Consider the following 503,265-nt stretch of genomic DNA (forward strand, 5'->3'; position numbering starts at 1 on the left):
GCAGAATGTGAAATATTCCCAGAGAATGGAGCAAAAGGAAATTGAGAAATATGGAAAAAGGAAAAGGAAATATGCTTTTATCTGAAGCATATTTTTTGGTGGTAATTGTGGTAAATTCGGGAATGGCTTCCATATGAACTCTGCTGTGAAATTTGTTCTGGGGAATTTAGATATTTTTGCCTTTTTATTTTTTTTTCTTAATGGAAAGAAACAACAATAGAAGGACTTCTCAGATATTGCCACTTTGTGTAGGATTTCAAACCCTTACATTACAATTTTATAGCTGTTCATAAGGTCAGCTGGAACACATATTTTAGAAATTATGACTTGTTTGGGGCACTGTATTGGCACTGAGAAAGGGCAAAATATAAAGACAAGTAGCAACCGAGGAATGTATGTATAGTAGCATACAAAATGTTCAATGCACAGAAAAAAGCCACTTTTGTAATACCATGTCTCATTGCTTTGAGGTCTGGCAGCCCATACTTGTGCTCTGGTGGGCTGCCCCATCCTTTACAGATTCTGCTGGATTCCAGCTGCCCTGTGACCCTGTGCTTCCAGCCTTGCCCAGCAGCATCTTCAGAGCTGAGCTCCCTGGGCCACAGCAGCACAATCCTTCATCCAGACCTGAAGCACAACACCTGTGAGCCCCTTTGAAATGCCTGGGTGGGTGAATTCTGACATGGTGTTGGTGAAATGCTGGGAATTGCCTAAAAAGAAAAGGTATTGCTGCAGCAGAGACAACAGCTTTTGAAGCAATTTTCTGGCCCACACAGCTTCAGGTCAGTTTTGGTTATGCCCAGTCAAATCTTAGCCTGTGTGTTTTCAATTATTTGCTGGAAATATTTCTGTGTATGACATCCGTGGAAGGGAATTAGTTTGGTTGCTGGATGGTAAAATTATTATTTCAGCTATTGTCACTTTATCCTTCTCCTGTGAGCACAGATTTACATATATACAGAAAGAGAAGCAGAGAATTATGATTTCTAGAAACGTTTGCCTTCTAGCTGAAGCCACAGTGAAATGATTAAGTTCATCTTAAAATAGGGTTTTTCAGAAAGTAAGCTGACAGAATGGAGAGGGTTCACTACAGGGCTATGAAAATCATTCAAGGTTTGGAAAACCTGCCACGTATTTAGAGGCTTAATTAGCTCACTCTTCTTTAAAATAAAATTACCGTGTGATCTGATCAGCCTACAAATACTTTGTCATTCCTAGTGACAGCTCCTTTCTCTTTCCCAGAAAAGCATAACAATACCCAGCCAAACCACTCATTGCTTGAAAATAAGAATATTTCTAATTGGATAAACCGATAACTGTCCAAAAGCAGAATGGATACTTGAAATCTTTGATTCAAGACCATTGACTTCCTAGAAGGATGAACTTAGCTCCAACACAGCCTGATGAGGGCTAAAGGACACTCACCAGCAAGGGCATCCAAAAGATCAGTCTGAAGGAGGAGGTGAGAAGACAACAATTACTTCTGCCCTTGAAATCTGTGACTGTGTGTAAGGGAGATGGATAGGTAGCAGAGAACAGAGCTTATTTGGAATAGACACTATTTTACAGCCTACTAAAGACTTCAAGGCCAAAGTGAATACCATAATAATGGCAATTAAGGTAGAGCTGGCTATCTTTCCAGGTTAGGCTTTCCAGTTAATCATGCAAAGGTCACTGCTAATGCCACTCAAGCACAGCAGACGTGTAAAGCCACCTCTAAACCACCTCTGATTAAAATCAGTTGCAAATCTTATCTTTCTAACTAGTCAATTAAAAAATGTGTTATTTTTGTCAGCTGTACAGTTGTTCTCATTTTTTTTTAAGGAATGTCTGCTTTAGAATATAAGGCCCATTCCTACAGATCTAAAATATTTTACTGGAATTTCAGGCATAGGAACAGAATTTTCTTGAAATTGTGTCGATTAAAAATATGGCATTTCTAAGTTTGTTTAATTTTTCTTTCAGAAAAGTAAATAAATACTGAAGTGAGATAAATATATACTGCCTGAGTAGGCAGGAAGACAGAGAGAAATAATCTTGGAAGTCTGTTGCATAGAATGGGTAAATTGAATATGAAGTATAGCATAAAATGTGATTGTTTAAAAAGGAGGCCAATTATGCTGCTGTTTTGAAATACAAATCTTGCAGTCTTATTCACAGATTTTTTTTTCTCCACTATTCCATGCAGCTTGCAAAATTCTTGATGAAAAGAAATAATTTTTTTTCATCCCTTGCAGAGAAGCTGTTTCTATTGAGATGCACAGGGAATGTTCTAATTATTAAACCTTTCCTCTCTTAGAGTGTGCTCCCATTGCATAATGTTCTGTCCCTCAATGGCCTTTTCCCTTCATGTTTTCTCCATAATTAGGAAGAAGGCTCTGTTGGAGCCTGTGCTGGCAGAGCAGGACCTGCGTTGTCAGGGCTGGAGCCTTTGCAGAGGATGAGTCTCCGCTGTGCCCCCACAAGAACTCACTGCCAATTATTTGCAGGGAAGAGCCACCTCAAAGTAAACATCTCTCTCTTAATGGTGACAGACTTAGTCAGGAGAGTGAAATAATAAATCCAACAGAAGCAGGGAGCTGGCCGAATCCTTGAAGGAGAAATCGCTCCTGCCAGGTGCTGAGAACTTTGGTGACAACACAAAAGTCTCCAAGCCCTGGAGTAAAAGTATTTTGCATTTTTAAAGCATTTCATGTCTTCGAGATGCAGAACAGATGTTTCTTAATTCTTCTAATGGTTCTGTGAAGCAGGTCAGCATTATCTCAGCTTTACAGATGGGCACGGGGTGCAGAGAGGTTGAATGATTTGTCTCGGTCCTGAGTATGAATCACTGTCAGAACCAGGAATAGGACTCAGCAGCTCTTGGGAGTACATGCACATGCTGAAACCACTCAACCACACTGTACCCATCACAAGAAATGGAAATTAATTTTTAATATTCCTGTTTCTAAAGCGAGATTTTGGATTTCAGAAAAATTAAATATTTATTTCATTATGTATGACTTCATAAGCCTATAATTTATACCGGATAGATTTATTGGCTTTATTTCCCCATGATAATTAGATAGTCCTTGTTGATCTAATGGGTTTGTGATTTTTAGTGATGTCTCCATCTGCCCAAAAAATAGCATTACTTGCCTCTTATGTACTTAGGAACAGACTTAAATGATATGCACATAAAATCTTATGGAGCTACAATATTAAAATGAAGGGGCTTTCCTTCTCCTAAATGCAGGTTAAATAGACTAAATTAATTTGCAACTACTTCAGTTTTCTAAGCAAATTTAATCCTCTGATATTTATCAGGCTGGCATTATGGCAGTCCTCTATGTACTTAAAATACTGAGTATTTAAACTGCTGATGTGTTGCAGTGATACCAGCAGATTGCAAAGAGTTTGCAAACATTAATTAGTTTGCCTTTAGCAGGAAAAAAGCCCCACCCAGTGCCTCTGGCTGGATGGTGATTCAGCCCTGTGAGCAGGACAGTGACTGACACTGAGAGAGAGAACATTCTGGACTGAGACAACTGCAAAGGAGAGGTTTTCCCTTCATCCCAGCAATGTGATTTTTCTTCAGCATCTCCTGAATTACTCCACTGCTGTTACTATGTTACTGAAGCCTCTGCAGCAATGGTATCACCATAAACATGAAATCTAAAATTCTAGTCCTTTTGCCTGGCCAGCCTCAAAATTAATTTTTTTTTTTTTTTTTTTTTTTTTTTAAATCAAAATGTCATTCCCCAGAGCCACAGGGCTCCTTTTACCTGTGCAGAAATTAGTCTCAATCTCTTTGTCCAACAAGTCAATGACTCCTGTTTCACAGGCCAGTCTTGAATCCTTCACATTTTTTTCCTGGGTGAACTACATCTTCTTTGTATAACTAGTATACAGGAAACTGAAAACTGTGGCACTGAACAAAAAAAACCTAAAGAGTATCCTGACCTTTCCCACAAATGAACATTACATTTTCAGCTAAAATGTAACAATAGACCAAGCATTATCATATTTTTCATTCTTGCGTTATTATGTTCATGATAAATTTGGGGAATCCTGCAGATGTATTCAGCCAGAAAGTCAAAAGCAGGACCTTAATGAGTATTTTTGAATAAATGTGTCCTTTAAAGGTTAAGTATGAAGGAGAGGATGTAACATTTTTGTTCAATTACACTAATGTTTTAAAGGCAGCATTACTGTCAAGCCAAATAACATCTTAGGAAAAGACAAGGATGGAGGGAGGCTGAAAGAGTGACCCAGAGGAATCTCTGTACAAATGTAGGGAAAAAAAGACAACAGCAGAAAGAGTGAATGGGCTAAATTGTGAATGGATATATTGGTTGTGATCCTGCTTTTTCTTCTTCTTTCTCTTTCAGTCCCAAATTAGACTTCATCCATCTGGGTGCACATGCCCTGCTCGCCAAATTTCTGCTTAGCCTTGCAAGGATCAGAACTAATTACCCAAGCAAGAGATTCTCATCTGTTCCCTGCCTTAGCCTCCTGTTGGTGCTCTGCTCCTCTCCAGACAGCCTGTGCACACACAAGAGCCAGAATTTGGCCAGTGTGCTGGCAAAGGGAGAAGAATTTAAAAGGGAGAAAAGAAATGCAGATGGCTAAGGAGCACCTGTCAAGGATTCCCAGGGTGCAGACAGATTAGTGATGCTATTTTGGTTGCAGTGGATGCAACAATCTCTTCCCCACAGCACTTGATGGGGATAAGTTTCTACTCCAGGGTGAGAGGTGAGAAAGGTGGCTCCTCTTTTCCTCCACCTGGCACATATGGGAGACACATTTAAAGCCAAAATGGAGAAATCAAACTGTTTATGAGAGTCAGTATTTTCCCCATTTCACATGAATTTACCCTTATAATATATTAGATATAATTTTTTCCTTTGTCTTGTGCTCTGTATTAAGGGCTATCCTACTGTGGCTGGTTTGACAGCCATATCTTTCTTGTTTATAATACAATTTGACTGACAATAAGTCAGGGAACTGTGATTTGAACTCCTCATTGTGACTGGCCTGACAATAATCTCTTTCTCGTTTATAACCATTTGATTGACAATAACTCAGGGGATTGGCAGCTGGTTAGGTTTTTTTCCCCCTGAATGTATATTTCTAGCTAAGACACGACATCTATTCCTAAATAGTTTGACAGATAATTTGTACAAAATTCTAGAAGGAAGAAAATTCCTCACCATTCTTATTAAAATAATATTGTTCTTTGGCTTTGTACCAATTTCACTTTTAAGATGATGGTTTTCCTTCTTTCTCCTGTGCCAGTTTTGTCTCTATTTTTCATCACCATTATTAAAGCATTATAAAATTGCAGTTTATATGTTAGTAACTGTTACATGTGTTCTCGACAATTTTTCTTCTTAACAAGTATGAGAAAAGCTATTATCTGCTTTGCCAAATCAGTGTAGATGTGCTCTAACTGGGAGGTTTGAAGAGCTCTTCTCAGTGGTTCTGCTTGTGTATTGTTAATTGTAGTCAGTTACTTCCAGGATATTTTCTTTATTTTTATGGAGAAGGAATTCTGGCACTCACTGTGCTGTTGATAGGTATCATCTCTAAAGAAATCCACTTTCTCTGACACTTGGCACAACTCTGCCTTCCACTAATGAGTCTCAAAGCCAAAACCAGCAGAGTTTGTGGTGATGTAATAGCAAACAGTAGTTTGCAGTGACCTTCTTCAAAACTTGGCCAGGAATCAATGCCAAAGTGGCCCATGAAACATACCCTGGGCAGTGGAATAACAACCTGTCAGGCTGCCCAATGCATCCCTGCAGTGTCCACAGGCAGAGGAGAGTGAGAGTATGGATGGAAAACAGAAATCCTGAAGAGCATTTTGATTTAGAAAACAAAAAGAAGCCCCAAACCCACAAAAAGATATCTGCATATTCCTGCTGCTGAGCAGTTTCAGTCTGACCGTGAGGGGCTCTCCACTGGATGTCCTTCATGAGTGCAGCCACTGTGGAGAAGGTTGAAGGGCAAGGGAGAAGGGGTCATGGGCAGGAAATCAATAATGGTGCAATTCCCAGGGTGAGGCAGCAGATTCTGCGGCCACTTTTATGTCCATTTTTCACATCAGTTCCAGTGTCCATGGTTATAAAGAGCATATTTTTAATTCCCCCATAGCCCTACACAAGATGGATTTAATACAGCTACAGAGAAGGACTAGTTTATATTTTTTGCAGAGCACCATGGATTTTTTAACTGGAGGGATATGATCTCTGCATAGTTTAAATGTCCCACTTTCACATGCAAATATTTTGTATAAAAATATTGGGGAGATTTTCTCTAGTCACTGAGTAAATATTCTGCTCAGAAATAGTTTCAAAATTCTTCATAAGGAGTCCAGTCAGCTACATCATTTAAATAAGCTTGAGGGTCTGAAGACTGAACAAGGAAAAGCATAAATTGCACTTGAGCTGCTGAAGAACAAAAAGTAGAGCAGGTATGTTTGTGTCTGTGCTTGTTACTAAAGGATGAAAGTGTGAAGAAAAGCTTTAAATTGGTACTGGAAAAACATTAGATTTTAGAATTCTGATGCAAAAATATTCAGTAGAACAAGAAGCCTAAAAGGAGAGCTAAAGGCACTAGGCCAGAGAATTGAAATGCAGAGTTTGTTCACGGTGGAGAGAAAAATATTTATTTCTTGTTTTCTATTCCAAATAAATTTCTTTCTCATGCTGTAATCTCATGCTGCTGTTTATCTCAACTTGTGACTTTGCTTATTCCCTCCTCTCTTCTAAAAATCATGAAGCTGGTGGTGCATTTAATCACCCTCTCTCCTAGATGATTCCAAACAAGGGAGCATACTCCCATGAAACACTTGAGCTGGTGAATTCCCCCAGTCAAATACCACCATTTTAAACAGGGAAGATTAACACAATAAAAAAAAATCAAAGGGAACAGAATTATATTTCAAAGCTACTGCTGAGCTCTGTGCTCTCACGGAGAGCTGCTGGCCTCAGGCAGGCTAAATAAAACGTGTTTTACATCTGGATCAGAGTTAGAAAAATCTTCATACTGCTTGGTTTTTTCCTTGAGCAAATGGCAAGGAATATAGCAGCCACTGGTGCTGTAGCATGGCTTTCATAAAACAGAATGGCTCTGTTTTCTCACTCCACTTATGCCGGTATTTGGCTATCAGATAGGGCTATTCTCTATAATCTTTTTGATTAGTTGCTGGGGGGCTGTTTGGGGCACAGTGGGGCCAGCTATGGGGTAGAAGCAGACACAGTTATTCACCTTTCCAGATCCATTTAAAGTGATTCCTACTCCATGAGTAAGAGTTGAAACAGCTCTTTCTATGAGCTGGAAAGTAGAGGCATCTATGAACTCTGTCCTTTTTTCATTCTGGGGGTGCCCTAAGCTACGCTTCCAGTAGAAATTAAGTTGTGGAAAATAGAAGCATCTATGAACTCTGTCCTTTTTTTCATTCTGGGGGTGCCCTAAGCTACGCTTCCAGTAGAAGTTAAATTTTTAATATTTTGTTAATTATGGATCCTCCTATTAAAAAGTGGGAAAATGGACCATTTTGTCCTCCAGTGAACTATAATGGAAGACTGTTGTGTAGGAAAGAAAGATACAGGACCAAAATTGGAAGCTCATAAATTTTGAAATATGAACTCTTTTCCAGGTGACTGTATGGAAAGGGAAAAAAAAAAAAAACAAACTATCTATGGTTAGACAGCAGAAGAAGAACATGGAAACCAGCTCCCCTGTTCAGGGGGCTATTCCTAGGGAGTACTGCTAAAAGTAAATATGCAAAGACATCAGAAAAATACGCTGTATTTATTGTCTTCTCTCTAAGAAACTGCCAAACAGCTTCCTCTGATTTATTACAATTATTAACATTTAGCCATTAAAAAGTATCACAGGTAAGAGTTATTCTTGTTTTTTCCCAAGACTTCCAATTAACATGTCCAAGTTGCATGTTCATAGTTTTAAATGACAAGGAAAATCTTATTTGTGTGAAAACCTTTTCCCTCATCCTTGTGTTACCTCAAATACAGATTCTTGCCTGGCTGTATTTTATCTCATATAATGCAACCCAGATAGTACAATACTTGGAAGACAGGTTTGTGTATTTTTTTTTTAATTGGTCACTACAATTTTTTGTATTAATATTTCACTTTTAAGGATGAAAAGAATGCAGTTAGGCAGAAGAGACAATTTTCACTCTTTCCACCACTATTGTTAAAACATACTCACAGTACATGATTGAGAGAATTGACTTTCAGCTCTGATAGGTTATAAATAGAAGGCATTGTCATTGTCTAGCAGTTCTGTAAAGGAGAGCTAACTGAGTGGATTAATAAAATATTGTCATTAAAAAACCATTTTCAGTTAAATTTTAAAGTAGCTGATGAAATATTTCTCTAGCAGCCCTATCAGCTCATGCTCCAAGTCATAACCTGTCCTGCTTGGTTTTTTTTTTGTGTTTGGTTGGTTTGGGTTTTTTTAAGTAAAAAAAGCCTTACCCCAAACCTAAAACACCTGAGCCTGGGGGGAGTGAGAGTGTCCTGGGCTCAGAGTTCTAGATTTAGAGAATGCTTTGGGTTGGAAGGGACCTTTCAAGAGACCCCATCAGACTGCAGCTGGTTCCTGGGGTTCAGCTCAGATGTGCTGTGGGGCCAGTCAGAGAGATGGGCTTGGGAGGAGGTTTGTCCAGAGTGGCTCTGTTGTGGCTGCTGCGCTGCCCTGCTGTGCTGAAAGAGGTGAGCAGAATGTGAAAACAGGCTGGGAGGTTGTTGATACCCTTAATGAGGTATTGCCTTTATTTTATATAAAGTACAGTGTGTGCCTTATAAGGTCTGGTATTTCAGGGACAGACAATTAAAAATCTAAGAGTAATTTACCACTCTAACATCAGCCAAAACATCTCTGTTTGGATTTTGATTCTTCTCCAGCTAAGGGATGACAGCAATGAAGATTAAAGCTTTTTTTATTTCTCTTTATGATCTCAGCAAAGTGCAGATTTGAGACACAGAAAAAGGTTGACCTTCATATTAACCTGAATTTCTTTTCCTGTTTCTTCTTGAACATATTTTATTCTCTTTATGCACAGTGGGGCTCTTTTTTCTTGTGCTCTGCTGTTGAACAAAATGCCAAAAAGATGGAGTGTGCACTTTTACATCAAAGAAATGATGAGACCATGAAAACTCATTTCCCTTGTGACTTCTTAAATTGCTACTAAGGAATTGAATGTGTCTGTTTGAAACAATGTGTCCCTTTAAATTCTGTTTTCTTATTTTTCTTAAAACAGAAAACCATGGTTTCATTTAGATCATGATCCAAAGGGCACTGAAGTTAAGAAAAGGTTCTTAGTTACTGCAGTGAGTGGTAGGTCAGATTTTTCAAGTGTTTCACTGTGTAAAACCCAGAACAGACAATTTTAAAAAGAATTGCTTATCTAGAGGGGAAAAAACTGCCTGGTGTATTTTGTTTATTCAGCTAGTTAAAAGTCTCACCTTCAGCTGGGCAAGAACTAAGTGAATTCCCTTCTTACTGCACAGAATGGATTTGACAAGGACAAGAAAGGTCAAGCTGTAGTTAAATTCAGAAAGACAAACCAGGGAAAATATTGATTTACTTCAGTTTTTCTCATACATAAAGGTGATATGAGGTAGAAGCAAACACAGTAACAAAATCCACAACATAAACTCTGTTGGAGGAAAACCTTTTCCAGTGCTACACTACAGTTTTGGATAATCTCTCACTGCTAGGATGAATGATTTGTCACTGCTACAGTCCAGGAAGCTGCTAGAAATGCTCTTGATTGGAGTGAAAAGCATTGTAAAGCAATTAAGTTCTGACTATTAATAAAGCTCCCACAGGATTCATTAATTTTTAAAAGTGGACAAAGACTGCATTTAGTAGCTGTAGAACTGTGGCTCTACTGAAATATGGAAAAATGTTGCACCATGTCCATGCTGTTGTAAATATTCCTTATCAGGTTCCAGAAAAAGGTTGTGAATTTCTAATTTAGAAAAGCATTTAAGCATATGATGGAATTCCATTTTGACTGGATATAAATTAAACAAACAGCTAAGCCCTTTGCTTAATGAGGAGCAATTTGAATATCTGCTTATAGCCCAGATTCAGATTTCATTGAAGTTTCCATTCCTCTGAATTGGAGCCATAATCCCCTGAATTGTCATGGTATTTTCTGGGTCTAGAATACATAACATTTCATTTTCCTCCCAGACACAAAGCAACCTTCTTAAACATACTCATAGTGCATATCCTTGTTGCTTTCCAAAGTTCCAGTCTTGTGCTCTCTGTAATTTACAGTTTATTTCTCACTCCCGAGACATGTAGTAATTTCAGTAGGTGATTTTATAGCTCCTCAAAACACTGATTGCTTACTCTACCAGTTCAAAAGCAATCCAGTTCTGGAGAAGATATAAACCTTCTCTGGGCAGGTCTCTACCTCTGGAAGCACTGAACCACTCACACCCTCCCTCTTCCCCTTTCTGTCCTCCTGTCATACTCACACCCCATTTCTGGTTGGTCAGACTCTGTTTTATGCCTAAAAAGAGTCACTCTCTGCTATGATCCCACGCTAGGATAGCACAACAATGGAAAAACATTGCTACCAGGAAAATATGTTTAACTGTTTTCAAAATTCTGGAGGGAGCCAGCAGTCCGTATCAAAGCCTTTGCAAAGGCATCGAGCCAGTTTCTCAGATTCCATTGTTTATAATCTCACTTGGGCTATTTCCCAACAACTTGGAAAATGTGTGACTGGTTTTGTATCTGAAACGAATTTGTCCAGTGCCAAAGTGAGAATATGGGTATTTACAAAACAAGGCTATCTAGCATGACTGGCAGTCTGTAGGACTGATTAACTGAGTGGTTCTAGCAATTGTGTTACTGAAGATATGGCAACTGTACTCTGAATTACGTCGGGGCACTGATCTGGGTTGTGTTTTGTTGGGTTTATTTTGTTCTTTTTCCTGGTAAAATGACTGACTTCCTAAGCCAAGTGGTTGAGCCAGGTTTTGTTCCACATTACTGGTTCTGAATCTGTTAATGCAGCAGATGCAGGAATACGGGTTCAGAGAATCATGAATAGATAAGTGGGCAAATTTGCTTAATACTGCTGATTGCAGAGCTCCTTGTGCTAAGCATTTATTATCTGGTAGGTAGACAGAAAAAGCCTAAATGTACAGGTAATTTGTTAAAAAGCCTTTCTTGTAAACTGCACTGAAAGTGGATATTTTATACTATTACTTAAAAGTCAGAATATCATAACTTCAGTTTGAAATCCAAAGAAAGGTACCCATTTCCAACAGTGTTAGATACAGCAGCCTTGATTCCAGAGGATGGAAGGTTGCTGGCTTCAGGGTTCTGGGAAGCAGAAGAAATTCAGTTTGGAAGGAAAAAAAGAAACCATCAGAATATCCAGTGCTCATTTTTAAACCAGTAGGTTGCATTTAAACTCCCTCCTTCATACTTTTCTTTTGCCATCAGGAGCAAGTATATATAAACTTTCAAAATATATATATAACCTTTCAAGTATATGTATAACCTTTCAAACTAAGGAAATTTGACAGCCCTCACATGTTGAAAACCTGCTATGACAACAGATGAGCTCTCCAGACTTCCAGGAGTAATTTCATTACAGAGGTTCTGCTGATAAGCTTATTTTCTTTCAAAATAATGGTGGTTTCCACCTGGTGCAACATTTGGCATTTTTTGTAATGTGCGATAACATAACCACTACCATTGGGTTTGCTACCCACTTTTCATCATCACTAATTTTTTTGGGTAAAATATTTCAGTAAATATGGGGTGAGGTTTTATTTTTTAAGCTAAAAAATTGCTTTAAAGAAGGGGAAAAAGATCAAATTCTGGAGTGAGGTTGGTAAAAAAATTGTTCTGCTATTTCCAAAGTGCACCAATGCCTTTTGATTAAAACCAAAAATGAAAAATCCAACTCTAGCTTGAGAGCCTTAGAGACAAAATTCCTTCAATGAGACAGAGAATGAAAGGAGAGTCAGGCAGCACCTGTGAACTTCTGCAGAGTCTCAAAAATGTGCTGCTCTGGAAGAGCTGTTTCTAGCAGTGTGAGGGCATTTATCTGCAAACATTCCTTCCACCCAGCTACTTAGCTGGTGCCTTTTGCTTCCACCTGGTCTAGTGGAAAGTGTTCCTGCCCATGGCAGGTAGTTGGAATTTTTAGGATGATTTTTAAGGTCCCTCCCTGCCCTAACCAGTCCATGACTTCCTTTGAGACCTTCAGGAACATTTACTGCTTCCATATCTACTTAGCCATGCAGCTGAGAACAAGACCAAGACTTACTCTGCAGTATGTTCACTAAAAAAAAGAACTCTATAGAGTCACTATGTCCTGAATATCTCCACAAGAGAAGTATTTTCAAGAACTTTCCAAGATAACATCCTAAAAAATGCAACATCAGAAAGAACTGCAAGGCATTTGCATAGAAATGATCACAGTATTCCATGGTGGCCTGATTTTTGCCTGTGTTTTAGGATGTTTATGAAAATTCCAGGGCTGATTACTATATTCATTTCGTGGAAATAGTAGAAATGTACTGAGTCAGTGCATTACTCTCTTCATCCAGTCATAAGAAAATATTTATCTCGGTTATCCAATGGTAAAAATTCTATTGCTCAATTTCTTAATCTTTAGTGCATGTAATAACAGAAAAAACACTTTGCAAAATGCTTTCTGTCAAGAAAATTCCAGTCCACAGTAAAGGAGTGCACTTTGAAATAATGAAAAACATCTTTTGGGGCCATTCAAAAAAGAAATACTTAGTGTGTTGATGAATGTTAAACTCTAAATAATGTTAGTTATGTGCTAGTAAATTATGCACACATAAAAAAGGGAGCATGCTCAGCAACTGAGGAAGAAGTTGTTATGACACTCAAGACATGTTGTAACTGGAAAAGAATCTTCACCTGGGTTGCATTTACCAGTGAAGAAATTTGAAAAAAGAAGAAAAGGACAAAGGAAAAGGAAAAAGGAAGGTTTAATAATAATTTAATTTTGCCTTAGAATCAGCTCCCTTTCAGAACAAAGGAATAACTGTCAAAGTGGGTTTTGGAACAGAGTTGTGACAGATGTTAGAGACCAGTCAGAGGTCTAGAAAACATGATCTGTGAAGAAAGACTGTGTGAACTGGGACTCTTTTAGATTAAAAAAGAGAAACCAGGGCTAGGTGACCTCCCTTCCAGCTTTCTATTTCTATGGAAATAAAAGGATCTGAAGGAGGGTCACTGCATCCAAAGACATAATCCTATCTTTCAGGAAATAAAAATTGCTTCTGTATAAAAGCTGAACTGCCACCTAACCTACAGGCTTACATGAAGAAATAAGAGGAAATTAGTGTCCTTTTACTCCCAGAAAAAAGCAGGAAAGCAATGTGCATGGGATGGCAAGATTTTTTTATATGCAGGAGAGGGGGTTTTGATTAAATTCTGGCTAGAATGATCTTTGATGTTTTGTTGTTTTGTTAATATTTATTATAGAAATATTTAGCTACCAGATCAGATGATGCTTGGAAGTTTGTGGTATTAAAACAATAAATAAATAACTGGTTTTTAACAGTTGGTGGTAGATGTTTTTACAAATATCACCACAAAGAGCACCTGGCCACCTCAGCAGCTCCTGACAACCCAACTTTGAGCAAGACTGCTCATCAATTATACACATGAAGTATATTCCAACGGGACATATACTTTTCACTGGGATAATGAATGGGGTTTTCCTCTATGAAAATCATCTTTATAAGGGAGGGAGGACTCTTACAAACCATCAGATGAAAGGCAGAGGAAAGGGAGCTCATTCAAACCTGGTATAAACAAATTGGGAAATTCTCTGTTCAGTGTTCTCCAAACAGTCTGTGATAACATTTGGGGTCCTTTTTTTTTTTTTTTTGCTTTGCTTGTAGGAATGCACAGAGGTGCCTCTTCTTTTTGTGTGGCAGGGGGTTTTGCATATATGCTGTTTTGAGAACAGGTAGGCAGAAGAGGGGAGGATGAGTAGAAGAAAGGACGTTGTAGGTTTTGAAATTAAATGCGGATAAATGGAATTCTTTGACTTGCCCATATAGAAAACCAGTGGTAGAATTGAGCCTAGTACTTACATCTCTTGTTTAGTGTTTATTCTCTGCCATGGTTTCTCAGAATCAATCCTGTCTATCTTCCTTGATGATATATATATGTTTAGGTTTCTACTGTGCTTTCCTTCTGCCAGGTGCAATGAACAGTTAACAGTATAGTTGTAAATAGATGTTTTTTTCAGATTGTGTTTGCTTTTAGCTTATTCTTTTGAATCAAGCAGGAACAGTGAACATGTAAAATTGTTATTATTTTCAGTTTTTAGATGAAGAAACATTCAAAATCTTACTGGTTCTATTTCTGGGAGATTCTAGCAATGTGCTTCATCCTCTGGACAGTTGCTGCAAAGAGGTGTATAAATCTGAGACATTTGTTCTTGTAATTTTTTTCCATTTTATTCTCGAGATTCTGCCTGGTGGGAAGGAGTTGTTTTAAAAATTCATTATTATTTGATTGCAAGTTGGATGTCAGCCAACTAAATTTTTGAATTTGAAAGAAAATGCAGCATCAGCTTCTTTGGAACTATAATGGAATGAAACCCTCCAAGCACTCATTAAAAGGGTTTCTGATGTCTAGCAAAATTAGATGAGGTGTAAATCACTGAACTACCATATGTGGTTTGAGATGGAATATTTAATTTTGTAGAATCCAAACCCAAGGCTAAAGGGAAATTTAACTGCACCAGCATAATATTTTGACGGTGGAAGAAGTAATACCATTTTAGATGTTTTGTATTTAAAGTTTAATTTTAAAAAATGTTTATTAAGGGAATCTCCATTGATATCCACATTGTTATCTGGAATATAGGCAAATGCTTGAGGAATAACACTAAAGTACAGTAATGACTTTTCTCCACTGAAGAGTTTCTGAAGGCTGTAAAATATTACTGGAAAAATTTTGATTGTAGAAGCATGATCATCCTAATTATTTCTTCCTTTAGCTTCCTCCTGGTAATTCTGTGCCCTTTGATGTAGCTCATATCAGGGTAAGTTAGCTATTGCTCCTCAGCCACTGAAGAATGGAGCTGGTTCCATTGTGGAGGCAGAAGGGATCAGGAGCTATGAAACAGTTTTGCCTTCAGTCTTCAAAGAAGATTTGTATTTAAGAAGACGTAAGACAATACTTTGCTTGTATTCAAAGTGCAGTTGAAAAGTGACAGCTTTTCCCCTACAAGTATTATTATAAAATAATATAAGTAAATATTTCTATTAATGTTCTATCCATTGACCCTTGTTGGGATTGGAGTTCATTAAGTTAATGCCATGCAGGTTTCAAAGAAAAAGTGCCTGGCTTGAAGTCTTTGTATACAGACAGAAGGAAAGGGATGTGGGTGCATCACCTGAATAAATAAATACACAGAAGAATGGGTCTCACTTTGTTACACTTGAAGAGAGTTTGATTTTGATTCTCATAGCTTTATTTGAACTATGGTTTTGTGAGATTATATAGGGATTTTATAAGTTTTTGCATTAATTTGTCAGGCTATGACTCAGCACTTTTGAGAATAAAGGTTAGATGGTGGTTTTTTAACATTATTATTCTCTAAATGCCTTTATGAAAGCAGACAAGAATTTCTTTCAATTGTGGCAAAAGTGCAACTGCCCCAACATGAGTTTAAACAGAAAAACACACTTGTTTTCTAGTTTATACTGCATATAAGAATGGAATAAGTCTACACAGAACTGTACTTCCTTGTGATGAGATGGATGAACAGACTTTGATTCCTCAAAGAGAACCATTTGTTTGTCTCTTCAAGCCAGACAAGGAGACACTTTAAAATTATATTTTAGGAGGAATCACTTTGAGGGCAAGGGAGAAATCATGGGAGAAAACTGTCATTTGAGGAAATCTTGTGCATAGTTTCGATTTATTAAGAATAAAGACATTCTTCAAAAAAGGAACAAGCTTTGAAAAATTCAGAATGTTCAGCTCTGTGCTGAGAATAAGGGAGATTTGGTTCCTTCACATTGTTCTCTGGAGTGGGGAAGTGGAGCAGTGGGAGTGTGTTGGGATCAAAGGATGGTTGGTAATTTATTTTGTGTCCTTTTCTACAGCTACTTTGATATCCAGTATAAGCTGAAATGAATAATGTTCATTTCTTGAGGAAAATATGGTGCATTTGAGAACCAGTGTTCAAATGAGCAATAATCCAGTCTGGCTTCCTTTGTGTTATCCAAAGCAGCAGCGTCTTCAGCTTCAGAGATAAGGGTTGGAAGACTGCTTAATTTCAAAGGTTTTCACTTTTATCTTAGTCTGGGAAATCTGAATACTTTAATGGGTTTAGGTTTTTAATTTAATTCCAGGTTGCTCATCATTTCACCTTTCAGCTGGGCTATAGAGATAATTCAATCATATTTCCCTTGACAAACCATCTGAATTACACTTATATTTCTCTGCAGATGTGAAAATCAGCTGCCATAATAAAGAGTGTGACAGACTTTTGCCTTCCCTCCCTCTTTCTCCCTAATTTAGGGACTGTTCTGTTCTTGCTTCATAATGCAGATGTCCTCTGACACAGGCATGTGAGAGACAGCCCTTGTATAAAACACAATGGGGTGTTTTTTGCACAGACACAATGTCAAAAGTTTTGGAAGTAAGTGTAGAGAGCAGTCATTAGGCAAAGAAAAGCACCAAATTTGCAAAACAAGGACGTTTTTGAGGTTTGGAGATTGCAGGTTCTATTTTTGCCCAGATTCAAGTAATGTACTCATTTGTTTACATACTTTTTCCCTTCTGTAATTATTTTTCAAATAAGTTTCCTAACTTTTTTCCAGAGCTACCTCCTTGCTCTCTACCACATAATCAGATCTGATGCAAGAACATGGACATGGAGGAGGACTCTCTGCTTTGAGTCTTGATTCTAAATGGGTGATCAAGAAAGGAAAAAAGGAAAAATTCATTTCTTAAATGAATGTTTATACTGTAAGCCTTTACAAATTAATTTTGTACATGAAATGTCTTCTCTTGGAGGAACCAAGAGAAAAGCTCCATCTCTTCACAGGTTTGGCTGAATGCTTGCTGAAGACAATGTCACATTTCCATGCTCAGATGAGATCTGTCTTTTCAATGTTCATCTTCTTTTTGAGGTCACTAAACATGAAGAAATTTTTATCTCCCACATGGATTTCATCACCTCTGCTTTTATGCTACCTCTGGAGGTGGAGGCAGCACCAGCTGCTCAGCAGTTACATGGGGTTTTGCTGGATTTAGAATTCCTCAGGTGTGAATTGCTACCATCATTCCACAGAGAGATTTCTGCATTCTTTCCTTTAGGAAGCTGACTGTACTGCCAGCATTTTCTTCTAGTTAAGAGGCAAGGAAGAAGGCACATAAAACAGTTTTCCCTCGAGGCCCTGGCTGAAATTCCTGAGTTTATTCTCTTTAATTCTAGACCATACAAGCTTGTGAAAGCTCAGGGTCTAAACCTGCACTTTACATGATGCGCTGTTGTTCTGCAGGTACAATTTTCTGACATTCTTCAGAGAGATATGAGCATTAATTTTTACCCAAAATACTCACAGGAATGCTATCAGTTATTTATAAAATTGTCATTTGTTCTATATTTGCAGGTGTTCATACCCAACCTTGGACATCAAACAGCATTTTTATTTGAGGCATTATTGGTATTTGCTGAAGACAGTCCTTTCAGCAAGGGAAGTAACACCTGGATATTTCTACTTCATAAAGGCAGAGTGTGGAATAAGGTGTGTATGTAGGTGAGGTAAGGTAAACAAAACAAAAAAATCCTAGAACTATTAAAAAAATTTATAAGTCTGCTACTATGTGTGTGTTGTGTGCACATTCATGTTCATGTGTTTGCACAGGTATGTTAAACTTTTAACATGAGGATGAAACTTTATAATATGCCTTAAATTATAGTGGCTTTTCAGCCAGTAAATTATACAGACAAAGTTTATTACAAAAAATATCTGTCAGTGTAATTAGACATTTGAATTAATTAAATGAATGGAAAGCAACTCACACCAAATTAGGATTTTTCTCACTTTATTTTTGTGTAAGTGACAAAGCAATCTTCCCGCAGGCTAGAAAAGTGAGGGAAAGGAGGAAAATTACAAAAGCACAAAATACAGATATTTATATTGCACTGCAAAAGAGCATTGTGAAGTAAGAATATTTTGCATCAATTTTTTTTCTCCACAAGATTTTATTAAACCTTCCTTTTCTGAGGCTTTTTTATAGCCTCAAGCTGTTTGTCTTCATGGCATAACACCACTATTTGTAGTTAGAGGAATAACCCATCTGCAGTATTACTTTTCAGTGCGTGGCTCTCTTGATACTGCTGCACAGGTAATAACTTTCTTTTAGCAGTGATGAAGCCACAGATATTCTCTGTGAGACACAGTCGAAAATCGTATTTCATAATCTTGTTTTGAACATCATTTTAATATTTAATATGACCACGTGTGACTCTGACAGATGTAAACTGTGATACATGGGATTCATTTCAGTGGGCCAGGTTCATGTCTCATCCTGTGATGGCACTGGACAGTTAAATTCAACGTGACTGGCAAAGGCACCTGAGAAAATGAAACCCCACCATCTGTCTTTGCTTCAAGTTGTGAAATTGCTTTTAGAGGAATTCAAGAGCTACAGATTGGTATGAAATGGAGAATTTGGAGAGGCAAATGGGTCAAAAACGATTGACAAGGCATTGTAATGCAGTATAATCCTTGTAGAAAACAGTTGAAGTTATTATTATTTCCAGCACAAATCTGTCCCATTTGAACTGAATATGAATATCATCATGCCACTTGTGGCTTATTCTGTGCTTCACCATTTTTTCATTTTATTCTGGCTTGCTTGTGCTATTTCTTTATACTTGCCATTATATATGTGTATTTTTTGTATATTTTATGGTTTTCTTTTAGATTTTCAGATCGTTAAAGAATTCTTGATGCAATCATCTTAATTTTTGATGTACTTCTAATCTTTGTTCCACTTTAGGATAATTTGCTGTCCTGGCTTTATCTCTTGTATTCTTTTTTGTTCCTTATCACTGCTAGATACTTGTATTTCCCTGAGCTATTTGAAGTCCATTAGCCTTATTTTGTTAGTTGCAATTTAAAGGAAGAATGGAAGTCTTATCATTTTTATTATCTTTTTCTCTTGAATTAACTCCCACTTTAAGATTCTCAACCACTTCCTCCTAAAGAATTAGAATCAAATCTAAAATAGCTGCTTTCTGTGTAATTTCCTCCACTCCACGAAATAAAAAGCAGTCCCTAGCACATCTGAAGAGCTGAATAGACAACTATGTCCTGCCTTAATGAGGCTTCAAAGAGAGCCTCCGATAGTTGTATTCTCATCCTACCAGGGAATGTATTCCCATTCCCACGAGGTCCTGAGCTTTAGGTCTTTCCAGTTCCTGCCCCTTGGATACCTCCAGTAGCTTCTATATTGAAGGAGCCTTCTGACCAGAAATATCTTTGGATCAAACCTGTCATTATGTGCACTTTGTCTCTCCCATTTTTCAACTGGTGTTTGCCAGATATTTCTGTCAGTGTCTGGAGTGCATGTTCTTTGAAGAGCAGTGAGGGAGCTGGGGCTGTCTAACCTGGAGAAAAGGAGGCTCAGGGATGACCTTGTCACTCTCTGCATCTCCCTGGTGGGAGGCTGGAGCCAGGTGGGCGTTCGGCCTCTTCTTCCAAACAACCAGTGACAGGACAAGAGGACAAAGTCTTGAGCTGCACCAGTTTGGGCACTAGGAAGAATTTCTTTATGTAAAAGGTGGTTGGATTTTGGAATGGGCTGCCCAGAGGGGTGGAGTCACCATTCCTGGTGATGTTTAAGGAAAGACTGGGCATGGCCATGGTGCGGTTCACAAAGTGGTGTTGGGTCATTGATTGGACTTGATGATCTCAGAGGTTTTTCCACCCAAATTGATTCTTCATTTCTGCTTGTGGATCTGTACTGCAGGTGTTTGATGGCTTCTTCTGCATTCTCCCTTTCTTAGAACCTTTTCAGTTCTCTCACTCTCTCCTGCCCTCCTTGGCTTTGATCACACAGATTCTAAATCTGTAACCTGAAAAGAGCAGGGAGAAAAACCTGCAGATTTTTTTTTTTTTTCTCAGGCAAGAAAAACTCTTTTAAAACTGGTCCAAAGCCTTGCTCATGAGGAACCACTTGCCCAGCTGGTGAGGAGGTTTCCCTCAGCAGTCAGTCCCAGAGAGAACCATCCTGCATGTCCACCTGTGCAGCCAGACCTGCCCATGGCACATCCTGAGCCTTTATCCCTGGCTGAGGCCATGGATAAGGTCAGCAGCTCAACTCACATCTTCTTCAGCCTCCCTCTGCAGCACCACCAGTGCCCAGTAGACAAACAGGAGGTGCCACACGCATCTTTGTGCTCCTCTGGGGCAATAAACCGTGCTACTTCAGGGAAATTATGTAATTCTTAACAATTATTATTTCTACTGTTATCTGAAGCTATGGAAATTAATGTCTTCAGCTAATTAAATAACTGCTTGTGTGCTTGACAAAGTGTTATATTTATGCAAGGGAGTTATTTCTCCAAATTACTGAAAATAGTTGCATTGAATGAATACAATATGCCACTTAGATTCTTGGCGTATAATGTCTGTTCCAACATTAATACTGAGGGAAAATTTAATCTACTCAATTCTTTTATGACATCTAGAAGACAAGACAGGGATCAGTGCATGCGTAGCCTCTCATTTTTGCCAATTTTATGCAAATCAAATGGCAAAAAAAAGAGCATAATTTTGTTCCATTATTCCATTATGCCTAGTACAATTATTGTTTCACTATCCTTGTTGCAGACTATTTGATGTACTTGTTTTTCCACTTTTTGCAAGTATTACTTTCCAGAGTCTAATAGTACAACTATTCAAGTATTGACTGAAAAAAGAAAGAAGTAATTTTTTAAATACACAAAAGGAAAAAACCAGGAAAATTAAGTAGGCTCCAAAAGTAGCAACTGGAAAGCAAAAGGTAATTTCAGGAAAAGCAAATAATTTCACTGCAGTATTAAAAAACATACTGTAAAATTAAGTATTAAAGTTACCAATTTATTAGTATCAGGTTACCAATGCAGCCATTATTAAAAGTTTTTAGTAATGGGTTTTTTTTAGAAGAGTAAGAAATCCACATGAGATTATTTTTAAGTACAATCACTAGGACTAGGCAGCATCACTCTAAAGGAGATGAACTGTGATATTAAGATGAAAATTGTATTAATCAAAATACTGATTACACTGCTGATTTAACAGTTACCCAACATTTGCCTGACAACATGAACAGAGAAGTTATGCTTAAATAGCCTTGGAAGAAATTGGTGTAGGGCTTACAAAGCTCCTGGGTAAAGTATAATGTGATGAGTAAGAACCAGTAAGCCACCAATAATAAATGCATTCTTCCTAAGCCTTGCAAAGAAAAAATAGTGGATAGGAGAAAATTGGAGCAGACAGGTTTTTTAACTTTCAAAATCTTTTAGTAAGGGGTTTTTTTTAATATGATACAGCAAACTAGCCAGAAAAATGTGGAAACCTCTGTTAAATTCTGAAGGAAGGGTGTAAATCCCTGTAAGGTCAATGGAATTTCATTATCTTCTAATAATGTTTTCAGTATTTTGTTGAATCTATGAATAAAAAGAACAAATACAGAAATAAAGGCAACAGTGGTTTGAATCCCAAAGATCATGTCCTAATTTAGAAAAGAATGAGAGAAAATAACTCAAAGTGAATGCTTTCTCAGCTAGAAAAAGTCTAATAGCAGTGTCCCTTTGGGATCATTAAAGGGTATTGGATAAATTCAGTACACCTACTAATGATGTGTAAGAAAGGTTGAATTGTGAGATGGAGCTTTGCTGACAAGGAAAAAATGCCCTAGCTTAGTCAAGATTAACCAGGATTGTGAAAAACTCCAGAAGGAATAGCAGGGAAAATAAAAGGCAGCAGAATGAATGCAGAAAAAACCTCAGCAGAAGCGACATTTGCAGTGGGAAATGTCAGTGCAAGATGCATCAAGGTTTCAGCATGGCATACAATTACACATCTATTCAGTAGGAGGACTTCTAAAAACTTTGTATTTTAAAAAATAAGAGATTCATACTCAGAGTCAAGATCAATGTCGGCAGATTGGTTTTGTCATAGATGGAAATGTTATCAGATTGTCTATTTAATTTTTTTTGTGCAGAAAGAATGTAGAAAATAATATAGAAAAATAGAACATGATTTTATTCCCTAGCTTGGTAGATTTTTATCTGAAAGAAGAGAGGTGTTTCAAGTAGCAATGGTGTCATTATCAGTGCTGATAGAACTTGGTGTTGTCTGGTCTCTGTTTTTCTGAAGTATCATTCACCTTTAAATGGACCTGAAGCCAAATTGTAATTTATCCTGCTATGCTTCATCCATGGCCTACAATTTAAAAATAAGAGTGCAAAAAATATCATTACTTCTTTTTCTTGATGAAAAAATTCTGCAGAGGAATAAACATTCCAAAAGAAATCTGGCTCTTTCTTTGTAGTATAGATTTTACACCTCAGCTTATGCATATGTATGAAAAAACCAGATCTGACTCTAAATTTTTTTTCTCCACATAAAAAATGGAAAAAAATTTGAAAAAAATAACATAACATTAATTTCCACCTCTGTTGTTTTGTAGATGTTTCTGAGTTTGGTAAACTTTTTACAGCACTTACAGTCTTTATTGTATGGCAGTTTTCTTCTTGGAGATGATGGTAACAAATGTGACTACTGTAGCAAAATACACACATGGGTGTTAAGAAAGCTAAGATTTTTCTATCAAGGTTTCACTTTAGAAGTGTGCCAGTGAATTTTATGTGAATTTTATTTATTTCTAAGTTTAGAAAAAAAAAAAAAAAAAAAAAAAAAAAAAAAAAAAAAACTAGAGGCAAAGGAAGGCTTATATTTCTTTCTAAATATTGAAAAAATGAGTAGGTGAGGGGAGGCTTATACTTTTAATCTTATAAAATTGATACCTCCCAAGAGCTGACTTACCAGATAAGACAATAGGAACAGAAAATTGTAACATGCATTATTCTGTTAGCACTGGAATCCAATAAGTAGGGACAAGTTTCTTTTACCTCAGGAAAGAGACTGATGGTTTCCATTATGTCAGAATTTTTTTTTTCCTTTTTTTTTTGGAGTGGCTCAGGTGGCTCAGTCTTTCTCAATGAAAAATTAGTGTGGGATTTATGAAAAAAAAAATCCTTTTGCTGTCCTCTATACGAAGTGTTGGGTGTGTATTTGGAAAGCAAAGGGGAAGGCTGCGCTCAGGTTCCCTGTCAGGCTCAGCAGGAGCCCTGGACCCTGTGCACTGCTCTGATGTGTTGGGTAGAGCAGCTCTTGAAGCTGTCAAATCACTCTGTGCAGCCATTTCCTCCTGCCCACACGCCTGTTTCACCAATGTGTCAGAAGGCCAGGGTGGGTCCATATATCCCTGTCCAGAAGCAGAGCAGAGCTTGGCCCTTTCCACTTAATGAGCCCAGTAATATCTGTCCCAAGGAGAAAGGAAAGGGCATAGGAAGCATTTGTTTCTCTTAATATCCTTGCAAAGAGGTCGAGCCCAATGGCATTCTTTTTTCTCCCTCTGCTCTTCAGCCACTTACATTGTTCTCAACAGAACTGCAGAACCACCGGGCTGGATGCTGTAAATAGTACCGAGCATCCTTAAGTGAGGGGGATTTCTGCAGCAAGGCTTCATTGATCTCAGCCTGCAGGAGAGAGCCAGCAGGGCAGGGAGGGTGCCTCTGTGTCATGGGGGAGGGAGGAGAGGATGGTCTCTGCTTTATTCCTGTCCTCAGAGTTTTGCAGATATTCTGAGCAGCTGGAGAAGTCTGTGTTTGGGGGCTGTTTTGCTTTATCTATTCTAGTTTCTCACAACAGCAACCACAGGGAACTTTAAATATACTGTTTTACCTAATGAATATAAATGTATCAGCATTTTTCTCCTTATATACAGGGGCTTAAGTTTTGATAGTAATAGCCTAGAAGCTTTATACTTTGTTATAATATATAATATACTTTATTATAATATATACACTACATAATATAAATATATAATATACTTTATTAAAATACTTTATATTTATTATATTTATTTTGCTTTCCTACTACAATGGATATATTTTTGGAAGGCTTTGTTCACATAACCTTCTACATCACTAGCTTGTAGTCTCATTATATTTTTATTCAGTAACTTGCAACTTCTGATAACTTACTCAAATGCTTTTAAATTCTAAATCTACCCAAGATGGTTCAGTACATTAGTTCTTTAAAAGTGTAAATGATTTCTGTGTCAAGAACTGAAAGGATGAAAGGTGTAAAATGTTACACTTGCAAGAAAAGTGGAACTTACAGATATGCATGTAAAGATGAAAGGATTGACAGATCTGACTTCTCTCAGCCAGATTTGTTAACTTCATCTGACACCAAAAAAATCCCATCAAATCAGCACAGAAGAGAACCAATATTGGCATTTGTACATCACTCCTTTCCTAGAGTTATGAAATTTCTACTGCATTGCTGTGGCATACAGCAGCCAAAAGGTTTGCTTTCCTTCATTTTCATAGCGTGTTAGTTCTTAGCCAGAAATCAGTGGTGCAATGTTTCTTCCTTGATGCTCTAAATCTAGAAACCCTTCTAGTTGTGTTTAGATTTTTATTTATGATTGTTTATGCAGTAAAAGTACTATCATGCTATACTCTGCACCTCTTACAACCACCCTAGTCCTTTTCTGTTGGCCTGTTTGGGTTGTTTTGTTTGGTTTTGGTTTTATGCTTTTCAATAGATCTCTTGCCTGGTAAAGAGTAGTTGAGATCTTAGCTTTGCTGTGAATGGTAATTTGAAAAGTTCTGAATGTTAAATTCAAACATTTTCAAAAACTTGGCTGATTTCTGTAGATCTGAAACAAAATCTTCCTTCAGCCTGAGGAAAAAAAATGGCTCAGATGGCTTTAGAACTTTTTTGGTTGGTTTAAAGGAATTGAAAAAGTAGAGAAGGAATGTATCTTTGTCATGGTAAGCAAAACTATTTCTTAAAGTGTTTCTGTATTAAAGAGTATTCTTGAACTGACTTTGTGTCTTGGACTGTGATCTCCTTTTAACTGCATTTCTGGACCCATAATAGTATTGAACAGAGGACAGTTGTTCAGCAGCCTTAATCACATGTGATATTGTACAATTAGCAGACTGTTCACAAAGGCTTCAGCCTCGGCTTTTTATCATAAAATATAAAGCAGTAATACAATCTCCCTTTCCTCTCTTTGCATGAACTCACCAATTCATTACCAAACACATACAAAGAGATGACTAATAGCTAAGAAATGTGTTTGATACAGGACAATGAAATAATCTATCTCAGCTCTGGTAGGAAGACAATGCACTCCTGGACTGAGAGCAACTTGTGGACCACCTTAAATCCTCTGGAATTAAACCAGGAAAATCACTTTTCATCTCTGTTTTCCCCACATACTTGATGGAGATATTCCCTCCATCAAGACTGTAGACTCCTTAAGGCACAGACTCTTTCTCTGTGATGTTTGTACTTTTTGTTTGACTTTGACATCTTGATCTTGGTTGGACTGTTTTTTTTTTTTTTTTTTTTTTTTTTTTTTTCCCACACAAAGCTCAAATGGATACTGCTGGATGTAACTGTGTCCCTTACAGGAGTATGGATGGACTTTGGAAAGTCAGATGAAGGTTTAATGGTGTGCTTGGGAAAACAGATTAAACCAAAACTCAAACAAATTCCTATGGGCTTCAAGGGTAAAAATCTGGGGAGGGGTCGATTTGGATATGATTCCAGACTAATGGGGTCATTTTGTACCTATTTAGAGAGAGTCTAAATGAATGAAATTAAATACGCTGTCTTCATCTTCATTCCCAATTTCTGTGTTAGAAAAGTTTCTGAGGGTTTGACTGATGGTAAGCTTGGAACAAAGACATCACATCATAAATTCCCAATTTCTGTGTTAGAAAAGTTTCTGAGGGTTTGACTGATGGTAAAATGAGAACAGGTTACAGCAGAGTTGAAAAAGGCTGTAGAAGGAACACTTAAAAAAAGGACATTTTAGGGAACTTTAACACAAGGATTACTTTTGTATTGCTCCGTTACAAAGGCAGCAACTTTGTGACTGCTCATCAAGCTGTAAGCAGGAGGCAACGTCTTGATTTGGACTTTAAATTTGGAGGATGGAGTTGAGAGGGAAGGTGTGTACTAATGTCTTTACAAACAATTAGATGGATGAAGGTATGGGTGTTAATGTCTTTGGAATGGGGCTTAATGCATCTAACTTTGGGCAGCAGGTTTGTTGCAGAGCCCAGCCTGTTTGGCTCCTGGAGCAGACAAGTGTCTGTACAAGCCTGAGTTTCTGAACTTTGGGGTAGAATAACAGGTTCAAGGGGTGATGTGGGTTAGGCGGTTTGGGAAGGCTGTACCTTCCTGGTACCTCAGCCGATGGGGAAAGCAAAAGGGCCACATGCGGCCGGGAGTTTGGGATGAAAGGAGGCTGCCTCCTCCGAAACCTCCAGAGAGAAAACCTCTCTTCCTTTATTCGAATAAAGCTGCAGGACTCCTCTGTCTCCTTTATGGACATTGGCTTTTCGTAGCGTGATTTTCTGTACAGAGCAAACCTTGGGAAGGCGAGGTTCCCAAAACAAGCGGCACCATCTCTCCTGCTACCAGCCGGGAGGAGCTCAATGCAAACCGGCTCTGAACTTTGCAGGACCTGAGGCGAGCAGAGGAACCAAGGCAGCAGAGCGGGGAACATCGGAGCCTTCGGCCGCCCTGCCGGGGGAGCGGGGCCGCTCCCCGCCAAGGAGCACGGGACGGGACGGGGCGGGCTCCTCTCGGGGGTCCGGCCGGCGGGGGCTGCATTCCGGGTGCCGCTCCAGCTCCCTCTGACTCCTGTTCTGGAAGCGGGGGAGGCAGAGGCGGCCGCGGGAGCCTCGGAGGGGCGGTCACCCCGCCGGACCCCCCCTCCCAGCGAGCGACGGATCCACGCGGGCCGAGGGGCGGGAGGCGGCTCCGAGCGGCGGTGACAATTAGCCTTTAAAAATGGCTGCTTGGAAGCTGTCAGCTGGGACGCGGAGGTGCTGCTAACCCTCCTCTCGCTGCCTCCCGCCTCCCTTCCCCGCAGGGCTAATAACGGAGCGGGGATAAGAGCTCTCCAGCCTTTCCCCGCCCCGCCGGAGCGCGATGCCGTAGCGGCTCCGGGCCCGGCCGCCCTCACTTCCCAGCTGGCTGCCTGGCGAGAGGACGGCGGCCCCCGCCTCCCGCGCTCCTCCTCGCCGCCGCTGCGTGTGTGCCGCGGGCACCGGGATACAAAGGAGAAGGGGGAGCCGCGGGATACATGGTCCAGGGTGGCGTGTGCGCGGCCGTGGGGGCATATCTGGCGAGGAGAAAACACAAGGTCAAGAGGCAGCGCTCCTCCTCCATGGAAGAAGACGGGAGCGATGAGCCCTGAGGAGGACGACGAGGAGAAGGGGCGGATGGCTAAGGGCTGCCGCTGCCGGGCTTCCCCTCGGGAGTGACGGGGCGCGGAGGGCTGAAGGGGCCGGAGGAGGCAGCGCTGGGGTCGGGAGGGAGGAGAGGAAGGCGAGGAGGAAGCGGGGGGTTTGAATCTCCCTGGCTGGATTAACTCCCCTCAGGGGAAGCTGCCATCGCCGGCCGCGCCTCGGCCCGCGGCCCCCGCGGCCAAGATGGACCTGGGCAGCGCCGGCCGGAGAGCGGGAGCTGCCCCCGCGGGCCCCGGCCCTTGGAGACCTTTCCCCTCCGCCTGCTGCTGCTGCTTCGCCTCGCTCCTGGATGTGAACAGCTGGCTGCTCTTCTACGGCTTCCTCTACCTGGCCCTCTACGCCCAGGTGTCCCAGTCCAAGTCCTGCGACAAAATTTCCTGCTTCTCGGGTCATTGTGTCAACTCCACCTGCGTCTGCGACCAGGGCTGGGTGGGAGACCAGTGCCAACACTGCCAGGGCAGGTTCAAGTAAGCTTCTGCTTATTGTGATTTTCTTCTCATCTCTACATCCTTTTCCTGTCACTTTCACTTGCCTTTTTTGTTTGTTTTGTTTTGCTTGTGTCTGCTATGACATTGTTCATGTGTGGAGGAAGTATGTGGCAGAAGTTATGGATAAAATAGGCTCCTCCAGCTCTTAAGAGCACAGGGCACAGCTCCGGCTGACTTATTGCTGAAAATAGGCTGCTCCACTTCATGAGAACCGAGAGACCGGAGAAATCGGCCTAAAGCTGTGTCGCTGCTGTCCCTTCTGGAAATGTCATGGAAATGACATGTGCACTTCATGGAGCTGCCCAGGGAGCAAGAATTAGTAGTGGATCTTAATTACTTTTTCCTTTTGAAAAGTGAAGGGTTTAGCTCCTTCCAGTCTTCCTTTCTTTCAGTTGTTTGAGCTAAGTGGGCATTAGTCAGTTTCATTCAGGACAACACAAGTGCAACTGAGTGAAATGTACATCCCTGGTGACAAGGTTTGCAGGAGACAGTGGCAAACATGAAACAGTAACATATTTTTGCAAAGGACGCAGTACTCAGTCTAGGTCTAACTACCTTCTCATTCTTAAAAGTCACTGTGATACCGAGGCATTGATCAGTGAGAAGGAACTGACACTTGCTTTTCTATATGGAGTGGGAAAGAAGACTTAATTTATAGGGCTGTCACTTTCCTCCCGCCCCCTTTGGTATCAGTGTAAAGACTGGCTGTGAAGAATACTGTTTGCTGTTATTTCGCTATATAATCTTGGACAGGGCATCTCATTTCATTCCGTGTAAAACACCCCTTATAAGCAGGAACTCCATTTATTAAGTATGTTGACATACATAGCTGGAAAGTGTTCTATTACCTAGCTATTAGCAATACATTGGTGACACTATGTCTCAGAGAAGTCAAGTTCTTTCTGTCTTTGGGAAACTACTTTTAATTACTTTAATAGATTAAATATCAATAACTGTCTGTTTTAAAATAGTGTTTAAATTCAGTTTTTCTCTTTGGAGTACTGAAATTAAGCTGTACAATTTACATATCTTTTAAACATTTAATACTAGGTCACTCATTCCTAAATAAACAAAAAGTAGATCTGGTAACTTGTTAGCCTGGAAAGTTAAGGAATAGTTGAAGTCAGACATATTGGCTGAACTGATGTACACAATGCAGAGAAAGAGCCAATTTACTGATATTTGGTGGATGTTGCAGCAGTAAGATTATAACCTAGCTATAAAACTAATACAAGGCAAATATAATGCTTTTTTTTTTTTTTTCTATGACCTTGATAATAAAGTTTTAAAGTTGGCCATTAGTTGCGTGTTGTTTGGGGCTTGTCCTGCTGTGGAACAATGGGCTAATTTCGGAGAGTGATGAGAGGAGGCCCAGGTGAATCTTTTTTTGTGTATGTGGATCTGCAGAACTCCTCTTTCCTGGCTATAAAGAGATCACTTGTATCCTTTGTCTTGGTGATACTCATAACAGTCCCTAACAGTGCCAGGACCAAAGCAAATGGTAATTTCTTCAATTTCCAAGCTTGTTGTGAGTGAGTATATTCTCTGAGTCGTTACTGGGCCGCTATGCCATCCTTAGAGGGCTCATCTTTTAAAACATCTAGGTTTCTTTTCCTTGGTTGTGTTTGTCAAGTGAGGAAGCACAGTGGTTACAGTTTCCCTTCTGGTAGAAAGTTAATAATCCATCCCCACCTAGAGGAAGTTCTGTCTGAATGTTGGAAGGGCTTCTCTTCTGAGCTGAGCTAACACAGTGTTTAACTGAAGTGCTGTTAGGGGTTTCGGTGAAATCGGAAGAGATTTCTCATTAACTCCTCTCTGTTTTTTCATGCTCAGCTTTAGGAGTGACAGTGACGCTTGCATTATGATTTTTCTCACGGGAGTAAGCTGTTGGAGAGCTATTTTTTACTGAGGACACTTTTCATAGCAGTGTCTTTGACAGCTCATCTTTAATCTTTATTCTTGGAAGCAAAGTATACTCTGCACTAAAAATAAGCATTCTAAGATTTAAAGCTTTTTCAAGCCCTGTGAGTTGGGGATGGAGTGAAATATGTTAAACGTGTCTTACACTGCTGCAAGCAGCAGCTCGGAACGGTTGTATTTTGAATCCTGAAAATTCAGATGGGTGTGGGATGGATGGTGAGCTCTGTGTGTTTCCACCTGAAGAGTTGGAAAAAGAATATTACTCTGCCTGATGGCTGGGTGATTGAAGACCTTCCCCATCTCTGTGGCAAAGACCGAAGAGTGTGTTAGGCTGTTAGAGCTGCATGAACAGCCAGTTCGGAGGTTGTAGATACAATCTGTAGAAATGTTAATAGAACCTCGTGTATTACTCTAAACATTTATGGGGTTTCCAAGTTGCAGCTGTTTGAAGTCCCTGCCTGTGTCCCTGTTGGCCAAGATGTAAATTGAACTTTTAGTGACCTAAATTGGACATGTGTAAAACCTGTCACTACAGTATTTGAAAAAAAACCAGATTTTCAAGGGTAGGCTTAAAACACTTGAAAATAGAAGATTTTTTTTTTTTTTCATGTAAGTGAGGTATGGTTGTTTTTGCTCTCTGGGAATGAGTGGCTTGCATTAGCAAGTATTAGGAACATTGTGGTAAGAGGAGAAATGCTCTGCCTGAGGGTGTCTTGGGACCATTAATTCTTTGGCGAGAGAAGGTTAGTATTTTTGGCTTTGTTTTATTTCTCTTCTAAACAGAAACACCAACAAGCAAAGAGACATCAAAAATAATTGATCAATCTTGGTAAGCAGGTGTCAAAATTAATTGACAATGCTATGGTAACCTTGCCTTTTCCCTGTAGGAGAACTATTGAGTAAGTAAACTGCTTTGCAAATGTTGCTCTGCCCTGGATGAAAGAAAGGTGGGTGGGTGGGTGGGGGAAATAGGCCAAGAGACTGTGTAGCACCATTTTACCATTTTGTTTCTCTTATTTACCAAATTCTGAATTTACTCTTGCTGTTGTGAAGCCTGTGGTAAATCATGTAAAAATGCAGATGTTGCTATTCTTACTGCGGGGCATTCACAATCTTGTCAGTCACTATTCAGAAAGATTTAGGCCTTGTGTCTGCCTGGTAATAAATTATTTTACTCTCTGTCCAGATTGGATATCTGAATGCAGCTTTGAATTTCTGACTTTCATCTTTCAGCCTTTTTTTCCTTCCATCCCTTCATCTCTACTGCAAAATAATGCAAAACTTCTTTTAAACCAAAATAAAAAAGAGAAATTTAGTTATAAAAACAGAGGGAAAATGAATTTTGCCAGGTGAAAGATGGGAAAGCCAGTGGGTGAGGAGGTTCTGTTTTTATATCAGAGAGCTTCAAGCAGCACAGTTCCCAAGACATGAACTAACCCACAAGCATTAAAGGACAGAGTATGGTTTTGATTTGCAAGGTTGATTTATTAAAGAAGTGATGATTTTAATGCTACATCTGCCATTATTTCTTCCCCTCCTCTGTGCCTTTGAATTTGTTGGTCAGTTGCACTTTTCATGATGGTAGAGTTTGGGCAGAAGGGGGAGGGAAGGGCTGCCTAAATCAGTTATGTTACAAGACTCCAGGGAATTCAGGGACACAAACATTATGAATGGCCCAACTGCAGTGAAAACTGCTGTCACAGCTTCTATGTAGTTAGATGTCAAAGTCAATAATCTTGAGATGCAACAGTGCAGGGAAACAGGTTTCATTAGTTTTGCTACTCACAGAATGACTTCATAGAAGAAAAAAGAATTCATCCAGGTTGGAGCAAAAAGTTTCCCTATTTTGAAAAATTGCTCTGCTTTGCACTGGTTTATGGAAGAGCATTTGAGAAAACTTTGTGCATGGAATTTATCTTCCTCTAAAGTTTTTGAGGACTAGAAATACCTCCTGTTATGTGCTGCCTTTGAAAAATTAGGTTGTCTTCAGAGGTTTATGGTTATTTATTTGATAGCCATGAGTGTGATGTGTAATGAAGCAGAAGAGGACAGGTACCTTTGAGGACCTACACTTCAGTTAATCTGCTTTACCTAGTCCTAGATATGCAGTTGTTATGGAGAGAGTAAGAGCAAATGGATCTGTTTGATTATTAAACCTTGCCTCCAGATGTTCTTATTGTACTTCTAAATTACCTCCTGCACGCTCTCCTTGATTTCTAGAGCTCCTATAAAAGATTCTGCATTCTTCAAGGAAAGAACAATTTCTAAGTACAAGTACATTCACAACTAAAATGTTTGAAGGGTATCAAATTTTGTTATTCCAGGCAAAATCCTTATTTCTGTCTAAAACTCTGAATTCTGCTGTCTGCAGAATGACTCATGCAAAGAAAGTGTCCTTAAATTGCAGATTGTAAATGAGTGATAATGTTGTGTAAGAACAGATCTTAAGAAGTTAGCTTTAGCTGCAGCCAGCTGAAGTTCAGAGTGCTGTGAAAGGGGCTGACTTTATCCTTCACGCTTCTCTTTGATTACATCTTGCTGGTTCTTATGTAAGCATTAATATTCCTGCTGAGAGTTGAAAAGTATCAACAGGAACAGATCTCCCCACCTCCCAGCCAGTTTTTTTTTAAACTAACTCAATTTCCTCAAGTTACTTCACTTACATAAGGCTCCTGCTGATCCAAAGGAGTTGGCAGCATCAGCAGGTGTAGATAGAGCAAAAAATGTGTTACTTTTAGAATTGGTCCAGACTTAGTTTTCTAGAACTTAAATGTAAAACAACATCACCATTAAAGTGCAACTTCTGTTTCACAGGGTGAAATCCCTGAGTCATGCTGTAAGTTGCAGCACTGTCTTTGTCATCAGAGTGGCCTGTATCTAATCCAAGAAATAATTACTCTTATTGACATCAGTGCAATTGAGTGTGAGATTTTGCACCTGCAAATTGCCTTTTTACAACTCAGGATATGAATGATAATAAAATTATCTCTGGAAAAGCACCATTGATTATGATTTTAATCTTATCAAATCATGTTTATTTAAGTTATTTTAGTTATGGTGTTCTGAAAAACGATTTAAATGTGATTTATTCTCTCTGTCCGTATTAAAATTTAAAATACAATTATAGCTTATATTATAAAAATATTTTTGATTTCTAAAGAAAATTTTTTTTTGTAAATCTTGTTTTGAATGTAGAAACATGAGCCATAAAATCATATTAAATGCCTCCTGAGCTAAGCAATCTGCACTGAAAAGTGCTTTTTGAACAGAAAGCAGTCTTTTTGCAAACTTAAAAACTTAATTTTATTGTAATGTATTTTTGACTGCTAATACTTGCTACATGAAATCTTTTAGGTTGGAAAAGACCCTTAAAATTACAGCCAGTGTCCTAACACTAGCAATTTCATCAGTAACCATTTCAGTGGTTTTTAAGAGTTTTATAGAGAAGACCAGAAACGAGCTCTGATTACTTATTACCTCTTGCCCTTTGCAGGCTTTAGGGTAACTCTGAATTCCTTCTGTGCGAGATGAACATATGCTTCAGGAAGCATCTGTACATGTCTGAGAACACTTCCACTGACTCCAAGCCCCTTACAGACTTTCAAACTCCTTTCACTGGTTAGTTATCCTCACTGTGTTCCATAACGAGAAAAACAAATGCAGGAATTGCTAATAGACAGATCTAATCTACCTTATTTTTTGTCTCTTTTAGTTACCCCGTTTTCTCATGTTTTGAGTCAGGTCTTCATTGTAGAACCTTTAGTAGAAGAGGTCTCTGTTCCCTGTGCAGGTGGAGATATGGCCACCTTTTCCTCACTGAGAATGGAAAGTTCCTTGAGTTGTCTCAACATAAAACAAACTTTTCCCTCCTTGACTGGTCTCTTGGTTTACAGCCTCCCCTCTTTATCAGTGTTCTTGAGCCATGAGTGCCAGAACTAGATGCTTTTGGTAATGGTCCTGCTGGTGGAATGCAGATGCAGAGTAGCTTCTCCCCTGCTGCCTGGGGACCTGCTGTGCAGCTGCAGCCAGTGCTTCTCAGCTTAGCACTCTGATTTTCTACCTCCAAATCCTCTTGGAGCTGCTGCATCCTCACTACCCAGGCCCTGCTTTTCTCAAACCAGTCTGTGAACTGGGCACATCCTCCCCTGCTTGGAGTGACAGGTAGTTGTGGGGCTACAAACACGTTTGGGAGGGAGCTATGCCCTTTTAAAAACACTCCTCTTCCCCCAAAGCAGTAGATAATTAAATATGAATAGTGTGCCTTCCTCTGTGTAAATCTGCAGCCATCCATAGGAGGGAAACCAAATACAAGTTAGGCAAAGGCTCCTGGATTCTGAAGCCTGGTTTGTTTGCAGGGCTCCTGGATTCTGAAGCCTGTTTTGTTTGCAGGCTAAGCAGTTTGTTATTTAGGCAAAGAAGTGTGGGAACAGATGGTTGATGACCCTGCCAGCCCTTCAGACAGCATCAAAGGCTGGTTGCCATTGCTATGGGTGGGTAAAAAACTCAGTCATATCAATGCATGCTTAAGTCTGTCCCTAAACAATACATAAAACTGTACAGGTTATGGCATATAATACTCTTAGTATTAAATTTACTCTTAGTACTTAGTACTTAATACTCTTAGTTTCAAATTTAATTTGGCAAATAAATTTAGTCCTGCACTGTGTTTCTCTTAGTTCTTTTAATCAAGGGGAGGGCACGATGATCATATTTTGGAAGGCATTACCATGGTTCATGTCATCTTTTTAAAATGAGTATTGGTACTTTTTAAGAACTTGCACTAGAAATTGATTTAATCGTATGAAAATGTAGGCAGAAAAGGTAGGAGGTAAATATGAGATATTACAGGAATACCCTTGGATATTCCTACACATCCTAACAAATGCTGGTGAGAAAAGACTTTATTTTGAAACATTACTACATAGACAACAAAAATGCATTGGAAAAATCCTGCAGTAGTGAAGAATAATTATCTGTCAGTGTCCATGAAATTTGTTATTATCTGTATAGTCTAAGCCTGGAAAACATGCTACAAAGTTCATGTAAGGAGAAATAAATGATGATGATAATACCTGAAAACATGAGCACTCCAGTGAATTGCAGCTGCTAACAGTAATAAAAGTAAACCAGTAAACTATAAGCAAAGTAGATGTTTTAATGTGAGGTGAGTGAGCAGTGGGAATTTTCATACCAGTTTTATAGGTTGTCTTCTAAATCTTAAAAAAAGTGGAGAAAGTGTTGCATTGATTCAAGAACTCTGTGAGGATCGAGACCTTTCTGAGAAACCATGCAACTAAGCTCAACACAGTTTGTTACTTAGTGTTCATTCCCAAGGTGCAAGACCTTCATTTGACTTTGAAGTTTGCTCCAGAGAGAAAAACCTAAATTTTTTTAGATCTCTAAAAAATAATTTAGCCACCAGCTATAGAATATTCCAGAGTAAACATCTTAAACTCTGTTAATGCAACAGCATTTAAAAAATTTATTCTATGAGACAATCTCTTCCAAAATTTAAAGCTTTTGTTACTCATCTGTAAGGAATGGATTCCAGGATCTGTTTGAATCAGTATTTTTATATTTCTTAGCTAAGGATGGAAAATGGGCTGCTACCATCTCTGATGGCAAAATATCTACTCTGTTCATGCTAGTGGTATTTAAAATCAACCTAGCTGTAGAAGATTTCCATGTTTTAAGCAGCACATATCTGATAACCTTGAATTGGGCAGGGAGTTTTGAATCCAGGGTATTCTAGGATTACCTGGCAACAAAACAAGTACTGAATTGCTTAAAGATTGGATGCAGATATATAAAATGACAGACACTCAATGTCTACATTTTCTTATGGATTTCTTCCATAATTTATGTGCTTCAGTATTTCATCTGTAAAAAGGAAATAACACTTCCTGTAAGCCTAAAGACTTGAGGTGACCCATGAGACACAGCTAGATAAAATTTTAGAGATTGCATTTGTTTGTGGAATGTGATAAATATTAGGGCATGAAGTATTGTTGTCCAAACTATGCTGTGTATCTCAAACAGATGAGTAAAATCACTTCCTCATTAGGTCAGATGGAACAAAACCTTTCAGTCTGTGTTATTCCAGAATAATAGTCTCATATTATAGATTCACTGGAAAAAAATTGTGCATTGTCTGTCACTGATAAGATGTGGTTTCAGAAGTAAGACCCCAAAGACCTAACTCCTAACCCTGGATTAAATATTACAAACAAAATATTGCAAAATGCTGCAGTACTTAGTGGGTATTTTTAAGAGTTACTGCTTTACTTGTAGGATTACAATGTTCTGTATTAGTCATTGCATTCCTATGCCAGTATCAAAGAATCACACATTCCTAATTTGTAGGTTGATGGCATTGTGAATTGTGAATCTGAATTCAGTCTTTAAATGTAGATTTTTATCACAGACATGTACTTTTATGCATAGTTTTTTGTTTGTTCCAGTGTATTTGAGTTTTCAGCCACTTCTCTGTTATCTTGAAGATTGATAACCTGCCTTCTATGAAAAAAATGGTTCATGTTGACTATGTCATGTAACTAGTGGGATGCAGGAGCTGGGACTGTAGAACAAACAGCAGTGCCATTAAAGGACTAGACTTATCTAGTGTCTGTTGCCAGTTGTGGCAGTATAATATGAGCAGCAGTGATTTTGGTCAAAATCCTGGGAGGAGATCTGGGGTTAGAATGTCTTTAAATATTCTGGTGAGCTTTGCAGAAACTTTGTTCAAGGCTCAAGCAAACCACGAAGCACTGTGGAACAAGAAGACAAATGGGCTTCTTTCATTGCCACCCACAATCCTGGGACAAAGATAAATTAGTCAGGAAAGTATCTTTCTAATCATGCTGCAGTTTAAAGTACTTTCCTTCTTGTAATGGATAGAAGTGACTAAAATATGGTAAGCTTAATTTTCTTGTTAATTAATCTCAGTTTTAGAAACTCAAGAAGACCTTGGGTGCATTCTGACTTCTATAAAGGAATATTTTGATAATTTCAGCTCTATTAGTAAAACTGAAATGCTGATTAATCCAAATGATAACTTGCATAGGATAATTTGCACCCTTAATTTTTCTTTTTTTTTTTTTTAATCTGTAGAGTAAGAGTGTGTGTATGTAAAAGTATGTATCTCTCATAAGGAAAACCCAAACGCACAGAGCTCAGTCACGTTTGTGTGTGCAAGCCCAGCTGGTGAAGATGCTTTGGAGGACTCTTGCTAATCAAATGTTGATGTGCTGTATTTGGGTGTCCCAAAGCAGGCATGGGGAGAGGGAAATGAACTTCATGGGAAGCATCCCAGAGCTGCTGTAATGAAGCTGAGTGCATTTGTGCTTCTCTCATTATCAGCAGATCTGTTTTGTTTGTGTCATGAGTCTTCTCCAATAGGTAACTGAAACCAAAACGTTGGAGAGGAGGTGGAAGGTGATCCTGAGAAATGAAAAATACTGAACAAACAATGGCTGCTTTTGAAAACATACGGATTTGCGCTTGTGTGCACAGCTGTGCTATCATATTAAGACAATTTTTTAAGAAAATATTTTTGCAGATGTTTTCTAAACCCTAATGCTGATATAAGTATTAAAATTAGAATATGTGTATTTAAAATCCACGCCCTCACCACCCTGGTCGTTTTAGTACTGTAGCACCTTGTCAAAGCAAGCATCTATTTTAAACTAAAAATGGCATAATTTTTCTGGAGTTTTTAACTTCTGAAGTGCTTTTACTATTTTAGCTTTCACAGGGCTAAAAACCCCAATCTGTATTCAAGGAAGGACTTGCCTCCATCCATCTGTATCCTACTCTACCTGGATATCTTATTTAAGTACTGGGTAGCTGCTTGTTGCAATGGCCTTGGGAGGCAGACACTTACTTTTTTGAGTTGTTTTGCATGTAGGAAAGCTGAAGTTGTGTGCTTGTCTAAGGTAAAACAACAGATAAGTGGCTGAATTGAAATGGAAGCTTGGGAATAAATAGTTTTCTGTCTGTATCAGTCCTCAGTTTAGGAAGACTGAACTGTCTTCAGTTTGTATGTTTTTTTTTTCCCCTGCAAATATACGATATAGTTTAAAGTTCTTTGTTTTCTCAGAGACTTCTACTGTGTAGCATAAGAGAGAATATAAAGTTTATTATTCATATATATATATATATAATATATATATATTATTCATAACGGAGGAGTTTTGTGGTGGTATTTTACACTGACTGTTTCAAACACATACTGTATGTCATTCAGTGAGTATATAGGGGGCCTCTGTTAATGCAGGTATAAATGCCAATACAGGTTAGAGGTTGATGGGTACTTAGAGAATTGATCTGGAAAAGGTGGACCCAGGACATGAAAGTTGGAATGAGTTTGTAGCTGATCTCTGGTTTTCATTTTTAAAGAGGGTGGAGACAGGGAACAAGCAAGCCACAGCTTAATATATTAACTTTATAAAATGTGTTCATAAACAGCAATGTTGCTGGATAATTTTATTTTCAAGTTTATATATATTCTTGAAGTGTACTTACTGTACTTGGGCTTTGTAGGCATTTGGAAATCTGTTCTCTAACATAAAACTCTGAAGTGACAGACAGTTGAATGTATGCAGAATATTTCTTTAAAGTTAGATGTGGGTTTTCCAATTTAGATTGGCTGCATTTCTAAGTAGCAATTGGACTGAAAAACAGAGTCAGTGCATGTTAGCTTCTCTTAGTATGATGAAAGCTTGCAATGCTACACTGAAATGGAATTTGAGAACATCTTCCTCTGACATTTTCCTTTGAGTTGCTGTGAGAGTTTTGAACTCATGCTCGATAAAGATCATAAAAAGCCCTGCCTTCTATTAATAAAACCCCCTGTGGCTGATCAGCTTTTTTTCACACATCACCTGTAGCTCTTCAGTCACTATTTTTTAATTATCCTGATAAATGTGTCCTTTTATTTCCATCTGCTAATGAAAACCAATGCAGATGAAGAATACACTTAACCTTAGTCCTCACCATTAAGTACAGAAATTGAGCTTTAGTCTGGTTTTCTGATGATCCAGGAGAACACTGGATCACACAATGTGTGATATTCTAGTTTATGTTGTAACTTTACAATCTACCACTTTCCTCATTGTCTTTATGTGAGTCACTGGATGTGCATAAAAATTATTGTGCTTTGAGGCTGGGAGAATGGCAAAAATAAATATGCAAATTTTGGTGAGTATGAGCATAGTCACACATGATCTTTAGTGGAAGAAATATTCTTTTTTGTTCTCATAATTATGCTGTTGCAGGCCTAGACTTCAGTGTATTGTGTCTCTTATTCTGGGGCTACTTGAAAGCAAACTTTTAAAAATAAAACAATGTTATTTGATTTTGAAGGAAATTTTCAGGCATCCTCTATTTAGAAATCTACAGTTTTTAAAGTAACAGCAACTTTTGGGGTTTTCATCTCTGTTAAGACCTTTTCTCTTTTTTTGTTTTATTTTGTTTTGTTTTGTTTTTTAGCAGACCAGAAGTACTGAGGAGGCTGGCTGAGTTGATGTCATGCTATAAGATAGGATTTTATGCAAATTCAGGAAGTACGTGTATTCTGGTCATGTAGTTTAAATGGTAGGATGCCTTTATTTTGTGTGTTTCTGCTTTTAAGAGTTACTTTGATCACTTTTTGAATTCTCTGTTCTTTGCACATTATGTTGTTGGTAGGATGTACTTGCTTTATAGTTAAGGTTTGTCTAGTTTAAAATATCTTGTCCTTGCTTCCACAGGAAAGTGGAAAATGCTGGGAAAAGTCTGTATGGAAATGCCTGGGAGCCTGCAAACCATGGCTCTGCAGGGAATTATGACCTGAGGTTTAGCAGGTTTGTGTGTGGGGCTGCTGCAGTGCAGGAGAAGCTGCATTTACTGGCCAACACACACAGGCTTTTTCTGCATGTGCTCTACAGCATAAGATGTGATGTAGTTGCGAGCATCTCTGCACTTGATTTCAGTGGTAGCTTGGGTTGCAGGCTGCATAAATCTGACCTGCTTCTTGCTATGGACCTTAGAAATCATCTCGTTCCAACCCCTCTGCCATGGGCAGAGATGCTTCCCACTGGACCAGGTTACTCAGAGCTCCTTCCAGCCTGGTCTTGAACACCGGGATGGGGAGTCCACAACTCTTCTCTGTGCTTAAGACTATCAGAAAGATTTTTGTTTTCCCTAATGTTGAGTTATACTTAGTCTCAATTTGCCTGTGTAGTTCTTCAGGGTTTTGTGTGCATGTCTGATTTTTGACTGAAATTATTCACTCGAGCAGCAAAGAGAAAATGGCATAGCTGTGTGTATGTGCATGATGTCTGCAGATCAGAAATACTGTGTGTTTGCTCATCTAATTAATCATGTTGAGGTTTTGGGAGGGGGAAATAGACTTGTTCACAAAGTAATTTTCAGGAGCTGTGTGGATAATGAGCTCGGTTCAGAGGTTCCACGTACTTACTAAAGAATTTGCTTGAGGCAGGATTTGAAAGAAACACTCTCTAAGGAGGTCACTCTATGCAAAGTAAGGAGTGTTAGGGAAACAGGTGAGATTTGAGGACGTCCACCAAATAAGATTTGGGGCTTGTAATTGATCCAGGATGGAAAACATCTTTTGGTTTTGTAGAGAGGTTAACTTTTATGAAGGCATACACCACCATGGATTTAGCAGTAGTTGTAGGATAAAAAATTAATATAAATATTTTATTCATTACTAAATAATTAATAAGATAGTTAATAATAATATGTAAAGAACTAAAATTACATTAAATTTATATTTTCTCCATTAAATTAATATTTATGTTATAAGAAGGAATAATGAGTCTGTTCATAATTTTGCACTTGAAAGTAGACTGCAGATCTGACTTTCAATTGCCATAATCATAAATTGTTATATTTAATCTGTTCAGGATTTGTTATTATGAAGGTAAAATTCAGGAAGCTCATAGAATGAAATGGATAATCAGACTCTTAAAGATCATGTGTATATGACAAAAGTGCATCCCTCATGTATAGGTGGTGAAATGGTTGTTGTCCTGCAGATTTTTTAATATATAATATGTATGGGTGTACATATATATTGCATTATGTTTAAAAATACTGAGTTATTTTGCCTATTGTGTTTGATTTAATTTTCTTTTAAAATTATAGCATACTGAATTAAAAAAAATTGCCAGTGAAGGAATGTCAGAATAGCAGGGAAGAATGACATTGATAACCAGTGTTTGTGGTACTTGGTGCCATGTGCTTTTGGAGTTTGTGTGGCTGAATACAGTCACTCCTTTTAGAGAGCTTATTAAATGATATAAATAAGTTGATGAAACAATCTTGTCACCTAATGAACTGTTGGGGACAGTATTTTATCTCCTGGTACTTTTAGAATGAAGCTGTTAAGGTGTTGTCTCATGCTAAGAATGTCTTTATATTACACACAGTTCTCCTCTGAATGAATTTAATTATGTTAGTATGGCACTCAGTAATTATTTTCCCTTCTATCTGTTTTTAGTTAGGGTTGTGGTTTCAAATATTTTGCTTGAGTTACAGATGTCCAAGGGAATGTTGTCCTAAAACATGTTTTATCCATGTGAAGAAAGCAAAATGCTAGCTTTTTTTCAAGTAGAATTCCCTATGCTCTCTTAAAATATTTTTGGCTTATCCTTGTCAGAGGATTCTTGAGAAAAATAAGAAGAGATGCTCTTATGAAATCTTACTGTGTTCGGATGCAGAAGAGAAATCAGAATCTTACTGTGCAATGGGCACTTTAAAAGCAAAACAATAACTGGACTTCAGTGTGTGACTATTATTTTGGAGTAGTTGGGTTTTGAATTTACATTAAACAGCACAGAGAAAAATGTTCAGGATGGTTTTTTGGTGTAGAGTTATATGCTGAGAGGTAGGAGAAAAAATTGAGTAAGTCTGGGGGTGTTTTTGTACAACTAGTAAAAAATCTGAGTATTTCGTTCTGTAGCTATTTAAACCTGTTTCTGTTGCTTCATCAAACGAATGCAGCATCTTAATAATTAGCTTTCTGTTTTCAATAAAAAACTCTGACTGCAGTACTCAGTAGTGGTGTATTTGTCAGGAATGTCTGAAGTTATTGGTATCAGGGGAGATACTTATTCCTCAACTAATATTTTCTGTTATTGGTACTAGACATACTTGATGTAGTAGGAATTGAGCGACAGTCTTTGTAAGTGTTCAACAACGTTATCAAAGTGCATTTTTTTCTGATTTAGGACCATGTCTGAAGCAGACTTTTGTTGCTTGTGTTGTGTGTATGAGCAGACTTTTGTTGCTTGTGTTTTGTTGTATGAGTAGAAAGGCCTTTTGTATTCAGTAATTTGGCAAATGCATCAGACCAACAAGTATCAGCAGTTAAAGCATGAAATCAGGAAGCTTTTAATTGTAAGTAGAGGGGCATTTCTGATTGGAATGTGTGGTCGCTGAACATCTTCCAAGGATATCAAGTTTTATGTGTTGTGGTGAAAAACAACAGCAATGACAAATCAAACAAAACCAAAGCAGGTAAAAAAATGATGCTTATGAAGACCAATAGGTTTGTTCAGCATTCCTTTTTCATAGAAATTTATACTTTGAATTCTGCTTTCTGTGTTGTGGAACTGCCATCTTTGGCAGAAGGAGCCACCCAAGGGTTCACACTCTGTTTGGAAGAACTCCATTGAGGGAGGTTTCTCTGTCCAGCCCAGAGGTTCAGGAAGGTCTTCCCAAGAGTCCTGTGGCTCGACACCAGCCAGCCTTTCGGAGTGATGGGCTTTCCCCATCTGTGCCTCAGAAGAAGCTGTAGTTTATTTTACTCTGGATCAGAAGCCTCAGGCATGGTTTTCATGTGCTGCTTTTGTTTTGTTCCCGTACACAACTGTGTTCTTTAAGCACTGCACAGACCAAGTTGCAATGGCTAACACTCACTTGTGAGTCTGCATTAATTCTGTTGCAAAATAATGATCATCAAATTGATTTTTTTTTTTGAAAGCTTTGGAGTGAGTATTTAGTGATTGTCCCTATTTAAAAGCTGCCCTGTGATAGGGAGTTTGAGAATTTAATTTCCTCTGAAAAATGCTCTAGAGGTTTTCTTGCTGCTTTTGCAATAAATTATATGATCTCTTTTCCTGTATCTTTTTACTGCTCTATAAATCAGCAGAGGGGTTATGAATTTGTTTCATATTGCTGTGTTGCACATTTGTTGATGAAACAGCTTATTAGATCATAAATAGATGTAATTGCATAATCTAATGTGAGAGGGGAGGTGGATTGAAGAAGGGGAGGAAACATAAATAGCACTAGAAATTAACAGATAGGAGAAGACAAAGTTTTGTTACTAAGCTATAAAAGCAATTGAGTGCTTATGAAATGCAGAACCAAATAGTTACTTGTTTTCATTTTAACTGAAATAATAATGGTAAATGACAATATATATATATCAGGAAAAATATGTATAAATGGCAGAAGACTTGGTAGCACCCTTCCTAGCATAGCTTAAAACTTCATTGATCTTTAAGGTTCATTTTCTGTCTCAACTACTGCAGTTTTGTGTTTTGAGCTGGTGTTTGTATGGGCAGAAATAGAATGCTTTCCTTGGTTTATGATTTAGATTTCTATAAATCACTTGTGAATTTCACATAAGGAGTCGTGTTCACCTCAGCTCTCTCCGAAATGGGAGGAAAAGAAACTCTGCTGTCACATTTGAGCTCTATTTTAATTTCACTTCCTCTCAGTTTAGGAGACTGGCAGTATTCTTTAGATTATTTCTAACCTCTAATCCTGGAGCTATGACTTGTGTGTGTGTTGTATTTGTTTTTTTTTTTAATGAATGGAGTTCTGTGATATTGTGTGGAATGTGCTCACTGGATATGAGTTTGCAGGTATGAATCACCACATTACTGATGATGGTCTTTCATCACCAGTGCACAGTTATTTGGAGAAAATGATATATTTAATTAATGGCTGAACTATTATTAGTAACATAAAATTAATTACTTAAAGTTTGGAGTATAGGTAGGATTTGTAAAATATGTTTCTAATTTATAATGCTCTAGTTATTGTCAAAGTTCTGGTAATTTCATTTTAATATTTTTTTCTTTTCTAGATGAATGTTGATGTATGAAATTGCTAAAACATTACAACCTTGAACAATGAGGTAGAGAGGCTGGGCCTTATGGAGAAGGGAGCAGGGAGTTCTAATTAACAAAATAAAAAAAGAAAAAGAAAATTGCCAACACTGAAGGTCAACATTAAATACTATAGCTGGAAATTTGAATTAATATAATTGGTTTAAGTTTCTTTTATTATTTCTGTTATGATTCAGCCTTCCTAGGACTTTATTTGGCCTTGCATTAGAAATTGCAAATAGCAATTATTGTTGCATTTCTTGTGAGATAAATGGAAATTGACTCCCCTGGTGTGTTAATTTATAGTTGTCATTTCTAGAGTATTGCAATTTCCTATTATCTAAATGTGAGTTTTTAAAGTTGATATGAGCATTTGCCTCAATTTCTGAATTTTTTAGTTTGACATGAAACTTCCTGATGATATTCCTGAAGTATTGTAATTTTTTTGTATTTCTTTTTTTTTTTCTTCTTCTTTTCAAGTGCTTTGATTTTTTTTTTTTCTAATGACTTGCCTGCCTCCTCAACATTTTGGCAAATTGGGATTAATTAAGAAGGCGGGCAAGTTGGGATTAATTAAAGGCATGCTTATAAAGCAGCAGGGATTTGTATGAGTTAAAGGTGAAGTCTTGCATATAAAAGCAACACTTTTCTAAACCAGATAGGCCTGTATATACATGTGAGTGTATGTATCTACTTATATAAAAGTATATATAAAAGTATGCTTGAAAATTGAATTATCCAGAGTCTGCATGAAAGTAGAGGCTCTGTGCTGTTGGTTCTTTGACTTGAAGCAGCTACAGGATTACTGCAATGTGGGACTAGTGCCTCTAATCACTGTGCAGCTGAATAACGGTGGGAATGAGGAGGAGGAAGAGTTTCATCTTCTCCTTATGGGCTCATATTTTAATATAAAATCACTGCCAGAGCATTCCTGTGAGCTGTGCTCCCAGATTGCCTATCAAGATCTCTGAGGAGTTAGCTAGGTAGATTCATATGTCTGTGGAGACGTGACATCCAGCTTCATCCAGGCAATTACAGCCTTTTATGGATGCCTGGGAGTGAGGCTGCTGAGGAGCTCACAAGCTGCAGTGTGGAATAAAATTCAGGTTTGTGTGAAGAATAGCTACCTCAGGACTGGACAGCAAAGCTGAGCATTTTGATTTGCAATTTAGGCTTGAATACTGCTTTTACCCTACTTCAGTCTACAAGTTACCATCATTTCATTTCCCTCAGGATTTCTGTCTAATGTTACCAGACAGAGGGATTGAAATTGCTGGCTGCTGACATCTCTGCAGAGGGTTCATCTCTCTTCTATTTTTCGCTTTTCTGTTCCCCAACCCTTGAAGGATTACTACCCTAGTCCATGTACACTATTTGAGGGGCAAAGGCATCAGTTGTTGATCTAAGAACTGTGTGAAAACATTGTATCCTTCTTCTGTTTTTTTAATTATCGTGTTCAAAGAAATTCTTGGCTACCTGTATGTGGCAAATATATGGTTCCTTCCCCATCATTATACTCAGAGACATATTTGTATGGGGGGTTTATTCTATCTTTGAAAAAATAAATAAAGGACAAAACACCAGCACAAACCCCAACAATCACTTCTGGCAGAACAACTTGAAACTTGAGCAGGTATCTATTAGAAGCATGCCCTTGTATGCATGATTTAAAGAACATTTATTGAAATCTTTATGCCATACTCCCAAACTCTGTGGAGAGAAATAGCAGTATTATGTAATGAAAAATGCCATAAGTGCATTCAAGCTTCTTGACTCTCACATCTGGGCATTGAAATGGGCTGCCCAGGGAGGTGGTGGAGTCCTGGTCCCTGGAGGTGTTCAAGGGTGTGGCCCTCAGTGCCATGGTCCGGTTGACACGGTGGTGTTTGTCACAGGTTGGACTGGATGATTTCCGAGGTGTTTTCCAGCCTCATTGGCACTGTGATTCTGTGATTTCTGACTGCCTGAATTTGGACTGTCACTCTGAGTTTGTTCATGCAGTCTCCTTTATACATTTTCGTGTGCACAGCCACTTAGCCAGAAGAGCTGTTTTCTCCCCATTTGCTTTTCTTTTTGTCCTCTTTTTATGTATAGAGTTGTATTTTTACCTCAGATTTCATTATGCTGGGATAAGCAATTGTCTTCTTGTTAGGCTCTTATTTCTTCTAGTCATTCAAATAGCATTCTCTGTCCCATTTTAATCTTTCCTCTTCTGTTTCCTGGGTATGGCTTTGCCTGGCTGCTGTGCTGTGATACTCTTTCTGCCTGCTTGCTTCTGGAAATCCCACATCTGGATCACTGCCTGATCTCTGGAAATCCCACACTGTAGGATCAGTTTTCTTTTTCTGGAAGTCTTCCATTGGTGGCATAGTCATTCTCTTGCTATTTTAATTATCTCCCTTCTCCAATGGACTAGTTAAAATTATTTCCCTCACTTTTAAGTACATGACTTTTCAGACTAAATTGCTAAATTTGCTCTGTTCTTAGCATAGCATTACCATCACCTACTTCTTTGCATGGGATATAATAATCTCTAATAACATGAACAATTTCATGCCATTAGTAAATTGCACTAGTACATTTGTGCCATCATTGTTAGGTGTATCTTTAAGGCCAGTTTTTGACTGCCTTCATTATCTAGTATTAATTCTCATATAGGGTTAAATTTTTTTCTTCTGCACAACCTGTTGGTCACATTTCTATCCAACTTGTTACTTCCATTATGATTCTCATATTAACTTGGTTTCCAGCTTTAATTGCACAGCTTATTATCAAGCCTCTTATAATGGTAATGTTCTTTATAGTTGCTTTATCAAAGATAGTGTGTGATATTAATAAATTTACGATGCATTTTATTCTTCTTTCCCCTCACATCCATATTTTTAGATTAAACTATGAACATAGAATAATGAAAAGCTAGACTAATAGGTTCTATTAATTCTGTCCTTTTTTGCATTAAATTTAGGTACAATATTTGCTAGAATATGACAAATGCTATAATTTAATAGATATAATAAAGTGCCTGCTGCTTAACTTGTAAGTTAATGTATTGGTTCTTTTGTTTCCTGGGTCTCTTGTGTAGAGATTCTTGTCTCTGTTCTGGTAGGACAATAAGTTCTTTGATTTTTTTCCTACTAAAAATGTGACATTATCCAACTCAAGACACTTTGTTCCATGGGCTGTCTTCCTTTTGCAAGGTAATGCTTTACATCATCATCTTGAGTCAAAATCACTGAACATTTTCTTTGTTTTCTGCTATCTGCTGTTTCTGTTGCCTCACTATTCCTGATATTTTTGCCATTTGTTGGACAAGTTTGTAGCCATATAAATATGTACTCATACAAGCACATGATCTAACAAATTTCCTTAGCTGAGAACACTATTTAAAAAAAATTGAACTGGAACTTGTTGCTGTAGTGCAATTAACGTTATACATTACAGCTCAGATGTTTTGGTGTTAGGGTTGATTGCCTTGTCATGTATATATTTCTTACAAAGCCAAAGTGGAATTAGAACAGGAAGTAATACTGACCAACTTACAGGTTATATTCACATTAACTCAGTTTGTTTTATAAGATGTAATTAGATATTAAGTAATTTAAGACTTGTCTAGAATTCTTGGTCATTTTAACCTCACTTGGAGGTTTGACAGTATTTTAATTCTGACTTGAATTTCCACCTCAAAGTAACTTTCATACTTCAAGGTAAAGAGCAGAAGATTCATCCCCATTTCTTCATAAATTTCCACTATGTAGAAAATAAACTCAATTCTGCTGAATACTACTAGAATGCACGTTTCATATTCCCTATTTACTTTCTATCAATTATCTTAATTATTAATTGCATAAATGAAAGTATGAAATCCTTCAGTTTATGTGTATACTGACTGTCACTCAGAGGACATTCTAACTGGCAATAACAATGAACAATCTACTTCTAGCAAGTTTTCAATCCCATGGCAGGTATTTTACACAGTAATTTGTAAAGATGAATTATTTCTGTGCTTGTCTAGTTATTAAAGGTAACAATTTAATCAGTGACTGATCTGCATCTCAAATTACATCTGGAATGATAACGAGTATGTACAGCTGCTTTGACTTTTCTATTATGTCCATATGGATTTTCAAATTGATACCAGTACATAATGCATGTATAGAATAGTCTTCCATCCTCTCTGTTGTCTTTTCCCTTCAGTAAAAAAGTAGTCACCAATGAAAAATTTAAATGGAAATATCAAAGACTTGGGGATCACACATCCTGGCTTAAGATGTGCTAGTTAGTAACTCTTGGTACTCAGAGTAATTATTCAATTTGCCCAGTATGAAAAGTTTTGGTACTCTTCTATGTTCCAGTAATGGTCTTATTGTTAAATATGTAACACACCTGGTACATCTGATTTAGCATCTCTGGTTGATATGGTGTCAAAATAAGTGTTTTTCCTGTAATTGTATGGTGGAGGAAAGATTTATAATGAATGAGAGGACTTTCAGCAAATCCCTCCCTGAGCACAGTAGTGTTAATACAGGAGAAGGTATTAAATCCTGTATGTATCCAACAGTCCTGCTAACAGGTACCTGATTTTCATTAATATCCCTCTCCTGAAAATATATGAGTGAAACAAAAATAAACTTGCATAATCCTTCCATACCCCAGGCTTTTTGTTTTTCAAGAGAGGTTCTTCCGTGTTTTGTCACAAGTAATTAAAAAAAACCAAACAAACCAATATGCTCTGTAACCCAAAGAAAATGGAAGTTTTAAAATCACTGCACAGCTAAAATACAACCTTATCACGTTTGTGTTTTTCTCTTGGTTTCAATCTTTATTTCTTGTCAAAAGCAAAGAGATACAACATTACTGCAGAAAGAACCCTTCATCCACACTTGTAAGGAGAAATTAAATCAGCTTTGGAGAGTTTTTAGAATTTGATGTTGGTGTATTTTGCATGCTTATTAATTGTGATGTTAAAATTAGTGGGTTAGTAGTATTATATGGCTATTTTTTTTGTTTTTGTGAGACTAAGTCGTGTGTCATTTAGAGCTGTGCCTAGCAGGCAGCATTCTGGGTGATGATGATGATGATGATGATTTGTGTGTTTGATTCAGCAGCAATGTCACTATGAGTCCTAAGATGTCTGTCATTCTGATAGCTCATTTTAAAAGGAAGAGCCCCAAATAATACAAAGAAGACTAGGATATTATGTCTTTATATTGTTTGTCTCCCTGTGAAGGCTCACTGCTTCTGTTGGGTGCTTGAGCCAGGGAAGAGTTTTCCTGGTAAGTGTGGAATAAGTACAGCAGCTGGACATCCACGGGGAACCTAACATTTTGAGCCTTGACAACGTTTTGAATAGAGACCAATCTGAAAGCAACTGCATTAATTCTCATCAAATCTCTAGATAAGTATCCCTCAATGATCAATTTATTGAAGTATTGGCAGGAATGTTCATCTTTTTCCTGAGATGAGGGGGCTGAGCTGACTGTACCACATTGCTTTATTTAAGCAGAGTGATTACCCTTTCTGAATCCTTTTGGGCCCCATTTGTCTGAATATATAATTTTTGTTTGGTTGGTTGGGTTTTTTTTTTGCTTGTAACATACTTCCCATACAGAATTCCCTCTTGGAAATACCAGTGCTGTGTAGAGAATACACAGTATCCTGGTTAAAAATTGCCATATTAGTTTGGGATCAACAGCACCTGCAAAGATTTGCAGCCTGCAAGTGATCTGTGACATAATCTGCTTGTCACAGCCCCAAACAGGCAATACTTGAAGATTTCTGTAACCTCATTATATAGTTAAGTTCAATTTATAATTATTTTAGTCTTTAACATTTTTTAAGGAAGGCTTTGGTTTTGACATGAGAAAAGCAAACGCAGACATATGGTTGTGTGAGTCAACAGGTACTAGATGCTGTATTTGGCACCTCTTTCCATGTTGATTCCTGCAGATTTTGGAGGTGGGAACTTGTTGGCCCTTGTGCAACAGTGTTGCAACTGGGACATTGAGTGTAGACCTAAATTATAGTATTCATCTTCCATAAGACGGACATTTTATTTAATCTGTCTTTGATGTTGCTCTTTGAAAAGATGTCTTCAGGGTGGCTTTTTGTTTTGTTTTGCTTCCTTCACTGTCATGGGGTTTCCTTGAATGTTTTTTCACTCTTGACTTTCATGGTACTGGTTTTTCTTTGCTTGGGACTCTCAACTACTTTAACTGCTCCTCCAGTGTCTAGCTGATCTATTTTCCTTACTAAGGAGTAGAAAAGCCTTTGAAACAACTATTTATCTTTTTTAGCTGTCATTCTCAACTTGATTGCTTGTCTGCAAACTGTCTCTTGCTGCTGATTTTAAAATAAATTCTTCTATCTCAGCCTGTTTTATTTCTTTAAATAATCTTGTTCATTCACCTCCTGAGATAATAAAAATTTTTTAAAATGCTTTGTGACCCTAAATGTCCAACAGTTCACTAGGGTATTTATCATTTCTTGCAACTCTCTTAGATGTCATTAAGATGGAGTCTTAGTAACCTGTTTTCCCTGTAAATTAATCCAACTCTTGCACCTTTCAAGCTAAAAAATTATTATTTAAATTTTTGTATGAGTACACAGTTCAAGAGGCAAAAATATGCATATAGGCATAGGAAAACCTAGTCATTCATATGTAAGTGATATTCTTTGTAAAAAAAGCCTTCAAGAGGCATCCTTTGTGCTGAATGCTGAAGAGAGGGCTCCCTGATGAGTGATTACCATACCTCACCAACTGACTCAATTCATGTATAAGTTCTGTTTTAAAATCAATGAGTGGAATACAACTCTATTCAACCTTATTCATAAAAGACATATCTGTGCCTTCTGCTCTGGTCTATCACCAGGGACTGCTTAAAACTGTTAAATTCTTTTTTATGCAGACGTTTATGCAAGGTAACCTTAGACCTAACAATATGTAGCCATCCTATTTTCTGATAGAATAGCAGGTGGCTACTTAGAGCTTCCATATGACTTATTCATATGTCCCAGTATTTGCTTGTGTCAAGACATTAGAGGGGGTTCTTTCCTGTTTTGAAGCAGGTGGATGTCGCTGACCTCATTTGGGATCTTGCCTGATCTAGTACATGCAGCAAATGTATCAATCTTTTATGCAGTGTAATGCTGAGGAAATCCAGAAACAGATGAGTAGCACAGATCTGAATGGCTCTGGAAAGAATAAAAAAAAAAAAACGTGAAATTTTAATCTAGAAAAATTATTTGGAAAGCTTACGAAAGGCATGTTTCCTCCCCTCCCCAGGTAGCTTTAATTCACTTCTGGAGATTGATGCTTTCTCTCTTAAATACCTTTGTTTGCAATTTAGCTACCCACTCAAGGGACAAGTCATTCAGCTTAATTTTCTCCAGTTTCCCCAGCTGTTACCTAAAGGATCCTTCTTCACTCTCCTGGCATGTGCAAAGTTAGTTTTGTGTTTACACCACTCTTCTCTAATGGGTGCTAAAAACACTAATGAGAAGAATATGTGGAACTACAGCTTAAAAGTGTTGAAAGCCTTCCAACAGGTTTCTAAGCTGGTCTTTGCCCTGTCTTGCCTGTAATACCCAGTCCTGTATCCCTGTTATATACAACAGGCAGCTCTTGCAGATTTACACCAAAGCAACTTAGACAAGGACTGTGTCTATTTTTAGTAAAACTTTTAGATCCCTTCAAATTTCTGTGATAGTACAGGGTATGTATAGAAATTCAAGAAATATGAGTAAATACTTTCTTAAAGCTCACTTTTCAACTAAAAGCTTTTTAAAGCAGCCCTGTCAGTTTAAATTCTCTAAAAGTATCATATGTAAAATGATTTATATGTGCTCTATAATCCTTAGTAAATGGATTTGCAGCCTAAGAACTTCTATGAATTGGAACCTCAGATCCTTAGGCTTATTCAAGAAAAAGCATTTTAAAATGTAAAGGGATTAAAAAATTGTATTCCTAGTGATTTTGTAAGCAAAGATTTAGCTTATTTTCTAACTAAATGCAAAAGCTGACATTTGGCTGGCAATTCCCAGTCTCAGGCTGAAGAAGCCATCTCAGTCTTGTGTATTCAGATAACTTTAAGAGTTGATGTTTAAAAAGTAGCTATTTTATTAGGATAGATATTTGAGGGTGGGAAGGTGAGAGAATCATCCTGAACTGGAGTGTCGGTCAGGAAATGGATCCTGGTGATTGTCACTCCAGATGTGACTCCAGGCTCCCCAAACTGGTGAGTACTCTTTGATGGGAGGGTGCAGTCTCTGTTGTGCTGGCCACTTACAGCTGGCCAGATCATTGTGTTCACATTACAGTCATGCCTGGCTTCTATTCTGGACAGAAAACTCAAGGGAAAAGCTTCATTTTTGGTTAGCTGGGTGTAGAGATGGTGCAAAATAGCCTCTGTATGAGATTGTGCCTTGTTCTGCCTCTGGCTGTTGGTGGTTCATACAGCCTCATCTGTATCTGGCGCCTGTTTTGGGAGGGAATACATGTGGTAAAGTATAAATGCAGGTGTGGATTTTATGAACAGCTGATAAAAATGAGCCAATTCACAGATCAAAGTAAAACTCTTTCCACAAGCATGCACTTTGTGTTTTATTAGGCTTAATTTATATAATCACTGGAACTCAGATACCACATGTGTTGATGAACATGTTTTTCCCTTTCAATACTTCCCCTAAATGATTTATTGAAATAGCTATATTTATAAATCCTAAATCTTAAACCTTTTTCACTTAAAGCCAGGACTGAAGCTTCCTAATTGTTTAGTTTGAAATTGTATAAAATACATAATTCTCTTCTCTTTGGAATTTCTGTAATTTTTTTTTTCCATTTGAGAGCATACACCCATAGAGGTGTGTTTTAGTATTTTTTTCAATTTTAAATGAAAGCTTATGTTGGGGATGATTCAGCAAGCCCTTTGGCTCATTTTAGGCTGATGATAACCCTCAGCTTCCTTAGTGAAAAGCAAGCCCTGCCAGAATTAGTTTGAATTTTGCTTTAACTGTACTAGGTTCCAGTTTAATCACCTACTAAGAGTCCTGGGCACAATGCTGTCCTCAGAAAGCTGAGGTCAGGAGTGATTGAAGTTCAGATTAATGATTTAAGAGCACCTTCTGGTGACTAATCAGAGGCCAAATAAAAATGTTTGACTGTGAGATGAACATTTAGAGATGTACCTAGAAGTATGTCCTGAAAACAGCTTTGATTCATTTTAGAGCTGAATATACCCAATATTAACCTTCCTGCTCTTGAAGCTTTCCCCCCTCCTCTCTCAGCTCTTAATCTCTTTTTAAGCATTGCTGAACAGATGCTTTTGCAAGATAAGATCTAACAAAAGAGTAGCACCAACCAGAAACTCCGTTAGAAACTGGGGTTCAGCTGTTGTGTTAGGTAATGCAGATTTTCACTTGCTCTTGTTTTGATTTCTGCCGTCTTTGATTCTGGCAAGACCTTGGTGTAGAAATAGTCACATGTTGAAAGGAAACTATTTATTTATTGCAACAGTGTTGAAAGGCTTTAGGGTCAATGGAAAGTTTAAGGAAATTTGTTTCCTTTTCTGTGACTTGTTGGTATTAAGCTGTTAATATTGCAGGAATATATTTTTTTAAAACATTTTCTTTACAAGAGAAATTGTTTTTTGTATTGATAAGCATAAAATCAGTTTCGAATGATGGAAACTTTAGAGCCATATGTTATCTGAGATCATAGCACAAATGCCAAATTTAAAGTCCACAAATTGAGAACTGAGTAAAAGTAATATTAAGACTTTTAATATTGTGAGAGGTTTTTTTTGATCTGAATTCTAAACCAGTTTTGAAATCCGTGATGAATAGTGCTTTCAGACCATGTCAATAACAGAGTCTTTCAAGGAATATTTTATGAGTTTTCTCCAATAAAGATTAAGAATTTATTGCAGTTTCCTCGTTTTCTAGGATTTAGGAGGAGAATTGCTTTTGGTAGTTTTCATATCTACTTACTTATTTTTACCTGTAGTAAAACTTTCTGAAAAGCAAAACCACGCATCCAAAACATTTAAAAATAATCTTTGTTCACAATTAGAAACAAACAAATGAAAATATTTATGATTGAATTATAGATGATATAGAAGGTTCTGCTTGTGTCAGTGCATGCCTGTTATTTGAAATAGTGGACTGGAAAGATACTCATGGAACCGTCCAGTAGAGCAGGTAAGGTCATGTAGGCAAGGAAAGTAAATTTTATTTTTAAACAGGATTAGTTTTAATTGGCATCCTTGCAGTAGTAATCTTCCTTCAGCTGAGTAGTATCCTTTCAGATGACTGTCTCTTCTGTATGTGAACCAGTGCACTCCTTTCTGAATATGCTACGTTTTCCAGTTTTGTTTAAGCCTATCAGTAAAGCAACAATTACTCTATATTTGTTGTACCTTTCAAAGGTCTTCTTGTAAGAATTCCACCATTGCCAGCAAATTAACTCTATGTTGACTGCTGGATGGCTTCTTGAGTGAGATGACTAGAGCTGTTTAGATTTCTGGTTTGATAGATTCCAAAAAAACAACTAAGTTATAATTGAGGCAGTGAAATGCTGACAGAAATACTCGATGGCATGTTTGTAAACTGGCATATTAAATAACAGAAATATCTGTTTGAATTCTTCTTTATCTGTCTATAGTTGCCAAGAGCTGGGAAGGCTTGTCCACAGCATGGCCCATGGAGGGTGTACTGCTTGTGCTACTTTGGCACATGATTCATGGAATCTGAGAAGGGGCAGCACCAACTGACCCATCCTTGTCATTCTCCCTGCCTGTGCAGCTGTGTTGGAACAATTCCCTGCTCTAGTGCATTTGGCTACCTTAATCATCACTTTTTCTCTAAGCCTTGGGGTCACTGCTTTTTCCTGACCCTATTCCAGAGTGATTGGTTGCCTTGTTTCTTTTCCTCTCCTTGTTTCTTCCAACAGCCTAATTTACTGACTTCAGAATTCAGTGTATGGCTTTGTTGAATCCTGCTGACTTTTGAGCACTAAGCTGTGTACTGGTGGAATTTCTGTTTATACTGTCTTGGTGAAGAGTGGATCCTTGCTCTGTTTGTGATGGGCCTGAGAGGGAATAGATCAGCAGCAACTTTGAGAACTTCCCCTAAGTGAAGTTAGATCATCAGCCTCTGAGAGCCTGTTATCCTGGGAGCACTCATAAGAATTCCTGCTCATCAGTGATGGTCCTACACTTCCTGTAGCCTCTCACTGACAGGGCAGGCTGGCTGTGTGTCCCACATGCTTTGCTGTGTCCCTGTACAGGCTTCTGGGTTTGTAGGTGTGTGGTGCTGTTTACTCTGTTAACGTGGGGCATTCCAGGTTCCCCTGACCTGTATTCTCCTGGGGGGCAACAGTCCTGTGATAAATTTTTGTATGTTCTGTTTCCCCATTCTTATATTTTGCTAAAATTGCGAAAAACTTTTGTTTGCCATTTTAAACATGACATCAGTATTTCTTTCATTCTGGTTTTGCATTTAAATAGAGAACAAATTACAGGCCAGAGATATCCTCCCACTGCCCCCCAGAAACCCCAAAACCAAAAATCCCACCCATGCAAACAGAAACACCCCCAAAACCCTCTACCAATATAGGAAAGGATTGATTCTGGGAAACTTGGAGCTGTCATAGTTAAAATGGAAAATTATCGTAGTCTCTCTTTCTTATACCTCTTCATCTACTTCTAGAGGGAGTGTTGGAAGTTGCTAACAGTGTTGTGACATACCCATAAATTATAAAGTCAAGCATAAAATATGAGTGAAATGACACCTGCCACATGAGTAAAATGTATTCTGAAATGATTCTATTTTATGACTAGTAAGAATCTTCCATATCCCCAAACAAAAATGCTTTGTAATACCCTAGAGACATGAATACCATTATTCTATTTCTTTACAGCAAACAGAGGGATGTGCTTTATAGTGTAATGTCCTGATAATTGCTTCTGCCAGAGAAGTTGGATGTGATTATCTATATAATTTTCTGAGAGTACTCAAAATCTACTCAGTAACCGCCCTTTGAATTTATTAATCAATTAAGTTTTTAAAATAACTATTATCTTTTCTTATCTCAACATTTGTACTGAGGTTGTGTTCAGGGACTGGGAACCTCTTATGAAGCTGTATGTGTGCTGATGGGAAAGGGAAGAGAGGAAGGAATTGCTGGTTTGTTTTTTTTTTTTCTATATATCTATATAAATGGATTTTAAAAAGTCTTGAAAAGTCTTAGGATGGGATGCTAAGAGAAAATGATACTTTTTTCCTTTGGAAAGTGTCTGTGTGTCAAGTTGTACTGCATTTTTATATTTTCAAAACTAATATAGCTTTTGGGAGCTGGTGCTTGCAGCCTTCTGATATGAGATAGTTTCCTGCCATGAGAATGCTGTCCTTAAGAGACATGAAATCTGATGGTTAGATGTCAGTCACTCTAAATGATTGGTAGGTAGAAATAGGTGCCTCTTGCTGAGCATAGAAACTTGATTTAAATAGTCAAGGAGAAATTTAGGAGTTGGTGACAGACTGGATTTAGGGCATTTGCCTGTTACCTCAGGAAGCTTAAGTTAAAACCCTGAACTAGGTCACAAGTGAAAATGAGATTTATGGTGATGTACAGTGAAAAATTGGCACAGTGCATTACCTTGCTGCCAAGTACCTCAGCCTGCCTTGCCCATATGCTTTTTGCTCCACATTTTAAAGTACTGTAGCATGTTTGATTAATTATAGAAGTCTTATAAAGTACATATATATGTATGGCTCATATAAATGTATACATATATATGCTTAAAGTTTATACACAAATGGATAAAAATTCATAAATAACTTTATCCTCACTCATGTTAAGCCTGTGATTAGATCAAAACCTGTAGCCAATCTTACTTTAATGTAGACACTACTGAGATTGAATTCTATTTAAAGGTAAGGGAAATAGGTGGAACAAGAGACCCCCCTTGGCTTAAGTGTGAGCTTCTGAGTCTGCTGAAATGAGAACTGTACCAGAGATGGAAAAGCAGAGAAATACCTGGTGAGGACTACAAGGGCATTCCCAGGCTGTGTAGAGATGCAGTCAGGAAAGCAGAAGCTCAGCTTAAATTGAAATTGACCAGAGGCATTGAAAACTACAAGAAAAATGTTCCTCAGGTATGGAAGCAGGCAGAAACAGAGCACAACATTGCCTGTTATTAAACAGCAGAGGTGAGTTAGTCACCAACAATATGAAAAGACAGTGATTCTCAGCACTTAGTTCACATTTCTCTTTGCTGCCACTGTTGAGCCCCAGGCCTTGGGGAAAAAAAAATCCAGGTTGATGCAAACACAGACCCACCCTCAGCAAAGGAGTTGGTATGGGAACTATTACAGGAATTTGACCCCTGTAAATCACTGGGCCCTGACAAAATCCACCTGAGGCTGATCAGAAAGCTGGTTCATGTTGTGAGGCTGCTCTGTTATATCTGAGAAGTTGTGGAAATTAGGGGATGTTCCAGAAGACTGGAAGAAAGCTCATGACAACTCCATCTACAAAGAGGATGGGTCCAGGAAATTATAGACCCATCACTCTTACTTTTGTTTTTGGGAAAATTATTAAATGAATTCTCCTGGGGCTGTTACAAGTCAGATGAAGAACATGAGTGGGAAAAGTCAGCAGAGATTCACCAAGGTAAGAATGCGCTTGACACACCTGACTGCTTTCTACGACAGAGTAACCTGCTTGTTGATGTGGGCCGAGACATTGTCTACCTCAATTTCTCCAAGGCTTTGGATATGGGTTCCCACACCCTGCGGGTACAGAAGTGGATTTGTTGGGGTCTAGATAAGGGATCTGTGCAGTGGGTAGGAAGCTGTCTGCCTGGTTGTGTGTAAAGAGCTCCTGTCACAAGTGGGATCTCCCTGGGGTCAATATTGGGTCCAACAAGTGGTGACCTGGAAGATGGGATGAAGTGTACCCTGACAGAGCATAGAGATGTTAACAGAATAATGCCTAGAAAATAAAAATCTCTTGCTGTTAAAGGAACTAACTTATATTTGTTTGTTTTCAGCAAGAGGAATAACATAAGGATAGAGTGTTACTCCAAGTGATCTTAAAGTAACACAATCTATGAAGGTACAGAACTTTTCTGAAGGAAATAATAACATTGTTAATGTGGTAGGAAAAAGTAAGTAATAGCACTTCAGTCTGGTGGAATGCGTTCTTCTTTTTTTTTTTTTTTTTTTTTTTTTTTTTTTTTTTTTTTTTTTTTTTTTTTTTTTTTTTTTTTTTAGATTTTTTTTTTTTTTTTTTTAATTAATTTCTTCATTCTCTTGGCAACATTTGGCCATAAAAATAACTCTTGGCTGAAGCGAACATAGTAAAATGTTAGAGCAATGGGGTGTCTCCTTTCTTCCTGGCAGATTCTTTTCTAATTCCTATTTTCTTCTAATAGTAACTATCTGCATGCATGAGAAATGTTTGGGATTAATGTGAATCTAGCCTGAATTGTCAGAACTTTGAATATTTCAAACCTTGCTCTTTTTTTGAGAAAATGAGTAACCATGACAAGAAATAGAGTGCAGGAAGTTCAGCCAGTGGATTGGGTAGTGGTCTGCCGTTTACTCAAAACAGGAATTATTTTTATACAGCTTTTTGACCTTTGGGATTTTATATCTGGAGTATATTTGCAGCCATACTTAGATGAAATAGAGATATGGGATGTTATATAATGTTTTGTTTTTGTATTAAATGCCAACTTGATTTTCTATCAATTTTTAATTTTAAGCATGGTGCCAGGCCTATTTATAGGCAGAATTTTGTATGTCATGTATGAACTAGCCTGAGCATTTCTAATAGAATATATGCTTGTCTCATATGATTTTGTCCAACCATGATATTAAAATAGGAAATATGAAATGTCTGTAGTATTCCAGATAAGAGACGTGAAGCTACATTTCTTTCACTTCATTTATTTTCACTAAGTTTTTTCCAGGTCAGTGGAGGATATGGTGCTATTTGCAGTATCTTTTAAAAGGCACTGATCTCTAAGTTGAGATGGAGGACCACTGCCACCTGGAAAATATTGGCAAGATTTGAACTGTTAATTGGTGTAGTCGTTCTGTAGAAAACATGGAATTTGCTGTTGAACTCTGTAGATTGACTCAACTCCACTCATTATGGGAAGTTTTCATAAACATTATGTGTAAATCCATCTGTGTAAAACTAAGTAGCATAAAAACTTTTTGTTGTTAACTTGTGAATGGTTGGGGGTGACACAGTGCTTAGTAGTGGCATATTTCTTTGCTTGGATTCAAGGCAATCAGCATTTGGACTGGTTTTTTTTTTAGATAGTTATGGGTCATATATTTTAAGGAATATATGTGCATGTAATCTGAAAGAAAATCTGAAGACAGAAGTCAGGATGGCTTTTTTCAAGGTCCATTATATGCAGATATACTTTAATTAGAATTATTTTCTCCCTTTTTCTATCAAGCTTTTAAATTAAAATACTCCAATTGTTTGTGCATTGGGAGAGATTACTATGCCTATTATTCACCTTATCTTTTAGACTCGTATTAATCTATAATTCTGTGAACTGTTATTGTCAAAAAAACTTGAAATGGATAATTCTGACCTGCTATTATGGGAAACTAAAGGCAAAAATTTCTTTATGTGAAGGGAAAGTAGAAGGCTCTTTATTCATTAGTACTTTTTTTGGACCTAATATTTAGAACCATGAGGAGGAAGAAAACTGCTTTAGTGCTTCTAATTCGCAGTGCTGGTATCTGGCAACTGCTTAGTTTTAACCAACACAAAAAATTGTGCCGTGTTGTAATTGCTTGAATGACTTGCATTATAGTATACAAAATTAATGCAACTGTCATGATGGAGACCATGGGTGTGCAGCAGTTTTAATTTTTGCTAGTACTGCCTTTATGTTAGTGGTATGCTATGCTTTATAAGGTGAATGAATAATGAATATGAATTTTCAGAAGCTGATGATGTAGTTGAGTAATAGAAAAAGGGCTGTCATGAAAGATGCAGGAGTTTTTTTGAAGACCTTTATCACAAATATACACAAATAGATTTTTTTTCTTTTGTTGTGGAGTTCATTGCTGTTTAAGTAGGGTTCCTCACTATGCAGTGTGACCAGAAGTTACTATCTTTTAAGTAAAATCTTATATCAGAGAAAGAAAACTAGGCTTTCCTACTGAGCAAGTGATTATAAATGAAATTTTCCATGCAGCAATTTCCAGCTGATGTGAACTGCATTGATCCCATATAATACAGCCTGATACGGGCAGGATTGGATTTGAATTTCTACACTTGAGCAGGTGTGATGAACCTCAGAAAGGTGAACTAGAGTAATGCCATTTAGTTCCTCCTGTGGAGGAAGTTGGCAGTCTTGGGGAATTACTGGTTGTACACAAGTCAGCATAAAAGCTGTTCTACTACTACTTGCATTCAGGAGAACTGGCCACATTATGTCTCTTAAATAATTCTCTGGTTGCTCTGCTGGTCACACTACAGCTGGAGAAGTAGGTACCATTTTGAGGTGCAGATGACATGGAAAAGTTCTAGAAGAAGGAAGTCTAGAAAATGATTCATGAGGATTGCTAGATTAAATTGCTTTATTCAGAGAAGAAAATGCTGAAGGTAGATAATTGTAAAAGATGAACAGAAAGAGGAAGAATTTTTGATTCCCAGGTCTATGTTCAGGAAATATGTGTAAGTAAGAATAAAAGGTGAATTAGACATTTAGAATTACTTTCTAATAATGAGTCATTACTAAAATAGATTGCCTAGGAAGATTGAAATTATTAAAATCAGATTAGACAAATAACTGAAAAATATTTCATTATAATCTGAATTATAAAAATATAATAATATAGTTGGGATAGGTTTTAGGGCATGTTGTAATTGAAATGGCAATTTATGGGGTTTTTGGTAAAAAAAAATTCAAGTACCACTTTGTGAGGAGGTAGAACAAAATTCTTGAGTAGTTAATGCAGTATTTTCACATCTTATTTTAAAAGAGAATAAATGTTACATTTAATATTATAACACTAATTTTATCTTCTGCATCTGATTTTTTTACCAGGTCTTTATAAAACTGTGCCCACATTTCAAGTCACTTTGTGGGTTCCATCTGAGTCACATATTCAGATATCCTTTTCTAAACAACCTGTCCTGGTCTGTGTTCTGTGAGTTTATATAATGTTGTGCAGCCTAAGCAAGGCAGCAGATTACATTTATGTAAGTGAAAATACATTGCATAAGTAAGATGCCATATAAGTTTGGACTTTGAAAGCAACATCTGCTCCTATGCAGAGTCCTTTGTTGTTTTGGGGACTATTGCAAAAATGCACTATAGAACAATAACCCTTTTCAGAAACAGAACACCTGCCAGAGTAAACCTTAAATTGATGTTTTGCACCAATCAGAGTTTATATCCCAGCTAATTGAGTTTTGTCTTGAAATACAAGAGATCTCCTCATGAGGAAAATTGTTTATGTGTTGTAATCTTGATTTTACTTTTCTGGGATTTTTGGATTGTTTTGGAGCATGGTTTTGTTTAAAATATTGTAGAAAGATGGACTCAGGATGAACTGAATTCATCTCTAGGATTTTCACTTTGCAACAGAAAATGCTGCTTTGTCAATGAATAAACTGAAGCCTCTCTAAGAGCAGGCCTGTATTACTTGGCATGTGAGAAGATGTTGTGAATGTCCTTTGTGTTTCTAAATATAACTTCTTCTATTACTGTAAAGCAGTATGTAACAAGTAGAGGAGTGTGATTGGCATATGCAAATATTTCCTTAACATATTGAAAATTTATTCCTCTTGATAAGTCATTGAAGAAAAATTAGAGCAACAGTATGTTCAGTATATCCTTTTTTCATATGTGAAAAAAAAATAACCGGCAGCAAGTTATACAATAAATGTAAAAATGCAGGAAAATCAAATGCAAATTCTTTGAATTTTTGTTAGGTGCTAGTCAGTGCTTTATGCCTGGAAAAGAAAAATCTGCCTTTGCGGGTTTTTTCAGAAGATCCTGTTTTTCAGATATTCCTTTGAAAAAATACTGGAAAACCTTCTTAGTCTGTCATTCAATATTCTGGTATGAGAAATGGCCTCTTGATCACTTCTGGGTTTCTTTCTCACTGATTCAGTCTTGTACTGTCAGGTGGTCTGATTTTTTTCCCCCCCTTCTTTATTAATATATTCAGCTGATCTCAGATCTGTGCAGTCTCTTTCCCTGCTGTAAATGTTAGGCACAAGGTCTCAACTAGAAAGGTTGCCAGTACTTCTATTTATGAACTTCATCTTTTAACTTTGAAGCACAGTTACTGATTTTTATTTCTTTTTAATAAAACATTTTCATAAAAGATGAAAAGGAGATGGAGCAAAATTTTTCAGCAATGGAGAGACTAGCTCTTTACTGACACACCAGTACTGATCTTGGGATGGATCCATCAAGGAAAATATGCTCTATATTCTATATTCAGATAGATCTGAAGTAGGAATTGCAAAGTAATCCAACATTTCTTAAAATTATCAGTAGAAATATGACACTAAGTAATATAGACTTAAATTGTTTTTTTTTATAACTCTTTATTTAATAGTGAATATTTGTAATATTCTGAATGTAGCTTATGCTTTGTTTCACCTAAAGCACCGATATTATAAATCAGTCCTCTCTCCATCTACCAGCAGTTTTGTGGATCTTCATGTTCTGCTGGTGACAGAAAATAGCCAATGACTTTTCTGGTTTAAATTAGTGCCCCTCTCTAAAAGATTTGGTGGTATTATTTTCTGCAGGAAGATGCAGGATATGACAAGATTGCGTTTTTCACAGCTCTATAAATATTACAGCAGGAAGGGCCATTTTAATAACCTGCTCTGACGTCTTATGTATTGCAGGCGTAGATTTCATCTGACTACTCCTTCACTTTGGACCAATAATTTCTGACTGAACTAGAATGTACTTTTTTCCTTGAAATGCATCAGTCTTGGTTTAAAGTCTCTGCAGTGGTAAATATTGCTGCTGTACATTCTTTATTTGCCATTATTTTATAGCAGTGGTAATAGTCAGGTGAATGTGGATATCCCTTTGGTTGCCCTGTGTTGGCTTTAGCCCTTGCATTTCTGGTGTGTCTGTCTGCTAGGTGAAACCCTGTAGTGTCACATACTTCATGGAATTGCTGACTGCTGACTGATTATCTTGGTGAGTGACTGATCTGTCACTGGTGCTTCTGAATGCTTTTAAATGTGCAGCATCCTGACATCTTCCTGTTGTTTGGTAGATCTGTTTTACAGTATATTGAGATGGGAAATGTTCTCTTGGCATGTACCCTCTAATTCTTTATAGGCTTTGATTACAACCCTGCCAACTAGGAAAAAAATATTGTTGAGAATATTATGAAAGCTGATGTGCAATTTCAAATGACAATACACAGCATCAGCTGCTCCCCTGTGTGTTCTGTTCAGGAGGTTGGAGTCTGGGTGTGCTAAACCTGTGGTGCCTGGGCAGGCCACACAAATTGTTCTGAGTTCCTCTCATCACTGAGGCTTTCTCAGTGGTGAGCGAGGAGTGGGGCGCAATGCAGGCACCTTTGTGACTCATGAGTGCATAGTCAGGGTGACTCATCTGGATTGTGCTCATTTGACAGAACCACTGGTGGCCACAAAGGAAAACTGCTGATGAATCCTGGCTTCATATGAAAGAGAATATTGCCCTTGGCTGGGCAAGGGGTTACCTGAAAGTGGTACTGCTTATCCTTGTGAGTTATGGGATTTGGTATTTGATAGCACTTGGAAAGAAAAATAATACAGAAGAATTCTTGGTATGACTCAAGAAACTTATAGTAATTTCCATCTGTCTTGCTATGTATTTATTTTAAATAGAACAAGCCCTTATCTTACCATTTTCTACAAACATTATTGCAAAGCAATGCTGTGCTCTTATTTACTTTTTTCCCAACAAAGTGAAATGGCTGTTTGAGAGGCTATCTGCTCTTCCAAAAGAAACTACTTATCAAAAAATGACCATCCTAGGAGACAAGGGAAATTGTTTGTACTTTACTAGTACCAAAGGACTGATCTAATAAAAACAACTCTTTTAAGTCACCTCCATTGCACTATACAACTACTAAGAAGGCAATGGTCATGACTGCAAATGAGTACTTGTAATATTCCACACTTCTTCCAGAAAAAATATGTTCTGTGGGTTGCTAAATAAGACTTTACTTCTGTATATAAATCATATGACAGCTCTGAAATTATTTTGATTGGAATATTATGTATTATTGCCTTTAATTAAAAAAAAAAAAGAGCACGCAAATCAGATGAAAGTTTTTCTTATTTAGTGATACTTATTCTTAATGATTTTCTTTCTACAATATAGTGAAAAAATGGGTGCTTCTGAGGATGTTTTTATATTTGTTGTTATTTGTTATTAAAGAGTGGGCTGGTCTGTTTCCTCAGTGGAGTAGCCCACTGGAGATGTGTGTTAAGGCCTGAACATAATCATAAAGGATGCAGAAATTAGAATGGGTTAGTGAAGATACAATGTGCTGAAGATAGCAGGCTCTTTCAGAAAGCTTTTATGTTAATAGATTATTGAATTTCATCTGCTGTTTTATCGCTGCAGAGATTAATACAAAGTAATATATATGAATTGATGAAAAAGGTTCTCTTTCTACATAAAAGGAATTTCTATATGTGATGAATATTGAGCTATTCTCACTCAGAAAAAAGTTACAGCAGATATTTCTGTTTCAAATGTCAGAATGGTAGTGTTAGAAGGGCAAATAAAATCTTAAATAGGAGTAAAGAATAAAATGGAAATAATATTGCTACTGTAATAATGGGCTACTGTACAGATTCATGGTTCACTTGCATCTTGAATACAATATGCTGATCTCTGTTGCATCTCAGCAGACTCTAGGAGAATACAAAAATTTATTAAAGGCAGCGAGCAAGGAATTCTCAGGTTGGAAAAGGGGCAGAGGAGGGAAAGAAGGGAAATAAAACACAGATCATTACATTTTGAGTGGTATAAAGCATGAACCCAGAGGCACAGCTGTGGACTGAAAGTGTCCCTGAGCTGCAAGTCATAGAAGGTGGTGTGATGCTGTGTGGAGAATCTGCAGGGATTTACTCCTTCTGGATAATCACTGGGGAGCACTGTGCAGAGACAGGGTACTGAGAAGGAATAACAGAGCAGCAAGCTGACAGATGTGCTTATTCAAATTTATATCTTAATTTGTCTTGATCTAGGAGAGTTTTCATATGGCTGGTGTTGTCTAATTTCAGAAGTAAGTTATAATGCAGTGGCAAAACAAATAAGCAAAGCAAACCAAAATGCTCTTAAACAAACCCCCCTTAGATTGACTTGGTTCCTTTGCGGGTAAAGGATAATTTCAATTATTTGCTATTGAACTAGAAAAAATACAAGTGAATGCCTGGGGGAAGGAAAAAAAAAATCAATGATATTAGAACAATCAGAATTCAAGTTTTTATGAACACAAATAGTGTGATGAGAAATATGAAGAGAGACTTGACTGTTTTCCCCATCCCAATTTCCTTTTCATCAAGAAAGATTCTATTGACATGTCGATGATTCATGTTCTGTTTTCTCTGGTTTATTACAGCCCTGTTTTTCCTCTTGTAGGTTAACAGAACCTTCTGGATATTTAACAGATGGACCTATAAATTACAAATATAAAACTAAATGCACATGGTTAATTGAAGGATAGTAAGTATCTATTTTCATAGCCTACATTTTCTAAACAGTTTGCTACTATGTGTTGTAGGGATCAAAAGAACTCCTGACATAGAGACTGCATGAGAGTATAATAAGAACAGTTTGGTCATTTGTTACTTTGCTTAGGTTTTGTTTAGATATTATACAGAATTTTAAGAAAAAGGTATTAGGATTTTCAGGACTGCTTAGAGTTGGCCAAGATCCATTTCCATTCAAATTGCTGGCAAAAATTTAGACTGACATTGATATTTGGCTGGTGCTGCAGGCCCTCAAAACCCTGTGATAAACTTGTTGCATATTTGAGTACCTTTACATAAGTTCCAAAAGTAGTTACAGAATCCCTTTATTTAACTCATTACCTGGCTTATCTTATTTGACTCACATCAGTGATAAATCAGCAATGGCCTCATGTACAGAATGCTTATTCAGTTATGTGTTCCTTAAAAGTTAGTGCTTCTATAAAGTATTTTCTTTGAATTTTACTGTTCCTCATGTACTTAGTTTTGAAATAGATTTGTGCCTACAGTTTAGGTTCCTCATGCCTGTTGCTAATTTTTCAGTTTATGCAGCACAGAAACAGACATGCCCAAAGAAATGAGACACATAAATTAGTATGGCTAAGTGTTAATGGCACAAATTGGTTACATTTCAGGAGGATTCCACCCCCCCCAGGATATGGGTTGGGATTTTGCTCACTGTAGTTCACAATTGTAGAATAAAATTAACTCCTTCTGTATTTCCATGTTGTCATAATCTCAGTTATCTTGCTTTGCTGCTGCAGTTCAGAAATGATGTGTCTGATCTGACTTTGGTCTGCTTATTTGCAGACAGTAATTTAAACAAAGCAGCAGTGAAGATATGAGTTTTGCAAAATCATTTAAATGGGATCTTTATTATCTGGAAGACCAAGCTATAGCTGAATATGTGTCTGACCTAGCTAGGCTTCTCCTTTTGCTCAGGAATACTTGCACTGCACTCCACTAAAGTGGAAACACACCTCAGCACCACAGGCAAACTGTACTTTGAAGCTGTTCCCCACTCCATTCCTCTCAGGGGATAGCAGAGTGGGAAGATGGAGGAATCAATGTGCTGCACAATCTGGGGAGGAGTAAAGCAACCAAATGTCCAAATGTCAGCACACAAAGAAGTCACATATGTGTATAATACTATGTCTTAACAAATGAACAAAGAACTCTCTCTAAAGGATCTGTCACAAAACCCACGTTTTCTAAACTGACAAATTGCACTCAAGCCTGTCAGTAGCAAGGAGAACTACAAGACATTTATATATATATATATATATGCCTGGTAATTCTGTGATATGTGAAAATTACCCTTTCAAAAAGTTTACAGATTGATTTGAACCTCGGCCAAAGTCTGGTGATATTTCCCACTTGTTGGCAGAGGGGAGGAAGCAAACACTTGCACTAATGTTGGTTGCAGTTTTGGATTTGTGTTTTAAGATTTTTATTTTCAATAATTAGCGTAATACTGGGAAGAGGCTGTGTAGGTGATTTTATCTTGAAAGATTCTTTAAAGTTCATAGTATTGACATTGTAAAGTAAATTTAATGTGTTGAGATATTTTAGTTGCTCTAAATTTGTGGTTCTGAACACTGATAAAATCTGGTGAATTTATGCCCCTTATTAACTTTAGGGATCATTTGCTGTGGACTGAATATGTGATTTTAAAATTTTCTAAGATAAAGGGTAATATTTGCTTGCTGGGGCTTTTGTTATTTAATTCTTTGAAATATTTAATTACTACTCAAAGTGTTTTAATAGAGTTATGTTGGCATGATCAATTCTCCTGTGAGTTCTTGATCTTATGGTCTCAGTAATTCTTTGAATGTGTTACATCAATGTTCTTTTTTTTCAGCCCAAATGCGATACTAAGATTAAGATTTAATCACTTTGCCACAGAATGTAGCTGGGACCATATGTATGTATATGATGGAGATTCAATATATGCACCTTTAATAGCTGTATTTAGGTGAGTGTGTTTACTAATCTTTCTGTCCACGTAGTCATGTATGGACATTTTCAGATATTGGGGAAAAAGGTAGGATTAGAGACTTTAATATGTTAACTAGATTGCTTTCTTATCTTAATATTATGGGAACATGTATGTGAAGTTGTATTAGAATGCATTCCAAAACATTACTGTTTAGGTTATATAATCACAGCAGAAATCCATTGTGTGGATACTTACTGCTGGTATTGAATGGAATGTTAATGCTTATACACAGGCACTTTCCTGGAAATCCCTGACTTACCTTGCAGATACATGGACAAGTGTTTTATACCTTGTATACCTTTTATTAAAAAAAAAAATTAAATTTATATTTATGAGTCATCTTGTTTATGTAATTAACCAGCAGAATACAAACTCCCTCTTTCCTACTTTTTTTTTTTTAATTCTAAATATGCCAAAGTTTGCTTAAAAACATTTTTCTCCTTTTCCAGTGGTCTAATAGTCCCTGAAGTGCGTGGAAATGAAACTGTTCCTGAAGTGGTTACTACATCTGGCTATGCATTGCTACACTTCTTTAGTGATGCTGCCTATAACCTCACAGGATTTAACATTTTCTATTCGTAAGTATTTTTGTCCTAAGTAATTACCTTTGGTTTTTTTTCAATAGCATAAGTGTCATACTCAATGCTAAGTGTCTAAAACAAGTGTTTAATAGTCTAAAACTATTACAGGCTGGGCTTGTAATAAGTTCTTAAGGAATGAGTTAGGGAAAAAAACTCCTACAGACAGAGTATGGTTTTTTTGAGTGAAGTCACATGGCCATTGCCAGAGCATGTTTCTCCTGTGCCATATGGAACTAGAATGTATCCCCTCCAGTGTTTATCCAACACATATAGTTGTCATATGGACTAGAAGGGAGATTATATCTGCTGTCATATAAATTCCCTTCTCTTGAACTGGAATAATCTGTTGCTTGATTTTTCTTGCTGAATATACTGTGGCTTTTGAAACCTTCCAAGCAGTTCCACTTGGATTTTTGTGCCAGCCACAAAAAAATTTATTCCATTTCTTTTCCTCTTGGGTATTTCCCCTCCTATTTTCCATCTCAGTCTACGCTCTGCCTTTGTAGATCTTACCTGCACTGTGTGTCTTTTAGTTTCTGTGATGGCAAAGTCTAATCTGATATGACCATGATTGCTTTTGTCCAGCCTCCTTTTCTATGTCAGCAGCTCCAAAGATACATCCATCAGACCAGAGCTTTTACCTTTTTATATGTCCCAGTTGTTTACAACTTCTGTCTCATTGGGGATGTGCATGTGAGGCAATGCAACATCTCTTTATATTGCTTGCCCTGGTTCAAGAGGGAATTGCTTGGTCCAGTTGGACCTGTTTCTTCCATGATTGAAGATATGCCTGTTCCTTTCTCTCAATCCCTTCAGATTCTGAAATAGCAGTTATTGGGATGTGGTGGCCAGCATTTCATTTCTTATGTTGAAGTACATGCAATATTTTTGTCTTATTCTTTATTAGTTTAAAATTCCTATTTGTGTTTCTGACCATAGCTTTGCTCTTGGCACAATACTTGGTACATTGTCTGTGGGAAGATTATTGCTGTAATTTGAAGCACATTGCCCACCTTTGGCTAGATAATAAATAGCTATTCCAAGTTTTGGAAACCTCACTGTATATATTGCATTGGAAATAGCAGCCTAGAACACTGGGTATTTTTAATTTTTGTCAGTTGACATCAGTAAAATGCAATCACCTGGCAGATTTCCTGTTGTAATTAGTTACATTTTTCAGTTATCCCTGAAGCTTTTATTACACTTTTTTATTTGTCTTGGGAGCAAATGGCAATTAGACTTGGCATTCTTAAGAAATGAGTGTATGTGCATTCTTTCATTACTTGGTAATGTGGTGCATGCTGCATATCATTACCTAATTTTTTTTTTTTTGGTAGCTTTTTTTGTAGCTGGTTTTTAATTCCATTACATATACAACTCATGAAATTCTATGCACTCTGTTTTTCTGTGTCTTTTATTGCAATGGATACTGTTAAAGCATTTTTTTAGTGAGCCAACAGTTACATTTTTATGTTAAAGAAGTACCTACAATTACTTTTTATGGCTGCATTAACTTTGCTTCTGTCACTGGTCTATTGCACTCTGCTTCCTTACTTTTTGACTTCATCTTGATGGACCACTTGTATTCCTTAATACAGGGGAAGATAGAAACACAAAATCTGTGACCAAAGTGCCATTTCAGTAGCAAACTGTATTACTTCAGAACAGTCTGAGTAAATTTTCTGTTCCTTGGAGTCAGGCAACTTTCTTCCAATTCTGCTGATCCAGTTTTTCTCATTTTGTTTGAATCCTTAATGAACCAGAAGTGAGAAATGGTCTGCTTTCCAACTAATATCTCCTGATGGAAAAACTTTACTATTCACCTTCCTGCAGAACACTCCCTGCGAGGTTGGGGGAGAGGCTTGGGGGAGAGGTTCCATACAGCTGTTAATGCCATCAATGGTTTTAATGCCATGTGTCTTACCAGGTAAAACCCTCAGGAGATTTGGAATGATGGTCAGATGTGGCATTTTCTATTTTAGCAGTGAAGCAGAATCAGTCCTTTGAGAAGTGAGTCTCCAGAAGACAAAAATGTGTCTCCTCAGTGTCCTATCACAACTACATCTTTTCAAAGGCCAACCTTGAACAATTCTCTGCTAACTTTTAATGGCTCTTTCTTCAGTCAGTTAGAGCTTCATTCAGTAAGGAAGACTGTGAACAGTATCCATCTCACATCTGCAGGGAGTGGTCTGTATTATCATGAGAGGATTGTAGTAACACTTTATTCTGAGTTTGCTGTGAGTCATCGAAAAGAGTTTCAAATCCTGTTTGGATTTCATCAGGCCCACACTGCCTGAGTTCATGGAAACTCTTGGACCCACATATTCCGTGTACTCCATCTTCCCTCCTTTCAAGGGGTTGCTTGCTTTTCTGGAACCACTTTGCTTAATTCTGCACTCCAGTTGCCTGTGATGTCAGTGTTTGGTAGGGTGTATCACAGAAATGCTAACTCCCAGAACAGCCACAGACTTCTTTCAGCCTAGGCTCTCCTGTTCTTGCATCTTGGACTGCAGAGTTAAGGTGACTCTTTTATTAAGGATTCAAAGCATGAAGTGCTACCTGTAAGTAGTTTCTTATTAGCCATCTTGTATTTTTTCCTTTTTCTTCCCTCTTTATTCTTCCCAGATGTTAGGCACACTGTTTATAGTATGGACCAAAGCTACTCAGAAAAACCCTTAAACTGTTGCCTGAGTGGAGAGTTTAAGCTCAATTACTTCCAGTGTGTTTGTTTCTAGAAATAACAAGCATTTGAAGGGACTGAGTGCTTATACTGGAATATAGGACAAAATTAGGGGGTGATCTGTCATAGGGGGGCCTGTCCTCCTGCTTAATATCAATATTTGTTGCAGTGCAAGGTGTTTGTAATCCTGAGTGCATCAAAGACTTTGTATATAAGATTGGATCAACACCTTTTGAGCTCATTTGACCTTAAAATCATCATTAAACTTGTGTTTTATCAGTAAATAGAAATTTTTCTTGGTAAAACATACTTTATCTGACAAATACTGCTGGAGTACTGTCAGATATCTTGCATATTTTTTTTTTCAGAATTAACTCTTGCCCTAATAACTGCTCAGAACATGGCAAGTGCACAACCAGTGTGTCTGTACCGAGCCGGGTGTACTGTGAGTGTGACAAGTACTGGAAGGGAGAGGCCTGTGACATTCCCTATTGCAAAGCCAACTGTGGGAGTCCAGATCATGGCTACTGTGACCTGACAGGAGAGAAGCTCTGTGTCTGCAATGACAGCTGGCAAGGTAAGCTTTGCTTAGTTCAGTGTCTAGGTAATTTGATTTTCTCCCTGCTCTCCTTTTAATGTCACATCATTGCATCATATTTTTAGTGTTTCCTGAAGTAAAGTAGCCACTGTCTGCTTTTTGTTGGGTATAATTTGTAGCAGCCTCTCAATGAAAAAGGAAGGTGAGCTGCTTTGTTACAATGGTGCAAGACTGTCTTGGGCTAATGGATGTACTGTAAGCATGTGGTGCAGTTTTTCTCCCAGTACCATATATCATTGTTTCTCATTACAGATAAATTATTTAGGATCCTAAATGTTTAATTCACTTACCATAATTATGCTAGATGCTTGTGGATTTTTGTTTTTATTGTTTGCCACTTCTGTTACAAGTCTCAATTGGCTTAGCTTGCTATGCTTAGAAATTGCCATTCTCTTAACAGAAATATTAAAATCCCTCCAGATTACTTAGCTGATCTGCCCTCTTCCCATGACTTCCTGCCTTTGCTCTGTTTTATTGCTGTTTCTTTTGACATGTCAAAGGAAATTACTTTTTAACTCCTATTAGCTGTCACACCTATTACTCCACAGGCATGATGAGATCTAATACATTTCCCTTCTTAATAATTAATGAGTTGATCATTCAAAGGCAGTCTGTGCACCCACAGAAGGGAAGTGGTTTAGCAATACAGTCATTGAATGGAAATAGTGTAGACTTATTACTGAGTCGTTTAAAACCTTCCAGGACCATAGAGCACAAAAAGATCCTGAAAGCTTAATCTCTGTCCAGAAGTTGTGAATAGAATTTGCAGCAAGACTCACCCTTTTAGTTTTGCATGGATTCCTTGCAATGTCAAATTGCTGAGTACAAAATGGGGAAATGTCACAAATCTCTGGAAATGCTTTTTAGGCTATACCTTCAGATACAGTGCTATGAACTTAATTAGAAGTTTTAAGCACAAAATAAAATTAGAAATCTGACTACTGCTGCTAGTGCCTTCCTTTCACCTGGCATTTCTGTACATACTAGCTTCCCGCTCTTTCCTGCAGATCATATAAAGAAAATTTGCTTCATCATTCCTTGGACTTTCACTGAATCTACATGGATTTCAATTAATTTTTTAAAAAAAATTCTGTCTCAGATGAACTGGCTTGGATATATAATTATTTTTCCTTACTAAATACCAAACTTTCCTTAAGATCTGGGACATGACTTTCTTGTCTGCTTTATTTCTTGATTTATTTCTACCTGTGTATTCTGTGCTTTCTGTACTGATACTATCTTCTGTGCAGATTATTTGCAATGATGGAATCATAAATTTTTCTCTTGCTGTCTGACAAGTTTTTCTTGGGTTTGGTAATTAAAATCAAAGCTGAAGGGTCTTGATTTGTATGCTTTAGGAGAGAATTTCATGTTTCATTTTTTATTACTATTTTCTTTTTATCTTATTTTGAGTAACTTCAGTGCCTGTATTAAAAAAAATCATTGAAGTGCATTGATTTGAATGTATAATAACTAGAATCTCCGATTTAGAATAGAAATCCCAGAATTTCCTATTTTATTGCATGGAGTTTCTTTTACAATGGTGACATCTTGTGGGTGTTGTTGAAGGAGCAGCTCTGAAGAACATTGCACATTTAAAACAAGGATTCTGCGAAAAGAGAACACTTTAGGTCTGTTGATGCCTGCTGCTAAAAGGCTGTGGATGTAATTTGGGGGGGGGGGGGGGGGGGCTACTGACTTGCTCTCTCTTTCTTTGCTAGGTACATGTAAAAGAGAAATCTCTCTTTAGCTGAGACCAAAGTGGTGGCTCTTGCACAATTTGACCTGTTTAAGAATTTTATAGAAAGATGCTTCTGCTGAATATGTTTTCACAGCCAGAAGATTCTCTTTGATACCAGGAACACCATGTCTTGGATTGTTTTAAGCTGTAAAGGAGCAGAGAGATTTCCAAACAGTTAAAAACTTCTGTGACAGGTGAAAAAAAATTCAGGATGACTGGAAGGATAGCAAACAGTTCCACATTTTAAAAAGGATTAAGTGGACTGTCTTTGAAATTGCTGAAAACATTGCTGACTCCTGGGTGTAGCAGGGAAAAAAAAAAAGATTTGAAGGTTCCTGAAGTTGAGAGAAACTTTATTGATACTTTGATAATCAGCACTGCAAGCAAAAGGGGAATCTGTCAGAGAGGATTTACAGGTTGTGTTTAAATTAGTCTTTAAGAGGATGAGTAGTACCTTCAAAGCAAACCTGGTCCTTCTCGTTTATTGTGTTCTGGATTGCGTTGTGAGGTGGTTTGGAAACAGAAGAAGTACATTCCTTTTGTAAGGAACTACACCAAAAATGGGGTCTAGGGTTGCACATAGTGCACACCAGCCCCAAACAGGCATTCAGCCCTAATCCAAAGTTAAAACACCAATAAAATTTCTGGAACATGTACAGTTAGTTGGTTCTCCCTACAGAGCTGCTCCTAGCAGATAAAGATGTAACAGAAGACCAGATTCTGAAATTAAACTAATTAACTTCAAAATAAGTCCATTAGCAATTCAGGCAACTTGAATTTTATAACATCTCTCTAGAGAAAAATTAGTCTTTCTGTAAGGAGAAGAGTAAACAATGTAAGTATAAAAGGAGCTATGACTACTGCAGTGTAAATCAGTGTGTTGCTTGCTTGGTACTATGGCATTTATTCTAACAGCATCTTGAGTGTGAGCAGAATAACTCTGTCAAAGTCTGTCCAACTGAGGTTATCCTGAAAGGACTCACTGGATTTGGGTTTGTTCCCACTTTTCAGCAGAAGGCTTTGATGTCAAACTCTCTTGTTTGGCCTGCCTTTTTCCCCAACACTGAGATTTAGCCAAGCTGTGCTTTTGTGGTGCTGGGTTACTGAAACTGGTGGGGAAGGTTTGAGATGGGGGCTCAGGCAGCAGCAGGTGAAATGCAGCACTGGGAAGAGCTTGTGCCAAATGCCTGGAGACTGGAAATCTGAGACCTTGGCCCGTTGGGCCTGGATGTTCTTGAACAGAAAGCACACAAGTCTGTGCCTTCAGAGATGAGGACCTGTGATGTAATATCTGCTTGGGACAGATCTGTCTTTGGAAGGAAAAAGAAAATAGAAGCAGGTTTCTTATAACTCTTCTGCCCTGTGATAATGCCCACTTTGTCTCAATTTTACTTTTGTAAAAGTAAAATTTACTTGTCTCCCATTCAAGTATAAATTCAGAAAGGAGAAACTGCGGTTTTACAGTCTGGGAAATGTCCTCTTAAATATTTGTGCATTTATACTGTATATGCATATAAAGATAGATATCCAAGGAACATTTTTGTCCCCCAATTCTGTCCCCTTATTTCTGTGCTCCATGTTTGTAGATTTTTAAATGTTGATCATAGAAATGAGAGTTGTCTAAGAAAAGTTTACATCTATAGAATTGGTAGGAAGGAATTGTCTTGTAATGGATGGTTATTTAATATGTACTGGAAATATTCTTCAGATTTATCTTCAGGCGGAATTTAATGATTTGATAGGAGTCCTTGGAAGACTGTGCAGTTTGTAAACAAAATATAGCTATTGTAATTAGAAATTTAATGTCTGAAAATTGTGTGAGAAAAGTCAAGCATCCTTATTGCAAGAGAAAGAACATCACAGGTAAATGAAGAGCTAGCTCCAGTTTTAAATACCTTTATGGTGTCATTTGACAATTAGTGAAAGCAAATTTAGCAGAATTTATTTGATTTTTTTTCACTAAATGACTGCATTAATGGGGTTGGTAATGCTCTCTGTGTCTAATTAGGGTGATATTTAGGAAGGGAGTCCCCTGCCATTTGTGAGTTTTAATGAAAAATGTAATCCATTTAGAATAAATCTATGACCCAAATATTTGTTTAAAAGGCATACACTTAAATGTATTAAAATAGAACTTGATTAGAATAATGATCCCAAGCAATACTTTTTCCTGAATACAATGAGTAGATAGTGCTGATCTCCCTGATAAGGTAAGAAACAAAAATTTACTTTATTATCTACAGCACCTTCATTTAAGATTAGGAAGAAAGTGATTAATGCAGCTCAAAACCTGTTAGCTTCATTTCAGCACTGTATAGATTTCTAGACCATAACTTGAGGCAAGAAATAATGAAACATATATTGTGATTAATAACAAAACAGTTGAAATCTGAATTTATCAGTGTAGTTCATACAAAGATAGTCTGAAAGAAAATTGACATGAAAATGCAGTATATTTTATCTGAATCTCAGTGTTTGATGACAGGAAATCACTGAAAATGAAGAGTGCATACACAAGGAAACAGTAAGGGGAACTCAGCCGCTTCATCATGAAATGTGAGTGGGTGTGCTGAACACATCTGGAAAGGTATCAGTGCTCCTTGAGGCTGATCTTGGGACTGATAATGTTACATAATTTTTGTAATCTGCCTATAAGGCTGCTAATGAAATCAGGTAATACAGAGGTGGAAGATACTTTAAATATGAAGGAGAACCAGAATATCCTGCAAAAAAGTCTGCAAATAATGTGTAGAACTCAATTACTTCAGCATAAATAGTAAATTAATACATTTAGAGACTACGAGCATTAAGAATTTGTTTTATAGTCTTGGTTTGAAATATAGAAAATGACATGGGAGAAAGCTTGCTTGTCTATCTCAATTAGAACATGAACTAATTAACATTATTACTTTATGTGCTCTGCAAACTCCAAAGTGCCAAGTGCACTGGTAGGATGATCACTCATAGAAGTTCCAGTTGAATATATGACAGTATTAGTAGTATGCTTCATGTTTTGTTACACAGTTTTATGAATGCAAATAGAAACAGTCTCAGAGGGAGAACCATTAGGATGGACAGGGCTATGGAAGACACTAACAGAGCATGGTTTGTTTAAACAATTAAGTCAAGGCTGGGAGGGAAGAGTGTTGCTGTTTATAAACATTTGTGGGGTGTATAGACAGGCCAGGTCTTTAAGTGCAGTGATAGCAGCACTGGTAGAAGAAACATTAGGATAAACTGGTCATCAATACATCATTTGGGAATTGGGAGGAGGTTTTTGTCTTAGAGCTGTGAAGTTTTCTAGAAGTTGTTAGCAGAGATACTGGAGCTTGGTACCTTGCTGCCATTAGGATGGAGTCTCAGAATCTCTAGTTCAATGGGTATTGTCAGCTACAGCTGGTCTGGAAGTCCCTGCTTCTTTTAGAGCCTGAGAAGCAAAACCTGGTTTTGTTTAAGATGACAAATCTTATGTGATGTCTACCAGAGACTCTACTTGTTCTCAGCTGTGGAAGACTAGGAGAGCTTTCCCTGCTTCTAGCAGACAATGCTGGGACATCTGGCCTTATCTTCTGTGCCAGCCTTGTCATCTTGAGTGTGGGATCTGGAGCTGAGCCGTTAAAGCTGGAGCTGTACCCATTCATGGCAGGCCCTTCAGCTCTTCTGGCTTCCCTGCTCAGATTGAGCCTGGGCATCCATGGCCAGGTCACCCTTGGGTGATCCACTCTTCCTGAGGAGACAAACGGGGCTGAGGAACAGCACCCAGCACCCCGGGGGCGTTTCAAGAGCTGCATCAGCTCGTGTGCGTTAGGATTTCTGTGTCATTCCCGAGGAGCACTGCCCTGCTGCTTTAGCTGGACACCTCACCAGGATCTCTCTGCCTGCCAGTGAGTCTCATTTTTCAGTAAGGCTGTTTGCAGGAAGGAGAAATACTTACATCCAGGATGGATATTGCAGGGGCAGTGTAGGGATACGTGGGTAAACCTACTGTAAAATGCCTAGAAAGAATTACTGAGCCATTCTAGCACAACTGGTCTGACTGTAGGACTAGTTTCAACCACTGAGTTGTGGTGGTTGAAAAATTATAATAATGTAATAATCCTCAATTCAAATGATCAGACAAACAAAACCAGAATAATCAACAAATACTTTTAAAATTGCTTTGATTAGATTGCATGAAGAGCACTGTGAAATTTATACTCAACACATCAACACTTCTGGTTTTTTCTTCTGTGCTCCCAAAGGAAAAGATTTGGTTTGAAGACAGTAGATGATGTTTAGTCATTTAGGTGGAAATTGATCGTATGACTTAAACTACTGCAACAGATTGTTACTTTGGCTTTTCATGAAACTCCTCAATAAATAGAAATTAGATTATTTCTTTTGTGTGGTGGGGATAAATCGCTTTTTTAAACCTATAGAGTTTTTTCCTACCTTAGAGGATAACGTAATTGACTTCCAGTTCAGGTTTATAAAGTTGTTTGCTGTTTTTAAAGCATTCCACCCCCCTGCCCCCCAGTGGATTGACTGACACATTAGGAAGATAAGAAAGAAACTCAATTTTAAATGAATGGAGAAAAATCATATTTGCATAAAACATAACAAAGCATATTTTTCATTATCTTTGTTCTGCAGCTGTAGTGCTCTTTGTTGCACAGAAAGCACGTATTTAGCGAATGTAATGTTTCTGAAGAGAATAGGTATTTTTGCTGAAATAATGGTGTATGTATTCAAGTAGGGAAATCTATAAATGATATTCATAAGTCTTACATTTACCTTGTTTTTACAAAGCAATAGCCGTACAAAAGAATTTGCTTATTAAATGATGTTTTGATAGAGGCCTGTACTATTCTATTGTTTTGCATTGTTGCAGCTATAGATTCCATTTTTGTCCGGACTGATAGATAACGTGGTCAGCCCTTGCCCATGGCAGAGGGGTTGGAGTTCGATGATCCTTAAGGCTCCCTCCAGCCCGAGGCTTTCTGTGACCCTGTGGCACAGTGGTGTTTCTGCTCTGCCTCTCACCTTTCCTGTCGTTCAGGTCTGACGGAGCACTGAGGCTGGAAGAGGGGTGTCTGTGGCGTTCTTCCATCACTGATCTGGCTAAGATTTTTGCATTCTTAACTGAGTATGCGGCCGTTTTCTTGCGTTCATTTTATTGCAGTCGGTGCCAGGTATCTGTCTGGAGGTGCCGCTGGAATTCTGGCTCTGCTCGCCGCTCGCCGCCAGGGGTCCCTGCGTTTTGCGACATCCCGGAGCCCGGAGGCTCGCGGTGACAGCCGGCAGAGATCCGGCTTCTCCTCCTACCTGCAGGCACCGTTTCCATCATTTTAAGCTCTTCCTTGATCGAAAAATACTTACTCAATTGTTTGTTTTAAAGCCCTTTTATATTTAAATTGTTTCCTCCAGTGATTTGCCAAAATCACGATTTTGCTGAGGTTACAATTATTTTTTTTTGCTGAGTATCAATTATTAATGCTTAAAAAATACTATACTGGGTTGTTCATGCTGTCATTAGACCTCATTCAGATACCATTAATCTTTTCTGAGGAGAAGGTATAATTAACTATGGGAATTGAGTGTCTCCATTGTTTGGAGGTAATTTGGATGCAAGTGGACATCATTCTTCTATGGTATACTAGGAAAAATTGACAGCTGGTTATGTACACTTTGGATGCCTGGTTGTTGTATAGATATATATGTATATAACAAGTTTCCCCCAAAATGACAATAAACATTGAAAAACCATAATCTCCCTGTGCTCCCATTCCCCCAAGATAATGTTTTAAAATTATTGTAAACTTGCTGTACATTACTTATTTAGCCTACTTAGTAAACTTCAGCAGCTCTCTCTTCTAAAATTGTCCGTTCTGTCCTTGACACATGTAAATCTTTGCATCTGGAGCACCCTTTGCCAGGGGAGTATCCTTGCCAAAGAGATCTGATACTTTTTACATGAAGAGCTGTCTCCTCTTGTTTGTTTGAACATGGCTTTTTCAAGCTGCATTTCATAAAACTCAGCTCTTTATATTCAGAGAGACTGTGGACTCTTCATATTCACCCTCTCTTTGTCATTTATTTTATAGACAATTATAATTAACTTCCAAATTTTGTTTCTTTCCAAGTGAAAAAGTCAGTAATTTAAAGAAATTCAGTGTTTTCTGTAATTGGAACATCCTTATTACTCTTCTGTAAAGAGTCTGCAGCACTAATCTCTTCTTTTTAAGTAGGACACAGTTTTCTAAAGTTACACAAGCCACAGATTTATGCAGTGAGGTAACAGGATTCTTGATTCTGACACGGTTCTTTATTTTGACCATTGCTGAGTGGTGATGTAATATTTTCATGAGCTATCCCGAGATGATCCTAAAATGTACCTTACTTTGTTTTCAATTTAACTATGTTGAATTTTGTGTATTTTATTGTTCAGTCACGTGGTCAGACAGGAACTTGTTCCGTGGTTCTTCAAAGGCTCTGAAATAATAGCCTTTATTAGCCTTTATATATATATACACATACACACACATACATCTATATATATATACTCAGGTTTAAAATAAGATCTAGAGCATAAACTGGTGATGGAGAGATCACATTTTTTGTTATTTTGTTATTGTGGAACAAATAAAAAATTGATTTTGCCGTTCATGATTGTAATAGTTGTATGGCTTAAAAAATTGTGCATTTTTCTGACTTTTCTTACTTTGACAAAAATGATTGGCTGAAATACGTTTGAAAATCATATGTAGTAGTTGTGGGTTTGGTGGCTTTGTATAATGGTCTATAAAGTGTTACAAAATTTAATTATTCAAATAATTATTTTGATAAAGCACGTGATAGTGTATTTTCCTCTTGAAAACGGATGCAGAATGGCATTAGCAAAAGGCAAATTTTTACTTCTAAGATTTAATATAGTATAATGCATATTGTAACTTAATTTACTGCAATATTATTTGCTTTGGTAAACACTTATTCTGGTGCAAATACAGTATAGATTTTCTCCAAAGGTAATATACAGTGCTAAAAGTTTTAGACCTATATGAAAGGTCATTTAAAAATGTGACGCTTTGTGCCTTTCTTTCAATTTGTGACTCACAGTCTCTTTTCTGAGAAGAATGTGGAAATGAATTGTTATTATTTGAGCTAATCTAATGCTTTCAATTAGATTGACATCCCATGTTGTCAATTTTTTCATTGAGCATCTGTTAAACATAAAAGTGTACACCATATTTTATCAGAATGAGCAATCCTGACATCTGTAATTAAGCCTCCCCTGTTTCTGCTTTATTGGCTTTAACATCCCAGTCTAACAGATTGCACAAATTGCACATTTGTTTACAAAACAGGCCCAGATTGTTCTCTGAACGTCCCCTCCACGGAGTCCTACTGGATCCTGCCCAACGTGAAGCCCTTCAGCCCCTCCGTGGGCCGTGCTTCCCACAAGGCTGTCCTCCATGGGAAGTTCATGTGGGTGATTGGTGGCTACACCTTCAACTACAGCTCGTTCCAAATGGTGTTGAAGTGAGTGATTTCTCATTTGTGATGGGGCTTAGGGAAAACAGATCTTACCAGGGAGGGAGCTTCTATCTTCTAATTAAACTGAAAGGTTTATGTCTCTTTTAGATTCTTTATTAATATGCTAGTTCTTATGATTATAGAAATCGATTTTCTTATGATTATAGAAAGTGAAAATATAGGCAACATCAAACTGTAGGTGATATTTATACATACTTCAGTTTGAAAAACTGCAAAACATAAGGAGCTTTGTGGTGATAAAATAGTGAAAGAAATTCACTGCTGGTATTTTCACACCGTACATTTTGAAAGCCATATTCATTATTAATGTTAATTTATGGTTACAGGACATTTGTATGTAGTGCTTGCACTTTGCCTGCTGGTGCCATGCCAGAAGGGTCAGGCAGGTCACCTGTATTCCACTTTTTTATACTTATGGCAGTTTGTGTATTTGACCACCTATTGAAAACAAAGTTGAAGCAGCTGTAAATAGGACCCAGGTGATTTGGATGGTAACTTCATGTGTAGAGGCCCTAAATGTGGCAAATACAAGTGTTAGGTTCTATTTATTAGCATGTCATTAGCATGTTTACTTCTCCTGTTGTTGTCTAGATGTTGCTTTCTTCCACACATTTGCAATCATCCAAAACAAATCCCATAATATTTTTGAATTTTCTTTTCTACTTTTGTAATTTATTTTTTTACCTCCCTCATCTGATGTTGTGCATTGATTAATTAGTTAAAATATAATGGGAATTAAAATCAACCATATATATAAGAGGGTTCCCAACAGTAAATCTTCAGAGTAGTGCAAAAGCACGGGGCATGAGGAGTTTGGTGGGGTGGGTTTTTTTATGTGGCTGATAGCAGAACAAATCTTGTGATTTTTGTTAGTTAGTCCTGTTTTCTGAGATTGCTAATGAGTCCCGTAAAGAGCTGCTTCTGTTATGCTAGAGGAATATTTAGTGCACTGTTGTAATAGTTCAAAGGATATTGTGGCCCCACTAACAAATTACCTTGTCAGAGTTAGAGTTAGTTTGAACATACAAGCCCTTCCATTTCCTCTGCAGGTTCAAAATGTTTCTTTTCCTATTTCTCTTCCAGCTACAATTTGGAAAGCAGTATTTGGAATGTAGTGCCTGTATCCAAAGGGCCACTTCAGAGATATGGACACACTCTTGCTTTGTATCAGGTTTGGACTCTTCATTGTTCTGTATAATAAATTTATATGTGCGTGCTGTTAGTGATCTTAAAATGAGTCGCCATGAATGGAGACTTTTGAGGATAATTTAATTTGTAAATATTTTGTATTAATGTTTTCTTCTTCAATACTTAGGTTTATTGCACGGTTTTTGAAACAGAGATTGTGCAATACTTCTCAATCACTTTGCTGACCATAAACCTTCTGAGCTAAAGCTGCCAATAAGAGGCAGAGGTGTGTGTGAGATATAATTGGGATTGGGGGCACCATCCCCAGGGGCTGAGCCCCACAGGCAGAGCCAATTGCTGGTAGCAGGGTCCTTTGGCAGAGCCACGGCAAGCGATGGCCCAGGTGTGGGGACTGCTCAGGGAATCCAGGAGCACAAGGAGACAGGACTGGAGAGAAGGCTCCAGTCTTAGGCTTGAGGGGGCTATCAGGGAGACAAGCTACAGAGGGTGACAGGCTTGTTAACTGTGACAGAGAAATACAGAATTGCTGTCACAAATTTTCCTTTGTTTGCATAAGGCACCGCCAGCAGGGCAGGACAAGCAGGATTGTATCAAGTCAGACCCGAGTGTTCATCTCGCCTGGTAACACCTCTTGAATAATGGGTAACAGTGAATGCCTAGGGAAGACTATAAGACAAAATGACAGGAACTTAAAGAAGCTTCCTCAGAATACTGTCCTACTTTGCAGCTGGGACTTCCTAAAATAGGGTAGTATTTTCATGGAAAAATTATGAATCCCTGTTTTTTGTTTTGTTTTTTTTTTTTTGTTTTTCCAATTTGTGGACCACGTATTTATTTTAACATTGGCATCATCCTGTGCCTAAGAATTACAGAATATTTTTTTTTAAGAAATAAAACCATTTCAGGAACTGGTACTAGCTGGTTTAATTTTGATAATCCCTACTTATTATTCTCCATTTGTTTCCTCATACTACTCATGATTTTCTGTAAGGCCATCACACATGCCACCATTTCTTTTTCATACTGAAAATACCTAGTGTTTTTAATAATCCTCTATAAGGAAGATATTTGATACATTGGGTAGTGTTGTACCATTGCCTTTACCTCTTCTAATTCTGTTATTTCCCTTTTGAAAAAGGAGGAACCACAGTCTTTAGTGTGTTCTTACCTCAGAAACTGATGTCACAGGGAATTCAGGGTCTAATTTTTTTCCTATTAATTCTTTAGAGTACTTTAGCATTTTAAAAATCTGCTGTTGGCTTTGAACTGGTATTTTTGTAGAACTGTCAGTTACATCCTCAGGATTTCATTCTGGGCAATTCAAAACCCATCCCCATATGTTTAGATTTTAAATTGTTTTTTCACATGGGCGTCTTTTCTTCCCATCCCCATATGTTTAGATTTTAAATTGTTTTTCACATGGGCGTCTTTTCATTCTTATGCATGTGAGTATTTATTTACTCTTTAATTTTTTCTTGTATTGCACATACAGTATTAGGAGATTGCTCTGCAATTATTTGCCTTCAACCATTGTCTCAGCTATTTTAAATAACATAGTAAAAAAGTATTGCTTTTTTGTCTTTCCACTCATCCCCATGCCAGCTTGTTTTTTTAACATATTGAACAAGCAAATCCCAGCTGCACATGTCTGTGGAACACCACTAGTGATCTTTATTCATTTAAGAAGTGATTATTTTTTCCCCCAAACTTTACTTTATAGACTTAATTAGCTTTGTGTTGCCTGCTTTCCTTGTTCCAGTACATCTTAGTTCCTTTAGGGCATGAGGAATATTATCAAGCACCTTTTTGAAATTTCAGGTACATGTATCATCTGGACCTTTGATTTCTTCAGAAGAAGCCAATGCTTTATTTGCAAGATAAAACTTCCCTTTTCAAAACTTCATAGAATTTTTTTTTCATCTGTTTGTCTGTTTCAGAAAGGAATTCTGTCCTTTCTGCCTCTCCCTTACCAGGCTTTTGGTATAGACACGTTTTAAAGCAGGAATTTACATACTACAGGCAGGGGTTAGTTCTTTAATTTCTGCAGAACTGATCCCACAGACTTTCTCTGCCAGGTTGTTTGGTTTTTTTTTTTGTTTTTTTTTCTTCCCTACATTAACTTTGTTTTTAGTTTTTGCTATGGAAATACCTGTAAAGTCTACCATGAAGAGACAATTAACCTCATTTTATTGCTATGGCTTTCACTTCTCAGAATACTCCTTCAGACAGTCTGTTGGCACCACAAAGTATCTAGTTAGGTGTGTTGCTATTGCATTTGAAAAGTGATGTCTTAGTACTTCATGTGTAAATTCTGTAGGCATCTCATTAAGGTGTTTCCTTCTTGCCTTGGTGTGAGTCTCTGTTTTAATCTGGTGAAATTTCCGAACTTTGTTTTGAACTCTACTTTTTCTTCAAAGTTTCCATTATCCTTCTGTTAAGTTAAACTTTATTTATTTTGTTATTTTTAATGGGAAGTTTTGTTTTCTTTTTCAAATAGGATATGTTCTTTTAATCTGAGCAAAAATGTCTTACAATATCTTACATTTAATTTTTTCACATTTTTTATATTTTTCTTTTAAAGATTTTACCCTTTTAGCTGTGCATTTTAGTTTCTTATTATGTTTGGGTTCCTTTTATATAATGAGTGCTACCTCCAAGTTAAGAGGAATTTGGGGCATGCGCTGATATTTTGTTTTGTCTTGTTTTCCTGGCATCTGTTCTTACAGAGATGTTGAATTTGTGTGTGGCATGGTGGATATTGTAGAGGTGTTTTCAGTAGTAATGTAGAGGAGGTTTTGTGCATGCCCTAACATCAACTCCAAGCTTGCTTTTCTTCCTGTCAGTTCCCTGATTCATTACTAATGTATTATCTGTTCTTTGAAAGGTCAGATCTTTTTGACCAGTGACTTTGATTATTATTACAGTTCCTGTAGAATGTGGACTTTGTAGTCAAGAAACATTTGAGTAATGTATCAATTAGCACTTCAGAATAAAGACTTAAAATATAATTTAACCTTTTTATTTGATGGTGCTAATATTTTCTTGAGACATTCCAGACTAAAGGGTAACTGTTTTAGAAGTCCTTTCACTAGCAAATATTAAATGTGATCTGTGTTAATTCAGAAATCTCTTTGGATCTCAGTGAAGTGCAACTCATGTTAATAATAATGAAAGCTACAAGCAAAGGTATAGTGAAGAAGCTGTTGTTGAAGAAATATTAGCAATTAGGATTCACTAATAATGAACCTATGTGAAATAATTAACTACTATGCTGCTTGTACTAGTGATTATGTCAAATGTCAGAAGTTACATGGGCCAAAAGAAGCTGATCATGCAAGTCAAAGAAATTTCAAGGTGAAAAAGTATTCCTTTCTGAAGTAATTTCTTACATTAACTTGTTAAGATAAAGTTCTGATACCTTTTCTTTTAGATCTACAGTCTCTTGAGAAAAACCCAGAAAAAGTAATTTAGAGTAAAGAGCAGTAGAACATAATACCTAGAGATGGCAGCTTTGAGCTGTGTTTTCAGCTCTGTACCAGTAATTGTGTAATGTTTCCTTTATGGTTGATAGGAAAAAAATATCCACAGAGAAGAAATTAGATTAAGTTTTTGACTTGAGCTTTTGAGATTTCAAAGCCTACTGCTAGGCTGGAGTGAGAGCGCAGAGCCAGCATTGCCCGATTGTGGTGCAAGATAAATTGCAGCTGTGTGATTGACTTTGTGGAGAATGAAGTAAGTTACTGTGCCCATTTCCCTCAGAAAGCTTCTTTGGTAAAAACTGAAGTACTGTTCTTCCTTATTCTGTAGGAAAAAAAGATCTGAGGACTCCCACTGGTGTATAGTTATAACAAATCCTCACAACTTTTTATGCATTTATAGAGGAGAGATCATAAAAGAGCTCTTGCTTTTAAACCTACTAAACTGTTAAATAGTTTTCAAGCTGATTACTGGAAAGGTGCTGTTAGCAAGTGGTTCTGCTGCATCTCATAAATTGTATGTAGTTTCTGGCACCTTAAAACTGAAAATATCAATGTACTTTGAAATAATTTATATAAGAAATAGGTGTATAAAGAGACTGGAGGAAGTGATGGGTTTTGGAGTAGGTACAAATAGCTTTGATAAACAAGACTAGGTAGGGAGTTAGAGTAAATTCCAAAATACTAGATTCCAATAGGGTTCCAAAACACTCCTGGAATTAAGGAGAAAGGGAGTTGCCTGCAAGGTGTATATGTGGTCACCTCTGGGACATTACTCAGTTAGTTTTTGGTAGTATCACCAAAACTGGTTGCATTTAGCCTTGCAATTGAGCTGTTGGTGCTGGTCCCTGGACACTGGATGGCTGAGCTTGGAGGTTTGTTTTCTTGAGACTGGCAATAGAGATGAAGCAAGCAAGCTGATGTAGTAGTAACCATAAAGTACACAGACCATTTTATATATAGTCAAATTTAATTTAACTCATTTGAGTTTCATGAATGTTACTTCCACTTTTAAAACTTTATTAAGAAAGGGTAATTGTTTTGATTCTTTTTACAAATTAATTAGGGTTGATGTTGAGTCTGTATATATCTTGTGGTATTTTTATTAGTCTTATCCAAAGCTAGTGTTAACAAAGCAAAAAAGAATAAAAACTTTTATTATGAATTAGATAACATCTTTCACCAGTTGGTTTATTGTTATTCTTTTAATGCCTATTTTTGTTGGCTATTGTAATATAATTTGAATAGCTCTGGAAATATAAAAGTGCTTTCTAACTATTCTATTAAGTAGCTATAGGTAGGTTGTGCCAGCAATTTTTGTAGTTTTATTGTTCTGAGACTTTGAATTACATCTTATGCACAACTTGCTCTCTTACTCTGATTTTCAGATCTCAGAAGTGTGAGAAGTAGGCGAGATGAGCTGCCCTACGCGTTTAGCATGTAGTCTTGAGAAAAGCTTCTTCAGAGTTCCCTTCTATGAAGTGGCCCTAATTCATCAAGAGATTGGTTCTTTTTGTAGAAGTGTCATATTTTTCATTCCTCATTTCAATCTTATATTCCAGTTGGTCTGAAAGTGAAGTCCAAGTAAGGTCACCTTAATTAATACCTTTGACTAAACCCAGCAACCACTGGAAAACTGCAAATAATGAAGAAATAACTTGACAGCACTCTTGATTAGGTTGACCTCCTGACATACAATGTGCTGCAGTATTGCACCTTGAATTTGGTCCTGTTGGGAACATAAGTTAAAATGTTCCTCTCCAGTAACGTATTCAGGTCCTTTTCAGAGAGAATATAGTCCCACAACAAAGTAAGAATTAATAAATGAGGCTTCAAGAGGAAGAGTTAAGTGAAGACTGCTTTCCAGTCTGTCAGACATGGTCTAATGGGAGGATTACTGGATCAAGTAGAAGTGTAACTAATTTTTAATTTTGATATAACACATAGAATGTTCTTGCTACTGTTAACCATATTTAAGGAGATAACAGTTTGTGGAAGGGTAGAGGAGGTATTAGACAGTCCTACACCAGATGGTACATGTTGAATGAAAAAAACAGGCTTGTGGAGTTATTGCCAGATGACATTTTGTGAGACTTGTATTTTCTTTGCGGACAAAAAAAAGAGAATTTCTTTAATGATGTACCTATTTGACTAAACTTGTAGAAATTTCGGGTAGAAGTACATAGAACAAAAATCCTCATAAATGCTGGAGTTCTGTTAGTTTACATAAAGTTAATTTAAATATCAAAGCATGGATACAGTCTAGGGGAGAAAAAAGATTGATGTTCTTATTTCAAGAATATAGAGGATGTCTGTTCATGTGGTTTGTGAGTAGCATTTCTTTGGCCAATTTTTCAGGAACAGTTTAGATTTATGTAGGAATTAAGGCAGAAAACTAATTTCTGAAAGAGAAACTTTTCTGTGTAGCCATGATATAGTTCAGAAATACAAAATGAAATTTATGTGGTTATTTTAATGTGATTAACTTCCTCCCAATTCATTAGAAATGGATTATAAATTAGCCCTTTGTTGTGTGGGGTTTTCTTTTTTTTTTACATTTTTTTAGTGGTATCTACCAGATAAGATTCTTTTGGAATGCAGGCAGGATTTGCATAATGTGTCATTCCAAGGTACAGCCTGAGCAGCTAAGTATTGTTCCTTTAGGAAAAAGAAAAATTGTGAAGTCTTAGGAATAAAAATATGATAAGTTTTAGAAGTCTTGAATTACTGCATTTATATGAAATATAAAATCAATATTAACACTGAGATAAGGTGTAGTGAATAGAACATGGCCAAGGTCAATCGAACAAATGATTTTTGGCTGTTTGTTCAGGATTCAATGTGAAGTGTGTGCAAGTGTTACTCTGCTCTGATATACATTCTGTTGATGGGGACTTAAGGGACAAGTGAGTGCTCTTGGTCTTTTGGTGATCTTTTAAAATACCCTTCTTGATCTGTTTCATTTTTCCTCACTGTAGAATGCTCCTCTGTCAAGGATTTTTGCTTAAGACTGGAAGAGTTTGCTCATTCTCAATGAGAAAAGAGAAATGTTTATTCTTATACTGAAACTGAATTTCTTGCAATCCAAATTGTGTGCATCACATCTGATTTATTTGCTGGATTACCTTGGGAAGAGTTTGGCTCCCTCTTTTTTAACCTCTCCTACCAGGCATTTAATTTTATTTGAATTATCTGGTTATTTAACAAACATCATCTCCAAAAATGATGATGATATCAATAAGATGAAGAAATAAAGAGGAATTTTATGGCTGTAAGTTGTATTGATTCTTCCAACATTCAAATTATGACAGTTTACTTTTTCTCCTATATTTGAGTTATTCTCTTGATCTTATTTTGGTGATACTACCAAAAATTGTGCATGACATTCATTACTCTATAAGAGAAATCCTAGATTAAATTAATGTTTTCTTCTCTTGAGAAATGTGATTTAACCATTTTGTTCAAATCCTGGTTTGGTCTTATCATTCCTGCCTTCTGCTGTCATCTTCTCTGTCCAATATGCACACTCAACTATTTACAGATCATATGCCTTTTTTCATCTTTTTTATCATTATGGTTCATCAAAATTTTCCATTGAAGTAATTTTCTCAGGGAAAAAAAGCGATTTGAGAAAATGGAAACATTTATTGGAAAGTTTTGGTTCCATTGAAGCAAACAGGAGCTGCACTGGCTGTTTTGTTGGCTTGAACCTGAACACCTGCCAAGAAACCAACTGATGGGATCTGTAGGTGGGAATGTCATGATTGAGTGAGCTGTCGACCTGCTCTGTTTACAGGAAGAAATTTCTCGTTTTTCCTGTAATTCCCTACTGAGCAGGAGCTCTGAAGTTCAATAAACAATGTACTTTTCTATACTTCAATTTGCATAAAGCAATAGTTATATGAAATTTTGGTTTAAAAACCACAAGGTCTTTCAAGGTTTCTGGAAATTCTCAGAGAATGTTACTCATATGATAAAATATATCTAATATGGTCAATGTTAATTTACTGAGTAAATGCTCAACTTTTCTATCTCATACTGTAATTGAAGGTGTTTGTTTTGATACCTGGTATCAGAACTTTAAAATATGAATGTGCCTTCTATCTTTTTGGTGCTTATCTACCTGGGTTTTTTTATCTCTTCCATGGAAAAATATGCTCTTTCCTCTAGACTGAGGACAGTTTTTAAGATCCTTAATTTGGGCCAGATTTTTCACACTTTTTTGCACTAATTTCGCAAAGACTCTCAATTTTATATTTTTTGTTGCCTTTAAAAAATATATTATTTTACTTTGCAGTCCTGCTTGGTGTGATATCTTATAAACAAATATCTACTATGCTTAATTCAGGTAAAGGTCAGCAGTGTTTGTGCACTAGCATACTTTAAACTCTGTATCTTATGTGTTGTGTCTTCCAGAAAGCCTCACCTTTAGCATATACCTTGACTTATATTTAGTATATAAGTAATTGATAAAGGTAGTATAACATTTATAAAGGGGTTCCTTCTATTCTGTCACAATTTTTATGCTACATAGGACCACTTGCACTCTTATCATTCCTACAATCAATTCCTGTTAAGGCTTTCCAAATAAATGTCTATCTTCATGTGCTTAGGAGGTTGGTTTTTTGCCACATATAGGTACGCATGTAACAGTTTTTAATTTCACTTCTGTATTTCTTCCATAGACTTTGGTCTCTCAGCTTGTTTTTCTCTCTGTTCAGCTGATCATCACTTATTTTAAAGCGTTTTTCACCAGTGCTAGGAGCTTCTTAATCTCAGAAATAGCCCTTAGCAAAGCTTAGTTAAATCTGGTTTTGTGGCTGATAAAGCAGTTGTCATGACCTTCTTGTCTTTTCTCTGTGAATATTCTTGTATACAGGATCTGCTGTGTCACCTAAAAGATTGCTCCTCACAAAAGTGTTCTTTTATCTGAACTTTGAATCATTTAAGCAGAACTGTAAGGAGGACTTTGCTATTGTCAGCTGTCTGAGAAATAATTTCAAAGTTCATGCAGCTCTTTATGTCACCTTTTTATTTTTTTTTAAAGTGTCTTTTCTCAGTGTCAGAAATATTTTTTTTCAAATACTGTTGTGCAGCCCCTGCATCTCCCTAATTAGCTTTCTCTTTATGCTATAGCCCGTTATCAGCATTTGAAAATAAGTAGTTCACAATTTTAGTGATGCTGATTTGACTTTGGAGATCTATGTGGTATTGTAAGGAATGAGCCATATAGGATCTTTTCAAGAAGAATATTTGTTCAAACCATTCTTTTGGATCAGTGCACATCCTTCTTCAGTTTTTGTGGGTCTTTACCAAGCTCCTTGAAATGTTTTATCTCCTAGGAAAAGAATGGGTTCAGATACATATCTCTCTAATCCTACCACAAATTCCTTCTGTGAACATCTTTTGTTCAAACACCACCAGTAGCACAGAGCATCCTTCCATAGGAAAGATTTAAATTCCAAATAGAGAAATGTTCACCTCAAAGGAAAAAAAATAGTTGAAAATTTTGCAGAAGTTTCAAGTGTAAGTGCATCAGACAGTTTGGTCTTTAAAAGACCAGTTTGACTAGTCATCCAGCCTCTTTTTCTGAGTATTTCATGCCAAGTCAAACTTTGCCAAATGTGCTAAACCTGCAGCTTATTTATTTTTTTTTTTTCCCTTCTAATTTAAACCTGATAAGGCTGAGTTTAGGGTGAGCCTAATGCAGAAGACAGCTGCCAACCTGCCAACATGCAGAGGGGGTGGTTATGGCGTGGTTATGTCCTAGCAAAGACTGAGTATCAATCTCAGAACCAAAGGAAGTTTTTTCCGCCCAGTATAAACTGTCCTTGAGCATGTTTGTGAAGCCAAAAATCTGGAATTTGTTCTGTGACTTTGCATACCTTGGTTTACAACTCAAGATGAAGTGAAATTCAGTAGGATTTGCTTTCAGGCAATATTTAAGTAAATCACTCATTACTTACCAGAACAGATGGCCCTGCTGTTTAAGGTGTGTGGTTCATGATGGCTGGAATCTGTTTTGCATTCCTTAAAAAGAACTCAAAGTACTCCCCTATGGGATTTGATTTTAGTAAATGTGCTCGGGAGGAGCCAGCCTCATCCTGGGCTGCATCAAAAGCAGCACAACCAGCAGGCTGAGGGAGGTGATTCTGTCCCTCTGCTCTGCTCTCATGGAGCCTTGTGTCCAGCTCTGGGACACCCAGCATAAGAAGCACTGTTGGAGCAAGTCCTGAGGAGGGGCCACTGAGGATGTCTGAAGCACCTCTCCAGGAGGACAGGCTGGAGGAGTTGGGGTTGTTCAGCCTGGACAAGAGAAGGCTCTGGTGACACCTTATAGCACCTTAAAGGAACTAAGAGCGGTGGAGAGTGATGCCACTCCAAGGGCATGGAGTGGCAGGATGAGGGGAGATGGCTTCAAACTGTGTGAGGGCAGGTTTGATTTAGGTTTTGGTTTGGTTTAGGTACTGGTAGTTCTTCAGCATGAGGGTGGTGGGGCCCTTGCACAGGCTGTCCAGAGAAGCTGTGGCTGCCCCATCCCTGGAAGTGTCCAACATGAGGTTGGACAACCTGGGATAGTGGAAGGTGTGCCTGCCCGTGGTGGTGGGGGTGGGAGAAGATGATCTTTAAGGCATCTTCCAACCCTTCTATGATTCCATGCATGCATTTTCCCTTTTCTTTGGCTTTTGATGACTGGATTTTCTCAGAACTTAAATTACATTGCTAGTAGGAGAGAATGTGCTCTCTTGTGCATGTGGTGAGTGAAATCTCCCTAGACAGCGTGTGTGGAAAATCACATTTTAATTCTGTGAACTGGTCCTTAAGAAAACAATATAATATCCTTTCTGTTTAGCTTTTTTAAAATAGAATGCTGCCATATAGATTAGAAGTGCCATGTAATTACAGGTTTTCTGGATGAAATAATCTCTTTGAGATTCATTTTGGTGTCATTATCATGGCTAGGTTTATTTTTCATAGAAATAGACTCCTTATCATTGTTGGTTTAGTTTAAGTATCATTGTCTGGGATTAGTGTCTGATATTGAGCTGGTTAATGTAAGATTAAATGTGAAGATTTAAATCAGATTGCTCAGTTATGAAATACTGCTCAGCAGAGGAGTATGCAGTTCAGATGTTATCTTCCTGTAATCCATTATTTGCTTTCTCCTCTCTCCATTCCCATTTTTACAGGAAGACATCTACATGTATGGAGGCAAAATTGAAACGAGTTCTGGCAATGTCACTGATGAGCTGTGGGTTTTCAACATACCCAGTCAAACATGGAGTACCAAAATTCCTGCAGTCCTTGTCCATGGACAGCAATACGCTGTGGAAGGTCATTCAGCACACATAGTAGAGCTGGACAGCAGAGATGTGGTTATGATTGTAATTTTTGGATATTCTTCCATATATGGTTACACAAGCATTGTGCAAGAATACTACATCAGTAAGTCACTTTCAAATCATTTTGATTACAAATTGATACAAAAAGTGCTGGTTTTTTTTAAAGTGAAAAAAGTGATTTTTCTCTTTTGAGAAAGAAAAATGTGTATTTTCCAATTTAAATAAAGCCTCACCTTTTCTCCTTCAGGTTATGTACATAAGATTTCTTGTCAAATAATAGTGTGTCATGTGTGTTTGGAACACCATGACATTTTCCATTTTTGTGTGTGGTTGTGGTACCCTAAAGAGGATAAAAATTGAAACCAGAAATTCTTCACTGTGGTAATTGTGATGAAACATAGTTTTTCAACACAGACTTGCTGTTTTTACCACACAGAACAGCAAAACCAACAATAATTTAGTTACTTTAAAGGTTCTTTAATGCTGGTATATTATTTTCCTTCTGTTGTATTGTTTTTAAATGTAATAACTTAGTTCATCATTATATGTAGGGTTCTCTCTTAAAGATATATATGTTGCTGTTACAGATAATAATTGAAAATGAACTCTAATTTTCTTTAAATAAGCTACCATATCTGTCTGGTTTTCCCCTTGTGAACTGCAAGCTGTTCCTGGAGTGGTTTTTAATGCTAAAATTAAATAAACTAAGATAAATCTTTTTATCATACACATGATACAGTTAAGATACCATTTCAACAGAATAATATTGAAAATCTACACCTGATAAATTCTTAGGTATATTTATATGCCTACTAATTGAATTTATAGTCTTCTACTTTTGTTTAATTCCTTTTTTTATGTTGTGTTTATCTGAGTCTCTCAGTTATTTATGCAATTGCAGAAGGCATAATACAAAATTTCAAAGTAATACCTACATGCTAAGGGATGGTAATTGTTTTTAATTCTTCCATTTAACTTTTTTCTTTTTTTCATGTATGCATATTTATATAATCACTGTTTAAACAGATTTATAGGTTCAGGAAATCCCTTCGAAACTGTGATGGTTCTTATGCTCTCTGGCATTATCTGTGATGGCAGTGTCAAAATTATATAACAGTGTTGAAAAAGGATAAAAGTGAATGGCAGTAAGAGGAAGAGCACCATAATGTTCTTTATTCACGCTGAAAAATTCCAATTTTACTGCATAAAAGCTACCATGAAACTCTGGTCTTAAAATGATGTTTTACAACAGTATTCTAATATTTGTTAAGAATTAAAGGCCATTTTTTAGAAAAACTGACTTTCAGAAAGTTGGTTTTTTGACCTATCGGAGATGGGGTTTTTTTTTTGTGTGAAGGAAATAGTATGTTCTAGCTTTCTGCATGCTCATTGACTGTAATGTTTATTGGAAAACTTTAAATTATTTGCTTCTTCTGTTGAAACTTTAAGTTATTAGCTTCTTCACATGCTGCTAATTTAATATGGACTAGAAGTACCAATTTTATTCTCACCTATTATTGTTGTTACTTTAATTGGGAAGAAGGGAACAAGATTTGTATTGTAAAATTTTCTGCCTGGCTGATTTTATTGATGGCCTTATGGTTGAAATGGACAGCTTGTTCCTATTTTTTTTTTAAGAGTTAGAAGGAGCAACATAACACTGCTTTTGGCTTTTATTTCAGCTATGTTTGTGGAGGATTAATAAAACAGTGTTGTTAAGCATATATAGCACACAGAAACAAAGAAAAAACCTCAAACCTTCCCTACCATGGGGATAAGCTTGGAGTAAGAGAAAGCAGTTCTCTGTCAAATGTGTGTCAATTATTCTCAGTTTTTAATGTCTCCTTTTTGAGAGTATATTTTTGTTGTATTCTAGTGAGAGATTTAGTTTGTTAGAGAAAATGTGCTTCACTTGCATCAAACACAAAGGAAACTTGTAACAGTCTATGGTATTACTGTGGAAACCCATTGCCTTCAGTGGGATTCTTCATCTGATGAAGAATTCATTGGTGGGGCTCCCAGCGCTGTACAGGACATGGGGTACCTGAACCATTGCTGCCACAGAGAATTCTCATGTTCCATTTCACCTCACTGCATCTCCCTCCTTTCACTCCCCTCGAAGTTAAGTGAATTTTGTGGTAAATTTTCCTGAATTCTGTGTTGGCCGTGACATTTATCTACAGTTTTGCAGCTGTAGGAACATATTTTTAACCATAACATTCCAGCTGGTGGTTTGAGTTAGGAATTGCTGGGTTTTTTGGGAGGACTTTAGCAGTTCAGGATCCAAACTTAAAGGACATAGGAAATGAGAAGTATTCCTGTGAATTCACCTGAATAAGAAAGGAATTTCATAAAAATAAGGGCTTCTGATAGAAAGAAAAATAAGAACCTGATTTATTCTTTCTCTGCTTGCTTTTAAAGCATATTACTGTAACACTTCAAATTGTACTGTTATTGTTTCTACATGTTATCTGTTATGGCTTTTAGTCCTAATGAAGGCTTTTATAAGCATTTACCATGTACCTATTGAAAGAAAGAGACATAGAGGAAGTTTGTCCTTTGGTTCATATGTACTGAAACCTTTAGGATCCAGTGTTTTATGAACTTGGAACATGGATTTCTGGTGCTAAAGCCTTATTTAGTTGCTGTGACCATGAATTCCGTGAGGTCTGGGTTAAGAAAACCTGAAGAGGTTTTAAATAATTGTGGAAATTTGTAGCTTTTCATGTAGGTATGTAGTTGTTGGTAATAAAACATGCCAATCAAAGGTGTAGCCCATCTCAAAATGTCTCTGGCACTGTCGGATTAGGGGAGAAAGTAATTTCTATGAGAGTAAAATAAATCCTGGAATAATTGGACAGGGTTTGCAGGAAGATTTTCACCATGCAAAGGCACGTGAATTTATTTCCACTCCAAAGGTATGGTGGTTGCTGCAGGAAGAAAAGAGCTTCCTGTTGTCCTTTCTTGCTGCACCCAGACTTACGACTTCTGAGGAGCCAGTAAATCCTGATATGGGAATTATGTGAATGATTTTACTAACTTGAACCATAAAGCTTTTCTGGGTTACTCCCCAGGGAAATTTATTTCCCTTTAGGTTAGCAATACCTCATAAACCTTCAAAGAATCTCAATGTGAGTCTCAAGGTGAATACAATAATGCTGTTTTGTTTTAGCTGAGGTTTATAAAGGCTCCTTATATATTAAGAAACTTCTGAATAAGTCTTCTTTGGTTTTATTTTATTTCTTTTAGAAGACAGATTTCTTTGGATTAACATAATATCACAGTATTTTAGGCTGATTTTTAATGGCTTTAGAAGTAGGTTATAGATTGCTTTTGATTAAAAGTATTTATTTGAAATAATGTTAAAAAAAAAGTGGCCCCATGATGTAAAATGCCTTCTCTTTTTTGTCAAAGTTAACATAAGCTTCCTGGTTGCTTGTAAAATTTTCAAGTTTTTCACTGTGATAAAATGGATGTGGCACACTAAGATGCTTCTTGGACATTTTGCTCTTTTTACCTGATCTGTCTGGAGGTTGTATTATGATAAGGACAGGTTGGACCCACATATCTTCCTTATTTTTACATTGTGTGCTAGACTTGAAATTTAAATCTGGAAAAAAAATTAAAAAACCTCCTATTTCCATATTTCTGACATGTTTGTTCATGAAGTTCCCTCTGCATTTGACTTTTTAAGCTGTTGAGAATGCAGTTTCAATGACTAGTTTGGTCAGTCAAGTACTTCTTATTCTTATACATAGTTCTATATTCTATATATATTCTTTATATATAGATATATATATTCTATGTATGTTCTATATATTCTTATATATAGTTCTATATTCTTATATCATTATGCTATAATGATAGAAAGAGGGGGATATCTGAGTACGTGAAGGGTTATGTAAACACCTTCAATAAAAATTGAATTTTTTTTTAAGAAAAGGTAGGGGAATATTCATTTCAATAAGCTGCTTCAATTGCTATAATGACAGAAAGAGAGGGATGTCTGAGTACGAGAAGGGTTATGTAAACACCTTCAATAAAAATTGAATTTTTTTGAAGAAAAGGTGGGTGAATATTCATATCAATAAGCTGCTTCAAAAAGTCAGATCATATGCATAGTAATGTCTTTAAATATAGACTTGTATAGGATTATTGTATTTTTGTATGAATGATACAATACTGAAGCATGAATGATATCAAGACTGTATGTACACATTTCAGTATTTGAAATTCAGGCAACTCAGCTCATTTTTAGAATGGGAAGTAGAAGGAGCAACATAACACTGCTTTTTGCTTTTATTTCAGAAAGATGTTGCTGGACCTCTTTCCTTGAATTTCTGTAGTTATTCACAGCACTTTTTTTTTTATTCAATAAGGAAGAGGTTTTCATATTTCTGCCCAAGTCATGTAAAGTGATGCAATATGCACTGTTACTGTGACAGTGTTCTAAATGCTACACAGAATCATGAACACATTTAGGCTGGAAAAGACCTCAGAATCGTCAAATACAACATTGCTACATAAACCATAATGCTCCATAAATGCTACATGAACCAGTCAGATAGAAATGCAAAATATTCTATTATACATTCTATTATCAACAGCATTGTGCCAATTTATGGGGAGAAATAGTTCTTTTTCCCTGAAAAGCATATATGCCTATCTCTAGGACTGATCATTAAATAAATAAATGAAGATATTTTTGGTAATAGAAATGTGTATCTGCAGGCTGACTCCTCACCAGCCCTCTTACAGAAATTGTATCAAGTAAATCTATTAGTTATCAAAGTAATATGTATGTAATGTACAGTATTATCAGTACAAATTTGATATTTGTGTTCAGAATTGCACTTCTTCATAGCTTGATAATATCCAACATGGGGATTGAAATAAAATATTGCTTACATTACACTACATATGAATAATGTAAATATTCTGTGTCAGTTATAAATAGTGTGTTACCACAAATACCACAATACACACAAAAATCATCACAATTCTACCTCAGAATCTATACTTTATAACTTGCCATAAGCACTTGTAACTGAAAAAAATGTAACTTACAGAAGCAATGCCTGGAAACTATGTAAGGAAAGTATGTTAGCAAAACTAATAACTGAAAATCATGAACCTCTTTGTGAGAATCTAGAGGAAAAAAGAGTTAATCTAAGCTACCTACATAATATCAGATAAAAAATTAGAATGGGATTTAGCCTAACTTTCAGAGGAAGCAAGGTGTATGGTGGTGTGTGCTAGCCTTGGATAAATAACTTTTTAATGGTAGCCAGTTGAGGTTAAGAGTTGGGAGACTGCTCCACTTTGGATGTCCTTGTCCAGGCTCTCTGTTCTGACAATCTCCACGAGTCTGGAAGTTAATTATTTCTGTTTCACGTCTGTAGCACTGACTCCCAATCATCACAGACCCTTCTCTATAGGCTGCCTAGTGCAGGGAATACCTCCTGGCTTGCTTTTTTTGTGACTTATATCATCATCTGGGAAGATGGAGCGGGGAAAGAAGACATTTTGGGGCTACAGGGTGCAGGAACTTAACAGGTGTCTTTTTTTTTTTCTGTGGTAAAATATTTTCCAGTTGTATTCTCTTCTTCAATTATAACAGCTATTGTGTCTAGTTGTATTTGGTGTCTCTTTGCAGTTATTAATCATGTGATGTAAAACATGGATTTAAATGCCAATTGAATGAGCTGCTATCAAATTATTCTTTTTGTGAGTCTTCTGCAACTGAATGGGTATATTTGCAGTTAAAGAACTAAGAAACAGTGGTTGGAAATGGATTTTAGCTCGATAATTTTACAGTTACTCCCAAAGTGTCTGTCCATATCCATGCACAATGGAGCTGCCTTATGTTATGTGCTTCTCACGACTCACTGCAGCTCAGTCTCTGCCAGCTCCTCAGACTCCCTGTGACTGAGCACAGGTGTTCCTAATGAATCTGAAGGAGCTGGAGCACTGAATTCTCATCAGCCATCTCTGGTGAGAATTAATCATAACTCCTAATTTCATATTTTCAAAAAGCTTTGGGCTCTTTGTTTGTTTGTGTGAGTGCTGAAGTCACATGTGGGAGAGGATGAGATACTGCCTGGCAGCTGTAACAATGATGTATTTTTGATTTCATTAAAATAGCAGGTAATAGTCTGACAACATTATCTGATTGCAGATATTTTTATACATTGGTATAAAACTACTTCTTAAAATAAATCCCAATAGTTATTTCTATATTTAGAATTATATTGGAAATTATTTTCTATCCTTAAAACTCCTAGTATTGTGATTTAGCAGTAGTAAGCCTTTAAATTATGCTTTTTAAAATGTCTCTTCAAGGGTCTAACTCCTGGCTCGTACCAGAAACGAAAGGAGCAATTGTTCAAGGTGGATATGGCCATACCAGTGTCTACGATGAACTGACAAAATCTATTTATGTCCATGGTGGATACAAAGCATTGCCTGGCAATAAATATGGACTGGTGGATGATCTTTACAGATATGAAGTTAATACTCGGACATGGTAAGTTTGATTTATAATGTAGGAAACCAAGTTGTAAGTTACTGAAGAAAACAGAAGTGTAGAGTAAGGTTCTAGCAAAGTCAAGCAGGTACCTCTACATCCTTTGCACATTTCAGAGCAACACATTCTCTGCAACAAAATGGAAGAATTGTGGTGAGGGACTAGAGTCAATGGATTAGTGGAGCTATTCATTGAAAGGATAGCAGTGAGGAAGCTTTGTGCATGTTCTACAAATTAGGAAAAGGTTCTCCTTTCCAGTTACAACCACTGTGCAGAAATAGCACATATGAACTGTTTCCTCATGGTGTGACTATACTGCTGGTGTACATTACAGTGGCTGTTAGTTAAAGAGGGAGAAAACCCTAAGAACTGTGGAAGATTATTTTTCACAAAACTATCAGAAATAAGAGAGAAGACCTTTGGTATTATGTAGAAATCCTTAGTTATGAATGCTCTTGGTGTTTTTATTTCTATCAGTTCCTTGTTCCTCAAGTTTATTGTAATTTATGAATGCTACTTGTGTGTTATGTACAGAAAGTGACCTTGAATATTTTTTCTTACTTAGAGATGACTTGAGATCAAGAAGTATTTGAACATTTTATTCCTGTGGTTTAATATTTGTTTAGAGTTCTAATGGCTTCACTTTAAGCACCCAAAACTTGCTCTCAGATGTTGGATACATGGGTTTCATCTCACTGAGGTTCTTAATACCATTAACTCATGGCATTTGAAAATATTAATACAAGAATTTTTTTTCCTCTTAATGTATTTATAAGTTCCTGGAATTTTAATGCTTTCGTATTCTATTTTTGGAACAAAGTGATATTTTTTCCTTTGATGGTCTGTCTGACAATAAAATAATAATAATAATTGCTGGAATATTTTTATGCATTATTCATATAAAAATTAATAAAGAATACTTCATTTGACTCTATACTAATGTATAAGCATTCTCTGCAGCTTGTAGGGAACTCAAGTCTGTTTTGTGAGATTTACACTGAGAGTGAATTTTACTATGGCACTGAAAATGGGCTCAGAAGATGGAGTAAAGACTTGTAGTAATAAAATCTGAATCTTTGTTTACTGCATTTGTGGTGCCTTATGATTAGCATTCAAAGCACTTGGTGAGGTGAGAGACTGAATGTGGCACTGGATAGGTATGGTATGAGGAAGAGTTGGAATTTTGATGGCTCTCTCATGCCCATTTGCTGGTCCTCACTGTTTGTCTCTGGCACTTATTCCGTTTCTGTGGCTGATCTGGCAGAGGTTCATAGGCTTCGGTAAGCTGAGGTATACAAATCTGATTACCTGCTCAACTCAATTCCACGTAGGTTTTAATTTCTTGATATCAATTAAACAAGCTTTATGTTTCTTGGAATATGAGAGGGCAATATTTTAATTCCTAGTGTGAGCTGTATTCCTAATACACAATGGGGTATTACAGTGCTGGCATTACCTGCATTGCTTTGCATTACTGCCCTGTGCTGCAGCTGGGGCACAACGTGGAGCTGGGCTTGGGTAATGGCCTGAAGCAGTGGAAACACCTGCTGGCTTGCTGGCTTCTGGGTGTTTCTGTTGCCATTCCAGAGTGGTGCTGCTGCCTGCAGCACTTGGCACTGGCAGCTAACACGGGGTAATGTTTGCAGATACACGAATATGTGCATAAATAATGGATTCAGGGGAAACCTGCTGAGACTCTCACGAATTTGCATGGGGTTGATATGTGCTGGAGAGTTCTCTAGATTGCCCTCATTAGTGATGCAAATGAATAGTGAAAATCATGGCCAAATTAACAAACTTCCAGTTCTGCTGAATCTTGAGGAAAAGTTGCTGTTACTGGCAGGGATGAAACTCAGCACACAATATGTAAAAACTACTGGAAAAAAATCCCCACACTGTGGTAGGGACCAGGAGTGGGGCAACGCAGTTGAGTCACAAGTAGAAAAGTGAATAGCCCAAAAAAGAAACCTTTAGAGATTTTTTTCATATCCACTATGTAGAGGAGAATCCTTAGTTATCCCCAGAACTGTGTATGTCTCTTCAGGCCTTTAGTGATCAACACAACTATTTGTAGACAGCTGCGAGGCAGATCATCAAGGCAGAGCCTAGTGTATAGCAATTAGTGTAAATTAGGCAATAGGGGCTGTAGAAAACTGGAGAAGCAAAAGACAGAAAGGTCTCTGTAGTCCAAATGGACAAAGATAACATGTTCTTAGGATATTATCATTCTTTCAAGTCATAGCAGCAGAATTCCTCCATTGCCAGTTGAAAACAACTTAAAAATAGTGTCTTGCTCTACTTCCATGTAATTCTGATTTTCTGTGTTGCTAACTGATGAGTTGAACCCAAATACCACATTTTTCTGGGGGTACTTTAAGTATCCTGTATCAAGCCGGTTCGTGATTAGAAGAACACACTTATGTGGTCCTCTGTTTTCAAAGTGTGTTAATCAGAAATACACAAGAGGAAAGCAAGTCATTTAATAGGAAAGAAAAAAAAAAAAAGGGGTCAAAAGCAGAAGCACATGCATGAGTATGTAAGTGGATTGAAGGAATTGTCACATTTTTAAGCAATAAAAAAGCTCATTTATTTTAATTTAGTCTTTGGTATTTCTTTTGATGTTACTTTCCAGGGCTGGGGGGAATTTGTTTCAATAATAATATGAGAATTCAGGTTTGATGCTTTCCTTTCAACTCGTTTAAACATGCAATCTTTTATCACTTAAAATATTTCAAGTTTGTTGATTGATTTATGTTATTATGTAAGAAAAATGAGATGTACCTTTGTCAAACATGATGATGATGATGATGTAAAAATACTGAACTATTATGAGAGTGGTTCAAGGGAGACAGTATTATTCAATCATAAGGAAAGATTGTTGAGTCAGTTTCTTACAGGAAACGAATGACTAACAGTTTAATTGTAGATTTGAGCAGTGTGTAGTAACGTAAATGAAAATGAGAGTCTAAGCTTGTAAACTTAGATTACTGAAACAATGAAAGGTTATTAGAGGTATTTTGTACTGATGATCTAATCAGCTCTTCACAAACATGTCTACAGCTGGTCTTAGCTTAACTAATTCATCTGGCAAAACCACAGATGGTTACTCTCTTCCTTGGTAAGATTTATTTGCTGGGATTGAATCAAGTTTGTATTCTGTTCTTTCCACTGGCCCCACATCTGCCCCTTTCAAACTGTGGCTTTGATAGCTCTTGGCTACTGTCGGGGCTGTGCCATTGCTCTGGCACAAAGCAGACCACACACACAGAGGCTGAAGTGAATAAAGACAGAGATCAAAGCCCCAATTGCCTGGACAGTTGTATTTTTTAGCACTGAAGTTTGCTATGTTTGAGTTTACCAGTCTGAATAAGTTTCTGAAGCAGTACAAGTGTTTTTAATGTACCTAGAATGCCTTTTACTATTGCTTTGTTGGGTCTGAGTGTTCAATTAATTCGGAAAAAAAAATAATTTAATTTTGCAATTTTAAGGATGGTGTAAAGATTACTGTAGCCTTCTGAAGAATTTTTTTTTTGCCTTTCTTGATTTCTTGAGCAAGATGGCTAAGGATATATAAGAACAGGAATTAATGCTATGAATGAGTTTTCATTCAGTTTTGAGTAAAATTTACCATATCAGTAATAATTTCTGAAGAATGCAAACGTGTTAAAATTAATTTCAGCTATATTATTTGGCAAACGGTTTTATTTTAACTAAAAGTGTGATATTTTAAACAAATATATATTTTTGTACTATGAGAAAACAATCTGATTAAATGACATTGTATTTACTGAGCTATAGTTTACTATTTTTCTTGTTTTGTGTTGCTTCCGTGTACAAATTTTCTTGATGCCCATATCCAGTTTCTCATGTGTTACTATGTATTTGCTCTTATGTTTTGTAGGACTATTTTGAAAGAGAGTGGCTTTGCAAGATACCTTCATTCAGCTGTCTTAATCAATGGAGCTATGCTCATTTTTGGTGGAAACACTCATAATGATACTTCCCTGAGCAATGGTGCAAAGTGTTTTTCTGCTGACTTTCTTTCATATGATATAGGTATGTATTGTACTGGTTTTTTTTCATTTTGGTTTTACATACCACAATTTTGCTTTCTCAAGTCCAGCTAATGTGTTTCTTTATAGTTTTGATCCCAAACACCTTCAAGTTATTTATAGATTTTACAGATTTTTTTTTTTCCATTTTGTCTAAAGCTTTTGGTTTGTGGGGCAAGGCGTAGCAGCATCCATGACATTCTCAAGGCCCTGGATATTTTTGTAGTATTTTGGCAACACACTTTTAAAGAAGACAAATTGAAAAAAAGGCTCTACATGGCAAGTGGTATTAGGGCTGAGTGAAACATGAGGAGCCTTTAGGAGCTGATAAAAGGATGTGGTATATATAATTTTACAAGAGTGTGGCTGAGAGCAAAACAAATTGTTGTTTGTAAATATATGATAAGAATGCAGTTGGGAGGAAAACTGTGTGATAAGACAAGACTAGGTGGGTGTCAGCTTTCATTCTGGTGATTGGTTCCAACCCTTTGAGCTGTGCACTTATAGAAAAGCCTCCCTATAGGATTGTGGAGGCTATAAATAGAAGAGAATTTAATGAATCCATACTCTTTTTCCTATCTTGTGCCACTGCTGTTCTTACCATAAATAGCTTTTCCCTTTCCTGATGTTCATGTCCATATTTTCTGCATAGGCTTTAAATATAAACATATAATTTGTATTTGGACTTTAAATATAATCATAGAGCACACATTGGGGCCAAAAAGCACAATCTCTTGTCCTGGGAGCCAAAAAAAGGGAAATGTATCAGAGCATCCTGGGAAATGAACTCATGCATGCTCCTGGTGAGAATAGCCTGTGGATATTGCCTGGATCTACTTTTGGCAAGCATTTATCAGCTGCCTACAGTGGTGGATGAGGCTGAGACATGATCCTTCTTTCAGGACTAGTTAATGGCTCTTTGTGGCATTCACTGTAGATATCAATGCAATGTCTTTGCTTTAATAGAAAAATAATGACTAATTTCAGTACATGGAATATATATAGGTTATTTCCTGCTAGTTTTAATATGTGTGCAAATAATACCTTAGCTGAAAATAAAATAAACAAAAACAGCTGGGTTTTTTTTTACTGTAACCCTCTATTGCATATTCCACTGCTTCTTATAGGCATCTGATGGTGTGAGCTATTGATTTTGTTCTCACTTCAGTTTACATGTGGATTTAATTTTTAATGAAACAGGGCTCCTTTCTCATTTTGGAGCATAGTATTATTTATTGGTCTACATTTATTTGTAAATGTGCTCTTACAGATCAATAGTGTGAGTCATAAGAGCTGAATTAATGTAACTTTATGATTTTCACATACTGATAGTTTTATATCATCTTTCATGACAATGCTTTATAGTATTTTTTTCTTAAGTAGAACAATATTTTGGTTTGTCTAGCTGGTTATATTTAATTTGGTATTTGTATTCTCTTGCAAGTCACATTCTCCATGTATTATGATACTGATGAAGTATAAAAGAAGTGGATGTAGTAATCACTGTTTGGATGTAGTAATTAATCTTAAAAATGGACTATATGAAGATTGATTTGATTCAGACTTATTCTTCTGTAATATTAATTTTACCAACTTAGAAACAAATATTACAGCACACATTTGATAAAGTCATATTTTTCAGAAAACTTGAAATATTTTATGAATAATTAAATAATTATGCAATAGGTATATTTCAGAATCTTATTTACTTTGTATCATGAGTTTTTGAACAATGCTTGGAAGAAAAAAATATACGATGCTATCAGCATCACATTTCCTAGATATCTTGCAAGTGATGGAGTGTTAGCCTTGTCTTGTAAAAAATGGGTGCTGTCTGGAAACCAGCTGAATCCTGGAGATAGAGCCTATGCTATTTATGTTCAAGTTGGGCTAGAGAGTACTTTTGATTATCTCTCTTATTCTATGTGACATAGTCCTCTGGATAGATTGCTTTGGCTTTTTATTACCCATGAAAACTCTGCTTTTCATATTAATGTGGAATAACTGTTTGTGTGGCTTCATCTCAGCCAGGCTCAGCCTTCTGAAAGGTTGGTTTCTAATGCAGTGTGGTAATCCACACTCCTCCTCTAGTCCAGGCACAGAGAGAAGTATCTCCAGAGAGCAATTCATTTTACCAAGCTTAGGACAGAGTTACCTTTTCCCCCTCTGCTTTTCTGAGTCAGTCATTGCTCTCTAAGTTCTGAGCTTATTCTGTAACAAGTTTTAGACATTTAAATGTGTCATGAGTCAAGAGCTCAGTTCAGTAATTTGAAGTACTTACTGTGTATTTGTTAAAGGTGAAGACACAGAGATGGGGAGATGTTATAAAAACTGCTATGGTGCCGTAATTTTCATAGTTTAATGTTGCTTGATATATTCCCTTATATAGCAGTAAATACACAATGAGAAGACTGCTGCATTAAGAAAAAGAGCTGTAGAAATCTGGCCTTGGTATACTTCTGTTCTGCTTTGATTTTTTACCAGCAGGCTGCCCCTGGGTTGCTCTGGAAGCCCCTTAGAGATCCACAGAGGGTCATTCTTGTAAAGGTCAGGTATTTTCCAACTGTGCTGTTATTGCTTCATTAATCTGAAAGAGGAAGCTTGGCAATGGGGACAATCTTGAATGCTGGGGTTGACCTGCAGTTTTCTGAATGATTTTGTTTATGGCTTTCTTTACAAGGGCCCCAATATGCTTAAAACTTACATTTCTCTTCCAATCACATCTTAGAGAAGTAATTTAGATTATATTTTATGAGTATTCACATGCAAACTTTGCAGATAAAAATAGATTGTTAGACACACAGAATCAGAGTTTAAAACAGATTCTAAGTACTGATAGAAGTATTAAAATACAATTAAATAAAAGCTTTTTAAAAAGACTAAGGATATTTATTTTAGTTTCTGGCCAAAATGGTGCAGTTAGTAAATATACCTCTGCATGCCTAAGTTCCTTAAGTTTGAGTTTATGAAGTATTCAGTCTCAGTCCTTTTGTTCCAAATTCGACAGTTGCTAAGGTGTCTGGGTACCCTTGATATAGACAGAGAATTATGGTCAGGGAATCTCTGTAAAAGCCAAAATGTGAAATCCTGGGAACATGGCAACTGTTTCTGTGCTTTCTCTTAGTGGTGGTTGGAGTTCTGTGTTGTTTGGATCTGTGGGAGAAGTGCAGTAACCCATATGTTTACACTAATAATATACTCCATAATATTTCTTTGTTACTATCTGGATTTAAATTTATTGTTATGGATTAAATAGTATACAAATTCAATCGCTTATGAAAGACAATATTGCATGTGAAGTATTAAGTTTCTTCCAGAGTATTCAAACAAAACTTAGAAACATTCTCCTATTTTGAAAAAAAATTCCAAGTTATTTCATGAGATTGACTTTAGTTCCACTTGTAATCAAACATATTGCTTGTATTTTGTAATAAAAATGAATTGTTTATTCATAAATTGTTTGCTTGTAAATTGTTTCACCTCTAGTCTTTGCCATTAACAAAATGAAGTAGTTTAGATATCTGAGATTTTTTTTTCCCCAATATGAACACGTGTATTTTTGCAGTTCTCCCTGTTTCTGGAGTAACAAATGGGTATCAGTGTGCCATCACAAAGAAAATGTAAATCAGTGCCTGTGAAAGATTAAGTTTTATGTGTTCCTAAGCACTTAAGTTATAAATGCAGTTTTGGTGCAGTCTGTAAGAGCAATTACCTCCATATTGCTGTGCTATTAGAAGAGCAAAGCCATAATAATATAATGCACTAATTGCTCCCTTTAATAGCAGAGAGTGAGGCTGTTGATTTCTTTTTACTGCTTGGGGAGTCACTGTTATGTCTGTAGACTCTCTTGTAGATGTTAGTTCTAGAGTTTAAATTCGATTCATGCTGTTTCGAACATACTTGCTATTGTGTTTTCCTGAGAGTAAGGAGATTTTTATTATCTGATTAAAAAAAAAATATTTATGAAGTGTGGAAAGACTCAGAAAATAAGTTTTCTGCCAGTACATAACTTTCATGATGTTTTAGCTGTTTATGTTCAGTGTTTAGTCATCCAGAGTCATAAATGAGAACCAGACAGAGATATAATGGTGTCCATATGTTGTGAACCAGCATTAGTATTTTTACAAAAGAAAAATGAACTTAGTAATTATTAGAAACATGTAAAGAGAAAATAGAAGCATAAGCTGGCATTGGATGCACTGCATGGTTGCAGAGTGTGATTGAGCAGAATAAATACACTGGCATTTCAAACCTATTTAAGTAGTTTGAAATTTAGAAATGGTTTGATAAATGTAAGCATAAAGTAGTGGTTTCATATACCTTTCATATACCTTCTCTTAAAACAAAGCTCCAAATGCAGTAAGAGGTTGTCACTAAATCAGTCTGCCAGTGCCAAAATAAAAATGTGATCCTGGAGGTGAAGTTTGGAACATTGGTTGCCTAATTAGTTAAATTTTTGAAATCAAATTCTATGTTCACACATTTTATTGATACTACAAGGTTGATTAGAAATAATTCCGTTGTTTTCTGTTTGTTGTGGTTTTTTTTTTTTTTTTTTTTTTTTTAAATATATAATAAAATCATACTGGGAAACTTTCCCGTAGTGTATGAATACTGTAATGCTGTTGCAGCATTGACAACTTTCCTGTGAAAATCCAGGTCATCCTTTCTGATATCAGTAACGCAGTGTTGCCGGTAGGTTGTAGATGAGATGTGCTGAGGCCTGACCTGTTGGAGTGAGGGCTCTGGAGAGCAATACCCTCTGCAAAGTTCAAGTGGGGATTTTCTCAGCTGGATTGCTTCAAATCCAGTGCATTTCTGTGGTGTTTCATCACAGAAATGTGTGTGACTGGCCATTCACTGTCAGAGTAACTTCTGTATCATCTGGTAACCATTTAATCTACACCAGCGAGGAGGGTGAAGCTTTTTCTTCTAATGTTATAATGTGGTACAGCTTATTCTTAAAGCAGAAGCCTTCATAATAGAAAGGAAAAAAATCTTTTATTTCTCCTTGCACTTTTCAGTGGCTAAAAATTCTGCTAATAAGTTTGGAATGAATAGTACTGTTTCTTCATCTGCTTAGTAAGTGGTTCTATTAAAAGCAGAGTGTGCTTCCATGTGCTATGTGCTGTACCTGGTTACAGATAGAAGAGATACAACTCATCTTCCACTTTCTATCAGTAAAAGACCTTGAGGCCATAACATTTTATGGAGGAAAACATTTTATTCTTTGCTGCACAGTTTACCATCATTATTAGACTTAATGTATACAACACTCAGAATACTGTAATATTGATAAATCATGTTGTAAATCATATTACATTTGCCAGTTGTCTTTTTTTCTTGGAATGGTACAGTGAAGTCTGGAAATTTGAGTGCTTGGAGTTGTTCAAAAGGAGTTTGAAGATGATGGGCAGGGATGAATTCTATTTGATTCTTTACTAAAAAACACCAGTTGACTAGCTAAGTGTATTTTGTATTAATCAACTGTACAGAGAAACTCATATCAGGAATTGAGAGCTGAGCAAAAGTATTTTTCTTGTACAGTGCTCTGTTCAGTGTTCAGTAGTCATTGAGAAGTCTAGGAGGAGATAAGAGGGGAGGCTATTTGTAATAAGCTTCCCCCCCTCTTTTTTTTCTTGTACTGTATTGAAAAGACCTGCCAGTTTGAAAAATACCATCAGTAAGAAAGGAATTATTATATCTCCAGCCCTCAGGGGTTCCTCTACTGAAAATCAGCCTTTAATATGGTTTTATGGTCTTCCCTTGGTGTTAAATCCCACTTTTTTCTAAAATAAATTTCTAGGTACAGGAAAGACTATATATTTATGTTCATAATGTATATGTTTGTAAAGATAAGAAAATTACTGTCAGCACTCCCAAGATCAGATGAAAATTTAATGTGAGTTTTAAAATCAGATGGAAATTTAGTGTGGGTTTCCTAAATTGTTTCCTTTACCATCAATGGAGCAGAAGCTCGTGAGTGCTGTGTCTGTTAATGTGAAGTGACTTAAGAAGAGCAAGAACTTGATTTTAAAGTGTAACAGTAAGATTTTGCAGGTCAATTGTTAAAATGCTTGTTTTTTGCTTGAAACTGTTTCAGGAATATCTCTCTGGCATTGTGCATATTTTCACTACTGTTTAAGTAGAGAAAATAAAAAAAGAACAACCGTGAAAAATGAAGTGTATTAATAATTCCATAGTGTTATGATAATATAATGTTAACAATGGTAGTGATAGAAGGTAGGAGTTGAGAAAGAAGCAAGAATTTTGGGATGTATTGCTCCCATAAGGCTGTGCATGAAACTTGCTATACTTCCTTCACACTGCTAATTCCTTGGAGTCCACCACCTGATGTCAAAATTATTGCTGTTTGAGCCATCTGCATTGCTCCGGTACTAATATGCTTTGAGTTTCAGTTTCCAATTTATAAAGAGGTGCAATTATTTATTTATCACAGCCATGATCTCACACTGGCTTTCTTGACGGGCTCAGGCTGTGATTTGGTGGAAGCCTGAGTTGACTTAGGGGTGTTGCTGCCGTAGCTGAGCCACGCCATCCCCTCCTGGGCGCTGAGTCCATCCTCATGTGGCCATGCACCAGGGTGTTCCAGCGTGCTTTGCTAACAGGATGCTGACTGCACAAGGTGCTGCTGTCAATAATTTTCTGCTGTGAATAATTTTCTGCATTAGAAGTGCCAGAACAGCAGCCCTGGCGGAGTTGAGGTCTTCTGACAGTGGGAACGAGACCAGCTTGAATTCCTCCTGGTTTTATCCATTTCTGTTTTTTTAAGCTGAGGAGCAAGGTGTTATGATCTGACTACTGAGAGATGCCTCTACCCAAATTAAGGTGCTAAAACCCTGTACTTTCCTTGAAGTTTCGATCTGTAGGTGCTCCCTATTTCTATTACTGTGGGATTTGAATATATGAAGTTAGTAAAGTTTAAATAGGAAATAATGAAGAAAGGAGTAATTGTTCTAAAGAACTAAAACTCTTGTCAGGAAAGAAAAATTAAACCACACTGAAACCACATTTGTGTACAGCAGTTCCAAACGAAATGTGCTTGGATAATTAATTTGACATGGAGATCCTGATTCAGCATTCCTCTCAAGTATGTGGAAAGTAATTAGTAGCATACTTAAATCAAGATACCAAAAGTAAGACAGTAATGAGATGGGTTGCACATCTGGAGGAGTGATAGTTTAAACACTTAAGAAAATAACTAAGTTCACTGCCATAGATATTCCATGAAATACTTATAAAATGAAACCCTTTAGCTAATTGAGAGTGTGTAAACATGAGGACAATATTACTGATCCCTTGATAACAACAATGCTTGTTCCTATGGGTGTTGAAACTGGCTGTGAAGGCAGACAACTACATGTGTAATAGTGACTCTTCTGTGAATGTCCTGTAGTCTTGATAAATGTTAGGATAGATCAGTGTTGCTGACAGGTCCTTGAAGCATCTACTCACAAATGCATCTAAAAGGAGTTCAGTTGATTTATCCTTGAGTGGTTAAAATATACTTCACCTGTATTTTGCTGAAAACTTTTCAAATTATTTGATATATGCTTGGTGTTTTGTTTTTCAGCTTGTGATGAATGGAAGATTTTACCAAAACCTAATCTGCATCGAGATGTCAACAGATTTGGTCACACTGCTGTTGTCAGTAATGGGTAAATGAAGTCTCTTAAATTTTCCTTGCCATTTTTTTTGAAGGAAAAGACTTTAGAAAAAAAATCACACTTAAGTATGGTTCAATAAAAGAAATGATGTGACTTATTAAAAGGGAAAGTAGTGCTCATCAGGTAATCAGTACAGCTAATCCCCAGTCTGCTGGGGATCTGTTCAGAGACATTTTAGGTGAACATTCCAGGGTACTGAGCTGTTTTCTCAGCATTGAGGGCTACACTGAATTTCATATTTGGTACCAACTATAAGCCCTCACTTAGGTGTGATGGGGGAAATCTTTTTATCTTTGCAGTATGCTATAATTCTTCATTCCTCTACAGTCATCAAATAACCATGTAACTAAAATTTGCTGGGAAAAAGGGAAGATTTTAGTGATACTGATACAGTTATCATCTCTACCACCTGAAGGAGGAGAAGCCTGGCAGCAGCTACATGATATTAAGTTGGAAAAGTTGTAGAAAACAATAGTCAGGTTTACAGAAATGTGTATTGTTATCTTGTCTCAGCTTTTGTTTTGGTGGTTGCCAACTGGCCTAGTATCTGAAGTTGCAGTACTATAGATCATTGTACCTCCTCTACATTATTTACCACACTAATAAAGTCAGTACTGGAGTATTTGTGGGCAACTTATGGATCCTCTATAAAAGGATCCTGTATAGGTCAGAAATGAGGTAATGAGTAATGCTACAAATAGGAGTGTGACTGCTTTTAACAAAAATAGCACTAAATTGTAAGTATGTACACAGAGCACTTGACATTAATCAATGAACAGATTTATTTATTAAGACAAAATTACTTGAAATTAATGAATTCAGAGACTGATAGTTTTTCATTATGATTTGTGTGTTTTATGCCATCTAAGCCATGCCTGATGCTTTGAGAACTGTCACTTTCTATTAATTACATTAAAAATGCCTTTTTTTTTTTTTTTTTTTTTTTTTTTTTTTTTTTTTTTTTAAGAATTAGTGGTATTTTTGGTAGGGTTTTTGGTACCAAAACAGTGCAACAGTGCAACAAGACACTCGCCATATTTTTGCTACTGGTAGCTCTGTGATTAATTCTGTTTTAGGAGTATGTAATACAACAGATATAGAGGTTTTCTATGACTGTCTTTTACCTGAGACAGTCGGTTTTAATGAGAAGGGTGAAGACTCAGGTTTAGTCTTTTGGTTCCTGTGTCAGCACCAAAAATGTTACCAAAAAGAAATAACCATCTTGCCAATTTTTGCTGCCTGTCTTGCAAAGAATATTCTTGTTTTCAGCAGACCAGTATTCCATGTTCTCTTCTCAATATCTAACTGCAAAAATGAGTGCATTCTTCCAAAGCTTTTCATTCTTTTTTTCAGATATTTGGATATGCCACTCCATAATACATACAGCACCGGGAGCTCTCAGCAAATTTTTTTGTTACTCTCAACTTCCATAGAGAAATAAATTGAAAAAGTAATCAATAAAGGAACCACTGCTAGAGTCTTTATTAGAGAAAGAATAAGATTTTTTTTTAATGATAATATGTGGGATTTTAATGGTGCATCAAGAAAATGTGTCTACAATAACAGTTAAATTTCCTTGCTTTTTCCCAATAGGTCCATGTATATATTTGGGGGTTTTTCAAGTGTTCTATTGAATGACATCCTCGTGTACAAGCCTCCCAACTGTGAAGCGTTCAGAGATGAAGAGCTGTGCAAAAATGCTCGTCCAGGAATAAGGTGTCTATGGAACAAGAAGCATTGTGAATCTTGGGAATCTGGACATGCTAATAATATCCTTAGAGCAAAATGTCCCAAGAAAACAGGTAAGTGAATTCTAGTCAGGTTTTTAATGCAATGTAGGAGATGGGGATGGGCAACCCTCAAAGAAGTAACCACGTGGAAGTGGTGACTGGAATGTTAAGAGTGTTCCCCTGTGAGAATAACCAGTGCAAGAGATACAGAGACTATTTAAAAAAAAAATAATTCAGTTGTGGAATCCTTTTGTATTTTACATGCAGAGAAGTAGAGGCAAAAGAGAACAAGTTTAAGGTGCTAAGGCAGAGCAGAGCAGTGAGACTACAAATGGGCTCTGCAAGTGATACCTGGTGTTATGGACATATGGCACTCCCATACGTGTGTGTGCCAGTAAGAGAGGAAAGTATCACTGCTTTGAGCAGATTATCTATGAACAGAAGCACTTGTACAGAAGAATATAGTGCAGGCACAGGTGGAAAAAAAACTGAGGCAAACAAGCCCTTTGCAGTGTGTCAGATGAGTTCAAGTTTGTCATATGAATTTCTCTGTGGCATTGTGATGGCTGTATTGTTTGAAACAGCAATTTACTGTTATGAATAACTGTTCCAACCTATTCCTAAGCATTTTGGCTTGTCACAAATAAATTGCTTGTGAAAGTGTTGTTCTTATATGTCACATGAACAGAATATTTATCCCTACGACACGCACCTACTATTTTTTCTGTGCATCGTTCCTTTCAGCACAGTGTAAAATTGCTTCCCAGACTTTGGCTGTGTGCTGTGTGTACAAACTGCCATACAATTAAACTGCCAGTCTGTGTTTAATATTTGTTGAAAAGTTACTAGTACTACTATTAATCAACACTTCAAGACATTTTATTTTTCTGATACCTTTTACTTGTTTCTAAACTGGCTATAACATCTCAAACTCAGAAAAAAAAAAGGTATGTGATATAACAAAAACATTATCCAGGTACAGTTTTCTGGAAAATGGCTTTTGTACAGTTTGAGAACTTTTAAAGGTCTACAGTCTAGAAAGTTTCATCTATATAGAAAAAGAAAAAAAACCCCTTGTGGCATTACATTCAAAAGTAATACAGATAAAAATGGATTTCATAAAAAGTTGATCATAGCAACAGGTGTTTATAAAAGCCAAACAAAACAAAGCACAGATGGGATGAAGGAATACAAAAAATTTAGAGCAGTTTCTCAAGTACAGGTGCTGCAGTGGAAATAAAGTACAACTCAACTTGGAAGAGATGAGGTCTGTATAATTCCAGTTCTGAAGAAGTTGTGTGAGTAGCAGTGTTTCACTGCTGTCAAATTCTTCCAGTTTCAAGTGGTAATTTTTTGCCAAAAGCCAATTTTTCATATATTCTTTTACATTACTTGGCTCAGTTGTTACCTGGTTGAGAGTATCATCTGAGAAACTGCTGATGGTCAATATTAAAGGATAAGCAGAAATTTTAGTGATTTTCAAAAGATCAATTCTTGGATGACAAGACTTCCCTGGCAAGAGAATCTTTTAAGCTTGCATGAACCTGAAAGTAAAGGAGCTAAACCAAATAGGAATTAAACACACAAATCAGCACAGGAGATGATACAAATTCTTCTGTTTTGGATCATGGTGATTTTTAAAACCTTGCCTCCTTTAAACAGAAGTAATAATTTGTGTCCTAAATAATTTTACATAACCTAAATTTTAGTCCAAGTCCCGTTATTGAGAATATAACATTAAGTCTTTTTCAAGTAGTTTTTGTAGCTAAAGGACAGACCTTTAACTTACCAGTCATTATTAGGTTTATAAATTAATTTACAAGGATTTAAAATGTCCATATGGTGCTCATATCTGTCTTAGTTTGTTTTATCTACTACTTTGATCTCATCTTCTTGCATAGCCATCTAATATTTTTATAAAATCCTGCATTTGAAGAAAAGTTTTCTTCCATGTTAGAAGAGTGAAGGAAAAATACTTGAAAAAAGTTTTTCATACTCTTAATTTTTGCATTGTGCTAAGAGAGCTTTCATGCTCTAAATCAGTGAATATTCCATTAGTTGATATAAGACTTACAAACCTTCAAATAAAGTCGTTACTGAAGGAATTTTTAAAGGAGTAAATCCTATTAACTGAATAGAATGAATTTCCTACAGTAACTTAAACCCTTATGAATGGCTAGAGTTCAAATGAAGGCTGTAACAGAAAAAGCTCTGAGGAAGTGTCAGGAACGTGGCGTTATTCTGCTTCTGTGGGACGTTTGTGTTTGGTTTGTGTGGCAGCCGCTGCAGACGACAGATGTTACCGGTACGCGGATTGCGCCAGCTGCACCGCCAACACCAACGGCTGCCAGTGGTGCGACGACAAGAAGTGCATTTCAGCAAACAGCAACTGCAGCATGGTGAGTCCTCGCAAATCTGAGCATGCTAGCAGTACTTCTCCTTTTCTAGGTCTAGTAGACTAGTAGTTGTTTGTTTTTAGCCAGCACAAACTTGTTTTCCAGGCTTTTGAGCTAAAAATGTTGCAGAAGGCAGCAAAAAAATCTATTTCAGGGTAAAATGAGTATTCTTCAGGGTTGTGTTGCCTCCTATATATATCTTTTGACAAATACTTTTATCCCCTAATTAATGACATTCGAAAAGTCAGAGTCATTATTAACTTGGATTTTGTGCATATGTGGTATGCATATGTGGTAGACAGGCAGAAAACATGGAATCCCATCAAGGGTGCTGTTTGGTTTTTTCCCATCAAACAGGACCAGGCTAGTCTTATTAGTCATGGTCTTCTGATCATTGATCATCATAGAAATGGTTTTCTTTGTCATGGAGTCACTTGTCTTCTCATTAAAGGAATATGAGCTTCTGTAACCATGAGGTCCACTGGCGTGTGATAATTTGGTTCTGATCTTTTTAACTACAAGCCATGAGATCACATAGATTCATGCAAGTTTATAATTTTCTCTTTTTAATATTATCTAGTGCCATGTTGTTATTCACCAGCTGCTGCATCTCTTGCTTGTTCATTTGAGTTTTGTCAGGCTTATAATAGTGTTTTAGCATTATAAATTTTGCCTTACACTTTTCAGCTATCCATAGACACCTGGCTGTACTTGAGTTCAAAATCCTTTCTTGATACACTTTCATTAGTAAAAGTATCTTGCTCTCTGGCTTGAACTTGATGCAAATCAATCTTGTTCTCCAGACAAATTAAGGTGTGAGCTGGATTGATTGTGACTCACATCTTGCCTGTTCAGAGTGAGCACAGACAGCTCTAATCACTGGCATTTGTAGGTAGTCACTACTAATAAAAGCAATGCAGACACAGATTCATCAGTAGTCAGGTTATAAGTCTGTCAGAGGGATTTCACATTCCAGGTGCTAATGGTTAGTTTCCTTTGTGATCTTCAAGGGTCCTTCTTTTCCTGACACATTGTTCTCCATTAGGTGCTAATTTTCTAACCATGGTTTTCAGCTCTTGAACAAGGAATAGTTGCTAAGGAGCTGACCATCTTCATTCCTAATAAATGATCTCTAATAAATGTGGATCATTAGGTGTTTTAGCACAAACTTCTTGGTTCAGTGTCCTTCTTTGACAACCTTTTATGAGTAAGATTGTCATCTTAATAAGCAAATGAGCACCAGTCTGCTCTGTATCATTTCCTGTCTTTTATTTAGGGTTTGAAGTGAATAGCAAAGGTTATAAGTGTAGTTAATGAAGAATGGGGTAGCAAAAATTCATCAAAATGATTTTTGGAAAGAGGTGCTGTCATAAATGGGAGGTGGCTGTTGTAAAATTAGTCTATTGGCTGTGAGATGATGGAGGCAGAATTTTGCAGCTTTAATAAAACCCACCAAAATAGCATCAACAGAATGGCACCATGTGGAAAACCAGAATGGATCAGGCTGATTATCCATTTTCGTAGACTGCTACTTCTGGACAAGGCCCACAAATGAAAATGTTGTGACAGAACTGTGATGGTAATATGGGATAACATGCTGTAGGCTTATGAACATCACAAGGAGCCTTTGCAGCTGTACAAAGGCCTTGATTTATGACTTAGATCATAGAGCTCCAGATGAGAACGACAATAATGTTTTATAATCTGCTGCTGTTGCTTTGTGGAGACTGGCCAGTTTACTAAAAATGTGCTGTCAACAAGTTTGGCATTGGCCTCATGGTCACAGATATCTGCAAAGCAGATACTGCAAAGTGTGGCTGCTCTGCTGATTGGAAGGCCTGTAAAATATGGGCATTTCCCTGGAATAACTCTAGCTGGACAGATGGACTTCATGAGTAGTACTAATGCATTGATGATGCACATTCACCTGCCTGTGCTCACCCTCTGATGTAAGGCAGCACATTAACAGGACACTGTATTCCCCTGCTGTGCAGATTCATGCATCATCAAGGTATAGATCATACAGATCATGTATATCACACTCATGTCTGATGGCATTGCAAGCACAGGCTTGCAATGCCTGGTTGATCTGGATCTGCTTAATGTGTTTATGAAATTGTATTCACTCTCTACGTCTGCACATAAAATGCTTTATCTTGCATCCTATGAAAATGATACTCCCTTGCTGCTGATCACGTTGTGCAGAAAATTGACTATATTTTATAAAGGAAACAAGTCTGTACCAAAAAAAAAGAGAAAAAAAGAAAAGGCTTTGTGGGAGATTAATTTAATTTTAGATTGCTGCTCCTTTACAAGATGTCATTTTTCATGAAGTAGTACCATGGAAGAGTAAGCTCCTCCATGAAGGCAAAATCTTCTTGTACTTTACCAAATAAAACGGTGAATTGCTGGAGAGGGCTGACAGATTGCAATAAAATTCAGTTTTCTTTACTGAGAAATACCAGAGAGGGATTGAATTTCAGAGTAAAACAATTTACTTTATCAATTTTTTTTAATTTCTGAAGAGAAGAAAAATAATTGATTAAGTAGCCTTAAAGAGAGCCTTAGTATGTTGAGGCATAGCTGAATTATTTTATTTCTGCCCCCACCCAGTATTACATTTTGGAAAATGTCATTGCCTTCAGAAGCTCCAAGGGGGCACATTACTGCAAGAGGGGCATGTTTCCTCTCAGACTGGAATTCTTGTGTGTTGGTTCATGTGGGGACAAGTGCAATACAATAAAGCCCCAGTTGGTGATAGTTACCTAAACACAGCCCAGAATGGTGTGTGATTTAAGAGTTCTTTATCTGAGTGTGGCAAGTAAAACAAATGTTTGTCAGATCCATGAAGGGGATGATAAAGAGCATTTTGCCAAGGAAATGGGATATTAGAGGAAGCTTCAAAGAGGCCTATAGTCCTACATTGTTAAATATTTTTACACAGTGCTTTAAAGACAAGAATTCCTGTTTTTTGGTAATCGCTTCCAGAAAGCTCCTTTCACAGTGGGAGCCCTTGGATGATACCCTCATACCAATAATAATAATAATCATGGCAACATGCCTACATTTCAGGAATGCAAAGAATAGTCAAGAGGAAATATATAAAGTAGTAGAAGGAAATAATGAATAGAATCAAATTTATCTTGGAGGAAACAGAAAATTTATGAGTAAGAAGTACCCAACAGCAAGTTTTGGGAGTAGCTTCAGGGAAATAATAGTGAATCTATAAATAAATAATTTGCATTTACACTAGGCAAACTAGACAAGGTTATACTGTTAACCTGAAAAAATCCAGGAGGAGGAGAGAGGTACATAATTTAATAGTGATTTCTGAAACTCTAAGATAAACTACTGTAGTATTTTCATTCTCCAGTAAATATTCAGAAAATCACTGCAGTTCATAAGTCTGTCTGTATACTACCATATCAGGATCAGGACTTTAAAAAATCTAAGTAAATCAGACATGAGGGAGGCTTTATACATAACATGATTTACTCATGCTTTGGTGTGTAAACATTATAAATATCCTACAGCAATATAGAAGTTCTGTAACAGATGGACTGTCATCTTTCTGAATTTCATTGGGTTTGGTAGTTTAAGTTATAACCTTAATATTGTGTTAATATGAATTACCTATTGGATTCACATCTACATTGAACTAATGAGATTTTCAGGCAAGCAGTGTTTAAATTGGATTTAAGGGAAATAAATGCTGGGAATAAGGGAATACAACAAAGAATATTATTATAGAACAGTCACTAGTACTTTGAATTTTATTTTAAACATTAAATAACCAGCTCACAACAAGCTTCATGATTAGAAAGTAATAGAACAAATATCTCAGCTTAGGTGGAAAATTGTAATCTGTATGTAATACCACTGAAGAGTATATAATTTAAAAAAGAAATCTGAATGCTTAAGGGTATGTCAAAATGAAATGTTAAAAGTGAGTATTAGTTGAGCTATTGTAAATGAGCAGATGGTGGTTACTTGTGCTTTAAAATTCATTTTAAAGCATCTCCTCAGGAAGTTTTGTGAGTATGTTTCATGACTGAGGGAATCTAAATGTGGGTTTGTACCAAAGATTTTTTTGTGCATTTTTCGCCTAGATAGTAACAAGTCTGTTACTTGCTGGCATTGCCTTTGTCTCTGTTTCGTGTTGTGGTGCAGATGCCTGCACCTAGACCTGCTTCTCTGGTTCTTCTTACTTCACAGTAGCCTTTCCTATAGAACAGAAAAAGTCAGGACCTCTTAAAATAAACTTACTGGTAGGCATCTCATCCATTAAAGGCAAAAAATAAAATAAAAAGCCTCAACCGCAGTGTTGTTCAGCTGCAATGAAGCTGGTTCACTTTCACAAATGCATTATTTCAGGACTTTAAAAAAACAGAAATAAAAGGAGACAGCTTTTCTCCCCCCTGCCCTATCAGTGCCATATTCCAGTACCAACCACTGTGTAACTTCTTGTCATGCAGTCCCTTTGTACGTTGTTAAATCATACTCCTGGAGACTAGTAGAAAGGTAAGTAACCAACATTTTAAATAAATCATGCATTTGCTATCCAAGTGCAATCCATTATTGCTGCCACGTATTATTTTAATCTTGTGTTGTTTAAGAGAGACAAGAGTTGTTAGCGTTTGACAAAAGGACTCCCAGAGGTCCCTTCCAATCTCAACTGTTCTGTGAATATAAATCTGTCTTGCATTAGGACTTACTTTTAATTATTACCTTGAAATTAAGTTGGTAGAGAGAGCCTTATAGGTGAGCTGATGAATTGGCTGAGGATTTAAGGCAGTTCATTAAATAAGGTATCAATACGATGTCTTAATTAAAAGTACTATGCAAAGGGAAGAAAGATTTATATTCAAAATGTCTAACTTGGAAGACCTCAGTTTTCAGGAAAAAAACCCAAATACTGACCAAATCCAATAAAAGCCCCCAGATAATAATTCCTTCAGTGTTTACTGCTTTTCTTGTATACTAAGGTACCAAAAGAATAAAGTTATCCCCAGTTTTATGTCATGTGTGGAGCATATTCTTGCACCTTCAGTCAGTTTCATGTAATTATTTTGCACCTTGTGCCATTTTTATGTTCTGTTTCACTATTTTTCTTGCTTTAACCTGCAGAGGATGAAATAATTTAATGAAAGTATAACCCTAAACTATCTAATAAATAAATATTTAGTTTAGTTTTTAAAGCACTTCCTGCTCTCTGTACAGGGAATTGGCCTCTTCAATTTGACACTCAGTTGTGTAGAACAAGTGGCGTGATTTGTGCTCCAGTGTTGCATTCTTCATCTGGTAAAGGATTCTCGATAAAGAGCTTAAATTCAGCCTAGCTTTTAGGTGGCCACGACTTTCTGGGAGGGATCTACCTGCTCTGTATTTCCATTGTGACTTCTGTTCTTTTAATAGATGTCTGCTTGAGATGCTGCTTTGTCTGTTTTTTTTTTTTTTACAGTCGGTTAAAAACTACACGAAATGTCACGTGAGGAATGAGCAGATCTGCAATAAGCTGACGAGCTGCAAGAGCTGCTCCCTGCACCTGAACTGCCAGTGGGACCAGAGGCAGCAGGAGTGCCAGGCACTGCCTGGTAAGGGGACACTGCTGCTCACAGCTGGTTTCAAACCTGAGAAAACCTCCTCTGTCCTTGCTAGAGAATGCTTGTTCATGAGCAGACGTGGGTTTGTTTTATTCCTGCTCACTCCTCTTGCCTGCCTGTGCCAGTGAACCCAGATGTGATTTCAGCCCTGATTGGGGTGTCAGTCACTTTAATTGTGTTAGGGCAGATAATGGCATTAGTGAAGGCACAATGACGTGTGCTTCTGCACAGGCCAGAGATGAGCTCTGGCCTGCAGGGAGCACCGAGTGCAGAGCTGAATGGCCATTGCAGGGCTTTTACTGCTACATGGACACTGACATTGTTCCTTTTGCTAGCTGGGGTTTTGCCTTAAAAGTTCTATTCAATTATACTTCAATTTTCCTGTGCAGATAGGGCCCAAGATCTAGTTTCTTGATTGTCTAATATAGGTACTACTATGAAAACAGTGAATATTAAAATGCTAATATGAAATATTCTCAGAAGGTGACTGTTAACATCCTGAAATAGTATTTATTTTGTATTCATAACTACATATATGGAGTTGGATGTCAGAACCTTTTCTATTTGATCTTTATGTCCAGATGAAGTTAATGAACACTTTGTTTTTTACAGAGATGATTCATTAACTAACTTAATTTATTCTCTGCAGTTCAAAACTCTATTTATGTAATCTCTGTAGATTGACTATAACAGTTGCTCTTACTTATCTTTTTAATAGTTATCTGAGTCCGAGTAATGCTGTAAAATATTGAAGAGAAATATTTTCTGAGATGTTATCTGAATTTTCTATAATTTGGATTGCATTGGTATTAAGGCAAATATAAATGCAAAGGTATGATAAAACAAGAATAATGTAAAGTTGTGGTGTCATAATTCTAGGACAGGCATTAGATTTTGAAATTTACATAACACTTAAAAAGAGTTGTTAAAACTATTAATTATGTACATAATCTTATCTTAATATTTAGTTGTACTCAATTCTGAATACAGGGAAGAAATAGTGGCATAAAAATATGCTGAAACTTAGCATATATCTTATAATTATTTTTTAAGTTCTTAGAAGCTTCTTTCTGTAACAATACAGTATTCTGTGTGGTGATACTTGGTATTTCAGAATTTATGTGATGTGAGAAAGGAAATTGGGTGTGGAATGCATTTTGATTTACGATCTCAGGAACATAAAATTCAGACTCCCTTGGGTTTTTTAAAAGTTTTTTTGAATCAGCTTTAATTGTATCCTTTTTGCACCAGCTCACCTGTGTGGAGAAAGATGGAATCACATTGGAGATGCCTGCCTCCACATAAATTCCAGTCGGGAAAGCTATGACAATGCCAAATTGTATTGCTACAATTTGAGTGGAAATCTCGCCTCATTAACAACCTCAAAAGAAGTGGAATTTGTTCTGGATGAAATACAGAAGTATACACTTCAGGTAACTTGAGGAACTGTAATTGGTGCTTCTGTGAAACAAATTGGCTTTGAGAAATCTTTTCTAGGGTTTTATCCAAACAGAGGAAAGTTTATGCCTTCAAAGAAATGTGCTAAAGACTGGTATAAGTCATGTGTAGCATATTAAGGTTTAAAAAAACCTTCAGATTTAAAACAAACCACAGAGCAGCTCCCAAGGTTTCACCTTACCAGATTTAAATGCTAAAAGTTACTATTTACTTGGAAGAGTATTTGCTCAAGAGAATGGCTGGAACACTGATTTTGTGTCCTGATTTCAGCTGTGATAGAGTTAATCCATAAATTGAACACAGGCAAGGGCAGGATCCAGCAATAGGGATGCATCACCCCCATGCACCAGTGCAGGTGTAACTTCTCCAGAAAAGGCAGTTTGCTCTGCAACTGGTTTGTGGGATCAAAGGGTCACAGAGAATCTGCACTCATGTGTAAAACATGTAGCAATTCCCTGCACAGCAGCACTGGAATTAGCAGGAGCTAATTAGCTTTCTCTAATAATGGTGGGGAGAGAGAGGGAGCTGAAAACTCTTCTATGCCTCTGGCAAATACAGCAAGCTGCCACCAGAATATTCCTTAGAAAAGTGATCCATATTACTTTTGTTAACTGTGGAACAAGAGAAGGGAAGAAAAATCACCTGTCCCTGGGTAGTCAGGTTAAATCTTTTGGCAGTTAAATATTCAAATGCTTATTGCTGCGTTTTAACATCATTGGTTAAAGTGTATGAAATGTAAGAATGCCCAGAAATATGAAACCCAGCAGTGCACAATCAGATGGGATGTCTTAGCAGAATATGATTCTGATTTTACATGCAAATCAATTGTTCTTAGCAAGGGCTATTTTTGGGAGTGTGTATTTAGTTTTGTAGAACATGCAGCACTTTGTTAATATAAAATCCTAAAATTTTTAAGTAGTTTAGGATTTTAAAGTTACAGGAAAATGAAAGATAATTGTGGATAATAATTAAAGCTTATATGAAATTAGTATTTGATTTACAAAGTTGTTATGCTGCCAATTAATTGAGATCATGTAAAATAAACATCACTTAAGGATTGTCTTTATGTTATTAATGAATCTGAGAGCAAGAGGTTAGGGACACATATTGTGGACAAAAATGGCCTATTATCCTTTTTAGCATTCCACTGCAAAACACAGATTCAAACATAGGTCATGTACTTGAGGTTTTAGTTGTTTTTTTCCAAGTACATATAGGAACTGGACAGAGAAATTATTTTTTACTAGAACTACACCTTTTTTTCTACTTTTTTTTTGCTAATGAAGGAGAGAAATCATTCTATGTCACAAGTTCTTCCCTGTTACTGTATTTAATGCAGCCTTGAGACACATTTTGTCTGTCCACTCTTTGATGAGTTAATGTTGAAAATGTAATTGAAACAAAAACAAGAACAAAATGATGTTAGCAACATGATTGCTATGGTTATTTATTTTACCACCTTTTTTTCCTTTTTGCTTTCCTTTCCCCTGATTCCTATTAAAATACTGCAGAGGATGCCTTCAAATCTAATAAAGTGTGATAGACTATCGATATGACTGATTTTGGCTGACTGGCTTGAGGTGTAGATGAGAAATAGCTTTTTTAGTGTTTGGAAGCAAGATATTTCTTACATTTCAGAGCTTAGAACTTCTGCAAGGTGACATCCTGTTGAGCATATCTTTATTTAAATGAAGTACGTCCTGAGCCAGTGTGGTGATGTAAATTTGAGATACCTCAAATACATTTTAAGCAATTGTAGACAAATTTATCCACTTTAGAAAACCTATCTTGGATTAAACAATCATTTAGCTGTCAGAACCTCTAATGAAATTCTACCATGAATTATCCTGGTGTTTTCAGTGGCACTTGGAAAAGAAAAGATTTTTTTCATTCATATCTATCTGTCCAGCTGCATTTACTCAGTGTGATACATCCTAAATGTGTTATCAGGTGCGACAGAGGCTCTCTGAAACTTCTTGGTTTTCTTTGCCTGCCTTTCCCTCTCAAACTGCAATCATAATGATTTAAAGAGTGAGATTTCATTTTAGATGGCTTTTTTTCTGTAACAGGTGCTAGTTGGGAGTTCACAAATGGAGTCAGAGCTGCTGTAAGGTGAACACCGTGGTTTTAATCTCTATTATCTGCAGTACAGTTTGACTTGGGTGGTGAAATGTTGAAGGCTTTAAAATCATTAGCCTGGGAAAGAAAAAATGTTTCAGTTTCACCTGAAAACAACAACAACAACAACAAAAAAATTCAGGATTAATGAATGTTCCAGAGCAGCATTTGGAAATAAGAATATGATTCTGACTTTATCTCCTTGTTATTTGGTATTCTTATGCTGAGAAAAGGAAAGCAACTTAGGTAGCTGTTGTGTATTTTACAAACTCAAACAGTATCAGTAAATCTACAACCTGGAAGGACTTCAGCATTCTTTATTGTTAATAGAAACAGCATGTGATTTTGTAGATTGTTTCCTAATACACAAAGTCCCTCTTCTGGGACAAATTTAGGACAATTTCTTTATCATGTTTAGAATAATACATTGAAGTGTTGGGAAAATTCAGAGGGAGGGGACTGCCATTGTCTCCATACCCTCTCCAGACCTCATTGTGTATAAATAATTTCTCCTAATACCAATACTAAACTGGAAATCAATAGGTTGCCTCCTTTTAAAGGATAAGGAGAATGTTCATTTGGTACTAAAGAAAGGGACAAAACAAAGATCTGTGTGCTATGAACTCAAAATACTGTTGAATTTGCAAACCTATTTTAAAATTATCACCAGCAGTTTAAAGTCAAGTTGGTATTGTTCATGAAAAATAAATTAAATTCTGTCAAAGAATGCCAAAGTAAACACAATGGATAGGCTGCAGATTCCCACACTAAAGAAAAATTACACTTAATATTTTTTTCTTACATGCTTTTATTGACCTAGTAAGCAAAATATTATGAAAGGGAAGATTTGAATTTCTCTGAAAAATAGATTAAACAGCAATATGAGGTTAATTTATTGTTCCTGCTAATATTCAAATGTTGTATATTCATTTAAAAGTGCAATTAGCTCTCTTGGGAGTTTGCTTGCTACTGTGGGATTTAACTAAAAATAATAATTTTCTTGTTAGCATGCAATAAATTCTGAGAAGATTTAGTTTTGGTGTAGTAAGCACAAAGGAAGAAGAGAACAGTTATACACAAAGCCTTTCATTATATAAACTATTTGCAACTTTTCCTTTGACTCACAGCTCACAAGGCTAAGCATCTTTTTTATAAATTACACTTGAGTGTAGGTTGCAGTTAATTAGTGAGCTTTGCATAGCAATGTTATTCCTTGTTAGCTCCAAGTATTCTCTGAGGGCTCTATGTTTCTGTGGTTTTATAATGTGTGTGATTGTGGTGAAGTTGACATCTACTCTTGGTTTCTGAATTACTCCCTTTAGAACTGTTTCTACCACTCCCACTTCCCTGTTGTGGTTTTAGAAGTCTAATAAGTTATTTTAGCACTTTAGCTCCATTTTACAGTTGTTGCATTGACTGTCCATTAGCTCACCTCTAGTTTAACTGTCTTCCTGCAGTCGGGATTAGGGGAGCTCAACTCGCTTTGGATGCCTGAGAATGCAAATTTTGCCCCAAAATTGTCCCCCATAAAGAAGAAATTACAATAAGAAACCAAAGTCTCACTGAAATACTAGCTAGAATCTCTGTAGATAGAAATTGGGAAAGTTCTAGTTTTTTCAGTTTGCCAGATTGTACGGTTTTATTTAAACCAATTAGACTACAGAAAAGTTTAAAAAGAGTAGGAGAATTAGGTGTTCTCATGACCTAACACGACTCCTACTATTAATTGCATCCAGGTTGCATCCTATGTGTCTAATAGATCCAGAGACACTTAAAACTCATCAATCTTGCTGCCACTGCTTAAAATGTGTCAGTCACTGGGTAAATATTTACAAAACATGGAATATGCTGGTATCTGGCATAGTCAGAATTGCTGCAGTTAAGGAGTGGAAAACCCTGCATAGAACACATTGTTTCTTTTCACAGAGCTGCTTTTTGAGGAAGTAGGTTTTTTGTTCAGAATGGTGCAGAAAAGAGTCAAATTAACGGCAAGCAATTTCTCCAAATTGTGAATGTTGTGGAAATATGGGCACTGGGAGGCCACAGTATTTTCAGTGTTTAATTGTGTGTTTCATCCTGGAGCAACAAATCAAGGAGTTGAAACAATTCCTGAGAAGTTTGTTGAATTTTGTTTATAAGGTGTTGTGGTGCACATAATAGAAAATGAGATGTTAGTGTATTATGCACTTTCAGAGCAATTTGAGATCCAAAATAAAAGGAATTTAGATAAAGGTGCAGATAATTTTTTGAAAGAGATATATAGTTCCTCAGTAATTTGCATAATTAAGGAACAGGGGAGATTTTTGAGCCTCAGTGGTAGTTGGCTATTCAGTAAAGGTAATCTTGCTCACTTCACTCATCTGCAAATTATTCAGCCCTCATTACTTTAGTGCTGATTCAGCAGTAGTACCTGAAAAAATGTGTCGTCAGTAGAAATGATTCCTTTCACTTTAGATCTGAAAGCAACTTAATCTGATTTAAATTCTCTGAGTAAACAGTGAATTTAACATGAACTATCAGCTTTCTAGATAAGGTTACACAATTTTCCTTTCTAACATAGTTCCTTAAAAACAAATTAAAATTGTCTAATTTAGAATAAGAGAAGAGCATATTTTTTTTAAGCTATTAGTGATCAGTTTTTTATAGATTCCTGTTATGGCCAATTCCCATTATTTCTTCTTCTGAAGAAGAAACTGGATTGGCGTTTTCAGTCGACATATTTGTAGTCCCTTGGTTACTTCAAGTACTTTGAGATTCCCAGCTATTCTGACTAAACCTTTCATTAGTTTGAGAGATAATTTATACTAGATTTATGACTTTTTTTTTTTAAAGAAATTAGTTTGCTAGCCACAGAGCCTTGGTGGCTGCAGGTATTTCCATTATATATGGAACTTCCTGAATGCTCTTGTTGTGATTTGATTTTTCCTGTTGGCTTCCATGCAGTGCAGCAGTGATCATTTTTTGGTGATAAACTTTGATGATATCCACACACACTCTCTACTGTTGCCAACATTCTTCACCTGTGGCCCACCACATGATGGAACTGATGCCACATAATTGAATATGCATGTTAAGCACATCACTGGAACATTTGGGAGGCCTTGCTTGGATAATCTGTGCTTGGCATCCTAACAGCATGGCCTGAGTGGGCCTGCAAGGTCACAGCTTCCATGTTGTGCATTTGATAACGTGCTCATCAGCATTTGGGTCTGTGTTTTGATGGTTTATCCTAGCAGAGAGCCAGAGAGGTACATATGGAATTTGAGATGCCTGACATGATGACTGTAAGCTGTCCAGATAGGCCAGCTATTAAGAATGATTATGACTGGGATATGTGTTGATTTTGCATGAAGTCTTTCGTTTCAGGGATGCTGCTTATATCTCCTATGGCTGCTTTGGCTTTCATGAGTCTCCCTGGGACTTTGTCACCATTAGAGGGGGTTCCAAGACAGTCTCCTACTCAAATGGAAGAATTTATTTCCAAATATCACTGCTGCACTGTCAGTTTTCATTACTGGCTCACATACTTTTTCACCATAGCTGGAATATGATCCCTGTTTTTTTTATGTACTGATGCTGAAGCCAAATTATTTGGCAGTGCAATTGAAACAGTCAGTAATATGTTAAAGATTCTCTTGGCTGGAATCCTTCAATCCCAAAGTAGGCATGTAGGGTTGGTTTATGTGTGTGTTTGTCAGCAGTTTATCCTACCTAAGCCCTTGACATTATTTCATATGTGCTTGGTGTGCACACTCAGCATCTACAGGGACCTGTGTAGATATATGTGTAGGTGTCTAAGGTCTTCTGGTCCGTGTAGACCACATAGAGAAACAGGAATCTAGGCAACTAAACAACAAATAAGACAACAGATGTATTATCTACCATTTTCCACATGCCCGAGTTCCACTTTTACTGCTTGCATCTTGTTCTTTCTGGTGTCCAGGACATGTGAGTTCTCACAGACACCTGGAATGTTGGTCACCTGGGTAGCAATGGAGTTAGGAAGTAAATACAGGAGTAAGACACAAAGTGGACAATGGTAAATTTGCTGAATGTTCTTCTTGCTTTTCAAGAGTCTCCCAGAACACATCACTGTTTATGGAATGGAACACTTCTTAGTAATTTTCTGGTTTATTTAAGATTGTTTTAGTGTCCCTAAGTGTTAGTAGGTAAAGGAATTTTTGTTTGGTCATGATCTTAACTGAGAGTACAGAAACAGATAAGAGCATAGGGAGTACATATTCGGGAGGTCAGGAATACCAACTATATCTACTGATTCTTTTAAAAGGTATTTAGCACTGGTATTTTTGAAACAAAATGAATAATCCTTCATATTTCAGTTTGCTCTAACAAGACAGGGGAAAAAAGAAAGAATGTTCTGATTGTGTGTAGAATTAAGAGTACTGAAAGATTTTCTTTTCGGCCATGGGTTAAACCTGAGTGGCCAGAGGAACCGTGAGATCAAAGGTGAAAGATCAGTGGTAGAGAATGGCAGTAACTTTTGGTTCACTTGTGGAATACATAGCACTTTAACAGTGGCAGGTTCCCTTTAGATATATTATAGTGTTTTACTTACCTTGTAAATTACCTTTACTTACCTTGTAAATCAGTTGTGAATCTAATTCACAATCAGATCAATATCTCTGCTTTGGAGCTGACAATGTGTATCCTCTGCCTGGGCAGGCAGCTGGTTTTGGTATTCTGGAATCCACCTCCATCATGTACCTGTCACAGCCCAGTTATCTCTGTATCTCTCTTCTTTGTGTTTAAACTGGGCTTAATGAAAACTGCCTCTACAGAAATTACGTGTGGAAATGTGTTTGCTTTGGGTGTCTTGAGATTTTTTACACCAATGGTGGCAAGTAATGCATGTAGATTTATCCTGGAACAAGCAAATGCCTTTTTTTCCTTAAAATCTGCTTTTTCGCTTGCTAAGTGTATAAAGATGAAATTATAAAAATCAGTAGAATTTGTGATATAGTTTTACTGATACATCCTAAATATGTTTTTAAAATGTGTGGTTTTAGTTTTTTTTTCTAGAGTATGTTTTATAACTTATAAATCAATAATGAAAGTATATTCAATGTGTATTTAACAGCATTGGAAATGTAAATGTGCCATTTTTATCTCTGTCTCTGAATTGCCTGAAGTTGATCAGTATCAGCACTATGGACTTTAGAGGATGGAATATTGATCCTGCTTTTTCCTGAAATTTGATTTTCTCTGAATTGCTGTTAACATATGTGTATTTCATTATCCACAGTGGCCTAGCAATTAATAATCATACAGTAGCCACTGGGAAAAAACCAAACTATTTCATTATGACCAATAATAGAAATCAGAATTGTCATTGAACAGAATGCAGGTTTTTAGTAGAAGAGAAATACTCCATATAAGGAGTGGAGTTTTTGTTGGGGCCTTTGGGGATGTTTAGGAAGGTAGAACAATTAAGATAAAAACTGTGTGGACAGTGATTGATGAGATGATAAAGTGAGATAGGAGCATGGTGAATTTTGAAAATGTGAAGTTGTTGCTGTTGAACTATTTTTTTTGAAATGTTTTATCAAGACAAAAAGCATTTTAAATGGTTCTCTTTCTTTTGTTTCATTTTCATCCACAGAAGATTTCCCCCTGGGTGGGTTTGCGCAAGATCAACATCTCCTACTGGGGCTGGGATGACATGTCCCCTTTCACAAACACCACCCTGCAGTGGCTCCCTGGAGAGCCCAATGACTCTGGCTTCTGTGCCTACCTGGAGAGAGCAGAGGTGGCAGGGCTGAAGGCAAATCCCTGCACTGCCATGGCAGATGGCCTTGTGTGTGAAAAACCTGTTGGTAAGAAGCCTCTTACTCCCAGGAACTGATGGTGTGGTGAATAACAAGCTCTTTGGGGTTTAGTTTGCCTAAGAGGGATTTGGGGACAATTTGGATTAAATAAATTTTTTTTAAATTTTTTTTTTTTGAATAGCTGTAATCTATTAATATTCCTAAAGCAGCAAATATTTATTTGAGAATTAGTTCACGTGGCTTTTTGCATTACACCAGAAATTTTATAGTTTGCCTCTAAATCAGAAATAGTCAATGGTAACAGTAGGTGTAACCAAATATGGAGATATTCAGCAATGCTGATGTGTTCTTTCTGAATCATGCTGAACATTACTGAATATCTTAAAGTTGTAAAAGAAGGACAAATTCAAAATTCTGGTTTCTGTCTTTTAGGTTTGTTTGTAAAGTTAACTTGTAGTCAAGTGACTGTCACAGTAAACATCCACTAAAATGGACTCTGTGAGCTGTCATATGTTTTGCATATTAAATTTTTGCAGTTATTATTAAATTTCAGTTTTGAATATTAAATTTTGATTTTAAATATAAACAAAATAAATAAAATATTATTTTATTTATATGCAGAAACGTAAATTTGGACCAAATATATTTTTAGCTAGTTTAGGAAGCAACCACTTCAACAGGGATTTTTCCAATGGAACAAATGGTGAAAGAAAAAGGAAATTGAACTTGTGTTCAAAATGATAAAATATTTGTGATCCTTTTCCAGTCAGTCCCAACCAGAATGCCAGGCCCTGCAAAAAGCCCTGCTCCCTGAGGACAACCTGTTCCAACTGCACGAGCAATGGCATGGAATGCATGTGGTGCAGCAGCACCAAACGATGCGTGGACTCCAATGCCTACATCATCTCCTTCCCATATGGACAGTGTCTAGAGTGGCAAACTGCCACCTGCTCCCGTGAGTATCTTACTGAATGTTCATCTTACTAAATATATTGTTAGATTTTATTTTTCACTCAAAATGGCTGGAGGGATTCAGTGCATTCTCTAGAGATAAAAACATTTTCAAGTGAATGACCTTATATAGCTACTAACATGAGAAGTCAGTGCTGAGTATGCATTTCTTAGATACAGGTAAAATGCTGGAAGTTCTTTGATGATGAAATATATTTGGTCTTTTGAAATTGTGAAAAGTATTTATTCCTTTCAGATAAATTAAAATTACCGTGATTGTTTGTATGACCAGAGTCAGTGTGACAAACAACATCCATGAGCTGGAGCAAGATACTGTTAAAATTAGATAATCAGTATGTAGAACTTCAGACTTAGACAATATCAAGTTATTAAGAAGTGTGCTGAATTTTTAAAGATTTCAATGTTCTGATTTACTTGTTTTTCATATTCAGGCTATGCCATTTTCCTAACATGCAAAGATAAAAACAAATTTTTATAAGGGTAGTAGTAGTCTTGAGAATATTGTAACACAAATGTAAAACAAATGATCTTGGTCTTCCTTAGAGTCTTCTCCCTTGCAGATAGGGATTATTAACCCTTGATCCCTAATAATTAACTCTTGCAGATTGTTTGTCCTCTCTATGCAAGTAGAAGGAATTCTATTAGGCCATCAGGCAGGTGGAGGTACAGAAAACTTTTGTCGTGTGTGATCAGACTGGGCCAGGTGCATTAATGTTCAAGGTTGCCCATTTCATCCTTTGGGAACAAGAAGCAAGTGATTTCTTACCTTGTCAAGAAGCCTGGTTACTGCCTGGATGTCCCCTTTGGAAGCACATTTCATCACAACTTGATGCAGTGTCTCTGGGAGAATGAGCAATCTCCTCCAAGTCCCTTTCAGTGTGTCAGGAACAGCAGCTCCTTCCCAAGCTGGAGTGACCGGAGTCAGCCCCTTGCAGTTCCGACATTCCGGGGTTTATCGGTGCCATAATTGATGCAGATGCTGGAGTGAGCTGCCTCGTGCCTTAGATTCCTGTCTTAGTTGAGGTTTATTTAGAACAATTCCTCAGTCATCATTGCTCAGAAGACTGGTTCTTAGAATTTTTCAGGATTTCTGAAGTGTACCTTTGGACTTTCCTTATTGCTCTACTCTGAGAGAATTTTTCTGGTTACTGCTGATTTTCTTTCTCTCTCCCTAAGGGTCTTTTATTTTCAAAGCCTTTGGAATCTTTTATTTGTGGATATCTTGTGACAGGATTAATGATCTTGACAGTGACAAGCAACTTGGTTTCAGGATCATAATTAGATTATGGTTCTATTTGACAGGTTATGGATCCAAATTTAAAAAACCCCAAAGATCAAAGATCAAAACCCCCAAAGGCAGTTACTTGCTCTCACCTAAAACTCAGAAAAATATTAAGTAAAAGAAGACCTTGATGTGTCTTTAAAATAAACCATTGATATATTCTAATCTTAGGACAGAAAAAGGGCTGTATGTACCAGGCCACTACATAACTGTGTTAAAGGGAAATAAGGTATAGGAAAGCTTTTCCTTCAGGCTAAATTGGCCAAGTGCCCATATTCCTGTAATTGAGGTTCCTTCTTCATCTTTAATATCATAGAATATAATGAACCAGGGCCATGTTGAGTTTTCTGGTAAATTTTTTGGCTAAGTTAGTAAATTTCAGTATTAATCCAGGTTCTAGTGCCCAGATTCAATGTAACAGGTAATAGGAATGTTTAATCTCTTGTCAATATGTTTGGAATAATAATTCTGTAGTTACATAAGGGTTTCTCTCTTGTAACAATTCACAGAACCTTTTTTCGTCTCCTGTATAGGAATCAATTTTTTAACTTATAAAATATTGATAGCAAGTTGTGGCAGAACTTAAATAGATTGAAAATCCGGAGATAAAATTGACAGAATCCCACATAAATGATGCTTATGTTTTTGAACTAGCAGATATTATGTCAGCCTGAACTTTCAGTTCAGTTTTTCTTTGTGTAGTGTTTGCACATCATGCTGATTCAATTTGTTTGGGAACATAAGAAATTGTTTTTAATTTGATTGTCATTTTTGTCAGGTCTGTAAAATTTTATATTAAATAAGGCAAAAGGGATTTGCTCTATACCATTTCAACATTATATAAAGGTAATTTTATATGAAAATGTACTTTATATTCAACAAATTAGAAAAAACCAAGATTCTGTGGCTGTAAGCAGTTTTCCCAGACTTTTATAACATCAGATATTTTGCATTTAAACAAGAAAATGCATGTTCAAATGAAGCATGGTTCAGATATTATGTTAGTCTAAAATGACTTGAAAATTTTATTAGGTAAATATATCATTATTGCTGCTGAAGTAATGAATTATTAAGTGGATTCCCTTATCAAGGGATAGTGTTTCTACTTGAAGAACCGACTGGAACTATACCTTTAAAAAATCCTCCTTGTTTCTAAAATTTTATTTTTATTTTGAATTACTAATTTCTGAGCTTATGGATGTTTTGCTCTGAATGAAAAGAAAATTCAGACAAGCATGTATGATTTAAAGTATATTAAAAAAAACAACTGAGAACTTCACATTTATTTTCATAACTTGGAATTAAAAATGAGGAATGCTGTTTTATTGGTGACATATTGTCATTTTAATGCCTGCTTGCCAAAAACTTGCATTTCCACTCTTTCCTACATCTTCCATCCATTATGATTTTTGATTGAATAGCTGACAGTTGAACAATCTTGGACCACCTCTAGAATTTCAAAGAAAACAAAATTGCTGCTTGAATATCCTCTTCTTCCATCAACAATTGCTTCTCAGCTCTCTTCAGTTTTTCAGCTGAATGCCACTGCAGATAATAGCTGAGGATTTTCACTTTTGGTTCTGCTTTAGCCTCTGTAAAGATAGTGCAGCTGATACTTCAGGGCTTTATAAATAGCAGCATGAGTATAAATAGCAGCATGAGATTTATTTGGATTGTTTGGAGCACATCTCTGAAAGGGCAAGCCAGCCCGTGCAGAATGATGGTCTTTATTTTTCTGCTGATCTTCTAACGTATTCAAAAGCCCAAATTTGTATCATTCAACTTCAGCTCCGATGGTTTAAAACTGATTTTTCACGTTTGACAATTTGCAACAACAGTTGTCCTTTTCCCATCCCTGCTATTTTCCATATTTGGGAAACTTGAAGCATTTCCTCCTGTTTGAATTCTTCCAAGTCTATTGAAGAGCTCTTGCTTCAGCTTTTATGTGCTGTTAAAATCCTTTTGAGATTCTCTCAGACTCTTCACTGCCTGTTTTCCTGATATCTGCAGGTATCTTTAGACTGTGCAGTATTTTTTCTTTTTACAGCTTTCATAACTTTAAAACAATTTTAATAGTTGCTGAAGGCAGAGGAGCTAGCTTTATTCTGCTCCCAGTTAATTTGGTTAGCAATGAAATCATTCTGTTTAGTATTCCTTTTGTGGACCAGAGGAGCCCAGGTAGCTCTGAGCATTATTTGGATGCAGTGTTCTGGCTGCATCTGAGCCAAATTGAGAAATGTAGAAACCATTTGAGTGTCCTTCAAAATAACTCTGGGAATCTTTAAATTACTTTCTTCTTTTTAAAAAGAAACTTGGATAATTTTGGCTTCACAGCAGGAGCTTACCTTCATGTGTGCTTTTAAAATTTAATTTTGAAAGGCTATAAAGTTATTGTGAGGAGAGACAGCAACCCATAGTGATCAATGTTTGAATGAGTCTGATGTTAATTTGATCCAGTGTTACAACAGTAATTAAAAAAATTAATACGTGTCAGAAAAAGCTTAAAGAAGCTTGGGAACTTTAATGGTGTTCTTGAAGTTACTAAAATATTAATTTCTTATTAATAAAAAATGACAGTAACTTCAGAATAAGAATTTTATTTGGTTCTAAACAGATTTAAAATATGAGGAAGACCGTTTAATAATTTTAAAGAATAGAGGATAAAAGGTCTAAAGGGATATTTGGATTTTAGAATGCAATTTTAAAAATGAAACCTGACTAACTGATGAGAACCTTAAGATACAGTTAATTTAAATGGGTCTGAATTATGACTTGTTGCTTGAGATGTGTGGTTTGCTAGCTTGTTTCAAAAGCTGTGTGTAAGGAGACTAAGTAATATCTGTAGGTGAATACTCAGGTGACATCCCGGGATACTTTGTGCCCAAAATAATTTTTGGTTTGAGTTTTGGTTTGAAATGATCCTGTGTTTTTTTCTATTTATAAATATTATCAATCTTACTTGGTTTATTGACCTTGCATTGAACTCTAGTTTTCCCTTTGGAAGGGCTGTTTATCTCAGTAAAATTAGTAATAAATGCATTATATACTACTAATAAGGAAAGAATATATATTTTCTTCTGTGTGTAATGAAGATGTGCAATATTCTTGTTCTGCTTAATTTTATTTGTTTATTTGAAGTTTTTATTGTTGCACTGTGATATAACAAACACCTGCTGCATGTTTTGTGATCTTTAAGAATGTCCAGCTTTTAATGAATACTGAGATATTCTTACTAGTATAACCGATTTTTTTTTTAAATTTGCACGAGGAAAAATTAATTCTCCATTTTCTATTGTAAAATCCAAGCAATCTATTTAAAAAACAATACATTAATATTGTATTCCATGTACTAAAGCTCAAAACTGCTCTGGGCTGAGGACCTGTGGACAGTGTTTGGAGCAGCCAGGGTGTGGATGGTGCAATGATCCCAGTAACACTGGCAAAGGACAGTGCTTGGAAGGCTCCTCCAGAGGCCCAATGAAACCTGTCAGTGTCCACTCCAATGAAATGGTGCTTGATGCCACTCTTTGCCCAAAAGAAAAAAATTATGAGTGGTCTTTTATCCAGTGTCCAGGTAAGGTTTACTTCCATTCTTTCTTATGTATGAAATAAGAGTTTAAGCACACCAAAATTATGTGATTGTTCTGAGTAATGCAAATAGCATTTTCATGAAAAACTTGTTTTTTACAAAAGATTTCCTAAATATAGAGTTTGTTTGTGTACTGAAAACAAATGTGGGTTGACTTGTGAAATGCAGTGCAAGTAGTTTAGCCAGAATTGCCGTTTATTTGTAAATAAGTTTTCACCTTTCACCCGCCCTATCCCTACACATTTAGAAATCAATGTGAATTTTCTTCAGCTCTTCCTTTCTTCTGGCTTCTGTATCCATCTAGGAGTGGAATGGGGGAAAAATTATCCATAGGGGAAGACTGATGGACACAAAATTCCCTCCTGCTCTTGCCAAGTCTGGCTGACTGTCAGAATGGGGGCTGCCAAAACTTGAGCTGTGCTTGCAGCTGACCTTTTAGACACTTAGAGTGAACAGAATATGTGCTTGTGTAGCCTTAAAGAGAATCTCTGTAGTCTCTATTTAAGCCACTCCAGTCTTAATTGCAGTATTTTAATTTTTGAGTTCATTGGAAATGTAAGGAAGATATCAGGTGCTGTAAGACAGTGAAAGCTGTGCTGGTGCAGCCTCCTATGTGGAAATCCTCCAACCCTGACAGCAGAGTGTGGAAGCAGCTGTGGAGGACTGCAGGCAAATGAAAAGCACACTAGGGACTTTGACAGCCCTCCAGAAGTCATTTACAATAATGCAGTTTAAAAGACAGCTTGAAAACTTTGTGGTGATTTTTTTTTGGCTTTTTTTTTTTTTTTTTTTTTCTTTTTTAAAGAATAAATAATGTAACTGTGCTGAAGTTATTTTTTCAGGAAATGTTCTGCTGATAATTTTGGAAGCTCGAGCTTCTGTAGGATCAATAATTTTATGGGTACATGCAGCTGTGTTTGCCTTCTTGCCTGCTTTTTTTCTTCAGTTTATTCTCTCTGTTGTGTATGCATATATATAGAGAGTGAGGGTTTTTTAACGTCTTAGAAAAATGAAATAAAATATAAACCCCAGTGAGCACTGTTGCATATTTTCAGTTAAAACCAAAGAAATCTTCCACATCATGTAATACTACTTCCTGAGCAAAGAAGCTTCTAGTACATTTCTGGAAACAATAGCATGACATTCTGTTGTTGTATAGAAATTTCATTTCTCAGTCTATATATTGATATTGGAGGATTGTTAACCCTTCACTGGAATGCATAAATTATGCCACTAGTGAAATTGTAATAGGTGAATATATTGCTTGTCTAAAGAGCTGTTTAATATTTCTTCTTGATGGATAAAATTCTGTGTTCATTGTATGTTCTTATAAAGAATTTACTAAAGTTCCTCTTCAGTTTAACATTCCCTAGCTTTATGAGTTTAAGGGACAAACAGTACAGAAGTCATAGAATTAAAACTTCAATTGAAGTGAAATTTCTTTTTGATCTGTTTAGGCTGGAGGTTTTGTTCTTAAGATTCTTGTTTTCATTTTCATAGAATATTTTCTATAGTGGATTATACTAACACAGTTTATTCTTAGCACAACAATCATTTGATGTACTTGAAACAAGATAGAATTCTACTAAATCTATGTAAGCCTACTGAACGGTTTACAGTTAGGATGAAACTATAAATAGTTTATACCATGCAATTTGGAGATTATTCTGCCACATTGATGAATAGTTGGCTGAACCATTCATGGTCATTCAGGCATAAACTTATTTTTCCTTGTAGTCCATATCCATCCTCCTTATAGCACCTCTGGGCAATTGTGCTGATGATAAAAATGTTAAATTCCTTCTCATTTTCTGTTTGTTCAAAACTTCAAGATTACTATTCATCAGGCAGTATAGAAAATGTTTATTTTTGTGATTGGTCACTTTGAAATTAATAGGCTTCAATTAAGCTGTCATAATATTTATTTTGATAGGAATACAATTTTATTATCATTGGATTCTTAGTTTAACTGAACTGTTCTTATAAATAAAATTGCAAATTATATATGAAGAAAAAATTATACAAAGAAAAGAAAAATAGCTTTGACATACATATCATGAGAAGAAAGGTTTAGGGAGAATGCAAGCCCAAATTTTTCTTTAAAGTCTAAATTTCTTCTCTGAAAAGCAGTGTGAGCAGATTTTAACTAGTTTGTTTATAACTAGATGAAGTATCTTTACACTAGATCCAGATTGTAATGAAGACACCCTGTTCATAAATTTTCCTGGTTTCAACTATTTTCTTAAAACTATAATTACCAACAATTGTCAGCTTCATCAGCTATTTCAACACAGAGGTCCAAAGCAAATTAGACATAAAATTACTTCTCTCCAGGGCAGCCTGACTGAGGATTCAGCTGAAGCACATTTTTGTGTTTGAGGAAAATGACTTTGTTGCTGCCAGTGATGTACATTAAAAGGACTTAAAGAAAAAAGAGCTTTTACAAATTTAAGTCCTAATTCTTGCTTAATTACTCATTACTGTGTCTCATTAATTTAATGATTTTTTAAATTATTTAATACTGATGTCTCCAGTTTGATTGCACTGAACCAACTTTGAAATTTATTGAACTTGCACTTCTGACTTTTTCCAATGAGATGCATATTTTTAAGGAAATGAGCAAATACATAATGTAATTTTTCTATGGTGTGTCATGTCAGTTGTTGATTGCATTACTTCTTATTGTGTATATGTTTTTTTGAATTTGTTTTAAAATCTCTTCCATTTACTTTGACACAACAAAATGTAAGAATTCAGAGCTGTCATGTGTGACCAGATAGTATTATGACTTGCAGAAAACTAAACTTTACAATTAAGGTTGCTTTCATCACCCTGTATAACACAAAAATTAAGAGATACCAAAATAAGCATTAGCAAGAATAGAAAATTTATAGATCAATGGCCCACTAGTTAGAGAATATGAGTATTAAGCATTTGTCCTACACAATGATATACTCTTAATTAGACAATCTTACTTTAACAGAACGCCTCTTTAATGTACTCTCTGTTTTTACTTTTGATTTATTGGGCTGTATTTTTTTTACATTTGCTTTAAGTAATTTAAGGTGTAAAACATGTACACAACCCCCAAAATGGAGCTGCCACTCATGGTACTTTTGTGTAGATTTTCCTGAGAATGGCTACAAACTGCAAAAGAGGGAGACACCATAAAGGTGTCTAAAATTCAAGTGTTCTTGGGAAGAATAAGGCTTGTGATTTCTAGAGATTTAGTCAAGATAGTGAGAAAACCTAATGGTACAGAAATGTTTAATACTTGTTTGGAAGATTGTCTAGGCATAGTTACAGAAGAAAGAAGAGATTGTCAACTTGGGATGTTTTAATGGTTTATGAGCCAAGTCTGGCAATGGCTAAAAATATATTAAGTTACTAAATTATAAAACAGCTCTAAAAACTTTTAAATCATGCAGTGAGAATCCCCTTTTTTCCCATAGCCAAGACACCAATCACTGTGACATTTAAATTAAAAATCCAAATTAAAAAAAATACAATTTTACTGTGATAGCTGTCCTCTTCCAAGTCTTCCACCCACTTTGGCACTGAGGAATCGACAGGTCTGACATGGTTTGACATTTGACAAGCTGTTATAATTGACAGATTACTAATCTGCTGGGCACCATGAGCTCTGAAGCTCCACTCTATAGAGAGGTCATCCTTCAAAACCTGGCGGCAGGATCAATGACGCTGGCAGGATTCACATTGTGATTTTGCTGCAGGAGTGATCAGTGCTTTCTGAGTTTCCCCAAAATTTGAAGCCCTGGAGTGGAGCTCTGCTGCAAGATCAGTGGTTTATAGTGGTGTTATTGGACAAAAAGCAATTTTATGCTTTCAAGGTCACATGTGAAAAAATTATGTCAATAGGAATCCAGATTTTTCACTTTCACCAAAATCCAGTGTAGTGAGGACAGACTGGAGCCGTTTGATGTGGTCCTGATGTCCTTAAAATTGCTTTGCATGCCAAAGGTAACGAGGGTCAGGACAATCAAAAATAAGGTAATATTTAGTTAATTTATTTTGGACTTCTCTCTCCCCACTGTGTTTAGCTGTGAGTTCATGTTCTCCATCACAGTAGGCTTTCAAATGCTTCATGTTTGCCTGTAGGTATTGGGGTTTTCATGGAGTTTCAGTTAGTGACTTGCTACCTCTTCAAAGCTTTCTGAAATGCCTAGACAGCATTTTAAAGCTGTAAGGACTAATTAAATCATTCCATGGTAAAAAAAAGCCCTTTCTCGTAAAACGCCCCTTAAAACTCGCATGTCACAACAGAGGCAGTTTTTGTGTGAATCCATCTTGTATTGCAATGCTGTTTTGAAGAGATTCTGTGTCGAAGTGCAAATATATTTATGCTGGTTATTTGTCAGGACTGAACTCAGAATCACATTGTACTACAATTTCATAGCCACATAGAGATGATTTTGTTCCAAAGAGAAATTTACTAATGAAGCTTTACAAATGTTGTATTCCAGCTTGCCAGTGTAATGGCCACAGCACCTGCATCAACAGCAACGTCTGTGATCAGTGTAGAAACCTAACAACAGGAAAACAGTGTGAGACCTGCATGCCAGGATATTACGGGGATCCCACAAACGGAGGACAGTGTACAGGTAAGTTATTCTATTGGAAAGAAAAAGAAAAATAGCAAAATGACATTTTATGTAATGTGAATTTAATGTATTTAATGTAACGTGAAATTAACTTTTCTTTAAAGGTTAAAAGTTTATTTTATAGTACAGATGAGCTGATCAGCTAAACTAATGATTCAAAATCAGATTAATATATTTAAAGAGAAACTAATTCAGGGTCATTATTTTGCAATCGCTACTCTCTCAGGAGGAGGAAGAAACTTCCTCATTGGAGCAACACCTCAAATTATTTCAGAAAGATGTCATTAAATTCCATGTGACCAATCCTGTTAGAGGCAGTGAGAAGGTACTTATAAATAAACTTCAGCATCTTCCAGAATGTCTGGTAACGCTGATTTGTATAAATATGTGATGCTAGTGGAGGAATTATGCATTTAACAGACTAACAGGTCTTACCCATGTAAAGATGAAACAAAAAGTCCTGGTGTGCTGAGGATGGCAATCCACCCAGACCTATTCCAAGTTTAGTTTTTAAACTGCTGCACTGGAGGATTCTTCTTGGAGTGAAGGAGAGAATGAAGTCAAATACTGCAAGTGGTTTTTGTTTATTGCTGTAGGGATGAAGGAGCTCCTTCCCTTAAAACTGAGTCATGGAAGGAGGAACATATTCAATATGGAATCTCAATAAGATTGGCTTTGAATCTAGGAGGGTGCTGGAAAGTTTTGTCCCATGACTTTTTCTTCTCAATTACTGATGTTTCTTTAACCAGACCTTTGCTTCTCAAGGCGTATTTCTTCATTTAAAGGGTTTGTTGGTTCCTCAGCACTCTAATGTGCAGTAGGCAATGCATAAAGATTCACATCTGGTACACTCAAGCACGATATGTAAAAATTGTGTTCAAGGGGATAGAAAGATTAATGTCTACATTTATTGACAATTGAACATTTTGCTGAGGCTTTATGATGCTTTAAATAATTCTTAATAGTTCAGTTTTTCTCTTGAAGTTGACAAAATGTTCTTTTGCTGTCTGTATCACCTTTATGGCAAAATGATGTATTCATACAGCTTTTATTCTTCAGGGATACATTAGCTATCAACCAAATAAGCATTCCATCACCTTTAGTGAAATATGCGTGGTGCAATAATGGCTGAAATCAATTTATAAGACCAGTAAAATTGTAAATTTTACAACTTGTTTTTTCAAACCTAGTCTGTAAAAATGCATATTTTTATTGGTAGACATGATTTTAACAGGAGCTATGTTGACTAGAGAATGCTTTAAAAAATAAAAATTATAATTATTTCAATGCTTTATCTGCTATGGTATGTTGTATTTTTAGTATAGAGTGCATAATAAAAGTTTGCATCCTTAGGATATTTTGAAGAATGTAGTAATTGTGAACTGTTAGATTTTCTACAGTATCATGAGTACTGTGATAGAGGTGACCAAATTGTGGGCCAGGGATTGCTGCAGGAAAAAATACCAGTGATCCATAGATAAGTCAAATCAATGTTACTGGGAATTAAGAGGATCTTGGAACCATAGCTAGGATCAGGCACAGTGCAAACATAAAGAAAAAAAGTAATGGCTCTGTTTCTTTCCTCCTTCATTCTTCTAATGCTATTGGTAATGCAGAAAAAAAAATTAAAGTTGGCTGGAAATTAAAACCATAATTAAAAAGAAATATGCGGAGAAAAATATGAGTCAAAGAAAGGGAAACCTTCAAAGAAGCTGAGCTAAAGTGTGACTGAAATAAGCAGAAAATAAGGCAGGAAATTATATGAAAAAGCCAATCAAAGGACAAAAGAATCACAAGGAACTTAAAAATCAGTCATCTTTAGAGTTGCATCTTGTGTCAGTTTCTGGCTGGACTCCACCAACTTCCCTTTTCCACCAAGACTCAACCTTTGGTTCCATGGCTGCCTGAGCACATGGTGTGTTTTTCCCTTGGAGTTCCTGAGTAATTGAGGATGCAGGCTGAAAACTTTTTAAAGGCATGACAAGATGATGACTATAACTCTGAAAGTACCTCTGTAATACTGTAATATTCTTCACGGATCAAGTTGCTATAGTTACAAGGGCACAGCTTGCTTTGAATTGGAGAGCAGTCAAAGCTGGGGACAGAGGATGTGCTTGATCTCTGCAGTGCAGAGGAGAAGTCATGTGCTCTGGGACAAAATCTGCAGGTCATTTCCCTAGCACACTCACGACATAAAATAATTTTTTCCAGTGTCCTGATGAAAGTACTTATGTGTTCAGTGCACACATTATGTTTCCTGCTGTCATGATATATGTACTTACAGGTAAAATCTGAGCTCTTGGTTTCACTGTTGGTGGTACAGACTAAAATTATTTGCAAGAAAACCTTCCTTTTTTTATATAGATTCCATTAGCCCTCAGGAAGGAGGAGGACATGCATAGCAAGCCTTGAAGTCCTTGGAAAGCTTTTATCTTTTCTCCCTAACTACGCCAATAGTTTCCTAAACCCTTTCTGTTTATACTCTGAGGAGGTAATTCAGAAAGCTCTCAAAGAAATGACTGTCCACCTCTTAGTGATCAATTCTGTTCTGACCTTTGTCCAAGGATGGAAAATTCTGTTAAAATAAAATTTTTTTTTTCCACTCTGGTACTAATGGTGGATTTACAACTGTCATCAGATAACTGATACATTTATAGTGGTATTGCATATTGTTATGGTATTAAATTACTATGGAATGAGTAACAGTTGTTATAGAAGAAAGATATAATTCAGATTTCACAAGTTGTTGAATAGTTGTGATTAAAGAATGGGTAAAAAAAAAAGACTCTTTGGGATTTTCACTCACTGTAATTGCTGACATTTCAATAGCTTTAAAACAGATCTAAGGACTTGTTTTGCATCCTGATATGATGCAGGCTTAGTAAATGTGACAAACCTTGCAGAAGGACAAAGAAAAGATGCCAGCATAATAGCAGGCTTCAGATGCATGAAGGGAAGCTGAAAAGAGGGAGATGATAAAGTGCCTTTCCCCAAGTCCCCATTTTGGTTGAGGAGGAAGCAATGGGATTAAGTTGCCACAAGAAAGGTTAAGGTGGAATACAAGGAAAATTTTCTACTGGTTAAACTGTGAAAGATTATGTAAATATGCTATGAAATCTGCATTACCACCTGCACTATCCCTTTTAAATTTTCAAAATTTGGGAACGGGTAGGGAACAAGCTGATTCCACATGTTTTTCTCCAGCCCTAATGTTCTGTAGTGTCTTGGAGTCTGAGATCTAGACAGCAGGGTGGTATTGGGTGAGGATGAAGTATTCTGATTATATAGGAAAATGAGCTGTGTATAGCCCTATGGCTGTGGATATTTACCATATTTTGGGTCCTTAATATTACTAAGATGTCACTAATTTGTATACTACTTACTTTTGAATCTGTAGCATTTTAGTTACTGTGCAGTTAAAAAGCATTCTGTCCTATGCAGGTTTTTTTCCCTGTAGCTGAGACTCTGGTTTATTTGTGTCAGAAATGTGGCATTTTGGCTGCTGATGGGCAATAGTTTGGCAATAGTCATATTTTTTAAGAAATCATTACTGTTCTTTTTCTTGAAATAACCATACCTAATGCCAATTACTCATTTAAATTCTGTCACTTGAAGTCTCTTTTCAATACAGAGAATGAGAGTTAGAATTTGTATTCTTGGTGTAAAAATGAGCTTTATATTCAGTTGTCCTAAGATGTGGCTTGCAGTGAATATATATGTGCTCCTTCAGTTCTTTCTGACGTTTCATTGTACAAATATATAGTTTGAATTATTTTATATTTGATTTATTGCTGCATTCTGTACAAAAATCAGTAATAAATTGCAGGGGTCTTTTATGGTAAGGGAAGTTCTGTGACTGTAATCTATTAGTTATCTGTTCTTATACTAATTAAAATGGTTTCAGATAGTCTGTGGTGTCAAATAGGTAGCCACAATAGAAAATTAAATTGATTTCTTACCTTAAATTATGAAATATTTTAAGTTGTACAAAAAGATCTACATTCCTTGTTGGAAATAAATGGTAGTGCACAAATTAGTAAGTCCAGACTGTGTGCACATGCTTAAGATTTGTCATCCAAACCCCCTGTCTAGCAAAGAAAGCATGAAGAGTTACCAAGGTCAAGTTACAGCAGGTCAAGTTACCAGGTCAAGTTCAGCATCCTTTTGAAGAGTTGTCTCAATGTATAAGAAAATAAGAGGGAAGGCAGAGGTGATTCTGAGCATGAGGGAATCGGGTGCTTTGGGAAGAGACAGTTTTGGGTTTCCAGGCCAAGCAAATCCATGGAAAGTCCTTGGAGTGCTAATTCAGTGCTGTCAGCCTGTGCCAGAAATATTTAAGTAATCAAACCCTGTCTTGAGCAGAATAAGGCACATTCTGTTTTGTGGTAAAGATTAGATGAGAGAATCACAGCTCAGCCTTGTCTGTTCCTGGGACACCTGGGCAGCCTTTCAATCTAAGGTGTTGAAGAGCTTGAAAGCAGATATTTCAAATCACTTTGATTGAATTTTTTTCTAAATTTTGCTCAAGTCCCATTTGAGGGATGATTGTGAAGGCATGAATATTGAAATTCAGTAACAGAAAATTCATCATTGAATAATACTGGATTTTGAAAATAAAGCAGCTTTGACTGTAGGTGGGAACAGGTCCTGACTTGCTGTCTTGGTGGTTTCTCTTGGTGTTTTGTTTTGTTCAGGGTCCTGTTGTGTTATGTGCTGCATTTCTGGGAGATACACAATTTTAAAATAGAAATTCTAGAAAGAGATAGAGTTATGTGTGTACTACAGACTGCACATAAAGTACCAAAAAAAACTCTATGGGAGATTGCTTGGAACAATTTTGTTTCATCTTAGTGATGTTATTCAGTATTATTTTCAAACTTATTAATCATCTACTTAGTTGTCAGTGTTAAAAAAAATTGCTCTAGCTGCTTATCACCTTGTCATTTTCTTTGTGCATGCTATTTTTAAAAATTATCGTTACAATTTATGAGATGCCAGTAAAAAATTCTTTACAGTAACTAATGACACACACAATGAATGTATAACACATTTAATAATAATAAGATAACATAAGCATTTTTCTGTATTGTCATTTTCTTTAATAAAGGGATAACACTCCAAGCAGCATTCAGTTTTCCCAGAATTGTGCTGCCATTGTTGCTTTTGCAGAAGGAGACTGAGTCCCAGCACAGCAGGAGCATTGTGTCTTAACTTGCACTTAGATTGTTCTCTAAGCAGCCCTTAAAGGCACCTGAGACACTGATGACCATCCTGTAAAAGCTTCCAACCACACAGGCTGTTGGGGGCAATGTTTTATAAGCAAGTCTGTAGCATTTTTGTTACTTTTATAGATCTTTTCCTTTTTCTGTAATCACACAATAGATGCTTGCAGTTCCAAATGCAACAGCTCCCCTCACGTTTGATTTGTAATCATTCTGTTTGGAAAGGTAAAGTTAATCTTTTACTGGAAACATCTGATTTTTTTATGAGATCTTCAAACCATTATCAAAAATTAGTATGTTTTTAGCAAATGTACACCATGTGTGCATCACCTATATTTGTACACCTATGTGCACACATCTACACATGCTGCTGCTTGAATGCATTCCACATAAACTTTGGCATCTAGACATGAGCCACCCAACTGGTATGTAACTACAGGAAATGCCTCAAGACATTAACAAAAGTAAATCAGACAGGTATCAATAAAAGACTAAGTTGTCAGAGTTACTTTAAAGTACTTTAGGTTGAAGGACTTTGGTGAAATTTAACCCAGCAGTAGATTAGTTCTATAGATACATATTTGTAATTATTAGTTTTGGTTAAAAGAATGAAAACTAAAACTTATTAGTGATGTGTTGGCACTGAAGTTATATCTTGAGAATGCTCTTCCATGGAGTTCAAATCTTGTTCTTCAGAAAATGTGATTAGTCTGCTGAGTTACTGACAGCTGAGATGTAGGGTTTGGAGAGAAGAGGCCAAGGGTGCCACAAGCCATTACTATAAGTGTCTGTGAAAGAGAGACATGAGAAAGATGTTAAACTCATCCTGGCAGCAGATTGACAATGTTCTCCTTGGATTTTTAGGTTCTGTCTAACTTTTAAAGGTGCCTAATGGGTGACTTTACAAATTGTTTTCTCTGGCACTATTTCTGTCATTTTTACCTATTCAGCAGTGGCAACCTTCATAATGTGTTTTCATCATGACCCTCTGTGGAGGAGCTGATTCTGATTTCCTTCCTTTCTTCTCCAAAAGAAAGACTGTTAAAAGCTGCCATGGGCACCCTCAAGAACAGACAGAGCTCTGTTTCTGTAGAGCACAGAGGGCAATCAGAGTGTTAGATATTTAGAAAAAGAATCCAGTTTGATTACCTTAAAGTAATTGTGGAACTCCTTAGATGAGGTGCCTATACCAAAACCCACTCTAATACACATACTTTTAAGTAATATGCATTCTGATTTTTAGCAACAAAAACATCAATTTGAATTAGATTATCTATGGAAAAATAGGATAAATGTGCTAAGGAAAACCAATGGAAATAGATCCCAGGAAAACTGGCCCATAGAGCCCAGGATGATGTCAACAGGATGCCTTTGTTTGCTCCACAGCCATGTTCTTAGAATATAGTTACATGTGTATATATGAATATGTACACAGCATTTGTACATGAAATTTGATGGACAGCAGATTACATAATTTCAAACATTACCAAAAGCAACCTGTCTTTCATAAAGGAAAAACTTGATAACATGACAAGGAAAACAGTTTTTATTCACTTCTTTTTTTAAAAAAAATTGTTGTGTATGTAGTTGATAGAAAGGTACCTGCTAATTTACATTTAGACTTATTTTTCAAGGTTTCACAAAGTTATTTAAGCAATGAGTGAACAGATAGCAGAAGTCTTAATTTTTCATTTTAACACTATTGCTACGTAGCTTTAGAATTACCTGTAGTTTGGGGTTACATAGGGCAGGTAGAGAAGCATCAAATATAAAGCATCTGAATATAAATTTGTATGACTTTGTTTACGACAATAAACCTAAATATGGAATTGTTTCCTTAAGAATACTTTTATTTAGTAAATATCAAATATGCTGCCTTTTTTCTATGAGTTTTGGTCTTAAAACACCTGGAGGTCAACAGCTTTAGGAATTGATGGATGATGCTATTACAAGAGGATAAGTTGGGCAGGTGCTGTTGGCCTGAGAAGTGGCTTTTTGGAGTCCAAAAAGGAGAAAGTCTTGCATTTAAAGCTTCATCAAGAGACATCTGTAAACTTGGACTTTTTTCCTTCTACAACACACAGTTCTGATTCTAAAAGGTTTCTGGTCCAAAATTTTATATTCTAGGGCTATGAGTCCTGTTTAAGGTAGGACTAAGAATGAAGGCAAAGAACTTTTAACTGGCATCTGCTGGAAAAAACCAGAAATGTAGGAAGCCTAATATCCTCAATTAGCAGTATAAACATCAGCAAAAGCATTTACTTCTGCATCTTCCTAAAGTAGAACAAATATTCAAATGAGAGTTTTGACTCACTTGGAGTTTGAAATGGCAACTTGGGATACAGAGGTTTTATATAGTTTTTCTGCTTAGCTGGTTTATGTCTAGCCTGTAGGGAATTGTATTTGTGGACTTCACTGGTGCAAGATCACACATTTGGCATTCCATCATTACCTGTCTGAAATTTACGGGAAACTTTGTATTAGGTTAAATATTGTATTCTAGAAGCCCTCTTTTAACAGTGACTAAGTATGAAATTAAAAAAAACAAAACACAAGTATCTTTTAGTCCAGGCACTTCAAGGTTAGTCACAGAAAAAAAGGATTTTCAGTGGATTGGAGTGAAATTAAAAAAAATCACAAGTACCTTTTAGTCCAGGCTTAACTTCAAGGTTAGTCACAGAAAAAAAGGATTTTCAGTGGATTGGATGCTTATGACACAAGACCACAGGAGCCTATGTGAATAAACACATTTTATATAAAAACAGGTAAATTCTGGAAGTCAGTGGAAGAAAGAGTATGGGGTACTTCAGGTACTAGAATATGGAACTAAATCAGAAAAACCTGTTTGCTTGTACCTTGGTTTGTAAGAAACAGTGTGTCACAAGTTCACAGCAAAACTCTGTGATAAGAAGCTGTAATTTAAGATTATTCAGACAAAGAAAATCTCACTAAGTTGCAGCAGATAACATGATTTTGTTCATGCTGTACAAACAAAATATCAGAAGGCTTTGACGAATGAGGGGACTGTCAAGAAATCCCATTTTGCAGTAGTAGTGGTGTTTTGTTTTGTTTTCCCTAATTTATTTTTTACCTTTCAGTATTGAATAGAGAAGACACCAATTCCTTGGTTTTTCAAATTAAAGTACCTTATCATAGAATAAAAGTGTTTAATATTAACTAAAATGCTGGAATTTGGTTTTAGTAGAAGGAAAAGGGCTTCTTGGTTCATGTGAAACACAAAGAAAAGGGATTCTAGCACAATAAGCTATTCAAGAAAAGTCTCATGTTGCTTTTTGCAGATTTTGAGTAGTCAGAATAAACAGTCTTTTAAGAAGACCTTTTTCCCCAAAGGTGATTTGAAAATTTATTTTCCTTCCTTTAATGAATGCTGTTTATTGAACAGTGTCCAAGATAGTCTGAACACTGAGTGAAACCTGTTTTTGGGCTTAGTTATGAATTTAAATTACATTCACTTCAATCAGAATGTATTAAAAATCACTACTAAACCAGAAGTGGCTTGCCATAGGAAAAACTTTGTTGAGGAACTTGGCAAAAGACATCTTTAAAAATTACTGTTCCAGTTTTTTTTTGACTGCGAAGCAAAATGTGCTAAGCAAACTTCTCAATATACTGCTAACTCTTGCATACACAGAAAATGTTCTTTTTGGGGTTTTTTTTGTAGATTAGAGCTATATTATAAAGTATGATTTCTAGCACAATTAATTGTAAGTTCAAACAAAAAACTCAGACTAAAATTAGGAAACTTTTTATAGATGCATTTGTATTCCATAACCTACTTAGAATAATGTTAAGTGAAGGACCTGGAGTTACACTTCAAGGAAAGTATCATTGTCAAGTATCAATAGACATTCAGTTGCTTATAATTTCATGAGAGAAAAAAAGAAGAAAACTGTTGAATGTATCATGATTAACCTCCAGAGATTGTGCGGTTGTGGGATTTCAAAAGGTTTTGACAGGATGCCTGTTCAACATGTTTAACATTTTTGATGTATTTTCCTTGACTGCATGCAGAAGATTTTTGTAAACTTTCTATCAAGTGCAACTGTTTTAAGCTACCTCTTGTTTCTCTAAATTTGCCTTCCTAACCCAGGATGTGTGCGCTCATTGCAGAATGATGTGATTTTAGGAACAGTCAGCATGGCAAAGAACTGGTTCAGGCATCACCTTAGAATTGCTGTTGGAATGGTTGATTATGGAGAACCACTGACTTTTTTTCTTGCCTAAGAAAGTTTTCTTTCCATTCCTGAACAATCACAGTGTAATTGTGTAGTTAAATCACTAGTAAGCAATTGTATCAACTACAATTTTGTTCCTTAAGCCTGATGGCTATGCTAGGCTGCTTTGTGTAACTTTTCCATCCAGCAAAGTTGATTCTAATTGACTCAAGTGGAGTTGGAGCAAGGCAGCATTTTTAAAAAGAAAAATGAAAAAAACCCTTAATTTAAACTGTTTCTGAGGTTTACTGTGCAACAAAAATATCTGAAATAGTAAAAAGAATAAGAATAACTTGTGCTGTCTTAATCTGTGTAAGTAGCAGGCATTTTGTGCTTGTTCAGCATCTTATCCTGAGAACTTTGAATTCAGGCATCTTTTAATTGATCACCACTTATAGCTTTTACAGATATTGAAGAGATACAGCGGTTTGATTTATATTATATTCCTTTATCTCTGTGCTTATTTAATCTACTTGCAATGATTAATGACAATTCTCTTGCTCTCACTGATGTTAGTGATCAAGTCCTCCTGTATGCTCTTGTGGAGCACAGTTTCTGACAATGATGAACCAGTTGCTCTGCCTTCTTATTTTTTTTGGTTTTTTTTCAGGTTTACATGCTATAAATTTATTTTATGTGGTAAGGAATACTTAGAAAATGTATTTCTGATGTGCTGTCTGAGCTTTAGATCAGTACGTTCACCTTCCTAATGAAATGTGTAAATCCATTGGATTCCAAATGATGTTCCTAGAGGAGGTAGGCAGGACATGATTTAGAAACTTTCAGCTGTCTAGAAATGTACTGATTTTGTCAGCCTCTGATAAACAAACATATTTTACCCTGTATTGAAGGGGATGTCAAGAGCTCATGGAGATGCTATGTCTGGCTCAGGGGGCACTGGGGGCAGGCAGCTGCAAGCTGAAGATGACATTTTCTTAAATCACTGTTACTTGATCCTCAAATAAGCCTTTGACTAAAACCAGTCTTCACATCCCAAATGCAATAGAAAAAGCAGGAATTTTACTTGTTTCTAATTTCTGTATCTCCCCTTCTATTTGTGTTTTGGATTGAAATGGTTGCCCCTTTTCCTGGGGGGGCTTGGGAACCCCCCTGAGCTGGTAAGAAAATAGATTTTGTGGCATTGTGCAGCTCATTCCTGAACTGATCGAAGGAAGATCCTCAAAAAAACTTGTAATGGCATTTCAGTTTGATTGCAGTTGATTCTGTCTTCATTTTCTGAGTGCTAAATGAAGTACATTATAATGCCAAACTGCATTAGTTATTTAAGGGAAAAAAAAGCCTCCCTTGCAATAGAATACATTAAAAATCAGTTGTATTTTGTATGTCCTAATGGCCAAGGGAGGGAAATGATTTGCTGACTTCTTTACATTTTGTGGCATTTTTGCTTGATAAATTGTAGAAATGATTTCTTTTCTTTGGGCTTTTACTCTGAATGACCAAATACACACAAATAGTTGCAATCACCAGTTGTTGACTTCAGATGTTTTTCACCTTAGACTGGAATTTTTTCTTACCTTTAAGGCTGCTATGAATAACTTTTGAATGCTTTTAAATAGTTTTGCATTTCATACTGCCTTATAATAATATTTCTAATTTTTTTTGTTATAACTTCCAAAGTGTTCTCTTTAGAGAGAATGGGGAGAAAACTAACAGCCTTTTGATGAAAGGAGCTTTTTGACCAAAATTTCCATAATAGTACAGAAGCTGCTGTCTTAAGAAAATTAAAAAAGACATAATAGCAACAACAACAATAATAATAGTAGGTACTGGGCCTTTTATTGTCTGAAAAAGTCTTAAACACAACTTGGTGTGAACATTGGGCCATGAAGGTATCCAAAATCTTCACTTTATAATTTTGCTTTGAAAATAACTATCAAGACTCACTGTTTTAGTTTTTACTAAGTCTGGTAAAAGTTTGTCTGTCAGATTTGAAAGGACTTCTTTTTTAAAATAATCCTGGTTTTCTCCTGTGAGAAAATGTTTTTTCATGTGAGAAATCTCTTCACAGCTGAGAAAACTAAGAGTAATTTAGAGAATAATATTTTGAATCTTGTGAAAGGTCTCTTTAAATGCTTGAATACGTAAAAAACTGTCCCATGCCTCAGATATGGGATTCAGTTTTGAGTTGAATTTATAAAATCTGTAGGTTAACCCAGTCTAAAGTTTGTGGGCAATTTAGTTTTTGGTAACTAATATGTTTAGAAATGAAATTAATAAGTGGAAGGAATGAAAAGGAAGCTGATAAGTATGGTATGTTAAACTTATCTACAAATAAAGTAGTATTAATAATTTCACTTGGAACTTTTCAGTTTTCTATGTTCAAAGCTAGTGTAAAAGTTTCAGTTTTTCAAACAGATTGACATGGAAAACATGCAATTGCTGCTACTGTATTTTGCGAGTTCATGTGGCAATGTTTTGGTTCAGCGTGTTTTTTGGTAGAAAATGCATATTATTCCAACAGCAAGCTATAAAAATTCTGTACTGTGGCTCAGTATTGGCATGAGAGAATCAGGCACAGCATTACTCTTGTTAATTGTTTAAGATTCTGCTCAGTTCCTAACAAGAAGAAAGATCCTGTCTTTCTTTCAGTGTTAATCTTGCATGTTGCATTTTCATTATCTTCTTGTATAAAGCAAAATTATGGTTTTCCAAGCTGTCTTTATACTGTTAGTTGCTGATGATTAAAGACAGCTTTACTGTGATTGCTTGAGAGGTATTTATTACAAATAAACAAAAGAAATCAATTCACTTTTCAGGATGAATGCTTTGAACAGAACAAATAATGGAATAGAAACTATTTTACCAGTGCAAAAATGGCTAAAGAACAAATACAAGCCTATAATTGATGAAGGTGGTTTTTAAGTTTGACCAAACTAAATTTTGATTTCTGCCACAGATAATCAGTCTGTTTGTTGTTTCTGGGTTTATTAGGATAAATATCCCTCTTCTGGAATGTATGTTTAGTCCTGAAAGCTAAGGAGGTGACACCTGTGATTTCCAGATTGTTGACTGTTGCTTTTCAGGAAAAAATAATTGCCTTACCAGTTGACACATGATCTCAGTTCTGTCAGTTCAAGCTTGAGTGAAATTGTGTGTTTTAATATGACTTTAAGTTCCATATCTGAGTGACAGAAATCCAAAATATTTGTCTATTCTGTTTACCTTTTCTCTCTGTCTCACAGTCCTTAGCATTGTGTTAGTACACCTGTGTCTTTTCTGTGCTATTAGGCTGCTATAAAAAATAAATTAATTTGAGACCAAAGAAATATAAATCACAAGGTAAAACAAGAAAAAGGAAAATGGAATTAGTTATGTGTGTGCTAATTATGCTATTAAGACTGATTTATTTTGGAGGATAATCATGTCACTGTAAAATGACAGTTCCATTTCTGCATGTACAGTAGTATGTTCCAATAGCAGCTTTTTCCTTTTTCTTTTTTTGTCTTTGTACTCCTTTTATTGCTCATTGCTTTACAGAGTTCTTTAGCTTAATTTTAATGCTACTCAATTAATGATATTACAGAAATGTTATTGGGCACATCTTTTTGCTGTTACATTTCCTGTCTCAAAGGCTGAATGGATGTATTTCCTACAAAAGCAATTGTTGACTGCAAAAAGGGTATCAGGGGCTTCTAGCTAAATACACATTTCTAGAGAATTAAATGACTAGATGGTTTTGCCATATTACTAATGTAGAAAATAGTCTCTGTAGGGCAGTTGCCACATGAGTAGACTAATAGATTACATAGGTGAACATTTACAGGGAAACTGAGCATTAAAATTTTAGATCTAATAGAAGTTTATACTTGCTATTTCTTACTTAGCCTAGTCTAAGAGAAACACTGTATCTCCTTTTCTTTTGATTTAACTTGGGTCGTGAATGTTAGCAAAATTAACAAAGTAGCACTGCTCTATTTAATAGCATTGTCATAGCTTTCCTTTAAAAAACATCAGCAAGGTGTCTTGTAGTAATTATCCATGTGCAGCTCTACTTTAGCAACCTTTCATGTAAGCAAACATATTTACTTAAATCACCATCTGCAGTGAGCTCTATTTGAGAGAAAAATGCTCTTGCAGCTGTATGTTGGAGATGGGGGCTAAGCAATAAGTGTTTCTAAATTCAATTGTTTAAAATGCACACTGCATGGAAGTAGTGATGGGTATTCTTTTGTTGTCAGCAAGAACATTTATATGCTGAGCTGGCAACTTGGAGTCAATCATACAGTGGATTTATTATTTAATAAATTCTATAGGGTTGTGATTTTGCAGCATGGATTTGCTCTACTGGATTATATTGTTTTCGTACGTTCTTTCTGTTCCACTTATAATCTGCATGTTGTACAAAAGAGTATTTTGAGCTGCTGTTTCCCTGAAAATAGAGTAGATATTGCAAGGGTGAGTTTTTTCCTTGTTGTTATTAAAGCTCTAATGTCATTATTTCACTTAATACGTAAAAAATAACAAAGGTTTAAAGTCTATATTTTAAGTAGCTTTTTATTGTGAGCCATAGATTATTTATTTTAAATATTTAATTATTGGTAAAAAGCACGGTAATCAAGTATTTAAAATAGCTGTTTAAACAAAAGCAGGTGTGCATGATATAAACCCCAGTTGGAGATGAATGCACAGAGTTATTATGGGAAGACTTGAAGTTGGGCTGAACTCACTGTTTCTGTCCAAGGGTGCAGCACAAAGTACACAGAATCATGGAATCATTTAGTTTGGGGAAAACCTCTCAGCTCACCCGCTCCAACCATTACCCCAGGAGTTCCAAGCCCATCACAAACCCCCATCCCCAGGTGCCACATCCACAGATCCTCCAGGAACAGTGAATTCACCGCTTCCCTGGGCAGCCTGTTCCACTTGTTGACATTCCTTTCAGTGAATGAACTCAAGTGTTGGACTCAAAGTATGGAAAATATAAATTGAATCTCTTTTCCTGATTTCTGACAGCTTACAATGATTGGTACAAGATTTTAAAACTGATCCCAAGACTTTGTGAATTTCAAGGTAGCAAAACTAGTAGCATTAATGTGGGAAAGATCCTACCTTAGCTGCAGTTTTAACTATTGGCTACGTTATTATCCCAGGGAAAACCATTCACTGAGAGTGGTTAAGCAGAGAGAAACATAGAGAAAATATTAAAGAAAATATGTATAGAGTACAGAAATATTGGCATAATGGAAGAATGTCAGTCTTCTTCCAAATGTCCTACGATATTGTCCTGCTTCTGCTATTGCATTTCTTTTATCGTATACACTTACATTTGCTTCAGTAACAGCAGTGATGGCTAAAATGAATTGGTTTTGGGTTACCCCTACATAGAGATCTACAGATTGGTAGGAATCCATTTTTCATCACACGCTTGCAAGCCTGAGATAATTAACTGCATATAAAAAGCATATTAAAATATGCTTTCATTGCTGTGTAACAGATTTTTTGTAGATTTAAAAAGTGTAAATGCAAAGGTGTTGTCTTTTTCTGTGGTATTATCCAGGAACAGTGAGGTTAATAGGAACTTGCTGAATGAGAGTAATAAAATGTTCACTGAAGTGCTGCTACTATATAATCACTTACGTTTTCCACTTCCACATTTGTGATCTACTTCCTATTAAATGAACAATAATTGTAGGACCAATCAATTAAGGTTAGTTGGCAATAGCTTTTATATTTGTCAAAACACTAAGAGCTTTTGGAATGTGCTTCAGAATTCACCCTTTTAGCTCCTTTATAAGTTTTGTGCTGTCTTGTAATGGAGCATCACTGTTAAGAGCACTTAACTATGAGCAGAATAAACTGCTACGAATGTATTCCTGTATTTTTCACTGAAAGCATTGCAAAGATTTACACAATTAAAATTAAGTTTTGTGAAGAGGCTTTTCCAGCTTTTTTTTCCTTCCATTTATGGAATAATAATTCCATAAATGTAGATTGGAAAATATGAATGGATTTGGGAAAAGGTATCTGATAATGTAGTGGCAGCACTTCAATGAACATTTAATGTAGAGCGTCAAGAGGATAGCAGAATTACAACATGTAGGATTTTGTGGTAACTGCAGGTATTTTTCAGAAGTGTTGTGTTATGAAACAGAGAAAAACATCACATGTCACTATGTGCTGCTTAGAAATTTCTGGTGTTTCTTTCTGGTGTTTCTGGCAAACAGATTGAATGCCTGGCATGTCCTTAGTAAGAATTCTTCTTTAAGTTCAGCTGGCTGTTTAATGAGCCCTCTGAGGGCTGAACAAACCACTGAAGTCCTGAAATGGACAAGTGATTTCAATAATATCTTACATATAATTAGGTTTTTATGTGTCTAGTACCTTTTCATCTATTTGTTTTAGACTGAGGCAGAGAGGTGGGAGTGTATATGGGATGGGGGACTGTCAAAGAAGGATTTATTGTGTGTTATTCCTTATCAGTATAAGGGAAGTTTAAAACTCAGTCTGTGATAGGAATTCAATGATTATAAAGTAGAGAATAAACTTTTATCTTATACAGGTCACCGCTTGGTACCATATCTGTTCCCAAGCAGGACCTCATATATTAAATCCTTTATCTTAGTCATAATTAAAACTTCAGTGAAAGCCTAATATGAATGTCATTGTAGGTTCAGAGGTACTTTGGATTAATGAAGGACTTTAATTGTGGTGTGAATATTAGCAGGGAGTCATTCCATTGATGCGGGGATGTATGGACACATTTACCAGGGAGAGATTAGTAAATTTGGTACACTTGGTTAGGAATAAAAATTTGCTGCCTAAACAAGATAGTAATACAAATAAACATGGAAAGGAAAAAGAGTGCTCAAGAACTGGGAATAGGAAAATGTTTTTGAGGTGAGAATCTATCAGGCAGCAAGAGTGGCAGTGAGCAGACCACTGTGGAGAGGATTACTTTGGCCTTAAAGTGGAGTGGAGGGTTGATGTTGTTCCTGTGATTTTCCTTCAGTTCAGAATCCAGGAGCTTTCAAGTTGCCTGTTTCCTGCTTCTAGAAAACTCTTCTTGTGGACTATACCTGAGTGTTTGCTCTGCCTTTGGTCAAATGGTTTCAGAGATTTCTTTTTGTTCACTTTTGTCAATAGCAAGAATTCCAATTATATTAGATCTTTTACCAAACATCTGCAATTGTACTTTAATCAGACATTTCAGACTAAATGGATTTTGTCATTGGTCAGGATTTCACCCTGTGTAGCAAAGATGAATTATGAATAATTTTCTGTGTTGCACATTGAAATGGTAGGTTTTAATGGCTTTTCTCAAACTGCTGTTACTCAAGGTGTGGAGGACAGCCTCTAATGACACAGGAATAGTTTTTAACTCTGCAGAAAATAAAGTGATATGCTAGTGATTTTTTCTGAAAAAGATTATGATTGAAGTAATAATAGGTATATATTTTAATACAGCTTGTAGGAAATGTGTTTGGGATGACGTATTAAAATCTGTAAATATTCACTTAATTATCAAATTAAGTATGAATGAGGAAATCTCATTTTTCCTTTTTGATTTTACAGCTTGCACATGCAGTGGACATGCAAATATCTGTCACATGCAAACAGGAAAATGTTTTTGCACAACCAAAGGAATCAAAGGAGATCAGTGTCAACTGTGAGTACAAGTCAATGTAGCCTAAAGTTAGTGCAATCCTTGAATAGTGAATAATCACTATTTTTCCCATTTCACATCCTTGTTTTGGTACTGGGTTTTGTGATTCATCTGCTAATGTTTTAGTGGTGGATATAGCTTCCCTACATTTCTCAGGAAATTTCACTATTACTTGGACTTTAGTTAAAGAATTACATCACAAATATTAGTAATCTTTTGAAGGCACTAAAGACTTTTAAAAAATTCATTTTGTTTCCAGGAACAAACTGGAGAATTGCTTCTATTTGTCTTCCTTTCTCTTAAGTTTTTAAACTATAATAGTGTATTATAGGAAAGTGTATTAAGTTATTATAGTTAAGTGTATAGTTAAGTTATTAAGTGTATTAGATTATTATAGGAAGGTGCATTAATGAAAAAGTACCTATGATTTAGTAATGACATTCATTGCGTTTGTCACTTATTTTGATGGGAATCTGCAGTGATTCAGTTTCTAGGGTCTTGGAACCTTATTAAGGTGTTTTTGACATTTTCCCACACCATAAAATCGAGACCATAGGAATGTGTAGACCTGTCATGGAAAGTACTCTTTTTTTTCACTGGAATAACTTCTTGTGTTCAGTGGAAGAGTTTGCACCTTCACAACAAATGGAGTCCTAAGAACAATCAAGTGCTTAAGTGGAGTAACCTATCAAATAGGATAAATAACACATGGAAGTTAATTGTGAATATCCTTTTATTTAAAGACGTTTCTTTCAGTCTGTTCTAGTAGGTACACCATGTTATTTGATAGGAACTTTATTAATTTTGCAGTTATACTTATGTTAATAGTGTCTGGCAACAATCTTACCTTAGCAGTGTTATTTGGAAGTGGGGAGAAGGAACATGAATCCAGCTGACTCCTCCCCAGCAGGGAGAGCTGCCAGGAGCTTCTGCTCTGGCTGCCACAGGACATCCACTTACACCAGATTTGTGAATTTGTCTTTGATACACTCAATGAACTGGCTTGGATCCTACCTGTAACACTTTGCTTGATGAATTGTAAAGAAACACAAATTTCTGATGCAGAGGATCTGTGTATATCCGTGAGAAAGAGCTGTGCTGGCAGCTCTGCTGTTCCCCTTCTACCTCTGGGACTTTGTGTCCAGCTAATTGAAGACTCTCAGGATGAGATGGGAAATCAAGATTAGGACTAAGTGATGAAATTTTATCATGACAAAAGCCGAAATGATGATATCTTTAAGCTCTGAATTAAGTCTTCACTGAGAAGTCTTTTTCCCCTCTTTTTGTGCTCATAGAATTAATCAGTTCTAGGTGTTAATGAGTGATGTGATTATCAGCTACCAGCTCTGGACTTGTATTGATGCCATTCTGACTATACAAAGAACGGGAAGAAAAAACCAACAATTTCTCCTCTGTCCTTTGTAACACTTGAACCACAGAAAACAGTTTCTGTGCTGAAATGCCAATTCTTTACTGACTACCCTCCACGTAGGGCACCCTTTTCAGGCCTTCACCCCAGCCTTTCCTGTATCTCTGTGGTTGTTGGTGTCCTTTGTCCTGTGTCTGTTTCATCAAGAGAAAATGTTTTCCTGGTTGGGGACTTGCTTTGTCAGAAGTGACAGCAATTCCACAACACAGATGAAACAGAAATTTGAATTTTGACTTTTCAAGAGTGAACTTAAAATTGCAGTTTCAGACTGAAAATCTGTTTTTTAGTCACATATACCATATCCCCATTCTAGATTCATACACAAAGCAAAGGCTTGTCCAGGGCAAGCTGTGATGTTAAAACATTTGATATTTTAAGTGTTGGGGAAGTTTTTTTTGATGAAATAAAACCAGCAGCCATTTTCAGTTTTTTTTTTTCCCTGTGATGACATTTCAGATTGTGAGATTAACATCTGTTGGGTTCATAGGCACTCAAATAACCACACATTTTTAGTTAGAGGACATATCATCAAATGATACATTTAGAATTTGTCATTTTACTCTTGGGATTATTTTTAGAGAGTGATCCTTTCATGTATGGAAGTCAAATGTTTTTTTTAAATATTTCCCTTAGAACATCAGGAGATGAAGAACATAAAAAAAATTCCAAAAAACAATCACTAATGAGTCATTGAATGCAGTCCCATACTCATTCTAAACTTAGTATGAAGAATATGAACTTAATTTATTTTGTATTATGCTTTAAAAAAATTAGAAAATCTATTTCCTCTTTAAAAATAATTTGTACACTCACAACCTCTCTTGAATGTATCATAAGATATATGCAGTCATTATCTAGAAGACAAGGAGAAATCAAAATCAGCTCAATGCTTTCCTTGTATTTATTACTTTATTATATTCTGTATAAATCATCTGACACTTGATTCCAAGTGGGAATACTGTTCTCCATTGCTCTGGATGAATGTTTTGGGATTATTTAGCTGATGACTAGTTAGGCTAAAAACCTACAACCTCAGCAGCGAACCTACAGCCTTGTGGTTTGCTAAAATAAGTATTTCAACGAAAATTCCAAACTCTGGCTGTTCAGTGAGAAAGTTAAATTGATATTTCTGTCAAGAATCCTATTGATTGAGAAGTCATAGCTGCAGGGCTTTGTTGTGTACACACCGTGCCTTGTGGGCAGAGGTTTTATGAAATCTGGGAAAGTTTACAACACTTTTTATTTTTCTTTTATTTTTCCCTCCCTTCTTCCATTACTCTATGCTTTTATGGAAGATTTTATTTATTTTTTAATTTATTTGTGTATTTTTTTAGCATACCCATCTCTCAGTTGCATTCATTTCTTGATTGTGCTGTTGGCTGGCATGAAGCACAGCGCCATTTGAAATTAAAATTAGTGTTGTAAAGCAGCTTGGAGCACACATTTGCATTTTGTTTTACAGTGTTTCTTAAACAATCATATATGATCATGATAACATGATTATATTACATGGTCACATATTCATATATTTGTCAAATGTTAATATTTTTGTTTCTGTTAAGTTGGTAGTTTCAGTTGGTAAAAATTTAGTAATCTCCTGATCACAAGGAAATTATTGGAATGGTTTGATTATTCTAAGTAGCTAGACTGTAAGCATTAAAAACTGATACAAATAAAAATACTTGATTTCTTGTTTTTCCCCTTAATTTTTTGAAAATGAAATATGCAATTGGTAGTAACAGGAAAATAATGGTGACTTAAACCATATTTTTAGGGGAAAACTATTATTTCTGATTTCAACACTTTCCCCCTGCTATTTCTATCATTTGGTAGTATTTCACCATTGGTTTTACATATTTGATTGTGTTTGATAGGAGGTGTTTTCTACCTGTTCCTGCTGAGTCCAGTCCTTGAGTTTTCAGTTTAAGAAAAGGCTTTGACATGCTAATGCATGTTACTCCATTACATATGACATTTGGAGGAGAATTACAGCAAAATCTGTCACATAGCTGCTGGTGAGTTTAGCAATGTTGGTGGGTTTAGCAACTACCTCTCTTCTTATTTAACTGCCTGAAAATTTCAGCTTGCCTCTGTAAGGACAGGTTCATGCCCTCAGCTAGTTCTCACAGTGCTGGATCATTAGGTTTCTAAGGAGAACAATAAAATAAAACTCCTACTTCAACATTTATGAGTACATTTATGTTTTAAATGTACTAATTTTCTGCTCTACATGTAGTAATTATTGTCAGATCTTTCAAGGATTTGAGCTATTTTTTTTCTTTTAATTCATGTTTCTTGCATCAATCATTTTTTCTTAAATTGCAGCTTTCATTTAAAAAATGTGTCTAATATCAAAGCTTCAGAACATGACCCAAATGCAGTCTAATGGCTCAAACCCTCAGAAGGCACTTGAAACATTTGAGATCTAAAATTTGAAGAAAAGGAAAATACAGGTTTTGGCAGTATTGTATGTCACTCTTGGCCTTTCTGTTGATTTTTTTTTTTTTTTTTTTTTTTTTTTGTTCTGCAGTAGGCTCACTTTGTCTGATTTGGTATATTCAGTATATTATATGTAAAGTTCATGAGGCTCTCTGGGATCTTTCAGAGTTGCAGGCTCTCTGTAAGTGAAACTACACTTTGTTAAGTATTTTTACAACCAAACATTACATTTTATTCAGGAAATTGTCCAGTTTTGCAGAAATAAAGAACAAGAGTTTTAATGTCATGTATAATTCGTAGAAGACAGTGCTCTCAGAGCAGAAGTGAGGATGAGGTAGTGGCTGAGGGAGAAGCTGCAAAGCACCTTTCAAGAGGGCTTTGTACCTTGGGGCTTCATTGTGTTCTGTCCCTATGAAACATGCCTTTTGTCCTTCTGAGTTTTGTACTAATTATCTGAATATGGAGAGCAGTTTGGGCATGAGAGTTTCTCTTTCATGAGAACAAAGTAATTTTGCTTTGGCTTCTAAGTTCTTCCATAACTGACTATATGCACATACATAAAAATGTCTTTTGGTTTGGCAAGTTCAACAGAGAAGAGTCCTCTCACCACTGGGCTTTAGTTGTTTTCTAAGATATTTCATAGTCATTACTTCTTCTTCAGGCTACCTCTAAAAATGCTAAGTGCAGAGCAAAACAGGTATGTTTTTACAATTGTTCAAACACTCCTGGCTAAAGAAGGAATGCAAGCAGTCTCTTGTGCCCGTTTGGTTTACATTTGTATGCAATTAATATCTTTTTGGCTTCCTATTTGAAAAATATATGGTGCTGGATTTTCTTTCAAAAACACTTTTATCTCTTTTTTCTGAACAATTGTTCCTCCAATGCCATGGCCATGACATTCCGTGACTGGCGTGTGAATAATCTCTTTTGCTCAGTTTGCAGTTTGCAGGTTGTATCAGTGAAGCAGTGGAACAGGGCAGGCTGCCCAAGCCTTTCACAGATCCCATGCCAGTGAGATCTGTTTTGAATTCCAGTGCTCAGGGTGTATTTGTTGTAAGGCAAACCTCTTTATATAAAATGCTAGTAATTTTTGGTGCAAAGTGTCAATTGTCTAGGGATGTACAGTTAAGGCAGTGCTTCTGCTTTTTTTATTAAAACAGAATAGCACAGCTGAAAAGAACAGTCAAGTTTGCAGTTTCTTTATGTCTGAAATACTCATAAAGATTTAAAGCTAAATATAAGATGAAGACATTTGTTCTGCTTTTAATTGGTTGGTACTGAGTTCAGACAGAGATGAAATTAGGAGTGGGAGTGATGCTGATGTTTACTCGTACAGGAAAACGAGAAACAAGCATAGACTGTGCCGCATGGAAGAGTTACTGGGAGCAAGAGAGAAAGGGAGGTTATGGCTGCCATGAAATTGCTTTATTATTGAGTCTGATTTTTTTCTTACCCAGCAAAGTTGTAGTTTTAGTTTCTGTGCTTGTTTTTGGAAAGGAGGAGGTGAAAGGGCTTTGTGGATTGGGCTGGCTTTACATCTTGCCTAGGGCTACCTTTAAAGCAGAATCCCATGTATCTGCATAGCCAGTGCTTTTTCTTAGTCTCAGACAGGGTCGGAGTAGGTTGCAGAGACTTACAATTTGAGGTTGTCATTTTTAACCCCAGTTCAAGCAGCTGAAAATGATAGGGCTCTGCTGCATTGTATCTCTCAAGGTGTGCAGTGGAGGCATCTGGGAATGCTGCTCTGTGGCCAGGACTGGAACCCAGTTAAGAGTTAGGGATGCTGAGTAACATCAGTCACATAAGGCAGAACTCAGTATGAGCAGCTCTTTTGAAGTACCAGCCCTGTGGGAGAGGTGTTTGCAGTTACAGCATCTCCTGGCATTGCTGCTTTGAGAACATGAAAAAGGAGACTGGAGAATTTCTTATAGGACATCTACAGAGTGTTTAGATTCCAGAAAACACTTGCAGGAAGCTGCTGACAGTGAAGACAATCTTCTTTTCAACATGTGGCTCCACCAGGCTTTTGTCTTTCCTCACCTGCATGAACCAAATACCCCCAACACTATGATCTGTTCTTTCTGCCAGTTGTAGTGCTGGGGTCTCCACAAAACATAAATACATGCAGCTTGATTATCCTGGTTACTACCTCTAGTAACCATTATTCTGTTCTTTCATGTTGCTGGGGTTGGATTATAAACTGTCATTGTCATGGGAGCCATAATTAATCTCACAAATCTGAGATTGCCACATGTAAGATAGGATCTGAATTACTCTGCAGGCAGGGGAGAGAAAGGACATATTTCCAGTAGAGTATGAATTTGCTTTACCCTTCCTACTGCTTTGGTTAAAGAGAAGTTGTTCGCTTTAGAGAAGGAAAAGAAAATAACTGATGGCTTTTCTGGCTACTCATCCTGCTGTCATCAGAAAAAATCCATCATCTGAGTTGTGACTGACAAAACCAGATAGTTCAGGGAGTTCTTTTAAAAAATTCTATTATATACTGCTCTGTTGTAACTGATTAAATTCAATGTGTGCTGTGTTACAGTAACAACCCTCTACATCACTATTATTATTGCTGGCTACTGCTACTGCAGTCAGCTTTGGACAATTAACTATGGAGCAGAAGGGAGGAAAGTGATATCTCCTTTGTGGAAGGCAAATGTTTAAAGAGATTAAAAAAAAACCATTGAGAGTAAACAGTCCTACAAAACTTTATAGAGGACAAAACCTTTTCAAGGTGATCATCTTCCAGAAAACAAACGTTGCTAGTACAGTTTTTAATAGATTTGGTATCTAGAACTAAGAATTTCACATATTTTATTATTTTTGCCTTCATGGCATACAAACAGTGGTCAGTTTCAGTACATGTAAATATCTGAGAAATCAATGTTCTCAGAGTTCTCAATGTTCTCTTAATTTTTGGGTGTTATTTTAGAGGATCTTGGCTACTATAGAAGATACAGATCATATTTAAAAATGGCTTATCAAAATGTTATGTATCATTATTGGTCCTTTACGTTGGAAAAGAGCTGAGGAGGAAAACCAAAGGATTCTGACATGCCCCTGATCATTGTAGCATCACAGACAGAGGCAGTTTGTCAGTTCTCTGGAAAGGAGAGAATGGAAATAACTTAAGAAAAGGACTTACATCAGTATTACTGTGTCCTTCATCAAACCCTTTTATAAAAAAAAAATTGTTTTTGCTATATAAAGCCATCAGTTTTCAGTTTTTTTATAAGCAAGTAGGCTCTTTTAATTAGTTTTCAGTTTAGGGTAAGATCAATCAATCTATACTGATTGACTATTGGATTGCTACATCTGGAGGTGTATTAATCGTTTGAGCTTCTTTGTACAGTTTCCCCTTCCTCCTGTGGTTTCCACCAAGGATAAAATAGATATTTAACCTTCTCTGATAGAAGCACTGTATTAAGTAAATAGTAACATTTTTCTACAGTATTTTATTAGAGAGAAAGGAGAATTAGTTTATTTTCCTTAACTGATTATCTGAACAAATGAGGTTTGGCTGGCTGAAGTTTAGAGAGAATGGAGTTATATTGTAAAGACAATTATGCTTTAGTTACAGACATTGATTTCAATACACAAAACTGGTATTTCATTATGTGCTGCTAGACTTTAAGTACTCAGTAATGGAAACTCCACTTGTGAGAAAAAACAGTAAAAATTTTTGTGGGCCACAGATATATTGAGTTTTGAGATAATTTGGTTTCTTCTCATTTGAAAGTGGTCTGTTAGACTGAGATTATTTCAAAGGAACCCCAGTAGTTTCTGAAAATAGTATATTTTGCATGTTCATGTAAATTCTGACCTTTATTGAAATTTATGACAGGGAAAATTCTATGGTGAACTTATTAAATAGTATTGTCTGTCTCCCAAAACTCACCTTTCCCTTTTTTTTTGGGTTTGCCTTTATTTTTTTTCTGTTTTTAAATGAAGTTGTATCTTCCTGAAATGACACCAATTAGTGGGGCACAAAGCATCAGTTCTTAGTAAATGATGAATAGTACTTAGTAGAACTGATGCCTTTTAAATGGCTGAAAATATTTTTTTTCTGCTTTAATTTAATAAAAAATCTTTTTAGATAGAAATGAGTGATTATTTGATCTGATCTGTACTTAATATGTTTGAATATTATTAATATCCATAATTTTCTGAGATGCTTGATTGAATGTAGTCTGAACTTTATTAAAATGGATTTTTTGAAAGCTGTGAAATAACTGTAACTAAATCCAGTGGGAAGTATATGTAGAGGAATTATTTCAGAATAGTTTTCTCTTGAATTATCAGGACTCTATGCAAATAAAATACAGTATTAAGATATTGCCTGTCAAAACACCTATTTCCGTTACTATTTCAGTGTGTGGAAAAGTAAAAAAATATATGGAATGGGAGGTGAGTTGGAATTTAACCAACACTGTGCAAGGAGAATTTACAATGAATATAGTTTTTCAATAGAATCTGTGTAAAGTTTGTAATTTTAAAATAATTATGTTGAATGATTTGAAGGTGATACTAATTTTATTGACAGCTAACTGAAAATATTGCCTATTGTAGAGTTTTTTTTTTCCTGTTGAAAACCAGGTTTGCAATAGTACAGTGAGTGTTGAGTGGCTTTAAAAAGTTTGTGGTGCTTTTGCTGCTTATTGCAGCCAATTGATGATGGGATTTTGATGAGGACTGAGCAAAGGCTGAAAGGACTCTGTGTCTGCTGTCAGGGCTTGTGCTACCCAAGTCAGTACATTGTGGAGGACATAGTTTCTATTTGAAGGAAAAGCAGTTTTCTAAGGTAGATCCATCCAAAATACTCAAGTTTTCTTTATTTTCGGTGCACAAGTTCAATGTATATGGTAATCCAAACATTTGATTGTTTTTAAATTTTGAATTAAAAAAAACAGTTTTTTAAAATCTCAAATTCTTCTCAGTAGGACTACAATTTTTGTGATTTTTCAAAGCTGCTGAAAATATCTTCATTATTTTCAATTCTTAACTCTCAGATAAAATAATACCCATTATTACCAAGCATGTATCTGTGCTTATAATTCACATCTGATAGGCCATTATTATGGTAATCAGTAATTGGTACAAGAGTTGTTAAAGTTGAAATAGACATCTGGTTTAATCAATTTGTCATTAAGGAAGTGCAAGTGTAGAGGTAGTAATGGGAAAAGAAAATACCAGTGTGAGCTCAGAGCTCTCTCTGAGCTATCAAACCAAAGCTAAGTTTGAAATTGGAATAATACTTCTTTCTCTTGCTTGATATGGGTTGCTCAGTGCTCAACTTGCTCAAAATACCACACCCTGTTTTTATTTTAAAATCTATTTTCAAAACCTTACAAATAGCTAAAAGAAATGAAGCTACATTGTGATGAAAACTCATAGATAGATATATCCATCAACTTCAGCTTGTGATATTCATATATTTTATTTACTGAGAAAGGGAAGAAAAGAATTTTTTATAGAGCAATAAGGAAAGGCTAGGTCAGGTGGGTACTAAAGACACAATTTGATAAAAATCTCCTGGTGATGGAAAGATTGCTTTTCTTTTCCTCTTATGGTCTCTAATAGATGAAATATGCATTTTCCTACTGCCATTTTCATTTTCTGTTTCCTCTTTCAGCCAATTGCATACCTTTACATATAGATGAAAATTTAGCTGGAATAGTTTTATTTCTGGTTTCAATTTTTGTTTCAAACTTAAAACATTGTTGCCAGTTATTAGTTTTAAATTGCTTCAGTAGTTGCCAAGAGTATTAGAAGAATGCACACAAAAGATTAAAGTTATGCACAGAGAGAGCTATAAGACATGGGAGTGAGAAATGCATTAGTCGTCTTTTTTTTTTTTTCCCCATGAAGCTTCTGATAATTATGTAGACTGTGCACATCAATTACACAGTGCTAAATTGGGCTAAAGGAGTCCTCATCCTGAAGGGCCTGCCAACAAACATGTGTTCTGCTGCAGCTGCATGTGCAGACATCTGGCAGTCAAGCAGATTTTTTTATACATTGAATCCTCTTTCCATTCCAACCCTGGCTGTGTCCTTGCTTCAGGAGAGCCCATGTTCTCCTGCTTCCCCATGGCCCAAGTACTGTGGTGCTACAGAGGCTTTCTGTGCCACTCCTGCATTAAAGATGGATGCCTGAAATGAAATAAAAATTCCATTCTTGGAATGGTTGGGTAGATAAGGGGACTGCCTGCAACATTGCTTAGAAAAATGTAGGTATCTGAGTTGTACTTTAACAATTCACATAATTAAAAGGAGGCTGTGAAAACTATGCTGCTTCAGAAATGTGGTTGAAGTCCTATCCTTCACTTGGTCACTGAAATCTATTGTGATTCCCCTGTACTGATATTCTACCTTGCTACAGATTTGTCTATTTAAGAGGAATATTTTTTCACTCCTGTTTAAAAATCAGGAGATGGGCTGCCTGGGATAATGAATTCTGCAGGTAGAACATATATAAGCACATGTGCCTACATAAACATCCTTTTTTCTTAGCCTGCATTATCAAGTGAATGACATGAAATAATGTAAACTTGAAAAGACAGCAAGTTACAATAAACATTACTGAAAAACATATGTAATATTTTACCTCTTGTGAGGTAAACTCACTATATTCAATACAAAAAGTAAATTCTCCATCACATGCATGGTATTTACAGAGAATGATAACTGATAAGGCAAGAAGAAATAACACAGGAGCAATTCTATCTGTATTCACCAGCTGAAAGATAATAATGTCTTAATATTAGAAATACTCCCTTATTCTTTTCTTCTTCTGTACTGAATAATCACCACTAGAAAATATAAAATATAAATTAAGCTGCACAACCTTTGCATGCTTTGAGCTTTCTATTTTTTTTCTTGTGGATGTATTGAAAAATAAGTGGTATTTATCAGCTGACTAGATAATGGGGCTGGGGAGCTTGATTACAAGGCCATAAATCAATCCAAGAACCTGATGATATGCTAAACTTGAACACTGGAGCCTGAGTGGCTTAGATTATCACTTCAGAAGGATTGACTTAAAGATTTAGTTCTCCATCTCTATCTATTATTTCTATATTACAAAAAAGGATTTTTCAGCAATTTAAGAAAAGAACAAAGTACTAGAAGGCTGAGTAAAAACTTAGCTAGGAAAGCTGTTTTAAATACTGTCAGGAGTCTGATTTAGAATCAAAGCAAACTTATAATCACATTTGAAAATTTGATCTGCCACAAAACTTTTTTTTCTGAGTGTTGCACAGAGCAAAGGTAAATTTAGGAATACTGGATTACAGCAGGAGGCCAAAGGGAGAGCTGCAAGCTGGCAAACCAGCATACAGAATGTGTCAAAAAGGGCTCATTGTCCTGCAAGAAAAGATTTTGGGCTGCTCACAGAGAAATGATAAGAATTAAAGGGTAAAGGAACAGTCAGGCTGAAAGAGATTTAATAAATCAGATTTCATAAAGAAGACTTAAAATAAAATATTTGTCCTGGAAATGAGTTCTTGCAAGATCCATAAGGAGATAAGGGCAGCAATTACTTTCTAACAGCTGCTACAAAATCTGATCTTGTTCTCCTTTAGGTCATTTTATCCTCTCTTACGTAGAGTCTTGATTTAATCACAGATTTGGGCCCTGATTCAGATAAATATTTTAATACATGATAACACCTTGTTGCTTAGTTTTAAGAGGGGATATTCCCTTGGTTTGGTGAGAATTGGGAACACGTGGTTTACTTTTGTTTCCCCTGCTCTTGGGAGGCTAATTGTAAGATGTCACTATGGAATAGCAGCTGGAGTTTCACAAAACAAGTCCACAAAGTTTTTTTTCGCTCCTAATACTTTGCTTCTCTTCATTCATTCATTCATTTTCCTTTATTATGTTTTTAGGTGTTTTCTGTACTTGGTAAATAAAGAGGTTTTTTTAATGAGGAAGGGTAAAGTTGAAGGTGGCAAATGGTGATTGTGAGAAAGGAAAATGTATAAATCAACGTTTCATGTTGAACAGAAGGATTGCCTCCTCTATAGTTATGAATAAAAGGGGTAGTAGCACATCTAAACAGATGAACAGCTTCACTGCTGTTCAGGGCCAGATATGTGTAAGTTAAATAACTCTGGGATTCATAAGTGGGAATTATGTAAACCCATTATTTGTGAAAGATTTTTTTTAAGAAAATGCATTGTTGAATTGTACTGTAGGGTTTTTTTTTTCATTTTATTTTCTGTTTTATTTATACCACCCTGATGTGAATAAAATTAAATGCATTTTCCACCCTATTTTTATGATAGAAAAAAACCCATCGGGATGTTTTTGTTTTCTTAATTCTCTTTTCGTTTTGTCATTGCTTTCCTGCAACTTTTCTTGTACCATTACTTTTTTGCTTTTGCTCTTACATTTTTGGAAAATAGCTAAATATGTGACTTCATAAGTGGTTAGATATTTGCCCTTCAGAAGTTTTGTTCAAGCTTTGTCTGTGCTCAGTTTTGTATAGTTGCATTGGCCTGTTTTTCATTGTCTACTCAATGTTCTTAGAATATTTCTATGTAGTTAAAGGTCTGCTGTCATTACAGGCTGGTTTTAGACTTAGTTATTATGCCAGAGGAGGTTGATTGTTTTAATTGAAATATTTGAACCCATGTGTACTCCCTATGTGTCCTCAGCCTTTGACAATTTCCTCAGCCTAAGAATCTCTTGTGTCTTGTTTTAATTAAGTTTGTAACAAATGAAATTTTCTGCAACAGGTGTCAGTTAAGTACTGGCCTTAAAATGAACTGCAATGAATATTCAGCGAACAGTACTTATTTCATAGGGAAAATAAAAAATGAAAGAAATGGTGATCAATGTAGCCTTTTTATAAACATGGTAGAAGTTCTAACTGAATTATTCCAGTTATATACGGGCCTAGAAATGGAAAAGAAGCATTCAATAGTACAGCCCAAAGATTATTCTAATACATTATCTTCCTTCATAGTGGTTTATTGACCTTTATTCTAGATATATCCAGCTTTCTGTGTTTCTGAATAATGCAGCATATTTGTTATTCTGCATGCTCATAATGCCGTAAATTGTCACACATTCTGTTATCACACTGTAGTAAAAACTGCCAGGTAACTTTTTGTATGAACGTTGTTTTCGGCAGATTTAGCAGTCATAGCTAAAATTTGTGAATATTCCTTACAGAAAATTCTAGAATTCAAACCTGATTATCAAAAATTTCTTCTGTATGGCAGGAGGTCATATGGTGCACATGCTGTTTTTAAGACAGAACATTTCACTAGAGCGCTTGTCTGTTTATTATGAGATCTTTGTTAATTTAATATTTTGCCTTTTGAATGTGTGCTCATTCTTACTAAGAATGTGAATATTATGAATCAATGAATTCAAGATAGCTTATAAAATATTCTGTGATTTCAAAACTGCTATGGTGCTCAAAACACTTCTCTGCAGTCACTCCTGAAGTAGAACCTTGAAATCAGAGGGTCGTTCCATTTTCTTTAAAAACAAAAATCCGGAAGAGAAATTTAGAATGATCAGAGAGTAAGTTAGTTGGATTGTTTTTCCACTCTGGTTGTCCCAAAAGAGGATTCACCTCAGAGTGCATCTCTCCACTGTGCTTTCAGTTGATTCTTTCTCTTATTTATGGAAAATGTAACAAGTACTTTGTTTTTCTGACATGATGGACCATTTCAGTCACCACAATTCTTTTTCAATTGACATTAAAATATTTTGCATTTCTAAGTTATGGTTAATGTTGCAGATTATAGCATAACTTCTGCATAACTTAGAAACCCACTCAGAAAACAAGTGAGAAAAAAGGCATTAGGGATGTGAAAACAACCAAGGAAAGGATCGTATTTTAAATATTTTAGAAATTACTCTCTATAATGCAAAATATATACCCATAACTGATAAATATTGTAACTGAATCTTTCCTCTTAAATACTGATTTTGATACTATCTCTCAGTTAAAAAATATTTCATAATATAAAACCACTGGCTAAATTATTGGACTGAGGGAGTTTATTATTCTTTGACTTAAGCAAAATGACTGGGGACAGATTTTCATGCTGGCACGCAGAACAAATTTAATTCAAACTGAGATGAAAGGCGGTTAATGTAATTGTAGCCTATTATCCTATGCAGGCTTGAGTTAAGAAGCAAACCAACAGACAGTCAGAAAATGATGGATAGAAAATAGAAATGCTGAAGGCTGGTGAAATAGAGACTTGTGAAGGGATTATGCCATAACTGTTCCCACATAATCTCTGCATCAGTAATATCCCACCTCTGCTGTATGTTTGGATTACTAAACAGGATTTTTATATGCCTTCTGCATTCTCTTTATTTCTCTCTGACATCGAAAAAGGTCCTGGTTTAGTAAATTTCATGACGTTGTAATTAGGATTTTTTTCCCCCTTAATCTACCACCTTCATCAGTCATGGGCATGCTGTAAAGCATTCAGTTTTCTTTCTAAGCACTTTTTTTTTTTGTTATCACACAAAGTGATTGGAAGGTAGTAGGGCACATAACTAGTTAGTTTTTGATCCTAAGTCCATCTAAGGGACTAGCAAAATTTATTAGTGTATTGAGTTAAAAAGTAATAAATAGTCAACTCAGTTAAGTCCATCTAAGGGACTAGCAAAACCTGTTATTTTTATTAGTGTATTGAGTTAAAAAGTAATAAATAGTCAACTCAGGTTTTTCAAATGTAAGAGTGTCTGCTTTTTTTGCATAGCCCTTTGAATGTAGTTTTTTGTATTTGAGATGATCAAATGGGGTTTTTAGGACTGTATTCTGGCAGATTATCTCGTTTTTATTTTTCCATTTAATTGTTCAGTAAGAGAAATATTTTTTTAGTCCCTACGTATTTTGCACTGCAATCTTTTAAACATTGAAAACATGTCTTGGTCTCCTCAGAATACATAGAGAAAGGTGCTAAATTGTAGTTCAAAGCATGTTAATTACAAAAAATAATTCAGTAGGTTTGTCACCCTCGTTATAGCCCATAAAGCAAAGAAAGAACATCTTTTCCTCTAAAGAAACTGATTGTACCCAGTGTAATACATATGTCTGAGGTAATTCTAGCAATAACTAGTTCAAGCATTGAGTGTGTTGCTTACAAAATGCAGGAGATCGATTACTGATCAGAAGTCCCACTAAAGCTGCTGTCTTATGGCCTCTTTGCTGAGGAACTGAGTCTTTGAGGTACCTGGGATGGAATGATGAAATATCTTTTAGGGGAGTGTTGGAGTTTGATTTCCCAGTCACTCCCAGCTGGAATGCCAGATTTCTCTCATCCGCTGTGAGTAGTTTCACCAGAGCTTTTACAGTAGCTAAAAAATTTATTTTCTTTTCTGTTTCTGACATTGTTTAGGATAAAACTTTGTTCATGTGAAAAATGCTGCATTCTGTGAATTGCCCTTTGGGAAGTCTTTGGGATTACTTAAAGACTCTGTTCAATGCTGTACTCACACAGGAGCAAGCACTGCTTTCCATGGCAGTCCTGTGCAGCCTGCCCATCAAACCCCATAGAAACATAGTCTGAACAGATCAGGGCTGACAGAGAAAAACTCCAGTTATGAAATACTTCACAGTCCCCTGCCATGAGGCTGTAGTCTCATCATGGTCAGCTTTTTTTCCTTTTATAGCTGCTCCTTTTAAGATTTCTTCTTACGCATCCAATAACTTTGAGGAGAGCCAGCCAAGACTGGAAGTGTTGACAGTTTCAGTATTGCTGCTGCACCACAGACTGAAACAGTTATTTACACTTCTTTGGCACTTCATAAAGAAGTATCGGTGTCATCTCTGCTCCAGGAAATTCATGAGGTTATGTGCTATAATGGGCTAATGGGGATTTGGGCTCTTCGTAGGCAAGAGGCCAAGGAAAAGCAAATGTGTGTATCTGACTTGATCCTTTCTCCAGCCACCCAGACATTTTTCTGTTTTCTATTCTTAATAGATATTTCTCTATCTCTTGGATTGATATCTTTTTTTAATAAAGTCAAATAAAAGATGGTGCAGGTTAGATGGAATGATATCCTAGATATTAAAAAGGTCTTGATAAAAAAGCCTGGATATGCCCATAATGGAACAGTGATAGGCAGTAACACATGGATTTGATAGACTGCTATAGGAGGGGTAGGGTAAAGAAAGTTATTTCAGGCAGGAGGAGAACTTACCAGAACAACATATTGAATAGATGTATAGATATTGAATGATCTGATGGACAAAAATATGGTGTTAAAGACATGCATGTCAAGAAGGAAGCTACAAGACTGGAAGCTGCGATGCCTCCACGTTTGCTTTCTAGTGATTCTCTGGGGTATTCTGTTGATGCCATAGGAAACACCTGTGGGAAGTAAAAGTTCTGAATATTTCATCAGAAACACCTAAGTCATCCAGGAATAATGAAAGTTACTTGAAAATATAATGGCTAGAGTTTTGGCTTCTTAAAGGTAAGGATGACAGCCTGCCCATTGCAGTATGTATTGTACATAAACATCTGTGCTATTTGTACATCACGTTTATATTATAACTTGTCATTAGCATTGTAGAAGTTGTTGTAAGTAGAGTAGTAATTCAGATAATATGACTGTTTTCTAAAATTCCCTAATACTGTGTAGCTGACAGCCTAGGGAAAGCCGTGACACTCTGATTTATTCATACCTTTGTCTTCATTTTGCATATAGTATTCTTGAACATCCACGTATAAGCAGCATTTGGCCATTGCTGAGCTGCAATGTCCACTCCAAAATGTGTGATATGCTTTGCTTCTGAATTGTCATTTTTGTCTTGGCTTAGTCAGAATTTCCCATATTTTTGGAGATATTAATTGCCATATTGTGCTAAATTGTTGTCTTAAATGACAAGAAAATTACCAAAGTTACCATACGTAATTTGAAGTAGAAAGACAAAAAGTAACTTGCCTGTCTTTGTACCATTTTCTGGAAATTATAGTGTCTGTATGGCATCTTGAAATACATATTTCTGAAATTGCCTTTTCCTTAAATTGCCTTGAAATTATAGTCTTATATAAATAGTGATTTTGTTAAAAATCCCCAGCACAACAAAAACAAACAAACAAAACCCCATCCCAGAATCTTGAAAACAAAGTGAAATGAATGCAAGGAAGATCAAATGCAAACAGCTGAGAACTCTATAGCACTCTGTAATACCACAGCATTGAACTTTCTGCACTAAGACTGTAACTGAGTAGTTCTTTGCAATAATTTCCCTCAGAGACTGACCATAGATTAAATTCAACAGTAATAAAATAGTTGTATTATAAACCATAGGTTAAATTCAGCAATAATAAAAGAATAAGGTTATAATGCACATTTTTTTAAAAACAAGCCAGGAACTGTTTAATAGTTAAATATGCTTACTACAAACACACTTAGTAACAGTAAAATTTTACAATTCAGTAATGACTAATGAAAAAGCAGTAAACCACTTGGGATTTAGTGTGTGAATATTTATTTCTTTTTCATGTGGTCTGCTTGATGAAGTCATTTACGATGCATTTACTCTGACTGTCAAGGCCTGTTAAAATATTTAATGTTCTGACGTGCTGCCTCTCCTGCTCTTTTTGAGAAATGGGTTCTAAACAAGAGCAATATACAAACAATCTTGGAAAGTGCCAGAACAGGCAGTGAATAGCTGATCACAGAATCACAGAAGGGAGCCATCCCAGAGCATGTGGACAGGGTTGTGTCCAGATGGTTCTGGAATATCTCCAGTGAGGGAAAATCCACAACCTCTCTGGGCAACATGTTCCAGTGCACATATATTTATTTCATATGGTCTTTAAGATCCCTTCCAAACCATTCTATGGTTCTATGACTATTCTATTGTTGATATTAAGTCATTTAACATTTCATCAATATTTATCTTCTGAAAGGATTAAACATAAGTGAATTTTGTGAACTGTTCACTAGTTTTTGAAAAGTAAATATTTTAGGAGGGGCTGCCTTTCACTTTAAGCAGTAATAAGTTTTCACGGTTATTTTGCCATTGCTTCTTATCTAATTCTTCCTTCTAAAAGGGAGGAAGTAGTTGAGGAACCCATACTAATATTTCTCTGAGTTGTGGTTCAGTTCAGTGTAAACAGAGCCTCTTATTTTTGAGTTATGGGATATTCTAACATTTACTTTCTCAGGGCTGGATGAAATGTCTGATGCAGGTCAAAATGTGAGATATGAAATGTGGGTATTTCTCGTCCATGACTTTGAAAGAACAGTGACTGATAAGAGGGAACTCTGCTTTTCCAAGTTCACCTTTTTGCATATGTTCAAGTTTGGGTATCACTGCCAAAACATGGCTGTTTGTAGAGAAAGGAGGACCCGAGAAAAAGGGTAAGGCCATGGACATGAGATTTTTCTTGTTCAGAGTAAGCAGCATCAAATGATTTGCATATAAAATCCATGTAGTGCCTTATTCATTAAGATTAACAGGGATTTATCCAGCTATTCCAAATTTGGGCTGTAGGTCACTTTTTTCTTGTATAGAAGAACTAAATAGAATCCAGACTTTATTAGAAAAAAAATCTTATTTTACATATTAACCTTTATTTTCTCTTAATTGTATAATTATATGATAAGTGACACCTCATTGAAAACTTATTTTGTCCTGGAGTGCCATGGATTTTGTGATTTGAAATATTATTACTTCAAAGTATATAAGAACTCTATAATATTAATTATTCTTGATCTTGCAGGGAATAAGGATTTGAATAGCATGAGGGGTCTGGATATGGAAAACTTTCTTATGACATTCTAATGTTTTACTTTTTTCTTTTGGTGAGATCAGCCTAGATTAAAAAAAAAAAAAAAGTATTGCTGGCCTAGGCCTTTTCATGAATTATGTGAGGAAGAGACAAATTGATCTACAGAAGGAACATTGTCTCAAGACATTGTTATATGCACTTATAAGAAAAAAAAAACAAATAAATCATTTCCTCACATTATTAAAAAGTTCTAACTGGAAACATAAATCCCGGTACCTTTTACCCTTTTAGGTTATCATTATCTTAAGAGGTAGGCTGATAATTCTTTATATCTGAAGTTACTCAGAGAGACTGGAAGGATCTTGGCACTGTGAGAAGTGAAAGTGTCCAATTTTTACATTAGAACCAAAGATCTGAGAGGTCTGTTCATCTGAATATACTGCAGTATTAATGGATAGCTTTGGGACAATGTAGTACAGAGTACAATGTCAATGCAGTCAAGAAGCAGACCTTTATCTGTAAGGTGGATAAATTTACATTTATGGATTATGAAGTTTGTCTATTTCACATATTTCACTTCAGCAAAATAAAAATTATATTGCAGGATAAAAAATGCAATAATAATTAGCAAATGACCCCATTCTCTGAAAATCACAAAGCAGTCATTAACATTACTTACAATACCTCCTTTTTCATTGAATATGTCATCTGACCTCAACTATTGCACCCAAATCTTAGCACTTCTGTAGAAGGATGATGCTGTTTCTGAGTATTTTAAACGTGCCTGAACTCCCAAAACATGACACTGGCTGCTGTATTGTAGGTGCTGTTTGTGAGGTTCCTCACTTTCCTTGCTGCTGACCATGTGGATGGTCAGAAGATGTGGTTGTTCTTGGGCATTTCTGTGTCAAAGGTATGGATGCAGGCAGGCCAAAATAAAGACCTAAATCTAAGTGTGAATTGGGCTTTCAGGTATCAGTCACTCACTGCTCTGGATCAGTTACGACCTCAGCTGTTCTTGGGTTATTGCTTTCACCCACGAGTCACCACTCCTCAGCTGAAAATCAGCAGTTTCTGTGGAATCACCTCCAAAATGTTATGAATTACAGCCAGTTGCATCTATTGACTGTAGTTAAACACATACCTCAGCTTATTTTCTCATTGCTGGAGATGTACTGTAAGAGTAGGATGACTTTCAAGAAGAGATAACCAACAGGCAGCATAAAAAAACTCTGTGTGATCTGAACTAAGTGTTCATCAGCTGCCCCGTAATTACCTGCAAAAGCTGCAGTCAAAAGCATGGACATATTTTAAATGCTGAGGATGTACTAATACATAGTAGTATGGAGTAATTCTTCATATCCACTTATGATGCCACAGGGCTTACCATAGGACTAGAGAAGTCTTAGGTTTAGCCTTACAAACACTGTTTGAACTTCAGTTGCAAGGTGTCAAAATAACCAGATTTTTGTTACGTAAACAGTATTTTATTATTCAAAACCCCCATACCATCATACCACTGTGGAACCAGGAAAGTAGAATAATAAAACCAAGAGCCAGCTGGGCAAGATTAGGAACTGGAGGCTAAGGGATCAGAAGCAGATCAGTGATGGAGGACAGCAGCAGCAAGATCACTGGGTAGAAAGGGGCCAGCATGAAGAGTAAAGGCTAGGACACAGGTGAGCAGTAGTTCTGGAAGCTGTTCTGACTGAATCAAAAGCTGGGAAAAGTAATCAGTATGGGACTAAGAATACTCTGCTAAAGCAAACAGTTAGTCTTAATTTATCGTGAGCCTTCTGTAGACAAAATTCTGGGAACCTGGGCAAAATCTCAAACTTATTTATGACCAGCTATAGATCAGCCAGGTGACAGTCTTCCCCAGGCACTGTGGAAGTGGTCTGTTAATTTGCAAGGACAAAATATGAAGTAAGGGTCATAAATATCTATATTATATAATATGTTGTATCTATGTCGTTGACAAACCTTGGTCTGGGCCAGAGCTAGATAAAACTGTGTCAGCAAGGAACCAGTTGAATAAAATAATGCCCTGTTGGAGTGGCCTTCCTTGAGAATTTGGTATTAAAAACAAACTCAGCTAAAGGAAAGTCCAACTGTACTTAGGTTTGTTTTCCCCTCTTATTTTGTTCCTCTTGTTTTGCTTCACTTTTAATTGAAAGAAAAGATTTAACAATTAGTGGCAGCAACACTACTGCAGAAACCTCTGCCTTCACCATGAAAGGTTGAATGAACTGTTACAGAAAGATTTCCACGTGATCAAATCTCTTGTCTAGAAAGCTGTTGATCTAGGTTGGTGTTGATAGTTTTCCTCAGGTGAGAAGCATGAAGGTTTACCCTTCCTTAAGGGCCATACCAATAAGAATAATAAAATTAGGCATATAAATTTATATATCCCTCTGCTGTCAGCTCCTTTGCTTTCTTAAGCCTGCAAGGTACAGAGCACAAGAACATATACATTGCTAAGCTTCAACAAAAGGTTGTTTGTAAACTCTCTCTTACAAAGAAGCCTTTCATTTAATAATAAAAAAAAAAAAACCCAAATCTGTCAGTCTTACTGTAAACATAGACTCATTTACATACATTTATTGTATTTAGAAAGAAAGCGAGACTTTATCTTGGTCAGAAACATGAGAACAATTATTTTTTAAATGCATTTGTCAATAACTTCTATTTTGGACTTCCTGAAATACAGGGAGATAAAAGAAAGTGAAAGAAAATGGTTCAGTTTTGAAAGGATAATTGAGGGAGAAGTTGGGAAATAAGTGCTAATAGCAGGCCATCCAAAGGTCAGTGAGCTTGATGAATTGAATACTTTTGTATTGGAACAAACCGTAGAACTTGTACATAACCTAATAGGAGCCTTCCTCCATTTGTCCTTGTAAATGGGAGCTGTGTCTTTGGAGTCCTGCCAGAGTGGAACTGCTCATTCATTATGACCACTTAAAGCAAATGATCATGGCCCTATGGCACATAAAATAATGAGTGTAGCTCCCATTTCTCAGATATGAGGCATATATTATGCTTCACATATGGTCCAATATGTGCTGGCTTTTGGAAAAGGTACAAAAATTACTACAATGAGTAAAGCTCATAAGGAAACAATTCAGCAAATAGGAAATTTTGTAATTGGAACCATAATCAGTGACTAATGCAGAGCAATATGTATGCTAATAAAATAGGAGAGGATTAAAAGACAAAACTAAATTTAATCAAAACCCACCATACATGCTCGTGTGAATAATTTCAGATATATTCTTAATCCTATTAGTTTCATTTTCCCCCTCCACTGAAAACCAAGTGTTTAAGTAGTATCTTCCATTTAAATTAAAACAGGCTTCCCTAACTAGTAAAATCTCCACCTCATCTTATTCCTAATGTACATTATGGAAGTGTTCTGCATGAAAGGCCTGGCTACAAATGGTGTAATAAACCAGCTGTTTTCATGAGAGGGCATAAAAAGAACACAGATAACAGGTAAATCTCATGCCCCTTCAGTTGCTGGAGTTCCTATGTGCCTGCAGCACTGGATGAACCTGGATTTTCCCTCTGTGCTGTCCATGGAGATGTTCCTTCTCCCTCACATCCCCAGGTGCCTTTTGTCCTTTGCCCAGGCAGAGCTGCGTGTCTGCTCCTGTCAGGCTGGGAGATTCTCTGGGATAGCACCCACCAGGGCTCTCTCCTGCCCAAAATCATTCCCTTCTTCAGTGCTTCCATGAGGCTCCCAACACAGAGAGTATAATATCTATGATAATACATCAGAATGCTCTGCTGTGGTGTAATTCACTGTTCTTTTATTGTGCATATTTTATCACTCCATCGCACATGATGCTGAAACAACTGAAATGGCTGTAAAATTGCATTGCTTTTTTGTTTTCAAGATACTTGAAGGTCACTTCTGTAATTGTCAGGAAATTGGTAATTATTTGGATTTGAGTGAATACTTGTATGTTGCAACATATTTAGAACCTAGTAATTTTTGCATTAACCATTCCATTGTATGTTCTTGTAAGTTGTGAAGTCTGTCTTATATTAGATGGAGTTTATAGATATTTTTATTTCATGTATTCATGTTTGGGTTTTTTTCTGTGATATAAATAGAAATAAAAATGTAAGAAAGGTATATGGGATGCTGGAAACCCCTGAGTTCTGGCACTTATTGATCTACAGGAGATGGTTGCATCTGATTAGAAGGGCAGCTGAATGGAGAAGGGAAGCTGTATGGAAATAGCTGTCTTTTTTCATTAAGATTTTCAAGATTAAAAAAAACCCCAAAATCCTGAACCTTTATTCTCAGGGTCAAAGCACCACAGGTGAGTGTTTTGACTGGGCAAGAGTTGACAGAGGAATTTGTTTATTTTCTCCCTATGGAGATGTGATTGTTGTTGGGAGTTGGATATTGCTCTTCCATGTCATACACAGATCAGTGCCATTAGCAGTGAGCAGCAGGGTGAGTTGCTTGTCTACATCCTCATACTCTAAGTACAGAGGGTTTTATTAGGGTTTGTTTTTTTTTTTTTTTCCTTCAGGTATATATTTCCCCAGCATATTCTAAATACTGGCTGCATTTAATCTACTTTGAGTTTGAAACAATTCAAGAGGAAAAATCGTCCTCTTACAATGTTCTTAAAATTTTCTACATGATACAGTGTCTCATTTATGTGGCAATCTTACATAAAGAAAAGTGAATTCTTTTAAAGCCTTGATGTAAAAATGGTCCCTTTCCTATAGCTCTCTTTCAGAATTCCAAACCTAAAGGCCCTTTCAGAAATGAATATATTTTTTATTGTTTCAGTAGCAAGCTGTTCTTTGTAGAATGTTTGTGATGTTTAGAAAAAAAAACTGTTTCAGGCAGACCAATGTTACTACTTGAGAGATTTTCTCCTTTCCAAGTACGTGCAAGAGAGTCAGGATTGGACTCTGTTCTAAATTCTGTGCAAAGGACTGTAGGGTGAGAGTGTCTTTGTGAACAAGACCAAAAATTTTGTACTGCAGTTAGACTTGAAGTATGGGGTGTGTGTGTGTGTTTTCTTGGAGATGAATCATTAAAGTTATTCTATTAAAAAAGTGTTGAATTTCTGTATAATTGACCCTGCAAAGAGTTCTCATGCTAACGTGTGACCGGGAGTGCACAAGGGCAGAGTCCAGAACATCTTTTTTCTGCTTTTTGATTTTATTGCTACTGCTGATTATTTTCTTTATGGTATTGTAACAAAGGGTCAAGGAGATTCTCTGCTCATTTTTTAATAAAAATGAGTATGTTAGGAATCACCAGTTAGAAACTATTGAGGAAACCAGCAGAAATACAAACATCAAAATATTTTCAAGTCTGAAACTTGTTAAATGATATGACATCCAAGTTAGAATGGATTTTTAATATCAATCACAACTAAAATAACAGCAAAAATATCTCCTTCCAAATTAAGTTTGTTAGGATAAAGTAATGAAAAGTTAGTCCAAGATACTAAATGATTCAGATTACTTCTGGAAAAATATTTGTATGAAATTTAATAGACTGTGATTGGTTTCTCTTTGTTTTGTGACTATTTTTGTATATTTAAGAGAAAACTGTAATCTTGCTGGAGACGTCTATGAAATAACCAAGGAAACCTAAAGCAGATTAATCATTTTCTATTAAGATATTTGGCATTTTTAGAGTAATGTTGTATAACTGAATTTGAGCTGAATTTCTGTAGGATATTTCATGTCTCTGAAAATAGCTATATATATCTTATCTTATTCAATAAGAAAGCCATTTCTCCAGCCCGTATCATGTGCACGTCTTGTCAGCAGCATCAGTACATCATACTCAGTTTTATTTTCACCTGGTGCCCTGGGTGGTCAGTGAAGAGGAACAATTGCTGCTGGAGTTCATGGAAGTTAAGTAGCTGAGATGCTGCTGTGCCAGATCAAAACCAGGGAGGGAATCAGCTGTGACTGGACAGGGATAAGGAGATCCAGAGTGTGGGGTGGCTGCCTGGCTCTCCTTTGCTCATTAGAGTGCAGAGAGCCCAGAATTCCTCCCTGAGTCCTACAGCAGGCACTGACTTCAGGCAGGGAGCTGAAGCCCTTTTTTCAAGAGCTTGGTCACTCTGGCTTTCTTATGTTACAGAGAGCTGCCTCCAGATAGTAGCACACCCTCATTAAGAACTATATTAAATACTTCTTATTTGCATGAATTTGTGTTGGTAGTACTGAAAGTCATGCTATTTGAATAAATATTCTAGCTGCGTTTTTATTAAAGCTGTTCTGTGTTTAATGGGAATGTTTGGTTTTGTCTTTTTTTTCCCTCTGCAGCTGTGACTCTGAAAATAGGTATCTTGGAAATCCACTTAGGGGAACATGCTACTGTGAGTACTTGTATTTTTAATGCTACATACTGAAATGTTGATTGCATATTATATGATAATTTCATTTCCTTGGAAAAACAAAATGAGTTCCTGGAGATTTTCCAAAATTGAGCACGTTGATATTTTGACTGAAAAATAAAATGCCCTAGTGGTCTTCTCTTACTTTGTCCACAAGAGCACAAATTAAAGTCTTCTAAAAGTTGATTCCTTACGTCTGGCTTACAGGGACTGACCAAGCCACAGGATTATTCTCTGTATCTCATCATATGTGAATGAAAGGAATAGTAATTGTGTCAATGCTTTAAAGACAGAATTTGTGGTGGAGAAATGCAAACAGTGAAAACGGCACTCTTCCCTGGAGCGTTCTGAGTGGTTTAGCCAGTCTGCCTCCCAGGGACATGAGACACAGCTGCTCTCCACAGTGTCATAAAAGGAGGCTGTGTGTTGTCTCCATGTTCTTAATGTCGTAGAAAAGGTGCCTCTGGCAAATTTACTCTGAAGCATTGCAGTTTTGATAGTCTTAGTGAAGGACCTGAAGGGATGAAAATGCTTATTACCCATGTGCAGAAATCCCTTCGTGAGCTGTGCCAATTTTACTATGCCAATATCAAGTTCAATAGTAATTTTAATCATCATAAAAACAGATGGGATGTTGGAGAACACTGTTTTAACTTTTTTGACTTTTGCGTGTACCTGCTCCGTGTCAGACAATTGGATCCATTTGTCTGTTGTTTCTAACATCGTCCCTACTTCAACCTTGAATTTATACATAAAGACAGATGTCTGAACATACTTATAACCTCTCTTCCAGTTTTTGGCCTTGTTTCTTAGCATTTTATTTTACAACATACACAAAAGCTTTATTTTAGAGTCTCTTTAAGGCATAATTTACCTAATAAAGGAATGTTTATTTTCTTTGCTAATCTGTCTTTCTTACCTTAAATGGTTTGCATCTGCAAGGTATGTTTTACAGAACAAAATAGTAAATTACCTACTACATTACAGATGTTGATGTATCTCTAGGCCTAAAACATTTATTCCTCCTGCCAGCTATTAAAGAACATTCATGTAGGGTTTTTTGATTTTTTTTTTCTCTCAGACAACATAAGTTTGAATGTAATACTTTAAGCTGGAACATAAATTTTAAATGTTGTAGACCAAGTTGAGAATACTCCCTAAAACTGTGTCTTTAAGATACTCTTGATCAATAAATTCAATTCCATTTGTTGGTTTTTGGCATAAGAAAAGTGTCTTACTTAAAACAGAAATATTTAGAAGAATAAATTTTTGTATCTATATAACAATTAAATCAATCTTTTTTTTAGGTTTAGAGTGAGTACACAATTACACGTAGGCTGTTTTGGATATGTGTGTCAACGTTTGTTTTGTCCTTTAAAAATAAATGTTATTAAATTTAAGAGATTGAAAAGAAATGACAGTAATGAGATTTGTAGACCTCAGGCACCTCCATGAAAAAACCTTATTTTTTTGCTATCATGTTTCAGGCTGGGTCTATAAATCATGTTGGAAACAAATTGTACTATATTCAAGATGCCCTTTCACCTTTAACTCACTACTGTTATTTGTCTTCTGTCAGATTTCAAAATATTTTAAGCATCTTGTTGTTTTGAAATGATACATTTTCTTTTAATACTTCCAGCCATTCAAAGTATCTCATATAAACAATTCTCAGAATTATTTTATTGTAGTAATATGGAGACTGCACTGGTAAATATTAATGGAATTCTGCATTTGCTGGATGGTGCATCATAACGGGAAATAATCAGTTAATTTTGTGGATAACTGACTGGCCTAAGATTTCAATGACAGTTTCTTAGCAGCACAGTCCATTTCCTGCTAAATGATGTATTAAAAATATATCTATACACACACATCATGAAGATATTATCTAATTTGTTATCTATATTCTAAAATATGGCCATACCATGTTTTGGTTTTGTACAAGACAGGCATTTGGATGGTATTTTTCCTATGCTTTATTTCACTCCTCATTAAGAAACTTTCTCTTTAGATCCTTAAAATGTCACTTTACTTTTCCTTGAAGTGTATTTTTTACAACACATGAATATTATTGCTCAAGAGGAGGGAAAAATAAATTGTGTGTATTTATCAGCAGCATAAGATTGTGAGAAATTAAAATTCTAGGCACATGTGTTTCTATTACTTAGAATCAAAATCAGTGAATGCAGATAATAATTTGCTGTATGGTTAGGATCTTCATCAGGAAAACTTTTAGTCACATGCTTGAGTTTACCATCTTCAAAAAGTTCTCAGTATTTAAGTTTTGCCCTTTTTTTCACTTGTGGAAATACTGCCCTAAATTAGAATGCTCTTCTGAGCAAAACTTCAGGATTTAATCCCAAGTGTGTAGATAACTTTCTTGTGATACTGGATGACCTGGATTTCTTTTTAGCAGCAGGATGTGGATTTAGGAATACTTGTTGCCTTCGAGAACTTCTACAGGGCAGAGAATATCTTGTGAATATTCTCTGCCCTGTAGAATCTCAGCTGGTTTCATCTCCTCCAGCTCTCTGCCCATCCTGCCTAGTCCTTGCCTAGTCCTCTGCTCCCTCATGCCTGTCATTGTCATCCTTGAGCCTAGGAAGGGGGAACAGGCTGGTGTTGGTGCAGGTATTTACATCAATGGACTGATCAAGAGGGTAAATGAAAACAGAGTTTGCCACTGGGAGAGCACAGGTTGTTTTAGTCTCTTCATTATTTGTTGCCTTTCATGTGGGAGGGTAAACAGAATTTTAATTCTGTACATGGATGGTGTTGTGGTTGAAGAAGTGATCTGAGCACAGATAAAAACACAGGAAAATTATGGATGGGTCTGGCATGATTGAAAAGAATGGCATTTATGTAGGAGGTAACACACTGAAACATTGTAGGGACTTTATCTAAATACAGACACTATGCCAAAAGGATAAACAAGAGAGAGCAGCAAAGCCATCAGATCTTAGAGATCAGGTGAACAGTGCTTTAAACATCAGATTTCATTCTCATATGGCGATTCCAAACATGGCAGCACTGGACAAGAGTAGTTCTTCTGCTTTAAATTACGAAAACTTAATAGAAATAGAATAAGAAATGTGTAATGGGGCATGCAGTAGTGTATTATCCATATTGTGTGAAAATCACTGTACGTGGCTTTTTAAAAATTATTTCAATATCATTCTTTGTGACTGGATTGTGTTATTGAAAAAGCACAACTTTGAGAGCAAGAGAGTGAGAACAAGCCTCACAGATATAGAAAATAGAAAAGTACTGAATATAAGAATGTGTGAGCAGCTGCATGCTGGTCTATCTATTCTAGCACCCTGTTGTCAGGAGTGGCTGCACACAAATGCCACAGGAAGAGTATATAACAAATGGACAAACATACAGTGGTAATTCTCTCTTTACATCCAACAATTTACAGCTTAGAACTTCATGAGAGGAAGGATTTTTTGAGCTGAAAATGTCCAGTGTGCCATGGCTTAGGAATATCAGAGGAGACGTTATCAATTATTTGTTATACAAAATAAAAGCAGTATTAATACAAAAGAAAGCATTGTGATTTTAGAAGCTACAGTTTTGTTTGGCCATGTAAACATCCTTGTTAGCTGGGGACAGCTCTGCCTCTGGATTGTCTCTGTATTTCTGGTAGAGGCTCTGTATCCCTAGGCCTTTCTGTTGGGAGCCAGTCTTGCTGTGAATGATCAGAAGCTGATTCAATCAGCTCCTCTGAGTGGAGGCCAGAGATGGTTGTGCAGCTGACTTATGCATGTACACAAACCATAAATACAACATTTTGTCGTGATACATTTGTATTGGCTGTTGTTTTTGCTCCGTGGTGCCTGGGCCAGCGTGATGGATGGCAGTGACACCTCAATAGCAAAGTGTGCATCCAAATGGCTGCATTAGTTCTTCACACATCAGCATTAGGAATGCATTGCTGTCAGAGTCAGAGCTCCTGGGTGCAAGGGAACACGCAGCAAAACCAGATGGTTTTAGACAGATTGGGAGGAATCACTGGGACAAATGCCACTTCTGTGATCTTCACTTGGGTTGTGTACAGACACAAAGCTTTAAATCATAAATGGAGAAATGGTTAATCCAGTGTTCCAGAGAAAATGAAAGTTTAAATTTACAATTCATGATTGTGTTACAATGCGAGGTTTGAATTATAGGCATGCTAACAATCACTTGTTTTGAGAGGATGTGATACTTTCTACCATAAACCTCTCTTATACAGCCATAATTCTAAGGTCAAAAACTTTTCAAAATGTGTGGCTTATGTACATTCTTTTGCGTTCCAATGCAACATATCAAACAAGAAGTACAACTGTTTCTGATACTGCTACATGCAGAAGCATAAAAGCTTACCACAAATCAGTCCTGCCAGTGTAAATCACATTGTTTTTCTGCATATAGTTAGAATTTTCATGAGCTGAACACTCAAGATTTTCCCGTTTGTCCACTAAGAAAATTCCTAGCTAAGACAATGAAGTTGAAAAAAAATGCACATGGGTTTAGATTCCTTAGCTTTTCCCCCCTTTTATCCTTTAAAAAAAATTTAGAAGCATTTTTTGGATTATTTCTGGGTACCACCATTGATAGTGAAGAGCTTTTCCGTTTGCTCCTGCAGACTGGTTGCTGTTTTAAAACAGGCAGCAATAGTGAATGACAAGGCAGCGCACTTTGGAGTGGGAAACTTTCAGGCATTCCAGATTTCCTCAGCAATGTATAGCCACAATGTTGTCACAGTGTAATAAAATTGCTATAAATGAACAATTTTAATTAATCTAGTGCTCATCTTTCGGCTGGACAGACAGTTTTGTGGGCCTGTGACTGTCTTGTGGATGCAAAGAAAAATCAGGTGAAGCTTACCTTTGCATTATATGTATGTATATATATATATATATATATATATATATATATATATATATTTGTATGTATTATAGATGCAATGTAACACTAGAGTTTCCTATGCTGCAGAGCAGGCCTGCTTTTAGAGATTAGAACCTGACCTTTGAGAAGGATTAGAGAACCCAAAACTTAAGAGGTCATGAGGGATGGGTCATTTGCAAAGAGAATTAAGCTGGGGAGGGACTGAATGACTTGCAGCTTTTTATGGAATTAAAACCTATTTATTGATCATATGCCCCTGATCCAGATATTTGTTGGATTTCTAGCCTTTAAAAAAAGATGAGGCCTTAATACCTATATATGAAAAGGTTAAAAGACTGTACAAATTTTATTTTAACCGTTTTCTAGGTGTTTCTTTCTAGAGCTCTTCCTTTTTTCCCTTGCCTTAGTGTTTTATGAAATGCCATTTCATAAATTCTAGGCACATGTGTTTCTATTATTTTTTCTCTTACCTTAGTGTTTTATGAAATGCCATTTGTGGGTGGCTTCACACAGTGCCTGACCACTCTCAGCTGTTCTTCTGGGATGAAACATGCAGGGAAGGAAGGTGCTGGGCCCATCTGCAGGAGCCTTAGGGGTCAGGTGTACACATTCCACTGGCACCTCTGAGTTTTCCACTCAGTCTTCAGGACATACAAGGAGGAAAGAGAAAGCCAAAGACCACACTGCAAAGTTTAGCTTATATATAAAAAACCCCAATATTATTACAAGCCGGAAAATAGTAGTCATAGTTTTTTGTTTGTGTGTTTGTTTGATTCTTAATGGCTCAATTTTTTTTTAGCTGCTCTTTCTCTACCTAAAGTAAACCACAGGAAAGAATATGTGGTCTACTAAACATTGTGCAATGACTTTTTTGGGATTGACCTGAATAATTGGTTTATGGTTTTGCTCTGCCATTCTAAACCTTGAGCCATAAAATCATTATAGCTTATAAGACTACTGCTTCTTTCCTTGGTATAAATACAGGCAGGATAGCAATAAGCAATTCCCTCAGTATGTCAGCAGCTCACAAAGATGAAGAATGATACTTTCATGTGCAAAATTGGTGAGAAACTATGAAATGTACATTCAGTAAAAACTCTCAAGATAATATCTGGTGTCTGTGCAGGGAGCTGGGGACAAAAAAGAAAATTTTGCTTCTGGCTGAAGAGCCTCATAAGGATTCTAGTCCAGTCCTGAAGTTGTATTAGCCCCACTAGTGCTGACACACCAGGATTTCAAAAAGGGAAGAGTAAAGAAAAGTGCTAGTCCATGCCTATTCTCCATACAATTTCATACAATAGTAAATTTGTATTTTAATTTAAAACTTTTAAACCACATTTTTATCCAATGTATCTGGTGCCTGAAAAGGAAAAACTTCAAGCACTTATTTCTTTTATCTGCTTTATTAAAATTTGTCTTACTTGCTAAAAACTAGGAAGTCTAATTACTTTTTCATATCTGGTCTTTGCACTAAAGACTTTGTTAGTCTTAAGTTTTTGGTTTTTTGGTTTTTTTTTGCATATATAGTAAATTTGTATTTTAATTTAAACTTTTAAACCACATTTTTATCCAATGTATGTGGTGCCTGAAAAGAAAAAAACTTCAAGCACTTATTTCTTTTATCTGCTTTATTAAAATTTGTCTTACTTGCTAAAAATTAAGAAGTCTAATTACTTTTTCATATCTGGTCTTTGCACTAAAGACTTTGTTAGTCTTAAGTTTTTGGTTTTTTGGTTTTTTTTTGCAATAGTAGTAGTTACTAAAAAGACTATATAGACTAAAGACTTTGTTAGTCTTAAGTCTTTTTTTTTTTTTTTTTTTTTGCAATAGTAGTAGTTACTAAAAAGACTATATAATTATTAAATGTAGACAATTTTTGACAACTTCCAATGAATTTTTAGAAATATCATCTCAGTATTGTCTCAGAGCAAAAGGATAAGATAATACACCCTTATTTCTGTTGTCAAAGTGCAACTTTTGACATGGTTTGATAGTTCATCCCACTTGTTTTCCTTATTATTAGATTGTGGTTTTTTTCTTTATTTTCTGGGCTTAGTCATAGTCAAAGTTCTAAAATAAGCCAATTTTAAGTAACTTTTATCTTATCAATGTTATAATTTAATAAAAAGGAGAATTAAAATTGTTGAATGAAGTCTCAACTACTAAAAACATGAATATTGATGCATTCAGGGGCTTGGAACATGACCTCTTTTATCAATAAAATTGTAAATAAATAATTTTCAAGTAAAATGTGTACTAGAGGTTCCATAAAGCACTAGGTGGCAGACTTGTTATACTTAGAGAAAAAATTAAGCTCAAGAACATTCCAAGGAGAGTGTTTTAGAAGATAAATAGCAAGTAGCACTATAAGTAAAACTGTTAGCAGGGATTTTCCAGATATTTAAAAATTATGTTGAAACTTAAAGGGCATAAACAATAAATTTTAGCTCTTGAAAATGTGTTTGCTTTAGCTGAGTTGGGAGATGTATACCAGCAGCCACCAGCTTCACTCCTGATTTGAACAATTCATGTTTCCTTTTGGGACAACATTAATTTCAACTAAATACTTATTGTAATTGTAAAACTGTCATGCTTGACTTAAAATAATGAGTTCCACCAATTATATCTAACATTGATTGACTTTGATACCGACTGAAAAAATCTATATTATTTATAAATACAGTCAAAGTAATGACTGACATTGTCTTTTGAATATATGGACTTATACAAGAAAATTCTATTTAAAATGAAATCTTCTTAGTGCTTAAAGAGTCCAGTGGAACAGATTATAGTCTAAATCAGACAATTTTAGGATGGCTTGATAAAAGATTAGCCTCAGCAAACCTACCAACTCAGAACTTCTAAAGAGCAACAGATAAACACAGTGTTTGCCCTGAGCTAAAATAACTGCACAAACCAACTGTCGCCTTGCAGAGAATTAAAACAATAACCACATCTGAAGCTGAAGCTCCTAATAAAGTATTATGATCTCACCCCAGGCTCTCTGTACTCATTTGCCAAATGCTAGGTTGGCTTGCAGCTTTGTTAGGCAGGCTGAGGAAATGGATTTGCTGCCAATCATTTTCAGCTTTCGCTTTGAGTTGGAGAATTTTTCCATGTATGTATTTATTTCTCATTTTTGTAATTAATGTTTTTTAACATTGTGGATTTTCTTTGCTTAACAAGCCATGCGTTATTTTTGAAATGAAGATTATTTGCTTTCTCTGGTAGCTTCTGCTTATATACTAGTGAATTTACCAACTGGCATCCTCTTACAGTTACTATTTAATACCTTTTGTCAAAGCAGACAAAGTAAATTTAGTGATTATTCATTAAAAATAGCAGATATGCTGCCCTATCTCAAAGAAGTAGGACAAACTAACTCTGCTGAAACTAACTTTCTAACTGCTAAAAAGAAGAAAAACCATACCTTGTATTACATGCAGATAAAAGTCTGAATTAGAGGACTGTTCCATGGGTGCCACAATTAATTTCTGTATTATGTTAATATTTTTCTTGCAATGTAATATATAGTATTGCAGTAAAGTAGCTATAGGTCTAAAATGTGAGTATTTATAGAGGTTGATGAGGCAAGAGTGGGTGAGACCTCATTCAGAAGACATCCTTTGCTTTGTAGGGAACTTTAGCTCGTGTGTGAAGCAGTGTTTTAAATGCAAAGAAAACCAGTGCAAGTATCTACAAATACACAACATTTGATTTTGTTGATATATTGAGCTTGGGTTCATAGGGGTGGATATTTCTGAATCCTTGTACTGTGTATTCAGTGTGCTGTGTGTGTGAGAGATTCCTGAGCACTTCCCAAGGGACAGGAGCTGTCACTCCTCAGACACCTGGGAGGCCTTGGAGCTCCCTGATCCTGGAGCTGTAAGAAATAAAAGCCATGGGAAATGATCCCTCAAGGTCCCTTGGCTTTACCTTCTGACAGTCAAGGGAAAACACCTGTGGTGCTTTTGCAGTTGAATTGCTTCCCATGCTGACTGCCCAGGGAAAAGACAATTCTTGATCAGTAGGGCTTCAAGGGAAGATCTGTAGTGAAATCTTGAACCAGTTGAAAAAGGAAAAAACACACCCTGACTTCAATAAGTGGCTTGTGATATGTGGGAGATTTTAAGTCAGTCCTTTTGGGAGTTCTTGGTCAAACAAGTGCATTATTCCAAGTCAGCTGGGGTGTTTTTCTGTGCTGGAAAAGGTGGAGCACTGGAGGACAGCTGAGCCTCTTCCATTAAATGCAAATGTCCTGTAGTGCGAGTTCCACTGTTCAGGTGTGGGTCCTGAACCACCTCATCCTGAACACGTGCCTGTAAAGTCCAGAGAGTAGTCAGAGACGTTTCCAGCTTTAGAATTAGTGCTGTGACGCCCTTACAGAGTATTTGAGGGACTTTTGTGTGATCATTTAAGTAACTTGGGGGTCATTTCTATCTCAAGGTGATGATAAAACCTTGGATTATATAAACTCTAGGAAAACATAAACTAGGTTAAATGTGGACATTGTCAAATACCACTTTCTGACTCGATAACTCAGCTCCATTTCAGCATGTTGTAAGGTAGCCTCCGAGTCCTTGATATTAATTTTTTGTCACTTTTTTTTTTAGCTTGAATTGTGAATATTGTTTTAAAATATGTTCTAGAAATGTAACTCATTGACAGCAAAGTGTAGTTTGGAAGTCACTTGATATAAAGGGTAATGCTGACATGAAATGGAAGAGAAAACTGTGTGAGGTCAAAAAGCAGCAGTGTACGCTAGGAAATAGATACAATAGCAAACTAGACATTAAGGGAAAGTTGAAAAATGTATCTGTCAAAGAGTATGAAGATACGCTGGTAAAGAAGTAATATATATGTATTTGATTTGTCTTTTTATGTTATGGGGAAATAAATGTACTTTACTGTGTTAGCCCCTTAAGGAAATGCCACGGCCATCAGAATAATTTTATAAAAATGACAAACTATGCAAAATGTGGGAAGAAAAGTCTTAAAAGGGCAACAATATCATGCTTGTTTTCATCAATGATAAAACATTGAGAATTTTAGATTTCTACTAAATGATAAAACATTGAGAATTTTAGATTTCTACTTCTATTGAATAGAAATACATACTGCTTCTGTACTTGTTTTTGAAAATGTGGCCAGACAGATTTTAAAGTGCTAGAGCCTTTTCTGATGCTGGGAATGGCTAATGAAAGAGAACATGGAGAGGTCATTGCTAGAGTGAGCAACAGAATAAATGGTGGAAAGAGAAAAATGGAAACATTCTAAGGAAGGCAGTGTATGGCTACATCATGGAAATGTGTCACTTCATGTCTGTTGGCAAGGATTGCCTGCCACAGTCTCTGGTCTGTGAAGGTCAGTTGCAGTGATATGAACAATTACTGCTTTTCAAATACCAAGAACAAACAGACTGTCAGTATTTGCTATAGTTTGCTGTTCCTTTTTACATGCTAATTCAGTTCTCAGAGAATCTGTGTCAAAAAGTTTGTGCTTGATATGTACCAATGAGTAATGATGTCTCAATTGGTCTGTATTAAGCTAATAACTTGAAAAAAACCAACCAAACCATAACAATAAAAGAAGAGATTCTATTTGCACATTTTGGTTCAGAGTATTTTCTTTCCATGGCCAAATAAAGAAAAAAAAGAGTAATGAATAATGAAAGCACAGCTGTATTTAGTTCCTGGTTTATAATAAAAAATAACACCAGGAAAATATAATATTTCTTTTAATGGCTGGCAGCTGTTTCGGGTGGAAATTGAGTTTTCCAAGTCACTTTCAGAAAGCAGTCAGTGAGCTCTGCCATGGTGGCCAATGTTTCCTCTCTGAGGCAAAGAATAAATCTCCTCTGAAGGATGGGTGGCTGCACTGGGGTTGAGGAAAACAGCCTTTGGGGCTCCATTTTTCCTTCCTCCGTTATTTCAATTTGCTTATTTTAACCAAACTGTTTATTATTTTATGTACCTGACTGCCAGTCCTACAAATCAAACTTGTAGCAAGTGGGGGAATATTTATTTTTTTCTGGAGTTTTTCACTCTGTATTTTATTCCATACTAGGGTTGAGATATTTCCTCCTATCTGTCTTAAAGGCTGTGTAAAATGGATTAGGCAATATTACAGATATGTAATTTCATTTGTGAGTGTTTGGAATTTTAATATTCTATCGATATTTTTTGCTGAATTTGCACTCAGTTCTTAGCATGAGCAATGTTATTATTGAGTGAGAATGTTATTAATGAAATCAACAGATTTTACTCTAAAAATACCTAATGGTTTTTTAAAGGAAAAAGTGCTTGTGTTCTTCTTCTTTTCAAAGTTGTAATGCAATGGTGTTTCTACTGCATGGAGATGTAGCATTTCATATTTATTACAGTACAAGTATCTGTTGTAATTTGTGACTTTAAAACAGAGGACACTGCTCAAGGAGGTATATGACGTAATTTCTATCCAGTATGAAGTGCAATTTTCCTGACCTGGATTTATTTGCTATGAGAGATTTTACTTCTCAGAACTAACAGTTAAGCATACATGGTTTGAGAAATAGGATAGAATACAGCAAAGTGGAAACATCTCAACTTCAAATTACATTGTGCAGTTTGTACAAGTCATGTGGAGTCAAGCAACATGGGGTGTGTTCTGACATTTGGGTTGTGGATTTAGAGTTTCTTAAGCAAAGTTCAACTAAATAATGAGAAAAGGGAAGGAAGAGAATTTTGAAAATGTTGGGATATTGCAGGAGCACCTATTTATCTGTGTATATTTAGAGACAATTTATAAATTGTGTGTTCTGTCTCCTTGGAAGGCCTGAGTAACAAGAGGTTGTTCTTTATTTGTTAAGATCTGTGTTTGGTTTTTTGAGAAGCAGGATAAAAGCTCTGCTAATGAAGATGTAGAAGTTATTGTCTGATTAACTTCTGACTGTTCCCAGTTTATAGCAAAGCTTGAGCATCTACATGTATAAGAGCATAAACAATTTAAAAATTGCATTTGTACTTCTGCCATGCCCATATTTTCAGCATTGATCCATGTATAAATAGAAGCTTCTCAAAAAATTATTTCTATAAGGAGATGTAGTAGACTTTTAGGGATTATACAATAAACTGAAAGTTATGAGAGCAAGATCTAAAATAGCATGAAAATCTGACTGCTTTCATTTACTGCTTTCCTAGACAGGAAACATCCCTCTTTGGCAATAATACATGAAGTCAAACACTAATTTAACATTGTTGTTTCTCAGATGTGCCACTTCTGTTGTCAGAACAAGCAGATCAGAGATCGCCTCAGTGTGTAGAGAGTATATAAAAAAAGCAATAAATTAGAATCAGGTTAGTGAGTATTGGTGCTGGTTTATTGAAAAATACATGTTAGAATGGTAATATTAAGATGAGTGTTACAAAGGTGTTGACGCATTTAAATCAATATGAAAAAAATAATGGAGAGAGAAATTTTAATTTCTTCGATAATAATTTTAATGATTTTTTTCTTGGTTTTTTATTTCCATTTTTTCTCCTCACTCTTCTGACAATTTGTGAATACTGCAAGAGTTAAGGGATTAAAACGACTGTCCAGTGTGACAAAACAAAAGTACATTTATTGAGTACTCCTTGCTGTCAAGTAATAACACACTTCTGACAAGACTATGCTGTGAGTTCTGAAATGTTGCATCATTGGAGACATCTAGACTTTTTCCTACAACTGACATTTGTATACCTGCTGAGTGGTGTGCTTATTTTTCTTTGTTGCTGCTTCCTTTGCTAATATTTTGCTCATAATTCCCTAGCCATTGCTTTCCACACTTTGTTTATAGACCATAGGGCTGGAAAACCTCTCCAGCTGTTCACAGTAAACCCATCAGTTGTTATAGCATTTTCAGGAAAGAGTTTAATGAAATATTTAGGAAAAATAATTGGCTGTGGTGTGAGATTTAAAAACTTTAGGAACATCATCTTGAGATTGCATGCTTAAAAGGCTCCAGGTGATTCTATCTATACCTCAGATTTTAGATCTCAGCCACAAGTCCAGCCTTGTTTACCATGACATTTTCATACCTACACTTCTGTGACAGCTATAGTGAGGTACATCTCACCTGTTAAGCCTTGTAAAACTTACATGTCCAGACTTAATGAACCTTCTAGGTCTTTCTATTTTCAGTAATGAAAATCAAGAGTTACCCTTCTGAACATGATGCATTTCTATCATCCACTGAAAGTTTTAGTCAATACAGAGTGGCCTGAGACAATAAGCAAAATTTAGCTGAGTAAAATTCTAATACAGGTAGATTTTTCTGGCCCTCCCTTAGGATCAAAACTGACAGCTTATTAGACCTTTCCAAATAGCAGCTGAGAATCTAATAAGATAAAAGATTTATGTTTAAAATAAAATTTAGCTACCCAATTTTCTGATTATGACACTAATCCCTCAGTCTTTTCGTGGGCTTTTTAGACCAGTACATTTCTGTAAAGTATAGTAAAATGAACAATGACTTGCTGTTGCTTGTGTTTTTAAAGAGTTTGGACTTCTGTGAAATTCATTCTTCCATGCTCTTTCTTGAAATGGAAAAAGACATATAAATAGTAAATGCTGGGGTTTTTTGAAGCTCATTGCACTCTGATTACATAGAATAAAATGCAAGTTCTTAGTAAAGACTTCACAGTAAATGACTTTTTGTTTTATCACAATGGACAAGTAATGTCAGACACAAACATATTCAATATAAAAATGACAATGAGGCAGTGGATGACTGCTAGATACAGATGACAGAGGAATGAATCAGGCAGCTGCTCTGAAAGTTCAAAATAATTATCCTGACAGAAAATAGGTCTGGTGGTAACCCCCAACTTTGATGCAATACAAGGAGAATTTCATTTGGTCACAGATGAATATGATTTATAGCATTTGATAATGGTACTTGGTTTCAAAAGCAGCATTTGTACTGATAGAGAGGAAATGAATAGTTCTGTTCTCAACAAAGTCTTGCTGGAAATAGAGACCAATCACTAGAAAGAGGAGGAGAGAGACAAACTGCCTGTGCAATGAAGAGGTGAGAGTATGAATTTTAGAATCAGCATGAATAGACACATCCTTAAATAGAAAAGTGTGGGAAGACTGTGATGAGTCTGAAGTTGCAATCATGATGGAGGTTCTTACAACTTTAAGAGATTTCAGGAAGTAAAAATAGAACAGCACTAGATTTTTGAGGGGTTTATTCACAAAATAGAAGTTACTATTAATTATCAGAAAAAATGTGAAAAAAAAAGCATTTTAGTCATTGATTGAGTAAAGATCATGTGATCCTCACCTAATGGTGATAATTAAACTGGGACGGTTTATTCACAAAATAGAAATTATTAATTATCAGAAAAAAATGTGAAAAAACCCATTTTAGTCATTGATCGAGTAAAGATCATGTGATCCTCACCTAATGGTGATTTTTAAACTGGGATAATTAGGTTGTAGTTGAGAATGAGATTATCTTGTGGGTGGGTGGGTCTAGTTCCATGCTCCTTTTGTAAATCTGGCTGATACACATTGCAGCACTTTTGGCTTAAGAGCTTTTGCTAAACTTGAACTTTTGGACCTAAAATGAACAGACATTTGTCAGAAATTCTGTATATGTATGAAGCTGTTTTGCCATTTTGTTCGGCTTTAAAAATGTGTGTTAAGAAACTGCTTGAGAGGAACCATGGGTGAATGGCCAGTTAGAAACGCAGTGAATGTGTCCAGTTAGGAATGTTCTTGCTCCCTTTTTGGGAACCTAGGTTCATTCTTCCCTCCTGCTGAGAGATGCACTGGGATACTCTCTTGGAATGATTTGTTCAAAGGTAAAAGATAGCTGAGAAGTGGTTCTCTAGAATTCACTCCAGCCTGATTCTTAAATTACTTAATGAACACCCTTTACTGAAATACGCTGCATAGGCAGTCGGTGCAGGATGGTGGAAGAATGAAGGTTGCTGTCACAATAATTTTTTATTTGCTTCTTTATTAGAGCATGATTGCACAGTTTTTAATAATATTGCTATATACCAGTTCCCAAGGAACTTTCACTCCACAATGCACTGAATGAATTTGTAGGGAACGAATAAGTGATAATGTAATGGAAAGTTGAATGTGTGTTCCTCTCCTGTTTTGTTGAAAAGTGGAAAGAATTACAATGAATGATGGAAGGAGCTGCCAAATAACAATGTTCATCCATAGTGTTATATAATTCAAAGTATTATGAAAAATCAAAGTACAGGTATTTCAGATTGGCTGCTCGTTTTTAATAGATGGTTTTGTCCTTGGTCTCTTTGTTTCATTTCCTGTCCTATAAAATGGCGCTCAAATGCCTTCTCATCTTCAGTAATGTTGTAACAAATTCATTAACTTTTGTGAAGAACTTAGAAAATTATAGTGATGAATACTATAGAAAGCCACATTAGAAATTAATTCCATCTTGAGAAAAGGACTTGTGTAGCACGTAGTAAATGAGGCATGGGCCCAACACTGAGTACTGAACATGGAACAAAGTGTTAAATAGCTGCCCATTAGGGGAGCACTCACCCAAAAATAATTTACAGGCTCCCTTGATTTGTAGTGGTTCATTTTACAGTCTTAATACTTCCCTGTAACATACCTTTTCATATATAAATTTGTCACTAATTTATACTAAACATAGTCAATCTAATTACCTTTTTTAAAAGTAATTACCATTCTAATTATACATTCTCGCAGAGTATAGAGGCACTCTAGAAATACTGAAGAACTTCTGTCTGGCCTTCTTTCTTTTGGGAGTTTTCTGTTGTTTTAAAAATCAGAGTTTTCTTCCAGTACAGAAGTTTGAGTATGGCAATTGGTCTGTTCCTTTTTGTATATGAGTACCAAACTTTCATATTAAAACATGTGATCCTTATAAGAAGTCATTGACCTTTATTAATGAAACAGAGAGGTTTCTTCAAAATTAACAGTGATACTAGGGTTAAAGGATTGCTTTGAAATTAATTTTCCTTATTTCATTGAATATCTTTCTTCACTTAATTATTGTTATGTTCTCACACATGCTCATTACTGGTATTTTGAATTGATTTTAATGACTTCTTTTGACTGTGAAAGTAGTCAAGGTTTTTGAAAAAATCAAAATAGAGATGTGAAAAAACTCAATAACCGTAAGTCTTTGTAATATTTGACCATTGATGATGTCAGGTTGGTATTGTGGTCCTTTCTCCCAATACTTCTTTTCTACTTTAATCAATGATTTCTAAGATAAACTGAAGCAAAATGCCTGGAAACAGGTATTAGACTGTTCTGGGCTCACTCCTGGCTCAAAAAACCCAGCTTGTGAATTCCAAATACTGTGCTGTGTGTTGGGGAATTAAGATTGGAGCTTTGAGCTGGGCTCTGAGTTTGTGGAGAGGTATCTATGTTCTCACAAACTTTTCCCATGGAACTTCAGACATACAAATTTGGGGAACTGTAAAAGTTCAGAAAATTATAGGCTAGAATCTGGCTCTTTAAATTCTGTCTGCCTGCTGCTTGAGTCACCTGCTTGAGTAGATTTGTTGTGTTTCTGTCTTGGTAAACAGAAACAGGAAAAGTCTCATTTGTTTATGTAAAGGTAAAATTACTTTTGGTGGCTTCTTAAATGTTTAAAGTAGAAACAAACCCACATGGAGTAGAATGTTAGGCTTCTTCAAATTCCTGATTATAAATATGCACAACATATATATCAACAGAATATACTGAATGTACTTTAAATAGCTATTTCTACATTTAGTTATTTTATACTTGGCTACTTATACATTTAGCTATTCAGAACAGGTCGTAGTCTTAGAATGGACTTTTAGTTTAAATTTTGCACTGCTTTTGAGGCTAAGGTCTCTAGTTTGAATGACACCATGAATTGGGAAATATGGTGTGAGGTACTGTGTAACTGCTTAGTTTATGTGCACTTATGATGCATTGGCATATATTATGTTCAGGAAGAGGTTTGGCAGTAGGAAGGAAAGCTGTTCTGCCTGCTTCAGTCTGCAGAAGGTGGAGCTTTCTGGAGGAGAGGGAGGTGATATTTTCCCTGGGAGCTGCTGAATACATGTGGGGGAAGATTCTCCTAAGTTACAGGATGAAACATATGGAGAGAGTGAGAAAGGATTGTGACACAGCAGTAGGGTGCAATGGGTAGTCTTCTTTATGATCCCTTTTAATTTCTACTCTGAATTTCTTCTTAAATTAGTTCGGCTAATTTATATTATAATAAAATCTAACTTTAGAGACTTTGAAAGATTTGGAATCTTCACCTTAAGAATAGGTCCAGACAAATCTTCCTTGAAGTTTTTTGAACCTTTCTCCAACCTATGAAATTTATTCTGTGAAGAAACTTCTGCAGTCCTCAGATGGGAAGGAGTGTTTGTTTGTTCCATGTCAGTTCTTTCATTTGCACCTGAGTTGATTTGTGCTGTTGAATCACCCAACTGCACTTAGGCCCTGCTGTCTCTTCATTCAAGTCATGCACACCTTAGTTACCTCCCCTGAGCTGGAATTGTCTCTGAGTATTTCTGCTTTACAACACCCAGGCCAAGGCAGGGATTTAATGGTTTGTCCTGTGGAAATGGTGTCATTTAGAGATCCTTTGGTAACTCTGAAGAATCCCAAGGCAAGTTCTTGTGTTGGCTCTCAAAGCTGCTCTCGAAGCTGTGTTGTTCAAGGCTTTTGAGTGTTACAGACGGAATAATGTGTGGGACTTCCTACTGCACTTTGCTGCTATTAATGAAGTATCAAACTGATCAACCATGAAATAATAGAGCAATTAATAACACAACAAAAAACTTTGGGATGTCTTGGGTACAAAAGGAGAGCCTCTACACGTAATTAACTCTTACTGTTTTTCACAATTTCCTGTCAATACTGTATTGTATGTAAGAATGCAATAAGAAAGAGTGGAATTAATTTTCTGATTTGTTACAGATGGTAAATTTATGTGTAGTTTAACTTCTTTTATAAGTGTGGGGACTTTTCCTGCATTCCTTGAAACAACAGTTCATACTTTGTTGTCTTTTAACACATAAAACATAAATTTAAAAATTAACCAAGAACAAAGAACTAAACAACAACACCACCAACAACAACAAACCCCAGGGGGGGAAACAAAGTAATATTGTTTTAAAAGTAAATTACTTTAATTTTTTTTAAACTTGTATGCAGAAGAGCTGTTCATTCATAACTGGGAGACAAGAGTCCTATGTCTATTTCCAATGTTTTTTTATGATGGGATATTATCTATATGTGACTTCTGGTTTTTTAGCTGATACTCTGCATTTCTGAGAGGACACAATTTGTGCTTGGAAAAAGACTGTGACATATTTAAGTGGTAATTTTCCATATCCTATGATAAAATAAATGATATCTTGTCCAAGCTTGTCAGTGCTGCTTTTTGCATCTTGTAGCCCTTGCTGTTGCCTGAATTTCTATAGGAGTGCTTTCTGTGGTGCTGGTCTACCACACCTTTACAATAAATCTGTTTGCAAAGATTGATGCTGAAGCAGTCATCTGTATTTTGATGAGCTCTAAGTTGACCAGATCAGGAGATGGAGCATATCTATACATTATTCCTAACCTTTTTGCCTTTCTACTCATGATTATTAAAGGGTTTATTAATTAATTTAATAGGGGTCAATCTTTACTTGCCATCTTTTCCTGTCCTGTTACATTTAAAGATGTTCTGGTGCCATGTTTGTCTTATTGTTAAGCATGGAGATATGGCACAATAGTCAGTGAGATTTATTAATTAGATTTGCATAACTATAGAAGCGTAGAGTAGTATTAATAAATTAATGGGGCATTTTAATTTCATATTTATTCATCTTTTGCCTTCATAAACATGCAGAGACCTGGTCAAAACTTGTTAGCTAAGATATGTAGATCAGCTTATTCTTATTTGAATAACAGAACTGTGGTGGCTAATAATAGAGAAAGTGAACTCATCTTTGAATGTCATGGTAATTTCTTTCATGTCACTCCTTTTTGGGTTCCTCCACACTCAGGATATTCTGTGAACTTTTATTTTCTACTTTTCCTTCCACACTCACTATAAAAAAATAATCCAAAAAACCCTGAACAAAATCAAACCAAAACAATTTTCTTTAACTATTAAGACAATATAGTGGGATTTTTTCTCTTTCTAAGTCAGCCTTCCCATAGGATACAACAAAGTGTATTTTTTCAGATGATGTGTTGCTGCAGAAAAGGTGATTGTCAGCAGTAAGCAAACTATTAAATCCAACAAAAGGCTGACACAGCTTTTCTTCTGTTTTGACTTAATCTTTCACTCTCTTTGTATTTACTGATTTTGTTTTTATGATCACATATTTTTTATTTGTTACACAGTTTGTGTGGTGTTGATGACTAGCAGAATGCCAGCAGACCAGGGATCAAAATAATGCTTTACAATTATTCAGTAGGTTGTAGCACCAGAGATGACTTGCCATATTTCAACATGCATAAAATAATAATCAGAATGATGTACTCTTATAAGTCACCTCCTTATTTTCTGTGAGAGAGGGAAAAATACAAGATTTTGATTCCTGTAGAACTAGAATGGTAAAAATTTTGAAGATTTTTTCTGTTGGATCTGAAGATATGTCTGCCCATGTAACAGAGCATTCAAGATGCATCCACCACACCCACCTCTGGTTCACAACTGTCTGTTGCCCAGGGATTATTTATCTGCTATCACAATTTACATCTCTGAGGGCTGTGTTGATTCTTAACTCTCTGCACTGAATATTTCCTGCTGGGATTCTAGATGGCTCCCTCTATAAATTGCAACAACAGTAACTCCTGCTGACCTTTTTTTTTCTTACATTTTGGAGGTGCTGGAAAGCTGCTTTACCCTGATGAGTCTCCTGCCCCTTCCCCTGTAGAAAAGTTCCTTTTCAGTCATTCCTCGAGCTATGTCCCACGTAAGGGTTAATCTCGTTCCTCTGGCTTTAGGAACACAACAGGATAGCTCAGGTAACTTCTGTCTTCCGACTTGTCCCCATCATTTTCTGCTCCTCCCAGGAAGGGCTAGGCACGGGTTGGATCATCTGAAGGTGGCTGTGGCTCTCTTCTGCCCCTCTGCCAGCCCAGCAGATCGTCAGTGAGCAGCGTGTGGGAGCTGCCTGGCAGGCTCTGCTCCATTCACAGGGTGCGGGAAAAATGTGTAGAGCAAAAGCCAACGGGCAGTAAAATAGAAATATTTTGAGCAATACTAAACAACTCCTTGTTTTCTTTGTATGAAAAATTTATATCACTTGCCACTTAACAGAATGTCTTAAAATTCTGTCAGTTTAGAAAAGAAACACTTGATGGTCACATAATTTCTCTTCAAAGTTCCATTGTAACACGTAGTTATTAGCAATTTTGTTTACTACAATAAATAAGCCTTCATAATATATAATTTTAGTTTAGAGGCAACTTTTTCCAGATTTTTTAAACTTAGTAAATAGTTTTTTCAAAGTGAAATTAGGAAACTGATAATGCTCTAACAACACAATACATATTTTGGAATAATTATTTCACAAAGAATAACTGTTTCAGATTATGTGTAATCTGTGCTGCTCTGATCCCATGATAGAATTTGTTTCTTAATTCAGTTATTTTCCTCTTTATTTAATTTTTTTGATTAACTTAATTTTAGTTTTCATCATTTCAAGACTTTATAATGCAAAAACTTCATCAGTGAAATGCGTGTGAATAATTCTAACTTGTAGATTTCTCCATGACTTTTAAAATCAATGTCAATGGTAAACTTCTAGGTACTTGCATAATATAGAATTAATATGTATGCATTTTATTTTATAATTTTAAATTTTTGTTTTGCCTACAGACAGCCTTTTGATTGATTATCAATTTACCTTCAGTTTATTACAAGAGGACGATCGTCATCACACTGCCATAAACTTTATAGCAAATCCAGAACAGGTAAGAAAATGTTAATAATTTTAGTTAAGTTTTAGAGACTCAGAATTAAGATTTCCATTGTATTTGATGTTGATTAAAGGTTTTCAAAGTGTCTATAATATTTTAGAGATAGTTCACATTTTTTTGAGAGCTGCAAAATTAGTCCAGTGCCTTCATTGAGAACTCTTTCAAAATGGCAGATGTACTTCAGCTTAATTGATACTCTGAACAATTATCAGTTGGTTTATTTTATTGCTGCTGCCATGAATAACAAGTTTAATATCTTCCTGAGATGAATTGAAGGGGTATATTCTTCTGCTGAGAAAACATTTTTAGTTGCAGAAAGTAATTTTTGGCTTGTGATTAGAATGTAGGCATTTGCCATATATTTTCCTGTTTGATTTTATAAAGACAAATATTTTGTTATACTTGGGACAAACTACAAACATAACTGGTATAGTTATATGTTATATTGTACCCTGTTCTTACCAAAGCAAAAGAGAGAATTGCCTTTGGCAGTGAATCATTGCCATTTCTAGTTATGTTTAAAATGAAAACTGGAAGATAAATAAAAGGCTGGATTCAGTTATGTGTAGTAGAATTACGTGCAATACATTCTGATATGTTTTGTTCACTTTCCTTTTTTTTTTTTTTCCCTAGTCAAATAAAAATTTGGATATATCAATTAATGCATCAAACAACTTTAACCTCAATATTACGTGGTCTATTGGTTCTACAGGTGAGAGTGAATTTTGGTCAGATGAGTTTTTCCCCAAATGATTTCATGATCCTTTGAGTTATTTTAACCTGATTGTCTCTTTGTTGCTAATTTTGATAATAAAACTTTGCCAAATGTGTTCTTTTGCCATTATCATTATGCTGTTATTAATTATATTATTTAAACCTCAGATGATAATTTGCAATCTGAATAAAGCTTCATTAATATGTTGACTTTCTCTCCTATTCAATTAAAATTACATTGGTAGGAAAAGCTTGTAGTGTATTTAAATTTTTAAAATGACAGTGTTATGAAATGCTGTGATTTTAATTAAGATAAATTGCTTCCTTAACTACTGCAGAGACTGAGATTTTATTTCTTTGTTTCAGTGTTCAAGCTAAAAATTTAATTATTAACCTTTACATTGATATCAAACAATAAAGTTCTTCTGTGTATGCTGATAAAAAGAGCTGCTTATCTATTTTTTTCTCCAGCTTTGAACCCCATTACTCCTCTTTGTTTTAATTTAGACAGTTTTTCTGAATTGGTTCTATTGACTTTCTGAAAGCACATCCAAGGAGAGGCATGATGCTTAAAATGATATAATTTAAAAAATATCTTTTAAAAGAAGGTTCAGTTTCTCTTAAACTCATGAATTTCTTCATCAGTGCATTTCTGAAGTCTTTACCATACCAGTTAGTAAACTCTGTTTATTCCTTTATTTTAACTTAGCTCAGTCACTCGTTTATTTGCAAAAACTAATAAATGTTTATTACTAGTTACGTTATTAACGCTTTCATGAACAATTAAAACTTGACAGCAAAAGTGCAAGATGGAGACAAATTCCCTTACAGATTTTATTGAGCTGTTTATTGAAATGAAACATAAATTATGGAGGAAAGCATATTATCTGTTAAGCTGACCATAATAACTATCTTGTAAAATTCATGCTACTTCTGTCACTTTTCCAATTTGCATATAGTTTTTAAAACCAAAGTCAAAATTTCTGTGAATTCTCTATATGTATAATAAATATACCTAATGTGCCATGTAAACTTTAATAAGAGGTTGTTTTAGAGGAAGACACCAAAAGCAATTAAGGATTTATATTTCTTATGCAAATTTACTTTGGCATCTTTAATAATGATTAATATTTTTCTCAAATATGTATATTTACACCTGAGCTTTTCAAAATTTTTAGCTGGAACAATATCTGGAGAAGAGATTCCTGTTGTTTCCAAGGTTAATATTAAGGAATACAGAGACAGCTTTTCCTGTGAAAAATTTAACTTTCGAAGCAACCCAAACATCACTTTCTATGTGTATGTCAGCAATTTCTCCTGGCCAATCAAAATACAGGTTAGTGACTTCTTTGTCCTTTTAGAGACATTTTTATTTCAACTTTACATTGAATTTCATTATTTCACTCATGCACTAAGTATACAAATAGAGTTATTTGCATGTTGTATTTTCTGTCTATAATAATTATGTTATGATGGCAGTCCTACTATGATTTTAAGGCTAGGCTGGATGAAGCTTTAAGCACCATGGCCTGGTGGGAGGTGGTGCTGCCCATGGCAGGGGAGTTGAAATGGGGTGGTATTTAAAGTTCCTTCTAGCCCAAACCACTCCAGGATTCTGTGCTTTAGCTTTTAGCAGTGAGTCAGGCTGTCGATTTTAAAATCTGAATTTAAATTGTTGAACATACGTGTTTAATTGTAATATAACTTCAGCATTTAGATGTAAACACAGAAAATGGTATACAAATCTGTATGTACCTGGGTATTTGAATGTTAATAATTGGCTTTTGGAGCTTCTGGCTTTTTAAATGTTGAGTGACTGTATCAGATTGCAATATCACAGACTTCAGTTAAGACTAAGTATAGTTTATTAGAATTTATGTTCTTCTTTGACTTCATTGCAATCAATTTCATTCAGTATTTTCTGGAGCACTGAGATACTCTACAGTAGCAAACTGAAAAAAAATCAATGCAATCATGATTCCTCCCTGGCCTGTGATGTTCCAGCAATATTTATACTAATAATTACTATGGCTGCACTTGTGAACACAGCATCCCCTGCATCAGTGAAGGAGATTCTTATGTGGATGAATGGCTTTTGACTGCACCCTTACAGAATTAAGCCTTAAAAATTAAGTTGTTAAAATGATAATTTCATAATTCCTGATGATTTACTTCAGGAACAATTACAAGCTCAAAATACTTTGCAATTAACCATACAAATACCCCACAAAATTTCCATTTTAGTGGGAAAAAACCTTCCATATTTTTCTGAAATACAGAATCTTACTTTATAATCTATGTATAAAAATACACACACACACACACAGACACATATATGTATAAAATAAAAAAATAAATTCAAAAATGTATTCTGTCTGTCTAGATATGTATGATAAAGCGTTCTGGATTAAAGCAGTCATCTTCTGTTTTTCTTGTGTTAAGTAAAGCTACAGTTGTCTGCATCATACCTGAACAGTGACTACAAATATGTGTTAACGTTATCAAAGGATGAATTTATTCAGCTTACTAACATTTATGACTCTACTAATCTATTAAAAAATCCAAACAAACCCTGAAGACTAACTGCTTTCTTTTAGTCTTCATATTAGGGGTGTTTCACACTCTCTCCCACTTCCTAAAGATAGAACAAGCTCAGCTGCCAAGCAGGCTCCTTAAACAAATCCATGGAGCAATATCAGCTGTAAATGCATTACAGCCTCCTCTCACCTTTACGACTGCGAGGTGGCTGTATCATCATTGTAAGACAAACATTATTAAGGTGATGCATTCCTGAGACGTGCAGCTCTGTGGCAGATGTTGGCAGATCCCAGCTCCTCCTTGTGCTGTTTCCACTGCAGCGTAACAACCTGCTGAAGGGAATCCCAGATCATTGGATACATCTCTTTTTTTTTTTAAATGAAAATTTTCATTGTCTGCTGTGATTACACAGTTTTTGATTTTGGGGTTTTTTTTGTACTTCTTTTAGAGGCACATTGAAATTCAACAGTCTAGACAGTTCTGCCTCTGATGTGTGGTGCTTGATTATTGCATTCCTGTCCTGTCCTTACTCCATCTAGAAATTAAGTTACTCAATTTTATGCATCAAGAAGGAATACTGAGGTCCAGTTGGGGCAATTGTTTTGGGATTTTAATTTTGTCCTCTGTATTTGCCTTCCTAAATGAATGAGATTATTATTTATCTCTCAGCCTTTTTTTATGCTGTAATTTGTTCTTTTCTGAGAAAATATTTGAAGTCAACGTTACCAGTATATATTTCTTGTGTTTGGTGCTCTAGCAGTAGATAAAATCTTCAAATGATAAATGGAGCAGGGAGCTTTCCAGAGAAAACAAGTTTTGTTTTATATGCTAACTTTATAATTCTGCATGTAGTAGAAATTTTAAAAGTATGTGAAACCTCCTATGACTTTGGGTTAAGAGAAGGAAGTCATGGTTCATTCCAATCCAGGGGCTAAATTTCCAAGGCCAATACTAAATCAGGTCTAATAGTTATTGTCTTCTACATCTTCATCTCGTAGCATACCAGATTTAACCTTTATAACAGGCAAAAGTGGTTGATATTTTCTATTTGCACTGTAGTCCTTTTCACTGCAGTGGCCACACTGCATTGGTCATACCATGCTGGGAAAAACCTGATATTTTGTGTTAACTCAGTACTGAAGGCTTTATTTAATCCTGTTAGACCTAACAAAACTATTGTGACTTCCTTGAGAGGTATTCTGTTCATTTAATAAGTAAGGTAGCAACATGAAATTTGACACATGCCTTTTACACAATGCTTTCGTAGAGGACTGAGTACTCCAGCACACTGAGCATTTTTCAAGTACAGTCTGAGTACCAGCCCTCCTGTATTTCCATTATTCATCACAACTTGTCAAGAATACATTATATAAAACATGATTTCCTAAGGAGGCAGAGGTAGTGACCTTACTTCCTTTTAAACTGGTGTTTGAAGTTGTGTTATTGATGTTATTACCACTGGTGTTATTGGTATGCATTTCACCTCTCTGCTCTTGTGCCTCCTGTTATGCTGGCACTGGAGCTAAGATTTCTGGGCTCTTTCATTGGGAGGATTTGGGTGTTGGAGTTACTGCTCTTTTCTTTTGCTATTGGAAAAGAGCTCTCATTATACAAGACATTTAGGTTCACTTTCTATTAAAGCCACATATATTATCTCGGGTTTTGCATTAATTTATCTCCAAGATTTTCGTGACTATAAGGAAAATCTGCCCATCCCAGCAGGTGATTGTTTATTGGGATCAATGGCTCACAGCTGCTTCCTAGGTAGTTTTATTTTTCCTGTTACCTATTTAGCAAGCTGGGATATTTTTTCCAAAATGTTAATAAATCCCTGGTGGCTCTTAAACAAAATATCTTCTTAAGAAATATGATTTCTTGGCTTTGAAAAAAGGGTATATCATGATTGGTGTCAATAAAAACAGTTCTTTAAGGTGTACTGGTCTGTCATAGGCAGTGACCCATTTCATTGTTCCACTGGTGATCTCAATCACCTCAGAATACAAATGCTTCAGCACTGGATAGCAATGAATTACTTGGAAAACATAGAAACTGTGTAGAAAATTCTAAGTTTCTTTCAGCTGTACTGCTGCTCTCTATTGAAATGTTCTGCAGGTTCCCATCACTCTCCTGTCCATGGGCACACAGCTGGGTGATCTCTGCAGCCCTAAGGGGAAAACGCTGCATTTAAGTTTCCTGATGCTAAAGGCACTTTATTTAGCTGTAAAATCTCTTCCTTGAGGAAAGAAGCAGAAAAATGACATAGTTGCATAAGGGGTCATTAGAAAGGTGGTGTTGTGGGACATCTTCAGCTTAGAGCTGTTCCCACAAATAGATCTACTATCTATTGACCTGGCTGTGAAACAGACAGGTGCCAGTTTTTCCTCAGAAGTGTGTAATAGTTATACACTGGCACACAAATGTTGGATATTTCCCTGTTGAAGTACTCTAACAGCTTATGCCACACTTTTTCTCCATTTCCTTTAATTCAGAGTTGCTGGTGAGTAAGAATAGATAAAGACTCTTAAATTTAACTTGTGAGGCTTTCATAAACAACAGTAGTTTCTGCATATTTTGGAGGAAATCTGTAGAAATTATCTTTGTTAACAGATATTAAAAGAAGTGTCCAAGTGAGGATAAGAATCCTCACTTATGCTTGACTGTCGTTTATAGTCCCAAACCTTTAGGTGTATTGTGTCTTATATATCAGTTAAATAGCGCTCCATGAGAAAATGCTCTTGCCTTAAAATAAGCTAGATTTCTGAGCAGAATATATGACAAAGCCCCATAACTTGTTTCTGCTCATTTTTATTTTATTTTGAGAGTCAGTGTAATTCAGACTCCACTGGTAATGGAATTTGAAGGCTGTAACATTTATTGAAAAGCAGTAACTCAGACTGTAGCCAGCACCTCAAATAGTGGTCAATGGTCCCTGAAGTAGTAAGCATTCATAAAGCTTGGGCTTCTGACAGCTATGCAAATATTAATAACAGCAGTCACAACATGTTCTTCAGTTTCAGGAAACTAATTTTATGGCAAGGGATTTTTGTAATTTAAGCTGATGTATTTTCTTTTTTTCCATCATTTTCTCCCATATTCTGGAAAGCAGTGCCTGCATATGAAAAAGCAAATACCCTTAAAATGCTGTCCTGGCTTTTGTTCTGATTGTTGTCCCTAAGGACAGCAGTGACCTTCCTGCTTTAGGATCAGCTGCATTCCTGCACCTATATCTCTTTATAACTGTCAGACTTGTAAGTCTGATCTCAACTTGTGCCTGAGCAGCAAAATTTTCTACCAATTTTAAAGCTGAATCTGGAGATAATAATAACTGTTCTACTAGTTATTTCCTTTCTTCCCTAAAGTGTAAATGAAAGATTCACAAGTGTCTGAGTTTTAATTGGGAGGGTCAGTTTAAATTGCAAGGTTCAGCCTCACCAGCAAAGCACTGTCTTTGCTGGTGAGGTTTGTGTTTAATGAAAAAAAAAAAATCATCTTGTTATACATTTTTGAACATACCCTAGTTAAACTAACATGCTTCCACAGCATAAAACAATTACTGTTGCAGTGAAGTTAGTCAGGATGTTGGTGTACATGTAGAATACCCCGATGTGTTTGAAGAAGTTTAATATTTTTAAGCAAGCCTACTTGGAATTCCAGTTTTTTCTGCACTGTGGTTTCTGATGAAAACTCTTTGGCACCCTGTATTCTGTACCAGAACAGAATAATGAATTATGGTAAAGATTTACATTTTATTTGTATGTAGCACAACAGATAATTAAAACTACTTAATATATAAATCTTCAAGTGATTTTTTTTAAAGCTGAAACTTGTTTTCTTTCAGTTTACTGGCTCTTGTTTCAGAATCAATTTTTTTCCCCTCTTAATAGCCCGAGTGTAGCAACTGAAGGAGTGTAATGTAAATCAAGAAGCATATCTACCCTTGTAATAAAATTTACTGTGTAGTATAATTTATTTCAGCTTTTTTGGTTTTGTTTTGGACTTCATTTGAATTTTTAACATTCATGAGTGACTTACATGTTGTAAAAACTCCAAGAAGTAAAACTTGTCAGTCATTGCCATTAGAAGTTACAACAGTATCACAAATCTAATAACTAAATTAAAAAATAGGTCAGATCTTTTTGGGTTTTAAGGCTTTTCTGAAGCTTGCTGAGGTCATAATTGTGGACCCTTTGCTTGGAAAATGTGTATTTATCCACATGCAGCTGTGTTTGTAGCTGTGCCACCTGTGATTGCATGCCTAAATTTAATCCCTATGATTTATGGTGAACAATTCAATTTCTAAGTGCCTTAATGGTTTTCATAGAGGCTGCTGAGTAACTGCATATAGCAATGTATGGAGACACTGTAATTCCTGAAACACTGAGCAGGTATTGATGATGAAGTGGATGCATTAACTTCCAAAACAACTCCGATATTTTCTTACAGTAAATGTAAAATCCCTCTATTAAAATAGGTTTGAAAGTAGTATACTAAGAACAAAAACCTGGGAAATCCATTGAACTATCATATAGTGACAATTCTGTCAGAACAGAAGAAATAACAGCAATAGAAGACAACCTGCACTACAGGGTGGATTTTTTTATAGATGACTGAGGTATAGTCTAAAAAAGAGATATATGTGTAGTTTCAGTTTTTACTAAGGATGATGATATTGATCATTATGAAAAGTCAGGATTGATAATAATAATAATCATTAACAGAGAAACATAGAATCAATCTAGTTGGAAAAGGCCTCTAAGATCATTTGGTCCAACCTTTAACCTTGCACTGCCAAGTCCAACACTAAATTAAGTCCCCCACTGCCACATCTACACATCTTTGAAATGCCTCTGGGGGCGGTGACTCCACCATTGCCCTGGGCAGCCTGTTCCAATGCTTGACAACCCTTTCTGTGAAGACATTTTTCCTAATATCCAATGTAAACATCCCCATTTTCAGCTTGAGGCCGTTTTCTTTCATCCTCCACTTTGCTGTGAAAATTATCCTCAACAAAGCTGAATGCAAAATTTATGTTGAATATGCTCACATTATGCATCAGGTCATATCAATCCTGGGCTCTGAAGGAAGAGAAATTGCAGTGCCAAAAGCAGGAGAGTTGGGAACATGACACTGAAGAAGTCCAAATGCAAGTTCCCATGTGAATGTAAGAAGGAAGTGATCCAAATAACAAGAGATTTAGTGAACTGCAGTGCTTTGGAAGAGATTTCGAAGGAAGGTGGTTTTAGTGTTTAGTATTTTGGGTTTTTTATGCATTGAATATAGGCAATAAAGTATGCAGGGAATTAGACTGAAAGAATGTATATCTAACATAAGAATCACAAGGCTGCTCATGATACATTTGTTCTTCAATATTCTGTCAAAGTGGCTCATCTAATCACCTGTCTGCTCATGGCATTTAGGCTGTTAGACTGCAAGAAGTCAGGTTTATATCTTCCATAGCATTGTTTTTTATATATGATTAAAATGTATTAAATGGAATTTTTGCTCTATAGTTATTTTTAGGGAAAAACACCCCCCAACTGTAAGTGGAGAAATGCAAAATTATTTTAAAATTGAAATCAGGACAGCAGCATGAAGGTAAAGTTTCATTTGCTTCATTGCTAGTATCAAAAGCTAAACCCAATCCTGTTTTTCAACACATTAATACCATTGTTAAAATTCTCAGTCATTGTTACATTATTACAGGTATATCTGTTACATGTACAATTATTGCATTTTAGAAAGTACTTGAAAATTACTACCCAAATGGGGACTGCTACAGTAATTATGGGTCCTTTTTTCTTTCTTAGGCAATCAAATATAATGCCAGAAGCCAACCAGTTCTTGCCTTGGAAAGTGGACTGTCTATAATATCTATAATTTATTTTCTTGTAGTTGTAAGGTCAATTGTATAGAGAATAAATCCCAAGGCTGTATAATATTCCCCAATGGCTTGATGTGCCCAAATCCAATACAGCATTTTCCAAAATGCTTCTCATGAATCCTAACATATTGCTAAAATGAGAACATTTTTCCTGATTATTAGATTACACCTTTTTTATTTTAAATAATGCCAAAACAGTTAACATTAGTCTTAAAATGTACCAGAACAAGGTTGCCAACCATATCATGCAAACTTCCACACCACTCCAATAAATGTAGCTATTCATTGTTCTTCCTGGTACATTTCTTTTTCCAATCACCTTAGAAAAGGCCTAATATGAGCCACCAGAATATCTGTAAATATTTAGCATATGTGATGTATTTCTGAGAAAGTAGAAGCCCCATTAATAGTTCAGCTGATGATTTAAGGGAACCAAAATACATAATTAAGAGATAATTAGTCCTCAGTGATGCATAGTTTTAATTGGTGTGTAATTTGAATGTCTGAGATAAGAAATCATGTAACTGATGTGCCAGTTGTGTAGGGCTTTCTTTTCCAGGCAGACCAAGGCATCATCTACCAGTGGTTGTATAACACAATAGAGATGTATAGATACTGTATTTGCTAATAAAAATTATCTCCCTAATATGTTTAGCAAGTAGATATTGACGGTTTTTTCCCCTGTAATCTCCATTTCTCTTATATACTTACTGAAGTAAATTTTAGTTAGAAAATTTAGAATGCAATAAAAAAAGTTTGCTTCCAGATAGTTTGTTTTTTCAAGACTTTTGATTAGCTATAGAAAAAATAAATCAATTCTTCATCTTGGGATTTGGGATGGGAACAAATGGTGGGGTATAAAAACCTCTTGTTCAATAATAAGAAAAAAACACTTTGAAATATTAAGATTCTCCCTGAAGAAAACATGTATGCCTTGCTGAACTGCAGAAGCCTATAAAGGTCATACACAGTGGCTTCAGAATTATTTGAAAGTAAATGTTTGGCTCATAGGGGATCAGAATGGAGATAAGAAGCTGGTGGGAGAGAATAGGTATTTTCAAACTATTTATTGTGACTGTCAGAAACTCCTTTGTCAGAAGGATTAATACAACCTTAGTTGCCCTCTGTGATCAGGATTTTATAGAAAAATGCGGGCAATGTACAGGATTTGTGTCTCTTATATCGTTGTTTGAATGTGGATTTCTGCCAAATCCAAATTTAATCCAGTAGTTTTTCAACTTTTCTTAGTAAACAAAATATCAGTGGCCAGAAATCAGGTTAAAAACTTCAGTGTAGGGGCTTTGTCAGGAATACTTCTTGAGAGTCCCACGTCTGCTGAGCAGTGATGATGATGATGATGATGATGAGCATCACTGACATCACAGTGGTCCTGACATGGACAGGAGTCCCAGGGTTGGGAGGAGCAGCTCTTGTGTCTCCTAAGCTCCTCTGGCTCCAGGTGCTCATGTGCATCATGGGATTGTCCTGCACCAACAGCAGTGGGCACTTGTGCCATGACCTGGAGGCTGAGTCTGACCTCTGAGCACTGAACCAGCAAGGTGATGGTGAACTCTCTCTGGGCCAGTGAACCTGGAAAAAAGAACTTTCCAGTGCTAGGCAGCCTTGACAACGCTGGCTACAAATGCAGTTCTGGGATTTTGCTTAAAGCTTCAGAGCTTCATTCCTCAGGCCATGGCAAAATAGCTAAAAACTGTAGGAATGCTTACAGCTGAGTTTGCAGGGCTCTCCAAGTTGAAGTTTTCCAAAAGCACTGAAGCTTAAACAGTTTGAGACTGTTTTAAGTGCAGAGGCATTCTCAGGAGTGAGCTCAGGTGTCATGAGCATCCTTAGTGCAATTTTTTTTTTAAATTAATGTTAAGCAGACTTAACACTTAAGAATGGTTATTTTAGTGAACCAGTACTTTTGGTGGCACTCTAATGTGTAAGAGTTATTGCAGTCACAGATGCAAGGAATTGAACTTCATATCTGCTGCTAGAAACAATCATTGAGAATGGAAAATAGTTGCAATATATTGACCTTTAGGAGCTCTCTAAGGTATTTTTCTTGTAGTGATATTTTATTTTATTTTTTTTTTTTTTGAAAGCTTGGTATTAATCTCTGAACCATTTGGCCAGTGTAATAATTTGTGTGATGAAATAACAAAATGAAAATATTACTCAGTGAGAATCCAGGGTTTAAAAAGCCAAAGCCATTCTGTGGTTCATCATGGACTAACTAATGCATAAATGGGTTGAGCTGAGCTAACCAATGTGAACATATGAGGAAGTCACAATCAATAAATGCTTTTCTTGAGAAATGCAGAAGGAACAGCAGAAAACTGAGTAGAGTCACAAGCTCTTTGTTTATCGAGAAGACAACCTCAGATCTCCAAACTTGGCTCATAATTGGGAAAATTCTGGGAGGTGCTGTGCTCTCTGTTAGATTATAGTGTGAGTGCTCTCTTCTTCAGACTGTGGAAAAGGATGGTAGGGTCACGATTCTGCTCAGTTTAATTCTGAAATGCTAATTGTTTTATTTTGAAATGCTTTAAGGACCTTTAAATTGTGATAATGATGCCACTTAAAAAATGTCTTGAATTCTTTATTATCAGAGAATAAAACCAAAAGAAAACCCATAAGCTGCTTGTTCTATGTTAGACAAACATATTTTGTGCCTTCAGGGAGACAGTACAATTATCAGACACAGATAGCCAGATAAACATATTAAGCAAGAGGGTAGAGAGCTTGCAGGCCATCTGCTTCTTTTAAAATCTGGCTTTAAGTACATTAGTTACTTGTCATTACTTTTTCATGTAAGCACTTGATTTCATTGCTACCTAGGTGTTACATCTCATAGATGATAAATCCAGAAGGGGCTGCTTTGGTCATATAATTTGAAATGAGACATAAACTAAAGCATAGGCTTTCATAAATTAATTGCAGTTTGAAGTAGACCATATACTGGAAGAATAAAAATCACTCTTGGCCTAAATGTTTCTAAAAAGGGGATGAGCACTTGACTTCTGCTACATAGTTCTGACTGTCAATTATTGCCACTGTTCAAAAATTTTGATTCCTGGTAAGTGGAGTTTTCCAAGGGCTACTCTTGAAATATAATTTTGTGCTGGAAAGGAGAGCTTCCTTCTATAAAGGATATGAGGTGTTGCAAATACTGTATATTCTATCTCTGTTTTTTTGGCTTTTCTCTGAACCCTCCATTGTTTCAGTATCCCTTGGGAGCTGTGGGAGCCAGAATTGGGTGTGCTTTTCCAAGTGTGATTGGATCCGTTTTGGATGCAGAGTTAAGGATCTAGCTGAGAAGGCAGAAAATGGGGGCTTTCAGCAGCTCCCCCCATGGTGCTGCTGAGGGAAGCAGAGCAGCCTTAGCTCCATCTTTCCTACTCTTTCTTCTTGTGACTCCAGTCACAATCCTTTTTGCTGCATTCAGTATTTTCCTCTGTACACCCACGAGTACCATAGCCCCTTCATCACAGCACTGGAAATTTAACGATTATCTACCAGAACCCCAAATGTTCTTTAGTGTCACGAAGTCCAGAATAACATCCTTGAGAATGATCTTCATTCTTTGATTCCACATTTATACTACTGAATCCAGTTTTACTACTCTTACGTTTCCCATATCCTCCAATACACATGGCTTTGTAAGTGACCTATTATTTTCATTTTCTTTCCTCAGCATGCCAAATAAAAACATATTAATGATGATATTGTTTTATTGCAAGTTATTGACAGAAGCTTTAAATAGCACTAGAAAACTAAGATCTAAAAATCATGCTGTGCCTTGCATTAGAAACAGATTTGTACAAATGTGAATCTCTATTTGCAATTACATTTTACATTAGTTAAAAGTTTAATGAGTGCCATGCTGAATTTTTATTCTAGTTCCTCAAAGTGGGGGCTTTGTCAGAAGGATTAATATAATCTCTTTATATGTAGAAACCAGAAAATATCCAGAATTACTGTAAATTCTGTTACTCATATTTCTATGGATGTGTTAGGAATGGGTTAGGAGATGTAGATGTGAATTGGAGTGCAGCAATCTCCTGTGAAAACATGTAAGATCTGCTGGTTGTAGAATACTTGTTTGGAACACATCTATTCTTAAAAATGATATAATGAATTTTTAGACCAATATGCTCTGCAGATTTTTCTTTCTACAATTACATTATTATTTATCTTATGTGATTTTTGTTCATTGCTCTCATCTTTCATTGCTAGCTTTTCATTAACATCCTTCACAAAAAACCAGGCGAAGATTAATCTTGTGTCTTTCTTTCCTTACTTTTTTGTTTTTGTTTCATGATGTCCTCATTTTACTTTCCTGTCTTTTCTTTTTATTCTTATTCCTTATAGTGACAAGAAAAATACACAAGACTGACATTGTTACAGATTGCAGTCTTGTTAAAATTGCCATATTAACTGTGAGGCCAGGTAGTGAAAACCCATTCAACCTGTCAGATATTCTCAAATGAGTGAAATAAAAGCTGTTTGTATGTGTGTAGAATCATCATTACTCCTTTGTCTCCTAATACCATCTTAGTGCAGGCTTTGAATTGTTTTCATTTAAGGTAATTTTAGTTTTGTTCTGTTCTCAGTGGTAGGGTCTGAGAAATTCTCCGCTGCATACATATGAGAGGTTTTCAGAAATTATTTATTTTCATGGATAAAAGTTTTGTTTTAGTTATCTCTGGTGGAAGTGTCAGAATTTCTGACTCTGGGAAACTGAACAGTTTATAGATGAGCCTCTCAAGGTCTCGGGTCCAGCTCTCTGCTCAGATCAGGGCAAACTTCAGAGTAACTTCTGATTGCTCAGATTCTTGTCTAGTAATTTTCTTTCCTGCATCTGTTGGAGGTTCTGTTCATTGTATCTAATCTTCTTTCTGTGCACCTCTGAGAAGACTCTGAGTCTATTTTCTCTGCAACTTACCCATCCTTTCTTTGCCCTCTCTTTAAAACATTCAAAGTTAATGACTTCTGTGTGTAGTAAAATGTGAATTCAATGAATTTGCAGAAGATGTTAAGATCCATACCAGGAATTCCGTGCAATTCATTGCATTCTCCTTGAGAGTGTATCCCACCCCAGGCTTTAAAAATTATGAAAATAGTTATAAATTTGAGGTAATTGTTTTCAATAACAAGTTGTATAATATAAATGCAAGACAGCTTATTTTGGTATTTATTCAGCTGTTGGCATTTTGAGCCAAGTATTTATATATGTCTTCATAAAGAAAAAGTATTACTTAAATGACATATAGATAGTCTCCTTTTTTTCCCCCTCCTTTTTGGCATGATTTCTTAAATATACATTCTCAAATTGAAAATTTGACTGTGCTTTTGTCCAGACCAGAGATTGGAAAGAGGAAGGATGAACTACATCTCTTAATGGTTCAAATCAATTATCTTAGAGGTGTTGTCCAACTTAAAACACTCTATGAATATTATTCAGTAGCAGCAAGGATAAAAAGGGAGAAAGAGTGTAAAACTGCACTTAAACTGAAATATAAGGGTAGAAATATACAATTTTTTATTTTTACTGTTAGACTTTGCAGCCTAGGAGGTGAGATGTCAGTGGAGAAAGGATTCATAAAATATTTATTCAGAGGTTTAAAAGGAACTTTTTGGCTTTCTCCTTGGGCATGCATTATTGTTCCACTGCTGAGCATGAGCCTGGTGTGAATGTGTCACTGCATCCATGCCAAAATGAAGGCATTCAGTGACATTCTGAAGTGCTTTTGTCAGCTCTTGGGTGAGGATTCATCAACAGACATGCCTAAGTCACAGGATGTATCAGCATTCTTGTGGTTAAGATACACGTACACCAATAAGAATAGATATTTCCTTTTCTCTTGCCCTCTTTTTAGGTATTAGAAAAGGCAAAAAGCTATTTAATTCACATCATGCCTGTATTCACTACTATAAGCTGATAATGCTTTTTTTGGTAAAGTGATTCCAATTTTTTTTTTAATTGATACTTCATTTATATTCCGTGGGCATTTAACACAAAACTTGATTTGTTTTGAAAATCATTTTTAGCTGTATTCATCTGTGGTAAGGCAAGTGGTGGGAAAGAAAAATCAATTGCAGCTGTATTATTTGCAATGTAATCAATTCACTTCTCCATTCTAACTAGAAGAGGCATCCTGAGGAGCTGGGAAAATTACACTAATCTGATATGTTTGGATCTTTGTTTCCTTGTGAAGACTGATACTCATCTCCTTACATCCACTTCCTTTGAATTTTGTTTAAAGTTCACATAGATAAGGGATACTTGAACACATCTTGAACATGGATATAATCACCCTGTTCTTTTGACAGTACTTTGTCTTTTTTGGTCTTATTTTGGCTTCTCCTTGATTAATTTTCTGTAGTCATTATTTGTACCTGAACAATGTCTAAAATTATGTGTTTAAAATAATTTATGAAAGGGTAGGAAATAGTAACTTCTCAGTCATTGGTTTTCCTGCATACTACGTATTATTCTATCCAAGATTTGATTACATTATTAATATTTTAATGAAAATAAATTTTACTTATTTTTACTAACTGCTGATGTGAATTAGTAATTCACAAAAAGTGAAGGGCTATAAGCTTTATCTGCTGGGCTTCAAGTCTTGCAAATACACATGGAACAATTAAATGTTTTTCTGACATAATATCTATATAGGCTCAGAGCTGTCAGTAATCTTTTCCATTATCAGGATATGTAAAGCCTGAAACTGTTTAAGCAAATGTTTTCATAACCTCATATATCTGTTAAAAAAAATAAAACAAAAAACAAACAGATTTCGTCATGCTTTGAACTTAAAATAGTTTCACCATTCCTTTTTTTTCTTATGTAATAATTCTGTTTAGACATTGTCTATGACATCAGTAGCTCTTCATTTTTCCTGGTGTATATTCCCTTTTTTGTATTTATACATGGCAATCTTATTCCCTGTCAGCCTTTTAGCTGGCTATGCAAGCTCTGTTCTTTGTGTTTAAAATTCTTTTTTTGTCCCCTCCCAGCCACCCTAATGGCACTTCACCTTCTGCTTGAGTCTTTCAGTAGAATGACAGTGCAGGGTACATTTATTAATCTGTCAAAACATCCTTTTGCAGTTAGAAGATTAAATTGCACAGCATCATCGTTACTGTTACAATTTTGGTTACTCCATTAAAATGCCTCGCATTCCATTTGTATTTTTCTTTATGCTTGGCTTGTGGGGTTCAAGGAAGTTGCTTTAGTGCTGTTTGTTCTACACCTGTTGCAGCCAGATGGAAAAGGAGCAGGACATCTTTTTAAAAATAAAAATAAAAAAATAATTAAAATAATAGTAATAAATAATAATAATAATAATAATTTTAAAATGTCATAAAAATATAACTTGAAATAAGAAACTCATTTTGGTTGAGGTGAAAAACTCAAATTATGTTCAAGTATCATTGAACTTAATCAGTTAAGGAAACCATTGAAATTTGAGTGCCTAATTGCAATGTGTCGATGCTTTGTCTAGGAGTACCAATGTGAATTTATACTGCTGAGTTTGCAAATACTCTATAAGATCATTAACTGATGTTTCATTTGTGGGAAGTTTTTGCATGGTTTATCATTCACAGTGATAAATTGCACGATATCGTGGTATTGAACCAGCAATTTCTGTTCATGTCCACTCACATGCTGTCTCCATTAGCACAAATACTTAGGTACTACAGTTGCATTTACTATGTGTAAAGTACTTTGTGAGTGGTTTTTTATTTTTCAGAATTAACCTATGCTTAAATTCTTGCTCATATTTTTTAACTGTTTTTTGGTGTCTTTTTATGATACTTAAACATTCCCTTTGTTCAACCCCAGTCAGTGTGGTGTAATGAAGCAAATTGTGGTGGAAGAGATTTTTTCTTTTAGCATTTTTAGTTAAAACTGATAATTATGGAAGATACAGTAGTGGCAATTTGCTAACAGTATGATATTAGGTGTGCTAAGGTTAATTGTGTTTTTTATCAGAAAGGACTTAATGGGAAATGCTACATCACTGCAGTAACATTTTCAGGGTTTCTAAAGGGAAATATTCAGTTGCTATTGATTATATACAATGCTAATGCTATGGTTTTTAAAGGCTTTTTAAACCTACAACATAGCAAAAGCAAGTTATTTAAATGATCATACTAAATAATATTATGCTTTAAAAATTCTACTGCTAAGCTGACACCTCTAATATTAATAGTGTTCAAAGAGGAACTCGGGATACAAGAGAACAAAATGAAAAGGCATACAAAGACATAAACCAGGATTTGTTGTCGTGAAGAACAGTGTTTTAAATAAAATTTTTAAAGCAGTCTTTTTGCTCTACTCAGCTCTTACTGGTTTCAACTTGAGAGTTCAGAGGATAGTAAAAATTGCAAAGAGGTTTAGAAAAAACGACTTGAGACAATCCTGAAGTGAGTTCACTTGTTAAGAAGAGTTAAAAGGGTGATACTGCAGCTCAGGTTGTTTGAGTGATGGTGAGGGAAGGAGATGGAGAATGGGAGGAAGAAGAACAAACAGGACTAAATATCAGTGGGAGATGGTTTAGACAAGCTAAAAGGAAAGGTGGCACTGGCAGTTTCTGAAATCTCTGAAACCAGACATTTTAAGAAAGGAATTGTATAACCACCTCTCAGGACAGATTTGATTCTCCTTTGGGGAAGCAGATAGGTCCCATCTGCTGTACTTGATGTGCTTTTGCTATGTTTTCTGTGATATTATTTTCTTATTTCAATACTCCTTGGTTTTTGGTTTTGGTTTTTTTTTTCTTCTTTTTCCTTTTTGATGTGAACATTTTCTAACAATAAAAGTAAAGTGAATCCACTGGTGACATCTTACTAAATAATTGTAATCATCCTTTTTATGATACGACATGTAGGTGTCCTGCAAGCCACCCTGAAGGATTGTGGAGGGAGAACAGCAGTGGGGATGAGGAGTGTTTACAATTATCTCTGACATTGTTATGAAGGAGCAAGAATTGACAATTTAAAAACAATTTCATAGAAGCTGTGATTACTACAAAGCAGTTAATGGGCTTCAGAAAAGGAGGATTAAACAGGTCCATTTTCAGCTTTGTAGGTTTCCTGTGAACAGTTTAAAAACAAATGAAATTGGTCTTTTACCAATTGACTCTTCTTTCACTGCCAGTTTGTTGACACTTAGAGGCCTTTGCTCCACAAGGAATGAGAGTACAATTGGTCTAGTACATGGTCTTTAATTGAATTGACTATTTTGCCCTGCTGCTCAGGGAATTGATAAATTGCTGCAACCTTCTGTTCTGAAAGTTAGTGGTGGTGGGGGGGGGGGTAGTCTTTTGCTTTAGGAATAGAAAGAAAGTATGAAAGAATAGTGTTCAGAAGTGGTAGGAGATCACTGAATTTGTTTTGACTAATTATATTATTGCAGTCTTAGTTCTGTGAAATATTTTAGAAATTAATCAGTGGTTACTGTCATTTCTTTTTTTGGTTTAATCATGCAGATAAAATAAACTTTCATGTTCAATGTGCCACTTGTGGTAAAATATAACTGAGTGTTTTGAACTTTCAGTAGCAAAGTTATTTCTTTGATCTGACAATATTAAAATATTGCTAAGGATAATCTTGTTCTTGACCACTTAATGTGAACATTAGTACATTAACATTTCTGTAAAAGGTGGTTGACCTGCAGACGCACAATGAATGACATTTTGTTATGAAACAGATTAAAGAAAATTCCTTGTTGTTATTTAATCAAGAAATTGACAGTAGTTTTATGTTTTTTCCAACCAAATCAATATTTCTGTTGATAATTGCTAATGCCCCACCCTCTTATTTTTCACAAATATGTTTCCCACTTACCAGATTCTGTAAGTTATAGATCATAACTGTGTAGCATTTTTCAGTCATCTGGATGTTTGGGTGCTAATTTTCAGAAGAGGTTGGGGCACCTGGGTACTCTCAATGACTTTTGTGATATCAGCCGTTATTTATCTTTGATTTAATTTCATATCCTATTATGAATAAATTCTTTACAGCTATTATAAAGCAGTGGAGAAAATACAAGGGGTTGCTTTGCCTGAAGACCACCCTCATTTTTTTCATGGAATCATCACACGACTTTCAAGGAGTTCTGTGGGTTTGCGTGTCTTCTGGTGCTGAATCCATGGCAGGTTGTACTGGGGAATTCAGTGCCACACTGCAAAACTTACATACAAACCTACCTTTATGATTTTTTTCTTTATTTTAATCTCAATATGTAAATAATTTCTTAGTTATTAGTCAAAACGTTATACAAGTCAGCATAAGAACATGATTTAGTAAGTGATGTAAAGGAGGCTGTTCTCAAAGAGAAGCTATGTTATGCTGCTGAAAATGAAGGAATACCTTTAATTACTTCTAGCAGTTTCCTATGGGTTTTCCCCCCTATTATCATGACTGTGTAAGTAAACTTCCATCTGTCTTTGCATGAAATAAATATGTTTTCCAGCAAATTTTAAAATGGGTATTTAATCTGAGAAAAACTGCCCTTGTGCTTTTCTAAGGCACCAGACATTTTGGGGAGTTAACTGGCAAATAACCAGCTGCTGCAAGGGGTAATATTGGATTAACCTCTGACCAGAAATAATGTGTCCATCAGGATATACAAAAGCGGTGTTAAACTGTTTCATCATGCCTTGAAAATCTTTGCTTTACTGGGCTTTTACTGTGCTCTGAGAAGATAAGGGTGTTGTTGAAGGAGAATCAGAATTGCACACTAGAACTCAAAAGAGAAACAAAAGCTCTCTGAGGTTAAAGCTAAGAGGTTTCAAGAGGAAAACTAGAGTGGAGACTCCTTCAGGTCTTATGCTGAGGTTGCTCTTGTTCTGAAAAAACTAATGGAAGAAAAGGAAAGACATGGAAATATGTAAAAGAAATATTATGAGAGTTGATAAGAATTATTATAATTTTATTGATTGCAGTTTTTATAATTGAAATATCTTAAAAGTCAAATTAATTTCAACTATTAAACTTATATATTGGTGAAATTCAGTTTTGGAATTAGTAAAAGTGCAGTGGTGAGGAAAATGCATGATAAGTAAAAGTGTTCTGTGTTTCTACCAAATGTGACTTTTGAACAGAACATTCTTTTTCTTATGTCCTTGTCTATTTTGGTTTTCATGTATGTTGACAGCTTTGCTGCCTAACAGTGTAAACTGTTGCTCTGTTTCATCCTTTTTCTGCAAAGATAGCTGATATGAAATGCATATAAAATACCTTGTGAAAAGCCTTTGGGTCAGCCTTAAACTGACCAAAAATTTGTTGACATCAAAATCAGAAGTAGTACTATTTTTATATACCTGAGTGTAGTATATTAAAACTGTATACTAAAATTTTAAATCCTGAGTAGTGAGGTAATTTTATTTTTGTTTCAAAGGTTCCAAGTGTAAGATATTTGTACCATTGGGCTCCATCTTGCACAGTAGTTAGAGTGATCTATTGGCACCTCATAGTCATCAAGGAAATTTTCAAAGCAAAGCTTAAGCACTTAAAATTCCATGTTCTAATTCCAGGTTTCTGTAATAATGTGGTCCCATATTTATGTTCACATTTATTCCCTCAGTGAAGCATTCCAATATTCAGGAACAGGAAGAACAAAGGAATTTTCTGTTTTCATCAGTCATCTTGCCTTCCAGAACAGAAGTCTCTTTAATCTTCTGGGCAGCAGTTGTAGATGTTTAGCGTAAAAAAATATCCTTTTTGATTATTTTGTTTCCCTTTGAATAATGCCTTGTCTGTACAAACAGAATATTTGTAGTGGCTCTGGTTTACACATCACTACTGTGATGTGTAACTACTGTGTGTAGTTACACATCTACTTTTTCTAATCTGAAGTTACATGCTAAAATCTTCTCAGGAAAAAAAGTAGACTTTCTATTATTGTCCTGCTGTCAAATAAGCCTTTTTCTCTTCCCATCCCATCAACAGTCTCACTTCCAACCATTTTCTTTAGAGTTCCCCTTTCACACAAGCAAAAGCTGTTAAACATGAACATTTTCTTTAGTATATTGTTCCATTGATAAGAATAACTGTGATGCCCTCCCTGTCCTGAATCAAAACTACAAAAATAGTCAGGAAAAGGAAATGATTTCCTCTTTCTCAGCCCTATTCCCTGTTAGGAATCCAAGCTGCCTTTCAGCAGCTGCTGTTCTGGGTGGTGCCCACTCCAGGGTGTGCCAGGTATGCCATCCACAGCATCTGCTGCTTTGGCTTCTGCTGCAACAGCATTGGAATGCTGGTTTTTTTCTGTTTCTCCCCCATAACTTACAAAGAGATGTTTAAATCATATTATTTAAATTTGAGTAGAAATTCTCTCACTTGGGAAATGTGTAATTCAAACCTTTTAACTCAGCTTTTAAAAGCATTATTGTATGATTTTGTAGAAAATCTAGCTTTAGCATTAGAGATCTGTTAATTTAGGGTAATTTCTTCCTGTCTCTTGAGTATTTTGTTTCCAAACCCATATTATTGACCTAGTATTCATGTCTCAATGTAACCAAATTCTTGCTGTGGTTGGGGGTTCTGATGAGTAGCCTGAATATTGCATATTGATTACTCACAGATCACTTTATATTGTGAACTCCTTATTTTCGCTTTGTGGTGCCATAGAAGGTCCATTCTCTTTTAATAAGAGTTGAGTGCGGTTAATTGAAAAAAATGGTGTATGGAATTAGTGTTCTTTTTATTCTCTCAAGAAAAAAGATAGTTGATGTTTGTTCAGTTAGGAAAAATGAAACTGTATGGATTTATGAAGCTTACAGGACATTTTGAGGCATTCTCAGAAAATGCTTATCTACTGACCTTGTATGAGACATATCTGCAGAAAAATTAGATTCATATGACACTAAAAGTTATAGATCTTAAAGTATTTTTCCTCATCACACAACCATAAAAATTGGCTGCAAAGTAGCATCAGTTTTCCACAATAGGAATTTACTAATCCTTCTTTCACCAGAACCAGATTTCATGTAGTTACAAAACAGATTTAGCTGTAAGCCTGAGCTAATTTTTTACAAGAACTGCATCAGTATTCAAATAAACTTGTTCAACAATATTAAATCTATTTTATTTAATACCTTCCCCTTGCCTATTATATTTTACTAGAAATAAAATATGTCAGGAAATTGGTGGTAGGCTTAGGAAGATAATAAATTGAGAAGAGATAAACTGAGTGGCAGATACAGATATCTCAATCTGAATGTGGCCTGGTGGTACATTTTCCTGATGGCATTTATTTTTCGTTTATATATGTAAATATATATTTATGTATAAATATATAAGGAGTATGTTCCTTTACATAATTATTTCCATACATTTCCATACTCATTTCCCTATACAAGTCAGAATTACTTCAGTGTCAGAGCAGTAGATTGTAGCAGTTCTATTTATCCAAAGGTAAAATTAAGTCTGTCCATTTGGGTTGTTCCTATGGAATACTTTGTTAGTGAAATCATCATCTGGGGAAAAGCATTATGGGGTTTAATGGACTCATCTGGATGGTGGGACAGCAAGTTTTTTTGTAGACACAAAACCAGGGGGAGGCTGAGCTATGCAAAGGGGCTGTGCTGCCATCCAGGGGGACCTGCAGGGGCTGGAGAGATCGGCTGACAGGAACCTCATGGAGTTCAGCAAAGGGAACTGTGAAATCCTGCACGTGGGGAGCAAAAGCCATGAGCCAGCACCGTGCTCTGAGAAGAGAAGGTGACCTGGGCTGAGTTAGGCAGAGTGCTGCCAGCAGGTCAAGGGAGGTGGCCCAGGGACAGAATTTATAATGTACCTCGACTGTTTCCATGGCAGTTTTAAATTTTTTAGTGAATATTGCAGCATAAAATTCTAACTAAGTTGCCAGATTAATTATTTTAATAAACCTTTATAGCTTTAGTGTAAGTACAGCCATGTAATTAGCAAATGACAGTTACTGATAGGTTTATCCTGTTTTTATAATTCTTTTATTTGTGAAAATGTGTTAAGTACAGCTTTCTCATAGCTTAGTTTTTACTGTTCACCTACCTTGAAGTAAAGACCAGTAAGTACAACATAGCAAAAGTAGGGAATAAAACAGGTGACATTTTGTTGTATGTTTGCATTGTTCTTTAGAGTGTCCTTTCATTGTGCTTTCACTCAGTACTGGAAGATCTCAAAAGCAAAAAGATCAGAGAACTCTCTAAGATCTCTGAGTGATAATCACATGATAAAAAAATGTAAATTTCAAACGTAAGTATCCATCACTTCTGAAGAGCAGCAGTTTTAGCCATATCTTTGAAAGGATAAGCCGATGTCAGTGTGGCCTGGTGTATAAATTATGGAGTGCATTTCTAGCTCAGTTTATTTGCAAAGGGAGAATTATTTTGAATTCTAGAAAATTATGATGTAAAGTTAATTGGCATGGATAGCAGATTTAGTTTTATTAACATTTGTTTGAATGGTTCATAATATTGTTCAGTTCTGCCTTTGGGAAAAAAAGCATTCCAAACCACCCCCAAAACTACTGTAGCTTAAATATTAGTAACTTAAGAAACTTAAATACTTTGTATTCTTATGCAATAGTCTACTAATCAACATTTATATATCACAGCTAAAATTAAATTAAATTAGATTGAAACTAAATTACAAGGTCCTGAGTAAATTGGATTTGGTAATTTACTACTGAGTCAATCTGCAACTGATGTCATAATTTAGATTTGCCTCTTATGTGAGAATGATGCCAAGAATTATTCTTCCTTTTGCAGTTTCAATTTGTGAGCGTGAAGAATAATGATCATGCTTGAAGTACAAAACTAGTAACTGGCCAGATGTTAATAATGAATTTGTAAAGATACCATTGCAGGTCTGTCAGCTCATCTTTTCTTGAACTTGAGGGACAAAGCTGGGGCTCAGTGACTCTCAAGAATGCTCAAAGTGAGAGGTGTCTTATGGTTTGTGTACATAAATCAGACAGGATTCAAGATGAAGGAGAAGTGTTGCAGATGGCATATTTAGCTGTATTTGTAATCACTGGGGTTTTTATGCATTGAACACTGCCTTGAGAGTTTTAAGGAATTTTTAGTTTTTGACCACTGACCTGTTTATCATTTGTTACCCTAAATTCTGACAGCTGGCTTGCTTCCAGAATGTGTGGGAAATAATTTTTATAGCAGGTATTTGAGGATGAGGTCCATATCAACTTCTTTTTCCATTTTAGTTAGCTTTCAAAATGTATATTTCATTTTTTTGAGTCCTAGAAAGAAATGGTTTGACATGATTTCCTACTCTCAGACATAAATCAGGAGACTGTTTTATTACATAATAGTGTGGCTTGCATAAATGCATTCCATTTATGAAACCTCTTACATATTTAGGGAAATTTCATAATATGCCATATTACTGTGAGTTGTTCTTCCCAGCTGGAACCATGGCCTTGGGCATGAAGCCACACAGTTGGGCAAAATAATGGCATCATTTTATGGCTTGATAATGGCACCATTAGCACAAGATATTATCATATCACCTTTTTATGGATACTTATACTTTAAACCAAGCTCGGTTATATGACATAAGTGCAGCATTGGAACAGACTTCAAAAAATAAAGGTGCAATTTTTCTTCCAACAAGTTAAATATTGTAACATTTATGTAGCTATTATCTTTATTCTTTATAAAACAGTGAGCTTCTCCTTTGGCTGTCTAATAGAAAAATATATATAAACCCAGCAATTTTGCATCTGAAATAGGTACTCAGGTGTAAAGTGTTTCTTGACCCATCAAGTGAGACTTTTACTCCCAAACAGATGGATGAGAGCTCTGCTCCTGGCCAAATTGATGCAGTTTCTCATTCTTCCAGTCTGATGGAGCTGCTAGTGCTTTGGAGATTATACAAAGTGCAAATTCAAAAAGTTAAAAATCTGAGTTCTGGAACACTCAAAATTAACTGTAGTCTCAGTTTGTAATTGTTGATCTGCTTACAGACTGCAGCCTCATCTTTGATCTCAGGCTTTGCTCCTCAAAGCACATCTCCAATTAAGATTAAAATGTGCATGACCTAGTGTCTCAGAAAATCAGCTTTTTATGACAGTCCAATCCACAGCAGTAAAGATTTTAGAGAGATTTTCTGTTCTTTAGTAGGTCATATTTGCCTATGGATGAACTACAAGTATTTTGACATAATAATACTTAGTAGGATAAAAGTCTGAAACTGGGAATATAGTTTTCTATGGATAACACATTAGGTTTTGGGTATTTTAACGAGTGTATTGTGCAATTTTATTACAATTTATTCGCATATTTTTCTTATCTGTTCAAATGTTGGATCCCAAGCTATATATTAATTGTTCTGAAATACTTGATCTTGGAGATTGTCAGGCAATTTAAGTTGTAAGTAGGAAACACATTTATGATAGTTATATTGAAAAAATTATGGAAAATTATTAAGATTTTTCCTCAATTTGAGAGCTTCAGTTACCTTTCACTTCCATTGGAATTCTTACATTTCATACCCAACATCTTTAAGAGGTGTTCAGATGAAATACTGGTATAATGATTTTGCCCATGAAACAGATCAAAACCTATCAACCTTCAATAAAGAAGAGGTTGACCTGAAATTGCCCTGAAGTTCTGGTATCCTATCAGGCTTTTAAATGATGGCACAACAAATATTTTATGACCTTGAAAAGTCACTAAACCCTGTGGATAGAATTTCAGTAGATAAGATGTAAAGGAAAACAGGGAGAATTTCTTCATTTTGTAGGAAAAAGGCATCAGGAATGTTTATGGTAGAGACTTGATTGAATATTGGCATTAAGATTTTTCATCACAGTAAAGGAAAAGTTAATAAATAGTCAAAAGTAAACAAATTAATAACATAAATACTACAGCAGACAGCAGTTTGTATTTTATAGTTTATAGCTCTTAGTGAAAAGGTTGTGAAAACAGAGATTTTTTGGTAATACATTCATTAAGCTTCCATTTCAGAACATTTAAAATCTCTCAGCTGGTTAATTTTGGAAGGATATTAAGCAGATTTGAAGAATTGGTTTTTTTTAAGACCAAGATTGGAAATTTAGCAATTTAGTTGAATAATTTTTTTTGAAAGATCATTTAAAAACTGTAATAACTGTGGCTTATTATTGTATTATCTCACACAGTGGTTGAGGCTGGAAGAAATCTCTGGAAGATGAAATGAATGGTATTGTCCAAAAATGGAATAATTGAGTAGATAGCACTTCCCAGTGCAGTTCTTGAGGCCAATAATGAAAAGGCAGAAAAGTGCTCTTCACCAATGATGAACATTAGACTGGTGCTACTGTAGCACCAGTGTGTTGCAGTAAATATATAGATATTACATATAAATAGATGGATATATTGCATCAAAGAATTTGTCATCATTACTAGAATCAGGGCATTTCTCTCAGGAAACTTTGAGTTTCTGTCAGTTGTTACTCTGTCAGTTGTTACCTTTTTTTCTTTTCTTGTGTAGAATCAGGGCATTTCTCTCAGGAACTTTTGATGTAGCAAACTTTGAGTTTCTGTCAGTTGTTACCTTTTTTTCTTTTCTTGTGATATAAACAGACATTTTCAGGATGTATTTTATGCTTCAAAATGAAGAAAATGTATAATACTCTCTGGTACAATACATTAAACTAGATAGCATTTGTTGTTTCAAGTAAGCACTTTTAGTGTGGATGTCTCTGCACTTGCCAGCCTTGGAACAATGGAGGGGAAATTAAATCTTTCAGAAATCCTTTTTCTGTCTTTTCTTCTGCTACTGACACAGAGGCCTAATAACCTGTACGAACACCGGTGAGAAGGGAAATAATCATGCTTATTCTGGAATCACAGAATGACTGGAGTTGGAAAGGACCATCTGGAGATTGTCTGACCCCTCAAAGCAGGGTCAGCTAGAGCAAGTTGTCCAGGGCTTTGTTGAGTCAGGTTTTGAATATCTCCAAGGACTGAGGATCAATACCCAACCTGTCTGAGCAGCCTGCTGCAGTCTTCGATCCTCCTTGCAGTAAAAAATATTTCTTATGTTTAAATGGAGTTTCCTGCCTTTCAATTGGAATGGATTTAGGTTGAAGTTTAAAAAGACAATTGGTATATAAGCCACTTTTAACTGAGTGTTTTGTAAAAAAAATATTCCTGAGAACGATTTGTATTAAAAGAGTTTTACAGTATAGAACACCTCATTTGTGGAAATCACTTGTAACCCTTGAATATGGTTGTGTGGTTTTGTTGTACTGTTTCCCACCAGGCTAAGTCAACATTTCAGTAAACAACATAAATCAGCATTAAGCCCTCTACAGATGCATAAAATAATTGCAAAAACCCTTATTTGCAGCTAGAAACCAATTAAGCATTCGTTCTGAGAAATAATATATATACAAATCTATATATTTTTATATGTGTGTTATCTCAGTGAAAACCATGAGTGTGTTCTCATTTGGAAAAAGGGGTGTTGGAATGGTCTGGGGAATTTCTGTAATCATTGAGGAGAAAAAAACAACCCTTCTGTTTCACTGTAGTCACTGCATTTAGTTGAAGACATCTTTCTGCTGTATTTTTATCCCAGAAAACATACTGAAAATCTTTCCTGGAATACTCTGAGGATATTTCTAACAAATGACTGTTGGCAAAATAGATACCTTTAAAATCTTTATGTGAGAAATTCACCCTGCAGGGAGTAAAGAGTATGATTTTAATTTCTTAACTTCACTTTTTCAACACCTTCCTGCACTTGGAGCCAGATAGTCTGAATTGTCTTTTAAAGTATTTGTTCCTCTGTGCCCTGCTCATAGCACTCTTAAAAAAGCCTGGTCAGGCTTATAGAGTGAGATAACTGGAGTTTGTCGAATATGATGATTTTGTAGGAAATTTTTTGGAGAAAAATTGTTTTAGTTTCTAAAACTTTGCAGAAAAAAAATATTTCAGGGTTAAACCAAGATTTTGCTTAATTTTTTGCTTTGTTTTTAAGCAAACCTTTTTACTTTTTTTCAAATTTTAGGAAAGTAATTTTTCCTTTAAAGGCTCATGAAAACTGGTTTTTTTGGACCAGCTTAGCCAATTTTTGAAAACTGGTAGCTATGGGAGAAATAGAGACCTCAAATTTCCTAGCTCTCTTCAGAACCCCCCCATATTTTGTTCAGAAATTTTGTCTAAAATTATTGTGAATAATTGATGCTTTTATAAGTAATTACTTCTGTTTTCTTCGGTGATGTCTGATAACATGGACACGTTTTTATGTCTTTCCCTCAACTGGTATATTTTGGTATCATCTCCCTTGTTCTCTTTTTAAAAAAATCTTTTAGACACTGTTTTTAAAATCAATCTTTGAGCCTAAGGCTGTCCATGCAGGACATGGAGAGCTATGTTCTGTAGCTTTTATTTTTTAGGAAACAAAGTTTTTGTTAGAGCATTCCTCAAATTTTCCAGATTGCACTTGGAAATATTTCCTTAGTTAAAAGAAGAAATCATTTTTCTGAGGCATAGAGGAAGGCTGGAAGATACCTGATCTTTAGTAGACTTTTCTAAATAAATTTCTTACTGCCTTACTCCCCTGCCATATAGATTCAGAACAGCAAATGAGGCATTTCAGAATTCCAAAGTAAACATCTGTGTAACAGAAACTGAGTTTATCTTTCTTAGTGTGAGTTTTTTGCACATAGGATCTTTGCCTTGACTCATATACTTGTTTTGCTGGAAGATGATAGTCACTATTTCGAGATCAAATTCATCTATGCAGATACCCTCTCTCTTCCTACTCAAATGAAAAAAGTCTTGATAGCTGAACAATCACCCCCAAAAGCAGATCTTAACATTTCTGCCCTAAGCTGGTATGAAGTATTCAACATGAGAAAGGAAAAGGCACAACCCATGTCTTGACAGAGTGCTGGCCAGCATCATAATTATGTAGGGCTCCTGAGAAGTATTTTCATTTTTCTCTCTGAAGGCATGAAGTGCTCTAGCTGCAAAAGTGTTTATTTTCTTTGGATTTTGATTTTGTTAAAGCTGTTCAACAGACAAATGGTTATTGTGGATTTGCACAAGCCTGATTAAACAGTTAGAGCTTCTGGAAAATATACTGGGAAATCCAGTTTTTAAAAAGTGAGAATAAAAAGTACACTCAGTGCTGACAACTTTAAATATTTGTTTTCTTTTCAACAATAGGGCCTGTATGAATTTAAATAAATCTGACTGAGGTTCCTTGCTGCTCATCCATGATCTCGTTCTGAGCTTTGCAGGTAGCCTCCAGATCACAGTTCTAGGTGGTATATTCATTCATTTCTCTCTCATTTCTACAATTCAGTTTCAAAACTTCTGGTACAAATGCTGTGGTTTCCTGGGAATGACTGTTGCCAATTTCTGTTAGTGTAGTCCCGCATGTCATTGCCAAAAAGGCAGCATGGGCTTGTTTATAGGAAAACAGTTTCAGCTGAGCAGGCCCTGCTCTTTAGTTTCACAGCGTTCTGAGTCTTCCTGAAACCCAGTTACTCATCCACCTTTCCCAACCTAATTCTTGCAAGTTGTTAAAAAGGTTTCTGCCATTTCCATTACACATTTCTCTGCGCTTTTTTACAAATACTCTTCTGACTGTGACAGCATATCCTCAGTGATATGTCAGTGATCCATCATCATGACTCTACAGAATGTACTACGAGGGTGAGTGAAGTCTCAAGCTGACAGTTGTATCTGTTTTTTTTTTTTCAAATTTATTACAGCTTGAACTACAATAGCAGTTTCAAGTGATCGATAAAAGTTAAATGAAAGAGAGTAAAATTAACATAAAATTGAATCACAATTTATTCCGTTAATCCTCACAATTTAATATTTTGTAAAACTCTCAGTTCTCACTTTCTGCATTTTGATCACCTTCAAGGAGAAATATAGAACTCATTTTCTTGCTTATATATTATGTAGTTTCTTTCTTGGTATGTTGTGTGCTTTTTAAGTTAGTCAACCACTTCCCCTTTATTTAAAGGAATGAATATTTTCACGTTAGTGTGGTCTCTTGTTCTTTCAGCAGAAAATCTGTTAGAATATTCTTGCCCCTTGTATAGATATGTACATCATCCCTTACATCCAAACTGCCACTCTTCTTCTCCAGTGGAAGAAACATTCAATACAGAGAGCTTAATCTGTCTTGAGTTTTTTCCTCATACCTTTTTATGTTGGCTCTTCTAAATTATATCAATTATTATATGTCCTCTTCGTTCTCATGCACATGTAAACCCCACTCACCCTTTGAATACTTTTGTCTTCTTTTCTATGAGATGTGGATCTTCAGTCAAAGATCGAAGTAATAATGAAGCTGGAGACCATTTTCTCTGTAGAGTTTAATGAGATTTTTGGTGTCTTTCATTGTCATAATTTCTCAATGATGATCAAAAAGATTCACTTGGGTACACACAGTTTTGAAAATGCCTACCTGACTTCTCTTTTGGCTAGTCTTTCATGAGAAGCTGGACTAAGCATTTCAATTTCTTATTATTCTGCACTGAAATTCTGGTTTCTTTGAAGCCAAAAGGAAGTCAATAGGTATTTACCACTGATAATAATGTAATCAGCACTCACCTGTGGAGAAAAAAGTGAGACTTAAAAAAATTTTATCTGTGCTCTATCACAGTGCTGTTCATAAGATGAACAAAATTCAGGTATTTGTGCTGTGGGTAACTGCTGGAATGCAGATTCCTTCCTCTTTTCAGAAGTAATTGCATTAAATATGCTGACAATGACTTCTACTCTCATTGTAGCAGTGCTGTGTACATCAAGGAATTAGAGCCTCTGTCTTTCATGGCCTTATCAAAAGGTGAGGAGGAGAACAAGAAAATGCATCAATGAATTTCTCTGCTGACTAAGACTGCTGCTTTTTGGTTGTTTTAGACATTAGAGAGGGGAATCACCAAGCACCACGCAGAAGATCAGAAAGTGTAATTTCTACAAAGTGGCATTATATACATAAATCTTCTGAAAGACAGATACCTCTGGGACATCATAGGCCATGGACTCCTGTGTAATCCATTACCCATGCTGATATAAACCTTTGATTTGTGGGTTTAAACCTGAGGCTGAGTAACCTCATAAATATGCTAATCCACAGTAATCAAGAAAAGTGCCATTGCAAATACAAAATTTTTTATTCCACAGCTCCAACAGCTTTATAGCATGCTCTACATTTATAACAATAAACTTTGGGAAATTACTCTCTTCATGTTTAAGAAAATGCTTTGCCCTTTTCTTGTCGTCTCACAATGGGTTTTGCATACATTATTTTGAATGGCATGATCTTTATGCAAAATTCAGGGCATGTTTTGCCTTCTCTAACCAAGTATTTGATTTCTAAAATGAACAAAACATTGCGTAAGTTTTAACAATTCAGCTTTTGTAGCCTTATAAAAATTTTATTATCATTTTTATTAGGCTGGAGACCAGCCCGTTTGTTAACTGGTAGATTGTCTAGCAAAACCAGCTCTACTGTAGATCTAAGAAATAAAAAAAACTTGGGGAAATTTGAAAAAAAAAATCTTATCCTTTTAGCAGCACATTTTCCATCTCTGGTATGTATGTTTCTACACATACACATAGGCATGGATGTTAAATGCCATGACCATCATATTAGGTTCTGGAGTCATTCTAATAGCTCCATGTAAAGTTACTAATTTATTTAGGAATGGTGAAAAATATCTTGCATGCAGGACATTTTTCTGTTTATAAACTTCATAATACAAGAAGAAGTGGAATCTGCACCTTGGGAGATTTGGATTGAATCTTAGAAAAAATTCATTTTGTTAGCAATGGAGTGTTGAAACAAATTTTCTGGACTGGCTGTGGAGTGCTCACTCTTGGAGCTCTAAAAAACTTACCTTGGAAAGGGCACTGCTGGCCTGATCTGGTGCTGGCAGTAGCCTGGCTTTGAGTGGGAAGTTGAACAACCTCAGTTTGTGATGTTCCTCCCCATCCCTGCTTCTCTGACTCTGTGGTGATCAGAGCGCATTCCGTAACAGGTGCAGCTTTCCTAATGGGATACTCCTTAATTTATCAAGTCATTACAAGATGTCAGAAGAAGGCATACCAAGAAGGCTGAAACCTGGGGTTGAAAGGAAAATTCAATTCTAGCAAGTGAGAAAAATGGCTTTTCCTTAATGTAGCTTGACAAACAAAACCATATTGTCATGCAATGCTTCTCTTTGTAGTAGAATTTAATCATTCAACTCTGCCTGACAAATTCTCTCACCTCATTCCCTTCACTTCTGTTTCTAATTTTTCTTCCTGTCCGTTTAATCTAGGCAGGCTTTTAAAAATCAGAGTTTTGAAAGATGTCTAGAAATCTGCTGCTTCACACAGTTTGTAGGATAACTCAATCCTGCAAAGATTTATGTCTAAAATAACTTTTCAGTACTATAGGTCTTTGTGCCAATTATTATTATTTTTATTTATTTAATTTTGAATTATGTAATTTATCTCTTCTCTATGTCTTTTAATTTTCTTCCATTTTTTCATTGACTTTAATATTCAATATTTCAATTTCTTGATAATGTCCATATGAATAATTATGAAAATGCTTTGCATGCTGAATAAAACTGTAAGATAAATAACAGTTCCCTCCACCACCTTCTCTCCTTCACTTCCTGGAGTTTATTAATATTGGGTTTTTCTGTGTGGTATATGTTTCTTCATATGTGTACACAAGCCCAGAATTGAATAAAGAAGTGGAATATGCATATTGAATTTAATAGATAAAGTGCCTATTAGGTAGGAAAAAAGTTCAGCTGTTATAACCTTATTTAAGAGTGTCTTTCATCTTACTTGAATACAAAACTAGATTGTCTTTCAGCCTCTTATGACTCTGAATAGTGGAAATAATATCCTGTAATTATTACATTTTTTGAGAAATGAAGGGTAGTACATTTTGATAATGTAATGTGTGCCAGCATGAGAGACAGGGCTGCAGCATGCAGAGATAATCTGAGGAAGCTGTTTATCAAATCTTGATGTGAAGTCTGAATTTCTTTGTTATCTTTCATTTTCTGTTTAAGTTATCAGTATGAAAGTTTCATTATCACTAAATCTTATCATCTGGGAGGACTGTTTGTCAACATCAGACTGAATTCTTTACAGGCATTAACACAGCAGAAGGAAGTAGGATTTTGCAACAACCACTTAGCTTCATATTGCTTCTCAGATCTTTTAATCCCAGCAACAGACATTTATTTTGCCTATTTGATCATTACACTGTTTTACAGAAATACCCAGTGAGTACTTACAAACCATGGGAGAAATTTATCTCACCTAAAATTATTTGTATTCTAAGTTTGACATTAGGTCTATAATCTAAACTAATTACAGAATCCCAGTGTTGTTAGTGGAGAGAAATGGCAGCTCCATAGGGCAATTCCTTCCAATTTATTAGAGTTCCACATCTATTTTAGGGTCACTCACCTATGAAGTGCCTTCCTATCTCTCTCAAAAATCTCTGATTATTGTAAGCTAGCTGACTAATTTAGCTGAGGTTCACACATGGGACAAGATCAGTATACTCCACATGGGAAAATTCAGATACATTTCAAATACATTTCAGATACATTTTCATATGGAATAAATGTGTGGCACTTCTAGCCAGCAAGAGTTTAATGATTCTCTTATTTAGACATAATTATTTAGATGTAATTTGTTGGTGATATTGTCCTTTCCTTACTGTGTTGTCTTGGAATTTCTGTTTTCCAAGGGAAAGGAAAAGATATTTTGTGCTTTGCCTGTTAAATATTTCTGTTGGGAAATGGACAATTTCCTACTATCCATCTCTCACTTTTGCAGGCCACTCTTCATAGCTGAAGTCCAATGGGAAGGAAGAGTCAGAACCATTTTTACTCTCTCTAAAAATATCCCAGTATATAATTGTCCTTATAATTGTATTTATATGTAACTGAATAAATCAGAGTATCCTTTCATTTGTAACTACATTCAGTAGTCATGTATTCACTGAATTTGAAGATATCCATAGGTACCATTCCCTGCCCCAAAATGATTATGTAATACATAGTAATGTCTTTAAAACAGTTTATACTTGGGTCTCTGCAGTCATGTTTCTGCAGAGTAGATATCTAAACTTCACTTTGTACAATAAAATGTAAATGTAAGAATTTATGTGTTTAAGTTTTCTTGCATCCTCATTCCATATTATCGCAGTGTTTGATCTTCTACATTTTCCTTATTTAAAAAAATGTTGTGTATACACAAAACCCCATTTTTGTATATACACAAATATTTTCCTCAGCTGATTTCATATTTTTTGTCTGAAGTTGTCTCAGTAAGAAAGTGTCCCTCAAGAAAGTATGAAAGATGTTGGACACCAAAATGTCAGCCTTTATGTTCAGTCAGTATCCATTTCTTCTGCTTCAGTACATACCTAGCACCAGTGTAGGAGGGTATAATAGTTTTATCCAGGAAGAAATTAAATTATGGTTTTGATGATACTGAAGGAAGTAATAATTCTGCAGGATTTAAGTCTGCATAATCAACACAGTCCAGGCAGTTTAGTTTGGGTTATGTCTGACCTTATTGCATTATGTTTCAAGGTTTAATAATTAGACCTTCTATCAGAGTTTTGCCATGTATTTATTTTACTTTCTCTTATTTGTTCTTTTTTAATTTGTTAACAGTGGAAGATGGAGAAATTGTGTTAACGGAAGTATTTGTTCATGGTTTGAGAGCCTGAGCAGATAGGAGTTTCCTTTAGTGGGTAATGTCATGAAATGGAGCACAGATTATAATTGCTTTTGTGTACATTATTTGAATATATGAAACATTTTATGGATTGGGTTCCTGTTTTCTTCAAAAATGCAATTTGGATTTTGTGCCTAGTTTTCCTTTTCCTTTTGCACAATTGGTGGTGTTAGAATTGTGGAGATGGCTTCATGACACCTATATCTTTAAACTAAAATACATAGTTCTAAGGGCAGACTTGCTATTTCCATATGAAAGTTATCCCTGAGTTAAACTTTGAAGATTGTCTCATTTTTTGTCATGGAACAGATCTTGACCTATTGTTCTCTAGGACTCTATTGCTGCAGGATGTGATAGTCAAGGTAAAGATGAACTGGAGCAATGGGAAAAAATGAATCCATTCCTGCAGGCATTAACTTCTGAAGGCTGGAAAAATCTTTGTTCAGAAGTTGTTCCTCTTTCAACAGACCTATTCCATCCATAGTTATTCAGTGTAAAGTGTATTTCCTATCATTTAAGATGTTGAGCTGAATCACATGTATACATGTATATTTATATGTATATATATTTGTAAACCCCACATTTGACTTTAGAATCTTTTCATTCTGTTGCAGATTTCTACATTTACTCTGTAGTATATTGGTGTTACTTTGATCTGATGGAATACAATTGCAATTCACAACAACAATAGCAGCAATGATAATAATAGCAATAACTCATCAAGGTTATCCTTTACTATAAAAAATTATGTTCTACACAGCACTTGGTTCTATTCCATAGGAAATGATTGAAAGGATATTTATCTTCCTTATTTATAAGGGAAGATAGAGATAATGTTTGTGGGAACCACAAGCTTTTTAGATGTTTTGGAGAAACTGAAAACTTCTAAGTTATGATACAAATTAACAAAAGAGATATTTGTCTTCGGTATCTTTAAGTCCAAAGTGAAAGCCTTGGGTTCAAAGAACTTTTCTTGTCCCTTATCTGTACAGGCACAAGCAAAGAGACAACTGCATTCATATGTATATAAAACCCTAAAGGAAATAAATCTTTTTAATTGTATTATGGTTCTTTGTATCAGTCCTAGGTTCATGACATATGCTTGCATCTTTGTGGTCTCCTTATAATTAAAATATGTATTCTTTTTGTTAATATTCTGTGTTGAAATTAGTCAAAGATGCATGATACTGTTCAGAAAATATTGTAATTAATCTTTTAAACATGAGCTCTAATGTAATTATTAGAAGAAGTTTGATTAAAATAGGAAATTATTTTTGGGATTAAACTTTCTATCTAACTGTTTCTGCTTTTAAGTATGAGTACATTTAGGAAAATCCCATACAACCAACCAAGCCAGTGTCACAGGCAGAAATTCTTCCATAAATTTGGAAATGGACATCAGCAGTAGAACTTTGCACTTGAGTAGATTATTAGATTAATAGAAGTTGGAAAATGTGAAATCATTCTTTTTGTGTCCATTCTTGTGCAAAAACTTTATATCCCTGAGCTTTGGACTATGCATATCATTTAACTATTGATAATGATATAAAATCATTGAAATGTTGTAAATCTGCTTGCTTCATTTTTGTTGTGTGTTGGAAAAGAGAAATAGAGGTGCTATAGTTTCTTAAAAAAAGGTTAAGGTGAAACTTTCCTGGTATGATTGTGATCAGATTTCAGGGTTTGATTGCAGACTGGAATTCTTTCCAGACTCACAGAGGCCGTGAAGTAATTCTGACACCTTGAATGAAAATACTTGTACTAATGCAAAATCTAAATGCTCCTTCAACAAGGAATATTTCAACAGGTCACAAAAATGTGAACTCTACCAAAACTGGCATGTTTTTCTCTCCTTGTTCTAGTTAATCACCCGAAGTATGGTACTTGTAAAAAACATTATTGGCCTAAAATGAAAAAAAAAAAAATTAAAAAGTAAATTCTAGAGTATCATGAATTATCATTTCAAAAGTTCACAAGTAAGCTATGAAAGGGATTCAGAGTAATTTGGTGTAATTACTAGTCAAGATCAGATCGTAGATGCACCAGGATTTCTAAACCCAACAATTATTGGAAAAGAGTGTAAATATACTTAGATAAACACTTTGTACAATTCAAAGTAGAATATTCTCTGTATCTATAGTTCGATAATTATAGACTGAAAAACTGAGCAAGACAGGGACTCATGGATATTTGTAGATATAAATATTAAATACTGTTCTTAACATTAGCAAAAATTACTTACAGAAATAATTATAGCCTGTATTGCGTGTAAGTGTGAATGTCTCTATGCTGTCTTAGAGATAATACTTAAATATTCACAAAAATTACAGCAAGGAGCTGAACTAATGCATGTTCTGGTGAGGCTGTAAAAATGTAGCCCAAAAGAATATTTATTACTTTGTCTTTAAAGTAATTTGCTTTGAAACTGTTTTATTATGCACCAGATTTATCTTTTATAAAAATTAAATTAACATATGCATTAATTTTAATATTATACAATTAAAATATTTTAAATGCATTAATTTTAAGCTCTATGTGTTGTTTGTCTTCTCTAAAACCTTGTTTCAGTGGTGCTATTAACATGCAAGATGGTGTTGGTCAAAACAGTAGACTATTAAACAACACAATTTATAACAATATGATTCCTAATATTTTTCATATTATTTTTATCGTTCATAGTAAATGGATATTTATATTAAGTTTACTTCAGTAAAAGTATTATATTCCATTGTTTGTTTTTGATACCAGCAAGGGTATGGGAATCAGTTGCTCATCTCACTTTATCATAAGTGCAGGTGTGTGCAGACTAGACTGAAATTACACTTGAAAGTAATCATCCATGGAGCCATAAAGCCCTCGCCTAAAAAGAGCTGTTGAGTCTGAAAATGTTGTAATTTACTTCTGTTTTATTTGCAGATTGCCTTCTCACAGCACAATACCATCATGGATCTGGTGCAGTTCTTTGTCACCTTCTTCAGGTAAATTGCTTTTTTTGTCTTCTGGCTGAGGTCCTGATGACTCTTTACCATCAAACCAGTATCTTAACCAGCTTCTGAATCTTGAGAACTGCCTGAAAGGAGGCCTTCAAACTGTGTTCCCTGATTTGCACCAGTGGAGGGTCCAGTCCAATTAAAGGCAGCTGCTGGAATCTTGTATTATATATATTATATGTATTATATATATATTATGTATATATATTCAGTGGTACAGTCCTCACACCTCATGAAATTAGCTGGGTTTGTACCATATATTACAGTAATTAAGAAAAGCCAGCTAAACTCTAATTCGTATGTGTGGTTTTTCTATAAACACTTCTATGGAATTATTTGAAATGATGGCTCTGTTCAATAGCTTGTTATTTTTAATAAAGTGCAGCACATCACTACTAATGCTTTCATGTGTCAGAGATTGATTGTGAAAGGCAGTAGCTGATGCCTGAGATAGGTTATGGCAGCAATGCAGGAATGGGCTTCAACTGCAAATGAACAGCTATTCTAGAATGTGAACAAAACTCCCCTGAAAGACTTCTAAAAAGTTCAGCTGTCTTATAAAATGTCACAAACTTGAATATACATACATTAGTTACAGTGCTTTGAAATCTTGCTGTGAAAATATTTCTCAATAACCATGAAGTGTACACAAAATGTGAACAGTGACAGACAGGTCTGTCCATCAGACCTGCATTTTTCTGTATTTTTAGGCCATGACTTTACTTCACAAGTTAACACTATGGCTTCTCTGTTGACTTTAATCACGGTGCTCTGAGGTGTACCTAAAGAATCAGACTCTTAAATACTGTGAATGGTCCAAATTCTCTTTATTGCTGTTGCCAAAAAGGGCACAGAAATGAACAGAACCTGAAGTTTTCTGTACCCAGGCATTGGCTAATGGGGAGGAGTTTAGTAGGTGATATAAAATATCTTGTTTCTCCTCTTTCACCACAAACAGAGGATTGCCTAAAGGTCAGTTGCCTAAAGGTGTTATGGGTGTTTGGGTTTTTTTTTTTGGGTTTTTTTGTTGGTTTTTTTTTTCCTTGTGTTTTGGGGTTTTGTTCTCTTTTTTTTCATGGGGAGACAGCAAGCTCTAAAACTTATGATGATTATCCAGACATTTAGATTACAAACTCCTATAGAAGAAAGCAAAGTCTGTCCAAGTACAACAGACCAGAGGGATCCTGTCACAAGCAGCAGAGGTAAACTAAGAGCAGTGTCCTGGTGCTTTGTGCCCTGATGCAGCCTTAGAAAAGGTGAACTAAAGGCTCTTGGGTGGTGCAGCCATCTGCATGGGTACATGGAATTGTCTCTCCCAGTGTGATGGTCTGTCTCATGCAGTTTGTTCTGGGTAAATACACAGGTAGGATGTCAATGGTTTGTAGCCTGAAAGAATAATTTTAATAAGTGTATGTTTGTTTCTTGTCTTTTGTGAGTTTGGATTTGATTGTGGGGTTTGTTTTGTTTACTGAATGGGAATGTGTGTATTGTGACTGTGGCAAATCATGGTGGTAACAGTAATAATAACCCAGGCCATATTTACAAAGATTGTTGATGGAGAAAATAATTGTGTTTAAAGACAATTTGAATGTGCTTGATAACAAAACATATTTCAACATGCTTTGATAAGCCTGCCTTTGCATTTCTCCCATCCAGTATTACATTTCTATTTCTGAGGTTGTGGCAAAATGCTGTTCACCCTGCCTGGCCAGAGCAGCAAATAGACCTGTTTGACAATAACAGGTATTCAACAACCAGGCAAAAGTACAGTTTAAAACTGTTCCTTTATAGGTTTTGTGTTCCAGACTGAAAGATGAAATGGATATTTTATAGCTTGAATCAGAAGCATCAAACCAGGCATTTTTAGAACTGTCCTGTTGTATCAAAATGAACTGTTTTAAAAGAATTATTGTGTAAGGAATTTGTTTAAAAATATACATAATAAAGCACAAAATGTATGATTAGCTCTGCAATTAATGCTTGATCTACCAAGATACTGATATTGTATATCCTAGAACAAAAAAAGTTCTAGGATAAGATAAAGATAAATAGAAGTTATAGTGAAAAAATAAGCAGAATATTCTTTAAACTGTAGTGCTTCAGACCATGATATGCATTGTTAAAAACCCCCACCCTATTTAATTTCATTCTTTTTCTACTGGAAGGTTTTATTGCAGCTACTGGTTCAGTGATCTTTTCTCTAAGAATAAAAATGCAGTATGAGTAGTAACAGATTCAAAACTGTCTTTTAGAGAGTGTGGCATCTGTGTTGCTGTGCTCAGTGCCTTGAAGACTTTTAGTCACCACACAAATTGAGAAGTCTGTGACTTTTTCTCTTTCCACCTTCTTTGAAGAAGTACAGATCTCATTGGAAAATTTCACAGTCAGGAGATGTGAATGATCTTTCTTACAATGAAGAAATACAGTATGCACAGTTAAAGGAAGTATATTTCTGTATTACCTGGACTTCTAAAATCCATAATTTCCTAAAGTATGGCACTTTGTTTCAAACTCTAAGGGATAAAGAAATTTGCAATGTTTTCAAGTCTTACATGAATATATGGATTTAGCTAAATAGGTGCCAGGACATTTTAGACATTTCATAAGGGTATATAAAGTAGCTTTCTTTTCTGAAAATATTATTTAGATCATATCTAACAGCCATGAATATTGATTGTTCAATAATTTTTTATTTTTATTATCTTTGATTTGACTTAATCCTAAATTGAGAGCTAAGAAACACTTGATTTTTATACCTGCCTTTAAATAAAATTATAACAATGTAACAGAATTTATAACAGTACTCAAGCAATTCCCAAGTAATTATTTGTATTAAGAATCTGAAGCATAGGTTCTGGTAAGAAATGTGGTTAAATCTTATAATCAAGAGCCAGGCAAGCATGAAATTGGTACAGATGATAAAGGTTGGCTGTTAATATACTTGTGATAGGAAGTGATAAGCAAGTGCCAGAACTATGTTTTTTAAGTCTTTTTCAAATGCATTATGCCAGCTACTAACTCATCATGCATGTTCTCTGAGCATCTAGAGCTATTACTTCTCTTGCCTCTGGTACTTTGGGTGAAGCTGATTGAATAGAATATTTTAGTCACTTTTGTAACATTTCTCCATACTGTCCTAAATTACAGAGTCACCAGGTTTTATTAAATAGAGCAATATTAAACAATATGAACTCCTTGAAAGTTTGAAAATCCTTCTGTTGTGTGTGCTTTAAGAAAATCCATGAAAAATTATGGTCGTTTAGGATCAGGGGTACAATTCTTACTGTTAAATCTTTCTGTGAGCAGCATGAGAGAAAACAATATTCAAAATATACCCAGTGCTTATTGCAGAAGGAGAGGATGAGTATTTTGGTAAAGATGAGCATGAGCTACAGCAGGAATTGCAGCAGATGCTGAAGAACCAGATTTATTAAGTCCACATGTGTGCTGCCTGCAGTGGGAGGGGGTGGCTGCATTTCAGCAGTGTCAGAACTCCTGGGAGCTGCAGTGCTTGAATCCACAACCCTGGGGGAGAGTTTGCAATGGGAGAGCTCCTGCTCTTCACCAGCATCCTTTGGTCTGTGTCCCTGCCTTCATGTTTTGTTTCTATTGGAATTAATTGATGGTAAATTAGTGCTGGATTTTGGAGTGCTTATCTTTATGAGATCAAATATTGATCTGTATGAGAAAGGCAAAAACCAGTGTGTCAGGATCAGATCACGTCCACCATGGCTGGATTCTCAGAAAATCCAGAGCTCATATAAATTAAAATTAGAATATTTTTAATAATATGATAATCACGTTATCATAGCAAAATGGATTTTACTTTTGGGGCTAGAATAAAATTGATTTTTATTTAGTGATGCATTAGAATTTTCACCTCACTTAGAAGCACAGAGCTGTTTGACTTCCGCTGGGAAAAGCGTGTCTGTACTGTGGAGGGCAATTTGAGTTGGGTTTCCTTTCTTTAAATGTTTATTTTGAATTGTTGAATGTAGCTTTGTGTCTTCTGCTCTCTGAATCACACAGAAACTTTGTCATCACTCTGGACTTATTTAGTGTGTTCACATTGCCAGAGAAGGCAGCCACTTGTTATTGGCCTGCAGGCAAAGGAGATTCCCCAGCACCACTGGATCAGTTGCTCTTCAAAATGAGGGATGAGTCACTTAATCTGTCAGTGAACAGAACTGTTTTCCATTATTTTCTCCCTGGTTTTCATCTTTCTGTTTGTCCTTTGAGTAATTTGGAAGTGTGTGTGAGTGCTCACCATATTGTGATTTCAACAGACACTGTTCCTCAAAACACAAATTACTTGCTCAGATATCTGAAGATGGCCTGTGTGCCTGTGTATGAAACAGGTATGGGCTTCTTCATTCCTTAGAGTCAGTGCAGTTAAAGTTTGGAAGTCTCACTTCCTTTATGCAGCAAATACAGTGAGAGGTGTTCATTGTGCCTCCTGAAGCTCTGGCGTTTTCTCCTTTCAGGGCTGTGTCTTTCTAGAGCTACACTGGATTTTGTATCCTAAGACGCATCACAGATGATTCGTACTGTGTTTATGTTTTGATTTCCTACGTTTTGTGATGTATTTTCTTAAATCCAGTTAGTGAGTTATTTTCTTAGATTTCAACAGCATCAGGGCTCACAGCAATTTTTCGTCTAGAGTGCTTAATCCTTCCTGGTCACTTTTTTATGAAACTTCAGTCCACTATACTTTAAGCAAAAGAACTAGAACAGGTTTTCATCTGTGATAAATGGACTTGAAATTTTGCTTTTGTCATTTTAATTCCAAAGAGAGGGAATTCAGTCTTCTTATGACATGTACCACTTGCAAAGTTAACTTCAGGAGTTTGCTCCCAGATGTGAGGAATACGGTGAAGTGGGGTGAAAGCTGATGAAGGGAAACAATAACAAGAAATAAAGGAAGTAAAAACATTAGTGTTTTCCTTCAGGCAGTGGTGTCATTGTCCATTACAGCAGATGACAAGCAGCTTTGTCAAGCCCCTGTCTCTGCAGGCAGGTCGGTGTGATGGGCTGGGCACTGAGTGACAGCCAAGAAATGAACAATCTCCTCATGGCAGGGCAGAAATATTCCAGGTCTCTGTGCTCAGCTGAAATAAATCAGAGAGAGAGGAAAGACAGTGCTAGAACATGTGCTATGCTGTGAATTCCATACGAAAAATATTAAATCTGATTATTCCCTTTTAGAAGAGACATCCTAAATCAAAGGAATTAATCTTCTGTATTGGAATATTAATGCAAATATTCCAGTAAAGTTTCTTGGTACTAAATGAAGTATTTTATGTGGGAGGTTTTGTGGTCTTTCTAAATTATCTGTTGGAATCCAAGGTAGGGATGGCTATGTTTTGCAAAAATAAGCAAAATTATAGAAATTCTACTGTGGACTCCAAAAGCCAGACTAAGAATTACACAGCAAAACCTAGTTGTATAATCTATTTAATTTTTTTAATCTGAATTTTTTAATCTGAATTTAATCTTCATATGTGGCTCAATCATGCTCTATATCATAGTTGGTCTTCTATGTTTTCAATGATTTTTTGGTGATATTTTAGGAAAACACTAACCACTTGGAAAATTACATTTCTTTCCTAATATGTTTGCAGTCTTTAGTAGCTGAAATTCTAATATCAGGTTGAGGGTAATCAGGGGCTTTTTATTCTTTACCCAGTACAATTACAGAATTTTTAGTGTTCTTGAATGATGCTTCTTTGGCCTGGAAATCTAAATATCCTTGCTCTGTCCTCAGGAAAATTGAATTTTAACAGGACTTTTAATAAGGAAAGTTATGACATTTTAGACCTACTCATTTCAGTGTATTTGCCTCTTTGGAAAAAGTATTGGAAAGGTTACAGATTGAAGGGAAAATTTGTTTGGAATGTGTTAAACTTCTTCATTATATTTCAGTCTATTATGCTAAACAATGCTGACATGGTATGGTGACTTTTTAAGCATATTTTATATTTATCTGATGCATTATTGAAGAATAATAGCTGTACTGGAGAGAGCAGTGAAAAATAACAATGGGTGAAAATATTGAAAAAATATTGAAAAAATTTTCTTGAAATAATGTGAATCTCTTGGTTTGGAAGGCTGAAATTTAGCATTGGTGACAATTCTTCTTCCCTAAATTCACTAGCTGATAGTAATTAGAATAAATGACTCTTTCTTCCTCTCCTCCAACCCCCTGCCCCTTAATTTTAAATCCTAAATTAGCATAAATCACTGCAAAAAAGCAGAAGTGAAAGCACAACTATTTTGTAATAGAAACAATATATGCAATTTCTAATTATTCTGGAAAGTTACTGCAGAAAATACTAAATTCTGTATTTCATGATTTGTCCAGAATTTCAGTGGACAAATATATGTATTTTATTTTTTACATGCAAATCACTTATTGAGAGAAATATGGAGTATTTCACCCATGAAGGGCAAACACATAAGATTATACAAAATATTAAAGTATTTTCCATAACCAAAGAAACATAATCACGCTTCATGGGTGTGATATTCTATTTATTCAGTGCAGATTAATTTCATTTTACATATGATTAAATCATTTTGGTTGTAAATCTTTTTTATTTGTTGCCTCAAAGAGGTGAGAGGAAGAACTACAGAGGGTAAAATTTCACATCTAGACCTTTATTGTGTAATATTTCAGAGTCATTTTACATGGTTCACTTTAATCTGATATTGGATTGGCAGATTAAATGGGAATGTTGGTCTCTCAGTAGCATTTTGATGTACACTGCATCCATTTTGCCTTTTCACTTGAATATAAAGGCTGTTTGTATAATTGATCATTCATTCATACTTCGCTATAGCAGCTTGTGGTATATTTTACATAAACCCACAGCTTTGTGGATGTATGCATGAATTAGGTATGTAGGAAAATAGAAATCTGAAAAATATGTGTGTGCTTTTTTAATAGTTACTTTTTATTAATTATTTTATTGAATAAAGTAATTTAATGCTCCCCTCCATCCTCGATGACATTGTGGCACATGTACATAATAAAAAAAATTGCCAATACTTTTTTTCATAATAATTTTTCTGCTAATTACAAATTCCCTGTTCAAACATTGATTTCATCTTTACTTTCAGGAAGATTTTTTGATGTTTCATTGCACAGGAAAGACCAATGAACCCAGGCTTTGCAGAGGCAGTTGTCAGAGATGATTTTAAACTGTTACAGGAGAGTTTATGCTTTGGGAGAGGAAGGATTAGTTGGTTTTCTGTATTGAATATATATTAATAAATTATTAAGCACAAAAATAGTAGCTATTCTGACTTAAAAATTAGTATATATTATATTTAGATTTCATTGCAACTGTTTACTTTAAACTGCCCTTTAAAATACTTTTACTCATATAAAATGCTGTTGACACCATTGATACTCCATTCTCCCTGTTTCCTATTATGCATTCAGAGCTTAAATTGTGAATCTTTATTTATACCATTATTGAAGTTTTAGTTTGTAATTTTACTTAATTTTACTCTTTTGACTCAATAAAGTTATTTTAATGATATTTCTAATAGTAATTTTTAATGTGCTGCTCTGGAGACTTGCAGCATTCTTTTTGTAGTATCATGTTTTTAACCATGACAAAGTAAAACAAATCTAATGTGGATATTCTTTTCCATGCATTCTTACCAAATACAGTGTTGAGTCTGGAAGGACCAGATTAGAAAGCAAATATATATCTCTTATTAACTCTTAATCTGTTTTGTATAAGTTTGGTAGTTGTGGACGTGTGAGAAGAGAATTTTAAGGGAAGTTATATGACTTTCATGAGACACTTTAAGCAAGAGTTATTTATGGGGATATATGGATTTTCAGGACTGCATCAAAAAATAACATTTTAATCAGTCATCTGGATAAGAAGAATTATCCATGTAATTAGTTTCAAATGAACTTGAAACTTGTTGCTTAACTTGTGTGAATTCCATTTGAGACACAAATAAATACAAATTTGCATTTAAATGATTTTTGGTAATACTTTGAGTTTTAAATACCATCGTAGATACTTTATCTCATATTCAGGCATTTCTTTAAGTTTGCAGTTTGGAAAGCAAGAACTGAGTGCCTGAACCTTGTGTGGCTTTTGGATTACAGAATTCACATTTTCCTTGAGTTCCTTTAATTCAGAAAGAAGCTGTGAGGGACAAGAATGGAATATAGATCTAGGCTGATGGAAAAAGCCCTGTCATATTTAAGGCTGTGCAACAATGACATTTTGTAGCTGAAGAATGAAAGATTGCAGCTCTTGGCTTATCAGTTCCAGAAAATGGAGTGTGGGAGCTGCTGGTGCTGGTGGTGTTGTCATGACAAGCAGGAATAGAAAAAGGACATTCCTGAATCACCTGGAGGGTGATGCTGGTTTTGTTGGCAATGCCTTTCACTGGCTGTGCCTCTCCCTGAGCAGGAATTCAGCACTCCTAGCTGAAATGTCTTGGCTCCACAGCCAGGATTTATTTCCCTGACCCCACACACTGCGCTACCATGAACTAGAATTTGCATATCCTACTTCCTTGTTAGCCAAGATTACTGTTCCCTAAATCTTCACACATTTTAATTTGGAATTGAAACACTTCATTCCCAGAATCATTCTAAAGTGCTAATCACTGAAATAGTCCTACTTATAATGATGTTTATAAAACTTTCTTATTCATAGCAATTTAATTAATCATTAAAAAAATATACTGCTGTCATACACATCAGACTTCTAATATTATGTTTACAATGCTTTGTGCTTCAGATAATTCTGTTGAAATCTTTGGAGCTGCTTGTCATGTGTATACCAGTTAACACAAGGATGGCTGAACCCAGCACATCATAATCATAAACACAATGTTCTTGTCAAGTACAATGAAAGAAATCAATTGCTGTGACAATAATTGCTATTTGAAGTCATGGTGTTAGAAAAATAATTGTTCAATTATTTTTATTTTAGAATTGTGCTTGCTTTATAAAATATCAATTAAAATGGGCTCTATTTGCCAATAAAGAGATAGTAAATAATGTGTTAGGAAAGCAGTTCTTAGAAAAACAATTAATGCGACCTGTTGGGAAACTTTTGCAGTACTACCTTGAAAATATTAACTTAGGTATGAGACTTGTTTTCTTTGCATATATCCACATTAAAAAGTTTCTTTGTCATCAGTTTCTTTTACTGAATATGTTAAACTGTAGTTCATGTTGATACTAGAAGAGAAACAATGGAGTGTGGGGTCACTCTTTAGATTGATAATTAGGGAACTGTACATTTTTGTGCCCTTGTCAAAGACAGATCAACATGCAGGAGGTTACAGATACTGAGGGATATTTAATTATTGTCTCAGCACAGCAAGACTCAAGTGATTGAGCAATAATTGCCTTGATGGCCCAACTCCTGTGTTGAAAAAAAGACTTGGGAGAAGCCTTTAAAATATGTGCAAATATGGGTATATGTGGGCAGTAAATGAGACTGCTATGCCCCTAACAAACTTGAAAGGAATTTTGGGAGCTTCTGTCTCTGCTGGTGAGCAGTGTGCACAGACAGATCGTCCCTTGGGCAAGGTGGTGCTGAGGACCTGACATCCACACTGAATGCATTTTTTTTTTCTTGGAACTAGCTGTAGTTTAGTTCCATGGACTGACAGCCCCTTTAGCTCTGGAGTGAACATTGCACATCTTCTAACTGAGCTCCAGGGCTGCTCCACGGGGGCATTCAGGGGTTGGTTCAAAAGCCCATTCCAGATCCACACTAAGCCAGCAGTGCAGGAGTTCTCCTTGGGACACAAGGATGGGTCTGTCACGTGTTGGAGCATGGGGACAGGAGGATGGCAGTTGGAAGAGCAGTCTTGACACCCTGTGCTGGCCCAGCTGTGCTGCTCCCAGGGTGAGCCCAGCCAGGGATGCGGCCCCACGCTCAGCTGTGGGCTGCTGCATCGCCTTGTCCTGTAAGAAGAGTAAATGTGATAGGTGCTCAAAGTACAATCTCACGACATTTTTCATTTTAGTAGACTTAAAAGTATACTAGATGCAAGTTAAAGTTTTGTAAAAGTGTTTGCTTTCCTCGGTTTGTGGAAATTTATTTTGAATTATTGTGCAAATTACTGTCATAAGTAACAACAGTTATTCTCTTTGTATGTTAAATGATCAGAGAATGAAAAAAAGAAACAACAAAGGATGGCACATTTTGTTTTGTTTACCTTCTATTTACAGTATTGATTCTTAAAATATTTAGTTCATGAAACAGTTCATCCCTGCAAAAATAAGTAAATTATTTCACTTTAACTAAAGTATTACTTTGATACAATATGTAACTTATAGGCATTAATACATAATGAAAAAAAGGAATTCTGTAGTGTATTTATAATGCACTCATAGAGCTTAAGGCATAAATGTGTCATTAATTCATCTAGTCTAAACATGCTGATCATTACATTTCACAGATTTCCCCCTCTATTTATCCATGCCATTTAAATTTAAGGATATCTACACATTTTATTTCAGTTTGCCCATGCCAAGCAGAAACACATCCACTAATTCCCCTAACACTTTTTATTTTGCTGCCTAAAGAAACACAGAGAAACTAATTTCTGAGTAATGGAAAACACTTTCATTTCCTCAGCCAGGTCTGCACTAAATTTGCCTGAATGTGACCTGTGAAAGTAAAAAATTTACTCTGTAGCTTGCAAAAATAGATATGCAGGCAGTAATTATTCCTTGCAATTTCCCTTCTCTTTGTTCTATTAAATCACTATTTCTGTTTTCATATTACCCAGAGCCTTCTGGGCAGAGCATCTGCATAGCCCAGACCTCCCTGCTAGCCCTGGTGTTTTCTTGCAACCTTTCCTTGACCACTTTCCTCTGCTGTGCTGGACACAAACTGTGTTCAAGGCTTCTTCCTCTGCAGTTCATTGGTTTTCCAATTGTTTATTGTCTCCAAAATCAAGCTAGGGCAATAACTTCCAACCAACCTGTAATCCAGAGTGCTGGTGATGGTTTGCTCATTTTCAAGCATGCTTCTTTAGTGTTTCCTCCTGTTTTGTTCCACGTGGTTTGAAGGGAAAACTGTGCAAAGCTGTATTCTTGTCTTCTGGCACTTTATTTCTTTGCTCTGGAGAGCACAAAACTTTGGTAATGCTTGAACTGCTGTGGTTTTAACAGTGTCTTAGTATGGCAATTGTCTTATTGGGAAGATTTACAGTGTTAAGTGCAGAAAGTCATTCACTCTGTACTTGGGGTTATCATTTCATAACCCATGTGCTTTGCAAAGGCATTTATCCAAATATCTGTTGATTTGGACGTCACTCAGTCTCAATTGGAGAGTCAGACATGGTGGACATAATCTATGATCTTGTGGATAAACTGCAGGCAAGTTGCCACTTGATCTTTTCCAAAAGTGAAATGATTTATTTGTAAAGTCACTGCCAGCAAAAGATTTTGTCCAAATTTTGAATACTTTTTGTGATTTTTCTCTGCATTCTTTCCATGTTTTCCAATCTCCTTTCAGAAAATGCCAATGGCAGAGCTTTAGGAACAAGTCTGATAGTATCTGTTTGGGCAGTACCTTGTAGAGTGATAAATTTATCTCTCAAGTGCTGCTTACTACTGTGCATCTGAGTATTTGAGGTTGTTTTAACTCCTTCTATTTCAGCATCCCAGCAGTAATTCATACTAAATTGTCATTCACACTGGTCTCTAAGCTGGTTTGGGAACTGCTTCATTCCAAGGGAAAAATAAATCCTTTGCAATGTAAATGATGTGTGACTTCCTTGTTCTCATAAATACAACTTAGCAATGATTGTATATTAAAAAAAAATCTTAAAGTTGACCATTGTACAATCTCTTTACCTCTGTGCCATTAACCATTATTTACCACTTTTGTCTTCGTGTCATGCATAGACCTCTCAGCTATTATATATTTGTCCCATCAAAAGTAAGTGGATCTGATGGGAGCTTTGTAACCCATCTAGAAGTTCCCTTTTTTGATGTTGGTCCTCTGCTGACAGTTTCTTTTTTTTTTTTTTTTTTTTTTTTTTTTTTTTTTTTTTTTTTTTCCCGATGGCCAATTTTTAATTCATTTAATTTGCACTGGACTTTCTGTTTTTATATCTCTGTCACAAGGAGGAGATAAGAAGTTTAATGGGGGACTGGAGAGCATCCACCTACACCCGTTCTGCTGGTTTTTTACATTCTTTTGCCTGTGATGTTAATGTCTTTATCATGTCTCTCTTCAAATCCCTATTGTTTCAAAGCCAAAGAGAACTTACTTCTTCTACCATTTCAGTCCCCTGACCAAGCTGCCTGCTTTCTTTTATACCTTTTAAATTCAGCTTAGATTTTTAGCGATAAGGTGATGGTTGCTTCAAGGTACAGGCACACTATAGATTTATGCACTGACATCCCAATGCTTTCTGGTTTGTTCTTTATTCCTTTTCTAATCTCTTTCAACATTCTATTTTCTGTTTTGACTGCTACTAAACATTCAGTTGATATGTTCAAAGAACTATCTGCAATGACTTCAAGATCATTCTCTTGAGTGGTAATTGCTAATTTAGAACCTATCATTGTGCATTTGTAGCTAGTTGTGGTGTTTTGTTTTTTTCTTGTGCACATTGCCTTCAGTTCATTGTCACTGAATTTCATTCTCTTATTTTATTGCCAAGTCACTCTGTATTGTGAGATCCTTTGCAGTCAGCTTTAATTTTTATTGCCCTACATAAAGCAAGGATGTTATCTCACCACATCTTGGAACTAGGTTAATTTCATAAAATCTATTTTCCATCTCTTTCTTCCTTCTCTTTCCATCTCTTTCCTTTTCATCTCTTTCTTTCATTCTTTAGCACGAATTTTGATTCACCCCCCGAGAAACCACCCTCTTAAAAAAAAAAAAAAAGAGGAAAAAATAGAGTATTTACTTGCCAAGATTATACAAAAGTCACATTATCAATGTTGTAACTTCCAATTGTTTATAATTGTTTAATTTCTGATTTTAGCTTTGCAAGCAGTTGATGTTTTGACTGATGACAAGAAAATTCAGTGTGACCCACTCCACTGACGTACAGAGCACAGAATCCATTTGTCTGAAGTCTTTCAGCCAGAACGCTGAATATTTTTTATTCTGCTAACTTAAGAAAACTGTTCAAGAAATTAAAAAATATGAAGGACAGAATTTTCTAAGGGCAGAGATTCTCTTGCTGGCCATAATAAATCAGTCACACAGTGCAAGGCTCTCTTAATTTCTTATGTCCAGCTCCCTTGCATGTATTAACCTTTTCTAAATTCCAGGAGCACTGAGCTAAAAATTGCAAACAGAGTTGCTGTTGTTTCTCTAATTTAGTGGATTTTGGAAGGACTGTAGAGGAGGAGAAGAGTGAGATGGCTTTCCCTTAGCTCATGCACAGCATCCCAATCCCTAGCAGCACATCAGTTCCCTGATGCTGCCCTAAAACATCTGTTCCAGGTACCAGCTGGACAGTGCAGTGTAGAGGAGGGGAAACATTTCTGGGAAATATTATTTATAAGTCCTTCTTGATTTAAAAACCTTAAAGATGTTGCTGCAAAACTGAATTTATTCTGGTGGTCAGTGGGGTTTTTTTAGTCCTGCTATTCTCTAGACAACCAATTGTGAATTTACAGTCACTTGTACTTGCTTTTAAAGGAAGACATTGGTGTTACTTTACACCTATGCACACTACTCTGAACTATTCTACTTCCAGAAATCTTCCTATTCCCTGTATTAAAGAATTTATTTTGAAGCTTTTTTGGCAGAAAAGAAAAATGTAATAGATGACTAGTAGTTAATTCAGTAGTTGGTACTAGATTAATTGAAACCACTTTGTATGGTAGAAGAGCTAACATGGTATGAAAGTTCTTCACACAATTAGTAAATCCAGATACTTATATTAAAAAACTGTCTAAAAATTTGAAAGATCTTCTGAGTAATTACAAGTGCCAACTTGAGAAGCCTTTTTTCAATATCCAGAAACGCACTAAAAGTGGTTGAGTTCAATGATCTTTCTACTAAAATACTTTATGGATTAAATGTTACAATACAAAGATACTGAAACATGAGAGAAGGTGTATGCTCTGATTGTGCACTGCAGGTGTTTAATTTTCTTTTTTTTTCTTCTTCTGTTGTGTCTTTGGAACTGTAATGTGGTGATGTCCTTGGAGATGTTTTCCCTGGGCAATTACCCATGGAAATACTCAATAAGATAACACAGGCCTATTGTCACTGTGCAAACCCAGCTCCTCAAACTAATTATATTCCTTGTGTGGTTACCCTGCCTGCATCCCAGGAAATTACTCAGAATTTACAAAGTGAAAGAAATATAAATTGCTATAATTTTTTTTTTTTTTTTGCTATACTTCATCCTCTTTTTCCATCTACTGAACGTGGGCCAGGCAGTGCATATTTGTTGAGACTGTTGTGGGTATGTGGAGGGTTGTATTGAAGCTTATCCCATTCTAATGGGAACATTTCCAGGAGAAAACCAGAGCAAGTGATGTGCATTTGCTTTTGACTTTGAAAGTGGATGGTTGACTCCGTAATTCTGGTAGAGTTTTGTTTTCCCCAATTTTTGGGGTTTATTTTTCCATGCTAGAATGCCTTTTTGTTACCTGTGATACCCTAAAGACATAAGCTTTTCAGAAGTTACAATTCTTATTTTTTTTTTCTTTTGTAATTGCAGTTGTTTCTTATCCTTACTGCTGGTAGCTGCTGTCGTTTGGAAAATCAAACAAACCTGTTGGGCTTCTCGACGGAGAGAGGTATGAATAACTTTAAGATTATTGTAGTAGCTTTATCTTTCAGAATAAGTTGAGAACTTTGATGTACAATCACTCCTCCCCTTTCTCCTGTATATGCAATTTAAATACCCATTTTATATCCTTGACTTTTTTATGTTGAAGAAAAAAAATTTATTTCTTTCTCCTAACAAAAATTAAAGGAATTACAGCACTAGGCTGCAGAAAGGTAAAATTTCCTTATGGTGGCATATTAGAATAGAATTGAGTAGAATATTTCAGTAGAAAGGATCCTACAAAGAATTATTCAGCCTGACCACTTCAGGGCTGACCAAAGGTTAAACCATATTATTAAGAGTATTGTCCAAATAAATAATAATTTCTTGTACAGTGATGAGGTTGAGGCACTTGCAAGGAAGTCTGTTCCACTGTTTGACCACCTTCACTGTAAATAAATGTTTCCTAATATCCAATCTGAGCCTCCCCTCAAAGGAGCAAAATTGTCTCTATTAGAATCAGTAGTTTCATCATTAAACCTGTGGCACGCTTAAAATCTTCAGTAAATATTGAAACATAGAATCACCTTATTCTTTTGTGGTCTAAATTCTTACAGCTATGTTGAAAAATGTGGGCTAAATCTTTGTTCTTACCTGCTTAACAATTAATTACACTTAAATGAGGTTAAACTTTATCTATGCTACTACATGTGTATGATTGTATAGATAGTTGTGATATTTCATTTGGTCTCATAAATGAGGTATAAAATTTGTAGACAGTGATGTTTTCCCTTCTTGAATCTTCTAATCTTGATGATTTTTGGATAAAGCACTTTCTTAATGTACTATAATCTTGAGGGTTTATTTTAAAGACAAGCTTTGGTCTACTTAATGATTTTTTTCTTTTGGCACTATGAATGTTTAAATAACTTTTTTACTGTTGATCTACAGTGAATTTATATATGCTTTAAAAGTGCCAGGTAACTAGCACTTATAATTTTCCTTCACTGAAATTATAATGTGCTAATGCCAAGGTTTTGCTTCAAGTGGTGCTACAAAGGAAAATGTATGTTATTGATACTTGTTTCCTTTCGGTACCTTTTTTATTTTTATTCATATGAACATTGTTAAAAATTTTCCGAAGGTAAATTCTCATATATTTCTTATTACTTGCAAAATATAGATGAAAGTTACTGTAAACTACATTATTCAACTTAATATTATTTCATTAAAATTTGTCTCAATACTTTGATAGTTCTGTGCAAAACTGTGCTGTGATAGAATGTAGTAGTTCATTGATTTAATTTCTCATGTTAATGAGTTTGATTTATTGATGTTTTTAAGAACAAATATGAATGTACCCATTTCCAGATCTAGAGGGTCTGGTCTGTGTTCTGTGATTGTTCTCCTAGATTTTTGAAATATAATATTTCTAATGTGGTCTTTCGGCATCATTTGGTAATGAAAACATTCTTATACAAAAAGTTTCTGAACTTTTCCAAGATTTATTTTCCTAATGTATTCAAAACAGTCATAAGACTGTTATGAAAGCTACAATAAGCTCTTTGATAAATGCAGCATAAACATCGACCAGCTTCTTCAGAAGGGCAAGAGAGAAGGACATACTTGGTAACTAGATTAGAAGTCAGAGCTTCATGGTTGGTTCAGAATCTTGGCTTTCCTTGAGTACCACTAGAGAAACTTGGTTTTCTCTTGTAGCTAGAGTTCACTGGCATTATGAATTGTAAATGCTGAAAGAAATCTCCTTTATTTTCAATCTTCTCTTGACCACCAGGTGCAGTCCATGTCAAGTACAAGTTTTTTATTACATTCCGTGCAATGTTTTCCTTTAATCTAGCTAGAGAACTTCTTTTTATATGTAACATATAAGATTTTGCAATTAAGTTTTGCAAATAAATTGAATGAATAGCACACAGAGACAATCTACTGTTGAAAAGATTTCTGAAGTATCTACTTTAGAGCCCATTTGGCAGATGAGGGTTTCATCTCTTTCATCATTCTTTAAAGACAGGAATGTTTGACTCTTTAGATGTTACCTTCAATATGGACCCAAACTACATTAATAGAAATAAAACAAGAACACAAACAAATACAGAAAAGCTTGCTGTTAAAAGCTGTGCATCCTTTTATTGTTCCTCCTGATTTTCATTCCTCTGAAGGAGAAGGAACATTAACATCCAGTTCTTGTCATCTTTTAGTAATGCATTTTATCAGGCTCTTGAGGTAAGCCAATAATTTTTTTTAAGATTTGTAGAGCCCTATGTGTAGCTGAAAATTCAGAACCTTGTCCTGTTCTGCCCTCTGACTTCAATGCTGGTCTAAATTGGAACGTTAATGATTCCAAATTGAACATAGCATGGCCTCAATCCAGTACAAAGCAGGAGCAAGTTGTTTGCATTGTGAAGAAGGAGTGTCTCAGTTATCCCACTAATTTAGAAATTTTCCCTCCAGTTTCTTTTCTAATTCATTGCTCATTCAACAAATACTTGCTTTACAGTGCTCAGAGCACTGCCCATATCTTGCTGAGCAGTTTAAATTTAGATTCTATCATAGGTACGTGTGAGAAACTGTTACATTGTATGTATATGAAAATGGATAAATAAGTGTCTTCCAAAATACTTTAACTGATGTTTTTCTACGCTGAATTTAGCTTCCTTTGTCCAGATCTATTGGTCAGTTTATTTACTTGAAATAATTTTTCCCTAAGTTAAGACCTTGAGCTTTGGTAAATGTTTTCTCATAACAAAATTTTGGTTCTTGTTTTTTTTTTTTTTACCTACATTGCTGTCTCTTAAGATATGTTTTATCTCAGGTTTTTGAACTCTATATTTATACTTTAACTCCTGGATGAACTTCTCTTCTTCTCTCCTGCCTTCTGAAAGGGCAAGGGACAGCAGACACTGTCTTACCTTATACCATCAAAGTTATTCACATTCTGCATTGAGGGAAGATGGAAAGTATCATTCTTTTATTTTATAGTTCCTAAAAGATCAGTGAAACTTTGAGCAGGAGAACATGAACAACCTCCTGCCTGGCATCCCTTGACACCTTCCACCACCCATCCCTCCCATGGACTTGTGGCATTTAAAAAAAAAAGTTTTTAAGAAGGGCTGAAGTAAGATAGTGGAATGCTGCTCATCTCATGGAGCTTGATCCTTGAAAAGAATAATACAGAATACAATGAGATGATTTCCAAACTATAATTCTTATACCAGTATCTTGATTAAAAAAAAAAAAAACAACAAACAAAAAAAAAAAAAACCAAAAAAAACCAAAAAAAAAAAAACCCAAAAAAAAAAAAAAAAAAAAAACCACAAAAAACCAAACAAATCAAAATCCCAAGAAAACAAAAACAAAACAGAAAGATTTTGGAACATTCATGACAGAGCAAGATAACATTTACAGGTGAGTATGGAAATTGATGCAGGATTAGAAAAAGGGAAAGATATGCTTGCATATCAAATAAAGGAGTTCCTAAATATTGCAAGGTTTAGGAAAGGCAGAGCACTTTTTAGGAGTCTTACACTATGTTAAAGGATCAGATATGTATTCTTGGTTCTAATCTCTCTCATCCTTCTTTTTACTCCAAAGGCTCACAAATCTTTATACTAGCACCTTTCTACGTAAAATTTGACTTTCTAGTTCACTGGATGAAAAACCAAAAGCTGTCATTTTCTCCCAAATGATTTGTTGGCCCACTTGCATTTTATACCCTAAATTCACACAAGAGCCCATCCATGAAGCTCCAATCTGACTGTTTTCCTCTTTTATACAAAAAAAGATCTATCACCCAGATTTGCCAAATCAGAAACATGAAGAGAATATTATTTGTTTTCTCTGCATGTTTCATATGTAAAACATTCATTCAGTCTTCTGCTCAGAATTGGTACAAGACAATCTGTTCATAGATAATTTTACTGAAAACTTAATAGGTTGCTGGCCAGATTTGTAGTGGCTCAAAGGTTTTGTCTCATGAACTTCTGATTGAAAGGCATCACACTGCTGATAAAATCTGCCTCCAAATGATTTCTTTTTAATAATGCATTGAACTTTTCTTTTTGCTGACAAGATTACACTGAGGTCACTAACAAACTCACACAGATGGGATTATAAACCAAAAAGGTTCTAGTTGAGTTATTTTAGCAAAGCATTTGCCCTTCCTAAGATAAACCAGTTGCTGCTCAGATTTCCTTTTGTGCACCTTTTGTACTTTTGGTCCCCTCAGATATTTTAAAGAATTGTTACTTTTAATCCAAAAGCCTGTAATCACTTATGTACGTAAAGTACCTCTTGCTTTCACTCAGACATGCAAAAGACGTGTGCCAATGTGTCATGTGTTGCTATCTAGAATTGTAGAAACATAGAATTGTTTGAGTTGGGAAGGACCTTTGAAGGTCAGCCAGTCCCACCCTCCTGCAATGAGCAACCAGAACAGGCTGCTCAGAGCTTCATCCAGCTTAAACTTGAATGTTCCCAGACATGGAGGTTTCACCATTGTGATCATAAAAATATATTCTCTATCTCTTTTCTGAAATATTCATTTGTATATATTGGATCAGTCAATTAGTTTAAATAGATTTGTACTTTAAAAAAAATGTAAATAGCTTTTTTATGCATTATTTTAATTACACACCAGAAAGAGAGTACACATCTTTAAGATTACTTAGATTCTTATTTCCTCAGGTAATACACTGTAAAGCTCTTGAGCAATGAGGAAGTAATGCATTATTGCACTTTTAGATAAAAAATGCTTGAAATCATGGATTGTGTATGTAAAGTGCTTGCCTAACTTTAAAGGTTAATATAATTTATATATAGCTTCTCATTATACAGTCAGCTGTGCACCATTTGCCTGTCTTAAAGAATAGCATATACAAACATAAAAACATAGAACTGTTGAAAATGCTTGCTTCACACAGTGTGTGGGTGCCACTCAAGCTATTGCTTCTGTTTATTAAATATGCTTATGTTTGTTTAAAAAACCCTCCACCTTTTTGTCTTGATTTTGTTACCAAGGTAGTTTTATTCTCTTAAATATTCAGATATTCTTACAAATAGACAAATGAAACTGAAGTAGACTACTTCTTAATAGCAGTAACAATTCATGTAATAGCTTTAGGCTCATTTCTATGGTAACTCTAATAAGAACAAAGAAGTTCAGTTATGTCAATAGCACTAATGAATGTAGAGAATATGAGCATTTCAGCTCAAGCTCTTTGCTATCTATTCAAATGACAACACTTTAAAGTATTCACTTTAAAGTATTCATTTTAAAAAAGACAGTAATGGCTTTTGGTGTATATGATATTGCTTATGGGATGCAACACATTTTCTTTGGCAATACTAAAACACAGAGAATATGGTGTATTCTTGAAAAACAGCTTTTGAAGGAACAAAAGCAATACTTTGTGTTTCAGGGTGAGCAAGGAACCAACAACAGCAGATGTAAGCAAACCAAGAAATATTGACATGCATAATTAATGTACCGCAGTGTGTAATACTATTCATGTGTGTAGGTGTCTACAGGATTATATAGTTTATGTTTAAAAGTTGTTAAGCTCACAGATAATTTTTCTTTTTGTGCTATCTTCTTGTCCGTTGCTTAGCAAATATCTTGCACATCTGTATGTGGTTACTCATGGGCTGTGTGAGTAATCCTACTGAAGTCAAAGGAGCTATTCATAGGACCAGAATCTCAACTTGTTATATCAGGCTCCTCTGAAATCAGTAGAGCTATGACTGCTTATTTCAACTGTGGATCTAGTTTTACTGAGGATAACTGGGACATTTATTTTCGGTTGATGTTTTCTGCATTCTCTCCAATCTAAAGTTTAGGTTCCTCTCTGAACCTTTCAAGCAATATGCCTGGTTAGCTGACACTAGATCCTGTCTGAGGACTCCCTCTGCAGTCAGTATAAAAGGCACTTCCAAATGACAATTTATCCTGCCCAATTTTCACAGTGTTCACTCTTTATACTCTGATACTTGTGGGGACCTGACTTCTTGTTAACAATGCAAATAACCCATTGAGTCAAATCTCCCATACTGAGAGTTATTCTTCACTTTCTTTGCTTTCATTTTGTAAAATTGAGGTTGTATTTATAATACTGTCATTTCATACAAGTAAGCATGTGATTAATTCTTATATTAGTAATGCTCACAACATGCTTGTTCTCTGTATAAAGAAGTATTAAATGGTGCCAGTGACAGACTCAATATTATATTGAAAAAATTTCTGTTGGGGAGTGAATTAAGCAAAGCTGATACAAAGTATTTGTGAAAGCTTGCTAACAAATCTGTTTCTTTATTCCACAAAAATTCTGAAGGTAAAGAAGATAACAGACAACAACTCTGATTTTAAAATTAAAATTGTGAGTTCTTTAATAAAAAAAATAAATTAGGGGAAAGAAACTAAGCAGGTGTTTTATTATATGTACTTATGACCAGGAGAAGAAAATTATTCGCTTTTCTTAGCATAATAACCGAAGTTCTTTCTTACATTTGTGTAGTGGAGTTAGCCTGAAGATTCCCAAAAGGCAATAATCAAAATAAATTAGTTTCATTATATGTGGTTCCTGGGATATGCATAGAAAGGAAGCTTGCATGTAGTTTTTAGTGCTGATAACAGTACTTTAAAATTAATAGTTGTGATATTCTGTTCAGTAGAATTTATTATCAAAGTTGAGCTTTCTAAATATGAATATAAAATGCTTCTGGAGATAATGCTAATTTTATAATGGTGATATAGAGTCCTGCTCTCTGGTTAACTCTTGCAAGTGTACTGGGGTAAGTTTTCAAGGCAACAGGAAGGTAAAATTAAGGTTATTTTTGAGAGAGAGGGAACTGGCCCAAATGAAAAAGACTGCCTGAGGCAAGTGGCCACTTGGCAGAGCCTGGGGGTGCTCTGAGCTACATGGTCTGAGAGTTTTCCGTGGGAAAACTGGTTGTAAACATAGGAGCATTAGCAGAATTTGTAGCAAACTAGCTGTCAGCAAAAAGCAGCAGACAATGAGAAAGGAAGTCCTTAGTGGGACCCTGGGAAGAAGCCAGATAACTCCTTTAGAATTTATGACAAGAAAAGTAATTTGAATTGGTTTCCACAGTGCTAAAGGAATGAGGATGGTGGATGTGTTCTTTGTAAATAAAGAGGATTGCACCAAAGTAGATGATTCATTTCTGTCTCCTAACAAAAAACAAAGAGCAGGTGTTGAATATTGCCCCAAAGTGGTGAGACTCTTCTTTATGTTTGTATTTCCTCTGTCTTTGCAGCATAGCATCATTTTTTCCCCTATTAAAACACAAAATAACCTTCTCTTTCTCAAAGCCCTGCAAGAAAAGAGTGCATTTAGCTGCGAACAAGTGTTGCAAGAACTGATATGAAGAGAGAATGAAAAGGTTTGTCAATTTACAGTAAGAGGTCTTCAAGAGAAAAATGCCAATCCTCCTCTGTCAATACTCCATTGCTTTTCTCAGAGTTTCCAGAAATTTTATTTGCACTGGGTGGGCAACTTTGGCCTAGGTGAGTCACCTGCAATGGGAGAAGCATAAAAGAAACTAAGTCTGAACTGTCCTTCCTCCAAAGAGCAAGGAAATAACTAAAAATCCAAGCCTAGAAGACATAGTTCCCCTCTATTATTCTGCTCTTCCTTTCTACCTAAAGTTTTGTTTATTTACAGTTGAATGCTAGTCATGTATTCTAAAAATTACATTAAATCATGCAAACAATAACTTTTATTGCTTGTAGTTTATGGAACATTTGCTGCTGCTTCTACAAACATCCATTTCCTTGCAAATACGTGATTTTTTTTTTTTTTCAGAGCTGATTTTTAGGTACATTTACATATGTGTGCAATTGAGTAGCAGTAAGGTGGGATTCATATAATTCCTGAATCTCTTCCAAAGTGTTTGCATTTCACTTTGCCCAGTATGGATAGTAGCTGCCTTCTAAAATAAGCACATCCACCTTTTTATCTCTTAAAGTTAGTGTTGATAATATACAGACTAATTTTTCTTTCTTCAAAAACATTTTGAAGGCACTGAAATTTCTCCTATGTGGATGACCCCCTGCTAAAGTTAGAGCTTTAATAATCAATGCAAAGCAGATGCAAAGATCAATGCAGCTGGAAATTAAATAAGTTCACCAACTGATTTTTTTCCGTGCCTGCACTATTAATTGGTTTACTCTGTCAGCAGATTGTGTTCACTGCTGTGAGTGTCAGTGTTGCTGCTATCAACAAATTCCATGGGGGACTTCTCTACTCCCTGTAGATGTTTGTACACACAAACATTCCTTGGGGTCATCCCGCTTGAGCTGTGCAGTTCATCTGGGCACCTTTAAGGCTTCTTCCCCTTTCTGGATAAAGGCAAAAGAATAGCAGGGTCATGGTGACAGGATTTGCATAATATACTTATTTCTGGAGGAACTTGCCAACACCTGTGAAAGGTTAGACTGGGGGAAAAAAAGCCAGCAACACTCTCCCCACCCCTGACAAAAAAATCCAGTAACCAAAAAAAAACCCCAAAAACAAAAAAAAAAAAACCAAAAACCCCACAATCAAATTGAACTTTAAACAAACCCATGGGTACATGACACAGCCTACAAAAAGAATAACTACTCTTTTTCAAGGATCTAATAACACAATATTTATCCTTCCTGGAACTGTATTTTTTATTGCTCCAGCGGTTCACAAACAATAGTTGAGAGTTAGTGTGACCTGATATAAACCAAGCTCATTATACTATTTTCAACAGATAATTAATAATTAACATATAACCTTTGGCTTTCCTTTTATCTTCAAGTATTGACAGAAGTTGCATAAAAACATACTATGTGTGGAAAAAATGCTTTGAAATGCAAAACTTAATTAAAATTAATGTAATGTTATTTTAGTGCAGTTGTATAGTAGCAAAAGTAATATAGGGAATTTGAATATCTCAACAGATAATTATTTTTATCCATGCCATTCAATTTTTATACAAGTAAATTTTGGAGAACAGAATATCATTTGATACTTTGTTTGGGATTCATTGGATTGAGTGCACCACGGCAGTTAAATTGTGACATCAGTAAATTAGCCCAGACTGCTTTGGCAGTCAATTGACCCACATGCAATTAGCAAAACTGAAACCACAATGAATCCTGTAGCTTGAGCTTGTTATGGTTTTTTTTCTGCTTCACATACATTTTGAAAATCCCAGTTAATTAAGACTTATCATAGACTTAAATAGCTGTAGCTTCTTAGACTTTTATATTTGTGCAGCCATGGTCAGAAGTACTAAGGGAGGCAGGGAAATACAGATTTCCAGCTGAAGAAGTTTGGCTTTGGAAGTCGGTCCTTTCCTTTCTGGTGTTGTAGGTGCCTTTTTGCCAATTCTTTCACTGCCTGGGCCATCAGTTCCTCACCTGTGGCACACAGACAGGTTGTGGTGATACAGTTTTCATTAAAAATTCTGCTGGTATTAATTGGGGGGCTTTGATGACTCTTTTCTTTATTCTGTAATGACCCTTTGTCCCTAGGCTACTTATTTAGGTTTCTGTTCATTTAGGCAGGAAAAAAGAGTGAAATGGACACTAAATCTTTCTCCTAATTTTTTCTGGGTGAAGAGATACAGACATGTGAAATACAGTCTGTTACTTTAATGTGTTAAATTTCATACATATTTCAATATTTGCTAAAATACATTATGAATGTATGAAATATCTTGTATGTGTTTGATTTTCATCTTAATTAAAATCAATCACCCATTTCTTAGGGTTTTATGCTTTCTGAATAAGTTAATGATGCACAATACTGATCCTACACTGCTTTTTGCCTACCATAATAATTTTGTCTTCATAAAGTTAAGGAATAATACTTCCAGAAGAGTGGGAACATGCATGTTGGAAAAATACTGTATCCCTGCATGTGTGACCCAGGTTTTTACTTAATACCTTAACAGTGTCCAGTAATAACATTCAGTATAATATATAAATTATGTATATAAAAGATAATATAATATAATATAATTAATATAATATAATATAATATAATATAATATAATACAATATAATATATATTAGTAAGTATAATATAATGAACTTGTCCCTTTCCACATTCACATGGAAAGCAAGTCCACGTTGTTAATGACTAAATCACCCATGCACAAAATGTCCATCTCTGATTAGAGCATCCAGTGTGCTGTCAGCTTACAGAAAACGATGGACATAAATCATCTCAGTGTAAAGGGAGGAAAAGAGGAGCCAGAGAATTAGTCAGTGAGTTCCCAGAAACATCCGTCAATAAAAGTGAAGCTGTTTGTAAGCATCTATGAAAAAATAAAAAAGGATTAAAAGCCTGGATGTTCTCTTCGTTAACCAAATCACACAAAAGGAATATGCTTTTCTTCCAAGGTAGGATAAAAGTCCTTTTGAATGGAGGAGAAAACATCTGGTGCTTGTACAGCTGGCCATTATAAAGACTATAAAAAGTCTGTCCCAGGATACTTTAATAGGGAACGCAAGGAAGCATTGTCATGATTACATAGCTGTGGAGTAGGTGCAAAAGTGGTCAAAACCCCATAATCAGATGTTCTTTATCAGTGAAATGAGGGATTAACTATGTGTGGACTGTAGTTATCTGCATTAGCCCCTTCAAAGCTTTGTCCTAACTCCAGAACTCATCAGTGTTTTTTAATGACCTAAGTCCTGCAGTTGGAGATTACATCTCATCAATTTGCATACGAGCAGCTGGGTCAGGAGTGTGTTGCAAGCAGGATCAGGCTTCAAAACAACCTTTAGAAATTGGAAGCAATATCCATACTGGTGAAAGCAAGTTTTAGAAATAATCTGGTAGAAAGAATCATCACAGAAACAGCAGGAAGAAAAAGCTGACTGTGCTACAATTCCTCAGAGCTGATCAATGGCTTAGAAAGGTTCACAAGCTGAATATAAGTCAACAGCAATCTAGTTACAAATTAAGGAATATATTTCTGGCTTGCATGTGTAACTCTAAGGCATCTAATTCTTGTCCTTTCCTGAGTATGGCCTTAAGTGGAGATCATGGACAGCTTAGACACAACAGTTCAAAAAGTCTGTTAACATTTGGAAATGTTCAGAGCAAAGAGGTGGGAAAGTGTGTCTGTTTATAGTTTCATAGCATAAAAGATCATGGAGAGGTGTGATAAAAGCCTTGAAGGTGGGGAATGGAATAATGCATTTATCAGAATCTGTTGTAGAAAGGATGAGGAATGAAGTGCCCATATTGCAGCAAAGAACATTCAGGTGACACAATGAAAATTAATAAATTATAATGATACTAGTGGTGTAGTTGTGCAATAGATAATCTCTGACGTTCCAGACACTTTGTCAGTGTAAGCCTTTAGGAGTGGGATGGGCAAATACAGGACAGAAATTAGAAGACCTGGATATGCCTTTGTAGGGTGTTGTGGAGTCCCTTGGCAGTCTCTGTCGATCTCTTTTAACCTTATGATCTTATCTTTTAAAAAACCCACTTGAAGTCAGAGTATTTTGTACATACCAGGAACATTTTATTTGCTATAGAATCACAGAATGGGTTGGTTTGGGAGGGATCTCTAAAGATCATCTGGTTCAACTCCTGCTGCCATGGGCAGGAACAACTTCCACTGGAGCAGGCTGCTCCAAGCCCTGTCCAACCTGGCCTTGAGCACTTCCAGGGATGAGGCATGCATGATTTCTCTTAGACTAAGGCTACATGATATGGTATTGCAGCACCAAAAATCCACTGTAGTGCTCTAATAGCACCTGCACTTCCTCATTAAAGACTATTCAAAAATCTACATTAATTTGGTATTTATACTTTCATTGCAAAACTATGTCCCAAATGGCGATAAAGGCAAGTAATTATCCAGATATTCCATCATATTTTTTGCATTAAAAAGGCTTTTAAGGAGCAGCTTTCTTCTTTACAAATCTCATTTGCATAAATGCAGCCTTTGAAGTTATTGATGTCATGTACCATGGTTAAACTTTACAAAAATTTCAGATACTAGAAAATCAGAGTCAAAAATAGCCCCTTGCCTTTTATGCCATTTAAGTTCATATCCATGATGTCCATCCAAGTGACTGATTCACCCTGTGGATTGATTTCTTTTTTTAATTTTTGACTTTTCATGTCATGATTTGGGCTGGATTATTTGTTTAGCACCTTACATCCCCTTCATTGTGTAATACTGGTTTTCCTGTACGAGTGGCAGGCAAGGCAAGACAGTTTATTTGAGTTTCAAAATGAAAACCACACATAGATGAGAAATTGAGCAAGTTTTGTGTTGTTTTGTTTGAGGTTTTGTTTGTTTTGACGTTTTGTTTGATTTTTTTTTGTCATACATAGTTTTGCAATTATTCTGATTTTCCTCTAACTGAACCTTTAACTGACTTTAATTCTCAACAGTATTTTAAAATACACATTTTTGCAACAGCACTGTTTAGCATATATGCAGAATTCTTATAAAAGGTAGCTGCTGCATGTTTGTGAGTCATTCTTCTTGCTTTCCTGTATCCTGTGACAGATGATATCTATCCTACAGATGGAAAATACTGTGTATTTTCAGTAGTTTCAGAATGGCTTGTTGTTTTCTGACATGCAACTAACATAATTTAAACATGCTTTCTTTTCTTATATAATGACCAATATACATATAACCTTTGGCTTTCCTTTTATCATGAATCATTGATAGAAAATTGCATGAAATCATACAGTTTGAGCAAAATATCTCTCAAATGCAAATTCTAATTAAAATTAATATTGTGTTCCTGAAACACAATATTAATGCTTGGGATATCACCAATATTTGAATATGCTATTAATTTTTTCCATGTTGTTTGTTCCTAAAAAATAGTTTAGGGTAAAATATTTGAATAAAGCACAGTGTGATGCAAAAGTTAAATCCTAACTTTATTTAATTGCTTTAAATTTTTTGTTCAAATGCATGCAAATTGCAAACGAATAAAACACAATTACCTTTATTTTCATTTTTTTGGTATATCTACTTACAAGGCTGCTATTAACTGGAAATAATACTATGGTATAAAAGCTATTACAAGACATTTTTTTACAAAGATATTTCTCTTCAGGCTGAAAAAAATCTCACTTTTAGTGGAAGGTAAGCTGCTTCATTTAGATAAAACTTTTTTTTTTTGGTGGAAGAAGCAAGTAAATATATATTTCTAACATAAAGAAATAAGGTGATTTAGCTGGATTGCAAGAAAAATAGGATATGAAGAAATATAGTCTATCATATCAGCAGTAAATAGGTTTTTCTAGTAGTTGATACAGTCAAAAATTCCCTGTCAACCCACATAAAATTCACATTCATAGCTAAGACTTACAAAGGAAAGTTTATATCCCTCTATTTGGCTAGCATCCTGCTCAGGTCAGACTGACATTATTTTGAAAAGTTTCTGCTATCTTTGAGAGATTTTCCTCTAATCCATATATTTTGCAGATGCTATTTCTGCTACCAAGTTGAGCACTGTATTCACTTTTTCATTGCATCCCAATTCTTACACTTTGTAAGTGCCCAATTACTGCTCAATCCCACAGCATCCCAGTACACAGATTTGTAGTTTATGGGTCTCCTTACTCCAAGAGAAGGAATTATCTGGTTGGGGGTGGGGGGAGGTTAAATTCCTTTCTTTTCCTGTTTGATTCTTACCGACATGAGCTGCAGGATATATGTGTGCAAAAATCCTGGCTTTGTTTTTCTCCCCATGATGGAGGGAGGCCTCAGGCAGCCAGCTGTCATGCAGCACTTTCATTCTGCTTGCTCAGTGTCCTCCAGGTGGGAAAGTAGTGTAAGTGTTTACAAAATGTTTCTCTGATCAGAGATTCAGCTTCTTGTAGGCTTAGTCCCCCAGTGGGACTTGGCCCTCTGTTATCAGTTTTGGAAGCACTGAATTTCAAAAACAGCATTTGCTGGACTGCTCTGCACCAGTTGAAGTAGGTACTTGACACTGAAGTCTGTCAAAGATATGTTATTGGTGTTTCTAGGAAATCAGTTGTTTTGGTTTTTTTCCATTTCATGTGAAAAACATTGATTTGTTCACACATTTGTTTCTGTATAAAAACTTTTGCCTGATTTACTCGGGGCAGTATTTCCCCAGAGCTGATGTTAAGAGCTAGTTTTACCTACCCATCAGTGCCCACACATTACTGTTAAAATAAAATAAAAAAAGATGGAATAAATATTTTCAGAATAGGTAAACAGTCACTGAACAAAGCATTTGTTGTTGCCAGTGAGTTCTGCCTTGTGGGATGAGCCTGGAACATCAATAACAGAAAGCATGTGCCTTTCTCCAGGTCACTGTAATACCATGGCCCAAAAGGGTAACAGGGAAATGAGGAACATGCAGGCATAACTGCCTACATTTAGTGCTTTTTCTGCATGTTCAAGGAGGTAGACAAAAAATTTAAATAGATAAAATTGCAAGAAGGGAAATCCTATGGCAGCTGTTACTGGATTACCATTGATTTAGTGGGGTTAAAACTTTGCCCCTTGTTTGAGCTGCTCTGATCTAGTGTTATGCCCCATCAATAAATTGTATATAGGACTTCCAGCATTTGAAAACACTGAGATACACAAGAGGCACAATACAGTTCAGTGTGCACTGTGACTTCATTTTGCAGCTGTTCTGTACCTGCCTCTGCTGTGCTTTGCATCAGGTGGGTGTGATTGCTTTGAAGAATCCAACACAGTTTGTAGTTCACACCATTCACAAATATTTAAGCAGGGAAAAAAAACCAAACCCACAATCTAAAAATAAAGATTTTATTTTTGGAGGGCAAAAAGCTATTTTTTGAATCATCTTTTGTTTATGATTGTCTTTGATTTTCACACCTCAAAGTGCCATAAAATCAGCTTTTGATCTTCACACATTCTTTAAACAATCTAGCAATTAAGTGAACAAAGGGAAAAGGTAAGAAAGTAAAATTGTTTGTGAAAGATAGTGAATCAAATTATAAATAGGGCTTTTTTGTCTGATTAAATTAGAGTAATGTTTTAGCTCAACAAAATTACACAGTGACACCTCCTCCCACCCCCATGTTCACATTAAAGTTTGTCAAGTGGTGCTTATGTGCTTTTGATAATAACGAACAAAGTTCTGAAGTTCTGGAGAGTTTCATTCCCATTTTAGCTGTTGAGCATATTTAATACCTCTCATTAACGTACTTTACAGTTTCTTCTTCAAGATAAATGTTTGTTGAATCCTAAGTGAAGGTGCCTTTGATGCTGAATGGCTGCTGTGTGTGATAACAAGGGAGTAACTCTGCAAATTGGAGTCCAATCGTGTTTTGCAGCAGGTCATTGTTCTCTGGGTGTGAGGCCAGCATACTTAGTGCCAGGCTCTGAAGAGATTGTGTGGCTTTATACACTGGGACCCACTGGTTAGATAAGGAAAAAATACTTCCTGATGTCTTAGGGAGTTTGTAATCATAATTCTATTCAAAATGGAAACTCATCCTTAATTGAGTGGGGCTCTGTTTGGTTTTTATCTCTTAACAGAAAGAACATAATGCTAAAACCCCAGTTTTTTTTAAGAATGGCACATGTGTATCCATGGTACTGGTATGAAATGTCATTCTCCCAGAAGAAATATTTCTCTAAAAATACTGCTTTATTTGTATTATCATGCTGTAAGAACACTACTTTCGTGTTTAGCTGTAATTCAGTTCTCCTTACTATTTTTTACACAAGTATTCAAATGCACTCTCTATCTGCCACTTATTCAGAAAGCTCCCAGAAGAAAGATTAGCTATGACAAAGCTTTTTCACAAGGAGCCTCTCCAAGTAAATGACAAACTTGTACAGCTGTACTCTTTTTCTTATACTGTTAGTCTCTGCCAGAAATATGGGCAGAGATTCTAATAAGCATATTTAATTGATCTTATATCTTTCTTTCCTTGTCCTCCTGATTTTGATTGTATAACTGTTATCTTTGATTTTTCCACTGTTCTCATTCCCTCTCCCATCAGATACATCTGTTTCTCCTTTCTGTTACTCATCATTAGTTATCTTTTCTATTTTGTTAGTACTTGAATATGCTCTTATGAAACACATCTCAGCTGGGTTGTGTTTTTGTAAAAATTGGCACTTCTAAAAGGCCTCTGCCTTTTGGCTGTTATGCTTGAACTCAATTGTCAAAATGATTTCTCTAGATTGATGATTTCTTTAGAGAAAGCACTGCCTTTGCCTGAGTGCATTGGTGGTACACAATAATAATGAGAGATTAGACTGTTTCTTGACTGTCAAAATCACCATACAAAAGGTTTAAGAGGACAAAAGGGACTGTGCAACTTGGTGTAATGAAGAAGAGAGGATGCAGCAGCACAATATTGTTGGCTTCTGCCAGGAAAGCACTTGCCTTACCACCCAGGATCAGTGCAGGAAGGGCAGTGGGAAACTGGGGACTCTTGCCCTCCTTAAATTTGAACCTGAGTCCTTAGGGCTCTCCTTATTGACAGGGATCAAAATAAGGGTTGAATATGACCACACGGAATGGTGTTTCCATGTTTCATTTATGCTACACAGGCATGGTTTATTATCCACTCAAAGAGAGGGAATGAAAGGAAGTTCAGACAAGTTCCAAAAGAAAGAGATTTACATCATTTGGATGTGAAACTTATATTTTCTTAGTGGTATGAATGGCTTAAAAGCATATACTATCAAAAAAGGCACCAGCTATAAAGTATCTGTCAGTGCATTGGTGGAGGATTACACCTTTAATTCTCCAGAAACAGCTCTTTTGCTGGAAGCTTTTGGAATAAAAGAAATAACTATTCAGATCCCCAGATGCTTATTCACATCTGACTTTTTTTTTTTAATTTAAAAATATCTACAAGCTGCATTTTATTAATGCTTTTAATTTTAAAAGTTGTCTCCTCATTAGAGGTACACGTACAGTGGAATGTGAAGCAAAGCAGAAATTGAAGAAGAAAACTGTAATACATGGCTTAAATAAGAAAACACCAAGTTACAGCTTATTAAAATGAATTTCAGTAATAGCTAGCAAGATTGTTTCTTTCAAGTCAATGCATTTTCTGGAGGAGTACAGGTGAATGGGAAAATGCAGGGAACTCTCATCCCATCATTTTATTTGATGGTAGAGGGGAATTTATAGTTTGTTTCCTACATACTCCTGCTATTATTTGCTTCTGCAGCTTAAGCCACTTGAATATATAAATGTATCTGCCACTGCTGTGTCTCAGTGTCTGTCCTACACACAGAAAGTGTCTGTTTGCAAAAGAAAGGGGCAGCTGGGGCTGCCAGGAGGCTTGCATTGCCCTCTGGAGAAGCAGGCCTTTGCAATGAGGTCTGAAATTTGATTTAGATACCTAAAATTCCCATAGGGATTCCCCTGTAATACAGAAAGTAGCATAAACTGAGAGCAATATGTGATGCAAATTTCTCGCTGTAACTGCTTACCCTTGTATCTCTGTATATGCATTTATGGCTATGATTTATATTTATGCCACCCAATCAATCCCCCACCCACAACCCCTCAGCCCAGAGAAAGACACCACAAGAGTGGACTGAAGGACTGAAAAAAATGCCAATAAACACTTGTGACCTTCAGCTCGTGTCCCTGTGGGAGAAGCTCCTGAAGTTTTGTTCTTGGGGAGATCCCTGGGCTCTGTTAATTGACTTGGTAAATGAACTGCAATGTTCACCCTTTCATACCCTCACCCTTAAAACTTCCCCTGTTCCGTTGGTTCATTTGCTTTTCTTGGAAGAGATTATTAATATCCCAACCTAGGCTGCATCCTGAATTTAATATCGAGTTTGATTCCATTTCACTGCATATTGTATCCAATAAATGTTCAATAGCTTGGGAGAGAGTCAGCTCCCCTTTCAAATTAGATTTTAAACTTTCCATTTGCTACTTTAACTCTATTAATATTTTTTTCATCTTTTGTGTGTTTTCTTATCCTTTTAAAATGAATTTTGGGAGTGCAAGTCTGAAACCCAACTTTATGTCAGGGGAGTAAGCTCTGTGGCAAATTCTGCCACTGCAGAGTAATTTTATTCAACAGTTGCACTAAAAATATCTGAGTAGTCTTCATAGGTAAATATTCTTTTTTCATCTGTGACCATATACACTCTCCATCTTTTATGTAATTGCCATGATTTATATGTTTAGTTTCATTGTAGATTCCACAAAGAAATGAGCACTGATCCTGTTTTAAGTGGGGATTTTTTTTCTATCTTTGAGAACTTTTATCTGGCGATTCAGAAGTTCAGAACATTTCTACAATGCACCTTGGAAATCTGTTTTTGCTTTTTCATAGCATGGCTTTTTTAAAAAAGCGCAAATGAAAATTACTAGTGCAGCAGGCATTTTAATACCTGAAGCAATATTTTGTGCTGTTCTGAATTGCTTTTGGCAGGGATTTTTACTGATTTTAAAACATTAGAATGAAATTATGCATATTTATCAGATATTTTGAAGCTTTGAGATCTTTTGAAGTTTTTAAGATTTTATGTTCAGTATTAATTGGTATTTTTCTTTCAGTACAGAGAAACAGACTTAACCAGCATCACATAATATTTTGGATTTTGTCCTCTAAAAATTAATAGTTTTGGATACACAATCTTTAAACCTTCAGAAATTGACATCGCTGATAACTGAACAGTTGTTTAGCTTAAAATGGGATATATCAAAGGCAGCTAAGATATTTAGCCACAGTTCCCAGTGAATTTCCTTTGCATGCAGTGCTCATGTCTCTTTATTCTGTTTTTTGTCAATTGCCTACAATTGATAAAGTTTATTTGAGGATTTATGCATAGTAATTTGGTCCAAAACTAATCGCATTGAATTTTTGAAGTCCTGGTAATTCCAGGGAGAGTTGAATCTGCCCTTTTATCGGACTGATGTCCTCATCACCTTTCATTATTCTGTTTTTTATCAATTGCCTACAATTGTAGCAAGTTTATTTGAGGATTTATACATAGTAATTTGGTCCAAAACTAATTGCATTGAATTTATGAAGTTCTGGTAATTCCAGGGAGAGTTGAATCTGCCCTTTTATCGGACTGATGTCCTCATCACCTTTCACATCCATACCACACATGCTTTGGACGGCACCACTGTAAGAGCAGCACACTGACATAATTGCCAATGATTGTGTTATTCATTGTTAGGCAGGATGGAACCTGCTGCAGTGCTCTGCATGCCTTCATTGGAGTGGAATGAAATGTCATCACCTGAGTCTCATAAAACATACCTTAGTAAGAGGGCTGGGAATAACAACAGTTCTTCCTGATATAAAAATAGCTCATAGATTTAGGGGTTTGGGGTGTGGTGATGGTTTTTTTTTTCCTTTCAGGTGGGTAGAAAGGCACAAATGCTTGGTGCCCTTGGTACAAAGTTAACAAAGCATTATAATTGCCACTTGGCCATCTGTTGGGATAAAATGGTTGTTGTTTTCAATGATGCCACTTTGATATTTTCCCCACCCCAACTTGTGATTTGCTCTTCAGGCATTGTGCAAGGGGGCATTTTTTCCAGTGTACTATAGGTGAAAACTTGCTGAAATTTGTGTGCTTGTGGCTAAATACCCCTTTACCTGTTTGCTCACCAAGGGTGACAGATCTATTTTATACATTGTTGTATCCTCATAGAAGCATCTACATTTTTTGCTCAGTTTTGCGTCAAGCAAACCCATGCAGTTGTTTTTTCCATGAGTCAGATTGTGTTCACTCGCAGCCAATTCTCTCAGGTGCTCTCTCACCTTTCCTCTGTCCTTCTCCACCTGCCATATGCTGATGTGGTTGTGCCTGTGCTGCTGCTGTTCTTTTAGTGGCCATAGCAGATATTCAGGTAACCTTACTTACATCAGAATGACTCTGCAATTTGTTTAGTTTTTAATTAGTATTGTCATAAACCTGAATAATTGCCTTTCATTTATGTATAGCACATTTCACATGTTTTGAGACAGAGCAGCTTGAAGTACCTCTTGTTTTTAGAGACATACACAGGACAGCGACGCAGTATGTCAGTTTATCCTTTAATATTGTTTCAGATCAGGAAAAAATGAGGATTAATATATCAATGCAAATCTATATATCTTGTGCTGAGTATATTGCTTTTGCTGTATTTGATAGTTGTGGTAATCAAAAACACACTTTAAACATACAAAAAGTACAAGATTATGATGAAGATTTTACCAAATATTATCAAAATTCTGTAAGAAAAGCCAGTGTTTCCTCCTACTACCCACAAAGAGGAAATACTGCAAATGGTCTATGAATGAATTAAATTCAATTTGTTTGCAGTTCTGAGCTCCTTTGTTTTTTGAGGATTATACAAATTGAACATATGTGGAATACTGCTACCAGCTTGCATTCTTTGATAAATCCAGACAGGCAGAAGAACGCTGGTGGCAGAAAGTGTAGTATAAGGGCGTTTCTTATGGTTAAAACAAAATCTGCAAATTCTATCCCTTTTCAGAAACCAATGTTAGTGAGATTACAACACAGATTATTGGATGAATTTGTTAAATATCAAATGTTAATGCCAAATATACTTGGCAATAAGTTAAAAGTTTCTGTTCTGTGATTTCCATCGATTTTCCGTAGTATACAGATGTAGCAGAGAGAGAAGCTGAGAGATTTCCATTCATAATTAGGGTCAAAAAGTGGTCTTTTACCTGCAAACATCAGATTTGCATTGAAAGGCTTTTCTTATGGCAGCAGACTGTTGCAGCTGTCCTGTAGCCTCCTGCAGCACAGCAGTGACAGGGGTCAGGCTCTGTCAGCTCGGACCTTTGCTGCTGTGCAGACGTGAGCTGGTGTCACTGCACAGCCTGTCAGTGCCACTCTCCGACTTCAGGGGCCTTCCTGTCACTCTGAGGGACCAGCTCTGGAGTATCACTGCTGAGCTGAGAGAGGAACGATGAGCACTTCGAGGAATATCGGCTAATGTGTGTTTTCAGAGAACCTTCTCACAAATTTTTGATTAGGGAAACAGGGTGATTTTTCTCTGTCCTCCATATCCTCCTAAAATTTTTAAGGTGTTGATAAATATCACAATTTCTGGACAAAAAAAAAAAAAAAAAAAAAAAAGAAAAAAGAAAAAAAAAAGAAGAAATAGCAAAGATAATGAGCTTGAGCTTCAACAAATGTAAAAATAAGTGGCTGTTTAGAGGACTGAGACTCATCCTATTCCTCTCATTGAGGGGAGACCAGAACACAGCAACACGTGTTGTTTGGCAGTAACCAACAAACCACTCTGTGCAGAGATGCAATAACCCATCTCTGACACATCAGGACTCACAAAGGCAACCCAAGGGGATCTGATATTCTTATGAATGAAGGAAAATGAAGTGTCAGGGGACAAAACCCACAAATCAAAACTTCATTAAATCTGTTTGAATGTAATTTATGTGTTATGCATTTTATTCTGTCCAAGTAGCAGGACCTTAGTCGTGTGGATATTGTGACTTTTGATAGAGTAGATATTCCTGAAAGTGGCAAAACAGGCCTTCTTTCCAAATTTTTAAAGAGTGTCTAACAACATGCATGGCAATGAGGAAAGTGTTTATAGGTTTTTCACTTCCAGTAGGTAGGACTTGGAATGGGACTGATTCTTCTGAGTTTTTTAACAGAGGTACTTTCCATTTGTATGAACAAAACTACTTAATCTGTTTTTAATGGAAATGCATGCTAATAATTTCATTTTTTCACAATAGAGACATAATAATCTGGTTTCCTCTGGTGCTTCAGATGCTGTGGGTTGATCCTAGCCTGCATCTCCTTGGTGGTCTGGGTAGTCCTTTGCTGAAAGGCATTGTCAGCATCAAAGCCACTGCAGAGAGTTTATCTTGCTGCTGTGATTTCCTTGCATACATCAAGGTTTTAGGACATCCTCTCGCTTATTCATCTGGGACATCCCTTATTTCTCTGAAAGATCAGAAGGAATCTGGAATTAAATCAAACTGCTGAGTAAACTGGTATAGTGTATTTTGGAAACTTTTAAGTTGCTATGTAAATTCCACAAGATCTATTATAAAAATATTGTATAGAACTTGTCATTAATTTCACCTGTTCTTTTTTAATACTCATGTGATTTGACAAATTTGTCTCTGTAAAATATTTGGACTAAATGTTCTATTGAATTTTGCTTCCATAAAACCTTTTAACAATGACTCAATAGATTCATTTTCTTTTCTAGCTGAAACACATAACCTACACAAGAAAATATTTGAACAAGATAGCTAAAACTATACACAAGCCTTGTAAATAATATATAATTTTGTAATAGGAAGTATTCAAACATAAAATTATGCCACCTTCAGCTCAATTTTACCTTCAGGAGAGAAAACATCCAATTTTAACTTAGCTAACTTTCTGTGTCACTAGCAAAGAACTACAGGAAAAAGCCACAGTATTCAAATTTGTGTTAGCAAATATTATTTGCTAAAAAGAGAATAGTAACAACCTTCAGCCCAAAGCAGAGCTGAACATCAGAGTGTGAGTGTATTCCTACAGTTGTTATCTGACGTCTGAGGCTTAGTGTTGCTGACATCTGGAATATTTCTCAATGTGTTTCTATAATGTGTTTCTCTCCATCTCCCTGTTATTGATCACGCATCCATTTGCCATGCAGTCACATTTCCCTAAATGTTTGGAGCCTCAGTTTTATTCTCTTCCTCTCTCACTGCAGCTATTTTACATTTGTTAAAATTTTTCTCAAAAAACAGTGGAAAAGAGTCAAAAGTTCAAGAACAGACCAAAGACAACAACGGCCAAATGGAACTGTTGCACATGGAAAATATATCTGTCATGGTTAATATGGATTTAAGGGAGATTAAGTCTGTCCTACTTCTCTCTTACCAGATCTTCAAGATAACAGTTGAGCAATATTGGCACAGGTTGACAGAGATGCTTCATATTTGCCTACACAAGTGATGTAGAGGATAAAGAAGCATATTTCAGTCCAGTGGGGGTAGAAAAAGGAAGTCTTACTATCTTTCTGTGTTGTTGGCATATTGACCTCTTTCACTGAGGAATCTTTTCATCGACTTCTGTGGATTTAGATTGTCTTGGGTTTCCTCAGATGTTGATGTCATGAGAAACCTCCATCTGCTACTGTTTATTTTTTTCTAAAGAGATTGTATACCAGTTTAGAAAATTTTAGCCCTTTGGTACATCAGTGAAAATTTACATTGTATTCACCTGCTCCTTTAAAGTAGTAGCAGCATCAGCCTCCATATTGTAATTATCTGTATCTTAGTATCCACAGTGAGTATACAAAAGAGTGCTTCTAACACTTGGAGTAATACAGTTTTCTATTTATAGTTTGGTTTATTCCTGTTAGGAAACATTCTCTGTTCTAATGGCCAGTATAGTTTACTTCATGTCTTGCAAGCATGCAAAGTAGCCTCTTTTAATGAAAAATTGCAAGGCTTTAATTTGTTTCACTATGTTTAGTTTTAAATTTCTCTGAAAGTTTGGGGTAGATTTTGCTTACTCTGCTACTTAGGGTTTTTTTGCCATCCCATTACTGAAATCTCATGGGCCAGATAATCTACAAAAGCCCAGCAGCATAGCTACCGTGGTAATAAAGACATAGATTCCCAAGTCAGATTTTAAGTTACTGTGACACACTCTGCTCTTGAATAAATGTTTTTATTTAAAACGTGTAATTTGTACTGAAGTGTTTTATAACTGAATCACTGAATAATCATAAGACAAGGCCCTGAACTAGCAATCGAAAGGTCAAGAGAACGTGGTCAATAATTATGTGATCATGTTGGGACTTGGGGCAGGAGGCTTTCTCTGTTGCCACAGTTTATCAGGGTTTTTTCTGCGATGGGCAGGATTGCAGCTGGCACAGCCTGTGTGTTAGGTTTCTGTCAGGAAGCCTTAGCAGAGAAATGAGCTCCAAGAATGTGAAACACAGCACATAGGGAGTCAAACCAAATGAGTTCAGCTTGACCATTGTTGGGTTGGAAGTGTGGGCTGCAGCACCCTCAAGAACAGCTCTGAGTTGCAAAGAGTCCGATTGTTAAATGATTACAATCGTTTACTGCCGGAGGCCGTAAAAATTAAAAAGATCCAAGTGTTTCTTTCAGACAAAGATGCAGAGACTAATTTTACATGAATGCATGCCCTAACAAGATTAGCTGGCTTATTCAGGCGTATGAATTGCACTTCTGTTCCTCGTGTTAAACAAGCTTGTATCATCAGAGCCCCTTGGAGCTTGATCAAGGTCTCAAGCAAGCCTCTACTTTCACTCCTTTTGTTTCACTATTCTAACCTTAGATCTCTGAGGTTTTCCCTGTTTTCATGCTGACCTTTGCTCTTAGTGCTCAGCTTGAATTCTTCATTTTCTATGCTTATTTTTCTTTATTTTTAGCACATTATTCTCCTTACAACTCTGCATGTGATGCAGAATGATGTCACAGTTTAGAAACACTGTGCCAATGAAGGAATGGAAATGATCCCTTTTTTTTACCAGCATTTTCTGTGCTGCAGCACACGCTACAGTCCTACAACCTCAGTAGGTGCCATTAGGGTAGCCACCATTTCTGCAGCAATGATGCAGACAACTAAAAATTCTTTTCCTTCCATGGAATGAAAGATTGATTTTATACATTGGATGATCTGTTGATGGTGAAACATTAAAAATTACTAGATTACTGCAAATATATATTAAAAAGGTCAATCCTTCTGAAATTTCTGTAGCTTCTAAGAGCAAACATAGTGTGCTTTATGTTTTATTAAGCAGTCTGACTGAAAAAATCATATTAAAAGCAGTAGTACTTTTGTAATTTTAGGTGGATTAAAAATTCTGTAATATATTATGGATCAATTTTTTAAGGGGCCAAAAATAATTTGTTTTGAACAAATTTGATTTTTTTTCCATTAATTTTAACTTTTTCCATTTCTAACACACCTTTGAATTCAGGACTAGTGTATATTATGCATCATCTCACAAGCATTGCAAAGTTAATGTTTTTAAATGTGTTTTGAAAACACCTGTTCATTTAATAAATCACTTTTAAAAATCCTCCTACAGCAGTAAGTATATGGGTAACTAATATTTTAACACTCTTTTCTTGTCACTTTGTATTCTTACCAATTTGCATGTACTTTTAGCAGTAGCAATAGCAGTCAGGAATGTGGATTTTTGTTTCCAGAACCCAAAACAGGCTTCTCTGTAACAGTTGCTTTACACAGGGCATGTGAACCTTTACTTGTGTAAATCTGTGTATATGGATGTGTGTGCTCATATGTGCTTTTTTTTCTACTGTTGTGAAATTGTCTGGGTGCTAAATGATTTCTCATTTCCTTTCCACTTTCTTTTGGAAAAATTACAAATAATTTGCTTATATTATTTGAAACCTCATGGACTTTAGATACAAAGGAAAGAATAATAAAGTTTACCCCAATTTTTATTAAAAAAAAAGTTCATAGGAGAGAAGTTTTCTATGTTTCATGTTAATAACAGTTACTAATATTTATAATACATAATATGATATTATTTTTGTATTAGGTTCATTTGATTGCATTTAATTACATTCCTTTGAATACAAGTTGAAATCTTGAATACCTTGGAAATTTCCTGATCTTTTGCCCTGTTTTTATTATTATTGTTGACACAGTTCCTCCTTTCTTACTTGGCCAGGCTTCAAAAAAATTTGAAATCTAGATGTTGTGCCTTAAAAGAATCCTAAAGGAAGAAGCAAGCTGGCAAAGTAGTGCAGGAAAACATATGGGGGAAAATAAGTCACGTAAAAAATTATACAAGGGTATTGGAAACAGCATGTAAATTAGTGATAAAATGGAGCCCAACAACATTGAGCCATGGAATCATTTAGGTCAGAAAAACCTCTGTTAACCTGGCACTTCCAGGTCCACCACTGAACATCACCCAACAGTCACCTCAGCAAAATCTCTTGGTTTTGAGATGAGGTGCTGTCTCCATAGCCCGCAATAGGTGAGATGAAGTTCACATCTTTGTGGGTTGCTTTGTGTTTGTTTTTTTTAATCCATGAAATTGGCAAAGCAAAATTTTTATTGACTTTTGCACTGAGGCATTTATGTACGAGGATCAGCATATCCAAACAGTAAAACTTGTCTCTGATGAAGAGACAGCTGCTAAAACAGACTGTGAATAGTTCCAAATCCCTGTTAGCCATAGCAGCACTCCAGTCCCAGGATCACACAGCCACGTGCCAGGGCTGCTGATGTTTGCTCTGAACTCAGGTATTCCAGTTTTAGTCCAGGTAAGAATCCTGTAGCATTCTTGCCTTTGGAAAGGGAAGGCATTTTCTGCACAGGAGAATGGGGTTTCAGATATGGCTTTAGGGACAAAGAGATTGCAAAAATCTGTTCTTATCTTGACTAGAGTTAAAGTGCTGTTTGTCCTTCAGCTGTGGGAGAGGATTGGAAATTGTGGAATAGGACACCATGCAAGCTGAGCATATGAAGGAAAATAATGCGAGGGGAGGTTTAAAAACCTACTTTCTTCACATTTCTCTATATTACAATGATTGAGTTTCTATATACTCTTTGTCTTGTGTAAAACTATATGAGCACATAAGTGACTGAAGATAGAACCTCCAAGGCTTGGAAGGCAGCCTGGATGGGGCAATAATAAGAGACACGTCTTACAAGTTTTGGTATAACTGACGTGGGTCTACAGATTTAATACTGATTTATTTTCTTTTCATGAAGCTGCACTCTACTATTAACACATCTTGCAGAATAAAACACGTCTCTGAATCTTTTTTTCCAGACTTTAGCAAATGCCTTATTACAGCATTTGAAAGAAATTATGCATTTTGTTCGCTTATGTCGCCCGTTGTGACACATTTAGATAGCCATCTGAAAGGCAGATTTTCAACAAACAAATATGCTAAAAGGGTACAGAAATATGCAGACATTTTATGAAAGAAGTATCATGAAGAGGGTCTGCTAAGGGGAGTGGTATCCAACTGTGTGGAAATAATTTCTGTTTAGTAGGACAATGGCATTTGCTAATTAACTGCTGTAAATTCCCTTTATGTTTGGCTGTCTATTTATTTGCTTGGTAAAATAAAGGCAACCACATTGAAAGTTCTGAATAGCCAGCTGGCTGCTTTTCAAATGTACAGCCTTTGAAATTGATTTGAAACTCCTTTGTGCAGTAAAACAAATATAAAATGTTGATGTACTGATGACACTGCACAAACTGCATTTTTGTGAAAGAGCAGAAACAATTATTTTTCCTTTCTCAAAATGAATCACTGGGATGTAAACCTAAGCAGGATCTTTTCTGGCTGGACTAGAAACCTTAGATTAGCCAGTGTTTTTTCCAGGGGTGACATTTGGGATTCACATTTTTTGAGAGCTGATTCATCTTGTTTCTCATACATTCAATTATATCAACAATTTAGTGATGGGTTTCTAATTCTTATAATTAATGTAGAACACAGTTGTCTTGAAGTGTATTGCTTGTTTTGAGAGATGCTTGAGTGGATGAAGAAGTGTCTCAGTTTTGGAAGCTGGAAGCTGGAGTGTTTGCACTCTCAGGGGGCTCAGATGAGGAAGTGCAATGATGTGATTAAGCGCTGTCCTCTGGCCAGCTAAGGCCTCATTTTCTTACTGTTACATGTAAAACAGAGGCTGTTACCATGAGTTAGCCAGTAGCCCATTAAACTGTTGGACTTTTTATTATTATTGTTCTGTCCTGAGCTTATGTTGTTAGATATGGCGTACCATTTCTTTTAGTCCTGAGACTCCAAGTTATTAGTAAGTTAGAAAATGGGAGAGAAATCCTCCTTTGTGCAGAATGTAGTTATAGTCTTTTCCGTGTCTTTTCCCTCCTCAAGTCCTGTGGAAGGTGGTTTTTTGGCATGCTGAGTTAGATTTGTTAATCCATGTCTTCAAATCACAGAGTTGCTGCCTCGTGATGTTCATTAAGGAGAGCTACCAAAATATTTACCCAAATACCAGCCAGCTATTCCAACTCACCCGATTTCCATACTGCTGAAAATCAGTATTGTGAAAATCTTGGCTCTTAACTTCAAAGCTAACTGGGGCATGTCTGTATGACTTGGATGAGCTGTACCTTTGATTATTTCAAGCTGTTCTGTAGTGGTTGTACACATCTTCATTTCTAATCTACGTCTTATGACATCTTGACACTCTGAGGACACTTCCAGCTCTCCATCCCAGCACAGAGGCCCTTTTGTTTTAAAGACAGGGCAGCAAGAGAGTAATTTGATGTTGACCTTGTCCTTAGAGTGACAAAATGTATTTCTTCTTTGACACTGAGATAATGCAGACAATGATGTTTTACTTAATCTGAAGCCTGTAAAACATCTGAGCATGCAGCAATACTTTAAATGTGAGGCATCATTTTTAAGGTACCTCCAGCTGACATGTATTACAGCAGCCATACTGTATAATGCAAATGGTGATAGAGCAAATTCCCTCAAAGTTACAGTATATTAGGCAGCCAAACACACATCCTGGCTCTCTCACAATCATTGGACTCTCAGGGATATCCCTGCTGAACTTGCTTCAGCACTAATGCTTTGTGGCATGTGAAGGACAAGGATCATCTTTCTCAGTTACTCTGGTCCACACACAGCCTTTGTTAGAACTTAGACATGCAAATAAAGGTAGGGATATGCTTTGCTGAACTGGGAGCACAGAAGAGGAGGAGAAGCTGTTTTAGCTCATTCTGTGTCCTCCTTCAGCTGATTGAAATGAGTTAAGAGAGCCTTGCAGTCCTGTGCATTTTCCTGGCTGTCACTCAGGTGGGAAAAGGAGAAAGGATTCACTAAGGCTAAACTTCTCTGTGATTACCTGCAATCAGGAGGAGACAGTGGAAAAGGGACCTTCTGAGAGATCTAATCCCTCAATGCTGTATGACTTCTTTTGTCTCACCTCAAGTAATTATCACATCTGTGTCCTGGGGAAAGATATACAGAGCTAAGGAGGCTGAAGTATTATTTATGATAACTGTCACTCATAAAACAATGGCTAACTGGACCTCACTGGACTAGGCCTGATTGTCTCTTATCATGTATAAACACATAATTGAGAAACAGTTTTTCTTTCCAAGTATGGTTAAGGTCAACTTGGAAAGGAAGAAAGTTTGGGAGAGGGAAAATAGAAGTTTGTTTAGCCTAAGCCTCCTGCTATTTATTTACATACCATATGCTTCCTAATGCAGATTTGCACTGGGTGATTTTATTTGGATAGACAACTGAAACATCAAAAAAGTAACAACAGTTTTTGCACAGTGAAAGGCTTATATAGCAGCAGCTTGCCATCCACTGCAAAGTTCACTTCTCAGCTGAGCAGTTTTGAATGCAATACAAAGAGAGAAAGCTGGCACTTAGTTTCATTGTCACAATATTGAAAATCACCACAATTCATAACTGTGCTCATTTCCCTTCCTTTAAAACAGTTCCACAGCTTCCAAGATCACATTTTAGCTTAGTGTCCTGAAAAATACATTTATGCAAGTGCTCTGTCTGCTGGCTGTCAGTAATTGTTTCTGGGCCTGGCTGCCTACAGCAACTGCATTACTTAGGTACCATGTCCAAAAGTTCACTATTCCTACCAAGAGGTTGTAACTTCTCCCCTCACAGAGGAAGGAAGCTCAGATTTGTGAGAGAAAATCCAGCAGGGCTGGATATGTAGCTGTTCTGTCCCCTCAGCAGCCCCCTAGTCAGGGGACATGTCATGCTGTTTGTCCGGCTGCACGGCAGGGAGCACAGGAGGGAGGAGAAGGGATTATCCAGGGACTTTTTGGGGATATAGAATGAAGCTGAGGGTTATGTGAGGGCCTTAAAGGGTGAGTGTGTACAGACTTTAGAAGGCCTGTGGATTTGAGGAAGGCTTATGAGTGATGAAGCCGTAGGGTTAGGGAAGAATTGAGAAAAAAATCTACTGGTTTATTTTTCCTCTCTCCTGCTTCCACTTCTCTTTCTCTGTGAGCTGCAAGAAAGAGATGTTTCTGTGGCTGTACTTAAGAGTGGTGGGACTTTATGATATAGAAATAAAGGGATTTAAATCCCTAACACCTGTCTTGTTCCCACAAGCATTCAGATTTTATTGTATCTACAGAAAATGATAGATTCACAGTTTATGAATATGCTTTCCATTTCCTTGAAAACACTTGAAAGAAGCGTTCACTTGAGCATAACAATGTGTTTATTAAGAAGGAAGTATTTTAAAAGAACCATAGTTCGTTGTTTTGTTGGGTTTTTTTGGCTGAAAAAGGGCAAGCTAGAGGGAGGTCCTGAAGTGACAGGGAAAGAAGCAAAGCCTTATACAGTAACATAATTAAACCATTAACAGATTTTGCTCAGTTCTAAATGGATCCATGATTAATTTCATTTTCCTGAAGTGGGGCTCAGGTCTTCAAAAAATGTCAAAGCAGAGCTTTGATACCCATTAAACCTACAAAAAGAAATACTGCTTTGCAAATGTTTGCCACTCGACTTTCCAATGCTGCTTGTCAGCTGAAAATTAGCAACACTCACAAAAGCAGTTGCTAACTCAGCATCTCTGGGGCTTCCTAAATTCCCATTCAAGTGAAGAACCTGATTTTTTTTTTCCTTTTCCATATACATTAATATGTTTTTCCTTACATCATGTAGGAAGACTCTGGCTGGTACAAAAGAGAACTCTCTGTACTGCTATCTAAGTGCCTTAAGTACAATTTCATAAATGAGGAATGTTTGTTCTGAGTGGCTAAGTGAATAAAACTTGGAACTGCTGTGCTGGAAATTGAGTTTGTAATGCCAGCGTTGCCAGAAGTGAACAATGTACAATCCAAACTTTCTGCTTTGTAGGGCAAGAGAAATGAGATCTCTTCAACGTGAAGGGCTGGATGTGGACAGTGCAATCAATAGCAGTCAGTGGCAATGCTGAGAGGAGAACTCCTGTCCTCCCACTGGAGAACTCCCATCTTCCAAGCCACAGGGATGACTGTAATAGCTGCTGTTACTGTTTCCAGAGATGATGTTGTGTCTCTGATGAAAAACTATTTAGCAGGAGCTTGGAGTATTTTCAGGCTTCAGTTCAACAAAATATTGACAAATATATTTTAGACTCATCATTCTGCAACAAAGCACAACAAAGCAGTCCCCGTGTCCCACTGGAATGCACATTCAGAGGAGCAGCCACTCTACCACCTTAGGGAGGAACAAATTCTCTCTGATTAAAATAAACATTCTTTGCAATAACACTGATAACTATGGATGCATTAATTAGATTATTATATAGGTTCAATTCTATAAATTTCATTAATGTGTTTTACACACTTGCATTATGTGACTCAAAAAAACCAGGATGTTTCATAAGTATTTCTTATTCAGACACATTAAAAATATTACTCCTTCCATCATGATTAAGAGGTTTACAGTAATTTGAGTCAAATTACCTATTATATAACCATGTATTTTGCGGGAAGTTAGAATACTTTTGAGAAATTTGCATCCATGGGGTAAAATTGGCATTCCCAGAAATAGTTTGTATATTGTTCCAATGGTGGTGATAAATTAAGGGATTTTAAAACATTTCCTTGGGAAGATGAACATACTTTTTTCTTTTAGCCATGACTGGAAATGCAGGTTTATTTCACTTTCATGTACAATTCCACTGTGTACAGCTGTACAGTTTTTCCAAAAGACCAGTCTCAGGACATTTGCACACCCACTGGGATTGTAGGTGCACACAGGAAACAGAATTTCTAGTGTGATTTCCTCCAAAGGTAAATTGTTGCACCATAACTTCTCTGTACCCAAAGACAAGAGGGGACTGTAGGGGATGAACTTCAAGACCAGGCTGCTGTGTGTTTGACCAATGCAAATGGAATTTTCTGTGTTCCCCTCTTTCTGCTTTGCCAATTCCCTTCTGTTCAGCTCCTATAGAAATTTGTTCAACACTTCCATCCAAAGTATTTATTCACAACTGCATCTACAGTGAAAAGTCTTGGGTTTGATATTGGTGCCTCTTTTGACTCAGATATTATTTATGACATAAACTTCATTTCGGTTTTGTGGTTTTCACCACTGCTGTAACATTTAATTAAATAGTAATAAAAAAAGATCAATACATACCAAGTTCTTTATAGCAAAATATTAGAGGGTTTGTATTCTACACTGTCATTTTTCATATTCAGAATCATTTCACTGTGAAAAAATTGTTATAGATAGGTGCCAACAAAATTCTTGTTAATCTTCCCTTTTAGATAAAAGCATAAAAAGATATCTTTATTTTAAATCTGTTTTATAGGCGGTTTGAATATATGCCTAATAAAATTCTTCCTGGATTGCTATCCTATATGCTTAGCTTCAGATTGGAAGGAATGTGTCCTGAAGTTATAAACCCTCTGAAACAGAGAAATAAAAGGATATCTAACAGATCATTAAGTACAGGGGTACTATCAAGCATAGCTTTAATGTCACAGAGATCTCGCCTTTCACAAAGTTTCAGTGCACAGTGATATGAGTTTTAAGTGTGGCAGTCAAGTGTTTGTAACATATATATGGTCAGACTTAAACAAAAGAAAAATCTTGGGTTTTTTTTTCACCCCTACTTTGAGTGAAGTACAACACTAAAACACAAGAAATAGATCTTGAAAATCAGCATTACATCTTTATTCAATGTAAAAGCTAAAAATTGAAATGAAGAAATTCTCAGAAAGATACTGTTAGGTATTTAAATTAAGATGTTGAATTTATGAGAAATCTCAGAAGAAAAAAATCTGGGTTTTTTGGCATAAAAGAGAACTGAATTAATTTCTGATCCATAATCCTCTCTGAAGACCTCTTAAGTGGAAGAAGAACTCAGAAATGAAAACCAAAACCACACAATACTAACTGCAGCTTTCCAGTGAACCTCAGGTTACCTGTCATCTCTGTCAAACTCCATTTTCCACTGCACTGAAGTGAGTAAAACAAGTGGTCACCATAAAAATGCCTTTAATATGGCAGTTTCAAGTGTCATTAACCTCTGTTCCATCTGCTTAAGGAGAATGTGGCCATCTAATTGCTAAGAATGTTGTTACACTCAGAGCAGTCAAGCATGTGGATTTATTGTATAGAGTCTGAAAAAAACAGCTCTATTGATGTTCTGCTGCTGTTTGTTGAATTTGTATGAATTCACTCAACAAGTCAATTGTATGTTCCTCATTTAGGGTTTAATTCATATGGAAAAGATGAATAAGCAATGGAAAATCAGGGGTTTAACAGTCTGGTTCTTTGGCTCTTGTTGAGTCAGGGATCAATTTTTCTTTAGGAACTTTTAAACCATAAGACTCAAAGCCCTTTAAGCATTAGTAGGTATCATTTTTTAACAGATGAAGACAGAGATGTGACAATAATACATCACCATATCCAGTAAGTTGGAGTAAAGATCTGAGTGTTACGTGCTTGCTGTTTCCATATCTCTGTACAAACATTTTTACCTCTCATCCTCCTCCATTCTTTCACTGTTCTGCTCTTCACTTCTTTCCATTTTAATCTACCTCTGTTTGTTCAACTTCTTGGATCCTGAACACTTTTGAAAAGCGTGTGTTGGGAATTTTAAGTTTAGCATTAAGAACTTAAAGAAAAGTCTTGGAAAAGATTCAGGACTGACTTTGTCAGTTACCTCTAATGTACACTTCATTTATTTGTCTCTCTGTTACTTTATTATTAATTCTTTCCCAACTCGATTTGCTAAAGAATAAGGAAGTTTTAGTGAAAAATGGGAAAAGGAAGGAAAAACCCATGAAATTCAATGGATGTGCCGGGAACTTAAGATGGAGCATTCCTAATAAATATCCCTTTAGACATTGCTTTTTCTGAAGACATTAAATGAACCATCCCATTTCTTTTCCCTGCATCTAGATCAGAATTATAAATAGCTATAAGCTACCTCATGCCCCAAATAATATGAAATGTGATGTCAACATATTTTGGTCTGCTGGCTGAAAGTGTTCATAAGTTAATAAAATCAAACTGATTTTCTTCAAAGGTGAGACATTTTGACATTCTTGGCAAGGTCAGTAAGTCAGATTGGAGTTTCAAGTGTTTAACTTCAGCTTCTCTGAGTAGAAAGCCAAAAAGCAGAATTGCAATTTTCAGGAAATTAATCTCCTTTTAAATACCTAATAATCAAAGGAACAACCTAGGCAGTTAAATTATTTTTCCTTTTTTTTTTTTTTTTACTGCACACATTCATAAAATATAAGAAAAGGTATCCCTGAAGAATTTTATTAAAGAAAGTTCTGAGTAAAATCTATGAAGCATCAAATGTGATGATTTGGCAGAATGTTTAGTATAGTGTAAATTACAAGAAAACATTTGAGATAAGATGGAAAATAAGTATTTGTGGTCATATATGTACTCCCTGAGACTAAACTTTTTTAAATCAAAGTATTTTAAAGTAATAAATCTAACAATATAATGGATTTAGCTGATGCTATTAAACCAAGCTGTTCCTGATTCTGAAAAAATCAGTTACAGCAGAGGCATACCCATAATTATTATAACTTCTGAATAATTTTTTTGTAACTGTATCTCCATGCTAACAAAAATGCATTTAGAAGAAAAAAATTAAAAAGCGTAAACAGAAGGCTTTGGAATGCTCATTTCTCACTTCGTAATGATTAAAAATTTGGGTTGTTCTAGCATGCTGGTTTATTGCATAGCTGCATTAAAAACTTATGTTTCTGGAATTAAACTATGGTTTAGTAATCATTTTTAGAAATAAATAATTGTTTTTTATTAAGGAAAGTCTATATTTCATCATGCAAATAAAGCAGCAGCTTTCAAGAGAGCATTGAGTTCAACAGATGTGTGTAGCACATACCTGGTTGGCTGTGAGAGAAATTGTAATGTCAGATTTTAAAGTTATTTTGGAAAATATCAGAAGATTTTTTTGGGTGAAGTGTCCTTCTGTTGAACTACAAAAGAGTAGATGTCTGTACATCTCAGAGCATTTATATTTGAACAGAGTGATTGAACTTACAGAACTGTAAGCTTTGAATTAAATGCACACTCATCAAAATAATTAAAGAGGAATTGTAAGCTGAAGTGAGCACTGGTGGGAAGATGCAGTTCTCCTCTGTGTACTTGTCATCTATATGAGATGCTGTACTTGAATGTAATTTTCTCATTTTGAAATGAATATTTAATTAAATTACTTTAGAAATACTTATGGTTAATGAGAAAACTCAATTTGTCAAAAGTGTACTCTTGGAATACTTTTTGTGACATTCCAAGCTTGAGTCCTCATATGCAACTGTTATGCAAACATTATTGCTTTGGCAAGTGACCTTTACCATGGTTTGTTTTTTAATAGAGCAAGGTTATTCAATTTTCTAGATTTTTAGGGGGTTGTTGGTTTTTTTAGCAGTGGTTTCTATGACGATGTTACACAGAAGACATGAAGACTAATTGCTGGCAGTAAAAGCATCTGCAATTGTTACTGGTGCTTTTCTGCATTTTAAAATGTCAGGAAATGAGACATTTAAATTTTTTTTTTTTAAATTTATTCATTAGCATTTCCTGAAACATGTTTGCTGTGGATGGCAGCTCATCTTTTCCAGTAAATGTGAGAACTGTGATTGTGTCCAGCTTTTCTTTTCCAGCTGTCACTAGCAGGGTGTCATAATATTTAGAGATACACTCTATACCTGTCAGAGTTTGTTACAGTTCAGTGATGCATGATGAAGTGTGAGGGACACAGTCTTCCTACACTACTCACAGTATAAATGCAGTGATGATACTTCACAATGACTCCTTGCTCAAGGTCAGGACAAAGAAACTCATCTGTGGTGCTCAACAACTCACTTATTAATTGCTGAGTTCTAGAACTCAGGGCCAATTTCTTAAATATGCCTGTAATTTGATGGAAAGATTGCTGGGTGTTTATGAGAAATGCAACAAACTTTTGTAACAAGTGCAATTTTTCCATGCAAATTCTTTCAAAATGAACTGATTTAATTATCTGAAATTATTTCCTTGCTCAAATCCTTTGAAATGAAATATGATAGCATTAAGCTTTTGCTATTTTACCTGAGGATTAGTCCTGCTGGTATTTGAAGATATAACTGAAAAGGTACCTCTGACTAATACTTATTCTGGTAATTTTTATAACACCTTGAAAAAAAATTAAAACTTGCTAGCTAAGGGATTATTATAAGCATATAAGAATAATATACAACTAACTCATTAGCCTTATTCTTCTGTTTTGCTAAAATACGCAATTTTAAAGCTTTAACACCTCAGGTGCTCTTGGCTTATTTTGTGAATGCCATTCAAATGCATCCTAGTGGGAGTTATTCCATTAGAATATTTGCATGTGCTACTTTTCCAGTTGCTAATTATCTAATAAAAAATACTTGCTAATTTACAGATGTTGTGTTGCTGCACTATTGTCCTGAACCTTTCTTTCTCCTACACTGTTCCCTTGAAATCATAGGGCCATAAAAGAGGTATGACTAATTGCATTACTAATGGCATATTGGGATGTTTAGATCCTTCAAAAGGCTTCTTTTTAGTTCCTTCATCCAAACAAATACATAAAACTATCTCAATTTTATGCTAAAGATCTACAACTCAGCAAACTTGAGCAACATTTTCTTTTTTTAAAAAAATGCTGTTCAAATCACACAATAGAAAAATCCCTTTACACAGAACAGTTTCATGTAGAAAGGGGTTTTGAAAACCTGAAAATTGTTACCAAAAAAACACATTTAAATGACAATAAAAGTGAAAAAGTTTTGTACATTTTCTGAAGAGTACACGCCTTGGACAAGCTGTTCCACCAAGCTCCTGGGTACTATCTCTCCAAACCTGCAGATGAATCAGTGTAGCAGCTGCCCTGGTGCAACTGGGCTGAGGTGGCTGAGATCCTCTGAGTAGACTCTCTATTATTGTGTATCCTACTCAATTCCAAGTGTTAAAATTCATGGCATTTCTTGGGGGAATGAGGGGGTGTGACTCTCCTGATAGCTTTAGTCATCATCTGTCTCCTGTCTTGCATTGCAAGGTTTGAGAGGAAGACATCCTGTTTTTCTCACTGTTTTGGGGTAGAGTTTACTTGTTTCGTTTGGTTTTTTTTGTTTGGGGTTTTGGGCTTTGTTTGTTTGTGGGGTTTTGTTTGTTTGTTGATTTTTTAACTATACTGAGTATAAAAGAAGTGAGGCCAGACTGAAACATGCTGTACAGTCTAGTACATATGCTGATTTAAAAAGAGCTTACCTGTGATTCATAAAGCCAGCAGCCAGTTTGGTCAGTTTGTTTTCTGGGCACTCACATAGGACAGGAACAGGGAAATGTGACCTTACTTGCTACAGGTTTTGACTCCTCTTATATCACTTTAACCTCCAGGGCAATGATGTGTAGGAGACCAGAACTTCAGTTTCTAGCAAAGGCTCCCTTCATAGATTTGAGTGAAAAAGTATTTTCTATTTCTTTCTTACGTAACAGAAAGAAGCCTGGATGCCATCGAAAGGCCTTGTGAAAAGGTCATTAAACAGGGTGATTTTGGCGTACTTTTGCTTTTGGCTGTAATGTAGGTTAGTTCATCTACACATCAATTGATATTGCTATGAGAAGTTTCTGAATAACTTAAAAATATGCTACAGAAATTACAAAAATTGGTTTCAGGTGTACATTTTTCTGAAGAACTAAGAACTGCTTTAAGCTCTTAAAATTTTATCCTTATCCTCAGCATTTGTCTTTATTGAAAAGCAGCCCAATGCCCATTATTCATTTTGCTTTTTAACATTAAGACAGAAAAACCTAAAGAGCTACAAAGGTGTGTAATATTAGGTCTGAAACTTAAAGTCCTACAGTAAAGCATGCAATAATTTAGAGAATGCATCCATAGCACACTTTCTTAAAAAATTTGTTGCAGTCCAATAATCAAGTTATGCTGTCTGCTCCTTTCCTTAAATATTTATCTGAAATATCTCTGGATGGATAATTGTAAAGGGATCAAAAGAAGAGAGAAAAGAATTTGTCTGAGGCTTGAAAAAGTGCTTATGAGAGGCTGAAGATCTCAGTGTAGTTAACAGAATGAAGGTTAAGGTGAGCTGGTTAAAGTTTATCTCATCTTTAGAGAGAAAATTGCTAGCTCTAAGTTGAGTTCTTTAATGTAGCAGGAAATGGTATAGCAAGATCCTATAAAGAGAAATGGAATTTCTCAAAGGTTTCAGGAGTTCTCTATCACTAAATAAATGTTGTGTGGTTGATGGATAAACTACTGGGGGCAATTCTTTAAGGTATGTTATGGATCAAGTCAGACTGGATCATCCTAATGGCTCCTTGGTGGGCCATTGGTTTGGTCCTTCTCTAGGCATTGAAATGTCACCTCCTTCAAAAGTGTGCATCATTCTTCTTTTATGCACATACCCATCTATTCTTGCATTTTCTTAGTTTATGAGATCTGATGTGTTTGATCATGAGGTAGGACAGCAGCTGACAGGTCTCTATTACAGTTGTCATAGCTTACTTGAAAATAATTGCAAGTGCAAATAACTACAATAATTTTGTATAGCTTCCATTATGTTTCTAATCAGTACAGGCAAGATTTTTTTCTGTTTTTCTGCCTTATTGTACCACATTACAACCTATTTTTCTTCAAACATCACACACTTTTGCAGTCCCATAGCTAAGGAAAATACTGAAATATATTAACAGTAGGTTGTCATTAGTTTGAGTTGGTCTCCTTCCATGAGTGAGCTATGTATTGGCTGCCAGGTTGTGTGAGGAGCAATTTCATTTTCATTGGTGTAAAAAAACTCCGTCATTCAATGACAATTACTGAGACCTATATCCCATAAAATGTACTTCAATTTTTTTTCTCTTTCTGCACTGTTTAGGAACAACTTAGACCCGTTCAGCGCTTGGAGATTTACGCTGAAATTATTGCCACCAAAATATTCTTTTAAGTATAGATTGCAAATCCTTTAAAGCATTTATTTGAATTTGTGTCATATGCTGCAATGAACTTGCCATTACTTGCAGCTGCCCTTTCCAGTGAAAAGATTAGAAGATAGGAATTTATAATCAGGGGATCTCAACACAGCTGTCAGAAAATACTTGGGATCAGTACAAGTAGTCTCAAGGGACAACTTGAAAGGCAGATTTGAACTGTGAACTTCTGTGTCAGAATTTTGATTGCCAAGGACACTTCTAGGTCACACAACAAGGATAATGAGACCTACAGTCTTAAATGCTCTTGGACAAAAGTTTATTATTACTACACAGAGAAATAGCCCAAATATGTCACAGTAGATTCATGGTTATTACTGACACAATGCATTAATGTTGGCAGTCACATGAAATATGGTATGTATATAATAGTTTCATTTAGTATCACTTAAAGGTCTCTATTGCAAAGAGGCATGACCTGTCACTGATGTATGCTGCTGTAACAAAATATGAGAGTTACACCTTTCTTTGACAAGTTTCAGATCACTCATCTACTGCACAAAATGAAAGGAATGTAGGAGAAGTCATAAAGAATTCAATTTGGCTTTGTGCTGTGTGTTCCCTTTTTTAGGAATTTAGGTGATTTCCCCGAAAATAAAGAACATTAGGAGATTAGGTATTGTTCTTATCATAATTTAGAAAAACAACCCTTTGCCCATAATCAAAAGAGAAAGTAGCTTTTAAGTTCGTTGGGTTTTAACCTGTTCTTTTGTGATGGCCAAAGATACTTAATTTGAAATAACTTTCCCAGATGTACTTCATTCTGAGATTCATCATTCAGAAATATTGTACACCAAAATAAATATGTAATAAGAGAGTGTCTGTCTCTGCCATAGAAATGACAGAAACTAAAACAAATTATGGCTTTTCTGAAGGAAAGTAAAAGTTGTCTTCTCTAGTCTCTGTCTGCTGTTACCTTTGGAAAGAATCAATGCTTATGTTGCTGTCGAGGTGTGACACGTTTTTCAAACTGACTAGAGTGTCATGGCATGGTGGTTGGGAAGAGAGTGAGTGTCACCAGCTTTCAACAGGAATATGGAAAACAAGATTAGTGCCTCATATAGTGCAGTAAATAACTTTGCTACAGCAGCTGATGCTAGGGAGATTGTGAGTTTGTGTTTTACCATAAACTCTGATACCTCTGAGGTGACAGCAAGTGATTTCAAGAATTCTATTTCTGCGATTTTTAAATCACTGAAGAAATGAAATAAGAAAAGACTGTGGAAGCTCTTGGAAAAAAAAAATCCAAACAATTGAAAAATTGCTTTACACTTAAAAGAGCAGCTGCTGTTTATTCTGATAGTGAAATCTGTCAAGTTTGAGATTTTATTTCTAAAATGTGTTCAGAAGTGTAGCCCTGTTGAGGAGACCGTATTGACTGTGTAATTCAGGATGCAACAAAACAATGAAAGAAGAGTTTAATAAGGTGGAACTGATTGGGTTGGACATTCGTATACCTCTGTGAGTATTGTTTAATTGTCCATGAGATTGAGTTGTTAAATAAGCAGACTAATACAAACTGAGTAACACAAGAAAGAGAACTAATATGAGATCACAAAAATAATTTTGTTTCTAATATATAGTTCTTAATTATACTGTTCTACACTCAATGCTGTATGCTTGAAAGCTTACAGTTCACATCTGTGTTGAAGGAAGGAAAATAAATGTTGTTTGTCAATACATAAAATTTCACTTGGGCACATACAATATGTGCTTGAATTTTAAGATATGGAACGGTTAAAAGATTGCTTGGTTGACATTATAGGTATGCCTGGAAGGTGTTATAGAGAAAAGTTTAGGTTGAATTTTTGATTTTATTTTACACATATGGAGTGAGTGGCTGACTGAGAATTGGATGACCACATCTGGAATGCACACAGTATTGATTCTTCATTTAAGAATGATTGACTGTCTTTCAGATGTAAATGTATCTGTTCTTTCTGGTCCAGCTGTGCCAGTGGAAAGGTTAGAATCCCATTTCTAAGCCCAGCCTCTCCTCATTGCTGTCTATTGGGGTTACCCTGCTCCTAGCTGTGCTGAGTGGGTTACCAGGGCTCACTTTACCCCATTTAATCAGAATCAACTTGGCTTGCAAAGCACTGTTTAAGTGAGGCTAAGATGGGGCTAGTTATTTTTGGTGGAGGGGTCAGTTGATCGAGTTGGCTTTCACCATGCCTGGAAAAAGTGGCTGCTACCTTTAACTTTTCATTACTTGTTTATTCCACCCAACTTAGTGACTTCTCAAGATGACCCTGGGCAGCAGCTGGCTGTTGTGCTGTAGGGAGACTTCTTTAGACTGTGTTGGCACTGACCAACCTCACGTATCCCCATGAGAATTTTGATAGCTACAAGTGTGTTCTGCAAAGTGTTTGTGCAATGGTGTTTGCATGGTCTGGGAAGGTGGTGGCATAGTGGTGGTTGTTGTTCATCTGCAAGATTGGACAGTAAGTGGGGGAAAAAGAAATCATTCTTGGTTTGCTTCTGTCTGTTTGCATGTCAATGACATGAAATGGAAAGATGGAAATGAAGAAATTTCATTTACCTTGTTTCCAAGGTGGCTTCTGTGCTTTCTGCAGTCAGCATTTTCTTAAAGACCCTTTTTTCCTAGAAGGTCTATGTAACTTTGTGAATTTTGTATTTTGTAATTTGGGCGGTATTAGGGGCAAACTGTTGGATGGTTGTGAGAAAAAATGGCTAAAAAGTAGTTCACTTGGAAGCATTTTTGTAATGGTTGATTCTTCACTGAGTAGTGAAGTGAAGCAAGTGTAAAAGATAATGAACTTCAGCTGAATAGCACCTGAGCATTAAAGAAGTGTTCCTCTGGGAACAGTGCTGACTAAATTTTAGAAACAGATTTCTAAATAGCTGATTTGATGAAATGTTCTGTACTTCAGTGTTTTCTGGTGAGCTGGATATGATACTTGGAGGAGCTACACAGTTTCTGGTTTTTTGAGAATTGATGTGGGATGTCTGCTGTAAGAGTGACTTATTTCATGTAATTTAACACTCACAAATTTCTTCACAAGTGTCCCTTTGTAGGCTAACATACAATAAAAATAATTTAATTTGTTAATCATGAAAACAGCTGTTTCATCAAGTCACCGTATTTTGAATTCTACCAGCATTAACAAGCAATGAAAATGCCTTTCAAGTAGAAACTCTGCAGGATTCTAAGTTAACAGAAAGACATCTATGGTTTACATCAAGGAGGATCTGACTCATTGTCATTAGCATTTTGCCAACACACTGTAAAAGATGAACGGATTCTTAAAGCTACCAGAGAGCACTGGATGTGTTGGCACTCATATTTGTGGGAATGAAAAGTCAGAATGAGTTGGAGTTAAATATCTGTGGTGCACTAGTCAGATTAATCATGTGAGTTTACTTTGACAAACTATGAGATGCTGGGGAAAAATTTTACTATGAGGAGTTTGTTCTCTCTGCCCTCGTTGGGACTATTGGATGTGATGGGTTGTGCTGTAATCACTCTGAGACCTCAGGATACATTTGAATTTAATTACATTGCAAAGCTGTAAGATTCATAGCTTTAAAAATAATTATTTAAAATTCAGTAAATTCAGATGAAATGACAGCTGCTCTTCAGCTGTTAGAATGAGTTCATTAAGTTATCAAAATCAGGCATGTGTATTTTGCATAAATCAGGTAAAACTGTAAATTCAAAAATGTTAACATAACTTTTCTGACAGAAAAGTATCATAGAGTATAAGTAATGACATTCATAATAAAATGTGGTATTTGGGAAGGCCTTTTAGGGGACAGATTTTCACCTGCTTTTCACCCTTAGACACTATCACACATTTCCAGTTTTTCCCTACCTCTTTGTTGGAGTTGATTCTGGCTCTGGCTGAGAGAAGGCAAAATATTCTCATATACCAGGAGAGTGAGCTACAAGCTGCACTGAATTTACTCTCCAAGAGAATGCTTCATACTTCTCTTGGCAACCATCAACAGCCACACTTTAAAATGTTGCCTGGGCTCCAGAGGATCCTTGATATCAGTCTTATCTAAGAGAAATGTCTGCTACCATGGTCTTGAACTTCCTCAAGTATTGTGCACTCCAAAAGTGCAAATTTTGCTCTGCCTAGTGACATGTAGTTTTAATAGAAGCAAAGAAAATCAGAATCTCTTAGTTAAGGAATATTACAGCAATATAGTAATAAATTAAAGAGGGATATGTATTAAGATTTCTGGAAGATTATGTATTATCTCCTGGATAGACATTTGAGAGTCTCTTGGCACACCTGTCTGGAAAGAAAGTTGTGTGAAAAATAAAGTGGAATTTGTAACAGACAATTGAACTGAGTGACCATTTTGTTTTGCAAAATAATCTACAATGAGAGAGGAGTCATCATGACATGAAGGACTTGTGGCACTCTGCCACTGTTGTGCTGCTGAGCACAGGTGCTAAAGAGAGATTTTAATGCAGACCCATATGTTATAAGACCTCGAAAGACTCAAGGAACCTTGTTCCAAAGCTGAGAGCTCCTGAATGTAGGTTGCTCAAGCTCCTACATAATTCATGTCCTTTATATTAGTGTTAAGACAGTCTTTTATAACCTGATCACAGATTTTAACTTTTTTTCTCAGGAAAAAGCAGAAGTCATAATACCACTATCCCCCTTGCCAAATTTCTAGTTTATCTCTAAGGTATTAAAGTACAGGATCCTCTTTGACTATAAAAATAGGTTGTTTCTAATGTGCAGGTAAAATGTGTATTCATAATTCCTAGGAAAAAAGAATGCATTTTATCTGAAGTGTATGCACTCTTGGAAAAAATTCACTTTGAAGTGATAAATGTGGAAAAAATCTACCTTAATTAAAATTTGATGAAATTATGGGGAATAGAAAGCTTTCTTTCCTTGCAGTAAGAAAAATCAAATGATCATACATCATTTTACTTTGTAAAAAGTAGTTAGAGACTGTAACTGACCACTCAGAGCATACAAGATCAAGGCTTTTTACATTATGCAGGAAAATAGTTGAGTGCTACTTTTTAATATAATTTTTTTAACTCTACTTTCATTTGTGGAAGTAACTTACTAAAAATACCACAATTAACTAAATTTTTTTAGATGCAGCATTACCTTTGTATACAGTAACTATCACTTTTATCAAGTACACATATCAGTTTTGGTAATTTTTCTGCAAAATTAACAAAATAGCTCATATTTCCAGTTTCTGAAGCAATTGCTGCTTATGGGTTATGAGAATAGAAAATATAAAATTCTGATGCAGACCAATAATATAAGAAAGCTGAATCAAATTTGCAAGTTGTGATATGATTTATCTATTTTAATCCTTGTGGGCTCATCCACTTTTAAGAGGGTTGAACCCATTTCAGGCTGACACTTGAAAATCAAAATAAAGCATTAGAATAGATTATTAAATCCCAATAGGAAATGAGATGAGTCAGACAAGAATTTGACTGCTGCTCTGCTCTGTAAAGTTCTACAAAGGGGACAATGTGAAGACTGAAGAGTGAAATTTTGGGGTGGTTTATTAGCTTACAGATTTCTGTCAGTACAGAATGCTTTGAAAGGTGTCACACCATCCGTGTGCCTTCACTAATGAGAGAGAGCCCATCAACTCTTCCAGCCAGAAGGAATATCTTGCCAAATTACCTTGCACAGGTCCTGCAGTGGGTTGCTGGTAATGTGCCAGATATTAATTTGTCTTGCTGAACAGTGATTTTCTTCCTGCAATTCTCAATACCATGTAAAATACTGTTATTAAAACTACTTCTTAAAGGCTTATAGAACATTTTAAGACGTTTCTTTTGATATCCAAGATCTCAGGAAACTGTAACTTCATAAAGAATGGATTTCACTGGTTAGTGGACTGACAGATAACATTCCAGAGGGAGATTCACATCTTCCCACAATAGCCATGAAAGTGGTTTCTTTCTCTCTCTCTTGCTCCTGTTGACATCTATGGGTATCTGCAGTTTGGTCTCAGTGGCAACAGACAAAATTAGAGACCATTTGTAAAATGTGTGAATGTGTAGTTAGGCCAGTATTGATGACAGTGTTTCCCAGGTTACATATTCATTTTTAAATGAATTCTGTATTGACTGCCCACCTCTAGCAGAAGAGTACAATTCCCTGGTGCCCAGAAGGTCTGCTCCTCTTGCTTGGCTATGCAGCTGAATTAATTCAGTGTCTGTGGGTGAGAAACACTTTCCTGCCTTACTGGAACAGAGAACCAGAGCTTTTCTGGCAATCTGAAGAAGAAATCTGCAGCTTTTGTGAAAACACAGGGCCATGAGTACGAGAAGGTTCTTCCCTCTGGGATCAAACCCTGTTGTGCTGGACTGTGGGGCTGTATCAGGGGCCACCTGGAATCCCAACTGACCTTCTGGATTTGACCATGCTGTTTACTTGTTGAGAGCAATGTAGCTCTTGTGGTTCCTTGCTGTGGTAAATTATTTGGCCAGAAAACAAAAACCAAACAGAAATAAAAGTGAAAAAAAAAAAAAAAAAAAAAAAAAAAGAGAGAGAGGGAGAAGGAGGTGGGATACAGAAAATAACCTTGGCTTTTGGTCCCAAACTGGAAACCAGTGCTCCAGGTTCAGTAACACAAAACATATGCTATTCTTCCTGCAATAGGAATTCTTTACTTAATACTTTACTTTTTGGTAGAATTTTCTTTAGTGGTGACTGTTTGTTGTAGATGTAAAAAGGCAAAATAAAATTATGCAACATTTAGGAATTGTACCTCAGCCAAAGTGGCTTACATTCATTTGAAACATCATCTGTCTCAGTAATTAGAATACTTACAGTTAACAGGGACCTGGCCCAAACTATTTTGTTTTGGACTGTGTTCTGTTTAAGCATCTGCCCTTGAGTTAATTTTTTTAAATTTCTCAGTATGTTCTAGCTGTGGTCTGCATATTTAATTCCTCTTGGATATTTTGATACCATTATGGATGCATGATGGTTTCATACTGAAAAAATCTTGATATTTTCTGTGTGGATAGAGTATAGAACTATAGTATTTTCCATTTCTTATTTTTATTTCTGCAAAAGTTATATTTCTAAAAAAAATGTAAAACCTTTAGGATGTGGGTGAAAGAGTCCTATTTTTACCTCAGTGATTTTCTAAGGTAAAAAAAAGCATTATAAAAGTGGGAAATTCTGTGAGAGTAGGAGCAATAAGTATTAAGCTAGAGTAGCAGGAAATTATATTAATTTTGTTATTTTAAAGTATGACCATTGTAGTTCACTTACAGTATTTTAAGGGCATGTGTTGGGACTAGCTTGATATATTTGCCTAATGTTATTTTGTGAATTATTTTACTGATACGTCCATTTGTATTCTTACTGAAGAAGAGATGCAGAAATTCTGGTTTAGAATATTGAAATATTTAAGAGCATTGAGATAAGTGTCACTTTGGGAACTTTTCTGGGCATCAGTCTCTCACAATCAAAGTAATACAAAAATATTTACAGAATTTTATGTCCAGAAGTTGAAAAAAATCAACATTTTTAATATTAAGTAATAAATAGAGGGAAAATTTTCAGTAGTTTTTGGGTTCATTTTGGATTTCCTCTCATTCTTCATGGATAAGAAGGAAAAGAAAAAAAATATTTAAAGAACAGAGCTTTGGTGATGTCAGTGGAGGAACTCTGACAGAAAATTGACATAAGACATTTGACCTTGTACCATACATAACTGTAATATCCCTATAATGTGTGCCTATATCTACATCTGTGTGTATATATTTGTCATACACAAAAGGACAAATATTTCCTCCAAGAGAGTCACAACATCATATAGAAATTAAGAATTTTGTGTGTGTCACTTTTCAATCAAATATCTCAAACTTCTGCACAAAAATGAGAGCTACCATTCCAGGCAGAGCTGGAGAAAACAAGGTCTGGGGTGTTCATACCACACTGCAGTTCACAGCTTCAGTCTGGGCAGAGAGAGGGGTAAAAACTCTACTTCTCTTATTTCCACTCTACTGTCATCTCTGACAAATGCCATTTAGTGTTTTCCTGTTACGAGGTCACTGCTAATGACACCTGAAATGTAGATGTGAAGTGAAAGTGTGAAAAATGCTTAATAGCTGTTTTGTCAGGGAAAAGTTATACATAAAACCACTTTGTACTTTTTATTGGAACAATTCAGCTATTAAAGCATATTTAACAATTCCAATTTTTTGATGCGTGGTATGCCGTAATTACCATCAATTTTTATTATTTTTGGCAAATGATCATTGCTGTGCTCAGAGGACTTCACCTAGACAGATTTTCCCATTTCATGCAGCACAAAAGCAGTTTTTTAGCTCTTCTAGCAGTGCTTTGTTCAATTCACCATATTAAGCAGTGACCTATTAACTATATGGTTCAAAGGCTTAGCAATACATGTGTTTGGATTTAGATTGGCTTCCACTGTCCTAGAAGTTAAGCTCAGTCGTTTAGAGCTCCTAGAAATCACCCTGGAACAGTGAATTTAATTTACTGGTTAGTAAGAAAATAGTATGTAGAAAATCTTACAGTTGAGTACCCTTAAACCCAGTGGAGTTACTGCCCCATACTAAGGAATCCTTAGCCATATCACATTTTAGATCCAGTCATCAAGCTTTGGCTTGCTAGTTCATATTCTTCTGACAGAACTGAGTGATTGGTGTGAAATATTTAGCAGTTGCCCAAACCACCATCTTTTGCATAAAAAAAAAAAGTATGTTTTAATTTTATTTGTATCACATTCGACCACTGCATTGCTTTTGCCTTCCTTATGTAGTCATGACAGCAGAGAAAGACATTCAGAGTAAATGAAGATACTTCTAGGCTACTTAAAAATATTATAGTTCTTTCTGATCTTGGTGCTCTTTGTAACCAAGTGGTGCAGTGAACAATGTGCTGTGTTAGGCACAGCTCAGTAGTGCAAACAATAATATATCAGCAAAAATTCATCCGGCTTCCCTTGGCCTTGGGTGGCACTGGGGACGCCCGTGGTTCTTTTGTCAGTAATAGGTCTTTATAAGTGGATCTGGTCTTCAGATTCCCAAAGGATGATTTTGTCCCCTGTGCCTGCTTATCCAGATGATGTCTGAGATTTCCAGGAGCTCTGTCATTGTCTGGCTTGTGGCTAAAGGATGTGTTCTTGGCTGTGCTCCAAGATAATCCATTCAGTTGCTCGATGTCCTGTAGCCTGGGGATGAGGAGAAGGTGACTCCATCAAGTAATGAAGGCTCTATTCTTATTGGCTGGATGGCAGTTCTGTACAATAATAAAATAAAGTAATTAATGTGTCTTAATTATAGTCCTCTTTAAAAACCCATTGCCTTAGCATATTTTTCCAATAATGTGCAACTAAAAAACCAAATCCAGAAAATATACAGATGCAACTTTGTTAATAATTCATACACACATTTTAAGTGCAGTTTGGATAAGGTACAAAAACAGAGAAAGTACTGAGCACTTTTTTCTCCTATTCAATGACTTGGTTAGATTTTTTTCAAAGATTCTTTTTCACATTGTATTGTTTTGAGGATCATGAAGACCACCATTACCTATCTGCAAATTACACTGGAAAATGCTGATTTCTTTTAATTGCAACTAACTTGTCATCAGTAAAAGTAGCAAAGATTTTGAAAGGTACGAGCCTTATCTTCCCTAAGTTGGTGATGACCAATCTTTCTGTCCAGAAGAGATTTTAAGAAGCCTTAGTATTTGGCATGTCATTTAATTTCATAGATCAGAAAGCAGGTAATTGTAGACTTCCATTCTTTTTCTTCCAAAACTGAGGGGGAAAAAAAATATGTAAATGATTTAGAAGCAATTAGCTACATGCATATTGTCCTGGCAAACCATTCTATCCCTTTGCTATGTAAATTTTGAGGCAAGCTTGATTTATCTGTCTCGTTGATATGGAACAGGGGAAAATCAAGGCTGCCCTTCTAAACTGATGTAGGTTGCTTTCCATTCTAATTTTATTGTTATAGAAAAATAAGACAATTACAAAATCAGTTTTAGTCAATAACAGAGTAATCGCATCCTAAAATGGTATTATTATTTATTCATGCTTAGTTAAATATAACTGTAACATGAAATAAATGATTATCTGTTTTGGATATAATTTCATCATAAGGCCTTTGAAGGTCATTTGGACTACACAACTAATTAATGTTTTATTTCCAGCCTTCCTTAATTATTCTTGCCAGATGGTCCTTTATTTGTGTTATTGCTTGGAGTTTCCAGCTGAGGTTGTTTGATTGTTGAAGAAAAATATGTGATGGCACCATAAGATAACTGTAATTGAATTGTTAGGTATGTTAGAACATTCAAGCCTTCTGTCCCTGCTTTAGCCACATCTGGGAAATAAGTTTGTTAACAAAGTGCTTTGGCACCTCATTGAATACTTGATGTGATATATGAAAATGTTTAGAGCAAGCTCAATTAGCATAAAAGCCTGTAGAAAAAGAACTCTGGTAGCTTCTCATTCATTTATGAATTACAAAATCTTCTGGGAAAAATGCACAAATGGGTAAATTACCAGGTGGTTGGTTTTGTTTAGGCTTTTGTTTGGTGGAGTTTGTTAGTGTCTGACTTTCTTTTCTCACATCTGGACAATACTGCTTTTGTGTTTATAACAAAACAGTAAATAACAAAAAACAAAATAATGCGATGAAAGCATAGTTACAATATTTGGCTATTAGGTTGACTTTGGTAAATAACATCCAGGATTCTGAGGAGTGCTTGTTTCTAAGGGGGTTAGGTACAACACTACCAGATTCCAGATTTAGGACCAGGAATGTAAATGCAGCATTTACAGGAAACTGTTTTGTTTCAATCAGTCATCAACCTTGTTTCCATTGTACTAGTAAATAAGTATCACACTCTTTGTTTTAAAGTCCCATGGTGCCAGGTTCTATATAGCAACAAATAAACATGCATTTTCTTAAAAAGCAGAGGAAATGAGAGGAAAAATGGTGCATGATAGTACACAAATGCACTATTTTGTTCCAAATATTTGTTTCATCTCTTTTCCAGCCATTCTTTTCACCATTTTTCTATAATCATTGCAGGAAGCAGTTTAGGGAAATGGAGATGAGTTTACAGAAGATATTGAATATTTTTTATAGATATGTGTGTCAGGGGTAGCTGGGAAGAAAGAACTGAGGTATTTGTATGGGAAATTGATAAATGGATGAATAAGAAATGTACTGACACAAAGGTTCAAGATCAGAAGGAAAAACTGGCTCATCTAGAAAGTGAAAAGTGAGGTGTATCTTTGTTTCATTCATAGCTGTGTCCTTCAAGACACTTGGGTAAAATGTTCTGTTAAAAAAAAAAATTACTACAAATCAGGAATTGCAAGAAAAAGCTTACCATAACAGTGGATAAGAGTTTATTGAATCAGAATAGTTTAGAGATGACTTTCCTCTGTTGTTTTGTTTTGTGTTAACTATCATATTATAAAACACTCTGGAAGAAAACTATCATTCTGGTTGTGGAAATTAGTTCCCAGTGTTGAAAATATGGGTGTGCTATACCAAGTTTCACCAATCTGGCACAGCATTTCGAAATATTGGTAAATTTTTGTGTTGCCTCTTGCTACTGGACTATGTATTTAGCAACACAGTGTATCTCCTTAGCAAATCCTCCCTCATTTGAGGAGTTGTTTAGCTGAGTGGAGAAATCTTCTCCCCATCAGCCAGTAACAGAGATCTATCCCTCTGATACCTCCTCAGCCAGTGCCAGAGATGTGTGTTCTTGGCTTCTGAGTGCTCTGAACGTAAAACTCTCTTTGGGTGTTGGGGGAGATGGGAAGCAGCTGCTGCCTTTCAGAGCACAAATGTAGGGCTTTCAGGATGGAGCCCACAACACAATACAGATGCATCGAATTAAGGCTCTGCCCACTGGTGTTTGCTGCTTCCTCTGCAATTCCAGAGTTTTGTGCTTTAACTCGTTCGGTTGTTAAAATGTTATAAATATGCATTTTCTGAATTGCTGCTCTGAAAAGTGAGGCCCGGGAGCTGGTGGTAACATCTCTACAGCAGTGGTGGAGTGAGTGGGCACTTCTGTCAGCTGCGGGAGATCTGCCCATTCATATTTAAATCCAGCCCTTGTGCCAGAACTGAACAGCAAACTGTTCACAAGCTCATCTTCTCCAGTGCTTAGCATGCAAGTCTCTGAGCCACCAACAAAAGAGACACGTGAATTTCTGTAACAACCATTTAAACCCACCAGAAACTGCTTTTAGCCACTGGTTACCAAATAAACACAATAGGTAAAAGAAGGAAGAGTACCAGGGGGATTTCATCTTTGTAATTTTAAAACTCTTTTCCGTTTTAGATTTCTTCTTTTTATCAGTTCATAATTTCTCTGCTTTCCACTTCACTCTCTTAACTATACATATCAAATTGCCCAAACAACATTGCATGGTATTTTTAGGACTCTATATGAACTTTCACTCCCTTTCCCTCTTTTTATCTGGTGTTGCAAAATAATAAATTGATGCCCCCAAGTTCCATAAGCTGCCTTGTCATCCATGTACTGAACTCTGCAGCTTTACAGACAGTCTTTTCCAAAGTCTCCCAAGAGGTTCTGCATTTTGCTGTTTGCACTCAGTGCAGCAGGAAGGAGGGTGGCCAGCTGGGAAGAGAGACAAACCATAACAGAAGTGAGCTGACCTCTGACTCCAGGATCTGTGTGAATGGGAGGTTGGTCCCGGACGGTCTCTTACCACAGCAGGATATCCCAGTGTGAAATGCCAGCATGAAATTACTAATTATCCTGCTTTTTAACTTCAGGATATGCTGCTGACTGTGTATTTTTGTAATGTTACCATAGTACTACAGAAATATTTGCAGGAAGAGGTATTATCTTGCCATCGTGACATTAAATTGTATCAGACCAATTCAGCAATCTTTTGTAATGCTTGTTTTAATACCTCTGCCTTTTATAGGGATTTATAAAAATGCTGTGCAGGAAAAAAAAGAAGTCTCCAAGCAATAGATTAAGTGGATTTTTTAACCTTATTGTGTAAACCTCTAAATGCTTCGACATTACATATGGTTTCTCATGGTGTAGAAGATCAATATTAGTGTTTCTTTGTGCCCACAATGCAAGATGTATTACTCAAGGTACATGACATACTACCTCACCAAAGTACCCGCTGAGATTTGTAGGTGGTGTTGGGTTACAACTGGTTTTTTCCTGGAGGCTAAAATTGCCTAAATCTTGGCTCTCACTGTTCTGTTTTTTCCCTCATTATATATTTAAGAGAGTCAAATCATTCATCATTCTCAATTACTGGGATATAATTCACTGCATGCAATGTGAGCTACAGACCAGATGCCTGGAAATTCCTGCACTGACCAATAATCTTAGGTCCCAGTACACATTCTGGTTTTAATACAACAGTAACATGTTTGTTTCCTATTGAATTATTTGCAGAAGATGCATCCCTGATCAAAGCTTTGTCAGGCAGGTGGTTATCAGAATGGGACACAATCAGGGAGACTCAGAGCAATATAAACATTCTGAGCTCTGTTCCTTTTAACAGCCCATAAAATGCCAATAACATTTAAAAGGAATAACTTGATTTTGTTAAAGGGCAGGATCTGTCATGGGAACTTGAGGCTGCAAGGTGTTTAAATGAATGTCTCATAGTGGACTGAAAGTCCTGCCCTCACTACTACGGGTGCTAGGGTAAAAGGTGCTTCGATTTTACAAGTGTTTCAGTCTGTCCATGTTCTCCTCTGCTGTGGCATAAAATAATGTATGTTTCACAGTTTAATGCAGTAAATTCATTAGAGTTAAGAGAGAGACATCACACAAAATTCAAAACAATCTCTGTGTGAACAACCTGTTGTAGTTTTGAATTGTTTTATTTGCTGTACCTTCACATATTTTGTGCCAATTCTTGAATAATGAAAGCAAATACAAGGTACTAAAGGAGTTTAAAGGCTGGGGGTTTCTTCAGACAATGAAGTCTCAATAGCTGGTGGAAAGATACAATGAAGTATCACTATCAAGAGGTCAATATTCACAGCATTTTTGCTTTTTAAATATGAATCTGTAACATCAGCTAGGTTTGTGTCCAGCAGAGCATTTAAATGGAATAGTTTTTGAAGAGCAAAGAGGGAAGGTGTTCTGTTGAGTAAGGCCCCACCTTGAGTGCTATGTTCAGTTTTGGGCCACACATTTCTAAAAATACATTGTGGTGCTGGAACATGTCCAGAGAAGGGCAGTGGAGCTGGGGAAGGATGTGGAGCTCAAATCTGAGGAGTGGCTGAGGGGGCTGGGGTTGTTTAGCCTGGAGAATGGGATGCTCAGGGGGAACCTTATTGTTCTCTGCAAGTCCCAGAGAGGAGGGTGGAGTGAGGTGGGTGTTGGTCTCTTCTGCCGTGTCTCAAGTGAAAGGATGAGAGGAAATGGCCTGAAGTTGCAGCAGGGAAGCTTCAGATTAGATATTATGAATTTTTTTCTCGTTGAATGAGAAGCCAGACACTGAGATAAGTTGCCCAGGGCAGTGGTGGAGTCACTGTCTGTGGAAGTGTTCAAGAGGCATCTTAGGGGTGTGGTTTAGGGAAAATTAGGCAGTGCTGGGTTCATATTGGTATGAAATGATCTTGGTCTCGTCCAACCTTGGTGATTCTGTGATAAGATCGTGGTGGTGTGGGAATCAATGCTGCTCATTCAGCTCAGCACACCAGTGACCTTGTTATCCCAGTTTTCTGGGAAAGTATTATCAGAAATGAATTTTAAGGACTGATGGGAAGTTTTGAATGGGTGAAGTTTTTTGGGTAGCCTGAGGGATAGTGTAGGGGAAGGTGCACTTGGTCTTATTTCAGAAAGCAGCATTAATGATTCACTACCCATAATGATAACATATGAAAAGTGCTAGATAGGAGAGAAGAAATTTCAAGGGGTTTTGAAATTGAAGGCAAGTAAAAGGTACTCGAAATGGTAGGGAAACCGAGGAACCAGGTGTTAAGTAAAAGATGATATGATCAAAGTGATGACAAGATAATGATCTCTCCAGAAATGCCTTGAATAGATGTAAGTGGGCCAGGATTGCATTTGTTAAGGCAGCTGAGAGAGCTGCAGTGGTGGAGTTAAAAGCTGCTGACCACATTAGTGAGAAACAGAACTGTGAGAGTTATTAAATATGCTCACGCAGTTTGGTGGTTGTGTTTTAATCTGTGTTGCTGGTATTTGCAAAGCTAGAACTCAGCTCAACTAATTGTTCTTTTAAATTACTGCTCTGTGAAATACTGAAATTGTCAATTTTGTTGTTGTTCATTGACACTCCTAGAAACGGAGAAGAAATTTATTCGGGTCAGCCCAAGTGATTTTTTTTTTTACTCTTGGATTCTCACTTTTATAAGCTATCAGGGGAAATTAAATGCAAAGTTTAACATGACATGTATTTTTAATAAAGGCAAAGAAAACTTGAAGATGAAAAATTAGAATCTTACACTTCAGTGCAATTCACTGTCTAGAAGATGATTTTTTATTAAGTCATGTGCCTTTTTTAATTTTTAAGACTGATGCATGAGTAAGATAGATAGAAAAATGGAATTATTCCTCTGTCTTATCTGGAGCAGCATGCCCTGATTACTGAGTTAGTACTTTCTGGAGCATCACACCCTCTGAGCCTGTCTTGTTAATGGTTCTCACTGGGGGTAAATATTATCTGGATCAAATAGCAGCAAATGAGGACTACTGCTTTCAGCAGCAGGCAGTCATGCAAAGTTCCTTTTTTTTTTTTTTTTGTGCCAAAGAATAATTTAATTATAGATATGAATTGGAATGGCTTAAAGAGGAGAGAGAGTAAAATCTCAAGCTAGCTGAAATATAAAGAAAAAAAATTAAAAATTAACTGGGAACATTATGGGGTGATTGTACTAGCAGGTTTCTTCATGCTTTGTTGTGTTTTTAAATCTAAAATTGGTGAGGCTGAGAGGCACTTCTAGAAGTTCACACAGAACAGGAGCTGGATTCAGGCATTGCCCTGTAGAGAAATTTGCCTTTTTATGTAAAATACAAAGGAAATACATATGTTTTTTAAAAGAAGGCTCTATGGCCAAGTGCATGAACATGAAGGAGCCTGATGCAGTTAGTTTCCATATATGAGGAAAATATGATTGAACAGAAATGGAAGAGCTTGAGTTACTTTTGAACAGGACATTTTGGCTCAATGTCTAGTTTCCACTTGTCCCCTAAAGGTGATGATTTGCAGACAGCCCTTGTTCCTTCTGGCCTGTATAATTTCTGTCATATGAGTGTGGTGCTTTGACTTTATTTAGTTTAAGTGAAGAATGTATGGAACAGCACAGCCTTTCCCTGTCCTCCTGCTGCAGACTCTGCACGTTTTTCTGTCTCAGCTACTCTAGAAGTTTAAGTATTTCCAAGTATCTACAGGACATTTGAGGATGTAAATACTATCAGGACTGAATAGTGATGATACAGGAAAAATTGAGTCCTATTCAATTCGTATAGTGAAGTGAGATATCAAAAAGCCCCAAACCCTCAGTTTTCACTTGCTTAGTCAATGCCTTTCCCAACAGTCATTCTCTCTTTTCTCCCCCTTTAGTGGAAGGTCATGTGCTTTATAACAAAACAGAAAATCTTTTATAGTATTTGCTTGTGTTCAAAAAGAAATCAAACTCCTGAGACTGCAGTGGGCTTCACTGGGAGATGTGTAAGAGTGAGGATTAAACAAATTGAAGAAGATCTTCAGGTTTTCTTTGGGAAAGCTGTGATGAGTTCACCTGTGGGTTGTTTTTCCTAGATAGTGTATAATGAAAATCAAACTGGTTTATGTTAATATCTGTAATACTGAAATTAACTTTGAATATTACCCTGATCTAATGTTACATTTAACTGTTATATTTAACCTGAGATCTGATGGAGAAAATAAGAAGTGTTAAAGTAATGTAAATTCAATTTCCAGACCTTTGTTAGTCTTCACTTATCAGGGGTTCCTGATTATTCTTAAATACCAATGGAAGGGCTTAAAGTAATTTCATATCATATATAAAATACTTCTGAATGATTACTTCAAAGGTTTGGTAGCATGTATTAAATATACGTGTAAAAATAATTTCCTTTATAAGGGAATAGTATAAGTTTTCCACTTAAACCAAAATGAGAAATGATACAATTATATTTGCAATGAATAATAAGTTTTGCTTCTCAATTTTAAAATTAATTATGTGCATTTCAATGTTACTTGTATTTTTTAAGACTTACGAGGAAATTTATGATGATGACTATAATAATGAATAACCACTTTATATAAACACACATAAAATTCCATTAAGTATTGTAATTAAACATTTAAAGGTACACATTTCCTGCTCAGTCTTTTGCATATCACATGGATAGAGTAATTAATGAATAAGGAAGTTGATAATTGAATCATATGATGCTTATCTGAAGCTTTCTAAGTTGTGGCCTCAGGTGCTAGATACCCCAAACATTCTCCTCCTAAAGCAATGATTTTTATACCATTGTGTTGTGAGCCAGCCTTATCATGAATTTTCTGAAATCTGGAAAGCCTGAGGTCCTTAAAATTGTTCAGCAACTCACTTCCTTCTAGAGTAGGGAGGTAATTCCTACTTACCAGATTAGATTTAACTTTTCACCTTCTGTAACAAGTACAGAGATATTGTGGCTGTGGAAGAAGTAGATATGGAATGTATTTTCTTCAGGAAACAGTCAAGGAAAGCTGGAGGAGGCAGAAGCTGCATTGCAAAAGAGGATCACAGTCTTGGAAAATTGGGGAAATATGTATTGATGGCAAAGTGTAGTGAATATTAAACTGATTAAAAGTTAAGATGGGGGGGATGGAGGAAGCAGGATCTTGATCTATTGATAAATAAGACCTGTAGAAGGCTTGAAGTACTTCTTCCACTCTGCTTGATTTTAGCCATGTTTCGTGAGACTCCTATGTAACTTCTGAGCTCTGCAATTCAAAGTGCAGTCTGGTTTTAGGAAATCCAGAGAACAATATTGCATGAAATATCTTCCATGGTGTTTTTTATAATCCATAACTGTATATCAAATGTCCTTAGAAAAACAGGGTCATGAATCCAGATCTTGCTGTTCTGAAGCTGTGACCGGTTCAGGAGACATAACCATAATATTTATTCATGGCTAGATTTATGTTATCTAGCCATGGTCCAGACTGGGTTACATTGTTTTCTTTAAATGGACATCCTTAGTTTCTCTTTGAGACTTTAAGGGTAATTTTGAAAGGATTTTCTTTCCTCCCCCCTCAAGGGTCTAGTGGAGCTCATCATATACAAAATATGATGTCACCAGGAAAGAGAGCATACAGTGTAGGCTCTGCTTTCATCAGTGTGCTGATGACCTGGGGCTCTGGGATTTATTTTCATTAAACTTTATCAGTAGAAAGTCTCTTTTGTCTCTGCCTTCACAGAGTGTCTGTAAAATTGGATTTGGATGACAATGAGCTGGTTAATGCTCTGTCTAGGAAAGGCAGCCATTGCTTGCTTGGGAACTTGAGATCCATCCTTATCTGTATGGATCTTCATGAGAGATTCAGTTTGTTCTCTGATTAGAGCTCCAATATGCTTGGTGGAGTTTTGACTTGCTTTTGGGTAGATCTCCAAAGCTTTAACACTGGAATTTGTACTTTGCCACACCAATACAAGTTTCTGTAGCTTCTCTTGGTTACTACAGGGACCTTACCTGTTGTTTTCCCTGGGGCCAGAGGGATCACTCAGTTATTGCTGCACAGGCAGAGTGCAACCATGTGGCTGTCACACAGGTTAAGGTGGTGTTAGACACTGAGTCTTCCTGCAGTCTCTGGGCTTTTCAGGTGTTTTTTTCAGTTGTTGGGTTTGGGGTTTTTTTGGTAGAAGTGCAGGGTCTGCAGTGGATCCTTAAGTCTTATATGATTTTGGTCCTGTTATCTCCACAGATCTTTTTGTAGCCTGTTGTTCCTCCTAGCTCTACTTTAAATATCTTTGTTGAGGCAAGGGAATGTTCTCAGTGGAAGAATGATGATTGTTTAAGACATAAATCATAATCTGTCTCTCCTCTTTTTAAAACAGGCTGCTCTTTCCTGTTAATTCCTACATAAAACGCTGTTTTTTCTTTAATATTTTGGGTGTATTTCCCTCAGGAAAACAGTTTGTAGTAGACCTGGATGTTGTAGGTTTTTTGTTTTCTAAATGGTCTTTGTCTTATATTTTACCACAACAATTTTTAATAAAGTTTTAAGATACATTTTACTTGCTTTGCTCTGTCAGCACAATACCTGGAAGGCATCCAGATTTACACCCTGTGATTCTAAGCTCACACAAAGTAAAAAGCATCCAAAACTATACAGATAATCAGTGCTATGATATTTTAGCAGTGTTCTGAAGTGACATGAAATCAACATTTCCTAACTGGACATCACAACCTTTTTTTTTCCTCTAGAACTAATTCTATTTCAATTTCAATGAGCAGAATATCTCCAAACACACATTGCAGTTGCAGTAGCACCAAGCCTAAATCTGCTCACATTGTAAAATGAGATGAGTAATTTGGCCTCAACTAAGTCAACCATAAGAACAGAACTGGGTCATATTTTTTTTTTCTTCCATGTAGTGTCTTGAGCTCTGCCTTTCCATAATCCACCTGTGCTGCAGGTGGCTGTTGCTTCTGTTAAGAATAGATTTTTCTTTAATTTTTTAAAATTTATTTTACTTTTAAAGTACAGATCCCAGCTCAAGATGAAGATACTATCAAGCACAGGAGATTAAGTTTCAGGCTTTACAGTGCATATATTTTAAACTTGCATGGACCTAAGGATTTCAATACAAGTTCTTTACTGCACTGAGGATGTGCTCTGCAGCATGGAAAGGAGTTTTGTGAGGATAACAGTTTGCATTCCCAGTTCCTGCAAACCTGGGGCTGCATCATGCACATATGGAGCAAATAGGAAGCAAGAAGATGATAGATGACCCACTTATTTTAGCAGCTGCCACCCAGTTCCTACCTGCTTTTTATAATATTTAGATATTTGAAGAAATATTGGAAGTACAAGTATACTGTGTTTTATTGTAAGGTAGAACATCAGCTACTGGAATTTATTAGAAAAGGAGATGTCTTTTGTTCCAGTCCATGTATTTTGGAAGGGATAGGCATGCTCAGGAATGTATAAAAAATAGGGATTGATCTGTAGACAAATAATTGTCTTTTACCACAATGAAAGCAACAGCTTTAAGGTAGAGAGAAATAAGGGCAAGAAGATGTGTGAGTGAGCTGTCATCCTCTAATTTAATTTAGTGTGGTCAAATATTAACTGTTGAATGAAAACTGACACAGCATAGATTTATCAGATGAGGCTGCAAAGTACATTGCAGATTGTTTTTGAAGCTAATGGAATTTTCTTAATATATGCCTTTGTATTAAAATATTGAATTTTAAATATTTATTTCTTCTTGCTCTTCCACCACGTAGTTTGCAAGATGTCAACATTTTCTTTAGAATCAGTCAACAATTAGTTTTATCAAAGTAAATATTTACAAAATATTTACTTTTGAAAATTACTAAACTTTATTTTCAAATAAACATGAAGGATTTGAATGTTTATTTTAATACTTAGTTTTGTAACTAATTTATAAACATTTAACAATACTATTTGATAAAAATACATGCTAGCACCTAATTTCAGTACAACACATCTGTGTGTGTGCTACTACTTGGTGGTCTGGCATTCTTGTGAGGTGATATACTTCTAGAAGTAACTTACCACTTGTGTTCGTGTTAATTACAATTATTTTCTTTCCTGTTTGATTCCTAGAATTTTTAGTTTTGATTGCAATTAGCTCAAGGCCAGCCCTGTAGTACCTTGGCTTCTCACTAAATCAGGCTCACAAATAATGTACCAACCCCTACATGCTCCTAATTTTCTGAAGCTGGGCATCAAAACTCCTCATGCAGCTAATCTGAGAGGTGAACGTGTGCCCCCATGCACAGATGAGCGGGGAGTAAGGTTTAACTGAGATTAGAGATAGCCAAAAGGAAGTGCTGTGCAGAGTTTAATCCTATTACTGCCACACCTGTTTACCAGATAATTTATAAGAGTTAGAAACTGCAAGCTGCAGTAAAAGATTTTTTAAAATACTATACAAATAATTTGTTAAATAAACAGGATCACTATAATTTAAAATAAAATTCCTTTATTGACATGGCAATCATTAATTACAGAAGTCTTTGTGGTCTTGTACGAGTACCAGGAATAGCTTAAAATGAGTTCTTAAAATATCAGATCTAAAAAGTTTCTTTTGTCATTAAAATGACTTCCATTTAAACCATGCCTTTGAGAAATGCCTCTACAAGGTTTCTAGCTTAATGAAATAGCTGAGAAAATATCTGGCTGTTTACTTTGGAAGCTGGCATGTACATTTTTATTTAATCTCTCTGCAACTAGGAAAGAAGCTATCCAGACAAGATAAGTTTCTGGAATATTTGCAAGCACAGTACCTACTGATACAAAGTCTGCTGAAAGGGAACTTTCTGTCAGTTTTCACAGCCTGATTTTAAACAAAATCCTACATTTCTTTTTTGCCCTTCAGTGAGGGACTTTGGTAAGGCAGTGAATCTAAGAGCCTAATATTATACATTTATCTGTGAAAATGAAATTTAACACACACATCTGCCTAATACATAATACGGCATAAAAAGAGGAAAAAATGCAGACAGATGTTTTTCTACTCTGTTGTATATAGCCATGCACATTGTAGTGGTATTAGTGGTAATGAGGCTTGCTGGGTTAAATTGTTTATTCTGTGTATATTAGTCTGGGGGCTGATCAGTGGCACTCATGTTCAAGCAAAGAGGAAATTTTGAGTATAGTAAGAATTCCCAAATGTGTACATTTACTATGTTTTCATAGTCTCTACAATTTTTCTGCTGTAAGAAAAAGCAGAAGGAGTTTCTTCTGAACAGTCCTTAGGCACAATGTGTGTTAAATTTACTTTTTTAGCTACGGTGTACTTTGATGCTTTCATGACTCAGTTCTGGTAACTCTGCCAACCTGTTGTCCATTTACTAACAGTGATGCTTAATCCTGTAATATTCACCTGTTTTCTAGGATTTATACTGGGAGCTCCTTCAGGAAGGACTTTTTTACTTCTGTGTCTGTAAGACACTTGGTGCTGAGGACATTAAATTGGGCAGTTTAAGTGGTACTTAAAGATGCTGCCATTATAATGCTGTGTCTCACTAGGGATGTTTAATTTGTGGACATTTGATATTCAGAGTTGCACTTCAGCTGGTGTTTCCATTATTTTCACTTATAAAAGCTTGGGTTGCTAATCAGACAGACATGATTTTATAATAATGATTTTGTAATAATTGCCCTTAAAATGAGGTCTACTTGATTATTTATTATTTTTTTTAAGGATTGAAATTTTGTTCTTGACTATGAAATGTGAGTGCCTTTTTCTATTTTAGTTGAAGGTGTGACGAACTACTTGAAATAAGTCATCTGTCCTTGCAAAGATGTTTGACAGCTGTATATAACCAGACACAGATTTGCACAGTGAGTGCAACAGTCAGATGTTCTGCAGGAGTGGTGAATAAGGGGCTATTTCAGCCTTTCTTTTTAGCACTGCTCACATGCAGCAGTGTCATTGGCAGGCATAACATTTTTGTAATTCCATGAACTCGGTGTCTCGAGAGTGTGAGTAAGCCCTAGGACACAGAACCAGTTTGTGTTCTTTGTCTTAAACTTACCCAGTGATCTGACCAGTGAGCTGATGATCAACTAAGACAGTAAAAGATTTGGGATTTTTGTGTGATCAGTGTGTGTATTTCAAAGGAAAACACATGGCCCACCATCTCCTGCTAGCTCATTCAAGTGAGGAATGCTTCTGCATGTGATTCTTAGTAACTGAGGATAGCACAATGCTGCTTTGTTCAGGGTGGGAACACACAGCCCGTGTAAATGTGTGAAACAAACCATGCTGATTGTTTAGCAAGACTTACTTAAACATGCAAAAATTGCTATATGACTCCAAAATGCATCACAGGGATTCACCCACATAGTCTTTTGTCACCTTTGTTCACAATTATAAAATATACATAAAACTGTTTCTTGCTTTCAAAATGCTTCAATTTGCTTTGTAAAGAAATGTAGTAGGCTGCTGTCCTGCTGGTGGGTGGAAGTGCATCCTGTAGCTGCTTCTGAATCTGAGGATGGATTTCCTTAAAAGCAGCTTATTACAATAAAGTATTAGAAAACTGTCAGGTACATACAATTGTACAATAGTCCAGATGGTAAACAGAACCAAAACACAAGATAGAGAAGGAAGTTAGTATTTGTTGAAAAGCCTTTATTCCTTTACTTTTTTTATCCAGGTAAAAACTGACTGACAATCAATTCAGAAGCCCATGGAATATTTTCACTAGAGGTCATAGGTTACCTCTGATGATATATCCTTGAACTGTTCTTCCCAACTCATAAATACATCTTATTTAGCAGAATGGAAAGAGTTACTGATTGGCAAAACATTATTTTAGAACTAGAACTTTTAAACTGTGTCTAGTGTTGGTTTCCATTAGAAGATCTGAAGCAAGTGACAAAGGTTGCTTTTGTAGCTGCATTTGACCTGTTGGTATCTTACATTTTAAAGCTGGGGTTCTTTTTAATAATTAGTTTTTAAAATCTGTTGCATAGATTAGTTGGAAGACGACTTCTTTCTATTTATGTAGCTTATGGCTTCATGTTACCATTAGTCTTCAAATAAGATCATGTAAAATTTTTTTTATTCTGGGGGTTTATAGGAGTACAAATGTGACTTTAAAAGTCTCCATGCTAGGGAAGATACTGTTTCATATCAGAATATCAGATAATTATTATTATCAGCATATTCTGATTCATATCAGAATCTTATTTCATTTAATCTCACTTGTTATATCAAAATACTAGAAAACCCTTAAAGTAATTTAAGTAATTCCATCAATGTGGAACTGTTCAGAATTTGTACATGGTATTGAAGACATGGTATTGAAAACATACCTTTGCAGAGATTTTTTTTTTTTTGGTTGTTTTTTTTTTTTTTTTTAAACAAATTGTATCATCCCTTATTTTCAGAATTTCAGGTAATGATTCAACAGATAAGTCTAAATAAGTTGAGTTAGCAGGGACCCACATGGATCATTGAGTCAGCTCCTGGCCCTGCACAGGACCATCCCCAAGAATCACCACTTGCCTGAGATAGATGTGTATATATATAAATAACGTCTGCCTATATATCATAAAGTAAATCCTGTTCATAGCTGTGCTTCATTCTTCTGATGGTTCTTTATTTCAGGCATGGTTCATGAATTCATCAAGACTAACATTTTCCTCAGAGCTGGTTGCTGTAGCACTATTTTTGTAGTCCTGTAGTGTAATTTTAGCTCACTAAATAACTTTCCCTCAGGAAGTATGATCAAAGTGCTTTGTGCCTTTAGTTATTGTCAGTAACCAGGACAGTTTCTAGTGGAGTCTTTGGGAAGGGATGATTTATGATGTTTTGCTGGAGGCCACACAGGGTATCTTTGTCTCTTGAGACTTGGGGAACTCCCTCTTTGCTTAAGACAATTTCTGAGTCTCATACTTTATTAACATCTGCATGTATTCACTCTCTATCAGTATCTGGAGTTAAGTAACGTGACAAAAGCTCTTTGTGTTTTTTTCTATTTTCCCCTAATTGTTTGTTCTAATAAACTAACTTTTGGTGTAAAAAATGAACAAGAAGATTCAGAAGTTAATGAGTCTAAAGAAACATCTGTTAGAAGGACTTTCATTACCATGCATTTCCAGGGAAATCAGAACATAAGGCAGGACAGCTGATGAAGAGCCTGTTTGGCTTAAGCAAATGAATAATGTGGCCCAGGACAGAGGATCAGCTTTTCAGTCAGATCCTAATAAGCAATGCATTGTTTTTGGCAGTTAACCCCAGATGCTAAGCTGGTGTCAACTGCATTGTTCTGTCCTTTTTCTCATGCCAATGTAATATGTTCATCCTGGCAGGATCCACTTTCCTCGTTATTTTTTCAAGGCACCATACCCAGAACATTTTATCCAATGGGCTTAAAAAATACCTGTCCCTTGTCTAGAATCTAAAATGATTTCCAGTCTAAAATGAAATCTCTTAAATCAACTTTATGCCATACTGTAAAAGAAAAGGGTGGTGTCTTCTATATTTAAAAAAAAAATCTCAGTTTTTTTTATGTGTAATGTATCTTTTTATTTCTCCCTCTCTCCCTTTATGAAACTATTAAAAAGTTAAAACTGCTTTTTCTACAAGGGTTATAGACATACAAAATAAGCTTTTATACAACAGGCACTCAGGCGAAAAAAAAAATGCAACAATACTTCTCACAGAGTGAAACTTAAAGCACATTTATTAACCACTCAGGCCCAGATTTACTGTTCTGCAGCCAGTACTTTTATTCTGAAATGGCAAACAACATATAATGAAATGAACATATGTAATTATAACAAAGGGACGAGTCACTCCTGAAGTTCTCATTGATGCTCATCCTCCCTTTACATCACTGATTGATTTAAACAACTCTTTATTAACACAGAGATGCTGAGTTTATGAAAATTGGTCAGATACCTTTAAATCAGACTAGACATGGCATGAGACATTTGATAGAACTAATACAAACAAGTTTACAACCTGAGCACTCTGAAGGGAGGTTGTGGTGTGGTTTTAAATCAATCTGGTCCTGGGGAGGTGGGGAGGAATGGTGTCTATAAAATAATTTTTCTCCAGAATTTGGAATAAGGGGACACTTAAAGTGATATCTTGGAAAGTTTATGGGGTGTTTTTAAAAACATAAAGCCAGCCTGTGTGTATGTAAATTGACTTGATATCTTTTGGCTGTAGCTGGTTCTATAAGGTGAAAAGATGATGGGAGTTGGAGAAAAATGTGCCAAAGAAGGGGATATTGGAAAAATCTCTGTGTATGGCAGCCCAATGTTATCTGTAATGATGCCTGTGGTGTGGAAAGCAGCAGAATATGGATCCTTTTCTGTATAAACTGACAGCTGGGGTGTGTTGCAGTATTCCTCACTGCCTGATGCCTCCCCCAGCTCTCATGGCTCTCCTGATCCACTCCAGCCTCAAGTTCCAACCTTGAACAACATGCTCCTATCTTGCTCCTGAGCATAAATATTCATTTAGTGCTAAACATGTGTTTCTTTCTTTGTCATTGGATAGAGTAAAACTGTCCCTATTTGTTCTGAAGTTGCTTTAGCATAATCTGGCTCAGTGCTAATAATTTCTTTTTGATCAGTCTGATCCATTTTGTGTCAATTCAACAGAATTTAATTTGGTCCTCAATATTAGAGGCATCAAACTCAGTTTCCAGGGCATGCAGAGCAATTAAAATGGGAGTTTTCAGGACAATTATTTCTTGATATTTTTCTGCTCTGCTGTATAACAGATGATATAACCCAGCACTCTGCATGTTCATTTTGACTTATATATAATTATTAAATCTTAAAGTAATTCCAAATATGAATCTCAAAACTATTGTATGCTCATGCTGAAAAAATGTTTGGTTTTTAAAATGATATTTTTTTGTATTAGATCCAATTCTATTTTCCATAGTTTTAAAAGTTGCTATTGCATTTCTAATTCCTGAATTTGTTTTCCCTCTTTTTTTTCAAAGGATTACTTAATGGGAATAGTGACCATGTAGTCAATTTACTCCTTTTTAAAATTAATCTTGAGGGTATATTTTAATGAGTTTAAAGAAATGTTGATATTCATCATGAGGGAGCAGAAGCAGACCATTAATATTTTCTTTTAAGAGAAGAGTTATTTTTTAAACTGAATCTGTCAAAATTTCAAATTTTGATGAAGGACTTTTAAAATTCAATCTCATGAGTTCCTGTAGTTGCATTTTCCTTCTTCAGTAGTTTTTAATTTGGGAATCTGGTTATTGGCTTATAACAGAGTCCAAATTCAGTATTGTATTTAAAATTCAACATTGATGAATACTTATTTAGCTCTATCAGTACAATAAATGGATTTGGGTAATGGCTACCATCACACTTTATAATAAAATAACATCTATCTTATGTTTTCAGTGTTTTCAAGAAATTATATAAACAGTGTGTCAGTATGTGGAACTTTTGATGATGTATTTTACCTGAGTACCTTCTTAGTAACTTAGCAAATTGCTGATACAGGGATAGTTCATTGTCTTTTGAATTCCAAGTTGTCCTTTAAAGGCAGCAAATAAAGATCTTGGGAAGGCAGAGGGAAATGAATCAATACTTCTACTCTTGGAAAAGCACAGAGACAGCACCAGATTTCTTTTTTACCAACCCAGAACCTTCAGGGAGATTCTGGGTCCAGAAAATATAGCAGTTGAGCAGTAATGGTAATTACTACTTCTGTTTTAGTTTGGAGTAAAATTCGTTCTGCAGTTCTAGGAAAAAGCATTTAATGGATGTTAGTAATTTACAGTCTGTTGTCTGTGTATGGGGGTTTTGTTTGGCTGCAGTTTTTTTTATCCCGATACCACCTTTTTTGGTAGTAAATTGGAATTCTCTTATAAATAGACATTATTCCTTTGAGGTTAGTAGTTCAGGCACTTATACCTAAAGAGATTTTCATCCTCTTTACTGTCACTTTATGGCAATGTTCAGTATATCTGGTAATGGTATTTTCTGATGGCTGACTGAGAATTGTAACAGGAGCTGCATTATATAGCTAAATGCTTCTTTTTAAATTTTTTTAAAATGCCTGAATGCCTCATTCAGATTATCTTTTACTCTTCATCAAAAATTAAAAATTATAATATAAACTCTCTGGACCATAAACCCCTCTTTCCTCTGTTTGCACAGAAGCTAATGCAGAGAAGTCCTGGCTCATGGCTTTTAAGCAATAAACTGTGTATAAAAATAATAATACAATTAAATTCAACTTTCCAGCAAATGGATGATGTGCAGTCAACATCCGTGAGGAGGGGCTTTGTTAACAGACATGTTAGGTGAAATGGAAATTACTTTCATTTTATTAGAACTGTGTTTCTCTTGCCTTCACACTTTGCTTCCCATTTTCCTACTGCTGTTGAGGCAAAGCTAATGAAAAAGAACAAATGATAATATACAGTGGAGATCAGCAGAAATTGTAATCATTAGGCTTTGCCAAAATAAAAAGCACTGACCTGTTATTGGAGACTTAGTCTATTTCTTTTTCTCATGCCTTTGTGTCAGTTCTCCAGTTTTTGAATAGTAGGAAGATGCTGCTCCTACTTTTACAAATATTCACTTTTTATATGCTACTTTTACAAATACTCACTTTTTTAAAAAATTTGCAAATATGTGAGCGAGGAATGCCTCTGTGGGTTGTTAGTTGTCCTTTGCTGCTCTGAATTCTTTTGAATTACTACATTTCACAAAAATTACTCTAGAGTCTGTGTAAATAAATACTGATTGTCCCACAAAATGGATGGTACAAGGGCATGCCATCCATGTTACTGTTATTGAAGTTGTTCACACATCACTATAATTTGAATATAATTCTAGTATTTCTCCCCTTTCAACTTGTTCCAGTATTTCTCCCTCAACAACTTGTGGGCACCTGCAACTACTTCATGGCAGAGTTCACACCCATTCTCAAAGTTAAGGCAGATGCAAATCAATCTTTTTCTTAGAATTAGGGTTTAAGCCAGTCCCCTGCTTTTGTGTAACATGTCCTAAAATAAGGAGGCCTTCAATTTGATTGCATCTCTTTGGCCTGCTGATGCAGCACTGTCCCTTGATAGGCACATGTGCGCTGTGCTTAGTTCAGTGTCTAAAAGCAATGTTTGGTATCAGAAGAATCTTATTTCTCAGTTGCATATAAAAACTGTCATTTTTTCATCCCTGCAAGCAGTAAATTCTGACATATTAGCCTTTATTTGTTGTTTTGCTGTAGCTAGGATGCTGAGGGATCATCCACTGAGACCTCTCTCCATTAGGAATTTGCTGGTGGTAATACACAGGATGGAAAAACTCTGATTCTGAACCACTGGCTCAGAGATAATCAGCAGGCAGATCAAAAACTTGCAGAATAAATTGGAGAAGAGCAGCAGTATGCTGAGCTGTTATCAAAAGCCACGGACCCTGAGTAAATGTTTCACAGGATAATGTCAGAGGCAAGGCTCATGTCACGTTTAAGAACATGTCCCAGTTGGCTTCTCTGGCCCGTGAGTGCTGGATTTTAAATGCTTGTAGTTTTTTAAAGCGTTCGCTATAAAAATTGGTGAGGAGGTTTTTACTCATCCCATGATATTATGTTTGCCTTTTATATGCAGGGAAAGTAGGACTAGCTTGTCTTCCCTATTTGCATAGGAATTCTTCTGTGCTTGTGCTAGTTGTAGGTTCGTATCTGTGGCAGTACATTAATACCTGAGTTCCTTGTTCTTCAGCTAAATTGCTTTTTAACCCCCTTTTTGGCTTTACACTTTGTGCTACTTTAATATAGAGACATCTACCTGTACATGTACATTTAATCTTAACTTATTTTAGCATTCCATTAAAATCCACATAGTTTAGCCCCACCACACCTAGGCAGAAACCAAATTAAATTTCCTAAAATCTTCTTTTCTTCGGAGAGTTAGTGCTGTGTATGTGTATCTCTTTGCATTGAGGAATATTTACTGCTCTGGAATGGCCTGCATATAGATCCTGGAAAAATCTTGCCATTTTAGAATTCCTCTGTATATTTTCAGTGTTTTTATTTTGTATTTGAAAATTATCCATGAAGAAGAAAATATTATGATTTTTTATAACATATATTTATTTTCTCACAGTAGTTGAAGGAAAAGAATGGGAAATTTTAGCTTTTCTATTTTTGCTTATTAATCTTATGAAGATGAGTAAGTCTCCTATGTTTTTGTTCTGGCTTGTTCACCAGCATGGTCCAACAGGCAGCTCCCAAGTGGGATCAAACACAGGATGCTCTTCTTTTTGTCTCTACTCCAAAACTGAGGGAATATTTGCTGAACCAAACCAAGGAGTGTGCCACCACTGCGTGCACAGCTTGTACCATCCATAAAGGCCTGAAGCTGTGTCAGGGAATGTTTGGGTTGGATATTAGGAAAAGCTCCTTCACCCAAAGTGTGGCTGAGCACTGGAACACCTCCCCAGGGAAGTGGCCACAGCCCCAGGGCCACCAGAGTTCAAGGACAGTTTGGAAAACAGGCACGTGGTGGATTCTTGGGGCTGTCCTCTGCAGGGTCAGGAGTCAGAATCAATGATCTTTGTTGGTCTCTTCCAACTTGGGATATTCTGTGATTGTGTGATTCTACCCCTGCTGCCTCTGCATCATGGCTGTGAGGGCACTGTCGGGAGGTGGGGGTGTGAAGGAGTGCAGGAAGGGCTGTTCCTACACCATTTCTGAAGGAAAGAGCAAAACCATCCCAAATCTGCCCCTTCTGAGGGAGAAGAGACAGGGAGGAGACATCATGGCAGAAGCCCAGGTTGCTCTGGTATCTGCATGGAAGGGAGGGCAGGAGGGACAGCTCGAGGGACAGAGGGAAGGGCTCCTGCCCCTTGAGTTCCCCGTGGCTGCAGAGCTGTGCTTGGGCTCCTCCCTGCAGTCTGCTCCATCAGGGCTGTTAGCTGAGGTCTTGCTACCCATGGACTCTGTTACAATATTGAATATGTCTTAAATCAGCTGTTATAGTACTGGGCAGCTGAGAAATAACCCCGTAAACATTTTCCATTCATTTTTTATTTGTTATTGCTTTTGTTTTGCTGAAACATTCTCGTGGTTATAATATTTCTTGTTGTGTTGGGGGTTTTTTATTAATTTTTCTATTATTTCTCTTCTTCATAGCATTCCCCAGTGATTGTATTCACAGTAGTGTGGTGTAATAAAAATGTGCAATATTGTACAGATCAGTATGTGCAATTTTCATTGATAATAATAATAATGAATTAATAATTTTTCTATTTCTCTAGCTCTCTAGATTTGAAATATTTTAAAATATTTTAAGTGTGCTCTTTGGATAGATTGTAAATATTTTTTTTAATGTAGCATGAAATACTTCCATAATGTATAAGCAGGAATGTTTTCCAGTTTAAAATTAAAATGGAGATAAAAATAAGCCTCACAGAACGATACAACAGAACTGAATTAAATCCCCAAAGTGAGCACGATCAGACAGAAGGGTGAAATGTCAGACCTGGTGTAACCCACTTCATTATGCCTCGTTTTCACAGCGCTCACACAACAGTGGATGATCTTAAACATGGTAATTGAATAATTATGACTCAGGATGTTCTGCCTTAGGGCATAGTTTCTGCTTTTCCTGATGTGGCAAATAATGTACCGTGTCATTTTGCATTAGCAAACACAGCAGCCAAACCCTCTGCACGGGTACAATTGTCTGAGGCACCGAGCTAAAGCACAGCCCTCCAAAACCACCTCTGTGGAAATCCAGATATTTAAGGAGGCTTTCACGTATCCTCAGTCTGGCTGATGTCTGCAAAGTTCTGCATCATATAGCCTTGGGGTTTTTTAGCAGAAATAGCAATATGCCCACAAGTAATGCCCAGTTGTTTGAGGAGTTTGTGGCAACTTGGTGTGCAGGTTGGTTTGTTAAAGTGGCTAAAAATTGGACCTTTTATTAGGATTGTATGAAACTGTTGAAAAAGCATGCTGTATTGAGCCACGTGTGTGTGTGTATATATATATATATATACATACATATATATATAGTAGTATCATTGGTGACATTTGTCTCATATAAATTTTCTTTGAGAAATGCAGCTGAAATGGATGGCCCACGTTGGGGTGGTAGATAGAGGTTTACTCTTTGAAAGGTAAATATAACTTATGTCCAGGTGAAGTGGTGTTAGAGGTCCTTTTTGCCTATAGTAAACTGCAGGTCCAGCCTCTATTTTTGGTTCATCACAGCTTGATTCTTCTGCACTGTTGGTGAGTTTGCCAATGGCAGCTGAGGTGATGTGAAATGAGTTTGCTTCTGGACAAGGTGTGCCCCAGAAGAGAAAACCTGAAGAGCTGCTTTGTGCAGCTGAGTCACAACTACCAATCTGCATTTGGTATGTTGAAGGGCCAAAGTGTTGTCTGGAAATAAAAGATTAGCAAAAGAATCCCAGAGTAAATTAGTAAACTGTCTGTCATCTCTCATCATGGCTGTGTTTTACTGCACATAATTCCGTTTTGTTTATTCTCTGCTTAAAAATTCATGTAATTCTTTGATGTACAGTAGGATCAGAAACATTTCTGAATGACTTCAAGCTATGTATAGAATTAGTAAAATCCTTGAAATTATGGCAATGATCCCTACACTAAATGTTTCTCATTATTTGTTACTAAAGCTAAATATCATATTTTTCAAAAATACTACTTTATCTAAATGTCAGCTTTGTATGAGAAATGAGATATTTCAGAGAAGCTTTCCAATGAGTGAATGAAAAATGGAATTATTTTGCTTTGGGCCGTGTGAGCATTGATCTCTGAAATGTTCAGAAGGTGCTGCAATTCCAGGTAGCTCTCTGTTGTGTATTTTGACACTTTTTCAGAAGAGGAAACTGGCTTACAGGTCTCTTGGCATGTCCAGCAGTCAGTAGCCAGCATGATTCTTCAGTTCACTTTCCAGCTGTATTAGAAAGTCCTCTTCACTCAGCTGTGAAAGCCTAATATGCATTGGAATTAAATAGAATACATGAAATTTGGGATACCTATATGCATGTAAATTATTTACATTCATTCTTTGTAAGCCTTACTTTAACTTGCTGAAGAAAATCATGTTTTGTATGTTTGAACTAGCTCAGTATCTGAAACAACCCACTGTACACTGTGGGAAAGAAAATGCCATCCTTTCCTACTTGTAGTTGCAGTAAATGCAGGTATAATCATTACATGGGCTGGTGTGGCTGCTTAAATAACTGTATTCATATATACGTTTTACATTAGGCTGAATACAGGGAATTTTAAAATATTTTACTTACTCCAAATCAATCTATTTTCATCTACTACCTGTAGATAGTAGATGAAAATGTAAAGTAGTAGATGAAAATGTAAAGAAATAATATTATTCTATGAGACTTAACTGTGTTTTATCCACTCCTAAATACTGCAGTGTTCCTTTATGCAAATCCCTCTAACTAGTTAAATATTTTGTTGTGTTAATGCTCAAGAGAGAGGGAATCAAACTGTAGAATAAAATCCACTTGTCTCCACGTTGTCTATGCATGACTGAAGGCAAAAATATTTTCAGACACAGAACTTTAAATGTATCAGAAAAACAAAGCAGAATTTCTTGTTAAAGGGCAACTAAACAAGGGGGATTTTTCATTGACAAGGTATGGATGCCATCCTGGTTTAGCATAACTGGGACCTTGTCAGTCTGAGTGCTGTCAACTCATTCTCAGTGTGGGTCACGCCGTGATTCCTGTTTTCTGAAAACTCTGAAGGACCTGATTAGGGAAGGACCTGATCTCTGCTGGGTATGTAAGTGGTTTAGAATGCAGGGACTTAATGATAATAATTGAGATGCTTAGAGCTGCAGTAAGCCTTGATTCATCGAATATAAGTGAAGAAAAGAGGAGTAAGTAGCTCAAGCTGTGTTTCAGCATCTGTGAATTCCAATGACTTTTCTCTCTTTTCTCTGGACTAATTCAGGTACAAACCGTTCATTTCTGAGCACTAAACCATATAACCTGTACTTTTGTAATCAAGCCAGAATTTTAAAAATAAAAACATATTTTTAAAACCATGCTGGAGCATGTGTAAACTGATTGTCAGAAATAGTGGGTTTTCAAAAAGGCACCTATTTTATTTTCAGCAGAGGAAGAGATATGACAGACAAGAAGACAATTTAGAATGTATATTTTAGAAATTTGGACTCTGATACCAACTGATGTAATAGAGAAAAACATAAATAGTCACAAATTGTTTTAATTGGTATATTCGCAGTATATCTAAAATGTTGGTACAGCCTAAGGGAAGATTTTTGGATGTGACTGGTGCCAATTGCTAAGAAAATTTGATAAATCACAGTTTTCATATATTGATTTCTATTGAAGCACCTTTTATTGCACTTGCGTTTAAAAACCCGTGTTTAAGAACTGTTGACATCTTTTGCCTTTAAAGTTGCAGAAAATTAGGTCAAAATTTCCCTCCATCAAAAACTGAGAAACTCAGAAATGACTTTTGCCTGTAGGACAGGAAAGAAAGCGTGTTATTTTAAAGGCCAGTGAAATATAACTGCAAGACAACTTTTACTGTTGAAATCATAAGACTCATTCATCAGAATTCAAATGGAAATGAATCAAAATGCTGATAAATTAGAAAAAAAGGCAAATATTCAAATCCTCTTTAAAAGTTTAATAATTTTCTAATAAGGCTGTATTCTTACAATCAATAATTTGTAAGTGCATGGGCATCCCTGTATGAAACCAAATTTATTTGTGCTGTTTGCCCACCTTTTGTGTTTGAGCACAGACGAAGCAGCAAATGTCAAACAGCCACTTAGGAGTTCTTATATAGAGTGGATTTTTGTATTTGTATCATGGATGTTGGCAATTGTAACTTCATGCTAAAAATATAAATTGTCATAAAACAAAAATATTAGAACTTTTTCTAATTCCTCTGAGTATTCATAAAATGTTGAAGAAATTTCCTGTGGGGATAATAGGATTCTTTGAATCTTGAACCAGGTAGAATTTTGGAAAAATTAATATAATCAATCACCAAAAAAATCCAAATTATTTTTAGGGACCTGTTTGGAGCTGCTTACCCAGGTAAAAGTAGCTGCTGTGTATTGACCCTCAAAAATGTCCATACAGGACATGAAGGACAAGATGTGGTTGAAGTAATCTGTGTCTGTGTATGTTTTTAATTTGGTAGCACAGTTTAGTAATCCTCTGAGTGGGACTGTTCAGTCTCCCTTTGCCTGTCATCAAGGTGTCTTTGCTGCTGGATTTTCGTGTTGCCTTCTCCTAATACAAATGTTAGGGTTGCACATAAGAAAAATGACAGCTGATGCTTGGTCTTTCAGCCCTGTATCCCAGCACTGCCAAGCTGCCTGTTTCTGTATAAACTGGGTTTTCCACACTAGTATAAACTGTGGGCATAAAGAATGGCTATATTGAGCAATCGAAGTAAGATTTCCTACTCCACGGGAAGCTCCAAACCCCCTCCTAAGCTGGTGAGGAAAAACACCCTTCTCTTTTCCTGATGGCCTTAGCTGAGTGTTTGGAACCTATTAGCAGTGCACAAGATCCCCAGTTCCAAATCTGGATAGTTTAAGCATTGAGCACTGGTGGAGAAAGTTCTGCACAGGTGCAGAGAAACTGCAACGGGGGCACTGTCCAGAAATTTCTCCTGAAGTACCTTCAATGACTTCTGCAGCCACCTCATTTATGTGTGGCAGGGAAGGATCAGAGAATCCTTTCAGGTCATCACAACTCAGCGCTGCTCTTGTACTTCACACCTTTGTGGTCTTTCAGCTCACTTTCACTGACAGGAGTGTGAACTTTGCTTCACAGAAAGGAGCTGCCTCCTCTGCAGTGTCCCAGGCTTCCCTGCTGTCATTTGGCATTTTGAACCTGTGCTAGAGCTAATATTGAGTGGGATCCTTACCCAGATGAAAATAGAGAAGGTTTGCTGGTCCTCAGTTAAATAGGAGAGAGAATATAAATGTTTCCCTGCAGAGGTGAATATCATCTTGAATTCATATTTGTTGGTTAAAACATATCTATTTAAATGCCAAAGTTCATATAATCAAGAAATATCTTCTTCCGTGTTAATAATCAACCAACCACCACAGCCCCAAGTAAGAAAGTCAAAACTCTTGTTGAAGGGTTTGAGCATTACATTTTAGAATACTTCCCTCCATTCCAAATAAGTAGGGAAAATTAATTAGCCAAATCATCATTGTCGTGCTCTTTTTAAGGAGCTCCTGAGGGCAAGTCCTTGCTTTGCATGCACTGTGATAAATATGGGTCTGCTGAGGAAAATCATTGAGATGTGTGGCACCTTTAACTCATAGATAATATCTTTGTTTCCTTTTGTCTCACAGTTAAGGATGTTACTGGCTTTTTTTCTTGGTAAATAAATTTCAATTAATGCAATTCCAGCTGTCTCACATATTATGGTGGTGTAGATTTGAAAGCATTTAGCAGATGCCCATATAAAAAAACCCCTATTAACGCATAGCAGGTTCCCTGACATTTTAAACCAATCCAGCTGGAAACAATAGCAGAAAACAAGTCCACATTGTTGAAAAATTTAGAGCTCTGTCTAATGCAGGTAAAGAATTCCTATGCAGAAAGTGATGTACTATTGCAGAATATAAAAATGTCTGATGCTTTCAGTTTTTTAAGAGGACCATCATATTTTGTTGAATTTATTTACTCTTTATATAAACTGTACAAGATTGTATATAAAAAATGAGCCAAATAAGATTCCAGATAAAAGATAATTGTCTCTTAAGTTTTTGCTCCAACTAATCACTCCTAATATCATGTGAGAGTTTCTACAAAGTAGCAGTCAGAAATTCTGATAATTTATTTGTCCCTAGGCATTTTAATCTGATACAATTATTTTAAAAACCCTTTAAGACTGCCATAAAAATCCTATTAGCAGTTCACTACTTAAAATCCTACCAGTAAAGTCAAGCTTGGGGAGGAAGTAAAGGAATGGGAAAGATGACCTTGACTCGCCTAAATCTTGCAGTATTTAATTTGGAAAGGGGACATATTAGAGGAAAGCAGGTAAAAGCGACATGCACGTAATTCCAATGTGCACAGAGACTGTGTGGAAATATACTTTGGGAAGTCCCTGCTCATTCTGATGAAGTAATCTTTGCAATATATGCATTTTAAAATTCCTACATTCATTTTCCTGTGTTAAAAAAAAAAAAAAAGGAGAAGGGGGAAACTGAATGCTAGGTGGAAAAGTGTTTTCTCCTTTTTGTTTCTTTCTTAGGATTTACTGTGGGTAGAAACAGTAAAGCTGACTTTTCATCCTTGTTGTGCAAATTCCCCACCATGCAGTGCTAACACGAGACCCATTTCTGTTTGAATCTGTCTAAGCCTCTAAACCACAATTTAAATGATGTACAGTGCTTCTGATCACATCCATAGCAAAGGGATGAATTCTTAATATAAAATGTTTTGTGATGTTACATCTGTGTAAGGTCCTTCAGTGCTTTCCTGTGCTTCACTGTGATTTAAGTTATTGCATTGTCAGTATCTCTGAATAACCATGGCAAATTCAAATTTAAAGTCTGTCACTTGGAAGGTAAATTCTAACAATTTACTGATAGTGATTTTACTTTAAGGTACCTAGCCTCTGTCCTACCCACATACAGTTACAATAGCATTCCACGAGTCCAATAATCTATTTTAAGGATTTAACTGCAAAGGTAAATCACTGTGTAAGGTGGATGTATACAGAATAGATTCTGTAGGACAGTGACTGCAGAACTGCTAAAAATATGTTGAGTACATTGCTTCCTTCAATGAGGATGAGGGCTGTTGGATCAAAGCAAATGAAAGAAACTAAACATGGCTGGAGTGTTTGACCCAGCTGAAGTGGCTGCTCAGACAAGTCTTCCATTCCTGTGACACAGAAGTGCTGTGCTTCCCTCTGACTGTGTCATTGCCACAATCCTGTACTTGGCTGTCCTCTCTGTTGTAAATTAAAATAAATGAAAGCTGTCGAGCCAAGCCTGTGATAGAGGCTAATTTGATGTGATATAATTGATGAACTCTAAATCGTCCCACTTCTCTCTCTTGAAACATTCTGACTGGAGCTCAAAATGCCAGGGTGCTTTGATTTACACTCTGTCACTTTTATATTGAAAGTCTGAGTGTAGCAGCAGTGAGGGATTAACTTCTTCATAGTATTTCTTTCTAATCCGTAGAGTATGCACACACACAGGCTGCAATCCCTTGTAAGAGCAAAGTACTTGTACTGGGAAAGTCAGATTTCCTTGTTTGCAGCTGGTTTGTGCACAAAATTATTAAGATTAATAGAATAGCAACCTGACTTCTGCTGCTATAGATATTGCCAAGGTAGTCTCTCAGAATTAGTGTTGTGCTTCTTATTTTAGAACTGAATTTTAAAATTTTTGGTATAGTTAATGCTTGAAAACCTCTATTTCTGAAATTCTGATCTAGCTGAAATATTTGAGGAGATTAGACAGGTTCTCGTCCCTTTAGCTTTCTAGGTAGCAACTCAACTCTTAAAATAATTCTCCATAGGATTATGCCTTTCAGACTTTCTGCTGTCACCAGTTTCTTGATTTTTTTTGTACTTTCCTGTTCAAGATACTTGAACTCAAAGCAAACTCTCTTGGTTCCTTGGTTTCTTTCAAAGGTAAGGGATGCTCAGTGGCCTTGATTTCTTAGCTCTCTAGCAGGAGTGGAAAGCTTTTCCATCAACTTTTACTGTTTAAGGATTCTTGAGCAACCTCCATTAGAAGTGTAGCATCTCACATCTGCTAAATCAGATGTTTTGAACAGAAGCAACAGAAACAAAGGAGAGCTGCTTTAATTCACATTATTACTCTGATCCAACAGCAGAACTGCATCAGTTTCAGAGCCTCTTGCTCCCCTGCACAGCAGGAGCTGTCTCTGCCCACATGCCATTCCCCCCAGCAGTGTGTGCCAAATTCTTACTGACCTGAATGTACCACGTGTGGTGAGCAAATCTGTGAAGTTTGGAATATTTCTTTGGCTAGCACCCAGATTTCAGATGGGCATCCTTGTTTCAACCCCCTCCTCACTGAAAATGCCAGGTGGGTGGGATTCGTTATGAGGAATTTCTGTACATTTGCAGCGACCAGACTTTCTTCTGATCTTGGCTATAACTTAAATCTATGTCTTTGCTAATGATTTATAATTGAATAGCTGATGTGAAACATACTGGTATTAAAACTTCTACTGGATACAGTGGTTGAGCTAAAAATGAAGCTCATTTTTAATGAAAGGGAGTTAACAACCTTTTAACGCAGGGTCAAAATTTGTAATGCTTTTATAGAAGGCCTTTACTCACCCAAGACAGCACCAGGTACTGTGGTGCTTGACCATTCAGCTCCTTACACTGGGGATTTATGTGAGTCAGGGCATTTCCATCCTGACACAGGCAGGAACACTGGTCAGGGTTCCTCTTTTTGGTCCCCTTTGCAAGGCAGTGACAATGATGGTTATTCATCTAAATACTCTAAAGATTAAAGCTTGAAAGCATTTAAAGGCATCAGTCAGTCATGGTACATCACCAGTTTAACTTCCTTAATGTTGATGTCATTTATGCTTTAAGGAGCTTCTAAAGGATCACTTTAGGATAGTTCTATGATTGTCAGTGGTGCTGCACCTAAAAGTTTAGTTTACATTGTCACTTTATCAGGGTACCAGTAATCTCAAGTAATAGGTGGTTTTAAAGAATTAGAGGTAATAATCAAGGCAAACTTCACCTTTGCTGGAGTACAGCCTGGTTTTCTTACTCAGGATTATTATTTCTCTTCTTTTATAAGTTTTGTACTTGTTTCAATTTCATTTAAAAAAATAAGAAAAATAAATATAACCCTTGAATTCAATGTCATCTGGAAAGAAAACCTGAATATTTTGATCACCTGAAGTGACTATGGGGCCTGGCATCCAGGTACATTCCAGACACTTCAGCTTTTTATAAACTGGCCTAGCTCCAATTCAGTCATTATAATTTGGACTGCAACTTTTCACATCACTTCACAAAAGAAACAAATCCAGTGTCTACCGGTTTTTTGTCATGCAGGTTAAAAAATGCATTGACATTGTTTGCAAATTAAGATATACATGTCCTGCACTTTAGCATCTCTTTAAAGTAATACTATGTACACTGCTTTTTTTCTGAGTTTCTCTGTGCTAGGGAATAGTCTCCTTTTAAAAGTGCTTTAGTTAGGGCCAATTTAGAAAGGTTCTTAAGTACCTAGAGTAAAAATGGGGTACAATATCAAGCAGTAAAGTAGAAAAATGTGCAGAAGAATGCTTGCTAAATATTTTCAGATATCAAAACCTGGTTCAATTTATTTTAGAATATGTAGAGAATTGGCTAAGCACATATGTGATTCCAGAGCCTGTCAGGGTTCCGAGATTTCAAGTAAGACCAGACATAATTCCCATCTAAGTAAAGAAGAGGGCAAAGGAAGGGCTGGGCAATTAGGCACCAGCCAATTTATCATGAATTCTTGGGAAAGTATTGGGATAAAAAATTTGTACATGCTCTGTAGTGTTGTAGAGGAAAAAAAAAAAAAACAAAACAAAGAAGTGAGGCATTTAATGTTATTTTTTTCAAGTACAAGTTGTGTCAAGCCAATCCCAATTTCTTGATAGAACAGATTAACAGACCTTTTAGACAAATAGGAAGTGAATGGCAAAGTGTGTTCTTCAAGTTGTTAGATACAAGTTTTTCACTGTAAGGGAAAGGTGCATCAGGTGGGTTTTTGCTGGAATCTCATTCTGGTGTTGATTTAACAGACAGAAGGGAGCAGTGAAGATGGGAGCAGGAGTGGTGAGATAACATTTACATACCCATGTTTGTTTACAGTTGAGAATGTTGAAGGGAGACTTCAGATTTATAAAGAACTCCTGTAAAGAACACAAGAGTTTTGGGGGGGGGGGGGGTTTCTCCTCACTTGTGGACAGAGAAAATTTCAGCATGGAGATTTAAGTGTTCTGGACTTCTGGAGGGACCTTGGAACCAATGTGGCCTTTTAAAAAAACATAATCTGCCAGAAGAATCATGATCACACTGTCCTTGTGTAGGAGCAAGGCACAGGGGTGGACCAAGTGATCTCATGGGCACAACTTAAAGCCCATTTCCTTTATCAGAACATGATTGCTATCTTTAAAGCAATTTGAATTATTTAGGGAAGAGCTGTGAATTACCAGCTTCTCATCTGTTGTTTAAGATAAGGAACTAAAGCTGTTTTTTAACAGTTATGATAATGATGGGTAATATTCATGGTGCCTCATGTCAAAAGGCCATAGCTTAACAACGTTGATAGGAAGGACTGAGATTTTGTTATTTTAAGGAAGTTCCACACTGTGGCTATTTCACTCATAAAAATGGTAGCTATGTTTTTTAGTTCTTTAGAAAACATTTTGAAAGCAGTATTTACATTGTCAGTATTTACAGTATTTACATCTACATTGTTATTGTAGATGACAGCGTTCCAAGGGGTAGTTTGCACCGTACAATACTTGACTCTTTCATATTCTGAAATAATTTTAAGATATTTTAATATATTCACTTATAAACAACTGTCCTTAGGCAAACACAGAATGTTTTCTGTGGAAACGTTTCAACATCTACAATTAGTTGACCTGGCTCTTCTCTCTGTACACAGAATTACTTCGCAGAACAAGCATTTTTAGAAATTTTCTGTCAGCTGAAAATGGCTGTGATAGCTAACAGCAAAATATTCAACAGTTTGCTGAAAGGATTTTTTAAACCCACTTGATTAGGGGTAAGTGGAAGTTTCTGGGATTAGCAAGGCCTGCTGAAAGACTTAAGTACACCTTTAGGAACCTTTAAAATGTTCATGGTTACAGATCTGTGTAACTGTGCACATGAATCCACCTAAATTTTAAAGCAGGGAATTGAATTTTGAGTTTATTATTGATTTTTAGCATCCAAAAAATCTCCCCATGCCAAAATGTTCTTTAGGGAAAAAATATGAAGGATCAAGCACAACCTTGTTGATGCCCCGTAAATTAAAGGCAAATGAGCATCACCCAGGGTGCCCCTTTCAGTCTTCTAGAGATAGGAATTTTATTCCAGTATCACAAAGTTCCAAAACCCGAAGTCACAGCAGATTCACATTTTGCTCTTTGCTTGCTAATGTGCAATACATTAAATATCTGTTCCTTGGATCTAGGAAAAAAATGACCTTTTCAGGGCTCATCTTTTTTTCTCATTTTTGATTTGTTCAAGGGAAATTGCAGACGACTGGTATTTGGTTTCCAAAAGGGATACATAAAAACTTGACCTTTTGGAACTGTTATTTTTTGGGGATGTGTACACTGTATTTTAAGTATGTCTTAGCTGTTGTTTGCTGGACTATGCCTAGTTTAAATAGCCCTTCATTTTATTCAGTATAAAGCTAGGACAAAAAGTATAACTTCTCTCATTTTTTTCCCATGACAGATCTTTGCACACGCCTGAGAGCACCTTTTCTTCAGGCAATTTTACAAGAAAGTGATATGGAATAGGCCCTGGAATCTCAGGAAGTTTCCACAGACTCTATTTTGCAGTGCAAATAGCACGTTATACTATGTCCATCATTGTAATATCTCATTGCCTACCTGAATGCACTCTTGTGTCAGATAACTTTCCACTCAGCATGGTGGGAAATGAGGCAGAGGGAAATGATTGTTTAGGAAGTTCATGATGGAGGGAATGACCGAATTCAGATTGTCAGATTCTGTCAGAACCATGGCTATTCCTGCTGCTTGGTTTCCTATGCCAGCTTTTATCCATCTCTTAAAATCACTGTACCTCATGCAGTCATGGAATAGTGAGCTTATTTCACTTAAAACCCAACAAAGTTTAATGACTGTAATCTGCCTTTCCAGTGAAAGCAGCTGATTTGGAAATTAACCAAGTCAAATAGTTTATTCAACATGTAAATGAGAAATTGCTCTCCTTTCCAGTCATATAAATAGCCAATTTAATCTGAAGAGATTTTCAACACCAAGAGTTACAATGAGAAAATTTACAGAGAAGGCAAGCTTTGTCTTGTGCAAATTAAAATGAATAATCAGGGCTTCATTAAAATATCACTATGTATATTTCAGTCTAAAAATGAGAAGATTTGGTAAGAGAATTAAATTGTGTTTCTACCTAAAATATTGGTGATCCACGCAGACGTGTGTAAGTCCATGTAAGTTACTTCTGCTGATAGGATATGGCTGTAAGAATATTCAATGGCCTTCAAGAATATTCAATGAATGGGTGAATTGCATTCTTTAGAGAGGCTCTGGTTTTGCAGGGCTGTCTATTTACATACAGTCTTAATTTTTTTTAAGCCTTGGAGCTTGTCAAATGCAGTGTGATCAGAAATTCGTCAGTGCAACTCTCTGTGAGGTTTTGACATTTTTTTCTCCTTGCAAATATTTTTCCTATAAAACTCAGATTTAATGCATGGCATTGTTAATGCTTCTGTTGGATGTTACTCACATCAGCAGTTGACAGTACAGAAGCAGCAAAGGAGGTGACCAAGTTGTAACTGCAGACAAGTCAGAGCTGCAGGATGAATAAGCAGTACAGGAATTTCAAATTAGACATTTGAAAAATCCTTGTCGCTGGGAGGGCTGCGCAGCACTGAGCTAGACAGCAGTTTTCCGAGAGTTGCAGAATTACCATTTTCCTGGGTTTCAATACTCACCTTGACAAAGTCATACAAGTCCAGGTACCACTTTGATAGTGATGTCATCTAGGAAGAAAACCAAACCCATCGAAGATGTGAAGGAAAAAAAACTAGAAAACCTAGGCAGTTGTTGCTGTTAAAATGATGGACCTTTTCCAGCTGCCATACCCTTATTTCTGGAACAGCGTACTGAGACCTCCTGGCTCTGTCTGGCAGTCAGAAATCTCCTGAACATTTTTTCTGGTGTTAGCCACCTCCTGCTCCTACCTGGTGTGCAGCTGCCCCGTGACCCTGGGCGTGCACACTGGTCAGTGCACCCTTGACGGCACATTCCGGGTACCTTTGGCTACCCGTGGGCTACAGGCGCTCGTTAGAGGTGCCCAACAGCAACAGAAAGATCTTTGAAAGGATTGCTCTGTTCGTGCTGTTATGGCACTAAAATGGCCTCATTCTTTTCAGCTCTCCTAATCTCTCAGTCTCTATAGAATGTCTGCTACTGTACAACAAAGAGAAAGCACACCTCTCCTAGTTCCTAACAACTCATGCACTTTATTAGATTTTTTCCAATTAAGGCTTTTCCAGGGCAGTTATGCTGGAAGGTGAACAGACTAGAAAAGCAGTGCTAGTCAGAAGAGCAGTATCCAATTCCACATGAGAGAGCAAGTCTTAAAGGAAAAAAGAAACAAAAAAGAAGCAAAATGGTAATCTTTCCTAAAATACAAGACTTGAAACATGTCAGCCAGAGTTTGCTGAAATATTGTATTCTGTTAATGTTAACTCACTGTAATATGTATTTGGCATCGAGTGTTTTATTGTACATGAATACAATATAGGCATTAAAATATTTTGAAAGTGATGTTATCAACCAAGAGAAAAATATATCAAAACATTTCTACTTAAATAAGAACTGTGCAAAGAATAAATTTCCTTTTTATAGCACATATGAGATGCTGTGAAACATTTGCATTTACTCCAAACTTCATTGATCAGAGGAGTGGTAACCCCCACAAAAATTTTTTTGATCAATGGTAAAATTGAATTGTATTCTCAGGCAACTTCTTTCTTGAGATAAAATTCTAGATGGGAAAGCAGGTCCTATTTCAAAATCCTTATTTCACTAGGACACCAAAACTCAAAATTATCATAATCTACAGGCTAAGATGTCTACATGTTCATGCAAAATCAGGTGAAATGCATATTCCCATGATAGGGAAATAATTGTGCCAAAATGGTTGGATTTAGAAGAAATGTTTTAAAATTATATGGGTGTTGAGTGAGAAATTGACCTAATTTATAGTGTCCTAACATCTTACTGTTCTTCACTGAAGACAGCTATAATTCTATATTTATATGAAAAACTCTTCAATAGGATATAAATTAATACCTTGGAATTTCTGCAAAATAATAGAGATGCCTAAAAAATTAATCTTGCCAATAATCTTATACTTAATGAGATTTAAAATTATAGTAGAACTTGAAATTGGTTGTCTGCTCAGTCAAATAAATGCTCATTGAATTTCTCAGCCCTATGCTGAGAAAATAATATTTTTAATTTCTCATACTTTAAGTGAATATTTAGAGATGTGCCTGCATTCCAAATGCTATAGATTAAATTTGTGATAAAATATGCAAATATTACATGTTAACACTATCTGTTTATCTGATGTCTCCAAGTGAATATCTCTAATTACTGGAGAAGTGTGGGTTTGGGGTTTTTTCTTTGTGGTTTTTTTTTTTTTTAATTCAGTACATTTTTTGGAATTGAGTATATAAAAGTAACAGCATTATAGTTTCACTTTCCGTTATCCCCTGTTTATTCTGCCTCAGTTTTGTTGAAATCTGTGGAGAGATTTTGTTTTATTTTTTAATCTCTTTGCTGAGAGGGTAAGGAAGAGCTTTTTCACTCTTCTCATGAGATGGCTGTTCAAAGAGTTTCCATGTTCCTTGCCATATGGGTGAGGTAGGAATTCCCCATAACTGGAAGCTCAGAACTTTGTCCCAATATTGGAACAGGGACAGTTGCCAATGGTGGGAGGCAGTGACCTTTTCCAGCCACAAAACTGATTTTAAACATCATGATATCTTCCTGTATTTGTCCTCATTGCCTCTTGTTTTTTCATCTGTTCCTGCACCTTGCAGAGAGCTTTAAAATGATGAAGGGAAAGCAGCAGTGTTTTGAGTAAAACACTTTGATGTGCAAGTGCTCAGCTGCCAAAATCAGCAGCGCTTTATGGGCAACCAAACATTTTAAAGTTTTCATTCTTGTTTACAGAGCTAATTTAGCATCTTTGTAGCATTCTTTTCAAATGGCAGACTATCAAAATTACAGTGACTATCTTGTGAATGAAAAGTTTCTGCTGAATGCCTGACCAGGAGAAGAGGGGGAGAAACCTACTGACCTTAAAAACCAAGGAACATATCAAATATACTTTATAGTCTGCATTAGATAAATCTTTTAAATAGTAGTATGTGCATTTGGAGCATAGGTTTTAAGTATTTTCCCCAAGCAATTCTATTTGTTTAAAACAGTGTTTGGTTTCCCATTAAAAAGTAAGCACTTGCCAATAGCTCTGCAGACTTAGAATACTGTAATGAGTTCCATGTGGCAGGACTGTTCTAATTATACTGTTTTCTTCAATTTTTGCTATTTTAAGAGGAAAAGGAGGTACCTATAGTAATTTTAGGATGTAATAACTCAGTATTTTAAACTTTAAGATTTTGTGGTCTTCCAGAAGTTGTTGGTAGGACTGGAGGGCCATAGTAGTTCTTTCCTGCTGTAAAATCTATTAGTAAATTGTGTTGATGCAAATCAATGCTGATGCAAATCCTAGACAGAGGCCAGCAGTTTCATCTTGAAGTAAAGGGTTAAAAACATAATTCTTAACCATCTAGATATTCATACTTGGTTTTTATTTATTCTCAGTATAAAACATGCAGTTTTGCCCACAGACATTGATCACCCTCTTGGTGTGATATACTGGGAGCCCATTTGTGCAGGTGCTTGCTGACAAACACACTGCTTGGCTATAAAATCCAGGTCTTGGGAATGTACTGGCTCTGCACTTAGAGGTTCTGGTCTGATTTTAATGTTACAAGTGCGTCTTTAAATTTCTACAGACAATCTTCAAATGCAACGTGAGGCAAAATGCATAAGAAGCACTACAAAATGAGTTTGTTGTTTTGTAGGAGATCTTAAATCAACAGTGTTTATTAGTAAGCTGCCAGCAAATATTTGCTTGCATACCTTTTATTATTTCAAAGGCTTTTATTAGCAGTATGTCACGGTGCTAGTGTCATTTACATTCAGACACCACTTTCTAATGTTTTAAGCTTTCCAGAGATAACAGGGAGGAAAATGTTAAGAAAATGAAACAGATCTTTTCTAAGAAATCATTTTTGCAAGCGTTTTGTCTCTTCAAGATTCTGTGACATCCTGTTCAGCTGAAGGAACACACCACTTGAATTGCACGACTCATTCACCTTAAATATTTAATAATGCTTTCATTAGTTGCACTGAACCAGTGGAGTAAGATCTGTAATATCTACTGCTGGCCATCATTTTTATTCATTGTGGTTTAATAAGCATTATAATTACAGACTGAGGAAGAAATATGAGTTAACTTTGTGGTTTTGCTTGGGACTTCTGTGCACACTGGTATGATTGGAAGGGATTATACAAGCTCTGTGAGCATAGCTGAGTGTATTTTAATATAATGGTGCAGAGTTCCCAATCCTGGCACATAATTCTTCATATGAAAGTAACTGCAGAAAAGATCCTGCATAAAATTGAGTGCTGACACTATTAACTCCATCTGGCTTAGTTGTGAAATATGAAAATTTGAAAGCCAAGTGGACTTGTTTTTGGCAGGTGTTCTAATGCATGCATTATCAGTGGAATTAGACTTCAACTATTTTTACCAACCAGTTCCTTTATTTGCTTGTAACTTACACAAATAGCAGTTATTTAGAGAGAACAGTCAGTTAGGGAAGCTTTCATTTGGAAAGTTTGTCAGAGTTCAAGCTAAAAGGCCGTTTGTAGGCATCACAACCTTCTGTGCTTGTTTCTCGAGTAAATATAGATGGTGATGATTATGATTTAGTATAACTTTCTCACTTTGATATCACAAAAGTGGCTGTATGCATGCTGTTTGCATTCTTATGTTTTAATGGGAGGTATAGTAGGGCAGACTGATATCTGGTGCATTTTTTAATGTTTTGTTAAAACATCATTTTTTCCTCATCAGCAACTTATGCGGGAGCGACAGCAGATGGCCAGCCGCCCCTTTGCTTCTGTCGATGTAGCACTGGAAGTAGGAGCTGAGCAAACAGACTTTCTACGAGGGCCATTAGAGGTAGGAACAGTGGTGCTGACAAGGGACCATTGTGATTTGCATATTTATATTGCCAGTCTCATCTGCATCTGCTTCTGAAACCAAGCAGCATCTGATTACCTGGAGCTGACAAGCCTCAGCTATGTGTGTTGTGTCATTTCTAAGGCACAGAGTTTTAATCTCATGACATAAACTGTACCTAAAACCACTGGAGAATCCATTAGCCTGGGCTGGGGTGACAGGCAGCTCACCTGGCAGTCCTGTTGTGATGGATGTGAGCTGAAGGAATGCAGGACTCTGGCTGGAGTCAGCAGCAAATGTCATGCTCAGTCCTTCAAGTACACAGTGCCATCTAGTTAACATCTATCTTAATTAACAGACATTACAACAAACAACCTAACTAAAGCACCTTAGAGTAAAAATTCAGTGTTGTTTTATACACGGAGGTTGAAAGTATACAAACTGTACTGCATGGTTTTGTTTGTAGGAGATGGCAACATTACTGCATTCTTTTATTGCAATTGCAGTACATTGGAAAAGAAATAGTAATATGTAAAGCAATATAATATTGGAATGGTGTAATAATGCATGAAATGGATTCTGAAAGTTTTACCTGAAAATGGAGGGAAAATTACAATATGTGGATAATAATTAATATCTAATCTAGGTTTAGATTTTGGGAGATGATCTACTCCTCTACTCCTTTAACTTTAGTTACAATATTGTGTTTACAGTTATTACTACAGCCTATTTATGGTGGGGCCTGGGTACAAGGTGTGCTAGCTCTGAAATCTTTCAGGATTGTACTCTTCATTGCTGCCAATTCTTCTTAAATTCAAAGCTTCTCTTACTCTCCTCAATAACCAATCTCAGTGGAAGGTTAAATACCATCTGTCAGAGCTCCAAGGTTCATGGGGAATGAGTGCTGTGAAAAACAAAAACATAGCAGAAAGAAAAAGATTCAGCTCTTGAGTACTTATCAAAGTGAGGTGCTCTGTCCTGCAGTTGAACAGAAAGTCATCCCAATTGTTCTTACAGTCACAATTTAAATATTTGGAATGGGTGGTGAATAAAAATGATGTATCTCTTTGAAGAAGCTGTGTTATTTTCTGACCTAATACTAAACCCCTCACATTCTTCCCCAAAACCACCTTACTTCTGTCTCCTCTTATCTTGGAGCAGAAGACCTCTCCAGCTCCCCGAGCTGAGGATACATTACACTGCAGTTAAAAGTTAATTTTTTTGCAGTGTGATTTCATTGTCTCTGCACTGTATCTGAGAATTTTTTTTCTGTTTTCTTTTCAAATGGAGGCAGTGAAGGGACAATGAGGCATCCATACTCTAATTTTGTACATACTGATTATTTAATTAAACTTTAGAAGTAAACTTCTAAAGTTTAATCACAACTTAATTGCTACATTTTTTCTCATGTTTTTTATTTAGCACTAAAAGAGGTAGATCCTAAAATATCTTAATTATATTTTATGGTTTTTATTACCTTCTTTTTCTCCTAGCCAAGCATTTTCTAGCAATTGTTTAGAATTCAGCATCCATAGTGGTTTTTTTCTTAATTAATACATAGTTATACACAGAATGAACTCCATTCAAAATTTCCTTGGAATTATACTGATCTATCTCTAAAAAAGTATTGTGCTGAGGATTAAATGAATGTGATTCAAGCATTGTTTGTCCTTTGGTATATATTCTGTAAAAATAAAGGGGCTGTATTAAGCTTCTTTGTGAAAGTACACTAAAAGTTTTAGTTGCCATTCTGTTTTTCATATTCGGCTCTTTTGGACTGAGGGCAATCCAGCTCACACATTTCCAGGATGCAATGTTTAAGAAAAGAATAATATGAAATAGCTGTGAACCTCATTTTGTTGTATTAATTTAGAATCATTAACCTACATTAATAATCTTGTCATATCTGAAGCCGATTGGGAGGCTGAAAGCCAGAGATCTTTTGTGAAAAAATGAGAATATAGGGTAAGTTCAAAATGTTCTGCTGGCATTGCAGAGATCTTGCACTGATATACCAGGGGCTCCAGTTTTGATGATGGTGCACTGCATTCCCTCTCTTCACACTTTTATTGGCATCGTGTGTTACTCCCTGATACTTTGGACATTGTTGTTACACTTCTATTGACATTGGAATAACTCTGACACTTCCAGTGACACCACATTGATCCGTGGCCCCTTTGGGCACTGGGTAATGTCACTGAACTCTTCCAGACATTGCTGCAAGTCTCCCACTCAGCTGCACAGTAAAGCTGCTGTTCATTAAGGTCACCTGCCTCGTGTGGTGGTGGTTTTGTACAGCTGGAGCTCTACATCAATACTGATGCTCTGGTATATGGCAGTGTTCATGTGGCTCCACATGGTAATGCCAGGATACTTGCAGTTTGGTTAACATCTGTATTTTACATTTATTTGTAAATATCCATAGCAGCTATATTTTACATTTATTTGTAAATATTCATAGCAGATGTATCACTGGAGAGGCTTAGTTTGCAATAGTAAGGCACATTTTACCCAGTGTTCAGAAAAGATAAAAACTCCAAGAGTATAAATACTGCACATAAAATGCTTGCCTAGTTTAGATACTTACAATACAACTGTTACTGTTTGGGTCTATTTTCAGCTAGCAGCAATTTGAACAGATTTAACTACAGAGGAGAGTTGAACTTTGTTGTTGGAGTATCCATCAATCAGTCTATCTTTCTTAATGTTTTGACAACAAAATGACAGTATCTCCATATTAACTCCTTCAAAAAACTTCAATTTGCATCATATTCCTCCTCTTCCCTGTCTGAGTGGGTTTTTAGGCATTGGCAATAGCCTTTGTTCTTACCCATTTAAACAATATTATTTATCAGTTTTTACTTCCTCAGGCCACCTTTTACATGAACAAGCCTCATCTTGTTTTCTACTCTGTCATGTTGGCTTTATTACAACTCTTCAATGTTTTATTGTCAGTTTAAACTTAACACAAACAAAAGCAGACTTCATTTTTCCCTTGCCCTCTTTCTTTCCTGTATGACACCAACCACTGCCTTCCTAATGCTACTGATAGGATGTTAATTGGGATGTTATCCCAATTCTAAATGTACCAAGCAACACCCACTCCTGCTGTGCCATGGTATTAATGATATTTAACCCATGCTAGTCCTGATCTGCATCTTCATTTGCTTCTGTAATGACTTCCACTGCACTGATGGAGGCGATGAGGTCTGGGTGAGCCCTTGCAGGGAAGGAGCAGGAGGCAGGAACACTCCCTCCTGGGCAGAACAAGAGCAATCCAAAGTTACTGTGGTGGAGGAGGGGAAGGGAAGTCTGGAAGGTTTCCAGAAACCCTCTGGATCCCAAGAGGGGAACAGTCCAGTGCAGCTCTGCTGAAGTCACTGGTGAGCCAAGGGAGGGGAAAAAGGAGAGAGAATTCCCAAGGGCCCCTTGCCAGCAGTAGCACATAGCACAGGCTGCTAAGAGCAGAGCCAGAAAACAGCAAAAGCACCCTGTCCAGAGAGTTTGAGAATATTAGCTGTTTTGTGATACCACCATAATTTTTTTCAGTACCACAATCATAAAAAAAAATCAAAGTAGTATCATAGATCAATAGATGCTCATTGCTGAGCTTCTTGGCACTCAGTGCCCTCAATGTTACAATGTTTTTTATTCCTTTCATTTCTTTTTTCCAGACATCTGAGCTATTTCCAGACTTGGTTGCTTTTTTCTTCCCAGTATATACTAAAAGCTAAATCATTTAGGCTATCTTCATATTCTAAACCTCCTTTAGGCAAAAATTTTTTCCCTAAAATGTAAATCACTTTTGAAGAGTTTCTTCTGCTGTGCTGCTGACAGTCATTTCAGTTAATCTATGTATTAATTGAGAAGTAAAACATTTTTTTTTTCCTCTTTGCCTAATGTCTGGGTATTTTTCTTTTGGAAATGGGGACAGATGATTTCTTTAGGTAAGATAAGGTAGACACTACTGTAAACAAACACTTCATGTCTGGTCATGCTAAGACTCTGAATATCAGCATCTTACTGTGCTGCATCTGCTGCAGTAAAGACAGGCATGTTATTGCCTGCAGAAGGACCAAGTACAGATTTACTGCTGTGATGATCATCCATTTGTGGTATTACTTGGATTTTTTTTTTCAAATCAATGTTATTTCATAATTATTTCTGTAGAAAAGCATGCAGTAGATCTTTCAGTCATTTTGCTGTTAAATTGCTGCATTTTCCCTAGAGTTGTCATAGATATTAGACCATCCTCTGCTTTTGACAAGGTAGGACAATGTCAAAAATTTTGAATTTCCAATAAAATTTTTGTTTGTTTCTCTAGCAAATAATGTTTTATAGTGAGTAATATGTATGATGCATTTGATAAGTTTTGAATTTCAGGCACTTTTGATAAGTAAGGAGCAAAAATTGGCCATTATTTGTCATTTGTTTGAGTAAATAATTGGAAGGTGTGACACAAGCAGCTTTTTTATACATTTTATACAAAGAATGGCTGCTGAAAAGTAGAGTGACTTATCAAAACACATCAAAATCCTGTAGTAGAGACTTGTGGACTTTTAAGGAATTGTAGTACATATTAATAAGTTGTGCTGCTGGCTTCTCTTGCCAATAAGGAGATTTTTTAGCCTGGTTTACAAATAAATCTAATTAAGGTACATTCAGTTTCTTGTATAATTTGACTAATTATATAAGATGACTAATTATATAAGATAAATTACAGTGAGTAATTTTTTGAAAACGCAGCTTACCTTATTTTGAACAAAATTCACCTAGTTGCATGCTTCATCAGCATTGCACATGCATTGTGTTGATGACATAATGTCTAAAGCCAAGGAACAGGCTATTCCCAACTCCTTGGTACAGAGCATCTGCTTTCCTCTTGATATGCTCAGTTCCTAATATTAGTCTCAGTATCAGAGTGATAATTTATTTTAGATAATGGTGAAATTTTCCCTCGAATGATTTTCCAGTGACCATAAAGGCAACATGTATTTGGCAACAGGAACTATCAAAGGTCATTTTAGTTGCACTTCTTGCCTACTGAAAACTCATGTCACAGTCTTGAGCTGCTCTCTGTGGCTCAAGAGGGACCAGGGGCAAGAGAATCTAGATGAGAACAATGTGAGCAATCAGAGACATAAAAATTATAACTGCAGTGAAAAGTCAAGGAAATTGGAGTAGGCTATTTAAAGGAGTCCAAGTAATAACTTGGAGATATGCAAAAGGTAAACAGCAATCAGGAGGGCAAAATCTTCCTTGGTTGCTGCAGGTGGCAGAGGTGTAATGGACTTAAATTGTAGTAGGGAAGGTTTAAGAAGGTATCAGGAAAAGCTTCTCATAATAAAGCTGAATCACTGAAAGCAATTGCCTGGGGAGGTGATGGAATTGCTTTTATTGGAAGCTTTTTAGAGCAGGATGGACAAATATTTCTCAGGTACCATGTATCATAGGTGCATTAGATGCCTCCTTTCAGCTCTGTCTTTATTATTATTCTGATTGTTCCCTAGCTCTTCCTTCTTCAGACTCTCTGAAAATGTTCCATTTCTGTTGTTTGAACACCTTAATTACCTTCACTGCAATGTTAGTTTTCTGTTACTGAATATTTATGACCCTTCTTTTCACTTTTGCTGTTTTATTCATTGACTTACATCCTTCATTTTCTCTCAAGATCAGAAACTGTTAAGTAATTTCTGACCTCAGCCTTTCCCTGTCTGTAGGTCTGCCAAACATGATCTCCATCCTGTCTGGAATAGCTTCAATATTCTCCTTGAAGTCTGTATTGGTGATGTAATTCTTTGTTTTCCTTAACAAGTGCATTGCCATTTTTATAGTCTTTCAAAATCCATGCGTCTTAGACACTACATCTCAGAGAAATGTAGTCAGATGTCACACCTGACACTGAAGAGGAGAATCTGTATTGGATCACATTTTCTGCTTTTCTGTATTGCTCAAAGATCATGTTAAATTTGCTGTCCACTACCTCAAGAACTCCATTATTTTGTGCTACACTTCCACCTTGATGGCTCACTGCCTTCTCTGCCCCTCCCTCAGTACTGTTCATCCAGAAAACTTTCTCCTGAGCTATGGAGTCACTTTATGTTAAACCCTACTTTCCAGCATTTTTCCTTCTTTGTAAAAGATTGCTTCACATTGTGTGGTTTTTTTTGTGATATTATGTGCAAGGGATGTTATATCACCAAAATTCACATCTGGTGGTTCTTCACTAGAGAAAAGCATTTACCCCAAGCAAATGCTTGTTTGGTTTGCACCACCTCCTTCCTTCTATGACATTTGTCATGAAATAAGATGTTTAGATTTCACTCTATTTTGCTCCTCATGCAGTGGTTACACACAACAGGGTTGCTCTGCCCAGTTAGGTAACTTTACGTTTGTGTAAGATTTTTGTTGCTTCACCAAAAAGTGTGTCTAGAAATGAGTGAGTGTTCTGAGCCTAAGATTCAGAACAAATACCTCACCTAGCTGCTCATGCATACTGGTCACAGCTATAATTCTTGTGTGTGTTGTGTATACTAAATCAATGTAAAATGTATAGATGTTCAATTTGTTGCACAGAATTGCATTAGCAATATTTTAAGATTTCTGAGTAGCATTTTTCTTCTCTGGCATATGGGAAAACTAAAAATAACCTGAGAAATGTTGCCTGGAGTAAGACACATTTTTTTTCATACAGACCATATTTGTGTGTGTGTGTTTATTCCTAAAATATACACTAACACCTCAAAACCTGTTGATGTTTTGCTTGAGTCCTTAACTTCAAGTTTTTTAAAAGTCTATATCTGTTCTAAAGTGTACCCAGTCTCTAAACATGCAAAAAAAATATTTTAAATCCCTATGTTCTTTTCTTTGCTTCTTTATTTCTGTCCTCATGGGCAAACAGGTGTTGTGAGAAAACCTTAGACATAATGTAGAGGAGGTTTGTCTAGATGGAGGTTGATTTCCTAATATTTCACCCTAGCACGAGAGCAAAGCCTTTGCTTATTACCTCATGAACTGTAGGATCTGTAAATTCGCAATTAGTTCTGAGAACCTGATTTTGTGTAGTTTTTTTGATAAAAATATATCTTTCCACTTCACAAAGTGTATTTGGCACATGTACTGCATAATCAGATGATTACAGAAATTGTTTGGATAAAAATATGTGATTTGTGTTGAACAAAATTGCGAAGAAATTTCATGCTCAATTAGAGGAGTTTTGGCTTACAGACAAAGTGTAGGTGTTTCAGTGGTATTGGCATGCTATGAATAGAACTCTTAAATCAATGTATTATGCATAATTGCAAATCCAGAGTATCAAAGTAATTGTTCTGATTGTTTTAAAGCAGAAGTGTTTATATGTTTCTGTAGATGTTATGAATAATAACATTCTACCTTTTAATAAATTCAATTTTTGCAACATCTTATTTCATAGAGTAGACAGGTACAAAATTCAGCAAATGCAAAGCAATTTTATGTACTTATATTTTTAAGTACCCTTAGGGTTCTCCTTGAATAAGGCTTGGTCATGGAAATCTTGCCTTTGGATATGAAATCCATGAGAATGAGATTTCCAGAATTATTTAAACTGAACATACCAAAGCATGGAAAGAGTTATGCTGTCAGAATAACTAAAAAACACATAGATGGGAATATTTCTCTGTTTACTGGACCTTTCTGTACACCTGATTTGCACATGCCATTCTCTGACTGGCTGCTCTTTGTGGTTATGTGTATTTTCATAGTACCTCTTTTGGTTTTAAACCAGAAGCTATTCCTTATCTTTAAGTAGGGTATTTCTGTCTGAAAGGAAAGAGGAGAAGAAATAGGTACAGAAACTATAGCTTTTCATCAGCCATTTCCCATGTTTCCAGGTAGAATGGGGTATTCAAGGGTGCTCTTTGATGTTTGGCAACTTGTAATCCTTAGCTCTAATTCAGAGACTTTGCCTTCATGCTTGTTTCCAGCTCTCTACTCAAGGTTCAGTTCTACCTTCCAACAATACCATTGAAACTGCAGCAGACACAAGGCAAGAGCACTGCCTGGGCTTTTCTTCACAAAACTTGGCAACCTGTATGTCAGGCAATACTGAAGTTATGCTACTTTTCACTAAAGTTTTATCGTTCTGCACCATCTATCAAACTGGGTTTGTGCCTGAAGTGAATGTGAATTATTTGCATAGAAGACCCCTGCCCTGGATGACTCAAACCTCACCCAGACTTCAGAGAGCCATCCCATGTGCCATCCAACACATCCGTTTCCCATGACTATTCAACCCAGCAGACTCTTTACTACCTGGTTCTGTCTGCTGTGCGTTGGACATCATAATTCTTCAATTTCTGGTTGTATGGTGGCTCAATTTCAAGAAAAATGTTGAAGCTTTTTAGTTTTTAGGTAGGCTATGAGCCCCCACTGTTCTGCTGTCTGTCACTGTCACTACGTGCCCTATTAAAAAGTTTGTCCCTGTGTCTCTTATCAGCTCTTGTCCCCAGAACCTTCTCTTCCCCAGACTGAACAATCAGAACTCTCTCAGCCTTTTCTCACAGGAGAGGTGTTCCTTCTCTCTGGAAATTTTGGTGGCCCTCCTCTGGATCCACTCTAACAGGTCCATGTCCTTCCTGTGCTGTAGAAAAGTCATCTCATTTCCCCTCCCTGCATATTGTGAGAGACAGTTTCTGCTTTTCCACTGATGGCTCAGGAAGGTGTGAGTGCTTGCAGACACTTGACTGGAGAACTTTGGTGTGAGTGACTCAAATTTTCAAATCATGAGGCTGGTTTGTGAGTTATAGGTTGTGGATTCCATTCACTGGCTTTAGCAAAGCAGAGGTAGAATCATTGTATAAGGTGTTGATTTCAGTAATAAGCTGAAGAATTATTTTTTCGTAACAGAAAAAAAACAGCAAAATATTGGAATTTGAAAAATGAGTGGGTTCCATCAGGATTTACAGCTCAATAGTAGGATTCTTTAATGGTACTGAAGTAACCTTCTCCTTGGACCATTTCTTCTGAAAATCAAAAGATTATGAATGGTACACTGCAACAAAGTAAACACTGCAGTAAAGTAGAAGTTTAAAAGGCAGTTAGACTGCAGTGAAATTGGGAAGAACAGTGAGTCTGTATCAGGGTTATCTCCTTCAAAAAATCAGCAGTATTTGTGATATGTGATCACTTCCAGATATAACAAATCTGTTAGAGCTTCCTATAAAAGACTGTAAAAATATTATTGTTCATTAGTGTGAAGCAGTAAAGTTTTTAACAGATACATAAGAAATGAAATTTTCCCTTTTTTCATCTTTGGTATATATTAATCTTACTAGATTTTTATTTAAAGTAGAATTTTGCCTTTCTCAGTGCCATTCCTTGTACTATATCCTTGGCAAAATGACCTTTTTCTTATCTTTATTATCCAGCTTTCAGTAAGAGACTAGAAAGTTTACAGAGGTACTTGCTGTCACCTTCTTGTTTCAACTGTTTAGGCCTTTAAAAATGATGTACAAATATTGAACCAGCTGTAGTTAATAAATAGTTATTCTTTTCTACAAACAACTTATTGGTTATTAAAGGAAAAGTCAGTGGGCTGTTGGAAAATAGGCAAGCAATTTATTTTATATTGAGAAAAATTTCAAGTTGTAGGAATCAGAAGGAACAAAACATACCCTTCTGAATGTGTTTAAATGTCACTTTATGTGCAGAAAAGAGCATTATCCAATGACTCACAAATAGAATTTATGTTTTGCAGCACTGAGCACATAAATGCAGAACGATCTTTAAGATCACCACTAAATACACCAAGAGTCACTGACATGACTTTGGCAGTGAGATCTAGTGAGATCATTTCCCTCTGGGCATATGGATGCTGTAAAGTGTGTCTTTCTTGGTCATTTATTTTTTATGAAGGAAATTTTGAATTTACACATCTATATCTATATCTATCTATCTATATATATATATATTACCACTTTCTTATAAATTAAGTCAGATAAACATAAAAAATAATCTCCAAGCCAACTGTCACGTACTTCTGTGTACCTTCAGGCACTGATCATGAATGCTATTTGAATTGCATTCTGCCATCACTCACTTGTTGAATTCAAGGTAGAGTTGCACCAGGTCCTAATGCAGCACAATATAGATTTTCCAGTGCACCATTAAAAGGAAAGTAATGAAATACTCTACTTACTTTGATGGTTTATTGAGGAATAGTGGATTTGTGTGTATGGTTTAATACAGAGGAATTGCAGAAATATATTTTTTAAATTGAAAAAAATGTTTTAGTTTTCCCATTTCCTGCTGTAATTAAATGGTAGAAGAGCAGCTACAATCTGAATATTTGATTTTATTTTTTTCTCCAGAATAGTTAGAGCATCTCTCTTCATTCTATTAGGACACTTTAATGAGCAATATTCATTGAAATGGCAGCAATGTGCAGCATATTTTGATCTAGCAACAGTTTATAACTGGTTTGCAACTACTTTGCAAAATAAATAGCTAAAGAAGTATTTAAGTAAAGTAACACGGATGTCTGTCTCATTAACAACTTTTAATTCTGTGAAAATGTAATAACTCAAGGTGAAAAGGAAGTAAGAGAACGGAAAGGAGTTTTCAGACAATGTAGGTACACGTGCACTGCCCACAGCTGGAAATGGCAGAAATCCAGTGCTTTAGTGTGTGATATCATGCTTTGGGTTTGGTTTTTTTTTTACACATACATTTGGGCTTGAATTTATGTGAGAGGGCAAAGTCAGAGAAACTTGTCTAGGATTTGGGATAAATGATAGGGGAGTTTGTGAAAGTCTGCCAACCAGCTAATATTTCAGTAACATTATTGATCTAATCCAAAAAACTTATATATCTTGTAATACTTGGAATTGGCTTTGTTCCAAAAAGTCCTACTGTGCAAGATTGGGGAAAAAATAGAAAAAGGTTTGATTACAGACTTTAGGCAGTGTTTTAGATATGCCATCTTAGCTACTGAGTATCTTGAGGATAAGATCTAAAACCTTGAATTTATATTCTTTAGAAAGCCAGCACAGAAAGCAAAGGGTAGAGCTGATGTTTCTGCAGCAATCTCTGTAATAGCCCTTGCTGCTGAGGTGTGCTCTATTACTCTGTTTCAGACAGTTTTTCAAAGGACTTAAAATGTCCAAGTGTATCATAGAACTGAAGCTGCTATTAAGAGGTGAAAGTAGTGCAATCAACTCATTATGTGGGGCAACAATTTTAAATCAGCTGGGAAAGTCAGAAAGCATTATACAGAAGTGCTTAAGGAGAAAGCATTATTCAGAAGTGGTTAATGAGAGCTAGGACTGACGGAGAAATTCAAAAGCTCTTCTGTACAATGGGTTATAATTGATCATTGCATGGTACATCTGTGTAATTGTAGGGTCTTCCACATGCTTCCCCCTGCTCACCTGTCTGTCCATCTTTAACTAACCAGCTTTTCTCTAGTAGGCAGATCTTCTCTGAGCACAATTCTGTTCTAGCATCATGATCATTGAGGTTGTTACAAGGTAAGCACTTCTGACAGACAAATGCAGCTGTTTGTTAGCTGTGTATTTATGGCACTAGAGATCATCTTCTCATTAGTTGTTTTAGAGACTTTGCATTAATAGGACCAAGGAACTGATCCTTGTTAGGAGAGCTCATGTTAAGCTGAAATTCAATATTTTCACTTACTGAATTTGAATTCGGCAGTAAATCTAATTTTTAGAAAATAGCATTCATCATGCACAATAGAATCATAGATAATTTAGCTTGGAAGGAACCTTCTGTAGTCATACATCAGTCAAAGATACTGGGGAGGAGCCAAACACTTGATCCCCCTCTATGGGGAGATTGTTTAGGGTCCTGTTTGATGGCGTTATGAATATTATTAAGGAAGCCGGTTCTGCAAACTCACGGGGTCCTGTTCAAACGTTTAGCAGCTCTCAGTGACAAGCCTTTACTAATATCTCACCAAAATCTCCCTTCTTGAAATTTCTTTCTACTGCCTATTTTCTCATCCTTGTGAGAAAAAGATGTAATTATCAGAGTCAGCAAAAGTCCCCAACTTAGGTTTCTCCTTTTAAGAATGAACAAATCCCTTACTGCCAGACTTTTCTTCTAATGCTTAGGCCACCTCTATCTCACTGTTTTGTTTGCAAAGATACAATGGAAGATTTTTTTTTGAGAGTCTTGCTGATTAACACCATCCAGCCTTGTCTTCCTCTGAGTCTGTCATACCATTACCAAAATGTACCAGGTCTGTGGGGCAAACTTTGTCTTTCACAAATCCGTGCTGGCTATTCCTTGTCAAATGCTTGTCCTTCACATGCCTGGACTGGGCTTTTAGGGGGATTTCCTTCATAGTCTTTCTTCCCAGGCATGGTGGGGAGCATGTTGGGTTAAGCAGTCTGACTTTCCCCAGGTCTTCCTCCTTGCCTTTCTTAAAGATGTGTGTAACTCTTGCCTTTTCATAGAGATCAGGAATTTCCCTTAATTACCACAGCCAGTCAAAGATGACAGCATTTTCTCAATGACATTGCTCAGTTCCCAGTATTCCTGCTGTTCCTGGGGACTTGTCTGTATCCAATTTAATTCCCCAGCTCATTTCTCTACTAACTCAACCAGATGTAAAACCCAAAATCTGTGTTGCTCAGGATTTCAGGTTCTTTTTTTTGTGTGTGTAAAAAAGTTAGCTGTAAAGTTCTTGCAAGAGCTGGAGAAGTTTCAATGTTAATTTAATCAAAGAACTGCTATAAAGGCACTTCCTTCAGTAGCATCATGTAAGAGTCTCAGTGTCTGTTTCTCCTGATACTGGTAAGAAATATTTCCCAAGTTTTTCTCTTATGCCAGCCCCTAAATTCCTTTCCTTTTTTCCTGGACTTTATATTTTAGTAGTGTACCTTTGTGTACTATACAGTGTTTTTTTAAAAATGTGTTTAGATTTTGGCAGTGCATGTGCAGTTACAAGACACAGTTTGGAGTTATGAGTTATTTGTATAGTGAGATAAGTTTGGGGTGGGGGGGGTTTTTCAATTTTTTTTTTTAGTTTTGCAAGTTTTGTGGTAAACTAGGCACAGTTCAAAATGATACCAGCCCAGAAAAGTTTACTGAAGCTCAGAGCCAAATAAACATGAAATTTGCAGAAGAACTTTGTGTGTGGAGCAATAATTGATCACAGAAAGCATCCCCGATATGGGTAGGGAAGGAAAAGTTTCTTTTTTTTCTTTTTTAATGCAAGATGCCTTGGCTGGAGTTCAATTTAAAGATAAGGGGTACTATACTAAAGCTTCTTTTGATACTGTACAAATTGGTAATCCTCTTTTAGTTCTTCAAAGAAGGCGCTAAAGAGAAAGTAGATTTCAGGTGCCTATTACAAAGAGTAAATAAATTTTTTTTCTACACGTGATTTTGTTTCATTTTTCTTTTTTCTTCTTCTTTTCTTGATATTATGTCAATTATAGTCTTCGTATTTGTGTTGGACAGCTGCATTTTAAGAGAGCCCAGTGTTAAAAATCATCTCTTTTAAGGGCATCCTGGTATTTCTTTGCTACTATCTTCTCTGAAATATCCTGACCCCTCTTCTTAATTGTAATAAAATTTTCTGTAAATAGATGGTACCTTCTTTTTGGAATGAGTTCATTCATCTGACTAATTAAGAAGTCTCAATTCCATCATAAAGGCATCATCATCTTTAAGTGATTTATTGATACATTTCAGTCTGTGAGAGTCTAGGCAGTGTTTTTTAGGTCAACAGGTGTGTTACAAATGTAATTGATACAGCTGATATTATTCAGATGTGTGAATGTATCTTAGTAATGGCTCTGGTTTTCCAAGAGAGGTGATGGAATTGTGAGCTCCCAGGTGTTGTAGAGTGAATCATCCCAAATACCTTTGTCCTAAGCATATTAGATTACTAAAGCACATGAACAGAAGAGTCAGTGTGATAAAAATATGCTTTAACTGCTTTCACAACAGATGTGGTTATGGAGTCTGAGCTCTACTGTAGCAATATCCTTGTAATCAACATCTCTTCATTTCAACTCTTCCAACAGATAAACCACGTTCAATGACAATCTTTGTGATACGTTAACTTGTAGTTGTAAATAATGTAATGCATCTCCTAAACTTTCAAGCATGTTCACACTGCAGTCCTGTCCTTGGGAGTAAAATTCAGAACAAACAATTTTATAGTTGGTTGTGCTATGACAGAATTTACAAACAGAACTCCTTGTGTGATTGTTGTATCTGTTTTCTGGGAGAAAACCCTTGAGTATGTGATCTAAAACAGCTTTTGAAATTGGAGGAGTGGCTAACTTGGAAAGTGAATCCACAGTGTTGTATACAAATACTTGAACCTGCAGACAGAAACTGTCCTCTGTCTGTAACGTGATCTTCCTAATGCAGATACTCATCTACTTCTACAGATATTTTAATCCACAATGAATGTGACACTGAAGTTATAAAGTGTTGGTATTGGTACCCTCTTCCTTAGCTGGAAATGTCAGTTAAGACAGTGCATTAATAATTATGAGGTACATAGTGAATCTTCTAAAATTTGTATTCAGAAATTCCCTGTCACTAGTTTAATGAAATCATAAGCAACTTGAAGTCAATGTGACACAAGAAATGATACTCAAATGTCTCATCTCTAATGAATGACAGTAATTAGCCATATTTCAAGGAAAAGATAATATATCACAGATAGAGAAGTTCATATTTCATAAAGTGCCCATTATGGGATACGTAGGGCCAAATTAACTCATATGTTACACTCTTATACAAGCTCTTCTGTCACAGAATATAATATTAAAATGATCATTCTAAAGTAAGTTTTAAGATGGAGAAAACTTTTGTGAATTGATGGCTTTACTGAACAGTCAATAGTATATATATTTATTTTTATAAGGACTAATGGAATACTTATGGGAATTAAAGACAGGCAGTTTGGCTTACTTCTGGTCATTTCCACAGTGACTCAAACAGTGCCAGCTTTGTCTTTTTAACAAGGCTAAAAATAAAACAATTATTCTCAAGTATCTAAAAGTCCTTTGCTGCTTATAAAGCCTAGCATGCATCAGTGACCCTGATATGGGGGCCTTGGAAATGATCTGTGGAAAGGGAATGAGGCTTCCCACATTGAGTGGAGATCCAGATCTTTCTCTTCCATGTTGCAGTGGTCTGAGTTCAATAGGATGTAGCTGATTGATATTAGAATTTGAATCATCCCAATATCTAAAACTGGAAGTATCAGGTAAATAAAAATGTTTTAATTTACCCACCATAAGTAAAAGGGTGGAAATCTGGGAAATGGTGATCAATGGATTGCGTAAAAGCTGTGACTTAATCCAAACCCTGCCCATTGCAGGAGCTGCACTAACATATAGAAAAAGCTGTTGGAAAGCAACAGAAAGGGGAACCTTGATGTACCTGACCTTTATGCAAAGTGTTCTCACCTGTGACCACAAAATGTGTGTGAGTGAGAAAAGTGGTGCATTTTGGAGGGGATGGATCCCAAGAAGGCTGTGGAGCAGCTTTTGTTCCACTACTGGGAACCTGCACACAGGTGAGGTGTAATGTGGATGAAGTCTAAGGCTACAGAGAGCTGTCAGCTTGAAAAAGTGGCCACAAACCAGGTTGTGCTGCTTTGTGCAGGGGTGAGGCATCCTCTCACCATAAAGCACACAATTCACAGGAAAAACAATATTGTAACCCTCTTTAATTTCTCATGTGAAAATGTTTATGATTTTGTGTCTCAGTTTAGGATTTTGTGTTCAAACTCTAGATTAAAAAGCAGAATTGGTGCATACCTGGCTATGTTCAAAAGCATCTTATTGAAAAGTCAGTCAAGCCTATGATTTCTGCATGTGGTGCTTTTAACAATTGTCTACTAGGGATCTCACACTTAAGTGGAATAAAGGGGGAAGAATATCAATACTCCTAGCATTCTGAAATCTCTTGAAGTTCATAAGACTTTGTTACTGACTCTGAGCAGAAAACTCATCTTTTTTTTAAAGTATTTTACAATCTGTTTCCCTAAAGATGATATGTAGAGTCTTCTGTAGAAATATAGGTTTCTTTTAAAAATTAATGCATGAAATTTAGTTTTTCCTCATAAATTGCAATACTGTTTAAACAGACGTTGTATTTGAAAAGACATGTAACTTTTCTTCAGCAGTACTTGAAATGGAGTCATAGGTATTTCTACAGGTCACAGATTCAGATTCAGAGTAGCAATTTGGAAGGAATAAAAGATGTACTGTGGACTGGAACAAATATTCCTCAATACTGTTTAAACAGACATTGTATTTGAAAAGACATGTAACTTCAGCAGTACTTGAAATGAAGTCATAGGTATTTCTACAGGTCACAGATTCAGATTCAGAGTAGCAATTTGGAAGGAATAAAAGATGTACTGTGGACTGGAACAAATATTCCTGTTGTATGAATACTATCTGAAGCATCCCATTGATGTGTTTGCATGTTCAGAGAAAATTAACACCGTTACAGTTCATTTTCCTCCCTTACAATGTGAAGCTGAGTTATCAGTGTTCCAAGGGTGTGGCTTCAAAAGTGCTTGAAATGCTTGCAATGCTCCATACTGTCTAAAGTGTCATAATTAACAAACTGAGGTTATTCCAGTATTATCTAAGAGTAATTTTTATAAACTGAGAAGTGTCTGTGGGGTATGGAGTCAGGCTCCCTGAAGTGTGAATGTGCTTTTGCTGATTGATAGCTTTGCATAATTAAAGTAGTAAAATCTTTACAATGCAGATGAGAACCTTTGAAGGAAAGCAAATATTATAGTATTTCAGTAGCCTTGTAGCTATTTAAAACATTCCATAGTAAATGATGTTTATTTCATGTTTAGGTTTAGAAATGCTTCTTTTTTATTAGTAGATATCCCTCCCACTTTACACACAGAAAAACTGACAGAAAAATTGGAAGCAAGCCCAGGCCTTATTGCTCCTTATCCAGTGACCTACTCATAAGTGACAGTATTTATATTGGTCCTTCCCATCTAGATATGGCTTTCAGCATAAGAGAGGCAGTAAAATATAGCCCAGTAATTACTGCAGCTTCTCCTAAAAATACAAGGCTTAACTAGAACTCATTCAGAAATATGTTGTCAATTTAAAAACACAAAATAAAGTGTTGGGATAAATTTCTCCCAGAAGATTTTGCCATTGTAATGCCTATTGCTGTAGTAATCCATTTTTAGATGCCTGACTCAGAACTGAATCCAGAGCCATGTGTGGAGCAGAGCCAAGAGGGAATACTGAAAAGGGATGCCTCTTCAAAAGTACCTCAAACACAGCAGAAAGCTGATTCTGTCAAATCAGGATTTACATCTGAAAATGAACTCCTGGAGTTGTGCTTGTGCTTTTGCTTTCAAAAATCAGAGAGAGGGCTGCTGCATTTCTACTTTGTGCCGTGCCTCAGACAGTCCCTGGAAAGAAGAGATGGGTGTGCCAGGCCGTCATCAGCCAGCAGGGAGAAAATCATTTCTGTGACCTGAATGTGAGGCTATAGGGTGCTCTTGTCATTTTCTGTCATAACTGTGACTCTGCTATTGTAGAGAAAAGGGTTCTTGAACTCAACAAATTTGGTGGAAAAATGACGTGTGACCTCAGCTGCTGTCCTGGGAGACAGAAGATGGGGATGGCTTTTATAATCTCTGCACTGAGTGATGTCCAAGCCTTTAATCCAGTTATACTGAAGTAATGTGTAGTTCATGAATTGCCCTTCAACTCAGAATCAAAAACTTTGTCTCTCTCTCAAAATGTAATAGAAATAGGTTACAAAACTGTACTTTGACCAGGTTTAATTAACCCTGAATTTTTCATTGTTCCATAGGAAGCTTGAGCAGAAGAATGTTTACTTTTGTTTTCCTGCATGTACTTCTGTAAGAGATAAACACTGAAGTCGTTAACTATTTTTAGACTGCAGTAAATTCCGAATGTCTGAAAATTTCTCTATGTACCAACAAGTATTTATTTGGTTTTGGACTTAGGTATCAGTAAAATAGCAGTTGTTTGCTTTTTGGTTTTTGTTGTTGTTGGGGCTTTTTTTTTTTTTGTGTATTTTGTGGGATTTTTTGGAGGGGAGGGGAAGAAAGGTAGAGGAACAGGTACTAGAGTTACCTCAGTTGTTTTTGTTGTTGTTGGGGCTTTTTTATTTGTGTATTTTGTGGGGTTTTTGGGAGGGGAGGGGAAGAAAGGTAGAGGAACAGGTACTAGAGTTACCTCAGTTCTACACATCTTCAGTCAGACTGACCCTTTTGGATGTAGATCTAGTCTTCCAATGGTTAATACTTTTCACCTGTTTTTTATGGTCTGTTTAAAATCATGCCTTAACTTGAGCTGTGATAAATTTAAGAGCCACTTAAAGTTGTCTTGCCTTCATCCATTATGTCTCAGAGTCTTCAGCTTTTACTGGTACTTGTAGATTTTGATTTAATAGTCTTTTAAAAGTTGTTCAGTAAAGCAAATAGAGTTCTTGACACTTCAAAGCATATTTCCAGTTTGCTCTGGAGCTCTTCTCTGAATGCACTGCAATTCCCCATTTTCTGTCTATTTTGTGGACTAGTACTGGTACCAAAGGATGAAATCTGAGAGTTGATCATAAACTGCTGTGTTTTTTTAAGGCTTCATTCTTGGTAAGGTTCTGGTCAAAAATAAGCATGATTTTACAAATCTGTGTAAAAGCATCACTGCACTTGTCTGCTGCTGTTTCCCACTCCCCCTTAGGAATGAATGCATTCAGTGTTTAGGTAGGACCTTGCTTTCAGCTGTGTTGTGATGCATACATCTTCCTTAGCATTGTCTTGTACAGAGTGTCCATCAATGATAAATAACAATTTCATACAGATCAATGTTGTTTATAATCTGAAAGATTCATTAGGAAGACTTTATTCCCATGTAATGATTTAAGTAATGGGTTGTATGTGCTCAAGTATCAGTTGTTATAGGATGGCAATAGAAGTAGTAGCTTTTTCTTCATCACAAACACAATTTGTTATAACCTGTCTGTATTTTGATGTATACTCCTACTTGGATCAGTCAGTTCTGGTGCTGAACTGAAAGATCCACTCATAGGTTTCTAGTCATGTGCTAACGCCTTGCAACCTTGGAATATGACCTTTTTTGTTCTGTTATAATCACAAATTTTTGTGGTTCTAATTTTGTAGCAGTTTAACTAATGAAGTATGAACATATTTCTTGACAGAAAATATCTTCAAAACTGAAGCAGTAAGTAGTTTTTTCTAAGTCCCCAACATACTGAGGGGGTGGGGAGTACATTTTAAATCTATTCAACTATTATCTTGATTTACTGAATATAGATAATTTTCTTTTGATCTCTTTTGTGTGTTTATAATAAATTTATAAACTCTTAACTGAGCCTCCTGCTAGAAGGAAAATGTCAAATACCACATTTCCACCTGCCTTTCAGCTATCAAACTCTTGCTGACAGGTGGGAATAACCATTTGATTCATGTCAGCGCAGATTTGTGAGGTGTTAGCTTGGGTAATGATCCTAAATTAAATCTCTGATTACCTCCTCATTTGTGTCACTGTAGCTGTGAATCTGGAAAATCCATTTAATGTTCGTGGGGAGGGAAACATCAGACTTATAGAAGAGTTCTGAATTGAAGTAAAATGTCATGTTATTAGTCTGACTTGAAGCTAGAGTTAAAATACTTCCTCACTAAGGAAGAGGTTTTGGGTGATTTCTGATAAACAGTGGTGCTGCTGTAGTGCTGCTTCTGTGCTGTTCAATTTTTAACTAGGTTGGTCAACATCTGTGTTGAGCCTGCAGCATCTTCCCAGTGGAAGCTCAGTCTGTAGCTCTAGGACAGGCTTAGTCCATGGATTACTTTTTGCTAACAGAAATGATTTATGGAAGCTCCCATAAGGAGAGAAGGCATGAGGCAAAGCACAGACAGCTTTTCATGCTGTAAGGGAGGAGATAGGAAATAAGAGTCTGACCTATTTTTTGAGATGGCATTTCAAAGCTTTTGCTGTTGGACTTTTTATTTTACTAAAATAATTTATGTTAGTAAAGGAAAGTTGAAAGGGATTTCAAAATATTTTATTTTATTGCTGCTTGTTTGCAAATGGGGTTGATCTTCCTTGAAGTCTCAGATTACAGGAGAGTGTTAATACAGCAGTTATTTTGAAATGTGATCTGCCTTGACTAACAAGCATGCTGCACACTGATGTGAGGTACCTGCAGTAAGTGCATGAAGCTGGAAGGAACTTTTACACTCAGTAGTGTATGACAGCTGTGAGTACAAGGTGCTGGGCTCTGTCAGATACCTGTTGCAAGTGTGCTGGAGCATTGATTTGTTTGCAAACATTTGCCTTGTTTGCAAAATAAAGAAAAAAAGGCTGATAGTATTTGAAGAAATGTATATTTACAGTGGTAGGCATGGACTGACATGGTTCCTGGATGTAAAGCTTTATGCAGATTCATAAACTTTTACATTATTATGTCATCTCACTTTTTCATTATAATGTAACTGCATGTTTTTATTCAGGCATTGCAACTGAAATTCAGTGACTGTTGAAAATCTGGAAGGGGAAGGTATTTCTGTAAGAGCATTAGATTATTTCTAGCTGGCAGCTTCCTCAGAGCCTTTAAGAAATTGATGCTTTGCATACTTTTTCAAAGGCTCCAAATAGGCTGCTTTTTGCTTTACTTTCCTTGTTCCCAGTTGCCATCAAATACCCTAGAACACTACAGAGAGAGGATGGAGAAAGCACAGGATGGACTAAACCCATCCCATGGCCCAAACCAGAGGACTTTTGTGTCCTTTCAGTCTGCTCTGAGCCTTCTCTGCATTTTCCTCTTCAGCACCTGGACATCAAACTGTCCAGATGTGCTGAAGTGCATTAAGTACTTGCACAGAGTGTTTTATCTGAGTCAGCCAGAAGCAACAGAGGACACTGCATCCATCCAAGTGTTATTAAAAGCACAGGCTCAAGTCTAATACTGCAGCAGTAGGCAGCCATTTGTAACGAAACATGCTGCCAGTGGGAAGAATAGGGGTGTCTGGATGGTAAATAAAATTGCTAAATATTTTCCAAGTAGTCAATGGCAAAATTGAGTTACAGTCTGCTTTAAATTATTTACAGAAGAATTTAAATTTGCAAACTTATTACAGCAAGCTGCTGCTTTTAACAACACTCAAGTTCTTGAAAATTCAATGCTAAAATGAGTTATTACAAGTGAGTTAGCTGTCTGAAATTAAATTAGGTGATAAACAATCCATTTCTCTGCAGTAAATTGGCATTCATGACAACTAGTTCTAGTATGCACCTGAACCCATTATTCTTGGCACTTCATAAAGTTGCAATTGATAGCAATTTGTATTGACAGACTCTTATTGAATATAATTCTCAACAGAAACTAGCTAATCAATTAATTAATCCTATGTTACTCAAGTTTGTTTTTATGTTGCTCCATCATTCAGAAAATTAACTGTTAACATTGTTTACAATTAATATAACTTAAACACTTTAGTTTTCATTGGCTGAATTACCAAGCTCAGACTAATTAAGTAAACATTAAAGCCTTCTGAATTACTAGCAAAACTGAAAATTATGCATGCTAAATTGAAAAATACACAACAAAAACTGATTCTATAATACATATCATTATGCGGGATTTCAAAACAGAATGTTTAGTCTTGCATTTCCTCTTGAAAGCTGCTTGGCTGCATGTGAAAAGTCTTAGCCTCTTCTGAAGAGACTTGAGGGAGTAATCATCAGCAATATTATGATGAAAAGCACCATCAAATCATGTTCTTCTAAGGCTATCTAATAACTATTTGCATCTTCCCTCACATTTAAATAAGGCTTTCTTACAATTCACTGTTGCAAAGGAGCAAATCCATCCCACGGCCAGATGATTGTGGGCAGATGCTTTAAGAATGTGAGTGCAGGGACAGTGCAGAGAATGCCAGGACTGATCAGCTTGGAGCCCCCTTGGAGTCAAAGGGGCTTCCCTGGAGAGCCAGGCCTGCTCACCTGCCTCTGACTGCAGCAACAGAACCTACATTGACTATTTTGATTTGTGTTGACAAAAAGTTAATTACATAATATTAAACCCTTAAATTCCATTAGATGTACTCTTGTTTTATTAAACATGAGTCCTGGCCCAGAGCCCTACTTTGCCCATGTAAACACAGCATTCCTCTTGCAAATTAGGAGAATGGCCTTGACCACCTTTATATGAATAAAAGCCTTTCTTTCATGGTAAGAAGTAGAACTTTCTGCTTCTGAGAGAGCTCTAGATTTAAAAACTAATATTAGTCTCGTCTGGGTGGCAATCAGGAGGGCTATATGTTTTATTTAGGTCCATTAGTCACATGTGTGTGTATGGTTCTGTTTACCTCTGGTTTTCTTCAGCAGTTTGTACTGAGTGTCCTGTTTTTGAAAGCTTTTTCAAATATCTTAATGATGTATGGTGTGTGGTGGGTACCTCTTTACTTGGGCACTGAATAATAGATACAGTACAAGAATTTTAATAGTGTAATAAGGTCTTTTTCATCTTATGAGTCATGGTTTCAGGGAGGTGGAAGCACACAAGTCATCCAAATGCCTGCTTGCTTCTTGTGGGACTGGCTGGAAGGAAACCTGGGCTTTGTATCCGAGCAAGAAGTGCTGTGGTAGTTGAGCTGCCTCGGAAGGAATACCCCAAATGTCTTTTTCTTTGTTGCTTACTTACCTTAGAAACAATCAGGGATTCTCTCAAAATCACTCCCATTGTCTCTAATTACTGTCTCCTAGATTGAGCCTGAGAGATTTTGGACACATCTCTTTGATATACTAATATTATATTAAGGTAGAGGATTTTTTATTTTTCTGGTAGATAATTTAATCTAAATCAGAATCTGACCTGTGGGGATGAAGGAAGCCTAACATAAAATGCTACAAAATTTCTGGTGCATACTTTTTTCAGACCTCTTTTAACACAGGAGGGCTAGGATGTGATAAATCAGTTTAGATACCGAAGAACTTGATTGGGATACTCAATTTTACTATAATAGCCTAATCTAAAATACTCAGTCCTTTTCAGCTCCTCTATACTCTTTCAAAATTGCTCCTAACAAGGACAATCTCTAAAAATGGGGCATTTGAGACAAGTTAATGGTGCTATAGCTACTCAGGATAACCATTACCTAAGAGTAGCATTCCCTGCCTAAGCACAAGGCTGGATTCAGTGAATAGTATCAAAGGTGTTCTCTAGCAACTTGGAGAGGCTTGAAAAGAAAGAGATACTTACCATTTGAGATGTGCAGTTAGACAAAACCACAGGTTTAAAATAACTCACAATTTCAATGTAGAAAGAAATGCAAAGTGAAAGAGAGGTTAACCTAGTTTACAAGTTCCCTTCCGCTTAGATTGTGCTTCAAGTTAAACTCCAGGAATTGGGACTTATCTTATTGTGACTTAATTTCACTTTCAACATCATATCTTTGATATTTTTATCAATGCTTATTCCACTTAAGTTTGTCCAAAGACAATCTCATTACACTGATTTCCTCACCTTCTCTCAAAAATTTTCATGCAATTAAATGCTTGAATGCCTTTAAGTTACCAAGTGTGATGGTATAGTGCTGCATTGAAATATGTATCCTGCATAACTGAACTTGCTGTGGAAGTTTGACTTGACTTATTGATAAGTTAAATTTAAGTGCTCAGCCTGACCATTAGCAATTTCTCTGTAATTTCGTGAAAAGTTAAAATAACATGAGGAAAGGACACAGAATCAGGCTTTTTAGTATGTCAAGGGAAATGGAAGTGCTGAAAATAAGATTTCTCTACTAAACTGGGAAGAAAAAATGAAAATACTTTTAATTCAGTCCATTTCTGTTCTTTGTCAACAATCTAATCACTTCAATATTTAACTGTTGTTCTTTTTGGAAAGAACTGCTGTTCTTTTTGGAAAGGAAGGGCAATGTATCTGAGTATGGATGGATGGAGGTAAACTAGCTGGGTTTTGTTGGGGTTTTTGCTTGGCTTTGCTTTTTGTTATTGTTTTTAAAGAACACCACTGCCACCCCTGCCAAGACCCCGGACTTTCTGGCCTTGAGAAACTTGAGCAATCAAATGCTGTTGCTCAGATCACCCAACCCAACTGCAGCCTGCCAAGGAGAAGGCACGTCCCTGAGATGTTCTTTGGCACAAATTTGCCCATCTTCACCTGTTGCCAAGTCTCAATTCTGCTTTGGGAGAGGAAGCAGCAGTATTGGAATATCTTTGCAAGTCTCTTTCATCCTGGCAAAGAGACATAGTTGACTCCATTAGTAATAAATATTAGAACACTGTGTGCCTTTTACTTCAGAAGCTTTTGGCCTTCAAGGTTGCATATTTATTCCTAATCAATTAAGAAACATTAAAATAATCATGAAAAGCCATATATATTGCATGCAGAGATGATATCATAAGTTATTGTGTCTTTTATTTACTAGAGTGTTTGGAGTATATGTACAAAGACACAATACTTACTGTCATTTTTCATTCACTGCTAAATTAGTCTCTGAAAATAAAGCAACTGGGGGAAAGCAACTTGATCGACAGGGAAGAATCCAGCTAAAAGTGACTTCTCTTGGGAAAAAAAAAATTATTTACTGCTAACAAAGACTTTTTTTTTTTTTGGCTCTTTTTCTTAATTGTGACTCAAGTATTGAGATGCACAGCATCACAAATGACAAATCTACTTCCTGAGATGTTGGCACTGAGAGCAATCAGACTGGTGACTGGGAGAAGGCATGGAATAAAAATAACATTGAGAGCAGTAGATTATCTTAATAAAAGCATATGCAGTCATAAGGAAAGTTAGGTCTTCTGCTTTGAATTAAATTAGTGCTTGCAAGGTTACTGACCCCCTACTAAGTGAAAATGTTCTGCCTTCTGTCTGATGTCCCCATTCCTGAGCAGACCTGCCACTGCAGGATGAAAGGATAGGTGGGTACCTTAAAGTTTGCAACACCTTACTTAGTTCCATCACCTTATTTTATTTTATGTTCTTGTATTTGAGCCAGACATGAATCTGACTCCAAATTTTCACCTTATTTAAATGAAGAATGGTTTCCTCCCACTCCAAGAGTGCTATATAAGCACAAACATTTTCAAGCAATAACTCTCAAAGTACAGAACTACTTTCTTCCTCATGTTGTGTTATCTGACCTTTCATTGGCATGCCAGTTTAATTAATGGTGCATAATTGCATCCCACTGCTGACAAAAAGCTGCAATGTTGTTTGCTTTTGTTAGTCAGGGCCAATTATCTGTAAAGTCACCCTTTTGAATTTTCTACAATCAATCATCACCAGTGTATGTAAAAAATAAGAAAGCTATTTCATCAAAAGGTGGATTTCTCTCACCCCACAGTTGTGTACATAAATACAGCAGTGTCCTTTCTGTCATCTTTTTTTTACCTCAAGTAAATGATGACTGACAAGGACTCACTGGAGTAGGGTTTTGAGTCTTCCTAGAGAAACTGTTCTCTCTAAATTTGAAATTTGAAACTACCACTGGGTGAGTTTCTTCTTTTAATTAAGGTATTACTCAATGGAAAAAAAATGTGTTGTGTTACTACAAGAACTTGAAATTTAAAAGGGACCCCCTGAAGGTCCCAGCTTCTCTCTGGGCCACAGAACTGCTGTGACTTTTTGTCTCTCTCTGCATATATCCACTCTCATTTTTTGATGGAAACCTAAATTTCTTCTGGATGTCAGGGTTTATCTTTAAAATAATACACATCAAACCTTTTTACTAAGAAATAACGAGCACTTTCTAGTCTCAGACACTAGTCTAGTCTTGATGCAAGATAAGGAAAAAGTATTTCTTCTATCACATAGTTTACTTGTAAACTGTTATTTTTAACAGATCATTTTGACTTACTGAACTGGTTTCATTTGCATTCAAATTTTTTAAAAAAACCCAGAATTTTACTGAGGTGGGTAGCTAATTGTAACTGTAATATTGTTGAGGTCATTACTAGCTGTACGTGTGTATAAGATTTGGCAGCTTTTTCCCTTTAAAAACAGCATTTCTCTTTGTTCGTTTCAGTGTCATCTGTTTAAAGATAAAGAGCTGAAAAGAAAAGGCTACAGATAAAGAAAAACTTGGACTTTAGAAAAGTTGAACATTGTTAGAAGTAGATGATGTGTCAGAAGTGGTCTTTTAAAAATAAGTCTGTATCTGTATTTTGTGCTGGGCAAAATACGGAATGCCTCAAAGTACAGCTGCAGAAATGTTAGATCTTAATGAAAGTGTTGGAAAGACTTCTACAGTCACTGCCAGTCAGTCTGTGACCCGCTCAGATTCTAAGCAGAGCAATGATCACAATTGATCATCCCTCCTTGAAATGAATACAGTAAATTCAGGCGTGGGATGTGATCTAGTGAGGGAATGTGGTACTTTTGTTCTTCTCAAATAAAAGTGAGCGATATAATCTGACTGCAAGTAAGATCTATGCCTTTCAGCAGAAGAACACATCAAAGCTTTTTATGGCTAGTGCAGTTAATTGGACTATTCTAAAAATCTGTATATCAGTCAACAGGCGAGTCTGTCCTTTAGCAACATAATACGTGGTGAAAAGTGTAAGTTGGGGTATTTGATCCTCTGTAAAACATTTGTAGGCTCCTTAACTACTGAAAAAAAAACTTAATGGAAGTTCATCTAAGCAGCAGAGCACTGGAGTGTTTAAATTACCCATCACATGGGAGCAGTAAGAGGACTCCCATTATCAGCCTGCTTGCAAAACTGCTTGCATGTTTTCCTTCACTTCCTCTTCCTACACTTTTCTGACACTTGGGTGGATGTTGCATGTGCCCTTGTGAGCCATGAGGAGAGGGCAGAAGGGTGTCTGGCAGCTCAGTAGCACAAGCTGTGCAAAAAAGGTTGCTCTGTGGTGCTGTGACATCTTGTGAAAGAGTTATCAAAGCCTCTGCTGCTCTTAACCAAACATGACAATAGGCAAATGTCCCAATGCTGAAAATGCTGGAGTCAAAGCAGAGCCTTAGAGCAGGTCAATTATTTCAATTATCTGGAATTCATGATGAAAAACAGCAGCAGCCTTCAGGAAATATGCGAGAGTCTGGCAACTGCTTGATCAGTTATGACAGTCGCTGCCAAATATCACGTCCCGTCAGGTTTTTGCAAAGGGAGAGCTTGGAGCAGGTGGAATATTTTAGTTACCTCTGCTCCATCACAGCATAGTTCTCAGGAGATCCAACAGGCCACCAAGTGCTCAGGTATGACATCACTGGCAAAAATCACATGGCAATAAGCAATCACAGGGTAGGCAGAGGGGGAGTGCACGGAGCAGATGGATTGCTTCAATTATTTGGGCCCCTTGATGAATAAGAACTTCAACTGCCATCAGCAGATCCTGTGGCAGGCAAGTAATAACTGCACTGCTATGACATAATTTAAAAATCTGGTGTGGTTTAAGCATTTCAACAGCTGTAAAGTTCAGATTTGTCTCAGCACTGGCTTGACCCACAGCCACCTGCAGTGCTGAAGGGGGAACACTGAGAAAATTGTTTGTGAGTGCTTCCAAGTACTTCATGGCATTTCACCATTTCTTTTTACACTGCAGAGAGAACACAGACCCAGCACCAAGCTTGTTGTTGGCACCTTTTGATTTTACTGTTTTTCAGAAGTCAGCTGGGGAAAACTAAGGACTGTTTAATGTCAGTGCCAGGACAGAAACCAACAGCTTAGATCTGGTTATGAATAAATTTAGGAAGGCCTTAGCATCCAAAAAATTATCCTTACTTGTATGTTGTACTAGGTTCAAGATCTGTTAGGCCTCAAATTTGTTGTGAAAAATTTATTTAAAAGCATGCTCTCTTACTTTGCCTTCAGTCTTCCTTCAGCCTGTTGCTAGCACAGTCTACTTTAATTGCTCTTTTTAAATGTATTTTGCTGTTAAAACAAGCTTGTGATTTTTGCTATTACAGTAAGGAACATGGTACCTTATATCACTATCCCCTTTCAGCTAGAAGTTTTTTATTGACTCTGGTACACAGAAATCTAGCTTACACATTAAAAACTAAACAACAAAGAACACTAAAGAATTAATAAACTTTAAAAACCAAATCCCATTTGAGTTTTATCAGATCTAAAATCGGTTTTGGTTGAGCCTTGAAGGCAGAATAGAGTCAATAGGAAGCTTCTGTTTGAGCTAATATGACTTGTTAATATCTTTCAAAAAGTTAATGTTATTAAATATTTGATTTCTAAACCCTTCAGTGCCTTTAAATTCACCTCAGCACCTTTTTCCTCTCCATCATTTTGCTTTAACATAATGAGGGGTATTGATTTCATTCCATCCAAAGAAAAAGTCATCGTAAATATCCTTTATCTGACCTATTTCCCATTGCAGGGGAAATGGCTTCTAATTTGAGATCAAGAAATTACTTTTGATAGGAACAAATATCACAAACTGATGCTGAATTTTGTACTTTTTCTCAATTTCCTACTGATTTGAAATATGTAAAGTACCAAACACTTGTCACTGCTGGTCATTCCCAAACACAATTGTCTAGAATTTACTGAGATAACTTTCCTGCCTGCTTTTACATCTTTAGTGTAATAAGTGGCATTTTCGTGGCATTCAAGTGGTCTCTTCTTGAGACCAGCTTTCCTTTTTTTTTTCTTCCTTCCTTTAATATTCTGACCAAACACTGTTAACTGAGAATAGTTCAAAATCAGGTATAGATTTAAGCTCTACTGTTCAGATCAGGTTTATGTCTGCCCCTGTGAGTCAGAATGCTAATAGTTACACAGCTGCCTTGAAAATTGAAGACTTTAAAATATTAGGGTTGAATTATACTTTTTCTCACTTGTGATTCACTTAGCTAAGGCAGGAGCATGTTTCATGCTTTTCTTCTAACCATCAAAACTTGAAATTTGCTTTGGAGTGAGTTTTTTTAATGCAAGTCCTTTAGAAGCTACAGATACAGATAGTAATAAAATTAATTATTTCAAGTCTTGTAAAAATGGTGAAAACTGACAGCATTCCTTGTAAGGAAAAATTTTTGTGATGTTTTGTTTTGTTTATTTTTCTTAAAATGCTGAAGATTTACCCTCCTCTAGTTAGGTCTTTTCATGCTGTTAGAACAAGGCACAATTGTCCCTTTATTCTAGAAACAGTTTGTGACCATGTCTGTCAGGGTGGTGCAATAGCAGAAGATTGGTACCATCCAAAAAAGAAGAAATTAAACTGAAGTTACAATGGCTTTAGGTGAAAGAGGGATGGGAAGAGAAGTGAAGAATAAAAAATAATAAAGCAAACAACTGGAGGTGATTGTGGGGAATTAGGCTGAAAAGGGTCAGGAGATCCCAAATGGCAGAGAGACTCTGGAGACCAAAACAGAGTTGTGAGTGATGCTGAGAGGAAGGTCAAGACTAAAATCTTATAGGGTCTCATGGAATTGAAACAAGGAATAGCAGGGACAGGCTACCTGAAGAGAAAAAGAACAGAAGGAAGGAAGAAGAGGTGAATAGATGACTCTGGGAAAATATTTTTTAAAAAGGACAGAAAGGATTGGTAGACATCTATATATATATAGATATATATAAGGAAGGAATGTGGAGGAAATGTGAGCTAGATGATGTGGAATAACAGTGGACAGGTGAAAGAATGATATTTGTTTGAAACCAATATTAGCTTGCACCTTTTTTATTTTAGACAATCACAAGGTCCAATTGCAGGTTTTTGCTTTGTGTTCTATGACATTATCATGCCCCTTTAAATAACTAGCTTGTTTCCTCCCAGAGGGAACTTTGCTTCTCCCTACTCCAGTAAAGCAATTTAAGTGGATATAGATCTTCCTCATATTCTAGAGTTCTATATTCAAAGTACTTTGTACTTGTGTAATATACTGATAGGATCTTATGTCACAATTCTTATCCCCTTAGAAATATTGTCCCAGGAAAGTTAACAGGTAGTATTTTTAAACAGCTGTCAGTACAGGGGTAAATATTGTGTTTATATGTGTGGTTTTCCAGAAAGCCTATTTCACCTTGGGAACACTTAGCTAGAGAGCTGACCAAAACTAAACCTCCAAAAACCATAGAAAAATGTTTCAATGTGCTATGGTTTTAATTGAAATACCTCTGCATCCATTTTTCACCTTGGACACAATGCTCTCATACAGTGGTCCTAGAGATAAAGCCATTGAAGATTGTATTTGAAGGAATGAAGATAGTTTTTATTGGTGTTCTTTTAGGATCGGCCACAAGGACTGAATAATGCTCCCAAAGAAATACGTTTGGATGAAGATGACTGAACATGCAGATCCAAAGGCCTTTTAGGATATGGTGAACCTTTGGCCTTGGATGAAGAATGTTCTTGGATGAAAGAACTCCAGCTGAAAGACTTTGTCTTTGCCTTTTGCCTTGCAAAGATATGAAAGACAGAAAGATTTGCAGCTGAATTCTTGCAGGGTGCGGTTAAGTGGCTGACACTGGCACGCAGCCAGCCTCCCTCAATACTGTGGAATGTCACATGCTTGTACCCCTTACCTGTCTCCTGGGACTCCCCAAAAGCCTCACACTCATTTTTATGGGTTTTTTTGCTTTCTGTTTGTAAGTTATATTAGTAAATTTTAATTACATAGTTTCTGCAACGATAGCACCTGTGGGGTTTCTGTATGTCATGTGTAGCTCTAAAATGCAGAAAATATTTATGCTTGGTTGATCAGATTATGCCATGCTTGTACCTGAAACTGAACAGGCAGTTAACTAATAATCTTAGCTTTTCTTCATGGCTAATGACTTGCCTAAGTTTAAAATGGCAAGAGTTCAGTACCTCAGTCAATGAGCTGACATTCACAGTGTGGTCAGCCACAGCTCCCTGGGCATTCAAACAGATTTCTTCCTTGAACCTCTGTGTTAAGTCAATTGGAGGATATCTTTGTACATTTCCTGACTAAATATTCAATACTTGAAACTTGATTATACATTTAATTATTTCACCTCTTGAAGTGTCCTTATTTTCACTTTATAACAAATTGCAGCTCTGTTAGACCAGTTATGTTTAATATCTGAGAATGACTTGAACCACAGTTTTTGCTAAGGTTGACCTTCAAAGTGTGTCTGTATAAAGACACGTTGCCTAACCACGTTGGTTACCTAAGTAATTCTGCTAATGTGTAAAAAAAAAAAAATAAAAATTACTGCATACAGAAAAATACTGTACCAAAGTTAAAGAGCTCACTTTGCCTTTGTCTTTCCTTGAATCAGTCCATGTGGAGAGAGGTTTAGTGATTTTCACTGTCCTGGGTAGTTACGTAATTCTCCTGTTGTCATATCAAGCCCCACATCACAGTGCCTTTTGTGCCATCTGGGCTTGCTTAGTAGGTCTGCAAGAATTTACAGTATCTCTGTTCTAAATGTGACCCCAAGCCCATGTATTGTGGCCTTGTGTCACCACAGTTGTCAAAAGACAGACCTGAACAGAAACTCTTTCATCAAAAAGTGCATCCCCCTCCAGGGTAGCTTAGGTGAGCCTAGACTTCCCAGATCAGGACATGTTAATTCTCTTGAATATGCTCTGCTGCTTAGAATTTTTCTTCATTGGCTATTTTCTTTCCTTCCCAGCTGGTCTAGATTTACAAATGCAGTTCTAGAAGCTGTTTTTAGCCAAGGAGACTTTTCCATATGATGATATGGACAACTGCCTCTTAACAGCCCTTAGCTTTTTCCTTGAAGAACTGGGAGACAACAGCCTGTCTTCAACTTGTGGCTTTGCTTGCTTTTCTCCTTGTGTTTCCCTGTGTCTTTTCCTCTCTCCCTCTTATCTGACCTTTTCTGTTCATACAAATTGTGCATGGCTACTGGAAATGCCAGTCACTGCAGGTTTTCTTTGCTGAGCTGAATAATACAAAATAGTTCCTGCTGAGATACATGTGTGTGTGTTTGTGTGTGCAAATTGTTAACATAAGCTGCTACCAACTTGTAATTTTGCATTGAGACTACTGGAATGTGTGTAGACATAAAGAAAGCTAAAACATGAGATATCTAGGTGCTGGACAGTTAAACTGCATTGTTGATCATTGGTTATTAATGTACTGATGCTGTTTTCTTACTGACCAAATAAAAGAAACCCTTACCAATGCTTTGATATTGAGTAATGTGTGTGTGGCAAAGAGGACCAGGGTATTTCTCAAACAGGAGACAAAATACCAGGATATACATCTGGCTTGACCAAAGCTATGTGATTTTACAGTGATCATGCCCAAAACCAAGTCAGTCATGGATTCACTTGAAATATCTATGTGAACTTAAGTTCTCCTCTCCACTGGCCACCATTAAAATTGTGCAGCATTTCTGATTTTGAAAATTTCATCCATGTCAGATAAGGGTTTTGTGTGCCTTTGCAGCTTTTCCTGAGACTGGGTCTTCCTCTGTTTCTGGGCCATCAGGGGAGTATTTGCTCTTCTTACAGAGTTATTTTCTGTGTGGTTGTAGTGAACGTTTTGCTGAAGATATGAAGTGGAGGAGTTTGCTGGTCAGGTATGTGGCTTTCATTCCAGCTTAGCACTTTGTTCCTCTGATGCTGGAGCTACTATGCCCTATTAAAGATATGTTTCTGCTCCCAAGAGGTGAATAATAGTCAGAATTAGACCACAAGATGTTTCCTTTTTCACTTGTTTTCCAGATATTCCTCATATCCACCTTTTTTCACCTTGTTTTAAGCATCAGTAGTATTGTTGTATTGGCAAAATGGTGTTGTGTGTTTACCTCCTTGGTCACTCGTGTAGCTTCATCTCACTTGGATGGAAATTCCCATGCTTATTTACTACTGCTCTACATAATCAAGAGTACTGTAAATCCATGATATAATTCTGAAGGAAGATTAGAAGGAGAATTGCTAGATAATCTTGCATGTGAGGATTTCCCCTTGTATTTCCTGTTTGGTGGATGTGCTCAGAAGTTCTTTACTTCAATCAGCTCAGGCAGGTCTATCTTCACACAGAAAGGACATGATAAAAAGGTCTTCTATTACATCCTCTTTTTTTTTTTTTTTTTTTGGTTTTGGTTTTGTTGTATTTTTTTTTTTTTTTTTTGTTTGGTTTTGGTTTAGTTGTATTTTTTTTTGGGGGGGGGAAGTGAGTATGTAAAGAGTCTCCCTTTTGACTTCCTTTAAATCTGAACTTCTGTGCTTGACTCATGGTTAGGAGATGATGCAAGATTGCAAGATGAGATTCATTTTTTGTCTGAAAACATTGAGCCAACCTTTAACAAATTTATATGGGGGCTTTCTTTTTGCTCCTGTTTTCTTCTGTTTGCTTTTGTTTCTCAAAGAAAAGTGCAAGGGGTGACTTATCTACTCCACACAGAGTAGGTGCTTAGTATTGGGGATTCATTTATCATGAAGACAAAACATAACAAGATCCTGAGGCTGAGCCTGAAAGTCAGAGAATTTGATCAGGAAAGATGATGCACATTTTCAGAAGCCAAAGTATTTTATTATTGGAATGCATCATTCAGGGAATATGATAGATTTTCCATTAGTGGAAGTCTTTGATCAAAACTGCATCTCTTTCTAAAAGAGGAGCTGCCTCAAGAGCAAGCAGCTGAGCTTGATGCAGAAATTATTGAATGAGGGAGATTTGCCCTTTTCTTTATGCAGGATGAGTCAGATATGGGTGCCATAATACCACAAGTAGTAGTAGTTATTGTATAAAAGATTAGAGTTTTTCTACAGAGGTGGCACTTGGAAAAATTGTTAAAATAGAGCCTAAAGCAACTGCACCTTGTGCTGCTGGCATCAGAGGATGTGTATGACAAATGGCAAAGTTAATTTTAAAGGTAACCTTCTGTGCATGTGATCTCAGTAATGTCTGATGAAGCAGACGGATGCTTTCATGAAGGCCGAAGACTTGGAAAAGAATTTGCAACAGCTTTTGTCTTCACAGGTCAGAACTATGTGTTCACAGGGTGATGTTACTGTGGAATTTCTTCTTTGGTGGCTGAAACAGTTACTCAGAAAGACTTGGGGTCTCTAGGTCATTTTCAGGCTGAAGGGTTTAACTGTAAGTGTCAGGATAGGGACACAGCTATCATGGCAATGTCTGCGTTGTGAGTATGACACAGTCCCTTACTTGGTGCTGGGGCACTGCAGTTGCCAGTGGTCAGAAGTGCAGCAAGAGAAAAACTCCTGGCAGACTGGAAAGCAGAGAGTAAGAGATTTTGCTTCTGGAACTCATTTTTTTTTTTTTAAGGGAGGCTTCTTTGGGTTTTATCCTGGCAGACTGGAAATTAGGGCACTAACCTCTTCTGGCAAGCAGAGAGTAAGAGATTTTCCTTCTGGAACTATTTATTTTTTTTTTTTTAAGGGAGGCTTCTTTGGGGTTTTTCTTTTGTTTCAGTATTTGGTGTGGAGGAAGTTGCTCCCCAGGCTTGGGCCATGCTTTTTGTGAAGTGACAGCTGAGACCTACAGCTGTGGCACCCATGCTCCAAGAAAAGGCTAAATTGCCTGGGTTTGAGCTGGATGTGTTCACTGAATTCCCACTAAGTAGAACTCTGGTATCACATGATGCTTGTTGCAGGGTTTAGTCACAGCATCATCTCCACCACTGCTGAATTATAAACATGTTATAGCCCTGGACCCTGCATGAGCTTAATGCTGGACAGAACAACTCCCTTTGGCAATTATGGTTTTAAATTAGGCAAATTACAGAACTGATCTTGCAAACTGAGATGTCTTTGTGTGCAATCACAGCCTTTCCATTGTAGCATCTTATTCTTCATAGTTCTTTTTACTGGACATAGTTAATGAGAATCTTTCTACAATCTACAGAGCCTACTTCATAAATTAGGCTATTTTCAAATTGTTGTTTTTACAGTCATTTTAATATAATTTCCAGTTGTTTTCCACAATTTCAGCAATTTCAGAGATGGTGTAGAAGTGTTTTTCTGCTCTGGGTAGTAATTATTTTTCATTCCTGGAGGTATGTAGTGGTCACTGATCCCCCAGATCTTACTTATCTGACCTTTTTTTTTTTTTTCCTCTTCTTTGTGTTTGTGTGTCTGACCTGTGCAGAGACAACTGAAACTGGAATGTTTTGTCTTTCTGGAACAGAAAGCCTTTTTAGGCTTCAGAGATGAAGTTAGTATTTATAGGCCTTTCACTTAACCCTCTCCCATGATTTTGACCTAATTTAATTAATATCTTTGGGTTGGTCTTTGAAGCAATACTGTTACTTACCCTGCATCTCTTTAGTTTCACTTTTCCAGCATCAGTTTTTTGAGAAGAGATATCAGAGAAATCACCAGGTTATAACTTTGTTTAATAATCTCTTGTCCTACTAGATCTCTTTTCCTTCCTGGGGAAGTTAGAACCTGCTTTTACGGTGTGTATTTTTATTGTGGAAGTCTGTTACTGTAAATGTGGTTGCATTGTGAACTTTTACTGGTAAATGTCCAATACTCCTCCTTCTGATGGGAGCAGCCACTGCGCTTTATGAGCTGCTATTGCTACGTGATGTGGGAGGAAGGGGAGAGAGGGAAAGAGCAAGAAGATCTGCAGGGGATAATCTTCCTTTGGGATTGAGGGAAAAATTTTCCTTCATCTCATTAACAGGTGTATTCTGAGAGCCAGAGAGAGGCAATTTGCTCCTGGAGAGTTTCTGCAGGCAAAGCATGACCTGTGAAAGGCTCTCAACACCAGGACCAAACACGGCAGCTCTGCCAGTCTCGTTGTCCCTTTCTTCTATTGTCCCACGTGGTCCTGGCATGTCACAGCCAGCTTTGAAGGCAAATCCTTTTTGGGTGTATGAGACCAGGCTGCAGTTCTGGAATTGGTCTGTAATTCTTCTCTTTTGTGTGTTGAGCTTGGTAACAAACCACGCTCCCTCCTTGTTATTGAAATGTCACATTTTGACACTTCTCCTTTGTATGAACTTTCGTATTCTGTTGCTGTTCAACAATGCTTCAAAAATCTTTAAGATCCCTTCCAACCCCTTAACATTGTATGAGAAGTTCTTAGCTATGGTAAAATAGATATGTGCTTCAGAGCCTTAGAGCTGACTTTGTCTTGCTCCTTCCTATCAAGAAGGGTTAAGTGTAGCATTTAAAAGACAGAAGTCAAACTTGAATATTGCGGGGTTTTTTCCCCAGGTACAGTTAAATGTTTAGTGTTACAGTTCAGTGTTACCTGGAAGCTTTGCTTGGGGCCATGGAGGGCACTATGAAGTTATTATGAAAATTTGGGGAAAGCATATGTCCACATAAATTCTATCCCAACTTTTGGAAGTTTTTTACCCAATTTTCAGGAATTGCTATAGCAATTTAAGCATTACTTTTGAATTTTCTGAGGTGAGATGCCAGAGGAAGACTTGTGTTATTTTATGTCTTAACTTAGTTCTTGCATAGCAGGATTTTTATAGATGTGACTATGAAAACAAGATGTGAAGTGCTTTAATGACCATGACTTAGCAGATGTTGCTTTTCTCCCCTCAAGAAAACCACCTTCGAAATTTGTTGTTCAGACTGAAATGCAGACATTTTTGTGATCCTTTTTTTCCCCCCATTTTTCTCTTTCATCCCTTCACCCTTGGGTAAAAACTTCCCCTAAGATTTCATTGCCTTCTCACACAAATATTTACTTTGAGAAAGTATCCACAAGAAGAGAGGCTAGAAGTGGTAGTCAAGAGATTGGCTTCGTTTTGTACCAAGTCATATACAATTTAGTTTTCAGATAACACAAGAAAAACTGCCAACAAGCCCAAAATGCAATATAAGTTGTCAAAAAGCTGACACTCTAAATACCAGAAAATATTAACATCTATTGTCAAGAAAAATACAAAGTATGAATCACTCCATCTCCGTGACACATTTCAAAACTGCTACACACAGCACAAACTATAGTGTTTGATGCTATCAGGGATAATAGTACTTGAGAATTCCTCCCTGAGCACCCAGCCTTGCTACTAAAATGGTTCAATTGTCTTGGTTTACACTCTAGAGCTGCAGAAAAAAATTACAAAGATTTTCTGAGGTCATCTTTGCTAAAAATGAAAGCTGATAAAGAATCATTGTTAATAACTTCAATCAAAGGGGGGATAGTTTCATTTTTTTTGGTATTACATTATTTTTGTAAAACAAAAGACATATCTACATTTAAAATTTTGAATAATTTTCTTGGTACCTTGCAGAATATTTCTAACCTGATGTGCCCTTTTTTATCAGTTCAGTTATATCCTGCACAATTTAATTTTAATTCCTATTTTATTTCCTTCTGTTGTCAAGTTCCTGATATCAGGAATGATTCCTGTACTCAGCAGCCGTGTCAGTCCCAAACAGAGGAGTCAGAAATATGTCAAGGAAGGCTAAAATATAAAAAAGCTTGCCTGTCTGAAAAGCTTATGAGGAATTGTCCTCCTTTAGCAAAGCCACCACCTTTGATTTTTCTTGCATTGCCCCAAGCTGGGGGTCTGCTGTGCTTTGAGCAGGGGCAGAAACAGCTTCAGGGAGAACTGGAGGAGAGGAAAGTCTTTCTCTAAGTGGCCCCTTGCAGTCAGCACCTTGTTTCTGTTCCAGGGAGAGCAGTGAGAGATGAGTATCCAGAGTGGTTCTAAATATCCAGTGTATATTCTGGAACAGTTCTATTTGGCAATATTGAAGGGAAAAAAAAAATCAGTTGTAAAGATCTGTGTGGGGAAACCACTGTTATCTCCAGAGAACACTGTTCAAAAGAAAAATAAGTACAACACTGGAAGATTTTAAATTATATAGGGGGGCGGTGGGAGGAGATTTGTTTTATTTTCTTGAACTCTGTCAGGCTCAGTGCTGTGACCATTTCCCTGGGATTTAACTCGTTAAAAAAATCCTCATGTTGGTGGGTGGTTGGTGGTTTTTTACATGGTGTTTGTGGTTAGGTTTTTGGGGATTTTTTAGGATATTTTTGATGGAGTTTTTGTGTTTTGTTTTTTTTCAGGGGGGATGTGTTATTTGGCTTGTTTTGTTAAAGGAAAAAAAATCACAATTCATTTTGCCTCTGGGGAAATTCAGACATAGTAGTAGGGAAAGTACTGTATTTATTCTATTTATTATTCATATAGAAGAAAGAAATGTAATTTCTGCTTTTAGTGCTGACTTCTTCCCTAACTGCAGGTGTACAGTTCCTGCCTCTGTAATGAAAAGTTAGACAGAAGAATCTCTGGGAAGGGTGGTCGCAAAATCCCTGTGGTTACTGAATGTTGAAATGCAAGAGGGAGGAGAACATCATAAGGCCTGTTATAAATATATTATCCTACCTGAAAATAAGACAAATTAATTGTAAATCAGAAGAGAGAACATAGATCCTTGCCTAGGTTGCCTGGCATACAGAATGTGCCTTTGAGGATGGAAAGGTCATTGTAAAAGCACTTTCAAAACAGAAGGGCATGGTTTCTGTGTCTCTGGTGTTAACTCCACTATTAAAACAACACAAACAAAAAAGTTCTTTTAAATTATGTTCTGTTTAGGTTGTTTTCATTATTACAATGTCCCAATTGCCTCCAGCTGTTCATTAAGGAATGCAAATAGTGTGCAACTTGTTGTTTGTTCTTTTGACCCTGCACATATAAAGCCTCTGAAAAAGGATGGCAAGGAACTGATTCTTTTCAGTTTTGCATTTTCACCAACAGGATTGCATCCCTTTCATCCAGTCCCTGATGCCTGTACAGAATTCTAGGAGTCAAGGGACCTCCAAGGGCCATTAGAGACAGAATTACAAAGAGCCCAGCTGAGTGTGCAATTACTACAAAGCCTTTTTTCTTAAACTGGTTAACTTGAAGACATTTGGTGTGGGTATAATTAAAGTAGAATGGGAGGCAATGCAATTATTTTTTCCTGGTTTTGGAAAGAGAGGTCTGATGAGAGATTGCTTTTGTCCAGTAAGATCTACTTTAGTTCCTTTCTTTAGTGAAAGAGCAGAGGATGGTGCTACAATTAAATCCAAAGACATTAAAAGGGCAAATCCCACCTTTTTTTTTTTTTTTTTTTTTTTTTAAGGAGGAAAAATGCATATTGGATATGATGGTGCAATACAGTAGAATAATTTCCAAAGACAATTAATGTAAGTACTGCTGTTGGAGAGAGGTGAATGATGGAGGTTGAAAATTATGGTTGAGAATATGCAATCTGGAGCAAGGCAGTGCTGAAAGAACATTAAAGTGGCCTGTCGATATGGCCTGATTTCTACCATGACTTTATGTTATTTCTGTAACTTCTTTTTGGCAGAAAGCAGGATTGTGCAAAGTGATGATGATACAAGCAGCATGTTGGATGATATAGCCTGAAAATGAATACACTAAGAAATCTTCAAATCAAATGCAGTTGTGTCCAGGAGGAAACAATTTGCATCAGAAGTGTTCTGTAGCTTGCTGCACAGGCTTGGCAGCCCACACTCCCTCTGCTCTGTGTTATCTCATTAACATTATTATTTGGGAGCCAGAGTCAAACACTTATATTGGGTAATAGTTATGACTACTTGACACAATGTCAGTAAAATGCATTTTTTTAATGTAATTAGAATTTTGACAGGAAAGAGAGGAAGCGGCAGAAAATGAGAAATTAGTTATTTCCTGTACCTCTGTCATTGCACACATTAAGCTTCACTGGTGCATTTTGCATGATCTCATGGCAGCCCCTTCACAGCAGCCTGATCACTGTCAGATTTAAAGACAGGATGAACCAAACAAGGGATGATGAGTTAGAAATGTTGCTGGTTAGACCTTTTAGATTTTCTAAATCACAAGAGGTCTGAGACAGAGTACTGTAATTCTGATCTTGCTGGGGATCTGGGTTTGTTAAAATAGAAATTTTAAATAAAACTTCCCTAAATTTTCAGGTACAAATTTGCACTCATTAGCCTGGACTCTCTGTGGAATAACAGTGAAACTTTATTATCCAAGGGAAATGAGTGGAAGTTAATTCTTATACAGGTTTGGGATCATAATAAAATAAAGTTTGTGTTGTCATGGGTTTTTCCTTCCTCTTTCAGAAAAAAAGAGGTTATTTTCTCCTTTACAAGAAAGATTCATTATTAAAGTCTTTAATATGGAGCTCAGATTTCAGAGGTCAATGATCCCTGCATACAGGCAGACATCTGCTACCAGACCTCCATCTGGGACAGATACTGGTGAGGCTAATGTCACTAGGATAAAAATAAAAGAAAAAAAAATCTAGTTTTTCCTGTGTCATTGTGGAGGGAGCCATTCATTTAGAAGTGGCATGTCTGCTTATAAGAATCAAATAATAAATAAGGTTTTCAGCTATGTACATTTATTCAGCACTACTTATGGCACTATCTAAGTCTTCTCATAGGGTTTTAAAAAAAATCAGATAAATTTATTAATTCTTTCTCTTGTTGGTCTTTCATATCTTGATCTTTGCATAATTCGATGATTTGTTATGCTCAATTTAGATTACTATACAATTGCAATTCCAAGTGAAATCAGAATTCCCAAGGGAGAAGTGCAAGTGTGTGGGAAGAAGAGTCCTTACCTGACGTTTATTTTATAGTTGATCAGAAGTGGGCAAGGAAATGGAAACACACAGAGGTGATGTTACTGAACAAGGGTCACAGAACAATTAAGTGGCACAGCAGAGATTTTCCCAGCAAGATTTCCTGAGATGATCCGTTCATGTGAGGTTGAACTCAGCAGTCTGGGATTTCTCCCTCTGCTTTAGGTAGAGATCTGATAAAACTAAATACTGACTCAGATTCAATAAGAGTCAATTCTCTCTTTTGGTTTCTCTCTTCCTCCATTTTTCTTTTTCTTTGTAAGAGTTACATATTGCTTCCAGATATAAAATTGCTCCAATCATATTTTAAGTTCCAAAGTAATTACAACAGGTTACTTCTAATTCTTGACTGGCACTTCTTGAGATTTGAATTAATAATAGCCTTGTGATACCACTGCCACCTTAATTTTCTGCTAAGATCACTGAAACTGTTATAAAAGCCTCCCCTGCTCTTTCCTCCCAGGCTTTTGGCAAAGGTTATACCAAATCACAAGAAATATTATGATACACTTTTTTTGTGTGGTCCTTCCCCAAGTTTGAATCACAAAAAAAAAATCCACTTAATTTGTGTACTTCATTGAAAGTTAAACCAGAATTGTGATAGCAAGTACTTAGGTCAATATTGCATCTTGCTAATGATCTCTGTGCTCAAGTGTGTGTTTTGTTCTTTGGGCTAATGCTGCAATCAATATGTGTGAACTTGTCCATTATCTATTTGTACTTTGTTAGTCAAACTCAAATGCTGGGTTCTCTCCGATAATCTAAACAGAACTCAGTAACCCTGCACTGTTCAGTAATCTCCTTTTCCTAACTCATGTCACTCTCTTTTAATCAGATAGTCTGATTCACCCTCTTCCTCTGACATTTCAAATCCCTGGCAGCATGCTATGTTTAGACAGTGTCATGGCATTTTCTGCAGATGACGATAGAAACGTGTGGGTTTTTTGGTGTCTCATGTTAACAGATGTGTACGGCTAGATAGTAATCAGGTTAATTAGAATGAAGTGAAATAAATCTCAGCTTGAAAGGATCATATTCCACTGGAGCTGCTGTTGTGGCAGATACAGCAGGTGAAGCTTGGGTTGAAAAGTCCCTGAAACGTGGGTTGTGCCAACCTAAAGCACAGCATTTCATCTCCCAGCTGAAAGCAGCCCAGGCTTCAATCTACAAAACCAAGCTGCTTTTCTGGTTAGTCATAGCTCTTTGTACACTGGGAAAAAAATCATGCTTAAGACTGCACTGACTCAATGCAGAAAGTTTTGTTTGGAATTGCCCCTTCATGTAGTGGTTTCTCCAAACATATTGATCTGGTCGCTCTAATTCCATCAAACCTTAATAAAGTATGGATGCAACTAATCAGGTGATGAGTACAGATTTCTCCTACTTAAGAAAGTAATGCGATATTGGAATGCATTATTCCCTGAATTCTCACACCCTGTTCTCCCAAAATAATGTTTTCAAAAAAATGAGGGGAAAATTTCAATAGGTGTAGCGTCTCTTTCTAAAGACTAAAAAATTGCCCATCTTGTTCAAAGATTAAGCCTGTACTGATGAAAAAGACTTGGGGGGAAAAAATCAATTTTATTTTTACAAGACTTAGCAGTAAAATTTTTGTGGTTGATAATATTAATGGTATGAAATATATGGGGAAAGGAATAAAATTAAGAAACATACACATTTTGAAGAAATGTACACATTTTGAAAAAGTGTACAAGCATATAAAATGAGCCAGGTTGGATGTTTGATGAAACATCAAGCATATGGTGACAATTTCTGCCACTGGTTATTTTATAAAACAGGGAACTGCAGAGAAGCATCTGTTACCACAGTTTTCAAACAGAGGGACTGTGAATATCTTTGATGTATCCTGTATTAGAACAGCACTCTCCAAAGGGTCACACTGGTACTCGCAAAAGTACTCTGTGGAACTTTTTGTGTAGATTTCACTTTGCACACCATGAGTCATGCTTTTTAAATAAGTGGTCTCTCCTCTGGGCATGGAGGTTATGGAACAATTCTGTGGAACTGCTGTAAGATGTAATATATATATTTATATATATATATAGTCAGTGTTTGGTTGAGACTGCTCTGTGAAAGGAACAGTAGCTACTGCATGCTCAAGTCAATGGCAACTTATTTTTACAGCTGTTGCCAGAGGTGTTTATGTGTGTGTGTGTGTGTGTGCATGGTAAAGGAAAATATATGTTGTGACTGGAACTGGCCATCTACTGCACCACTGTTATCAAGGCATCTGAAAACCTCTCTGATTTCTCTTACAAAGCTCCATCTTTTTGCCTGTTCGTTATGTGTCGAAGCATGACCTATTTTTTTTTTATTTTTTTTTATTCATTGCTTTCAAGGCGAAAGTGAAGCAAATTAGCAGGTATTTGCACCATTGGTAGAACAAAGCACCTGCACAGCTCTATGGAAACCCCTCAACAAAAATACTGAACCTTCCTAGCATTGCACTAACATAAGTACACCATCCAAAAGACATAACTGACAGCTCTATAATTTTACTTTCCAGCATAATGTTCTTGGAACCTCATAAAATCTTAAAATGAATTTTTGCTAACAAATGTACAATGCTATATGTAGTTCTATTCTCCTCATTTGCCAGTGAGAATTTCCTTTTGAGGCCTATTTAAAAGTAGATGGAAAGAAGGTCAAATATCATCTAATCTTGATAAATGTCACCAAAAAAATAGGAAACATGTAATTATAAATGGAATAGATACATTTCAGCCTGTACTTTGAAATTCTTGTTGTCTCAAGATCAGTGATGTGCAAGTCACTGGAAAATGTGTTGGGGAGTGATTCTTGTACTGATAGAAGTGTATGAAAACCCACTAATCTTTCATAATAGTGGCATAAGGGGGGAATAATTGACTGTGTCTTGTCATATGGGAATACCTTATAATCTAACTAGAAATCAAATATAATCATATTAATCTATAGGAGATGTTTATAAGCTGTCAGGAATTAAGTCATAGGAGAATAATACTACTTCATAAATCAGTAAATGAGATCAGTTAAATAAAGTGCTGAGATTTTCTAAGGGCACATGGACAGTACTGTGCTCTTTCTTGGCTTGCACCTTCTCTTTTTTTAATCCTCCTTTTAGGATTTTTCTTCTACTGGTTGAATGTTTAGAAGGAGGAATATATAAAATGTAGAATTTATGAGAGCTTCTGACATTTATGGTATTTTTGATTAACACTTTTATTAGTCTTGTCTGAAAAATAATTCATTATTTCAGCTTTTCTTTGTAGTTCTCTAAAAAGCTGCCATGATCATCAAATAGATCAGGGCATGCAATAAAAGCCATACTGCCAGTAGTAGAACATACTGTCATATAACCATTAAGACTGTTCTAAGAGCCAAAATGTTGGAACTAAAAGTATTTTTAATGACTTCAAATTGCTTGAAGTGCTTTCTCAGAGCTGAAGGGTGCTGATTTATTTATCTAGTGTACTTACCTAAATTAATTTGGAGAGAACAACTTCAGTTTTAATCCTCTTACAAGTGTAATTTATGGTAATATTTTTCTGTGGCATATTATATAATGTCTGAAGGAAAGAGTTAAATAGTATTGGGCTGAGCATTGTCATTAAATAAGAAAATGTGAACACACTGTCCCAAAAAGCATTAAGCAATGCATCTTACCTGGATTACAGTAATAATTTTCAGAAGTGACCTTGCAGGAAATGCAAATGTCAGTGCTATCTTCACTCAATCTACTTTTAATTAGTGTTTTAGCACAGCAAGCCAGTAACTCAAGTACACAAGCAGCTGTTTCAAGTAATTGTGTATCATATCCAGGTGAATTAATTTATTGTTACAACTTCCTTTTTCTTTAGACTCTTACTGAGAGGAAGATTTTCTGATTTTGGAAAGAGATCTCTTTTCATTTCTCTACTTTCTGTTCTAACATATCCCAGGCCAATGAAACCTTCTAGTTCTTGTGTCACTCACAACTGAAGGTTACTATGGCAGGCTGTGCCTGATTTATTTCCCTACTTAAATGTGTCAGCATTATGCAATCTTTGCCAAAACAGCAGGATCTGGGAACCTGGTTCTGACTGCAGAAACCTGAGCAATGCCACGGAGCTCTGGAGGCACGTGGAGCTTTTTCCTTGCTGTGAGCAAGTTGTGAGAGGAGTTACTTTGGCCTCCTGGTTTTCTTCATTGGTAAAGTTGAGGGTTTTTTAGATCAAGGAGGATAAAGGGCTGATATATTAAAAAGCCTCTCCCAGGTAGGGAAGCAGTGGTCATTTTTCCTGCAACAGACCTAGTCTTCCAGAGAAAACTGAGACAAGATGCTTAAGAGGTTGGAGATATATATCCTGCTTACATAAAATTTAGCTTGCCAGCCTGTTAATCACATACCCTGTAGGAATAGAAATATTTCCCAGAAAAGCCATATATTTTATTAAACTAACTAATGTATTTCTGAAGTGAAACACCAGGCCAGCTTTCAGGGAAAAAAGACCTCTCAAAGTCTGCAAAAAGAAATAACAGTCTCCTGGTTAAATGCAGGTTGCAAACGAGTTTGATTAGTATAACATAAATGGTTAGTTTTGGTGAAACTAGCTCCTATGAGCAGAAATGCAGACTAGGTGAGGAATGAACAGTTTGATGTTCTTGGCTGGCTAGCAGCACCACTGCCTCTCAATATTTTCAGTCCTCTGCATCAGGCTCTATCATTTACACCTTTTACCTCTGCACTTTTACAGGTGCCCCCCAACTGCTTGAAGAATGACTCTGGGAAATGAATTGAGGAAGTATTGTACTCTAAAAAATACCTCCATTTGCTTTTTTCTTTTCTTTTTCTGGGTTATTTTTAAGGTCAATCATTGCAGCAGTGCAGCTTTCAGGGTGAATGGTTGTGCTGGGAAATCTAGCAGGGCTGTGTGCTGTGATACAGAGATGACAAAGGAAGAACCAATCCCCAGCCCTAGAGGTGACCAGTCAGTGTACAGGGAATTTTAAAGGAGGTGCTGTGCTCTAAAGCTGATATCTTAACACCATCTTTCCTTCCATATGAAATAATTTTCAGTGATTTTTACACTAAAGTACCACCAGCAGAAATGGGGTGCCATAGCTGCAGAGAGGGATATATCCTTTAGCCTCCAATCTAGAATTCAACAATGCCGTTAAAATAGATTTTCAAATGTATCCAAGGCCCTTAGGGCCTGAATATGTTTGGCAGGGAAGAAGGGAACTGGAACTCAGGTGCAATAGAGTAAAAGTGTCTGTTAGAAAAAATTGAATTAATTTGAGTTAATGGCCTTTCTCCCATACTATTTGTAGTATTCAGTGTATCTACTGCTCAGTATAAGAGCTTTTTCATTGAAGACAATAAGCTAAGAGGCACTATAAATTATGAGAAGTTTTACTGATGCACAACATGATTGTTTGTATCCACTTGAGGGGAAGAAAAGAAAAGGAGGGTAATTGTCCTAATACATGGAAAGCAACAGCAAATGTGGAAAGCAGTCCTCCAGCATTCAGCCCTTTTTATAGTAACTCATGTGTAGGCAAGTTGATGGAATAGATGTTAAACCTCTACAAGAAAACTTGTTCTTAAGACAATTCTGTTTGTTGCTTTGGGTTTCTATTCAGTGATTTAGAGGTTGTTGGTTTTTGTGGCTTTTTTTGATTTAAGGTCATAGTTAGCAAAACTTGGATGGTGGCTAGCCCATACCTTTGTTCTTTATTGTGGTCTCTATGAGTGATCTTTAATTCCCCTTTTTCTTCCTTGTTGCTGTGAACCCTGCTCTGGTGTAGTTTCTTCAGTGTAGTGTGTATCATATCCAGGTGAATTAATTCCTTCTGCCTGGAAGGGTGGCAGCCCCTGGGCTGTGTTTCCACAGGAGTTCAGCACAGACCCTTTGCTGTTGCAGGAATTAGCAGATGGAGGTGCCAATAGCCAGAGACAGGGTTGGGGACAGGCTCCTGCTTGCTTGGGACAAAAAGCCCCCAAGCCCCTGGAGGTGAAGAAGAGGGGCACAAGCTGGCAGCTCTTTCTGGGCAGGAGAAATGCTCAGAAGCCAGCGCTGCTTCCGTGGCAAGTGCAGGGGGATTGCCTCACACCTGCCTCACTGTCCCTTGCCAGTAATTCTGCTCCTCTGAGGAAATGAGGAGCAAAATGCTCCTCAGAGGAAATGAGGAGTGCTTTCTCTGCAGCACCTGGGCTTTCCCCTTCCCAGGGTGTAAGATGTGACACTGAGGCACAGTTCAGCCTCTGAAGGCAGAGCACAGCAAATATCTCTTGATGTGTAACTTTGAACAGCCACAGCAAACTCCTCTCATGACACAAGCGCCTTGTTTGGAGTCTAAAAGCAGGTGTGAGAGCAAAGCAACCTAAATATTTACTGTTTAATCAAAGGTGAATGCTATCTGTAATAAACAATTTAATTTAATCTATCATAAAATCCTTTTTTATGGCATTTCTTTTTCCTTGGCATTGCTTTTCAGTTAGAGGCTCCCATCCATTAATTTGAGGGAAGAAGGGACTCAGTTCCTTCACAGGATACAAACTGATATGTTTGCAAGTATTCTCTGTAATGTACGTATTCACAGATGAAATTCATCAATATTTCTTACTTTCTCTTGCACTTATAACAACAGCTGTTCCCAACTTTTCAAGTTGCCATAAGCTTTTTATATATTTCATTCCATTCAAAATTTTAAAAATATTTGACATAGCTGTTGAACCCGTTATTGTCCTCATTTCCAAAAAAATCACTTTAATAATAGCCTGCTCACTTTTAAGAAAAGGCTGACTTTAAAGGAATAGGCTTGTTATAACCTAAGGTTATGTGCATTTTTCCCAGCATGCTGCCTACTGACTTAACATTCAATACCAACTGCAACTATAATTATCCTGTAAGATCTTCAGATATCAGGAACACTTAAAAGTTTCTCACACGAGTGAATTTTGAGCTTTACTGATTACTGTACGTTGTCAACAAAATCAGTAGTGCACCTTCTTGTTTTATTAATTGCAGGGAAATAATTTGCAATAGGAGTAAAGGAGAATAAAAGAGAATTACCAAGCTAGTGGCTCTTGCACAACAGTAACATAACTTTGGTATGTTTTGAAGGAGTTCACTCCTTCAAAAGAAATGGTCAAGAGCTGTTTTGGTTTCATTGTTTTTTTGGTTTTTTGGGTTTTGTTTTTTTTTGGTTTTTTTTTTTGTTGTTTTTTCTTTTTTTTTAAATTCTGACATTTTGTGAAAAAAATCTTAAAGGAAAGATATGTCTTAATGCATAAATTTTGTAGAATGATTGACGAAGTTGAAACTTCATTTCAAAAACCACTAGGGTTTGTTTAACTCTGTATTTTTAGTATCCAGAGTTACTGAACCAGACTTTACTTAATTAATAACTATAGGATGTGAGGCAGTTCCAGTGCTGCTTTTTCTATTAACTTGCAATTTCCTCTAGGAAATGAATAAACTGGGGGTTGTGGGGGAGGGGGAGGCATGGCTGCTGAGAATAAATGTGGCACCACCGTACATTGCCAAATTCATTTGAACGAGTTAAAACCCATGGGTTACAAATTGAGTAAGTTCAATACTGTAGCTCATGGAACACATTTTGTAGGAAGAACAAAAGCAGAATTTCCAAGATGAATAAGGACTGAGATTAGAAAAGCCAAGAGATCATTTGTAAATGTTCATTAAAAGAGTACTCCCATATTAAAATTCACTTGGTAGTTTATCACTTTCAAAGCCACATGTACATACAATGTTGAGACATGTTTCAAATATAATTTACTTTTTTCCAATGTAAATCCTATTGTTTTCATTGAATTTGTATTTTGTCACTGAAAGCAGCATCTGGAATGCTCCAGCTGATAACAATTTTGTAAGGCTTGGGCTAGACAAGACTTACCTTTGTTTAGAACTGAAAATCTACCAGGGAAGTGTAAAACTGCTGAAGCCTGTGGCTATTTCCTGAAAGTTGTGTTAGATCTGGAGGGACTGACCCTTTCCAAACATTTTCCACATGGCTGAAGAAGAACTATACTAATACTTGGTGCTATTTAATGAATAACTTAGTCATAGTTTTATCCATTAAATTCAGGATACTGATGTTTTTATTCTGTGTTTTAAATGCTCTAATTTCAGGAGGCCATAACTTATTTATAGGGAGGTTTTGTAGTTAAGTTGTTCAATTGATTGTAGGGACTCTTAATTGAAATATCTTGTTTTCAATTGTTATCCATTAAGAAAATCACTGAAGCATCAATGTTATGTATTTAAGCACCTCAAATACTGTAAAATTTTCTGGTGTTTTCAAATTAAATATTTCAGGACATACATTTCTTCCTAATGTTGGTAATTTTCAGTATATTTGAGTAGAAAAGAACCGTACTTCTATTCCTGTAAAAACACCTATTGAATGTGTACAGTGAATTTTCCACAAGTACTACTTATTGTCTGTATTTATAGCGCACATTCAGTAAATATGATTGTTGAAACCAAAGGAATTAGCCAGCTCTCAGAAATAAAACTTTATAGTAATCTCATGTTTGCTGCAGTAGTTAATTGAATGCTAGTGCAGTTCTGTTCTGAAAACTTCTACCCACAAAATAAGAGTTTTTATTATCTACATGTAAACACGGGGCAATAAGAACCTTCCATGGTATAAACCACATGTCAGTCTCAGTGTAGTTTCTCATTTAACTTGTGCTCTTTGAGGAGTCATCCCTGCTCCCCATTTTTTGTTATTAGACACTTATGGTCAGTGCCTGGGTTTATAACATCATAGTTTCATCAGTATGTGGATACCACTTTAACACATTTATCTTTTGTGTAATTTAAGCTATGTATAACTATCTAGTTGTGCACCTGAAATCATTCCTTGTTCTTGATTAACATGTGCTCGTGAGTTCATCTGAGTGTGTCTTATTATTAAGCTTCTTTATTAAACTCACCTTTTAATTTCCTGAGTTAATTAAAGATTTCTGTTATTTTTACAGTCTCCCTGGTTGTGTGATGGCAAGTGTAGTATGCTTTACTCATTTGGTTTCTTGTAATTTATCATGCTGTCAACGGAGCTGTTGAACTTTGTGTTTAGGTATCAGTAACGAGTGAATGAAACAAATGATGTTATAATAGCTAACACGTATTTGTAAATGATATTAAAGTGCTATCTTTATTTCAAGCTGACATAGACATTGAAAGAAAAGTGACATTCCATCATTTTGCTCTTTGTCAAGAATATGGTATAATAGTGTTGGTTTAAATTTAATTTTCCTTAGTTCTAAAGACCTAACTTCATTTCTTTTTTACATCTGTTCTTCTTGTAATAGGTAATTACATCTATTTTCTTTTGCATCATATTCCTGTGTTCTGCTTTTCTTATGGACTAGTGGAAGAGCACCCCTTACTCCCAGATTTTTGGGCTGTGTGATGCAGCTTCTTAAAATTTTGGATATTTAGAATTTTTAGAGAAATCATTGTAACCAAATACAGACAAAAACTGTATAATATTTTAGCCTTAATTCTTCAAAATTAAAAAGAAATAAAAGCATGTAAAAAAATCTTTCCTTAATCATTATGTGCTGCAAAGATGTTGATGGTGAAGGTATTGGATGCCTGTGTGCACTGGAAATCGTAGAACCTTTGTACCAAAGCCCAAGGAACTGGAAATGCATGCTAAAATCCCTCTTATTTATCAAATGCAACCCAGACAGGAAAAAGCATAAGTTTTTGATGCAAATTATAAAATCTGAGGACTTTACCGTTTTCTGTTTTTCAGCATAATCCTGTGCCATGTGCTCTGGGGTGACCCAGCTTGAGCAGGACCTCACTGTGATCCCTTCCAGCCTGGCCCAATCTGTGATTATGCAGTTAAATTAACAGAAAGTGCCTTTATATTCAAAGATTTAAAAAAGAACACCCAAACTTTTCTGAGGGGAAGAATTTCATGTTTCTAAATTACTTCTTTTTCTTAAATGTATAATGCATTTAGAGTGGGTAATTTTGTGATGTCAGTTAGTTCTATGCCTTCTTCAGCAGGAATTGCATAAGCTGTGACATTCAGGAATAATGTGGCCTTCCTAAAGTGATATTCATTGAATGTTTTCATCTTTTCTATGTGTGTGAGCAGGAGTTTGGGAGGACTTGCATTACTCACAAATGAGCAATATATGAGTTATAGATCACACCAAACAATTATCAATAAGATCACATTGCCATATATGTTATGCATATGGTATGTGTTTAACAGCAGAAAAAAAGGAAATTAGAGACTGTGGTATGGGTTTACTTCTTGTATTCTTAGATTATAAAGCTAATTCCTACATTTGTTTCAGCCTAAATATAATAATATATTCTGTATCTCAGTGGAATGCTGTGAATTTCCCAAGTGCATTTATCCAACCTTTTAATTTCCAGCTCCTAGGACTATTAGGTAGGAGGCCCAAAAGTGCTCACTGGTTCTAAGTGAAATACCAAGTGTATATACCATGAGCTTTTAGATAGGCTCCAGATCTTTAAAACTGAGAAGTGCCTTGACATTTAGAGCTGGGAAAAACTGTTACAAAACATATTTAGATATTAAAATTAGTCTGTGTCTCCCAAAGAGGAGGTTTTTTGTCCTGCAAGTGTGGAACAGGTGGACAGAGGTGCAATGGATTATATCTGACACAACAGCTGTGATGATGGTCTGGGTGGGATACAGGGGAGTGTTAATTTAATCATCTGCATGCACATGGTAATGGGAAGGAAAGACATGATAGATGCAATATTGAAGAGCTCTGGTAACATGTTTTTAGATGATTTGATGAGTTTACTTTCAGAAGAATCTGGAAAATTGCAAAGACAAGATGTCTCGTGTTACACAATCTGTTGCAATCAATATGAAATGGATGTGCTATAACAAATCTGGATCTTGAGGGAGATCACTGAGAGAAACAGAACTGCAGAAAAGGGTTAGATCTCTGATTTGTGGCTCTGCTTTCTCCCTTCATAAATTTTTGTTTTCAACCTTTGGTGATTAGCAAGTTCATTTTATGTCTTTATTTTCTTTTCAACTCCTAATGATCCTTCTCAGCTCCTAAACACTATATAATAGGGACCTAATTACATACAAGTGCTGCTCAGAAAACAGCTCTATCAATTGGAGAATTAAAGTTCTTTGAACATGGGAGTCACAATGATCCCTTGCTGAAATGTTGGTGGAAAGCATAAAACATTACCACTGAAATATTAGTACTAAATCAAAATGAGTATCTGCCTCTAAAGTCACGCGTGCCAAGTGATGTGGATTCTGTCATGCTTCCTGCTCTCAGGACATGCTGTGGAAAAGCAGAGACTTCCCTGTGTTTTGTGCAAATGGTCCAGTATTTGTGGTCACCACACAAAATCTTTTTAGGTGTGGATTAGCAGCAATGTAGGTAATACCTGTAATTTATAGTAAGGTACTGGAGAGAAGAGGGAAGGATGAGAAATAGATATGATGGCAGGACTGGAAGTGCCTCAGAGTAGCTGTAATCCCTTCCATGTGATTGAGTGGCACCCTTGATGTGCTTCTGTGTGGTGAAAATGAATAATGCCTCCTGACACACGTCTGTGAGTTATCTGCTTGTAAGAACAGAGAAGATGGTTTTCTTTTGTACTAGAAATTGCTCCTAAGCATGGACAATAACAGTGTCTGTCTCTGTCACAGCTGTGAGCAGCCCATAAGAAAAGAGCTACAGGGTGTGCATCAAGTCTTTGTGAGCAGATGTGGTCCTTAGGAGCATGCTGGGAATGGGATAGATATAAATATAGAGTGCTTTAGGTGTATAATGCCAAATATGTTATTAGAAAAAAGGACACCCTTATTGCACATGAAGTATCCACGTGTTCTCTAGGAGGTTGTGAGAGACCAAATTTGTTAGGGTGCTTATTTATCCTTCCTGAAGCTGGTGAGAAACTCCTGTGATCGCTGCAGAGTATACCAAGTGCTACAGTATAAAGTCAGGGAGATGTGAGCTTTAAAAACAGGCTTAAAGGAGACTAATATTCATTAAAAAATCAAAAATATGAAAGAATGTTCTAGTGACCATTGGTGTTCTGGAAGACCAGGATCTTGGGAAATGCACAGAATAATGCACCTTTCTTTCTGGAGGGGAACCCCCTATTTTTTATCTGCAGAAGTAATTTTATTTTTAAAGACTGGCTCTCCTGACTTTCATCATAGGATATGTACAGTTTTCTCTGTCCTGGCTTCTTACAGCTCTGGAATACACAACTCTTAGTGCTGCTAAAGCACCTGACACCTCCTGGGAGCAACAGACACCTGCAATTTTTAAAGCTTTCTCATAATAACAATTACTCAATTAGAGAGAATCCAGTGATCTGCAATCTAGACTGTGAGTCACTTGTCTTTTTCCAATTACTTTCTGTATACTGAGAGGAGTCAAATATTTACAGCAGAGCTGAGAGGTAGCAGGAGGCCCTCACCAGCTTTTCCTACCTCACAAGAAATGCCTGAGCCCTGTTATTGAGCAAGGGTTTGTTTACAGATGGTTAATTAGGGACCTAACTGAATCTTTTAGAAGGACAGATGCAAGTTGATTAACATCTATATGATCTACATGGGTAGCCTTTAATAAGAAGGCTCTTACAAGAAAAAAATAAAGTGATATATCCAATTAAAATCTTCAGCTTTCTCAGCAGTTCACAGAAAATTAGGAAACTCTAATGAACAAAACCAGGCAAGCTGAAGAAAAATTATAATTATACAAAGAGGCCTTTCATGTGAACATTAAAAAAATGTTTTAAATATATAAAGAGAATATAAGAATAAATCTCAGTATTACAAAGATTGAATGGGTGAAATATTAATGATCTAAATTAAGTCTGTCATTATGTGTATGTTCAGATACTTCTCATCACTAAAGATTGCCCAAAGATAATTTTTTTTCTTTAATGTAGAAAAATATTAATCTATGTTTTAAATTACATTACTTATGGTAAATTCATAGAAGTTTGAATAAGGACAAAACCAATTGGAATGTGAAGGGCAAAGATTGCTTGAGCAAAGACTGTTAGCTGATAAACAGACCAAAAAAGATAGTGTTTGGAATTGCAAATTTCTACACTAGGTGATTCTGCAAAAACAAGGACTTTACAACAATCAGAACTGGAAGTCATCCAGAAATGTCACAGCAGAAAATCAGGGACAAGGAAACTGGAGGGAGTAGAAACCATTCTGGCAATTTATGATCAAAGCGGACTAAAAGACATCTATTAAATTCTTAAATATATTGATGGTTCTAGAACCTTTTAGTGCAACTCATTTCAATAGACATTTGGGGAATTATGAGAAATTGCTCTGTCTGGGACTGAGGAGGTTTTCAAGAAGATTTTTCATTCAAGGTCTTTGACTTAGCTTTTATTATGCTTAAAATTTTCCTCCAACATCATATTCCAGAGATTTCTGATAGCACAGTAAGAAATAATGACAGGTTTTTGTGAAGGCAGCCTACCTGCATGTATGTACAATTCCATGGGTTTGGGGAAGGTCACCTTAAGTCCATGTGGCCTTAAATTGAGCTTACTCAGGCTGGGAAGTAGGGGGTAGTTGGATTTCTTGCATGGCTGTTGTGATCCCTTGAGTACCCCATGCAGAGGATTTGGCTTTGGCCACGTTAGCCCCAGATTTCCTCCTCCATGGAGAAAGCACACCCTGCTTCACAGACACAAAATCTTTGAAGATGTTTTGGTTATCCATAGAGAGCTGCCAGTGAAAAGACAGCTTGTGTGTTCTCTGGACCCTTCACCTTCCTGTAACCACTGAGCTACAGCACTCCCCTCTCTGGGCATTGGTCCACCAGGACATGTGCCATGACTTTATTGCATTCTCTGTATTCTGTCCCACACAGTCACTTCCAAATTGTAGCTCTATCTTCATAAAACATGCCTGCTTTGTCTGTGACCTTTCTCCACAGTGTCTTATGCCACACATTTCTCATGCTTAAAATATTTTATAAATATCTTTAATTTTATTATTATCTTCAGCACACCATTGCAAGAGAACAAATCACCACAACTGAAACTCTTTAGCTGGCTCTTTAGTTGTGCTCTTTTGCTTAATGCTTTCCTGCTCTGGTGTGTCATAATAGATGCCAGTGGCACACAAAGTCCCATACTTCTGTATATTCTTATGGAAATCTAATTGTGCTCTGATTGCATCGCTGTATTTTAAAACAGATTTGTTTTACAATAATGAAAAGCAGGAATCCTTAATGTTACCTGAGTCAAGGCCAAGTTTTAAATTAAACTGTAACCTCTGGATGGAACTGGTATTAGGGGAAAAACGCTATTGTCACACATCTCAAAGATAACTTAGAAGTTTCTCAAAGATTTGGGTAAAGTTGTCCTATTTGAACTGAAAAACAGTATAAAAAGTTAAAGGAGACTATGAGCACATGGCAGTACGTTGAGGATGAAAATAGCTTTGTAATTTTAATTGTAATAATCAGTTGTGACCACACCTGTCTTGAACATACCTATATTTTGAGATGTTAGTATCATTTTATCCTTTATAAGGACTTCTCTGTAAAAAGAGACAGAAAGGCCTCAGAAAATGAATATTCACAGTGTCCACATGGTACATTCTGTAATAAAATTCCTTCTCATTCCCTTGCTTAGCCTTAAGTACAGTTTTCCTTTCCCTGTGTTATAAGAAGCCAGCTGCCACTCCTTAACCTCTGCTTGCAGTCTGCCCTGTTCCCCATCTCTGGGAGCTGGATTGTAGCAAGGGGGAAGGTGGTTAAAATACCAAGCACAGGTGTGGGACTCCACCTGCCCCTTCCCACTGGCACAGGCCATGGTGCTTCCAGGTCACCCAGCAGTGACATCTGTGCCCTCTCCCTGGGGATGCACTGGGATCCGGGGATCCTGCAGTGTTGAAGCCCCCTGTCCTCACTGCAACTGGGATCCAGACTTTCACTCCTCCAGTAGATTCACAAAGAGAGCAGCAGGTCTGGGACTCCTGGTTATGGCATGACAGGCCACTGAGAGATGCCTTCTGGCTGACTCATGGGCTTCACAAAGTCTACTAAGAATGAAGAATGGTTTAATTGCTAAAGAGGCTGGGGCTGGCATTTAGTAACCACTGCTGGTTTTGTGCTGCTGATCTAACCACAGGAATTAGCAGTGGGTTCCTGTTTTTCACTGTTGCTGAACAGGGAAACACTGATTCGAGTGGCTGCCCACAGGAGGGGGGAAATGAAAGAGACAGGAGTTTAGTGCTGAATGGGTACAGTGTGTGTCATTTTATGGATGGCTGGTACTCTCATACAGTCCCTTCTTAGACCTACAAAACCCTGTCTTGTGGTTACTACTGAAAGCAAATAACCAGAAAGAAAATGTGCACAGTTGAAAACTTACCATGGGATGCAGCCTTAATGCAGAGCGCTGTAGTTACAGCCCAGGGTAATAAAGAAGGGTTTGTTTGGAATATTTTACAAAGCTTGGTTTCCATAGTAACAATCATCATGAAAACTTTCAGCTTCAGAAATAACATCTGCTTGGTGACTGATCTCAAATCTCAACCCTTGCTGAAGTAAATAAGTTCCTGATCCTTCTGCTTATTGTTAGCCAGTGGCATTTGATACAGAGCTTTTATTTTCATAGGACTGGGAAAGGTGTTGGGAAGGGGGAAGAGGAATCAGAAAATAATGGTAAAATGTGTTATCTGCCTCTATCCTCTAGCCACTACTAAAATAAATCAGAGTTTACATAGAGACCCAAAGTAAATGTGTTATACCATTCTGTTGACTGATGTACAGGACAAACATTTCTCTGCTTTAGTCTTGTCAGTGATTTAAAGTTTATGCATAAACTTAGGGGAAGAGAAATCATTTGGTTAGATAAGAAAAATGTATGGGCAGAGTACAAATCTTAATAATGCAGGGCTCTGAGGGAAACTTCAATGAAAAGTTCACAGATTTGTGAATTTTCGAGGAAACTTTCAAAAAGGTGGTCAGTCTGCTGTTTAAATGGTATTTATTTTGAAGATAAGATGCTAAAATCATCATCACTGCTGCTAAATTTTGCAATGTCAAATTTAAACTGAGAACAGTTTCTGAAGCAAAATAAATACTTTCATGCAATCAGGATTGGGACTATAGAATTTAATGTGAATCACGATTTTTGGTGATGGTGACTGAGTACCACCTTAATGAAAAGAATAATAAATATATGACATAACTGGAAGTTCTGCTGTGCCATAGGAAACATGACTGGAGCAGGAGGGTGAGTTGAGCTGGGCTATATTTCCACAGCACTCATTTTCAGTTAGCAATGCCCAAGAGTATAAGGAAGCTTGGAATATGGTAACAAAAACCCCCCAAAAAAACAAACAACCAAAAAAAAAACCAAAACCAACCAAAAAAAAACCAAACCAACAACCCACAAAAACACATACCAAAAAAAAAAAAAACCAAAAACCAAAAAATACCCCCAATCAACAAAACCAAAACAACCCCTACAAAACCCCCCAAAAAAGACCCACTTACTTCCCATGTAAGTGGGATTCAGCAAATACTTTATACTGTAGATCTGTACTGAATTAGTAAAAATTATACAGGTTTTGTAATATTTTAAAGGTGTAGTTTTTTTCTTTTTTTCATTGTAAAAAATCTGTCTCTTTAAAAAAAAAGTATTCCATCAGATATGTTGAGCTAAAGTGAGTAACAAGAATAAATAGTTTCATTCATGCAAGTAATCATGTTTGCTTTAGCGCAAAGTTTCTCCAAGCACTAATTCTCATGTGTCTAATTATTTGTCAGATTAGATCCTGTAGCTTCCATTTTTTCGGTGCACTTTTAGTGATATTCTGAATATGAGCACAGTGAGTACTAACAATCTTGATGGGGAGCATCTTAGAAAGCAACATTAAGTGATAATACTTGAGCTTGAGTTTATTTTCAGGATTTTTCAAGGACAGTATTAATAAATGAATAACATAGTGTCAGGTTTGCAGCTGGTGTAAATCAAAATAGTTCTGCTGCTACTTGTGCTGTGCTGATTTAAGCAGCTGATACTTAGGATTTGAATTAATTCATAAGATTAGAGTGAAAAATACTCAATTATGTTTTCAAATTGGTGAATGGTCAGAGCAGGTGATGGAGGTCCTCCAGAGAGGAAAGTGAGACACATCTTGCAACACCTTAGACAAGGTCTGGTTTGAGCTTTCGCACTCCTGCCAACCTTCCCTCTCCCTTTTCCCCTGGTGGCAGCAACCACTGCCAAAGCAGTTTAACACATGCTGCTGCTACCACCACATAACACAGCAAAACCAGGCTCCCTTTTGCTGCCTTCTCATTCCTTTTCCTTGGATAACAGAAATCTTTTATTTCTCATTGCTCTTCCAGCTGCTGGAGCAGCTACAATTGGATCCACAATGTCCACGTGCAGTCATTGGGATGAAAACTTCTACAGACTTCCAAATCTTAAACAGGGATCATTTGTTTCAGAATGGTTTTGGCTCTGGTGTACACACTTTACAGCTGTCCTTGGGCCATGGCAAGGACACTGAAAATAAAAGCTATGTCATGCTTTCAGACGTTTGTGTCCTCCCTACATTCCCTAGTCTGTGATCTGTGTAAGTTATGATAGAAAGTAATTTGTTATTCTGGTGCCATTAAGATTTTTTTTCTGACATTAAGAATATTGCCAGGTTTGCACGTTAATCCCTTCTGCTGACAGCTAGTTTTCACAATGTCTTGATTTAGTTCTCTTTTTTATTATTACAATTCCAGGTAGAAATGTTTTAATTTGTCATTCACTAGGCATCCTGCATGCGGCCAGGAGGTTAAAAAAGAACTTGAAAAGGCATTGCTGAGGAAAAGTTCACTAACACTGTATTTTGGATGACATACAGGGTACTATATTTTCTTTCCAATTTTGCAAGAAATGCAAAATACAGCATAATCCTTTTAGGACATTTGCCTTGCCTAACCCTCACGTCTGGCATTGATCTCCTAAATGATGATCAAACCTTATCTTTTATGACTCTGGGGTGATGCAGAGCTGCAGGAATAAGATCTATGCAGTCACAAAAGATAACTGTTAGCCAGAGCTTCTGCCTTCTGTCTGAGTTTCACTGTCACAATGACAGATTGAAACTTTATGAACCCCCCCTGAGCAAAGGGCTGCCCTTCTGGGCTCCTCATGGACATTTCAAAAGCCTGCAGCTGGTTCTGTTTGCTTGTTCCCAGTGAAAGAAACCTGTACCGTGCTCACACTTAGCCCTGCCTATTACCACAGCCACACTGTCAGCCTGCAAGTGAGGCAGAGTTTAAATTGTGCCGTGTACTTTATCTTTCCCAACCCTGGAAAGTTAGTAGTGGCTCTGAGGGGACCATGTCCTCTTCTACTGGCAGTCTAGGGTAAGATTAACCCATTGTGACACGTGGGAGCGAGTCTCTGCTCTTAAGTGATCAGCCCAAGCTCAAAGAGTGATGGACTGTCAGTTATTCATCCCCAGGGAAATGAGTTTTCATGGATAAGTCTTTAAGGCTGAATTGTAAAGGAATAATAGAATTCTCCACTTCTCATTTCTAATCCTTGGAGATCCAGCAGATATGCCCATCTGGGAAACAAATGCCCATTAGCATCACTTCACTGCACAGCACCACTTTGACTTACAGGATGGCAGTCAGAAGAATTTACAGGAAGGTACCTGGGGATACATGATTCCTGGTATATGCCACAGACACAGAGTCTCAGGTGCTTTTCCCAACAGGATCTACCTGGATGCTGCCAAGATAAATTTCTTTTCACAAACTGGACGCTGTCACTGCCAGCCTTTAATCAGACTCATAGAGCTTAATAGGGGAATATTCTGGAAGCTCTAGGGGATATCTCTGGCAGTAATCCAGTCCAACTACTACACACACCATCAGCTCTAAGTTATGTTCAATATTTTCCATATTAACCTGGAATTACCCTCATTAATGGGCAAGATGTAATAGTAAAGTAAAACCAAGTTTATTTAACAGTATGAAGACACAGGGAACTGCATACATGGGCACACACATAAAGAAATGCAATCAATGTTCCTTGCAGCCACCTGATGTTTTAACTTCAACATCTTGTGCTCTGTTCAGCCTCTCATGACAATCAAGAAAATTCCAGGGCAGTGCACACTGGTGTCACAGTTCAGGAAAAGCAACCTCTAGGCAGTAGGACAAAAACGGAATAGCAAACCTGATAAGGAAGGAGCTCTTGCTGGAAACCCCACTGAAAACAAATGCATCTACAGGTGTTTCTCATAGCTTGGTCTCAGTAAATCAGTTTTTATCAGAATATCAATTCATAACTCCCTTGCTAATGAAATGCCACATGACATAGTATTAGATTTTGAAATGAAGTATTTTACTAGATTAACTGAGAGTAACTTTGTCGTAAATAAACATAGTTTTTGTATTAAAAATATGACTCTTCTGAGCATAAACACTTTAAGACTAATATATAAATTTCAGATCAGTACAGAATTAACAACCATATTCTACTCAGGAAAGACTGCATGAAAGAATGCAGTCTGTCATTGTTAGAGCTGAGATAGAGAAGCAAGACAATAAATCGAAGGATAACAATGCAGTTTGTGCACTGGGGCCATAATAGCAGCTTGGTAATCATAATGTATTCTATTTATTGTTCATTTCCACTGCTTTTCTTATGGAAAATAATGTTCCAGTATAGTCTGAGATTTCCATTTCTATTTTGAAACAAGGAAATTAATGATTTGTGTTCTGCAAAAACAGTGGGGCAGAATTACAATGGAAAGATAATTTGCTGTTAAAAAAATAATGATAAATGTTAGTGTAATTTTGGTTGGGTTGCATTTAATTATCAATAAAGCTTTATCAGACATGCTAGAAGTTTTCAGGTAAAACTTGTTCATTCTGAAGGGCTAGTAGGGTTGGTGGAGTCCTCCCAGTGAATTGGTGAAGCCGGATGACTCGGTCACAGAAGCAAGGTGGTTGCCTCTGTCTCTTCCAGTTTAGAGAGTCCTCCCAGTGAATTGGTGAAGCTGGATGACTCAGTTGGTCACAGAAGCAAGGTGGTTGCCTCTGTCTCTTCCAGTTTAGGTAGAAGAATTATGAGATACAGCAAAAAGTTCACCAAATTTTGGTGCTGTTGGTAGTGTGGTTATGTACCTCCAATAGGTTAGTGAGACCTCATTAGCCAAAACTAGAAATCACTTAGAAAACCTCAGGCAAAAGAAGGTGCAGTGTAGAAACTCTAAGTCCTGAGGACACTCGGGCTCTGGGCCATTCTTGCTGGTTGAAAGGAGGTGAAGCTTTGCACTCACTAATTGCAAGAGAGGAACTTTATGTGATGTATTAAATGAAAGTCTTCAGTAAATGCTCAGAATTTCTGTAAAACCCTGGAGTCATATGAAGAACTGGTGTTTCCTTTACAGCCACAAGCAATGTTCAGTACCCCAGCCCTGTTTATTTATTTATGCTGTCTCTGTGTTTCCTGAGTATATTTCTCCCTTACACAAATGATGTTTTGTGAAAGCTTTTTTTTTTTTTTTTTTTTTTTGGGCGATCATTAAAGCTCATTACTCATTGAATAAATCTGTGGAGAAAATTGTCAAAACTTGTGGGTGGGTGGGAAGCTCATACTCAAAAGTATGTTAATGAGCATTAGTTCATTAGTTCACCCAACACTTGGAATAGTAATGTGGTGTAGAACTGACAGGCTACAGAGCCAGCAGTGCTGATGGCAGCCTTTGTTCCTGGCCTTGCCTTAGCTCCAGCACTCTGGAAGTGTCAGGTCCTCCTTGGGACAGCAGCAGGTGCTGTGAAAGTGGTGGGATTTTGCTGGGAGGAGCAGACAGTGCTGCTTCTTTCCTCTGACATTACTGCTGGGTTTGATTCTCTTGGTAAATGACTGTGGAAACAACCAGGTGGAGGCAGGATGGAGGTTGTCTGCCACGGGAGTCTGCCATCTCCTTCTCCTGGAAGGATGGCTGCACAAGGGACAGTTGGAGTTTCTCCAGGAAAATGGCCCAAAAAGCCCCAGCCAAATGACATCAGTGGAATTCTGTGATTTTGAGAGGGAGAATTTTCTTTTTTTTTTTTTTTTTTCTTAGCACTGCTGAGAAGTCTGCCTTTACTGCGCTGAAAATGGTCAGAACAATCACAGCATTTGACACTTCATCTTTAGTTATAGGTCAGAGAGTTTCACCTCAAAGCTGCATTTAGTAAAAGCAGAGCAGGGTAAGCAGGGTTCATCCTCTAACCATAAAAAAAAACAGAGTTAATCTCTGCTTTCAACTCTGTTTTAAAAGAAAGTGGTCACAACTGCAATGTAAAACCCTAATTTGATAGGGATATTTTGGGAACAGCTATCTTCATTGAGCTCTGCATCCAGGGCAGCTGCAAGAATGCCAGAGGAGGCATTTAAGAGACCAAAATGTGCCTGGCAGGTAGAGACAACTCTCAGGTCTTGGGAAATTTTTGATACTAATAGTAAGACTAACAGCTTCTTGAGGCTTTTGAATTTGTATGTAGGCAACTTAACTTGACCAAAATCCAAACTGGGTACTCAAATGCATTTTGGAATCTGAGACTTGTATATCCCAAATAAATCATGTAACTCAGAAAATAACCAAAGAATTTAGGAAAAGCACCAGAAGTCGAGAGCAAGTGAATACTTGTAATATAACAGTCTGAATTTTATGTTTCCTCCTTTTCTGCATCTCTTACCTCTTCAAAGGACACAGTCTTTTTTTCTTTTCTTTTTTTTTTTTTTTTCATTTTTTCCTCTCTGAAGTCTTGCACATTAAAAATCCAGAAAAAGGCTGTTTGCATTCTGAGTCTGGTCCTAATCCTGTTGCAACAACAGATTTGATTGTTTATTTGCCGAGGTATCTAGCTTAGCTGGTGTGGAATTCACCAGATTAATGCTGTTTTAATAACGTGATTAAAAACTAAGTTTAAATTGACATAATTAATTAATACAATAAGAAGTATAAGAAGATGGTTTTTAAGAACTGAAGTTTTATTTATAATGAATTCTTGTAAGTACTACCAAGACCATTTTAGTAGGAAACATTACAGTGATTAATGCATAGCTGTTTGCATTTTAATACTTGATTTATATGTCAGATCTGTATTTGTGCACACTGTCAAACTTTATTCTGTTCTTGTCAAAATACTTATTGCTTCTGACAGGTGTAACATGCTCACATTAATCCTTAATTCCTTGATTCAATTTTCTAATTGCTTTTTTGGCATGAGTTTGCAGCCATTTAGTCTTATGTGAAGTATTTTTCTTATGGTATAATAATGCACTTTTAAAAATTGGATGCACCTTAGACTGCTGAAGAAAATATATAGAGGGATATTACTTAGTACTGAAAATCAAAAGTTTTATAGCACTTCTGAGAGGTACCACTTCTTGGAATACCGATAGACCAAAACTCTTTATACTTTTCATCTTCCCATATTCACAATATTAAATATTTTCATAGGTTCAGATTGGTGCTGAAGTTTCAGTGTGTTTTGCCCAAGGAGATGCTGAAGACTTAGAGCAATCCATGAACATTCCCTTAGTCACTGTTCTCCTGCTCTTTTCACCTCTTCAGGTTCTTCCTCTCTCATATCACTGCTTGCCACTTCTGAAATTGATTAGAATTTGAGACTGAACACTGGACAAGTTCACACAGCACCATTAAAATCCTACTGCTCTCTGCTGCCCATCCCACCCCCTTTTGTACCAAGGGGGACAAAATCCACTTCCCAGCTTCTCCTTGCTCTGCACTCCTAAAGCTGATCAAGTCTTTTATTCCCAAATGGACAAATACAATAAATAAACGTACTCACCTCTTTTGATGCTTTCTTTTCTAAAGCATGAATATATATGTTTTTCTGCCAGCAGTGGTAATATTGTCATCTGTCCTTTGAAGCAAAAGAAATTATTTGGCCCAAATCTATTTCTTACTGAAACAGATCCACAAGAATCTTTCCAAAGCTTGGTACTTCCTCATAAACTCACCAGTCAGCTGAACTTTGGCTTTTTAGGACATTCAGGAAAATAGTGGGAGAATGTAGAACTTTTTCTCTAATAAAAATCTAGGAACATGTGAAGATGTCTCCTGATAGTTTCTGCGAATAAATGCATGAATATACACTTAAATTGTGGATAAAACTTTATCTATTTTTTTTTATTACCTGATTTAATCTCTACCCTCTCCACTTATTTTGTCTTTCTATATCCTCTGGGTTACTCTTTTTTCCCTATCAATATTAATAATATATGCTCTTTAATCCTTTTATTCCTTCGTAGTTCTCTGCCACTTTCTTTTTCACCTTCCCAGCTGACACACCTCTTTCTGTCATAGTGTATGTAAAAAAGGGACTATAGGAGTAAAAGTTTATCAAAGAAGTGTTTGTTTACTATGCCTTCCACTGATAAAGTTTTATTAATCTGTGATTGTCATTTGAGGTTTTGACAAAAAATGTAAGTCACTTTCTTTACAAGGGGAAAAGAAAAAAAGATAATTCTAGCAAGTAAATCATGGTAGTTTACTGCTTTGGGCAAACAAACTTGTACCTTATCTCTTCCAAAGAACCCGTGGAAAATGCATGATAAATGGCGTATTTCAGAGAACATGTTATGTCCCTGTGAAATAACTTTGATTCATGGTTATGTATTTATCTTTAAACAAGTGACAAACCTTAGGCTATCTAAATTATTATCATTTGCTCTATGCTACTGTGTTATTTTTGCTAGGAAACCTGAATGATGTGAGGTTAAGATAAGACATCTTGCTTCTGCAGTCATAATTTTTTTATAAAGAAAAAAAAGCACAAAATTTTTACTGTATTTTATTTTTGGATGAAGTCCTTTGAAAGAGTATTTATCAGAAATCATTTCCTCCAATTGTGTTTTGAAGAGCATTAGTATAAACTTCAAACAGAGAAGGATGGCGCCTGTTGATCAAAGAGTTCATATTACACAGCAAAAGAAAATATCATCATGTGGATTTGTAAGAAAGTAATCACCAAATTAAAAGTCATTGCAGTGAATTTGTTCCTTTCAGTTGTGTGTCTGCGTAAAGTGTTCTGAATTACATTTTACAATGAAGATTTCATTTTCTTTGTGTTTCCAAATAGTTGTTTGATTTGCTGTTGTGTCAAGTCAGGAATATTGACTTAAATGCTCTATTGCTTGCGTTAGTAACACCAGCTGGAGCTTTTGGGGGTTTAGTTTTCTATTTTATCACTTGGTAAAGCTTTTGGTGGGTGTAAGTTGTCATAACCTATGGCATGGCATTTTTAAATTAGATGTCATTGTTTATCCAAGTTCTTTAATGCTGTCACTTTAAAAGAATTTACAGAAATGCCTTTTAAATATGACCAGGAAGTTAAAAAAAAAAGTATATATATTTTTCACTGAGCAGTAATAAATGTTGGTTACTTGGAGGTAGAAAAATAGAAAATTATTATTGCTTTACATGATGGAAGTGCCTTTGTTTTCCTTATATCAAGTACTTTGCAGTGTATTTAACTTGACTAAACTAGCATTTTTTCTTAGAATACTGGAATCAGTTGACATTTTTGTATACATTGCATTTTTTATGTAAATATAAAGTTTTCTGGCTTTGAATTTTGAATCAAAATGTCGAACTCATATTTTGCCTTGGAACATGACAGACATTTAGAAAATTTACAAACAGAAAAAGAAAGAAATGCTTATGCTGATTTTGACCTAATGTTTTTAGAAATATCTTTAGTGCTTGACTAAATGTTTAAGCTCTCAGAAGTGAAATGCCTATCTCTGAGTGAACACAAAGCTCAGAAACATGGAAATGTGGTTACATTGTAAATTTTCATCTCAAAAATTTATTGTTCTCTGCCTTTGTGGACTGCTTTGCTTTTTTTTCCCAACTCCTACTGTCCTTGGTAAATCAAGAACAATATGGTAGCAACCATTTAGCTGAAAGCTAGCTGCAAATTAAATTATCTATATACTTAATGAGAGTTTGGTAACAGCACAAACCCCCCCACCATCAACACCAGTGCTATCGTAGCTTTATAGAAGATAAAGCAAGGTGATTATCACACAGGCAACATTTTCAGAGAGTTTCTAAACATATATAAATATAGTAGCACTGCACCTATCTTTTGCACATGCAAAAGGAATCAGGATGTTCCTGCCTTGAAGAAATAATTTCCTTAGCAGGACAGACAGAGAGAAGGCAGAATTCCTGGTCTGGGGCTCTCAAGTGAGGTTGACAATCTTTAGCTATTGGTATATAATGTAGATTTGCACTCATTTTGTAGTTTTGGCTTTAGGCAGGCTAGGTGATGGATGCTGTTGAAGCAGAATTCTTTCACATGGATACTTCTTAATAGAGATGGGGAAGTTGGCTACTCTCAGATACCAGTGTGTATATCAAAAGGTTTTGCTGTTTTCTAAGCTTTAATTTGATACTACTACATTTAGCAAGCTATAAAATTCAGTAAAATTTTGTTGTCCTTATGAGAATTTATTTTTTTGTTTGGTTAGATCTGCAGCGTGTGCTGTCAGTGTCCATTTTTATGTCAATTAACAGGGTTCGGACAATCTGTTTGAATGCAACGGAAAAAATATCTTCCCAACTTTACACCGTGCCTTAAAAAAAAAACAAAAAGTGCACAAGTGAAAATGGAATGGAAATCTCGAAGGTTAACCTGGGTGTTTTCCTTCTCCAGGGTGCTCCTAAGCCGATCGCCATCGAGCCGTGCTCAGGAAACAGAGCCGCCGTCCTGACGGTGTTTTTGTGTCTGCCCAGGGGAGCGTCAGGAGTTCCACCACCCGGGCAGTCAGGTAAGGCTGCTGGGCTGCCTCTTGTGTCTGTCTCCTCCTACACTCTCTGCCTGGGCAAAATCACCCTCACAGACCCAAAATAATGGCACAGCAGACAGATACGAGGAGCTGCTCGGTCAAGCTGATGTTAAGTTTAGCCCCAACTTCATTTTTCATGGGAATTTGGTGTCGTGTCCAAATAAAAAGCCCAGTGATTAAGCCAGCCACATTTCATTAGGACTTCCTGAAGCAGTACTTGTGCACGTCAATATGCTCCAACATTGTCTCTCCGGGGAAAAAGAAATTCATATGCAGCCACTTCCATGGTTTCAGTTCAAGCTGCTGTAAATGAGGCTGTACAGGGAATACCAGTGAGTATTTTCACTTCAGGCAAAAATTTAGTGCAGTCTAGTTTGCACCGTAAATCACATCTTTTTGCTGGCTGGGATTCAATTAAAATACTAGTATTTCCCAGAATGCCTGTCAGATAAAACCTGGAATTGTGTGAGTGAATGTTTCTGTAGGGTGGTGTTAACTTTGGAAGTGATCCGAGCTCATTTTAAAGTAGCACTTGCATTATCTGCAAGCCCTTCTTGTGGTGACCTACCTTCTCTGCTAGATCATTGTACAAAAGCATTCTCATAAAATGCTTCTCAAACAGGAGGTATCTTCCTGCACCTTTAAAATCCTTTAAATAACTGCCTACAATGATGTGATATGAAAGAGCCATGACAAGAAAGTGTGGCCAGTAATGTGACACAGCACACGTGACCAGTTTACTCATCCAGACTTCACTGGAGCTGGGGCCAAGATGAACGCCTTTGTAAGAAATAGTAGACTGCATGGTATGTGCCCAAAATGCAGGAATAAACCAGAAAATATGCTTTCAGGCTAACTTTTATCATTAAGAGCCAAAAAAAGATATCCTTTTAACCTTCAAAAATCCATTTAAGAGATTAAAAAGTGTTGAGTAATGATGAGGGCAAACTCAGTTGACTTATGTTGGAAGTAAGCTCAGCTGGGTGCTCTTCTTTTGGCCTGATCACTATCTGTTATTTATTTGGGAGTTTTAGTTCATTTTTTGAGGGTGAGGGGTGTTATATTTTTTTCCCTCTGAGTTCTGAGATGAGGACTTAGTTCTTTAAATGCTGTTTATGGCTTAGAATATAATTTTTGGAAGTGCTATGAAAATAAAAGTGTTACTGATGCTTTGTCAAATCCATTTCCTGGAAGAAATATATAAATGTAAGTGCTCTGAAGAGAGCAATGAGAGAGTAAGGATGTTTAGCTTATTCCCTGTTCATGTTTCAAGGAAATGAAAAAGAAATGAAGGTGTTTATAGTCTTGCAACAAGAAAAAACATTATGAAAGGAAATTAAAAGTAATTGTTGAAATTGAAGCTTAAAATGTTTTTGGAGGGACTATTTTTGTTGTTTTCAAATTTACCTATGATGTTCATCTTGACAGTAAAAATGTATTCATTTAGTTTTTTCATAATCAGCTTATATTTACCATATAAAGGAGTCTTTGAAAAGTAATTGCTGATCTTTGCTGTGTGTAAAGCATGGAAGGTATGGGTGTTTAGAAAGAGGACTTGGGTTCAACAGCATGTCTGTTGTGTCATTCTGCATGTTCCTCAACCTGTGAAAGAATGCACCTCTTTTTTAAACATGTTTTGTCCTCCTGTTATGTTCTGTCTTCTCATTGCTTTACCTTCTACTAGCTTTGTAGGCATATATTTGGAATATTCTTCCATTTGTTTTTATGGTACCTGTCAGCCACTTAGTGTTTCAAAATAGATAAATTATTTAGTCCTACAACTTTCACTTTGTTCAGGGTCAAAAGCAAATAGAAATGCTTGAGTTGTTCAGCCATACTGGTTCAACCATTAGAGTGTATTAGATTACATGACTGTAATCATTTTTTTCTTGTGCACGATGAGTTTTGGTGCTCATGGATTGCTCTAGGTAACCATTCCTAGGCTGGGCAGGAGGTGTTGTGCAAGTTTGTTGGCATACCTGTAGCTCTGCTAAGTCACTCCATTCCTGTCCTGCAGCACCCTGCGCTGCCTGGGAGCAGATGCTGTGAACGCTGCCAAGATTTTGGAAATGATGTGGAAGCTTTGGGCAGCACACACATTCTCTATGCAGTTGGCTTCCCTTATGACCTAAGTTAGGCAAAACCAATGATATTGGGGTGGAAGTCGTGTGTTCAGTAACTATGTCTTGCCAAGTAATATTGGAATACTCTATTATTTGCACACAGCCATTTTCCAGCTCATTGGGATCATTCTAGGACAGAACTGACAGTGTGTCAAGCATCTTTGTGTAAATGATACCTCCAAGATGCTCATTCCCAGTTCACACTGGGAGAGCATGGCATTTGTTCCTTCTATGCATACATCCCAAACATAAGGGAATGCCTGTATTTTCATTGTCCTGCATTTTCTCCAAAACTGAGGAAGCAAATTCTTTACATAAATAGCTAATCTATGCCCCACTGGAGCTCATAGTTGTGTACATAATTTTTTAAGGTATCTGACTTTGAGTTTTCTGAGTTTTATATTAATGAATATTTTGTTAAAAAATGTCTCTGAATGTTAAAAAAACCAAACAAACAACAAAAACAAAACACAAAAAACCACCAACAAACCAATGAATAAACTAAACCCTAATGTAAAGGTTACTCTTTGTGCAGCATATGTTCTGTACTTCACCTTTACCAGCAGCTGGAAGAAAAGTTGAAGCTACAGATGGTGGGCTTTGGCCAAAGGCTATGCATTGCAAAAAACTTCTCTAGGAGACACCATATGTCCCAGTGCAGGTCTGTGTGTTCTCTGCTTCCTGCAGAAAATACTCACAACTTTACAGACTTTCAACAACACTGTTTAGCACTCAGGCCTAATTCTGTAAGTTAAACATTTAAACCACTTAAAATTAATCTGTGATTTGAAATAGATTTTATACAGATTGATCACCTAGATTCAGTCAAAATATTGATAAAAATGAATTTATTGCAAAAGAAAAGAAACACTAATTGTGATTCGTGTTCTAAAAATGGATTTTTTTTTCAATTGCGCAGCTATTTGTAGAATTTAATAACCTGAAAATCTGGAAAGTCACAAAATGTTGCCGTCATGGTGGGTTAGATGTTTCACAGCAGACCTTACATTTTCTTTTTGGTGTAAGCTAACAATTCAATTATACTTCTCTGAGGTAACTGACATAACTGTTTTTAAGTGAAAGAAATTAGAGACAAAGTATAAATTAGAATGATCGGTGCAAAACATTAAGTTACATTTCTCCGTTTGGATTGACTGATAGAACATGTGCTTTCTTCATTCTTCAATTATCTCATTCACTGCATTGTACCTGTGTAATCAGAACAAAATTAGAGGGCCCAAAAAATAGCAATTGTCTGTAGGGTTCACGTGTCTATCAGTACAAATGCATCAGTGTAGTTCATATGTGACTTAAAAGTTTTATGATACACTGGAAGCTTGAGATCCTCTTCTATTGCTGTAGTGTCTGACCCCACAATTTAAATAGCTTAAACTCTTCTTAATATCAAAGCAGATCTAATAATGAGAGCAGCTGCTTTAGTTATCTAGAAAGAACTAAATTATACATTGTAAAGGGAATTGAACAAAACAAGTTAGACAAGAAAAAAAAGAGGATAATATATGACTTAATGCAGAAAAAGGTGCCTATGAATTATAAGCAGTGGAAGGCCCAAAAATAACTCCTTCAAGTTCTTCATACAGCTCTAGTGATATATTGGGCAATACAGAAAGAATAGCTTAGTAATGTGATAAATTCTGTTAAAAGAACTGTGACCATGTCATCATTACTACTAAAGCCAACTAAATCCCATGCTTTGGGGTATTGAGTTATTGTACAGTAAGTTTATAAAACAATGTTTGCATCATTCTGGGATAAGGCCACTTTGTGCTGTAAAGCACAAAGAGAAATGAGAATATTAAACCATTTCAAAATAATTCAGAATCAAGGGGTGTAATTTCTGAATTATTCACAGGTTATTTTACTTTCACACAGCAGCACTTGCCTATCTACCAAGAGGGTAAGAGTGATAGAGCAGCCAGTAGAGGAAATTCCCTATTGAGGCAGTGAGTTGAATGGTCTCTGCAGTGCACAAATGAGTCTCTGTTAAACCTTAGCAGATCTTTAACACCTCCATGGCTATGAGTGGATGAGTTGAATCCAACTTAACCCATAAAATAACACTTGAAAATTGAATGGAAGCTGAAATGGAAGACTGCGTGCAATATTCCGTTGTTACAAGTACAAATTAGGATGGCAGGCCTCCAAACAGTGGTATCTGAAAGTTCCTGTCTGATACCCTTGACTCAAAACAGAATTTTGTGTAATTCTGGCCACACTAACTGTGGTGTTCAATCCTACTTAATCAGCAAGCTACAGTGGGATCACAGAATCAATAAAACTACCATGCCATCTGCCTTCCCTGTCCTCACCATCATAATGAATAATGACTCATTAAGTGTTCTACAAGACAATTAGCTCTGGTTGAAAACAGTAACAAGGCTTTCCTGATTGTATTTATAATTTTCTCTGATTAAAATACAAAAAACCTAATGCATATCATAAGAGGCACATTAACATAAATATGAATTAACTAATGGTTTTTACAGAGTATTATATTTAATTATATTGCTCAATTTTTCTGACCCTTGGAAACAAAATCGTAGGTTATGGCTTTTCATTTGTAGAATGGCTTCATATGTGTACCTATCTCAGTATGCAGAACAGGTTGCAGACATACACTGGGGCATGTAAGTCTCATGAATTTCTACCTGCTACAAACACATTCCTTTGCACAGTCCTTTCATACTTGCAAAATAACCCAATAAAGTCAGTAGTGCTACAAGGATGAGTATAGATTTTCCTGTAGAAAAATATAAGTAAAAGATGTAGCCGAAAATCCACTGTCATTAAGACACACAGAGGAGGGCTGAAGCTCTGCTTTAGTGAAGAAAAATTGTGAATACTGAAAGTGGGGGAGAAGAAAAGTGAAGGTAGGCATAGAAACGAAGAAATTCATAGCAAGAATTCATATTCAATTCATAGGAAGAAATTCACAACTGATTATTTAGATTCCTAAACACCTTAAAAAAGAAACCTGAAATTGATATTGCAAAAGGAAAAAGGAACTCTGAAAAATTATAAATGTCTAGATCACAACAAACATATTTCTGCATTCTCTTTTTCCCAGCTGGCTTATCAGGCCCTACAAAGTAAGGTCCTACTTTTTATTTAAGCAAACTTATTTCTGTGCATCCTCCTGTTTGTTCCGTAGCAATCCACTTCTCTAGATGGAATATTGTCTCTCCTTTGTAATTTTGGAGACAGAAATTGACTTACTTTCATCACTTGCTGTTTTATGGATATTGAGTCACCAAAGTATATTTTATATTTTTAATCTAACAATACTGTTTAGGTAGGATAAAGTGGCATGTAAACTGAGAAAAACATTATAAAAACATTAGTAAAAGTAACTATACAACACCCCTAGAAGAGACACCTCCCACCCATCATGAATAGCAAGATTTTTCAGATAATGAAATATCAAACCAAAAAAAAAGTCTCAGTTCTGTTATTTTCCCTGAAGTCTCACATGCAACTAGAAATAAGTGAAACTATGTATTACACAAAAATGGCGCAAATGTCTAGAACTTGTGTTAAAATACAGGGGTGAGTCAGACATTTATTTATTATGCAAAATTGCACAGTCATGTTCATTTGACTAGAAGCTCTACAGATAAGCTGGAATATTATAAAAGAATCAGTGGGGAACAGAAATATTTGAGTTTCCTTTTACTGTTTAGACTGTGTGAAGACTGAATTTAATCTTTCTCTTTAATCTAAGGCATACCTAGAGCATTTTGTATAGAAATGTAATTTTCTTGAGGGATATTCCATATTAGTTACCAACATGATGCCAGTTAAATGCTCCAAAAATTAGAAAACATTAACATTGTGGGAGAAAATAAAAATAGTCTTTGTAAGAGTTTTAATGACTACAACTAAAACTAAACTCCTAATTAGTATATTAAGGAGTATCTTCCACTTACTGACACTGAGAGACTGTAAAATCCAGGGTTCTTTTCAGTTAGCTGGAGATGCTTAATGAAATAGCTCTAAGACTTGATGTAAACTAAAATCATCTCTTCCCAAGATCATTTTACTGAAGGAGTTGCTTCCTTTTGAGCGGTAAGGCCTATTTTTGGAATGACTATTTTCTGCCTAATTCCAACATTCTGCACTGCATCAAATGAGGGAGCAGACTGTGTTTATAGTATTGACACTGTGAAAAGAACACAGTGGAAAGTGGCAGATGGTGCTGATGATTACTTAAAAAATATTGATGGCAAAAGCAAAAACAAAGTAGATTATAAGACCTGCTAGCCACCACCACCCCTACTCCAGCCCAAACCCAGAGCAGTTACTTCTGCTACACACAGGATAAAGTCTACTTGAAAAGTACAGAGGTTCTTAGCACAGGAGGCTTTGTAAATGATAAAGAATGAGGTATTGATTTTGTCTGCTCTTTTACAGAATTTTTGGTGGTTCTGTAATGAATTAGCTTTTGCATCGTTCTACCAATAGAAACTTGATTCTTTTAAATTCTGAAGAATATACTTGGAAAGGACATAAACATTTTAATATGAAGAAGATGCAGTATAATGCTAGCAATGTGTCTTCCACACATCTTGGCAAAAGTAACTTATTGATTGGACAGTAAAACCTGCATGCTGTGGAGCCATCAGCTAAAAAAGGTAAAAAGATAAGGAAAAAAAAAAAGAGAGAGGACAGGAGAATAGAGGAGGTGGAGGTGGTTGTTTTACAACTTTATCAATGGATTTGCTGCCCTATAGGGACTCAATAAAATGAGACATATTAATAAAAACTGTTAAGTACTGTGAACATTTCTTTGACAACCAGCTATTCATTTTTCAATCCAAAACTGTCACTGTTTCTTCAGAGTATTAGAAATACCTTTTTCTTTTGGGTTTTTTGCAGTTTTAGTTGCATAAAGGGAACTGAAAGAATGTCTGAAGAGGGTGTAAAATTCTGAACACTGTGAAGTGTGACTGCAGCCATGTCCATCTCTTCCCCTCTGTGGGGAGATTGTCTGAGCTGTTGTCAGGTTGCATCCAGGTCAATTTAGTGATTTCCTCTCTCCTATTGTCGTGGGAACGCAGAAGCAATGATGAATGCTCATGATCCAAAGCTTCTGGCCACAAACAGATGTACTAGGTTGCAAACCTTCAGATGAAAGGCTCTAACCTGGAAAGGAACACCATCCTCAGCCATACTTGCCTGCTCACCATCAGCTGCAGTACCTGGGGCTCTGCTATTTTCGTCCATCCCCCACAGTGTTTTAACACAGCAATCAGATCTTGTCTCCACCTTCATTTTGCCAAGGCAAATGAGGTCTGCTCTAAACCTGCTCTTCAGGCTTCTGAACACCTTTGTACTGCTTTGTCCCAGTTTTAGCCTCAGTTCATCTCTTTTTACCTTGCATGACCAGGTTTGTACTCAAAGTACCATGTGAAGGACCATCTGGCATTGCCCAGTGGCATTAACATTTTGTTGCTGTATTCCTTTTAACATTTACATTTTAAGACCATTTTTCCCCCCTTTTCAACTTGATATATCTGCAGCCAACTTACTTTCTTCCTTGAACTGTAAACTTTTAGAGTATAAGTTTCTGCTTTTTTCCAAAATACATGGCTTTGAATTTTGCTGTTCAATCTGAGCAAATGTACATCCCTCAAGTTCTTGGGGTCATGCATCTCCTTCTGGATTATATTCTCTGTATTGATGATACATAATGATGTTTGCCATGATTGAATTTAGTTATGTTAATACCAAGCTCTTTAATGAAGACAAAAATGACCAGTAAAAAGTATGACTCTTGTTTCCATGTTACACCTTCATCAGCCTTCTTTCTCTTTAAAACTATTCTTTGTTTTCTCTCCTTCATGCCATTATTCACTCTCCATAACTCCTCTATCTTCTCTTTTGATAATTTATCTATTGATAAATTCTCACATTTTAAGATTTCAGAAATCTAGACAATACTCTGCATGCCTTTCCAGAAAATCATCTAACTTATTGTAGAAAACTGTTAGGGGCTTCTGGCATGATCTTTGATGAAATGTTGTTGCATTTTGACCTGTTTTCCATTTACCTGCCTTTAATTATTCCTTCTAGCAAAGTACCTCATAGCAGAGTCTGATTAATAGATCAGTAAATAAATGAATATATGTTCCCTTGAATCTAGACAATATTTAGTTTGAAAGAAACAGCAGTTACTGTTCTCAATTTGTATGCATCTGACATGACAGATTATTAAATTTCCCTGTTACCAGCCTTTGTTTTCTGGTATTCTTACAGAATTAGTGTTCTGACTACCCTAATGTCATTTCATAAAACTTCTGTTTCTTCTGTTTCCATATCCTCATTCCATTATCCAGGTTGATGGTACCCTCTTTGGTAAACATTATCTCCCGCCTTGAAAACCTTCAAATTAACTCCTGGGACAATATCTAGAAAATACCTGACCTCTGCTTTATTCGTCCTGCATAATGACTCTGTCCTGTTTTGGTCTCTCAGTTATATACAGTGAAAATCCTTGGATGTTTGTTTTACTAAACCTTTGCAAGGTGGAACTCATCTTGACTTTTGACAATTCTTATTTGGCTCTTACATGTCTTTGCCTGCAAACGACAGCCTACTTTGTTGCTCAATGCTTTTTAGCCATTTTCATAGGCTTTCTGAATTTAAAAAGCTGTACATTTAGGTTGTTTCAAAATTTTATTGTCTCCCAGGCAGAGCCTTAGGCCCTTTGCAAGGCTAGGCTTTCCCTGGTTGAAAGAAATCATAGTGTGCTTTTCTTCTTTTGATATGAGTGATACAGATGTTGACAAAGGAAAGGAAAAGAAAAAATATTATAAAGGCAACTAACAAATATGGGAAGTTCTCACTTCCGAATTTTGCTGAGAGAGGTTATACAAGACTTATGTAGTTTTTAATGAAAATCTCATGGGAAAAAATATTTTAATATTTTATTTAATATACTTACACAAGTGGAAACTTGTGTAAGTATAATGCTGTAAAGCAGCATTTTGTTCTCCTTCTCCTGGCACAAAGACAAAGTGTTTCTTACATGGAAAACCCGCAGCAGTGTGAATGTACACCTCAGCCTAACAGAACACCTTTTTAAATTTTGTTCTCTTAAACTTTGAGAATTCAACAGATGTCTAGTTAGAGGTGCAGAATTAGGTAAAGTGAACAAATCCCCGTGCAAGTGGTGCACTGGATGATAAGTGTCCTTCCTGTGTGAAATTGTTGGTCTGGTTTTATATTCAGTCAACACATCCTATGTGGAGCAGATGGCTTACAGCTAAATTAGAACCATAAACCTTTCAAAGTTAAAGTTGTGTATGAATTAAATCTTTCAGCAGGGGTCCCATCACCTATTTCTCCTTACTCTAACATTGAATCCCTGGAAAAGCAGATTTTTTTTCTTTAATCAACAGAAATCAATCTTCAACTAAAAATAATTACATTGAGACCTGTCCTGGCATCATGGAAAGTTTCATTCATTACTGGGACAAAGCAATTGCCTATAATCTACCTTCCCATGTTTATTTTATCACACTCTTGGAGTAAGATGCTTCTACTGCCTATTTTTGGGATAAAGCTGTCCAAATTTATACAGAGACCAATCAGATTTATCATTCTTTGGCGTTTGATGGCATCCATCTGTTTATTTACAAAACTGCTAAAGACTTATTGAGTTACTAGACTACAGAGAAAATAAATTGAGTTATCATATGTAGTTAAATTCAGTCCTTGCATCTGCTGTCTTTACAGCCTGTATGGTGTTTTCTGAAATTACACTGGCTTGCAGACCCAGGCTTCAGGAACACATTTACTTCACAGCCTTTTTATGCCATTTCAAGTGAATTTCTAATGCATGAGCAATTTGTGGTTCAGGAAAATGTTGACAGAAGAATGTCAGGGCTTTCTGTTGTTAGCAGTTTAAAAGCTTGATAGGGACAGTTTTTACTCAAAAGTAGCTCTTAAAAGTTTGGAGCTGCTCAATTTCTGGAATAATTTGATCTAACCCCTTTCAATCAATATTGCACAACTATTGTAGAAGGCTTTAAAGCTTATGGGCACAAATGAACTAATATTATTAGTAAGTATAAAACATTTTTAAGATGAGGGATGGGGAATGAACTCCTCTCATGCTCTATGTATTCAATTACTGCTGTAAGTACAAATGAAAAGAAAAAAGGTTTAAAGTTCAGATATTTCTGAATAGCAAAATGAGGATATACATCTTAAAGTGATACTTTAGGGATACTATACATCTTAAAGGGATACTTTAGTCCCTGTAGTCCCATGAGTTTGCAACAATAAACTCAATTATTGCCTACATCCCTTCTCTTTGTGGATGAACTATTCTGTCACAGTGAAATCACTGGAAATGTCCTTTTGGAGGAACTGGTCTGAAACCAGTAAAGATTTAACTCAGAGCACCCACAGGTAGCTGAGAGCCCTGGCTTTGTGTTAATTAGGTCACGATTGTTAGAGAAGGGTTGATGCTGGTTATGAGAATCTCTTACTGTGATAAATTCTCAGCTTCTCTTGTTTGTATGCCTTGCATAGTTCTGCAGACTGAGAGGTATAGGGAATATATTCCAGAGAGATCCATGTGTCAGCTCCTGTCCTGTAGGGATACAGCAGATCCAGGTCAGTGCTGCCTGTGCAAGCCCGGGGCTGAGTTCTGCATCTCCCTGCACCATCCTTTGGCATCTAAGAATGGCACTGTGCCCACACACAGCACCAGCTAAATGGTGCATCCAGATGACTAAGTTTTTGTGGGACATGAAATGGGGAACAGTGTGGAAACCACCAAATGCTGCTTAGGGAATGATTTGGAGCCTAGCAAGGCTGTCAGAACCTGTACAGCCTGGTGAATCATGCCTGAGTGCAGAACTACTTAAAAAAATTTCTGCAGGATGCACTACTCTATACTAGCACTGGATGGGTGAGTTTTTCTCATATCACATCTGCAATTCCTTAGGTTAAAAAATAATAATAATAACAACAACAGAAAGGTTGGAAATTTATTTTATATTCTGCTCTTTCTTAAAATTACAGTAAATATGAAGTGCAGCAGAAACAATGAGAAAAAATAAGTTGGGCATAAAAATTAGCAGGCTTATAAAATAAAACCAGGCTGTTTAAAAGAATTATTTAAAAATAATTATAAACTGAAAATCCAAGGATCAGTTAAATCTATTTAAAAAATGAAAATGAGTAAAATATAACATGAGCTGAAATTAGGCTTCTGTGAATGTTATTTGACCTGGCAAGTGAGTCACACATTGAACTGCATATATTTTTCATACTGGAGAAAAAGAGCTTGAAAATGACTGATAGCTTGTTAATATGGGAAAAGGACAGACAAAATCATCTGTCCAAAAGAAGGATATTTTAAACTAGTACCTGTATGTGAATCACTTCTACAAGAATCCTTCTTTATAAACCTACTCTTACTAAAATGTTTGTGTCTGAAAAACTTTAGTATTAAGTGAATCCTCCAAATTCCTAAGCAGGACGTATGGATCTGAACAGTGGTTGAAAAAGACTCTTGTCACTTTAATTCTTTAATTTCAAGAAGGTTATCTTGAGTGCTCAAAACATGCTAGGGTGTCAGGGAAAAATTAAAAGGAAAATGACAATGGCAAACTATATTTAGGGCTGAGAGTGACTCAACGTGAAATGATCAAGGAAAGTTTAGAATGACAATGTAGCTATCTATCTTAATTTGTACTATTTATATATATATATTTGTTACTTATAATTCACGATCTGGTGATACACCATCTGAAGTGTCTTCTATCAAGTACTCAGTGTCCTCCGCTTCTTCTGAGTGCATCTGACTGTAAGTGGGACATGGAATATCTGGTGCCTTGCCACAGGGCAAACCCTGGAAGGCAGAATAGTTGGATTGCAGTGATCAAAGAGTAACCTTCCTTATCCTCGCCCTCTGACAGTGATGTAGCAGCATGAAACCCATAACTGCACTTCAAGGCTTTCAGACTTATCCCTGGGAGCATCATTCAGGGCACTTTTCCAGGCACAAAACTGCTTCAGGCTTGTGTTGTCCATTCCCCTACAGCCCTTCCTCTTCCTGAGTGTTTGCAGCTGTGTCTGCCTCCTTAGGCTCGAATTCGTACAACAGTGGAATTTGAGTAAATTCAGCAGAATTTACTCTGTAGTGAAACAGTTTCACTGAGTGGAGGTGGAGGTTTTAGATGGTTGATTGTAGTTAATCATATCAAAAAGTGAGAAGATTCTTGTGGGGACTTGCATTTACTGGAATTTGCACCCAGAGTAGATTTTAGCCCTTGTTCTGCCAACCAGATCCCCGTGTGTTTGTGGATACATGGTCTTTATGCCCTCTGTAATATGGGAATGCTACTTTGTGGGGATATTGTGGGAATAAGTGAACAATGTTTGAGTTGCTCTCAGATTCATTGCTCTAAGTGTAATAGAAAAAACTCCAAGCAATAGTTCATAGCATGGTTTAGTGCATAATACCATTCATTAATTTCCATATCCCTGCATTGCCTCAGCAGAAATGTTTGAGTCAAAGATAAGGACTATTCTTCACTATTTCTTGATGAAATTTCAGATCAGTATCTAAATATATAAGATACTCTGTTGTTCTGTTTTGTTGTTTGTTTTTGGTTGTTTTGTTTTTTTGGTTTTTTGTTTTTTTTTTTTTTTTTTTGTTTTTTTTTTTTTTTTTTTTTTTTTGGTTTTTTTTTGGTTTTTTTTTTCCTCAGGGAAGAGCAGATTAATCTGTTATTCTTTCTGCAGATAAATGATTCCTGTCAAATATACTTATGCAGGAATCTTTGTCCACAATGCAGAAATACTGATTAGTCATGATGATGGAATAGATAAAGAATCTTTGATAGCACATTGCAGCTGGGAGTACACAATGAAGTTTTTCTAGAGATATTTTGGTTACCTGAAAATGTATCAATATGCAAAAAGTGTAACAAGTTTCACTACAAACTATTACAGCATAACACATTAAATTCAAGAATAGGCTGCATCTTTTCCTGGGGAAGCAACAAAAGAATGCTGGTCATAAAGTAAAAAATTAAGTATAAATGTGAACTTCAAATGAAATTTTCTTCACCATTTCTGGAGATTGTAATTATTAAATTTCAAAATTGAATGCTGAAGAAATAGCCTTTGAATAAATTCTATTTGTATATATAGAGGATGAAAATAATGGGGGGGTTGTTTTTTAGAAAACAGCAAACCATGGCTGGCAGCACAGGGAGCCACAGCCTGAGCTGTGTCACAGCATTGTACTCACTGATATGGGAGAAGAATTATGTGTAGCTTTAAATGGTGCCTTAGATTAAAATTAAAATATGTCATTTAATTTACTGTTTTCTGATGATTTAAGAATATATGCTTGGAATAATATTCAGAGTAGAGAAAGCTCTAATTTATGTGAAACAGTGCATTAAAAGCAGTTACTCATCCACCTAAGAAACATTATCAACTACTCATCAGCTTCAGTTGAGAACAGAATCTGAAGAATAGCCTGAAAGAGGCATCAAATTTCTTCTGCTTTTTAAGGATCTTGGCAATGCAAGATACTGAGTGTGACAAATGCAGTTAGGTATAAATTACCACCCTTCTTGCAGCTACTGGAGCTCGAGGTCCCACTTCCCTCCACTGAAATGCACACAGTCCCACCTTGGTTTGTACTGGAGGAAATCTGGAATGCCACTACAGAACACTCCACAATCTCCCATTATTTTCAACAGGAGTGATGCCAAGCTCCTTTCAAAGTTGATTACAGAATCATAAAAAAAATAAGGCTGGAAAGGACTTTTAGAGATCATTTACTCCCATCTCCCCTGTTCATGGCAGTATCAGCTGCATGTAAAATATTTCTGGCAGATGTTTGTCTAACCTGTTCATAAAAGCCTACAAAAATGGACTTTCTGCTTCTTAACTAGGAAATTTTTTGCCCCATGCATTCCTGTTAGAAAAGCTTTCCCAATGTTTCCCAATTTTCCCTAAATTTCCTCTGCTGTGGTTTAAGCCCTTTACTTTTTATCATGCCCGAAATGAGCATGGAAAAAAAGATTATTTCCTTCCTTCCTCTTCTCTGCAGACATTTATATTTTTCTGCTTACACTCTATCACCTTTCTGTATATCAGAATAATCCCAGTTCATCCAAACTGGTGAAGGTCATGTTTTCTAGACCTGATTGCTTTGTATTAGTCCTCTAGATTATGCCTGTGCAAAGACAGGTGCAGCAGGAGGGTGGAATACTGAGGGATGGAGGGGGAAACTGAGTATTTTACAGGAAAATGTTACTGGAATTATACGAATCATTCAGCTGTTTTTTGGGTTGGTTTTTTTTTTTTTTTTTTTTTTTGTTTTTTTGAGTACCACTTCAGCTTCTTCTTCAATTTGCCCTTTATATATGCACAATATACTTCCTTCCTACACTGTTAATTACTGCTCTCTGCTACAGTCAAAGGCTGGCATGCCTAAAATGAGAGGTGTGTGATATGAAACACTGCAATTCTGAACCTGGGCATTATGCAGGATCTGTAGAGTAACAGGAAAATCAAAGCTGTGGTTGATTCAGATCTTCTCCTTGCCAAATCTTAATTTTACTAAGTGACTTGACACTGAAACCAGAAAGCTTACTCCATGCTTCTTCTAAGTTTGGCTATTTTTAGGATTTCCTGCAGAGATCTTGGCCCTGAGCTTTAATTCCTTCTTCCCACACACATGCCCATCTCTTTCCATCCACAGTGGAGTCAATGATTCACGTCTGGTATGCTCAGCCAGCAGGGATCAGTTATTTCTTCCTGTAGGGTTGTGGTACTTTGTAGCAAGGTGCAATGGAAATTCCTTTTAATAAAGAGAAATTTGTCTTAGGAAGCAAGTGTGGCTTTTATCCCAGCAGAAGTGGTGTATGGCAATTTAGGGTGTGTGATGTACATTTTGCTTACAAGGATGCACAATTCATTCACCAGGGAATTTGTAAATTATTCAAGTAATCCTTACCTGTGGGATAAATATTGTCCCCAAAGAAGCTCATATAGCTTTATAATCTGACAATTTATTCTGTCTGATAATACTAAGAAATTCTGTAATAAACTTTCACTACTTGTTATTGGGCAACTAGAGCTTTATTCAAATGCTGTTTCCCTGATATTATGCTTCAGTGATGCTTTTTCTGATTCTTCTCCCTTGATCAATAGTGTTATGAAAACAGATTTTTAGAAAGCACCATTCTCCTGCATCTTCTCATCATAAATTATTGGGTTTTTCATTAGATAGTAGGTACATGAAAATATTCCAGATACTCAAATAAACAATCAGAAACCCTGTCAAGCATTTAAGATTCAGGTTTTTTCACTGGATACAGAATTTTGTTTTACCATCCTTAGCATAGGTAATTCTTCTACACTTATGGGAGTCCACTTTGCACTTCTGGCCCATGACAGACCCTATGAAAAATTCAAGACATGCAGGATTTTATATCCCAAATGAGACAAATTGCTACAGCAGGAATAGAGTGGTTTTGGTCATAACAATCAACAACCACGACCATGGTCACAGCCTGTCCCACTCAGAATGTGTAGCCCAACTCGCAGGGAGAGTTTCCATCAGCTGATAGCACAGGGCATCCTGACACAAAGCTCAAGGAAGAGGCAGCTCCATGCTTTGTAGCAATTACAGTCAAATCCCACTCAGCAGCTCTAAGGGGTGCTGGGCAGCAATTCCCTCATTAGATCCTGCCCAAAATGGCAAAACTTGGACATGCTAGCAAATGCTAGTTTGGAAGCACGGAAATGCTAATCTGGAGTGTCTGACTGATTGCTGCACAAAGCCTGTAGCTGTCACTTAGCCATGAAACTGGACACTGACACGACAGTAAATTTGTAAGAGGCACAGTCAACATTAAATATTTCATTTCAGCAAGAGCCCTGCTCCCTGTCATTGCATTCCATGTGTTCTATCCTTTTATATCCTCAAATGTTCCAAGTGCGTTTATTTGTATAGATACATAAAGGTGTTACCAGTGTAGCAGAGTGAACTTAAAATCCACAAAGGACAGAAATTCCAGCTACTAATAAAATAATACACATTACAAATTCTAGTTCTCAGTCCTGAGTTAAGTCAATGTGAGTTTATTCAAATGAAAAGGGGAGCTCTCAGGTTAAATCAGTAATTTCAGTAGTTGAAAGATATCTATACACCTGAAAATTATGAAATTAGTTCCCAAGCTCATCTTCTAAACACATTTTAGGGGTGTACTTGTCAGTGTTTTTTTAGCCTATTTTAGGTGTCCTAGTTGAAAGCTGATGTCCCTTCAGTCATAACTTTTGTATCTGACTAAGTGATGGAACATAGTTATAAGAAAATTGTTGTTCATTTTCACTCTCACCAGTGGTACAAAAATAATGTAAATGAAAGCTGAGCATGGACACTGTCAATAAATCAACAAAGCAATTGTGATTCAACATATTCATTCCAATCAAAAAAATCTTTGCTCACCAGTTGCAGTGCAGCCTGTATGAACGGTCAAATGAATTTGCAGTTAAAGTGTGCAAATGCACCATATGCTGAGAAAATTTTTTAGCTTTCTTTTTCAGAAGTAAAATATTGTACTATGGCTCACTTAAATCTATGGATGCACCTCCAGATCCTATTCCAGGTGAGGAATTGCATCACTACAGTGATACCAGTGCCATTAAGACAGAAAGGTCTTAGAGAAAGTCTCAAGAAACTTCATAAAACAAATTATTTCTGTCTGTTCCTCTCGGTGTTTGTTCCATGTTTCCAATCCATCCTTTTTATCCCTGTACCTGTCTGGGTTACCTTGTGCTGTGTTGCTTGTGTACTTTTGATAAAAATATTTTTTACCTTCTCCTCTTCAAATTTCCCTATCTAACCTCAGTAGCCACTGTATGCATTTTCTTCTACATTTTGAAAAGCAAAAGTTGAGACACTTTGCTTCCCAAAATTATTTTCCTTTTGATATCAAATTGCATGCTTGAATTTTAATGCTGCATTTTTTTGCTGTGGGAGCTGCAACTTTTGTTTGCACAGCTGAGCACTGCAGGACTGGTGCAGTTTTTCCAGCAAGGCTCACTGAAGTGTCTGCACCCTTACTTTGAAGGGAGCTGTCTCCACTTGTTCCTTAATGCTCCTAGAGAAAATGCTAGCAAATATGGAAGTTGGTGAGGGCTGTTGAGGTTCTTGTAATATATTTTCTATTAGAATGAAATGGGAAAAATGCCACATTTATATCAGGGAGCCCCAAGCTCATAATCAGATGGTAATGATCTGTAGATGAAGAGGAGATCTGTGTCCAGGCATGTAATCTGCTTTGTACTTGTGAGATTGAACAGAGTATGACTTCAAGTTATGAGCTCTTAACTATTGCTTGGCTTTGTTTTCCTTTTGTTATTATTTATATCTTTTGGATTGCAATACAAAGGGCTCATTGAAAAATCAGTAGTGAATAAAAGCCTCAACTTCAAATCAGTAGTTGTAAGCACTCTCCAAAGTATAGGGAAGAGAAGCGAATATTGATTTCTCAAGAAATCAACTATTAGGAAATGAAACAACTTTAAAAAGGTGGGGATGTTACCTTATTGGCAATGCTTCATAAAGTACATTCTGATCTTGGCTTTTGGATGCCACTTATACCATCTTCCTACAGACTGGAATGCTGTTCTGCCAGAACTAGAAAAGGAAGCATTTTTTCCTGTTCAAAACATTTTCAGCATTTCCAGCCAAACAATTTGTGTAGAGAAATAGATCTCTATGAAAGAAATAAGAGCAGACTATTCATTATCTGGAATCCTGCTTTAGCATGTTCTTTGTTTTGGAAGCAAGGCTGTGAATTGTTCTCATTTTATGACCTGACCAGCCATGAATGAAAGAGCTGGCTGGTTTTGTCTCCATAGTTATGTTCCTTTCTTGTAAACTCTTACTGAGCATGCTGTAATATCATTTTCTTGTTCCAGACTGGTGAGGTTGAAATGGAAAGAAATGAAACTGATTGAAGTTGCAGGTCTGCTTGTAGCTTGTTTCATTCTAGATACAGTTGGAGCCAATTTTATTTCCTATTAGTCAAGATTAAAAAAAGCCTCCAGTCTCACATACACCAACTGCACAAAGGAAGACAGATATGCTGCAGTTTGATTTCCTGGATCTCTCCTTGATTCAGTGAGAGGGGGTTGTTAGATGAGGCTGGAAAGACAAATACCCCATTTAAAGGTTGCAATGCTGAAATGGGATCAAACTGTTAGAGCAGACAGCTTTTTTAACTGTGAGGTTGCCCATGAGTGTAGCAGTGCACACAGCAAGTTGTGCACACAGAAAGCAGTGGGTTGTTATGGGGCTTTTTTCAAATTCAATGTGATGGTTGTATTGAGAAATATTTAATTGGAGAGAAACTTTTGATGTTGTCCTGTACTTACAAATATTTTTCAAGCTAATGCCTCTCCTGTTTCTTAACAACAAAACCAGAAGCTTAAATGGAAAATGAAGTCAACCTTACAGTATGTACCATTCCTTTATGAGCAGATTTAATTCTTCATTGTATGCATATTGTGTGGTGTGCTGATATGACAGCACAGAATATTCTGACTTCTCACAGATTTTTAGGACACTTCAAGGTGTGATTATGGAAAATAACATTCAAGAGATTGTGCAAGTTCTGTGTGACATATTACTTGAAAATGACAAGAAAATGACTGCTCCTCTGAGGAAGTAGAAACTGCTGCATGTAAACATATGGGAAAATGTAATTTACTACATTTTGCTTGTGGAAGCAGTTATTTTTATTATTTAAATGGAAAGACAAGATTCTTACAGTGTTACTTGGTATGAGTGAGTTAGCTGTTCTTCCCACATATACAGCTTTCTTTTGCATATGAAAAAAATGCATGTGCATTTTTTTGAGAACATGATAGAAAATGCAGCTTTAAAAAATAAGTTGGGAAGTTTTAAGAGCTCTTAAGCAGATGCTTTAGAAGTTATTTCCACATCATTGTACCATTCCTTCTATGCTTTTTGCTGCTCCCCAAAATAACTTGTTGTGTCTTAGAAATGTTGAGCCATTTAAGTGTATTTTAAATCGGTTTCTATGTGCATGTGTGAGCATAAAATTTCATGTTTTTTTGTCAGCTGATTATAACGTGCTTGGAAACCTCTCTTTAGAAAGTTCAAATCTGTAGAAATGGTATTGTGTAAGAAAATCTGTGTTTTTTTCAAATTTATCAACTGGTCAATACCATCTCTCTGTACAAATCCTACCCCAATGTCATTCAGTGATGTGTCACTGTGATGCATCATTAAATATTTAACATTGATTATGTAAGTGCTGCAGGATTTCATTTCGTTCACTGTACATAAAGATTTGTGAAACTTGGTCAATGAGTTTCCACAGTGGGAAGAAGGGATAGAAATGCTTTGTGATGCTGGTCTTTTAAATAGGAGTTAGGTGGAAATGAAGAAATTGGAGCTGTGCAACAATATAATTTAGAGACTTGAGAGAAATGCTCAGAATAAGTGGTCGGAAGCACCTTGGCTGTGAACTTTACTGATCTCAACCTGCTGTGGAAATTATCCCTGTTATTTAAAATACAAGATCTAGTTTATTTATACCTAAATTCTGATTCCTTAGATACCAAACAGATGTTTCTTTTCTAATACTATTAACAATCCAGTCAGGCTGTGTATCAGGCAGTAGTGCCTATACATAAGGTTGCCTGTGGCTGCAGGTATTTCAAGCAATTAACACGTTTAAATGTAACTGCTGTCATATGGGTGGCCATTTTGTTCTATTTATAACCTTGTTTTTGAAGTGTTTCTGTAGTTAGATATGAAACATATATTCAGACAAACTTAGGTCTATGTGCTAAGTTTTCCAGCGCAGTGGAATGAAAGGTTTTTGCAGAAAAATATGTTTACATTCAAAGGCAATTTCTAACATTTCTGTTGTTTACAGCACAGTTTTAAATCTGGTAAAGTTAAAAAAAAAAAAAAAAAAAAAAAAGACAACCCCCAAAACCCCAACCATGAAGAAATGCCATTTCTTTGTTACCTGAATTCAGCCCAGTTTGGTGGACTCATAAACTGTAGAACATTACAATTTTCTTTCTTTTAGTTGCATTTCATAGGAAAAATTGGTGACAGGCCAAAATAATAGCTGAACCCAAAGAATATTGTGCATTCAGGTGCAGGTTGCTAACCAGAGCAGTTGCACTGTGGAGTGTTGGTGCTGCTGGACCAGTGGGGAAAGAGGAGGACCAGTCAAGGTTCTGCTCCTCAGCCACACCCTCCAGACCTGTCAGGGAGCAATATCCCTTTGTCACATCTGGGAGGCCATAGAAAAGATAATTTTCACCCATGGGATTACTGCTGACATATATATTGTCCTGAACATAAAGTTGAAGGGTTGTGTGATGCAGCTGATTGGTCCAATATCGAGCAGTAGGGCACTGGGGAGAGCATTGCAGCTGAGCTAGCAAACCTTTAAAGTCTATTCATTAAAGGAAACAAACAGAAAAATGGGAGAAGGGTGAGGGGGATTGCTTAAAGGGTTATTTTATTTTATTTTGTTTTAAGAGGAAATAAATGAAACCAGAAAGTTTTTGCAAGTAATGGTTTACAAGATTTGTCTTATTCCCCTCCCCTGGGTGAGTGCATTTTGATGCAGCCTTCAGTAGTGTGATATTGTTGTGTGTTTCTGCAGAACACCTGCCATGTTCATTGCACAGGCTGGACCATAAGAAAGGACAAAATTATGTTTTGAACAAACAGCTGCAGTGTTTGAAGGTTTGCTCTTGCCACTCACGTGTATTGTAAGGTTTTCTTCTGAATGTGAATGCTGTTGGATGCACATTTTAAGGGTGGGGGATGTGTGTGTGCAAAGACATGCATGCACAACTGGAATTGAGAAAATGAGGGGCTTTCTGTTGCTGCACAAAAAAGAACTATCAATTTCCCAGGAGAAGAATGCTGCAGGGCCAGTTTAAACATTTTAGTGCTGTAGATGTATGTCTTTAAGCCCTGGGTAAAAGCTGGCTGAATATGTCATAGACGTGATTTGTCTTTGGATGATAGCAGCATCTCTCATAAAGCACTCCACTCAATCTGTGGAATGATATTAGTAGTGAATGTGGAGAATGCTCTTTTCCAGTAGCTTGAGGTATACTTATATGAGTCTAGCTGGTGAGTGACATGGTAAATAAAATCCAGAGGAAAAATGATACACAGTTAAAGATGTATTTTAGTGACAGGCAATGCAGCAGCAAAGGCAAACAGAGATAGAGTCCTGCAGTTAGTACATGAAAATAAGAGGAAACAAATGCCTTCATGAACTAATGATCCCTTGAATCTTTTATCTGTTATCCCAAATTAGACTGGGAAAGATCTATTTAATGGAAAAAAAAAAACTATTCTGCTGCATCTTTTACTAAATCGTGTCTATTCCCCTCGTCAGCACTCACACATGCAAAAATGCATATTAGGAATAGAATCATTCAGTTTAGAGAAGAGTGCATCAATGCACACATTGACAGTGTGGAAGTCTATGCAGGTACATTATTTTACCATCTACATAGTTTAAAGCACATTTTCTCTTGTCTTTCTGACACTAATTCTAGCACCAGAATTACATTAGTCCCCATAGTAGATCTTCATTTCTGACGGTAGATTTCTGAACTAATGAAAAATCATCCAGTCATTTTTCTCTAATTAGTTATATCTCTAAATACCTAATTATCACTGGGAACAAATTGCATGCTACAAATGTAATATTATGGAGAGCTGTTAATCTGTTAAGATGCTGCTTTTTAGTTTTGTACAGTTGATGCAGCTGTTAAAACAGAATTTTGCCACCTGGATATACCATTACCATTTTATTGTAACATTCAGAAATAACTGATGGGAAACCAGAGTATTGGAGTTGGCTTCTTTAAGCATTGTGCTTGTCAGATAAAGAAATGTATTCTTATGTCCTTCATAATCTACTATTTTCCATACTTTAAGCTACTTTGGCATTCTTAAAAGGTGAGTCTGTGTCAGCAAAAAAAAATTAACTGTCCTTTCAAAGTTCTTTGGTTTGTTAATAGCTTGGTTTGCATTGTCCACATATACATGGCAAGATAGAATAACACAGTAGATTCATGGGGTTTTCAGCCAAATGCAATCTGCATAGAAATTGCACGTTTCTCTAGAATACTTGACAATTATGCTTAGGTGGCTTAACTGTAATTAACGTGTAATGTGTGCTTTGGCTAGAAAAGAGAAATTACCAGGTACTTACCTCATGATTATTTCAGCATGCTCTGCACAGTTATGGTTTGTGGTCATAGTAGTGCAGAGGGCTGACTATTCCCAGCATATTCTGAAGTCCATTGGTGCTGAGTATCTCCAGAACCTCCTAGATGAGGTCCTGAATCCGTGGGAAATATACAGTGACTGTATGTAAAGCATAATTTATAGCTGATGTCTTCATAGAAGTAATGCCACTGCTTGTTAATGATATCATCAAAAAATTCCCAGCTCAAGGACATTCCTGATCACTAGAGTTATAAAACTTTATTTGTAGTAAAACCTCCCCTTAGAGCTGAAGTTTCTTTTTTTCCTTTTTTCATAGCAATACTTCAGGCTAGAAGATTTAAAGGTGACATGTGTGAACTAGAGTGATTTCAGTTTTAGAGTTAAATGCAGCTGTACAGACATTATGCTTTTGTATTGATCTGCTAATATGAAAACTGTAAAAATGTGGACTGATAATAAGTTGAGAGTTCTAATTAGCAGTCATCATGCTGCCACCTCTTCTGTGTAATCAAATCAGCAAAAATCCTGAAAATATGAAAGAGAGGTGCTTGAAGAAGTCTGTCAGTAATCTCATAAGAATACAACTAAAATTTATGCCCTATTTTACTTTCATGAAAAAGTTAATTAAACTAATCAGCACTTCAAGAGCCACAAGAGAATTCCTGTCCCAAATTCTGTACACAGACAGCCTTGAAATGGGAATGAGGACATAACCACGCTGTGTCCCTTGCCAGAGTCTGCAGGGACCTGTGAGGGTGCTCTGAGCATTGTGACCTTCTCCTGTTGTGTTGGTCAGTCCCAGTGGACTCAGATTCTGCATTTGTGGAGCCTTGGAGATGATGTAGGATTCATCATTTGCTGTATCCAGAGACATGTGTGGTGATTTGTTTTCCTCTGGGATCTGCCCACGTTGGTTCTGTAGTCCTTAATCCCCTCTCACGTAGCAGAGAGCTGGCTGGGTCATCACGAGCATTCTTTGCACTGGTTCGGGGATTTAGACAGAGGAACCTGAGGAGCTTGGAATCCAAGCTGGCCAGAGGTGGACAAAATCCAGTGCATGAGCTGGAGCAGAGAGAGCAGGACCCCACACAGGACCCCCTGAGGCTGCTCCTTCCTAAGGAGCTTCTTATCCCAGAGGGTGGTTGGGCTCTGGAACAGTCTCCCAGGGGAGAGGGGTCACAGCACCAAGCCTGAGAGAGCTCAGAAAGCATTTGGACAGTGCTCACGGGCACATGGTGTGACTCTTGGGGGTGAGCAGGGCCACCCTTGAGATCTTGAGTTAGACTCAGTGATCCTTGTGGGTCCCTTCCAACTCAGCATATTCTGTGATTCTTGAATGAGCTACGGATCACAGCACAGTAAAACACACCAGAAGCCTTAAACCAGGGAAGCTGTGGGTGAGCATCTCCTTGCACCCAGGTTGGCTTCAAGGAAACTGGTGTCAAACTCCAGAGATTTCTGGTAAGAGAGAGAAACAGAGTTCTGAGCCTGCTTACTTTAGAGCCAAGACAAAGTATGGAGAGCCCTGGTACCTAAAGCACACAATGCAATAGTTTGACAAGATTTATTTTATGTCAGCTAGATTGAAAAGCAAGAGAAACATGAAGGCTATTTTTCAATGGTGATCAAATGGACCATCATTGCTGAGTAATTCAGTTTTGGTAGAATTTGATTCCTCGGTGTTGTGATGTCTGCAAGGCAGCGTCTGTTTCCGGCACTCCAGCTGGGTTATTTGTTAGAATGTTTGCTATTTTGTGTTTTTTTCCCTAGTGCTGGGAAGCCTTAATCATGGGTCAAGCCTGCATTGTTTTAGGTACTAAATGAACTCAGAACAAAGAGGCAGCTCTGCTGCCATAGAGTTTATAATCTAAGTATAAAACAAGAGACAACAGATGGGTCTAGACAGACGGGGGAGCATAAGGAAACAATGTGACAGTACTGGGCAGCCAAAAAGTCAGCGTTCAAGGGAGAGCAGCAGGCCAGCTATGAGTTTTCTATAAGCAACATATCAAAGAAAGGATCTGAAATGAGATAATTAAGACAGCTTTGCAGATGGCTGTAGGGAACTCCTCCTAAGCATGAGGCACTTTGATGGGAAAGGGCTTTGGAACTAAAGACAAACATTTTGTGGTTTAGGGCATAGAAAGTGGGAAATAAAGCAGAAAACACACACATAGTGGCGATATCACCAAAAATATTAGATAAGTACATGAAGTTTTTTGCAGCAGCATTCTGTATAGGTAGGAGTGAGCTAAAGCTGCATGCCTTTGATCCACTTTGTAAGTGAGGAAGAATGTGAAGGATGCTCCTTCCTCTCATCCTCACTGAAGGATTTCTCCCCCATTGTAACAGCAGACACTTCTTGGCCACAGAGAATTTGATGAGATTCACTTTTGAGCACATAAAATACTTTGTTTGGGCATAGAGGCTACAGAACACTTCTGAACTCCCAGAATTCAAAAGCTTGGATTTGGAAGTAAAATAATATTTTTTTTCCTCAAACAGAACAGAAAAATAATCACAAGACCGTGTTTGATTGTTCTGGACAGTTGGTAAACAACTTGACAGCAGTTTCATCTTATGGTTACATTAGCTATTATTTTATATGGCAGTTGTATTTGGTAAATTACAATTTCCCTTTGAAAATGATCCTTAGGAAATAATACGTGACATTTTAAAGTGTCATGGTCCATATATGCAAATGAATAAATGCAAGATAACTACATACAGCTAGATGGTGTTAGCTGAGTTAAAAGATCCTTTAGTCTCAGATCTCTCATTTTAGTATTTCAGTATCCCATTGCTTTATTAATAAGGTTTTCTGTATTTAAAATGAAAATTGCTTTGCAAAAAATATATAAGCATTGTTTGCTTTCAATTTCTGTGCAGTACATAAAGAAGATAAGAGCACTGAGTATCTCTTAACAAAATGAAATCCCTCCATATGGCACCCTTCTCCCATTAAGATGTATAATATGAACCCAAAAAGCATCTTTTAAAATAGTTTTATAGCTGAAATGGGATTTTAGTTTAGCTTAATTTGTGAATTGCCAGAAGCAAGAATTATCCTTAATGCTGTCTGTATAAGGGTGCTCCCACAGCTGCTGTTAAGCAATTCTATATCAAAATAACCAGGAGCTGTCTCACATTCATCCAGAAGTTAGGTTTCTCATCTGAATTAATCTAAGTTTCCTTGTGTGTCAACAAAAGCACTTGGACAGGACATCTTGTCCTGTTCTATTACATGAGTTTGAAATAAAATTATCTGTTAAATCTCACTCTTGAGGTATCTCTGTTCCTCTTCTACAGTGGGAGCCTGGATGATTAGCTTAGTCTCCTCACCTCACTCTAGGCAGCTGGAGTTGGAGGAGATTAAAAACAACCTCAGAAACTGGGCTGAACTGCCTTTTATTTCAGGCTGTCAAATGTAGCATGGTGCTGCAGTTCACAGACGTATCTCTGCTCAGCAAGCCTGGGGAGAATGAGAGTCTGTACAGAGCCAGGACAGAATGGCTGCATCAGTTAACCTGGCAGGCTCGCAGCTCCAAGGCTGTCCAGTTAGCAGTGACCACGAGCTGGATCAGGAAATCCTTGAGAAGCTCTGGTGTGAGGTAACCCCAATGCCATTTATTGAGTGCTGTGTAAATAATTAATAGTCTCACAGGCAGTGATTCTGACATAAAGAAGAGGCTTTATTTAAAAGAGCAGCATTTTTTTGCATGACTGGACTGTTCTCATATCAACCTCTTTGCTTCATCCATGGGGTCCTCACCTGAGTACCCAGAGCACCTTCTGTGCTTGAAGTTACTGCTGACTCTGCAGCATGGCAGCATCTATTGTGCTGCAAAGATGGATCTGGGGAATGCAAACTGAGAACTTGCAGGAGTCTTTCTTCAGCTGTAACATATTTAATTCTTAGAGCTACTTGCCAGATGCAGATGCATTTGATAAAGTGCAGCAACCATGATTCTGTCTCACCTGCTCTCATCCATAATCTGCTTTATAACTTTCTCTGTTAAAAGTTGTGGTAGCCCTGCTGTTTGAAAGACTTTTTATAGAGTTCTTAGAGCCTGTAAAATAATACTTTTTCATAAATCATATTTTTTAAAGTGCTGCTCCGAGTGATTTGACATTTTTTCAAAAGTAAGATAAAAGTTTATGTACTTGGAAATTATGTCCCTAAGAAGTATGCACTTTATATTTTATTTATTTTGATGGCTTATGTTATGATACATTTGGTAGATCCTGAAAGACACTGTCAGTTTTAAAGATACAGCCAATAAACTTTCGTTAGTGGGGAAAATGTGCCCCATAATGATCAGATGCCTTTGTCTATGCAAAGACATTGTACGAGCCTTATGACACTTTTCTTTTTGCAAATTTTTGTTGTGTGTTTTTGACCATTGTTACATAATTCAAGAAAAGGAATATTTGACAAACATTTGACAATATTTGACAATATTTGAAAGGTCAAAAAGCTTTGGGGCACAAATTCTCTGGGATTGTAATCCCTAAAGAAAACAGGTGAAAGACAGTAATGATACATTTTCTTATCAAAGTTTAGTGCACATATGTGTGTATATAAAATTCTAATACCAACATACTGTAAGTAATGTCAATTCGACTTGCATAATTTGCTAGTCAGGCAGAAAGAGAGCCAGAACCCAAGAAAACCTAATTTTTGATAAACCCATTTCTTGTGGAAGAGACTATTCATTAACACCAGCTGAAGATATGACACACAGCTCTTCTGAAGACTTCAACATTATCTTTCAAGATAAAATATATTTCCTCATAATGGAACAAATTTGGAGAGCAGTGTGAAAATTTCTCGAGTTGAAAATACGACTTAATCAGTAATGATATTTAAGATCGTATCAATGCAATGAATTTTTTAGCTAGAAAAAAAATTGAATTGCAATTACCAGGTGGAAAAGTTTAAACAGATGTGTTAAGTTTCTGGCAGCCTTCAGCCCATTTGATTGGTGGATTACAAGGTGAGAGCAAGACCAACACAAAAGTCTTGTGCATGTAGTGAGGTGCAGTACAAGCAGAACTGCAGTGTAGAGATAAGAGACTACTTAAACTCCTGCCAAGCAGTTCTGCTGGGTTTGTTCTATTTACACTGATCCCACAGTCAGTGCACGCAAAGATTTTTCTTTGTCTTGTGAAGGACCAATAATTCTGAAATTTCATAAGGCTAATACTGTGATTTTTACTGGAGCAGGAACCCCTTCACTGCAGGCAGAGTACAAGCAGTTGTTACTGTCATTGTTTCACAGAATGATATAAAGTACTTGTTTACAGGCATATTTTTAAACTGAGGAGAGATTTGAGTGTTTTATAGCTGCAAAAATCTTGGCAATTCTGTCAGAGCATGTCTGCATGTGCAGTGCCTCACTAACATCTCCTTTCCTCATCCATTCTGTGTCACAAATCTCTCTCCTCCCCTTACTACCAAATGTCAGAATACATTTACTCTGTCTGTATCTACTTCCCCTTGTAGCAAACTTGAGGGTTTTGTCTGAGGGTATAATTTAATTACTTTTAATAGTGATGTTTTGAATATTTTTTCCCTACAACAGTATTTGATTTTTAACACCTTTTCTAGGCATCTTACTCTCAAAGAAAGCTTTAATACTGACTCAGTAGAAAATTGCTGCCATGTAGATAAGAATTACTGAATTTTTTTTTATGGAGATGATGGATAATGTACCATGGTGAATTTATGGTCTGCCACAGCATGAGTCAAGAAGTATCTCGTTTTGGTTATGAAAGGAACCTTCTATGAATCTGTGAGTTTAAGGCAGGCAGCCATGGGAACCTTGTTCTTTGCAAAGACTTCCACTTGGAAAATGCCCTGGCAGAAGAGCTGCCTTGGTGCAGTCCAACAATGAGAGGGATATTGCTGAGCTCTGCTCAGAGCCCTCCCTGGGCAGAGAGAATTTCTGAATGACCTAAGGTTTGGTCTCCCCTGATACAAAGGTTTCTCCTGGGCAGTTCATGAATTGACTATTTGCATTTAGCTATAGCCTTTTACAATGCAGTACGATAGATGTCTGTTATTTGTGGAGAAATCACCCTTTTTCCTTCTGTTTGGATGTGTTTTTGCAGTGATTTTTATTTCTAGTTTATTCGTGCTCTGAAAAAAGGTGTGGCAAAAAGTATACTTGGAATTATCCTAATGCTAAAAGCTGAAGTGTTTATAGTTGGTAAACCTAAGTATACTGTATAATTAAAACAATTATTTAATCAAAAGATGCTTTCTTAAACTGCTTTGCAATTAGTGCTATTGAAATAGTTCTATTATTTTCAATGCATTTAATTTCTGTTTTGATCTCGCCAAAGCACTTTTTTTTTGTAGAAGGCAAAACAACTTTACATCTATAATTATAGTTTAAACAATTCGGGGTATGCACGATCAGATTAAAAGACTAAAGTAAACCTTACCATAATGGGACCAAAGCACAGGAGAATATACTGTGGTGGATAACTGTTTAAGGGTATGAACCTATGGGTTTGTTTACAATATTTCCTAGTTCCAGGGATATTGTGTCACTGTATATTCCCAGAGAGTTGAAAAAAGGATTTCCCACTGCTGACACATACTTTGCAAGTGTTTGCTGAATAGCACAGAGCTGGTTTATATGTTGTAGCAGTAATGGATCCCTGGTTATGGGTTTGTTTGTAATATTGATTTCCTGTCAGTCAGATTTTATAAAAAGCTTCACATCCTTGTTGTGCATCTCTCGTCTAGATGCTGCAGGTATTAGCCTCAGATTGTGGAAGAGATTTGCAAAGAGAATGTTTGTGTGCATGGTTGCACTAAGGCTGATGGAAAATTGCTTTGAAGCAATGCCTGCTCTGTTTGAGAACCTTTCTGCAGCTCTGGTGTTGTGTCCTGAAACCTGTGGGTATATCTTTTCTTTCCACAAATATTTTTGTAGAAGACGACCATGGGGAAAGAAAAAAATCACATGAAGCTTCTAAGAGTGTTACTAGGTGTTTCAATTAAGGGAGAGACCCTTCCCTATTGACAAGATGAGTCTCTGTCAAGTTCTAGTCTGCACACCTGTGTAGAAATTGAAGTGTGCAGTGGGTGCATTGATGTGAGGGTAGGCATGTGTGTGGATACCTTAGCAATATGAGGAATATTTTGGAAATTAAGAGGCAAAAGTCTGAGAGATGGGAAATCTGCAGAGACCCGTCCTTTCCTTCAGTGCTGAAAACCCAATTTGTTTGGTCTGGCAGGATGGGGGTGATGTTAGCCTGAGACAGCACCAGATCCCCTCAAAGCTCCTGTTCAAGGGTGGAAATGGAGCTCACCTGGAGAGGGCTCCACAGGGCACTGAGCCCAGTGTGGAGGTTCTCTGGATCCATCATGTCCCTCCCAGGGAAGACTAGGAATGATCTAACAGTGCTGAGTGGAGACAGCAGAAGTTGTGCACCAAAGTCCAGTGGTCCTTCTGCACCAGAGGCAGCAGAACCACAAAGAGGAGGCCTTGTGCATCCATAATTCACAATTCACTGCAAACCTTCAAAATGTAATCAAGGGAGATTAGTCACGCAGAAAATGTCCAAAGCATAATTTCATTAAGGCAGTAAGAACCACAGTGTCCGACTATATGTTCATGTCTGGTTCCTGTGCAGGGTTTGCACACTCCTGCCATGAGGAGAGCAGAACTCTGCTTTTTTCTCAGCAGAACACTCAGTAAGGTAAGGGATCTCAGAAGGGCTGCAGTCCTGAGGGTTTTTTCTTTTAAATAAGAATTACAACTTTTTTTTTACATCTTTTGTTGTATTTGAGCTTTTCTCCATAACTTTGAGTCTAGGGACTTGTAGGCAATACATTTTCTGCTTCCTTTTGCCCTGTCTTTTGTTCATACTTAAGTTTCAGACATTGGGTTTGTCCCTATTAAGGCACGAGGTTCATCAGGCCTAATTACACACAGATTTCAACACATCGCTAGGAGTATTAGTGAGAACTCAGTGGGAACACACAACTGAATTTCTTCAAGATTTTGTTACTGAAATTCAAGCAGATGGTGTTCTGAAAAAATATTATATTTACAGCTTAATTTCAGATAGGATTTTTGTTGGTACTTTACAGACCAACAAATACAAAATACATAGACAGTTTGATGATTTCAGGTTTGTTTTTCTCATCTAGATGTTTGTTCCATTTGCTAAAATTACTTTATTTACTAGACAGTGAAGAAATCCATATTTTCAGATAATTTGTTTTTGTAATTACTCACACCTATGTGTGTTCCTTCCAGTGCTTTCTGTCATATTGGTTTTTCTGACAAACTGACTCCAGCTTTGTTGTCTTTCCAGGTTGTGTACTTAATTCCTTATTTTCACAGAGTTTAAGATGTGAATTGTTAATTTACCTACTCTGATGATTGGTTTATCACATTTCCTTTAAGGACATGTCCTTTAGGTTTTCTGAATTCCAACTTTAGACTGGTGTTTTAAACTTGTCTTACTGAAAGGGTGAAAGAGCCTTTTTAGCACATGATCTTTCCTTCCTCAGAACTTCTAAAATGTAATCAAATCCTTTCCTCTTCCCTGAGTATGAAGTGGAGAACCTTTTTGGAGCCATTGCTTTGATTTGGTATATCCCACATTGTTGTCCCAGACGTGTGATTTCATGTTTTGTTCAAATATGAAACAGTGGCAAAGCAACTGGTAAGAAAATGAAAATTTAAGAGATTTTTTTTCTATGGGTGCCATCCTCACCACTGCTGACTGTTCTGTTGTGCCCACCCTGTCACTGCCACGTTTTCTTATAAATGGCAAGATTGAAAAATATGGGACCTGTAAAAAATCCGTTCAATAACAATTTCTGTGACAGCTGTTTATGTTTATTTTGTCCTTCTTTAATCTCTTTTATATAGCCCCATCAAATCCAAACGTTTCCTGTATCTGTGCATATTATTTTAAATGTGTTATTAATGTGATCACTCCTATCCTTTAACACTTCTGTCAGAGGGCAGTTGAGCCCACTTGGAGTCTTAATTCCTCTTTGGAGGCCTCTCTGCTGATTTCTGAAATCATGACAGGAACCCTTCCAGATTCAGATGTCTCAGCTAAGCGTCTAAAGTCAGGTGGGATGAATTTGAGATCTTCATCCCCATCACAAACCCCAATCTACCTTGATCTGATGGATTTCTCTAATTTAAGCAATCTGTTCCCGCGCTGTAATGTACTTCTCTCAATCATCACTTCTTAATGTTCCCTTCCCACCTTTCCCACTTCCATCTCTGCAATTTACCTCATCTCAGACTATTCCCCTGTTGCCCCATGCACAGCTTAGCTCCACCACTGCCCCTTTCTTTCCTGCACTATTTGCTTCATCTATCCCTGCTATGCCCATTTCATCTCTTGTTCCCTTGAATATTTTGTTTTTCCATTGGGATAAAGCATATTCTTGTGCTTTTAGAGCCCTGTAAAAATTGATATAGCTGTATTTTTTTTTCTTAATTATCACATTGCAGTTTCAAATAATATTATGTCTAATTCTGCTATGGTGTTGTTCAGTTTATTTCTCTTTAAGTAATGCTGTAAAGCAGCATGTTGGGCAGAAATCTTTGTACTATAATTGGGTAACAAATTATTATTTTCTTCTGGTGTTCAGTGAACTGGTTTTGCAGATCTTTCAGCTCAATTCATTATGATCAAATGGAGAAGCATTTGTTTCAATAAGATTTTAATCTCTAGGACTATCTTTTGCATCAGTGACTTTTCATTGTTAATTGCTTTCTTGTCCCCTATTAAGGTGTTCTTGCAAATGCTTCATCCAAACTAAGCTCCCTTTCCACACACACACAATTTAAAAGACTCTTTTCAACTTTTTTAGGTGAAATAACTGTTGTTGCTTTCTTAATCCATTACTATGGCTTTTGTGTATTATCCCCCCTTGATAATGAAAAAACAGTCCAAAATCACCTCTGCAAGGAATTTCAGAAATGTCCTGAATTTCTCCCCACACACATCAGAATGTAAGAAGTCATTTTATTATTTCATAGCACCAATTAAGATCACCAGGGCACCAAGTATGTGCTGCATGTTTCTGAGTGAATTATCATTAATATTAATGATTCGAGTGGATATACACTGACTGGAGCACATCCCTGATGTCTCAGAGTCATTGTACTGAGAAGGTTTTTTTTATCTCAAGTTCTCTGAACCTGTTGCTACTTTAAACCCTATAAAAGGATAGAAAAGAAAAATTTCAAACTACAATTTTAAGTATGTAAAAAAAAATTACATGCTGAAATAACAAAATCAGGAGATGAGTTCAATTGGTTCTCTCCCTTTTCAAAAATCAATTGCTTGTGAATTTATTATTTTAATGCAGCTGACAGAACATACAGAAGGAATTCAGTAATGAAAAGCATTTGGGGTTTGACAGGTCTTGGCTGAAATGAAGTCCTTTGAGACCAGCACTTGGAGGCAGAGGTGCAAGTAAAAATTGGTTTACCTGAAGATCTCTGTATATGGAATCTAAATTTTCAAGGGAGACTGCCTGCCACCATCAGGGCTTATCTTTTGACACATCCAACCTGAAATCTATCAAAATCTCTAAACTTCCTGACTTTTCAATGTAACGCCTGTACATTTTCTACACAAGACTTTGCACACGTGTTAAAAGTTCTCTGAAAAATTTGTGCTAATTCAAGTAATTAAATTTTGCATCTTACTCATGTATTAGTTTTCAAAATAATTTAGCTCAGTTCTCTCTGTCAAAAAAACTCCAAACAATCCAAACCAGTTGATTAATGCAGTCTTATTGCTCTGTAGATCTATGAAGCTTTTACATTGACAGTTTCTAATATCAAGCTGTATCTTTTTTTTACTTGGGTTAGAACTGTCAGTGCAGATAGGAGTAAAGTAGGTGGTGTTCTTTCTTACACACCATTAATGTAGCCATTCACAAAGGGCTGCTTGGTGATAGCTGTGCAACAGGGTGTCAGAAATCTCACCTGGAGCCTCTGAAGTACGCTGTGTAACTGAGGGCTGGTACTGATTTGCAGAATTTTCATTGCTTAGTCCATTATTGCATGAAAGAAAAGTCCAGCTAAATTTGCATGTTTGGCCTGGATTTAAAAGTCTGTGGGTTAAGGAGGTGTGAGAGTGTGTTTCTGTTGCCATGGACATTTGAGTGCAGTGCAGAGGTGTTTGTGCTGTAAGCTCTGTGGTGCAGTGCTCACACTTCAGGCACAGGGCAGTGAAGCTGAGTCCCTGATGGAGGTCGCAGGGAGGTGGCTGAGTAACAGGAACAGCAATTACACCCAAAAAGAAAATGAAAACCGTCATGCTCTTCTGAAGAGCCATTCTATCTGTGCTCGCTGTAATATCTAACAGACCTAGAGCACATTTCTCTGCAATTTTAAATATTATTCTGAAGTGCATCTAACCTAGCAATTGAAATCTGTGCAGGAAAATTGGCTGTGCTCTAGGAACTTTTGCCCAGCACTCAGAGCATGGACGGAATTATACCATTCAAAAGTAATCCTCTCTTGGAGTCATGCTCACATGTATCTTTGGAGATCAGATTACTAGTTATATATTTATTTACATTTTATTTACTGTCTAAAAAATTCAGTCCTGTGTTCTCAGTGCACTGAAGGCAGAGCCAAGCCCTGAAGCTCTCAGAGCTGAGTCACTTTAGATGGCACAGTGATGCACCATATTCATCCTGAACTGTGCAAACCAGGAGATACTGCTTGCATTTGAAATTATTGGCAACAAAGTGTGTTAACTCTCATGTGCTCACTGGAATGCTCTGTGCTAGCCTTTGAAAATATAAAATGTAAGAAAAATATGATAATATGAAAAAATCCATAACCTCCTGACAGATGTTGCAATTTTTTGAGTGTTCAGCAGGAGTTAAAGATGGATAAAAAGTACAAGGTATAAGCCACAGCCGATGAGCTGCATTCAAGACTAATAGATTCTTCATGAAAATGCTGTGACATTTATTTTCTATATTAAAAATTCAAATGCAAGTGTTTAGTATGTCTCATACATATCATCTCTTTCTGTAATTCTGGGACTGGCGCAGTTTTGCCTTTAGTCATTTGGGTATTGCTTTTCCATCCACTTTGATCACATTGTGCTTCTGGAATATTCCCACCAGTTATCTTAAGAGCTGTGATAACTGAATCTTGTTTCATCTGTCCTAGAAACTAAAATATCGTGAAGGAGAGTCTCAAATAAAACTGCAGATGAGGAAACAACCACCCCCACCCCCCAAATGTTTATTAGCACCTTTAATATAAATATTTGTATTAATGAGAATCTAGCTAACCATCTGAAAAATTATGGCATAAATAAATGTATAAACAACATGCAGTATCCTTTATTTCCTACACAAAGGAAAGCATTTATCATTCTGGTAACACAAGGGACAGAAAACAATGCCAATTCACAAGCAAAACCTTTCATGATTTAATATTGTTGTTTTGTCCCCTTAGATCCTAGAATGATAAATATTGTTCCTTCTTTTGTCAGCATCAGAAGCACTTTCATATGTGGAATAAAGGCTCATTCATTATAATCATACTGGTTTTTTTCCAGATTGCTTTTTCCAATCTGGTTCAGAATACATCATGCCAGTGATACTGTGCCAGCTTTCTTGTCATTATTCCAGAGCTCCATGGGTACCTGTGATGGTACCCCTTTGATTTCTGTTCATGGCTGGGTTTTTTAATCATTCCTCAAGGTTTTAGAGTTCTCACTGTGTCTGGGACTTCATTACACTGAGAGGTGTACAAACATGTACCTAATCTAGCCTGAGCATGCAAGTCAGGTGTCCATGGATTGTGATCCTCTGGGAAGCCACAGGTGAAGCCTGTTTGGTCTCATATGGTTTTCCACAAGGCAGAAGGGAGCCTGTGGACAGCCCTGTGGAGCGCATGGCTCTTCCCTCTAACACTTTCAAGTATTTTCTGTGCTGTTTGATCCTGAGAAGAAGCTGTGAGGGGTCACTGCTTGTGATGTTTGTGCAGAACACAGGAGTCATTCCAGGTGAAATGTCTGTAGCTCCATCCTCATCCCAGCCAACAACAACCCATTCTGGTTTTCTCTCTAGTATTGCAGTATTTCAGTAACTCAAAACATACCTTGATTTCAAAACGTGTTTTTTGCAAATCCTGTCAGTACTCTAAATAGACTTACATTATTTTCAGATAGAAATACACAAAGATTAAGCACATTATGTTTTAAGGAGAGCTGTTGGCTATGCCAGCTCTCATTCTATGGTGGCTTTAGGAAACACAGTCATTGCAAACTAGGCACAATATCTAATTACTGTATTAGCATGTATTAGTTAATTTGTGTGTAGCACTTTGGAGATAACAAGCTCGATATTTTAATACAGTTTCTCTTTCCTGGACACATATCTTGTCTTCATTTTTAAGCCACTATGAAAAGGTCACTAAACATTGATTTTGTAAATGAAAGCTCTAAAATAGGATTTGAAAGAGCTAATGTTTGGGGGGAGAAAAAAAAGTGTGAAAATCCAACTTGTTTAAGTCAGACCATGAATTTTGGGGCTCAGATTTCTCCTATCAATCTTTACATCTCTTAACAGTCTCAGAAATGACATACCTCACTCTGAAGCCTGTTTGTTTATGGTTTATTATGTTACTATGTTGTAGAAGGCACTTCAAAGGCTCCTGGCCCTACTTCCCTCCCCTTGAAACCCATCCCAGTGGATCTGGAGAGGATTTAAACCCCACTGCCTCAGCCTCTGTGGATATTTAGCAGCTCCATGCACATGCACAGCTTACACTGCCATAAAGGATAGCTGTATCCTTGAGGCCACTCCAGTGAGGAAAACACATGTTTGTCCCTTTTGCAGCGTGAGTGGAGAAAGCACCATTAGACACATCAAAGATTAAAAGTTGCATGAGAAATGTGCACTAGTTAGCATACAGTTTTTAAAATCTTGAAGGTAAATATTCTTCTTAAAACACAAGTGGATCTCAAATAATGAAATAAGGCTTGCTGCATTTAGATTGTTCACAATCTGCTTCATGGCTCTTAAAGGAATAATTAGGTCATAGTTCAAATGGGAACATCTATTTTTATCTCTCTTTGCAAATAATGGGTGTGTATATCTTAGAAAAGAATTGCTCACTAAAATGAGAAGTAATGAAAGGAAAAATAATATAAATTATTTTGAGGATGTTTGCAACTTTTTAAACTACCATACCACCTTCTTACACTAGTACAATGCAAAGAGATGAAAGAAAGTAGAAAGGAATTATAGTCTTAGTAGCTAACATCAGATTCACAAAGAAAATCCCTGATTATTGGAAGTCTATATACTAAATACTTTGTAAAGGCAGTTGAATGGTGCTGACTGAAGCTCAACAGGAAAAAAAAGCAGCAAAACTAAGAATGGAAAATGAAGGGCTATTTGGAAGGAAGGCATTGGAAAGTAGTGTGGGAAAAAGCCAGACCTATATATGCCTCTTGTTGTATTGTCCAGACCAGACTGAACAAACAAAAATCAACTCTCAGGGTCACACATCTGGACACGAACCTTACAGAGGTTTATATAAATCCCTCTTGAGTCTGGCTCTTCCTCTTTTGGGGGATAATACCTTATAATTCTGAACTTCACACATTTCAAGTCCCATTCCCACCACAGCTTTTGTTTTCCTCTCACCTTTTAAGACAGATGTCATAAAATGTGGTGTTCCACCTTTTAGAAAAAAAAGTAGTTTGCCAATGATTACCTGCTATTTTCAGTTTTTGCATCCAAAATTGCAGCAAGCTTTTAGTGAACTAATCCTAAGCATGAACCATGATTTTCACTGTCACCTTTTTTCCTATTCTTTATGAAAATCAATGTTTTCTTATGGCTTCTTCAGTCTCAAGTGTATGGTGTCTAATGGTATTGCTTTATAGTTTTATATTACCTCTTTATAACTTAGGATAATTATTTATAGTGGCAAATCATACTGCAGCAGACTGTAGGAAACAGAATGGTGTATTGCACAGCAAAGGGAGAGCAGATCCATGGTTTATTATGTTATTATGTTGTAGAAGGCACTTCAGGGGCTACAGAAGAAAGTTTCTCAAATTGTGTCAGATCTCAGAAGCTGGGAAATACAAAACAGATTTCATTCAAAACACTCTTGGATCATTATCACTGTATATATAGCCATTAAAGTCTAATTGAAATGTAGAAAATCAGGAAATAAGAGAACCAAAGCTAACTTTTTCACATGTGATCAAAAAACATATGGGAAAAAAATAGAGTGGGAAAAAGGTCAGCAGTTAAATAGCAAATAGAGGCCTCAATGCAATTTTTGCTTTTAAAAAAACAGATGGGAGATTTAGCACAATTGCAGCAAGGGAGTTCTAATGTCCTGCTGAAGGTTCGTTTCTCCTTCATCACATAGTAAAAGCTTTTTTAAAAATGCTTAAATGAAAACTAGCTCCTAATCACATCCTGGAAACACAAAGACAGCATGATGCTCTGTACAGCACAGCTATTTTTGATGAAAATTTTGGGAACAATGTACAGAATTGCTCCGAATTTTGCCTGTTGTCTAAAAGAACCATCCTGACATTGGAAAACTCCAAGCTCTATGTATCTTTTACCACATCTTCTTGTCCATGGTTTCATTTCAGCCATTTTTTGCTCACGTGAATATTGATGAGAATGGGCTGCTGCAGTAGATCTTTAGTGTCAGAAAGTGTACTTTCATTGAGGGCATCTTCAGGGAAATGACATTGATGAGAAATGGACTTTGTGAGATTTTCTTGACTGCATCTTTCACTTGGTTTCTGCCTTTTTAAGTAGCAAGTCCTGTTCAATAGTCCATGAGTTAGAGATCTTAATTTTTTGTATTAAAAGGAGGTGTGCAAATCCGGCTGAGATTTATGCCAAATGAGATCCCAAGAGGAATATATCATAGCTCCTGTGTTTCTGAAGGATGGTGATCCTAACAGGAGAAATTTGGAATCTCAAATTGGTGTGCCAGCAGAATATTTCTCATTTGTTTTAAGTGGCAAAAGTTATAGTTTGGTAATCTTTTTTACAAGAATTGTTGGGGGGTTGGTGTTGTGGGTTCGTTTTTTTCAAAAATTGTATTGATTTAATGGGTGAATGAGACAATGAGTGCTACTTTTTGGATTGGGAATACACAGAGAGGTAGGTGGCAAGCTGTGGCTGTGGACTATCAGTTTTCCAGTGCTTCCTCTCCAAACTAGGACACATGCCTAGGACATATACTATAATAATTTACAGTGATATGCAGCCATTGTATTACTATCTCTCAGTTTCAGGCATTTGCTGTATCTGAATGTGTCACACAAGTAGGAACAGTGCTCTTCTACTATCATTTTACTGATATTTATCTATATTGACTGCTCAGGACCAAGTAAGTGTATGTAATGAAGTGTATAAAATGGAAACCTATTTCCATACAATTTGACAGGTCTAAGTGTGTAATTTTGCCTGTTATAGTCAGAACATGGTGCTTTCAATGTAAAATAGAAGATTCAGTAAAGAATAAATGAGTAGCTGTGTAGCTTGCTTGTCTATACTGGAAGCCCATTCAGAATTATTCTCTTTCAGTGCAGACCATAATTGTGATAGGGCTTTTTGTACAAAGTGTTTGAGGGTTAAAATGTTTATTTTATGATGTGAGCTTTTCAGCCTTTTACCAAAAATCAATTTTCTATGCATGTTGATGCTAGATTTGCTAATGGAGCCACCCTAATACTGACAGAAGTGAATTTGTGACTTTATCTTTCTTTTTTTCTTTTTCTCTTCTTTTTCACTGTTCTCAAACTTTAATATTACTGAAACTACAAATAACCTTGTTAGAGATCCTGAGGACCCTGAAGTTGTTGCTTTAATGCTATTCAAAATATGGTTCAACATTCTCAGCACACTTTCTGTCCCCTTGACTTAATTCTGTGTTTCCCACCCAAGACCATTTGTTTTGTCAGTGACTCCTGGCTATGTACTGGGGATGTTCTAAATGTCTAATTGGACATCAGCAGAATACTGAAAAACTGGCATTGCTATTTGGGCTGAAACAAATTTATATCAGAACAGTGGTTAGCGTGATACATTGCACCAGAATGTTGGAAATAGAAAACAAGCCCAGTACTTCATACACCTTCGAAAGCAAAACTTTAAAATGAGAATTCTCTATGGAAAAGCACTGCAGATATCATGCCTACTGCTGATTAAGCTGTAATCCTGTTGAATTTCTGGGGAACTACAATAATTTCTTTGCATGAACATATTCAGAACTTTCTGGTTTAAATAAAATTTTTGACAAGGGAAAAAAAGCTTTGCACCTGCAACATAAAGGGTGCAAGAGAGAGAAGAAGGATCTTAGAGGATTATTGTTCTAATCTTCTTCCTTAAAAGTAAATGGTAATGTAAGTAGTATTGTTTTATCTCCAGTGTGGGCAGAATTGGCCCCTTTTGGGCCCTTAAACCTATTGTCTTTAAGGTGGTGTGTTTTGTCTTGAGGAGGAGAGTAGTAAAGCTGGAAATCTGACAGTGTGTGTTATCACCCAGATGGAACATTAGGGAGGTATTCATAAAAACTGAATTTCACCTGGTGAGGTTTATCACCCCAGATTTCCTCTACAGACAGAAAGAGATCTGCTTTAAATCACCCCCTGCCAGAAAGGCCCCTCTGGAGGGAAGCAAACCCCAGTGACTACTGCTGCCTTTCCTCCTTCTGAGTGTTCTCCTGATTGCTCAGTTGTGTTCCAAGCTGCTCTGTTTCCCAGATACTCACACACAGATATTCACACACACACAGATATTCTGATTACTGAATGGCATGAAATATAATTCAGCCTTGCAATAATGGCCAATCACACTCTGTTTATATGCATGATAAATCTCTGTCCCACAGGTGTTCATCCCTCTCATGATGTATAGTAAGGCTTTAACTTTCATCACGGTGGTTAAAGCATCCAAATGCATGAATGGATTTGGGTAAAGAGCTTTTACAATGTTGTAAGTCAAGCTCACCATTTTTTACAGCTTTCATATCTTCATTTTGCTCTGATTTGCACCCATGGTCCAAGTAAAAAGAGTTTGCTGCAGATAGAGACAAAGAGTAAAATGATGCTGTACAGGCAACCTGAGTGTGCCAGGCTGGAGGAGACTTTTGCAATCCAGACATGTCTAATTACTATAGAAGGGTTCATAAACTAACCCCACCTGGGCCATAACTGTGATACTGCTTTCTAAAAAAAACTATTATGATTTTGTTTGTATTAAACCAGGTATTGCTAAAAGTAAGTGAAAATAGAGCTTCTTCAATACTCCAAGTAGACTTTTTTCTCTTCTGCAGAAATAGGTTGACAAGACCAAATTAGATTCTGGCATGATTAATGCATCTCACCAAATTCTTGCAGAGTAGCAAATTAGTTTATAGTGATTTTCTTGAAAACAAATTAAACGGCTGCACAACATCACAAGAATAGAGATGTTTTTCATAGCATATGGATAAATGATTCAATGGAAGTGAGATGTAATCAAACTGAAAATGTAATCCAAATGTTTCAAATATTACTGTCCATTGTAGAAAGATGTGTAATTACTTGCATTTTAATGCATGATGTGTAACATACAGTGGCAGAGCAGCAAGGAATTAATCTGCATGAGATTTGCACATATTCTAAGTAGATTATTCCTTTTTCGGTGTTTTTATTATCATTCCATTAAAAACAATGTGACAAGAAGATTTGACCTCAGGTTGCAGCAGGGGAGGTTTAGCCTGGCTATTAGGAAACACTTCTTCACCAAAAGGGTTGGAACAGCCTTCCCAGGGAAGTGATGGAAGCACCGTTGCTGGAGGTGTTTAAAAGACAGGTGAATGTGGCACTCAGGGACATGTTTTATTGGTGGGCTTTGCAGTGTTAATGGTTGGACCCCTGTGACCTTAAGGGTCTTGTCCAGCCTAAACAATTTAATGGTTCTATGGTTCTTGTGTTCCAGGAGGGCTTGAGCTGAGAAAACGGGGTGGGAGAGAGAAGCTCCAGTGAATCAATGTTAGATTGCCCCATTCCATTTCTGTAGTCTCCAGCTCCCCACTGGGTCCACTTCCCCAGGACACTGTTTGAAACATCCCAGAGTGCATTGTCACCTTCCCTTTGTCCGTATCCAGAGAGGCCAAACAACCCATGCTGGCTCTCAGTCACGGGCAGGCTGGATAGTTGAAAAGCACCAGATGTTGTACAGACCTGGATTTCAGACCAAACTACGGATATCTCACTCTGAAAGGGAAGGAGAACTGCCTGACTGCATAAAAAAAAAAGAAAAAAAAAAGAAAAAAAAAATCCCTACTGCCCCTGTGGAATGCAAATATTTCACACAAATATGTAGGGCCATTTCCTTTTCACAATGAGAAAATTTGGGAAAGGGTGAACATTTCTTCTAAGAGCCTTTATTGTATAGTCTGCATTTCCCACAAAGTGACAGCAGGTAATTTATAAGTCTATTCTGGGAATAAGAATTTCTTAGTCCCTTATAGATAGCCCTTTTTACTAAATAGCAAAGGTGTAATAAAAAGGAGCATGACATCTTCTTTCTACTAGTGTGTGGCTATTTAATTCCACACTATCATTACTTAGTTTATTATTGTTATGGTTTAAGCTCTGTCTCATATTTTACTTATTTAATTAAGTTATATGCAAAAGAAAAGGAAAACATACCTCCTGGCCTCTTGGCTGTCTTCCCATCTTGCAAAAATTATCACTGAAAAAAAAAAATGATGGGGTTACTTGCCCAAAGTAATTTCCTAGTTAGTTTAGTTTGCTTAATATATCTTTCCAAAAGTAAGAGCGGTGTCAACGTAAAATACACATTCATGCACCAAACAGGAAGAGAAGCCCATAAAAAGACTGTGAATTTGAGGTGCTGTCAGCTTGTCCTTTTAAAAATAATCTAATTCAAATAAAAAAAACATTCAATGTGACAGGGTATGAAGACACTTATTGTTCTTGGCAGATGCTTATGATTATTTTTCTCTGTGACTAAGTCTGCGATCTCTGGATACTGTCTAGGCACACCTGCCAGATCAGGAAACTCGGATACACATGAAGGATTTTTCTATTTTCTGACTTTGAAATGAACTTAGATCTGTTGTGTTCTTCTAGCCATATACAGTCTTGAACTTCAGATGACTCTTAATTTTTCTCCTGGAAAGTACTCGAGTATCAGGTTTGTTCTTGCTTAGGAGGGGGCTTTGTGCACCACGTTTTTAAATACCTAATTTTGTTCTGGTTCTGTTTTATGTGCCTTTTGGATATCTCCCAGCATGACTTGATCCATAGCAGAGGAGTATGCAGCACAAAGAACAGGCTGCCCTTTTCAGTCATGAAAATGAAGCCTGAGTTGGTCTGCTTGGAGACAGTTTGGTTGAGAACACAGGAACAACCAGAAAATCGTGAAACTATTGCTAAACAACTAAATTGAATATGACTATTTCTAGCACAGTATCTCACAGAAAGTGAGAGGATTTCTTCCATGGGTACTCAGAAACACTGCCTAGTAACAATCTTCTAGAGTGTTATGCTCCTTCTAAAATGCTATGTTCCCCCAGTATTACAGACATTATAATGAACTTTTTTTTTCTATGAAGAATAAATGTGTGCATTCCATGAACATGATGGTCAATGTGATCTTTTTCTTCAAATTAGGAAGTAGGTAATACAAAACTTCATTATTAACTGGGGGGATTGTATATAATTTGTGTGTGTGTGTGTATATATATATATATACATATATAAAATTGTTACATAATGGCATATTTATGTTACATTATTACATAATTTTGGTATATCTATATATATATGCATATAACATTAATTCACATATGATATACACAGTGTATTTTTCAAACAGTATTTTTATAGTCTTGAAATATTGGTAAATGGCAAAATTCATTACAATTCCCTACATTATAACTGATAGTTTTATTGATGAACATTAAACTGCCTCCACTGGCTTCACTGTGTGCTATGGTGACTTTCATGAGGCATCACAGTCTGTGATTCTCATCACTTAGTGCGTCTTCAAACAGCTCATGTCCATTTCTACAGACTTCCATGGGCAATAAGTCTTCCACAATGGCAATATTTTGAGCAAGAGATCCTTTATGATAAAAGGAGTCTGTCCAGTATGGGGTGAGCATGTAGAGTAATGCCACTTTTTAAAGACTTAACAGATGAAAGGAACACAAAGACTTGTGGGCACTGAAGAGTGAAGCTGTGACTTTAATAATATAGTATTTACCCAGTCTTTTCTGTTTAAGTCTCTCTGTATGGCAGCTGGCATTTTATTTTTGTTGCTTAAAGTCACCTTAAACAATGACTATAATTTTGGTTGAAATGTCAAACAAATCTAATTGATCTACCTGACTCGTAGTTATTTTATTGTCTTCAGGTTTCTGAATGCTCTGATTCTGCATAACAATGACGTGTAGAAATTTAATCAAATGAAGACATCTATCCAAATGTTATGTCTGAATAATGCATATTCAAATTGAAATGAAACATTTCCAGTTACCTGCCTAATCTGAGGTCATTCTTTGTTACCTTACTTTTAACAAAAGAGATAGTAAGAATTCCATGCATTTCTCATTAAAATGAACAATAGAGGAGGAAAAAAATGTTTTAAATATGCACACCATTATGTAAGACTATTTTTTATAATGTAGGGCTTTTTTTCTACTTTCAGAGATAGTGTAGCCTTACATCAGTTCAAATGTAGTTGTATACAATCAGAGGAAAAATGTTTAAACATCCCAGCATGGGTATTTCCATTTAAATCTGATTACAGTGAAATAAAACTGTAGCTATTAAAGGTTTAGAAGAACTACAAATACAAGCAGTAAAAGAAGACAGTTAGTAAATGAGGTAGTAAAACATTTCAGCAGGGCAAACAGTTTATAGCACTCAGCCTTCCTGTAGCAGACTGTGCTATTCACCACAGACCCGTGCACTGTTCCCCGAACTGCACTTAAACCTGCAATTAACCTTTCACGCCTAATGAAGCTGTTTTGCTGCAAAATTAAAATATATAGTACTGCCTGTTTTTACAGAGACTGGGAGGAGAGCATCTCAGAATGAATTACTTTTTCAGATGCTCTTGTTTGAGTGCAGGATTACAGGGCTGTTTGTATATAAACTGTGAATGTGCTGTTCAAGGTAATCTCATTTGATTTGCTGTATTTTATCCCTCTACTTATTAATAGTTTTGCACTATTGTAAGAAAAAAAAAAAAAAAAAAAGGAAAAAATTCACACCCCAGTAATTTTATCATTAGAGACTTCCTGAGAATAAACTGTTACCATTTAACTTCCATTAGGAAAGACAATAGTTCTGCTAAAGATAACCAAGTTCATATTGCTTCCTCTGGTGTTTTCCTCATTGTGGATGCAATTATCTCTTACAAAAATATACTTTCCACTTACAATTTGACTGGGCTTACTTCTTAATGACTTGTACATGCATATCCTTAAAACAAGCTAGAGATTGTTGAGCTGCATAAAACTAGGTCAGGTTATTTCTATAACAATTTGTAGAAAAACAAACTCAATTTTAAAATAGTGCTAGTTCTGCCACTAAGATTGAATTTAGAGAAATTAGAGGTGACCTGTTGAGTGTCCATGTGGGATCCTTACTGATTCCACTGTTCCTTTCTACCATGCTGCTCAAGAGTCAGAAGCAACCAGAGACCATGTGCTGATTTGGAAAATACCAGTTTGGATGTTAGGTAGAATACTTAAACAGCAGCATTCAGAGACAGCGGGTAAATGTAATAACTTAGGAGTTGAGATAACACATCTAGAGCACTGTACAATTTACAGTTCCAACTTCAATGACTGTAAATGTATTCATATTTATTATTTAGATAAAAAACCTGTAACATCAAGGGAATGTTTTGGTTTTGGTGGGGTTTTTTTTAATGAATATTTAAGCCACAGCATTTCTTCTGGTTTATTTTGATGTAAATTCTCCTTGCTCGAAGTGTCTGTGCACAAGCTTGACTTGGTAAATGAAATTCCTTTAGACTGCCAGTCTGAAATAATGAATTGTTCCCCTAGTTAATTGTATTGCTTTGATAACAAGGAACTATGCTGGGCGTAGAGAACATAATAAATGAATTTCATCAGATGATTGGTGTGATGTTTTGAAAAATGATCTTCTGTAGTGACCTGATTTTAACGTAATTCTATCAACATGCCAGTACATTCCAGTATGGAGTGTTAGACCTAAGGATTCCTTTTTGTTAGAACTAGTTGTTCTAGTAAGTGAGATTAGCTTAATACATCCAAATATATTTTAAAATAGCTTATTAAATTAAAAAAATCTCTTTACTAATAATACTCCTTCTGTTTAGCATAGTCCCTAAGCCTAGCTGTTGTAGATGGGATGAGATGTAAGCAATCATCAGAATGTTATTTAGGTTTTATCCCTGAATTTTATCCCTGCTAATACCTAAGTTTATTGCTTAAACTTTAAAGGTGCCTCAAAGATTTCAACAATTTAATTTGTCAAAGTCCAATTTTAAGCATCACTGCCTCATGCCACAAAATATTTGTGTATGTGAGAAAAAACAACTTGATTAATCTTGGCTCTTACATATCCTGAAATGTATCAATGATAATTGTACTTAGCGTTTTACAGTGTCCTGCATTTTTAAAATCTGGATGTGTATTAATTACTTCTTGTAACTTTTTTGAAATTTAAGAAAGGTAGTGTTACCAGTGTGCAATAGCATAGAATTTTCAAGATACTGGAAACCTGAACTAAATCTATATATAATATATCTTATATTATGAAAGAAGACTGTAGCAACACTTGTTAGTGAAAAACAATTTTTGCACAGTTTCTTAGTAGCTAAGAGCTGTAATGAGGGATTGCATGAAAAGTATTGCAAAATTGGAATCTGTGTAATAGATAAATGGAGTTTGATATTGGTTTGAGATAAGAAATAGAGACTGCCTGTTAAACATGGTGAAAAGTGTTTTCAAAGGTTTCCTTGGAGAGTGATAGAGTTATTGGTTGGAGAATGAAAAGTTTTGGGCCGCATGGAGAACCAGCACCATCCTTACCTACATTTTGGGTAGATGTGGTTTTTGTGGTTTGTTTGCAGTAAAAAGTATAAATTATGTGAATACGCCTAATCCATTTGATTGCAATGTCACCTGTGTGAATTTAAAAGGCTAGAACTACCCTGTATTAAGTGGATTGTTAATCTCAGCATTTTAGAAGTAATTAATTTCTAGAAAGGATGCAGTAGCAAGGAAATGGAAGAGTAAATTCTTAAAATATTAGCTTCTTAGGTGTGGAAGGGAAGTTGAATGAGGAGTGGCTGAGGTCACTTGGTCTGTTCAGCCTGGAGGAGAGGAGAGTGAGGGGAGACCTCAGTGCAGCTCCACCTTCCTCATGAGGGGAAGAGCAGGGTCAGACACTGATCTCTGCTCTGTGCTGGTCAGTGACAGGATCCAAAGGAACAGCGTGCAGTTGTGTCAGGAGAAATTTGGGTTGGATATTAGAACAAAATCACTTCATCTAGAGGGTGGTTGGCACTGGAACAGGCTCCCCAGGGCAGTGGTCACAGCACTGACGGAGTTCAAGAAGGACATGAGCAATGCACGTGGTGGGGTTCCTGCTACTGTCCTGTTCAGGGCCAGAAGCAGGACTTGGTGGTCCTTGTGGGTCCTTTCCAACTCAGAATATTCTGTGTTTCTATGATTCCTAAGCATGCTGGTCTATTACCTTGGCAATACCCTGTTAAGATTACAACAGGTCATGAAATATCAACAAATTAACCAGAATCCAGACCAGAAGAGTTTTGGTGAGTTGAAGACATTTAGAATTTACCCAGGCCGTCATGGTTCACTACTTCTTTAAAGATCTGTGCTTTCTAGAAAGATATTTTTGTGTTAAATCTTAACCTCTGGATATTCTGATATTCCCCAATTAAAGAGTCTTTTTTTTTAATTTTTTTTTTTTTTTTTTTTGCAAAAGCATATATTCAGGGGTACAATGTTACCCTAGATGCAGTTTCTGTTTCTCTCTTATTTTCTGATTTGATTATTTTATCCATTTCTAAATGCAATGCACATACATTTAATATGAGAACATTCATGTCTGAAAGCTTCTGGTCCACTTAACCATGAAAATGGTCATAATATCACACAGCAAATCAGTAAGAGACTCAAATGGAGCTCAGTTCTCCTTATTTCCAGTCTGGTATCTTAACTGCATTTTTTTCCTTCCACTGTCTCTTCACTGTTACCAAGTGGCATTTAAGAAAGTGAGAACTTGTTATCTGACTTTGAAATTAAACTGATCACTTCTGGGAAAGTACATAAACTTGCCTTGAAAGAAACCATCACGCTGCTCTGGAATTCTTCTCAGGAAAGCTGAGCATTAAATTTTGTTTTTCTTTTATTTATCTTACAGGTCTTGCAATTGCAAGTGCTCTGATAGACATTTCACAACAGAAGCCTGCGGACTGTAAAGATAAGAGCTCAGGAGTCAGAAATCGAAAACATCACCTTTCAACACGTCAAGGAACTTGTGTCTGAGAGTCAAAAACTACAATTGTATATTCTGTAATGTTTTCTTTTTAAATGGCTTCCATTGAAAGCTATACTACAGCCTCAGTTTTTATGGAGGCAAATCTATGGGTGAACACATGAGGTACTGTGCTCTGTTATAGCCACACAGCCTGCTATCCCCCAGTTGTGGTAGGTATGAGTATGCTTGATGAGCTTTAATAAAGAGTGGATCCTGGTATCAACAAAATACAAAATCAAATACCGAGTATTCTTAATCCTGAACATATCAGAGCAGGGAAAATCCTTGGACAGGACTAGGAGAAACTTCACATTTTTTTGTAATGAAGAAACAAATTGTATAATTGAAAACTGAGCAAATTCCAAGAAGCTAAAGGAAATTTTTTTATAGCTTAATGTAACAATGGGAATTGTACAGTTCTTTCCTTGTAATTGGCATTAAGATTTCTTTCCAGCAAGCAGGAACTAAAGAGAATTATTTGGATTTAGGTGTTTTTTATCATTGTCCAGAAGAGGTAGGCAGCTTTTGAATTCAGCAAAGGTGTATCCCAACAATACCACATGTAATATTTGAAAGATAATTCTATTTAATAGTATGACTTGAGCATTTAATTATTATTTTTCTTTACACTGGAAAAAACCTCATAAACATAATTTGGGCTGCAGAAGAGTGATGGGTGGGCTTTCTTTTCTGTACCTCAGAGTTTGTCCTGAATTAGAGATATTTTACAAAGAGGATCCTCCATGCCAGGTAAATGATCAGCAAAATTAATTGAGCATGGAAAAGCTGCTTTACAATATTTTTTCCCCAAGAGAGTCTCCAAGACTGCAAATCTAAGGAAAGTTGAACGTGCTGTTATTCAACCTGCTCCCTTTTCAATATTGAAATTTGCTAGTATCTATATATTGTCCTGACCTGTAAGCAGAAGAGATTAATCCCAGTCAGCACTTTGGCTCTTGTTTTTATAATAAAGTATGGACATTTTTATTCCTTACAACTGCTGAACTTCATCTCATTGTCACTTTAGCACCTGTTAAGGAATTATGCTATATAAATAAATGTTTAAAAATCCATCTTGCTTCTAGGATTGGCTGTCAAATCCCACAACCAGTACAGAACCTCACACAATCAGTACTCAAGAACAAAAAGCAGATGAAAGAATTTCCTTTGTGAAGGACTTTAGTCCTTGGGGAGCTCAGTAGCTACAGGATAACCTGGCAACCAGCTTTAATGGCCCTTGGTCTTTTCATTTACTCAAAATTCATGAACATAGAAAAGAGTAAGAGAATGCTAAGGGGCAGGTAGCAGATGTATCATATTCTCATTTATGCATTGCACACTGACAGAGTGTAATATGAAACCAGTAGTTTTGTACGAGCTTGTTGAAAGTATAGTTTCTCAACTCCAAATTTGCCACCATCCTAGTACAGGAGAGTGATACAGAGGTATAAATGTCTCATGTAATGATAGACTTTTGGTACATATGAAAGATATAAAAAGATGATTGATGTTTACTACTTTATCTGTATTTTTTATGTTCTTTTTATTTCAGAAAGATGATGACATTTTACTGTTTATAGTTGACTACATAGTTACTTGCATGCCATGGTGGTGCAGTAGCAGTAATAAAGCCCTGTTGTGAGTTGTGTTTATTTCCTAAAGCCATTCATACATAGAAGTACTCAGCTTAATTTGGATGAGGACTAAATGTAAAAATAATTATTAAAAAGGAACAATTGTACAGTATGTAGTTATATCTTATACAGGAGTATTAGGTTGCATCTAACCATGACTGCTCTATTGTTTTGATAAATTATGCACTTATGAATTATGGTATAATTATTTCTTATACTGGCATGATTGTTTCAGTATTTTCATATCTTAAAATAAGATTATTATCTTAAAATAATACCATCTTGTGACTTTTATTGCCTATTCTGACCTCATATAACCCAAAACTTTAAAAATTCATTTTTAAAGGTTCTGTTGGGAACTTTGAACCAGTGCTACTTAGCCTAGTGAAAAAAATGTCCTTTGAAAACAGCCCTTTCTGCCAGTTTTAAAGTTAATCTGTTCAAGTGAATATAAACTGATGGGACTGGTTCACATGATGCATATACACTTAGGAAAAAGAAAGAGTCACTTGTCTGGAATATAGTCCAAACTCTGTGTTATCCTCAATCTGAGCATTTCACATAAGAAATATACAGTGTGTTTTGTGAATGTACTGCAAACTCCATCCACAGAAAGACCATCCAGTCCTCTAGGAGAGCTTTGGCTGTGCTCACTCATACAGGATTGTATTCTTCTGTATCTCAACCAGAGTTTGAAAAATACTTGAAAATCAGGTGTTAGTTTTAAAGGGATTAAAATATTTTATTGCGACACTGAAGGTAGGCAAATAGCGATCAGCCATTTTCCTGTGTTTTCAGGTAAAAATGTTATTTTACTGTACAAGAAAAGCATGTTTGTCATGGGATCATTCAGCATTTCCCTTCACTCTGAGAATTTTTATTTTGAAGTGTCTTTCTACTCCCAGGATCCCTGATTGCATGCAAATTAGTAAATTCATATAATAATGAAGTAAATAAAAAATACTTATATAATGGCCACACTTAAAAACAAGAAGTTTGCAAACGCATACCAAAGCTTTCTTTTTGGAAGGTATAAATAGCATAAATGTCTGATAACTACATTTTGCTAGTTGTTGACAAGTGCAAACTTTTTGGTAACGACCACTGTACATCAGATGAGATGTTTTATGAACGGTCCCATTATGATTGTGTCAAGAAAAGGCCATATTTTTTTTAAATCCTCTTGTCCAATTTAACTTTGGAACCCTTTCTTAGAGTCAGAAAATGTTGAATGGCCTGTTTTGCTCTTAATGTGATTTATATTGGATAAAAAATAAATAAATGCTGTTCTGGTAAGTAAGGCCCAGTGAAGTTCTGATTGTCAGGATTCAACCTCCCCCTCCTCAGTCTGTGGATTCTGCTGAGGGATATCCAGCAGCCACAAATTACTGTTCCAAATATGACATAGCCTGTCCATGGTAACATGGGTTTAGTACTTCAGTTCTTCTTTGTATTTCTATATTTATATAAAATCCTGAAACTACTTCAGTTGAATTTGCACACTTCAGAATATTTGCTTCCATTCATTACATTCCTATGAAATGTAATGAAATGTTTGTTCACCTGTACAAAAAAATAAAAAAAATAAAAAAGGTTATCAGTATGCTGCCACTATTAAAATTATTTAATAAAAAAGGTCACATTTTTGACATGTTAAGGCATGAATATACCATTAAGGAACATTCAAATTCATCTGATTTGAGAATTTTTTTCATAGCTGACTGCTCTTTTTATACATAGAGTTTTCTTTCATCTTCCCAAATTAAAAACATTTTGACAATTTCAGATTGGGGCGTGGAATTTGTTATGTGTAAAATCTGCAGCAATAATTGTTTTCTAAATAATTTAATGTAGAGGCTGGAATCCTGATGGTAAGAATTTTGGTTTGGGATCACTTCAACAGATGTTCAATCTTCATGCATAATAACTTGCCTGGTATTCATATAAATTATAAAATCATCATGTATCTAATTTCATTACCAATTTTTTAAAAATCATCTGAAAGGTTTCTTGACAATAAAGAAAAATTCTCTGTTAAAGGTGATTTATAATCCCTTTTCTTTATAAGCAAAGTTGTCCTGTTCAGAATGTTCAACATTAGTGGGGAAAATTAAATAAATTAACTGTATTTTTCCACTCTCTAAGGTGCAGAATTACCTGAAAAACTCTAGTTTGCTGATACTTATTTCAAATCTAGAATAAAGTATGGAACATCCAAGGCTATTTTAGGTGCTTATAACAAATAACAACAAGCCCAGAGATATCTGCAGGTGGCCAGAACTTCCCATGTACTTCAGTTGTACTTCCTCATAAAATACTAACAACAGAGAAAAAAGATGGCAAAAACGTCCTTGCACAATCTGGGCTTGGATAACTCAGGGCCATACATTGGTGGTTCAGCTTTTCCTTATTTAATGCAATTTTGCTTTCATAAGGATTGTTTATATTGCTATATAACTGCCTATATGGATGGCCACATGTGGCCATTTCCATGGCTGCAGGTATTTCTGATTTGGAAAATCATCATATTGTACATATAGCTGGAATTCTCGTGGCTCTCTGAAATTTATTGTGAGGCTGAAAAGGGACTAATATCACCCCAGGCTTGGTCATGTATGCTGAAACTTGTTTTTTTTTTTTTTGAAACAACATTTCTCTGCCCTTGCTGATATGTTAGAAACTGCCTTTTTCTACAATGAGAAAGCAAGAGTAGAACTGATGGGCAAACCAAACAATTTTTTTTAAAGCATATGTGTGTGTGCCTATATATATATATTTATATAATGGATTATGTAGTTGGTTTCACAGTTGATCTAAATCAGAACATTCTCTGGTTCCTCACATATTCTCACATATTATATTGAATTGTATAAAGGTTAACTTAGTGATTGTTTATGTACATAATAACAGCCCTTTCTACAGAAATAAAATCTTAAGTGTGTTTGTCCTTCTGAGGGATGATATAGAAGTGTGCTTGAAACACTGTATAGAAAATGTTATCAATTATTATCAGTTGTGTGTCAGTATTTTCAGCATGTCCAAGACTGAGTGCAGTAGGTGAGGCAACTCCTGTCCTTTTGTATCCTTCCTTTTCTACTTTATTTTCCTGTAGTAGTTCTTACATGCTTAGATCAGAATCAATAATACAGAAAGATTAATTCTGACAGAATTGCTACTCATTTAATGACAACTGTTTCTCTTTCTATGATATTATCAAAACAATGCTTAGCTATGCTATTTTCCAATTTTAGTAAATGCCTTTTTCTAAAAGGCCTTTCATTGGACAAGAAGCAAGAAGAAAGTAAGATGGAGCTCTTCAAATACACTTCAAGACCTAAGAGATATCAGACACATTCTGCTGAGGGTTTGTGTCTTTTTAACAATTATTCTATGGTCAGAATTTTTACTTTATTATTTTTAATGATTAACATGAAGCAAAATTTATTTTTTCATGTGAAGTCCTGATGGTCTCTTAAGACATTCAGTTGTAAAATATAATTGAGAAAAAATAAACATAGTTTTGGAACACAATGTTTAGGATAACCAGCATGGATATTTTCATGAAAGTACTCTACACAAATTGTCTGTTTCCTAAAGCTTTCTCTCAGACAAGAAATTTGCCAATAGTCCTGCAAGTCTCCTCTTCCCCATCCCTTCCCAAAGCACTAAGAGCCAAATGGTCAGGTATAAAAATCTTTTAAATATATGAATACAGGTAACTTTGTTTCTGCTTCTAAATAGATGGTGGAAGTATGGCCAGGAAAGGTTTCCTAACTGAATACTTAGGCATTATAAAATTAACCTTACTAATAACATGGGAATATTTAAGATTAATTAATTAATGTATTGAGAGTACTCAGAGCTCTTTACTGATCTAAAAATAACAGTCACTAAGAATGCTGAGTGTATTTTAGTTACTGAGTTATTTAGTATCAGGTTCATTTCATAGTGCTGGGTGTTAGGGTTGTATACCACAACTTGAGACAAAATTTTAAAAAACAACAAACCAAATTTGCTGGCAGATATTGAAACTCTGTGACTTTTCATATAACAATGGTCACAGAATTTGTTCTTGATTCTGTTTATCAATGTCATTTTCCTTTTTTTTGGTAAATGTTTTACTAATCTATTCAATTTATTGGTATTTTTTATTATTTGTGCTTATTAGATGTGTGATTTTATATTATTTCTTCTGTTTTTCTTCAAGTAGCCATTTTTCATTCAGCACCTTCTGCTTCCTTTTCAGTTGCCCAGACCATAGGATCCCAAAGGTGCTCCATTATTTTGTCCACTGTAGTCTGAAAATGTCAGTGAATGTAACATTTTGACTATATTGAAGACTATCAGGGATAATGCATTTCCATACCTTAATCCCTCATTTATATTAAATGGGCCAGAGATTTCACACCTTCTTCGTGCTCAATCTTCTTTGCAAACTGTGACTATGCCTGTTAAAAAATTGTGGAGTTTTATGGAGTTTTATGGAGTCTTATGGAGTTTTAAATGCCTCCAGTGTGGCTCAAAGGCCACAATATAGCATCGTAAGATTTCTTAAAATCTTGAAGTGTGTGTGTTCATTCTGAATACGTCTTCAAATACATAATGATTATTTAATACTTGGAAGAATTCTTTTTCCAGAATCCAAATTGGTGTTACTGAAATGCTCCTGCTTTATTAAAACACAAACAAATAAAATCCCCATAAAAACAGCCCCCCAAAAATGTAAACCCTTCTGAGAAAGCTTTTTAGGCTTTCAGAAAAACACAGGCACTCTCTCCACTGGCTTTTACATTGCATTTCTGAAAACCACTTTCCATTGCTCTGAAATTTTTTCAGCTATCTGAAATCAACAGAATTATTCTCTACAGCCTTTGGCTTTGTTTACCTCCTTCTGCTTTTAATAATTTAATGGCAACCCTGTCAACACACAGTGCCAAGTTCTTCCCAAAGGCTTGTAATTGTCTCCTGGATCATCCCTTCAGAGCTGAGCTCCACAAACAGCTCAGGCCCATCCCTTTGTAACTTTCTTATTTGAAAATAAAGGATTTTCATTGTTCATCAGATTGGCAAAAGAATTATGTTCTTTCCTCCAGGTGAAGATTCTGCTCTCTTCTCAGGCATTCATGTTCTTTCTCTGCCCCATCCTCTCCACCATGCCCTCCAAATGTTCTGAAGCAGCTTTGTCTCTTGGCATTTTATTTTGATTCAATCTCATCATGAACCTGATCCAGGTTCTGAAGACATGCAGTCCTTTCCACATTCTGATCCTGATTCCTTTCCAAAATCATTGATTTTGCCTCTTGGGAGTATACTGTTGGTTTCTTCAGCAGTTCTCCTAAAGCATCTCCAGTCATCTTACACTTCATCTGCACACTTCAAATAGAAATATTCCAAAGCTTCAAACCTGTCCTTAGTTGCTACTCAATTTCTCTAATTGCTCAGAATGTGTAAGCTTTACTTGTAGCATTTATGTTTGTCTCTGCTGGGACAAGGCTGTCTCCTGTAGAGACATTTACAGTTTTAATATCCAGCCAGCTTCTCCCATTTTTGGGGCTTTTCTTGTACCATATGCAGTCAAAGTGTTCCATGACCTCAGAGTCCACCCTTTCCTTAGACCTCTCTATTATCTGCCCTCCCAAGATTTAGTCAAGAGTTTTCTAAGAATTTGTTCTGCTTTATAAAGAAAAGACCTTGAATTCCAAGTAATATTGCTTTAATGTGACCCCACTCCTTTAGCCTGCCCAGGTTTTTACAGTCAGCAGAGCTTTAAGAGTCAAATGTGTGTCCAAGGTATTGTTTTATGCCACGGTCCAAGCAATTCTGGCTAGAGCTGGTGTGCTGTAATTGCCTAATTTCTGTGGTGCAATAGATCTGGGGGCTGTTTTCTGCAATATTTGGAGGGTTAGAGGGGAATGTTTGAGAAATCTAAATATTTTAAGCCAGTGATTCATATTACTGTAAAGGTGTTCTTTATTACTTAACCAGATTGCCATTTCATAGGGTTTGCCTCTCACTGTGCCTCTGCCAGTCCCATAAAAAGGAAAACATGCAACTTTATGTTCTCTTCATGACTGAGACACTGAAATTTCTAATGTTAGACTATGTTATCATTTAGTTTATTTAATAAACTAATCAATTTTTCAAAAGAGGCCTTTAAAATTGTGCAGCTTAATGGTACCTCAAAATTGAAGCACTCAGAACTTACCATTTACCTTGTTCAGCCTTCTGTTACAACAAACTAAATTTCTTATAAGAATTACCAACCCACAAGGAGTGCTTTGAGGCTTGGATGGCTTTCACCTGCTTTGCAAAACCGTGTTTTGATGGCAAACAACACAGGAGTGCAAAGTTTCTTTATTTGTGTTCCTGTGACAGTGCAATGTGCAAGCAGTGGTTTTGCTGTCTGGGAATATCCACTTGTTCAGTTTATAGTCTCTAAAAATGAAGGCCAACAGGAAGGGCAGCAGTAGATGTACCCATTAAGATTATAACTTCAACAACAAAACCAGCACCACTAAATTCCAAATAAGTAAAAGTTAAACCAGGGAACAACATCATATTCAGGTTTCTGATTTCTCAGAATCAGAAGGCTCTTAGGATGTGATAGACAGGTGAAGGTCTTTTTCACAGCAGAAGAGACAAAATGAAGTGCTTATCTAACTCATATTTACTCCAAATGGTACATTTGTGCTCACACACAAACACATGCGCATAAATATATATATGGATGTCATCTACAGAAGTATTAGTTTGGCTTAAGGTCAGTGATCTTGCTTGCAAATATGTAAAATGTCTCTCTGCATAAAGAGTGTGGTGTCTTCTAGAGGCTTCAGGAGTTTTCCAACTTTCTAGTTTTACATCAAATAGCTAAAAGGAGGTTGTGCTTTATGGGTGGATACTATCTTTATCAAGGAGAAGAATGAGCCTCAGTGAAATCTCTGAGACTTTCAGGCTTCCAGTTGAACAGAAATTTCATGGCTATGGACTGAAAAAGGTAAGGTGGTTTTAGTGTAAGTGGCTGGATGTGCCACCCCTGCCCCTCAGGTTCTAGACTACTAACAGCAGGATGTGATATTGAGATCAAGTTCTTTACTCAGTCTTAAAATTGCCCTTCTGAGCTATCCATATAAGCAAAAGGCCATTGTGAAATCCAGAGTAATGGCACAGATTTATAGAAACTGGGAGCAAGCCCAAACCTTTCCTGGGGTGTAGGAACTAATTTTTTTAATTTATTCCTATGGTGTTTGTATTTACTGGGATCATCTTATGATCAGCTGCAAATATATTCCATTGCATCAGGGTTTTGTTTCTCTTTACTGTTGGTTTTCCCTTTGACTGTGAGGATACCCCTGGATAGCATCAGTAGTATGGTGCAAATCTCTCCAGCTAATTCTAGGTGAGTTAGTCTGGGTACCAGAAGGGTGGAGCTGCATCAGCACTGTCCTGCACCCCTGCTAATAGCTTGCTGCTCTGCAGAGCTAGTTAGCTCCAGGAGAGAGCACAGGAGCCTGGCACTGGGACAAGCCAGCTTGTTCCCAGTGAGCTCAGGTAGCCCTGCACAGTATTTAATTTTCCTGTCCAGTTTTGAGGTTAGTAGCACTTGCTCAATTAGCTTTAGTGCCAAAGCAATGTAAATAACAGCCCCACTACAGGAGTACACTCAGTGCCATTGAGTGACATTTTCCTGCAGGATTTCTTCTGTGAGCCAGGAAAGCAAAACAAACGTTAAGATATTCATATTAGTAAGTATATTGTGCCCTTAAAAAAGTCAGTTACTCCTTCTCCTGTGAAGGATGGCACTAACTGGCCTGAGTCATAACTTAAAAAAACAACAATCAGAAGAACTATGTCACAAAGAACAAGTGACCAAGGCATAGCAAATAATCCTTAGATTCCTTTTGAGACAGCTTCCATGAATTTTTTTTTTGCCTTTTTCCCCTGCTGTTTCAAAGTACAAAGGTTACCGTCTGCACCTCCATGTCTGACATTTTGTTAGGTGCTTCTGAGTAAAGCACTGCTACTCCAGCTCCAGCTTATTGATACTAATTTGTATCAATAAGGAACAGCTTTCATTCTTTCCCAGTCAATGCTGGAATATGCAAAGCAAATCAAAAGCTATGGTCAACATAATAAATGGAAACATCTATCTCTTCCAGTCAGCCACTGCCTCACTGTGTTTTTTCTCCACTTTAGATAAACAATCTACAATGTGTTTACTGAGGCTTGTACTGATATCCCTCAGTGGTATAGGCAAGTCTACTTTTATTCCAGCAGACACAGAGAATAAGCCCATGGTGCACAGTGCGTGCAAACCCCTTTGAAACCCAAGATTATTTGTTCTCTGACTGTTCTAAGGTAATTAAGGAGCATTGCATGTTTCTCAATTAATGATTCCTCATTCAGCTGGGGATCTTTGATGCTAATTTGTTTTAATCAGGACAGAGACTGCTAAAAAACTAAACAATTCAGTGAAGAGGAACTAGGAATTTTTAATCAAGTGGAAAAGATCTGAATGCTATGAGGGACACATCCATCATAAGTTTTCACTTCTTGTTCATTTAACTTTGTTCTTTCAGGTCTCATAAAATGTTGCGTTAATCAGTGCAAGAAAGTTTGTGAATATGAAGAATGCATGGTGGTTTTTCTTCATCTGATGTGAGCATTTGTGCAAAAATGAGGAGCTGAAATAAGAACCATGATGTTAAAGCACATTCATCATGGTTTTTTAGTTATGCACTGAAGTACAGTTTTCTGTTTTGTCAAACATTATACAGGAAGTTGTCAATCATTGTGGTCTTAATATGCTGGGGAGTCACTGGAAAAAAATATTGGTTTTGTGTGGGATTTGGATGCTCTCCATTTAAATGTTAATTTTTAAATTATTTTGGTATCGTACTACATGCATACATTGGGTAAAATAACCTACTGTAAACTTCTGCCCATGGAATGACTATTTCAAATGCTGCAGCCTATGCTACAGGAAATTATGTGGTTTCTGAGGAGACCATGTATATGCTCGATAAAATAATGTTTTATTCCTAAGTACATATATTTATAGCTTTGAGGCAAAAGCATTTTACAGTTCTGTCTCCTCCAGCTGCTTTTCCATGATAGACTTTGTGTCTCCCATCATGGAAATTCCAATGTGTGTATTCTACTCCTATGGCTTCAACAGAGTGGAGGTGCTCCCAAGCCTGGACTTCCAGAGATCTTTAGCCATGTGATGGAGTTAAAGCTATGAAGGGCGCTTAAATCCAAAAAGTGAATCTTCCTGAACAAGCAGTAATTTAGCAATGGTTCAATTAAAAGTAAATTGTAGGTGCTAACAAATTTTCAGATGTGGAGAAGCATTTAATTGCTTTGAGGTTTTTAGTGCTGAGAAACATTTTTGGATTATTGATTCTTATGTGACCTCCAGCTTCTTCCCTATCACTGCTTTTAATGCATAAAACCTGTTTTGGACTGGTACCTACCTTCTTAGTACCTGTCCACTAACCTCTGAACAGTGCCAAAAACAGGCAGAGAGACAAGAAATCTAACTGGTTTCCTTGCCCTCTTTTTTTTTTTTATGGCTGTGAAAAGTGTGTTTATTTTGTAGCTGAGAAGTTGCAATGAACAGAAGATCCTTCTAATAAATTCCTAATGACCTATCTTAAGGGTGAACTTTAAGTAGTTTACTAACAGCAGGGGTTTGTTTGTTTGTGGATTTTCTTGCAAGCAGGCTTAAATATATAACAGTTTAAGGTAGAATTCTATATGTTAAATGATTCCCATAGAAATGGAAGCACAGCCACTGAAGAGTTGCCTTACAGAAGATGGCTTTTTTCACCAAAAGCTGTCTGTACACTGTGAAACACAGTTCAGATGTTTGAACTTATGCTAATTGAAAGATCAACATTTTTCTTTCCTCAGTGAATACCCTGCTCTTTTCCTCTTCGAGAAGGCTCTCCCATGTGCAAAAAATGAGCTGTAATTATGCCCAGCTCAAGGCAATCTCAGGATCTAAAATATCCTGCCAACCAGTGTGTTCTCAATCTGCCTTGTTAGTTCACAAAATTGTGCATGTGCCTTTGCTACAGTCTCAAACCTGATAATGTCACATCATTGGGACGGGAAATGTTCTCTGATCTTATCTGAAGTGACACTTGCAATTTCAAGTTTTAGCTTGATGAGATCACGTTGTCAGGGCTCCACGTAAGTGTGATCTTTCCTGATTTGCAATTGTATCTGTTTTGAACGGTCTTTACACTGTTCAAGCAAAAGCCTATGATAATGCATTTTGTCAGATGCAAGGATAATGAAAGAGCAATTTTATGTTTCCCCTTTTAGAAAATCCAATTCATGTGACTAAATTCAGTCAGTTTTCTTAACAGTTCCACCCCATCTGTCTAATGCTGTTTGCACCTGGAAACCCTAGTACCTGCAAAATGTGAGCGTGTCAAGGTAGTTCTCCCCCTTCATAAAATAGATGAGACTTATTACCTTTAAACCTTTATTACTTCCATGAAGCTCTGGGCTATAAAATGGTTTTTCGCACATGTTGGAGTTGTTAAAACATATATTATGCCTTAAGCAAAAATATTTAACATAGTAAAAGCTTGTAAAGTTGAAGAATACTTAAACACCTATGTTGTGTTATTGGCAATAAGAAAGTCTGTGACACTTTAGAGCAGGAGACTCTCAAGTCATATTTCAAATATTTTTATTCATGATAATAATTTTCTTTAGTTGTACATTATATGGGAAGGAAAGAGCTATTACAAATGCTGTATTTCCCCTTTTAGCATATAGATTACTGGCTGAATCCTGTAACACCAAGTAAAAATAGAAGAGGGAAAAAATATTGCATATATCTAATCTGTTAAGATTTCAGGAGTGTGTGAACAAAACTATGGTGTTAAGGTACAAAGGCTTAGATTTCAATCCCTGTTTAAAATACTTTATGACAGGTCCTACATTAATGCAGAGGACTAAGACAAAGAGCAAGTTGTGACCTCTCTTGTAACAGTACCATGGGAGCAGATTGATTTGTCTGCATTGTAGCATGTGGATCGCAGTAACAAGCAAGACAGACCACAGCTATTTGACTAAATTGCTGCGAAGCCAAAAAGGGAAATAATATTTATTTGTCCATTTAAAGTGACAAAAATAGAAGGCAATAAGAATCCAGGGTGTTTGACTTTCTTGGATAATAAGATAAGACTCAGCCTGAAAGGCTGGAGGAGTGGAAATAGAGGAGTTTCTTGGCAAGCAGTTCTGAAATCCATACAAAACCTCTGGCAATTTTTTTTTTTCAACTGATTTTTCTTCCCAAATAGTTGTGTCTGAGCCAGAGGAAACACAGTTTCTAAGAGTTATTCCGATATCACGATAATTTTAGCCCTCCTACTACAAGATTAGATAAATATGCAGTTTTGTTGTATGTCACATAAAAATATATGACCCAGATATATCACTAAAAATTAAACCTAAAGTGTTGCATTTGGACTGACTAATCCTGGACAAATGCTGTTTCTTTAATAATGAACCCAAGCCCCAAATGCATTGTATTGTAAGGGAAGTGACAGTTCTGCCAAACCCCTGCACAAGTTGCAAGATGCAGGCTCATGTGAGATTACTGTGTGCTGTGCTGACTAAGAAAAAGAAAGGACAGAATTAGGTTATTGTGATGCTACCATATATATTAGGCCATTCCTGAGATGAGAGATGCATACGTGGTGCTACCTCTGTGCATCCCTTCCAGAGTGAAAACACTCTCCAAGTTTTGCTTGTATTTTGGGCTCAAGTAGGCAGATGCCTCTCTCTACCCAATAAATAGGATTTTTAAAGTTTTTAAACTGAATGTTACCATGTCACATTCATCACAGAGCTGCTCAGATTAATGCATTTGAAGGAGAAAGCTGTCTTGCATTATTTCTAAGGGACTGGATTTCTTCTAGCTGCACAATGTGGTTTTGTCTTTATTCCCATGATGATATTCAAACTTTATGACTGGGTAGTCTAAAATGTTATTAGATGGCAACAATATCTTGCAATCTATTGTCTGGTCAGCTGGATTTTTATTGTTTAAAATAGCTTAACCTTTCCCTACTATTTTATGGAGTATATTGAGCTCATTCCAAACCATTTTATGCTTTGGCTGAAAGATGTATTTAGTAGATGGATTTCAAAAGTACTCTGGTTGAAAATCTGCATCCTATTGCAGTAATCTGTTCTTGGCCTAATGCTAGTTATTCTTTAGCACTAATCTGGAACAAAATGCAAAATGGCTGCTAGTAAATATTGCAGGTGACATAAAAATTAGTGGAGTGGTAAATAATGACAGAAGAGATCATTTCTGTGTTCTGGATTTGCATCATTTCATAAGGTGAGCTCATCTGAACAATATGCATTTTAATACAGACAAATACAAAGTCATATGCCTGGGAACAAAAAATTCCAGTCACATGTACAGAATAGCAGAAAAGTACCCTTGAAATACAGTGATAGTGATGAAGATTTAGAGTTTGTGATAGGTGGTGTCTGAATGTGAGCTCCCTGTGCAATATAATGGCTGAGAGAAAAACATTAGCTCTGAATGGATAAGCAGTGAATGTCAAGCAGGAGGGAGAGGAGTTCATGGCATGACTGAGATAATTGCTAGCATTCTCTGTCCAGATCTTGTTGTCTCACATGAAGAAAAAAACTGAAGGGAAAAAAAAAAAACAAAGATAAAAGGTTCAGCGAGGAACAAAGGAATGATTCTAAGCCTGTGGAAAAGAAAATCCAATAACTTGTGATTTAAGAAAATTAATCTATCCAATTTATCTAAGAGTGGGTTAATAGGTGAATTGATACCAGTCTTCAATATCTGCATAAAATACCTGTTTCACAATTCTGAATATGTCTGAACACATCACTAAAAGGATTAACAGGATCTTGTGGATGGAAGCTGGAGCTAAACAAACACAGACTTTAAAGAACCTCAGTGTTTTAAAAAGCAGGGTAATTGATTACCAGAACAATTTATCTAGTATCAGAATGTATTTTCCCCCTCTGAATATCTTTTTGAAAAATGTACTATTGTTTAAACAGAAGTTAATTTAAAATAGATTATCGTAATGATCCCTTTGGTTTTACAATCCATTAAAGAGACATTACAAATCTCCAAATATGACCCAGAATGCAGATTTTTGTTTGAAGAAGAAAATGTTTACAAAATGAAAGACCTATAGGAATATGTGCTTCATTCAATTTTAAATCTCCAAGAGAAGTGTTTAAAAGAACCAAGAAACCTCTAATGAGAGCTGCAACACAAATAATATGTATCAGAACTTAAAAGGGAAAACAGAGGAGCAGTGGCATGAGTTTCTGCTAACTGTCTAAGCTGTCCCAAAATGCTGAAGGAAACAAACAGGGAAGGCAGAGCACTAAAAAGTGAATGCAGTAATAGCATAATTATTGGCATATTGCTTATAATAAGTTGCTTTGTTTATGGTCCTTTTTAACTTGCCACTGACTTTCTCTTTTTTACAGAAATGTAGCCTAGATTGAGAAATAAAACCATAGCCATTAGATAAAAGACTTTTGCTGAGGCTTTTTTGAAATATTGGAATAACTGCTCTATATTTCTGTGGCCTGTCATGGGAAAGAAATGAAGAAAAATATTAGTGAGCCATTAGAATATGTTTGACTCTCTAGCACTGCTCTGTACTAAGTCACGCGAAAGAACAGCTCCCGCCGCCGAAGACACACAAGGTAAAAGATATTAGTATGGTAATGACACCAGGAAGGGTCAAAGGATGAAGGAGTAATGAGAACAGACATGTCAGAAGGATGAATAGGTGTGGTCATTAATTTTAGTTGAAGAGCAAAATGTAGATTCTGGCAAGATTTAGAGGACAAGTCGAGGCTGAATATGATGCAATAGCTATAGGACAGACGAGAGTAGGACACATTTGGATAAGGCAAGAGAGAAGAGAAACTCTCTTCCTGGATACAGCATTTATTCTTTTTTACAGGGTAACACCTCATTCTGCTTCAGGGTGAGCTCAGGGACAGGAAAGGAAAGAGAGCTGCCAAAAGGCAGAATGCTTTTGTCTGCTAGGTATAGCTTTTCAAAAACTGCTCACCTCAGTTGATTCAGGGTAGTGTTGGTTTCAGAGCAAGTGATGCTAAATGCAGTGACTGAACTACTTGTGAAAGAAAGTACTTAAGTACAGAAACTCGTGAAGGATAAATTTCCTGAGCCCAAGAACAGAAGCAGCAATGAGAGGGTATTCATCATTTCATACCTCTCCTTTGCTTTAGAGCCACGATTAACACTGCTCAGTAACGAGAGTGTACATAAATCAGGGGCAAGGATCTCAGCAGGGTGCCTTCACAGCAGCCCTGGAATCCTGGTGAGTGCATGCGCTGGGTTTATGGCATTCTGATGTGTGATACTCACTCAATCACTTTTCTGGCTGAATACCTACAGGAATGGAGTAATCCTAGAAATGCAGTGAATGAGAGAGGATATGTTTATATATTTTAATGGCAAGGTCATGAGCAGTGATGTAATGGCAGTAACTATCCAAGCATCTTTGACATTCTGATCAAAGACACCCAAAAGCAAAGAGTTCAGTTACTTAGTATAAGCTCCCACATTTCAATTAACGTTCAAAGAAATCTTTCCTTCTAGGCTGAACTGAAATGAGTTATTGATGTAATTATACCACTCAGGAGAAAAAAAAAAAACTTTAAATACTAGTTTTACCAACTGATACTAGGAAACTTTTCAATATCCCATTAAATGCTTTTCCTTGTTCTGTTTGCCAGGGCCTCAGTTCAGCAAAAACATTAAAGTGTTTGAGGTAAGTTAGTCTATTCAATGAAACACACAGTTTCATACTTACCCATATGTCCCATTGACATTAAGCACATACTTAAAGTTAAGCACACAATTAAAGGCTTAGCTGAACTGGAGACTAAGCTCTTTATAAAAGAAGTTAGTTGCACAGAGAAAATGAGAGAGGGTTCATTTCAACTTAGTTGTGCTTTACAGCTAGATCTGTGTTTAAAGAGAATAGTGTCTAGAAAGAAAAATTTAATCCTAATTCCTCTCTCAGGAGTCTCTAGACAGAGCCAGCTGCGAAGGAAGAGTGATTGGAAAATCAGGATTTTAGGACTAGCACATCAAGGACTGTCTATTCCAGTCACCCAGTTACTGTAGACAGCAGTGTTGCCCAGCCCTTGTTCACTCTTCTTGGGCTACAATGGCCACATGCACACAGAACTGAGGAACCACTCACTGGCTGCCTGGGCCAAAACAAAGTCCTTGCGGGCATTTTATAGGAGCTTGTATTTCTGGAAAAAAATGTCACAGTATTGTGAAATCAGGAAGGTGAAACTATGTAATATGCATACCTTTAGATCCTGAAACCTTTAACTTCAATCTTGTACGGCTCTCTCACTTCTTAGGGTTCTTACTCAGATTTAGATGTGCTACAGACCCATCACCGTGCTATGACAGCAAAGTTCATAATTTAGAGCATTAAACTCTGGTTGCCATTCTTGAAGTGTTTGAAAGAGATGATAATTTTCCTTTTTTGAACTGTCAGGCACTTTTCTCCTAAATTCCCTAAATCACAGATTGATATCTAAGTGCATGCCTGTGTTATCTTTAGACCTCACACCATTCTCATAACCATTTATGATTACTGTTATTAATTTTTGTCACATATCACAGTTTCAGTTTCATATCACCTACATGTCCTTTTTTTTTTTTTTTGCAATAAATGGCATTACTTATGTATGCTTATCTCATTCAATAAACAAAAGATTCCAAGAGAATCTTTATGCTACAGTTGGATTCAGATAAATAGTCTTTTCAGCACTGCTGTGAGTACAAGTGACATTTTTGAACCAAAACTTAATAGAGAGTGACTGGAATAGCTGACTCCTGATTTTTTGTGGAGATAAAATGAAACTTCAGTCTTCAGACAGTCCTATCATTGATTTTAGTCTTTTATCTCCCATGAAAACATCCCCCTCAAAAATCATTTAGCTGTGGATTTAGCAAAAACAGAAAGCAGATTTTGTCTGTTTTCAAGCTACCCCATAATACAGTTATCTGACTTTATAATGGCATACAGATGCTGGTTGGAGAATAAACCTACTTCTAAGCTCACTTAACCCATTTCTTACCCTTGCAGGAAAAAATATATTTAGAATGTATCATTGGCTTGTCACATAGAAAGAACTCAGTGCTGGGAACAAAACAGATGACAAAAAAAATTGCAAATGGAATAATAAGTGGAATGAGGCGCCTGCCAGCCCATAGTTCAATATTCTGGATTCCCAGCAGCTTCCTGTGTGTTTTTGTATCCTTGCTTCTGGCCACGTAGCACATTCTTCCCTTCCTCCTGCATCCGTCCTCCTCAACTTCCACGTTCACTTGAGCAGATCTGGTAATGAAGCATTTTGATCCCCTGTTTTCCACAGGACTCATCACCTCCTGGAACAGGCCAGTGTGTTTGGTCTGTGGGGGATCCCACACTACAAGTTTGTGCTTTGACTGTGCAGCCCTTATCCATCAGCCTTGTCCATGTATGATGATGTCCATGTACGACATGAAATCCTTGGAGTGTGGAACATGCAGATTTCCCATGCAATTATCTCGGCCATGTCATCTTCTCCACCAGGGTCATACAGGCCAGAGTACTTTCCAGAGAAGCTTAAGAGTAGTGTTGGAAAAGAGTGTGGGAAGCCAGAGGTCTGAGCAGCACAAGTGGGAACGCTACAGCAGGATGATATGGACAGTGCCAGGGCTTGCTGCTTGAGCTTGTAGGTCTAAAGCTTGTACACTCCTGAATGGCTCTACCTGCAGCAGTGGAGCTTCAACATGCAGACTCTGCAGGTGCCTAGTGTCAAGAATGTAAGGAAAGTCAAGCCATGGAATGAATTTATAGATCTTGGCATGGTAATGGGAACAGGATAGAAAGTCTCTCTTGTTCAAGATGAACACAGAGGAGAAGGAGGAAAGAAACCAGATGTGCTCATGAATGCATAGTGAAGCCTGAAGTAATGTACTGGATGAAGGAGGGAATCTATTTGCATTGTTTAGCTGTTTGTGGATATGTTTGTCTAGAAATTGGGTAATTGGGATGTCTTTCTTTAAGAGCAGGTTAAATGAAAGGCAGCAGCTACAGAAAGAATGTGTGCAGCGACTTGAAGAGGAGGATGAGGTGGGTAGAGGTTGGGTTTGCCAGTGCTCTGTGAAGCGAGGTGAGGAACTGCTGCTCTTTGCTTAAATGTCTGATCCCACTGTGAAAATTCCTACTGCCATTAAAAGTGCAGTAGGGACTGGATTTAATTTCCTAGTTACTGAAGAAGAGAACATCATGACTCCATTGGAAACAATGGTAATAAGGGTGATAGCTCTGGGTACTGCTTCTCTGTAGTAAGGTCTTGATCCTCAAAGCTGCTGAGTGCTATGGCAATTTGTACAGTAGGATCCATATGGAAACACATTGGTGTTCCATGGTGACTTTTGCTGTCACCACAAATTAGGTGGTGCCTTTGAGTATCTCTCAGCATGTCCCAGTGTGTACAACTCACTGTTTTTCCAGAGCTGCACTAGTGCCAGCTGGTAGACTTGGCACATTTGCCTGTTTGTTAAAGGTAAAATGTTGAAGAAGCCAACTTTTGCTTTCATTCTGATAGAAGTTTGATTGTACACCCTGTGCTAATTGTAGCACTGTTCTTTTGCTGTCTGTCTCCACGCACACATCTCTTGCAAACCTCTGCTTGCTGCAGATCTCATCACATTGCCCAGCAGCTGGTGCTGGGAACAAAGAGGCTCTTTGAGCCCTGCTTGGTGCTCAGCGCTGCTCTGGGAGCTGGGCTCAGAGAACCACAAGATGATTCAGTGTTTGTTGATCCCCCACACGCAAGTGCTTGATGCTCTGTCCTGAGCATGAACCCCAGCTTTCAGAGCTGCAGCCCAGATACCCCATACAAAGCACAAGGACAGCTGCTGGCTGTAGCTTTGCTACAGCACCGTGGGCTCATGGTATTGCTTTAAATAACCTGTGAATGATCCTCGTGTCCCCATGACATATATCCATCTTCCTTGTCTATCCCCTGTGCCTGCAGAGTGTGAGCACCAGGACCAGTGAGAGCTCAGAGCACAGCTCCTCCTTCTCCCTCTGCTGAGCACAGGTTGCTTCTGGCTTCCCCATGCCATTTTGTGTCATTTTGGGCTTTTTCCCCCTCCTCTAACCCCCAACAAAAGATGTAACTGAGGAGCTCTAAATCCTGGGGGCACGGCATCCTGCTCAGGGTTTTGCTGCAGCCCATGTTTGCAGAAAAACCTGCATGCAGCTGCACAGTGCTGAGAGCATCCTGGAGATGCCAAAGTAACAGGCAGGCAGTGAGGATCCCTGACAGCCAATACATAACACCAAAAGTGGTAGAGGGAGACTGTATGTAAAAGAAAATCATATGTAAAATTTAATATGTTTGGTTGTTTGTTGGTTTTTTGGTTTTTTTTTTGAGATAGATATGCAGTTTCCATGGACACCCAGTTTTATCTTAATGTATGTTTCCTTTTATCAAATATGCATAACCAGGGTTGCTCAGGATGTGAAGTCTGGTATTTGATTTTCTTTATGTTTTCTCTAGGGAATTACTAATAGGCAAGCAGATTTCTGGAGACATTTAGGACAGTTTTACCTTCCTGCTATCAGATGTTTCAATCCTTAGGAAGCCAGCCAGATGCAGGAAAAGGACAAAGAATATAGAGAAGGTAAACTGCTGTATGCAGTGTGAATGGCTCATCTTCCCCTAACACAGCCTGTTTTTCTGCTGGATCCATCTTTTCTTTCAACTTTCCCACCATTTACTCCTCTTCTTGTTTTGCCTTTTGTCTTAGCCTTGGTAGCAGCCAAGTTATTGCTGACAAAACCTGATTGGCATGGAAGGTGCTGGCCGTGTGACTTGAGGCTCAGTCATGGGGAGCAGGAATGTTAAGCACAAAAGCCCCAGTGTTTAAGAGGTGAGGAACTGGAAGCTTGTTTTGGTTGCTCTATTTTGGATATATCTTGCTTTAGAAGAAGAACCCCTCAACAGAGATCTGCTTTTTTGGATGGCCTGGGAGGCATGGTAGTGTCTTACTGAAGTGTGATAATTTAGGAAGCCTGAGCAGTGAGTTAGACTGACCTTAAACAATGAGAAAAGGTAGTAGATTAGGCAAGTGGGGCAGAGCTTATTTTTAAGTTTTCTCTTAAATTTTATGGCAGAACTCTTTGCTGATGGAATGAGAATGTAAAGGAAACATAGATGGCCCTTGGCTGAAATTTTCCTTCTGTTTCCCAGTTAGGACACAAGCTCAGAGTCCATGGGTGTGTTACCTTTTTTAAGAAGCAAAAGCAAAAGGGAAAAAAAAAAAAGGCAGCAGATCACTTATTTAAATTAGTTTCTTCTTTGATTTTCAGGAGCAAGAACTGGTACCAAATTCAGCAAGTGTATTAAAAACTATTGGTGCCACATTTTTCTGTGCCTAGGTCTCTGTCTGGCCATCTGGCTCAGATTCATACCACTTCTTACATTATTGCATCCTTCTGGAATCTGGGAACACACATTTCTCTGTCTGGTTTAATGGTGACATTGTCACTGTCTCACTGATGTGCCATTTAGAAGAGAGGTGAAAAATTCAGAATTATTCTATCAACATCACTTTTTCCATTGAAAAGGAAGAGTATAGGGCAGGTTCCCCACAAATGTCATCACTTATGTCTGATTAGAGTGCAGTCTTCCACCTGAGAGCTCTCATGGTGTTTTTATCCATTAGCTCCTTCTTTATCAGGGCCATTTTATATTATCTTGGACACTATTGAGCAGCAAACTATGAAAGCTAAGAGGCAGAGCAAAGGACAGGTGGCACAGAGGCTGCTGCAGGAGGTGACTCATTTGGCATTTCATTCTGATCAGATTACTACGTTTAATTTGGGCATTGGAATCTGATGTTTTCTGTCACTTCTCATGGCAGACAGGAGGGGAGGTGGAGGGGGAGAAACTTTGTACCAAGCTCTGAAGTGCAGCAGGGCACAAAAGATTTGTTGCCATTCTTTTGTATTGTTATACACTGGAAAATATCATTTAATTGCTTTCTAACACAGTCAAGGGCTTCTTGGCTGTGAGTAGGAGGCAGGTTACACTGAGCTTGGTGCAGGCTCTTTCTGGCAGCAGAGATCAGGCCTGAAAACACATCCACAGGCTGTACAGCTGTCCTCATGAGAGGCTGAGTTATGTGAGGCCCTGGTGAACCTCAGTTCTTTCTCTCTCATACAGCAAGCCTGGTGAAACTTTGATCTGACCTGGTGTGCAGCCACATGCCCTAAAGTCCTGTTACTTATCAGTTTCTGCACAGCCTGAATGTGAGTCAGGCAGTTCTTCAACACGGCAGAAATGGATTCTGTGTGGTGGAACCTTGGATTCTTCATCCCAGTGCTACTGATGAGAGTGTGAAAGGAACTTGGATATGTTTTATGCCTTTATCTACATCTAGATAAACACACACCCCTGCTGTTCACCTGCCTCAGGGAGCTCACTTCATGCATCCTCCCCTCACCTTCACTCTCCTTCTGTCTGTAAGAGGCAGGGAATCACAATCAGCAATTAACATCGCTGCACTGAAGTGCCTTTAGAAGGGATTTTTTAGCTGAAGCCTCTCCAGTGATAATGGTTTCCAGCAGGGCTGGTGATAACCTGCTGCCCAAGGATGAAGCACTGCTCACTGAGGCACCTGCAGCTTGCAGTGGGTGTGGACACATTTTGGAGTTGCTTTTCACACCGGTCTCCAGTGGCATGACAGGGTGGAAGCAAGCTGTCTCGTTTAAGGCTCACAGACATGGTAAAGTGTTCCCATGGCAGACAGGGATCTGTAGCCAAGCCCCTGCTCTAAGAAGGGGGTCTGTGCCCTACAGCTGCCCGTGCTGTGTGTGATTAGTCAGCCCTAATGCTGAGCTCTGCAGATTAATGTGTTCCTCTTCTCCCATTACATCCCTTCTCCACAAGGCAGCCTATCTCTTGCATCAGCAATGACCAGCTGCAGAGCCTCAGGGTTTTCTCCAGCTACTTTTAACTGATCTAGAACTTCTTATTTTTTTCCATGCTCTGCCCTTTCCTTGATTGGTAAATTCCCCAATGTCTTTAATCAAGCTGTGTTGAGCCTAGCAGCTCTGGCAAGTTTTCTTTTGTTTTAATAAAAGGTGAGTTTGTTCCCCAGGCAGGTTCTGCCAGCTCAATTTCAACTATTGCACAGCGGTCTTAAAACAAAAGGGGCCTCCCATCTCAAAAGAACAGGCAGTACAATATCCCAGGTGAACTCCTGCAACCTGCCCGTTCCCCTTCAGAGGAAAAAAGGGACTTTTCCCTCCCATTTCACTGAGCTCAGGGTTTTGCTGAGTGCATTCTTCATTCACAGCTTCAGGCTAATGGACTCAAAGGGTTTAGCTGTGTGACCACACGGGCTCTCCAAGGGTGTCCTTACTTAATATTACTTAAACCTGCAAAGGCAAAGTTAGGCATTCTTGAGATCTCCCTGCCTGTCTCAGTTCTCAGCCTCTCCCTTTCTTAGGCATTTAATAAAGGCTGGGAGAAATGTTTCAAATAAACTGACTTTGGAAAAATTCACTGAAAAGGGAAACCAAAACTTGATGCGAGTTTGGTCAGCACAGGTGAGTGGATTTTGTTGGTAGATTTTTTTATTATTAGTAGTAGTATTTCAACCTCTTCTACCTTTGCAACAGCTGGTTATGGAGCTGGAGAGCAGGTGAGAGGAATCCCAGATGACTCACAGAGACTGAGAAGCCATAATCCTGCAGCTTGTCCTGGCATTCCCTCTATAATATAATGTTCCTTCTGACAAGCTTGTTTTAAAACCTTTTCCATATTTTATATGGTTTGGATTTTTTAAGCTTCCAGTTAACAGTACGATGAGAAAATTCAAAGGTAAGGCTAATTATCAGGAACAGTTCCAAAATTTAGACACTGGAAGTGTGAAAACTGCTATTAAAAGCAGCTCTGTAATTCATCCAGCCCTGTATAAAATGAAGTAATATGTCAAGATGAGTGCAACGTAGGGCTGTGTCAGGCAGAAGAAATCAAAATTGAAATATTGAACCAAGTGATGTGAAAAATCATCAAAATTTACAGAATGCAGTCATTTGTTTACTTCTATGCTTTCTGCATAGAGGAAGTGGACCTCAGTAAAAACTAATTAAGTGGGTTTGCATGAAAGTGTTGGGTCAAAGGTAACAAAACCATCTACAACTCTTCTGAGAGTCCTGGCTCAATTTTTTTTTTCTTCAGATGGAACCATCAGGAAATTTGACCTGAATTCAGGAATAGCTTCTGGACAAGAGAAAATGCATTTCTTGGTGAGTTTATTGTTGACTGAAAAAAAAATGTTTACCCTGTACCACAGCAATATAAATAGCTTTTATCTCCATTACAAACAGACTGATTTTTTCTATCAGTGATGTACTTTAAATCTCATATTTCCATTACAAACAGGTTTGTTTTACCAGTGACTTACTTTAAATCTTGTAGTAGAGTTCTGCCAACCTTAATTTTCTTTATGGGCAGATGCAGAACAAAGAAAAATAGGTGCTATACACTCCACATTCACTATCAGTGAAGTAGTGAGCTCAGCAAGATTTCCTTCCCTGCCGGACTCTGTACAGAACAGAATGAGAGGGGGATGTTGGGGTGATTTCTGAGGCTTTCTGGTCATGGAGGAGGGAGAATTGGGTTGGGAAGCTGTGCAAACAGTGAGTGAGGCAGAGAGGAGCTCGAGCCTCAGCCAGGGCAGGGCTCCAGCAGCTCTGATGCTCCCCCTGCACAGGCCCCCAGTTACACAAATGTCATTAGCTTTAGGAATCAGCTTGTCTGCACAAATAAACCTCCCAGGCCCAGATCAGGAAATTATTGCACTTGCTTTCTGAGCAGAACAAAGCTTAGTGCAGTGATGAAGCTACACATTTAGCATTGAAGACATGAATGTATGAAGTCAATTATAAAAGGGAAGCTCTGTGGTGCACAAATAATTGGTACAAGTACAGTGGTTTTCTGTGTGGAATATATCCTTGGTGTATTGCTGCAGCCTTCCAACACAACCAGAGCAAAGCAACTGATTAGAGAGAATAAACACACCTTAAAAAGTAAGGGGGAATGGACAAAGATGGGAAGTTAGGGGTTAGCAGTGGGATAGATATTAATTAATATTTTGAAAGCCCCAACTATCAATTTCCATGCTTTGAGATATTCGAAGTTCTTTTAAGTACAGCCAGGACTCAGAGTCCTCTGAGTCATTAATGGCTGTGATGATCATTAGTACTGGGCACCCAGCAAGTGTTAGAAACAAATAAAGACAGTTTATGTCCAGAACTATTTGCAATATGCATTGAAACAGATCAAAATGAGTGGAAATGATGACCAAATAAAACACAAGAGAAAGGTTTTGTTAACCTGTAAGTGTGCAGGTTGCTGTGGTATTGCTGCATCACATCCTCTGTGGCTGGCAAGTGACCCCAGCAGAAAAGGACTTGGGGGTGCTGCTCAACAGCAGCTGAACATGAGCTCAGGTGTGTGCTCAGGTGCCCAAGGAAGCCAATGGGGAAGGAGAATTATCATTACCATTGTCTGACTGGGTTTTCCTTTCTCTCTCTCTTTGTTTTTAGGGTTTATAATTTTGTCCACTGTTATAGCCTTGAGGGGATTTGGTGGAGTCTCTGCTGTGTCTTGGTTTTGGTTTTTTGGGGTTTCATTCAATACCTCTCTTTCCTTCTTTTAGTGATGGGAGGGGGAATTTCTGTCCTGTTTAGGAAGGAGATGCTGGAGGTTGAATGGCTGAAGTGACATTTCCCGTGTAATTTTTGGCCATTTCCTCTTCAGGGGAGGATGGTGGAGCCCTTGGGACAGATCCTATCACAGCTGATCTCTTCAGGAGCAGAACCTGGGCAGGCTTTGGAGCTCTGGCAAGGTCTCCTGGCTCATAGGTAGCACAGCAGGATTTGGCCCACTTTTTATCTTCCTCTGGTGGTTCTACAATGTAAGAAACATTATTCTCTGAGCTGCCCTGAATCTGTGCAGTTAAGAAGAGGTTACAAACAAAAGTCTTAATTCCCTGTACAGCATGGAAGTAACACTCAACATCCAGTTGCCAGGGAACAAAGTTCTTCCTGAGGAATAATGGCCAATGGAGAAGCCAAAAATACGATTAAAAACTATTTGGCAATATACCATATTTTTACTTTGTCTCAAGCCTTCATCTTATGATTGCCTTGATAGAGGTGTAGAGCACAGAATAAAATGATGGAATGGGAAAGGAGCATAGATCATTTTTTTTTTCCAGTTCTATGTCACTGCTTTGCAGAGAGGATGTTCCTGCCAGGGGACATGTTCATCATTTTTCAAGTTTTGTGTCAGTCTTCTAAAGAAGATATCTGTTGATCATGCTTAAATTTATCTAGGGAGTATATCTATCTTAGCAGAGAGAAAAATAATTCATTCTTTAGATCTGCCAGTCAGAGCAAACATCTGTCCTTATAGCGAGGAAAAATGATAGAATCCATATCCATATCCTCTCTGACAAGCCATCCCCAAGGAAGGCATGAGTCTCACTGTGAGCATGTTCTGTGGGAGAAATCGTGGTGTGCAACAGAAACAAGAATCAACCTTCCTAAACCAAAGAATGTTTATCCCTACAATTTCTAATTTACACTCTGCCTTACTGCTGGGAGAATTTTATATCACTCCCAGAAAACCCTCAGCCCTTTTTTGTGCTCATTACTGTTCAGGTTTAAAGAAATTGTTTCTCAATGAAAGGTGCCTCTTGAGCTGCCTGAGAAGGCAGACTGCAAGGAGACACTTTCTGACTTTGAGTCCCAGCCACAGACTTTGGACTTCCCAATCTTATCAAGATGTTCAGGACAAGAGAGCATCTCTAAAAAGTAAGTCAGGCCTTGAAGTAAGAGAACAAAGCCTATAATGTCAAGTGGCAAAACACAGGAGCAAAGGAATAGTGGCTTAGAGGAAAGAGAAAAATAAAATGAACTATCATCGGATTGTCAGGTTTACAGTTTTATGATCTGTACAAGCTTAATAGAGTTTAATAGAGTGGAAATCCATACCTTTGAAGCTGCTTTTGGAATGCATATTTCCTGATGGGGTTAATTGAGGAAGGCCTGAATTCTGTGAAGTCTTAACAGTGCCACTTAAGTGGGTAAAATATGTATTCATTTTTATGTTGACAAAACAATTAAAGCAGTAGCTCGTGGCTGTACTCATGCACTATCTGCTGCATATCATCTTATGCAACTTTAGTGTGTTTTCTTTATCCTCCCTGTGCGTTGGTGCTCTTAAACCACTGCTCTCCCACTTCTCTTTTGTAACTGGAGACAGTTACAAACTGTTCCAGTTTTGTAACTGGAACACTCGTCTCCTTCCCCTCTCTCTCCCTTCAGCATTGCCTTCTGTTCCTCCCTGTCTCTCACCATAGACTGTGGAGTGTGTTGTGTTTTGGAGTCCTAGTTCTGAGAGACAAGCAGCACACCTGCTCATAGAGCTCTGCAAAGCCCTTTGCCAAAGCTTTTGGGATGTCACATCTATCGCTGGTGGCTTTGAAAATTTACACCAATTTGAGATAGAAATATTGATGCAAAACCTTTATTACAGGAGGAAATTTTAAACTTAAGTAACATGGGAACAACTACAGCTGTAATATTTTTGGGAGGAAGAAGGAGGTTTTATTATTTTTTTCAGCTGACAGTTTCAGTTTTGACTTGTTTTCTCCTTACTGGGCCAATTCTGGTAATGCTTCCTTAGGATATATTATAATTCTTAAGGCTCCCTAGCTATGTAGTCATATTTAGACTTTTGAAAACAAGCAAAACATCCTTAAGGGCTCTTAAGTACACTAGTGATAATGTTAACTGAAGCAGCGAGAGATCTTTCCTTTCTTGGCTAAAATATTTCTGCAGGACAGTGCCACAGCCTTGGCTATATTCCATCAGTCTCATCTTCCCTGGCTCACTGTCATGGCTTGCTAGTCTGGAACAAAGCTCTCAGATATGTTGCAAGAAATAAAAAAAAATCTTACAGAGAAAGAGAGTTAATGACCACAGTCAGAACTATTAATACCAAGCAAGGCCGAGTTAAAAGAACATGTGGCAGATCTTCACACTGGGCTCCCTTTGTGACTCTTTGATCCTGCGCAGCTGTAGAACAATTCAGAGTGGTAACACCTGCTGTAAAACAGCTCAGTGACTGTGCTAATTGCTTAACTGAGGAAAACCAGCATTAAATAACATGAGGGTGACCACACTGTTTCTGCCTTCAATCACTCAGCAAGAGATCAAACACCAAGATCTGCTGCTGAAGCACAGTGAGAAGGAGCAGGAGACCTGGCACTTGTGTTGCCCTTAGAGCTTGAGTCTCAGCTAATACCCTCGGGGGAAGAATTTGAACACAACTTGAAGGCATTTTGGGCATCTTTCCTGTGCTTCTATCAGTGCATATTCTGATGTGTGTTTGGGGGCTGGAAGCAAGCGTCTGTAAAACCCTAAATGCACATTGCCCAGCCCCAGGTTTCTGAGGAAGGGGAGTCAGGGAGGAGCTGTGGAATCAGGACAAAACTTCTGGCCAGGAGCTTTCTGGGTAACAGTTTCCACCCTGCTGTAAGAAGCCCTTAGGCAAAGAGACCTGTAAACATTTTTGTCTGAGAAACAGAATGGTTGGTGCTGAACTGAATGACATTGCAAAGTGTAATGGGCACCTATCATGGACGTGGATACTTATTGTCCAAAACATGGGCCAGGTTTTATTATGAAATTAAGGCAGGTTGGAACTAATGGAGTGGGATGCTGCTATTTGCTATTTGTAGATCTGAAGCAGGCAACTTTTTGTCACCCTCAGACACTGCAGGTGTTTTCACTGTACAGATCTGGGGGATGCAAGAAGATGGAGACTAATTTGCAGGTCTTACCTAAAATAGTCATGTATTTTGAGCATTCCTTCCAGTGTGAGACAATGATAAATTAGAAATCCCTGCCCTGGTAAGTCTTGTTAGTAAATCTGATATGCAGTTAGCTGACAACTCTGATGCATGGGGTTTCAAACCTGCTCTTTGGAAACCCTGCCTTCTGCCCACCTCCCACCTCACTGTGAGGAAGTATATCCATCAAATTTTACATGGGATAGCTCATATTGCTATCTGGATGATAGGAGCAACATTTTCTGCATTAGCAACTCTCAACAGATAATGTCTTGAGGATTGAGAGAGGGAGATTAAGTCTGAATAAATATCCTGTGTTATTCATATTTAATCATTTTACTTAGATGTTGTCTAATCAGTCAAAGCAACAACTGTTACTGACATATAGGTTTCATAAAAATATATACTAAACTAAAGCACTAAGCCTTGTCCCTTTATATTCATGTCAAGCCTGTAAACAGATCTCAGAACAAAATGACTTAGAAATTGAAACTGATGGCTGTAATGAAAGAGCCATGTTACCAAGGAATGGCAAACCGGAATTTTGGACAGATTTACACTGCTGGAGGAACTGAGAAGGAGAAACTGTCCTGTGAGTAGCTTGGTCTGGTAAGTGCATTTTTGTCACCCTATTAGCTTCTGAATTTGGGACAGATTAAAGGTGTGAAACCTATCTGCCCAAGTATACATTTTAATATCACCACCTGAGAGTGGTGATATTAAAATGTATACCACCGCCCTTCATAAATACCAAGAGTATGGAGGGAAAGGGGAAAGCAGCAGGGAGAGAGGGGATGGTTTTGGAGAGACTGAAATGTTTCTGTTTTTCCTGGTACAGAACTACAGTACTTGGCAAAAGGCTGGGAAGCAGTATTTGAGGGGGGAAGGAAACAGTGAAGATGAGCTGAGAGGGGGACAGAGATGGTGATTTGAAAATTTCTGGAAGAGACAGAGCAGATATATTGCTGATGTGCTGTAAGTAAAGTGCACCACAACCAGTTCGGCTGAGGTGAGCTGGCATGTGCTTTCACAATGAAATTTGGCTCCTCCATCACATGAAATATTCTCTGGTTGCTGCCCCATCATTTAACTGCACGGCATTCTACTTAGGACGCAGCAAGCTGTTCTTTACCTTTAGAGACAGCCATGTAGCAATGTCTTGAATGTTTTCATTGTAGCAGAGAATCACTGCAAGCATTAGCAGCCCAATTTCATAACTATTTGTTCAGACAGTGCACAGGAGCTTGAAAAACAACTTGAGACACTTTATTCCCCCTGGGAAATGCCATCCGAGAATATGTTAATCTGACGAATATGCAAAAGGCTGTCCCCTATTGGTGAACCATGAAGAAAACCACCTCCTTTTTTTCTGGGTTTGTGAGATGTGCTCCTCCCTGCCAAGAGTGCAGCAATCCTTGCCCTCTCATCAAACCAGACAGCTGAAAAGTATGGAGACATTGCGCTGCCTCCTTTGACTTGCAATGTGAATTTGATATTATCTGTACCACCTTTGACAATGCACTTGAAATTAATCAGAGGAGAAATGTCTTATTTGATTATATTTGACCATGAACATTGATCAGTTGCATGCAATTTTGACTTTAGATCTGCATGTCTAAAGTCCTTTCTAAAAAGGGCAAAATATTACCCAGAGATACACAGGAGCTTGTATTATCTGAGTCTCTGAAAAGATACTCTCAGGGGAAATGAATGTACATCTGGGAAATTAAAAATCATTTGCTATGAAACTCTCAGTGAGAGATGGACAGTATCAGAAGAGAGATCCCCAAGACATCAATCCTTTGCCCATTCTCTTTTCATTGCAGCTGTGTTAGTTCATTCTACTTTCATATGCTTGCATTCATTTCTGGCAGATTAGAAATTCTGTCAGTCCTCTGAGAAGACCATGGCAAGACCCACTGCTCCTCAGTATCTCAAGTGGCACAGGACTGACATCTGGCTTCCCTACCTGCAGTCTGAAAACCCCATGGAGACTACACAGTCCTGTCTATAGCCTCTTTTTCAGGCTTCCTTTCTGCCACAGGGGAGCTGCTGTGGCCCTGTGACCATGATAATTTGGCTTCCTTCGGGCGGATCATCCAGGGGATTTATCAGGCAGACTCAGAGTCAGGTGAGCCACGAGCTCAACACAGTTCACTGCTGGAGGGCTTTGTTTTGGATGTTTTCTGTGTTGCCTAGGCTGGAATTCCCACCAAGAATGTTGTTAAAAGCTCTCCACAGGCCTTGTTGTTGGTGCAGAGTGTCACATCCTCAGTGGTGGCCATGTCCCGGACTGGACCAGAGCTTCAGGTTTAGCTGCCTCCAAAAGCTCTGGAGCTTTCATGCACCAAAACTGCTCCACAGCCTGAAGCAGCTCAGAACTGCCCTGCTTTTACTGAATGAAGCAGCTCTGATAAGGAGTACTTTGTAGGATGCTATTGGAAAACTTTCTTCTGTTACTACTTGTGTCTTAAATGTGTAGGGATCATCACTTGCCAGTTCTGGCCCCTCTTTCCCCTCTGTTTCTTGGGCTAGGGTAGATCTCCCAGATTTGCTCTCCCACAATGCTCAGGTAGTGCAGCACTTTTCACTGATGACAATAATTTAAATTAGAGTGAAAAAAAAAAATAAAGAAAAGCAGAGATGAGATGCTTGTTATGGCACGTAGCAGGACAGTGATCTGATGTCTGCTCTAGTCTAGAGCTTGTGACAGCTTACACTGCTCAGCTGCATGGAATCTGGGAACTAAAACTGCACACAGGCTCAGGCAGCTCCTCCTAAAAGAGTCAGGATTGCCACAGTCCCCACACCTCTCGGACACTTCAGTGTGCTGAGGCAGATTTGCATGTCCTGACAGGTTTTTCTTTACTGTCTTCCAGATTCATCATTCCTTTATAAAGGGCAATAGCTTTTCCCACCTCTCACACTGTAACTTTCCTGCTTTTCAGACACCCAAAGGGCCTTGGATGGCATTTCCTAAAGGGAGTAAAGTGTCTCAAGCTGTTTTTCAATAGGTTGTTTTTTTTGGTTTTGGTTTGTTAGGTTTCTTTTTTTTGGAACCTGAGGAGGAATTAATATTTCACAAAAATGACTGGGTGGGTGGAGGGGGGAGCCTGAATACAAAATTCACTTGTTGGTTGGGATTCTGGGGTGGGAGTAAAGGAAGAAAGCATTGCAGGAAGTGTTTCAAGCTCTTAAGAACATGTTTTTCCAAGTGCTGTTCTTAAGCATAAGACTTTTAATAATAAGAGCACAGTGGGGTAATATACATGACACAAAAGGCACTCTCATTGCAAAGCTGAACAGTTTGTGGTTTAGTCGACTTTTATGATAAAAGAGACAAAAGGAATAAAAGTTTTTTTCCTTCTCAAAAGCTACCATGCCTAGTAACATCTTTTGCTCATAAAAAAATTCAGCTTCCCCCCCCTGCTCCTGAGATATGTTCTCACCCAATTAAAGTCCTCCTGCAGATCTGTAGGCCTATTGACAACTTGTTCCATGTCACTAAACTTGGTTTGCTGCCCTGTTACTGAAATTACAATGCAGTACTTCTTAAAAGGTCTCAGTGTTTGTAAGTGGCAGAAGGGAGGGATCTTCATCCTGTCCTGCATCTTTCTCTTTGTTTTCCCTTCCATCTTGTTTGTCAGCAGCAAAGAGAAGCAAACAACAGGAAGAGATTCAGTTTGCTTTTGTATTGTAGCAAAACAATTGTTGTTGTTGTTTGCCTTTTATTCTTTTTGCCAATTTGCCCCAGGCGGGCTGGAGGTGAGGAGCTCTGAAGTGTGCAGATTTGCCACAAAGACACACAGAAAGGGGTTGGTGTCTGTGAGCACATGGAGAGGGGAATGAAACTGAGGGAGGCAGCGACCAGCATCCCTTAACATGAAATGGGCCTGTGAAATCCTGACGGAGAGAAGGAAATCCTTTTCTGTGCAGAACACTAGGAGCCTGATGCTAGCCCAAATAATGAAATCCTCTGGAAGTAGACCTGTAGATGAGCTGTGCAAGCAGTGTTAATGCCAGCTATCATTTCAGCTGCAGCCCACCAGCTGGTGCAGGCTGTTTGTAAAGCTGAGTGCACCGTGGAAAACGAGGCAGTGTCCCCCCATTGAGGTTCAGTCACCTCATACAAGAGTATGGAATCCAGGTGACTGATTCCATGCCTTTTTCACAGAAACAGTAGGAGCAGAGGCTGCCACATGTTCAAAAATCTGAACTGTTCAGTTGTGTTGGCAACCAAAGCACGGCAAAACCTAAGGATGCAACTACAAGGTTTTATGTGGGGAATATATGACCTTAATCCCACTAGAGGGCTTTGTAGTAATTTCCCCCCTCTCACAGACCATGTGAAAGGTACAGTTTCTGTGAGCCACTCAGGCAAGGAACTCCCACTGAAATTAGGGGAGAGGCCTCAAATAACTGTTTAGGATCTCTGTCATTATGTATTTTTGATATATAAAAGAGAAATTCTAAAACTTCCATGTTTTTTTCCCTGTTTGGATCCATAAGTTCCTTGCTGAATGAGCTTTTTCCAGTGCAAGGTGATCCCATCTTTTGGCATCCCAGTAGTTTTAGGCACAGCTCTGCCCTCTGGACAGAAAGGCCAAAGCAGTCTGTAGTCCCTGAGTCACCAGGATCTACCACAGCACAGGCAGCAGAGCACTTTCTCTCTCTGCCCAGCTGTTGGATCCACTCCTGATCACACATCTGGTGCAATACAATACCCCTGGGTGCCTTGCCCATGGCTCTGTAAAAATTCATGCACGAAGGAAGGAGCTGTACCTTGCTGCATGGCTCTAGGCCAATCCACTCTGCAGCACGACACAAGATGCCTAAATCACTATTACCTCAGTCTTTTTTTTTTCATTCCTCTGATTAAAAGCAAACCTTTGTCTCTGCAGGATGCATTTATTATCACTAGCTCGTTGGCTAGTGCATGTACAGCTGGTTTATCCTCCATTTAAAATGCAAGGAGTTTAAGCATTGCATGTAGAATACGGCAGGATAAATAAAGACATACTTGAGCAAACATACATTTAGTAATTTATTTTTCTACCAGCAGTTCTAGAGAGCTGTGGGGTTTGTGATTTTTTTAAAAATATAATCCATTCAGTCAGCGGTCTCAAGAGTAAAAGCTTCTGCCTCAGCTTGGGGTTGGTGCTTGGTCGAGCCTTAAAGCTTCATGGTTTTTTGACACTGCACTAAGTCTGAAGCTTTGATGTCTGAGGCTGCTGCCTGCACAGCGTAAATCATATTTTAAATTTTATTGGTACAAAGGGTGCCTTTCCTCAGACATACACATGTGCATCCACACGCAGCATCTTCCCACTTTTTTTAGCTACCTACAAGTTTCTGTAGGATTAGAGGATTCTTTCAGTTATTATTCCCACATGGATGTTGCCATCTTTAATTGAAAGCTCGCAGTATTTGTGGCTAAGGTAATACATACTTGCTCCTGGCAGTGCTGATTAAGGGGCAAAAGAGAAATGAAAATGATTTTCTCACTCCATTACCGTAGCTGCTGTACCTGGCTCTCTTTGGCTGTGTGTAAAAGCTGTTGCTGAGGCCAGTGGGATTAAATGAAGGCCAGACCTGATGTACAGAGACCAACAGTGACTTTTGGTGTGTGGATACAAACCAGAGCATCTTTGGGTCTCCAAGGAGCTTGGTTTTGCTTGGCACAATGGCTGTGCAACTCCTTTGGCTGCTGTGTTTACTGCTCCCCTTTGGCTGGGCCTGAGGAGGTGTGTGAGCACCTTTCTGAAGAGCAGAGTGCCACTGCTCGGGGAAGTTTGAGTCTTTCACAGGCTAATGGAGCACACCAGGGCATGGGATTAGCAGGATTACCAGGATCAGTGTCTGAGTTGTAGCTGTTCAAAGCTTTCTCCAGTGTACAGATGCCTGCTGGCAGGAAAGAGATGTGGCTCCCTATGAGAAGGGCAAGACACTGACTAAGCACTCATTCTTCTGTTTCAGTCATTCTCTGTTCCCGAACGTGCTTTATTCCAGGAGCACAGAGTGCAGTTTGCACGTGTGCCTTTATGCCAGATGCAAACCTAACAAGTTATTCAAGCCAGTGGCACTGGTGATTGCCTTTGTGTATCTCCTGCTTTCCATCCACACAAGTGAGAGCACACGAAGAGGTTGTGCTGGCCAAAACTGGTGCTGAATTTATTTACACAAAGTTGTAAATCAAAAAGCAGCACCCAATGAAATTCAGCCCACTGAGGGTGACATATGTTGTTATTCAGTTCAATGTCTTTGGAGGAGGCATTAGAGGGATGGTATCATCAGGGAGAGAAAATATGGAAGAAGGCTGGAAGTGTGAGTTTCTTGTGACAGCACAGTTCAAATCACAGCAATTTATTTCAGAGCCCAAGCGCTGTCAGAAACACCAGGACAGGTCAGGACTCTGAAGAGGTGACCAAGCAGAACTTAATTCCCAGCAGAAGTAAAAAGATTCTTAATGTAATAAAAAAATTAAATCTAATCAAACATCACCTGCAGTTATGAAGGATAATGCAGAAAATCTGCTGTTCCAGGTGTTATTTGTGGTGTGACGTTTCAGGCAAAGCTAAGGAATGTAATACCTGTCAGTGGGACTTATGCTCTTAAATCCCATCAGTGCTTTAAAAAAAATCCTCACTTGCCCCTTCAGCCATTGCAGTTACCACTGCCAATGTCACCTGGAATCTTTTGCACCTACAGGGAATGCCTAGAAGTTTTCAGGGCAAGAAATAAAGCAGAGGGTCTTTCTTCTCCTGTTATTTTCAACAAAACTCTTTATCAGTCATTCTTTAAAGGGCTGAGATACTCTCTCACTCCTACTGTCTGCAGTTGTCACCTAGAGTAAAAAGCCAGGTATTCAGGCTTTTTCTCTCTTTCTTCAGAGTAGCTGCAGAGAGCTCAGGGAGAACTATATTGAAATACATTAGTAACACTGAAAACCTCCTCCACCTACTCTATCATCTTGGTATTTTTCCTCCAGCTTCTATTTATCATCTATGTATAGATTCCCTGAATGAACAAAATTCTTCAGGAATTCACGATTCAGGCTGTAGGGCCAGGAGGTAACTGGGAGGAAGGAAAAAATGGCAGGTAAAACGTAATTAATTGTCCGTGCACTGCTTTCCCTCAGCCATCTTTCCTTTGGAAGTGGAAATGCCTTGGTGTAAAGGTCAAGGTATTAGTGCGCTGGGCAGGATTCAGACAACTTTTTTCAATTTCTGCTATTGACTCCCTGTATGACCTGAGGTAGGTCCCTCATTTCTCTCTGTCTTAGATCTCTATCTGTAAAATAAGGGTATTTCTTTTCCTTTTCCTAGTCTATTTGTCAGCTCTTTAAGCCTTGGCATTAGGTGTGGATGCAAACGCACCCACACCTATGGCTCTCAAAGCATAATGACAGGAATGCAAATATGCAAGACCGTACCTGAGCTTCAAAATCAGCACAGTATATCTGCTCTCTGTTGCTGATTGTTTTTCTTATTTTTATCCTTCTTTATCCATTAAAAACTGTGATTTTAAAACACAAAAGTAGCTATGAGCCCATTAGCATAGAGCAGGAATTTGTGGTAAACTACATTCAGACCACTGAAGATGGGAAGAAACTTCCCAGCAGCAGGTTCACTTTTCACTTGCAACTGCAGCTTTGGGTAAGGAGTTTCTTTAGGAAGGTCTTGCTGGCCAATGTTTACAACAAGGCAGTGGACTACAGGGATCACAGGCTGATCTGGCATTGCATTCCCTGTCATCCTCAAAGGTACTGTAAGAAAATGTAGCAGAACAGGACACGCTATTTAAATTCACAGCAGTAGCAGCAGTAAAATGTTTTAAAGTCCCCACGAACCAGCTTCTTAATATCCTGTCAATGCCACTTCTCTCACACCCCTGCTGTACCTGAGAGGAGCAATCAGAGAGATGTGGATTTCCACAGCAAAGCTGGCCAAAGACGTGTTTTCCCCCGGCCAAATCCCACCTCCTCCTTGCAGTTCATCACCCCTCCGCTGTGTTGATACAACAGTTTATTATTAACATTATTTCCAGACAGTTCACTTCAGGAATGCAGGCTAGGGCTCAGCCCCACGCTCCTGGTGGCACAAGCGTGTGGGATGCAGAGTTGGGATGGGATGTGCAGCTGGGAGCAGGGACTGGGCATATTACAGAAAATGCAATATTTTAATGCATTTTAGGGCTCGCTGCTGTGCCAGGCTGCTGTGCAGTGACCCAGGTCTCACTGTCTGCAGCCTGGTGTCCTGTTCACTGCACGGGAAGGAGCGTGTGTGCTTTCCGAAGGAGCTGGGTGCACTGTGAATTCCTGAGGTTGTTGGTGGCACAGCATTCCTTGGGAGAATGTGCTAATTCGAGTGTTTGTCTCACAGTATGGAGGAGCTGGAGTCAGTGCTGGGAAATGTAAAACTTGTGTCACACTGTGATAATGGGGGCATTTAACACAGACCATTGAGAAATCACAGTCAGGGGAATCAAACAACAAAAACTATATGAGGTGACTTTTCATGAGTTTTTATTTTCATTTTGCTCTTCTTTAGAGGGTGAATGGATGGGGATGGTGGCTAAATTTCTGGCTTGTAAGATACAATTTTAAGAGTGATCTTACTAAAACATTGTTGGACCTCATTTTGCCCGAGTTACCAAAAATTGGCTTCAATTTGCATGCTTGTACAGAAGCTTATGCTAGGTAGAAGTAGAGCATTTATGGTCTCCAGATGGCAGCTGTTTTGATATATGAAGGTCACATCTTTTTAGAACCATTTATTTTGTATCCATAGACAAACTGGTTGAGATTTGGGGCTGCTTGGAATCGGAATGAATGGATAATGAATAATGGAACCTCAGTTTCCATGCAGGAAAAGTAGTTTGTGAGCTACTATGGATACACCTATAGATCAACAGATTGGCCAATTCCACCAAGCACTTTTTTAATCAGGAAAGAAAAAAGGCATACCTGGGGATACATGCTATGAAAATTACCATCAGAGGGAGGAAGGAAGTTACTTCACAAGGAGAATACTGATAAATTTATTCTTCCCAACAAAAATTGTGGAGATAAGCCCATTAACAGCTTTCTGTTTCTGCTTCTCGTTGTATTAATTTTCTTTCTTAGTTGAAAATTTAGGAGAACATTTAATCTCTTACAAATTATATAGAATTGTATGCCTATTTGTCTAGTTCCTTTCATTAGCAAGGGTAGAAAGAACTTTTTGTCAGTTATGTCATTAATCCTGGGCTTCTAGGCTTGATTTGACTATTGTGAATAGAGTAACTTCCAGAATCTATTTGAAAATGTACGTATCCATGCTTTTTTTGAGCATAAAAATTACTCACCTTTCTGACAAATGGTGTGCCTAACATCCAGCTTCAATCTCACAGGTGGAACATGGGGACTTAAACTGACAGAATCAAAGCCCAGGAAAAAAGAGCAGAACAAGGCTGGATTCTCAGAACTGACTAATGATAAGAGGGGCCTAGAAGAAGATCTGGCTTTCAGCTAGCTTTGTGTGTCTAACCTCTGAAGATTTAGAAGCATTTAAGATGTCTCAAACCTGAGCCAAAATTATCTTCAGTCTGAAGTTTGCTCATTGACTGTTCTCTTCTCTTTGGGCTGGTGGCTTCATTTGTCCCACAGGTCCTTTCACAATGCATTTCCCTGTCGTGCCTGTGGTGCTTTCATCTCGCCTCATTTCCTGAGAGTGCTTAACTGCTTGGAATTCCTTTCTTTTTCCTAATTTGAGAGTTCAAAGTATGGATTTGTAGCAAATTATTCCTGATGAGTGGTTTCATTAAAAGAACAGAAGGGAAATTTTCCTAAGAGCTTTCTCTGTTGAAAAGGGGAGGGATAGTGAAATAAAGTACAGCCTCACTGAGAACTTCCCAGAACTGTAATGCATTGTTTTCTGTAGAGATAAGTGCATGGACATGTTGCTACACCTCATCTTTGCTGAAATTAAGATGAGCTCTACTACTAAACACAGTGCTCTTCCCTGTTCACAGAGGGGATTTTCCAGTAGTAACAACAGTTCACTACAAATGGGGCAATTTCTTCACAAAGATCACAGACTTAGAACCAGATTTTTAGTGCATATCAAGCCTAGGAGATTCATTAAGAGATTTTTATACAAGAAAATGTAATATTTTAATGCATTTTAGTTGCTGAGGATCCAGTAGACAAGACAACTCCCAAGACAACTGGGGAATTGTAGCTGTACACCAATCAGTAAACACAGTGGGACTTCCTCAGCCTATGATATCACCATTGTCTTGATGAAAGACATGAAGTCTTGTGAAGATTTTCAAATTCTTATTTACATAGGGTCAAGTTAATTCTGCTCTATCAAGAAGGTAAGACTAAAGTGGGAGAGCCTGGGGTGTGTAAAGCTTAGAAGAAAGGAGAGAACCCATCTGTCACTGTGTCAGACTCTCAGAGGGCTCTTAATAATGGATTTTCATGAGTTAACCTTCTATCTTGTCCTTTTCAAAATGCTGTCATGTAACATGAGTTATGTGCTACCAGATAATTTTCCTAAAGTGGTTGCAATGCACACCAAAGATAGTTGTGCTCTTTGTCTGGACTATCATTTTAGAACACACTTTAACTACATCTTCTGCAGAGTATAGCCACTCTGGGGATCTTTTAGAGACACAATTCACAGCAGACAAACCATCTCTTATGTGTAGTCATGCAAAGTGAAATAAAACAAGGTGAGACTGAAGGCGTCAGTCAACTTTAAATGTATCGGAATCCTTCCTCCCAGGAGAGGGCAAAAGGCTGTGGTTCTAACCTTGCCGTGGCTTGTACAACATTTACAGCACTGATTAACACTTGTTCACATTCTGCCTGATTTCAGTGGAAATTCCACGGGGTTTCGGGGAATTCTGAAACTGCCAGATGAGGAATTCATGGAGGGTTACCCACTACAAGGAAAAGACAAATAGCTCAGGGAGCATGGCTCCAGCACAGGAGCACAGCAGGGCCCAGCCTGGCTTTGGCTACAGCCCTGTGCTTTGTACTCCTCTGGAGGAACCTGAACCCTTTGGGGCCGAGCAGGGCCTGATCTCTGGGTTTCCCACATTTTGCAGAAGTCTTCAAGAAATGGAAATTAGGCAGTGGAGGCAGCACGAGCTCAGCACCCCAGCCCTGCACTGTTTTCCACCAAGAGCCTGGGCAGAGTTGAGGTGTTTTCCCATCTAACCCTGGAGTGTGATGCATTTTAGGTTGGAGACAGGCGCCCTTCTGCTCCACCCAGGAAGATTTTCCAGCATGCAAAAGTGCTTAATGAGCTCTGGGGCTCAGGATGAAGGTGCTCACTGAACTAAATCATCTTTGGGACTATGCAGTGTGGAGAGTAAATACTGTACATCACCATCTGAGAGGCTGGCTCCTAACTTCAATTTAATCCCTATTTAGACTGCTTGAATCTTTATGTTCTCATCCATAAAATGGATTTAACAGCATTTTCCTGCCTTTCAAGGCAGCTGGGTAAGCACACAAAGATATGTGCCTTAGCACTAATGAGCTCTTATGAGTACTGTAAATGAGAATCATCTAGATTAAAATGATACAGGGGCTTTTCTTTATTTTGCTGAAAATAACTGAATCTCTAAGGTCACTTATGAGGGTGTTGGTTTATTTTTTTTTTTTTTTCCAGTGGAAAGCTTTAAATTTTGTGGAGGAAAGAGTGCAGCCAGAATCTATCAAACATAAAGGTGGATGCATAAATATCAATAGAGCAGTCCAACATTTTCATGCTAAGGAACTATGAAATATTTTATTTTGCTTTATTTATATTTTAAATTTTTCATAGCAATAAGTGTCTAGTGCACTAGGGAGAGATCTGATGCCTCAGATTGCTGTCTTTGGGCTTTGGATTCCAAAAGTGATGGAATAGTTCCACAGAAACAGAAGGTTCAATGAGAGAAGAAAAACTTATCACGTTTTGTACACAAATTATTTCATCCAAATCCACCAATTATTACACTATGATATGTGCTTGTAGACTCTGACTAGTGTGAAACACGGCAATATCTGCTTTTTGGGCAGAATATATTTGTTGTACAGAAGAAGGGGCAGGCATGAGTTTGAACTGCACATGTAAGAGCAGAGGTACAGGGGAGCCATTCCTCTCACACCTGCTTTGTCTTTTGCCCTTTACTTGTGTGTGGACTTACTGTGCTTGTGCCTGGTTAAAGGAATAAATGCTTCATTTGTGGCAGGATTAGAAAGCCCTAACTCCAAGAAAGGGAGGAGTATCATGGTGTAAAATGACTTGAACTTTAAATTGCTACTTAGGCTTAAATCCAATGGACTTTATTGCTTGAAATTAGAAAATGAACATAGCACTCTCTTTTCTTGTGTTGGTTTTTGGTTTGGTTTCTTTTTGTTTTGTTGTTGTTTTGGGTTTTGTTTTTTCCTCAGGTGTTGGAAACGATCTTTTGGAGCATCCTCTGCTATTTATCACAAAAACAGCTGCAGAGCTGAAACATGAGATATACAAGGCAAAATGAATAGAGATTGTCATCCTTTCTGGTTTGTCTCTTCCTGCAGGATTTCTGAGGTGCCCTTGCAGCCACACCAACCGTGTGTGAATACAGTGAATATGATTATGTCTGGATGTTTGGCACCAATTTCCAAGCTGAAGACTATGATTTTATTGTGTATTATTTATAAAGTTCCTGCTAGGCCTAATGCTTGCTTCAGGAGAGATCACTGTTCAATATTGGAGCTGAACTTGTCTCATAACACTTAACAACCCACTTTATCAGCACACTGTCCACAGTAATGCTGAACACACTTCCCAACAGGGCAAATTTTAACTGCTCCATTACTTTCTCAGGAAAATATCCCCCCTTTTTTGTAAATACCTTCTGATACCTTGGACTGAGTGTACCACCTGAAAAGAGGGTCAACTCCATGCAGTTGAACATTGTTTCACCACCAGCATTTCACTCTGGAAACTTTGGACTCTTCTCAGTTTTCCAAGTCAGCAATTGGATCATATTTATTTAGAGCTGGCTGTGCAAATGTATTGATTTGTAGCCTGTTATTGTTTTGTGCCTTGTATTTATGTGGCTCTAATGGACTGAAAGTGTTTCAAAACTGAAGGGGATTAAAATATAGAGCTTTTTCTCTGGGTAAGTGTAGGGAATGTTATAACTTGAAATCTGTTCTAAAATGTGATTTTACAGCATTTATATACTGTTATTTTAAAGCTAGAGATACTGTGCCATCCAGTAACTGAGTACAAAGCCATGAAAATAGTAGAAAGAAATGAAGGTACAGAGAGGAAACAATGAAGCTGGCAACACAAACCCTTGTCAAATGTGAGGAATGAGCTTTGAAACAAGCTCTGACTTTGCCTCAGCACCACTTGCTTGGTCGAATAATCTCACCCCCCCAGCCAGATGTCACCATATGGCCGGTGACAACTTTCAATTAAAGGCCTATGGTGTTTATCATCTCCTTTTACGTATGGATAAAAAGCAGTCCTGCGACCTGCCCATTGCACCCAAGAGGATTGTGCTCCTTCTTTAAAAGATGTGTGTGCCCAAGACTCATCCCCATCTTGGTGGTGTAAGTTTCCAAGCCCAGTTTTAGTGTTTTGAACCTTTGTTCAGCCACTGCCAGCTCTGAATCGAGCCTGCATCTCCAGCAGTACCTGGGTACTGAGGGTGGGCTTTGGAGAAGCTTCGGGCTCAACTCTTGACAGTGCTGAAAATGTCACTGTGCAGCTGATTCTGTGCAGCTGCTTTGGCTGCCCACTTCTGCAAGGGGCATTTTCAGAGCATGGCCACACAAATGTGAATGTTGTGTCATGCATCTCAACCACAGAGCAAGGAGCCCACTCATTGTGACAGCACCAGTCACACTTACCAAGGGGTCCTGGCACCCTTCACAAATCAGGGACAGATGTTAGTGATCTAATCAGCTGCTCATCCTTGAGATTGCATAATGATTATCCAACAAATTTGATGATTGGAGTTACTATGTGTTTTAAGCTACCTTTTATGCATGGCTGGGCTTTCCCAGTAATCCTCCTACACAGTATCCAAGGCACCATGAAGTGGCTTCTTGCAAATCCCTGCAAAGCAATTACTGTCCTTTCTACATATTCAGGAATTGTCAGTTTCAGGTGCAATTAAAGTAAAATTGCTTTCAGTAGGTACTTGGCTATGATGACTTTTGCTGGCCATAATTCTCTCTACACTATGTTGCTTCTTCAGATAAAAATTATATTTCTCTTGTGCCCTGGAATCTCAAGCTCATTTTTGACCCAAAGTATCCTCAGAGAGTTGTAAAACTAAGATGTTATAACTGCACATTACCTAGTAATGAACATTGTGAGAGTCAGGCCAGGAAGATGAAGACAAGAGGTATGAATTAATGTTTTAATAATCTTCCTCAGATCGGTTCAAGTCACACAGGCAAGGATCCCAGTAACTGCTGGTGAGCAGTGCAGCTGCTCCAGTAAGGTCTGGTATTGCTGTGTAACTCTCCCAGGGGATGGTGCTCAGTGTCTGCAGAGATAGATGATCACCCAAGGTCACCAGCAGAGCTTTGACCTTGTCCCAGCACGATGGTGCAACTGTGCACTTTGGACAGAACTGCTGCTTACAGTGGCACGGCTTTTGCTGGAGGCATAGGAAGCTCATTAATTTATTTTTACTTCTATTTAATCCTAAGCTGTGCAAGGCATCCTTTTGTGCTGGTCCAGGGCTTCCACCATTTTTATAATGGAAAGCAAAGACCTGCTCCATTTCAGGCTAGCACAAGGTTTGCATTGAAAGGCAGCTGTGAATCATGCCATTTGGTTCTGCAGGGCTAGGACAGGAAAGCTGTGGAAGCAGCATCTCTCACTGCACCATGCTGGTGTTCCTTCTCCAGTACAGGAGCCAACCAGTATGAGACATTTTGCAGACCTGCACAATGCCAGCCTTCCCACACATCCATGTGTGCTGCCAGTCCAGATCTGCTGGGATTCATCCATGGTCAAAATAACCAGAACAGTATCTTGTTCTTGCATTTTAGAATACAAAGAATTTCTAAAGACAGTGCAAAAACTCTAACATCTCACAGCAGAAACCCCAAACACAACAGGGCTATATCCTAGAGAAATAGGTTTAATAGATTAAGAGGCTGTCTTCTGGCACTGTGCAAGGTGTTGGACTTGCCTGAATCATTCCTTGAACACAGCTTTTCTCTGAGAAAAAAAAACCTTGTCTAGCTTTAAAGATTTTGTTCAATGGTGGAGAACACAGTACAAATCTTGCTTACTTGCTCCTATGTTTACTTACATTCTCTGTTAAAAATACGACACTTCTTTATGCTGAACTGGTCTAGATTTAACAGCCAGCCAGCCTTGCTAAGGCTTTGTCTATGGATGGAAAACTTTCTAGTTATTTTCTAATTTTCTGTTCCTTGTTAGGTTCCCACAGTCAGTGTTCATGACAGTGCACAGTGGGTTTGTGATGAGATTGCACAGTTAGGCATGTGCTATTAGCCATGCTTTTCACAGACACTTAGCATCACCCTTTTGGCTCTTCTTGGAACTATCTCCAATTTTTCAGCACCAGTTTGGTAAGATTTACTGAAAAAGGACAGTACAGACCCAGATGGCTTCCCACCCAGTGCATTCAAAGTGGCAACACTTCCATGTGTGTTACTATAAATACAGCAACAAACACTTAAAATGATTTAATCTTATATTTTTAAGTACCTGTCTGCTGTGAGATGGGTACAATGCCACAGAAGAAGTGCTCAGAAAACCCAGCGTGCTTGAGTTGACCCTATTCCTCCATTTGGCTGGCCCAGAAAACATGGTCCAGTACAAAAGGTGTACGTTTGCAGTGCCTGTGCCAGATACACCTTTCTCAGGTATCAGTAAACCAAAAAAACTGGGAATGAGGGAAGTGATTAGACAAACTATTATCACTGCAACCTCCTTTATTTTCTTTAATATACTTTCTTGATCTGTTCTGTGTTCAGAGCCACCTTCCAGTTCATCAGCCACCATGAGTCCAGCTCCTGGTTGCTGGGTGTTTAAAAAAGTCAGTTAAGCCATAAAAACCTGAGCCAAGCTCCCAACGAGCATCTGGCTGTGCTTGTTTGGATGTGTCTGTGAGTAATGCCAAGCTACAGGAAAGCCAAGCCAGTATTCAGACATCAGTTTTTGGAAATGGGATTTGTTGTGTTATTTATCTTCTGTATTAATGGAGAGGGCCTGGCTTTTGTTTTTTAACCTTGTTGTTTCAATGCCAGAACTGTAGAAATATAACCCAAGTTAAAACAATAGCTCTTAAAAGATGTGATATTTTCTTTCATCCCCTGTTTAGTAAGCAGCCTTGGCAGTGTCATTTCATATAAAGAACTGCAAAGTCACAAGGTCCAGAAATACAATAATTCCAGGAATGACAAAAAAAAGACCTGCTTTGTCTTTTTATTGACTATAACTGTGGTGAAAAAGACCATTCTGCATCCTCAGCCATAACTAGTTAATTACTTCCTGTTGTTTTTTGTAGATGTTTCTAACCAACATTAAGTAAAATGTACATTGTGGAGCAAACCATCCATACAGTATATGCCATAATTACTGTTTAGCAATTTCACACTAGCAAAAATTTATTAAAACTTCACGACTCATTAATAGTAAGTGATCATAATCGCTTAATAGAAAAGGAAACTCAGCTAATGATAGAAGTGCTGATTAATGTTTTTGACCTTAAGACAGGAAGTCAAGTGAAATTAATGTCATTGGGTGTTGAAAGTTAAGTTATTGTCAAGTGTAGATAGCCTCTAATCAAAAGAGAAATCCTGCAACTTCACAAATTTTGTCTTCTTCATGAGAAAACTATTGCTTTCCTGTACTCAGTGGCATTTTTTTTAAAATCTCACTGCCACATTTCAAGTAGCAAGATTAACCCATTTATTACAAAAGTCAGTTAAAAAAAGGAAGTTACACACACACATGTGTATATATATGTAAAGCCAATTCAGAATGCGATCTTACAGAAATACTTAACACACTGGCCATACTTAACCAAGCAGCATTAATGTAACTATTTATCTCTTTCTTTTGTTCACCAGCATTCCTTTTATGAGCTCAAGTTAAATATTTTTGAAGA

At 36.7% G+C, this 503,265-nt stretch overlaps 1 protein-coding gene across 3 annotated transcripts; it reads left to right on the forward strand.

The window, feature by feature from the left end:
• Positions 1-27,787: 27,787 nt before the first annotated feature.
• ATRNL1 (attractin like 1) lies at positions 27,788-459,382 on the forward strand. 3 transcript variants are annotated; one of them, XM_041415479.1, is made up of 29 exons: positions 27,788-28,083; positions 65,804-65,887; positions 67,775-67,888; positions 68,362-68,490; positions 71,542-71,750; positions 80,856-81,030; positions 82,129-82,216; positions 92,861-93,116; positions 99,356-99,539; positions 103,441-103,595; positions 111,186-111,270; positions 112,873-113,081; positions 115,290-115,408; positions 120,867-120,999; positions 122,260-122,441; positions 130,205-130,418; positions 131,137-131,325; positions 135,980-136,198; positions 140,698-140,835; positions 157,826-157,919; positions 182,828-182,880; positions 203,642-203,736; positions 204,376-204,454; positions 205,635-205,792; positions 241,522-241,583; positions 256,296-256,374; positions 342,951-343,058; positions 409,308-409,422; positions 457,360-459,382. In XM_041415479.1, exons 1-29 carry the CDS (start codon positions 27,800-27,802, stop codon positions 457,482-457,484), a joined length of 4,134 nt encoding a protein of 1,377 aa, XP_041271413.1. In that variant the 5' UTR covers positions 27,788-27,799; the 3' UTR covers positions 457,485-459,382. The 3 variants fall into 3 exon arrangements, with proteins under 3 accessions (XP_041271413.1, XP_041271414.1, XP_041271415.1); XM_041415480.1 differs by having other exon boundaries at positions 130,208-130,418; XM_041415481.1 differs by lacking the exon at positions 342,951-343,058.
• Positions 459,383-503,265: the final 43,883 nt, after the last annotated feature.

This window comes from Onychostruthus taczanowskii, unplaced genomic scaffold, assembly GCF_017590055.1.
Source record: "Onychostruthus taczanowskii isolate IOZ18803 unplaced genomic scaffold, ASM1759005v1 scaffold5, whole genome shotgun sequence".
Taxonomy (NCBI): Eukaryota; Metazoa; Chordata; class Aves; order Passeriformes; family Passeridae; genus Onychostruthus; species Onychostruthus taczanowskii.

Excerpts from the sequence above, each read along its gene's own strand:
- ATRNL1 (XM_041415479.1), top strand. The coding sequence starts at position 27,800 with ATGGACCTGGGCAGCGCCGGCCGGAGAGCGGGAGCTGCCCCCGCGGGC. Across the intron at positions 65,888-67,774 it reads ACATGGTTAATTGAAGGATA|CCCAAATGCGATACTAAGAT; the intron begins GTAAGTATCTAT and ends CTTTTTTTTCAG. Across the intron at positions 131,326-135,979 it reads GCAAACTGCCACCTGCTCCC|CTCAAAACTGCTCTGGGCTG; the intron begins GTGAGTATCTTA and ends CATGTACTAAAG.